This window comes from Plasmodium brasilianum, chromosome 3, assembly GCF_023973825.1.
Source record: "Plasmodium brasilianum strain Bolivian I chromosome 3, whole genome shotgun sequence".
Classification (NCBI taxonomy): domain Eukaryota; phylum Apicomplexa; class Aconoidasida; order Haemosporida; family Plasmodiidae; genus Plasmodium; species Plasmodium brasilianum.
Window position 1 is genome coordinate 247,502 of NC_090116.1, and position 442,499 is coordinate 690,000.

At 27.8% G+C, this 442,499-nt stretch overlaps 84 protein-coding genes and 2 pseudogenes across 86 annotated transcripts; 33 read left to right on the forward strand and 53 right to left on the reverse strand.

Moving 5' to 3' along the window:
• Positions 1-5,600: 5,600 nt before the first annotated feature.
• Positions 5,601-9,876, forward strand: MKS88_000857 (SET domain protein; the record flags this gene model as incomplete). Its single annotated transcript, XM_067219497.1, has 2 exons — positions 5,601-5,960; positions 6,364-9,876. 2 exons carry the CDS (start codon positions 5,601-5,603, stop codon positions 9,874-9,876), a joined length of 3,873 nt encoding a protein of 1,290 aa, XP_067075225.1.
• Positions 9,877-12,218: 2,342 nt separating this feature from the next.
• On the reverse strand, positions 12,219-25,573 carry MKS88_000858 (AP2 domain transcription factor AP2-SP2; the record flags this gene model as incomplete). Its single annotated transcript, XM_067219499.1, has 2 exons — positions 12,219-12,614; positions 12,911-25,573. The coding sequence occupies 2 exons, from the start codon at positions 25,571-25,573 to the stop codon at positions 12,219-12,221; spliced, it is 13,059 nt and encodes a 4,352-aa protein (XP_067075226.1).
• A 3,898-nt stretch (positions 25,574-29,471) lies between these two features.
• On the reverse strand, positions 29,472-30,170 carry MKS88_000859 (uncharacterized protein; the record flags this gene model as incomplete). Its single annotated transcript, XM_067219500.1, has 2 exons — positions 29,472-29,552; positions 29,784-30,170. The coding sequence occupies 2 exons, from the start codon at positions 30,168-30,170 to the stop codon at positions 29,472-29,474; spliced, it is 468 nt and encodes a 155-aa protein (XP_067075227.1).
• A 990-nt stretch (positions 30,171-31,160) lies between these two features.
• On the reverse strand, positions 31,161-35,188 carry MKS88_000860 (uncharacterized protein; the record flags this gene model as incomplete). Its single annotated transcript, XM_067219501.1, has 9 exons — positions 31,161-31,261; positions 31,369-31,620; positions 31,782-31,947; positions 32,069-32,135; positions 32,276-33,374; positions 33,548-33,593; positions 33,744-33,777; positions 34,114-34,169; positions 35,105-35,188. 9 exons carry the CDS (start codon positions 35,186-35,188, stop codon positions 31,161-31,163), a joined length of 1,905 nt encoding a protein of 634 aa, XP_067075228.1.
• Positions 35,189-36,614: 1,426 nt separating this feature from the next.
• On the reverse strand, positions 36,615-37,487 carry MKS88_000861 (6-cysteine protein P36; the record flags this gene model as incomplete). The annotated part of the gene is made up of 1 exon (XM_067219502.1): positions 36,615-37,487. One exon carries the CDS (start codon positions 37,485-37,487, stop codon positions 36,615-36,617), a length of 873 nt encoding a protein of 290 aa, XP_067075229.1.
• Positions 37,488-39,726: 2,239 nt separating this feature from the next.
• Positions 39,727-41,148, reverse strand: MKS88_000862 (6-cysteine protein P52; the record flags this gene model as incomplete). Its single annotated transcript, XM_067219503.1, has 1 exon — positions 39,727-41,148. One exon carries the CDS (start codon positions 41,146-41,148, stop codon positions 39,727-39,729), a length of 1,422 nt encoding a protein of 473 aa, XP_067075230.1.
• A 1,812-nt stretch (positions 41,149-42,960) lies between these two features.
• MKS88_000863 (6-cysteine protein) lies at positions 42,961-44,028 on the reverse strand (the record flags this gene model as incomplete). The annotated part of the gene is made up of 1 exon (XM_067219504.1): positions 42,961-44,028. The coding sequence occupies one exon, from the start codon at positions 44,026-44,028 to the stop codon at positions 42,961-42,963; it is 1,068 nt and encodes a 355-aa protein (XP_067075231.1).
• Positions 44,029-52,450: 8,422 nt separating this feature from the next.
• Positions 52,451-65,389, forward strand: MKS88_000864 (uncharacterized protein; the record flags this gene model as incomplete). Its single annotated transcript, XM_067219505.1, has 1 exon — positions 52,451-65,389. The coding sequence occupies one exon, from the start codon at positions 52,451-52,453 to the stop codon at positions 65,387-65,389; it is 12,939 nt and encodes a 4,312-aa protein (XP_067075232.1).
• Positions 65,390-66,302: 913 nt separating this feature from the next.
• On the reverse strand, positions 66,303-69,113 carry MKS88_000865 (dipeptidyl aminopeptidase 3; the record flags this gene model as incomplete). Its single annotated transcript, XM_067219506.1, has 3 exons — positions 66,303-67,940; positions 68,003-68,523; positions 68,867-69,113. 3 exons carry the CDS (start codon positions 69,111-69,113, stop codon positions 66,303-66,305), a joined length of 2,406 nt encoding a protein of 801 aa, XP_067075233.1.
• Positions 69,114-70,162: 1,049 nt separating this feature from the next.
• Positions 70,163-72,685, reverse strand: MKS88_000866 (sporozoite-specific protein S10; the record flags this gene model as incomplete). Its single annotated transcript, XM_067219507.1, has 2 exons — positions 70,163-70,271; positions 70,800-72,685. 2 exons carry the CDS (start codon positions 72,683-72,685, stop codon positions 70,163-70,165), a joined length of 1,995 nt encoding a protein of 664 aa, XP_067075234.1.
• Positions 72,686-74,189: 1,504 nt separating this feature from the next.
• On the reverse strand, positions 74,190-75,314 carry MKS88_000867 (6-cysteine protein P41; the record flags this gene model as incomplete). Its single annotated transcript, XM_067219508.1, has 1 exon — positions 74,190-75,314. One exon carries the CDS (start codon positions 75,312-75,314, stop codon positions 74,190-74,192), a length of 1,125 nt encoding a protein of 374 aa, XP_067075235.1.
• Positions 75,315-77,462: 2,148 nt separating this feature from the next.
• On the reverse strand, positions 77,463-79,732 carry MKS88_000868 (ATP-dependent RNA helicase DDX51; the record flags this gene model as incomplete). Its single annotated transcript, XM_067219510.1, has 3 exons — positions 77,463-77,724; positions 78,070-78,373; positions 78,670-79,732. 3 exons carry the CDS (start codon positions 79,730-79,732, stop codon positions 77,463-77,465), a joined length of 1,629 nt encoding a protein of 542 aa, XP_067075236.1.
• A 1,345-nt stretch (positions 79,733-81,077) lies between these two features.
• Positions 81,078-86,798, reverse strand: MKS88_000869 (protein transport protein Sec24B; the record flags this gene model as incomplete). The annotated part of the gene is made up of 5 exons (XM_067219511.1): positions 81,078-81,201; positions 81,427-81,508; positions 81,871-81,937; positions 82,132-82,512; positions 82,854-86,798. 5 exons carry the CDS (start codon positions 86,796-86,798, stop codon positions 81,078-81,080), a joined length of 4,599 nt encoding a protein of 1,532 aa, XP_067075237.1.
• Positions 86,799-91,464: 4,666 nt separating this feature from the next.
• Positions 91,465-94,577, forward strand: MKS88_000870 (ag-1 blood stage membrane protein-like protein; the record flags this gene model as incomplete). The annotated part of the gene is made up of 9 exons (XM_067219512.1): positions 91,465-91,594; positions 91,905-92,045; positions 92,236-92,443; positions 92,597-92,655; positions 92,823-92,986; positions 93,322-93,445; positions 93,621-93,880; positions 94,055-94,142; positions 94,258-94,577. The coding sequence occupies 9 exons, from the start codon at positions 91,465-91,467 to the stop codon at positions 94,575-94,577; spliced, it is 1,494 nt and encodes a 497-aa protein (XP_067075238.1).
• Positions 94,578-95,892: 1,315 nt separating this feature from the next.
• MKS88_000871 (uncharacterized protein) lies at positions 95,893-102,750 on the reverse strand (the record flags this gene model as incomplete). The annotated part of the gene is made up of 1 exon (XM_067219513.1): positions 95,893-102,750. The coding sequence occupies one exon, from the start codon at positions 102,748-102,750 to the stop codon at positions 95,893-95,895; it is 6,858 nt and encodes a 2,285-aa protein (XP_067075239.1).
• A 4,505-nt stretch (positions 102,751-107,255) lies between these two features.
• On the forward strand, positions 107,256-117,143 carry MKS88_000872 (pre-mRNA-processing-splicing factor 8; the record flags this gene model as incomplete). Its single annotated transcript, XM_067219514.1, has 2 exons — positions 107,256-107,306; positions 107,538-117,143. The coding sequence occupies 2 exons, from the start codon at positions 107,256-107,258 to the stop codon at positions 117,141-117,143; spliced, it is 9,657 nt and encodes a 3,218-aa protein (XP_067075240.1).
• A 1,447-nt stretch (positions 117,144-118,590) lies between these two features.
• Positions 118,591-119,773, reverse strand: MKS88_000873 (uncharacterized protein; the record flags this gene model as incomplete). Its single annotated transcript, XM_067219515.1, has 3 exons — positions 118,591-118,780; positions 119,040-119,239; positions 119,489-119,773. 3 exons carry the CDS (start codon positions 119,771-119,773, stop codon positions 118,591-118,593), a joined length of 675 nt encoding a protein of 224 aa, XP_067075241.1.
• A 1,126-nt stretch (positions 119,774-120,899) lies between these two features.
• MKS88_000874 (TMEM33 domain-containing protein) lies at positions 120,900-123,908 on the forward strand (the record flags this gene model as incomplete). The annotated part of the gene is made up of 8 exons (XM_067219516.1): positions 120,900-120,936; positions 121,195-121,571; positions 121,769-121,886; positions 122,284-122,330; positions 122,929-123,056; positions 123,164-123,213; positions 123,611-123,675; positions 123,864-123,908. The coding sequence occupies 8 exons, from the start codon at positions 120,900-120,902 to the stop codon at positions 123,906-123,908; spliced, it is 867 nt and encodes a 288-aa protein (XP_067075242.1).
• A 1,336-nt stretch (positions 123,909-125,244) lies between these two features.
• Positions 125,245-132,717, reverse strand: MKS88_000875 (lysine decarboxylase; the record flags this gene model as incomplete). Its single annotated transcript, XM_067219517.1, has 1 exon — positions 125,245-132,717. One exon carries the CDS (start codon positions 132,715-132,717, stop codon positions 125,245-125,247), a length of 7,473 nt encoding a protein of 2,490 aa, XP_067075243.1.
• A 3,688-nt stretch (positions 132,718-136,405) lies between these two features.
• Positions 136,406-136,741, forward strand: MKS88_000876 (uncharacterized protein; the record flags this gene model as incomplete). The annotated part of the gene is made up of 1 exon (XM_067219518.1): positions 136,406-136,741. One exon carries the CDS (start codon positions 136,406-136,408, stop codon positions 136,739-136,741), a length of 336 nt encoding a protein of 111 aa, XP_067075244.1.
• Positions 136,742-138,000: 1,259 nt separating this feature from the next.
• On the reverse strand, positions 138,001-141,134 carry MKS88_000877 (apical sushi protein; the record flags this gene model as incomplete). Its single annotated transcript, XM_067219519.1, has 4 exons — positions 138,001-139,448; positions 139,755-140,177; positions 140,430-140,520; positions 140,979-141,134. 4 exons carry the CDS (start codon positions 141,132-141,134, stop codon positions 138,001-138,003), a joined length of 2,118 nt encoding a protein of 705 aa, XP_067075245.1.
• A 2,829-nt stretch (positions 141,135-143,963) lies between these two features.
• MKS88_000878 (uncharacterized protein) lies at positions 143,964-146,428 on the forward strand (the record flags this gene model as incomplete). Its single annotated transcript, XM_067219520.1, has 3 exons — positions 143,964-145,687; positions 145,932-145,977; positions 146,255-146,428. 3 exons carry the CDS (start codon positions 143,964-143,966, stop codon positions 146,426-146,428), a joined length of 1,944 nt encoding a protein of 647 aa, XP_067075246.1.
• Positions 146,429-147,224: 796 nt separating this feature from the next.
• On the reverse strand, positions 147,225-149,285 carry MKS88_000879 (V-type proton ATPase subunit B; the record flags this gene model as incomplete). The annotated part of the gene is made up of 4 exons (XM_067219521.1): positions 147,225-147,268; positions 147,354-147,398; positions 147,536-148,894; positions 149,177-149,285. The coding sequence occupies 4 exons, from the start codon at positions 149,283-149,285 to the stop codon at positions 147,225-147,227; spliced, it is 1,557 nt and encodes a 518-aa protein (XP_067075247.1).
• Positions 149,286-153,945: 4,660 nt separating this feature from the next.
• On the forward strand, positions 153,946-154,359 carry MKS88_000880 (parasitophorous vacuole membrane protein S16; the record flags this gene model as incomplete). Its single annotated transcript, XM_067219522.1, has 1 exon — positions 153,946-154,359. The coding sequence occupies one exon, from the start codon at positions 153,946-153,948 to the stop codon at positions 154,357-154,359; it is 414 nt and encodes a 137-aa protein (XP_067075248.1).
• A 1,851-nt stretch (positions 154,360-156,210) lies between these two features.
• On the forward strand, positions 156,211-159,161 carry MKS88_000881 (cytosolic glyoxalase II; the record flags this gene model as incomplete). Its single annotated transcript, XM_067219523.1, has 7 exons — positions 156,211-156,216; positions 156,721-156,785; positions 157,212-157,257; positions 157,478-157,553; positions 157,874-157,987; positions 158,216-158,480; positions 158,942-159,161. The coding sequence occupies 7 exons, from the start codon at positions 156,211-156,213 to the stop codon at positions 159,159-159,161; spliced, it is 792 nt and encodes a 263-aa protein (XP_067075249.1).
• A 1,335-nt stretch (positions 159,162-160,496) lies between these two features.
• MKS88_000882 (NYN domain-containing protein) lies at positions 160,497-162,968 on the reverse strand (the record flags this gene model as incomplete). The annotated part of the gene is made up of 1 exon (XM_067219524.1): positions 160,497-162,968. The coding sequence occupies one exon, from the start codon at positions 162,966-162,968 to the stop codon at positions 160,497-160,499; it is 2,472 nt and encodes an 823-aa protein (XP_067075250.1).
• A 4,088-nt stretch (positions 162,969-167,056) lies between these two features.
• Positions 167,057-167,701, forward strand: MKS88_000883 (uncharacterized protein; the record flags this gene model as incomplete). Its single annotated transcript, XM_067219525.1, has 1 exon — positions 167,057-167,701. The coding sequence occupies one exon, from the start codon at positions 167,057-167,059 to the stop codon at positions 167,699-167,701; it is 645 nt and encodes a 214-aa protein (XP_067075251.1).
• Positions 167,702-168,774: 1,073 nt separating this feature from the next.
• Positions 168,775-173,762, forward strand: MKS88_000884 (KLRAQ domain-containing protein; the record flags this gene model as incomplete). The annotated part of the gene is made up of 13 exons (XM_067219526.1): positions 168,775-168,838; positions 168,989-169,164; positions 169,350-169,461; positions 169,632-169,729; positions 169,995-170,267; positions 170,442-170,648; positions 170,868-170,954; positions 171,105-172,112; positions 172,389-172,667; positions 172,887-172,967; positions 173,180-173,218; positions 173,415-173,535; positions 173,701-173,762. The coding sequence occupies 13 exons, from the start codon at positions 168,775-168,777 to the stop codon at positions 173,760-173,762; spliced, it is 2,607 nt and encodes an 868-aa protein (XP_067075252.1).
• Positions 173,763-173,820: 58 nt separating this feature from the next.
• On the reverse strand, positions 173,821-175,510 carry MKS88_000885 (ribosomal protein L25; the record flags this gene model as incomplete). Its single annotated transcript, XM_067219527.1, has 5 exons — positions 173,821-173,925; positions 174,093-174,182; positions 174,386-174,552; positions 174,840-174,920; positions 175,177-175,510. 5 exons carry the CDS (start codon positions 175,508-175,510, stop codon positions 173,821-173,823), a joined length of 777 nt encoding a protein of 258 aa, XP_067075253.1.
• A 1,129-nt stretch (positions 175,511-176,639) lies between these two features.
• MKS88_000886 (uncharacterized protein) lies at positions 176,640-186,143 on the reverse strand (the record flags this gene model as incomplete). Its single annotated transcript, XM_067219528.1, has 7 exons — positions 176,640-176,665; positions 176,812-176,902; positions 177,211-177,324; positions 177,813-184,942; positions 185,075-185,135; positions 185,569-185,953; positions 186,121-186,143. The coding sequence occupies 7 exons, from the start codon at positions 186,141-186,143 to the stop codon at positions 176,640-176,642; spliced, it is 7,830 nt and encodes a 2,609-aa protein (XP_067075254.1).
• Positions 186,144-187,483: 1,340 nt separating this feature from the next.
• MKS88_000887 (uncharacterized protein) lies at positions 187,484-188,884 on the reverse strand (the record flags this gene model as incomplete). Its single annotated transcript, XM_067219529.1, has 1 exon — positions 187,484-188,884. One exon carries the CDS (start codon positions 188,882-188,884, stop codon positions 187,484-187,486), a length of 1,401 nt encoding a protein of 466 aa, XP_067075255.1.
• Positions 188,885-189,607: 723 nt separating this feature from the next.
• Positions 189,608-190,748, forward strand: MKS88_000888 (methyltransferase; the record flags this gene model as incomplete). The annotated part of the gene is made up of 2 exons (XM_067219531.1): positions 189,608-189,634; positions 189,810-190,748. 2 exons carry the CDS (start codon positions 189,608-189,610, stop codon positions 190,746-190,748), a joined length of 966 nt encoding a protein of 321 aa, XP_067075256.1.
• A 399-nt stretch (positions 190,749-191,147) lies between these two features.
• On the reverse strand, positions 191,148-192,540 carry MKS88_000889 (peptidyl-tRNA hydrolase 2; the record flags this gene model as incomplete). Its single annotated transcript, XM_067219532.1, has 5 exons — positions 191,148-191,197; positions 191,512-191,563; positions 191,772-191,846; positions 191,948-192,126; positions 192,318-192,540. The coding sequence occupies 5 exons, from the start codon at positions 192,538-192,540 to the stop codon at positions 191,148-191,150; spliced, it is 579 nt and encodes a 192-aa protein (XP_067075257.1).
• A 1,689-nt stretch (positions 192,541-194,229) lies between these two features.
• Positions 194,230-196,467, forward strand: MKS88_000890 (transcription factor; the record flags this gene model as incomplete). Its single annotated transcript, XM_067219533.1, has 1 exon — positions 194,230-196,467. One exon carries the CDS (start codon positions 194,230-194,232, stop codon positions 196,465-196,467), a length of 2,238 nt encoding a protein of 745 aa, XP_067075258.1.
• A 1,206-nt stretch (positions 196,468-197,673) lies between these two features.
• On the reverse strand, positions 197,674-197,997 carry MKS88_000891 (uncharacterized protein; the record flags this gene model as incomplete). Its single annotated transcript, XM_067219534.1, has 1 exon — positions 197,674-197,997. One exon carries the CDS (start codon positions 197,995-197,997, stop codon positions 197,674-197,676), a length of 324 nt encoding a protein of 107 aa, XP_067075259.1.
• A 2,545-nt stretch (positions 197,998-200,542) lies between these two features.
• On the forward strand, positions 200,543-202,331 carry MKS88_000892 (mitochondrial carrier protein; the record flags this gene model as incomplete). Its single annotated transcript, XM_067219535.1, has 3 exons — positions 200,543-200,597; positions 200,974-201,177; positions 201,448-202,331. 3 exons carry the CDS (start codon positions 200,543-200,545, stop codon positions 202,329-202,331), a joined length of 1,143 nt encoding a protein of 380 aa, XP_067075260.1.
• Positions 202,332-205,417: 3,086 nt separating this feature from the next.
• Positions 205,418-209,143, forward strand: MKS88_000893 (uncharacterized protein; the record flags this gene model as incomplete). Its single annotated transcript, XM_067219536.1, has 1 exon — positions 205,418-209,143. One exon carries the CDS (start codon positions 205,418-205,420, stop codon positions 209,141-209,143), a length of 3,726 nt encoding a protein of 1,241 aa, XP_067075261.1.
• A 1,349-nt stretch (positions 209,144-210,492) lies between these two features.
• MKS88_000894 (uncharacterized protein) lies at positions 210,493-217,577 on the reverse strand (the record flags this gene model as incomplete). The annotated part of the gene is made up of 5 exons (XM_067219537.1): positions 210,493-210,561; positions 210,848-210,948; positions 211,281-211,984; positions 212,133-212,177; positions 212,401-217,577. The coding sequence occupies 5 exons, from the start codon at positions 217,575-217,577 to the stop codon at positions 210,493-210,495; spliced, it is 6,096 nt and encodes a 2,031-aa protein (XP_067075262.1).
• A 2,631-nt stretch (positions 217,578-220,208) lies between these two features.
• MKS88_000895 (protein CINCH) lies at positions 220,209-225,560 on the forward strand (the record flags this gene model as incomplete). Its single annotated transcript, XM_067219538.1, has 1 exon — positions 220,209-225,560. The coding sequence occupies one exon, from the start codon at positions 220,209-220,211 to the stop codon at positions 225,558-225,560; it is 5,352 nt and encodes a 1,783-aa protein (XP_067075263.1).
• Positions 225,561-226,995: 1,435 nt separating this feature from the next.
• MKS88_000896 (AAA family ATPase) lies at positions 226,996-228,987 on the reverse strand (the record flags this gene model as incomplete). The annotated part of the gene is made up of 1 exon (XM_067219539.1): positions 226,996-228,987. The coding sequence occupies one exon, from the start codon at positions 228,985-228,987 to the stop codon at positions 226,996-226,998; it is 1,992 nt and encodes a 663-aa protein (XP_067075264.1).
• A 1,336-nt stretch (positions 228,988-230,323) lies between these two features.
• MKS88_000897 (uncharacterized protein) lies at positions 230,324-230,845 on the reverse strand (the record flags this gene model as incomplete). Its single annotated transcript, XM_067219540.1, has 1 exon — positions 230,324-230,845. One exon carries the CDS (start codon positions 230,843-230,845, stop codon positions 230,324-230,326), a length of 522 nt encoding a protein of 173 aa, XP_067075265.1.
• A 3,665-nt stretch (positions 230,846-234,510) lies between these two features.
• Positions 234,511-241,633, forward strand: MKS88_000898 (uncharacterized protein; the record flags this gene model as incomplete). The annotated part of the gene is made up of 5 exons (XM_067219542.1): positions 234,511-234,564; positions 234,808-238,364; positions 239,117-239,132; positions 239,761-240,752; positions 240,829-241,633. The coding sequence occupies 5 exons, from the start codon at positions 234,511-234,513 to the stop codon at positions 241,631-241,633; spliced, it is 5,424 nt and encodes a 1,807-aa protein (XP_067075266.1).
• A 1,049-nt stretch (positions 241,634-242,682) lies between these two features.
• MKS88_000899 (zinc finger Ran-binding domain-containing protein 2) lies at positions 242,683-244,393 on the reverse strand (the record flags this gene model as incomplete). Its single annotated transcript, XM_067219543.1, has 4 exons — positions 242,683-243,113; positions 243,342-243,614; positions 243,846-243,916; positions 244,359-244,393. 4 exons carry the CDS (start codon positions 244,391-244,393, stop codon positions 242,683-242,685), a joined length of 810 nt encoding a protein of 269 aa, XP_067075267.1.
• Positions 244,394-246,112: 1,719 nt separating this feature from the next.
• On the reverse strand, positions 246,113-248,260 carry MKS88_000900 (uncharacterized protein; the record flags this gene model as incomplete). Its single annotated transcript, XM_067219544.1, has 3 exons — positions 246,113-246,190; positions 246,379-246,601; positions 247,032-248,260. The coding sequence occupies 3 exons, from the start codon at positions 248,258-248,260 to the stop codon at positions 246,113-246,115; spliced, it is 1,530 nt and encodes a 509-aa protein (XP_067075268.1).
• Positions 248,261-249,491: 1,231 nt separating this feature from the next.
• Positions 249,492-251,279, reverse strand: MKS88_000901 (flap endonuclease 1; the record flags this gene model as incomplete). The annotated part of the gene is made up of 1 exon (XM_067219545.1): positions 249,492-251,279. One exon carries the CDS (start codon positions 251,277-251,279, stop codon positions 249,492-249,494), a length of 1,788 nt encoding a protein of 595 aa, XP_067075269.1.
• A 3,797-nt stretch (positions 251,280-255,076) lies between these two features.
• MKS88_000902 (sporozoite invasion-associated protein 1) lies at positions 255,077-258,043 on the forward strand (the record flags this gene model as incomplete). The annotated part of the gene is made up of 1 exon (XM_067219546.1): positions 255,077-258,043. The coding sequence occupies one exon, from the start codon at positions 255,077-255,079 to the stop codon at positions 258,041-258,043; it is 2,967 nt and encodes a 988-aa protein (XP_067075270.1).
• Positions 258,044-260,271: 2,228 nt separating this feature from the next.
• Positions 260,272-264,809, reverse strand: MKS88_000903 (perforin-like protein 1; the record flags this gene model as incomplete). Its single annotated transcript, XM_067219547.1, has 9 exons — positions 260,272-260,365; positions 260,604-260,940; positions 261,240-261,636; positions 261,846-262,273; positions 262,581-262,771; positions 263,026-263,234; positions 263,402-263,889; positions 264,041-264,160; positions 264,515-264,809. 9 exons carry the CDS (start codon positions 264,807-264,809, stop codon positions 260,272-260,274), a joined length of 2,559 nt encoding a protein of 852 aa, XP_067075271.1.
• A 2,318-nt stretch (positions 264,810-267,127) lies between these two features.
• MKS88_000904 (uncharacterized protein) lies at positions 267,128-268,117 on the reverse strand (the record flags this gene model as incomplete). The annotated part of the gene is made up of 1 exon (XM_067219548.1): positions 267,128-268,117. The coding sequence occupies one exon, from the start codon at positions 268,115-268,117 to the stop codon at positions 267,128-267,130; it is 990 nt and encodes a 329-aa protein (XP_067075272.1).
• A 2,167-nt stretch (positions 268,118-270,284) lies between these two features.
• On the forward strand, positions 270,285-273,155 carry MKS88_000905 (tRNA N6-adenosine threonylcarbamoyltransferase; the record flags this gene model as incomplete). The annotated part of the gene is made up of 5 exons (XM_067219549.1): positions 270,285-270,735; positions 270,927-271,770; positions 271,972-272,522; positions 272,731-272,824; positions 273,020-273,155. The coding sequence occupies 5 exons, from the start codon at positions 270,285-270,287 to the stop codon at positions 273,153-273,155; spliced, it is 2,076 nt and encodes a 691-aa protein (XP_067075273.1).
• An 876-nt stretch (positions 273,156-274,031) lies between these two features.
• MKS88_000906 (uncharacterized protein) lies at positions 274,032-280,364 on the reverse strand (the record flags this gene model as incomplete). The annotated part of the gene is made up of 1 exon (XM_067219550.1): positions 274,032-280,364. The coding sequence occupies one exon, from the start codon at positions 280,362-280,364 to the stop codon at positions 274,032-274,034; it is 6,333 nt and encodes a 2,110-aa protein (XP_067075274.1).
• Positions 280,365-281,708: 1,344 nt separating this feature from the next.
• MKS88_000907 (U4/U6 small nuclear ribonucleoprotein PRP31) lies at positions 281,709-284,554 on the reverse strand (the record flags this gene model as incomplete). The annotated part of the gene is made up of 4 exons (XM_067219551.1): positions 281,709-283,337; positions 283,482-283,537; positions 283,873-284,129; positions 284,538-284,554. The coding sequence occupies 4 exons, from the start codon at positions 284,552-284,554 to the stop codon at positions 281,709-281,711; spliced, it is 1,959 nt and encodes a 652-aa protein (XP_067075275.1).
• A 1,038-nt stretch (positions 284,555-285,592) lies between these two features.
• On the forward strand, positions 285,593-286,987 carry MKS88_000908 (protein SOF1; the record flags this gene model as incomplete). The annotated part of the gene is made up of 1 exon (XM_067219553.1): positions 285,593-286,987. One exon carries the CDS (start codon positions 285,593-285,595, stop codon positions 286,985-286,987), a length of 1,395 nt encoding a protein of 464 aa, XP_067075276.1.
• A 725-nt stretch (positions 286,988-287,712) lies between these two features.
• Positions 287,713-290,813, reverse strand: MKS88_000909 (methyltransferase; the record flags this gene model as incomplete). Its single annotated transcript, XM_067219554.1, has 3 exons — positions 287,713-287,787; positions 287,966-288,049; positions 288,282-290,813. 3 exons carry the CDS (start codon positions 290,811-290,813, stop codon positions 287,713-287,715), a joined length of 2,691 nt encoding a protein of 896 aa, XP_067075277.1.
• Positions 290,814-292,915: 2,102 nt separating this feature from the next.
• MKS88_000910 (chaperone protein DnaJ) lies at positions 292,916-295,105 on the forward strand (the record flags this gene model as incomplete). The annotated part of the gene is made up of 1 exon (XM_067219555.1): positions 292,916-295,105. One exon carries the CDS (start codon positions 292,916-292,918, stop codon positions 295,103-295,105), a length of 2,190 nt encoding a protein of 729 aa, XP_067075278.1.
• A 1,151-nt stretch (positions 295,106-296,256) lies between these two features.
• On the reverse strand, positions 296,257-297,737 carry MKS88_000911 (NAD(P)-binding protein; the record flags this gene model as incomplete). The annotated part of the gene is made up of 2 exons (XM_067219556.1): positions 296,257-297,242; positions 297,521-297,737. The coding sequence occupies 2 exons, from the start codon at positions 297,735-297,737 to the stop codon at positions 296,257-296,259; spliced, it is 1,203 nt and encodes a 400-aa protein (XP_067075279.1).
• A 1,882-nt stretch (positions 297,738-299,619) lies between these two features.
• MKS88_000912 (replication protein A1) lies at positions 299,620-303,438 on the reverse strand (the record flags this gene model as incomplete). The annotated part of the gene is made up of 1 exon (XM_067219557.1): positions 299,620-303,438. One exon carries the CDS (start codon positions 303,436-303,438, stop codon positions 299,620-299,622), a length of 3,819 nt encoding a protein of 1,272 aa, XP_067075280.1.
• A 1,467-nt stretch (positions 303,439-304,905) lies between these two features.
• On the forward strand, positions 304,906-306,106 carry MKS88_000913 (peptide chain release factor 2; the record flags this gene model as incomplete). Its single annotated transcript, XM_067219558.1, has 4 exons — positions 304,906-304,992; positions 305,207-305,475; positions 305,693-305,792; positions 305,975-306,106. The coding sequence occupies 4 exons, from the start codon at positions 304,906-304,908 to the stop codon at positions 306,104-306,106; spliced, it is 588 nt and encodes a 195-aa protein (XP_067075281.1).
• A 2,158-nt stretch (positions 306,107-308,264) lies between these two features.
• Positions 308,265-309,932, forward strand: MKS88_000914 (zinc finger protein; the record flags this gene model as incomplete). The annotated part of the gene is made up of 1 exon (XM_067219559.1): positions 308,265-309,932. One exon carries the CDS (start codon positions 308,265-308,267, stop codon positions 309,930-309,932), a length of 1,668 nt encoding a protein of 555 aa, XP_067075282.1.
• Positions 309,933-311,103: 1,171 nt separating this feature from the next.
• On the reverse strand, positions 311,104-313,697 carry MKS88_000915 (annotated as a pseudogene). Its single transcript has 6 exons — positions 313,645-313,697; positions 313,182-313,242; positions 312,903-312,996; positions 312,586-312,689; positions 312,132-312,303; positions 311,107-311,834 (listed from the first exon to the last, which is right to left on the reverse strand). Coding segments are annotated over exons 1-6 (1,212 nt in total).
• Positions 313,698-314,827: 1,130 nt separating this feature from the next.
• MKS88_000916 (EVP1) lies at positions 314,828-316,507 on the reverse strand (the record flags this gene model as incomplete). Its single annotated transcript, XM_067219560.1, has 3 exons — positions 314,828-315,150; positions 315,247-315,534; positions 315,640-316,507. 3 exons carry the CDS (start codon positions 316,505-316,507, stop codon positions 314,828-314,830), a joined length of 1,479 nt encoding a protein of 492 aa, XP_067075283.1.
• Positions 316,508-322,628: 6,121 nt separating this feature from the next.
• Positions 322,629-325,625, reverse strand: MKS88_000917 (protein phosphatase PPM1; the record flags this gene model as incomplete). The annotated part of the gene is made up of 1 exon (XM_067219561.1): positions 322,629-325,625. The coding sequence occupies one exon, from the start codon at positions 325,623-325,625 to the stop codon at positions 322,629-322,631; it is 2,997 nt and encodes a 998-aa protein (XP_067075284.1).
• A 3,213-nt stretch (positions 325,626-328,838) lies between these two features.
• Positions 328,839-329,819, forward strand: MKS88_000918 (exosome complex component RRP4; the record flags this gene model as incomplete). The annotated part of the gene is made up of 1 exon (XM_067219563.1): positions 328,839-329,819. One exon carries the CDS (start codon positions 328,839-328,841, stop codon positions 329,817-329,819), a length of 981 nt encoding a protein of 326 aa, XP_067075285.1.
• Positions 329,820-330,815: 996 nt separating this feature from the next.
• Positions 330,816-331,430, reverse strand: MKS88_000919 (uncharacterized protein; the record flags this gene model as incomplete). The annotated part of the gene is made up of 1 exon (XM_067219564.1): positions 330,816-331,430. The coding sequence occupies one exon, from the start codon at positions 331,428-331,430 to the stop codon at positions 330,816-330,818; it is 615 nt and encodes a 204-aa protein (XP_067075286.1).
• A 2,948-nt stretch (positions 331,431-334,378) lies between these two features.
• On the forward strand, positions 334,379-336,303 carry MKS88_000920 (armadillo-type repeat protein ATRP; the record flags this gene model as incomplete). The annotated part of the gene is made up of 3 exons (XM_067219565.1): positions 334,379-334,430; positions 334,846-335,710; positions 336,072-336,303. 3 exons carry the CDS (start codon positions 334,379-334,381, stop codon positions 336,301-336,303), a joined length of 1,149 nt encoding a protein of 382 aa, XP_067075287.1.
• Positions 336,304-337,131: 828 nt separating this feature from the next.
• Positions 337,132-339,432, reverse strand: MKS88_000921 (ribosome biogenesis GTPase A; the record flags this gene model as incomplete). The annotated part of the gene is made up of 1 exon (XM_067219566.1): positions 337,132-339,432. One exon carries the CDS (start codon positions 339,430-339,432, stop codon positions 337,132-337,134), a length of 2,301 nt encoding a protein of 766 aa, XP_067075288.1.
• Positions 339,433-342,727: 3,295 nt separating this feature from the next.
• On the forward strand, positions 342,728-346,858 carry MKS88_000922 (uncharacterized protein; the record flags this gene model as incomplete). The annotated part of the gene is made up of 1 exon (XM_067219567.1): positions 342,728-346,858. The coding sequence occupies one exon, from the start codon at positions 342,728-342,730 to the stop codon at positions 346,856-346,858; it is 4,131 nt and encodes a 1,376-aa protein (XP_067075289.1).
• Positions 346,859-348,302: 1,444 nt separating this feature from the next.
• Positions 348,303-351,233, reverse strand: MKS88_000923 (uncharacterized protein; the record flags this gene model as incomplete). Its single annotated transcript, XM_067219568.1, has 1 exon — positions 348,303-351,233. One exon carries the CDS (start codon positions 351,231-351,233, stop codon positions 348,303-348,305), a length of 2,931 nt encoding a protein of 976 aa, XP_067075290.1.
• Positions 351,234-354,841: 3,608 nt separating this feature from the next.
• Positions 354,842-359,131, forward strand: MKS88_000924 (uncharacterized protein; the record flags this gene model as incomplete). Its single annotated transcript, XM_067219569.1, has 1 exon — positions 354,842-359,131. One exon carries the CDS (start codon positions 354,842-354,844, stop codon positions 359,129-359,131), a length of 4,290 nt encoding a protein of 1,429 aa, XP_067075291.1.
• Positions 359,132-360,323: 1,192 nt separating this feature from the next.
• MKS88_000925 (PP-loop family protein) lies at positions 360,324-362,982 on the reverse strand (the record flags this gene model as incomplete). The annotated part of the gene is made up of 2 exons (XM_067219570.1): positions 360,324-360,910; positions 362,079-362,982. The coding sequence occupies 2 exons, from the start codon at positions 362,980-362,982 to the stop codon at positions 360,324-360,326; spliced, it is 1,491 nt and encodes a 496-aa protein (XP_067075292.1).
• Positions 362,983-363,029: 47 nt separating this feature from the next.
• On the reverse strand, positions 363,030-364,898 carry MKS88_000926 (PP-loop family protein; the record flags this gene model as incomplete). The annotated part of the gene is made up of 1 exon (XM_067219571.1): positions 363,030-364,898. One exon carries the CDS (start codon positions 364,896-364,898, stop codon positions 363,030-363,032), a length of 1,869 nt encoding a protein of 622 aa, XP_067075293.1.
• Positions 364,899-366,194: 1,296 nt separating this feature from the next.
• Positions 366,195-368,698, forward strand: MKS88_000927 (annotated as a pseudogene). Its single transcript has 2 exons — positions 366,195-366,655; positions 366,853-368,695. Coding segments are annotated over exons 1-2 (2,304 nt in total).
• Positions 368,699-369,873: 1,175 nt separating this feature from the next.
• Positions 369,874-370,821, reverse strand: MKS88_000928 (DEAD box ATP-dependent RNA helicase; the record flags this gene model as incomplete). Its single annotated transcript, XM_067219573.1, has 1 exon — positions 369,874-370,821. One exon carries the CDS (start codon positions 370,819-370,821, stop codon positions 369,874-369,876), a length of 948 nt encoding a protein of 315 aa, XP_067075294.1.
• Positions 370,822-370,912: 91 nt separating this feature from the next.
• Positions 370,913-373,819, reverse strand: MKS88_000929 (DEAD box ATP-dependent RNA helicase; the record flags this gene model as incomplete). Its single annotated transcript, XM_067219574.1, has 1 exon — positions 370,913-373,819. One exon carries the CDS (start codon positions 373,817-373,819, stop codon positions 370,913-370,915), a length of 2,907 nt encoding a protein of 968 aa, XP_067075295.1.
• Positions 373,820-376,548: 2,729 nt separating this feature from the next.
• MKS88_000930 (uncharacterized protein) lies at positions 376,549-376,950 on the reverse strand (the record flags this gene model as incomplete). The annotated part of the gene is made up of 1 exon (XM_067219575.1): positions 376,549-376,950. The coding sequence occupies one exon, from the start codon at positions 376,948-376,950 to the stop codon at positions 376,549-376,551; it is 402 nt and encodes a 133-aa protein (XP_067075296.1).
• A 1,514-nt stretch (positions 376,951-378,464) lies between these two features.
• Positions 378,465-384,538, reverse strand: MKS88_000931 (uncharacterized protein; the record flags this gene model as incomplete). The annotated part of the gene is made up of 4 exons (XM_067219576.1): positions 378,465-379,096; positions 379,189-382,728; positions 382,799-384,402; positions 384,459-384,538. The coding sequence occupies 4 exons, from the start codon at positions 384,536-384,538 to the stop codon at positions 378,465-378,467; spliced, it is 5,856 nt and encodes a 1,951-aa protein (XP_067075297.1).
• A 2,548-nt stretch (positions 384,539-387,086) lies between these two features.
• Positions 387,087-398,540, reverse strand: MKS88_000932 (uncharacterized protein; the record flags this gene model as incomplete). Its single annotated transcript, XM_067219577.1, has 10 exons — positions 387,087-388,086; positions 388,354-388,545; positions 388,672-388,740; positions 389,010-389,077; positions 389,187-389,243; positions 389,331-389,441; positions 389,645-389,792; positions 389,945-396,955; positions 397,422-397,928; positions 398,146-398,540. 10 exons carry the CDS (start codon positions 398,538-398,540, stop codon positions 387,087-387,089), a joined length of 9,558 nt encoding a protein of 3,185 aa, XP_067075298.1.
• Positions 398,541-398,601: 61 nt separating this feature from the next.
• MKS88_000933 (uncharacterized protein) lies at positions 398,602-401,085 on the reverse strand (the record flags this gene model as incomplete). The annotated part of the gene is made up of 2 exons (XM_067219578.1): positions 398,602-399,479; positions 399,822-401,085. The coding sequence occupies 2 exons, from the start codon at positions 401,083-401,085 to the stop codon at positions 398,602-398,604; spliced, it is 2,142 nt and encodes a 713-aa protein (XP_067075299.1).
• A 1,170-nt stretch (positions 401,086-402,255) lies between these two features.
• MKS88_000934 (DNA polymerase alpha catalytic subunit A) lies at positions 402,256-408,833 on the reverse strand (the record flags this gene model as incomplete). Its single annotated transcript, XM_067219579.1, has 5 exons — positions 402,256-403,594; positions 403,912-407,800; positions 408,059-408,130; positions 408,380-408,470; positions 408,765-408,833. The coding sequence occupies 5 exons, from the start codon at positions 408,831-408,833 to the stop codon at positions 402,256-402,258; spliced, it is 5,460 nt and encodes a 1,819-aa protein (XP_067075300.1).
• A 3,159-nt stretch (positions 408,834-411,992) lies between these two features.
• On the forward strand, positions 411,993-414,269 carry MKS88_000935 (LITAF-like zinc finger protein; the record flags this gene model as incomplete). Its single annotated transcript, XM_067219580.1, has 1 exon — positions 411,993-414,269. The coding sequence occupies one exon, from the start codon at positions 411,993-411,995 to the stop codon at positions 414,267-414,269; it is 2,277 nt and encodes a 758-aa protein (XP_067075301.1).
• Positions 414,270-415,872: 1,603 nt separating this feature from the next.
• On the reverse strand, positions 415,873-416,841 carry MKS88_000936 (ribosomal protein S12; the record flags this gene model as incomplete). Its single annotated transcript, XM_067219581.1, has 1 exon — positions 415,873-416,841. The coding sequence occupies one exon, from the start codon at positions 416,839-416,841 to the stop codon at positions 415,873-415,875; it is 969 nt and encodes a 322-aa protein (XP_067075302.1).
• A 947-nt stretch (positions 416,842-417,788) lies between these two features.
• On the reverse strand, positions 417,789-418,802 carry MKS88_000937 (uncharacterized protein; the record flags this gene model as incomplete). The annotated part of the gene is made up of 1 exon (XM_067219582.1): positions 417,789-418,802. The coding sequence occupies one exon, from the start codon at positions 418,800-418,802 to the stop codon at positions 417,789-417,791; it is 1,014 nt and encodes a 337-aa protein (XP_067075303.1).
• Positions 418,803-420,177: 1,375 nt separating this feature from the next.
• On the forward strand, positions 420,178-422,313 carry MKS88_000938 (uncharacterized protein; the record flags this gene model as incomplete). Its single annotated transcript, XM_067219584.1, has 1 exon — positions 420,178-422,313. The coding sequence occupies one exon, from the start codon at positions 420,178-420,180 to the stop codon at positions 422,311-422,313; it is 2,136 nt and encodes a 711-aa protein (XP_067075304.1).
• Positions 422,314-424,781: 2,468 nt separating this feature from the next.
• On the forward strand, positions 424,782-428,084 carry MKS88_000939 (RNA-binding protein; the record flags this gene model as incomplete). Its single annotated transcript, XM_067219585.1, has 1 exon — positions 424,782-428,084. One exon carries the CDS (start codon positions 424,782-424,784, stop codon positions 428,082-428,084), a length of 3,303 nt encoding a protein of 1,100 aa, XP_067075305.1.
• A 1,421-nt stretch (positions 428,085-429,505) lies between these two features.
• MKS88_000940 (protein SDA1) lies at positions 429,506-432,586 on the reverse strand (the record flags this gene model as incomplete). Its single annotated transcript, XM_067219586.1, has 1 exon — positions 429,506-432,586. One exon carries the CDS (start codon positions 432,584-432,586, stop codon positions 429,506-429,508), a length of 3,081 nt encoding a protein of 1,026 aa, XP_067075306.1.
• A 2,444-nt stretch (positions 432,587-435,030) lies between these two features.
• MKS88_000941 (PDCD2 domain-containing protein) lies at positions 435,031-437,301 on the forward strand (the record flags this gene model as incomplete). Its single annotated transcript, XM_067219587.1, has 1 exon — positions 435,031-437,301. The coding sequence occupies one exon, from the start codon at positions 435,031-435,033 to the stop codon at positions 437,299-437,301; it is 2,271 nt and encodes a 756-aa protein (XP_067075307.1).
• A 3,417-nt stretch (positions 437,302-440,718) lies between these two features.
• MKS88_000942 (uncharacterized protein) lies at positions 440,719-442,437 on the forward strand (the record flags this gene model as incomplete). Its single annotated transcript, XM_067219588.1, has 2 exons — positions 440,719-442,106; positions 442,302-442,437. The coding sequence occupies 2 exons, from the start codon at positions 440,719-440,721 to the stop codon at positions 442,435-442,437; spliced, it is 1,524 nt and encodes a 507-aa protein (XP_067075308.1).
• Positions 442,438-442,499: the final 62 nt, after the last annotated feature.

A 442,499-nucleotide genomic window follows, 5' to 3' on the forward strand; every position in this document is an offset into this window, starting at 1 on the left:
AAATTATTAAAAATTAAAAAAGGCACAATTCGTATAAATTGGAAATGTGGTTATATATTTTATAAATACTGGAATGCTTACTTAAATATATAAAATATGCATATATATTAAAAATTTATTCAAAGAAGTACATATAAATACAAACATTATATATACATATATATATTTTATATATATATATAGTACATACAATCGTTTAACACTTGGTTATGTTGCCTTTACCTTAACATGCATATGTTTTCACAACACTTTTTACATATACATATACACGTACACATATACTAATATACTTTCCCTTACATTAGTACAAATATAATCACGTATTCTTAAAAAAGCAAAATGCACGTAACAATAAGGTATCTTGATAAAAACATTTTGTGTGCAGGGCTAATTTTCTTAGTCTCCTAATTACTATCTTTATCTCGTTCTATCCTTAATCAAATTTACACAAAAATTAGGGAAAACCTAAATACAATGTAATACATCAATGTAATACATCAATGTAATACATCAATGTAATGCATCAATGTAATGCATCGATGTAATATATCAATCTAATGTATTAATGTAATATATCAATACTCCTATTTTTACGCCAAAAATTGCACTAAAAAGTATTTGTACATATGAGTATATATGTTGGCACATTAATTAATATTTTTTTATATACATTTTGTAATTATAAAATATTAAAAAAAAAAATTCTTTTTTTTTACTTTAAAATGTTATATATCCAAGCAGAAAAATATTTTTACTTACAAGCATCAAAGTTGTAATACAATGCATGAATTATATAGATAAATTATTCAAAAAGTTATTGGACAAAAAAAAAATTGAAAATATTAAAAAAAAAAATCATAAACAAATTATTTCTCTAATAAAAAAAATAAATAAAATTCCTTATATATTAATAAAAAATAACTGCAATTCGAAATTATGTCCACCGTTACAAATGAAAAAAAAAAAATTGTACACATGTATTTGTCCATGTACGTACAATAAATAATTAAAATGTAATATTCCACACAATTTTTTAAAGAGATATTGAAAGTAAATAAATAAATATATATATATATGTTTATGTGCACATAAATCAATACTATTTTTTAAGTAATTTATGTTTATTCCGGGGGGCGAGAACACGAAAATTTAATACTCTATTAAAATGAAATCGCACAATCATAAATATGTAATTAAAATTCTATATACATAGTAAATACCTTATATACTACTAAAACCTAAATTCATACACAAAAACAACTGAAATGTGTAATTATATATATATATATACAAGTGTATGTTATATGTGCATATAATTTATAATATTAAACACTACTACAGAGGTAAATATTTTCTACTAATTTCACAGTTTGTACAACAAACTACTAAATATTTAAATGGAGTATATTCCATAACTGTCAAAAATATAGAGATATATATCTATAATATATAAATAAGCATATATGTACTAAACATAAAATAAAATTATAAATATATACTTCTAAAAACCACGTACAAACTTGAATGAAATTTAAAATTTTCAAGTAAATAATTCTTTTCATTATAAAGAATAATTTATGTTTAATTTATATATTTTCTAATTAATTTTTTTTTAAACTTTATTATTACTATTTATTAGAAAACAAATTTTGTTTTTTTTAATATACACTGAAAAATGTGCTGCAATAAAATGTATGTATAAAGTTTATAATGCATTTAAGTATATATATAAATATACATACAAACAATATCATGAATATAAAAAATTAATATATGTAAGATATATGATAACATAATAATTACACATGAAGGAGATCCTTAAAAAAACAAATATATAATAAAAAAAAAAAAGAAAGAATGTTAACATAAAAATATACTTAAATGTTATATAACATGTAATGAAGAATTTTTGTACATGTATACACCCATCCAACAACAATTTACAAAAAGAACATTTTTTTCTTCTTTTAAAGCCTCTAAAAGGGTATAAAAATAAATTGATAAAAATAATATTTTCAAACTTTTAGAAATATATATAAAATATCTTCATAAACTTTTAATATTATTTAATTTTTTCCATGCATTTATACTTATATATATTTATACGTATACTATGTTATATATATATATTGTAATACATATAATAATTATACCCTTCTAATATATATGAGATTTTTACTTATTTGTAAATTTATATTTGTATATTTTTGTGCCGACGTATTTGTTACGTAAATAATATATATGTATATATATTTATATTTCTATAGATAACGTTGCAGCTATTTTTTTTTTTTGTAAGTTTGTTTATATATAATATATCTTTATTTTTTTAAACCGTAATTTTTTTTTTTTTTATTGCTCATGTTCTTTTTTAGCCTTTTAATTAGCAATTATTTTTACATATGAGCTAGAAAAAAAAAAAAAAAAAAAGCCACTTCATGTTTTCATGCATGTTTCAATGAATAATTTAAAATGTAACATAAAGTTTTTTATTGTATATCTTGTATATAAAAATTACATGTATTTAAACAAATGATTTTAACCCTAATTATTTTTAATAGTGGTAAAAAAAAAAAAATATATATATATATATATATATAATATATATATATATATATGAATATATAGAGCAACATGTTACATTACGTAGCATAAATCTGAGAAAAATAAAACGAAAAAAAAAATGAAAAAAAACGACACCATTATATATTTTAATAATTAATTTAAAATTAAGTAAAATTTAAAAAAAGCCTTGCATGGTCATATATTTATATATAAATGTAAATCTAACATATATATACATACAAACATACATGTAATGGAAAAATTATGATACCAGAGCACCAATGAATTAAATTTCTTCTGATAAATGTAACTTAATGGAATATGTATAAAAAATCCTTTTATGAGCATACGAACAATTCCCTGAGTAACTGTAAGTATGCGTTTTTTCATTTATATTAAAATACAAAACATTTTTATAGAGTCTTATTTTTTCCTTTGTTGAAGTAACCCTCAAATATTTTTATGTTTATAAAAAAAACTTATACAAAACAGTACAATTACCGAGATATCGTATACCATTTCCTACTAAAAATATACATACATACCTACATACATACATAAATTCATACAAACATACATACTAACATATATACATACATATATATATATATATATATATATATATATATATATATATATATAAGTATATTAAGTTATGTAGTAAAGTGAAAGTGTGACCATCTTAAAAGAACGACTCTTTTAAATGTTTGTTTTAACGTTTTCCATGTAGACATTTTAAGTTTATCATATAATACTTATTTTAAAAACTGATTGAAAAACATTTTAAAAGTGGATTAATTCAACATCTTATTATATCAATTTTTCCGTACAAGATTTAAAATAAGAATTTTAATATTTATCTAAAATGTCTATAGTAGCCCATATATGGTTCTGTAAATTTGTTTGTTAAACAATTTAACGTTTTCTTTGTCCTGTTTTATTTTTATATAACTATTATTTCCACACCATTAATAAGCAAAAAATTTTGTAAAGATAATTGAGCTACCGAGAATCTTGAATTAACCATTTAACTTACGAAATTTAAATGATAAAATTTTCTTTTCTTAAATTAAGGTTAATAAAACAGACGTCACAAAAATAATAAAATAGTAATAATAATAATAAATTACATTTTTTGCTAATTCTGCTTCTCTCTTTAAAGTAATAAGCATTAAACACAATCTTTTTTTTCAAAAATATATAAAAAAAAAACTATTAGGTAAAATATATAATTATATATCAAGGAAAATTTTTGAATAATATAAATATTTATACATTTATATATTGCCTATTTCATCATTTGATCAAAAATCTTAAAATGGTTTTAAAATAATATAAAAAAATACAAAAGAACCATGTTTAAAACGTGCATTTTCTTATAGTAATTTTGTAAAATTATATACTACCACTGGAAAATGTGTAAATTAAAAAGTGATACATCAATAGGAAATGGATTACATTTTTAGCACAATTTTTTTTTTTTTTGTTTATTAATGCGTATACTTTTATGGCATTATTCGAAACACACACACGGAATATAGGCTAAAATTTTGTTAAATAAAAAAAAAACAAATCTTAATAAAAGATTAGAATTTTCAATTTTTTTTTTTTTTTTTTTTCTTTTAATAGTAGTCACGTTCGTCATTTCTTACTTAAATAAAATTTGAATCTATAAAAAGTTATATTTCTTTATTTCCTCTCTTTTAAAAGATATAAGAATAAATATTATGTAATAGTGACAAATTTGTTTTACAATCGTAAATTTTCCCACATATTTCACGAGTGAACATGTCTCTATGAAGATGCTAAAAAAATTATTGCCGAATATGAATAACTTTTAAAGAATTCACAATTAGTGGTACTTTCAAAAAACATCTTTCCTCTTATCCGACAAAACATCTACTGTTGTGTGTGTTCGCCTACATATATGTATGTATATATATTTATATATTTTATTTTTTTTATATTAAAAAATTAATGTAACACTTTTTTTGACGTTTTGACTAAGCATTCCATAAACATATTACAAAAATGAAAAAAAAAGCAAAAAAGAAGAGCTAGAAATTAAAAAATGAACTTTTTAGAACACTCGACAAATAGAAACATAATACATTTAAAATATATTCCTACAATCACAAATATGTGTATAAATTAATGTTATATATATATATAATTTATACATAGCCGTAGGTAGGAATAAAAATTTCACCCGCACTACGTCATAAAAAACGTGTGAAAAAATAATACATTTATGAAGGTTTTAACCTTTGAATTTTTTTTATTTTACTCTTGTTCTTTTTGTTAAAATTAAGTATTTGTATATTCCAAGAATTTCATTTTTTGTGCTATAATTTTGGAACAGATAGCTCTTTTTTTTTTTTTTTTTTCTTTGGTTTCTCATTATACACTTACCAAAAATATATATTAATTTTTATTAAACATTTTAATCTTCACATATCGTACATTTTATTAGTTCTTTATTTTTCGTACTTTTTGCTAGTCCTTTTTTCGTAAATATTAGTACATTTTTCGTACATTTTCCTAGTCCTTCGTTTTTCGTATATTATATTAGTCCTTCCTTTATCGTACATTTTAGTAGTCCTTCATTTTTCGTACATTTTATTTGTCCTTTATTTTTCGACCATTTTATTTGTCCTTTATTTTTCGAAAATTTTATTAGTCTTCTTTTTTCGAACATTTTATTAGTCTTCTTTTTTCGAACATTTTATTAGTCTTCTTTTTTCGAATATTATATTAGTCTTCAGTTTTCGCACATTTTATAAATTTTTTTTTCAAACCCTTTTTTTTTTTTGTTATACGATTTTTTTTAAGTATTGAACATTTATGCATTGATTAGAAATTTTGTAATATATAAATAATCCAATACATTTTTGAAGTTTTTTGTTTAGAATATTATCGAAATTTTACCTAATGCGATAATTTTTGCAATTTTTATTTCTTCTCTTTTTCATTACGCAAAAGAAGGAAAATTATATACATGTAGTATATGCTATGTTAGGATAAATATCTGGAAAATGAAAGCTCCAAATACAAATATAAGTAAAAATATGAATAGGTATACAAATAGGGGTGCAAACATAATTAGTGACAAACTTGGTAGCAGAAAATTTACTAGCGACAAGTTTAGTAGTCACCAATTTAACAGCCACCAATTTGGATATGCTAATAACTCTTTTGAAAATTCAGTATCAGTAATATGGATTGAGAAAGAAAAACTAGATTCTGTTATTCACATACCATTATATTCAGATGTATCAAAATATTTCGAAGATTTAAGTAAAAACCCAACTAAACAAGAAAAAAATGATTTTGTTCTCTCGAAAATCTTTTTGCTTTTTGATGATAACAGCTGTAACATTGCAATTGATATTTCGGTGAGAACTTGCAAATGAAAAAATAAAATAAAAGGGATAAATACATAAATTGGCTAAAAAATTAGCCAATTTTTACCCTATCAAAAAAGAAAAAAAAAAAGAAAAAAACGTTTTACACAAAATGTGTGTATTATTATTTTATTATTTTTTTTTTTTAATAAAAGCTATATCCGTTACATGTGCAAGGCTTATTTGAGAGACATTTGTGTTCGAGTTGTCCTATTGTGCAAATGTGCCGCTTCATCTCGCTTTACTCTTCTTCATTCCGCTTCGTTTCGTTTTTTTTTTTTTTTTTTTATTTCATCTTATCCAATCCTTGTACTTACTTTTCCAATTCGCGTAATTTACCTTTTTGTGTATTTTTTATAATATCCTTTATTACGTTCTTGTTAACATTTTATAGCCCCTGTGCGAAATGGAAAATAACAAAATTCCCCTTTTGATTTATGAGCGCTATTATTTTTGGAGCCTGCATTTTTTATTTGAAAAATCAAAAATAAAGAGACAGAAGTTAAATTTGAGCTCAGATTTTAACTTAAGATATTGCATTAAGAAATATAATATCTATGATGATGTTTATATGTACACGTCCATATACAACTGCGCATATAACAAACATGAAGACCAAAAAATTAACAGTTATAATAGTAGTGAATTAATCAAAAATGATGATACAAATGTAAATAAAGAATTAACTATTTATAATAATGACTATATAAAATACCTTTATTTAAATGATTTAAAAAATAACCAAAATAATTTTTGTGAAAAAAATCTATATTCAAATAATGAAATTAAATGGTATCGCATAAAAATTAAAATAGAAAGTGTAGGAAAAAAAAAAAAAAATAACAGTTATTTTTCATATAATGCAAATAGTTATAACACTTTTAATTTAAAAGAAGATACATCTTGTAATATGCATAATAAAAATATACAGGATAATATCAGTAAACTTTCAAATATTAACAATGAAGCAGCAAGAAAAAATTTAAATAATTTAATGAAAATTCAAAAAAGGAAATTTATAATGTATAATCAAGATAAAGAAAAAATTAAAAAGGACATGTCCATTGTTGAAATGGGTAAAATCAGTGGTAGTAAATATGATAAATCTGGTAAACAAAATAATAGAGACAGCTGTAGCAGTAGTAATAATGGGAAAAGGAAAAGAAAAAATTGGTATTATTACAAAAGTAGTAGTAATGAAATGACGTGCGACGAAGAAAACATGTCCAATACAAGGGAAAATTCGATATATACCATACGTGAAGAAAACATTTACAATAAAAACGATAAAAACAATAAAAACGATAAAAACAATAAAAACAATAAAAATAATAAAAACAATAATAATAATAAAAATAATAAAAATAATAAATATAATAAAAACAAGAAAAGAAAAAGTGAAAAGAACAATGAGGACTCTTTATGTAGAAGCAGTAGTGCCACCAGTACAAGTAGTAGGAGTAACAGAAGTGGTAGAATAAATTCGATTTCCTTACCTACACAAAATAGTAAGCGGTGTAATGTACCTAAGAGCTTGAGTTTCCAGTATAAAATTTCAAAAAAAAAACATTCGACAAAACATAGGACAGTTATTGATCATACTAAGCAAGCAATACTTAAATTAAAAGAATATATGCCAACTTTACAACCAACATCCGAAAATAGAAGTAGCATTGAAACGTTTAAGTCCAAATTTTCCAGTAGTGAATTTGATAGTTTTGAAAATGTTCAAATTCATGGAAAAGAACAAGATGAAGCGGTAGAGGTGGACGTAGAAGAGGAAGAAGGAAAAAAGGAAAAAGAAGAAGACGAGATTGAAGAAGGTAATATACAGGAGGATGTAACGGAAGATAAAGAGAAACATGTGAAAGAGAATGTAGAAGGGTATAACGAAGAGCATAACGAAGGGTATGACAGAGTGGATGACGAAGAGGACAAACCAAATGGGAGAAAACAAAAAGCTCAAATATGCTGCAACACAACGACAGAAAAAGTTGAAAAGGGAAGAACTCAAATTACGAATGGAAACACCCAAAATGAAAACACTACACAGTTTCTGATTGAATCATCTAAACTATATAAAATAGATAGCGATGAACATATAACAAACTTTAGAAAAATGTTTTCAAAAGAATGGGAGAGTAATGAGATAAACGAGAAGTTAGTTGAACAAAAGTTTAATCAAAATGATACATTAGACATATATATAAATAAAATTTTAAAAAATATTCTTAACAAAAAAAAATCATATTTGAATTCCTTATCGAAAAATTTCGAAAGAATTGAAACATTTTATAAACAAAATTACAAAGTATTTATAATTGATAGTAAAGAAATTCTAAATGATAAAAGAGATTGTTTTAAAAATGATTATAATGTATACACTTTATCAGATGAACAAAATGATGAAAGTAGTAATAACGTTGACATCTTTGAGCAGTTTAAGAAGTATGTACAAAAAGAAAAGGAGAAGTGCGCACACAGTTATCAAATAAATTTAACTAGTGATCCAAATAGAAGAAGCAAAAGGTGTAAAATGTATAGTAAAACCCAAATAAATGATAACAAACTTTGCATTGAGAAAAAAGAATACAGAAGTGATGATGATCGTAAGGATGGTAATGATATTAAAGAAACTAGTTTATTGGTGGGAAATGAACAAGTCAAAACTGTAGGAAATAATTATGGAAAATTTAATTCAATGAAAGAAAACGAAGTTGGACTTTTCCAAGAGAAACATGTTGATCCTCCTTACCAATTAGATGGTCATACAGAAGATGGAGTCATATTTTATGCCTTCAATAAAAAAGATAAAAAGTGTGGAAAAAAACTTAAAGAAGGGGATAGTATATACATTAAATTTAATGATTCTTCTGATGATTATGATAAGATGAGAATATTAAAAAAGAAAACGGTTATACAAATTTTAATATATTTAATAAAAAGCCAGGAGAATTTAAAATTGTCTAATATATCAACCTATGCACCCGACTTATTGTGGAATGTCTCATTACATTTTAAAAAAAATACTTTTGATTTAGAATTAAACTTCGAAAAAATGTATAAATATTTTTTAACCAATTATACAAAAGAAATAAATAATGACACATTATATTTTAATGAACAAGAAAATGACAAAAAAAAGGAAAAAATTGCCAAGAAAAAATATCAAAAAGAAATGGAAATAATGAAACTAAAAGATAACGTAGCCTTTCTAGATAAATTTCTTCAAAATGTAAATGATACAAAATTAAAAAAATTAAAGGAAGCACAAACGGAATATTATGAAAAATATGAATATGACAGAACCATAAACAGGTTAAATAAACAACAACTGATTGATTTGTTCATAGATAAAGAAAACGAAATTAATGTAATTCCTTTATCTCTTTTAAAAGAAAAAAGTAGAAATATAATTTATGAAGAAAATATTAAAATGAACATGTTTGCATGTATAAAGGTAATATTTGATGACATTAAAGGAAGATGCATATATTCAGCTAGCGATTTGAACAAATTTGATTTTGTTTTTGAATATGTTGGGGAGCTTTTAACTCATAATGAAGCTATGAAGAGAGAACAAAAATATATTAAAAATAGAAAAAAAGGATGTTATATGTTTTATTTTAAACATGAAAATAAAAGATATTGTATTGATGGAACAGAAGAAAATATTGATGCTGCTATTAATAACAGAGACAAAAAATACTTTTTAAGATCCTTTGCTAGATTAGTAAATCATTCAAAAAAAAATGCTAATTTAATTCCTAAAGTCCTAACAGTTTTGAACCATCCCAGACTCTTTTTTGTTGCCTCAAGGAACATAAAACAAGGGGAGGAGTTACTAATAGATTATGGTGAACGAGATAGGGAAATAATCAAAAATAATGAGTGGCTAAAGTGTTAATGGATATTTGTGTGTGTACCTGCATGTTTTTGGAGGGGATATAAAAGCGTATAAACTGTAACGGGATCAAAAGGGACACAGTGGGACCTAATGAAGTAATTCCATTTTGGATTCCCTCTCTTTTCTTTCTAATTTCTTTCTCTTTTTTTGTTAAACGTAAAAATATTTGTATTTTGTACAAACGTTTCTTTTTTCATTTGTAAAAAAGGTGCACATTTGTTGTATTATAATTTCACTTTTTGAAATATGCAACTTTTTTCATAAAAGGGGTGATGTGATTTTTTGACATTTTTGTATTTTCATTTTTTGTGTCTGTGTAACATTATTACGAAAAAAGCAAATTCTTCTTCCTTTTCTTTTCTTTTCTTTTCTTTTCCTTTTTTTTTTTTTTTTTTTTTTGAGGTAAACATAGTTTTCTTTTTTTTAAATTAAAAAATTAAAGAGTTCTTTTGTTAGTTTTTTTATGCCACAACTGTGTTAACAAAGGGATGAACATGTACATACAAGTACAGACGTATGCATGTATATGTACTTACGGATATATGTGTGCACATATGTTTATGTACTTACATACATTTGCGTGCTCACATAGTAAACGTTGCTAAATCTGAGCACGTATAACAAATACAACAAAAACTAATTTTTTTCAATGATTATTCGGCTTAATCGTAAAAAAAGGAACGTTACCATTTACTCTACTACTACATTGTTGCGTAGTTTCACAAAAATAACTATCATATATGTTTAATATAGACTCTTTAATAGGGTAGTAGTTGTTTTGTATAACTTCCGCTGCGCATACCATTGAATCTCGCATTAACGTTCCACAATACTGAGGGAATTATAAAAAAAAAAAATATATATATATTTGCAGCATTTTTAATTTTGATAATTAAAAAAAGGAAAAATGTGTATCTCTTTTACGAAAATACAGAAAACGCGAAAGTTTTGCACTTCAACAATGCATACTGGGAGTAAGATATTTTTTTCACCAAACTTTATATATTTATTTAATTAATTTTTTTTCTTATATATATATGTATTTATTTATTTATTCACTTACTGTTTTTTCTTTTTCATTTATTTTTATATATATTTAATTTGTTTTTATTTTTGTTTATTTTTTATCTTTTATGTATATATATGTGTTTATTTATTTATTCAGTTATTTTTTTTTTTCTCTCTCTTATTTATTTACATATATATTTAATTGTTTTTTCCTTTTTTTACTGTAATAGTCTGCGAGAAATAACTAGTCTCCTTTTCCTTCTCCTTTTCCCTTTTTCTTTTCTTTTTTTTGTCTTGTTTTTTTTCCATTTTGTAGATTCACACTAAGCAGAGTAGGAAAATGAACATGATTCCTCCATTCATTTACTCAGCATATACATATATATATATATATGGTAAAAAAACAATAACAAAAAAAAAAAAATATACTTATAAATTTGAGGTGGTATACCCTCAAATGTACATTTTAAATTATAAAAAAAAAAATAGTAAAATATCTATTTTTAAGTTTTTTATATAAGTACATATATGATGATAAAGAAAAGGTTGTTGACATGCAACTTTGAAAAAGCTCAGAGAAAAAAAAAAAAAGAAAAAAAAAGAAATAAAGAAATAAAAAATAAAAAAATAAAGAAATAAAAAAATAAAGAAATAAAGAAATAAAAAAATAAAGAAATAAAGAAATTCCATTAATTTTTAATAATCAACTTAAATTAATTCAATTTTATTCATTTTAATTTATTTCAATTTAATTTTAATTCAGATAAACAAAGGTAATTATTGAAAATGAAACAAAACAAAAAAAAAAAAAAAAAAAATATAATAACCAAACAAAGCAACGTAAAAAAAATAAAAGGAAAACCAAAAATAAAAAATAAAGAAAAAATAAGGTAAAAATAAAGTGAAAAATAAGAATGATTCTACTTTTATTTTACAACTGTACAAAAAATAAATGAATAAGTTTTTACACTGCTGTGCACACAAAAAGAAATAAAAAATATTTAAAAAAAAAAATAATAAAACTGACAAATGAGCGCCTATATATATATATATATATATACACATATACGCGCACACACACACCCTTATGTTGCTATTCTGGAGACCCCTCGCTACAGAAAAAAATTTAATTTAATCATAAATGAAAACAAAGCTCTGCTGAGAATATGAAAAACAAATTGCAGAAATATAAGAAAATAGAAACTAGAACAAAATGACCAACTTATGAACTGAATTTTATATGTCCTCTTAAAAAAATAAGTAAAACAAATATGTATATATATATATATATGTGTGTGCACAAATACGTCTCTAGGTACTATTCCCTTGTTTAGTTATTTGCTGTCAAAATAAAACAGTAACAAAGACTTAATTAGCATATCATGTTCATCGTAGGACAACTTACTTGATGTAACATTTTTAAGTAAACATGTCACGAATACATCGATGTATAGCTGTATAGACTTTACATCATATATGTTATTTATAACATCTATGTGATATTTTTCAACCTCTTTCAATAAACTTATATTTTTTCTTAACTTGTTTCGAATTAGTGGATTTACAGAAGGGTCATGCGTAGTGCCCTTAAAATTTAAATCCTTATTCACATCACTTGAAAAAAAAAGAGTATTTTTATTTTTAAATAAGTCTATTATTAAATATTTGTATATTAGTTTTCTGAAATTAATTGTCTTGTTTATATCTTTTGAGTTATTCACGTTTAAGTCCTGTAAAATGTTGAATCAAAAAGATATGCTAAACGGGTAAAATTAAAATGACACACGTGTAATCATATGTATGTATCTAAACAAATATGCAGATGAGCATGTATCAAGAATATATGAGCAACCAACCCAAACGATTAAAAATCCATAAACAAAAGGAAAATGCTGCCTTTTCTTTTTATATTTTTTTAGTATGAACATACGAAGTGCGCGAAATGTATCACATATTAATTCAAAAATATTATTTTTCCTTTTTTCTTTTTTGTTATTTGATTTTTTCTTTTTCCTTCCATTCTTACATGTAACGTAAGGCAAATATATTCAAAATATGACTCCATGAAAAAGCCCTTTTCACCAAAATTATTACTATTATTATTACAATTATAATTAAAATGTAAAAACTCGTTAGTATTTATACTTTTAAAAATAGTTAAGTAATAGTTATCAACCAATTCATCATTTTGCAAAAACTTCTTATTCGAATTGCTATCATATAGTACGTCTACTTCTAACAATCTCTGAAGAAATTTATTACTAAACTTTTTTAATGTATTTACATTTTTTAATATAGCTCCTTTTTTATTATAATTTTTATAAATGTTTAATTTACTCTGTCTTCTTTCTTTTTTATTAATATCTGCATATTCATCTAAAAAAGTTCTGTTCTCTTTTTTTCCCTCTTTCGTATCTATATCAGAATTATTACTTTCCTCAAAATATTCGTTATTCAAAAATATATCTCCGTTGAGCATCCATTTTTCTTCTTCAGGATAATTTTTATGAAAATATTCATTACCATGATACACATCATTTATACAATTTTTCAGATCGTTTGTAGGCGTTATGTAGTTCCTTTGTTTATTATCTTTATCATATAATTTATAATTTGCAATTAAATTATAGTTCATATATTCACTCACACTGTTCTTTTTTGCATCATCCATAATATATCTCCCCCTTACTTCATTTGTGTTGCATCTTGGTGTTAAGCACCTCAACACTGTATTACTTAAAACAGGATATTTTTTCTTATTTATATTTGCATCATTTTTTTCCTCCTCATTATTTGAACAATTTTGTGCCTCTTCAAAATATTCCCCTTTTTTTGCCCCTTCAAAATTTTTATCTTTTTTTTCCTCTTCAAAATTTTCCCCTTTTTGTTCCCCTTCAGAATATTCCCTTCTTCTTGCCCCTTCACAATTCTCCCTTTTTTGGCCTTTGTATGGACACTTAAAATGACAGATCTTTTCTGTATTCGCATATTTGTTACTATGATTATTTAACTTATTCTCAAAACTTTCATCTATCTGTCCTCTTCCTGGGTTTTTGTAAGTATAAATTTCAAACGATTCTTTCGTTTGTTTCTTTATCAGATTACACACGTTAGATCGTCCATCCATGGTATTCTCTCCAAAAATGTATGGAGTTCCATATATTATAGAATTATTTTGTTCATAATAATTATTACCATTATTTGTACTATAATTTTTATTTAAGATAAAGGGAGAATTGTACTTCTTTTCATTATATTTATTTCGATCTTCATAAATATCACTGAACAAATTTAATGGTTCGTAAGATTCACCATTTTTACATTTTAAATTATTTAAAGCTTCATTATCAATCAAAAAAGTGCTGTTCCTTTTATTCTTATTTAATATATAACTGTTTTTATCACTTAAATTATTTATACACTGTTCCATAACCTCACAATTATATATGTTAAGGTTATTATTAGATACGAATTCGTTTTCCCTATTTGTGTAATTATCGTAGTACATAGGAACATCCACAGGCTCTTGACTGAGGAAGTTTTTCTGAATGTCATTAGTACATATACCCCTTCCCTTTTTACAATCCCCGTTTATTCTTTCTTTATATAGTAAATCTGTTTTAAAATTTTCGCACTTCCTTGAGCACTTTAATTGGGCACTCTCTTTCTTATCAAGGCTGTTACTTCTAATCAATGTGCTGTTATTATTTTCATCTATGTCCACGTAACATATCCACAAATCGTCGTTAACTGTAGACATGGTAGAGGCTTTGCCATAAAAATTGCTTACATCTTTTGTTCTCTGTTCGTTATTAATGATTTTATCTGAAATGTTCATTCTTCTCCCATCAATAAGTTGCTTCACATCATCTGCATTATCAATACAACGGATATTTAACGAATCATATGTTTGACTTACCTTTTCATTTAAATAGTCTTTTTTCTCATTACACTTTACTTGTTCCATATCCAGTAAATAAAAATTGGGATTACCAAGAACACCTCTTCTGCTGTCTTTTCTCCTTTCTTCATACTTCATTGTTCGTAAAAATTTATTACCATCTGTTATATTGTTACTTCTTACATAAGTCTTCTTATGATGCATTTTTTGTGTTCCATTTAAAGAATTATTTTTTCTATTGTCTCTACATACCTTTCTATTTATGCTGTCCACTGATGAGTGAAGTGTGCTGTGTGGGGACAAGTGTTCATTTAAGTACGCTCCATCGGTATTATTACCATCATCATTATCATCATTACTATCGCTTCGTACATTTTGAGGAAATATGCTTAACTGTTCAACATTCAAACTTGTAATTTTTAACAGCTGCTCATTAGAGGAACCATTAACTACACTACTGTTACTCCATTTATTTCCTTCATCTTCACTTATTTGTCCAACCGTTATATTATCACCGCATATTTTATGTAAAATTTTATCTTCATCTGGATTAAAACTTCTTTCCATTAATCTTTTTTCAGTTAAATCAAGTAAATTTAAGTGACGCTTTTCATAATTTGAAAAGGAAGAAAATTCATTGTCTTCCTGCTTCTTCTCACAGTCTTCTTCCTTACTTTTTGCGAAAAAATTATTAGTATTTACATTAAAAATATCAACATGGTCATGGGCAAAATTATTATTGATGTAATTTGGATTTATTTCTTCAATCCATTTTTTTTTCGCATATTTATCTTCTACCAGAAAATCGTTAGACAAGTTTTTGCTTTCGTGTGCCCCCTTTATAACTCCGCTATGGTTACCCTTCATATGGTTAGAAGCATTGCCATTATTACTATTATTATTATTATTATTATTATTATTATTACTATTATTACTATTATTACTATTACTATTATTATTATTACTATTATTACTATTACTATTATTATTATTATTATTATTACTATTATTACTATTATTACTATTATTACTATTATTACTATTATTACTATTATTATTATCATTATTATCAATATCATTATTATTAGCGTTATTACTACTATTATCGACGTTATTATTTTTATCGATATTATTATCATTACAATTATTATTAGTGTTATTTTTGTTATCTTTATGACTATCACACCTAAAATCACTGTTCATCCACTGAAAGGAATGTTCTTCTTTCTTTGTGTTTACATAATGGTGCACCAACTCTTTCTCATACATTTCTGTATGCTTTAAATTATTGTTTTCATATATTTTATCTTTGTTTGACATGCTTCTATTATCCTTGATGCTTATATCAATGGTACTTCTATCAACGATGCTGCTATCAACGATGCTGCTATCAACGATGCTGCTATCAACGACGCTACTACCAATGATGTTGCTATCAACGATGATATTATCTATGGTATCATCGAGCTCTTCATTTTGTTTTTTATTCCCCCAATTAGTTCTATTTAAGCATTTCCCGTTATTTGCGGTAGAAATTGAATTTTGACCTGACTTGTTCACATTTTCAACATTTGTCACACAGTGGACATCATCTACCCCTCGAACGTTGTTCATTTTTAGTTCTCCACATTTTCCACTTATCCATTCACCTCTTCCACCATTGTTATAATTTATTAAAAAATTATTTTTTTCTAAAAAAAAAGATAAATTATTCCTACTATTCGAACGGATATTCATGCAACTTCTTACATTCTCATAATTACTTTTATCTTTTTTATTTGATACGTCATTCCTTTTATAATTAAGGCATAAATTCCATTCACAGTTCATTTGCATACATTGGTCTCTTCCATTATTTAACATGTTTTCCTTTGTATACTTATCACTGTCCACAATGTTTAAATTTTTTACCTCATTCTTATCATAAACAAATTTACCATGAACATTTACAATGTCATTTATATAAGCCTCTTTATTTAAATAGTTACCATTCATTTTTGCTGAGAAAGTTATATTACTATCCTTAGGAAGAGTTACATTCGATTTGATAATATTCTTTCTTGAAATTTTTCTTTTTTTCTGTTTCGTATTATCATCAAGATCAAGGCTGTAATCATGCTTTCCCTCAGTTGTCTCATTATAGTTAACCCCCTTATGCTCTTCTCTATTCCTAACATTTGCAGCTATGCCTTTACCATTTAAACTTGGCAAATTATTCCCTTTAATCAATTTATTAAACCTTGTGAAGTTGTAAAAACTTGTGCTCCTGTCAAACAAATACTGCTCACGAAATGATTCTTTTAACACATTCTTATCAAAGATATTTCTGTTAATAAAAGCGTTTTTCCCCTCGTCTTCCATAGGGTATGGTAAACCACAGTTCTTCCCTGTATCCCATGCTCCGTTGAAGTGGCTTTTGTTCATCTGGTTGTGACTCTGGTATCCTGTTGCATCGCTCATCTGGTATCCTATCACATCTGGCACCTGATTTCCTATCGTGTTGTTCACCTGGTTGTTCATCTTACTGTTCATTCTAATTTTATCCTTTGATCTATTAACTTTGTATACATTGTGAACATTACTAACCACTATTTCCTCATTAATATTTCTTCCACTGTTAAACCCGGAAAAATTGTATTCCCCGTTGAAGTTATGTGTGCTGTCAAATCCACTAATATTGTTAGGGTAATATGCACAATTTAAACTATTAAAATATATGCTATTTTTCCCATTGACTATATTGGCAGTATTCTCCAATGCACTAGCCTCATTAGACGTTTTCATATAATTATAGTTTACATTACTATTTGTGTTATTGTTTGAATCGACGTAATTAAAAGAATTATAAATATTATTTAAATTACTATTGCCATTGTTTATATCACTTGTCTTCGACAATGAGATGTCTATTGTGTTTCTACTGTGATATTCATCAAGATCCGTATTAATAATACCAAAATTTTTACAATATTCATTTTTCGTAAATATATAATTATTTATTTTATCATTTCCATATGGAGCAATATCACCTGTTGATATTCCTTCTACATTCCCCCCATTTTTATAAATCAAACTTACAATTTTATTTTTACTGTTATTATTATTTTCACTATTATTATTGTTATTATTATTTTCACTATTATTATTGTTATTATTATTTTCACTATTATTATTGTTATTGTTATTTTCACTATTATTATTGTTATTGTTATTTTCACTATTATTATTGTTATTGTTATTTTCATTATTATTATTGTTATTGTTATTTTCATTCATATTGTTATTACTGTTAGATGTATGACCCTTGGAGCGCGAGAAACAGATAGGTGACACGTTCTCACAATTAACCGTCGATGGCATCCTCTCCCCCCTTAAATACTTCTTAACTGGTGCTTTGTATTTCTTGTTATCTGCATTATTATTCATTTCCCCTTTACTCTTTTTTAGCCTTAAATTATTTTTCCTTTTTTGTACTTTTAATCTACTCCTCACAGCTAATTCTCTCGCTGTTAAGAAGCCATATCTATAAACTGAGAAGCACTCTTTTTTTTTATATCCATATGCACACCATCTTTTTTGTCTTATATCAAAATGAACACCTTTCATCTTAGGTATTTTCATTACTTCATTATAATAATTTATATTATTATCTTCATTCGAATTTTTCTTATTAAAATTTTTGAACTTATAGGAATATTTTTCTACTCTTTTTTGTTTGTTAATTAACTTTTTTACACATGTATTATTAGAAAATTGTATACCTGTACTACCATTAGAAGGATCGTCACCCTTACGTAAAAATAGTACATCCAAGGTATTACTATTATTGTTATCATTATTACTGCTACAATTCCCGCAATTAGAATTAGTTGTCTTTCCATTTTGAATATCATTATTCATCTTTTCGTCAACACATACTTTTGCCAATTTTTTTCCTTCGCTATATTTTAGGTCACTATTACTTTGGGGTGTATTTATTAAGTACTTTCTTTTTTTTTTATTTTGATTGGTGCTTTTATCCATACTTTTATTTGTTCTTTTATTTAAACTTTTATTTGTGCTTCTATACGGGCTTTTGTTTTTATTTATACTTGCTTCATTTTTTAAATCATAATTAATGTCGTCTATTCCTTCTATATTGTACATGACTCCGCTCACTACACTACTGCGATCATCCGTATCCTTATATATTTCACATTTTCGCTCTTTTTTCTTCGTATTATTAGTATTAGTTTTGCTAATACCTGTTCCAATGTCCGTCAACAAAGACCTGTTTTTACTTGTAATATTGCATCCTTTTATCTCATCACTGCAGCTATAACCCCCTGGTGTATTATCAAGAAACTTATAGTAGTATATATTGTTGCAGTCAAAAGGAACAGCGTAATTATTATTCATGTTCATGTACTCTCCTTTGGTGGTAGAGATATTATTATCCCACTTCTTGCCATTTTGATTTGTGCAAATGGAATTGCTTACAACTGTGCCTTCTTCCTTATTTTTAACTGAACTGAAAAAGTAGTTCATTGTATTCTTCGCTTTTTCTAAATATGGGCACCTTGTTTTTAATATTGCGCTCTTCGCAGTTATCTTGCCTTGGGGGCAATATGCACTTTTTTTATCCTTTTCAAATGAAGCAATATCATTCATTTTTTGATATATATTTCTACTTTTTCCACCTATGTTTACTTCTTTTTTGTTGCTTGTTTCTTGACTTCTTATCATATTCGTACTGCTTTTATGTACAAGTTTATGATCACTCTCCTCATCTGTGTTCGTTATTCTTTCTCTTGTTGAAAATTCGTCTTTATTTGAGTAATTTTTTATTTGATCATTTTCAAAATACACATTTTTGTTCGTTTTTATTAAACTATTAAAATGTTCAGAAAAATGGGTAGCCGTTGAAGCTCTAGTTAACGCATAAGAATCTTTTTCACTTCTGTCGTTTTTAAATACATTTAATTCTATGTTTTCGTTACTAAGGAATTCATTGTCCTTTCCCGGTGAGTTAGACTTGTTGCTGTTGTTGCTGTTGTTGCTGTAGATACTGTTACTGATGTTACTTGTGTTGTTATTCTTTTTACTTCTGCTCCTGCTGTTATTACTCCTGTTTCTGTTATTGTTACTCCTGTTTCTGTTATTGTTACTCCTGTTTCTTTTATTGTTACTCCTGTTCCCTTTGTTGTTACTCCTGTTCCCTTTGTTGTTACTCCTGCTCCTATTGTTGTTGCTTGTTCTGCCATTATTATTACTACTATTGTTTCCGATAATATTATCCTCTTCTAGACAGTTCATTCTCGTAGTTTGTGAATTGTTTTTTATGTCACTAATATTTGGAAGGCTTTCATTTGGGATTCTAACAATATCTTTAATATATTTATTTATTGCTACATTTCCCCCATTTTCCAGGTAACTACTACTGTTACTATAATTATTGTTGATGTTATTACTATAACAACTGTTGATGTTATTACTATAACAACTGTTGATGTTATTACTATAACTACTGTTGATGTTATTACTATAACAACTGTTGATGTTACTACTATAATTACTGTTGCTGTTATTCGTATAATTATTATTATTGTTATTTATTCCCCTGTCCTCAAGCACGTGATAAGAGCGAGTGTATTCATCTACATATTTATTCGTGCCATTAAAACTAGATCTCAAATTCGAACTATATAATCCCCTTATACTGTCAATTTCATGCCTATTTTCCTCCATAATATCCATTCTGTTAATATCACTTTTTATGTTCCTATCATTTGAATTGTTAACATAACTACAGCTATAATGTTGTACATAGTTACACTTATTTGAAATGTCTTCATCTTCAACTCCTTCAAATGTCCTACTGGAATATTCATCATATGCTGGACCCACTTCGCTGAAGTTTTTGTTATCATTTAAAATTTTATCACTATAGAGATTGTTCCTGTTACTTGTCTTTCTTCTGTAATGCCCATGATGAGGGCTTCTACCGGAAGGCACGTCATTACTACTACTGTTTCCAATATAATCCGCGTTGCACGTGTCGCCAACGTCGGAAATATTATTCTGACATTTTCCACCATTCATTAAGAAGTTTACATCATATACCTCATTTTTATTATTAATGTTGTTGTTCATGTGGTTCATGTTGTTCATGTGATTCATGTTGTTCATGTGATTCATGTTGTTCATGTGATTCATGTTGTTCATGTGGTTCATGTTGTTCATGTTGTTCATGTGGTTCATGTTGTTCATGTGGTTCATGTTGTTCATGTGGTTCATGTTGTTCATGTTGTTCATGTTCATGTTGTTCATGTTCATGTTGTTCATGTTCATGTTGTTCATGTTCATGTGGTTCATGTTGTCCATGTTGTTCATGTGGTTCATGTTGTTCATGAGGTTCATGTTGTTCATGAGGTGCATGTTGTTCATGTGGTTCATGCGATTCAGGCTGTTCAGTTTTTCGCCACCCCTAGGAGCATGTAGATCCCCATTAGTCCATGTGTCACCGAATTTGCGTGTATTTATATTCCTATCACTATCAAAAAAAAAATTAGAATTTACAAATTCATTAGTATATATTTTACCTGAATTGTTCATACTAGTATTTATATTAGCATTGTTAATATTATAATTTTTGATATGATTGTCTCTCATTTTAAAGCAATTTTCTCCATAATTATTTGAAACTTCTACCTCATATAAATTGTTTATCTCACCTGTCCTATGTAAAGGGCCATCCATGTTGTTGGGGATAAAACCAAGGGAATCATTGAATTTTCTTGAAATGTAGTTATTTTTAAAATTAGAAAAAATATTCTGATTTTGATGTAGGGAAATATTATTAGTTTGTGCTTTCCCGTTACAATGCATATTATTTGCATTATTCATATTATTTCTGTAATTTATATCAAGGGTTTTTCCATTGCATAACAACTTTTCTGTGGAATTATATCCACCATAACAATTTGCACCTCTTAGACCTATTCTATTATTTAAGAAATTTGTATTTCCATTTTGTTGATTGCTTATCTTTTTAGGGAGAGTGCCACTATATTTGCATTTTTCCCTGTCATCATTACTATTTCCACTGCTCCTGTCATTATTACCACCATTAATAACATTCGTACTGTTATGCTTCCATCTATCGCTAGTATTTCTTTTACTGTTAATGCATTTACCTCTAATTTTACTGCGAGCATGTGAAGTAGAATTAGCACTAGTATAGTTGCTCAAAGTATTTAAGGTTGTCGTATTTCTCTTTTTACAACTATTATTATTTTCTTTGGAGTTACTTTTCTTAGTACAAATTTCTTTACCATTACTCCTCTTACTACAACTGTCCTTACCACAACTCTTTTTACTGGTAACTTCTTTATTGTTATTGTCCTTATGACTGTTCTGCCTATTAGCATCCCCCTTCATACAATTCTCCACACCGTTAGTCTTATTTCTAACTTTAGAGTTTCGAAATTCAAGAGCTAACTGTCTAGCTTTATAGAAACCATATTTACATACTGGGAAATGTTTTTGTATTTGTTTGTTATTCTCGTTTTTCCAGTAAGCAATCCATCTGATTTGATTGTGATCGAATGTTAGTCCTTGTATCTTTATCATTTGTTTTGCTAAAACACGATAATATTTTCTTTCATTTAAAGGTATGCCTGTTCTTTTTTTCTTTTTCCTATAATTAGGGGAATTATAATCATCTGCATTTTTGCAGTTTTCGTAATTTGTTCCATTTATGCATTCTTTACTAAAATCTAAAACATCTTTATTTACTTCACCTGTTAAGGAATTCTTCTCACTATTCTTACGTTTTACACATTCTTCACTACCATTTTGGTATAATGCATAATTATTACTTAAGATGTTAAAATTATTTGATTGACTTGAACTCACTGCTTTTCTTGTATCATTTATGAAACTTCCTACTGAAGAATTATTCTTATCCTCATTTAATAAAACTGTATCTGATTGCATAATTATTTTTTTGCGGTCTATTTGGTCACTCTCATTTGTATATATATAACGCACCTTATCATATAACAAAACACCTGAACTGTTCATATTTTTATTCATTTTTTCTTTTGGAAAAAGGTTATTGTTACTTTCCTCATGTATGCTACTAATTTGATTATTTAACCTCCCACTATGAACATAATTGTTCTTATCTATAACATAACCGTTAACTGTGTTCTCCTTTGAGCCTTTTTTATCACAAATAGAATCTAACCTATTCTGGTTTATTGTATCTTTGTCCGAAAATTTTATATTTGCATCTATCCAGCTCTTTCTTGTCTCTTTGTTCTCATTTATGCATTTTTCACTTGCGCATTTTTTACTTACGCATTTTTTACTTACGTATTTTTTACATATGCACTTTTCACTTAAGCCCTTCTCGTTTATGCTTTTTTCACTTTTCCTCTTTTTTGGGCTAGTCAAAAGAGCATATTTTGGTGAAAAGCAACCATCCGTTGTAAGATTAATTAACTGTTCTCTTACCTCTTTAGCACATTCTGCTTCTCCTTTTTTCGACCTCTTCTTATCTTTATCAGTGACGTCCTTATTTTTTAGTACTTTCATAATACCCATTTTTTTACCTTGCAACGTCTCACCATCCTCAGTTGCCGATCCGCGTGCTACTAGGATAGCATTTTGTAAGCTCCCTTTCCCTGTATCATTAATTCCTCTATTCTCATTACATATAAGAAGCCCCTCCTTAATCTTCATGCTATCCTGTGATAATAATGAGGTGCATTCTTCGAAATTAATGTGTGCTAAATTTTTTATTTCATTATTTCCAATATTAATTTTGTGTATGGAAGACCCTACTTGTTCAGGTATTTCATTTGTTCCTTTATTTTTAACCATTTCCAACGACTTTACAATATTTTTTAATTCAAATGTAGTCTTATTTTCATTTCTGTTATCCCCTTTTGAATTCTCTAATTTGGAATATTCGGCCATCTCCGCATTTTGTACTTCCAATTCATAAATATTATTAATGCTAGTTTGCGAAGTTTTTGAAGCTAAAGAAATGTGATTTGCACATAAATTATTCGAATTGTACTCTTCGGTTGACTCACGTTCAACATTATCAGTAGTAGTGCCTTTCTGGGCTTTTCTTAACAGGTTAACGTTTTTTTCATTAAAATCGTTTAACTTATTTTTATTTGTCTTTTCATTAGCATCTTTTATTATAGTGCCATCAGAACATACGTAATTCCTGTTCATATATTCACTTTTCGTTTTTAAAATTTTATTTGTATTTTTATTCTCAAAAAAATTGAAGTCTGCTATTTTTTTTTCTTCACATATAACATCATAATTATTTTTTCTCAAATATGTATTCTTTTTGATATAAGCACAACTATTCTCAATTGCTTTTATATTTTTCGAATTTGTGTTAATCATATTTTTTCTCTTAAAAGACTTTTCATTAGTAAAGGGATAACTATCATTAGTACGTTTTTCCAAAATACGCTTGTTAAATTCATTTTTCTCAAAATTACTATTATTCATTTCAGCATTTACATTTGTCCCATTACCTCTTGCACTTATAGTACTCTTACATAATGTGCCCATATGCCACTCACCCATCATCAAACTATTTATACCTTCTTGTACATTCAATATTTCCTTTTTTGTCATGTACGTAGTACTGTCATCAGTGTTGTAAGTGTTAAGGATTACCTCACTATTGTACCTATTTTCCATATCCCTCGAATTATTCTTTGTTTTATCATCAGAATTGTTAAAGATATTAATACCTTCATTAATGTTTACACTACTACTATTACTACAATTATGCACGCTGCAATTTTTGACTTCACAATTATTTATTCGTTGTGTTCCCCCAAAGTTATTTTCCTTTTCTATTATTTGATAGGATGATATATCTTTATAACTACAAGATGACTTCTTCGCATTATCATTATTATTAGTCCATTTTTCATTGTATAACTTGTTCTTATTTGAGTTCATAGTTGGGTCAATATTATCTCCCCTAATGGTAGTACCAACTTCCGTCATTTCCTTTTGACTCTCTATTTTGCTGCTCATTATAATTTTATTATAGCATTTTCCTTTTAAATTGTTACTCATTCTGCTTTCTTTTTCTTCACTGTTCATGCAAATATTTATATCGAGGAAATTTTCACTATTTCTATTGCCTATAAAAATTGCAGAATTATTGCTTGTATAATTTGTATCTCTATCAGTGCTGCTACCATTATTGCCGCCACTACTACTATTACTAGTAATGGTGGTATCATTATTGCCACTACCACTATTGGTACTATGAACACCAACATGATTATTTTCTCCCTTTACTTTTCCCTCAAAAAAGAATTCATTATGCCGGATGTGACTGTCCTCACATTGTCCATTCTTATCTTCATTTTTATTAACGTCCAGACAAGAGCTGTTGGAGCAATTCATTTTATTTCTATTAAAATAATAGTACACGTTTTTATAATTAATTACATTGTTTGAACGGTGTGAAGTGGTGTTTTCTTTCATATGATGGTTCATTTCATTTATGCTAATTTTTTCATTTGAACCGTCGTTTTGATTGCTACTCCTATCACAGTTGATGCTGTTACTTAACATCTCTTTATTGTAACATATTGTTTTTAAATTAAAATTGCTCATGTTTATTTCTTTCTCTTTTAATTTTATATTTTGTTTAATAAGATCACTTGGACTATCAAATTTAGAGGGATTACTGTTTATACCATTTTTATCAACAGGACATGGAAATATTTTCTTTTCGTATTCCTTTATTTCCATATTAATCTTTTTAATAGTATCATTTAAATTCTTTATATTTCCTCTTGATGTATTTGACACGAGTCATATACTACAATATGATGTGTCTTTAAACTAGTTATCCTTATATTTTATATATGCATGTACATGTGCATGCGTTTGTTTTTACTTCTTTTCATTAAAAATTACTCTCATCACAATTCATTATTTCGTGTAATGACTAGGTGACCATGTATACACACGGGAAATCGCGCATGTATATGTACTAATGTGAATACGCCTGAATATATACAAATATATATAGGGATACCCCTACATGAACATATGATGAAAGAAGGAATTTTTTAATTTCGTAAAAGCGTTCCTACTTTAATTGAGCTCTAAACATATGTGCATAAATATATACATGTTCATTATATACAAAAAAGATAAGAGTGTAATGCAAGACGAGTAGAATTATTGCGTATGCTAAGCAGAAAAATAAAATATGATATCACTTAATAAAATACAGTAAAATAGCAAATAACATAGCGCAAGGAATGTGGAAACAAAGGGACATAAAGGTAAGGGAGAGAACAGAGTAAAAGATGAAAAAGCAAGAAAACAAAAAAAGGAATAAATGAACGAGTGAACAAACGAGCGAACGAACGAGCGAACGAACGAGCGAACGAACGAGCGAACGAACGAGCGAACGAACGAGCGAACGAACGAGAGAACGAACGAGAGAACGAATTAAGGTGATTAATTAATTGAATATACTACAAACCGTGTTAACAATTAACTAGTAGAAGGCTAACTTTTCAGATAGAACAATAAAAAACAAAAAAAAAAAAAAAGAAAAGGTGTACATACTTTTTTTGCGCGTAACAAATATGACAAATTCTAAGAATATATACGTGTAAAATCGTATAATTAATAAACTAAAATTTATAACCGCTTTAATAAGCAGAAAAAAAAAGAGCATCTTAAATATAGTTGCCTAAATAGAAAGTAGAAAAATGCACTAAATTACACTACTATTAATGTAAGGAAAAAAGAGAACATAAATTCTTCATGTGTAACAAAAAACAAATATAATAACAAATGTAGAGGTGCAAAAATTTTTAGTGCATTATGGTTATTAATACGTATATGTATTCATACTCACATGTATTCATACTCACATGTATTCATACTCACATGTATTCATACTCACATGTATTCATACTTACATGTATTCATAAACGTACTTGTCTTTTACGCCTTTTTATTTTTGCAAAAAACTAAATATTGAATAAACGCAAATACTACTGTCAAATCATAACATCTACTCAACAGGTCTCTTCATTTATTAATTTCTCCGTTTATTTCGTGCCTTTAATTCTTAACTTAGATGCATTATTTTTCAACAGGTAAAATACTAATTATTTTTAGATTCACTTTCTTTTTTTTTTTTTTTTCTCAAATTTTTATTATTTAGATAAGCATATCTCTATGGCAATAAAAATATGTAAATATTATTTTCTAATAAAATTAAAAACTGCGACCTTTGAAAAGCTGCGCTTTTTTTTTTTTTTTTTGAAAAACGTATAATAAATGGTTCTATTTAATGGTTAAAAAAAAGAAAAAATGAGACATGTATACCATTAAAAAATTTGAAAAAATCACAATAATAATTATGGAGAGGTGAAGAAAAATTAATCAGTATGTATTCTACATCCTATGATGTACTTGAAAAAAAATTCAGGTAAAACACTGTATTATGTACATATATATTTAATTATTTCATTCATTATTTCTTATAACATATATATATATATATATACATACCTACATACATACTACTTTTTAAGAGAGATAAAATGTTCTGAATTTTTCGCACTAATAACCACATTTTTCTAACTATAGAAATTAGTAATAAAATTGACGAAGGGGAAAAGAAAAAAATAAGTGTAATTTAAGTGGAATATAGTAGAATACATATACATACACACACATAAATATAAACCTACATACGTATATACTTACGTTCATACATACATACATACATAAATATCCACAAAATTTACGTTTATGTAAGCACAAGGCAATTTTTAATTTAAAAAGGAAGTACTCACTGTGTACTAGTACTGCATATAAGCATACCAATGACAAAAAAACAAAAACAACAAAAAAAAAAAAAAATGAATACAAATATATATACACACTGTAATGCTTTCAATGGTTGTGTACAAATGCCGAGATCTAAAATTGTAGAAATAAGTACTATATCGTAAGGTTAAAAAAAAAAAAAAAAATGTTTATCTCTATTCCACATATTTCTATTTCAACTGTTTAAAACGATATGAGATTTTTATAAAAATAAAAATAAAAATAAAAAAATTAAATTAAATTATATTAAATTAATTTTAAATTTAAATTCTTTGTTCTTGTTCTTTTTCTTTTTCTTCCTCTTTTTTTTTTTTTTTTTTAGTGTCCTACTGTTAAGTTTTCATTTGACAAATAAATATTACAAGTTCAAATTGGAAGGCATAAAAAAAAAAATTTGTCATACGTAGTTGTAAACTCGATGTAAATTTAAGACTTCAAGAAAATTTAGATTATGCAACAGGTGCATATTCCTAATTTTTAAGAAATTGTAATAAACCAGGGGATGGGAAAGGGGGGAAACATTATAAAGTAATAAAACAATGAATTATGCTTATGCCAACTATTCGTACCAATATTTCTGTAAAAATATAATATTCTGAAAAGTTCAAGATAAATCCACACTTTTTCACCGAAATAAGTAAAAATAAACTACATAAAAGGCAGAATAGTAAAAATTAAGGAAAAGCCAGTTCTTTTTCATTGGTATACCTTACATATTAGTCACTACCCATTATGCCGTTTTCTTTTTCTTTTTCTTTTTCTTTTTCCTTTTCTTTTCATTTTCCATTTTTTTTTTCTTTTTTTTTTTTTTTATTTGTTAAAAATTCCAAAAAAGAACTTTCTTATAATAATAAACAAAGTATGACTAACACGTCTTTGATATAAAATATTAAAAGCCTATATCATTTTTTTGTAACATTAGCTTTGTTATTAGTGGCCACTGAAAAAAGGACCTTGTGAAATGTTTCAGCATAAACACATAAAGAATATTTTGGTCAAAATATAAATACATACATATGTACACAAATTTTTAAATATATAAATATATATTTAACGCATGCAAAAAATAATTTTTACATTTGTTTTCCAAAATATTACAAGGGAACTGTCATTTTTAGCGTATAACCTCTTTACATTTTTCTAATATATGAATTTCATTTCATTTTATTTTATTTTATTTCGTTCTACTTTATTTCATGTTACTTTATTTATTTTTTTTTCTTCATAATGATTTTGATATTGCAGATAAGATCATTAGAACAGGTAACACAGTCAAATTAGAATATGCGTATATATAAATATATATATACATACTTATATATTCATATTCGCACAACACTGTTCCTCTTTCTCTAGTGTGCTCATACATGATTCTAAATACTCAGTGTGTACAAGTGTATGCACATGCATAACGACTGCATATGGAATACACATGATAAAATATGATACAGCATCCTTTATGTTACTAATAAACATAACAGTGAAATGCACTTGAAAAAAAAATGTGCTCTTTACTTAAGAGCATTTCGATTTTTATATGTTTTTCTTTTTATTCTGTCACAGAAACTTTTTTACATTTGAACAAACAGATAAAAGGAAAAATTTGACGTGTACTACATTTGCACATTTAAAAGATTAGCAGTTAGTTAAATTTTCCTTAAATGGAAAACACATATATGCATATACATATATACAATCATACTTGCATGTAAATATGAATAACGTACAAAAAATGGGTGAACTGTCATCAAGTTCTTCTTATCATTTTAGCTCTTACAAAAAACAATTTTTATTTTTTAAAGAAATTTTCAATGAATTCATTTTGTTCGTGTACTCCAAGTTGTTTCTCCTTGTCAGCTATTTTCATTATCTAGCAAAAAATAAAAAAAAGAAAAAAAAAGAAAAGGCGATTAGTAACGTGAAAAATTGTCAAAATGAAAAGCAAAACTTCATTATTTTATATTTACACAAATTACACAAAATTCAGCGAAATGTTTCCCAATTTTTCTTTGCCTCTTATATATCTTATCGCTCATGGCTGTGTATATATATATATATATATACACATATATATATTTATTTATAGAAGCAACGAATACACCTGCACAATGCACTGAAATTGATGGTAGTCTAATAAGGGCAAGAATAGTATAGGAGAAATAATTCCTTTTTTATTTAAGTGTATTCCTTTAGACCCCAATCCATATAACACATTTAAATGAAAAGAGAGTTTTTTATCAACTTTTCTTCTGTATAATTCATCAATTATTTCAAGTTTTGACCAGTTAGAATTTAGCATTTTGGAGTTTACTAAAAAATTTAAAATATTATTAATTTTTGCTCTTGGTGGGGTGCCTGTTGATATTTTTTCAAATGATTTCTTCAAATTTTCATCTGTTAAAGAAATGCCCTGTTCAGATGTTTTCGTATAACCTTCACTTCTTCTAATTGTGGTAATTGGTCTCACTATATATGTATATCTCCCCATTTTACGTCTTTTCTTTTAAAGAAAAAAAAAAAAAAAAAAAGGGCTTTTATTCCTCAAATAGTTATATTAGTTCTTTTAACTTATATTTGAATTGTGGGAAAAATTATTTGACAAAATTAGCATATCACATATCTTTAGTAGCTACAAAAATATAAAATAAAATAAAAATATAACGCACTCTTCATAAAAAAGCTAGAGTGGAGTACAAGAGCTTAGTTTACACAAATGCCGTATTTGAGTTAGCCTTCCTATGTTTCCTGATTCCCAAATGGTAATTAACAAATTTAGAAAAACTTTTTAAAAATAATCTTATTTTAAAAGATACATGTAGGGGATTATTTTACTCTTCCTCTTTTATTTTGTTCTGTGATTACAAATTAAAGCCGTGTTTCAATTTTTATGTTGTTTTTTCTTTTTTTTTCAAGCTGTTTCTACTTTTACGTAATAATTAACACTTATGGGATAATAAACTTTAAAGAGAAATATATATGTTTACTCTTTTAAAAAATTTCAAAAATGTTTTAAAATTAAGTCACAAAAAAGGGCAAAGGCATGAATAAAAAATGCTACAAAAGTTATGTGTACGGGTGCATACATATGCATATATATATATATATATATATCTATATATATAATATATATATCTGTAATCTATCTTTATATATATATATATTATTAAATATACGTATATATATACATGTATAATGCGTACACATTAAGAATACCTAAAAATTAAAATAAATAACTTTAAAACGAAATCATATATATATCGAAAAAATAAAATTGGAAGAAAGTTCAAGTTATAAATAATTTTTTTTCTTTTTCTGAAAAAATAAAAATTAAATCATAAAAAGCAGGAAAGGTGGGTGGAAAAAAAATAAAAAAAAAAAAAAAAATATTTTACAGAATAAATTAAAATATACTTATATACATATGTGCAAACATTCTCAAGTTTTCATTTCTGCATTTTTCACTTTTTCGCTTCTCTTTTTAATTTTTTTCTGTAATACTGTTTATCTTCTTAACAAACTCGTCCCTTGAGGTGCTACTCATAAATGTTACAATGTACTGATTTAGTTTTTTCTCGTCGCCTGAGGGATCAAAAAGTGGGCAAAAATAAATGTACATATAAAATACGCATATAAATGTGTATAATAACTTGTGTCTTTGTGTTTTTCCCCCTTTTTCTAATTCTTACATATGTCCCTTCCACTAAACAAGGCAGACATACTTTTTGATGGTATAATTTTGAACCCTTCAAAAATATCTGTGTTTAAAAATAATCTACCACTCCCCTTTTGAAAACATAAAATCCTGAATTTCTTATTTTCTGTGTTTTTCATTATTTGTATTTTTACTGGTAAGTAACCTGCCCAGTCATATTTTTCGTTCTTCTTTATAAATTTGCTAATTTTTATGCTGCTCTCCGAGTATAACACCTCTTCGTTCTCTGTATAATTTAGGAAAGAGAAAATACGTATACACATGCACAAGTACATGCGCACATATAAGTTTGTACGTACGTAGGCATACATATATATATATGTACGCATGTATGCACATATGTATAAATATACATATCCGTATGTATAAATGTTTATATATGCATACCAAATGGGTTTTCCGATTCTGTCATTTTCACCTTCTTTTCATCAATAACACTTTTATTTTTATTTAAGCTTTTTCTTAGCTTCTCTACATCTATATTTACGTTTCCAAAAATGTTTAATTTTCCTACGTGTTCGTTGAACATTTTATTGGGTGAATTGTAATCATTCTGAAAAAAAGGAAGATGAAATTTATTCATGTCTTTTGCTTTGTTTCCTTAACCTAGCTGACGTATCTTACATATATATCATGCGTCCACGCATGCCATTTTTTTTTTTTCTTTTAATTACCATTGATGCAAACAAGCGATCATTTTTTTTAATATCACTGCATTCACTAACCCCACTCTCGTTGTCGCTGTAAAAAAAAAAAAAAAATATTGTAATTATGATGTGCAAATGTTTATATATACATATATATACGTATATGTATGCACACGTACATGCGCATGTAAATGTGAATTTTCAACCAAATTAAACACTACTTTTTAAAGTAACCTCTTTTGATTTTTATTCACGCTGCTTTGATCCGTTCCCTTGTCAAAATTTCCTTCGCCATATACTATACTATCGTCATCATTACCGGATTTTTCGTTATCATCATTTCCTTGTACTGAGCACTCTTTCATTTCAACAAATTTTCTAATACCCTTTTTCTCATGTTCATCCTCTTCTTCTTCTCCATTTCCATACTTTTTTTCTACAAAATATTTAACAGCTTTGTCTTCTTCACTTTCTTTCCCTTTTTCTTCATCTCCGTCATCCTCTCCTACTTCTTCGTCTACTTCTTTGTCCACTTTTTTCTCTATTTCTTCCTCTTCTTCCTCCTCTGCTTCTTCTTCTACTTCTTCTACTACTGCTTCTCCCCCTTCGTCTTCTTGTTCTACTTCCTCCTCTTCATCATCTTCCACGCATTCTTCTACCTCTATTTCTACCTCTTCTTCTTCGTTTTCGTCTACTTGTTCCTCCTCGTCTTCATCTACTTCTTTTTCTTCATCCACCCCTTCATCTACTTCTTTTTCTTCATCCACCTCTTCATCTTCATCTTCTTCATCCACCTCTTCATCTTCATCTTCTTCATCCACCTCTTCATCTTCATCTGCTTCATCCACCTCTTCATCTTCTGCTTCTTCGTCTACTTCTTCATCTACTTCTTCAACTTCTTCCCCTTTCTCTTCCTCTTCTTCCTGTACAGAATTCACATTATTGTCATTTTTATTTCCAACCAATTTTACATGCATGTTTCTTAGCTTGCCATCCTTCGATTTTTTAAGAATTTCTTTTTTTTTCTGTGTATCTTTTTCTGTTTTACTTTTTTCCTTTTCAATATATTTCTTTTTAATTATTTTTTTAGTTTCTTCAGCAAAACTATTTCTTGCATTTGCTTTAAATTTCTTTTTCTTTTTAATTCTAGAGTTTTGTTTATCTACTGTTGATGTTACGTATTCCTTATCTTCCTCTGTAAGTTCTTGTGGGGTTATACTTTCATTCTCATAATTATCATTTAGTTTATCTTCAGTTACTTCTTTTCCATTTTTACTCGTTTCACCTTCCTTATGGAACGAACAATTTTCGAATAATTCGATTTTTTTTTTACCTAAATTTTTTGTTTTAAAATGGTAAAGTAAATACATATAATTCATGTGCATACATATACATACATATGCATATGCATATACATATACATATACATATGTGTGTGTACATTACATTATCACTTAAAAATGCATATTTTGGGTTAATTTTTTTTTCTTTTTCTACAACTTATACTGTCTTTTTCGTTCGGCTCTGAAGAATCAAGATCTGTTTTTGCAATCTAAAAATGGAAAATAAAAAAAATTGCATAGAAAAACTGAAAAAAATAAAGTGTTAGTTATAGCTACGAGGAAAAGATAATAATTTTGTTTATCCCTCTTCTAATTCTTCCATTTTTTTGATGAATTTTTTTTGTTTTATCGCTTATCACTTTAGCAGGGGAATTTATTTTTTCTATGCTACGCCTAACAAAGATAAAATTATATGTATCCGGTTAGTATGGGTCTTGCGTAAATTTATACATATATATAGAAACGCTAATATACAGGTAGATGCACACACATACCCATATATATATGTCAGACAACTTATGTCTGTATGTTTCTTATTGTATATATATATAAGCACATATGCATATGATGATTATGGATAAAACCAAAAAAAAATTATTTAACGTCATCAAGTCAAAATATTAATAATAAATATAGGTACACAAAGTTTATACATAATAATTTAAAGAAAAAAATTAAGTGGTTCCAAAATTTATGTAATCTTTTTTTTTTTTTTTTTTTATTTCTTACTTTTTGGAATTCTTTATTTTAGAATTGCCATCCTTCGACTTGGGAAAATTTATTTTCTACGAAAAGTGGGAAGAAACATATGAAGAGCATGTACATATATATATATATATATATATATACATACAAATATGTATATCGTAACTTCAGAAAATTGTGCATCATAGGTCTATAAAACGTTATCATACTAAATATAATTCGTTATACTATAAATAATACATTTTTATACATATTTTTTTTCTTATTATATTTATCTTTATCTACCATAGTGGTTATGATATGTCAATTGAAATTAGCCACCTCCTTAAAGATGTGTGTATAAACATTTAAAAAAAAGATTATAAAAAAAGGTTAATGCTATTTTATAAATATATACGCAATACAAACAAACATATATATATATATGTATATTTATGAAAACACTCTTCTTAAAATGATAAAGGAAAAAAATATATTGTTCCCCTTAGTTTTTGACTTCTCTTTTTATATATATATATTTATTTATATTTCATCAATTACTGCTCGTTTATTCGTGCACAGTTATTTGAGTTTATTTACTCATTCGTTTAATCATTCACTTATTTTTTTAATTTACATCTTTATTTACATTCATTTATATTCACATTCACATTTACATTTACGTTTACATATATATATATATATATATACATATATATAGATAGATAGATACTTGTAGCTAACATTTCATTTCCGCACATTTATGAACAAACTAAAAGAAAGAAGATAAACAATTTTTATTTTTATCATTAAACAAAATAACATTTCAATTTTTTTTTTTTTTTTTCAAAGTATTACATAATCATATCCATTCAAAACATAAAAAGATTTAGTAGTATGCATATATATAATAATATATAAAAAATTAATAACAACTCCACAAATTATTTATTTTTTTTTTTTTTTTCTGTTTATCCCTTTTTGTCATACGGCTAAATCAGCATTCCACTGTGATGTTTTTTTTGTTTCGTTATACTTTTTTTAATATTATTTTTGTTTTACTTTGCTTTGTTTTGCTCTGTTTTGCTTTATTTGGTTTATTTTGTTTATTTTGCTTCATTCTGTATATTTTGCTTTATTTTACCTTATTTTGGTGTATTATATTTTTTTTTAAATTATTGAGAAATACTAAGATACGCATCCATTCGTATAATCAAATAAAATTAAAACATAAATTATATGTAAAAAGAAATAGTACTACCTTTTTTCAAAAAAACTAACCTAGTTATTATCCTGACCCACTGGCACTTCATTGAAAGAACAAAAAAAAAAAAAAATAATATATGAACACATATACACCTATCGTATGTGTATAAAATAGTATGTATGAATTAATACGTGTATTTATCACATTATATGAAATAAATGGCACACTAAAGAAAAAAAAAAAAAAAAGAGAGCAAAAGAATTAGGGAAACAAAATGAAAAACTTTAAGAATATAAACACATGGAAAAATGAAGGAAAGCAAAGAGAAGAAAAAAAAAAAAGAGCTAATAAAGAACAGAGCTAATATTTCTTTCTTTCTCTTAAGCATATTTGAAAGATCTCATCATATAAATAAAATAGAAACAAAGGTATGTGCTTATTAAGTGTTAATGATGATTGTATTTATTGCTTCAATCATTATACCAATACAATACATTATTGTATTGTTTTTATTTTTAAATTAATACAATGTATCTTTTCAATAAAAAAAAAAAAAAAATATGACAAAAGTTAAACAGAAAGAAGATGCCTAATATATATTGTATTTTGTAAGAGTATTGTTTATGTTAAACAATATAATTAAATAATTTTTCCTACATTAAGCTAATTTCAAATCATAATGAAAATAATACATTGAAGTGTAGTAAGTCCAAAAATATGTTGAAGAGTGCAGCTTTAATAAAAAAATAAAACAATAGCGAACTGAGTAAGAATAGTGTGTGTGTAAATGTTTGTGCATATCATTGTTATTTATATATTTTTTTTGTTTTTAGTTTAATTATATGTAACAGTGAACAACGGTCATTTGAGTAAAAATAAACGGATGGTGGTACTGTGGGGGATAAATTATATAATAAAATATACATGTTTGAAAATTTTGCTTAATAATATATTTACTCTATTTTTTATTTGTTTTTAATTTAAAAAGGGCAAAAAAAAAAAAAAATATTATAATAAAACAAAATAATAAAAGATCTAAAATAAATTTTTTAATTAAAAATTGTGGAACGTAGAACGCAACACATGAATCACAAACCATGGAATATAAAGCATATTCATTCTTTTAATTTTATGCATTGAGAATAAATCAATATTTTAGATACAACAAAAAAAAAAAAAAAAAAACAAGGAAAAAAGGAAAAATAAAGCCAAAAGCAAAAGAAAATGTATGAACTTCTTATTTGCAATTTTAAAAAATTTGGGAGAAATGAATAATATTTTTTTTTCCCCTTCTTCTCAATATCGCTTCATACAATATTCTCGTCATGTCATCTTCTCATCACATGTCCTTTGCCGTTCGAACGTAAAACATGGCAACTCCTTTCCAATTGGAATAAACACAAGAACAGGTAAACAGAAAATCGCGAGATATATTTTTAGGAACCCATAAATAAGAAGTTGTGGAAAACTTTAGAAAATTCTTGTCTCGGGGAAAAGATGAAAGTTCAGGATAATACTTAGCCTCAGGTAGTAGATTGTTTATACTCATCCTTATATAATTTAATGTGTACATAGAAAATGATACAGTAGCAAAACAGTTAAGGGGATCTAACTGCCCGTATTTACTTTCTTTAATTGTATAATTATTACAGTTAATCCCAATAATGTCTTCTGGGTAAACATCCATTTCACAAAGGAATGATTCATCCTTCGAAATTGGTTTTGATAGGAATTGATGTTTCCCTCTATTATTGCCAAAATCACATCCCTTAATAAAATTTTCATTCGAATTACTATTATTATTATTACTACTATTTGATTTTTTAATGTTTATTTTAAGATAAGGTGTTATCCCTTTATTCTCCTTTGAACTATCGCAAATGCATACAATTGTTACATCTTCTTTTATGATAGGTGGTGCATATATACCCAAGTTGTACCTTTCGAATATATTGTAATTTTCTAATATAATTCCAGGCAAGGTGTCATAAATTTGTTCTTGTTTATTATCAATAATAAGTCTGTCTTTTATCCCCAAGTACTTAAAACAGTAACTCGAATTATATGTCTGCTTGTTCCTAGTGTTGTAGTTTGGACAAAGGAATTTTATTATTTTTTTATCATCATAATCAACTGTGCAAAATTCTTTTGGAAAATCTTTTAAATTACATATGTAATAATTACCTACCTCCAGTTCTTTCAAATATAACATATAAACGGGCGAATATAGATAGAGATATATGTACATAAGAACCAACAAAGAATAAAATATTTTCCTCATCTTAAAACAAAAAAAAGAAAACAAAACAAAAAACGAAAAAAAATAATAAAGGAGAATGAATAAAAACAAATTTTTTATAACTGGAAAACATGCGTTAATTTTGTGCATTGTATATTGTACAATATCATACCGAAACATAATAAAAATGAGCTGTTGAAGAAAAGGCTCTTGCCACTTTCAAATTTTTAAATGAAGTGAAACCAAATGTGAAAAAGAAGAAAAAAAAAAAAAAATCATTAGCATGAGCATGCGTATACGTAAACATGCATATATATTATATATTAATATTATATATATATATATATATATTTATTTATTTATATATAAATGTATATATATGTGCGTACACATATGTACATTTGCATATTCTTTTTCCCTCTTTTTTTTCGCGCCGTACACTTTTATTGGTCAGGATGTTTCAAACGGGCGTAGACTTTTGTAGTTAATCAAAGAACTTGTATTACAGCAATTTTTCATAAACTTCAACTGCAAAATAATATTTCAGACATTTTTCAAATCTTACTCATTTCATACATTTTATGCATCTTGTATATTTTTTTTATATTTAAAGTACTTCAATCAATATGACATATGACGAAATTTCATTTTTTCTTTGAATTATTTTAAAAATATAGCATGCATATATAAAATATTTTAAGAAAAATAAATTAAAATTTATAGAGGAACAATATTTTTTTTAAAGCATGCAACCAAGAGTATACATATATATATATGTATACATTATATATATATTATATAAATAATTTTTTATTTACTCCTTTACACATATATATATATATTTAATCTCAAATGTACTAGCTCAATATTGCTTATCCTTAGTGTTTTTTTTTTTTTTTTTTTAACTTCATTTTCCAAAATTAATAATACCTTAAAATTGTAAAAATTCGCCTTTAAATAATATTTAACAAACAATTTTATTGACGTTACACTTTGTAAAAAATCCTTCATATTACAACCACTATCCTCTTATAAATTTTGTATTTCATTGCATTTTTTTTTTTTTTAATTATGTGATTTTTTTTTTTTCGATTTTTTTTTTAAATGCATGACCTATTCATATAATTATGAACATATGAGAGAAGTGGAAATGAGAAAAAAAATAAAATAAAACAAAACAAAACAAAAAATAACAAAACAAAAAATGACAAAACAAAAAATGACAAAACAAAAAATGACAAAACAAAAAATGACAAAACAAAAAATGACAAAACAAAAAATGACAAAACAAAAAATAACAAAACAAAAAATAACAAAACAAAAGAGAGTAGACCTTAAAGGTGATTACACTTTTTGATAAAATCCACACTTTAAAAATTTTCACATTCTGCCATTTTTGTGAATTCCTCGTATTTTTGCCTTAACAGTACTTATGTGCAGTTTTCATTTAGTTCATTTTTTTTGACTTTCATCAAAATGTTGAGTTCATGTTTAAAATGGATGAAAGAGAAATTAGAAGAAACAAACTGTTTTGTTTACAACAGATTAAAATGTTGAATTGTGTAAATTAGTGACTTGGACACAAAAAGTAAAAACTATATGTTAGAAAAAATTTAAACACACAAAAAAGAAAAAGTCTGTATTGTGTCTGTGTCTGTTTCTGTTTTTTTTTTTTTTTTTATATATATCATTGGCCATATCAATAAAATACAGCACACTTTTGTATACATGCATTAAGCAAAAGTGTATCATATATATAGAAGTACTTAATAAAATGGCACATGTGAAAAGTTAAAAAATGATTGTAGCACATTTTTGCATTAAAAAAAATATATCATTGTAGAAGCTTGAAACTGTAAAAATGTATTAAAATGAAAAAGGTTAAATAAAGTACAATGAGGTAAAATTGAGTAAAACAAACGTGTAGGTATAAAAACTTGAGTGTGTATACGGATTTGCGTATCTGCGTCTGCACTTCTATGTCCGAATGATATAAATAAAAAATGGATTTACCCCCATGTGCCTAGTCGTAATAGGAGAAACAGTTCGTGCATAACTGTTGAAGTATGTATTTAATTCCATATATGTGTTAAAAAAAAAATAAATATGAGATCACATATATTGCTTATATATATTTGTGTGCGCATGTACATATATCTATATCTATATATATATATATATATGTTCACATGTAACCACCTAATCAGAAAGATTATGTATGAATCAGTAGGAATAATATAACTACCAAAGAGCTGAACGACTCGAACTGAGAAGAAGATAATCCAAATAGATTTTGCCAAAAAGTTCTTTTCTTTCTTCGTCGTGGATCTCCATTTAAACTATCTCCTACATTATACTTATCATAAATATTATCATTATATGATTTTTCCGCTTGATTATTATTAATGCTATTACTATTATTACTACTATTACTATCATCATGTTGTTTACTTTGTACCTTGCTTCTGTTGTAGTAATCTGCATTATATTTTGAATCACTCCTATTTAATTTATTCGCTTCGTTTTCATAGTTTTTTTCATTTTCTGGATTTCTCAAACTTTTATAAATATTCCATTTATTATTATAATATATGCTATTTTTATTATCATAAGGATCTTGAGAGTCGTCTTCTTGGTATCTTTGTCCCATGGGTTCAATATTTGCCATCTCCTCGTCCACTGGCATGTAATCTCTTCGTTCCTCAATTTGTTCTATATCATCTTCATTATCAAATAATAAACCATTTCCTTTATTTGTGTATATATACATAGTTCCTACATACCTGTCTCTTTTACAAACACAACTAATTTTTATATTTTCTGTTATAACATCTGGGAATACGATATAAGATACATATGAATGAGCTTTTGATAAATTTACATCAGTGGCTGGATCTGGAATAACTCTAGAGTTTGGTATTAAATTATTGGATGATAATATAATATCACTCCCATAATAAACATTATGAAAACAATTATTTGGTATTAATTCTAAATTATCATTATAATTATTGTTGCTTTCTTTTTTATAACAATTTATCCCTACAACATCCATTGGGTAAGCATGTATAACACAAGAATAATTTTCATTGAGTGCTACGTTATTAGTTAAATCTCTTCTAGATAACATATTATCTCCAAAATCACAACCTTTTATTTTCTTTCCTGTTTTTTTATAACTTATTTTCATTATTTGTTTAATATGACTTTTATATTCTCCATAACATATGCAGCTAATATCAAGATCTTTGTTGGAATAAGGTGTACTATAAAATGAAAAGTATTCAGTTAATGTTGAATTATTTGACTCAAACACATTTTGAAAAATCTCATACGTATCAGTTTCTGGAGAATATTCATTAGGGTTGCTCTGATTCACATATGACTTAGCAGCACAGTTTTCCGGAAGTACTCGTCCTTTAATACTAATGTCCATATTAAAATTACAACTAAATAATAATAACTTGCCAAATTCATTATTTAAAATACATTCCTCAAGTTCATCTGCATTTATATTCACAGAGCACATATTCACATTTCCTATGCTTATCACTTTTTTTATCACATTGCCATATGTTAAGCACTTGAAAATGCCTAAAACAATGTAGTACAAGAAAACTTTTTTGGGTTTCATATTTTATCCTCCCTTGCAGCACATAGCAAACAAGCAGATGGCAAAAGCTTCACGTGAAAAGTAAAAACGAACAAGTGAAAGGGAGCTACAATAAAATAAGATATATCAACAGAGGAAATACGCGGGGAGCATAAGATGGGGGATATTCAGGCAGTGAGACAGTGATCCGTCTTAAAATGAAGCAAATATCTAAAGGTAAAGGAGGTCAAAAAATGACAAAAAGGAGACAAAAAAGAAACAACAAAAACCGTAAAAAACGACAAATAAGTGACAGAAAAAACGACAAAAAAGTGACGGAAAAAACGACAAAAAAGTGACGGAAAAAACGACAAAAAAGTGATGGAAAAAACGACAAAAAAGTGATGGAAAAAAAGACAAAAAAGTGACGAAAAAATAATGAAAAGGTGGCAAATTCTATATATGAACTGAGCAAAACAAATTTGTACCAAATTATTATTTTTTATCTTGTCTTATGGAGATGTTTGAACCATAACCTTAAGACTATCAAAAAAAAAAAATTATATTCCTTTAAAATTAAAATGTGTTAATGTATGTTTTACTTCGAAACGTAATTAAAATTACGCTCAAAAAAAAAAAAAAAGGGTAAAGTGTGAGCATGTAATATAATATAGCGTTTTAGACAAAATATCAACGTTTAAATAAATCCATGTGATCATATTTTAATACTTTCTCTCAGCGACACAAATTAATGTTTTTAAAATGGAAAAAAGGAGTGAGGTGTAGAAAAAAAACATAAATTCATTTTTTTGGCCAGAAAAGCAAGAACCTGTGTAAATGCACGAGCTGTTTGTAAATAATCAAAAGTAGGAGGGACCTCTTTTCTCCTCTTTTTTCCCCCCCCCTTTTGCTTTATTAATTTTTTGTTGCATGCAGCCCATAATACTCAAAAAAAAAAAGGAAAAGGACCTGTTTGTAATTCATTGAGTGTATAAATTGAAAGAAAAGAACAAAAAAAAATATATATATATTTTTATATATTTTTTTGTGAACACATATATATACTTTGTTTGTTCACCATTGCTGATATACTAATAAGAGTGAAAAAAAAAAAAAAAGAATTAAAATTTCAACACAATTTACTTAAATCCACATAAATTTGTTTTTTTCCATTTTTTCAAAATTTTAAAAAATTAAAAGGATCATTTTTCTCATTGATGCTGATAATTTAGAGAACCTCCCACATGCTGACATTTTGAACTTCTTTTTATTTTATTTTATCTTATTTTATAACATTACAACGATAAAGTGAAATTGTTTAACATCTTTCGCAACTACAGTTTTTAGACCGTTGTACAAATGTTGTAAGCAATTAATTTTGAGAAAAAGTATTCTACATGTAAACAAATATACTTATGGGTTTATTTATTCGAATCATTTGAAGCAATGGAAAAACAAAAAAACGGAAAATTATGAATTGAAATTAAATATTAAAAATTACAAGTGAAAAATTATAAATTAAAAAAAATGCTCAAAATGAAAGAGGAATTGTATATAGCAGTGAGGAAATTAATTTGTTCCAATATTATATGAGAGGAACATTTACGCGAAATGTTACCTATTTAAAAAATAAAAAATTAAAAAAAATATATATATCGTTTCTCATGTTCATTTGTTGTACTATTATATATCAGATTCCATTTGTTTGTTCTCTTATATTTCTGTTTGCATATGTTGGAACACTTCTTAACGTGTGAAGAGCAGGAATGGAAGCAAATAAAATTACACCATTATGCGCCTATGAATGTACGTGGGTTATATCACTTAAATGTATAAATACACTCAAAGGGATAATCAAATGCTAGCTAAAACTAAAATAAAAAATAAAAAGGAGGAATATTGTCCTATTTTGGAAGACCCTTTTTGTGCTTGGTTATTTCTATGATCAGTCAAAATTTTTTCGTTTGTTGTCTCATTATTTGCACTATTGATAGGATATAAATTAAAGTTCTTTATTAAACTTAAAGAAAGGGTACCAGCATAAACATTTGCAGATACCTGATCAGCAATTGTACAGACGCACTTTACTTTTGTATTATCTTGTATACGAGATGGCAGAAATATATAAGACAGAAAATTCTTTGTTATTATATCATTATGATAAAAAAAGGGTTTGGGTATTACTTTAACTCCATTAACTAATCCTTCAATTTGTGTTTCTTCATTATTATCAGTCAGAACTGTATGAAAACATAATGATGGTAAAACAATCACATTGTTATTTTGATCAATAGCTGTACATTTAAAAGAAATTATATCCTCTGCCTCACCATTAATATCACAATTGTTTTCATATTTTAAATTTACATTTTTTTCTAAAGAATTCGAATTATATTTTTTTCTCTCATTTTCTGAAAAATAGAAATTACATCCTTTAACTTGATTTTTGCTGTTCTTAGAAAATTGTATATTCATTTTGTGAGCCTTTTGTCTCCCTCTATCAATACAATAACAAGATGCAATAAATGTTTCTTGTATAGTATGAGGTATATACATATTATATGTACTTCCTTTATTACTCTTATTTATTAGTATGTCAGGTACTAATGTTTGTATACTTTTCAAATCGTTCCTATCTTCATTATTAGTTCCTTTTTTCATTTGATTAAAACATTTGTTCAGATTATTTATATCTAAATTGTCAAAACGAGCAACACCATTATTTTCATTATCTAAAGTATCTGTTGGACAATACAAGTTTACACCCTTACCAAAATCAATACCCACGAGACATTCCTTGTCTTCATAAAATTCTGAATAACATAAAGGTATTCCATTCCTTTCATATAAAGAAAAGACATTCTTTACTAAATGTAATATACTCACTAAAAGGGATGTAATCGAAACCAGTGTGAAATTCATAATCGAACGTGCTAAAAAAGGGCTTAAATTTTTTTTTTTTTACTGTATTATTTGAATTTCACGAAGTATTTAATAAAAAAAAAAAAAAAAAATTAAAAAATTAGCAAAGTAATAAATTCAAAAACTGATAAATTGATAAAATGACAAATTGGCGAGTTGACAAATGGACAAGTTGACAAATGGACAAGTTGACAAATTTACAAGTTGACAAATTTACAAGTTGACAAGTTTACATGTTGACAAATTTACAAGTTGACAAGTTTACAAGTTGACAAATGGACAAGTTGACAAGTATACAAATTTACAAGTTTACAAATTTACAAGTTGACATATATTAGTGAACTCCTGTTTGTGCATAAAATGTTACGTGATAAGGAACAGAGAAGGATGCCGTCTTTTCAAAAGGGACGTACAAGTTTTGTTAAAGTTTATTTTTATATTGACGAATTGAAACAACCAAGTTTATTCAAAATGTATTTTAAGACATGGAAAAAAAAAAAAAATGACAAGTTCTATTGTCAGTGTGCTGCAAAAAATGACATGATGTTGTCTTTTGCATGCTCTCAAAAAACTTATATATATGTATACCTTTTAATAAAATGCAATTGTAATTTTATAAATTAATTTTTTTCCTTTTCCATATATATGCATATGTATTTATATGTATACATATGCATATACATCCGTATAACTAATTAAAGCAAATACAACGCAAAACCATTCCCGTGAACATTTCTCAAAACTTCCATCGTAAAATGAATAAAGTGTTTCGTAGAAAATAGACTTTTTTTGTATGATAAAAATGTGTTTCCATAATAATTTACAAAAACAAGATTTAATAAAACATAGTGTCTCTCTGTATGCATGTAAACAGTTACTGTTCTTCAAATCATTATGTTTCAATGATGTACCAATTCAAAGCAACAAGAAACGCTTAAACATTTTGAGCAGAAGAAACCTTCATAATTACAACAATAAAAAAAAAAAAAATTCAAAATAATTAATTATAATAATAAAGGAACAAAAATTAAGAAAAATCAAAATAATCAAAATTATGCCTATTTAAAAATATTTTGGAGCACAAAAATTGGTAGCAAATTGAGAAAAAATATACTTTTCCAAATGTTAACATTTTTACATTCCAAAAATGATATGTTACAGACCATTGATCAGCCATCTTTGTCCTTTTCTCTTATTCATTCGATTGCTCACATATTTCTACATGTTATCTACATATACATGCATTGCACAAGTTACATATATTATGTCATTTTCATATCAAACACGCACAGATTTATGTTAAATTGTAAAAATAGGCTTAAATTACATATTCTTGTTAAATATGGAATAAACAATTATAAACTTCATACTGTATTAGATTCCATAATAGCATTAACAATAATAATAAAAAGAAAATTCCTTTTTGTGCAAACAAATGGCGATATATTTACGTACGCTTATAATTAATTATATTTATGTACATAAATATTACTATACCAACAGAATTAAGAGCTCATTTATGAAGCAATTTAAAATTTTAGCTAATATATATATATATACATGCATACTTACATATACATATAAACACATGTTCACCCACATATTGAACAATTTTACTTATAAGCATTAAAACAAGTATTGTTAAAATATATTAACAAATCAAACATGATGTATATTTTATTTGTCGCATAAGCGTATTACAAAAGAGTATCGCACTTGAGCCTACTTCTCATGCTTTAGTAACGTTTCCATCACTTTAAAACGTACACGTACATATATATACTTATACATATATATATGTATATATATATTGCACATTCACGTGAAATATGTGCTTCCCCTCTTCGTATTAAATAAACACTATTGTATATTATTCTTTAGCACTTGATGTGAAAAGGAAAAATTTATAAGGAGGTTTTGCAAGTATGACATATCTTATGAATGAGCCAATAAAGGTGTTTATAGCTTCTACAATTTTACATCCTATACTTAAAATATTTTTATTTCTTGCAGCAAGGCAAAGATTATACATGTGAAAAATGCAACCATATGCTTACATGCGTACACAACTTACGTATATACATACATGCATAGACATATGCATGTATGCTAAAAGAAACTACCAACTTTAAAATGCTGCAATGTGGAGAATATATTTTTTAAAGGCGAAAAGTTCGATGCACATAACTGTCGCATCGATGAAGTCCTAATTTTTTAATTGGAAAAAAGAAAAAAAAATTTTAAATAAAAAATAAAAGGAAATAAAAGAAAAAATAAGAAAAAAAAAAAAAAAAAAAAAAAAAAAAAAAAAAAAAAAAAAACGCTAATCTCTAAGATGTAAAAATTATAATTCCATTGAACAAAAAAAATAAATAAATAAGATAACTCATCTGTTAAATCACAGAATTATTTATATTTGCATTTTGCAATATATGCAACTAGTGTTCATATATTTATTACTACGATTATTCTTACATGCACACATGTGTGTATATCTTTATCCATTTTAAAAAAAATGTGATATAAACTTTTTTTTTTCATCATGCCACATCTAACACATAGTCGAAATTTTTATGTGCCTTGGGAATACGTTTTTAAAATTTCATAAATAATATATATAATTGTTTAGAATCTTAAAAAAATTGAAATAACATATATGTGTAGGCTATTAAAATGTGTGCTTGTACATGTGTATACTAATACATGCGTATGCTAATACATGCGTATACTAATACATATGTTTGCGCATACATGTGTAACAAGGAACATACATATTTGTTTAAGAAAATTTTTACGACTTTACAATATGATTCCCTTATCTATTATACATTCGATTTATCCACTGTATTTTTATTTTATTAAAAATAATAAAATAAAAAAAAAAAAAAAAAAATGAAATAGGACTTGAAAATATCGAAGACCACAAGAAAAGGTGTTAAAAGTAAATGTTTTTGCTTGAACATCCTACAACTATTTTATTTTAAAAATCAATATGTGCATCGATGCAAAATTTTTTTTTTTTTCCCTCTATTTGTATTAAGAAGATGTATTCCTCTTTTCATTCTTTTTTTGTTTTATATGTATTTATATGTGTGTTTTTGCATATATGTGTATGCGCGTATATATGCATGTATATATGTATATACATACATATATATATATATATATATACACCTATATTCATATATACAACTACATTCATACATACACATGTTTATATATCTCTTTAAATTATAAGATAGGATTTAAAAAAAAGGAAAAAAAAAAAATACATTTCTTATATAATGCAACTACACATAAAAATGAAAATATATAACAATTTTACAAATCCATTATATGCATATAAAATTATCTATAATGTAAAATGAAAAGAATTTAATGAAGATATACGTGATTGTATTTTATTATGACTATAAATACAATAGTGTTATTTTTCTTGTTACTTTTCCTCCTTCCTTTTCCCTCGTTTTTTACTCATTTTTTCCTTTTCTTAATTTTTCTTAATTTTGCATAATATTTCTTAATATTTCATAATTTTTCCAAATTTTTCTTAATTTTTCCAAATTTTTCTTAATTTTTCCAAAGTTTTCTTAATTTTTCCCAATTTTTCTCTCTTCCTTTTTCTCATTTTCCAAAGCATAATTACTTTCTTACATTCTAAAATATGTGCGCACATTTTATTTTCAAAATTTTGATACATATAAAAAATAGAATAATTACAACCTATTAAGGAAGTATTATAGAATGCATGATTTATTATATCTACACATTTTTTATGATATGCAGTTTTCATTTTTTAAATTTCTTCTCCCTGGGAATAATTAATGAACATACATTTTCAAAGAAAAAATACTTCCCTCATTTAGCACCTTATTTATCTATTTTAAAAATACACTTTAGTTTTACTGTTATGTATATATGAACGGTTTATACATGGATACGCATATATTTATATATATGTATATATATGACTTAACTACTGTATAATTATGTGGTCCACGACTGTTTATTATTATACATAATTAAAAGAACATACGAATAAAGGAATTTTGTTTGGTGTGAAATAACATACAAAATTGTATGTTTTTCCGCAAATCATTTTCCTTCTATAAAATATCAAATAACGTATTATTCTCAGCACACTTGCATATAGGTGTTCACGTATATACATATGTATATATGTATAAATATATGTAAATATAAAAATGCATATTTGCACGTATGTGTTCATATGTATATATATGTAAGTATACACAGATATATGCATTTTAACTTATATATATATTATATATATATATATATATATATATATATATATATATATATATATATATATATTATTATTTATTTATTATTTTTATTTTTATTTATTTATTTTTATTTATGGATGTCTACACACGTTCTACGTATGTATAAGTATATATAGATATATATTCTCCTTTTATGCATTTGTATAAATATTTTCAAATGTGCATATGTGATTGTTCATGTATGCATAAATATATATATATATATATACATGTGCATATATATGTACACATATATATATATTTATTTACATATACCAGCATGAGCAATGTTGATGCTCATTTTCATCAAATACGAAAAAGAAACAAACAAAAAATGACCACATACATTTCGGTAGGAATACTTAATTATACGTGCATGTATATATATTAATTGGTATTCCTAATGTATAATGTCTGTATACATAATAAAAATATGTAAATAAATATACATACATGCATATATATAAATATATGTATGCATGTACGTATATAGTATATAATAATATTCTCAATTAAGCTTTATTGAGCTTTGTCACAAATATCTTTTTTTTTTTTACTTGTATCACTTCATTTTAATGTCTTTACTATTAATGAAAAAAAATATGCAAAGTTGATGAAAATAGATATATGACACTAAAAAAATAAAATAAAATAAAATAAAACATTTTAACAATATATGTGTTTAGATAAGAGCTTATTGATAACTTCCTTTACATTTATGTTTATTCTTAAATTTTACTTCACTATGTTTTGTGGTCGACTTTCCTATAATAATTGTATATCAATATTTATACATTATTTTATATATAGATGTAGATATATAGATATATAAAAATAAATTTCACAACGTGTCATACACATTTAAGATAATATCATATGATTTCACAAATATAAATGATTCATAAAATTATTAAAAAAAAAAAAAAAAAAACTACCATTTCATCTTTAATTTTTTAAGCCTTAATTTTTAAACCTTACTATTATACAAATGCGTACATGTCAAAAATGGTGCATGTTTAAAGGAGCCATATGTTTGTATGGGCACATCTATGTATATATACATGTGTATATATATATATATATATTATATATAATAATGCATATGTAATATCATAAATATCATTCTAATTTTGCTAGAAATGCCATTCTTTTTCTTTTTGTATTGTTATCTTGCATTCGCATGTGCAATTTTTCCCTTTTTATTATCATTACCTTTTTTTTTTTTTTACATTTTTTACGTAACACCGTAAGCTTAATTATTTTATTGTTCATTATATTTCATATCGTACGATTCATTGTGTGCTTTATTCCACATTTATTTCCGTAGTATACTGTTTGTATTTTTATGAAACCTTCATAGATATAGCTGTTGTTTTATAAGATCAGAATTACATTAATATATTTATTTCCCTTCATGCACCTACGGGTAAATATATGTGTACCAACAGTATATATATATATATATATATATATATATATATATATATATATGTATATGTATTTATATATGTATATATGTATGTATAGTAAATAGTAATTTTAAGCATATATAGTTAAATTTCCTATTACGCATATTAGATGTTTTCCTTTTCAATTTTTAATCTGTAGAGATATTTATATGCATGTACATACAAGTGCATTTCGTTTATTTCATTTGTTTTAATATATAACAATATTTCACATAATCAACACCCCCCTTTTAATTTATGTCACTCATGCTTAGTATTTTTTTTTTTTAAATGTTTTTCTCTTACATTAAAATAATAATATATATGTTCTGCGAAAATATGATATTAACTTATGCATATATTATATTTCATAAAAATCGTTTACAACGATTACAACTGTTATACTTGATCATGTCTTACGTATATTATATAATAAATAAGTAATAAATGGTGAAATCCTTTCTTCATTAATTAAAAATGCAGTTATGGATTGATTAAAAAAATAAGCGTAGAATAATGAAATACTACCCCTCTCCAATGTATGCACATATGTGTGCATATAAATATGCATATATATATACATGTATATATGGCAGACTCTTTTCCCCTATACCTATTTATGTTGTGCCTTAAAAGTAAAAAAAAATAGCCTGAGACTGAAAATACATTAATATATCATTTTTAATTTTCTGTTTTTTCTTTTAATTAATTACATTACTATTATTAAAGAATATACATATTATTTCAGACACTTAAATAAAGCACATAATTATGATGAGTACCTCTTTACCTTTTTCACTTTTGTATTCTCTATTAAATATAATTCCTAACCTTGATATATTTTTTTTTAAATATGCAATACTTACATTTTGTTTTTATCATTACGCAATAGTATTAAAAAGTTCTCATTTTTTACCTTTTGTCTTAATAATGTATGCACGTAAATAAGTTGTACATATATACATACATATGCACCTATCTAATGCACCTCTTTTTATTTTAATTGAAGTTTCGCCTATTCCACTTTGAATTTTAAATCATTCACTTTGCCTTTTTTACAACTTGTGCCTTATGTATGTATATATATATATATATATATTCATTTATAATTATTTTTCTTTTTTTTTTTTGTCTTTTCCTGATGAACATACTTCCTTAATTTTGTGCATATAGATGTCAACTGTTAGAAATATTACATATATAAACACATACAAATGTGTGGGCATGAAAACATATGCGCATACATACATACAAACATATATGTATATATATATATATGTATGCACATTTTTATGCGCACAAATGTGTGGAATACTTATTCAGCCTATGCTGTTACGCTTTATTAGCCCCAAATATGTCCTCTTCAAAATTTTCATTCGAATAAAAATATAAGGCATTTTTATTTTAATTAAAACATATGTTTCATTGCTATATGTGTGTATGTGTTTACCCATAGTAGTATATATGTGCATACGTAGTAGTTATGTCGAAACTATTTCATGATAGTGTTTCTTAATAGTAGCACGTTTACATGCTTATTTAATGTACACTATAATAAAATGCTGTAAATATACAGGGGAATTACTGTAAAAATTCAAATTCCTTAATGAATTGACGTTACAATATATATATAGGAAAAAAAAAAAATATTATGAGAAACACGCACAAAACTGCTATACATTTTCTTTGCTTAATTTTTTTATACATAAAACTTCATGTATGTGAAAATTATTATGAGAACACAGTTTTTAAGTATATCTTAAAATCGATATATAGTTAGTCTAATATATTGCATGCTGTTTTTCTTTTTTTTCTTTTTTTTTATCACTTTAATTATATTGTTCATTGATGACAATTGCTATAAAGCGAGTCCATATATTTTAATGGAACTAATAGAAAAATAATAGTAGTAATTCATTTTAATTTTCAGCATCAGTGTAATATTCTTCAATGTAGAAGAAAAAAAAGAAAAACTTTTATGAGTAATGACAACCTAAGGGCGAAGTTCATATAGGTATATATATGAAATTATTTCTAACTTTGTGAATACACATACGTATATGTACCTATCTGTATGTATATATATATATATATATACATACACACCTACGTGCATGTTCTCTACGACTTCCTGCCGCATCGATTGTTTCTGACAGTTAAACGGTGAGATATCTTTACAGATGTACGAGAAATTAAATTCTTTATATTTGATAATAACAACTTATTAATGTAAGAAACAATTCTATGTATTAATCAGTTCTATAGTTTTTTAAATTATATATGAATTTTCTTTCTACATTTCGTTATATACATAGATTGATTATATAACAAACGTTACTTTGCATTCCACATAGTCGTATTAATTTTATTTTTTTTTTTACCCTGCTCACACCTTTTTCATTATAACATTGTAACGTTTTATTTGAATTCATAAATACCAAATAAAATTTTTAGCAACAAATACATGTCTTGCATTAATAATTTATAATTAACAACTTTGCATATACACACATATATGTGCACATTTGTACACATGTGAACAACTGCTGATACCAGTCGCCAGATAGGCACACAGATAGACAAGCAGACATATAGATATATTGATACACATACATACATATATACACAATATAAGAGCGTAAACTAAGAAAAAAGCGCAGATATATATTTTTGTGAGCACAAAAAATGGGGGACAAGGCACACTTATTTTTAAACGTAGTGGAAAATCCGTCTAAGGAAGAATTTAGTGTTGTACTTAACAACATAAATATAAAAAGAAAACAAAAAGAGAAATTACAGAATTTGGTATCTGAGGTAGGATATAATATTTATGATTACGCACTAAAGGAAGAAAAAAACTCCTATTATGCACTAAGAATGGATAACAGTATAAATGAAAATGTAAAAAATGGAAACAACTCAGATACGACATATCATTTCTTATTTAACGAAAAGGAAAACAGAGGAAATAATATTGCCCATTCAGTGGAAGGTAATATTTTAAATAACATGAACAGGGAATATAGTTCTAGTTCTTTAAAGTCAAATGTAAGGAGAAAAGAAAAAAATAAAATGAGTGCTATTTATGATCATAATGATACTGATGTTTGTACAAACTTAAGTGTCATTCATGGCAGCAATTCCAATAAATATTCCAAAGCCAACACGGAGCTACTTGCTCAGTATAATAATATAATGAATTATGAAAAAAAAAAATATAACTTGAAAAAGGATAATATACAGAATTATGCAAATGAAGAAAATATTCATTATAATTCTTCTCGTTTTGAACAAATTCATAATATAAGTGAAATGAATGAAAAAAACGATCAAATTTTTAAGCACCTAAAAGAGGAAGTGCCATATCAAGGGGATAATAAGAGGACACATACATCCTTGCAGTCATCCACAAGTAACATAGAACTAAACATGTTCAATAACAATATGAACGCAGAGAGTCGACTGAGCAAAGGTGTAAGTGCAACTGAAGCGTGTGATTTGAGCAAAATGAGTAAATCATGTCAGTTGAGCAAATTGAACCAAATTAACCATTTGAACCAGTTCAGCGGCGTCGTAAATAATAGCCTGGGCAACGATGGACATTTTGAAAATGTGCACTCTTATGACAGAACTAATGATTACAGTTTTTACATGCTAAAAAAAAGAGAGTTAACATATCTAGATGAACTAAATCAAAGGGATATACATGACAATGATAGTATTCCTGCGTATAATAAACTTCAAAATAAGGAAGCAGTTACTAATTTAGTTGATGATGATTATACAAACTATAATTTAAATAAAGTACATAATATATTTAGTGTTAAATACGACAAAATGAACTCTAATAAATATAATTTATTTAATAAAAACATCCATATATGTAGTGATCATAAGGGGTTGCCTTGTATTAGCTGCATTGATCAGAATACGGGGGACAAATGTATGTTCAGACTAGTAAATGCTTGCGATAGAACAACTAATTATAAAAGTGTAGGTGATACCAACATTAGAATCAACCTTAACGATGTTACTTGCGTGAATGAAGGTAGTCTATATAATGATGAAGCATTCAACCACAATATGGTCATTCCACGTGTCAGTGATGCATTAGATAATCGGAAGAAAACCATCAATAGTAGTGGCGGTACTACCGGAAGAGTCAGTGTCGACATTAATGGATATAAATGCGATGATAGAGAAAGCAACTTGAATTATAAACATTTTGCAAATATAGACAATGCCCGATATAGAAGTGGTGATGAGAATACTTTAAATTTTGTGGAAGATTATATAAATGATATGAATGCACATAAATTAATAATAAACACCAGTAGCAGCAATACTAATACGCAGGCGATAGGTGTCAATAACGGCAGTGTGAACTTCCCTAACAATTTGAAAAGGATTACTGTAAATACACATAACCAGAGGGATAACGGCACGAACTGGGGTGAACAACTAGACCAGTGCTATATGGATAGCACAAATAGGTCATATAATATGAAAAAACATGAACTTAGAAATGTGGGAAGCAATATAGCAAGAGCTGAAATTGTTAGAGGTGAAAGTATAAGGTGTGAAAATATAAGGGGTGAAAGTGTAAGGGGTGAAAGTGTAAGGGGTGCAAGTGTAAGGGGTGAAAGTGTAATGGGTGCAAGTGTAAGGGGTGAAAGTGTAAGGGGTGCAAGTGTAAGGGGTGAAAGTATAAGAGATGAGAGCGTAATAAATGAAAGCATAAATGGGGAAAACATAATGAACCAAAACAATTGCGCATTTTTGCAAAATGATACGGAACTACCACACGTTTCACTAGCTGTAGAGAACATATTGTTAAACAAAGATAGCGTGAATTATAATAGGTATTTGTTCAAAAATAATGTGAAAGATATAATCCCCATGAATAGCATCAGTCGCATTCAGCACATAGACTGTGAGAAAATGAGAAAGAACGATCTAAATAAATATGAAAATTATGAGGGAAATATGAGATTGCAGGGAGGAGAACCAAGTCCAGAGAGTTGCAAAATAAGTGGGAATTCGAAATTTAAGTCTAATGTAAAAATGAATTGTGCATATTGTGCAAATTATGCTAATTGCGCTAACTATGTAGATTGTGCTAATTGTGCAAATTGCATAAATTGTGGGAATAATAGGCAGCCGACAAATGATAAAAGAAATAACGAAACCGCACACACGAACAGTAATAATAATACCAAATGGTTCTTTGACTTTAATCAGGGAAGTAATAATATCAGTCTGAATAATAATACACGTATGATGGTTAAAAACAGTTCATATAATTTAAATGATAATGGAAAGCTACTAAACAGTGTGAGAATCGCTAACAGTGTTAACAGTGATGACAACAACATGAATGAGGGAATCCTTTACATTGATGAATGTAACCGCATTGAACCGTTTTATCAAGAAGAGCCATACAACAATTATGCTAACTGTGAAGGTGCATGCGTCAGTATTAGCAAGAGAAACTGCATGAGTGCCAATGGTAACGTTGGTAACTACATAAGTGAAAGTAATAACCATGCCGATGGTAATAATAGCTACAAAAATGGTAATAGTTTTTCTGAAGAGGTTCTTCTAGGTGCAAGCACACGTAAAAAGAACTACGAAAATAAAGAAAAGGAAGAATATCAACATAACTGCTTACCAAATGAAGACATCGAATTAAACGGAAAGAGTAAAATTAAAGAACAAAAATATAACAATTACTACCATAAAAATTATAATTTAAAAATTTTGAGAAATAATGAAATAATGTCGGAAAAGAGTAGAATATCCAAGACACTTTTTTCGTTTGATGAATCTTGTCATAATTCTGAGAACACTAAATCATCATACATTTTGAACTCAGAAGGAAAAATGGTACAAGCACAGGAAGAATCTCAGTATTATAATAGCAGCAGCAATAACGACGTAGTAATAGTCAACGACATGGTATTGAACACTGACGTGGTGCTAAAAAGCAATGTGACATGCATAAATAAGGCAAAATATGGAAATGGAGCTAACTATAAATGGGTAATTATGGAAGACTACGGAAATGGAAGTAGAAGCGGGAACATGAATGATAACATACTAGGAAGTATAATACAAAACATACGATATTACAGCAGTAAAGTGTTCAATGACGTGCTTATGAATAACGATTCCTTTAAAAAAAAAAAATTAAACGAACTAAATTTGTATTTATCAAAATTAAAGGTTAAAAATTATGAAGATTTCTTTTTCAATTTAAATAAATTCTATGAAAATTTTCTTATTCTTCTTAATTCAAATTATTTATATAAATATAACTCTTCTATACTGTACAGCATTTGTGTCGTTGCAAAAAATCTCCTCTTTTTACTGCACCTAGGGATATACATATTTCATATTATTAAAACATGTATGTATTGTATTGTAAAGCTTATTTTAGTAAAACCAATTTTTATTACCGATAAAGCTTGGTTCTTCTTACTAAATTTGTATAAATGTCTCTTTGAAAAATTATATGAATATTTTAAGAAGGACTTAAACAATGTACACTCTTACAATAATAAAGTATTCCTTGGCATCATGTTATCCTTCATCAACGTTTTTAATGAAACCATTTTAGAATATGCAAAAATGAGGGTCATATCAAGAAATAAAAAGAAGGAAGAATTTATTGCTTTCCCGCTATATGAATCTTTGAAGCCTTTTTTTTTCGTAAATACATATTATACTGATGATGAAGCTAAAATGGGTAAAGAAAACACATGGACAAGTGAGAGCAAGTTCAAAGGGAGACACCATCAAATTGAGGAAGACAACAGGGAAGGTACACCACATAAACATATTAGTAAACATGATGAGGTGATCAACGGTGGAATAAATTACAAAGGAAAAGGCGAAAAGATAGTGTTACAGAGAGAATCTGATGAAGTGGAAGAAGCGGACGCAATGAACTCAGCAAACGCTGAAGACAAAACGGAATTCCCCATAGTGCAGTCGAATCATTACAACAAAATAGATGAACTAACAGATACTGTATTTTCAACCAGCACAAAAGATATACATTTATGTGATGAAAAGAATACGGGAAATGACCACATGTGTACACCTTTCAAAAATTGCACCAAAAAAAAAATGGAGGACGAATTAACGATTACCATGAGAAACAATCTTCTATGTTGTGTTCATGTACTTATCAAAATATTCTCACACATATATATAAACAACTGGGATAAAATACTATATTATTATAATGAAAGTAAAAAAGAACTTATTCCAATATTTTTAACAATAGTTATAAAAGATCAGAACCAGAAACTTAGGACTAATTCCATTTTGTGTTTAAAATACTTGTTTGATTGTAAGCAACTGAAATATTGGTTTTTACTAAAGGGAAGTAACACCAACAGTGATAATAATAATGAAAATACCATTATTAGTGATGAAAACACACACAATGAAGGGGATAATGTAGAAGCTTCTTTCAATCATAGCAATTGTGGGAACGATTTTTCTCCCAATAACAATTATAATATATGCATGTTGTCAAGTACAAACCGAATAAGCGATAATTTATTATCTAATGCAGAACAATCCCTTCTTACTAATAAAGATTTATCCCTACAGAATAATAGTATGATGAAAAATATTAGTAATGCAACTAATGAAAAAAAGCTATGTACAGGTAAACAGGGCAAGCAGCAAAATACCACAGAAAAGGTGCATAATTTTAGTTTGGTTATGTACGATGTTAATAATACCAGTATGAGCGTAAATAATTACACAAGTGTGAACATTGAGGTGGAAAATAGGACTCCCGTAAGTTTAGAAAATTACAAAAACAGTAGCAGCATTAGAGATAATAAGAACAGCATCAGCAGTAGCAACGGAAAACTTTGCAGTGATATGCGTGTGAAGGATAAATATTACGATCGATTAACAAACGCCAATATTAAGAAAACTGCAACAGAACAGAGCATTGTGCACATTCTCTCAACATTAACAAAACTAATAACCAATATGTACGTACTAGATAACAAAGGTAACTTCCACACCCCCGCAGACAGACTAAACATCTATCGCTTCTTTTTACGAGTTTCTCAGTCCATATTAATACCAAAATATAAAAATTTGCTAGTACAAATATTGAAATTTTTTTTTTTCTATTTATTAAAATACCTTATCTATTTTAACCATGGAGATGTTTTCCTCTTTTGCGTAAAAAGATTACTACAAAATAATAATAATTTAAAATATGACAAAGGTGAAAGGAATTATAATAGCTCCATATACTTATCACCACATAACGACGAAATTTCTGATAGAGGGAAGTCAGATTGGAATTTAAATAGCCCAAAACATTTTTATAACATTTCGAGCGATAGTTATAATATGCATTTCTTTCAAAATAGACATATAAGTGGTAGACGTAATATCATAGAAAGCATTTACTTTCAAAACGATTATAAGGACGAAGACGAACGAATAATTAGCTCATTAAATAATTATATAAACAGTTTTATGGAGGATGAAGAGTATGATGAGTACGATGAATGTGATGAGCACTCTTATGAAAAGGATAGCGAGAGAGAAAGAGATAAGGCAGGAGAGGAGCTGCGTAGGGGGAAGCGAACGGATCTGCATACACAGCAACAAACAGAACAACGATCGGATCAGAAGAAAAGAAAAAAGAAAGAAAGAGACGTGGAGGAACCAGAAGAAGAAAATAAAGACACAGATGGTATGAACGGTGCAAATGACAAGAACGCGTGTGGCGGGGCTAACGAGAATAAAAAGAATAAATCTGAAAATAAAAAAATATCCATAGAAAAAAAACAACTTAATGAAGATAATGAAAGCAAAATAAAGATTAACATTCATGATAAAGAGGGTAATATAACTGATAATATAATTATGCCGAACGAAAAGGAGAATGGGGAAAAAGTTGGCGTGTTCCATGAGGACAGCAGTGTGAGTGGTAACTGTGTGAATAGTAATATTATCGATAGTAAGAATGTACTTGACGATGATAGACTTTTACATGAGGATGGAAAAAACGCACGTGAGATATGTACTGCAAACTGTAGTGTGTTTCATGAAAACAGTAATAAAACGAGTAAAAAGAAGAAGAAGAAAAAAAAAAAAAAAAATGTAGAAAGAAGAAATATGGAAAATGTAAAGAACACACAAAACAACATGAGAACGATTTGTGCATGTAAAATTGCGCCAAGCAACACATCGAAAAACAAAAAAAGATCTGTAAAAAAAAAAAGCACAAACTGTATTTCATTTTTGTACAAAAATATAGATAAAATAGATAGAACTCTTCTTTGTAATGATGATTATGATCTATTAATTAGTGTATTATATTCAAATGAATATTATAAAAGTTCGAAATATATATGCACAATAACAGTTATTGTCAATATATTTTCCGTTTTATTATGTGAATATAATGATGATTTATATTATTTTTTATGCACCAATATATACGGAAAATATATAAATCAATCGTTAAATGATAGAAATATTTACTGTAATAACATTTCGAAGAATTACCTGTACAATATATCCTTTGCACAGTTAATATATTTTATGTTAATTTTTTTATACAAAATATTTTATCAACCTTGCACACATGTAAAAAACGCTGTAAAAAATGGTGTGAAATCGTCCTCAAACGCGAATGATACTATTTATTTGAGCAAAAATGAGAGTAAAGATAAGGGGGAAAATGAGATCAAAGATGAGAGAAACAATGGAGTTAGCAGCACTGGTATAGTAAATAATAAAATAGAAAGAAACCTGCCCTCTGACATACATATACATAACAAGCCCATCTTAGAAAATATAATGCGAGATCATGAACAAAATTATAAATGTGAAAATAGGCACAGCATGAACTCCTATAATGATCTGTACGATAATTATATCACTTCTTATATGCAGCAAGAAAATATTGAACATACCACATTAAGTACGTTTGATAAGAACAATTTAATACCATATGATATTCAAATATTTAAAAATATTTTTTTAGTTTTTCAGAAAACTTTAAAATATTATTTATTTTGCTATATGCATTGTTGGGAAGATGTAAAGAATTTACTGGAATATTTTCTGCAATCTGAAAACATAAATATAAAAATTATATCAATCAAAATAGTAATTGATGTGTTTAGTTTTATTAACACATATTATGATAATAACTGTAATGAATATGAACTACCAATATATAAACAAAAAGATGAATTTAAAAACAGTCAAATTTTTAATAATAAGTACAACAGTCAAGCGGAATTTCTACAAGGGGAAAATGATGATGAGGACACGCACAACACCTCCTTAAGTACCAAGGGGAAAAACTCCTCCGTAGAGGGTAAAGCAGATATAGCTATTTCATCAAATGATAAGAGTGAACAAGTTAGCGATGTGTCAAGTTTAAATTCAATGCAAAAAAGTTTATCGAAGCAAACTAATAATTGTATTGATTATATTTTTTCAAATTCGGAAGAGAGAAACAACTTAGTAGACTACGACATGAACAATGTGAGAAATATTATGCAAGAAACGCAGCCTAACATTTACAATTCTACAATTTCACTCAGTGTGAACAACTCTAGACATAATACGCCTATCATGAATCATAGTAGAAGTAACGGAAGGAAAAAAGGAAGCGATAAGAATGCCCATAACAACAGTTTCAATCCTATGGACGAACAAAGTGTATCCGAGTCAAAACATTCATTTAAAACTATAAAAAGCATGTCAGATAGGTTTCTCAAAGTAACCAAAAAGAACAGAAGTGAACAAGAGAAAAATGATATGGATATAAAAAATAACATAACAAAAGAGAAAAAATTTTTGTATCATAAATTCAGTGAGTCAAATGAAAGCAGTAAGAAGAAAAAGTTTATGGAACTTGTCGAAAATGATATGATTTATCTGTTTCAAAAGTATATTTTAATACATATTCATAATATAAACAAAATACACGATGATGTAATTAATAAAAGAAGCAAAGTGAAACAAATTTTCCTTAACACAATTATCTGCATTTCTCAGTTAAGTTATGAAGGTTTTAAAATTTTAAAGGTGGAAGATATTCAAAAGTTAACAAATCTAGTTTCCTCATGTGTTCATAGTATTAAGTGCAATATCATAACTGCACTAAGTAAATATATTATTAAATACATTTTTATCTTTAATAAAAGATTTATTCAGAATTATGAAAAAAGAATAAATTTATTGCACATGAAGTCTACTAATGTCTATTACAATAACATCCATGCAACAGCGGCAAATAATGTTCATATAAAAAAAAAAAAAAACTTAAATATTAATTCTTATTGTAATACTGAAAGTGTATTAAACAGCCATAATTTTAAATCCATGAATTATGAAATATTCGAAAAAGGGGGCACAAAGGAAAATGCTACAGATGTGTTTACCACTACTTCTTTTTCATCAAATTGTAAATATAATAGTGGAAGCAACACTAGGAGCACTAATAAAAAGAAGCTTAACACGACTGACGAATATATAAATAGTAAAACTTATTCCAGTTCGACTCAACCCAACATAAAATACGACAAAAAGGAATATACAAAAAGACGTACTTACTTGGATAATACTTCAATATATCACGATCCCCAAGAATTACCACGTTACGACAAAAATTATGATACTGAAAAAAGAGAAATTAATCTGATTAATTCAGCAGTGCGCAATTCGGAATCTACCACGAGTAATGTTAATCATAGCGGTAGCAATAGTAATGGTAGTAGTAATGGCAGTAGTAATGGCAATAGTAATGGCAGTAGTAATAGCAGTAGTAATAACAATTGCAATCGCAATAACCGTAGCACAGAGTTTAAAATAAAATTTAACCTTTCCATTACGGATCCACACATAACGCAAGTACCCGTGCAAGATAATGGGGAAAATATAATACAAGATGAGCTTGCATCTTACAAAAGTTTTCATTTTAGGGGATTCCCTTTTGTAGGGAAAAAGATAACAGAAAGTAATCATCAAATAGTGATATATAAAGAGAAAAGAGAACTACTAAACCGTTCTGTACTTGCACAAAACAAAAACAACCCTAGATATAATTCCATGTGCATTGACCATTGCACAAACCATAAACAGGAGGAAAGCACCAATAATGGAAATTGCACTACTACACAAAACGGAGTTGAACTCATTAATTTGAAGTGTGAAAAAACTTCTTTGTTTCAAGACAGTAATGATGATGAAAGCAATACCAACTTCAACTTGAAGTGTTTAAAAAAAATGGCAACTAACACGAGAAATGTTAATAGAGAGAGTGTTAATAATAAAGAGCGGATAGTAAGTAGACCAAAAAAAGGCAAAAATGAAGGAGCGGCAGAAGGAGAAGTAGTAATAAAAGACGAAGCGGTATTAGTTAACGAAGCGGTATTAGTTGACGAAGCGGTAGTAGTAGACGAAGCGGTAGTAGTAGACGAAGCGGTAGTAGTAGACGAAGCGGTAGTAGTAGACGAAGTGGCAGTAGTAGACAAATCGGCAGTAGTAGACAAATCGGCAGTAGTAGACAAATCGGCAGTAGTAGACAAATCGGCAGTAGAAGACGAATCGGCAGTTGTAGACGAAACGGCAGTAGTAGACGAAACGGAGAACAGGAGAGAAAAAAGAAGCTACAGTAAGAATACCAATAATTGTAACAAAAATATTTTTTTTTGTAATTCCATTTACAAGTCCCCTAATTCAGAAGATGAAAGAGCGTCGTCCACGCAACCAATCAACTTCAACGTATGTGAAAAAGAAATGAACAACCTGAATGTAAAGAATGATGAAGAGATAGAAAAACATTATTTGAATAAAGTTTTTTCAATTAAAAACATAGATGAAAAGGATAAATGGAATGAGGATGTGTACAAATTAGAAAAGCAGAAGAATGAAAAGAAGTTATTTGAGTTATATTACATATACATTTATATAATTATTCATATAATTAAATTTTATAACGATTCTTTTGTAGATTTAAAATATTATACGTATAATTGTATATGTGAAATTGCCAGTTCTTATATTCCTTTTTATTTCACCCAAAATAATATTAAAACATTTTCCTACTATAGTAATTATAATAGTGAGGAAAACAAAAACATAAACAATTTTATCGATTTTATAAATGATATTCATTTATCTATAGATATGAATGACTTCAATTTATGTCACATGAGCAAGAACAAAAGTAATGAGCTAAATATGAAATGTTCCAAAAATTGTGTTCATTGTAGATATGTTATTGATACAGATGATTTTACATACACAGAAGCTGATAGCTACTTAAATAGTATAACAAATATAGATAAGACTAAAAACAAATGCGCTGTCTCAACAAAGCTTAGCAGCAATAATAATTATAATAATAGTACAACTGCTGATAGTAATTATAATGGCAATACCGCTGCAAGCGGTAGTAACAGCAGTAGCTTCTGCAAAAGGTACGACACTAAAGTTAACCAAGCACAAAGTAATGAAAGTCATGAATGTTATCCAGTGAGTACCTTAACGAGCAGCCCCTCCAACATGCACAATATGTTTATGAACAATGTATATATAATATCATACATTGAGTATATTTATATATTATTATTAATTGTAAGAGAAAACAAAAGTGTAGAAAAAGATAGAGCTGTTTGTTGTATTATTAGATATGTAGGATTTATATGTAAAAATGTGAATTTCTTCCTATTCAATTATATTAATTTATTGCCGTCCACATTTCTTGTTAAATATTTTATTTATTTGAACAATATAATAAAAAGAAAAGGTCTGATTGACATCTTCACGTCTGATACGCATGATGTGGAAAACACCGAGGGGCAGGGAAAGCATGAGGAGTTACCAAAAAATGCTAGGAGTGGGAGCGATGGAAGCAGAGGATATGAAAGCAAGAGTGACGTAAGTTGGAACGACGTAAACAGAAATGAAGTAATCGGGAACGACATAAACAGGAACGAAGTAATAGGGAAAGACATAAACAGGAACGAAGTAAACAGGAACGATGGGACTGGGAGCACGAAGGGGGAACAACTATCTGCCAAAGAACAGGGTACACAAAAGGGAGTCGACAGTGAGGGTAAGAAAACGTCCTCTTTTTTCCGCATGAATGAAAATAAAAAACTACATCGGAAAAGTTCATACATGTCAAGATGTGAAAACAGAATAAATGAGAGAGCAGAAAATAAAAAAGGGGATAGTTTAAAATTTTATCGCTTATTTTTAAATGTATATATAAAATATGAATACGAATTTGATGACTGTTTTTTTTCATTTAACAAAAATTTCGAAGAAAAAAATAATACGGAAAAGGTTACAAAGGATTGGACTAATAAATATACGAAAGATTATCCATTAAATGAAAAATCTAAACCAAGTAAAGGAATAATAAAGAATAAAAACATTGGAGATACGAAAGTAAAACATACCGTTTTACATAATTTTAATGATAATTGTTTTGAAAGATATTCTGATAAAAAAGATAATAGTATCTGTGATGACTCAATAATAATAGAAATAAAAGACATATTTAATTCAAACATAAGTAAGAATTATTTTAAATATAACCCGAATAATGTAGACGCAAAAATTATATTATATTTGCTATCCATAGTAAAGGATCATATAAAGAATAAAATAACGTGGAATGTCCTTTATGCGTTTAAATTGATATATAACAATTATTCCTTCTTTTTTGCACATAATTTTGCAGATTTACATTATAAAATACTAGATAATTTAATTTACACATTAAGATATACAAATGTTTATAAAATTAAAATTTTGTCCTCTTTGGCTTTAATACATATCCCTCTGTATTATAATATTAATAAAAACAAGCTGAAAGAATTATGGGAAACAATAGTATCAAATATTTCTGTTTTTGATGAAATTTATATTGATGATAAATCAAATATAAATCAGTTTGTATACTTCTATGATAAATCCTTAAATTTTGTAACAATAAGCAAAAAAACGGAATATAAATATAAGTGTACCTTAAGAGTTAATATATGCGAACTGTTATATATATGTATATACAGGTCATACATTCATGCGAATATTAACACTGATATTGAAATTAATAACAAAAGAATAAACTGTTATGAGGTTTTTAAAAAATATACACACATTTTTAATATTAACAATGATATACATATATACAACTTAACGCATATTTTTAATAACCATGTAACTTACTACTCCTTTTACAATAAAAAGAGCGATGAAAACAGTGGCATGAATAACAACAGTAGTAACAACAATCCGGCGCATACAAAGCATGAAGAAAAATATATACCGCAGGCAAATACTTATGATCCATGTAGTAGTGATATATCGAATAAGAAAGAAGAGGAAAAATTATGCCTTGATGATATTTTTAAACTTCAATTATTTTTGAACAACCATTTTGATAAATATCATTATGTGTACCAAAATTTATTAGGAACTAGCCAAAACCCTATTTTCCTAACCCTATTTTTAAAACTTCACTGTGAGATAAAATCATCTTTAAAAAGATTTATTGATCCAGGAGTGCAGAGAAGACAGGAAAACCAAACACACTTGAAAAATTAAAAAAATTAGAAAAGTCAAAAAAGTAAAAATAGCTCTGGAAAGGTTCGATTGGTTTCGCGTGCCTTTTTAACCAGGGTAAGGGAAACAGAATATCGGGAAAATCGCACATTTGTATGCATATAATATATATATATATATATACACATGTGTATCAGTATATGTATACACCACTTAGCACCGTTAACATGCTGACACACCGATGTGACAATGCACGGCATGCCTTTTTATAAATTTTTTATTTTGCGTTGAATAATTTGTTTACACGTACGAGACTTCCTTTTTTAAAGGATTAAAATGTGTACTTATGTTTGTGCACATTTCATAAGTTTTATGCATATTAGTACACTTATAATACAAACATGATAACAGTGTATTTTAGTAAATTTTTTCTGAATGAGTATAAAGCATCAATTTTTTTTTTTTTTTTTTTTTAAATAGCTAAATTGAAATTATAAAAAGGTAAATGAAAAAAAATGCATATTTTAAAAACGTCACAAATCATGTACAATGAAGCCTTTAATTATTTTTTTTTAAAGAATTATAAAAAAGAAATATATATTTAAATATATATGTATACATATGTGTGAATAATTTTTTTTTTTGAAACCGAAAAGGTATGAAAACTCCATTATTTAAAATTATTTAATTCCGTAACAGTACATGAAATATGTAATTAATAAAACCTGCCTTTAATTAAAAACGAAAGCGATAATTTCTTACACACATCAGTACTTTTTCATTTTTTTTTTTTTTATTTTCCCTTCCACCCTGTTTCACCTTTGTCTAATAAACAAATTAACGTCACATGCTAAAAGGTACGACTTTATTCGTAAATAATTTTCACCCCGTAATATGTAGAAGTAACCTTCATTTCCCCATTCTGTTCCCCAACTGTTCAAAATTTTCCAGTATTTCACGACTTTATTATTATTTTTCTTATTTTCCTCCAAATGGTTGTAAATATGATCATCGTAGGAATTCTTTTTTTTGGATTTTTTTTTTTTTTTAACAAATTCTCTACATTATCTTCCCCCCAACCTACTACAACAACAGCATGATCAACTTTATTCCATATATACGCATTAGATTTTTCCCCATCAGACATTTTTATAAATTTACCCTCTAAAATCCCTTTTTTGTACGCTGAAAAATTATTTGGTGGCTCAATTGCTGCTGCTACAGGCCCATTGTGATACAGATATTTTTTCAAGTCCTCTTCATCTTTTATATCTAAATACTCAAATTTTGTTACTTTAACCTTTGCATCACAACTGTTCAATTGAGATGCGTCCAATATATTCTTTTCGTAAGATATGTGATCGGTTAGCACGTAGTTCTGACTTAGTTCCTCGTCTCCACTGTCGTCGTTACCACTATTGCCACGAATGGCATTATGCCTGCCTCTATTACGATGCAGTTTAATATTGTTGTTTATCCGTCCCTCTATTTTAAGGTCCGTTGGTAAAAATGTTCCCTCTTTTATACTTTTGCTAGTAGCTCTTTTGTCCCCATTTCCAATAGAGGTTGCTTCTTTTTGGTGCAAAAAGTTTTTAAAGGTATCAAATCGATCGCAGAGTGCATTATTATTTTCGTCCTCAATCATGCGTAAATGTATGTATTTTTTAAAACATTTATTTGTAAATAAAAAATTTTCATATGCATATTTTAAAGACAGGTATATGTAACCACCATTACATCCTTGATTGAAAAAATCACATTCTACTAATTGCTGATTACTGAAGGACAGATGATCGATGTTTTTTATATAGTGATATTTGATCCTTATTCTACTATTAATAATTAAAGCAGTTGAATTGGCATAGCATGAACCACAATCTTTTTGATCTATTGCATCGTCAACAATTTTAATGTAAGTACCTTCTAATCTATTTTTTACATCTTCTTCGTTTGTCCAATCGAAATTTGTTAAGGTAATGTCTTTATTATAATACATATTGAATAAGCTATCATCCTTGTGTTTTTTATTTGTACTCTTTGTTGAAGTATCTATATTAGAATGAATATCATTTTTGTATTGTGTGTGAGGCTTTATGAATGCCTGTTCATGTCTTTCCCATCCCCCCTTCTCGTCTTCTCTCTTATAATCTTCTTTGTCTGACTCTTTATATTTCCTTTTATGTACATCTTCATTTTCTATATTATTCCCCTTTTCGTTTTCACTTTCCGTCTCTTGTAATTTCATACTTTCATAATTCTGGTTGTGTTCAGCTGCATCAATTACTAATGGAGATACCATGTGGACAGGTATTTTGTTTGTGGGCATGTCAGAGGTGGCATTTAATTTTTTTCCATACCAACAATATCTCTTCATTGTTAAAAGGTTAAAATCGATGAAATTGTCATTATAGTAATCAACTGATTCTTCAAATTCTCCTTCCCCCTTTTCTCCTACTATATCTTTTCCATTTGATAGAGGAGCACTATTAACAAAGTCCTGCTTATTATCTTTATCGAATAACTTGTATTTTGACGGTAAAAAATTATTTTTTTTTCTGTTTAATTCATATAAATTATTTCGATCTATTACACTCTGATTTTTTTTTTTTTTTTTTCTAAGAAACTTCTTCCTCTTGTTTCATCGCGCTTTCTAACGTTTTCATGTTTATTTTGTTCTGTACCATTATTCATCCGGGATGAGGGAAACTCTTCCCCTGTACTTGTATCTAGGTTGTTATTGTGATTATCAGAAAAATAGTGGTCTTCATTATTACCATCATCATTAATGATGTTAGGGTAATTACCATTATTATAACTACTAGAATTATTAGCACTATTATAAGTAATAGTGTTATTAGCAATATTTCCTTCTTTCCTATTTTTATCCTTCAAGAGGTACACATTTACCATACCCATAATCAAGTTATTGCAATAACTGTAAGATAAATCATCTTTCTTTTTAAATTTAAAAAAAGAAAAATAAATTTCTTTTTCTCCCTTTTCTTTATACACTTCCATATATAAACCTTCATCATATATTATCCTCCAGTAACCTCTATATAAAGGATTAACTTGGTCATTTTCAAGTATATTTATCGTCCGATCTTTGTTGAAAACAACGATTTCCCTTTTTATCTCCTCGAATCGTTCTTTTACATTCTCAGGGTCCAGTGACTCTGTAAAAAAAATGAGTCACAGGATATTATGATATGAGATTAAGTTAAGAAGGAAAAAGCAGAAAACTGTAAAGCAGTAAAATAAAGAAAATACATATACATAACACATGCAACAAAATTTGCCATAGGGAAATGCTTGCATCAAGGGGAAGATGACGGCACATGTGTATGTAAAATATCATCATGTATGCAGAAGAACTAAAGCTAAACTACGTAGAACGTGAAATTGCAAAAATGGTAAAAACAAAATATGAACAAGGTAAATGGGAGAAAAATACACTTGAACTAAATGGTAGGTGATAGAAAAATCTTATTCACATAAAACGATATAAATATATTACACCATGGTAATCGGGATGGTCGGGTCTTCTATACCCGCATTTATAATCATAGATCTGTTCATTCTCATCATTATTCAACTTATTTCCTCCTTTTTCATATTGTGACTGTTCTTTTTTCAAATTCTTTCTTTTTAATAAACCCAAGTTAATTTCCCATTTTCCCTCTACATGTCTACTTAAACAGTGAACAGGTATATCACATTTTACATAATTCAAAAAAATCAAAAAAAACGCAATACATAAAATCATATCAAGATAATTTTTGAAAGGAAATAAAAAAATTCGACATGTAATCTTAACAGTGCGAGATGCTAAAAAGTGAAAGGCGATGCGCGTACATATATATATATATGTATATGTATGTATATATTTTTACAAATATTTATATATATTTATGTATCTATACACATGTAAATAACCACATGGTTTGAAGTCCCTTCCTTTTAGTTATCTTTCTACTGTTATGTTAACCACTTCAATAAAAAGAAAAAACTAAACTGAAAAAAGCTTTTAATTAAGTGTTCACACACTAAGACATGAATAAAATATACTGCTAAGATGTTTTTTCCCCCTTTGTGCCAAACTTCCTTTCGTTAATTTGTTAAATACATATATGAACTTTTTTTTTTTCCATTTTTCTTTTTTCCCTGATTTTTCTTTTTAGCCTTCACGAAGTGCACTTAAATGCATAGAAACTCTTCCACTTCTTATGACTTTAAGGGAAACGACCTCACATTTCAAAATTGAAAAAATATATTTGTAAGTAAAAGGAAGAAACGTTTTACGCATATTTACAAAAATATGAATTGTTAGACAAAAAAGGTAAAAAAGTTCAATAGTTAGTAAAAAAGGAAAAAACAAAAATACATCTGTAAAATATATAGACAGGTGGCAGCAAATGCTCCAACCATCTTATCTTCTTTTCTAACCACGCAAACGTAATTGTGTTTTTTTTTTTTTTTTCCTTTTTTTTTTTTAGTAAAAATAGAGTACTAAAAAATTAAGAGAGAAAATTAAAATAACGCAAAGAAAAAAAATTTACATACATGTACATGTATTTACAAAACATTATATATACACCCATGTTCATATATATATATATATATATGTATGTATATATATATATATATATATATATATATATATATAGATAGATATATAGATAGATAGATAGATATGTGTGTGCGTATGGTACGGATTGCATGACCTATGCACACTTTCTTCATTTTCTTGCTCCTATACACACCTTCTTACCTTCTGGAAAAACTTTTTATTAATGTTATAAAGTTATTCCCAAATTATTCTACCACAAATTCGTGCACTTTTCTAATTAGTAAACGAAATAAATAATCCAGTATTGCTTCTTCTGCAATTTTTCTCGTATTTTTGAGCCTTTCGTATAATATTCTGCGGTGCGAAATAAAAAGAAAAAAATAAAAAAAAAATAAATATACAGTGGAGAACTTATATAATCATAAACAAAAAAACAATTTTTAATTACAAATATGCCTTAACATAAGGATAATAACAAAATATGGAGAATTTTATATGATTATGTAATAAGTTATATGAACAAAGAAGCAAAACGAATTTATGAAAAATTATGGAATTATGTACGGGTATATATTATTCTTCAAAAAAAATTAAGCATAAATGTATGAAATAAAATTAGATAAAAAAATATAGATAATTAAAAATGCAATAAAGTTAAAAAGATATAAACCTACGATGTCGCGCATTAGAAGTAAAACAGCACATACATGTATTTTCAAATGAGCAGTATGTATAAATGTAAATATACATGTACGTGTACATGTACATATATTTATACACGTATTAACAGATATAAACGTGCACATTCTCTTTATGTGCAGCCACTCTGCTTAAAATTACATGGCTTATATTTTTTTTTTTTTTTTTCTCCAAATAACTTACTTCTTTTTTATTGGGATATATTTACATAAAGATTCATCATCAAATGAAAGAGAATCTTTTAGTCTACTACCTTCGTTTGAGATAATTTTATCTTTATATTCAGAATTTTCAAGAAAGCTGAACTTTAAAAAGCGTTCACTATTATTCTTCAAAGTTTTTGATATTTTGCTCATATATGAGGAGTTAGAGTTATTACTTAAAATATTACCCAAAACAGAACGAGAGTAAATTTTCGCTAAAATGAACTCAAAATCTGTTTTACTCAAATTAGGGATATGGTGCAATTTTACACCATTAAATGATGTTTTTTTTAAAAAGTCTAAAATCTTCCAGTTTAACATATTTAGATCTTTTAAAAATAATCGGACAAATTTGTACATATCTGTTACAACTTTTTCTTCTTTAATTAAAGAAAATAAAGTGTCAATAACAATTGCAAAACTTGAATAGACATACTTTTCTTTCTTATTATAAGAGTCGAATAATATTGTTCTAACCGCTTCTATAAAAATATTATTATTTACCATCCTTTCAAAATCTTCTTTTGCTTTTTCAATTGGATGAAAAGTGAAATGTTTTGATGCACTATCAGTTTTTATACGAATTTTTCTATTCTTTAACATTTCTTCTAAAGAAGTATAATAACTATATATGTCTTCTGTTTTATAAAATTGTCTCTTGCTTAATTTTGACAAAGGACACTTTGCTGGTTTGTTCTTAGAATAACTTTTTAATTCACTTACTACTCCTTCGTTGTTTGTACTCTTCTGGGTGTTTCCCTCATCATTTTCATTTTGCATATTCTGCTCGCTGGGAAGATTTAACAAATCATTTCTAGTAGCTGATGTTTTGACTTCTTCCAATTTTACCTCCTTTGGTACTTCCTCTTGTCTACTACACAGAGTACTCATTATTTTTTCCCTTACTATTAAGTTAAATATTTTCTTAAAAAATTTATTTATATTTAATTTTAAATTTATTTTTTCTTCATTTAACAATGTTCTTACATATCCCTTAATCCTTGAATGATTTTCTTCTTGTTGTTGTTCTTTTGTGGGTATTACCATATCGTTATTTACTTTTAGATCTATGTTATTCGCGTCTTGTTTTGGTTTTTCATTTCCTGAAATGCTCATCATATTTTTACCCTCTGGTTTTTCCATGTTTTCAGATAAATCTTCATCTCCCATGTTTAATAGCTCCTCAAAAGTTTTTTCATAATTTTTAGGAACATCAATACTTTTCATCAGGTTTGACCCTTTTTCTGTAGTTATCTTTTCTTCGTCATTTGCTATGTTTCCCTCTTCTTTTTCTCCGAAGCTTGGGTTATTTATCCCTTTTCCATATACCTCATTTTTCCTTTCATTTTTCCCTTTATTTTTCTCTTCATTTTCTCCTTCATTTTTCCCTTTATTTTTCTCTTCATTTTCTCCTTCATTTTTCCCTTTATTTTTCTCTTCATTTTCTCCTTCATTTTTCCCTTTATTTTTCTCTTCATTTTCTCCTTCATTTTTCCCTTTATTTTTCTCTTCATTTTCTCCTTCATTTTCCACTTCATTTTTCTCCTTATTCCTCGCATCCCCAGATCCCAACAGTGCCTCTTCTCCTTTTTCATTATCTCCAGATATTTCTATCCCTCCACTTATGTCAAAAGAAATAGGATTTCCATTCTTCATTTGGTCTAGTATTTTTTTATCATCGTCGTTATTAATATCCTTATCTACTAAAATGTTCTTTGTTAAATTTTCTTTTTCATTTACCTCATTAAAGACTATATCCCTTATCCCATTATTTTTTCCGAGTTCAAATTTCTCCTGTTCTGACTTTCCAAAACTACAGCAGTAGTAGCTAAGCGCAACAAAAAGAACAAGTATATAAAGTTTCATTTTTTTTTTTTTTTTTTTTTAATGTCTCTTTCTCCTTCCTATAAGCTATTCTGTATAATAATCAAAACTTTTTTTTTTTTTTTTTAAACTGAATCTCTGTTTTAAAGATACTGTTCTATATATAATATTGCTAAAATAGGAGAGTTGCAAAATGAAAACAAAAAAAAAAAAGAAGAGCGAGAGAATAAAATAAAATAAGTATTAACAATTAAGAATAATATATTTTATATATTGGTGAGAATATAAGACAAAAATAATAACTTGATTAACTAAAAATTTTCCTCTTTAAGTTAAGTGTATAAAACAGAAATAAAATGGGGAAAAAATAATATATTATTTTTAAGTTTTTTTCATTACAGGTTGTAAAAAAAAAAAAAAAAAATGAACAGAATTTAGCTATGGCATAAGAAACAACATCAAACAGATCAGACAACTCAAAACAGCAGAACAAGCAACTTAAAAAAAAACAAGATCGAAAAAATAATTATTTTTCAAATTTTATCTCGGTTACAATTGAAGAAAAAAATGCATGTTTCTCAACCTACACAATACATGCAAAAAAAAGAAATGTTAAACTACACTAAAGAGGGGAAAACCCCAATATATCCAATTAAATTTTTTCTACATTAATTGCATACAAAAAAAAAAAAAAAAATTTTGTAAAAAAAGGAAAGTGCAAGAGATTTTTTTGAAAAAATTGCCAGTTTCTCAAAATTGTAATTTGTAAGTGTGTAAAGCAACTTCAGCAAGTAACCCTTATTCGTGCTTCATCACAAAAAAATAAAGTAAATTAAAGAGTTAACCTAAAAAAGAAAAAAGCTCAATCTCAAGCTCAAACGTATACATGAGAAGAGAATAAAAAACCAGAAAGTACAACATTACGCGAAGACCTTATTTTTACGGAATGTATAAAAGAAAATATATAAAGAAATTATGAGAAATTATAAGATTCACATTCGTCATGTGTTATATTAGAATATATTATAATATATTATTTTTCATTCTATTATAATAAAAAATACCAGCATAAGCGCGTTAATGTCACTATAACTGTTCATTTTTTTCTCATATTTTCACATCTCTTTTTCTTTTAATCCTTCCTGTTCCTATATTTAACATTTTGAAAATTTACATAAAAAAATTAAAATTTTAAAGTTACTCGCTTCTTTATTTCTTTTTGTTAATTTTTAGTTTTATAACACAATATCCAATTCATTTTATTCAGGACAAGGACCTTTAGTATTTGAAAAAATTGTCATTAAAAAAAAAAAAAAAAAAAACATATTTACTAAAATTTAAAAAAGTTTTTTTTTTTTTTTTTTTTTATTTGTAGAAAAATGTGTATACGGTATACTGTTAAAGAAAAAAATGGAAGAAAAAGTTGTTTTAAAAAAAAAAATTTAAATTTGTGTCTGAGTCAGGAATAAACATGTATTCGCATGCATGCATATTATATACACATAAACATGAGCATTACATGTGTATGCGTAGGTGCACCCACTCCTTAGTCTTGAAAGGTCTGGGAAATAGCTGCACTCTCCCCTCCTTCAACAGCCAACTCGAAAACGTAATTATCATATTGAGCCACAGTAGACCTACATTTGCACCTAATAGTATAATTATGCTGTATAAAATGAGGAAGTTTCAAATAGAAGGCATACTTTCCCTGACGTTTATTTCCATAAGATATATACCCTGGCATCAATGTTTTCAAATCAGTTTCTTTATCTTCATAAAGTACTTTATCAAAGCAATTATTTGGTTCAACAGTTCCAGTATTATCGTAAATACACTTAAATCCTACGAATTCTCCTGGTTTTGCTTCTATACGACAGACTCTACTACCTCCATATTTCTCCACAGGATACGGATTAGAAAAATAGTTAACTACATTATTACCGAAATCACAACCTTTTGTTATTGTATCACTTGTAGAAACAACAACTTTCATTATACCATATTTTGTTATTATTTTTTCTGTTTTTATTTTAATTTCTTCATCTACTTCTTCTTCTACTATTTCTTCATTATCCTCAGGGGATTCACCACTATCTTTTTTCTTTTCCTTTTCTATTATATTTTTATACTTTTTAACTCTTTGTAAAGCTTTTTCTAAATGTTCATCTACTTTTTGTTGTTCTTCTTCTTCTTCCTTTACCAGTACTTCTTCTTCCTCTGAATCTTCAACAACAATACTTTTTGATTCTTTGATTAGCTTTTCCTTTTCTGCTTTTCTTTCTTGCAGATATTTTTGCACATCTGCTGTTTGTAAATTACAAAAACAATAAAATGTTGTATTTTTTTTAACTGTAGGAGATATTAAAAGAGTATCCCCATATACTGTTGATCCGTATAATATTTCATCTATTGATATCTTAGATGAATCCATTTTCTCTTTTGTAATATCATCTACTATATTTACGTTCTGAAAACATTCTGCCCCAATTTTTTTTGGGCATATAAACGTTACACTGTCGAATGGGTTAGCATGCACTTCACAATACTCCTTTTCATTTTTACCTAACAAGTATTTTTCCTTTGTAAAATCACACACATGCTCTTGTGCGTATATAAGCACTTCTTTTAAAAGGAAAAGAAAAACAAAAACAAATACCACTAACTTTTTCATTTTTGCGTCTACCTACGCAGTATGAACACTCCAACACCAGCACACAAATACGCGTACAAACATACACAATTACAATTACAACTACAAACGCAAACAGCCACACACACACGTACGCCTGTACCCACTCGTTTATTTATGCCCAAACGAGATACAAACGATCAATTCGTACAGAAGGCAAAAAAAGCAAAGATGTTTTCTAAATATGAGAAATAATTGGCACTAACAAGGTGTTATATTATGCGTTCGTACAAAAATTCCTCTAATACTACTGACAGTCAAAGGAAATAGCAAAAAAATTGTGCGTAGTATGATAAAAAGGAAAATTCATATCTTTACATACATGCGATTATGTAAATACGTACGTTCACGTACACACATGTAATGTTTAAAAAATAAAAAACGCAAAAAACAAAAAAAAAATAAAACAAAATGAAGTTCAGATACTTGAATTCACAGTAAAAAAAATTGTTCTTTTCATATAGAGAAAAGTTTATACTTTAATTTTATTTAAAAAAAAAAAAAATAAAACTAATAATTTCCAAATTTTCGTATTCGCCTCCAAATATTTGAACATTCAAATGTGTAAAAAAATGAATAATAATAAAGCAGCATAAAACAGCAGCACAATATTGCAAAAATTCAATTTTTCAATTTTTAATCATTTTAAAAATGTAACTAAAAAATTTTTTTAATACTTTTATCCTATTTAATATTTTTAAACTTTTGAATCCCTTTAACCGTTTTAACCCTTTCAATCTTTTCAATTTTTTTAATCTGATTAATCTTTTTTTTTTTTTTTAAAGAATGTATCAGGAGAAAAAAAAGGATAACCAAAAATGGAACAGGGAAGGTAAAAAAAAACTTAAAAAATGCAAAAAAAAAAAAAAAAAAAAGAAAGAATGAAACAAAGAAACAAAGAAAGGCTATTTACATTTGTTCTAATTTCTCACTTCTGATTGTGATATTTATTTTTTTAATAAAACTTTTTAGATTTTTCTTATAATTGTCTTTATTTTTTCCATATGGAATTTTGTTTCCCACATTATATGAGTACATATGTACACATACATATACTGCGTGCATACACACTGCAACTTTTTTTGGCATATATATATAGTCTAGTTATAAAAATAAAATCAAACTTTTTTTTTTTTGTGGTGTATTTCATTATTATGTGAAATGTGAAAATATGCGCTACTTCATTTTTTTGTTGCTTAGCTATTTGTTGTTTTACTTTATTTTTTTTTCCCATTTTTTGTTACTCCTTTTAAATTAAAGTGCGAAAACTGCTAATTTCCGCAAATAACATCCTCACCATTTCAATGAAACAATTTTTCACTTAGAGAGTGCATAAAACAAAAGCTAAAAAAATGTACAAATACATACTAAAAAATTGTATACGTAAAAGCCAAAAAAGGGTGTAAATAAAAGCCAAAAAATCGTATAAGTAAAAATAAAAAAATTGTAGCAATATGTAATAATATTATGTATATTAGAAAAAGAAAATAAAAATAAGTACAGTATAATAAAACATAATACAATACAATAAAATACAATACAATACAATAAAATAAAACATAATACAATAAAATACAATAAAATACAATACAATAAAATACAATACAATAAAATAAAATAAAATACAATAAAATAAAATAAAATAAAATACAATAAAATAAAATACAATAAAATAAAATACAACAAATTAGGGTAAAAAATAAACAAACTTAACAGGTTAAATGATTACATGAAGAGGTAAGTGAAATGTTGTAAAATTTAAAACAATTCCTCCAATAATATATGCACGCTAATTATATAAAAATATGGCTAAAAATTTCATATTAATAAATACATTTTTATTATAATAATGCTACATTTTAAAAAATTGTTTGCTTTTTTATGAGAATGTTACCCCCACATATGTTCGTGTATTTTTGTGCCTCTAATATGAAAGCAAATAAAATTGGCTTTAAATAACGGATATTCGAACAATATGATTTTTTCACTTAAACTGTTAAGCGTGGAAAGTTTTTTTTTTTTTGCAGCGCTTCAAAAAAAATCAGAAATGTAACGGATTTACATGTACGTGCATATATTTATGTACGTACATATATTTATGTACGTACATAATATACCCATTTGATACTGTCATGGTGGGGCGCACAGCTTTCTCAAATCGTCATAGCCATATAATTTGTGTCTATTTATTATTTCCATAGTTTCCTTCTTTAACGAGTTTTTAATTAAAGGTTTCAAGTGCAATAAATTATTTTTAATGTCAATTAAATTTGCTTTTTTGAATTTCAATTTTGCAATAGCCTTTATGTTTCTTTGCCTAGCTGACTTTAACATCACTGCTTTTTCCTTTTTCTTAATAAAATGATATACTGTTCCTCTTCTGCTGTTGTATCTGCAAAAAAAGGTAATTATTTTCGTACATACGTGTATGTGTATATACATGCATATTTGCTTGTAAACACATGAACGTATACATGTGCAAAAATCCTTGTTTTATGCAAATTTAAAACAGTGAACACACTGCAACTCGATCGTGTAATTAATACATACACGGACAGAAATTTCAGCTGAGCACTCCAACAGTTCTTTCCCCTTACACCATTATAAACGCGCATATATACATACATGTGTGTGGGTATGCATGCACATATGAAAGTGTGTATGCATGAACGTATGCATGTATGTATGTATATATAAGTTTTGTGAACATGTATGTGCACACACAGATATGACATACCTTCCCAGTCGTCCAACCCTATGCGTTAAAACATTATAGTATCCAGGCATATCGTAATTAACGATATAATTAACGTTCACAGTGTCCAACCCTCTCGAAAGAGAATCTGTACATATTAAGATATTCAACTGATGGGTAAAAAACTCGTTCAGAATTTTCGTTTTCCTTTTTCTAGATAAATTACGATTGTACTCCTTAATACTATAAAGTGCCTCATTGGTGTAGCTAAAATATACCGTTAGGTATCGAAATAGCAAATGAGACGATTCTTCGTCATTGCAAAAAATTAGCATACTCAGGTTTTCTATAAGGGAAAAAAAATAAAGAAGACAAAATTGTCAACAAATGACTAACAGAATTGAAAACAAAGGACGGACAAAAATTAAAAACAATTGACAAAATTTATAAAAATGGATGAACAAAACCTACAATAATATATATATAAAAATGACAACAAAGAACAGGTACTTCAAACCCAAAGGTAATATAAATAATATAACATTAATTCTAAAAAAGTGTTATAAAAAGGGCAATAAGAATTAAAGATCAGATTTATTTGTTAGTACTTCGATCTATAAACATTTTTCGTAATATCATTACCTTTGACTTGGATGTCCAGAATTAATTTAATTAGATTATACAACTTATTGTATTTTTTTTTTACATATAAATAAAATTCTTCATTTCTTTTGTAACTAATTATGTAGTAAAATAATATAGGTCTATATAAATTTATAGACATAATGCTGTCTGAAACTTTACATAAGGTAGCTGAGACTAAAATTTTTTGAAGAAAATATTTTGGTTTGTACAAAGTAGTACATAAATTTTGATTTTTTTCTACAATATTTGTTAACGAGTTTACTAAACTATTTATATTAGTTTTGCTAAATGATAAAATCTTGTCTACTTCATCAATAATTAGAAACTTTAAATTTTTAAATAATTCTTCATTATTATAAAATAACATTTCAAATTTACCCGTGGTCGTTACAATAATGTTGGTGCCTTTAAAAAAATTCTCATTATCAATAAATTCATCAAAATAAATATTCGCATGAAACATATTTGTATTTATACTTTGACATATTAAATTATTTATCTTAAATTTATTTATAACATTTAATATTTGAACCACTAATTCTTCTGTTGCTGTTAATATAAGGCAAAATAAGTTATTATCCTTATTACATAAGAAATAATCTAAAATGGATATAATATAACATAACGTTTTTCCTAAACCTGTAGGCACTTCAATATATATATCACCATTAAGTAAAGAGTTTGATCCATTTTTATATAATAATGAATATTGTAAAACACAACTCTGACACGGTAAGAAGTGTTTGAAATGAAAATTATTTATCAGGGCATTTATAATGTGCTCATTTATTGGGGTATCTTTTATTGAATTCCATTTACCTATTTCAATTTCTTCATCTTCTATTTTTACTATTCTGCAATTTGCGCTTAAGGCATTTCTTACTTCATCTACTTTTTTTTTATGTATCTTAATTTCTTGCATATCTGACTGTTTTCCTTTTTTGTTTTCATCCTTTTCGTTTCCCTTTACGGTCTCAGGTAGATCTCCAAAGTTTAAAAATTCCCCATTCTCATTTTCAATCGACTTTTTCACGTAACTGATGTATACGCAGTTTTTCATTATCTCATAATGCAGGAGGGTACTAGTAACTTCATGTATGTTTGTATGTATTTACTTATATATATAAATGTATACCTATGCGTATATGTATTAAAAAGAGCACGTTAACGTGAGTTAAATCGAAATGGCAGCAAATTAATATCTTATATATTCATATATAATTTATACATTCATATATATATATAGAAGAAAACTGCTCTATTTCCCTATATCAATTCTATTCCTTTTTTTTTCCTCCCTTAGTTCATTCTTTAACATTAATGAAAAGTCAATTATTTAGATTTTTTTTTTTTTTTATTATGTGAAATATCATCCCAATGAATTCGCAGCCAAATAAAATTAGTACGCTTTCCTCTTAAAAATATAATATAACTTAATTTAATTTAATTTAATTCAATTTGATTTAAATTTTTTTTTTTTTTTTCCGAAAATATAGATCTACCTTTTCGCGAGTTGTTTTTTTTTTTTCCTGTTAATTTTACTGTTCTTGTACCGATGAAATCGATTTGGTTGATATTTTTTAAAATTACGTTAAGGTATGATGAATGTATTATATATATATGTACAGTTATATATATGAAAATATATTTAAAGAATACCAAAAAAGATAAAAAAAAAAATATATTAAACATTCGTCCGTTGCAGTAATTATACTACACAACGACACTTGAATATTTTTTTCCTTTTTTAAAAAGCAACTTCAAACATTCCATTTTCATTCCATAACCTCATACATATTTTTGTACTTGGCTTAATTTCTTTTTAAAACACGCAGCATACTGCTGTACGTTGCTGTTGTGTAAGTAACATTTTCCTTACATAGTTTTAAATATTTGTACAATATTTTAAAAATTATATAACTATATATATATATATATATATATATATATTTATACATGTTTTAAAGAAGTTATTGCGGGATTATTCAATAGAGGCTTTTCTTTCTTCCTTTTTCTGTTTTTACCAAATTTCAGAAAGTATTTTAAAAAAGAAAAAGGAAAATTGTGTTATTAAACAAATCTTTTCTGTAAGGTATATATAATCTCATAAAAAGAGGGTTAAAAAGAATAAAATTAAAAAGGATATGTACGTTTATACACATATGTATATACTTAAATTTTTGCTTATCTGCATTCTGCAGGTGTACTATGTGAACATATACATTATAAAAATTTATATATACATATATATGTGTATGATTCATAAAAATTCTTAAAAAAATATTCATTATATGCATATACACATACATATATATAACTGTTTGAAAAGGGTTAAATCAAAGTATTCCGAAGCAAACGTATATAATATGTACACTTGCATAACCAATAGCCAATTTTGCACATTCCTACGACTCATCAATTTTTTTATGAACAAGTTTATGAATAAAACACAAAAAATTTACATAGCTATATTCTTTATCGACCTTATCTTCAACACACAAGGACATGATGTGATGTTCATTGCTAGACCTACGAAAAATAAACACAGATATAATCATAATTATATTTACTTTTAAATGTGAACGTGCGTGCGCAATTGCAACTTTTTGTGCATTATTCTGAATTATTTTACTTTATTTTTTTTTTTTTTGTATTATATTATACTGTACTATACTATATTGTATTGTATTATATTATATCATACTTTATTATACCTTTTTTTTTTTTTTTTTTTTTTTTTTTGCTTGCACTTACTTGGGTGGAACTACCACTAAGGGAACGTATTTATTGAAGTGATGAATTCTGGTTAGGTTCATGATAATGCGTTGGATTTTTTCTACAGGACAAAAAAGGAGAAAGTATAAAGATATACATATGCGTATACATACACGTACACATATGCGTATACATACACGTACACATATGCGTATACATACACGAATACATATGCGTATACATACACGTACACATATGCGTATACATACACTAATACGTATGCGTATACATACACTAATACATATGCGTATACATACACTAATACATATGCGTATACATACACTAATACATATGCATATACTTATACGTATACAAATATATATATATATATATATATGAACATATGTGACCGAGGGATGTACATTCGTAAAGCTCTAAAGTTATGAAAATATTTTTATAAGATTAGCTTGATTGATTCTTTACTTGCATTAATGTTGTCAGTCAAATTTAGTTCGAGGCAATTTTGTTCTGTTGGAATTTCCCCCACAATCTTAAAAAAAAAATTACATATATATATATAAATACATATATATAAATACATATATACTAAGCAGTTGCAATCATGTACATAGGCATGTATATTCACGCACAAGACGATAATAGAACTGCTAGTCTCTTTTCAAATGATAATATTTGTGAAGCACGCCAAAATAATTTACGCATTTACGTGTTAATGTAACTTACATCAATGGTAAAATCTGAATCTGCGTGAAAACCAAAATAAAGATAAAAATGCGTACAAGAATCAAGCAAATATATTCCATTGGAATAAATTTTTTCTGCACTAGATGGTATGGTTCTAGGAATAAATAACTCATCATCTATATTCATTGTATCAATTTCATTTGTCTTTCCCTTAATATGAATTAAGTATGTTATTGGATACACATAAAGAAGGGATGATATTATAGGCATGGACAAAAGTTTTATTAAGCTGTAGACTTTTATATCGTGCAGAATATCCTTTTTTACAACATTGTGTTTTAGTAAGGATGAGGTAAAAAGGGGTAGTAATTTTAGCGTGTCCGGTAATATGAGTTGTCCTGAGTGGGCCGAGGAAGCGCACTGCAAAGGGAAAAACAATTGAAGGAAACACGTATACAGCCGTACTCATACGTATGCATATACACACATATATCTAATGTATGTACACATATGTACATATATATATATATATGCGTCTACACGCGTGGAAGCAGGCAAACAATATAGGGAAACGTTTACGAATATACGCATTTACTTATATAGACATATACTTATATAGACATATACTTATATAGACATATACTTATATAGACATATGCTCATATAGACATATACTTATACAGATATACTAATGCACAAATATATTTATTTGCATATATTGCACAGTCCGCTCTCTTAGGCGTGTTGAGTAGTACATTCACCCTATAGGAAAACAGAATGGCGGCCAAACTATCTATTATAATTTTCGAATAATTATCGTTGTGTAAAATATTCGTACATAACTGTTTAATTAATATATTCATTAGGGCTTCTGCATCAGTGTATCTAAAAACTGTACTTAAAGAAGTTGTTAAGTTCATGTGTGTTGTATGTAAACGAACATAACGATCTCCATTTAAATTGGTGTATATACATGCGCACTGAATATATACTTGTTTCTTTGTTTCTGATATATCTGAATAGCTCAATAAAAAAGCAAAAGTCTGGTCATGCCGAATTTTAGGAATTTTAATAGTATCAACACTAATTATTGAATTAAAATTATTATTACAACAAAATAATTTTTTAACTGACATATTTTGTGAATATCTTAATTTTAACTCACAACAGTACGCTATATCTTCTGATGTTAAAGTATCTCTTATATTCATATATAATTCTTTATAATCTTTTTGCCATACAAAATTGTCAAGAAATAAAATTTTGCCTCCTGTATTTTGTGCTACATATTGTAAGGAGGGTACACAAACACGTACTTTATTCGATGAAATTATAAATATATCAACACTAATATTATATGAATATAAATCTAATAATAACGCATCATAAAATATCTTTTGTTTTACTTCTAAAAAATTATCATTTATATCTTTTTTTAATTCTTTAATTGCTCCTATACCACAATTAGGGGTACTAGTATAAAACATGCAAATACTTCCCAACCCATGTCTTTCTTTCAATATATCAACTGCAACCTTAAGAGCACTATTTCCGCATGATCCGTACGACTGCATGGTCGTAGTAACATACTTAATAGTATCTATCAAATTATTAATTTTATCCAATTCATCTACGCACCCGAAAAATAAATCATCTAGGGGTAGTGGAAGAAAGGGATCATCTACATCACTCATCATTATCACTTGACTGCTGCTGTTGATATTCGAAGTACTATCAGTGACAATGTCATTGGTAGTACCATAAGCAGCGGAAGTAGCACAATTTGTATTTACACAATTGGTAGCAGAGTTGCCATTACCTCCCCTCTTGCAGTTGTAAAAATGTATAGAGCTGTTGAACGTGATAATTGCTATCTTCGTTTTGTTACATTTCACATTTTGTACTGCGTACCTAATTCCCTCCAAGACTGTATATGTAATGTTACTATATATAGCATTATATGAGCACTCAACAACGAAAACAAAATATGGAGGCAGTGTATTTTTGATTTGGGGGTATTTTAATAAAATAGCATTTCTTTTTAATTTATATTCATCTGGTTCTCCTTTCTTTTCAAGGATTATATTTTTTAGTTCATTCAAACTAAAGTTAAAACTAAGCATCATTCGATCATTACTTTGTGAAGGTAAGTTATCCGAATAATTATTTAATACAACCCCTGAAATTTTATCCATATTATTATTAACATCACTCGGATGACCATACAGATCTACTGTTTGTTTATTACAACCCTTTGTATCTGATGGGACCAATGTATTCGATATTTGCTTTGTTATGGACATTATTTTATTTGTTATCATAGAAGCTGTTTGATTCATATTTTTATTTATGTATGTATAAGTTAGCTTTAAATTATTAATATTATTATAATAATAGGTAGGTGGGATGATAATATCTACACTTCCTTTCAACAAAGGAGATATACCTCCATTATTTTCATTTTCTCGATTATTTATTTTTTCATTATATTGATATATATCGAATAATACATTTTCATTAATTAAAAATTTGGTATCACAAAAAACACACTGTAATGATTTTGATATATCTTCTAATATAGTTGCATGCAAATAACAATAACATTTAGGACACCTCAATATTTCTATATTTTCTTCTTTATCATTTACAATATCTTTCATATCAATTTTGTCGATATATTCTCCTTCATTTAAACATGCAAAAGGATTCACAATAATACCAAATGGTATTCTCGATAATTTTAACGTTTCAGAAAATAAAGGGATTTGATATAATGTACTTTTAACGAAACGTGGATCAGCTTTCCCTGTATCAATAGATATATACGGTTGATAATATGACGGGGGAGAAATATATTTACATGTCTCAAATAATTTTAAATTACGCTTACTTTTTTTATCTTGAAAATTAATTATAGGTCTAGGTATCTTATTTATATCTATTCGGTTATATGTTTTTTTAAGTAATGTATATATTTCTTCCCCTTTATCTGTTACAGAATTTTCATTATCACTTGAATTTTCATCACTTGAACTTTCTAATGATTCATCATTAGATTTTCCATAACAACTTTTATTCGCTTCTTTTTCTTCCTTTTCCTCCCTATCCTCTACCTTCTTATCTCTTGTATTGGATCCATATTCAACGTTCGTAAATGGTCTATTTATAAATGCACTATTTGTGTTGTTATGCTGGTAGTTATAGGCAGTATGCTCACTAATCCCATTCTCTTGATTATTATATCTGTAGTAATTAAGCGTATTATTCGCATTTGATATTGCTTGATTGTTTGTGCTGCCATGAGCCACATTATTCTGAACACTATATACTGTACTACTCGAGTTAAAACCTTGGTTGTAACTAAAACTGTTATTACTATTCGGATCCCAGTTACTAGGGTTAGTGTTATACACCTGATTGTTCATACTGTACTGCATTTGATTACTTTTATTAGTAGCAACCTGGTCGTTTAAATTATTCGTGGGCATAGAGTAGGAAGGCACATGGTTTGAAATGTTTTGGGTATTTCCATACATTTGGTAGTACCCATTATCAGTTGACTTCACATTAATTTGCTCGTTCTTTACTATTTCTCTTTTTAAATAATTTAAATTATTTTGCATGGTATTGTAACTGAAATTATTTGCTTTACCTAGTAAGGTGTTTGCATTACTGACTGTGTTGAATGTATTGTTAACTACGTTATTGACTCCACTATTAAATGTATTACTATCGGTATTACTAACCGCATTACTACTTGTAGTCGCGTTTGTACAAAAATCGGAATAGCTTTTTTCTCCTTCGTTGTACGTATTCATTTGTTGGTTATTCTGGTCATACAGTGGTATGCTATTCCTGTCATGCTCTATGTTAACATTACTGCTTCCAGTTAAGGAGTAGTTTATCATATTTATTCCTTTATTATGTAAGTTATTGGCACTATACATATTATTACTGTTCCGAAAACTAGTAGCATTTATTTCACTTAACGAATTATTATTTTTATTATAGTCCACATTATGTGGTGTGTTATTAAAAAGGGTATTAAATGAATCGTTTTTTCTATTAACTATTAATTCGTTATTAGTGTTACTTTTCATTCGTTGATGATACATTGAACTGATATCTATATTATCATTATTTACACCTACTTCTGAAAAATTTTGCGTTCTTACATTTTCCATATTATATCCATACGTATATGTACTATCCCCCATTTTTGCACTTGGTTGTTGTTCATTTATATTGATACTATTGTTTAACACATCATACGTATTTTTTTCATAATTCTTTACATTTTTATTTATATTTTCAATATTACTAGCATTACATATATCTTTATTATTAATATTTCTGTTTTCAAAATTATTATAATGATTACAATGTGCTGTTAAATAATTCCCATGCACATCTACTATCACCTTTGTCTTTTCATCTACACCTGTTAACTCGCTTTTCCTCTCACTTTTTCCTGCTAATACATTTTCACCCTTATAATTTCTTTCACATGAATGAGTGGAAAACGGATTACAATCATTCTTTGGTTCGGACATATAAGTATTATTAGAGCCTACGAGTGCGTCATGATTTCCTACATTATGAATAACTTCACTATTATCATTATTTAACTTGTCTTCCATGTTATTATTATTCATCTTGTAAGCAGTATTTCCTCGATATACACTTTCATTCTTCTTAGGAATCATTTCTTTTTCATTTTGTATAATTGCATCATTTATATTTCGATTTTTATGTAAATCGTTTAATGCGCACTTAACCCCAAAACGGCATTACTGCTATTAGCTGTGAACGTATATCTATATCTATATCTATATATATATATATATATATATTTTTTTTTTTTTTTTTTTTTGCTGTTGTTATATTGCTGCAGTTCGTTGACTTTTCCCCTATTTTAAATTTTTCGACAAAACAATTTTCACACAAATTATAACTGAAATTAGCTCGTGAACTGATAATGCGAATCCGCATTAACGCTACTTGGATATAATGTATTATATTATTACTCAAAGTATCATTTGTACTTACTATCAAATTATCATTAATATTAAATTTTGAATACTTACCAGATCGTGTAAAAAAATGTTGTTTTTCGAGTGACTATGTTATATTTTTTATTATTATATATTTTACTTTTTCAAATGGTTCCTTTTCTGTTTTTTTTCTTTTTAAAAAATCATTACATAATTTGCATAAGTTAAGCTTATATTTATGTATGGTAAATTATACCTTCATGAACTAGAGCTAAATTTGAAAAGTATCTTCTTTTCTTCCTGAATTGTTCATATTTATTTTATGTACTTACGTACTTATAAACTTCTGTACTTAAATTTTTATATACTTATACACTTGTATACTTTATTTCTTATATATTTATACACTTGCATACTTTATTCATTTAATTCATTCACCCACATATTTGTTCATTCATGCACCTACTTACTTGTTTACTTGTTCATATTTAACTCTTAATTTGTTCGCTTGTCTCATACTACGTATTTAAAATAACTTCTATTAATTTATGTTTAAAAAAATTTATAAATTTTGCACAATTTACAAAAACATTCGACTTTTTTTTTAAGGAAAGGAATGCTAAGTACACAATAGTTTATTTGTTAAATAAAATTACAAATATACGTATATTCATATATACATATATTTATATATACGTATATTCATATGTAGGTATAATCATACGTACGTATATACATATATACGTATATACATATATACGTATATACATATACACATACGAGCATATTTTTGTGTATTATAATATATACTCCTTTAAAAATGTTTACATAACGCTTCTGAAAAAACTGGAGTTTTCCTTCTCGCGCTGGAAAAGAGTGTACGTATATATATGATTATATAATGAATATATGTACAAATGTATTTACCATTTGCTTATATTATCACATCAGTAGTATTTTTATTATTTCTTTTTTCTTTTTTCTAAGCAGCAACAAAAGGATAAATAAAATAAAATAAAGAGTTAAAATTTTTCAAAACAAAATTAATTATGATATAATTCTCATAATGAGAAGAAAAAGGTACGCATATAAAAGCATGTTTGATTTTTTTTACTCTTCTTTTTCTTATTTTATTTTTTTTTTTTTGTTGTATTTCATTTTATTGTACTTTTTTGTCATTTTATCCAAACAAAATCATTCTTTAAAAAAGAATATATATCAAAGTAAATTAAAAAAAAAAGGTTAAAAAATACCATAAATCTAAAATGGGAAAATTTTTATATGATATTTTATTATAGAACAGTAAAAAATGAATAGAAAAGTTTTACCCGTAAGCATAATTTTTTTTTCTGTTTAATATATTTTTGTACTTCTTGTGCTAGTTTTATCATCTTTTAAAGTATTTATGTATGTATATACGTTTATTTTTTTAAGTATGAATGCATATATATACATATGTATAGTATGCAGTAGCATTGAAATGCCGCTCTTAGCGAAATTGTACACTTCACTGTTTAAGTGAAATGATGGCATTTTTTACTCTGCAAAAAAAAAAAAAAAAAAAAAAAAAAAAAGAAATTTAAAATTAATTTTAATACAAATATTAATATTAATTTTAATATTGAAAACATATATTAATAAATAGTAAAAAAGGAAATGACTTTAAAAAAAAAACTGGTGAAAAATGAAAAAAAAGAAGAAAAAAAAATAAAGGAACAATGAAAGTAAAGGTTAAATGATATATTTTTATGCACATGGAAATAGCCAAGAAAAAAACAGAGCAAATTATAATTGAGAAATATGATTACATAATGAGATATACATTTAAATTTAATAAAAATAAAGTTTATAATATACCCGAGTGTGTATTATGAATTGATTTGCATTATATGCACAAATATACAAGGTCTATTTTGTTTTACATTTCATTTTAATGTGTTTTCATAAAAGAAATAAATTAATCCTCTTTGTGTGTTTCCATATTATTATGTTTTATTACAAAAATTAATTTGTTAAATTTTATGGTGTTGTATTTGAGTACTTTAACTTACGGGTGAGTATATAAATAAAAGTAACGAGATAACTCTATTGATAATATGAAATGTCAAGTGAATAAACAACTGTGGAAGGAACAGAAGAGGGGAACATCTTAACACACAAAAGATAGTTACAAAGTTCATTACGTATACATACGTACATATATATATGCATAAGTATATATATATATATATATATAAATAGATACATATACTTCAAATTTGTCCACTTCTTTATTTTTGATGAAAATATTAGCAAAATATTTCTTCGTATGTTTTCCTTCTTTTTTTTTCCTCCCTTGCTGTTGCTATGTAATAATCATTCTTCAACATTCGCTTTTCTGCAGTTGTCTGAGAGTGTATAACATAAAAAATACAACAGTTATTGCCCTTACTATTATGCGTTATTAGAAAATTATATATAAAAAATGCATATGATATAATGTACGCACATGTGAACCTTTGGCTTGATAAAGGAGAGCACATAGTCATATTATCTTGCTGAAGTCAAGGTACATTAAATACAAGGTGAAATATTGTGCAAAATGAGTTATATGTATGCTTTCATTTACCAAGCAGTTGTACTTGTGTTATTTATTTTAATTTTTTTTTTTTTTTTCCTTTTCGATGAGAACAATTAAGAGAAAGGGAAATTAATAAACAAGCGTACCCCTTTTTATCCCTTCATACATTTTTAGCTACTTTTGTAAAAAAAAAAAAAAATAATATATCACATGAAAGGAAAAAAATAATCCAAATAGTTCTTATTAAAGGGAAAAAGTTAACATATGATTTAGGCGTAAAAAGGAAAAAGGAGTTACATAAAGAAATTAAAGGAAAAATGTGAAATACTGCACTGTAAAATTTTGCTAAAGAACAAAGGGGGAAAATGCGCATTTTGATATGATGTCATTTGTTAGTGTTACCTCTTTTACATTTTCTTCTTTTACAATTTTTTCAGACCATACGATTGTACCTATAGAGGAACTGCATTTAAATCTATATCTTTGTACATTTTGTTTTTATATTTTCATTATATTCCTATGCGTACTATACCATTAAAAATTTGGAGATGTGTAATATAATGCAGCACATCTTTACATTTTCCTAAGCGCGTATTAGTATGAACATACATTTTTCATGAAGCATATTTAATAGAAATAATTGTTTTCTTAAAATATCGTGTTGTTATTCTTTTATTTGTATAAAAATATAAACAAACATGCAGTTAAGCATATAAACAGTTAAGCATATAAATAATTAAACATTTAGGTGTTTAGATGATTTGAATAATTCTGAACTTTTTACATACTTGTAATATATGTACAAAAAATGTTGTTGAACACGCAAATATGAAAAAAGAAATGACATAATTTGTGAAAGAATATCAAACATTTTTACATTTTCCTTAGATATGTGCGCTTTGAACAAATTAATGTTATCGTTATTCCTCCATTTATTGATGTAAATCTTAAGATATTTTAAAAAAAGTAAAAAAGCCAGTAAATGAAAGTATATGTATGGAAAAACAGGAAAAATGTGAGGAAAGGAGAAGTATTATGCCGATAAAATGAGAAGGAAAGAGGGTAAAGGAAAAGAAAAAAAAAAAAAAAAAAAATATATATATATATAAATACATACACATAGCTCCACAGCTGCTGAAATCCATTTCAAAAAGGTTCAACAAAACTGCGGTTTAAAATTTCTACATAGAGGAGTGTTAACCTGCATATAAATATACTAGCACAAATAAAAAAAAAAATATATATATATATATACATATAAACTTATACATGTGAGAATGTTACTAAATGCAGATATTTAGTGAGAAAAATTGTTAGGATATATTAACAGCAAAAATGAGATAAGTCATTTTTTAAAGTAATATGCACAGTTTATAAAATTTATAGAAAAAAAAAAAAAAAGTTAGAACTGTTCTTTTCATTTAAAAAAAACAAAACAAAACAAAAAGGTAAATAGAATGCACATACAGTAAAATAATTTTTACAACGTTTCTTTTTTAAATTGATTTTTTCCTAAATAATTTATTTCAAAAATTAAATATTATTGCGACAGCATGGTAAATTATTACTACTATTTTGTTTTTTTCCACAATGATGTTTCTTCAGAGATCTGCATTTGCGCAGTAATGTAAAATAAATAATTTTAAAGTAACAAGAAAAAAAAAAATAATAATAAACAGATAGATAAATAAATATATATATAGATAAATAAATAAACAGATAGATAAATAAATAAACAGATAAATAAATAAATAAACAGATAGATAAAAAAATAAATAGATAAATAAATAAATAGATAGATAAATTAATAAATGAAACATGTTTGGAACTAAATTTATTTTAAATATTTTTAAAAACAAATTTAATGACTTATCAACAAAATGTGTAACCTTTATTATTAAAAGTTATAAAAGAACTTGTCCGCACATAAGTGATTTCGAGCCTTTTGGTATATAAAAGAATTTAGTCTAAATAAAAATTATAACTCATTAAACTAAGGAGTTTTTTACGAAATATAACATGAGAATTTATGTACATGTGTGTACACGTTTTTGTATGCATCTATATATGCATAAGTCTATGCGATTGAATGTGGGTACGGGTGTGTGGATATACGGATGTACCGATGTACACATGAACGGGTGTATGGATGCATGGGTGTATGCATGTTTGTATGTAAGCATCTCTAAATGAACAAAATCAGCCCAAAAGGGATAATCTAAAAATACATATCAATTACTTTTCACTATTTTTATCAGCTTCTATGTACTATTTCAGCGGTTTGCATAATTATAGAACCTTTTATCTGCTCATAAAAATAAACGAAATCTTTAATATAAATAAATACAAACAAATATACATTATATTCAGTACGGACAAGTATGATTTTCAAACTGATGGTAATAGAAATTTTATTTTACCATATATTTGATGAGATATATTTTATCGCACATGAACTGTGTTAATACTTTATTATTGCCTTGTTAAGTACTCATTTATGAATTTTTGCTTTTTTTCTCTTTTTATCTTGTGCCCCTTTTCTCTTTGCTCCTTTTCTTATTGTTCCTTTCTCTTTTCCTTTTTTCGTAGAAATTTCGACTAATAAAAAAAATAGGATACACATTGATCAAAGGGTGGACATAAAAATTAGGCAGTGCGATGAGACCTTAAAAGTTGATTTATTCACAACAAAATTAACAAAAAAAGTTCATATCGGTCAAATAAAAATAGATATTAACTCAAGTGTTGTTATGAAGTCGTTTCCAAAGAACGAGTGGTTAGCAGTAGAAAAGGATAAGTTCGCATAAATATATATACACATACGTGCGTACATGCGTGAATACATACATTCGTACATTCTTGAGTACATATGTGGGTACTCATGTACATGCGCCCGTACAAATGCGAGCTTACCTATTTTTTCCCCTAAATTTTTTTTAAATACATCTAGGTTCGTATGTTTCAAAGATGGACAAGAAATATGCAAAGTGCAAATGTCTTTTTATAAAAGTAATACAGGACCCTTGAGAGAACGCGTGTTCATTCATTTGCATATAAGATACATATTTATGTATGAGTATGCATGTTTAAAAGAATATATACATATTTACATTTACCCTACCACTGCTCATCGATGTCTTCCCTTCTTTTTTTTTTTTTTTTTTCTCATATATTAGTTCAAAAATATGCGTGCCCTAATGAATGCATGTTCATACAAGATGGCTTAGAGATATGGAAAAATAAATCGAAAGGTATGAGTAAAAAGAAAATTAATCTTCAGGATATCCACAAAGAGTTTAATGATGATGACAAAAATCTGTCACTGATAAATGAAGATACGGTAAAAAGAAAAAGTAAAATTAGTAACGCAGTAAAATGAGAAACACAGTAAAATGTGTAAATAAGAAAATAAATTTGTGATAAAATAAATGGAAAATAGAATAAACTTAATTCGGCTTTTTCAAGTTACTTCACCTTTGTTTTTTTTTGTACACAAACGTGTGCACATTTACATATGTGTACATTTGCAAATATTTATCATGGACAATGAAATCAGTGAAGCAAATTGCACCTACCTAGTGCACTCATCAAGAGTGTAAATTATTCTCGTGCAAACTACATTTATAATATTTATAATGTATAAAATATTTTTATTTTCCCCCCCTTTCTATAAAGGATATCAATGATATAAGTTTGATGCAAAAACTGAGGCTAATAAGTTTTGTGTTAGAACAAGAAATATGTGTATTTGATTTTTACGCATATGTGCCTAAGTACATGTCAGCAAAGGAAATAATGGGTACACATTTATTTGAGTTATTACGGCATTTTTATAGAATCATTTTTTTGTTATTCTAAATAGATGTGGTTCAATGCAACTTTGCCTTGTTTTTTATATATTGTTTTGTTATTCCTTTTTTTTAATTTTTTCAATTTCGTTTCTCTTTTTTTTTTCTTTTTTACTGTTACGCCAGGGGAGTGGTTTCTCTGCTTCCTGTGCTTCAAAGATAGCAGAGAAGAAGAAACAATCAACATAGAAACAATAATTGAAAGGAATATTCACAGAGACATAAATATCCCTTTATTAAATATACTTAGGATAGTTATTGACAAAAAAAATGAAACTAATGCTAATATTATTTATACGTACGAAAATGAGAAATACAATTTGAGTATACATTCAGAACACCACCTTTCGTATATCATTGATGCTATAACAATTTTTACAAATGAAGTACGGTCGCAGATATGGGGGAAAAAAAATAATATACATACATGTGTACATATATATACGCACATATACATATAAATATGTACATTCATATGCTCATGCAGTCTTATCCTTTCTAAAATATTCTATACATATAGAAAAATACATGTTCATTAATTCCTATTTTTTAAAATTTAGCTAAAAGTTTTAAAAGAATCTTATGGAGAAAAATTGCAGCTTCGAAAAAATATGATAGTGCAAGAAAGTATCATGAAAAAATTAATAGGTAGGTTGTCACATAAACTGAAACTGAAACTGTAGCATATAACATGATATTACAAAGATGTGTATACGTATATATATACTTACATCCATGCACACACATGTATCCATTTTTTTAGGAAAAAAAAGAGTGTCTTCCCCTAGATTTCGTCGCAGTTTACCAAAGAGTGTGCATAAAATGATAAGAGAAATGTACGTAGAAAAAAGCAGCTACGAAAATACGGAAAAACGAAAAGAAGAATTTCTTCATGGTGTATCAGTAAAAGAGGGTACCCCTGAAAAATTGGAAAAAAGAAATGACGAAACAATAAACGATTTATCAGCAGAAGGAAGTACTGATCAAAAAATAGAACCCAAAAAAGGTGAACTTGTAAAAAGTGAATTATCAGAACATTATGACAAAAACGAGGTAAAAGATGATGTTTACATAGGTCATTAAGAAATTTAAAAGAAGAAAAAAAAGAAAAGTATGAATGAACGAATGAATGAACGAATGAATAAACTAATAAATTAATGAAAAGGAAAAAAGGAATACACCCCTTATTATGCTACATAAGAGATTATTTATAAAGTATATGTGATAGGATCCAATGTAAGCATATCATTTAGTTGAAAATTAAAAAATATACAATTTGCACATTTTACATTCACTTTTGCAAGATAAATATTATCACAACTTTTCTTTTTAAATGAACAGGACAATCATTTTAATTCTACATTTAAAAAAAAAAAAAAAAAAAATATTAACTTACGTATATTTGTATATATGTGTAAATGTATCCACTTTTTAACTTGACTCATATTTCTTTTACTATCCATAAGTGTTCTTTCTAATGTTTTACATTTAAACTCTTTTTTAACGACATAATGGAAAACTTAATTAGTGGGGAAATTATGGGTATCCTTATTAAAGATAAGAATAGAGCATCATTTGCGCTCGTCGTCTTTTAAATACATACTAGACAGTTGTAAAATGAAAAAAAAAAATAGTTCAACATATATTTATTTATTTTTCATATATTTATTTCTTATATATTTATTTTTTATTTATCTATTTTTTTTAAACCTGTTTAAGCTTGTTAATCTTTGCAATTTAGTTAAAGCATTTATTCTCGCTTTTCGCGGTACAGTTTAAGCGATTAAAAAGTTGAAGCCGTTAATATAGACGCAAGAAAAGCGATTAATATTAAACGGACGTATGTGAGTACGTAAAGTTTCATCAATGTGTGTGCGTGTATGCATGCATATATGTATGTGTTTGTGTACGCACGTATTCAAGCATGTGCTCATGCATGTTTACATTTTAATAATAATATGCGATAATATATATGCAATGAAATACATAACATAACACAAGCACGTATATTATGTCAAATCGTGAATAGAACAGCTAAAATAATGAAAAAAAGGAAATTTCCAAATAAGCGCTTAATCATATTGTAATAAACAAGCTCATAGCAGGCATAAATAAAGCATAAATTAAAATTTAAAAATTTCGATAAAAATTTGTGTACATATATATCCAATCCATTTGGACTTAATGTACAAAGAGGTTTTTTATTATTTTGCCAAATACACTATAATACATATACTTAGTAATATAAATATCAGGCTCATATTTTTCCTGAAACCTATATATGTTGTGTTAACGTATGGTATTGTATCCTATTATATTTTTTTTTTTTTTTTCTGTTTAATACAGTTCATTTTGTTCTTTACACTTTTTTTCATTCATTCGTCTTATTCTCATTCTCCTACTCATTCGTTTTTTCTTCCTTCATATTTTCATTCTTCCACTCATCTCTTTTTTCTTCCTTCATTTTTTCATTATTCCATTTGTTCGTCTTATCTTCCTTCACCCATTCTCTTTTTTGTTTTTTTGTCATTCTTTTTTTCTTCCCTCTTTTCCTCTTTTTTTCAGATTTCTGTTTACTCCCTATTTCTTCACCTTCTGCAGCTTTTTCTTCATCCCCTACTTCTCGCTGCTTTTCGACTATTTCTTCTTTATTTATTTGGTCATTTGCTTCATCTTTTTTTCCATATTTATGTTCTCCATTCATTCCACCCCATCTTTTTTTACCACCCTCTTCACTCTTTTCTTCCTCTTTTTTTTTCTTCTTCTTTTTATATTTTCCTTTTCCCATTTTATTAACTTCTTCTCCAGTTACTTCAGCATATGATACATCGTTTCTTTTGTGAAACGCTTCCTCTTCTTGTTCATCATCCGTTACCCACTCCTTTTCTTCATCAGTTTCCCATTCCTTGTCCTCGTCAGTATCCCAATTCTTTTTCTTTTGATCCCACCATTTCTTTTCCGCACCAGTCATTAATTTCATTTCATCATCAGTCATCCATTTCTTTTTCCTTTCATCCCACCATTTCTTTTCCTTTTTAGCTTTCAATATATTTTCCCCGTCGGATCCCCATTTCAGTTTCTCTTCATCTCTCCATTTCTTATACTCTGTATATTTCTTCCCTTTATCTAGTGTATCCACATCTCCCCTTTCTTCTTCAACGTCTTCTTCGGATGTAGTTTCCCCTAGCATAGGAGGGTAGTATTCTTTAAAGAGTTTCAGAGACTTATTAATTTGTTCATTTACGTTAGGTTTCTCTTCATATATCAATGAGATAAATTTAGGGTGGATCATCTCTTCATAGTACTTGTTATATTTTTCTTCATATTTTGGTAATACGACTTTAACATTTTTGGACCTATTAATTAAAGCAATATTTTGGGATTTTCCTGCTTGTAATATGCTGTCTTGGATATCCATAGCGTTTTTTAATGATTTATATTTCGAACTTACATGTTCATTCTCTGTATTTTCATCATAGTCCATTAATAAGTCACTTCGTACGTCAATACCGCCATGGTTATCCCACTGGTTACCCCAGTTCTCATCCCACTGTCTATCCGAGTACCTATCCCATTGGCTATCTGAGGGTCTATACCACAGTCTATCCAAGGGCCTATACCATTGTCTACCCGAAGGCCTGTACCACTGATTATCCCAGAGTCTATCCCACTGGCTATCCGAGGGTTTATACCACTGGCTATCCGAGGGTTTATACCATTGACTATCCCAGTGGATACCCCACTGGCTATCCCATTTACCGTAGTCATCACCATCTAACTCGCTATCCGAATGGTCATATTCATCATCATGGTCATAATGCCCAGATATACTCTTTTTTTTTTTATAGAAATTTCCTACCCTCATTTTATCCATTATACGGTTAAGTTGAGATAATACCTCGAGTTTACTCCTTTCGCCCTGATGAGTCATACTGTTCATATCCCTACCTGTATCTGACAAAGTACTACCACGAATATAATAATTATTAAAAAAATTATGTCCATTATTATAAAATTGTTCTGTATCTAGTTTCGAATCGTAATTAAATTTTTTTTTTCTTTCTGCTGAAAAATTTCTCATATCTTTTGTTAATCCAATAGGACTATTTAAATGAACACTATTACTCTTTTGAACTTTTATTATTATCCTTCCAATGTATAGCAATTTATTTGCACTATAATAATTGCAAGAACACGATACAATTTTATTTTCACTCTGTTTACTTAATTTTATATATCTTGTATGGTTTGTATGTATTTGTCCTTTTAAAATACTGGATGTAGGAAAAACTATACTCCCGGGTACTACATCTTCAGCAGGTTCATTGTCATTAACATATTCAAAACAATTAAAAGGTTCAGTTTTGAAAAAACCAAAGTCTTCATTCCTTTCTTCCCTTATCATATACTTTTCCCTAGTATTAGTAGTAACACTATAATCTTCTAAAATAATATTATCCTTTCTTTGAAATCTGTAGGGCGGTCCACACTGGAAACCAACAATTTCGTCTGAAGCATGTACTATACAATCATTTCCTGTATTTATATCATTTAGAATTATTTTATTACTTAAAAAGGATTCTCTCAGAGCATACTCTTTGTAAGCTTTATTACTCCCTTCATTTATCTGAAATGAACAACCTTTTGTTTTGTCTAAATTTTTTTTTAAATATATCTTAATAGGAAAAGATTCATGTTTATCATTAACTTCACTACTTGCATCATTCTTAAAAGCACAATGTAAAAATATGTCATTCTGTACAAACATAGGAGTAAGTAACTTTTGATAACCATCATCAGACTTGAACCCAGTTAGACAACCTGGAATAATCTCTTCAATCTGTTTTAAACGCTTCTTAGAATCATCTGCTGTATCCGCTAATGTCGATTTTTCATTAAAAGATGAGGAATAACAATTCATATAATCATAACTACTTTTTGAATAAAACATTCCTTTATTTTGTTTCATTTTTATAATATTATATGGTCCAGGATTTATAAAATAGTAATTTCCTTTTCTAAATAAACTCTCTCTTTCATTAAATAGACAATTATACGTTAAACACCTATCAGGGTCATCTGATCTGTTAATACGTTCATCAAGGCGACGTTCAGGATGTCTGTTACCTAAACTGAATGCATCATACTTATCACCATCAGATTTTACATTAACTGATGCTACTGTTTCTAATATATCACATGTATAATAATTACATTTATAAATTTCCTTTTTCCTCATCTCTTTGACATCTCCATCTTCTTCATCATCGTACTCTTCTTCCTCTTCTTCCTCTTCTTCCTCATTATATTTGTCCTTCTCTTTGTATTTTTCCTTCTCTCTGTATTTTTCATTATCTTTGAATTTTTCATTATCTTTGCATTTGTCCATATCTTTGTATTTCTCTTTCTCCTCCTCTCTTTCTTCTTCTTCCTCCTCTTCTAACTCTTCTTCATCGATATACTCATTCGTATATTTCTTTTCTTTTCCATTTTTTCTATCTGAGGCTGTCTCGATTTCTTGCTTTTCGTCTTCTCCATTCTCTTTCTCATCTTTTCCATTCTTGCCACCTTTTAACTCAGAATTATTTCCTATTAATACCCACGACCTTTTCTTTTTATTTTTTTTTTCCTCATTACTGTTATTCTTAATTTCTTCAATGTTATCCTTTGATGACACCAAGCCTTTACTTCCTTTTGTTAATGTATATAAACTTTTAGCATCTTTTTTGCCTTCTTCCTTCTTTTTATCATCGTCTAAACCTTCCTTCCATTCTTCAATCTCTGACAGGATTCTATAACTTGTTTTATTTCCTTCATTATTTTTGTCATTTTCATTTTTATCATTGTCATTCCTTTCACTGTCGTTCCTTTCACTGTCTGAATCTCCATCTCCTTCTTTCTCTTTATTTTCTGATAGGATTCTATAACTTGTTTTATTTCCTTCATTATTTTTTTCATTTTCATTCTTATCATTGTCATTCCTTTCACTATCATTCTTTTCACTGTCTGAATCTCCATCTCCTTCTTTCTCTTTATTTTCCGATAGGATTCTATAACTTGTTTTATTTCCTTCATTATTTTTTTCATTTTCATTCTTATCATTGTCATTCTTATCATTGTCGTTCCTTTCACTGTCTGAATCTCCATCTCCTTCTTTCTCTTTATTTTCTGATAGGATTCTATAACTTGTTTTATTTCCTTCATTATTTTTTTCATTTTCATTCTTATCATTGTCATTCCTTTCACTATCATTCTTTTCACTGTCTGAATCTCCATCTCCTTCTTTCTCTTTATTTTCCGATAGGATTCTATAACTTGTTTTATTTCCTTCATTATTTTTTTCATTTTCATTCTTATCATTGTCATTCCTTTCACTGTCATTCTTTTCACTGTCTGAATCTCCATCTCCTTCTTTCTCTTTATTTTCTGATAGCATTCTATAACTTGTTTTATTTCCTTCATTATTTTTTTCATTTTCATTTTTATCATTGTCATTCCTTTCACTGTCATTCTTTTCACTGTCTGAATCTCCATCTCCTTCTTTCTCTTTATTTTCTGATAGGATTCTATAACTTGTTTTATTTCCTTCATTATTTTTTTCATTTTCATTCTTATCATTGTCATTCTTATCATTGTCGTTCCTTTCACTGTCTGAATCTCCATCTCCTTCTTTCTCTTTATTTTCCGATAGGATTCTATAACTTGTTTTATTTCCTTCATTATTTTTTTCATTTTCATTCTTATCATTGTCATTCTTATCATTGTCGTTCCTTTCACTGTCTGAATCTCCATCTCCTTCTTTCTCTTTATTTTCTGATAGGATTCTATAACTTGTTTTATTTCCTTCATTATTTTTTTCATTTTCATTCTTATCATTGTCATTCCTTTCACTGTCATTCTTTTCACTGTCTGAATCTCCATCTCCTTCTTTCTCTTTATTTTCCGATAGGATTCTATAACTTGTTTTATTTCCTTCATTATTTTTTTCATTTTCATTCTTATCATTGTCATTCCTTTCACTGTCATTCTTTTCACTGTCTGAATCTCCATCTCCTTCTTTCTCTTTATTTTCTGATAGCATTCTATAACTTGTTTTATTTCCTTCATTATTTTTTTCATTTTCATTTTTATCATTGTCATTCCTTTCACTGTCATTCTTTTCACTGTCTGAATCTCCATCTCCTTCTTTCTCTTTATTTTCTGATAGGATTCTATAACTTGTTTTATTTCCTTCATTATTTTTTTCATTTTCATTCTTATCATTGTCATTCTTATCATTGTCGTTCCTTTCACTGTCTGAATCTCCATCTCCTTCTTTCTCTTTATTTTCCGATAGGATTCTATAACTTGTTTTATTTCCTTCATTATTTTTTTCATTTTCATTCTTATCATTGTCATTATTATCATTGTCGTTCCTTTCACTGTCTGAATCTCCATCTCCTTCTTTCTCTTTATTTTCTGATAGGATTCTATAACTTGTTTTATTTCCTTCATTATTTTTGTCATTTTCATTTTTATCATTGTCATTCTTAGCATTGTCGTTCCTTTCACTGTCTGAATCTCCATCTCCATGTTCTCTCTCTTCTTCCTCTGATAAAATCCTATAATTTGTCTTATTTACTACATTTGCATTTTTCCCTTCGTCATCTTGTTCACTGTTTGAATAATGTGTTCCTTCTCCATTCTCTAATAACAACCTACACCTCCATGGTTTTGTATCCCTTGGGGGGCCACTTCCATTTAGTTGATTTTCTCTCTCTCGCTCATTAGAATTATCATCGTGTTTTTTATCATCGTCACTATCTGAACTTTTATCGGTGTTTTCTTTATCTTCTGATAAGATCCTGCATTTCTTTTTATCTTTCTTATCTTTCTTATCTTCCTTATCTTTATGACCTAATGGCAGATACCTTGTTTTACCTGAAGTTTCTTTTACAAATTTAATATCAATTGTATAACCATCATCACTATCGCTGCTTTCATCTTTATTACTTACTAAATTGTAGTTAGATGATAATATTCTCCTCACCTTTTTCGACAGTATTGCCATTCCCCCTTGACAGAATTTATGATTTTGATAATTCGTGTTTTGCGTTTTCTGTCCATTATTACCATCGTGTGGTACTTCTTTAACCAATTTGATAATAATGTTAGTTTCATTTTTTACGTCATTCAAATGAACATACATTTTTTCCTTTTTTTTAAGATCATCGGAAGAATATGTATTGGTTACACTTGTAGTCAGCCAGTTATCTGCATTGGAGTATAAATCTTTTTTATGTATAGATGAACCTTCTGAATGTGCTTTTACATGTCTCTCTTTAGATGCTATTTTGACATATTCATCATTATGCATATATGGGGTAGATGCCACTTCTATAATATTATGTTCATAATTAAGTGAAGGAAAAAGGTTTTTATAAATAGATTCATTATCCATATTTATAAATACTTTTGGAAAAAATTTATGAGCAAGATAAGCCAAAATTTTATAAATTCTTCTTTTCCAACTAAAAGGTTGAATACTATTTGTATGTTCATTCTTTTGAAAAAACAAATTTTCTTCAAATTCGCTCGTTCGATTATTGGAGTGGTCAGAATGGACAGAGTAGTTAGAATGGTCAGATTGATCAGAAGTGTTTATTAAAATATGAATCAGTTGTACTGTTCTACTGAACATAGTATTAGAAAAATGTTTCACTCTATTTAGAATTGTGCTAACAATATGAAACAGCCAAAATTCTTCCTTCTCATTCGTATAATATATATCATTATTATACCCATAGAAAAATGAATTGTCCTTTTTTTCAGTAAAAAGTAAAAATCCAGATGCTTTGACATTATCTTGTTTTTCAATCGGCATATATATTATTTTTTTATGAGGTACTATATGGTGTCCATTATTTGTGTATACTTTTTTATTGCCTTTTTTTCCATCATCAGCTGAAATGTGTGGTACATAAAAGGGACAGTTTTCATGAATATTTGTTATATTCGCAAAATTCGTAAAATTCGTCATATTCGCTATATTTGTAAAATTTTTTGAAGCAGCCAGGTTTTTATTTTCTTTATTACTACATACAGTAGTATGGGTGTTAGTTAAAGTAGTAGACTCCGTTCGACGGTTATCATCATAATTATGTTTTGTTATATGCCTTTTTTTTATAGAAGAATATTCCATATACTTTGCTACGAGAACGAAAAGAGAAAGAAGAATTATTCTCTTCAGCGACGTATTTCCTACAGCTTCTTTCATGTTTTGTAAGCATATATCGAGAAAAAAAAAAATAATAATAAAGCAAAATAGAATAAAATAAAACGAAACACAATAATATAAAGCAAAATAGAATAAAACGAAATAGGATAAAATAGAATAAAATAAAACGAAATAGGATAAAATAGAATAAAATAAAACGAAACACAATAATATAAAGCAAAATAGAATAAAACGAAACTGAATAAAATAAACCAGAATAGAATAAAATAAAACGAAACAGAATAAAATAAACCAAAATAGAACAAAATAAAATGAAATAGAATAAAATAAGAATATATTCCTTAATAAAAATAATTTCCTTTTTGTTATATTTATAATGATTTTTTTTTTTTTTTTTTTATATCTTTGTCGATTAATTATAAATGAAATGTTTTAATAATTTTGTTAACATTCTTTCTTTTGCGACACAATAAATAAGCATACATACATCCGCACATCGGTGAGTGGTTGTGTACATATAAATATATAAAACCATATGAACATTCATACATGCTCGCAACCTCTTTTAATGCAAACTTCGATATTTGGCCACTTCGACCATGTCAGAGGAAGAAATAAAGACCTTAGTAGATAAACCCCAACAATGATACTACATTATGATATGTAGATTTTTGCACACATGCATATGTACACACAAATGTACATATCCGCTCGTGTGTATACATGAATCTATGATCAGAGAGACGCCTTAAAACACAAGGAAATTGGATAAACGTAACTGGAGCCACTTAAAATTTTTTGCAATATTAATTTATTTCTTGCACATGCAGATTAATGAAATATCAACTGTGAGATCAACTGTGTAAGTTTTGGAGCGACATTGATGTGGACGATCTCTTTCTTTGTGGTTACTACAACTCTTATATGTATTCCGAAAGGAAAATGTCTATTATTAAAGTAAATGAAACTACTATACGAGTTTATCGAACCATTTTTCCAAAATAGTTCAGCACATACACTATGAGGATTGAACAGGAAGACGCCATATAAGGGGTAATTATTATTTAAAATTGTCAAGTAAATATTATATTGATATGAACGCACATATACGACACCCACGCCAAAAAAAAAAAAAAAAAAGAAACATATTGCACCATTTAGAAGTACTTAACTAAGATAATTTCTATTATAATCTAATTTTTCTTAAACTTATTTTGCACCCACCCCCTCCAATGAACTTACATTTTTGATAGATACACTTTTGTTCCCTCTTCATTTGGTTTATCTTTGTTTTATTATTTTGCTATATTGTTTTGCAATATTATTTTGCAATATTATTTTGCTATATTATTTTGCTATATTATTTTGCTATATTGTTTTACAATATTATTTTGCTATATTACTTTACTATATTATTTTGCTATATTATTTTACTATATTATTTTGTACTATTACTTTATTTTATCATTATATTCTATTATTTTATTTTTTTTGGTGTATTTTTCTTCTTCCTTTTTCATCAATTATAGTATTCTCATACATGTTCGATATGTGAGTAAGTGTAAAATATATTATCACTGGGTGATGAATAATTCAAAAGTTATATGTTAAGGCATCTTCACGATAAATCAAAATTGAGCAATCAAAATTTTTTAAATTCATGTGGTTAATTTTTATGAGCTACTTATTTTGACCTCATCTTTTGTCTTCAATATATAATGTTTTGTCCGTGATATTATGTTTGCAAAAATATGAGAACAGTCTGATATTAGAAGTTTAAAAAAAAAAAAAAAAAAAAAAAAGGGCCACTATACATTCAAAATATGGATGTTAAAGGAAAAAAAAGGAAAACGGGTTAATTTTTTGTTAAATGGGCGTACTTATATCTTAAACATTCAGAATTTTCTCTATTTTGTACTTGCCTTTTATTTTATTTTATTTATTTATTTTATTTGTACATTCGCTCGTTTGTTTGTTTATTTTTTTTATTTATCGTTCCAAACTGTGCATTATCGTTTGACTGTGATATATAAAATAAAATGTTCGGCAAAATACAAAAAAATATATATAATCTTTTCAATTATATTTTTGATGTGCTATACATATGGAATAAAAGAAAAAAAACAAAAAAAATACTAAAAAAAGTTTTATCTTAAAAAGGGGCAATTGAAAAACTCACAAAAAGTCAGGGGAATGTGTTACCAAAATGTTGTTTTCAAAAAAGGATATATATTATAGGAAAAGTGCAAATACATCTCTTGGCAAATTATTTTATTTTTTTGGAAAAATATATTTGTATTTATAGCTTTGTAATATATGTGTACAAATACAAGTATATATATGCGTAAACGTTAACCCGCAATGGTTAAATTAAAATATTCATTTATTAAGTGAATACAACATAAGTGTGGAAGAAAAGAAGGGTCATCAAAAAGATATGTTTTTAAGGATTTAAAAATTATTGTATCGCCTACGTGGTAACATAACGTATGATAGCTTACATGCTTATATGTTCTAGCTACGAATGTGTGCATAAGGTGAACGTTTTATATAGGCATATATATTTTTCCTTTTTTAAAAAAGTAATAAGCACTGTATGGGCAAATTTTTGAGCTTTATACAACTGTGATATAAGTACCCACATTTTAATAATCATATGTATGGATATTGATCTCTCTGCTGGATAATTTATTTTTTATTTTTTTTACTTATATATAACGATTTGTTAAAATTGCTTCATTGTAGCTTTTTTCAATACACTATAAGAAAAAAAAAAAAAAAAAAAAAGGGAACAAATCATTACACATATAATTTTTTTATTATATACTCTATTGTGTCCTGTAGTAACTCCTAATTATAGCACACCTAAATATTTGCAAGTTGCTATTTAAAGGGGAACTCAAATGTACACATACATATACATATGTATTATATTAATTTATGTGTATATGTAAGTTTAGATCCACTATTATAAACAAACTTCGGAACGCGAAATAGTCCAATTCATATGTATGCCTTTTGTGATATGGGGGGACATATCTAGTCTGTTGCAAAAATTAAAACGTTACCTTGTGCTTTCTAATGTACAACTTAAAAGCAAATAGTCACGTTGAATATATCTATCTATCTATATACATATATATATATATATATATATATATACATATATAGAAGTGCATAAAATTAAGCTCTAAGTTGTTACTTAAACTATCCATAACGCATATGTAACTATTTCCGTTTGTTTTAGCCTTGCCATTTTTCTAGCAGTTCTTAAGCAATATCTTAATCCCCATTCCTATTTTGTCATTTATAGTAATTTCCATTTTAGTTACAAAAATAAAAGGAAATTAATTTTTTCGGGGATGGTTTAACGCATATTTTGACACTTGTTTGTTGTACTACATCGTGTCGTTTCCTTTTTTTTTTAACCTATTCACTTATTTTTTGCATTATTTTATTCATTTCACTACTATGCTACTATTTTTTAGTTCCATAGTTTCCGTAAAAATGGAATCAAATATCACATTCAACGGAGGAATGTGTTTTAATAAATACAATTGCACAGTAATAATAAATACTATGGATGCATTTTTTTTTTTTTTTATTATATGTTATATAAATATGTAGAATACCGTTTATGGTAAAAATAAAAAATTCATACCTCCTTTTTACTCTTATTGGAGTTACACTATTATTTTGTGCCTTAATATGCATTAAGTAGGTATATATAAATAAATAAAAAATAAATATATATATATATATATATTATATATATATATATATATATATATATATATATATATATTATGTACATACGAGAAAAGATAAGGCGACATTTTTAAAACTTCTTGTAAATGCTTATTTATTACTGCTCTTTAAAATGCAAATAGGGAAACGTTAATAAACTACTAATCACATGTTTGTACAAATATATATTAAGAGCCAAGGCAATGTTTTATATTTTTTTCTTTCTTTAGTCCTTTCTCTTCTTACTCTTTACTTATGCACGTTTTTCATTTTTTTCAATAAATGCAACATATAAAAACATTAAAACTTTTTCGTACGTTGCTGAGAATGAACTAATTTAAAGATTATTTTTTTTATTTCATTTTTTCATCATACTTTCATGAAATTAAAGCAAAATATATTTGTGTTCAATTTTTTTTTTTTTTTTTTTTTTATTCTTTTTAAAAAAAGGAATATATTATATCCTTTATGTTACATCATCATGTATAACCATATAATATATTTCACAAATGATATAAAAACGTTTAAAAAAAATTTAAAACTATATTCTTCTTTCAAATTTTTTGTCATATAAAGATAGTACCTTTTTTAAAGAGTTATAAGAGTTTTGGGAAAGATATTATACCGAATAAGAATCATACGCATATTATATATATGTATATATATATGTACGTATTTGTATATGTATATACATTTATGTGTATATATATGTATATATATATATAAGTACATATGTATTATGTATACATATATATATGTACGTGTAAGCGGTTGCACTACCTTTTCGCCATTTTAAAATGAACCATAATGGAGCTTGTGAACAGTCCACAGAAGATAACGCGAACGATGTAAGAATAGATATGGACGTGTCATGCATATGATAAGAAAAATCCATATATGTACATGTATACACGCGTGTATATCTTTTCTTTATCTCCATAACAAAAGAGAAAATTCTTTTTTGTTTTTTTTTTTTTAACCACCCATGTTCATATAAAATAAAAGCTCTCAAAAAAATTCATGAATTTTTCAAAATTTTATGCACAGTATATGTTCAAAAATTATATTTCCATTTTTAGGGGGTTAATAATGGCTTAAATCTAGCACAGCCATGTGAAGGCTACACAGATACAAGGACTAGCAACAATTATGAAGAAAACAAAAGTATGACATGCAATAATGAAAACGGTGTAGTTAATATAAATAAGGATCCTCATAATTTTACCAATAATTCCAATGGTCAAACAGGAAATACAAATGATCCATCAAACTTGATGAATAATACTAATTTGCAAGGGCATGCATCAAGTATAGGAGCTCCTAATATACCCAGCAATATGCCCATGCATAATATGAACCTACAAAATAATGCTATTAATAGTACGTATTATAATAATCAACAGTACAAAAATGACCTTAATATGAATAATAGTCTACAAGAAAATGCAAAAACTGCCCCCAGCAATGTTAACAATTTTATGCATAGTATGAACTCATTCCCACAAAATATGTCGAACCTGCCACAAAATATGACAAATTTACCACCGAATATGACAAATTTACCACCGAATATGGCGAACCTGCCACCGAATATGCTTAACCTACCACCGAACATACATAGCATGCCTCCAAACATGCATAATATGCCTCCAAACATGCATAATATGCCTCCAAATATACATAATATGCCACCAAATATGCATAGCATACCACCAAACATGCATAGCATACCACCAAACATGCATAGCATACCACCAAACATGCATAGCATACCACCAAACATGCATAGCATACCACCGAATATGTATAGTATGCCACCGAACATGCCTAATATGCCGCTGAATATGAATTATCTACCCCCCAATATAAGCCACCTTTTGCCGAACATGATGAACCTTCCTCCACCCCCCTTTATGATGAAAATGTCAGGTGTAAAAATGAAAAATAATAAAATGGGAAGTTCAATGGAAAATCTTAAAGGTGCAAGTACTATGAATAATCATAATGCGTATCATCAAAATGTGGATAGTATGACGTTCAATAATAGACCTCCATATATGCAAAATAGTAGTGGAACTATTAATGGTAACATACAAGGGATAAACACATCCTTTTACTTACCTCCACATCAGTCTTTACATTTTCCTAATTATATGAAAATGCATAACACGGAAGCGGCACAACAAGGGGAAAACAACAACAATACCAATAATAGTAGTACTGATGACGTTATTTCATCATCCATGTATTTCAATGCAAAAGAAGAAGAGGAGGGTGGGTTCTACCCTTTTAATAACAAAGAAAATGGCATGCACGTAGATAAAAAAAACAATGAAGAAGAAACGGAAGATGAATATATACAAAAAAATGGAAAGATCAAAAAACAGAAAAAGAAAAAAAAAAAAAAACATAAAACAAATAATGAGGATGAAGATATAGAAGGAGAAGAAGGATATTATATGAATAATATGCGAATGGAGGGTGCTAACGGTTTTATGAATCCTATGTATAGATCTAAAGAATTTTCTATAATTAAAGAAAAAGCTAGGAAATGGAAAATGTTGAATAGTAAAAAATATGCAAAAAAGAAAAAATTTGGTGTTGTAGAAGAAAAAGAAGAAATGCCGTGTGAGCATTTGAGAACAATTGTAAAAGAACATGGTGATATGAGTAATAAAAAATATAGATATGATAAACGAGTTTATTTAGGAGCTCTAAAATATATTCCTCATGCAGTATTTAAGTTATTAGAAAATATACCTATGCCATGGGAACAAATAAAAAATACAAAAGTGATATATCATATAAGTGGTGCAATTACATTTGTAAATGAAATATTTGTTGTTATAGATCCATTGTATATAGCTCAATGGGGTACCATGTGGATTATGATGAGAAGAGAAAAAAGAGATAGAAAACATTTTAAAAGAATGAGATTTCCACCTTTTGATGATGAAGAACCACCACTAGATTATGCAGACAATATATTAGATATAGAACCCTTAGAATGTATACAAATGAAATTAGATAAAGAAGAAGATAAAAGTGTTATTGATTGGTTTTATGATTCTAAACCGTTATTATATAATAAAAATCATATTAAAGGTACCAGTTATAAGAAGTATAAATTATCATTAGAACAAATGGGTGTTCTATACAGATTAGGTAATCAGCTCTTTAGTGACTTTCAAGATGATAATTATTTTTACCTATTTAATCTCAAATCATTTTATACTGCCAAAGCATTAAATATGGCAATACCCGGAGGACCAAAATTCGAACCATTATATAGAGATATATATGAAGATGATGAAGATTGGAATGAGTTTAATGATATTAACAAAATTATTATACGGCAACCAATTAGAACAGAATATAAAATTGCTTTCCCATATTTATATAATAACAGACCTAGAAAAATTGCAGTGAGTAAATATCACTCACCTATGTGTGTTTACATTAAGTTAGAAGATATTGATTTGCCTCCTTTTTATTTTGATCTAATTGTTAATCCTATTCCTTCCTACAAAATTAGAAAATTCAATAATCTTCATAATGAAAAATCAGACTTGGATGATTTCTACTTAACATATACCAGAAAAGAAATTGTTTATGAAGATACATATGACAAATCGTTTGATCAAATGAGAAACAGAAGAAACAAGGACACACATGTCGAACGTAGTGAGAAGTGTAAAAATCAAAGTGGAAAGGAGGAGAAAGACGAAGAGGAAGTTAACCACCACCGAAGTCATAGCAGTAATAGCGACTTCCTAAATGAGAAATATTGCGATAAGAGGAAAAAAAAAAGCAGAAAAAAAGAAATCTCAAAAAAAGACAACCAAGATGGAAAAGATGAAAGAGGGAAAAGGAAAAAAAGGGAAGGAAAAAGAGAATCTGAGAGGGGTAAAAAGAAGGGGTACAGTTCCAGTTATGAGGGGACAGAAAATGATGAGGGTAGTGGAAGCGGCATGAACAATAGCAGTAGCGACAGTAATATCGACAGGGGAAAGCATAACGAGAAGCGGAAACCAAAGTTAAGTACAAGCAATGACAGCATTGATAACAGTGATACGAACGTATCCAGCAACAAATACAACTCGAACAACTTGAGTAGCAGAACGAACAAGTATAAAGATGAAGACCAATATGAAATGGACAACACTACCTTGGAAAATTATTCATGTGATAATAGCTCGAAAAAGGATTATAAAAACAATAAGAAGAGGAGAAACCCGTACCACGACATGGAAGATAACTCAGGTGAGGAGGAGCAGACGGAAAGGGAAAACGAAGGAATGGATGAGAAGCAAAAGAAGGGGCAACTAGATGATAAACATATGCAGTATAAGCGGGATGAGATGGAGAAATGCGGGGAGACTGCAAAAGAAGGTGAAAAAAGAAAGAGAAAAAAGAACAAAATAACTGTTAAAAATGTAGTTTATGGTATGCTTCCCCTATTGCATGACTATCCCTTATACACTGAAAGAACTATTAATGGAATTCAGCTATATCATGCACCATATCCATTTAATAAAAAATGTGGGTACACAAGAAGAGGGATTGACATACCACTGGTTCAGTCATGGTTTAAGGAACATATATCAACAAAATATCCGGTTAAAGTAAGAGTATCTTATCAAAAACTTCTTAAGTGTTGGGTGTTGAATCATTTACATTCAAAAAGACCAAAAAGCATGAAAAAAAAATACTTATTTCGAATATTCAAAAGTACGAAATTTTTTCAATGCACAGAGATGGATTGGGTGGAAGTAGGTTTACAAGTTTGTAGACAAGGATATAACATGTTAAATTTATTGATACATCGTAAGAATTTGAATTATTTACATCTAGATTATAATTTTAACTTAAAGCCCGTAAAGACTTTAACTACAAAAGAGAGGAAGAAATCTCGTTTTGGTAATGCTTTTCATTTATGTAGAGAGATATTAAGATTAACAAAATCTATAGTAGATTCACATGTACAGTATAGGTTAGGAAATATTGATGCATATCAATTGGCAGATGGTATTCAGTATATCTTTTCACATGTTGGTCAATTAACAGGAATGTATAGATATAAATATAGATTGATGAGACAAGTAAGGATGTGTAAAGATTTAAAGCATTTAATATATTACAGATTTAACACAGGGTCTGTTGGAAAAGGTCCAGGTTGTGGTTTATGGGCGCCACTATGGAGAGTATGGATATTTTTCCTAAGGGGGGTAATACCTTTATTAGAAAGATGGTTAAGTAATCTGCTGGCTAGACAATTTGAAGGAAGAGTGTCTAAAGGTATTGCTAAAACAGTAACAAAACAAAGAGTGGAAAGTCATTTCGACTTAGAATTAAGAGCCGCTGTCATGCATGATATTATTGATATGATTCCAGCTGGATTAAAAAATAATAAGAGCAAAGCTAGGTTAATATTACAACATTTAAGTGAAGCTTGGAGATGCTGGAAAGCAAATATTCCATGGAAAGTTGTTGGTTTACCATTACCAGTAGAAAATATTATCATTCGTTATATTAAATTGAAATCTGATTGGTGGATAAATGCGACTTATTATAATAGAGAAAGAATTAAAAGAGGTGCAACTGTAGATAAAACAGTATGTAAAAAAAATTTAGGTAGATTAACAAGATTATGGTTAAAGGCTGAACAAGAAAGACAACATGAATATTTAAAAGATGGGCCATACGTTACAGGAGAGGAAGCTGTCGCTCTGTATACTACTGCTATTCACTGGTTTGAGTCTCGTAAATTTACTCATATTCCCTTTCCACCATTAAATTATAAACATGATACAAAGTTATTAATTTTAGCTTTAGAAAAATTAAAAGAAACATTTACTGTTAAAAATAGGCTAAACCAATCTCAGAGAGAAGAACTAGGTTTTATCGAACAAGCGTATGATAACCCGTATGAAACACTGTCAAGAATTAAGAGGCATTTACTAACACAAAGAGCATTTAAGGAAATATCTATTTCATTTTTAGATTTATACACCCATTTAGTACCTGTGTATGAAGTAGATCCATTAGAAAAAATTACAGATGCATATTTAGATCAGTACTTATGGTATGAAGGGGATTTGAGAAATCTGTTTCCAAATTGGGTGAAACCATCTGATAATGAACCACAGCCATTACTAGTATATAAAATGTGTCAAGGGATAAATAATTTACATAATATATGGGAAACCAAAAATAATGAATGTGTTGTCATGTTACAAACACAGTTTAGTAAAATATATGAAAAGATTGATTTAACACTATTAAATAGATTATTACGTTTAATTGTAGATCATAATATAGCTGATTATATAACAGCAAAAAATAATACGAATATTACATTTAAAGATATGAATCATATTAATTCTTTTGGTATTATCCGAGGATTACAGTTTTCATCTTTTGTTTTCCAGTATTACACTATTATAATAGATTTACTCATATTAGGTTTAACTAGAGCCTACGATATTGCAGGTCCATATAACGACATTAATCAGTTTTTAAGTTTTCAAAATGTACAAATAGAAACAAGACATCCTATCAGGTTATATTGTAGATATGTAGACAAAATATGGATATTATTTAAGTTTACTAATGATGAATCTAAAGATTTGATACAAAAATTTTTGACAGAAAATCCAGATCCAAATAATGAAAATATTGTTGGTTATAATAATAAAACTTGTTGGCCTAGAGATTGTCGAATGAGAAAAATGAAACATGATGTAAATTTAGGTAGAGCAACCTTTTGGGAAATACAAAATAGAATACCTAGATCTTTAACCTCTTTAGATTGGGACCATTATAATACTTTTGTAAGTGTTTATTCGAAAGATAATCCTAATCTTTTATTTTCCATTGCGGGATTTGAAGTACGTATATTACCAAAAATAAGGCAATTAAGTTATGGTATTAACATGTACACATCATATATCAATGAGTATAATAAGAAGGAGTTAAATGGTGAAGAAGAAGGTGGTAATCAAAAAGGGGGAAACAATACAAATAACAGTATAAATAATATGGATGTAAAATCATATGAAAAAAATGTAGTCATTTCTTCAAGTGGAAAAGAAGGTACATGGAAATTACAAAATGATGTAACAAAAGAAATAACAGCAGAAGCATATTTAAAGGTGTCTGAAAATAGTATGAAGAGATTTGAAAACCGAGTCAGGCAAATATTAATGTCATCAGGAAGTACTACATTTACGAAAATTGCTAATAAATGGAATACAACTCTAATAGGTTTAATGACTTATTTTAGAGAAGCAGTATTAGATACTGAAGAATTACTAGATCTACTAGTAAAATGTGAAAATAAAATACAGACACGTATTAAAATTGGTTTAAATTCAAAAATGCCATCTCGTTTTCCACCAGTAGTTTTTTATACCCCAAAAGAATTAGGAGGATTAGGTATGTTATCTATGGGGCATATATTAATACCTGAGTCTGATTTGCGATATATAAAACAAACAGATAATGGAAGGATAACACATTTTAGAGCAGGGTTATCACATGAAGATGATCAGTTAATACCAAATTTGTATAGATATATATCTACCTGGGAAAGTGAATTCTTAGAAAGCCAAAGAGTATGGTGTGAATATGCATTAAAAAGGAATGAATGTCATAATCAAAATAAAAAAATTACTTTAGAAGATTTAGAGGATTCTTGGGATAAAGGTATACCAAGGATTAATACACTCTTTCAAAAAGATAGACATACATTAGCATATGACAAAGGATGGAGAATAAGACAATTATTTAAGCAATATCAAATTATTAAAAGTAACCCATTCTGGTGGACTAACCAAAGACATGATGGAAAATTATGGAATCTAAATAATTACAGAACTGATATGATTCAAGCATTAGGTGGTGTTGAAGGTATTTTAGAGCATACATTATTTAAAGGTACCTTTTTTCCAACATGGGAAGGATTATTTTGGGAAAAAGCTAGTGGTTTTGAAGAATCGATGAAATATAAAAAATTAACAAATGCACAAAGGAGTGGATTGAACCAAATACCTAACAGAAGATTTACTCTATGGTGGTCTCCAACAATTAATAGAGCAAATGTATATGTAGGGTTTCAAGTACAATTAGATTTAACAGGTATATTTATGCATGGGAAAATACCTACTTTGAAAATATCATTAATTCAAATTTTTAGAGCACATTTATGGCAGAAAATACATGAATCGCTTGTCATGGATATATGTCAAGTGTTTGATCTGAATTGCGATTTATTAGATATAGAAACAGTACAAAAGGAAACAATTCATCCAAGAAAATCATACAAAATGAATAGTTCATGTGCTGATATCTTACTTTTTGCAAATTATAAATGGGGTATATCCAAACCATCATTATTATCAGATGAAGATAATATATTTACAAACAATCCTGAAATAAAATCCAGTAACAACCCTGCTTCTTTTAGTTCCTATCCTTATACCTCCAATCAGTATTGGATAGATATCCAACTAAGATGGGGTGATTTTGATTCCCATGATATTGAAAGGTACAGTAGAGCCAAATTTTTAGACTACACTACAGATAATCTGTCTATATATCCATGCTTAACTGGTGTTTTGATAGGTGTTGATTTAGCATATAATTTGTACTCAGCTTATGGTAACTGGTTTAATAACCTTAAACCATTAATGCAAAAAGCGCTACAAAAAATTATTCAATCCAATCCGTCATTATACGTATTAAGAGAAAGAATTAGAAAAGGTCTTCAGTTATATTCCTCTGAACCGACTGAACCTTATTTGAATACGCAAAATTATAACGAATTATTTTCATCTCAAACTATTTGGTTTGTCGATGATACAAATGTATATAGAGTTACTATTCATAAAACGTTTGAAGGAAATTTAACTACTAAACCTATTAATGGTGCTATATTTATATTAAATCCCAAAACAGGACAATTATTTTTAAAAATTATACATACCTCTGTATGGATAGGGCAAAAACGTTTATCTCAGCTAGCGAAATGGAAAACAGCAGAAGAAGTCGCTTCTTTGATTAGATCATTACCTATTGAAGAACAACCAAAACAAATAATTGTTACAAGAAAAGGTATGCTGGATCCGTTAGAAGTCCACTTATTAGATTTCCCAAATATTATTATCAAAGGAACAGAATTGAACTTGCCTTTTCAAGCTTTATTAAAACTTAATAAAATAGGAGATCTCATTTTAAAAGCTACTCAACCACAAATGTTGTTATTCAATCTATATGATGATTGGTTAAACAACATTTCGTCCTTTACTGCTTTTAGTAGATTAATTTTAATTCTTAGAAGTTTACATATAAACCCACAGCAATCCAAAATATTATTACAACCAAATAAAAATATTATTACACAACCACATCATATATGGCCTTCCTTTAATAACAACCAATGGATTAATTTAGAAGTACAACTAAAGGATCTAATACTAAATGATTACTCAAAGAGAAATAATGTACATATTGCTTCTCTAACACAAAATGAAATAAGAGATATACTATTAGGTATGGAAATAACCCCACCATCTATCCAAAGACAACAAATAGCAGAACTGGAAAAAAATAATATAGATAATATTGAACAGCAAATGAAAGTTACTACATCTAAAACGACAACAAAGCATGGAACAGAAATCATCGTTTCAACATTATCACCACATGAACAACAAACATTTACAACAAAAACGGATTGGAAAATAAGATATCTAGCGAACAATTCTTTATTATTTAGAACAAAACATATCTATGTTAATAATAATAGTTCTTTAAAAAATGTAAATCAAAATGGTAGTATGAATGCAGTGAGCACAATTAATGATTACACATACGTAATTGCAAAAAATCTTTTAGAAAAATTTATTTGTATATCTGATTTAAAAATACAAGTAGGTGGTTTCTTATATGGTTCATCACCTGCTGACAATTCGTATGTGAAAGAAATTAAATGTATACTTGTACCACCTCAGATAGGGAACTACCAATCAGTAACTTTATCAAATTATTTACCATCTAGTAAATATTTAGAAAATTTAGAAATACTAGGATGGATACATACACAAACAACGAACTGTTCAAACACAAGTAATCACTTAACGACCTATGATATGGTTGCACACTTATCATTTTTGCAAGAATGTAAAATGAAAAAAAATAAAAAAAATAATAAAGAAGCCAATACCTCAGATGAACATGATGCTGCTGATGATGATACCAATGATGACAATGTGGAATTTTCAAAATTTTGGGAAAAAAATAAAACTATTATACTTACTTGTTCCTTTACACCTGGTAGTTGTACAATCAATGCATACAAATTAACAGAAGAAGGTTATAGTTATGCTAAAAGTAAAAAAAATTCCCCTGACTTATATACATATCCGAATATGAACAACTTGTATGAACAAGTTCAGATTTTGCTGTCAAATGTGTTCGTTGGCTTTTTCTTAATACCTGATGATAATATATGGAATTACAATTTAATGGGAATTAAATTTAACAATAATCAAAAATACTCGGCTCACTTAGACATTCCCCAGTCCTTTTATGCTGACATACATAGGCCCAATCACTTTTTACAATTTTCCCTACTAGATCAACATGATGGGGATGAGGCCGATGTAGAAACATCCTTCATTTAAGGCGGGATCTTACCAGCGTCGTCACTCGTCGAAAAGAGAGTTGTATAATAAACCGACAGTGTAGAGTTATATACATAAAGCGATTAACATAGAGCGGTTAACTTGAAGCACTTTCAGAATAAACACCACGCCAATGACCCATCTGCCTGGAAAGTTACACACATGTATACATATAACATATATAACACACATGTATCATATATGTACATATTCGTGGGAATACAAAAACTTACTAATTGAATAGCGCGTTGTTAACTCCAGAGGAGTATGTTTACACACATACTGGATCTCTTCTTATGGATAAGGCGAGCGCTTATTTTACAATTTTTCAGTGATGATTTAAAAATCAAAATTTACTTTTATATATATTCATTTTATTATTTATTCATTTATCTATTAATTTGTTTATTCATTTATTCATTCATTTATCAATTCATTTATCAATTCATATATCTATTCATTTATTTATTCATTCATTTATTCATTCATTTATTCATTCATTTATTCATTCATTTATTCATTCATTTATTCATTCATTTATTCATTCATTTATTCATTCATTTATTCATTCATTTATTCATTTATTTTATTTTATTGTTTTTTTTTTTTTTTCTTTTTTTTCGAGCCAAAACAAGAACATAAATTCCCATCACATATTATCATACATTAGAGCATTTTTTTATATTATCACCTTTTCACTGTTAAAGGCTTTTTCATTACATATTTTACCCATATTGTCCTCTTCCTTTTTATATATTCTTTTCACGTTATCGATTATCTGATTATCATGTGATTTTCATTTAACAAAACAATTTCTTTGTACGCGTAAATTATTATAAAAATAAGAATAATAAAAGTATAAAAAAAAAAAAAAAAAAAAAAAAAGGCGTTTATCTATAATACATAATTATAAACTAATGATATTTCAAATTTAATGAAAAGGGTTTATATGTCCGCTAAGACATATTTTTATATTCCTTTTGGAAAAAAGGGAAAACAAAAACAAAAATGGAGAATGATGTAAAAGGTTCTTAAACAAATATATACACGTGTGTACGCATGTTCACATATACGTACAATCACTCGTATATGTATTACATATACATGTCCATTCCACCCTTCCATCCTTCCACTCATTCACATATACACAGAGATATATACATAATATATACACATGTATATATTTCCTATTAAATGTACAAATATATTGCTTCCCAAACATATTGAACACTAGACAAACTTAATGCCACTGATGGAAAGTGCAAATAAATTAAGTACTGGCATTATTCCTGGGTCATATTTTTTTAATTAAAAATTCAGAAAAATTTACATACACATGTACGCACATGTTTACATATTTATAAACATATAACCACGTAGCAGGGCAAGAATTAATTTTTGTTCATGTACCTTAGCTATTCTTGTGCAAGTATTTTCAACTATACTTCTATTTGATCACCCTTTTTTTCTTTTTTTTGTCATTGGTAATATGTGTTAATAATGCCTCTTTTACTTTTCTTTTCCTTAGTATATCTTCATTCATAATACTTCTTTCTTTCGATTCTTGACTATTCAATGTAAATTCTAGAAATTCGTCATAAGTGTTATGTGGAGTACAGCAACTCCATCTTAAATTTCTAAGGGAGAAAAAAAAATAAAATTCAACATATACAATCTTGAAAATAGGAAAATAAAGATTCATTAAAATGGTTAAGCGCTGCAAAAATGAAAATACACACACATGCACACATGATACATACATGTATATATACATGTATACATACGTCTATAGAGGCAGACGCACATTCGTAAACCCATACACGTATCATATAGCTAGCGACAAACATAAATCCCTTTTTTTTTTTTTTTTTTTTTTTTTGACAAGCTCTATCTTACTTTGCTAATACCGAAATTGTAAAGTGAGTGTTTATATCATTTTCGAGAATATTTTTGTTTTGTATTTCTAAGTTATTTACATTATAATAATGCTGATAAAGTGGGGAAAAATTCAAAAAATCATCTGAGTTAACATTTTTATATAATTCATTTGAGAATGCTGAAAAATTCTTTATCGTGTAACATTTGGAACAGTAGACCTACAAATGGGGGGGAGGTGTGAGAGAAAAATGACAAAGAGATAAAGGGAAAAAAAAAAATTTTATTTCAATAAATTTTATACATTACAACATAAGGCATTCGTTCTATTAACACTGAACATGTATATGTGAGGGTAAACGCATATCACTATACTCACTTTTTACATACATGTAAAAAAAAAAAAAATAAATAATAAATACAAGCTCAGTGTGTTCATTTTACACTCCTTTTTCCTTTTCGTTTCTTACTTCTATTTTGAGAAGGGAAAAGGATGTTTTATTTACATCTATATCATACGTAAGAAAAGGGTTGAATGTATCGATTTGTTCTGAACACTTATCACATTTCTTTTTCTTTCTTTTTAATTTTATCAAGGTTAGTTTTAATTTCTTCTTCATCCTTTTTGAAAAAATATTAAATATCTCATAAACTGTTTTTTCTATAGGAAATATTTTTATCTCAAATTTTAGCTTTCTCTTGTTTAAATGATTAATTGAGACATTTAATTTTTCTTTTATATTTTTCTCATTCATTTTAAAGAAGATGGAAAACAGAAAAAAAAAAAAAATAATAAAAGATGCTATGTAAGTCTTACATTAAAGAGAAATAGAACAAATTAGCGTATTTCCACAAATATGGTTTAATAAACTTTTGCTATAAATATAAATATGTATGTATATATATATATATTATATAATAAAAGTAGTGAACATAAATAAAACAACAGAAAAGATTGCACAAATAAATTGGTATTACTAAACAAGTACTTTTTCTTTATTACATATATATATATATATATATATATGGGAATATAAAAAACTGACAGTTGTAGCGCTCATCAAAAAAGAAAAAGCTAAATTAGAAAAGAATACCAATAGAATGTAATATTTTTTTTTTTTTTTTCAATTATTCAAATAAATTTATAGTAATATAAAAAAAAAAAAAAAAAAAAGTGCGCTTTACTGCAACAATAATATAATAAAACATATTCTATACTAATATTTTATTAATTTTTTCTTATTGTCGCATACGTAATTATTAGGAAATAAAATAGGAATTATTATTATTCCAACGAAAAATTAAAGTATTTTCTCTTTGCTGAAAATATATTTAGTGGACTTATTTGTATGTTTATTTGTAAATTTCGTTTTATTTATTCATTTATGTATTTTTTTTTTTTTTTTATCTATTCATTTTGATTAACTATGGTTCCTACGTCGTAAGCTTGATTTGAAAAAAAGGAATAAAATAAACATAATATATGTACGTATATATGTACGTATATATGTATGTATATATGTATGTATATATGTATTGCATATATATTTATATATATATATATATGTATTCATATTTATATATATATGTACATATATTTATATATATATGTATACGTGTAATCTTTCAACTGTATTATATATTTTAAATGCTTTATGACAACATGAGCTCTGGATTCCACTTATCGCGCCGTATATAACAACATGGACATGAAATAAATGCAAGAAAATTAACATTTTTTTTTTTTTTTTTTAAAGCTAGGTTGTAAACTCCTTTCCATATATTATTACATATGTATATTCCAATTACGAATTTGCAATTAAAGATATATTATACACAGTAATTACTACCATTCGTTACAAGTAACACAATTTAGGGAAAATGAAAAACCTAACGGAAGCGGAGCAAAAGTATTTGAGTAATTTTTTAACAGAAAAAGAATACACGAGAAATCTATTCCTTTTGCATGTATTTTATGAATTTCAGTGATAAAACCTTGATGAATATTTGTTCATACGTTTTGTGTATACACGCAAGTATGTATATATATATATGTATATTTACTTATTAATACACGTACTTGCATATGTATATACTCGTTGTGCAGTTTACGTAGTTTTCCATTTTTTGACCATTTAAAATTTCCCCACTGTATTTTTTTTCATGCTCTTGGTAGACCATGATTGGGTGAATGACAAAAAGTGGAAATTATATTTGAGCAACCTATACCCCTCACCATCAATGAATAATATGGAAAAATATAAGAAAAAATATTTTCAGAAAAATATTGACAACAATCTTGACATAAATACAAATTTTGATAGTAACAATAATAGTCATAATAGTCAAAATAGTTTTAATAGTTATAATAATAATAACAATAATAACATGAGAGAGCAAAAACAAGAAACTTCGAATTTTTATTCTCATAATACTAATTTTTATAATAACATTGGGCAATTACCAGTGTTCATATTTTTCTATTGTACCTTTGTTTTGTGTACAAGCCTCTTTTATTTTATAATTCTTTCCTTAAACTTGAGTTTATACAAAGTAAGTGGAAGAACAAAAATGTTCTCATAAAAAGTTTGTTGCAAAAAAGATTGCACTTGTGAGATAACATACTACAAATTGTTAACCGTTACAAGCTAGCCACATATCACTATTTGCCAACTACTAATCCCAATAATTACACATACACACATAGACAAAAAAAAAGAAAAATACACATCTTTTCTTGCCTTCTGTAGAAAATTGGAACCTTTATGTCTTTGTCCTATTTTTTCGCATTCTTAAGTTTACTATTTTTGGAGTACAAAACACAGAAACAAAACTTTTCCTTATTGCAGTTCTTCTCAAGCGAAAAGGGTACTACTAATGAGTGTTAAGAAGCTTTATAAGGCATAAAAACGAAATAAAAAAATTTTAAGTATATATATATATATATATATATATATATATATATATATATATATATATATGTTTGTATATATGTTTTCATGAATGCATTCTTTACGAAAAAGTCGTATTGAAAAGACTCTTTAATTTATATTTATTTCCATTTTGTTTTACACATAATAAGATATATGAGTCCCTTCTGAATTGTATAAGAGTAACCAAATTATGTGTATACCTTAACGATTATATGCACTATATATATATGTACAGTATATATTTGCACAGTATATATTTGCACAGTATATGTATACACTAAGAAGGCAATAATTTCCAAAAAAAAATGTTCTTCACATCCCCCCCTTCTTAGGCCATTATTTGTCCTACTCTTTGATACTTTTTTTTATTAAAGACGCCGTCTTAATATTTTTACCAATTTTTTTTACTCTTCTAATAAATACTTACCTTATATATAAACAAATTAAATTTAGTTTTTCTCCCATAATTCAAAGGTACATATAACAAATAGTTAATAAGAAAAAATATACATAAATATTTGTGTTGATATTCATTTTTTCGCACTAATTTTATAAATATATATATATATATATATATATATATATATATATTTATTTATTTATAGGAATTATTACTTCAACAAAATTGTGTCTTATTTGGACAAAACTGTAAGATATACTTATACATATATATATATATATGTGTACGCATAACGAAAAACAGGACATTATGTATACGCATATATAAAATTAGGCAAAAAAAAATATAAAAAAAAGTTCGGCATAAACATGTTTGCGCGTTATGCGCGAACAGTTAATTAGTCAAGCAATCCGTGCGGTTGTTCTCCATTTCTTTGCACTTCTTTTTATTATTTTGTTGTTTTGTTATTTTGTTGTTTTGTTGTTTTGTTGTTTTGTTGTTTTGTTGTTTTGTTGTTTTATTGTTTCATTATTTTCTTATTCTTATTCTTATTCTTTTTTTTTTTTTTTTGATTCAGATCCTGAATGTTTACATGATGAGGGCTAATGTTGAGATTTACAATTTGCTTTTTATAATTATCTGTTTGTTTCTCAAAAGGGCCAGCCTACTGAACTTAATTATTTATATGCACTTCTTTAAACTAAAGTATAAGCAAAAAAAAAGGAAATAAAATTCTAACAAAGTTTATCGTTTTTCTCATTATATGCAATATTGCTTTATATAAACAAAAAAAAAAATTTCCCCTTTTGCAGATATAGTTCTTCAGATTCCTATTTTCACGCTTGCTACTCAAAAAATGGAGGTACATTTAATTATGTTACTTTTTTTTTTTTTAATTTTTTTTTTAATTTTTTTTTTAATGTTTTTTTTAATTTTTTTTTTTAATTTTTTATTTAAAATTTTTTTCTTTTTTTATTTTTTATACATGTACATTTTTAAATATTCTTTTTTTTTTTTTTTTTTACACATACATTTTTCAACACTTTTTTTTTTTTTTTTTACACATACATTTTTCAACACTTTTTTTTTTTTTTTTACACATACATTTTTTAACACTTTTTTTTTTTTTGCATATATACATTTTTCAACACTTTTTTTTTTTTTTTTGCATATATACATTTTTTAACACTTTTTTTTTTTTTTGCATATATACATTTTTTAACACCTTTTTTTATTTTTTTTTATATCTTTCTGCATAGAAATGATTAGACAATGTTTGTCTCATCCCATGGTACCAAAAATATTTCTGACCCTATTCAATAAGGTAAGCATAAAAAGACAAAACGAGTGAGTAGTATCTTAGTGAAGGGAAAACTAATCTCGTTATGCGAAATCATTTGAACTCTGCGCCCATACATATACAGATGTATGTGTATGTATATATGTAAACATGTATATTGTATACGTGGATACACGTATACACATATATATGCGAATTTTTAAATTTCTCAGGTGTCTCACTACCTTAATGTATACTTAAGTTACAGGAGGGGATAAAAACAGAAGAGTGACTTCGATTCCATATTATATACTTTTAAAAATACTTAAAATTTTATATATTAACAATTTTTCAATTTTTTTTTTTTTTTTTATTTAAATTATTGAAACTTTTTTTTTAATTTACTAAGAGAAAAAAATGTATACATGTAGAATATAGTATTTTATTTATTTTTTTAAAAAAAAAAAAAAAAAAAAAAAAATCGTAAAAATATAAGCGTTATCTGAATGCAACACAACTTCTGAAGTGTGATCATTCTTCTTTGTATTTAAAAAAAGGAAAAAGAGTAAAAGATATAAAAAAAATATATAACAGGATAAATAAGAAGAATAAAAAAAGTAGCCAAATGAATTGCTCTACATTTTTTATGTTAATGTTACTATAATTAAGCCTTGTAGATTGTAGGTAGGTAAAATAAGTTAATCCTTTTTTCCTTTTTTTGTTTGTTTACAACTAAGAGTTAAGGTTAATATACATAAAAAACGAAAATTCGTTTTTAAATAAACGAGGATATGACGAAAAATTGTCATAAATAAAAAAATGTGTATATATATATATATATATATATATATATATATATGTATATATTTTTTTTTATTTACGTATGCACACAGTAACAATTCTGCAAATGTGTTATACAGTTTTATTTATGTGCGATATTTTGCTCTATGCTGTGGTAGTAGTTATAGTTGTAATTGTAGATGTATATGTACTAGTGGGAATAATTTTTTTTTTTTTTTTTTGAAGTCTTCAAAAGAAATCCATTTTCCCCATTTTCCTTTATACTCATAAAGATCAATTCGTATAAGCTGTTTGGAATATATAATTCATGTTCGTACATTTGAAAATATGTTAATTGTTTCTCTTCTGTGTTTATATTTATTTCCCTTCCACAACTGTATATGTACATATATATATATATATATATATATGTATATACAAATACATTCTCATTAAAACTTCTCCTTTATATGCATAACGGCAAAACGGCAAAGCAGTTTGAACATATTAGGGGTACTATTAACATTTTGAAAAATTAACATTTAACTAATTCTTGAATAATATTTATATATATCTGTTTCTGCTCTCCAACATTTCATATGCATTTTTCAAAACATTCTAAAATGGAGTTAATATAATAAACTGTTCCTTTTTCTAATTCAGACATCAGTATGTGCAAATCTGGATGGAGTGTTGTATCTGTCGCGAGGATACTTAATAAGCAGTCTAGTACGTACGTACATATATGCATGTATGTATATACATTTATAGGTACATGTGTACCCCATCAGTTTTACACTCAGAACTGTATTAAAAGAACCATAGGGAGAATTATTAAAATTCCTTCTTCAAGTCGTCGTCATATTTTCTGTGCTGCTTTACATGCTCACCTCCATTGGGGTATATATTATTTAGTGACATGTCCATTTCAAATGAGCTACAGTTCATTTCTGAATTGGTGAGGGTACATTCTAAAAAAAAATTTCCTTCTTTATGAATAAATGTATCATCATCTACATTTGTAATAAGATTATTTATATAGCTGTTATTATTTAAAGTGTTTAAGTTACGTATAGTACTTTTATCCTTCTCTTCTTCCCTCAATAATGCGTTCATTTTAAGCTCATTTTCACTATAAAGAAAATTCTTTCCACAAAAACCTATCTCGTCTTTCACGTGACCCATTAAGTTACTTATGTTAGCGTCATTCACGCTCCCACTCACTTGGGCAACATCACTAATAGCGTTACTGTTACCCATGTAGATGTTGCTACTGCTTCTAATATTATAACTTCCTTCGATATCGTCACCTCCTTCAATATCTTCACCTCCTTCAATATCTTCACCTCCTTCAATATCTTCACCTCCTTCAATATCTTCACCTCCTTCAATATCTTCACCTCCTTCAATATCTTCACTTCCTTCAATATCGTCACTGCAGCCGATATTACTACCTCTTGCCATATTGTTATTACCATAGTGTCCTTCAGCAATAGTCCCATCATTTGCGTACACATAGCTATTTGTTTCGTTTAAATTATGCCCCGATATATTACGATAGCTTAAGTTATTATCTTTTTCTACTATTATTTCATTTCCTAAAATAATATTTCTTTCTAGGTTGTTCGGGCGAATGAGTCCGTTTGATTTGTACTTCTCTTCATTGCTTTTATTTGCATCCTGGTCAGAATGATAACTGTTATTGTAACCGGTGCCTTCGTTTATTATCGGTTTGTTGCTACTGTCGTTGCAGCTATTATGGACGCCATTATGTCCGCTGTTATAGCCGCTATTAAGGCCGCTATTAAGGCCGTTATTATCACCGCTATTATTACCTCGCTTGATAGGAATTTCTTTTTTATCGCAATATTCATCTGCCACTATGTTAGGAGTGGTGAACGTTATTCCACCTGCCTTTTCATTGACATTAGCAAAGTTCTGGATGCTAGAATTGCTGTTATTGCCATTGTTAGTACCGCTCAACGTACCGCTGTTATTACTACTGTTCTTTTCTGGACCCTTAATATCCCCCCCTTTGTTTCCTGTGCCATTTGAGTAGAACAGATTGCTGTTGAGCTCATTTAAATTTTCCTTCACAATTGCATTTTCCTCAGTCAAGTCTCCATCTTGACGCTTCATATATATGATTTCATTTATTTTCTTGCTTGAATCTGAATAATATACATAATCTTTATTACTCTTTTGGTTCATATGACTATTCTTTCTATGATGATTATTCCTTGATTTCCCATCAGACATATGTTTTCGTCCCATTAGTAAAGCATTTTTTTTTACTTTATTATATATAACAATATTCGATGATTTTAATTTAGGAACATAATCAGACAGACTATTTTCATATTTCCCATCATCACTCCTATTTAATTTGCTAATTTTTTTTAAAGAATATATATCTGATATGGGACCTATGTTCTTGCTCATATTAGCAGTGACCTCACTTAGGAGGTAGTCACTATCATCTGTTCCCTTAATATTTCTGTTCTTTCCCTCATCTATTCTGTTTTTTCTCCTCACATTGTTTACATTATTCATACCTCTAATCTCGCTAATGTTACTCATGTAACTTATGTTCTTCAAGCTTCTCTCCCTGTTCATTCCATTCACATTCTTATCATAAAAAGTACAGTTGTTATTCCTCTCACCACCTTTTCCATCTTTCTCATTATAAGCCTTAACATTAGCATCATCGTTATTATTATTCCCCCTATTAAAGACGACTTTGTGCCCATAAATATTTGCTTTGTATGATAACGACATATAATTCCCCTCATTTCTTTTTTTTTTCCGTTCCAAGCTCCGTTTATTATTATTACTACTACCACTATGACTATGTTTGTCAGTTCCAACGTTATGAGGGTTACTACCACCACTATGTTTGTCAGTTCCAACATTATGAGTGTTACTACCACCACTATGTTTGTCAATTCCAACGTTATGAGTGTTACTACCACCACTATGTTTGTCAATTCCAACGTTATGAGTGTTACTACCACCACTATGTTTGTCAGTTCCAACGTTATGAGTGTTACTACTACCACTATGTTTGTCAGTTCCAACGACATATCTCTTTCTATCAACATTATGGCTGTTATTACTACTGTCTCTGTTGTAATTACTGCCTCCACCACTGTGTCTGTCGTCATCATCGTCGTTATCTCTGCCATCATGTTCATGGCATTCATAATTCTTATTACTCTTTTCTGGCGTATCAACCAAATCTATAACTTTCTGATCATGATCATAACTTTCTGAATTTATCAGAATGACATTATTATTATTATTATTATTATTTACCTGAATGCCCTTACATTTTCGCCCATTTTCCTTCTTCTTACTTGATAAGACATTATGCTTATCTCTTCTCGTGCCATTCGGAGTGCCGTGATACTTATCCGTAATCTTCTCTTTCCAGGACGATTTCTGATTACATGTTTTTTTTATAAAAGTTTCTGTTGTTCCTTTCTTAAGTGGGTTCTTAATAGCATAATGATTAAGATGTAAAACATCATTACCAAATGCATTTTCATCATTTACATCAAAGAATCCCTCCTCTTCCTTCCCGTACAAGTGATGGCATATATCTTTCCCATTTGCACAGTTGTTAAAATTATCACCATAGATAATGTTTCCAATCTTGCCGCTAACATTGCCAACTCCGCTAGCATTACCCGCGTTCTGTGCGGACTTGCTGAAATTTTCATAAATGGAAGTCTGTTTACCCTTCTTGTTATAACTCCTTCTGGCGTGGTTTTGGGTAATCTCATCGCAGGTATCACTAACGATCGTATTATTTTCAGTAGAGACGTTTCCGCTACACAGATAAACCTTCTTCATTTTATTCGATTCATTGTCGTATATATATAGGTAACAAACACTCTCTAAACTTTTCCTTTTACTTAAGCTCATATGTTTTAATTTTTCATAAGTCTCTTTGTCTATTTTTTGGTAGAGTGAATAGGGATCTGATATGACCATATTGTAAAAATACTCTAAAACGAAATTATAAAAACATCGAAAACCAATATTTTCGTCATACCCATGTATTTCTTTAACACTTAAACCAGATAAATAATCAACTATTTCTTGACTAACAATTTGTCCAGGTACTAATACAGGAAAACCTGGAGGATATGGTATAATAAAACTAGCAGACACTATCATTTCATTTTGTCTTATTCTTTCCTTTAAATCAGATAATAATATATACTCAACATAATCTTCTTCATAGGCTAGATAAAAAGCTTTTCTTATATCTCCTTCTTTATTAAAAATTTTAGGATCAGTATATCTTTTTTTGAATAGAGGATGAAATTCACTAAATTCGGATAAGTCTATATAATTAGAAACTAAATTAAAAACATTTTCATTAAATTGATTTAAATCTCTTTCATTGAATAAACTTTTTTTTTGATCTAATTCTTGAGATATTAATGATAAACAACTTTTTAAAAATAAACAAGATGATCCAGTTGTACCTATATTTGTTTGAAATAATACACTATTTATTGAAGTTTTGTTTATTTGAATTCCATATTTGTCCATTAACCACTTTACTTTAAATGTTTCTCCATCTATTCCTGAGTATCCTGTAAATAACGTTATTCTTGTTGGGTCTAACACAAATTCATCTTCACTTAACCAAGAGCATTCGAAATACTCCAGAAAATTTTTCAGTCCACTTGAGTAACCATAACTGTTGTTGTACCTTTTGTTATTGCTGTTTTCTAAGAAACTTAAATTTTCGTTTTCGCTATTTTGGCTGTTTTGGCTGTTTCGGCTGTTTCGGCTGTTTTGGCTGTTTCGGCTGTTTCGGCTCTTTTTGCTGTTTTCGCAATTTTCGCAATTTTCGCTATTTGCACCGCTAAAATTACTACCATCGTAAGATACACATGGTGCTTCCCTACAATTTTGATTTTTCTTTTTTTTAATATATCTTTTTATATTTCCTGACTTGCTCACCTTCTGGTAATCGGAGTCTTCACTGTATATATTACAACTTGTATAGCTTTCAACGATCTCCGTACTTTTTGCTGCTACTCCGTTTAAAGCACTCCGTGGACTGTTATTACTGGACTTGACGTTATTGTTGTTGTTCCCTTGCACGATGTTGTTGCTGTTAGTGTTTGATAACATAACGCTAGTTCCGATATGGATTGATGTTGGGCAGTTGTTCGTGTGGTAATTGCTCGTGGGGCTTTTCACATGGCAGTTGCGCGCAGGGCTATTCGCACGGTTATTACTCGTAGTACTGTTGTTTGTGTGGTTGCTATTTGTGGCTCCATTTGTACCCCTAACACATTCGAACGACGAAGCATTCACACTGTGAACGACGTTCTGCTCACCTGAGAGATAATACTTACCACTGTCGGATGGATCTACAATTCCTCTTGTGTTGTTATTGGACACACAAGAATAAGTAACGTTCGCACTACACCTAGAATCGGATGAATCATATTCCTTGATGATTTTTTTTTTTCTTTTCATATAAGAAACAGCACATTGTCTCAAACTATCTGGAATTAAATCCTCTGCATTTAAAATTCGAAAGTACCGAGATATCATTGGATCTTCACTTAATTCTTTTCTTATTAAAAACGCAGCTTCAGTTTGTTTCTCTACCAAACCATAACCTTCTAACTCCATTTGAGCTCTTCCTGCATCTAACGTTGCTAGAATTTGATAATTTGGAGAAGTTGACATATGTGTATAGTAAGCTTCTTTAAAAGGAGTATATGCATGAGATTCAAAATTGTCATCACTTATTAATATAACACTACCTTGTCTTAATGATGTTAACGATTTATGTATAGACTGTGTAGCATATACTCTTATTTTATACTCAGATGGATTAGGATATAATCTAGTCTTCAATAACTTATCTGCAGATACTTGGTTTAAACTTTTTACATTTCCGAATTTTTTTAATAACTTCTTATGTACTTTGTAATATATTCTTTTCTGTTCTTTGCTTCTCATTTTTTCTGCAACAGTCATAGCAGTCCTAAATTTTAAGATGGGGTGAAAACATGCATAGGCAAACCATGCCTCATCAAATAGGAATATTAAATCTGGTTTAATAGCCAAGCATTCTTCAATAATTCTCTTCACATTATATACAATTCCATCGAATGTACAATTTGTTAATATTAATAATTTTACTAAATGCAATTTATTACTATTTCGATAATCTAATAAACTCTTTTTAATTACATATATAGGAACAGCACCATATATACCATATCTAGATACAGGATATGGATCTAAATAGCAGGGTAGTGCTTGACTCAACACAAATCCATAGTGATGTGATTTATGACAAGCCCTATCAACTAGTATTATATCACCTGGTTTTACTAAAGCTTGCATAACTATCTTATTAGAACTAGATGTACCATTTGTAACAAAAAAACAGTATTTACTACCATATGCACGTGCTGCCATTATCTGTGCTTCTTTTAATGATCCATGTGGATCTAATAGAGAATCTAATCCACCACACGTTGCACTAGACTCTGCTTTAAATAAATTAACACCATAAAAATCTAACAAAGATTGAATCCATCTACTTCTTCTTACACTATTTCCTTTACTAATAGCCAATGCGTGGAATACACCAATCGGTCTTTCTGCATATGCTTTTAAAGCATTAAAAAATGGAGTCTTAATTTTTTTTTTTACCCCATCTAATATAGATTCATGCAAATCACTATGATCATCATGTGTTGTGAAAATACGGATTATTTTATTATTTACTGAATGTAATTTATCCAAAGTTATAGATGTACATACACAAAATATGTCAACAGAGCTTCTAATATATGCTATACTTTTAATTAATATAACTAAAATGTTAAAACCCTTTTTCATTTTTTCTAGTGGTGCAGATACAAGTTGTTCATATCCTATCACAAAATCTCCAATATCAAATTTGTAATTCCTTTTTATATATAAGCTTCTCAAACTTCTTACATTACTATTTTCATTTATATTAACATTGTTATTATTTAGGTATTCAGGTAGCATACTATTTCCTATTAGTAGTACATCCTTACTATTCTGTACTGTTGTCACACCCCCACTATGCATCATACCATTGTGATTTAGCGGGTTTTTCATTACCATCTGTGTATTATTTTGCAAATTACAGTTAAGGAGATATGAACTGTTTGCACAATTTGCATTCAACATATTATCTTCATTAAATTTATAGTAGTCTCTTTCCTTTACCTTTTCTTCATCAATAGTTAAGTTGTCTACTAATACTACTGACAGAATTTGTGGATTAATTAAACAAGCCAGCAATGCTTCTTTAGCATTACTCGCCTCAATTATTTTATATTCCAGTTTCTTATTATTACTTTGATTTGATAACCTATTATGCTCATAATGTAATATTTTATTTAACTCACAACCTAAGTCAGAATTGTTATTATTATAATTATAATTATTATTACTATTATTATTATTGTTATTATTATTTTCATCTCTCCTTCCTGAAACTATTAATGTATAAAAAAAAGGATTCTCCTCAGTTGTCTTTCCAGTAGTTACAGATAAACTTGATAAGGTTTCCCCTATTTTATTTAAAACCTCTTTATATTTCTTGTCATTAATTAAATTTATAATATCCCTTAGATTATCTGTTGCTTCCTCTCCCCAATATACTTCTATCTCCTCCAAACAGTATATTATAAAATACACTAATTCTATTTTTAAATTATTTACATATAGCATTAACGCTTCCCACAGTTTTATTCTTAAAGAGCACACATTCGTTGCGTTATTAATGTTTATATACTTCTCTAGCTCCTCTATCTTGTCATATTTGTTTCTTTCCACTTTTCCTTTTTCTCTTCTTTTTTTCCCTCCATCGTGCAGCTGCGATTGGCTATGGGGTTTACTCCCCTGGTACTGTGTAGAATGTTGGTATTGGGGGAGCGGCTGGTATTTCGGAAGCTCTTTCTCTTGGTGATACTGCTTGTACGGATGAAGCTTCTTGTACTGATGATGCTGCTTGTGCTGGTTATGCGGATTATACTGATGATACTGCTTGTACTGATGACGATGCTTGTATTGACTATGAATATGGTTTGATGAACTATTCGGTATTAGTTCATCATTGCCAGCTGCAGTTTCAGCTTCTTCACTCATTGCATTGCTGCTTGTTATATAGTCATTTACTGCATTAATGTTTTTTACACTCTTATCAGGATTATTTTCATACAGACTATTAACATGTAATGAATTGGTATCGCCAGAATACATGGAATCATTAACAGAATTCATCTAAGGAAACATAAAAATTCTGCACACATGAGATATGCGAAACGTCAGTTCAAGCATACAAATGGAAAGTGACATAAACATGTACATAAATAGTCGCTCAAAAGTTGTGTAAAAATGCGAGCATATAACTGCAAATAGCAGCAAATAGCAGCGAATAGCAGCGAATAGCAGCGAATAACAGCTTTATAAACTTATATCAACTGTATCTTTGAAAACTCGCGATTAGTTGTGAGCAAATATAGATACACTATGTACGTAATAAGTATTGCAAAAAATATGAACACTTAAACGCAGTCACTGTATATACAGGAAAATTTTAGCGTTAAATAAGGTCCTTTATTGGCTCGATTATTACAAAAATGGAGATAAAAATCAAAATGGTGCTCTTAAATGAACAGTAGTTACTGTTATATCGCTGTCTTATCTATTCTGCAAACAAGAAAACATGCAAACATGTATACGCACATATATAGATGAATATAAATATGTAAACGTGAGCGTGCGCGTGAGCGTAAGCGTAAACATAAATATATTGGCATAAATACACGTATATGCATACCTATACTTTTGTGTATGCATGTGCTTTAGACCTTATATTTTTTTTTCCCCCACAAGCACTATTTTTTAATGATTTTTTTTTTTTTAAATTAGTAAGAATTCCACATAAAAATTGATTCCCAAATTCATTACTTATGTTCAATTAAGTTATAGGATAAAATTATTAAAAACAGAAAAAAAAAAAAAAAAGAACAAGGCTGCGTTAAATTGAAATTAATAAACACATAATAAATTGTGTTGTATGAAGTGTACTTCGAAAATGCAAGAGGCAAATAAAAAAAAAATATAAAATGTAGAACGAAAAGTATAAAATAACAAATAAATATATAAATAAATAGATAAATATATATATATATATATATGTATACATGTATGATGCGACTGTGGTGAAGACAATGTTGTGCTTTTAATTTATTTCTATTTCACAACCACAGAGGACATATTCTTTGTTTCAGTTTAAAATTAGCTTGATTTTTTTTTTTTTTTTTCCAAAACATGAGTGTTATTTTTATGTAAAAACGTAAGAAAAAATAAGAGGTGTGAAAGTTTTAAAATTTTTATAAAAAATGAAATAAACTTATTTCATGTTTTTAATCAAAAATAAAAATAAAAATAAAATAAAGTAATATTTTATTAAATTGTTGATAGACTATGTTCCTACTAATAATCATACAATTTTGGCAGTTCCTTTACATACAAAAAAAAAAAAAAAAAAAAGATTGTTATTTTTATTAATATATATATATATATACAAACATACATGCGTATTTTTTATGGTCAATATATAAAATGCATATATATATATATATACTTAATTTTTCCCAACTTTTTGTTATGAGCGTGTTTTCTTAAATTTCGTGCTCTATAGGCCTTGCATGCTTTGTATTTTAATTACTCAATAATTGGCATTTCGAACATTTAGTTCTTTTTTTTTTCTTTCTTTATTTTGCTTTTTTTTCTATTTTTTCTTTTTTTCTTTTATTTTATTTCCATACACACCATAAAATAAAATAAAGCCTCCAAAAATAATTATGTGGAGAAAAAAAGGTGTAAATGAAAACTATCTCTTTCTATTTTATATTTACGTTATGGTTTTTGTTGTTGAAAGGGAATTTTTACTCTGTAATAAATAAAATAACGTAAAGTAATTAGAAGGTTTACAAAATTATATATACATATATATATATATACATGTAGAGTACAAAAATGTTAAAAATATATGAACGATAAATAATAATACGTCATAACGGACATGCAGAACGTAAAAAATGTTTCATAAATCAATGGAATTCGTAAAAAAGTATTCGTTGAAAACTCATAAACGTTTATACATACATATATATATATATATATATATATATATATATATGTATGTACATATGTTTATGTATTACCCATGCATATGCATATTTATACATTAAAAACGTTATGTTTAATGATATTTGCAAATTTTGTACACTACACATTACGCGTAAATCAGAAAAATTAAAAGTATGTTATTAATAAGGTTTTTAAATGTGTAATTTTAAGTATCATATAAGTATAATATATATATATGTATATATATACATGTACCTACATTCGTATATGTTTTAACTTAATGAAAGTTAAAAATTTTTAAGCTTGATATTTATTTTTATATGTTAATAAATAGCACGAAAAACTAAATTAATCGCGTGGTTTGGCAAATTTTTTTTTTTTTTTTTTAATTTATTATACTATTATTTTGCTTATTTTAGAAAAATACGCACGGATTTTTTTTTAATTCATAATATAGAAATTATGAAGAGCGTTTTTGAATAAGTTTTCATTTTTGTATAACATTATGTCCCTAACTTTTCTGGTACATTCCATATAGGTGTATTAAGTACATATGTAGATAAGGAGGGTGTGTACAAATTTAGCAAAAAATATTCAATATAGCATATTAGTGTTTTTATTTCCTGCCTAATCTTTTTTAACATTAGTATTTTTTTTTTTTTTTCTTTTTTTTTTTCTTTTAATATAATTATATATGCTCAAACTGTATTTCCCCAAATTATATATTTTCAGTTATGAATAAAGATAATGAATAATGAAAAAAAAGAATATTAAATATGTAAATAAAAAAGCTATATTATGTTCCTCAGAAATTATTATATTTGTGTAAAAATGTACTCTCATATCATTACACGTACATAGATAAGATATATACATTTTGAATGGTTAATATTTTTGCTCCTATTTGTCAATAACGTAAACTTTATTACCTTATGGAACTTTACATATATTAAAAATTTGTAAATATTAGAAGTTTTTTAAAAATGCCACGTCACTGAAAAATTTAAAAACACACCTTAAATTTTGCGAAATTTTATTTATATATAGAAAGAAAAAAAACAAAAAAAATGCTTTTTGTTAAAAAAAGAAAAGGTTTCATTAAAAATAAAAAAAAAATAAAAATAAAAAAAGTACTTCACTTTAAGTAAACGTGAAGACCAACGCTAATATCTAATATAAACTTAGTCGAGTAAGGAAAAATTTTATAAATAAAAATAGTATAAAATTCATCATTACTTATAAATATTTCTATATATAAGCATACGTAACTGTTTCTTCCCCTGAGTGAATGCATAATATGCTTTCACCTGAACAAGTCAGGCGAAAATCGGCGCGTTGAAGTAAAATATATCAATTTATAAACTTGTAAAAAAATACCATATGCACAAAAAAAAGAGCGATTTAATATAAGAATAAATCTACAAAACAATAAATGACTGCTGCTAAATATGCAAAATGCTTGAATGACTAACATAAATTTAAAGGTTATTTTTTCATTAATATCACATATAATAGTTTAAATTCACTGTCAATTATGCACAAAAAATATTTTTTAAAAACATGAGACCACGAACATTATAGTAAAGGTAGAAAATTATTTATTGCTTACGTTGCATATTCCTCCGTAAGGGCATTTGTTTTTTGAAAATTTTACAGGCTAAAAAGCATTGAAGTGTAATACATTATATATATATATATATATATTTACATTTATATGCACTAATATGAATACACACTTATGTACGCATTTCTGTATGTGTACATGTACTTTTATATACACATAAAATAAACATGCGTATACTAAGCAATAATGTATGATACGTGTAAGAGTTTATACAGATGTGTAATAAAATCATGCAATAAAACTTTTAATGTGGACAAGGAAGCTAAATTAACTGTACTCAATGGTGTGAAGAATATGATCAGAGAACAAGTAAAAATAAAAGAAGAAAAAGATATAAAACAACAATTAATTGAAGCTAATGATTTTATTAAATATCATATTATTCAAGCAGTATATAATAATTCCACGGGAAATTACAAAGTTGAGTTGAAAAAAGAACAAGTAGAAAAAGGGCCTATAACACTAGGAACGAAATTCGAAAAAAAATTACCATTTTTAAATGACACAACTGATATAAAATAGATAAATTTAAAAGATATATTTCGTAAAAAAAAAGAAGCAAAATTAAAAAAGTATTGAAATGAACAGAAGAATTGCAATGCATTAAAAACTGAGTGTGCCAAATATGAGTACTAGTTATTTTAAATTGCTCATTCTTTAGGATAGTTCAACGATTATTACTGTAAGGCATTCGTCAGTACCACTACTACAAGTGCTACGCTTTTTTCGTTATTTCTTCCTTTTTTTTATTTATATATTTATTTATTTATTTATTTATTCATTCATTCATTCATTCATTCATTCATTCATTCATTCATTCATTCATTCATTCATTCATTCATTCATTCATTCATTTTTTTCTTTTTTTCCCATACCATAACAGTTGATTTTTAATAAACCATTTAAAATTTTTTTTTAACATATGTGGAGTGAGAGTCTTTATAAATAATATTTTACAAATATAAATTCAAAGTCATATGGACAAAAAAGTGGAACATTAAAAAACGAAAGGAAAAATAAATACATGTACGCGATGTACATATGTACACTCAATATGTACATGCATACAAATGTATATATATATGTATGTATGTATACATACATATTCACATTAATAAAAGCTTAAATTAATTATTTGTAAAAAAAATAAAAAACAAAACACAAAAACAGGTTAAACTTAATATGGAAGCTATTAAATACAAATATATACCAACATTATATGCAAGCATGGTAAGGAAGCTTCGGCCATTGTAAGAGAAAGTGGTAAGGATGAGCAGTGCGTATTACTTTGCGGGAACAACCAAGTGTACAGTAGGAACTACTTGTGTTCCTACAAAGCTAAGCACAAAAATAAAAAAACATAAAAACAAAAAAATTCAAATTTACGAAAATTTATACCATATGAAAACAAGCAGAGTTATTTGAAAAATGAAATGAAAATAACAATAATAGTCCATGGATATCCATTTTTTCCCGTATATACATTCTTCTTATTTTTTCCAAATTCACTTATGAAATATTGTGAGAGAATATTGCCTACGGAAAACATGTTGTATGTACGTTTGTAATGTGGCTAGAATGGTAAAAATTGAAATCCCTTTATTTCCAAGCTGGTCTTCTAGGTTCATTATGCATACAAATATATATGTGTACGTACGTACACACACACAGACACATATATATATATATATATATATATGCATATGTAAATATGCACAAATAGAGAGCTAAAAATGTGGCAGAGACCATCAGTATCCGAGATAACACATTTAATTCTCACCTTAACTAATGATGCTATTTAATTTTTGTATATTTTGCTTTTCTGTTTCATTAAAATCTTTTAAAGACTCACAAGATATATTAGGAACAATTTTATTTCTACCTGTGCACACACCTACATTTGTTGTACCTATTATCTTATAACCATCTGGACACTTGAATTCAATTTTTTCACCAATTACATAAAATTTTTTATCAGGATTAAGAATAATATGTGGCTCATTTGAAGGTTTAACACATATATCATTATCTGTTATATTATATTTTTTTTTTAATATTCTTAATTCAGCTTCTTTTTCGGCCATTAATGCTCCTTCTAATAAAACTGATGGATTTGGTTTTTCATTTAAATTAGCACAAATGTGTGATTCTACTCTTACATATTCATCATAACCTCCCTTATTATCATCATAATGATGTTCATGTATTATTATTTCTTTTTCATTTTGAGAATGCTCGTTGTTCTCTTTAAAATTTGTATATTCATTTATATTTTTTTTTTCCCCCATTTGATTTATATCTGTAATAAAATTTTCTTTATTACTCTTATCAGATGCATCGTTTTCGTTAATAATACTTTCTGTTACTAATTCGGTTTTGTCGTTAGTTGAATTCTTTGGTACCTTTTGCAACTCGTCCTCTTTAGACATGTTTTCATTTACAGAATCGTCAGTATCACCGCTTTTTCCATTACTCCTTTCATTATTTCCTCCCTCATTGTTACCGATACTAGTGGGTGCATTTCCATTGTTCTCGTTACTAACATTTCTTTTCTCACCCTCACTGTTAGCAGAAGTTTGATCGCTTTTTTCCTTTTCCCCCTTCTTTTTGGCCCCTTTCTTTTCAAGTTCATTGTCAGAATTCTCCCCCTCCTCCTCCTCCTCATCTACTTCTACTTCCTCCTGCTGTTCTTCGTCTTCATTCTCATCATTAAGTTGTAAGTCCTCTTCATCATCTTTTTCATCTTCTTCATCCTCCTGTTCTTCATTCGCACCTCCCTTTTTGTTACTTTTCTTTTTTGCATCTTTATTTGCTTTTTCATTTACTTTTAATTGTACTAAAGAAATTGGTTTTTCATTTCTTCCAATTTCTTTTGATTCTTTTGCACTTAGTACATGGTAATTAATAGGTCCACTTGAGTTATTTATATGATTGGTCCTCTTAATGTTTATAATATCGTCATCTATTTTGTGTTTATTTTCATTTTTTTCTTCATATTTTTCATGGTTTCCATGTTTTCCAAGTTCTTTCTTGCTTTCATCCCGTTCTTTATGTTTCCTAAATTCATGCGTATGTGACAACCACACACAATTAAAATTTGTTTTATTTTCATCTTCGAATTTTTTGTAAAGTTCCTCCATTAAATAACATGAACCTTCTGATTCGAACAACTCGCACGCCCGTACACCTGACCCGAGGTTCGAGCCAAAAATCTCTAGACTGAGATAGCCTTAGAAAAAAATAAATAAAAAATAAAACAGTAAAACAATAAACACATACATACATGAGTGTATAAATATGTACGAAAAAGTGCGTGCGGAAAATATGAGTAAACACAAGCTTAAGCTTAAGCACAATGACTATCACTACCACTATCACTAGTGCGCATTCAGAATAGGCAGAACAGTGTAATATTTCCGTTTGAGTACATTATAAAATGTGTGTGTATCGATTATTATGTCCACACGAGCAAGTATGTATGCCTATGTATATGCGTATGTATAACGCAATTATGCGCGCGTGCAGGGGAACATACCTTCATTCTCGCAGCCCTTATTTGTGGCTTTGCATTCATTATATTTTGAGCATTCATTTTCATCCAAAGCTTTACAGTTCTGAAAGCAGGCTCGGTATATATGATCATAGAAACAGTCTTTATTATTTGAACATGTGTTTTCATCTAAGTTAAAACAAGGACTATATATTTCAATTTTTTTCTTATGATTATTATGATGAAATACTTTAAAAAATTCTTCATCGTTGTTGTAATCATATTCGGATGTACCTCCATTGATATAAAAATTTACTCCCCTCTTAAGAATTTCTTGAGCAGTTGTTTGTGAATCAATATCAGCATTTTCGCTAGCTGTTTTATTTTCATTGATTTTGTTTTTTTCATCTTTTGATTTACTTTCCATTTTTACTTCTTTTCTTTTATTATCTTGAATAAATGAATACTCTAAAAAAAAAAAAAAAAAAAAGAAAAGAGAGACCATACAATTAGGCAGACAATATTGCACAAAGAGGGATAATTTACACAGCGAATTTTCCAATCCTCCAAAAGGACTACGCATATACATATACATATACATATACATATGTATATGTGTATATACATACATACATATATACATATGTGTATGTGTATATACATACATACATACATATATACATATATTTATGCACAGTGTTATAGATAGCCTTTCTTTACTGGATCTAAGGTACGGACGCTCATTCAAGTCCCAAAATTTAGATGATTTATTCAAACTTCTAGTTGTTCTTTGTTTATCTCCTGCGTCATTCTTTGGGAGGTAAAAGGAGTATATGTATAAGTAACTCTATGCTCATAGAAATGTATATATATATGTATGGATAAATTTATGCGTATGGATACGCCTATATATGCATGTGTACATCTATGAGCACGGGCATGTCTATATATACATATATATATATATATATATGTGTAAATCTTTGCGTATGGGTATTTCTATATATGTATGTATAAATCTATTCATATGGGCACGTATATATATATATATATATATATCCATAAATGTGTATTTACGCAGAAATAAACACACAGCATCAACATCCTGAGGACATTCACCAAATACAAATCCCGAAGGGATATAATGCAATTTGAAAAAGAACGAAGAAACGTTAATCTGATATACGTACATACATGCGTAAACGCATACATATGTGCACACATATATCCCCACGTGCATTTATATGCATTGTATATAATGTAGGGAACCTTTCTTAGGTCTAACGGCTCGAAGTTGGTTCCTCCCCACAGAATGTCTAATTTATTAAATTCATTTAAAAAGTTACTACTATATTTTGCGTTTTTCGCTTTTATTATTGTTTTATAGGAGAGTAAATATATTATTGTGCTACATACTATTTTCATTTTCCTTTATTTTTTGAAAACTTGAAACTGAATTTTCTCGTTTTTATATACATTCAAGCGCTGAACATATATATTGTGCCTAGACACATAATAAACGCATTAACACATACATGTAGTGTTACAAATACACGTACATATATGTGTGAAGTTAATACATACACGAAGGTGTCAAATTAACACGTCCATGTACGCGTACAAATGTATATACGGGCATATATACAACTCATTAGTAAATAAAAGATAAATTCAAAACATATTGCTACTGTTTGCTGCATGTATGTATGTATGTATAGAAGAATGTACGTATGTACGCATGTACATTACGTAATATTCATTTTGGCACTACTTTACTACTTTCTCATTTTTATCTACCCTTTTTAGATAATAAAAAAATCGCTTAAAAAAGAAAGGTAAGAAAGAGCATTCATAGGAAAGAATAATAAAATTTATTTAATTACATGTAGTTATATACATATATATATATATATGTATATTTTTATACATACTGTGTTAATGCAAGATATCCATTTTACATAATGCACGCTAAGTGCATGTTCATTATGCTGTAAAAGGAGGAAAAGAAGAGGCAAAGGCAGTTTACGCTTTTAGAAATAGTGAATGCGTGTGCATATAAAGCTATATATAAGTAAATAATTATTTCCTTTTGTACTTATATATATATATATATATATGTGCCACACTCATTATTTCCCCAAAAAAAAAAAAAAAAAAAAAAAATTTATCACCTGAATTGAAACAAACTGTCAGAATTTAAATAAAATTTTTGCTATTACATGTACATCTCATAGCATATAATGGATGTCTCTTTTTTACTTACATTAGTTGTCTATTACGTCTTAAGAAATAGTTTTTATTCCTTTTTATCCTATTTCATTTGTTTTTATCCTATTTCATTTGTTTTTATCGTATTTCATTTGTTTTTATCATATTTCATTTGTTTTTATCCTATTTCATTTGTTTTTATCATATTTCATTTGTTTTTATCCTATTTCATTTGTTTTTATCTTATTTCATTTGTTTTTATCTTATTTCATTTGTTTTTATTTCCTTTTATTTGTTTTTATACCTTTTTATTCTATTTGGTTTTACGTCATTCAGTTTTAATCTTTTTTTTTTTACTGCGTAATTCACTAAAGAACTATAATGCATGTAAGTGCTTTTGAATGTAAAAGCTTTTTCAGTATTCTGATCTGCGTAATTTTACATATGTACATACGTGTATACATATATATGCATAAATACGTATATATATATATAGTATGTATATATATGTACTTATGTATACGTACATATACAAATTGTCCCCTGACATTATAAATGAAACGTAATAAATATTGAAGTTAAAAAGAAAGAGTTAGCTTTTCAAGTTGTATAATAACCAGTATGTATATATAATAAGTTAGTTCCAATGAATAAAATTAAACAGAAACACCAAACAAAAAAAAAAAAAAAAAAAAAAAAAAAAGGAATACGAACAGAATTACCCTGTTCACTGTTCTACTTCATCCATAATGATAAATATCCCCAACTGAACTAAAATATAAAGTTGATAAATACAAGCACTTGGCCTACTACAAGTGAAAAACAGCGAGTTATGGGAAGTTTTATTTATTTATATAAATTACTATTCTCATTTTTTTTAAGCGAACAGGGAAATATATATATATATATATATATATATATGTATTGTAATATGGCATATGTGTTCATCATCATATGAGTAAAAAAAAAAAAAAAAAAGTCAACGATACACAGTTTCAGAATAAATTTTTTAATGTCATTTCGGTAACCTCTTTTTCTTTTTTGAACCCCTTTTTTGTTTGTTTCTTTTCCTTTGTTTCGTTTCATTCCTTTTGTTTTTATTTTATTTTATTTTATTTTTATTTTATTTTTATTTTTTTATTTTTTACTTTTTTTTCATTAAATCGGTACTATTTAATTTTATCTTAAAATAGGCCATATATAAACACTTCAACAATTATAGCGAATTAATAAAAAATCAGTCCTTACGATTTTGTTATTTTTAAAGATTAATAAGAATTCATTGAGTTTTTTTTTTTTTTTTTTTTTTTTTTTTTTTATCTTTAAATTAATATATTTAAAAATTAGGTAAATTTTTTATTTTTTTTTATTTTTATTCCTTTTTTTAAAGATAATATTTGCTTAAGGGATAAATTTCATTTTTTTGTTTTTTTTGCTGTTATTTTTCCCGCGATTTTAAATTATATCAGATCCGTATATATATGAGCATTAAATGCCATGTACGGCTGTATGCATAGATATATTATATGCATATATTATATATACTTATTGTATAAGTGTATATTTATGTATATATGTATGTATTATATAAATATATAAATATATATAAGTATTCGCACGCATTAATAGTACTACATTGCGTCATTTTGTGCTTCGTAGTCTAATCTTATGATATATAATATTATTATAAAGAAAAAAAAAAAAAAAAAAAAAGGAATTATTTAAACTGAATTCGAAAAAGCAGTCTTTTCTTTTTTCAATTCTTAGTGTTATATTATTATCTCCCCATGTATTTGTTAAAAGGGCGCGTTGTGCTCCTTTTAATGAAAGAGAGACCAAAAAAAAAAAAAGAAAAAATAAAATAACGTAAAATAAAATAAAAATAAAAAGAGGATAAACAGACCTCTTATACTTATGCCATCATTGTACGAATCATCATCATTGCCAAAACAACTTTACTGCGCTAAGCGCGCTATGGCTAAATTTAAACAAACCATTTTTCATTTTCATCTTTAAAAACAATTTTTTATTTTCGTTTTTAAAGGTATGAAGGAATTAATAGGGAGGTCAAGGCACGAAAGGAAGTTGGACGGCATTTACAATAAACAAAGAGACTTGTTAATACATCATCATAAAAATAAAAAAACGAGTAGCAGTAGTGATATATATATAAATTTAAGCAAAAGAAAAGCAAATGAGTCTATACCTTTCCCCGAAATATATGAAAAGAAAAGAAAATATGATAAAACATGTCTGACAGGTACACGAAGTGATTACAAAAATGAAGGGGAGAAGAATATATATTTAGGGAAATTGAACAAAGACGAAATATGTAGTAAAGTTAGTGAAAATAGTAACAGTATTACTCTATATAAAGGAATATATATTATACTATACAAACATATATATTCAAAAAATAAATTTGTTAAAAGCGTAAGTATTTTTATAAATTTATGTATGAATTATATGAATAACGAAAATAAAAAAATTTTTTTCTTTTCATTTAATAAAATATTAAATGTTTTCCATCAAAATTATTTATTATATGATGATCATGAAAAAAAAAAAAATAATAATATTTATACCTTTTATAATAACAATGAGTTACATATAAAATGCATAATTTCTTTTTTCGATAAAATTGTAAATAAAATAATAGATGGTAGATTTATTATAAATTATACAACTGAAGAAAATGCTTCCCCGAGAGGGGATGGCCACTCCGATAAGTCCTCGTGCACAGATATTCATAAAAATGGGCCTACTATTTCGGAGCAAAAGAAAAACAAATCCGAGAGGAGTAGCAGTAGAGACAGCAATAGCAGAAGCAATTGTAACAGTAACAGTAACTGTAACAGAAGCAGTAGTAACAAAAACAGTAAGTCTCACTGGAACGAACAGGCATGTAAGGACCTGGTTCCCAACGGACGTAGTGGTAAGGATAGTCCAGCTAATACTACGACTTCCCTACTTGGAGACAAAAATGAAATAAAACAAAAAAAAATTTCAACAATAATATTAACGAAAGAGGAAAAAAAGTTTTTAAAGGCACTGAAAATTAAAATTTACTATTTAGTTATATTATTTAAGTTAAATGATAATTTTATTTTTAATAAATTGATGAGTATATATAGGCAAATTTTTGAGGATATACAAAAGGACTATGTCATGTTTGAGGAGAAGGGAATAATAAATGGTGTGCATTCTCCTATAAGATTAGAAGATAGATCAAATGAAAAAACCCAATTGAGCAATGAAGAGAATGAAGCAAAAGAAGACAAGGAAAACATTTTTAACAGGAAAAGTGTAGAGTGTCAAAGGAATGATACAGAAAAAGAAATGAACAAATTAAAGGAAGAGAGCAAAGAAAAGGAAGACGAAGGAATGCATTACAATGACTTCCTCCTTCTTAAGGATGAGTGGGTCTTACCAAATGAGTATGAAATTTTTAAAATGAAAAGAACAGCATTTGTTAAGTGTCTTTCTAATTTGTTTCATTTCATTAATATTAATTGGGCAAGAACTTTAGTTGAAAGCTTGCTGCAAGATGTGTATTTGAAAAAGTATATCTTCGACGGTTGTGATGAAATAATTATTGAAAATTTGCAATCATTAGTAAAAGCTAATATGAATAAAAGAAAAAATAAGTATGAACAATCTAAAGTTTTGTCAATAGGGGAATCATTAAACCCCGTGGTTGATGCGCGCGATGAGAAAATTGTTTCATTGCATGGGACTCACGTTTGGTCGAACAAGCAGATGGAGCGCTAGTGCGGACGTACCTGTGCATGCGCACGCACATGTGCGTATTATATGTATATACAAATATATATTTACATATATATATAAGCAAATCGCATATTCGTACACACACATATAAATAGCATAAATAGAATAGTATGTATGACACACCACATACATATTTATGAATCGCAAATATGTAATGATAGTAGAATATACATATATATACATATATGCAAGTGTATTAAAATTTTTTTTTTTTTTTTTTTAAAGCCTTACGCATTGTATATCTCCCAGTGCAGTTACCCATGCCCCAACTGTTAGCGACCAATTCGGTGATATGCACTTTTATATAAATATAATCTCACTTGGGATACCCTCAGCTTGATGCATAAATGTGTTTATATATATATATATATTTATTTATTTATTTATATGTATACATGATAACTGCATATTATTCATAAAATTCTGACCATATCATTTGACGTCTTCCTTTTCATTTTGAATATTTTTATTGCATTTTTACACTAATTTGCTTTCATAAATTTAACTTTTATTTTTTTGTTTTTAATATGATTTTGCATTATCAAAAGGAGAGAGGGAGGGGCATATGTTTCTTTACTAAAAGGATTAAATGGGCCTTAACAAATTTAAATAGTGATATAAAAATAATAAGAGCATTGTACATGAGTCATAAGGAAAGCCCCAATAATAGTAGTAGCCGTGGTAACCGCAGCATCCGTAGGAACGCTTTTGCTAAAGTGTAAACGTTTATTCATGTTAAGTTTTGCTTTCGAAATTTAAAAATACATAAAACAAAATTTAAAAAAAAAAAAAAAAAAAGGAAAAAAGGAAGGAAAGACGCTAATATATTATAAAATAAAAGAACAATAAAATTTGGGGAATGAAAAAAAAAAAGCTACGGATATGCATTTTACGTATAGCTTTACATGGAAATATAACACAAATACATTAACATGCATGGGCATGCTCTGACATGTAAAAACATATATTTATATGTATATACACACACATATACATAAAGACATATATATATATATATATATATATATATATATACTTATATGTATACATAGCGTACATACGCCAAAATGGAACAACATTGTACGGAGCAAAAAAAGACCTCCATATGTGAACCACGTACATAACGTGGGAATTATTAAAAGTTGAACACTCGTACGTATTCAAAGATCCATACAAAAACACATGCGTAAATACATCATGCGCAATGTCGATTTTCTTAAAAAATTAAAATGCTTATAAATTTGAAATGGAGCAAGTAGGAGTAAACATTCGCACGTGTACATATACATATATATGTGTATATATGCATACACATGTGCATAATCGCACCCACGTACGCTCTTTTATTTTTTCTCCCTTGTAAACACCAATGTACTTCCTCTTCTCGCAACTGCTAAGATTTAATAGCACTACAACCTTTACTCGTATACTGTATATGTATAATACTCGTAACACATACCTAAGATAACAGATAATCTCAAGAGAAATGGCCCTATCGGTTCTTCATGTACGGAATATTTACTTATTTCCCAAAGTACACGCAATACCGTAATGATGTAGTACTATAGTATTGTAATACCGTAATATTGTAATATGGTAGGTATATACTATATATTGTTCAATTCAATTTTTACCTACACAACATACCCCACCAGGCACAGAACGTTTCATATGGTTCATCAACTCTAACGCCTAAAGGGATATGAGACTATACATATTTCTTCCCATTTCCTTTCATTTCTTCTCGTTTCTTCTCGTTTCTTCCCATTTCATTCCCTTTGGTGGTCTTACATTCCCCACAGCTTACTCCCCTCAATTCGCGTGATGACGTGGGTAATATTTCGACAAAATATCGGACTTAATTTTTTTCAACATATCTTCTGGGAATATTCTTAATAATTCCCAAGCAATATCTAAAGACTGAAAAATATCTCTACACTCATATGTATTTTGTGTAATAAATCTTTTTTCAAATTTATCTAAAAATTCCAGGTATAATATATCATCATTTGATAGTGCTTCTTCACCAATAACCGCTTTCATTGCTTTAACATCTTGAGCTATCGCGTAATTACTATATAACTGGTCAGACACATAAGGATGATCTATTCTTGTCATGTTCTGACCAATACCACTTTTCATTAGTCGCGATAAAGATGGTAATACATTAATAGGTGGATAAATTTGCCTATTATATAAATTTCTATCAACAAATATTTGTCCTTCTGTTATGTACCCTGTTAAATCTGGTATGGGATGTGTAATATCATCATTTGGCATTGTAAGAATAGGAAATTGGGTTATACTACCATTTCTTCCTTCTACTCTACCTGCTCGTTCGTAAATTGTTGATAAATCACTATACATATAACCTGGATATCCTCTTCTACCTGGTACTTCCTCCCTTGCAGATGAAACTTCTCTTAACGCATCAGCATATGATGACATATCTGTTAAAATTACAAAAACATGCATTTCTTTTTCAAAAGCTAAATATTCAGCTGTTGTTAATGCTATTCTTGGAGTTAAAATTCTTTCTATAGTTGGGTCATTTGCTAAATTTAAAAATAAACATACTCTTTCCATTTTTCCATTTTCTTCAAAATCTTGCCTAAAATATCTTGCAGTTTCCATATTAACACCCATTGCACCAAAAACTACAGCAAAATTATCATCCGAATGATCTAATACATCTTTTCCTTGGACTAATGATGCCTGTCTACATATTTGTGCTCCTATTTCATTATGTGGTAAACCAGCTGCACTAAATAAGGGGATTTTCTGACCCCTTACTATACTGTTCATAACATCAATTGTTGAAATCCCTGTTTGAATCATTTCTTTTGGATACACTCGACATTGAGGATTAATTGGATTTCCATTAATATCTAAATAATCATCAGCTAATATATTTGGACCTTTATCAATTGGTTTACCACTACCATTAAAAACTCTTCCAAGCATTTCATCACTCATTGGCATTTTTAATATATCACCACTTACTTCCACATAGCTATTTTTATTATCTATACCACTTGTTCCTTCAAAAACTTGAATAACTGCTTTTTTTCCACATACTTCTAGTATTTGCCCCTGCCTTTCTGTGTTATCACTCAAATGTATCGTTACAATTTCAGAATATTTTGGAAATTTTACATCTTCTATAATTACTAAAGGACCCTGCACACCTGCACATTATAGGAAGCGGGAGGGGAGAAAAAAAAAAAAAATTATGAACAATTAATGTAAATATATAAAAAAATATTTTACACACACGTAAAAATGTTCGCTTTTTCGTTTTTAAATGGGTATATACAATGTATTAACACAAGGAATGAAATCTTAAAGCGGAAAAAATGCAGGAGTTACACTAAGATGCACTACAAACTTGAAAATATGCATATATATAAACATACATACATATATACACACGCGAATTTGTATACAAATACATACGCGTTCAGGTGTACCTGAAATGGTTTTGTACTCAAGCCTTGGGCATACTCTGTAGTCCCTCACAGCGGCAAGCGCGTTTACACGCGATGCCTCTACTTTGGTATTTATGGTACCTTTGCTCATATTTTTTATTTCAAAATTAAAATAACTATGACATATACGTATGTATATATATATATGGGTACATGTATAAGTGTAAATAGGTGAGCGGGTAAGTATATGTATATGTATATATATATGTATATGTAAATAAAATTACCCTCATAACTTGCAATAACACACAACTAAAGTATCAGATGCATAAAATTATAACATACGTATACATATATATATGTATACATATGTATATATATATATGTTTATGCTTACTTATGTATGTATTACTGTGAGCTGTAAAGTTATAGCTATTATATATATATATATATATTCATTTATTTTCAGTATGTGTATGTCCCCTCATGAGATGTATTATTGTAAATGCAAATTTATAATTATCCTTGCATTAGTACATATCAAGGGATTTACATAAAAGAAATAGAACTGCGTTAAACACAAATAAAAAGGATTTAACATAGGGAATAATCTATTATAATAAAAATTAAAAAAGAAAAAAAAAAATTATGTACTATTCTCCATATACACATATATTAAATAATTAAATGTAATTATTGTAGATAAACACAATTACTTTCCCCCTTTTAAATATATATTTCTCCAAAAATAGTTTAAAGAATAAATTAAGAAAAGGATAATGAAAAAAAAAAAATATAAAAAAAAATAATGCTTTAAAAGGGAAAAAAAAAAAAAAAATTTAAATGAAAATATAAAATAAGATATAAAAAAATATAAAAAAATGTAAAATAAAATAAATTATAAAAAAATATAAAATAAGATATAAAAAAATATAAAAAAATGTAAAATAAAATAAATTATAAAAAAATATAAAATAAAATATAAAAAAATGTAAAAAAATATAACAAAATGAAACATAATGAAACAAAATATAACAAAATATAACAAAATAAAACTACATAAAAAAACTAAGTGTATTCCTGAAATATGTAATTATTTTTTAGTTCTGCATTTAATTATAAATGCGTATTTCTTTTTTCTTTTTTTTTTTTCATTGTGACATGTGTATGGATATTTATATGTACTTATTATTAATACACTAAAGTATAAGTGAAAAACCATTTTAATTAGTAGCAATCTTTGAGCTTTACTGATAATCAAATATTATACATTCATGCAGTTCTTATTTTATTATATCTTTGTTTCAGCCTTTTTTTCCTTTTTGAAAAAAATTTCGAACACTATTGATATTTGTACGTTCTTGTACTTTTATTTTCATGATTAAATTATTTTGATGCTCCATTGATACATTTCATTTTTATGCTGCATTTTTCAATTTAAGCGAATGGTATATTCTATCAATATGCCATATATGTGCTCATTTATATGTATATGAATGCTCAAGAGCAGTTACCCATTAGCCTTTACTAGTACCTATATATATATATATATATACGTAGAGGTATGTACATATGAACATAAAACTACAATCCTTTTACATCCCTTGTTCTGTACTCATTTTCTGAGCGTCGAAATTTTCTTAGGCCAAATTTAAAAGCGACTTATGTGCCGTTATTTTTGTTTGACCGTTTAGTATTTTTTGTTAAAAACTTATATATATTGGTAATTGTGTGCAAATACATTCACACGTAGATAAACATATATATTTATATATGTATGCATGTACGTATGTATGTATCATTTTTTATGTTGAGTAATTTTCACGCTTAAGTTTATATGGATATGTTGATTGGTTATTCCCACATACAAAAAAAAGGAAAAACGGAAAAAAGGAAAAACGGAAAAATGGAAAAACGGAAAAATGGAAAAACGGAAAAAGCTAATACAAAGGCTTACCCTTATACCCTTTTATTATTGAGATGTATGTTTTACAAAATAAAATGTACTATTCCCCTTTTCCCCTAAAAATAGCTATACATTCGTGTAACACAAATTTGTGTGACAGAAAAAATTAAGTTTATAGAAGAAAAAAAAGAAAAAGAAAAAGACAACGAATAAGATGGAAAACAAGCAGAACTACAGACTTTTACTTGATGAAAAGAAAAAAGGAAAAGATATAACAAATATAAGGGTATAAATAAATAAGCACTGTATCATAATGAGAGGTGTTTTAAAATGGTTCAATAGAAATTCTTTGTGTTATTTTATTTTATTTATTATTATTTTTTTTTTGTGTGTAATATTAAGATCACCATAGGTAGTGCATACATGTTCTTTTTCATTGCTAATTATATAAGAAATATGAAAATGGGGAACATATAATTTTTTTCTTTATTTTATATTATTATATGTTTTTTACACTTGTATTTTATGCTTTCCCTGTAAGTTTTAATACATAGCAATTAAAATAGCGCTAATGTGGAACTTTTTATTTGCCTAGGTTAATTTTTTTTTTTTTTTAAATTTTCCTGAATTGTTCAGGAAAAAACAGTAAAGGAAAATTTCCTCGTAAATTGCCTATACAAAAGGCAGTTCTGTGCTTAACTGTCATTAAATGAAAAGTTACGCTCAAATGTTATAGTATATAAGGGGCATGAAATATAACACATGTATATATATTTATATGTACGTATGTATGTATGTATAAATGTATATATACATATATATGTATGCATGTATATATGTATGCGAGGGTGTATAATAATGCGTATGCTTAATATAATACGGTTGGTCATACATGAAAACCTCGAAATAACAATCGTTTAGTAATAAATTAAGCTTGAACAGTTTTTACATGTTAATACACTGAATACCTTTCCATTTAAACAAATTCTTTTTTTTTTCTTTTTTGAGAGAGGGGGGGAGGTTCTCACTGATAATATACTGTGAAATTTTATAGATATGAATTAAATCTGTTTAATATCCTGAGCATAATGTGTGTCAAGTTTAAGTTTTAACAAATAAAAGAAAGATATAGTTCTCCAAGGAAGAAAAAATGCAGACCTTTTTAAATGTACAATAAAACTGCGTTTTTAGAAAATACAAAATAGTGCGATAATGGCTGTCTATTAAGTTTCACATAAGTATGAGTATATTTTATACATATAAATATGGGTACAGAGGGTAAAAAAAGTGTTTTGTTTTTTTGTTTTTTTCGTTTCTAAATAAAATCTGACACATACTATAGTATATAAGTATATCTATTCAATTAATGAGTTCCCATTTTATTTGGGATAAATATACGAAAAAACAGAAGAAAAAAAAAATATCTAATTATATTTTATATTAATACTATATAATGTGAAATATATTCTTTGTGATACTTTTATTGATGTAAGAAGAGAAAAGTGTACGTAAAAAATTTAACATAGGAAATGTGCTTTGCTCATGTGTGAGCTTTTACGTGTGTACTCGTAAATATAGACATACATACATGTATATACAGTACACACATATATATACAGTACACACATATATATACAGTGCACACATATATATACAGTACAAACATATATATACAGTGCACACATATATATACAGTACACACATATATATACAGTACACACATATATATACAGTACACACATATATATACAGTACACCCATATACTTAAACATACTTATAAATTCCTATACATACACATATAAACATGTGCGCATTGTATAAAATTATGTTAATTTAGAACAAAAAAACAAAAAAAATGATTTTAAAACTTTGCGACGTTTTTTTATAAGAAAATAAGCCCCTTTTGCGCATTTTCTATTATGAACGAGAAATGATATTATAAAAGAAGAAAATCAGCCCCCACATATATATAGTATATATAAATATATACAAACATATGTGTATATATACACAAAATTTCTATAAATGTCCGTATAAAAAACCATATGAGTAAAAAAATAGAGTGTATAATTTTTATTTTGGTGATGTCGTACCTACACTTGTAAAAAAAAAAAATAAAAAGTATAAAATACATACGCATCATAAAAAAAAAATGTATGTATATAAATACATGCACATATATACACATGTACACACATGAATATGTACATAATATATATACATATATATATATATATTTTTTTTACGGAAACGGGGAAACAGCTATTAGACATGGTAAAAAAAAAAAAAAAATGCAAATAGGAAATGGAAAACTAGAAGTACTACTGTTTTAAGATATTATAATATAACTCTTTCCTACTGTTCTATATCACAAATTAGTGATATGTGTATATATATATACATATATATAAATGCATGTTCGATTTTGCATTTTTTTTTTTTCTTTAAAATTTCATTTTGCTAGTTAATTGGAATTATATATTTGAATAACTTTTTTTTTTCTTTTTTTTTTTTTTTTCTCTCTACACTAATAATTGACGATACACACTGTCATTTAATGTGTAATTTGATATAATTTAACAATATCATTCGGGAAAATATTTAAAAAATTGTTTATTTTTTATAATTATTTCTTTATTTTATGAAACATTCCTTATGTTTCTTCACTGATTATTCAATATATTACAATTTAGTACACTAAAAATTAAAATATTTCATTACACATATATAAATATAAATATATAAATATAAATATATAAATATAAATATATAAATATAAATATATAAATATAAATATAAATATATATATATTATATATATATATATGTACACGCACACAGATATTCCTATACACACATATATATATACCCATATAACCTATTTAAAATACCCTGTCACTTCAAAATGAATTTCAAAAGATTTATATCCTCCATATTTATAATTTTCATTTTATACACTGTAGTCGATATAATTGTAGAAGCATCAGATACAACTGATAAGACCAAACAAACTACAGGGAAAGTACCTATTACCACTATGGGAAGTAGCAATGAAAACAATGCTATTAAGAAAGATGCAGACACAACAACACCTATGGACACTGAAAAAGCTTTAAGTGAAATTAAAAATATATCAGAGACCTTAAATAAAAAAACATCATCTAACACAGGTATAATTATCAGCACCGCATTAATTAACATGGTCCTGTTAGTTTTATTGTCTGCATTTATTGGTTATACAACAAAAAAAATAGGTATTAGTGAGGATTTTCCAAGCGAAGTAGATGATAAAGATGTGGGTAAACCAACAAAAGCTTAATAGTATTGTAAGGGGAGATATTTTATAAAAGTGTTTGGAAAAAAAAAAAAAAAAGGATAAGTAAATCGAAGAAGTATTTTTTTTAAATTTATGAACACTTTATAATAAATTTACACATTTACAAGTTCATATTGGTATGCATATATTTACATATAAAAACGTAGTCACGTGAAGCCTCCTACACCTCAAGAGTATCGAGGGAATAGAAGTTTTAACCCCTTTAAATATGTATACACACCCAACTTTTTTCCTTTTTTTTTCCTTTTATTCCCGCTATTCGTTATATTTCTTTTATTTCTATTATTCCTTTTATTTATTTTATTTTATTCTATTCATTTTTTTTTTTTTTTTTTTCTTAAATTTTTTAAAAATACCCACATTTTACGTCAAACGAGTAAAGAACGTGTCGCTTACTGGTTAGCATGAACAGACATTCGAAATATATTCTCTTTTTTTTTTTTTAATGTAAGCATATGTATATGTATATATATATATATATATATATATATATATATATATATATATATATATAGTTGGTACATATATGCTCATCCCTAAGCTCGTTGATATACCATGACAAAGTTTCACACGTAAGTATATATTTACCGCTTTAAACAAACAGTAGGATAAATACACCTTTTCATTCTTTTAATTTTTATTGTACTGTAACTAATTATATTATATATATATAATATGGGTTCATAATAATACGAAGACATGTATACATTAATATGCATATTCCTTCGATGAAATATGGAAAAACCAAAAAAAACTCTAAACGAGCTACAAACTTAAAGAATAAAAATAAATGAACATAGCTACAGATAAGCACAATGATAAAAAGCATACACTGTAGTAATCTTGAGAACACAACAAAATAGTACAGGGTAAGGCGCATATATAATAGCATATTAAAAGCATAATTTTCCTACAACTTTTGCTACCTCATATATATATACGTACATACACACATACATACATACATAAACCCTCATATATAAACATATATACATATGTCATATAGGAAACTTTATATCTGACATGCGCAGTCCTTCAATGTATGTATTATGCATATTAGCAAACATCCAAAAGAGGAAAATTTATGAAACATTTTTAATAAAAAAAAAATAATAATCATAAATAAAAAATAAATAAAAAACATAAAAATAAAAATAGAAATAAATATAAATATAAACATCAACATAAACATAAACATCAACATAAACATCAACATAAACATCAACATAAACATAAACATAAACATAAACATCAACATAAACATAAACATAAACATAAATAAAAGTACTTAAAAAGAATGTACTTTATATAATAAAAACAAATTGTATTTCTTGTATTTTCTTGGGAAATTTTTTTTTTTTTTTTTTCGTTTTTACCCGTAAATAGAGTTCATAAAAGGAATGTACTATTAATACGACTGTACTTAATATTGTAGTATGATACATTGATTCATACACTATGGGGTTGATATAAGTACATCCGCATTCAGTATACGTGTATATAATACCTGAATCTACAATTAAATATGCATTTTTATAAATATTTAAGATTTGTTTTCGTAAAATAACAAAGGTTTAATTGAAATGTATTTTCCTTATTTTATTTTATTTTATTTTTTTTCATTTTGGTTTTTCATGCTTTATTATATATATAAATAAACTATTTTTTAAATGCTAAAATTATAGAATTGTAAATTTTTAAAATTCTAAAAAAAAATTAAAAGAACAGGTACATAAATACAAAGCAACTCCTTTTTAGGTGTTATATTTACAATTTTTTTTTTTTTTTTCTTTGTTTTCCACTTCCGCCCTTTTTATTTTTACCTTTGATAACATGAAGGTATACATACTGATGTAGCCATATATATACAAATACGTCTGTATGTATGTATGTATATAAATATTTACATATATATACTTCCGTAACAATATACATTTGTTAGATGTAAAGCACACTAATTTTGTTATATGCATAATATCAAGATTGCAGAATAAGAAAAACTAAGTAATTTGTGTTTTCCATTTACAGTCATATTTTTGAAAAACATATACAAGATATACATGGACATATATATATACCTATATATGTATATATATGCATATCCATTGTTACATGTATTTTTCGTTTCATTTAATTTTGCACTTTGCGGAATAAACACAAAATCGCATAGCCATCTACAATAATAATAAAACTGGAATAGAAAAAAGACGAGAAATAAAACTATCAAGAGACAAATAATAATTTTAATAGATTGTAAATGTCTTGATAGTACTGTTGTGGATAACTACAACTTGAGTTATCTCTTTTTTATATAACTTTTTTTTTTTTTTTATTTGATTTCAGGCAAGTGCACAAGTGCTTGTTATACCTTCGTTACACGATAACTTTGCATACGTAGTAATTGATGAGTAATATAATAAGAAAAAAGGAAACGATAAACTTATATAACGCTTGCTAAAGGGATACACGTATTTATATATATATATATATATATATATATATATATACATTTATATCTGTGTATGCATGGGTGTATCCATCTATCTGTATATATATATATATATATACATTTATATCTGTGTATGCATGGGTGTATCCATCTATCTGTATATATATATATATATATATATACATTTATATCTGTGTATGCATGGGTGTATCCATCTATCTGTATATATATATATAAATATATACATTTATATCTGTGTATGCATGGGTGTATCCATCTATCTGTATATATATATATATATATACATATATAAGTCTATGCGCGCATACCTGAGGGTGCCTATGTTCATAAAAAAGTAAATAACATTAATTTTTCATATCTGCAGAAAAACGAAAAAGGCAGCATGCGTTGACCCCGTAGAGCCAGAAAAAGTGCGGACAACTTCCTAACATATATTTAGTTTTTATATTTTAATTTTTACCTTTCAATTTATAATTTTTACTTTTCAATTTGTAATTTTTACTTTTCAATTTGTAATTTTTACTTTTCAATTTGTAATTTTTACTTTTCAATATATAATATTTTTTTTTTATTTTTTTACATCCTTTCCTAAAATTTTGTTTTCCCCTTCTTTGCACCTACACATTTCAGATTCTAAGGAAGATAGAACATCTAGGTGTGGACTTAGAATATGTTTTATGCACACATCATCATTATGATCATTCAGGTAAAATAGAAAAACTGGGTGAACTGAATATTTGTATATGCACAAAATGTAGCTATATATATATATATATATATAGATATACAGATATATATAGATATACAGATATATATAGATATATATAGATATATAGATATATATAGATATATATAGATAAATGTTAAAAAACAAAACATTCCTTTTTATTATTTATTAATTTTTACCCATATTTATGATATTCTTTATTATCGCCCATTTCATACCTTCCTCACTTTGGTATTTTTCTGCTCACATATTATTTCTCTTTGCGCGTATATCACATTATCTTTTCCCATTCATCAAAGGGGGGAATATAAGAATGAAGGAGCTAAGGAAAAAAATAAAAGTCGTTGGGTCGGCCTACGAAGCAACGCCTGGTGTTAGTGAAAAGGTTTACGACAGTCAAATTATCCGTCTAGGTAATTATAAAAAAAAAAAAAAAAAAAATAGAAAAAGGAAAAGAAATTCCCATTTAAATTATTAACTGATGAGTAAATAGACAATATACGAACTGATATAACACCATTTTGGGAGCACATCAAAGTAAAGATTGCTCAATGAAGGATGCAACTTCTGGAAGGGGAAAAAAAAAAAAAAAGGAAATAAAAGGAAAAAAGAAAATATACCATTTTTTTCTTTTTTTTCAGGGGATTTATGTATAAAAGCTATACACGCACCATGTCATACCAGGGGTCATATTATGTACTATGTGTATAGAACTGATGAAAACAAGAACGAAGATTATAATTATGATCCTATTTTATTTACTGGAGATACATTATTTATAGCTGGGTGTGGTCGGTTCTTTGAAGGTAGTGCAAGAGAGATGTTTAAGAACATAGAAAAAGTGAAAACGTTAAGAAAGGAAACGTTAATATATTGCGGTCATGAGTACACCCTGAACAATTTAAGGTACACATGACGAATTTAAAAAAAATAAATAAAATATTAAAAAATAAGCAAAAAAATAAATAAAATATTAAAAAATAAGCAAAAAAATAAATTAATAAATTACAAAATAAATACAAAATAAATACAAAATAAATACAAAATAAATACAAAATAAATTACAAAATAAATTACAAAATAAATTACAAAATAATAAAATAAAACCTGTGACATTAGAAATATTGGTGCAACAAAAATGCCATCACTGTACGTACAAGTTTGATTTCCATTTTTGTTGTTCAGTTTTTGTTTTTACAAAATGATGGCTTTCTCTTCGGAAATTTTTTAAACTCAGCTGATGTGTACATATGTATACATTTATCATATGTATATATATATATATATATATATATATATATATTGCATATGTTTTACATCGTTCATTTGTGTTATCACTGCTGTATACAAAATGCACCAAATTACAGGTTTGCCTTGAGCATTGAGAAGGATAATGAACACATGATAAATACAATGAAGGAGGTTGAGGAAAAAATTAAAAATAAAAATCATTCAGTTCCATCGACAATTGAAAAGGAGAATTTAATAAACCCATTCTTTAGGACTCATCAATATACCAACAAATTTAACACAAATGACGAAATACAAATATTAGATAAATTGAGAGAATTAAAAAATGACTTCTAATATTTTTTGCACCAATAAAAAACACCATCAGTAAAACAGTAGCAATCATTTTAGTAACAATAACAGAAAATATAAAAAAAATTAAATCAAATCAAATAAAAAAAATCAAATCAAATCAAATAAATTAAATAAAATCAAATAAAAAAAATCAAATCAAATAAAAAAAATCAAATCAAATCAAATCAAATAGATTAAATAAAATAAAAAAAATCAAATCGAATAAAATAAATTAAATGAAATAAAAAAAATCAAATCAAATAAAATAAAAAAAATCAAATCAAAGCTTAAAATTTTTAAAGAAGTTTATTAAGAAAAATTGTTTGCTCATAAATGGTGTGTACCTTTTGTATTTATGCATACCCATGTGCTTACATAAAACTGTATATATGTTTATGTATATATGCATTGCACGTATATGTGCGTATATATATAGGTGCATGTCTATGTAACCATATCTATATGTTAACAACTCTTCCCCCTTTAAATATGACTGACACACACGCTTTAAGACTTAACAGAGTAGTATGCATGAATGACTACCTGTATTTTTTGTAAGTCAGATAGGGAAGACTATAAGTGGAAGGGAAAAAAAGAAAAAAAAAACGAAAAAAAAAAAGAAAAAGAAAAAAGAAAAAGAAAAAACACACATTTGTACAATAAGTCCATTTTAAAATATAACAAAAATATTAGCAATTATGTGTAACAAATTGACTACACAAAAAAAGGAGTATTTTTTAAAAATAGAACATCATTTATGTAATTTTTTGAAATAAAGAATTTAAAATAAATTTCAATGGTTTTTTTGTTAAATCCAAACAGAAACCTTTATTTTTGTCATAACTATGCTTTATAACGTAATATGATATAATATTTTTTATATCCTTGTGCGACTTGAGCTTTTCGACGTCCTTGAAATTGTCGTTTGATATAACACATCCTTCTGTGGGGTTAAAAAAAAAAAAAAAAAAAAAAGCAGTGAAACTATGGAAAAGGGTAAAAAATATGTAGGAGTTGTAAAAGTAGGGAGCATGCATATTGGAAGCGCATAAATATGATATGCATAAAATGCGAGGAAAATAATTGGAGGGTAGACAAACAGGGAAATGCAAGTTCGTTGAGTGCGGCAAACAGCCATAATAAGCTGCTGACCGAAGGTGTGCTTTTTTTCCTCTCCATTTTTTAAAAATTTACTCAACTTTGCAGCATATAAATGAAGTTTCGCATATTCTGCACCAGAAACGTACTAAGTGTGCACCGTTACTTTTATTATTTTTTCAATTTTTTCAATTTTGACAATTTTGCCAATTTTGACAATTTTGCCAGTTTTTTATTTTTTCAGTTTTCTGCTTTTTCTGCTTTTTCTGCTTTTTCTTCTTTTTCTACTCTTTCAATTTTTCCAATTTTTTTTTTAATTTTTTTTTTTATCTTTCCCACTTTGTTCATGCACTTACTTCTGTGCGCCGCGACCTCTAAAATGAGGACATCGTCGTAGGTCCTCCTGCGAACGATGTTCCCCTTACGACTGTGGTAAAACTTCTCGTTGCTTATTAGTACAACATTTAACTTTATTAAGTTTTCAAGATAGGAATAATTGAACAGCTTTTTATTTCCTAAAAAGAATTCATCCCCTTTTTGAGTCACAGAATTTAAGACTATTAAAATATCTTCTGCATTTTTTTTTTTAAAAAATAAATATATTTCTTGTAACAAATAGCAGTCATATACTACTGTTGCATTGTCATTACAACTAAATGAATTGGACAAAATTGTACTATTATTTATTACTCTGGCACAAACATTTGCCCCGTCGATTATAATACTTCTAAACTTAAAACCTTCCATGGGTATTATATCAAACCCATCACGAATACGAATTAGATAAGAATAACAGTAATTATAAAAATCTTTTTTAGTATTATTATAACCATAAAAAAAATTTACTTTATTCATGTCTTTTATATTAAAACTTGATAAGCCACCACTACTTAGCAATGAAGTAATATTTAATATCTCCTTCGGTATACATATAGATTTCCCCTTCTCCGAAAAATAATTATCAACCATTGGGTTCTCTTTTTTTGTATTTGCTACGTCACAATTCAACATTCCTACTTTTTTACTCACCTCAACGGTGCCAAGATGGGCGGACTTGGGAGAGTCCAAATCATTTGTTGAACAGTATGCATTGACAATTCGGCTAATGGCAGAGTCTGATGTCGTTCTTATTATAGCACTTCTTTTCCAGCCTCTGTATCTCTCATCATCACGATTACACGTTTTGCCATAACTTTCCATTTTACCATGATTGACCATTTTACCAAGACTGCCCATTTTACCATTATTGTCCATTCTATCATTATTGCCCATTTTACCATTACTGTCCATTCTATCATTATTGCCCATTTTACCATTACTGTCCATTCTATCATTATTGCCCATTTTACCATTACTGTCCATTCTATCATTATTGCCCATTTTACCATTACTGTCCATTCTATCATTACTGTCCATTCTATCATTATTGCCCATTCTATCATTACTGCCCATTTCATCAGACGAACTCAAATGAAGCCTATCTTTCAGCAACAAAGCCTTATATGGTTGTTCTTTGTACAGAATGTCATAACACATTTTTCTATCCTTCTTTATATAATCTTCATTATTTATAAAAATGGTCTCTTCTGTTCTCAGTTCATTCATTATCTCAAAATTCTTTTGTTCTAAAGAAAGCCTATCATCACTGTTGTTATGATAATTACTTATGTTATATCTTACTCTCCCTGTTTCTTCGAAAACATTCGTTCCTTTACTTTTTTCACTCACACAACAATCTTCTCTTTTTGATTCATCCTTCTTTTTATAGTACCACTGTTTGGCTTCGCAACTTTTTACTCCTCCCTTTTTCCGTCCACCACTGTATAATAACAAATGGTCATTGTCTTTTCCGCATCTCCTACTATTAAGGCCACTAGTACAGCTACAATTAAGACCATTAGTACGGACACATGTATGGGCACTATTCCTATCACCGTCATTATCATTGTTTAATTTACTATCATCCCTTTTGTTGATGTTCTTATGATCATCTCTTGCTTCAGCTGCAGTACCCCCATGGGTATCCTTCGCAGTACCTACCACTGTTCTACAGCCACTATTATCTGCGTATATGTCCAGGCCTTCAAACAAAATATTGTCATCGTTTTTGTAAAAGCCACAAGAAAAGTTCATATCAAATTCTACGGAATAATATTTCATTTTCATTTTTTTAAAATTTAAATATAGAGTATTACTATCCCCTTGTAAAAATTTATAATCTAAAACATCGCACAACGTATGAACGACATCATCTACTCCTTTCTCCATTCTTTCGTTGGTATTATTATTACCGCTACGACTACTACTATGACTACGACTATTCATCTTCTTATCCTTCTCTATGTCCTCATTGTGCAAACTAAAGAGCTCGTCTATTAAGCATATCAGATCCTTATAAATCTCGTAAAAGTTTACATCAATTTCAAAATTATCAATATTATTATAAAAATATAATTCATAGTATAACATCACAACGTTATACATATTTTTGTTAAATAAAGTAGTATACTTATTTCCAATTTTTTTCCAGGATTTTTTTTTTTTTACTTTTGATAAACTTCCATATATTAATTTAATGTCTGATGGAAATACTACATTCTTCACCTCCTTCTTGTTTATTCCACCCTCTTCTTTTCGAACCCCCTCATGTCGTTGTTGTTGCTTCGGCTGCTGCTGCTGTTGTTCATCATCTTCTTTTTTGATGCCACTCATTTTGATTAAATTTTGTTCACTTGACCCCTTTGGTTTTGTTCTTACCCTCTCTTACACTTCTCTTAACGCTGTTCCGTTTCCCCCCTTTTTTTTTTTTTTTTTTTCTGTCAAATTAGCAGCCCATTCCACTTTTTTACTTTATTTTTCGCATCCTATATTATTCCCTTTATTTCTTGAAATTTTACCCACATTTCAAAAATATATACATATATTTATACAAATATTTAAAAAAATATTTATATATCCATGTATACATCCATGTATACATCCATATATACATACATTTTTATATATACATATTATACATATATATATACATATTATACATATATATATACATATTATACATATATATATACATATTATACATATATATATATATATAAATATATATATACATACACTTTTATATATACATATTATACATATATATGTTTTTTTTTTTATTAATTCGGTTTTACTATTTTCACGTTTATACTTACATTTAATATCATACTGCTCTTTTCCATCCTCTTTTATTATTTTTTTTCTCCTGCTTCAAATTTGCACTGCCATCAATTGCAGTTTTATAATTCGTAATTTCAACTACATAATTTTTGTAGCATTGTTTTTACACTGTTCCTCCTAAAATTTTGTTTTTCTTTGCTTTATCAGGTTTATATGTTTACCTGTTTATATGTTTACCTGTTTATGTGTTTACCTGTTTATGTGTTTACCTGTTTATGTGTTTACCTGTTTATGTGTTTACCTGTTTATGTATTTACCTGTTTATATGTTTACCTGTTTATATACTTACCTGTTTATATACATACCTGTTTATATGTTTACCCGTTTATATGTTTATCTATTTGTCTGTTTATTTATATATTTGTTTTTACATTTATTTATTTATATATTTATTTATATATTTATTTGTATATTTATTTGTATATTTATTTGTATATTTATTTGTATATATATATGTTTTTTTTTTTTTCTGGTATTTGCAATATTAGTAATTAATTCATTCATCATTTCCATCTTTCGTCAGCATTTTTAATAGAATAAATTCTTTATCTTTTTTCCTTTAGTTTTCATAATCATTTCATTTCTGCTTCTTATTTATGGGGGATTATGCTTGAACCTATTATTTTGCTTCATTTTGCTTTATTTTATTTATTTTTTTTTTTTATCTTCAAATAGCTTTTCCCCCGCAACGTCTTATTTTTCATCCTAAATTAAAAAATTTTTTCCTCTTCATTTTTGGTTATATAATTTTAATTTCACTTAATGTTAATTATACTTGTTGCTTATTCTTTTTATTTTTGATGTTCTCCCACCTATTTTTATTAAAAACATTGTATGTGTCTTTCTGTTGCACAATCATTTATCTTCTTTTCCCTCATTTCATTTTTTGCACTCTTGAGTTCAGACTTGTTCTCTTTTTACCATGTATATTATCTTTCAATTTTTTAGTGCCATTTTGAGTTAATGGAACATTTTATTTTTTTTTTATTTTTTTTGGAATCTTTTATTTAATTCTTCTGTTTCATCATTTTTATATGGAAAAAATGTTCGTTTTATTTCATATGCAAGTAACAATTCAATTCATTTTTTTTTTTTTTTTTTTTTTTTTCTCATTTATTCAAACTTTTTCCTTAAAGGTGTGTGCGATTTACGTCTTTTTTGCTTAATTCCTTATTTTATCAGAAAAGAATACAAAGAAAAAAAATAATTTTGGAACAGGGCGAAAACCATTCCTTTAGGGTAGACCCATGAAGCTATTTTGAGCAGCTGCAGTTCTGTTCAGTCGAGTTATTACGAATGAAATACATAGATATAAATCAATAAATAGATACATGTAAATGTATGTACGTATGTGCGTATAATACGACCGCGTTTTTCTCTTTAAAGTGTGAGTCCTCGGGAACGCATTATTTTCAGCCCGTCCCTCCTTTCCTGGCTTTGTTATAATAAAAATTTAAAACATTTATTTTGCTATCAGTGTGTTTAATTTAATTTTTCCTTGTATATATATATATATATACTCATAACTGCCTTTCTGTTGCAGTACTTATATAACTATTGCGAACAAAAATCGTTTTTATAATATCATATTTCGTTACAGTTTATCATCGCGAATGTTTTTATTCCACTAAAAAATTAAAATATTTTATTTTTTTCTTAACACTTTTTGATATTCCATGTTTTCTTTTACTACTCATTATGAATTCTTATAATTGTTTAATTATTAATGTAGGCGCAATAACAATTAATTTTTTGAAACAAAAAAAAAAAAAAAAAAAAAAAAAAAACATGTTAAGGAAAGGCCTTTATACACATCTTTCACCGTTACACATAATATATGCTTGTAACATACCTGATGAGAAATACTCTAAAAAAAAAGTTCAATTCAACATGGTTTTGTTGTAACATCTTTTTTTATTTTTATATAAAACTATGTCAGTCCTTTTTAAAAAACTTATTTTTTCAGAGCATAATTTGTTTTTGTTTTTTTTCTTTAAAAGATGATGCAGTGCTTAACTCACCGAACCGACTCCTTTCTTGATTGATAGTATCCTTAATTGGACAAAAATAAATTATATAAATCGATCATTAACATTTAGAAATTATTGTTTGTACAAAAATATAAGTACGATATTTCAATTATGCAAATGCTTTCTTAAGTTGTATTTTTGACTTACTGTTACTTTGTAAAATGTACACACTTTACAATAACTTGAAGTGGCAATAATACATTCAAGTATTACGAAGACATTTCGAAAACTAAGAAACACACAAAAAAAAAAAAAAAAAAAAAAAATTATGACTGTACATATTTTTAAGGAAAAATTGCCTTAATCTTATTGGCCACTTTTATTTCTCCTGTACAGGTCATAAAAAAATAATAAATATGTAATAATAGTAACCTCTATAAAATTATTTTACATAATAAAATGTAAATACAACTGTTGATACATTTATGTGAGGAAATGCATATATTTAAGTAGCTCTGGTAAATAGAAAATAAAAAAAAAAAAAGAAGAAAAACATGATACAGTTAAAGGAGGGTAATATTCCTAAAGGGAATTTCGATAACTTCTTCATAACCAAATGAGGAAACTGTTATAAGTATACACCCATACATACACATGAACATATGTATAGAAATATATACACATATATATATATATATGTACATGCTACGGGAACAAAAAAAGAAAGGAACTATTAATTACAGGAAAGCTACCTTGTTCATGTATTTTTTTTTTTTTTTTTTTTTTTTTTTTATTAGTTTCATTTAAAAAACAAGAGTACAAATATATGGAGAAATGTCACAAGTACATTAGAACATCTTTTAATACGGAAAAAGGTTAGAACTTGTTTTAAACAAGGTATGAAATTGAGAGGAACATAGTTACATATTTTGATATTCATGTGTATTCAGCTATAATAATAATAGTAATGTACAAAAATGGCTTTTCAATAAATGCATAATTAAGGAAGAAAATGCTATACTGGCAATTTTACTTTTTCTTTTTAATTTTCTTTTATTTTGCACATACACATGTAAATATATATGTATGCCTGTACGTGAAAATTATAGCACCTACAAGTATTTACCCTTGTTTGTATTCTTTAAAACATCATTGATGCTTATAAGAAGCTTTGGATTGGGCTTTTACGCTGTGTGCATTATATTAATATAAAAACATTCCATTTTCTATTTTTTTTTTTATTTAGCACTTCCATGCTCAAGTTCACATTAATTTCCTTTCACGTTCTAAACATAAAACGTAGATGCGCTTAATTTTTTTTTATTTTTTTTCTTGGAAAAATTAAAATTTTATATATAATATGTGAATAATGAAGCTTCATGTTGGAAAATACGATTATTTTACTTATAAACGTGGTTAAATACAACATAAAATTGTTAAGAAAATTATTTTACACTTTTAAATTTAGGAGACCTTCATATATAATATTTAAGGAGCAAGCACATAGGGACGAAGCAAAAGTAGAAGAAAAAGAAAAAGAACACTTCCAATAACGCATAGAGGGGTATGTTATAAAAAAGGAAAGTAATAAATAGTTAGTTTTTTTCATAAATGAAAAAAAGAAAAAAGAAAGAAAGAAAGAAAGAAAGAACGAAAGAACGAAAGGAAAAACAAACGAACGAACGGAAAAACAAACGAACGAACGGAAAAACAAACGAACGAACGGAAAAACAAACGAACGAACGGAAAAACAAACGAACGAACGGAAAAACAAACGAACGAACGGAAAAACAAACGAACGAACGGAAAAACAAGCGAACGAACGGAGGAAAGAAAATGTTTGAAGTTATAATAAATCATTTTATGTTAAATTTCAAAAGAAATTATCGTCATTATTCGAGAAAAAAAAATATAAACAGTATAAATAGGAAAATAAACGATCCATATAGTGATCTGTACAAAATGAATTTTTATGGCAATAACTTTAAAAGACTGCCAAATAAAAAAACCAAATCAAAAGAATATGAAATAATTAGAACGTCAAGTAATACCTTTACCTATTCTTCCCCATATCCCCCCAATATTAATTATACCTTGAAACCATTTCCCGATTCAGCTAAAAATTTTTATTATGAAAATAGACCTTACTTAATGAAATACAAAAACGTCCAATACATTCCAATTAAAAGGATGGCATATAAAAATGCATCTAAAAAAACAAACTGGGAAACATATTATATGAGGATAGAAAAATAAAACACCACGACATATGTATATATATGTGTACATGTATACATTTATGCGGCTGTGTGTATGTGTACATGAATGAGTATGGGTAAGCGTACATGTAGAAATGCTTGTTCATATAGTCTACTTATATTTCTCTGCATACTTATAATAAATATGTGTAAAAATAAAAAGTATTTGCCAATTATTAAAATAACACCAGAAAATTTTAATTAACCATCCTCAGTTTAATAAATATATCTTATGTATTACAAATCTTTTACCGCATAGGGATTAAGAATTCAGTAACAGGTTTGACAGTTTTACCTACACCTACCATATATACATACATATATAATACATATATAATACATACATACATATATAATACATACATACATATTTACATAACATTAGCACATTTTTATTTTCATCGTGTAAGAATTATTCAGAGAATATCTTTTCCTTTTTTTTCTCATTTTTTGAATTGTAAGTCTCTGCTCAAAGTGTTGTATATAAGATTTTAAATAATCTAAATTTCATATACTCAAAAAAAAAAAAAATAAAATAATGAAATGTGCATATATCATTACCAAGATAAATATGCATATGTCATTTAAACGCCACAATTATATTTTTTTTTTTTGTATTCTTTTTATTTCTGAATTTTATTTGTATGCTTTATATCTATGTTTTATATACATGTTTTATATACATGTTTTATGTACATGTTTTGTATACATGTTTTATGTACATGTTTTATGTACATGTTTTGTATACATGTTATATATCTTTTTTTTATTTTTTTATTTTTAATAATAATAATTTAATGCTTTCAATTTTTTATTTTCCATTTGGTACATTCTTGTGAAATTCTAAATTTTTCCTCTTTTTTTTTTTTTTTTTTTTTTGTTTATAATCTCCATACATTTTTAAGCATTCTTGCGAATATTGCACTTTTTAATAATCATCTTTATACATATATAATTTATATATATATATATCTTCTCCTTTTTAGCATTCCATGTTCACAGCTAAAAACTATCCTTTTTTTGCCTTTTAATTTTTAATTTTTTTTTTTTTTGTTGTTCAATATAATTAAAATGAACATAGAAGACAAATACAAGTTCATTAAAGAAAAATACAAAGAGATAAAAAAACAAAATGGTAACAACATTTAGGATGTTTTGTCTTACAGAATATTGCATTGCGCTGTGTTGTATTGCACTTTATTTTATTACATTGTACTATAATATATTATTAATATTTTTTATTTCAACCAAACATTTTCCCAATTTTCTATTTATGCCGATGTAGACATTCTTAAAAAAGCCATAGTGGAATATAAAAAGGACATTAAGCATTTAGAAAAAAATAATGACGAACAGAAGAATAAAATTAATATAATACTAGATAAGAATAATAATTTATTGAATGACAACAATGAACTTTCAGATAAAATAGTACATTTAACGAACTTGTTGGAAGAGCAAGTATGGGAAGAAATTAATATAAAGCAAAAAAGCTGGATTTTTTTTTTTCTTTTTTTTTCTCATTTCTATCCGTAAATGCTATAACGTATAAGTATAGTTGACCTTAAGGAATGTATTAAAGCAATACTATTTTGTATTTTGTATTTTGTATTTTTTTTTTTTTTTTTCTTGTCCTTTTTGTGTAGAAAAAAAGTAACTCAGGATGGAGAAATTTGATGTTATTAACAAAAAGCTCGAGAGAAAATGTTCAGGATTCAGTAGCATTTGAGGAGCTCGGAATTAAGATAAAGGAAAATGGTACATGTAAAAAAGCGTATGCATACATACATATATATATTTATATATCTGACTTTCCGTGGGCATACATTTGAGTGCATTTATTTGCTTCATTTTACAAATTAATTATAAGAAATATGTACCTAAGACGACACCTTATTAACGAGTTTTTCTTCCTGCCCTTTGTTCAGAAACTTTGCACAAGGAAATTGATGATTTACAGAACCAGAAGGATAAATTAGAAAAGGAGCTAGAGTTATTTAAGAACAATCACAAGGAAAAACTAAGCGTTAAATAAATAAATATATATATGTATATATACATATATATACTTTTATATATTATTTTGCTTCACATGTTATTACGTTAATTTTACGTTTACATATTGAATATATTTCTACGCTTCAATTATTTATGAATACATGTACATATGCAATTATATATACGTGCAATTATATATACGTGCAATTATATATACGTGTGTATATATAAACATGCGTAAAGTAAATTTATCTTATTGCCATGCTTCACGTCGTTGTATTGCTGCACCACAGGACAGAGAAAGAACGATCGAAAACTTGAACGACATAATTAGCAGCTCTAATAAGAATAGGATTAAGATGGAAAGCGAGAATGATGAAATAAAGAAACAAATAGAAATAAATAAAATACATTTTAACGAAATTATAGAAAAAAAAAATACACACATAATTAAAATTGAACAAGTCTGTAAAACGTTAAAAAATAAGTATTACCCAAGGTACAAAGTTAATTTTAATCAAATCCCCTTCTGTGAAAAGTACGATCACAGGGGTTACTACATACAGGTAACGTCCATGTGTGTATGAGTGTGTAATTGTGGGCATGTGCGTGTATATATATATATATATATATATATATATATATATATATATATATATATATGTGTACGCATTTAGTGTACACTCCCCTAAAACTTTTTTAAATGATGTATGACTTCTTTTCCACTGTATTTTACACAGAACAAAATTGATGAAAATATGAAGTATTTTAAGAATTACATTTTAAATATAATACAACGTTTTAGTGAATACCTAGTTGCCTGTAAAGAACTTTTTACTTTTCAAGACAAACATCTAAATAGCATTTATCAAAAATTAGAAAAAGAACAAATGGGTGATCAAATAGATTATTATAAATTTATAGACTTGAAAAAAATTTCTCAAACTGTAATTTCTTTTTCTTTTTCTTTCTACGAATGTGTTAAAGTTATGTGTACCTGTATTTGTATATGCACATTTATATACATGTATACGCATGTGTGTGAACATATATACATTTATGTACATGTGTATACCCAATGAATACGTTCATATTTGCTTTTATCCGTGTGCTTCTTAACTCCTACATGTCTGTTTTTTTTTTTTTTTTTTTTTTTTCATTTAAAGGAAGTAATCTTCCTAGAGGAAGCGATAAATTTGTTAGCAAATTTCGAGGAGGCATGGCATAACAAAGAGGACATTGAGCATATTAAGGTAATTCGAGTTAGCTATTCGTTTCTTGGCAGGAATATAAATATATATACGTACACACACATACGCATACACACATATACACATTTATTCTTATACATGTATTTATACCTGTGCGCACTCTCACACGAACCGGTTCTCTTTTGTCTGCAGGACGTGCTGCTCAACATAGCGGCCAAATTAAAGAAAATTTTCATAAAGGTAAATATTTATCTGTGCGTAGAAGAATATATATATCCCACAAATATTGAGAGTAAAATGTTTGAGCTAAAAAATGTTATCATAGAATTAAGATGTTTGAAAAATGTTATCTTAAAAACGATAAATATATTTGCTTGTGTTTTGTCTGTATGTCCATATAATAACGACAAAATAATGGTTGAATATTTTAAAAAAAGAAAAATTATTAGTAAAAAAAGCATAGATATGAATAAAACGGACAGAGGGATGTACTGCATTGAAGCAAGTTACAATGACGTGTATGCTAATAACTGGAGCAGTGAAGAAGAAAATTATGATGGCTTAGAAAACATTAGTAATAATATCCGTAAAGGTAATATAAGTAGTAACAACACTATTAGCAGCAGTAACAGTGGTAGAACGTTTGCGCATAATAACGTAAACTTCAAGAAACTGCTATGCGAAAGAGAAAGAAAATTCCTCTCTAAATTTGAACACCTACAAAATTACACAGAAAAGAATAACAAGATTATTTTCTTTTTATTAAAAAAATTTAAAGTATTATTAGAAGATATATGTTATTCTTTTAACTTTTTAAAATCATATATATCTTTTCGTATGTGTGAAATTAAAGGAGCAGATAACGTAAATATTGAAAATTACAAATTAATTACATACATACAAGATCTGACCAATTCATTTATTAAGGCTATCGAAAATTTTGATATAGGAAAATTACAACTACCTCTTGTCTCATTGTTATCATATAGTAGATTTAATAGATGCATGTTATATAAAAAACAAAGTGAGTTTTTAGAAAAAATTAATTATGCATATGCTAAGGTAAACGTTATTCCATACAACTCGCTAGAAACTAGTTTTAGACACGTAGAAATTTATAAAAAAAATTATATAGAATTAAATAAAATGCTTCTAAAAAAAAAGAAAACCATCAAGAGGTTGAGAAGAATAAATGAACAGGTTAGAAACGAATGTAGAAAAGAAGAAAAAAAGAAAGGAAAAAAGAAAGAAAAAAAGAAAGGAAAAAAGAAAGGAAAAAAGAAAGGAAAAAAGAAAGGAAAAAAGAAAGAAAAAAAGAAAGGAAAAAAGAAAATTATGGGCCCTTATATGCGCGCTTATGCATGTTTACTACCTCCGGAGTTCATAATACACTGCATTTGCATTGTGCCTTATTACAATCCTGTGTATCATGGATACATGCCTTTCCCACTTTTATACCTTCTACCCTTTTTACAGGTCTTAAGAGAGTTCAAAAGCACAGTAGTAACAAATAAAGAGCTAACCATAAAAAATGAATTTTTAACGAATTCCTTGTCCCTCAAAAGAGAAATAGATAATGAAGAAGTCATTGTGAACGATGTACAATTGTACGCAGAGAAAATTTTAAAATTTATCATATCTAATAATTGTGAAAAGAAATATTTAAATATTAGAGAAAAGCAGCTGATAGAAGCGTATATTTGTTCTTGCATAAAGATAAATAATTTGAATGGGGAAATCAAAAAAAACGTGCAGGTACTTCTTCGTCCTTTTATTTCACGTACCATTAATAAGTTACAACGTGGGTGTATGTGTGTGTACATATGTATATGTGTGCGCGGGTACGTGCGTAGGAATACGCGCGAACCTTGCTGCATAAACAGGCAAGTGCTTTTATTTTATTATGTTTTGTTTTGCTTTATTCTTTTTTGTTTTGCTTTATTTATTTCTTTTCTTTTCTTTTTTTCTGAGCAGATTCGAGAGCAGTTAGAAGGAGAAGTCTATACAAAAGTAGACGAAATAAAAAAGCTAAATCAGCAGATAGAAATATATAAGGTAATGCTACTAATTTGACGTTTTTCTTAAAAATAAAAAGAAAATATTTCTTTTTGCATAACCATATAATAAATCATTGCAGACATTTCGCGGAAATGCCTGATGTATTCAATTTTGAGATTATAATATGATCCCATTCACCTTACTAACCTCATTCAATCCATTCAACTCATTGATCTAATTCGTTTTTTTACCGCTCCCATTTTTCTTAGGAGGAGGAGACAAATATACATAAAAAATACGAAGAGCAAGTAGGAAATAAAATAAAAAATTTTCTTTATCTCTTCGTAACTACTTCCGTATAATCATGTACTCGTTACTTATCGATATAATTACCCTTTCGTTATTTTTATGCTTCATGTGTACATGCGTACATACATATGCACACCTCCAAGGTGATACACATACATGCATGTGTACGTATATTTATTTTCCCCCTTTCGAAAGATGAAAACCTTACACGATTTAATTGTAACCCTGGAAAAACAAATTTCTAAATTAAAGTCTGAGAGAAGTGTTAACAAATTTTTTATTCTTTGCACCATTTGTGGGAACAAAAATAACATGGGTAATCTTGTCGACTGTACAAACATACGTATATGCACGCATTACATATACACACATATATATACGTAAGTACATAGACAAAATATTATCATTTATCCAACATCATATAAGGAGGAAAATTTTTTTTTTTTTTTTTTTTTTTTTTTTTTTTTTTTTTTTTTTGCAGGCGTAATTTTGAAAAATAGAAAGTGCCTTAAATGTAGTTCGATAATAGTTTTTTTGAAATAAATTACATCTAAATATGAGTCATAAAAAAAAAAAAAATAAAATAAAAAAAAGCTAATGATTATTGCTTTGGCCAGTAGTCTTTGTATGTTAGTTGAATCCTTTTCCCTTTTCTGTTCACAAAATTTGGATCAATGTAATCATCTGGTAAGGGTGTTTCGGGAATCTGTAAGGAAAGACGTATTAGAAAAATATAAATTTTGTCATACATGGAGCTGTAAAATATGTTTACCTGTGCATATATGTACATATGTATGTATGGGCATAGGTACATAAACACACACATAAGTGCATATGTTCTTTCTTCCAACATTTTTATTGCATTTATCTAACCTTTCCAGGTTCATATGTCCACACGACTTCTGTTTCATTTAAGTCGTAATCCTCAGAAAAAATAACGTCCCCATTTTCTGGTAATAAATGCTATAAAGCATATTAGTGCGTATTTTCTTTTTTTCTTTTTTTGTTTATTTACTTTTTGAATTTGTTTGTTTAAATGCATATATGTGGTCATTGCATATCATGTAGGAATAAGTGCATATGTACATATCCACATAAATGTATATATATGTATATATATATGTATATATATATATGTATATACACATACATGTGCTCACTCTTACCATTAAGTCCTTCAGTTTGATCGAATTGTAAGGTTCCTTATACGTTAACTTCGAAACATCAATTTGAAATGGAGGTGGAATGTTATTTCCCATTACTTTACATTTTATGTAATTTAGTGCTAACTGAACATGATAACCATTAATATATGCTGGACATCCAATCAGACCTACGATGCTGCAGGGGATATTTATTTCGGTTACTTGATTCTCGACCACCCTTGCGAATTTTAAAAAGTATATGTGCTTTTCCACTGTTCAAAAAAAGAGAATAAAATAAAATAAGAAAAAGATCAAATCAAATTAAATCAGATGATATTAAATAATATCAAATAAAAATAAGAAAAGAAACAAAATCAAAATTCGGGATACGAATAAGACATGAGACTAATAATGTACAATATCATTATTACAATACTTTATACGAAAACAATCCTTTCCCCTTTTTTATACTTACGAGGATCTGCCTCAACGTGAGACACAACACATTCAATAACATCCCCTTCGATATGTATTCTAAACAATCTTGCAGAAAATACTAATATGAGGAAAAATAAGAAGAAAAAAAAAAAAGAAATTTTAATAACGAATGAACACTAGAAACTTGTGCATACTTTACGTATCTATATATATGTATTTATATTAATCTTGCATAAATTAGTCATTTGTTTCACATATTAAAATACCCATTCAAATATAAACAGTACATATATATATATATATATATAAGCACAAATCTAACAATACGAATTATCTTCAAAACCTTTTTTTTTATTTAACTATTTCATAATTACACAAAGATAAGTGTCCATCGTCCTCCTCAAAAGCGTATTCATCAATTAATTTATGATCAATACAAATTCTTTTTTCAATACCATATTTCCAAATAATAGCAGGTACGTAACCATGTACTTGAATCAATTCTTTTTTCTTAAATTTTTCCCAACGCCTCGCTTTTAAGTCAACAACTGTGTTTATCTTACTATTCGAGTTGAAGTAATTTATTATTTCTTTTTTCAAATAATCCCACTGTTTAAATTTCAGGTATAATTTATAGTTTAAATGATTTCTTTTTGTGTGATACATAAAATAGCTATTTTTCCAGCTACTTAACTTGAAGAGATTCATCTTTGTTTTACCTTTTTTTTTTTTTTTTTTTTGTTTTTTTTCTTATAATTAATTTTTAATTACATTTTGTTTTAAAATTAGTTAGTGTTACATTTGGACTATCATACGCAAAGCGCTAAGCCAAATGCGCTACTACTCGTAAGTACATAAATTCGAGTAAAAAAAAGGTATACTTTAATGAATAGGTGTAATCATTTAAATACGTATGTATGCATGTATATATGTATGATTATATGTGTAAGTACTCACGCACCATTAGCCTTTTCAACTTGCGAAAATAATCCTTGTACAAGCAATGGAAAAAAAAAAAAAAAGAAAGAAAAGTACTGGTATACCTACTCAAATATAAATATATATATACGTGCGTGTGTATATATATAAATACATACACTTCTTCAAAGTAAAAAAAATTAACAGAAGTGTATAATTGCATCAAGCATTTGAAGCGTATTACGCTAAAAATAACTCGCTTTTTGTGCACTAAATCGGTAAATACAAATAAATATCTACCCATATAATAACATCAGTACAAACAAACGCCTTAAATAGGTAAGTATATAGATAAATACTTAAATAACTAAATAGCTAAATGGCTAAATCATAAATATAATGTAGCATATTAACACACTCCTCATTATAATTTCCTTTTTTTAAAATTAAGCGTGTTATTTATGGTAATATATGTTCTCAAAAAAAAAAAAATAAATAAATAAAATGAAATGAAATAAAATGAAATGAAATAAAATGAAATGAAATGAAATGAAATGAAATAAAATGAAATGAAATAAAATGAAATGAAATGAAATGAAATAAAATGAAATGAAATAAAATGAAATGAAATAAAATGAAATAAAATAAAATAAAACGAATAATAATAGAACAAGCCTATATAATACAAAAAAATTGTTTAAGTTTTAGAATCGCTAACAATAATGCACATATATGAAAGTACAAAAAAAATCAAACACTTTAATTTCACTTAGGAAAAGTTCAGAACGTTAAGATGATATACTTGCTTCGTCATTATACGCAAACGTTTAAAAGGGAAGAAGTGACTCATTTATATATATATATAGACATATATGTATGTACATGTATATATGCAAGTAGCCTTATTCTGAAAATGCGGCTAGAGCGTACCCATTATAATATTACCTGCAAAATGAAAAATGCATTTTGTTTAATTGAAAAACGTCCTCTTTAAAAAAGTGCATATATGTATGTATATATATATATATATATGTTTGTACATACGCATCTACACGTGTACATTTGTACACACATATTTGTACAGGCGTTACCATTCAATTCGTAGAGCTCATCATTTGAGCTGCTAGTCTCGAATGCATATTTCTTATTTCGGCTTAAGTTGTATGCCTTCAATTCTACAGGCTGTAAAAGGAAAGAATTTAGGAAACAGGAAATAAATAAATTAATTAATAAGTAAATTAATTAATAAGTAAATTAATTAATAAGTAAATTAATAAATAAATAAATTAATTAGTAAATAAAAAATAAAATAAAAATAAAAGGCCTACATTAAATAATTAAAATGTATTTTATTCAAATACATATGTGTACATTTCACTCAGTGAACAATTTAGAGACAGTATGTAAAATGTCTAAAAAGAGTTTTTGTTCTCATATGTTTTTCTTTTTTTTTTTAAATGAATTCGTAAACATTTAGCTTAATATATTACGGCTTGGAAAGTTCTGCTGTAGATTCTTATTAACTCCTTTTTTAAAAAAGCCCTTTCTCGTCGACAGGAAATAATCAATTTAAAGTATTCCTTGGAATCATTTTCACATAATGCCTAAAATGGATACAAAAAATAAAATATAGTAAAATAAAATAAAATAGTTTTGAAGCGCTTTATGAACTTTTTTTTTAATTGAGATGTTAGGTTAGAACATGGATAAATGGGCATATATGTGGGGGTGCACAAATATGCATTTACGAATATATGAATTTATATACGTATTTACGCAATTACATATTTGCTTATATATAAGCGGTAGTATAAACCAAAGGGGACAAGTTACATAAAAGTCAACACTAATTTTGATGTGATAGCGAAAACAGCTTTTCATGCACATTATTGCCTTTGTCCTTTTTCGTCTTTCCTTTTTCGTCTTTCCTTTTTCGTCTTTCCTTTTTCGTCTTTCCTTTTTCGTCTTTCCTTTTTCGTCATTCCTTTTTCGTCTTTCCTTTTTCCCTTTTCTCTTTCCACTTTTCATTTTTTCTTTTTCATTTTTTCCCCATTTTCCCCTTTTATAAGAGAAAAAAGGAGCACACACTTACGTCGATCTTTTTGAAGGCATCAGAACTTAAGCAAATTCCATTCGTGTGAGATGTAAAGTAACATGGAAAGGTGTCAGTCTTACAATTATTTTCAATTGTCTTCATATTACTAGAAGAATAAATAGTTACCTTCATGTTAAAATTTCCTTTCATATTCACGCGTTTTATATTAAAATAGTGTAGATATACTGTTATTATATTTATCTTGATGGTTAAAAACTGTTCAACCACCTTATTCTTCCTTTTGTTAGAAAAAATGCTGTCTTTTCTTTCAGTAAAGATTGCATTTTTTTTTTTGCCAGATATCAACTCCTCTTTTGTCGATTCATTGTTCATTTTAACTTCTTCCTCCTTACTTTCCATATTTTGTAAATTTTCTAAATCTTCGTAAGAATATTCTATTATGTTGTTGTTACTTGAATAAAGTGTACGCTTTACTTGAATTATTTTTTTTAATTTGTCAGTAAAGCTGTCACTTTTTATTTCATTATTTGACCATTTAAATATTTTTTCTTTTTTTTCATTTAGAATGGGTTGTTCATTAAAATCGTTTGCATGTTTCTCATTTAAATTAAAGCTGGTTATTGTTTTTTTTGTTATAATTTTTGGAAATTTTAATTTTTCCCCATTATGTTTCTCACAAGTGGTAATATTAACATCCGCATTAGAAGTTGTAGCAGCCAAAGTAGCCATGCGACTATTTTTTTTTTTTTTTGCGTCATATAATATTTTTGGGGTAACATGGGACTGGTTTTCACTACTTTCATTGTAACTTAAAATTGAAAACTGGTCTTTTTCCGTAAGTTCGCCAAAATTGTACTTTTTTTCCATTTTTTCTAGTTTTTCCCTTTCTTCCTTTTTTTGCTTCTTTTCTTTATTCTTTTCATATTTCTTTTTTATTTTTTTTATTTTTCTTCTGTTTTCCTGTTTTTTCAAAAATGACATGTGTAAATTGGTAGAAGGGGGAAAATCTTTTTTTTTTCTTCTTCCTCTGCTTGTTTTCTCGCTTGTCTTACTTCTTCCTATGCTCATTTCCCCTCTTAATTTGCTTCTTCTCCCTTTGATACTGTGCATTTTTGTGCTAGGAATATCCTTTTTAAGGTACTGCTTTTCCACAAAAAATTCAAGTGTTCTCATAGATATATTTAAGCTTTTTAAATCAACATAATTTGAATATTTTCTTAGCTTTTTTTTACTTGTTAAAATTGGTACATCTGTTATTATGCCTGTTTTTTTTCCATATAAAAAGGAGGCATTCAAATTGTGAAAATCCTTTTCACTCCCCCTCCCATTGGTATAACCCTCTTGTTTACTTAATTTCTTCACCTGTTCCGATATATTTTTTTCATTTATATTTTCTTTGTTTAAACTATTGAACATGATGTTACCTGTTTTATTTTGGGAACGTGAAGTTTCTACTTTCTTTTTGATCCTTTTTTTTTTGGAAATGCTTTCATTATCATGCCAGTTTTTTAAAGAACTACCTTTTATCATTAGATTGGAATAAACTTGTCCCCCTCTCTCAATCGGTTTAGAAAATAAAGTTTTATCTTTTTTCTCTTCTTCCTCTTTCCCTGTAAAGTGTAATATTGAATATGTCTTATTAGACCCCCCTATACCTTTATCCCATTCTCCCCTATCCTTTATATTGTTACTATGTTGTATTAAATCAGGGGTGATATTTCTCTTTTTTTGACCATCATCATATCTAATCTTACTTACAAAATTATACTTATTTCCCTCTTTTTTAGCCAAACACCCTAAAATGGTTTCTTCCCCTTTTGAATTCGATGCAAACGACATGTTTAATTTGTTTAATCTGCTTAACTTGCTTAATCTGCTTAAACTGTTTAATCTGCTTAACCTGCCTAATCTGCTTAACCTGCCTAATCTGCTTAAACTGTTTAATCTGCTTAACCTGCTTAATCTGCTTAAACTGTTTAATCTGCTGAGGCACTTTCCCTTTTTATACATACGTTTCTCCTTTCTTCTTCTCTTTTTTTCTTTTAAATTTTCTTTCGAAAATTTATGGAATTCTTTTGCAAAAATAGGAGAAACTCGTTCATATAAATATTCATTTTCCTCATTAAGCCAATTTGGGTATATTCTTATCGTATCTTTCTTAAGTTTACATTTTTCATATATACCCTCTACTTTCGCTTTTTCTCCTGTAAGGTTTTTCCCATCTTTGTCTCTTTTTCTTGTATTTTCTTCTTCGTAAAGTATTTTAGAATATATCCCCGTTTTATTGCCATTCATTTCTTCTTTATTTACTGGATATACTTTATTAAAAGCATTTCTTTCAGAAACGTGCACAATGCTGTCGACTATTCCAGGGATCAGTTTGTTATTTTTATCCATACTACAGTTACTACTGTCGTTATTACTTACGCTACCATTAATATCTTTTTTTTTATGATATATTTTAGTTTTATATTTGTCCTTCTCCTTGTGCAACTCTTCACCCTTAGGAAGACCCTCACGCGTAGATTTGTCCCTCTCAAGGGTAGTCTCTTCCCTCTCATGGGTAGTCTCTTCCCTCTCATGGGTAGTCTCTTCCCTCTCATGGGTAGTCTCTTCCCTCTCATGGGTAGTCTCTTCCCTCTCATGGGTAGTCTCTTCCCTCTCATGGGTAGTCTCTTCCCTCTCACGGTAGTGCTTTATAAAGTTTTCACTTTCGTCAATGGAAACAACTCTATCATTGTCAAAACAACTTGTTATTTTTTTTCCTTCCACCCCTTTCTTAACATCCTTGTAATTTCTGTTGTTCCTCTTTTCACTTTCAAAAGGGTCCAATGAACTATAGCTGTCACTGTTTTGACCTTTAATAACATGGCTAATATTTTCTTTCCCCTTAGAGCTAATTTTTTTAAAACCTGCCGTTAAAGAGTTTTTTAATTGTCCGTAACGGATAATTTCGTCTTGGATATTATTCGTGCTTTTCCCCTTACATATATACACTTCATTAACTTTTGGTAACGTTTCATTTTTTATGGTAAAATTTTCATTTATCTTCTTGTCATTCGACAATTTTGTAGTGGAAATGTTTATATCAGTTGAGCTTTTCACTCTTCTTGGACTTTTTAATTTGTTTGTTTCTTTTAAAAATACTTCCTTTTTCTTCTCTTTTTCCATAGAGTTTCTTATTACCACACTATATTGCTCGATATTTGTAGAGTATTTGTTTTTTTCAAAATATTTACTCTCACAAGTAAAATCATCTACTTTTAACGCTTGTTTTGGCAAGGGTGAAGTTACATCATATGTACTAGTTCCATTTTCATATTGTTCTTCTCTTCTATTTAATAAAAGCATATCTCTATTGAAATTATGCTTCAATGTGTTCTTCCTACTTAAAGGGGAAAAAGCAGTGTTTTTTCCCCCCTTTTTTGAAAATACTATCATTTTTGTAGGTAATTTTATACTACCTCCCCCTCCGTTACACACTTTATTATAGGTATCACGTTTAGATAATAAATTCGATTTTTTTCCAAATGTATAAACATTTCTTTTTTCTAATTCCTTAACTGCCCTAATGCTGTTATTATTGTATGGAGTAAATTTGTTCTTATGCGTGTTTTTACCCCAATTATTCTTTACAATTCTACTTATATTGAAAGAGACATTTTTTTTCCCCTCCTTCTCCGCTGTTGTATTAAATGTTATCATTTTATATGGCTCAAGATTGTTCGAAAATCTTTTCATATTTGGAAATGGAATAAATGTATCTACAAGATTGTAATCATATTTTTCATTAGTTTCTTCTTTGTATACATCACAAAAATTATATATTTTCTCAATTCTTGAAAATAGCTGTTTCTCCTTTTCAATTGATTCTTTTAATTTAAGTGTGCTCTTCATATTAGTTGTCAATTCGACCTTATATCTTACTTTTATATGTTTATCTACTTTTTCCTTATTTTCTTCAAAGTTTCTTATTATTAACATAGTTAGAGGCAAGCTTTTTGGAGCTTTGTCCAAATAAATTTTGTCCATTTTTTTTATAGGTTTCGTATAACTTGTTAGGTCTATATTTTGCGTCTTCAGTTCTTCTCTCTCTATTTTATTACACCTTTTTTTACTACCCATTTTTTGTATTTTTTTTTTAACATTTTGTTTGTTTGATCTTTTTTTTTTTTTTTTTACAACAAGATAATCGTCACTTTTGTTGTATGTCCTTTTTGCCTTTACATGTTTAGAAAATATTTTTAATATGTTTTCTATTTCATTATCGTACTTTTTCTTTTTCAAAACTTTGTACATTTCTTCATGCATAATAAAAGCCCTTTTTGTAAAATTATCTCGAACACTATTCTCTAAAGATGAGCTTATCAGTACTTTTGTTCCCCCTACACCACCAGGTACTAATTTATTATGTAATAGTACATCTGTATGTAATTTGTTATTACTCCTTATTAAATCTTTTGTATTATCATCCGAATAGACAACATTACTTTTGATTATGCTGCTCTCTTTTGGAATATTACCAATTGCTGTAAAATTTCCTTCTTCATGTTTTTCTCTATAACTAGAATAGTCATAACAATACTGTTCGTTCTTTTGCACACAACATTGCTCTTCGCTTGATTTTCCTATATACATTTTACTGTAGAAATTTATATAACTTTCCCTTCTGTTACTATAATGAATCTCGGATGATGATGAACTCAAGTGCGAACTCTCATCGTCTCCGTAGTACTGTTCATCTGCTACCTTGTCATATTCATTCATATACAATAACGAATTTGTAGAAATGGTTCTATAACTCTTTGCATTATCTATATTGCCCCTACTTTTAGTATTTTCTTTCCTCAATTTTTCATAATTAACAATGCCATAATAAAAATTTCCTTTTCCATTTTTGCTGTTTTTAGGTTTTATTTTTTTTTCTCTATCATTATCATCATCATCATAGTAATCACTGTTAGTAGTTCCTTCTTCGATATTTACATTTATATCATTTCTTTTCCTCTTTTCAATAATTCTTCTAAACTGCGTATTAGTATATATGTTCTCCTTTGAATATATATCAAGAGTATTTTTACATGCTCTTCTTGTCTTCCATTCACTGACATGTCTATCTCTATCGTAATTCTTCTCACTTCTTTCAAGACTGTATATTTCACTACCTTTCCGGTCTTCCCCGCTTTCACGATCTGCTTTTCCCCACACAACTTCTTCATTTTGTTTCACTTTTTCGTTCCATTCGTTATTCAAATTCATCTTTTCATGTGATATGCTATTACTCTTAATATGGATACTATCTGTAGAAGATTTGAAAATATTTAAAATTCCGTAACTTCTTTTTCCCCTGTTCTTTTCACTTCTACCATTAGTATGAAGCTTAGTATATGCCTTTCTGCCACTTTTGTAATCTTTATCATAGTTCAATTTTTCAATATCATTGCTTCCGCTTTTTTCTTCCACACACATTACTGAGAAGGTTTCCATATTTGAAAACCTTGGACTCACATATTTATTTGTTTCCATATTGTTATCTTCATCGTGCATATAATGATAACTGTCCTTTTTTTTCTTCTTCTTCATTGATATGTTTTCCTTCTTCTTTTTTGTTTTTTTTTTGAAATTTCCCTTTTCTATTATTTCTCCTTTGGGCTTATTCATATCAAAGTAATAGTCTAATTGTTTGTTCTCAAATTTATGCTTTTCATACAGGAGAATTTTTTTTTTTTCCGCTTCGTATGATGACTCTGTCCAATTTTTTTTCTCATTTATCATTTTGTTTTTTTCTACTACTTTTTTCCCTAATTTTCTATTGTCTGGTTTTGTTCCTCCTTTTTTTTTCCTACACTTCTGCCTTTTATCTGGTCTCTTTTTAGAAAATGATTGTTTCCTTTCGTGCGTCATTTTATTCATACTTGGTATTTTTTTATTGTACCATTTTATTATCCGCGAAACACTTGCTGCAGATTTATAAAATTTCTTTTTTGTTTCATACTCACTTTTTTTCTCATTTTTATTAGAAAAATTTAAGATATCCTTATTATGGCTTTCCCAAGACGTATGTGTATCATCATCATTATGGTCTTCACGGTGTAAATTTGTTTGAGTTAGTTTATTTCCTAGTTCTACTTTATTTAATTTGTTGACTATGTATTCCTTCGCTTTATTCTTCTGTACGTTTACGGATGTAGTACTTCCTTCACTGTCAGTGACAAGATCAATCTTTTCCTTAACAGTGTAAAGTATACCTTTAAAACTTTTATTACTTTTATTTTCTAGGTTTCTCTGGTAATTATTTAAAATTATATTTTCTGCCTCCATTTTTCGTTTATCACCTTGTCCAGGTAAATCTAAGTTTTTAATGATATTATTCTTATTCGACCTATTTATCTTATTAGACCTATTTATCTTATTCGACTTATTCACCTCATTCAACTTGCACAACTTACTTAAATTTTGTTGACTCTCTAAAAAGGATTTATTATGCGTCAATTTCAACTTTGTTCTGTTAAATCGTTCACTATTGTAGAATAATTCGGAAGTATATTTTATCATACCTTTCTTAGTTCTACTTACGGTAGTATTGTCACTATTAGGTGAAACATAAATAACATGTTCGTTCTTACTATTATCTAAATCACTACTAAATTCTTTTGATATATTATTTACTCTTTTTTCTTTTTCTATATGTATATTACCCTTATTAAGCTCTTTATGATTACCATAATTTTTTGTCTTTTGTTTTAAATCTGTTTCTTTTTTCTCACAACTTAATACTAAGGGTATTTTCTTCTTGTTTGAATCAAAATATGTATTTTTGTTTTTAATATTTATAAATTGCTTATTTGGAATTTCCTTCTTCATATTTCTGAAAAATTTATCTTTTCTATCTGTTTTTATATAATTTCTAGAATTTTCATTCATGAGTTTAAAAGCTGATCTATTTTCTCTCTTTGCAGAGAGATTTACATCTGCACTTACGTATATGTATTCTTTATCTTGATTACTAAAAATTTCAGGAATACATTTCTTATTATTTGAATAGGGAGGAGCATAAGTTCTTTCCCCCAAATGAAACAAAGACTGTTGAATTTTATTCTTCTCATTCAATTTACAGTTGTTTTTCCTCAAAATGCTGATATCCGAGTGGCGATTATCTGGCGTGTCTTCAGAGGAACCTATATATGTATGTATATATATATATGCATATGTATAGATGTATGTGCACAAATTATATAAATGCTTGATAAAGTAAAATTTCCGTATGGTTAATATATAGTCTTTTTTCAAGTAATTACATGACATTCTATTGTTAGGAATGCCTTCATTTTCGCTAGTACTTTCCTTCAGTTTAAAATCCTAGGAAGAACAGAATATTTTTGAATAATTCTTATGTTAATTCATATGGATGTATATGTATATGTAACCATATTGACAATTTCATAGAGTCTTATTTTTTTCTTAAATAGGATAAATACTTTTACGGGTAAAATATGCACATTAATATATTATCTCTCCTTATGTCTTATTAGGTAATTTTTATAATTTAAACAGATATAAGAACTATTTAATGTACGATGTCATTTCTAATATATATACATATACACATGTGTGTATGCGTATATATATACATGCATCTATGTATAACTACCGTATATAAATTTAAAAAAAAAAATATATAATATAGAATATAATTTCTACGTGACGTATTTCATAACTCTGTATACTTATAATTCTGTTATTTAAGTTCTTTCTCCCCTTTTTAGTTTTTATTTTTTTCTATGTAGTTTACTTTGTCGTCCGTTGTAGAGTTTTCAAATAACAAATTCTCATCAAAATATTTTACTCTGAGTTTATTATAATACTCACATAAGTCATTAATGAATTTTCTCTTAACATTTTTAATGAATAATGTTCTGTCATCATTTTTTTTAAGTTCTTTGAAGCATCCAAAATTTTCTGTGCAACAGAACCTGTTTTTATTATATTTCTCTTTAAGACAGAAGTTATCCTTATTAAATGGTTTAAGCCATTGTTCAGTATTAGCTATATCAGAAAAGGGTTCATTCAAAGTAGCTAATGCATCGTTTTCATAATAACTCTCATTATTATGTATCCTAGTTATTAAACCGTTACAGTTTATTTCATTTGACTTTTCTTCTCCCTTGTATGAAGTTCTTTTGGGGTGTAAATTATGAAATGCCAAGTCAAAGATATGGTCAACATACTTTTTCCTTTTGTCATGTACCTATAAATAAGTATACATATATATATATATATATATATATATATATATATATATATACATACGTATACAAATATACATGTGGGCATATATGGATACTTTAACTCGCTTTTCTTTCCCATTTGAACTTTAAAATTTTGCACACCTTATGGCTGGCTTGTAATATACCTATATAACAAAGCAAAAATGTGTGAATAAACGGCTTGAACAGATTTGTAAAAAAAATGTTTTCATACTTTTTAAGTTTTCATATAGAAAGGGAGAATCTTCACTGAAAGAAATAAAGAGTTTAAGAAGAATAAATAATATAAAATTTTATATTTTTAATTTATGTGTAAGTTAATTTATTTTGCTCTTTTTTTAACGAGCTTAATATATGCTTCCTTTTTTTTAACATTTATTTTTTTGTTTACTCGAAGCTCATTGTTGAGAGAATTATAGACACAACTAAAAGTGCTAATGTAACTTAATGTTTTTCCAAAAGCAAAAGAACAAACATAAACAAATGTTATTTTAGTTTATAAATTATAATATTAACAAAAAACATATTATCTTTTTTAAAAATAATACAATGAAATAGATATTAAAAAATAAAATAAAAATACTTATATACATATATATATATATACATACATACATACATACATACATACACACATACATACATACATACATACAAACACACATACAATCGAACACCCACACATTAATACAGCTAGAAATAAAAAAAAAAAAAAATTCATACATACATACGAACATCCGCACACTTTAAAATAGCTAGATATAAAAAAAAAAAAAAAAAATTCTGAACGTTCAGAATATGTTAACGTTGTTTCATATTACATTTAAAAATTAACAAAATGTCTGACCGTCCATTTTAACTATTTCGAAATTTCAACATCTAAAATATAAATACTGTAATACACCTTTTTGTATATATTTACCATTTTGTGAGTAAAGAAGGAAATAAAATATTTAACCATTTTGTTATACTAATTTTCCTTATATATATGTATGTATGTATGTATATAGATTTTATTTTCTCTACTGTTCTTTTTTTTTTTTTTTATATTTTATTCTTTTTAACCTTCATTTTATTACTCTTAAAGAATACAGTTCATAATTTTACACAAATAAATGAAAATTTTTTTTGAGAACTACAATACAAAAATTAGAGTAGCCATATGATCCATTGTTTACTTAAAAGTAGTTGTAAGCACAGATGAAATAAAAATTCAGCAAAATTATAACATAAAAAATGGTTGAATCTATAACTTAATTTTTAATTTACAAAAAAAAAAAAAAATAGAAAAAAAAAAATAATAAAATAAAAGTAATGCAATAAAAGTAATAAAATACAAATAAACAAACTAATTATATTTACAAAATAAAAGTCTTCTAAAAATAGTAAAAAATAAATGCTTACTCATCCAAGAGAAATACCTTGTTCCCCTATTCGTTTTTACAATTTAATTTGCTTAACCATATTTAACAATTCTGGTACAATGTTTTTAAAAGGTTCCGATATAAGAATACAATTTAAAATTGTATGCACTCGCGCAACACAAATTATTATGATATATACCATTTTTTTATAAGCTATGCAAGTTAAATAATTTGACAATATTCTCCCTACATAGTACATTAATCTTAAATTGTTTTTTATCTCATTATATAATTCTATCAGTAAATACTCATCATTCTGTTCTATAACATCATAAAATATGGATAAAACATAATGCAGCTTCTTTAAATAATGTTTACACATAAAAAAAAATTTCAATTTATGATATGTATTATAATTGCTGTTCAAATACTTTTTAAGAAACATATATTCATTAAATAAATTGTTTAGTATGTTTCTAAAGTTCGTTTTGTACGTAACAATAAAACATTTTACCTCAACACATTTAGATAAAACCAATTTAACTATGTCCTTACTAACATTATTGGTATGCCCTAATTTATTTTTGCATTTATATTTTCTTATTCTTCTTTCTTTCTTTACCTTTATGTCTGTTATATTATTCGTATGTAATTCAACTACACATTCTGAATTGCTCGATTTTTCTATTACATTATTTGTATCAGCACATATATGTACTGTTTTATTTTCATATGTATTCGTCGAATATTGTATTCTGAATATAGTATTAGACGAATTACGTACGAATTTTTCAGTTTTGTGGATGCTTTCTAGTGAGTTTGCTTTAACTATTTCCTTTTTTTTTTCCTGAAAGTTTGCCTCACATTTTTCTTCTAGTTTTGCTTCGTATTTCGCTTTGCATTCTACTTCATATATTTCTTCCAGCTCCGTTGGTTCATTTTCCTGACACGTGTCATTTTTAATTTTATGCCTTTTTTTAAGTATTTCCCCCTTTGTCCTTATTTCTTTTGTCATAGCCCCCTTTTTGTCGTCATGTCTAACACTTTTTTGCTCGTATTGCATATAAGTTCTATCCTTATTCTTATTTATTATTATTTTTTTTTTTTTCTTCTCCTTCCTTATATCTGTTTTGTTTCTTATTATTTTTGTTTTTTCTTTATTTTGTAAAATATTAATTTTTTCAGTGTTATGCTTCGTTTTTTCCTTTCTCTTTGCTCTCTTTTTAGTAACTCCAGATTTGTTGCTGACCCTCTTTGTAATATTTGTTTCTTCTTCATCGGTTTGTTTTACAATAGGGCATAAATTTTCCTGCTTTAATTTTCTACATTGTTCAGAATTTTTTCTTTTCTGTTTTTTGAACTTTATAAAATTCCTAACAGTATTGAAACAATTTTTCCTTTTCAGTATAAGTTTCTTTAAATTGCATAATGATAGTACTTGGTTTTTCCCACAAGTTTTTTTCTTACTTTTTGTCATATTTTTTTCTTACTTTTTGTCATGTTTTTTTCTTACTTTTTGTCATGTTTTTTTCTTACTTTTTGTCATGTTTTTTTCTTACTTTTTGTCATGTTTTTTTCTTACTTTTTGTCATATTTTTTTCTTACTTTTTGTCATATTTTTTTCTTACTTTTTGTCATATTTTTTTCTTACTTTTTGTCATGTTTTTTTCTTTTTTCTCTAATATAATTTGTAAAAATTAAAACGTCATAGGACTATGAAATAAAGGTCAAGTGAACATCATTTTTAAATATTAACCCTTTTTAATTTGAAGCTACCTTTTGAAATTAATAGAATATAAATATTTGAATATTGTATAAATAAACATTAAACAAAAAAAAGATTTCCAAGTAAAATAGCGAACAAGCTCTTCACAAGATAATCTACTATGATATTACATATATGTTTGCCCTAATGCACGGTTTTTACAATATACAATACATTCATATATATATGTATGTACGCATGTACCTCTGGATGTACATATATGTATATATCATGTTAATATATAGGCATATATAATTATTATATGCCTTCTGCGTATTATGGAACGTATATGCAGTAACTTCTGAATTTATAACAGGGAAAGGGGCATTAAATTAAGGATATATTTTGAAATTTTTTTTTTCCTGTTTGTAATTTTTTTGTATTATATTTATTTTGCGCACATACTGATGAATAGAAGGGAAGAAAAAAAAAAAAATGTTTACACTATCCTCTTTTAAGAAGGTTAAAGATAGGCACGCATATATATGTATATACCTCTTTGCACGTTTAGAAAATTGAAAAACCTGTACATGCAACACGTTTAAGGTTTATCCCTTATAATAGCATACTTTTCCAGTACCCCCAAAGCTAATATTTTCAGTATATTTAATTGTTTATGTATGTTTTTCCTTTTTAGCTGCTTATAGGCGTGACAAGTGCAAATGTTGGGGTGGTGTTAAGCTGTTTTTATGTCTTCAAAAAAAATAGACCTTTAAATGATAAAAGTATAAATGAACCAAGTGAAAATTTTCGAATTAAAACTTTTGACGAGCTAGCCAAAAACTACGATGAAAAAAATGATTTCATAGAAAAAATTACATCCATAAACAAATACAAAAAAAAGAACTTTCGAAAAGTGCATGGTGTGGTACTAGAAATAGGAGCAGGGACAGGAAGAAATTTTTCCTATTTAAAAAATATAGAAGCCTTAGTATGTGTTGAAAAAAGCGTAAAAATGTGTGAACAGATAAAGAAAAAATTGGAAAAAGAAAAACCAATTTACCCTGTTTATGTTATAAACAATGATATAAAAAATAGTCTTTTCAAATCTAATGTTTTTGACTGTGTTATTTCGTCTTTTACATTATGTTCTTTTGAACATGTGGACGAAAGTTTACAAAAAGTATTGGACATAATGAAACAAAATGGAAAATTTTATTTAATTGAAAGAGGTATTATTTATAACAAAATCATAAGATATATTTTAGAAAAACTGGATTTATACCCTAATAGGAAAATACCATGGGAATATGGCTATTATGAAAATAGAGACCCCTTAAATTTGTTAAAAAAAAATAACTTCAACATTGTTTTTAAACTTATAAAAAATGCTGGAAGTATTTACATAATAACAGCGAAGAAACATACTATCTCTTTATCTTATAGCCAAAGTAAACAATTTACTAAGGAAGAAAATAATACCAATACAGTTACACATAACCATAATATGCCAAGCGAAAATAATAGCAACAAAAAATATATTCAACAAACAGTTCAAAAGAAAACTTTTGATATTGATAATATTATATGCCAACAAAAGGGTATTCCCATTTATTACTATTATAAAAATGTTTAACAAAAGTTTAGAAATGTATGTAAAATTACGACTAGAAAAAAAAAAAAAAAAAAAAAAAATTAACACTTTTAGTTATACTAGATGAAATTTTATTCTTAAAAAAATATACATATTGCTAAATGCCCTTTTTTTTTTATGTTTTTTGTTTTTTTTCCTGTCTTTAAGAAATTATTTGTAAACTTTAAAAATAAAAAAGAAGAAACTGTTTATTTGGTTACTTCCATGATGCGAAAAAAAAAAAAAAGGTTACACATGGATAAAATATTATATATATATATATATATATATATATGTATACTCAAAGCAAACCAAAAAAAAAAGCAAAATTAATATGAGGGTAAAAAAAAAAAATGCAAACATTACTATACTTTTTAAAGGGTAATCATATATCTGTAACTTCTATAAAAGCTTAAGCTGCCCAGTTATATCGTTAACTACTTCATCTGGTACTATAAGGAAATAATGAAAAAAAAAAAAAAAAAAATTAACTTTTTAGAGAATACAAAAACCATATTTTACCACAAAAAAATTTTAAAATAACGTATTTTTTTTCACAATCTCAGTAGAATACTATCTTATGTATATATATACATAATATATATAAGTATATAAGTTTATACATAATATAAATATGTATATATGTTTATACATAATATATATATGTATATATGTTTATACATAATATATATATGTATATATGTTTATACATATATGCTTCAGTATAAAAATAAAAGTTCTAGTTTTTAACATATACTCATAATACCCGGTTCAATAGCTATAACTGTTTCCGTGTTTGGCTCAATTTGTGTTCTTCCCTTTAACGGAAAAAAAGATACAAACATATGTGCTAAAATACGTGTGTTCATGAATGCACAGAGGAATTGACATACATGTTGTCACACTAATGCATATATAAAGGAACACAAATGTAAAAACACACCAAATAGATAAACACATACATATAACGCAAACAAAATGTGCATATGTATGCCAAAATAAAAACATCACTGGCTTTGCTTGTACCGCGTCAATAATTATGGAGGTTATAAGGTTTTTCATTTTTGCCTTTCTCTCAATTTCATACATTTCTTCTGCGCTCTAAAAATAAAGAGATTTTTAATAGGGAATTAAAAAAAAAAAAATGAAATAAAATAAAAGCAAAACGAACCGAAGTAAACAAATAAATATTCGCGTCTTACTGATATTTTAAGAACTATTTTTTTTTGTCCCGTTTTTTTCCACACATCGAAGTACGTCAAGGCACTTTGAGAGTTTCCGCTATTTTTAAGTTGATTTTTTCTTTTTAGCATTTTCTCGTAAACTGATAAGCATGCATGACAACACTGCGAACATATTTTTCCTTTGTTCATTTTTATATCTGGTAAAGAAGCACCAGCAATATAAAAAAAAAAAAAAAAAAAAAAATGCAATAGTGTTAGAGAAACAAAAAAATGTGTAGGATAGTTGGCGGAAAAAAAAAAGAATGATAATTAAAATTAGATGGAAGGGAAATGGCTAATAATGGGGAAGGGGGGAAATATAGCACTAAAAAACATGCTTGCATTTTACCTGTCCTAACACAGAATACCATTTTACACTCAAGGTTATATATTGAATCAATATTTAAACAAGTTTCCTTTACTTTTAAAGCACTTCTTTTTATTTCCTTTAAGTACTTAATCAATATGCCGAGTAAAAACCCACATATAAAGGTAAAGAACATAGTAAGGGTACTATCATATCTATCATTTTTTAAATTACTTAAATTTAGCTCATAGCTCTCTGAATTCATAAGTCTTAAATTCTGGAAAATGATATATGTAACCGGTAAAGAGGTACATAAAAAAGATGATCACTCAAATCAAGAATACTCGAAATGTGCTATATGCCGACGGTGCGTATTACGCGGTATGTACTGTGTGGTGAGTTCTATAAAGTATGTACTATGAAGCATGTAATATTTATTCGAAAAAAAAAAAAAAATGGAAAGGTTGAAAACACACTACATAAAGCCATAGTATTATACATACATAATTTTATGTAATTTTTCGCAGCACAAAAATTTGCACAATTTGCACAAGTATAAACTTGTATGCATATATGCAACTCAGTTTTAACTAATTTTTCGATATTACGTAAGAATAAAATTTCTCAGCCACAGCATAAACATTTTACACGTTAATTACTTATCTAAACCAAAAAAAAAAAAAAAAACATACATATATATATATATATATATACATGTATATATGCAGTTACACGCATTTATAAGCAATAAGCTTATTTACTTTCAAGTTAATCTGTACATATTTTTCTTCATTTACACAATATTTCCCTCCCCATTTAACATAGTAAGTTGAAGAGCTATAATTAATGGGATTAAAAACTAGGCAATACCAAAAAGAAAAAAAAAAAAATAATAATTAAATAAAAAGCGCTTTAGAGACCCCAGGAAATCAAAATTACCGAACAGGTAAAAAAACAAAATACGCGAATAAACGGTATATTAAATTAGTTGTTTATACGCGTATTTATTAAGTATAATTATACATATCATTTTTTTTTTTTTTTTTTTTTTTTTTTCTCCGCCTGAGTAACCTACAATAATTTTTGCAAATTTTAAAACACCGTTTATGTTACATAAAGTTTCATGCATATCGTTATATATATATACGCATATACGTAAGATTTAAAGAAAAAAAAAATTATATTCTTTTTTTTTAGCATTGTTTGTTTTACAGCTGTATGTTATTGTACAAATATTCACATTAAAATATACCTTTTTTGTTGTTTTATTAAAAATATTCGTTGTTCGTTGTTTGTTGTTTTTTTTTTTTTTTTTTTTTTTTAATCTACTAATATATAATTTTTGTTTGAAATGGAAATAAATATATATTATTGTTTTTGTCATAATATGACATATTACTTGAAGATATTTTAATCTTTTATAAATAATAATTTGTTCTTTTCGTTCTTTCTGTAATTAATTTTTTTATATAAGTCCATTTTGGCCTTCTATACATACATACATACATACGTACGTACGTAAATAATAAATACATATGTAAATACATACGTAAACATATACGTATATACATCATGTATGTAGATACATGTGCAACATACGTACAACACCTGAGCATTTCACCATTTTTATCGTTTCTGTGAATGAGCTAAAATTTGTATTATAATATGGAATAAATTATAAATAGATATCTCTCTTTGTAGGCTTTAAAAAAAAATAAAGAAAAAAGGAGAGAAGCAGAAACAAAAGTATATAAAGAAGGTATAAAGAAAAGCGATAGGGAAAATATTGGAACAATTGTAAATTACAGACACATTGAAAATTTTATCTTTCCTTCATTCAAATATATGTAAAAATATATATATAAATATATACATATATATATATATATGTATATGCGTTTATATGTGTATATATTTGTGGGTATAGTTATATGTACATGTATACCTAAGTAAAATGAATTTTGAAAGAGAAAAAAAAAGGGGTAGTGTGCAGCATGAGGTATTAGTAAAAAATGAATTTTATGCAAATACTAGTAAAATAGGGGAAAACAGAAAAGGCGAAAATTACGATAAATATGAAAGGAACCAGGACAAAGAAAATGGAGTGAATAATAATAGCTTATCTCCATTAATTGCTGCACATAATTATTTTGAAAATAAATTTAATAATGAGGATACCTCAACAAAGAAAAAAAAAAAAAAAAAAAAGAGAAGTGAAAGAGAAGGAATAGGACTAGGAGAAAGAGATGACAAAGAAAACGAAATTGATAACACGAACGAGAATGACAAACTCATGGAATGTGTATCATCCCGTGGGTTAACAGGGAATACATTAAATTTTGTAAAAACGGAGATGAACAACTCACCAAGTAAAACAGTAAGTTATGTAATGAAAGAACAAAGGAAAATAAAAAACGAAAAAGCGTATACTACTAATGAGAATACAGAGGAATGGAATAGAATGAATGGAAGAAATAGGGTAAAGGAAGAAATAGGGGAGAAGGAAAAGAAAGAAAAGAGTTTAAATATGATAGAAATAATGACAGAAAAAGGAAAAATAAAAGATGAAACAAGAGAGCAGAGAATGGAAGATGAGAAAAGACAACAGGAAAAAAGGGAGAAGAAAAAGATAGAAAAAGAGAATAAAAGAGAGCAGAAAAGGATCGAAAAAGAGAAAAGGAAAGAGGAAAATAGGGAGCCGAGAACGGAAGATGAGAAAGGAAAGGAGGAAAAAGGCAAGCAGGAAAAGACAGAAAAAGAAAATACAAAAGAGGAAAGAAAGAGGAAGAAAAGAGAGCAGAAAAGGATGGAAAAAGAGAAAAGGGAAGAGGAAAACAGGGAGAAGGAAAGGATCGAAAAAGAGAAAAAAAAGGAGATGAGGAGGATAGAAAAAGAGAAAAAAAAGGAGATGAGGAGAATAGAAAAAGAGAAAAAAAAGGAGATTAGGAGGATAGAAAAAGAGGAAAAGATGGTGCAGGATCTGATAGAAAAGGAAGAAAAAATGATGGAGAAGATGATGGAAAAAAGGATAGAGGAAGAGAAAAAAAAGATAGAAGAAGAGAAAAAAAAGATAGAAAAAGAGGAAAAGTTGAATAAAAAAAGAGAGCATAAAAGGATTGAAAAAGAAAAAAGTAAAGAGTTGAGAAGGATAGAAAAAGAGAAAAAAAAAGAAAAAAAAAAAGAGAAAAAAAAAGAGGAAAAAAGAGAGCAAGAAGAGAAAGAAAAGGAAGAAGAGAAGAAGCGAATAGAAATGCAAATACAGAAAGAAAAGGAAAAAAGGAAACAAATGGAAATACAAATACAGAAAAAGTTGGAAAAAAAAAAGAAGCAGATAGAGGTAGAACAAGAGTTGCAAATACAAAGGGAAGAGAAAGAAAAAAAGATATTAAAAAAAAAGAAAAAGATGAAAGACAAAAAAGAAAGAAAGAAGAAAAGGGAGGAAGAAAAGAGGGTGAAAAAGATGTATAAAGAAATGAACAAAGAGTTAGAAGTAAAGAAGGAAAAAAGGAAGGAAATGAAAAAAGTACGTTTTGATGTGGATCAGGTAACATCAGAAGCCCTTCTAAACTACTTTATTGAATCGCACAGGAACAAAATAAGCATAGAAAATGATGAATTATGTCAATTAGTAACAGGAAAGAAATTTTCGGATATAGAAAGATTAGTGAAAAATGCAACAGAAATAACACATCGTTCTTTAATGATTAAGAATATTCAAAATGAAAAATCAAAGTATTGTAAGTATTGTGGATATATATATAATTATGATGATTATATATATTTGTTTATAAAATGTTTCAGTTTGTTAAAACTAGAAAATAATAGTATGCAAGACTTCTATGATAATACTATTAAATGTGTTTATTGTGGTTATGTAATAGATGATATAGATATAGATAATCAAAATAATAATAAAGATACATATATTGAAGTATGTTCATATAGAGAAAAATATATATATGATCAAAATAAAAAAAATTATTGGAAAAATAAAATTGCTTCATTCGATAAAAATACATTATTATTTAAAGAAGATAATCATAGTGCTTATAATATATCTTACGAAAAGTGTACTGACTGTGGTAACGATTTTTTGTATTTTATAAATATTCAAACAAGAAGTGCGGACGAAGGGTCAACTATTATTTATTTTTGCCCCAACTGCAAAAAACAAACAACTGTTAATAATTAGCATTATGTATATCGAAATTTGTATTTGACTTTTTATTTATTTTTTAATTTTTATTGCATTTTGAATGAGGAAGGCTTAAGTTTTGCGCCACCGCAATTCTATATATACATGTGTGTATATGCATATATATATATATATATATATATATGTGCGTGTGGGGGGATTATATATACTATTCGGATAAGCATACCTTTAACAATTACATATTTAATTGTCAGTGATACATTCTTAATTACATTGCTAATAACTTCATATGTAGAATGTAAAATGCATTTATATATGATGGGTAACTATCAAAATATACTTTTCCGTTTATTCTTCCATTTATATATGCATACCATCCTTTTTGAATATCACTTATGACAACGCATTTTGTTGCGAGTAGCACGTTACGTATGTGAATATGCATAAGTATGTATATACATATATATATTATATATGTGCTTTATTTGGAGCATTTATACTACACAAACATTTTATATGCCCGCAAACAGGCCTTTCATATGAGCCTTTAGCACGTGCATTTCGCACGTGCAAATTTTATTATATATCCATAATATAATTCAGCTGTTAAGTTATACATAATATATAATTTGTCTATGCATGTTTTTTTATAATATATATATATATATTTTTTTTTTACTGTCAAAATAAACCATTTATGAAATAAATGAAATATAGATTATGAAATAATCCACCTTATGCTATGCAAATTAGTAAGTATTCAACGAATGACTAATAATTCCATGCATATACCTTTGACATAATATTATACTAGTTTTAACGAATTATCAAATTATTGGGAAGAAATAATGAAGTGAAACAAAAAAAAAAAAAAAAAAAAAAAAAAAAAAAGGAAGAAAAAGTGTGAGGGGTAATCAAATGGGGCATATACATATATATACGTATATATACATTTATGTACATATATGCATACACGTATATACTCAAGCTTACATTTCAAAAAATAGGAATATTCTATGACGGATATATCCTGCCCATACCACTTAAATTTTATTTAAAAATGGACTAATGTTTTCAAATAAAAAAAAAAAAATATAAAATTTTTTTGAAATAATATGCATATGCATGTTATAAAAAAACTTATTCTCTTTTCATTGTTGCCATCATAGTGTGTAACTTATGTATCAAGTGTGTACGCAATATCACTTTTCTTTCTTTCCTTTTCTTTCCTTTTTATGCATTTTAGTACACATCCTTAGAACTATCCTTTTTTTGTTTTTTCTGTGTTTTCTTTTTTTCTCTGCTTAATTTCTTTCTTATGGTCCCTCCTCTATCTCTTCTCATTTCGTACGTAATTTTATTCCTGTTTTTCGTAAAGAGCTTTATAAAGGATTCATTAAAAAAATAAAAACCATGACTAGTTGAGAAGATTTCAGTCTTTATCGCATTATCAACAAAAGGGGCATCATTACACCATTTTTTTCCCTTTATTATATTCCCTTTTTTTAAAAAAATATTCCCCAGGTTACTTACTGTTTTAATACGTGTCTTTAAATGGATATACATTATTGAATAATTTTGTATGAGCAACTTATACGTTCCACATTTTACACTCTACACTCTACATTTTACTTTTTTTTTTTTTTTTTTTTTTTTTTTCTTTGCACTCCAATTATTATATATATGTGAAAATTAATTTTCCAGTAGCTACAGTGTGGCTAACCAATTATAAAACATGGTTTCGTTAAAAAAAATTAAAATAAAAAAATATTCTTTTTTATTTAAATGTTTCTTATTACGAATAAAAAATTTAATCTCCTCTTTTTTTTTTCTTTCAATTTATTATATATTTATAAATAATATATTATATACATAAAAACGTGTATATATATATGCACATATGATCCCTTGTTAAAATAAGGAAAAAACATCCGATATAGAAGAAGCTTTTATAACAGAGTTACATTAATTTTTGGAAGCTCCTTGTACAATTTAAATAAATTGTTTTTGTTTTTGTTTTTTTAAATAAATTAGCCATATTGATTATACACCAAATATTGAGAGATTTAACTGAACATATTTGGGAATATAAAATAAAAAAAAATAAATAAAAAAATAAAGCGAAACAAATAAAACGCTTTAAGCTAAATTGGGTTCCTTATTAAAACCAAAATAAACAGCAGCATAAAATAAAAACGTGTTCTCAAAGTTATACATGTACGTAAATGTATGTACGTATGTATATATATAGGTATGTACGTATGTATATATATATGAATGTACGTATGTTTGTATGTATATGCTGTAACTAAAATGTAGCTATACAAGCTTATTTTTATGCTAATGCAAGTACGTTAATTTACTTTGTTCTTTGAAATTGCATATTATAATAATTAAAAAAATTAAAAAAAAATATATATAAAATATAATAAAATACAATGACGTATAACAAAACAGGGAAAGTGTTTATACATAAGCAACATAATTAAACTTCACACCAGGCACTTTCAGTATTGTTATTTCGCATAAATTTTCTCGCCTTTTTTTAAATTTTGAAAATTTATTTTTTGTTTAATTATATGTCATATAATTGTACATGTATGTATGTATTCATGTATGTATGTATTCATGTATGTATGTATATATGTATGAATGTATGTATGCATGTATGTATGTATGTATGCATGAATGTATGTATGCATGTATGTATGTATGTATGTATGCATGTATGTATGTATGCATATATATATATGTAAGCTTTGCAAATGATCATGCTTCTTCATTTTGAGTAAGCAGGGGTACACAATTTCATGCATTCATTATGCGGACATTGATGTTTTACTGTTATAGCTTTATATGTTAAGACGTATGCAGTTATACTTATTTACTTGCAAATCTATGCATTTTCTCAGTAATGTAAAAATACATTTGAAGGTATTTTCAATGCATTATTACCTTTTTTATTTGAAAAATGTACATCCAATTTTGGTACGCCAAAATAATATTTGTACACGATGTGCTCATATGTACATATATGTATATATATATATGAATATATATGTACGTATATATAATTATGTATATATATATATACATACAATACTGTTAATACATTTTTTAGTGAAAGCTTGACACACTTTTTTTCCCTCCATACTAAGGAATTTGTATGTTTAATTATATTTTCTTCTTCTTAGAATGTGATATAATTTATGCACAATGAACTAGAGCTTATACGCGGATGTATGTTTGTAAGATTTTATGTGTGTGTACGCGTATGTTTGTATATATTTACACATTTTTTCATCCTTTTAAAAGAATTAAACGAACCTTATACATTCAAGACAATGCAGGTATATGAAATGAGAAAATTAAAAAATTATACCCCTTCTTAATTTTATTATATTTACGAATTTGCAAAATTGTTTTTTAATAATTTATTAATTGCATATACGTGCAGTGAAAGACAGTACTTTAATAATAATCTTGCTTGTGCAAAGCTGTTGTATAATAACATTAATTTTTTTACATTTGTGAATCTTCGCAAAAACATGTTCGAAAATATATGTATCTATATTTTAAATAAATAAATAATTAAATAAATATATAAATATAATTATATATATATATATTATATATATATATATATATACATATATCGTTACGTTGATCTATGTTTATATGTGAACTTATTCATTATACCCCCCCCTCTTAAATATTATGTAACCTATATATATGTATATATACTACAGCACACTAAACGAATAACTAAAACTAGACGCAGACAAGAGCTGTCAGCATATTTCATTTAAATATGGAATTTATTTTTTATCATTTGAACATTATACTTATGTATGATATTTGTTTAATTTTTAAATAAATTAAATATATGTTTATAAATTCAGGTAAGTATGATACCTTAATTTATAAAAACAAAAAGGTAAAAAGAGAAAAAAAAAATGTCATAATTAAAAAATAAAATAAAAAGGCGTAAATTTATTATGAACTAGCAATAATAAATCAAAAAAAAAAAAAAAATTAAATTAATATTTATAAGCATATAAGGTAAAATAAAATAAAAAAAAAAAAAAAATTATTTAGATTAACTCCCAAAATGGAAAAAAGAACAATCAATGTTCAAAACATAGTATACAGTAGTACAGTATCAAGTAAGCAATAAATTAAACATTTTTACAATATCGCCCAAATAAAAAAAGATAAATAATGGGGAAACTTAATAAAATGATCCATATGTATATGAATATATGCATAAATAAAATTGCGCATATAAAAGTGTGTGTACATAAATGAATGCCCATAAAAATGTATTGCTATAAAAATGTATGTATATATAAATGCATGAGTATATAAATGTATGTATATATAAATGCATAAGTATATAAATGTATGTATATATAAATGCATGAGTATATAAATGAATGTACATATATATGTGTGTGTATATACAAATACACGTATGCACACACATATATACATATGCAACTATCACATACATTTATTTTTTACCCTCTCCCCCTTTTGAAGGTGTTTTTGTTAGTATTATATGCACACCTCTTGACGTAATAAAAAACTACATACAATATAATAGTAACATCAGCTTTGACAAAAAGTATATTTTAAAAAAAATTACAAAAAAGAAGAAAAATAGGTTGCTGAAATTTAACTCTTTTTATTATCGAACTTTTAAAAACATTTATAACAACTATGGGATCAAGGCAATTTATAGGGGTAACACGAAAGAACGCAATAATGTTAATATATGTTAATATGTATATATATATATATATTTTTTTTATTTTATTATTTTTTTTTTTTTTTCACGCACACGAGTATATGAATTTCGGTTCAAACTGGTATATATGTCCATAATTCTTGAGAATTTTTTTTCCTTTTTTGTGTTTATTTCGATTAAATTTTTCCAAAATGGACATATATGTGTATATAATTTTTTTTTTTTTTTTTTTTTTTTTTTGCTTTCCATTGTTCTCTTTTGAGCAGGCCTTATTTCAACGATGAACCTGTACGTAATAAACAACACTTTATTTTTTTATGTATATGAAGAATTAAAAGAAAAAGGAATTCCATGTTACTTAAGCGCTACAATTTCTAGATTTTTTTCCATAATAATTACATCACCATTAGAATTATACAGAACAAATGTTCAGGCAAATGTTTGCAATAATCATAAAGTAAGTATATTTGATATATTTAAATCGAAACAAAATAGAAAAATAAAAATAAATTTGTATAAAGGTATCACTTCAACACTTGTAAGAGACATCCCATTTTCAGCTATATATTGGTCACTTAACGAATATTTAGTTAGTTATATAAAAAAAAAAGATTCTGAATATGAAAGGCGGAAAAAAATTATTAAAAAATTTTTGTACCCATTTATTTGTGGATGTCTTAGTAGCACAATAACTACTTTTATAACACATCCTTTGGATATAATCAAAACGAACATGCAAGCAAGATGTATTGATATTATTCATAAAAGTGATTTTGATTATAGAAAAATTAAAAATTATGATGCATGTCAAAGAGGTCGAACAAGTAATTTTTATAATATTTGTCAAAATAATTTATATAATAATAAATATATATATGATGTTAAAGTGAATAATTATGCTCATAATAATCATAGGACTATTTATTATAAATATGGATCTACTAAGTATGGTTCGAATACTTATAGTTATAAATATTATAACTATTTTAAATTAACAAATAACTATAACTATAACATTTTCTCAGTTGCTAAAATTATATTTAAAAAGAACGGATTTAAAGGTTTTTATATAGGTATTTTTCCAAGACTGGTAAAAATTGTACCTACCTGTGCAATTCTTTTTTCAACATATCATTACTTCAATTATTGATTGTTTTGGCTATTACGATTTTTGCCCTTTCTCTTTATACACACGCCCCCTCGATTTTTGTCACATCAACATTTACTTCATTGACCAATTTACATTCATCATCATTATTATTATTATTATCACTACTACTATTGCTGCTGCGGCTGTTGCAGTTACTACCATTACTGCTGTCAGTATTATTATTTATTTTTTATTCTTATTATTTCCTTTTAATTTTATTTATTGTTATCTATTTTTTTTTTTTTTTTTCATTTCCACTGCGCATATTTTAAATATTAATAAACTGTATTTATCAGTTGTTACAAAAATTACACATTCAATTTGATTTATTTATATATGTATACTTTTTTTTTTTTTTTTTTTTTTTTTTTTTTTTTTGTTTTTGTCAATTTTTAATTTTATGCGTCTGTATAAACGGTATTATGTTCACACATACGTATATATATATATAGTTATATATATGTATATATACAATAGCTATATGAAGAACAAAAAGAGAAAAAAATATTATGAAAAAATATAATTAACTCCTTTTTACTCTGTTTGAAGTTTATTTTAAAACCATTTTTCTAAAAAAAGAAAAAAAAAAAAAAGAAAATAAGGATAAAAAATGCATAAAAAAACGCATAATAAACACAAAAATATAAAACTGAATTTCAATTAGAGATTTGTATATTTCAATAAAATATACCGTCAGCACCTACTTATTCAAAAGTAAAAGTAACTGCTCATCAAAATGCTATTACCTTTTGAGCAAATATTATCAAAATTTTATATGAGAAATTTAAAAAATTTACACTTATAATTTGTTTATTTATTATATTCTACCTACGTATATGTTGCTGAAATTCTTACGCTTACCAAAAATGTGTGTATAAGTATGTACGACATTTGATTGCCTTAAACTATTAATCTATAGTATTCTTTTTTTTTTTTTTTTTTTAAGTCGTACTTCGAAATATTTGGAAAAAAAAAAAATATTTAAAATTTAATAAAAAATTTATATTATTAATTCACTATTAAGCTTTCTTTTTTTTCTTTTTTTATTTAATTTTTTTAATTTTTTTTTTTTTATCTCTTTATATGCATGCATGTTTCAAAAATAAGACTGAATTGATATTATCGAAAAAATCTGTTGTAGTTGCTTTTTTCCCGCCCTACTTGGTCTCCTTATTTTGTTTTATTTATTTATTAATTTATATATTTATTTATTTATTTATATATTTGTATATTTATTTATATATTTGTATATTTATTTATATATTTATTTATTTATTTATTTATTTTATTTTTTTTTTTGGCATATGGAAGAAAAATTAAAAAGAAGAAAAAAAATTACATAAAACATAATAAAAAATAATACAATGTAATATAACAAAATACAACATAACGCGACATAATGTAACACAAAGTGATAAAATTAACCATAATCTGGTGAACAGTCTTTTTATGGGAAGTTTTAAAATATATCAAGTGTGTGTAATTTCGCTGTAAAAGGCTGTAGATGAGAAAAAAAAAAAAAGAAAAAGAAATCTCTTTTTCCTTTTTATTACATGCTTGTACACATAAAACAACATATCCATAAATATATATATATATATATATATATTTTTATACCAAAATATGAAATTTTAACTGCTTTTAATTTTTCCCATTTTGTAGAGTATTCATTTCGTTTATTCTCATCCTTTTCGTTACATATATGTTAAATTTATATATATACATATACATTACTTGATATGTACGACATATTATTCAGAAAAGTATTTTGCCTTAAATTTACTTTTATTGTGACACATTAAAATTCAATTTTTTTATTTTTACGTACACACTTAAAAAGTATATATATGTGTATGAATATTGGTACACGTCATTTATATAATGCACATATACGTTCATAATGTATATAATACATTTATAATATGATTTCTCACCCATTGTAAACAATGAGTGAAATCATATCTTCCTATTCAACAAAATAAAAACCTAAGCATATATATCTTTCATTTTATTTATTTATTTATTTATTTATTTTTTTTTTTGTATGAAGTGTGTTTAAAACAGCATATACTTTTACATTTTCATATAGATGAAAATGAAACACACATTTATTCTATACAAATACGAACTCATTAAAACTCATTAACAAAAAATGTGAAGCTCATTCTGCATATATTTTTGCATTTGCGCTATTTTACATATACAACATTTTACATGATTCATGTATTTCTATATAAGTCTATTTTTTTCTCTTGTCTGTATTATATTTAATTTAAATATTAATGGCATTTTCACTTTGTTGTTCACTCTTAAAAGTATGTGGAAATTATTTTTTTTTTTTTAGTGTAACAAAATACATAAATAAGTACTGTTTTTTTTTTTTCTTGTTATTTTTATTCTGATTAAGTTTAATCGACCATGTAGATTAAATCTATTGGTTTATTTTAATTTCACATTTTTTCTAAACGCATAAAATGATTCACAGTTATAGGTTGAGAAACCTCTTAGTTATTTCGTTTTTTTACAACTAGGAAAAACTGCCAAGTGTACACACCTTATTTATAACTGTACATATGTCTGTACATATATGTACATGCCTACTTCTTTAAATATATAAGTCTTATCATTTTTTACATGTACATATTTTCTAAGGCATAAAAGGAAAACCTTCCTTGGCTTTATTGAATTAGTTAACTATATATATATATATATATATATATATATATGAACATTTTTTCTATGTTTGTTTATCTAAAAAAATACTGCACGTACTCCTATAATTTTGTAAACAAATGTGCAAGTGTGCCTTTATATATATATAGATAGTTATAGACAGATAAATAGATAGATAGATATATGGATATAGATATAGATATTTTTTTTTTGTTTTTGCTATAAAGAAAAATACATTTTAAAGACAGTCGCTATATTAGGTTAAGAAGTATACATACGTTTGCACGCACAAGAATATATATATACATACATTCATACGTACGTTCATACATTCATACGTACGTTCATACATACATACGTACATTCATGCTTACACACGTACATACATCCACGCAACTAGCAAAAGCATGCAAATGAATGGTATCATGATGGACGTGCTAAAGTACACTAGTAAGTGCCCTATCGACGAAAAGGAAGAAGAAAAAAAAAATCGTTGTCGTGAGTTCATAAATGAGGACATATTTGTTTATAGATGTAATATATGCCTGTTTGTATTTACTTGTGTGCATTCGTTTGCTAGCCATATAATAAGTGAAAACCACAGAGTTAAACAGTTGGACGCATTGAAAAAAGAGAAATATTTCAATTGTTTGAGATGTAAATATATCTGTCTTAGTATAGCTAAAATAATAAAACATATAGAATTGTATAATCATGGCCATAATATTTTGAAAAAAATTAAAAAAAAAATGGTCTACACTGGTACAGTTACCTGTACATGCAAGGTAAAATGTTACAGTTCTTTTTCACAAAATGACAATTATGCAAGTGTGGAAGATGTACTATTGAATGAAAATAATAATCCTTTAAATTTAAAAAAAAAAGAAAAACAGAAAAATTGGTATGAGTACCTTAATTTCCTACAAAACTCTGCTAACCGTAATGAAGATGAACGAGAAGAATCATCAAAAGGGCATGTTGTCACTGGGACAACAAACAATGATATCAAGAATTCTTTTATTCAAAAATGGAACCATGCCAAGCAAGAAGAAATTACGAACGAATTTGCGAATAAATATATGAACACATCTCTGAACCGATTTTCAGGAAATTATTACACAAAATTGGGATGTTCAAATATTTTACAAAACGGTTCTTCACCTTCTTTTTACCAAAACAGTTGTAATGATAGTGCTGCTATCACCTGGGGCAGTTCACACGGTAGTAGCTGCCCATATAGCAGTAATGTACACGAAAACAGAGGGGTTAACGACGCCTACCCCATCAGGAATCCCTCTGGAGGTGAGTACCACCAGGTGGGAGAGATAAAAGAACTTAAGCCTATTTGTAACGATATGGAAAAAATAAAAGAATTCAATACTATGTTACTAAATATAGAAAATTTCGAAAAGGAAAAGAGTGTAGATAATTCTAATAGAGATATAAAAAAAGAAAATTTGTTATTATATATATATGAAAATAATTATGATTTGAATAATGTAAAAAATTATCAATCTTATACTTATGAAACTTATAATAGCGAAAAAAGATGTGATAATATAAAAGAAGACACAGAGGAAGAATTCCATTTATTCAATCATGATTTATTATATAAACATAACAATTGTTCTGGAGAAAATTATGACCAGTTCATAAATTTAGAGTATAAACCGAATTTTAATTATGACCATAGGGAAATATGCAAAGAAGTTTATAACAAAATAAACAAAGCGGGATATGAAAATTTCATAAAGGAAAAAAAAGAAAAACTTAAACATGAACAAGTAGGTGATGCTTTGAGGGGAGATACTATTGATGTGGAGGTGGAGGACAAGGAGAAAGAGATTGACTCGAAGGATTCATATGAAACTTTGGATTGGCAGAGTAATTATTGCTTGCCTGATAATGTATATTCTAAGACCCAAATGGAGAGTACTGGTAGTAGCAACAGAAGCAGCAATTTTTGCAGTAATGAGGGTATTCCAAAGAATATTCATATGAACTATGGCATTTCCATCGATGGAGGAAAAGACAGTCTTGAGGGAATTTTCAGTGGATATTATGCATCAAAAAATAATGTACATATAGAAGAAGGAGGAAAAGATGAAACGAGTTTATTTTTGAGCTGTGAAAAAAATTGTACTGATGCTGCTACGTTTGATACATTATCTTTTGAGTTAAGGGAAAACAATCCTGCTGTTAGTAGTCATCATAGGACGAATAATTTTGAGAAGCAGGAGTGTAAAAATATAAGTGAACAAGTTGATATATATAAAGGGGATATACCAAATGAGCTGTATTTGGAAAAAGATACTATAGATATACTTCCGCGCAAATGCACAGAGGTAGGATTTGCTAACAGTACGGTACGAAAATATTTTTCCGAAAATTTGGAACCATGTATATACAATAGTAAAAGCACTAATCCCAATGGTAGGAGCATGAGTGATATGTATATAAACGACAGAAAAGGTTTTGCACTTCCATCTTTTCTTTTCCCCAGCGATTTTGCAAAGGAGGAAGATAATGAATTAGCAAGAAATAACCTATATATGGAAATAAATAGTGCATATAAAAAACTAACTCATTGTGATGCCTTCGAAAGTATGTATGGAATGAATTCCTTCGTTATGAATAAAGACATGTATTCATACTTGGATGATGATATGCAACAAATGGATAAAAGTAGGAGTAGAAGTAGGAGTAGAAGTAGTAGTAGTGGGAATAGTAGCCGGAGCTATGGTAACCATTGTAACTACGTTGGCACAACGAATATTAGTAGTAACAAGATATACAATTGGAGTAATGGTAGAGTGCTGGAAGATGGCAATAATTTGGCTAGCGATTTATCAGAGGGTGATAAATGGGTGAAGCATATAAATGAAAAGAAAAATAGTGCTTTTGAAAAATGGTATCCATATGAAAAATGCGATTTATTAAATAGTTCATTTAATACTGGAATAACTAATAATATGAATTATTCATATAATAATATTGCAGAAAATAAATTAGAAAATTCTGAACAGGTCAGTAGAAACAATTTAGGGACCTTGACTAGTACTGATATAGAGCGAATCAAAAATGAAAGAACATATGACTTCACAAATTTTAATAAATATAATTATAATATGACAGGACAAGATGTTGATAGAAGTAGTAACTCCATTCTCAACCAAAACAAAGATAACTACAACAACAATCATTGTAATAATAGCCTATGTAGTAATTACTTTAACGCTAAAAATTGCATGTGGCAAATGGAGGGACATAAAAGATGTGATAATTACTTGGACAAAATTTTGGAAAAAAAGGAAATCAAGCAATGGAATTCATTTGAAAGTTTCAATTTGAAAGCGGAAGAAGAGAAGGAAACGATGTATTCTGATGAGAAAAATGCACATTCGTTATTAGCAGGTATGAAACATGGCAACACAGGTTTCACTGGTGAGCAGGGGCATGGAAGTCTACACCGCGTGAGGGAAGAGGGGAACAGTAACTGTGATAAAAGCTGGGATAAAAGCTGTGATAGAAGCTGTGATAGAAGCTGTGATAGAAGCTGTGATAGAAGCTGTGATAGAAGCTGTGATAGAAGCTGTGATAGAAGCTGTGATAGAAGCTGTGATAGAAGCTGTGATAGAAGCTGTGATAGCATAGGCAATAGCACCGGTAACAGTAATGACAATAGCAGTGGAAATGACAATGACAGGGTACTCGGAAGAAACGGGATGAACGAAGCGGCAGACCTATACCAGAAAAGGAAATTGTTCATCGAAGAAATAGATGAAATAAAGAAATTAATTGAAGAAGAAAGTAAAAGTAGCAAATTAAACTACACAACCATTAATGGTGCCTACGAACAGAGAATTCTAAATACTACTCCCCTTCTTATAGAAAGAAGTAATTTATTAAAAGGTGAAAAAATAAAACTGCAGAATATTGTCTTTTCAAACAACAAGAATAATGATGAGGTCCATGATTTTTTGCCAAATTTTAAATTATTTCGTAAGAGTAATACCGACCATTTTCAAAATCGTAATAATATAAGCACTCCGTTTTATCCAGCAAGTAATACTGCTCCGGATAAGGGAGAATTCTCTCGTTTTATGTCACATGTTGAAAGGACCCACAACAGATGCTGAAAAAAAAAAAAAAATTAAAATTAAAATTAAAATAAAAATAATTAACACATATTCAATTGCATATTGAATTGCGTATTGTATGGCATACTGTAATGTATATTGTATTGCATACTGAATTGCGTATTGTATGGCATACTGTAATGTATATTGTATTGCATACTGAATTGCGTATTGTATGGCATACTGTAATGTATATTGTATTGCACACTGAATTGCGTATTGTATGGCATACTGTAATGTATATTGTATTGCATACTGAATTGCGTATTGTATGGCATACTGAATTGCGTATTGTATGGCATACTGTAATGTATATTGTATTGCATACTGAATTTGATACTGAATTGTAAATCAAATTATGTGTTGAATTACCTATTGAACATCCAGCCCGCTACTCCAGAGAGGCACTGCTGCATATATTACCTTGCGCATTGTTTTTCCTTTATCTTTTGACTGTTGGCTCTTGAACTAGCACATCCCTACATTACACATCATTAAATTGTATTATATGACACTACATTATATTATATACTGTTGCATTTCACTTTTTTTTTTTTTTTTTATTCTATTTAGCTTCTTATGCTTATTGCTCCACTCCGAAAAAGAAGTGCCTCAACATGTCCATATAGAAGCGAACAGTGTATCGCTTTCATAAAAAAAAAAAAAAAAAAAAAAAAGTAAAACCATTTTACAGATTTTCATTTTTTGTAAACTAATAAACATATAAGATTATATAAAAGAGCTTAAGGAGAGTATAATATTATAACTCCAAAATTTTATTTAAACAGTATAAAAATTAAAAAAGTTGTTTACATAAAAAAATATTGGTAACAGTGATACGAACAATGATCAACTTTAATTATGAAAAAAAAAAAAAAAAAATGGAAAAAAAGGTAAAAAATGGAACTAAAATAATATGTCACAGACAAAGCATACTCTTAAATACATATATAGACATATTAGCACATATAGTTATAGTAAAACTCAATCAAATTACTACTAAAGAGTTAAAAGGAAAAGCAAAGAACTGAAGTTTTAACCAAACTATAACTTTAATTAATGTTAAATATGATAAAACAGAAAAGATAGAACAAATAACAAGAGGTAAAAATGGTACTAAAAAAGAGGAGGTGATACATACACATAATATATATATACATACATATACATGTATGTGCGGACTGATGTGTATATATGCACTCACGATGCTTCAAACGACATGTGCTCTTAATCTCTCTACTTATATAAAAAACAGAAAAATGTTAAAAACGTGAAGAAAAAGAAATATGAAAAAAGAAAGTAGAAAGAAAAAAAAAAAGATGAGTTATAAAATAAATAGGCAAAAAAAATTAGCACGTTTCAATTTCGTTTTCTGATTTTACCATCTGCTCCCTGATATGATTACTCAAAATGAAGAGCTAAAAAGGAAAACAAACGAGCAAACAGATAAATAGATAATGTAGTATCCAAATAAATGACCTAATAAATGACCAAATAAATGACCAAATGAATGGCCAAATAAATGACCAAATAAACTAACAGTTAAATAAAAACACAAAACATTATGACAAATAAAAAATATTCATTAAACATGCGTGAAGGCGCTACGTACATTTCCTATGCATTTGAACTAGCTATAAAAACTATACATATTGAGAGGTGCACAATATTAAAAATAAAAATACATATGCGTAGGTTACTTACCTCTTTACTTTTGGAATTTTGATACATTTTATGCATATCTACAACATCATCCAGAAATTTGTTTATCACCTTTCTGAAATCATTCTTGTAGTATATACCTTCTAAAAAATGAAAAAAGCAGTTTTGCAGTGTGTGTGATTTGGTCATACAGCTACTTGGCCGTTTTTCTATTTTATTTTATTTTATTTTATCTTTTCTTCTTTTCCCCTCATCTTTGTGCTCTCTCACTTCACTTTTCTCATTTTTGTGCACTCATTTTTTTATGGTTATTCTCTTACATCGCTCAAAAAATTTTTTGTACCTTTTTTTAAAACTAGATAAATAAAGTTAAGAAGACATTTGCAAAACTTAAAATCGTAGGGAGGTGCACAATAACTTAACGTTTTAATTATGAAGAGCCTTATCAGAGACTTGTCCAATAAATAAACCTAACGTAAAAGGCATAGAAAGGAGTTGAATGGAATAAGCAAAATGCCTAGTTCATTTTGTTGCATATTACAATTACTATTGTTCTTATTATTGCTGTTGTTATAACTATCATTGTTATCATTATTATAGTTGTTATAACTAACAGTGTTATCACTAACAGTGTTATCATTATTATAGTTGTTATCACTAACAGTGTTATAACTAACAGTGTTATAACTAACAGTGTTATCACTAACAGTGTTATCATTATTATAGTTGTTATCACTAACAGTGTTATAACTAACAGTGTTATAACTAACAGTGTTATCACTAACAGTGTTATCATTATTATAGTTGTTATCACTAACAGTGTTATAACTAACAGTGTTATAACTAACAGTGTTATCACTAACAGTGTTATCATTATTATAGTTGTTATCACTAACAGTGTTATAACTAACAGTGTTATCACTAACAGTGTTATAACTAACAGTGTTATAACTAACAGTGTTATCACTAACAGTGTTATCATTATTATAGTTGTTATAACTAACAGTGTTATAACTAACAGTGTTATAACTAACAGTGTTATAACTAACAGTGTTATAACTAACAGTGTTATAACCAACAGTGTTATAACTAACAGTGTTATAACTAACAGTGTTATAACTAACAGTGTTATCACTAACAGTGTTATAACTAACAGTGTTATAACTAACAGTGTTATCACTAACAATGTTATCATTATCATTGTTGTTATGTCGCGTCGTGAAGGCTTACCATCGTCTTAATGATATTTACTATGTAACAAAACATGTTTTCAAATCTGATTAGGTAAACGAAAAATAAGATGAGATTTTCTCTCAGTTCTGCGTACTCCTCTGAGGTTTTTTCTTTTTCAATAATGAATATGTACAGCTCCCTAGGAATCAAATGGAAGACGAAAAAAAATAAAATAAACACATGTATAAAGATGCACATACAGATGGATAAATGTGCGTATTCGCACAACGTAAGGTGTTCATATACACCAGTATGAAGTGAGTACGAGCAGATAAGCACATGCTGCACATACATACGTACACATATGCATGCATGTGCACACAAATGTGAATATGGCCCCTTGGCTCTTACTAATGCCCTACTTGAGAAAGGAAAGGGTTAGGTGTCTCTTCTGAGGATACTTGTCAACAATATACTTGAGTAAAATAAATTTAGGATATATCAAATTAATTTGTACCGAGTTCACATATTCATAAACATTATTATATACATATTTATAAATAATAGATGCTGCTAAGTTACTGTTTATTCTTCCTAGTAACAATTTGTCTTTTGTTGAATCCGAATAATTACCATGAATAATTTGGTATATATGAAATATTTCATTTTGAGTATATTTTAGAAAATTATTATATGTAATTCGAAATTTATAAAACAGTTTATAAAAATACCACTTTTTTTTTTTATTTAATGTGTTTATTTTTAATTTTTTCTTACTTTTTATATTTTGAAATATGCTACTTTTTCCTTCATCACATGACCTAATTTCTGTTTTCAACTCGAAAATATCGTCCACCATGTTACCGCACTTTTTCTGATAGATACTATTCTTATTACTACATTGTTGAAAGTCATTTTGATTATTCTTGTCGTTATTCACTTCGTTTCTCTCCCCTAGGCTACTTCCCAATATCACACGTTCACTTACATTTTTATATAATCCATCGGTTTTAAAAAAAGGAAGCTCTTTATTGGGAAGAGGTCTATTACTGTCTGTGTTACTTATTTCTTTTAACTTGTTGCTAGTTTTTACACCATAATTTTCCTTAACGGAAGCAAAGTTTGTCAGATGAACTTCAGCTTTAGAGAAGTATTCGTACGTATCTTCACGTCGTTCTTCTTCCTCCTCTTTTTTCTGCTCTTTCTTATGTTCTTTTTTCTGTTCTTTCTTATGTTCTTTTTTCTGTTCTTTCTTATGTTCTTTTTTCTGTTCTTTCTTATGTTCTTTTTTCTTTTCTTTTTTCTTTTCTTTCTTCTTTTCTTTTTTCTTTTCTTTTTTCTTTTCTTTTTTCTTTTCCTCCTCTTCTTCTTTATCTTTACCTTCTCCCTTTACGAACTCACCGGTTGACATATATCTTCCCTGAGCATCATCATCAATTGCTTCTTCGTATTTTTCCTCCTTATCGTAATTAAGTATACACTGTCTACTTAGCTTTTGACTTACTGAAAGACGCTCCAAGTTATTACTATTTTTTCCATATGTGCTTTTGTTAGGATATAGAGGAGTACTAACTGTGCAATAATTTTCCTTTTCTCTTACCTCTTTATCTTCTACTGTTATGTTATCTTTAAGATAATCTTTGTAGCTCCCTTTACCACAAGAAGCATTACTCACTTTTTCTTTATCATTAGTACAAGTACTCACAAAATGTACTCCACTATTTTCGCCTACTCCTATACTGGTATATGGAAGATATACCTCATATCTCTCCTTGGTCTCATCTCTATACATGTTTTCTTCTGATACATTTGTATCCATATGGTTCTTATTATCCATTAATTGTATTTCTTTTCCATATGAGTAATTACTCTTTTTTTTTAGTATAGATTTTCTTGTCTGTTGTTCATTTTTACTTTGTAAAAATTGCTGATATGTTCTTTTGCCCTTACTTTTTTTATCCATATCAGGGTATACGCTTGCCTCCCTTTTTTCAGAGCAATAGTATTCGAAACATGTATCATCGCCGGAGTTCTGGCATTCCCCCACTTCATCTGATTCGTCTTCTTCATCCGTTGCATCTAATTCATCAGCTTCATCTGCTTCCTCCTCCCTTACAAAAACAGAAATAGCATCATCGTACACATTAAAAAAGGAGCTCGAGTATTTTTTGAAGACACTTTTTTTTCCCCTAAAACATGAAGAGTAGTAATGATTATACACATATTCATAGGGAGAATACGTTGTGAGAAAAATAAGAACCCTTGCATATACCTTATACATATTATTACCAAATAGTTCATTATTATTAACATATATATTTATAATATTGTTAATAAAAAATATATCTCTCATATGAATAAGAGGTATTTTTTCTGCATATATATTTATCCTCAAGAATTCTTTATTATAATCGTAATTCTTGTTTCCATATTGAGATGCGGATGGTAATAAAAACTCACTAACGACACTCTTCTTTTTTTTCCTTTTTATTTCTTCCTTTTTTATTTCTACACTACCGTAGCTCGACAGGATATCTGCTACATCTCCATCTCCGCTTACATCTGCTTCTACCTTTGTTCCTCCTGATGTACTGTTAATATCACCTCCCAATTTGCTACCTCCACTCGGATTAGCTCTATCCTCCTTATTATCTTCACGAGTCTCATCAGGTCTACCTGCGAAATGATCATAACTGCTGTTATCGACATTACTGCTACTGTGGGCATTGCCCCTATAATAGGGAATACTGCTACTATGAATATTGCCGCCCACCGGAGGAAAACCCATCTGCGCCTCATTATCAACGCATGATATGGCTTCTCCTACTACGGAACGGGGGGAGTAACCCTCCCGCTGCTCTTCTGACAACCTCCCTTTTGCATTTTCTTGTTCGATATTGCTTCTATTTTTATCAGAAAAATTCGAATTATAATCACAGCTTCTTAAAATATATGAAGAACCTTCTCTCCTAGGATCAGTACTAACAGAAAAAATTGTAGGAGAAGTATATTCCCTGCTAAGTGTTGTGTTGTTCTTACAATTCCTCTGTTTAAAGAAGGTCCTCTTCGAATTTGACGAATCGAATGAATGGGATGAACCAGACAAATTGAGTGAACCAAATAAATATGTTGAATCAAATAAAAGCAATTTTTTTCCATTGAAAACTTTTAAAATGCGCACTATAGAATGGTGTAAATTAATTATGTCTGTATGATTTATGTTCATACATCCTTTATTTCTTGTCATATATATATTTTTAAAAATGGTATATAAAGAACTATAATTATGTAAATTATTTATTTTGAAAATTAAATAAGTAATACTTACTTCATTCTCCACAATGTTAGAAAAATAATTATTACACGTGTTATAAACATTTATGTCTTTATATAAAATGTAAAGACATAAATACTGAGACAGTCTTCTCATAGTATTATCATTATTATTTCGGTATATATACTCTAATATAAGTTGAGCATATATATATGAATTTTCACTAATACAAATATTTTTACATATATTTAAAACATCATCTTCTTCTTCTGGCTCTTCTAATAACAAGAATTTTTGTATCTCTTCACTTATTCGTAATGTGAACACATTAAAATTACTTGTATATGTAGTTATATTATTTTCATTCTTATCTTCAAAATAATATTTATTTACAAAGTCTTCATACAAACATGATAAAAAAGGATCTAAGTTTCTCTCTTCATATAATTTTAATATTTCTTTAACTACATATTTATTCTTCAGTATTTTCCAATAAAAAGGGGGTGGTTTCCATGCATACATATCCCTGTACTCATCCATGAATTTCAGCAGTTTGTTTGTTTCGTATTTGGTTGATAGGAAATCGCACAACGCTTTGTACAGATAATGCAGATTGTCGTCGTTTCGGTTCTCCCTTATATTCATGTCTCGACCCGTGGTTTGTTTAGTACTGCAGCTCGCACTTCTACACCTTTTTCTCCTCTTATTCCGTCTTTCGTTCATTTTTTCGCCTTTTCCTCTATCACTTCTCTTACTCTTCTTATGTCCATTGTGCCCACTCCGTTGCTCCTTACTGTCGCTTACACCCATATTGTACCCCTTTTCGTTATCGAAAAAAATATTTCCCCTTGAATTAACAGGATTGGCTCGTTCTCGAGGAGCAAGATTCTCCTTATTGGGGCTACTGCCTGCATTTGCATCGTTTACATCGTTTACATCGTTTGCATCATTTGCATTATTTGCATCATTTGCATTATTTGCATCATTTGCATTATTTGCATCATTTGCGGTAATGACCTCTTGCTCTTGTTCTTCCTCTATCTCTTCCTTCCCCTCCTCGTTCTTTTCCTCCTTTTCCTTTTTTCTTTTTTTCCACTCCTCTTTCTGAGTGACCCTGTAACATTCTTCCTTGTTCTCCTCTAAACCTGTTTTCACTCCACTGTGAGCATCGTCAAGGGTGTTCCCAATGAATCGATTCCTACTTTTACGTTCACTTCTATTATCACACGTCTGTTCGTTGTGGGTCTGAATGGAGAAGCCTTTCTCACTAATTAAGTGTTTCTCCTGAAAGTTATAATTTTCACTACTAGCAAAATATTTTGAGTTTTTTTCTATTTTGCTTTCATTGTCATTTGTCAATTTTTCATCATCTCTGAAAATCCAACTATAACTATCTTCAAGATCATTTAAATAACACAAGTTTTTTCTTTCCCCTTCTCCTTCTCTTTCTCTTTCTCCTTCTCTTTCCCTATCTCTGAGTCCTTCCGTTTTACTCCTTACCTGATCATTATTAGTATTACCGGATGAACAAAAATTGCCGTAATAACAATACAAATAATTCATATAATTTGGTTTTGTAATAACTGTGTTCTTTCTCCTTTCGTAATCAGTGTCAATCGTTTTTTCACTTCCTAATTTTTTCTTATTATAGTAATATTTAAGTTGGCTAGTTCCGTTCAATTGTTCTATTTTCTTGACAATTTTGTAAAACTTTTTTTTTTTTTTTGAGACATTATTTTTTTCTTCCTTTTTTTCTTTCTCTAGATACTTAATAAAACCATCAAGGTTATTTAAATACTCCGACAAAATTAAACATAGCCAAGTATAACCAACATAATTATCTACTAACTTATTTAGTAGCAACCGATTTATATTTTTTATTATTATATAATCCTCATGAACAAATTCATAATCTTCAATTATATCGTTTTTCTCTAAAAACATGTCTTTAATATCAATTATTTTATCCTCATTATTGTTCGCCTTGTCTTTTTCCGCCCTTTTACACTCACTATTTTCATTACCGCCATCGTTATTGGCGCTATTGTTATTTACACTACTGTTATTACTATTACTATTCTTATCACTATTACTGTAATTCTTATCATAATAATTGTATAAATAGTCGAATTTGTTATTCTTTACACAGAAAAACAAAAAGGAGCATACTCTTTTTAAAATTAAAAATATGTCTTCATCTAGTATTGCATCCGTCTCTTTCAGAAACTCAATTCCCCCTAAAAAGTTAAGTGGTAAATGGAAACCCACAAAACATGTTAAACAATATCTCATAAATAAGGAAATAACTACTGCATTTTTAGTCATTCAAAGTATTAGAAACATTGCATATATGTAAAGATACATTATCTAGTACATGCCTCTAGGCACCATTACGCATGGTCCGCACACATACATATGCTGCACATACACACCAGCTTCCACAAATTTAGAATTACGTAATTTTTTTTAGCTAGTTACTTCGAAATTGGTCAAAGGAACAGTTACAAAGCCCAATACAATTTTTTCTCTTTCTCTTCATGGTAGCATTTTTTTCATATATTCCCAAAAAAGGCTAACCGCAAGGGGAAAAAAAACTAAACAAAATAAAAAATACACAAACATATATATATATATATACATATATATATATATATATATACATACATACATACATACATACATACATACACACATACATACATACATACATACACACATACATTCATACATACATACACACATACACACATACATACATACACACATACATACATACACACATACATACATACATACACACATACATACATACACACATACATACATACATACATACATATGTGCGTACTTTTAAAGATTCACTCCAATATTCCAAAGTAATAAAAAAAAAAAAAAAAAAAAAAAATCAAAAGGGGCATGCGCCAATATCCGTCATGTGTATAAAATACATTGTAATGTATTCATATGGAGTTGTCTTATATTGGTAAAGATAAAAAATTATTACATATTATAAGTAATTAATGAGTGAATAATACATAAAAAACTTAATAAAATATTAGCTTATTCCTTTTTTTCTCAGTCTTTCTCAAAATATTTTTGAAATATTGCACCTTATCATGGAATGATTAAAAGTGTAAAAAGAATGTTCATAATTTGATTATCTACAAATAAGTACTTTTATGCATGAACATCTGCATACATACAAATGTATGTATACATGTATATATTATAGAGATATGTAGATAAAAGGTCAAATATTTAAATAACGCAAAATAAAAAGCTAAACATAGCACTAATTACTCGTAGAGCACGATTTAAGATTTTTAAAATTTAGAAAAATGCATAATTAACATTAAAAAAAAAAAAAGAAAAAAAAAAAAAAAAAAGAATGCGTAACGGTAACTTTTAAAAATATTTAGTTCATGAAGAAATCAATGTCAAATAATACTGCAAAACGTTTTAGTCTACTTTAAAGAACTTCTCCCCAAAAATATGCACATTGCGCGTATAAGTATGTTTATATGTATGTACGTACGTATGTATGTATGTATGTATGTACGTGGGTATATATGCATATGTTTACACAAATTAATTTACATATTCAGCATACTTCTCAAGTGCACGAAAAAAAAATTAACAAGTTTATGTACACATTTTATATGTACATATTTGTAGCATATAATTATACGCACATGTTCGTAGTATATAATTATATGTGCAAATTTTATACGTACCTGTTTAATACGTTCCTATTCGCATATATGTGCATACCCGTATATTGTACGTATGCATATGCATAGTGAAGTAGCGAAAAAAAATGCGTTTTTACCTAATTCGGACGCATACAAATTACACATATATGCATTTGGGAAAATTTGTTTACTGAATTGAAAACATTTATTAATTTACCCTAAAAAATTACTTTTGTATTTTTTTAAGTTCAACACAAATCGCAATTTGTAAAAATGAATATGAAAAATTAGTAAAAAAAAAAAAAAAAAAAAAGAAAAAAAGAAAGAAAAAAGAAAAAAAAAAACTTGTTATTCCTATTTGTTTCTAAGTGTGCATATTTTTAAGCATTTTACCAGTTATACAATTTTGTCAGTTTATCTTTTCCATTTTTAAATACACAAAACAAAAACAGAAAAACAAAAAAAAAAAAAGTAAATATTTTTGTACGAATGTGTAAGCATTTTCATATATTTTTGTAATGTTTTCAATATTTTTAAAAATGTTTTGGTATTACCTTTGTTAAAAAAAAAAAAGAAAAGAAAAAAATATTTTTTTAAAGAACACAATTAAACAGGAAAATTTTTATTTTTAAATAATAAATGCATGTCAAATATGTATTTCCGTTTTGTTAGACTTTTGCTGCTTTCTAACAGATCAACATTTCCTTCTTTTTTTTTTTTTTTTCTATCAGCATATATTGTATTGTTAATTTTTTGTGTGGTCTTTTTTGTGTAATTTTTTTTTCTCTTTCCTTTTTTGTGTAGTCTTTTTTCTGTTTACCTTTTTGTGTAGTCTTTTTCCGTTTACTTTTTTTTTTTTTTTTTTTTTTTTTTGTAAGTAAAAGAGCATCGCTTGGTCCAGTATTAACCGTGTACTCCTTTTAACTTTTTAGTATAATTATTATTTTTTCAACCGCATAAATTTTGAAAACGTAGGGTATGTTTGAATGTATATTTGTATGTGCATATGTAGAGCAAGTCAGATAGATTTAACGAGTGTAGTCGCACACTAGTGATGTGTATATGCATACATACATACATACATACATACATACATACATACGTACGTACGTATATATATATACATGTATCACTCACGATTAGATAACCCCCGCGCCAGTATTTTTTTTCAAAAACGGAAATGCCTTTTGTAAGGCGAGAATATGAATAAGTCGAAAATTCGCCATCCAACTTAAATAGAAAATATAGTTTTAAAATTAGACAAATGAATAACCTACATAATGTAAGAGGTGTCGGAAAGATAAACAAAGATAGTTACATATATAATTGTGATACTGGTCATTATGAGAATAATATCAATTCGGAGGGAATTCAGAAGGAATATATACCTCCAAATAATAGTAATTATCAACAACTATTGCATTCTGCAGCATTAGAAAATAATATTTATATGAATATAACTGATAATAGCACTCCTGAAGATATGCATATTCTCAGCGAGAAGGAGATTAGGAAAATTAATCCTACTACCAATGGAAATGATAATAGTATAAACATAAAAAGTGGTAATATATACAATGATAATGTTAATATTGGAAGTATGGATAATAGCGGCATGAATAATAGCAGCATGAATAATAGCAGCTTGAATAATAGCAGCATGAATAGTAATATAATGAACAATAGCGGCATGAATAATGGCGGATTGCTTAATAGTGGTCTGCATAACAGCAGTGTACATAATAACTACGTGGATACTCTAGGAAGATTCTTCAAAGAAGATAAATTTAAGATTAAAAAAATAAAAGAGACTAATAGTATTAATAATGTCTGTTATAATAGTAAGAAAAATTTAACGAGCATTTTACCTTTTGATAAAATTGTGGAAGAATGTAATATTCAAAATTTGTTATCAAAGAATCAAGTACATGATTTATATAATCATCAAAATGTATATGATGAAAAAATTAATAAGAAAAAAGAGCCGTCTCATTTTACATCATTAGATAGTTATAATGAAAAGAATATAATACAGAATGGATTTAATGAAGATTTTTCAGATGTATCATTTGCTCGCCCGTTAAAAGGAAATACGTTTGCATATAGTAAATATGATAGTCATAAGAACAACATTGATTCTTGTAATTTTCCTAATTTAATTGATAATAATGTAGATAAAAGATATGTTCCTGCACAGAGTGAAGTGCTAAATTATAAAGGATTTCATAGTAAAGGAAAATTAAACTCTCCTTATAATAATGGAAACATAAACAAGAATGTTGATCAGATTAATGTAGTTGTTCCACCATATGTTCACATGAACAAGTCAGGTAAAAATAACGCAGTAAGACGGGAGGGCATTCATGCAGATACTCCTAACCATGTGAATCAAAAGGTTAGCAGTAGGAACGACATAGTGAATGATGATGCTATTGCTATCGATAGAGGCGCAACCAATGGTGGAGGCACAACCAATGGTGGAGGCATAACCAATGGTGGAGGCATAACCAATGGTGGAGGCATAACCAATGGTGGAGGCATAACCAATGGTGGAGGCATAACCAATGGTGGAGGCATAGCCAATGATGGAAGCATAGCCAGTGGTAGAGGTATGACCAATGGTGGAGGTACAACCAATGGTGGAAGCATAGCCAGTGGTAGAGGCATGCCCAATGGTGGAGGCACGACCAATGGTGGAAGCATAGCCAATGATGGAAGCATTGCCAGTGGTAGAGGAATCTCGAACAGGAACGATTGCGAAGAAGAGAATGTGGGTCGCCAAAAAAATCTTTTAGAAGTGTACGACTACAGAAAGAATAAAAAAATTATTTACTATGCTGTTAAGAATCACTATGATCCTTATAAAGAAATGAATAAAAAGGAAAAAGAGAGTTATGAAGCATATGAAAATAAATTATATGAAAATGATATATATGATTATTTATTACATCAGTATGAGAGCAATTATAGAAATCTTTTTGATGAAGACTATTTATCGAAACAAAGTTTTCTGAATGCAAGAAAAGAATTTATTATAAATAAAATAAGTCTAAACAGAGATTATGATAGACATTACAAAAATACTACTAAGTGTAACATATTAAGGGGATTGAATGAAGCGAATATACACAGGAATAGAAATGGTAACATGAATAGTAGGAGTGGCCATGACAAGATCAACAGTAGCAACTCCAATAATAACCCGAAGGATATGGAAAGGTTAAATTTCAACAATTTTTTTGCGCAGAATAGTGAACAGTATAATCATCATAATTTCGTTGATAGTTCAGAATATATGAAAAACAGAAGTGGAAGAGAACTTTATGGAAATAATGTATATGACTACAAAGTAAATGGTAGTGATGATATAACTCCTTTAAACGAAAGACTCCATAGCATATACCAAACAAGTATTAGCATATCTAACCTGTGTGATGACAACGTTATAGATATATATAGTGATAAATGTCTTAGTGATGTTTATACTCAGAGGCCTATGTTGTTTATCTGCTCCGAAAAGGATGCCTCTACGAGCATGGGCAGCGTTAGGGAGGGCAGTAAAACTGGCGGTAAGGTCCCCGACAATTCTGGACGTTGTATGATGCTAAAAATTAACAAAGACTTTAAGAAGATTTTTAAAAAATTGAAGTATAAAAATACAGTCGTCATCAGCAACATTGGGAGGAAAACGGGTTCCTCGACCTTCTCGAATTTCATCATAAACAAAGAAAAAATGAACAGTTTTATTAGAGAAAGTGGTAAAGAACAGAATTGTATTTATGCTTATATGACAGCAAGTCAAAATAGAATTAACTATATTTATTTGGACTACGATAAGTTAACTCCAAAAGGAATGGACGGATTCCCGAACAGAAACACTTCGAGTAGTGGAAGTGTTGGAAGCGTTGGAAGCATTGGAAGCATTGGTCTTATTGACAATACTGGAAGTACACAAACCATTGGAAGTTTTGGCAATACCGGAAGCATTGAAAACTTTGGAACTATTGACAGCATTGGAAACACTGGTATTGCAGAAAGCATAAATAACAGCGACTGCGGAGAGATAAACAAATTTGTAACCCTGTCCTTTTACTTTTCCAATATCATTATTTTTCATATAAACAACCAAAATTACATGGATATGTTTTCCTTATTGGCGGACTACTATGATATAATCAAAAAGATTAAGGAAAATATAATATATAGAGAAAAAAAAATATATGAAGAAGAAAAGAAGAAAAAAAAAAAAAAACATAGGAACATAACTAGGTCGAATACGGATGGTACACTGCTTCATAAAAATAAACAAAAAATAAATAAAAGAATTTCATATGATATTAGTATGGATAATAGTAACAGTAGTAGATCGAATTCAAATAATGAGGACAACAGTAGCAGTGAAGATTTTGACGAAGATAATTTTTTTGTTCCTTATTTTGTGTTTGTTTTGAGAGATATAAACAAAGAGGATTTCATAAAAATGAAAGAGGCAAATGATGAAATGGTAAATCGTAGTGCTGTGAATCGTGATGGTCATAAGACCGAAAATGATAACCTGAAGAACTCATATACACTCCAATATTTCAACACATTAATAGACAATATTAATAATACAATTTTGCAGAAAAAAGTGAAATGCTTCCTAAATTTTTTGACAAAAAAGAGTTTATTCTTTTTACCTTACATATATACAGATGAAGACGAATTAACTATTAACACTGACTACATGGTTGAACTAAAAAAAATAAAAAAAGAGTTATATGTACATGGAAGGAGTATAGATAACATGTACAAAAATAATGCAATGTATATATATAAATATCTTAATATGCTAATTTACACAACGAATAATAATATATTCTATAGTCCAAATCATTTAAAAAAAAAAATTGAAAATTTTGAAAGCAAAATGTTATATAATGTTCTTACACAGAATTTTTTATTTCATATAAGAAAAAAAATCGAAAATAAATTACCCATGAAACCAAACTTATTTCTGACTTTAATAAATGAACTAAAGATTGAATATATGTTAACCTTTGAAAAATTTTCAGTAGGTAATGAAGCAATAAAAAGGAAATATAAAAATCAGTTATACAAAGATATTGATATTATCATATTAAAAGCATATAAGGAAAATATAGCTTTTAGTTGTTTTACTTTTTATAAAATTATAGACAAAAAAATTAATAAATTAAATATATATGACAAAATTTATAATAAGAAATATGAAAACTTTGATGGACTTCGTCTCGATATAGACAATGTGAATGATTCATCTGTTGATAATCTCATATATAACGAAATATTAAGTATAAAAAAAGAAGAAATATTTACTCATTTTATAAAAACCTATTATAATACTACTAGCGCTGAGGAATTATCTCCTTCTGTTGTTAAAATGGGCAAGGAAAATTGTAACGTCGTTTCGAAGCATACTAATAATTACAATACGGATTCGATTATTCACTCTCACAAATCTGTTAGTAATTCTGAACGGGGGAACAGTGGAAAAAGTGGGAAAACTGAGCAAAGAACAAAAAGTTCAGATGATCAAGATTCAAATGATAAATCCTCTTCCACTTCTCGAAAAGGGGGAAGCAATTTTGGAGACAACTTCGGTAGCAAGTACAGTCGCATAAGTGATTACAAAAATTACCGGAAAAATGACCGGAAAAATGACCAGAAAAATGACCGGAAAAATGACCAGAAAAATGACCGGAAAAATGACCAGAAAAATGACCAGAAAAATGACCGGAAAAATGACCTTAGCAGTGACAGCAAAAACTATCGGGGTGACACTTCTCACAGTTATGAGCATACCGATAGTGAAGGAAACAAAGTAGGAGAAGAAAAAATCAAAAACACAAAAATAAAAAAAATGTACGATCGACATAAAAGCGCAAGTGCTACTATATCATACATGAATGCCGATAATGATCCGTATAACGATTATCAAGGAAGGGGAAAAGATGCTAACGGTGGAAATAACAACAGTTATATTTCTAATACAAGAGACTCATCGAGGAGAACTCCTCAAAAACTTAAATCAGATGTGGTAATGCTAAATGAACGAAAACAAAAAATTCGTGAAGAAAATGACTTTTCTAAAAAATATCGTAGTGTTAATTATAAGAATAAAAATTCTGACCATGTTCATAAAAATTACAATTTGCATGAAAATTCGGACCTTAGTGATATTTTCAGCGATCTAGACGAGATAATCACAACAGGTTATGAGGTGAACAAAGCAAGAATTGATGGTTTAAAAAGTAAGAAATATAATACAAAAAAAAAGATAAGTTTTAATGAACAAAAAAGTTTATGTAACAACCTTCAGAATGCCGAAGGGGCTGACATAGCACATTTGAAAAGAGACGACATACAGCAGCAGAAGCAGAGGAAGCAGCAGGAAGAGGACGATAATAACGATAACGAGAGTAACATTGCTTTTTTGAAAAAAACAAATTCAAATATTTCCCAAAATAGTAAAGACAAAATTCAATTCATTGAGCAAGTTGAAAATACCAATAAAAAATTAAATAAGAATGATTTAAATAAAAAAAAGAAGATGACTTGCTTGCCCAGGCCGAAATCGAGAAATAGTAAAAATTAGATTCTTTGATTTTTATATGCATATCCCTTTTTTATGTATTTGTGAATGTAGCTCCTTCGCAGATATGGTCACTAACGGAAAATTTAACTCCACTCCGAAAATTACTTCTTTAATTGAGTATATTTTGTTTTAGTCCAAGGTACTGGATACTTTCCTCATTTTATTACATTTCTGTATTCTCCCCTATGTGCATGTGCACTAACAAACTTGGCGCTGTTAATGCTTACGTTAAAAATCTTTTCATTTTTATTGTCACTTTCCATTTTAACCTGTAGATATAGTAGGTATATAAAGTAGACGAAAAAATACATGCACAAATAAAATATACTACGTCTTTTTTTCTTTTTTTTTTTTTTTATGTAATTATTCTTATTTGTTTTGTACAATGAGACACCACCACCACCCCATTGAAACCATTTAACGTTTTTACTTTCGGTCTCAAAATTATTTAACTATGGACCACTGTAATATTTTCTAAACTGCGCAACTGTCTACGACTAATGCGCAGTTCAGTAAGGTCATTGTAGTGTATTTGCGAATGTATACATCTACACATGTATGTATGAATGTAAGTGCATGGGTAGATAAGTCCATGTACGTATATATATATATATATATACAGCGATGTGCATGTGTATGGGTAACATGCTGACCCCTTTTTGGAGAATGAAAAAGACCCACAGTTAAAGTGAAAATTAGGCAAGTGATAAAACTGCCTTATAGTTTCTAAAAAGGGTAAGGAAAAGTTTCTCATTATTTCGACTATTCCTCAATTCACACTGAAAGAGAAAATAAGTCGAGGAGGTGTGTTAACTAGCTCTGTTCCGCTGAGCTTCCTTTTTCTTGCATATCAAAAAAAAAAAAAAAAAGTTCGAATTTGGAAGTTCGAATTTAAAAGTTAAAAGTAAAAAGTTGAAAGTTTAAAGGTAATCATTTTAGCGCAGCCCTTCTCGTAGGAAACCGCAAATAATATGCGCATATTTTACGGCACAAATATCAGTAGTGGTGCATTATTAAAGAAAAAAAATAAAATAACTCGAGCGACAATACGACAATAATAATACTGATGATAATTGTTATGATAACAGTGTTGATGATAAATTTGCAGCACTCCCAGACCAACAAACAAATGAAATGGCACAAACTTAAAGCAACAGCCAAGTGGTTAAGGGTAAGAAATAGCAAGGTTGAAAAAAAGGAAAAAGAAGGATGGTTAATAGCTTGATGGCTGCATGGACAGATGGAGGGGAAAAAAAAATAAAAATTGGAAAAAAAGAGAAACCGGATATAGTCGCGCTAAAATTCCTCAACTAGGTTGAGAAACGGGGACACTGAGATACTTTATATGTATACTCTTACAACTGGGTATGATCCTCTCATCTACTCGAAATTCGTGAGCTTATAAAAAAAAAAAAAAAAAAAGGATCAAGGTAAACTACAGCGAACTGTGCATTTTACTCCATTCGTCGTAATCGAATACATTTTTATAAGAGGTGTTAACCTGTTTGAGTGCTTTAATAAAGTCGTCATATTTAATAGCTCTGAATATAGAAGTGTTGGGTATGTTCTGTATACCATTATATTTTTCTACAGCATCATCATAAACATATTCATAGCACTTTGAACATAAATGATAAATATCACTACCATTCCAATTTACTAGTTTATGAGAAATATTGTCTAATTCTTGTTCAGTAAGTTTAAATCCTGAATGTGTATGTTTTGATAAAATATAACGTATTTGATCCTTTCTTGCTTGTAAATCTGGAAGAGGTATATATACTCTTTTATTGAATCGTCTCAAAGCTGCATCATCTATCATATCAGGTCTATTAGTTGCTCCAATAATAACAATCATAACATCTTTTTTTGTATTAATACCATCTATCATTTGTAATAATTGATTTTTAATTCTTATAGTTGTATCATCTTCATCTTTTTTCCTCATACCAAGGAAAGAATCAATTTCATCAAAAAATAAAATTGAAGGATTATCCACTTCTGCACATTTAAATAAACTAGTAACAATTTTCTCAGTTTCACCAATATATTTACTAAATAGAGAAGATGTATTTACATTATAAAAAGAGCATTTACATGAAGAAGCTACCCATTTTGCTATCATTGTTTTACCTGTCCCTGGTGGACCAAATAATAAAATTCCTTTAGCTGCTCTATTTAAACCAGTAAATAAATCTGGTCTTAATATAACATTCACAATTTTATCTTTTATAATTTTTTTTATATCGTGTAAACCAATTATATCTGTTTCTTTTACTTGTTCATTTGAATTTATTTTCATACTCAAAGCATATCTAACCACATTTACATCCAACCCCTGTTCAATTAGATGCATATATTGTTCAGGCACTTCTTCACCCATATCCTTTGAATCATCCATATTTTTTCTACAATTTTTTCTTTTTTCATCTCTCTTGTCATTTCGACTTGCACTCTTCGAGTTCTCATTATTATTATTACCATCATTGTTGTTACTATTTCCACTCTTTAACACATTATTTCTATTCCTTTTTTTTAAATTGATATAGTTGAATGCTTTTATTGCCTCTTCATTCTTTTCGTTTTTTCTCTTAACCAAAACGTCCAATGCGTTTGAGAAGGCACCCTTCTTCTTTGACACATTGGTGCTAGGGAGGTCATCCGAACCATCATCATCTTTATCTTCATCAGTATTGTGATAAGCACCTCCATAATAGTTGCCCTTCTTCTTCTTTTTCTTTTTTTCCCCCTCCTGCAACTCCCTATCATCAGATGAATACTCTCCTTTTTTCTGTATAATTTTCTTCGTTGAGATACTGGTTATATTCTCCGTATCGTCAGACAGATAACTTTTTTTTTTCTTTTTCAACTTGAGCGCTTTTGGAGTGTATATTTCATCGTCACTTTCGTCAGGTGCTACTATTTCGTTATTTAATTTTCTCTGATTTGTTAGTTGTTCATTCTGTTCCTCTTCATTGGAAAAATTTTCTTTTACATTATAGGAGTTACTATTTGCTGTGTTATGTGCTGTACCACTTACTATATTCCTCCTTTCATGATAAATTTTAATGAACATTGGATCAAAGGTCATATAATTTTTTATATCTATACTTGTTATACCACTAATAAAGTTATCATTCTCTTCAATTTTTTTATCTACATTATTCGTTTCTGTATTGTTCAGTAAGTTAACCACTTTATTGTATGTTTCATCCTCTTCGTAATTTTCAAATATGTTATTGGGTATATTTGAAAAGATGAAATTATTCGCATCTATTTGGTAGTTATTTTCACTTCCTTCATTTTCGGTATCTTCACAGGTATCCCATATATCGTTAAGTAAAATATCGTGGAAACACTCCTTCTCCTCTTCCAGTATTTGGTAGTAAATTACTTCTTTCTCAATAGCGCTGCTAATGCCATTCATGTTGGGCTACTGTTTGGCGGGGATGAGGAATTATATACATATATATATACATATATATATATATATATATATATGTGTGCCCTAAAATGGGGGAAACAGATTAACCTTTAATTTGTTCGTGTCCTCTACTTCTGCCTTTTCCGCTACTTCGTCTACTCCTTCGTCTACTCCTTCGTCTATTCCTTCGTCTACTCCTTCCTTTGCTTCTTCTTTTTCTTTTTTTATTTACAAATTACTCCACAATGTACAATACCCGAAAAGCTCTTTTACGAAGTTTGCTCTGACAAATTATGAGCAACGATGCCGGCCAAGCGTCTTTTTCACCTCTTTCGAGATATATTAAGTTATATTGTTTGGTATATTTTATATTATTTTTTGTGATAGGTTAAATTATATTCTGTACGCTGTTTTGTGCCCCATTGGGGGCCTTTTCCATTTGTTTTATGTTCGTTTTTTGTTTGTTTTTTGTTTGTTCTTTGTTTGTTTTATATTTGTTCTTCGATTTTTGTTCGTATTTTAGTCATTTTTCGTTCATTTTGTGGGTATCCATACTCAACTGTTTCACCCTCTTTACACTTCACATAGTGCATTTCAAGAGAATCATAAAAATAAATAAAACAGCATGCTTAATAAATTTTTAAGATCATTAATGTGAAATAAAAAATTACCACAATTTGTACAGCTAGCTTTTCATGCTCAGGTCAGATTAAATTTTTTTTTTTTTTTTTTTTTTTTTTTTTTTTGTTAATCTGATTTGATTTTATCAAAAAGTTCTAGCACATGTGCGGATTTAACATAAAAATTATTACTTAAAAATATTAGCTTTTAAATTTACATTAAAATTACTTTAAATATTACTTTAAATTTATTTTTTTAAAATTATGTTTGTAAAAAGAGATACTAAATATAAGCACAACATTTCAATATATATATGATAAAAGGCATAAAACACAAAAACGCAAAGAGATTGGTGCGGGGGAGGGTTTAACAAGAAGGAAAAGTAATTACAGTAAATACAACTATGGGAGGTAGTTAATTAAAAAGGGGCACATATACATATATATATACATATATATATATATGTTTATATTCGTAAAATGGAGGATAATCTTAATAAACGAAAATAACGAAATAAAAAGAATGGTGATAATAAGCAAACAAAAAAACGAAAAAACGAAAAAACGAAAGAACAAAAAAATGATGAAACAAAAACAAAAAAAAAAAAAAAAAGCGGCACAACAGCGACGCTATAATTAAATGCCACTGTGCTGCTATGCCGATGTACAGCTATACCGCGGGCACAAAATATATCTTTTGCAATGGAAAAAAGGAAAAACTAATAAATATACATATAAAAGCTAGGGCCCTCTTGAACGAAACTGTAGACTTTTTTAACTACGATGTATTCCTTTTCCAATTCATCCAAGTCTAAATCTTCATCTTCTGCACACCGTACAACATTATTATTTAAAATATGGGGGAAATATTTCGAATTTAAAATATTTTTATTTAATATACTGTTATGACTGTAAGTCATTACCTCACTATTCCTTTGTGCATCTTTTGTACTAAGAAATTTCCCTTTCTCTGAAATATCATTGCCATAAAATTTATTGAAAACATGAGTAGGATTTTCAAAATAGTTAGGAAATAAATTCTTCATAAAAATACTAGGTCTAGGTTTCATTGTGTTTTCATATTCATTTGATGAACAAGAACTTTTATACTTTTTTATAATAGCTGCAAATGTACATTTCTTTAAATATTTTTTTATTTCGTTTTCATCATCTTTTCTAAATATATAAAGTAATGGGCTAAATTTCTTTTTTAGAAATTCTAAGTTTTCATATTCCTTCATCCTGCATATGCAAACCTTTCTTTTTTTTTTTTATCTCCTCTACGGGTGTGTAAAATAAGACCTGGTCTTAACTTGCAAGGCGAACCGAGTAGTGAAACATGCTCACATAAAAATACGTACAAACGCACATATAATTGTATGTATTTATATATGCGTTTATATATGTATATATTTATGTACGTATATGTTTATATATGTATAAGTTTATATATGTATAAGTTTATATATGTATCTGTTTATATATGTATAAGTTTATATATGTATCTGTTTATATATGTATAAGTTTATATATGTATCTGTTTATATATGTATCTGTTTATATATATATATATATAATGCATTTTTACGCGACGGGCGCAGGTGTACCGAATGCTCTCCTAACAAAAAATAATAATTAATTTGAGAAATATAAACTACTAAAAATCAGCTTTTTCACATTTATTTAATGCAAAATTTAAAAATTACTATTAATTTATTTTTATAAAAAAAAAAAAAAAACAGCTATAGCAAAAACTATGAATATTTCATGTATAGTGTTCTACTAAGTGTACCATATAAAATGTAGCACATATAATGTAACATGTAACATATTTAATTTTAAAAATCTAAATTTTCTATTAATATACACAAATAATCGGTAGAGTATAAGAAACACTTAAAAATAATAACAAAAAACAGTAACAAATAATAAGTAATAATATGTAATAACTATTAATACAGTTAATATCTTAAAAAGTATACAGTAATAAAACTTAAAAACACATTTAAATCAAAATTTAGCTCAAGGTACAGTTATGAAAACGTAAAGAAGCAAAAATCAATACATTCATACGAAAAAGTAAATTAAACTTCTTCGTTTTTTTTTCCTTTATTATTATTTTATATTATACTATAATGAACTACATTGCACCATAATGTACCATATTGTACTGTAATGTACTTTGTTGTGCTGTTTTATACTATATTTGTGTTTAATGTTGTTAATATAATTACCACATTGTAACATTATCCTATAAACGATATTTCAACTTAGAGAAAAAAAAAAAAAAAAAAAAAAAAATTATGTGTGGCTCATCTTTTTTTTTTTTTAAGGAAATAATTGTATATCTACGTCATTCAATAATCTTCCTTTTATTTTTTTAAGGTTTTTTTTTAAATATTAAAATAAAAAAAGGACTTAAAAAATTTATAGAAAAAAAAAAAAAAAAAAGAAAAAAAAGTGGAAGATATATATACACAAAACATTTATCTACAAAAAGATAGCACATTATAGTCATTAAAATGTAATGATCTTTTTTTTTTTTTTTTTTTTTTTTTTATTACAAAATACAAAAGTGGGTAGAAAAAAGAGTTGTAAAGTTTTGCAGTTCCACAAAAATAAATAAAATAAAGATAAAATAAAGTAAAATGAGATAAATTATGCATAAATTAAAGTAAGATAAAACATAACAAGATAAAATAGAACAGTTGTCAAATATAGAAAGGAAAAAGGTTTCGATGTGCAACGTTTAACTAAATAGCACAATATGTACAACTTTACTTTTAAAAAAAAAAAAAAAAAAAGGGAACTAAGTCTTTGTTTCATCTTATATATATATATTTAGCAAACCCATCAAGAGGCAAATAAATAAATGAATAACATTTTATATTATACATAGTACATATAATACATATTTTTTTTTTTTTTTTTACATATTGTGTTACTCACGTTTTCTGCGTAATATACAAAATGAAAAAAAGAACACAATGGGCTTACGAGTTTTTCGTACTATAAGTACAAACTTTACGCGAAATATGTGTGTGCAGGAAAAGCAAAAAAGAAAAATAGCTATAAAAAAAAAGAAGAGGTAAATAGAAACGTAAAAGAAAAAAAAAAAAATAGGCTAATAAAATTCCCCCATATTATTAGATGCCTAATTTTTAAGTAAATTATACCTACATCCCTTTTACATGATCTGTACAACAATAAATCTAATAATTTCTCTTCTTAGAAAGCATTTTATTTAGCCTATAATTTATTCATTTTAGTTCTTTTCATATATCTTACAAGTTTTTCAGCTAAATATGGAAAAGTTCAAACATGTACACGATATATATTTCCTATATTTAATCATGTGTATATATATATATATATATATGTGTATGAATAACACCCTAGCTGTTGCCCTTTTTTTTATGGCATTTACACATGCCCTGTAGTGGTAAAATGTCCTTTATTAAAATTTTTTTTTTCTGTTTCCCCATAAAGCTATTCATTTTGGTGTGTATTTGAAAAACCGATGGATGATTATATCATTTCAAATTTTTAAGAAAAAGGAGAATTCATATATAAAAATAAAATTAAAAACAAAATATTAGAAATAAATGATCGCTTCAAGATGATCTACTGTAAAGTATTTTCCCAATTTTTCGGAATTTCTCAAAAATTGTGTAAACGTGGTATTAGGTGATATATTCCTTTTTTTTTTATTATTAAGAGCTATAAATAGCTTGTTTTTACATTTTGCTATGTGGCACTGTAGATTGTTACACCTTCTTAAGGCGCATTACTTACCTGCTTCTCTAATTCAAAATATGCCTAGTGTATTTCATAACGAAAATAAAATATAATAGTTATGCAGAAAAGCGCTAAAAACCTTGCTTCTATAATGTACATTTGCAGCTCTGACATATTAATACATGTATAAGTATATACGTATACCTAAGTGGCAATGATTAATGCTTCATTTCTCAATAATGGAGAAGAAAATATGCACTCGAATGAACGAAAAAAAAAAAAAAAATATTCGCACCTATATATTACCCTTTGAACAAACAAAAAAGATTATAAGCATTGTAATTATAGTCTTAAATTATAAGTATTTCCGAACAAGACGCTAAGTTCAACCATTAATGGAATGATGCGCCCCCTTCAAATAGACTTTTTCAGTTCATGCTTTGTTTCGATATAAAGAAGTCCCAACCAAGAAGATGTGCATATATATAAAAGCACATAAGTACATATATATATATATATATATATATATATATATATATATATATCATATAGATATGTACATACATAGGTACAAATATGTATTCCTTTTAAGTGGCAAAACACGAGTAATTATTGCAAAACTTTTTTTCATAAAAAAGGAAATTATGATATTGTGCACTTAAGCCCAGTGTTCGTGAAAATATCACAAGCATCATTAAATAAATTTTATTCCTTATTCATAAGCAAAAAATAAAAAAAAGAAATTTTCTCCGTAAATAATTAAATAATAATTATAACTGGAATTGTGCCAGTGGTACACCTTTTCTCATTTGTATTTTCTTCTTTTTTAAAATAAACTTTTTGGAAGAACAGTTTCGTCCTTTACATTTCCTTCATATATTCTCTCTTTGTTTTTATGTGCGCAAAAAAAAAATAAAAAATAAAATATCCTGTAACAATAAAAAAGGAAAAGGAGTGCAAAGGAGTTTTATTCATCTTTATAACAAAGTTTACGAAAAGGTATGAGTTCCACACATAAACGTACGTATAAATAAATACATATGTATGTATATACTTATATTTATTTGTGCATGTTCGATATTTATAAATTTTATGTGTACATGTTTGCATAATACGAACATACGAACATATCAACATATCAAAATACGTATATTCGTAGATGTTTCATATGCACGTAAAAATACCCCTACCGTTCATTTCTACACCTACGGATGTACCAACTGTAATATAAAAAAAAAAAAAAAATTTGGAAGATCCGTTATTCCAGTGTAATCCCTTTTTTTTATAATTTACATTTTTGAACTGAAAGCTTTAAGAGAAGAAGGTTTTCTCCAAATTTCTGGTTATGCATTATTTGTAAATGTCACAAAAAAAAAAAAAAAAAATATCGAATTGTGTCATATAATTTTATTCAAATTGAAGAAAAATTTTTTTTTTTTTTTTTCCCCTCTTTGTAAATCTCTAGCTAGCCAAAAGGATGTCATTATTTGATGGCATGTTAATAAAATCATTTGAAAGAAAAGAGGGGAAAAAATATTCAAATGAGAACAAAAAGAACTCTTCCAAAAAAGCAGATATTGGAAGAAATGATAATACTAAAAAAAATGATAGTAATACTAGTGAGTGTGATCCAGGTAAAGAAAAAAAAAAAAAAGACCCGTACCATGATTTGGTAGAGCTGTTACCCTCATATTACGTAAATAATCAATATGATCATAATATAAGTATAGACAGAGATGATAATATTAGCAGACAAGCAGTGGGGAATAATTTCAATCCAAGTGATAATAAAAATGCAACAAATATGAGTAGAAACTTTGAAGAGTTGAATGAAATTGATTCAGTTTCCTTTAACAGTGTATATTACGAAAATGAGAATAATGCATATAAATATCCTGACCATGTACATAATTATGACAATGAGAAAGATAGTAGTAACCGCTTACGAAATGAATCGAATGGACATAATTACGTTGGGATATGCAGAAGGAATAGCAACGAGTCCTCAATGGCCATTCTGGAAGATGACTTACGGAAAGAGGATCCGACTATGGCAAAAAGGAAGTACACCATCAGATCTTTTACAGATGAAGATAAAGTGGGAAAGGAAGGGGAAGAAGAAGAGGAAGAATATTTTACTCATAACGATAAAGAACAACTAAATGATATGTTAACCCGTATAGAAAAGGTGTTTAAGAATAATACTGGGCACTTTAATGTGAACGATGTTAAGGAAATTTTTGAAAAGTTATTTGAAAATAGGGTTAGGAAAAAGATGTTAATTACTTTATATTACTATATCTGTCATTCTTACATGAACAGGAAAATTCTGAATTTGAAGGAAGAGTACATCTGTGATATGTTAATATACAAGTTTTTATTAAATGTTCATAAAATAAGAAAGAAAAGAAAGAGATATAAAGAGCAAGAAAAAATTATGATAATAAACGAAAAGTTAGACGTTGCAGATGTGATACAAAATAAAATACACAAGTACAGTTCCGTGTTAATGCAAAATGAAAACTATATTACGCAAATGTTTGAAAAAAAGAAATATATTTATTCTATTAATAGGATGTTGAAAAATTATGTTCATAACATTTTGAACGTTATACTCCATAATATAATCATACTCAAAAAAAATAGAAAAAAAAATCAAAGGAAATATTTGGATGAAAAAAAAAAAGAATTACTCAATCAGGAGCTAAAAATAATAGAAAAAGAAAAGGAGGTAATCAAAGAAGAACAAGATATTCAAGAGAGAGAAAAAAAAATACAAAAAGAAAATGAGGATATATGCAAATCGGAAGAAGTCATTTCTGTAAAATATGATCAACAGATAAACAAAATTAATGAAGATATAAATCTCATGGATGTTAACATAAAAGAATTAGAAAAGAAAATTGAACTTATAAAAATAGAGAAATTGAACGCATTAAAAAGGAGAAATCAAATAGAAGGGGAAAAACAAATAGAGCTAGGGTTAGTTTTACAAAAGAAATCAAAAATACATACATCCATGAACTTTCTAAAAAACACACTTGAACTTGTAAATGAAAAGAAGACATTCATCATAAATGAAAAGGAAAGGATGAAAGAAGATTCAGCAATTTTGTGCACAATATACAAGAGATGGAATGAAAAATTTTTTTTAACTAATCAGTTAATATCAGCTCTGAGAAAGAGTATAGAAAGGTTTAGTAAAGATTATGACCATATGAGTATTTCAGATTGTCATAGTATTACTGTATCTACTACAAATGGAAACCCCCTTATAAGTGATGGTAAATCTGTCCAGCCAGTGGAACAACAAATACAGCAAGGAAAAAACGAAAACACAAATATTCAAATGGTAGAGTCTAACGTATCAGAAACGCAAAATATGGTTCCATACTATGAACAGAATGAAGGAAAATCAAAAGGAGCACAAAAGTATTACTCGTACGATAAGGGTCAAATAGTGGATAATGAACAAAATAACGATATACAAAATTTTGGAAAAATAAAAGAGAGGTGTAAAAATGTAGTCATTAATATTAACGTTTCTTATTCAATAAAAAAAATATATTTTTTAAAAAAAAAAATCCTTGAACTTGAAAAAGTTTGTAACTATGTAAAAGAAAAGAAGAAAAAACTTATGATTGATATAAATCAGTGTAACTGCGAATTAGACAATATAAATATTAAAAAAGAAAATTTAAAAAATAAAAAGAAGATTTTACTCAAAAGCAAAATGTTAAATGAAGTGAAAAACACTATTAACGAATTTGATGAATTATTAAAAACAGAAAATACCATTTTAAAGCAATTAGAAAACTCAAAAAATGACATGACTAGTTTGAAAAAGCAGTACCTTATCTATAAAGAAAAAAAAGAAAGAGTAAAAAAAAAATTATCTTTACAAGAAAGGAAGTTATTAAAAAGTGAAATGGAATATGTTGAACGTTTTTTAAGCTCAGTACAGCTTGATGAAAAAATCAAATGGCAGTTTATCGAAAGCAATGATTTAACAAAAACAAGCCAAAATTGTATGATCGTAAAAGAGGGAGAAGCCGAACAGGAGAGAAACAATGAAGAGATAAGGAACATGGTAAAAGTAGATAGCTCTTGTGGAAAAGAGGAAAAAGTAAAAGACTGCGTTGCACAAATTAGGTGCTATAAAAACGGAGAAGAAATGAATGCAAGGAGAAAAGAAGAGAATAGTGGGGATAAGGAAAATTTTTTATTTTCTGAAGATTCAGATGACACAGAGAAGGAGAGAAATTTAAGGCAAGACGTGAAGAGTTTGTTGCACGAATTGGAGAACGGCAGTTCGGGGTCTGAAAAGGAGGAAATTTCAAATGACGAAAAGGAAGATGTGGAAGTAGAAATAGACAAAGATAATGAAAATGTTGGGGGAGTAGAAAGCGGCAAAGGGAGCGATGATGATGGCGAACTAGACACTGACGAAGCAAAAAATAGTGAAAATAAAAATACAGAATCTCAAAGTAGTCAAGATGAACGCGGAGAAGGAGAAAAGGAAGGAGAAGAAGAACAACAACAACAACAACAAAGCGGTCATTCTGAAGGTGAACAAAAAGATAAAGTTGGAACAGATGAATCATGTACATGCCAACAAAAATATAAAAAAAAAAATATATTATCAGAAGAAAATAGCAACAATCAGTCGATGAAAAACCAGCCAGTCCAAATAACATATGATACTGACAGTATTATAATTAACAATGACCCCCGTTTAAGTGGAAATTACGATGAACTTTTGAATGTAATGAAAAAATTAAAAGAGGGAAAAAGTGATATCTTCGAAAAGATATTAGAAAGATATAAAACCATATATAGCGTAAATGAAAATATAGACTATAACATGTTAGAACAAGAAATTACAAACTTTTATAATGATGTAGTGAAAGAAGAAAATATTTTAAAAACTAAAAAGTTAAGTATAATAAAAAAAAAAAAAAATTTATTAAAAAAGTACTACTCATACACGTCAGATAATAGTGACGAGGAGGAGTTAAACATGTAAATTTTGTTGAAGATATGTGTAGCAAAAATTAAAAATTGTAGTTAACTGTGTAAAACAAATGTTTACGCTCGCTCATTACATAAATAATTAACATTTCAGTTGTTTAATGAAAAGCATATTTTTATTTTAAAAAATGTGAAAAAGAAAAAGTTGTACGAAGTTTTTTCCCCATTTATATATAAAACTCGCAAAATAGCAAATTTTTAAAATCCGTTTATTTCCCTTTGGTGAGGAGGGATTTAACAAAAATATGTTTTTAAAATGATTACGAATAAAATGCACAATATTTTTTCCCTTTTTTTTAAATTATCATTTTGGGCTTTTCTTCTCCCCTTTTGATGTTTTTCTGTCTATCCTTACGTCTGACTTACTGCAATACTGCCATACAGCTATAATACTGTTCTTTTTTCCTTTTACCTTTTTCTTTTTTCTCTTTTTTTTTTTTTTTGTTGTTGTTATCAGATGTCTGGGCATTTAAAAAATTTTTATTATGAAACTCTCTTCATTTTAACATTCCGGGTGTGCATTTTTTTTGTGAATATTGGCGAAAAAGAAAGAGGAACGTACCTCTTAATATACGTTTCATTCGTTTGCGCTGCATATATATATATAAGTATTACATGTGTATGTTTATGCTGCGTTTACTTACGTATTTGCTTATGTATTTATTTGTTTATTTACTTATCATTTACCTACACATTTACCTAATAAATTTTTTTTTTTTTTTTTTTTTTTTTTGTGCATGCAGAACTCTCGCACGTTATGTGCGAATTTGATTAACGATTTTTTTTTTGTAATTTAGCTAAATAAAAAAAAAAAAAAAATTAAAGGTGTTATATTATGTCCATTTGGAGAAATACCTATTTAGTACTAAGATGTAGTAATTAGTGCCAGGGTATATGTACATACTCTTAGTTGATACGCACTCTTAGAAGATACATACGTACCCCCGAGAGAGACACGTATTCACTCCTAAGAAAGACATATATGTGCGCCTTTGAAATTATATTTCTTTGCCTTTTTCTCATATAAATTTACTCCTTTTTTTTTAAGACCACAATATATTTAATTATTAAGCCACTGATATGCCTGTTCGATGGCGCAAAAACTGAATACAATTCTTTGCTATTCCTAGCGATTTTACGAGTATCGTACTTTTCTCACTTGACCCACAGCTTATTATTCTATTTTATTTTATATACTCTTTTCATTTTATCATTATATCACTTTAACTTTTTATATTATATTATTACTTAATTTTTATTTTATATTATTACTTAATTTTTTTTTTATTTTTTTATTTTTTTTTTTTTTTTTTTTTTTTTTTTTTTTTTTTTTTTTTTTTTTTTTTTTTTTTTTTTTTTTTTATTTTCCTTTTTGAACATGCTTTAGTATAGTAGAATGTCTACGAACAAACTAAAAAGTAGCACGCTGCTTAAGATAGAAAGCAAGAATGTAGAGAGAGAAAAAAAAAAAATTAATAATAACAGTATTAGTAATAATAATAAAAGTAGTAGTAGTAATAATAAAAGTAGTAGTAGTAATAATAAAAGTAGTAGTAGTAGTAATAATAATAATAATAATAACAGTATTAGTAATAATAATAATAATAACAGTATTAGTAATAATAATAATAATAATAGTAATAGTAATAGTAGTAGTAATAACGATAATAGTAGTAATAATAATAAAATAGATAACAATAATAACAATGGAAGCAATAATAGCTTGAGAAAACATGTTAGTCTTAAAATAGTCAGGAAAAAAATAGACAATGCCCATGCTGATAAAAATGTAGTAGTGGCACAGGGTACCTTGAGAGAGGAAAACGCGAAAATTATAAAAAACAAAATTTTAAAAAAGGTGCAGGATGCAAGTGATGTTGTTGATTGTTTATCCTCCTCAAAAATAAGTAATGATGAAAACAAAAAGACAGTTTTTAAAAAGGGTGTCCATAAATTGAACACACGAAAAGATGAAACTAATGATACTGACGATGAAGATGATAATGAGAATGGTATTAATAATAACGACAATGCAGATGGAAATACAAACAGTAACAGTAAAACCACGACTACTAAAAAAATAATAAGGATAAAGAAACCGAAAGAGCAAGTAATAAACAAACATAGTCCCTTAAATAATTTCAACGAACTAAATGCTGCAAATGCTGAGCATGTGGGAGAACAGTATTACAACTCGAATGAGAAAAGCGTAAAAATGGAAGATTCGGAAAACGAAATTCTCAATTCGATTATAGAGAAAAAGAGTTTTCTCATTACAGATCAGCCGAATGATGTTAAAAAAAAAAAAAAAAATTATCGTAAAAAAAGTGCCTATCACGGAGAAGTCAAAAGTGGGGGGAAAAATGGAGGAAAATGCAGGTTACAAAGCAGATGACAAACAGGACGACAAATGCGCTTACAGTATCCTCTACAAAACAAGCTCCCCTTCAAGCAGGATTAGCAACATTGGAAGAAAAAACACGAGTAGCTCTGCTGGCAAGAATTTCGAAAAGGCGAACAACGAAATAGGGATGAATAAAGCAAAATTAGACGAGTTAATGAAGACACACGAAAGTGAAATAAGTAACATAAAGAAGGAGAAGAAAATACAGGAGGAAAAGCTAAGTATATATATTCAAAATTTGAATGATGAAATGTACAACTTAAACAATAAACTAAATGATGAACTAAAAGAAAAATACAAAATGGAAGAAATGAATGAATATTTAAAAACTGCCAAATCGGGATTAGAAGAAAAAGTAAATACATTACAAAAAAAAATTGATGAATCGAATGAGTTGTATAGTTTACTTAATGAAAAATTTGTAACATTAGAGGAAGAAAATAAATTGCTATTAGAGCGAGATGAAGAAAATAATTTAAAAGTTCAAAATTTGGAGGAGGAAAAAACAAAATTAGAAAAAAAATTAGAAGAAAAAAATATTTTAATAAAGAAAAAAGACGAAACTATAAATAAGTACAATAACGAAATTGAAAATTATAAAAATGTGCTAAAAAGTAAGGGAGAAATGATCTTATTAAACAACAGTTCATCCACAATAGTAGATAAGAATTCAGCCGAAAGAAACAGCCAAAAAGAATATATAAATAAATTAACAAAGGAAAAAAAAGAATTAACATATGCTTTTAAAAAACAGCTCGATCTAATTGTTATATTAAAAAAACAAATCAACCTTTTGGAAAATAATAAAATTCTTAACATAACTTCGAATGAATTTAAGAAAATTCTCCAAGATTAGCAAAAAATAAAACAAAACAAAACAAAACAAAAACCTTTTAACGCTACTGTTTTTGTTGAACGACACTTTTGATGTTGCTTAGGCTAGCAAAAAAAAAAAAAAAAAAAAAAAAAAAAAAAAGAAAGAAAGAAAGAAAGAAAGAAACAAAGAAACAAAGAAACAAAGAAACAAACAAAGAAGCAAAGAAAGAAACAAAAATAAAAATAAAAATAAAAATATTAACGCTAAACCTTAATCCAAACCCGAACTATTATAAGCTCCATCACTTTTATAATTTCCTGGAAAAATCCCAACAAGCAACGTTTATTTTAAAGATATTGTAAAGTGTATATATAAATGCATTTTTAAGTTGTAACTATGAGCATATATTATAATCACCACTCAGTACATTCTGCCCATTCCGCAAATTCTGTCCTTTTTCATCGAATAATTTATTATATTAACAACTTAACTGAGAATATATAAGGTCTAATACTGAAAAAAAAAAATTTTTTTCTTTTTATTTATAACGTTAAAATAAACAATTAAAAAGAAGAAAAAAAAATAACAAATATTGTTGTTTTCCATTTTAAAAATAAAAAAAAAATAATAATAGAAAATATGAACATATATGAGCAACTCTAATAGAAGTACAAGGGTGCTTACACACATATATACACGTAAAAAATGTGGATATCGAAGGTAAACAGATGAACACAAAAAATTAAATTGGTTTACACATATAAACTGCTGCATGCCGCATGCTACATCTAACATCATATTCAGATATAGCGTTACATTTTATCCATTCAAAATATCAAAAAAAAAAAAAAAAATTACATACTATATATCAAATATTATATATTAAATTAAAAATGTTCTCCTTATTGCATACTCTTTATAAAGAGAAGAACGTTTTCATTTTAATCCTCATCCAGCGAGATATGTTTCCTTTTAGTTTGAAAATACCCTTTCCGCATTTTGATTGTAACAACATCATACATATGTGACCTTTTCTTTATTTTATTTTATTTTATTTTTTTAACTGTTCCTCACTCGGATGTACCAACTTAATCCTTTCTATACTTTTTTCTATCGTAATCACCTCGCCTTTCGTTACTTCTGTTTTCGTAGAAATCGGCTCTGTCCTGATTCCTCCTTTCATTGTACCTGCTATCACTGCGTTTGCCGTCAATATATCTGCCATCATTGTACCTGCCTTCACTGTGTTTTCCGCCATCATATCTATCCCCACTGTTATAGCTTCTATCTCCTTTTTTTTCATAATCAGCTTTTCTGTCATAGTACTTTTTACTATCCCCTACTCCATTACTTCTTTTGACACAATTTGACGAAACACTTCTAGATCGTGGGTTTTCAAAATGCTTGTTTTTGTATGTAATATTTTTATATATAGTGTTGTCTTTATTATTGATATGATAACTACTGTGTCTTACATCACTTTCTTCAAAATTGATATTTGCATTTTTATCTCCATTCTCTACAAAAAGTGTTAAGCATATATATAATAATGGAAAGTATTATATATTTACACTATGTAAATATGCACACATGCAGGCTGATTTCATATACGCACATAACGTACTAACGCACTGATAAACTTATACACTAATACGATGACAAGCTGAAAAACTGATAAACCGATACACTGATTATTACATGCCTAAGTGAATGTCAGACAAGTGTATATAAATGTAAAAAGCTTAACCGATAATTTTTCTTTTTTTTTTCCTGCCGAATTCGTCATATTCTTCATCCTCAGAGTCATGAACTCTTTTTTCATTACTTCCTTGAATATCATAATGCCCTCCTCCTTTTCCTGTTCTTACTTCTTTATTACTTTTAAATTCGCTTAATTTTTTTGTAAATCTACTTTTACCACATATATTACATTTTTCTCTCTTAGCCCAATTTATATTGCCGCAGTCATCACATTTCCAGTCATTGGACTTAAAAAATACCTGCTTGAAATTTTTTTTTACTAGTAATAGAGGGGAGGGGAGAGGAGAAAGAATGATATGAAGAAAAGTGGGGTGTAACAACAAAGAGGGTGTTTAAAATAAGACGTATTTATACGTGTGCACATATACATACATGACTATATACATATACATATATATATATATATATATATATACATATGTGCACATACACATAGTATAAAATGAAACACCCCTTCTTCACACACTTGTTGCGCAAGAAAAAACCTCACTTGAACATTTCGGCCTAACTCTATTACATCGATTACAGTGCGTTCTTTTCGAAAAGTTAACATTTCGACAGCTTTAAAAATAATGTTTATTAAATTTTTTAAAAAATTATGGAGTACTATATAACGCACATAAGCGGTACATATTGAAGTGTACATATATATATGTATGTGTGTATATATATATATATATATGCATACGTATATATGTTTGTATGTGCACATGTATCTATATATGGACTAATGTACTACTTAATGAGCATTCTCTTATTATTCTCTTTTCTTTTTCAACGTATTTAAAAACACACGCGCCTTTTTATAATTATGTAAAGAATATGTACAATAATAAATCAAGAAAGGACAAAACAAAAAAAAAAAAAAAAAAAAAAAAAAAAAAGGTAAAAAGGTAAAATAAGAATAAAAAGCAAGGAGAATAAAAAAGAAAAAAAATATAAATGAGAATACGGAAGAATAAAAATACGAACGTACGAACAAAACAGAAAAAAACAATTTTACTTTTCATCTGAGCATGTCCAATCTCCCGTTTGCATCTTGTCTGTAAGAAGTTGAAAAAGAGAAGTAACAAATAAATTCCCCCATAATAAAATATACATGAATTTATATTTTTGTGTTGCACAAAAAAGCTATTGTCACATGACCAAATACAAACAAGCATATATATACATATATACATATATGAACAAAGAAATAAAATGTATGACAAGCTAACAAAAGCCTAATTCATACATTCGTCTCATTGCATAATTGAAGAAATATATGATCATATATAATAAGGAAGAACGACATTCTACTATTCTAAAAGCACATATTATAAAAACTGTTCACTTTCATACAATTTCAGTAATTCACCAACCTATATGTTTGTGATTTTCCATATTACAATATAGCCTTTTATGTATATATTATGTATGTGCTATCCTTGATTTATTCTTTTTTAATTTTTCTGTATTTACTTTATTTGGCAGAAATAGTTATTTATTTTTTTTTTTTTTTTTTTTTTTCCTTTTTAGCTTAATAATATTCAAAGAGTATAACATTCGGACTCAATGGCTTCACATTCCATATATATATATATATGTATGTATATGTACGTATGGATATATATATAGATATATATATACACATATCAATTCACTTCATCCCTTTAGAGTTATAACATAAACGTTAACTACTCATTTTAGCCTTTAAAGCATATTTCATTAATTAAAAGACTAATATATCATATGTATTTATTTTTTTTTTACACTTAAAACGTTTTTTTTTTTTTTTTTTTACTTTTTTTTTTTTTTTTTTTTTTTTTTTTTTTGTATTTCATCAATGAACACTTGAAGATTGTTTAATTATTGGCTATTAATAGCATAATTGTTATTTTCGTACAAACGTTTAACCACTGATATTTACGCATTGTCGTCATATAGCCCTTCCATTATTTATATACTAAAAAAAATTATTCTAACTAGTTCGCAAAAGCTGCTTATGCTATGTATACATGTATGCATAGATAATATATAAATACATATATACTTACATATATACGTATATAAATATATACCGAATGATGGTAAGTTATGTTTTATTTAATGTTAATAGTTGATATAATGTTTTTGCTTTCCTATTTTTGCTGAAAAGATTTCATATAACTTGTTAGCAGCTTTACATATTTTTCCTTTCATTGCTTTAAAAAATATAAAAAAAAGGAATTAATTTATTTTAAAATTTTTACCAGTATTTTATGCGAATGATAAAATGTACGAAAAATGTACGAAAAATGTACGAAAAGTGTACGAAAAATGTACGAAAAATGTACGAAAAATGTACGAAAAATGTGCGAAAAATGTACGAAAAATGTACGAAAAATGTACAAAAAATGTACGAAAAATGTATGAAAAATATGAGAAAAATTTAAAATATATAAAAAATAAATTAAAAATTTATAAAAATTTTTCTAATTTTTCCTAATTGTGCAAGCACATATGTTATAAAAAAAAAAAAAAAAAAAAGGGGAGAAATTATTAATCCTTAATATATACAATTTTAAATTAAAACTTAATTCTTGTGATCTCATTTTGTTTAATTTGTTCCCATTAAATATCGTATATGCCAAATGTGCCCGTTCGCACGTTCAAACGGGCATTTATGCATATACACATGCTTGCCATAATATAAAATTAAATTCCTCTAAATGATGTGCAGCATTTCCACTGAAAAAACGGCCCTTTTAGCGAAAAATGGACATTCATTTTATGGATTTATTTTTTTTTCTGAACAGTGTTATATATGTTTTCACCAACACCCGTTAAGTCAAATTCTGCGTCATTGTCTTTAACCTAAAGAAAATAATATATAACCAGATGAACAAAATAAAATAATAATAAGATTAAAATGTACAGTAAAGACACATTTCAAAAAAAATGAATAACGTTAGCAAGAAGTTTATATATACATACATATATAATATATAAAAATATGTATATATGTTCATACATATATTCACTCATATGCCTCGTATATTTACCTGTAAATTTTTCTTCTTTACATATCTGGTAATATACAAATTAGACCCTTTAACAGGCTTCAAACTAAATGAATGCTTACTTAACATTTTTTTTTTGGACAAATGCAAGTTCCTTTCATTCTGTTCCCTAAGCAGTTGTAAATCAACAACTTCTCCTTTTAAGTAATCGCAAAGAGTGTTATTGTAGTAATGCATGTATCTGTCCTTCCAGTAAAAGTATAACCTTCGAAGGGAGAGGGGAGAAAAAAGGGCCCACGTGTATGTATACATGCATGCATAGCTATATATGTACGTGGGTATGTATATCTGTATATGTCTATACATATGTATGTATGTATGTATGTATGTATGTATGTATGTATGTATGTATGTATGTATGTATGTATGTATGTATGTATGTATGTATGTATGTATGTATGTATGTATGTACGTATGTATGTATGTATGTATGTATGTATGTATGTATGTATGTATGTATGTATGTATGTATGTATGTACGTATGTATGTATGTACGTATGTGTGTATGTATGTATGTTTATCTATATGTGCATGAATTTGTGCTTGGTGAGCTCGTTATCCTTTTTTGGCTTATTTGTTAAGATACGTGCGAGTCCATTTCCTAAATATGGAACGAGGGAATAAGAGATTGTACTCTGTTTGATCGTCGTCCAAATTATCTTCTTGAATCGCGTTTTTGTCGTCATAATTTACATACACATTATCTGAGTAATCGATATTAAGCTTATCTAATAACTGTTTTCTACTTTTTATTAATTTCCGTTTAGATACCTTCGACGCATAAAGCATAATTTTGTTTTTATTATTTTCCCATTCATTTAAATGTTCACTTTTATGATTCTTATAATTTAAATATAATGCATCTAATGTGTCCCAGTCAACTCCATAACTTGAACTATAACACCATAAATTTTGTAATCTTGTTTTATTTATTTCCATATTTCTTTTATCACATTCAAAATGTTCACTCGCATTTACATCTTTTCTTTTTCTTAATACAAATGGTTGTATGCGATGGTTGTACACGAGTGGGTTAGGCCATAAAACATTCCTGTCGGGATAATTAAAATTTTTAAACTCTGAATTCAAATAGTATATATCGTAATTCGGTACATCCGCTGCTTCCCCATTAGCCTTTTCCCCATCTTTTTCTGTTCCTTCTTCCCCTTCCCCATTTAGCCAATTATCAGGAGCATTTTTTTCACATTCCTCAAACATGTTATTGATCACATTTTTTACATCACTTTTTTTCATATTTCTCGGACTGGAGCATTTTATTTTTATTTTTATGTTCATGTGTTCCTTCTTAATAAACTTCAAAAGATCCTCTGGGCAATCATATGTATCGTCGTTATCATCGTAAATCTCGTAGAACGATTTTGCGTATTTGTCATCCTCATCATTATCGTCATCTTGCTCCTCCGTAACTTCATCGTTGTTTTTATGCACATCCTGCTTATCTTCCCCTTTTTCTATTTCAAATGATGTTACCTCCCCTATCTTGTTTTCTCTGTTAATTTCTTTAGCATTACTATTGTCATTAAGTTCTTCCCCTTCTATTTCTTCACATACGTGATCTCCTACATCCACTTGCTTCTTCTTTTCATCACTATTTTGTCTTATACCTAGCACTACATGCCCATTTTCATCGTTTGCACTTTTTGCTAAGCTTGAAAAGGTCGCTCCATTCGTTTCATTCCCCCTGTTCAGCCCATTATACCCATAAAAAAAAGATTCATTATTTTTGTCTTTTCCTTTTCTTAATGTATTTTGTAAAATTATTTCTCTACTTTTTTTATAAAAAGAAAAATGTTTTACATTTTTAAAAAGAAGAAAACAACCCTTTCTTTTTATAAAATTCATTTAAAAGGTTTATGTTTATACGTTATTATAATAAAACAGAATTTATACACAAATGTACATCGGAACGATTACATTCATCATTTGCCTTAAAAGTAAATTTAAATCATTTTTTTACTAGTTGAACCGTTATTCCACTAAAAAAGGAGAAATTAACATACATGTTCGTATACTCGTGGATACCAATGCATATGGCAAAAGGGACAAAACGTACGAAAAAAAAAAAAAAGTATGTGAAAAGAGAAAACTTTACTAAATTTGAGGAATGTAAACAACTGCAGTATTCTCACTAGAAAATGGGGAAAAATACTCTACAATATATATACATATATATGTATGTATGTATGTATGTATATATATATATATATATATATATATGTGTGATTAAACTGAGAAAACTCCTGACAATTCGTCAGCTACGAAGAACATATACAGACCAATCTGAATTTTAAAAAATAAAAATACTGTACTGAATACACAAATGTTTAGTACTACGTTTTGTGAGAAACTTCAAAATAAGGAAAGTGCATATTTCTATATTGCAATTTTAATAAGCTTTTAATGTAAAATATGTAAATGTTTTTTGATTTTAAAAAAAAGAAAGAAAAATGAGGAAGAACAAAAATGAAGAAGAAAAATAAAGAAAAATATCAATTGTTTAAAAAAATACAGAAAAACTGTAATAAATGCCAGTTTCATTTTTCTGTGTTTTTTTTTTTTTTTTTTTCTTTTCATTCCTTTGTTTTTATTTTTTACTCCTTTCCAAAAGTTAATATATTTACTATGACGGTACTAACATTTGATAATGAAGAAATAGCTACTTAATAATTCAATATTTTAGCATATTTATTATTATGTGTATTCGAAAAAAAAGACCGCGCATAAAACATTAAATTAAAGGAATAACGAAATTATTTAGGTAAAATGTAATTAAAACACGGATCAAATAAAATGTACAAATTTCATTTGTGTAAATACGACGGAGGATATGAAAGTAGTTACCCAAAAAAAAAAAAAAAAAAAAAAAAGCAAGGTAAAAAAGATGTTACTAAAAAATTGATAAGCATATACATATATATATATATATGTATATGTATGAATATGTGATTATGTGAATATTTATATGACCATATACACACACATGCATGTGTACATATATGTAACACTGTGTGTGCGCACATGCAGAAATGTGGAGGAGGGATAGACTTATTCGGTACTCTTTAAAAACATCCCTTCAGCATTTTTGAGCGGATTTCCTCTTCTTAACTTTAGTAACATTCTTTGGACAAAAGGGTAACAAAAATAAATTATTTTTTTTTTTTATTTCAGTAGCATCTTTATCATTATTACTATTTACAGAAACAATGTTCACGTCGAACAAGTTGTTACTAACTAAATTACTGCTACTGTTCATTGGGCCTACACTATTTACATTGTTTCTATTAGTGCTTAGATTATTGCTGTCACTACATAGATGGTTACTACCACTATGCAGTGTAACACTACTACTTAAATGCGTGTTGATATTCAAAATATCATTATCTTTTTCCGAACAATTAATATCTTTTCTATCGCTCTTTCTTACGTTGTGTTCTGCGTGTTCACTTTTTATATTACCTGATTCGGAGTCCGTTTTTTCATCGAAAAAATTTGGGCGTGGGTTAATTTCCAAATCCTCTTCTTCTTCCGCTTCATCCGCTTCATGGTGATTTTGTTTCAATTTTTCACTTGATTTTTCCTCATTTCCTTCCTTTTTTATTTTCCCTTTTTGTTGCACCTCCTTTTTAACAGTCTTATCATAATTCCCTGATGTATCCGTTTTTTGCTTCCTATTAAGCCGAGTCGGATTAGACCCTGTGGTGTTATCCCTTTTTTTCCCCTTTCGTTTTGGCATTAACTCCTTTTGAGTCTCTTCTATAATTAATTTCGTGCTCTTTTTGGTACAAGCAGTGAAAAAGTTATCAAGACGTCTTTGCGTTGTTACCTTTCGAGCCTTTAATAGTCTATTAATATAATTGGTTACTCGTACTTCATTAAAATTATAATCTTTAATTAAAAAAGTTTTTAACTCTTCAATATTTGGTTCATTCCAATCTATTTTAACTTCTTCTTTTGCTAATACTTTAGGGTTAATAAAAGACTCTCTAGCTTCTACATATCTAAAATTTGAAGGTACTTGATATTTATTTTGATCAATATTCTCAATAATTTGCTCAATACATTTATATTCCTTTATAAGATTATAAGCAGTTTTGGATCCAATTCCTTTAATTGTATCACAGTAATCACATCCACATAATATACAAAAATCTATAAACTCATTCATTGTTAAATTTAAACCTTTTAATACTTGATCTAAATTTATTTCTGTTAATATATATCCTCTTTTACTTGAATTTTTATTTTTATTTTGACTTGAAGATGCATTAGCATTTAAATTTCTAATTAAAATTTTTGTTCCAAAAACTAAAGCATCAGCATCTTCTGTTGCAGTTGCATGTGCCATATCATATTTTGTCAAAAATGCACATTGCGATTCTGCTTCACATGGTGCTTCAATAACAGGTATTCCCATTAATGTTAATAATCTTTTTGCTTCTTCATTTTGCTTTTTTGTAACTCGTACAGTTCTTCCACTTTGTTTTTTTATTTCTTCTAAATTTCCTTCTTCTTTTGCTTTTTTTAACAACTCTTCTGCTTTTTGTCTTTTCTCTCCTCTTTTTTCTAACTCAGAACCTTTTAATTCTGGTGGAGCTCCATCAAAAACGTATATTGGCTTTAAACCATTTTCCATTAATTTTATACTCCTTGACATTAGTCCAGATATGTGTGAAGTGGTTTCACCTGATTCATTAGTCAAATTTCCATATTGTTCAGAATCCCTAATAGCTATTATAAATTGATATAAAGACATCGAAGCATCAATTGCTATTATTCTTCCCATCAAATTCTCAATTTTTATTTCTTTAATTGCATTGGGAGCTGCATCCGCAATAAATTTTGTTAACCCTTTTATTCCCATTTAAAAAAATAAATAAATAAACAGTGGTTGGAAGGTTTGGGTAATATTTCGCTATATATTATGTTGTATAGTGCTATATATTCCTCTATTTTGCAGCTTTCCTATGTTTTGTAATGTTCCGCTATTTTACATTACGCTTAATCGCTATTCTTTATATTTTAATGCTATCGTTCGTGTCACCACTTTTCTCTACACTTTGGTGTATTTTACTAGCGTTATTTTAATTTTCATTTAATGAAAAGAAGAGAAACTTCGATCAGTATAAACTAAAATAGCTTTACATCGTTTTATTAAACTTTTGCATAAAATTATTTTTTTATTTCTCCTTCTCCCTATATTTGCACAAAAAGAACTATATTATATTTGAAGATTTAAAATATATCATAAAATATTGTTCTTGTTTTTGAACTCATATTTGTGCTAAATACGCTTATAATTTTTAATTATACATGTATATTTGCATACACAATTTTTCTATTAAAATGTTATCCCACAAAAAAAATGATTATCGAATATAAGAAAAAGTAAATGAAATAATGCAGCAATGCTGTTTTTTTTTTTTTTTTTTTTTTCTTCCTGTCGAACGTATAACAGGGATAAAAATGTGCACAAATATACTTGTATTATTGTATACATAAATATATATATCATATATATATATATATATATAATATATATGTAAGTATATTTGTGTACATATATGTATGTGTATAATGTACACATATTATGGCCAATGTTTATCCTTCAATATATGTAGCTATAAACATATATTTACAAATAATTTTCCTTAAGTTGTTGTTTTTAATTATTCTTTTTTCATCCCAATTATTAGCTTCAATTTATGGCTTTAATTAAAAATGGCAATTTAGGAGAGTTTTTTTTTTTTTTTTTTTTTTTTTTTGTTTTTCCCCTTTTTTACTTATATTGCATGAAAGTGCAGTGTAATAACTTTATTTTGTTGATTTAGACAGTATATAATCAATATATATACTGTATCATTTAAAAAAAAGAATACTATTTTTTTTACTATTGTGTGTATAATAAAAAGGGGGGTAAATAAAAAAGAAGTTCCTTTTACATTAACATAAACATGAAATACAGAATGAAGGTACATCCTTTCTATTTCTCCTTTTCAATTTTTTTTTCCCAATTTTTTGTTTGTGTATATTTAATAATATTTATACTATCTTTCTTTAAATTATACTTTTTTTTTTTTATTTTTGTTTCTTATTTTACCTATACATTAATTTAAAATCCTTGTGCGCAAAAGTAATATAAAATTATTTTTTTCCTTAAGCATAGTAAGATTACCCACGCAGTAAAGTCTGTTGTAAAAAAAGCTCATATCTAGTTTTAAAAAAGAGTTTTTATGAAAACTAAAAAATAAAGCAATAACAAACCATTATTGTTTTGAACGTTTACAGAAAGATACAGTATTACAAAGTACTGTATTTTGATGATTTAAAACAAATTCTTTCCAGTGGGACGTTTTTATTTTTGTTCGTTGTAATAATTTTTTATATTTAGTAATAATAATAATAATAATAATAATAATAATAATAATATATGTAATATATTTTGGAATGTTACCATATTTCTTATTTTCTTTATATTACTTTATTTTACTTTAATTTTCGGTAATTTACGTTATTTCACTTTATTTTACCTTAATTTTTTTGAACTTCCTTTTTTTTTTCTCCTGTTTTTTTTTTTTTTTTAAAGAACACAGCATGCATATCTTTAACCCTACAACACACATATCACATTTTTATTTGAACATATGTACATAATTTTTTTTTTTTTCTATACAAGAAATAAATTAAAAATAGGGTTAAGAATTTCGCTTTATTACAACTATTTACCTACATTTTTTCAAATTAAAATGTACTTAAAAAAAGGGACCATCATAGTTATTAAGGCGAATGTGACTTCCTTTTCAAAATGTCAACATATATGCACATATATACCTTGTGTTGTTTGATGATTGTTCATCATTTTGATTAGACAAAAAAAGGAGTACTCATAATGCAACACTCGTTAGATAATGCTAGTTAAATAAAAAACTGCTTTAAAAATGTACAATTATTTGAACTTCATGAAAAAACAAAAAAAAAAAAAAAAAAACTGAAGTTTACGAATATTTAATCATGTATAAATATTATAATATCATATTGTAGCTTTTTTCTTGTTTAAAAAGCTTTTTATGTATATTTATGGCCTATTTGGTGTTGTTTCTTTTTTCACAAGTAAAAAGACGTATAAAAAGAACTACACACGAAACCTCAGGCTCACTATGCATAAACTCTCCTTATATCTCACATGTAACAACGGAAAATGTGCGAAATGAGTGCGAGATACTCGAAAGATATTGTGCGAAAATGGTACATACATATTTATAAAAAATAAAAAGACGTAAGCAGAAAAGCGCAAAAATATAAATACATAAAATTACAAAATCATACAGTCACAAAAGCCAAAAAAAAAATAAACAAAAAAGACAAAAAAAAAACAAACAAAAAAGACGAAAAAAAACAAACAAAAAAGACGAAAAAAGTTGCGTAGATTAAAATATGCTAACTATATTAATTGTGTATTATTTAAAATTCAAATCATCTTTTTTCATTTTCATTTTCATTTACTTGTCTTTAATTTTTGAGTATAATAAAATAGCTAGCTTTTTTTTTATTTTTTGGCTCAAGAATATCAAATTGACTAGCGATTTAAGGAGTTGAGAAAAAAAAAAAAAAAAAAAAAAACTCCTTAAATTATAATAACGGTAAAATTAGTAACTACTATATTTACTTATTTCACACAATTTTTCGCTTTGATTTCTTCTGTTAAAAACATATACATATATTTGGAACCCCACTTTTTGAAGTAACCCGTTGTTTCTCTTTTGCGCGCATACATGCTGCATGTGTTAATAAATATTTATTATAATTGTGTGAAACCAACCAAAAAAAAAGTAAAATAAAATACAATAAAATGTAATAAAATTCAACAAAATAAAACAAAACAAAATTAAAATAGCTCATACTGAATCTGGTTAAGTATGAATCATCAAACTTTAATACCAGGAATATTTATATGCATAACGCACACCATCAGCTGGTTGTAAATTCGCTTTTTAATTTTATTTTAAAACGAACCTTCTTGTTATTTATATGTACGTATATAAATAAATATATATCAATATATATATACATATATATAACTACAAATATAATATATTTTTTTTTTTTTTTCAAACTTATTTTTATTTAATTTAAAAAGTTGCAAATATAATTTCGTATATTACTGAATTCACAAATATTTTAAAAATGAAATAGATAATGTTCTACTATATGTCACGCTTTATTTTGTTTATCAATAATTAAGCTTGTAATTTTTTTTCTAATTTTTCCGAACTTTCCTGTATTATTTATTATTTCATCTTTTTTTTTTTTTTTTTTCTCTCTCTCTCTCTATATATATATATATATTTACATATATATTTACATATATTAAGACATCCTTTCTTCTTTCCCTTATCACCCCTTGTTTTTTCAAGACAGAATTCTTCTTTAAGATATAACGGATCCATGTTACAATTTTGTGCATTTATATAAATTTTAGAAATACTTTTAAATTTTTTATTATTTTTTTTCTTGACCATAAATTTTGTTTTTACTAACATAATCGTGTCATGTAGTGTATATTTTTTTTTTCCTTTTCGTGTTTCCATCTTTTTCCTTTCTTTTTCTTTTTTTTTTTTTTTTTTTGTTAAAAAAAAATTAATAAAATAACAGTAAATAATAATGATAGAATTTCCCAGGGTGATGTTCTTCCTCCTTTCGCTCGTTCTTCTAAACGTTTCGAAAGAATATAATATAAGGAATATTGGAGGTAATAATCTCAAAAATTTAAGATATCCAGATAATGCAGGGGATATAACTATAGCACATCCAGATTCTCTAACCCCCAATGAAGAAGATCAGCTAGGTAAAAATGTTATTCATAGACATGCCAACTTCATTCAAGCATCTGCTTCCTCAAGAAATATGTTACATGATAAAGAAAGACATGCGTCTAAGAATCTTGTATCACATGAAATCACAGGAGTTGTTAAAGGAATAATAGAAGGACAACCCATATCAATAGCTTTAGGAGCACAGTACTCGAATAATTTTGAATCTTTAGAAGTATTAACATTAACTGCTTCTAGTCCTACTTTCAGATTTAAAGTACCTGCAGGTAAATATTATTTACGTACTTTTGGAGCTGCATATATGACGCCTAGTGCTATAAAAGTAAATGTGCCTTGTGAAAAATGTAAATTTGTAAATACTCTATATACTGATTCTATCGATATGAGTCCTTATGAAAATGACCCTAATTTGTTTATATATGAATGGGAATTACAATCATCAGCTCCTATTGCGTTAGAACATATAAATACGATACATAATGATGATGCTGAATGGACACATGAACATGATTTATCAAATGAGTTAAAATTAGACGGATCAGGTGCTGCAGCAACTTTAAAAGAATTTTATGGAATTGAATTAATGGGTTTATGGGGATCTGAATATGCAGATAGGTTACTAAATGTAATTGCTAAATTTCCAAAGTGTATACAATTAGTTACTTATGATAAGGAAGAAAGATCTCGACAAAGAAAACATCAAAAATGGATATTAGTTCAAGAGGATTTAGGAGCATTTGATATGGATGTCGAAATATTTGGTGAAGGGGATAATGAAAATTACTCTAAAATAGTACGTGTTTCTAAGGAAGCATTTGAATATTCGAAAAAAATAGTAAAAAATCCAGGTAGTAATGGGAAATATTATTCAAGAAGATTAGAAAAGGTGTTAATTCGTGCTCTTTTATCATCTGATTATGAATTATTTTCAACTTATTTTGAACAGAAACATGGGGTTACTTTATTAGACCCAGAGAGAAATTATTCCTTAGTAGAACGTGTAACAGGATATTCATATAATGATTATCAACCTTGGCGTCAAAATATTGAAGAGCTTGTTGAATTAGCTACATCATGGGATGAATATCCACAAGGATTTCAAAAAGTGTCTGGATTAAAATATTTAGGAAGGAGAAAGAATGGGTTGAAACACCCTGTTTATCCAACTGCTCCAGCTGTGGCTTTTCCTGCTGGTGCTCAAAGAGATTCCCTTCTTGAATTTATGGAATCTGCATTTGTAAATTATAGAGATATATCTCATTTAGTGCTTCACGAAATTGGGCATTTTATATATGTAAATCTTTTATCTAGCGAATTAAAAAATATTTGGATATCAACGGGTCAATGGTATGAAGAACCTTTATCCCCTAGTAAATGGGCTACTAAAAATGAGCTAGGCTTCGTTTCTGCATATGCACATGATAAAACACCAGGCGAAGATTTCGCAGAATCAATTGCTGCCTTTGTGTTGAACCCTAGATTGTTAAATTCTAGAAGTAGTATTAAATATAATTGGATAAAATCAAATGTATTTAGTGGTAGTTTTTATGTTACTAATGGTAAACATAAATTTGAAGTTCTAAACCTAGGAAATGAAATATTTTATTTTCCTGGGAGAGTAAAAAAAATACATGCAGAAGTGTTGGGTAGTCCAAGTGAAGATAAGAAAGTTAAGATAAATATTACTTTATTATCCTCTAAGGGAAAAAAAGGATGTGCTAAGAATGCATATGCAAGATTTTTTTCTGAACAACAAACTTTTAAAGATGTATATTTTTATACAGAAGATCATTCGGAATGTAGTCATAACTTATATACTGAGTTTACTATGAATCCAAGTGAGAGTAGAGGTAAATGGGTAGTTGAATCATTAACCTTTAAAGGGGAGAATAATATAGATCGTTACACAGGGCTAGGATCTTTTATGTTATATTTGTATATCAATAATCAAGATGAGGATATTGAAAAACCAATACCATTACTTGAGTCAGTTTCTATATATCCATATAATGGAGTAGGTACAGAAGATTCATTATTAAGATTACAAATTCTAGTACTAGAGGATAAAAATTTAAAAATATTTGGTGGTACTTATGCAAGTTTTGCCTCTAGAGAAAATTCTAGCTACTCGTATAGTAACCATACTTACCAATCTTATGATCAAGAATTAGATGTATCAAAATTAAATAGAGATTATTTTGTAAATGATATCTCTACTAGCGGTTTTAGACAAGTTAGCATGGATTCATGTAGTGCATATACAGATATGAATGTACCTAATTTGAAATGTTTTCAAGTAATGAATCCTGTACATATTCCAAAATATTGTGTAGGGGGAAGATATTACTTCAGACAATTTGCTGTAGAAGATGACGCAGGTAATCAAAATATCCTTAACGTTTCATCTAACAAGTATTATGCTGATTTAGTACCTTCATCTGAGAGAGATAGACAAGAACCAGTTGTACGTAATGTCCAAGTGTCAAGTAAACCAGCTAATAATCAACATGATGGAGAAACAATTGTTAATGTAGATTTTTCTGTATATGATGACTTATCTGGAGTATATTATATTTATATATATCTAAGAGATCCTCATGGTGGTAGGCATGCAAGCCACATAGACAGGACGATATTACCAAAAGGTAAGGAATATAAATCCATTAAGCATCAGATATTGTTACCAAAGGGATCAATGCCAGGAACATGGCTGTTAGAAGAAATTAAGGCCATTGATATGTGCAAGAACGAGTCCAGGAATGTGTACACCTACAGCGTCTTTGTCGAAAATAATTAGTTGCTTGAGCCTCTGTGGGCTAAGAGAAAAGGGTCAGGAGTGCAAACAGCGCAAAAAAGAAAAAAATATATAAATTAAAAAAAAAAAAATATAAAATAAATAATATGCCACTTATTCACCTGCATCTCATACGTCACTGCAAGCAGTATATAATTCTTTGTAACTTAATTTCTTCTTTTAAATAATAACACCGTGCGTGTTTTTAAGCGTTTTGCTCCTGCTTCAATTCAAAATTGTTCTGAAGTAGGAATAAATCAACAGTTTTGTAATCCCATTTTGTTTCTTTTGTTTTATTTTGTTATCTTTTTTGGTATCTTTTTTGATATCTTTTTTGATATCTTTTTTGTTTTTTCTTCTTTTTTTTCTATTCTTTTTTTCGTACGAAATATATTAACGTTTATTGTCATCTCATTCAGTGAGCATGTAAAAAACGCTTTAATACGTACAATATCTTTTTTTTTTTTTTTTTTTTTTTTTTTTTACTCTTTTTCTCGCCTTATGCATGCACAAAAGCAAACATAAATTTGCATTATATGTATGTGTACTTGTTAACGCCTCCCCCCCCCACACACACACACACACCTCTCAGAGGTCTTATATATCCATCCAAATAATATATACACCTTCGCTTTAAAATATTTTTTTTATACATAATTCTTTTTTTTTTAAATAAATAGAAATAAAAAATAAAAAAAAAAATTTTACATTTAAGTATAATTTCTTTTACTATAAATTTTTATATAAATATATTTTTGCTATATAATAAATAAGAATAGTTTTACAACACTCATTAACTAATTGAATATTTTTGTATTTCGTCTAACTGTTTAAATTAAGTACAACAATAAGCAAGCTACAATTCTTCAGGAAAAAGGAAAATTTCTGACTAACCCGTTAATTATTTTTTTTTTGTTTCATCTGCTATTTAACCAAGTGAACAAAGCGTAAAATAGGTCAATAGGGAAGGGGGGGAAAAGTTGGGTTTAACAAATTTTTTTTTCTTGTTTGCAAACACATTTCTGCTCATTGCTTATTGATTTTTATTTTTTGCTTCTTACTTATTACTTATTACTTATTAATTTTTTTTTTCTTTTTTCTTGTTTTTTTGATTTTTTCTTTCTTTTAATTTTCTACATTTGTTCTGTATATTGTTGTTCATTAGTACAAAGAACTTTCCTATAACATGTACTTGGCTTTTCCTCTAATTTCCCTTCGAAATTAACTTCAATAAAAAACTGCACTAATAAGTAGTAATACATTTTATCCCATAAATATTGCGCTTTAATGGGAATTTTTAAAAAGTTGCATAAAATGCTTCAATCACTGTTTTTTGAACATTCTTGATAACTTATTTAAAAATTGCAACTCAAAGAAACTTTTCAAACTTTTTATGATTTTCATATAAAAGCAATTGCCACAAAAAAAATAAAAAATTATAACTAATATTTCAGATTAAATAATTGGAATTATAATTAAAAAGATGAAGAAAAGAAATAATTTTTTTTTTTACTTCAAAAGGTTTGCATTTTAATAAATTTTATGCATATTAGTTTCAATTTTTACATTGTGTCTGCACATATCTGTAACGAGGGTTAGAATGACACACATATATATGTATATATGTATATATATATATGTTAAAAAGTATGAAAAATGGAGAGAAAGAGGCAAACAAAACAAATATGTAGAAAAAAAATAATGAACTTGTTATGTTTTATCCCAATGAATGTTTTTTAAAAAAAAAATTACAATTATAATAAAAAATTATTATAAAAAGACATCGACCAAATCTCGAACATTAAAAAAAATGAAAAAAATAAAAATAAAGGTAAAAGATAACATAAAAAAATAGGGACAACATAGAGAAAAAATAGAGAAAAAATAGAGAAAAAATAGAGAAAAAATAGAGAAAAAAAGTGAAACGTGTAAAAAACAGGAAGATGAAATAATAGATTTATGCGCATATACCGCATATGTTTGCACATATATACTAATGTGTAAATGAGTATTAAGGTTAAAGGGTTCATGTTAATGGAATAAGTTTAAAAAAAAGTGACAAAAAAAAAAAAAAAATTAATAACAATAACATATATATATGAATGCATTTTCCTTAACATCTCAGTAATGAAGTGCACGTTTTGTATTTAATTAAATTGCAGCATTTGAGCTTAACTGATATGTACACTTGGAAATTTTTGCTGATCAGTATATATTCACCTATTCGTTCATTAGTCTTTTTTTTTTTTTTTATCTTTTTTTCTACTATAGTTGCTGCTAAACACTGAGAAGTGGAAATCCCCATTTCTTAAGGAGATTTCTCTTCTATATTAACAAAGAAATATAAAAAAAAAAAAAAAAAATGCATTTATTAATTATTCATTATCTATTACTAATTATGCGTTGTCCACTGTTTATTGTTTTTTGTTTATTGTTTTTTGTTTATTGTTTTTTGTTTATTGTTTTTTGTTCATTGTTTATTGTTTATTGTTTATTGTTTATTGTTCATTGCTCATTATTCGTTATTAATTGTTCGTTATCCATACAGAGCAATATAACAAACAACGTTCTATAGTTCTGAAATCCTATGCCTTGACCAGACCCATGCACAGAACAGGATTTCAAGCTCTTAGAGCATTTTCCAAAGGGTGCTGATACATAAGGACTAGATGTATGACTTTCACCATAAAAGCCAGTTAATATTTTACCTTCTGAAGGGCATTCGAGGTCTAAATGTCCATCATTAAATTTCTTTGATTTGTTTACTGCACTATGAAAATCGTCCTTTGCAACAAGGGTTAATGTATTTATGCCAGACCATATTGTCCCATCTAAGCAAACTAGGTACATGTAGCTCTTATCATTTTCCTTGCTCATATTTAGAGAGCAGCTCTTCATTCCTAAAAAGGGAATATTAAGTGTGAAAGTGGATGGATGAGAAGAAATATATACAGATGAGTAGATTAATAGATAGAAGGGTAAAAATATAGGTATATAAATAAATAATACATGCATATTGATGTGAGGAAAAGCAAATGAAAAACAAAACACGCCTGCGTAAGGAAGTTCATGCGATTATACATTCAAATATGCAAAATGAATACTCATATATATATATATATATATACATGCACGTATACATATGCATGTACATAAATATATGCATGTACGTATATGCCCATATAAGGGCAATACAAACCTGGTCTACATGGAGTAACGTAAGTCTTCTGAGCGGAATCATTTCTGCCCGAAGAAGCAGCAAATCCAAATCCAAATATGATCGTGTAGTCATTAGGGCATTTTACAGTATTAAAAGTTGAATCACTTACACTCACTACTTGATCAGAAAAGGGTAAAACTTGAGAGCCACATTCCATATATAAATAAGATATATCATATTTGTTTGAGTTCCCTTGTTTTGATGTACAACTACTTAAACCGGATTCACATAATTCAATATCATACCCTCTCAGCTTTCCAGTATTATTCCAGAAATTCTGTTTTAAAATATACCCAAATAAAACAATCATATCATGTGGGCATTCTGCACTGATAGGGGGTGGACCACTCTTCGTAACTGTTGAGGAAGTTATTAACTATAAACATGGAAAAAAAAATAGGTAATATTAAAGTGATATTGACAGTTAAGAAGGGTCGTAGCATTTGTCTTCCCGGTAAATGGGTAAGCATTGGTGTGCATGTTGTTATGTATGTATGTATGTATATATATGTGTACGTAAAACAATGCGCATGCATGTGTGTATATACGAAAGGGTACTCATGCATGTGTTAATTTGTTCATTACTATTTTTGTTATGTCTTTTTCATCCTTTTGCATTGTATCATGTGGCGAGAATCCATACAACCTTGAATAGTATAGTAACGCTTTTTCGTAGTCCCTTTTCAACTCATCCGAATCAAATGTAAAGGATAATGGAAAAAGTTTTATACTTATAGGCATAGGATTTTCAGAAACAGTTTTTGACCACTCAAATAAATTTTCTTCTTTCGTTACATCTTTAATTGGATTTCCTCCTATAACAACCATTTGTTCACTCATTTCATAAGATTCATCATTATTACTTGAAGAGCTGTCAGAACTAACATTTGTTGAACCCCCTGCGCTTCCAAATCCAAACTGAGCTTGAATTTCAGCTTTTACGCTTACTCCGTCTTTTTTCATTTTCTTCACAGATGAATTGGATACGTTTATTATTTTTGTTATCTTACCCCCTATATTTTTAAAAAAGGTAAGAATTACATAAATTGGGCGTCCCGCGTTGTGTTCGCATGGTTAGATGGGTGCACATATAAACATATATATATATATATATATATACATGCGTACATGTGTACATACATATATAAGTATGTACATGCGTGCATCTATGTATATATGCGTACACATGTGTGGGTATTCGCATACACATAAAGGAAGAAAAGACTCAGGAAATTTAGCCTCTTTTGGCGGGCCTTTTAAAACGACAAAAATAATTTCTCTTTCCTTTTCTTCTCTCTTTTTTTTTTTTCCTTTAGCTACCTAATTGAGCTTCATAAATTAGGTGTGTGCCATATGTTTTAAAGAATTGTATCCATGGAAATATATTTTTACACACATCTAATGTTTTGTTTTGTTCGTATACATCCGATCCGCATTCAGTGTCTTTTTCTAGTCCATTGAAATCCAGTGGAAGACCTTCCACTGCATTGATATATGCTTCAGTTTTCTCCCTAAAAAGGATTAAAGAAAAGTTTTTATCTTTTATTACTCTTATCTAGTTGTGTCATGTTATATGCTGTCTTATTTATTTTTTTTTTTTTTTTCTGCTACTTAAATAGCTTTCTCAAGAACGTTTAGCAAAACTTTAAGCTAAATCTGGCCCTTTTTTGAAAATAGAAATCAGTTCATACACACGTGCATATATATGTAAACGTATGTGTGTATGTACTTACATACAACACACATGTACGCTTGCCTATATTACCAAGGAACATAAGGGGGTAGCCCAATGGTATACTTGATACAATTTGATTTTACGTAATAGGTTTTACTTGTTCTCTTTGAAACTTCGCTAAGAAACTTCTTATAACCAACTGATGCTGAAAAAGACGCAAAAGTCATATATCCCCCGGATGCACTTGCTTCTGATGATAAATTACTGGTGTAGTCTGAAATACTGGAGCATTCCTTAATCTATGAAATGTGCATAAATGTTTAGAAGTAAATATGGTACTCGTCTGAATACAAATCCATATGTATGCATATATATAGCAATTGTACAGCATGTATACAATATGTATGTATATATACATGTATTACTCATTTTTTAAAACCACATGATATTATGTTCGAGGACATACCATTTCCGCTCTACTGCATGCATTTTCTTTTCTTATCCATCCATTTAATGGCTGTAGGGTGTTTAAATCATTTGCTACTCCTCTATTACTCAGTTCCCAGTTTAATAAATATATTTGCGCCCTATACCCAGGGTCCGTTAAGGAGTCTGGCTCACCTAATGGATTTCCAAAAAGCAAATCATAACCTATACCTACAAAATATAGTCCTGGAAACACATTCATCTTATCTTTCACTATACCTTTATTGTTTAATATATTACCTTCATTTTTATTATCTTCTTTATTATCATCTTCATCATCGTTATTGTTGTCATTATCTGTATACTTGTGGAATATATTATCTTTTCTTTTTAATTTTCTTTCAGTTTCACTTTTGTTTTCATCATTAAATTTATATCTTTTAAAATTTTCCTCAGCTTTTTTTTTATTTTCATTTATATGTTCTTCATTTTTTTCAATTTTAAAATGTTTTTTTATTCCTTTATCCTCTGCAAGAAAAAATGTTAAAAAGGAAAATTAAACACTTTCTATTGTATACATGACACGTATGTCTTTTTTTTTTTTTTTTTTTTTAAATAATTACGAACAATTATGAACAATTACGAATAATTAAGTATTTTTCTTATTTTTCATTTTTACCATTATTTAAATCCTGATTATTCATGTTACTTAAATAGCCATTTTCATTTTCATCTTGGTTATCATCATTCTCTTCCTCTTCACTATCACTTAAATATGCTTCATCCGATGAGGAATCCCCTATAATAGGATTTAAAAACATTCATATAAATATATATCAACAAAAAAAAAAAAAAAAAATTTTATGTGGAAAACTTTACACACAGTAGATAGCATATGTTTATATTACATATATAGTCAGTTTCTCTCACGGGCACACGAATATATGCCAGTGTACACATGTAAACACATTTATGTGCACATATACAACCCTGTACATATATATATTCCCATGTGGAATTATCCGTATATATAATGAAAGCAAAATAAAAAACCACAAGGGCTAATGTAGCCCATTCCATTTTATATATATTCACATTTTAAAGCTAAAAAAAAAAAAAAAAAAAAAAAATTATGACCAGTGCATAACATTACCTGCAGACGTAGACACTTCATCATCTTCATATAAGTCAACTAAATCTTCATCTTCTTTTCCCATATTTTTTTTTTGATTAACAAATGAAATATCATTTGTATTATTACATGATACTGCATTACATAAAATACTTGCATGTTTTTCTATATTCCTTAATTTCCCATTTTCATTAAATGCAATTTTTTCATTCCCCTTATAATTGTGATATTTACTCCTTGTAATGCGAGTACTTTTAACGTAACCTCGGTGACATATGTATAATATAATAAACAACAATGAGACGTGTTTTTTCATATTTCTCAGCTTTATTTGTTTAAACACATATGTATGAAAATATATACATTTTATCTTCTTTTTTTTTTTTTTTTCCTGTCTTTTATTCAATCTTGTTTTAAAAAAATCAAAATATATCTTGTACAATATAGTATATACTAAGGTGCAACAAATTAAGTACAGCTCTAATATAAAATTTAAATTATATATAAATAAGCTGCCAAATATTAAGAGCTGAAGAGAGGGGGGAAAAAAAAAAAGAAAAAAAAAAGATATACTAACTGAGAAGCTTAAAAATAAAAATTGTTCATAATATTGGTAAGAACATATTTTAAATATTAAGCATGCTAAAAATATTTTTTTACTTTTTTTTAAACTACAGCAAATTATATATCAATATAAGTAATTAGAGCACGCTTGAATAACAGATTAAATCTATTTTCTTTTTTGACAGTTATTAATGGATAATCTTCTACTCATTTTAATGAAAAATAAATAGTGTAAAAATATATGAATCTGTCTTTTTTATTTTATATTATTTTTTTTTTTTTTCCTTTTAATAATTAACACATTTTAATAAAATACATGTCGAAATTGAAAAGATGTAAAAAATTAGAGAAATTCCAAAATTCCTTTTTTCGTTATATTCTCTATAAAGTAACATTAACGTAAAAACATCAAAAAAAGACAAAATAAGTAAAATAAACAAAGCAGATAAAATAAAGTTAACAAAGCACACAACATTAACACAATTAAAACATATACATTTTAATATTTTAAAAACATTTTTTTAACAACACAGTATAGCTTGAAAAAATAACAAATCTGCGAAAACATGAAACAAACACAAGAAAACAAATTAATACTCTCATCAAATCAAATTAATGTAAATCAAGAACCCAAAAAAAAAAAAAAAAATTGCATGCATGTGACATTTTTAAAGAAAATAAGTTATGACATTGTTTTTTGAGAGCTTTGACTGATCAGTTTCTGATATGTGTTGTATAAAATACATCAAAACTTTGAGATGTATCAAACATGAATTTCACTTTTTTTTTTTTCTCATTAACAATATACACATATAAGAGTTTTGTATATTAATGAATTCTTAAAGTTTTTCCTCCAAACATATGGGGAGCAGTAAAACACTCGTCACTCTATTAAAGTTGTAAAGCATTTCTGCCTTATAAATATTTAAACCATGCAAATAAATAAATATGAAAGAATATATATATATATATATAAATTTATATATGTAAATATGTAAAAATTTATACATGCAAATATACAAGTTTGTGAATGTGCTCATGTTAGTAATATTTTCTAAATCTCCTTATATTTTATACTTTCCTTTTTTACTTTGTATGTTTATATGAGTAACATTTTTGAGACAATTTTTTTTTATTTTAATATATCTTATAGATAAGGAAAAAGACAAAATAAAGGAAAAGTATATGTTCATATTTCCCCTTCCTCCATTTTTTGGGGATTTTCAAGAAAATTTTTGGTTTTTTAGGAAGCAACGATTTTTTTATAAAAAAAAAAAAAAGCGGTGAAATCCACTTGTCTTTTTATTTATAAAAAAAATTAAAAAATATTACATTCTTAAATATTTTAATAAAATAAAATATGGTATATGATCATTTAGAGTTTCCATGTTCCCATATACGCATGTATGTATGCACATACACCTGAATAATTACGCGCATGCATACCTACACCCATGAATACCTGCAAGTATACGCATGTGTTACATTTTAAACTTTTCACAAGCGCTCAAATCCAGCAGTTTTATTAGTACCGTTTAAAAAATTGAGATAGTTTTTTTTTTAATTATTTTAAAAAATTAAGTTTCTACTTTAAAGCCTTTCAGATTTTGATTCTATATACAAAATAATAAATAATGAAACAGTTAAACTTTTACCTACAGGAATATTTGCACAATTTTAAAACATAACTAGTAACCTTTGCATAATTTAATAATTACATAAAGAAGAAAATAGAAAAAAAAAAATTTATTTTGTTCTACAAAAATGCATGCAATTAGCACATTAATTATTAGAGGCATTTACGTAATATTAATGTGTTTCGTATGATTTTTTCTCCTTTTTAACGTAGCGTGGTTTTGAAAGCTTGTTCGGTATGTAACAGATGTATATATCATCCTTCGTAAGAGCATTTTTCATGCATATTCATTTTCTCATGTGTGTAACTTTTCAATACGATCAAAAGCATTATTCCTAATTAAGTGTTATATCATTATACCGTTTAAGGAATCCATGTGTATAGTTTTTTTTTTTTTTAATTATCAGTGTAACATTTTATTCATCATTTTGATATTAATAATATCCATATTCATCCTCATATTCGTCTTCATATTCGTCGTTATAGTCATCGTCGTACTCATCATTATCCTCGTCATAGTTATCGTCATACATGTATCTGTTTTCATTTTTATATGGTCCACCTTTCTTAACCTGAGCAGATGATATATATGCACTTTTTCTTTCTTCGTAAGTAGGCAGTTTAGAATTTTCATCACCTAAAAATTGGGGGGGAGAAGGACTTGGAGATCCCTTAAACAAAGAAGAAATAGCTGATATAGCACCTGGAATAGAGGTAGCCAAACTTATTATACTTCCAATTATTCCAATAAATTGTGTAAAAACTTGTGGATGTCTTTTTTGGTATAAATTTATCGAGTTCGAATCTCTGTATATACCGTTACTACTATTGTTATTATTATTATTACTATTATTATTCCCTTCTTGTTTATCATTTTTTATCTTTATTTGCAAATTTTTTTTTTTCATATTTAGTTCATTGTCTACTAAGAGAGACATGACATTCTCATCATTTTCTTCCTCAATATTTATATTAAACACAAATTTCGTTAACACATAACTTGTAGTTGAATAACTAGTTTCTAATGAAAATGTTTTTCTCTCTTTATATATAACATCACTAAATGTACTAATTTCGTCCAATGGGTACAACTTGTTCATATTATTTTGTACATTTAATATATCTATTTCATGTTGTTCATTATGTATTCCTAATACTTTAGCTTTGTTCATATTTAAATCATCAAAAATAAAAATAGCTCTAATCTCAGTTGTTCCTTTTACCAAATAATATTTGTATGTTCTCAGTGAAGTACCCACTAACTTTTCATTTTTATCGACTAAGTTTGATTCATTAATAACAAATTTAGCACTATTTCTGAATTCAATTCTTTTGTCTCTTAGTACCTCATTTGTCGAAATGCCGCATACATGCGCTACTTTAATAAATAAAATAGACAAAAATAAAAGGCTGAATATGTTCATTTTTTAAAAATATTTTTACACTGTAGCCACACACATATATGCATACTGTATAGACGAACTTAACTATGTATGTGCTTTGGTTTAATTTGATTCAATTTTATTTTGTTTAATTTTATTTCGATTAATTTTATTTCGATTAATTTTATTTCGATTAATTTTATTTCGATTAATTTTATTTTGATAAATTTTATTTTGTTTAATTTTTATTTTGATTAATTTTATTTTGTTTTAGTTTTATTTTATTTAGTTTTTATTGAATAATTCTCAAAATAAATTTAAAAGCAATTTTTAAAAAGTTAATGTTTTAAAAGGTTACGAATTCAGTAGAAACGTAAATTAAGGAAAAATATTTAAAAATTTGACAATCAAGTAATTTTTAAAAAAAAATTTTATTCTCCACGTAAAAGTAAAAAGTAGCTAGCCAAATTATTTATTTATTTTTTTTTTTTTTGACAAATATTTTACAAATTAAACACATTCGTATGTACAAGCAATAAAGTTTTATTATTTTATAAATATTAGTTAAATGTAAAAAAAGAACTACAGATTTTAGCTGGACAAAAGTAGGCAACAACAGTTGTACTACTTTAATTTCCACTTGGCTAGATATAAAAAAAATATATCTATACATATGTATATATACATATACATGTACATACATTTTTATGTGTTTAATTTGTAAATTTTGATGAAATAAAACATTGCCATTTATATACCTACATTATATATTCATAAAAAATAACAACTATAAGGGAATATTCAAGAACGATACGAAATGTTGTAGAAGTACATAGTACAACACAACTGTTGAAGTTTTAGCAATAACAATGCAAAATGAGAAGGTACTAAAATATATTTCCTTTTTTTATCTTCATAAAAAAATATAAAAATAAGAATAATATACTTTGGTAGTAACCTCTTTTTTTGAATAAAAAATTACATGTTAAATTAAGCCTCGAATTAAGCATTTACTATAATTCATAGGCATATGAATGTACTCATATTCCTCTAATTAAATTTATGATGGTAAAAAATTAACAATTAATAAGCTTATATCGATTTCCTTTAAAATGCTATAAAAAAAGAAAAATAACTGTTATTCAGGAGAAATAAAAAAAAAAAAAAAAAAAAAAAGCAGGAATGAAAGAAAAATATGGTATATATATATACCAATGTGTAACCAAATACAATTTCTCCATATGTTCATGTTAAACTTGAGTATATAACGTTATAATTTTCAAACTGCTTCATTAATAGTTCACAAATTTCGATTGTAACCTACATATGGACAATAAATAATAAGTAACTATGCATGAGAATACTTAAATATTTATACATTTAAATACTTGTACTTATATATGATGTGTGTATAATTAAATGTTCACATAATTATACAATCTGGCCTCATGCAAAAAAAAAAAAAAAAAAATATTCTAAATATGTAAGAATAAAATATTTTATGTTATATGTTATATGTTTAATAAAAAAAAAAAAAAAAAACAAACAAAAGAAAGGAATTTAAAAAATATCTTTGTGTATGCGCTTAAAATAAATTTTCTTCCAGATGTTCAAAGAAAAAAAAAATATAGAGTTCGTACATTACAAATAAATAATTACATACTATTTTAAAGTAATGAGAAAATGAAACAGTAACTATGAAGCAAAACAATTAGTTCCATTCAAATCAGTAATGAAAAAATATATGTATAGAGAAATAGTAAAACAGCTAAAGTATAACAATCAATCCCAATCAAATTGGAATAAAAAAATATATCAAAGTTTTGCTAGTTTTATTAAGCCAATAAAATATGAATTTAAGTAGAAAAAGGTAAAAAAGATAAAAAAAAAATTCACTAATACTTCAGCTATTTCAAAAATGTAATAAAATTATCCCTTTGAAGCCTACCTAATGAAACAAATGCAAAAAGGAATTTTTTTTTTTTTTTTTTTTGATGTTAGCAAAGGATAAATGAAAACCGTTGTGAAAAAAAATGGTGTGAAATATAATTATCATATAGAAACGCCAAGAAGTAATAAAAAGAAAAGACCAAAAAATAAGAGAATACACACATATATATATATGTACACATATAAATGTGCAAGTATGTATATATTTAGAAGCCCCTGTAAGCGCAAATTTAGGAAAATGTAACTCGAAATAACTATAATGAAAAATGCTGTCAAAAACATTGCTTTGTGTTTATTCATCTTTTTGAATCTTTTCCCGTGTTCATACAATTCGTACAAGATTGATAATATAAGAATTAAAAACCCACAATTCAGCGATGTTTTGGAAAGGACAGTGAAAAAAATTAATAAATACATTGAAGATAACAATGATAATTATGATATATGTAAATACAAAAAAATTCCGAGGATTTTAATAGAAAGGAATAAACTGAAAGATAATAAAAAAACAAAATATATAGTTGGTATAGAAAACACTTGTGATGATACTTGTATTTGTATAATTGATTCTAACCTTAACATAATTAAAAATATTATCATTTCCCATTTCAAAGTTGTTCATAAGTACGAAGGTGTGTATCCATTTTTCATTAGCTCAATTAATAACCTGTTCTTAAAGCCCTATGTGCAGAAGGCTTTGGAGGGAATTGGTAAAAATTTGACTAAAAAATGAAATAAGCGCGAACACTTTTTTAACGACCACTGGAAATATAAAATTAAACGAAGTTATATAGCTCAGTTGTAGTGTTCATAAATGAATATATATCTGCATGTGTGTATATATGTATATATATGTACCAACACGCATGTGCAATAAGTTTTCCCATTTTTCTTCCTACAGATACGAAGAAAATTCACTGCTTTGGTTTGAGCGTGTGTCCAGGTATAGCAAAAAATATGGACGTAGCAAAAAATTATATAGGGGAGATACAAAATAAAATGGATAATATAAAAATAAGCTCCGTAAATCATATATTTGCACACATCCTTTCACCATTATTTCTAAATTTTTATGACGATAAAAAAACGTTCACAAATAATAGCGAGTACAGAAAGGAATATATAAATAGTTGCATAAATCAAAGCCTTATTAATTGGAATGTCCAAGATACTATAAAAAAGGATAAGGAGCAAATGGACAAAGTAAAAGGTATTCTACAAGTTTTAAACAGTAATAATGTAACTAGACAGAAGTTGAAAGTTTTGAGCGCGGAAGAATTTTTGAATTATGGATCTTATGTTATAAAAAAGGAGGACGAAAAGGAAGAAGTTGAAGATGAGGATGCACGAGTAGACATAGGAGAAGACAGGAAGAACATAAGCGAAATAAAGACCAATGACAATTTAAAGAACGTGCAAAGAGGGGGGTACTTAACAGATGGATATGTTTGTATTTTAGTTTCAGGGGGTAGCACGCAAGTGTACATGATTCGAAAAAATAAAAAAAATGATATTAACGTCAGCAAAATATCACAAACAGTTGATATATCTATAGGAGATATAATTGATAAAATTGCAAGATATCTTCAACTACCTGTGGGTTTAGGGGGAGGTCCCTTTCTTGAAAAGAAATCAGAAGAATTTATTTCAAAATTAAAAAAACAAAAAATTAATGAAGAAGCTTGTAAAGATCCTTTTCAGCCTTTTCCTTTACCGTTCTCTTCTAACAACATAGTTGATTTTTCGTAAGACCATCTGTATGTTTCGATCCCTATCCTTTCTGTTTTTACATGCGTCTTTTTTTTTTTTTCTTTTTTTTTTTTTTTTGTGTCCGTTTATGAGTGCTTCCTTATTTCCCTCCTTCTTTTCTTTACAATGATATACTCATACTATGTGTAACCAGATTCAAGACAGGAAATGTTTTTCCATTCTATTTTGATATCCAGCTTTTCAGGCATTTTTAACCACATGAAAAAAATTATAATCGAGCTAAAAAAAGAAGAATCATTTGAAAAAGAAAAAGACAGATATGCATATTTCTGCCAGAAAAACATATTTAAGCATTTATTGAAACAGATTAATAAAATAATGTATTTTTGTGAGCTTCATTTTAATATAAAAAACTTATGCATAGTAGGTGGGGTAGGATGTAACAATTTTTTGTTTGAAAGTTTAAAAAATATGGCTTTAAGTAGAAGTAAAACCGAAAATCAGATAAAAGAATATAGAAAATTGAAAAAAAGATTAAAAAAAAAGGTAAACAAAATTGAAGACATAAATTATTTGAATTCAAAAATGTCAAAAAATATAATACGTAATGAAAATGCGATAAGCTCATCTGAAGCTTGGGATATTTATTTAAAATATCTCTTAAAAAAAAAAACAAAGGACAGTATTTTATCATCCTTAAAATTATTAAATTTTGAAGAATTTTCGGAGCTAAAGGAAAAAGGGTATTTTCTTTTTGAAAGGGATATTTTCATAACTCCAAATTCATGTAATATTCTTTTTCCATTTGATATATATTTTTGATGTTCTTTACTCTAAAGTTTTTAAAATGTTTAAGCGATTTTTTATTTTTTACTTTTTTTATTTTTTTACCTTATTTCGCCTTTTTTTTTTTTTTTCTCTTCTCTATTTTTCTAATTTTTTTTTTTTTTTAATTTTTATTTTTACTTAATCAATTTCTTCGTTATACTTTGCAGCCTCGTGGAGTGTGTACAAGACCCCCACAAATCTTAGCAGAGACAATGCAGCTATGATTTGTTTTAGCACCTTTCTGAATCTGCATAATAACGTGTAACTACATATATGCACGTGTACTTGAGTGAAGAATGATCTGTATGTATTGATGTGTATGAGTTAATATGTTTGTGTATATATATATATATACATACATATATAGATATGTGCGTGCGTAAGTACCTGTGCATATGTAAGGAATAATCAACCACAACTACACATAATGAGCAATGACTTTCTTTTTTTTTATAGCAATATTCATGAAGACCCATCTGAAATTAAAATTAAGTCAACAGTGAAAACAAAGCTGGAAAATAATTTCCTTCTCTTTTCGGATATCATTGTTTTTGATGTATTTTTGGAGTATCTTAATAATAAAAAAAATTAACTCATTATTCTATTGCAGCTTGGGGTACGTTTATTATATTAATTTTCGGAATACATATTTTTTAGTGAAATGTAAATGAACATTTATGGATCCGAATCCTTTTGCATTTGTATGTCTATTTTCTTTTTTTGTCCTTTTTTTGGTATTTTTAAATAGTAAAAGAACAGTACAAAAAATTTAACATATTAATTATGTAAAAATGCAATTATTAAAAGTGCGTGAATGAAGATCATTTGGAAAGGGTACCTTTGCTTATTCCGCTTGAGCGATTAATACATTAATAGGTTAACAGTATAATGGCTCATTAAACGATTCAACATTTATATTTATGTATATCTGCAAAAATAAGCAGAGGAGAAGACCTTAACATCACCTACTACGTGCTAAAAGGTTTAGAACTATAATTTATACATTATGTATACCCCTATATGTATGCATGTGTAATGTGTGTGTATGCAAAAAATAGTGGGCCGTGCCAAATAAATCTTACTTTTTTAGATGTTAAAAAGGTATTTTAAAAGAAATAAAAGAGGGAACATGCGCGGAAGGGGATGAAGGAAAATTTAATTTTGACAAAACAACGACATTAATATATATTTCATTTTCCAAAGGTGGGAGTTAAAAATTGTCACAAAAAAGATAGTTTAATAGTTACTTATTTTTAACACATATATATATTATATAATTTTCTTGAATACGCAAAAAAAAAAAAAAGGGCAGAAAAGTTGGACAAAAAAAATATTAAAAATTAAATTAACAAAAAAAAAAAAAAAAAAAAAAAAAATTAAAACATATTAATCCTAAGAAAATGAAGCTAAGCTAGGCTAAATGAAGCACAATTTTGATAAAAAGAATGTCTCCATTTGTCAGACAGCTTCACAACTTCAACCGTGTGCAATAATCATTAATAATTGAAAAGTGCTTCGTCCGTGATACGAAAAGATCATCGACATTTCTGATATAATTTTGTTCTTCCAAATATTTATAAGTGTAATGAAAATTTGAATTATTTAATAATGTACCAAAATTAGCGTTTGACTTAAGGACAGAGTTTACACATACATAGGGCTGTAAACAGAATTCTTCATTATATTCATTAAATAGATTATTCAACCTGTTAACATAATAAAACATATTTTTTTTATCAAAATATTTTCTCTTCACACGCTTTACAACACATAAATGAATTTTCCCTATTTCAATATATTCATAATTTTGATCAAATAAATAATTATGTTCCTTGTAATTTTTGTACAATTTTAAATATATGTGAACAAATGAACAACCTATTTTATGTGGTATGATAAAAATATGATTATTATTAACAATTTTAGCTGACAAAATAGTATAATGCGAAGTAATGAGGTACAACTTTGCATTTAAAGGAAACAAAACGCTTTCAACGTACTTATTATATAAATCAATGTAAAAATATTGAATAACATTCAACGGAATATATTTGGAATAATAATTATTTATTTTTGCCCCAATAATATCTGATACATTAATTAATATTTTTTTAAAATTTTTTTTTTTTTTATCTATGTAATATATATAGTATGAATTCGAGTTATGCTCTGTGTGTATATTTTTTACTGATGATAATACAGGATAATAGTAATATTTGTTAAATAATTTCAAAAAATGAAAATCATAATGAAATTTATAAAAACCTTTTGTGCTTAAGTACACAATATGACCATTATTTTTACTCTTTAAATTGTTCTTAACAACAACGATATTGTAAATTTCAGATAATATCATGTTGTTATTATCATTCGTTAGGTTTGCATACAGGAAATAGCTCCCTTCCTTGTGTGCTTTAATTGACAGGAAGGAATCTGAGGCGAATACCAAGTCTGTGGTTATTCTCTTCTCACCATCACTGTTGCTGTAAGCATTACCATTACTATTACTGTTACTGTTATGATTACTAATATCATTTATATTATATATTATTTTATTATTTTGTTTTCTCCCCCTATTAAGCCTGTGAAGCGTTCGTTCACTTCGTCCCCAAGACAAGGAGCTGTGTTCGACCCTATCATTTAAGATTACATTTTTGCTGTTAACAAAATAATCTAGTTTATACGAAATGCATGAGTATTTATAAACATCATTAAAATTTATGAACTCGTAAGGACGTTTCTCTATTTTGCTATAAAAGGTAACAAACATATTTAACTCCTTGTTAATGATAAGATAAATAATGCCACTGTTAAAAAGTTTCATAGAATGTATATAATCAACAATTATATCGACTTGAAAAAAATAAAGTTTTCGTATGTCTCTTTCTTTTTCCAATTTTACACAAATATTGTTACTACATTTTTTATGCTTACGATAATTTTCGTAATATTTTTCTATTTCGTAAAAATCTAGATCATATTTTTCAAGAGTAAATGTTTTTCCCCCAATGGATATAGGAAACATATCATAATAACTTTTAAATATAGGGTATATATGTACTTCTGTTTTGCCTATATTTCTATTAGTCTTTATAGAACAAACGTACATATTTTGCTGATAATCTGTTTTTATTACATTTTGTACTTGTACTATTGAGCTATTTTTGGATATACATAAAACTTTGGATATATATGGATGATCATATTGAAATAATACTTCAACTGTTTGGTTAAAAGGATGAAGAACTATTTTTCTTTCGCTATATAATACCCCCTTTGAGTAAATAATTAATTCGACCATATTGGATAAAATAGAAATATATTTATTATTTAGTTTATATACTACTTCCACCTGTATATAGTACTTACCTGTGAACAGGCAATTAATGTAATAAAATAAATCTAAAATTGGCTCATCATTTAATTGAAAATTTTCTCTTATATCCTTAATTATGGTATTATTTTCCTTTACATTTAAATCTATACGATTCATTCTTATCTTCTTGTTGTAATCATAAACTAATCTTATTTTTAAAAATTGTACTGGAATATAGTCAAATTTTTTATTGTCTTTACTAAAACATTCGATCCTTAAAGGTATTGGCTTATTTTTTTCTGAACGGGTAGATAATAAGGATATTCTTACTTTCGTCATTTTTCCGACCAACAAACCAATATATATATGTTCTGTTTCGTATATCAATTTGTTTCTTACTGTGAGGACGCCCTCCGCTTCGTGCTGTGCATTAATGTACAATGGGAAGCACACCTGTGGGGTGATCCTATCAGTACTACACTCACCGCTTCGACTTCTTATGTCCACATCCACTATGGTATACTTCTTCCTTTTATTAACGTGTAAGCTTCTTCCCTCAAGTGAGGTCAGGATAGTAATTTGTTTGTTCCCTTCAAAGGAATATATCAAACTTTGGGGGTATGATGGTGTAGAGCTTGGTCTACATATAAGAAGAAGCTTATAGTAAATAAAAGGAGAATGAAACAAAACTAAATTTCCGTAATTTGTGTACAATTTATCAAAAAAGTGCAAAGAAATATATTTCTCAAAATGTGTAGAAAAATTATCGCTTTTGTACGAATATGTAACAGTTAGTAATAACACATTCGATGTACAATTTGGTAAGGCACTTACACTATTTGTACTGTTCTTACTCTTTAGAGTTGTATTCAACGTGTCGTCCTTACAATTTATCAATATTTTATTATTTGTTTTTATAACGTTTTTACGTTTCTTTTCTTCCATTTCTAAATAGTATGATTTGTCCTTTAGACATACTTGTAGTTGAAAATTTTTTATATATGATTCTATTGTGTATTCAAAATGTTCATTCGTTAATATAACATTATCGTGTTCATCAATTAAAAAGGTTTTCACATAATAATCAGTATTCTTATATAATAATATTTTTGTATCATTTATAAGATGCAATTTATTTACTTCTTTATCAAACATTGTTATTTGAATAGAAGAGGGATACTTAATATGAACAGGACAATAATTCTTTGTTCCAATTTCTGGTTTCGTTTGATTGTATATCATTTCTATTATTATATTTGATGTTATATGGTTCTTTTTCCCATCAGCACAATAAATGATATAATATTTTTTGATGGGAAAAAAAGGCTCATAAGAACTTGCAGATATATTATATTTCTTATCGTTCGCGCGCATAAGTTTATGTAAAGGTGTATGATGATAATTTATTACTTTGCTGCCTTTACGTTTTACTTTTGTAGTTGTCTCTTTTTTACCTAGTAAGAAATAATTATACACAAAATCATATTCAAATAATTTCCTATTATATAATTTCTTAAAATAGTAATGAGAAGCAGAATTTGCAAAAAAGATGGTACCATTATTACTACTATATATGTTTTTGTACATACCCTTCTTTTGTTCGTTCACATAATACCAATTTGTAAACTTTCTTTCAATAAATAATTTTTTAAATAACAAAGGACAGATATTTCTATTATGTTCATTCAAATATGTATTTTCTTTTATAACGATTTCGTCTATATTCGACTCGGAAGAGATGTTTATTCTATATGGTAAATTATCAAAACCATTGAATAATATCAAATTAATCATTTGGTTAAATTTTATATATTTACTACACACAAAATCTTGACATAAGAGAGCTCCTATTTTATTATATACATTCACAAAAACATTCTTTCTTATTATTTTTTCTCCTTTGTAATAAATCATTTCCATCAAATTTGCATTTTTCTCTCTTTTTCCTTTGATTTGAATAAATCCACATGCATTTTTAAATTTTTCTGGCATTTTCAAAAACTTGGAATATTTATTTATTACCTCTATATTTGTCTTATCATACTTAAGTTTAATATCATTATGTACGTTATTAAAGCAACTACTCAAGAGTATACTACTCTTATCAGAGAAATGAGTATATCTAACAGAGTGACCATAATTGATCCCTTCCTCTTTTCCAATCTTAGTATTATGTACCCCATTCGAGTAAAACTTTATTTGTCCATTTATCCTTTTTTTACTACTTCTTATACTTTCCCTATTTTTCCCTTTCAAGCAAGCTAGATCATCGTATCTATGACACGAATTGCTCGTGTAACTATACACATGCATAAAAAAATATATGTTCGTAACTTCATTAATTTCAATTGTATCCTTTTCTAAAATGACTGAATAATCATTAATTTTCTCTACAATATATAGTCTAGATATAAAACAGTTATTTGAATTTTTCTCATCACAAAATAGTAAGGTAATCAAATGAAGGTTATTCTTTCTGTCTGAGTTGTATTCTTCTACCCAATGATTTTCCTTATCATTTATGCCACAACTACTTCTTTGAGTACGCTCAACATATTCATTTCTTTCTCTTGTTACAACTACAGTTCTGTTATCCACAATGACACTTAAAAACTTATGCTTCTTAAATATTTGTACAGTGTATTTCCCTGCACTTCCCCCGTAACACTTGTAATAGATTTTTTCATGGGGTAAAATAAAAAGAGTAGACATTATGAAAATCTCTTTAATGTAACATTCTATGGGAGATGATACAGCCACACTATAGTAAAATTTAGGATAATTTTTGTAAGATATTTGAAAAGAATGAATTCCCTTTTCTATAGGAACAAAGTAATTAGCGAAATATTCCTCAAAATTATATAATGAATGTATAATTAAATTATACTTTTTTGAAAAGAGAGTCCACTTAACTTGATCACTGGTATTTCTATTCAATAATTTTCTTCCGCTTTCATCATAAAAATGCACAATACAAAGGTACCTTTTTCCCAGAATAAAATGCTCCCCTTTGTTTATCTTCTTATTTATTTTATAATAATTATGAAGGTAAAAATCATCAAAATAATAATTACTTTTGTAGTAAAAGTGGTTTCTCAATTGATCTATTTCTCTTTCAATTAGTTTACTGCTCCCTTGAATGCCGCTTCGTTTGCGTTTTTTCGAGAAGGGGATAGATGAAGTGCAGGAAGAAATGGTCGAGTTACAAGAAGCAGCAGTTCTATCAGTTGTCGTATTAGTGCCCCTCTCTACTATATCCGTGTACACAGGATAAAAACAAGTCACATCTGTGTTCCTTATTTTATGTACGAATATAATTGACGTAAATTTTTGATGACTTTCCCTATTTATTACAACAATATGTACATTTACCTCTTCTATATTTTTCCTAACTTTTATAATCTCGTCCGATATAATATCATAGTTTTTACTTGGTTGTATTTGATACTTATTTTGAAAACTCGTAATATACATATCCTTTAAACAGTTCATAGTTTTTAAGTGATTCATATTTCGTTTTATTACATTATTTAGACTGTACGACACTAAATATTGCTGTTCTATTTTTTTGTCATCAACAAATCGTTTAAAAATATGTCTCTTCTTACCAATAAAACATACAGAGTTATTACCACTCCTTTCATTGTACAGATGAGTGCCTTTTTCTCTTTTCAAAATTAATTTAACATGAGATTCCTCTGCAATGTCCAGTCTATTCGGAAATAACGACAATAATTCATAAATAAACACAATGATATAATAAAAGATAGGTTTACATTTATTATATAGTTGTATAAGGATCTTTGTGATACCTGCTTTTTCTTTTGTTCTTATAGACAGTTCATATTCGCCATTACCATATGTGATGGAAGCATGTTGTATATATTTTTCATCAAAGTAAACTTTAAATAGATTACTTTTTGATAGCACCATTTTCTTTTTATTTTTCGATATTATATATACATTTCTTTTCTCATTTTTTTCAATATACATAGTAATATAATCATTTATCATAAATATATGATTGCTCACATCATACTCTACAGTGATGTATTTTTTTTCTCCTTCTCCATTTTCATTTCCTTGAACAATAAAAGATGACAAGAATTTGCAAGTAGCTTTTTTTGTATTTAGCAATATTAGTATTTCCCTTGTGCACACATTATCACTTAATATACAATTATTCCCAATACTATACGTGCTACTGCCCCTCGTGTTAACAATGTCCTTCTTTACAATTTTATTTTTCTTGGATTCTTTTCTTTTCCTAATTATGTCATCATTTCCTAAATAAAATATTTCAAAAAAGTCTTCTTTCAAATAGTACCACATGTAGCATTCGCTTAAACCTCCTGAACTGTAGTACCTTAAATTTTTCTCTTCATTCAGATTATTGAACGATATAATGTCATTTTTTGGAGCACTTTTTTTTCTTGTTGCCGCTATGAAACATGCAAATAAATAGACTAAAAAGGACCTTATCATTTTATCCTTTTTTTCGCTATTTCATTTTTTCACATTTTTTTTTTTTTTTTTGCCTTATTCTGCATTTGTGAAAATTAGGAAAGGAACCATTATATGGAGTAAGAAAAAAAAAAAAAAAGACCAGAAGAAACATCAATAGGGGAGTGACTCTTGCATATTTACTCAAACTACCACGCGACTTAAACATACGAATGTATATATATTTATACACATTATGTGTAAGTTTGAGGGTGGGTATGTATGCATGTGGGTATGTATGTATGTGGGTATGTATGCATGTGGGTATGTATGCATGTGTGTATGTATGTATGTATGTATGCATGTGGGTATGTATGCATGTGTGTATGTATGTATGTATGTATGTGTGTAAGCATCATATATGTGAACTCACATGTACCCATACATATGCTCAACAAAAGGCAAAACCGTAAAGGTGCAGAAAAAAAATAAAAACATAATGCTTCAAATGAAATACACCTATTTATCCCTTGTACGAAAAAACATTTCATGTTTAAAAAGAAACAAAATATTCGATCTTCTCCTTCAGGAGTGAAATTATTCTATTTATTCCGGCATACACCTATGTATGCATACATATATATATATTACCTTAAACTGGATCATCCAGTTTTTGACTTTTTTTTTTTTTCACCTTTTACACAGACCTTTTTAATGCTAAAAAAGGCATCTTTGGGGCTATTCAAAGTAGGCAATAATTTCAAGGAGATAATTAAAAAAAAAAAAAAAAAAAAAAAAGGAGAGAAAAGTGAAAGGTAGGCAAAAGATAGCTGTGCACCCTGCTTCAACAAATCAGTAACAATTCTTTCGTTCGTCAAGTACCTTAGGATATGCTTGGTAATTTTAGAACGTCCATACATGTGCTTAATTAAAGCAGTAAAGCAGCACTTTCAGGAGATATATCTCATTATGTACAATTTGCATTTAATAAATTGCAAATATATTTTTATGTTAGCCTCTTAAAAAGTTAAACGAAAAAAAAAAAAAAAAAAAAAGAATGAAAGTGTGATAACATGATAGTATAATAGAATGATAGCATGCGTTCGTGGGTGTGATTGGGAAAAATAATAAAAAAAAAAAAAAATTAAAATAAAATAAGGCAAAGGCATCAAAATATTATAATGAGAAAAATATATACATTTTCGAAACAAAATTTCTTTTCTCCCTATTTCTTTCTTTTTCTTTTTTTTCTTTTTGTCCTCACGAAGTTTCAAAAAGATAAGATACAATCTTGTTGTAACATGGACAGCAGAATAAACACTGCTAACACAGCTAATACGTTTAAGAAGACTAGTGGTTCTCCTCCTCCCCTACCCCCGTGAAATTTTAGACTCTACGAAATTGAGCTGTGCTAGAAAAGTATATATTTTCCTTCTGTTCATCCTTTTGGTTAATAGCAGAAGGGTTAAATAATTCAATACCCTGCAAAGGAGTAAAAATCAAAGAGGATGACAAACCTCCAGTTACTCCACTAGATTGAACATTCAAATTTTTCCTCTTGGTAATATTTGTTTTCTGCTTTGTCTGGTATTTTAATTTCGTTATATTCGAATTTAATAACATAGTATTTTGATCACTAAAGGTATAAAAGTCATCATTTGTATTTGGGCCAAATGGTAATCTATTAATTTGTTTCCTTAATTCAGTAATTTCTGTTTTTTCTTTTAATTTTCGATATCTTTTTCCTCCTCTTTTTCTTCTTTTCTTTTCATCAGGCATAGGTAGAATTTTTTTTTGTTTCATTGGATGTGGTTCTTGTAATTTTATTAAATGGTTAATTACATTTTCTCGGAGTAATAATCCATATTGTCCTTCTCTGTATTTCTTAAAATAATCTATTCTAGATGCTAAACTACATTTCCCTGCTAATAAACTTATTGCTTTTTTTTTATATGCATCTGGAACACTTTGAACTATTTCAGAAGTACTTAATATTCCTACCCCATATGTTTTATGCACATTACTAAATCCGAGCACTGATTTTTTAGAACTACCAACAACTATAAGATTTTGAGAAGAAGTAACAGATAAATTTTTTAAAGAGCCTACTGAACTAATCAGACGAGCTGTTAATGCACTACCTAATAGCATTGTCAAATTAGGAGCGAGAAGAAACATTTTACTTTCTAAATAAAGTAAAACCATTTGTCTATATTCATTTAATTCTAAAGCTTCATTACAAAAGGATAAACAGCTTTTTAATAAATGCTCCGATAAATTTATTCCAGTTGTCATACTAGAGGCAACTGTTATAGCCATTACTGTAGTATTTGGAAGTATATCTGAAAAATCAATATTTTTTAAATCGTTTTCATTCTTTATCTTACTTACAACAGTTATATATTCTAAAGGGGAATATACTATTGAGTCTAGTTCGGGAAATTTTGTTGAATATATATCTTTTACATATTTATGTATATTTAATATCTCTGTGTCTATTTTTATTATTAATTCGATACATTTTTCAATTAATATTTCTTCGTCATCGTGAACATCCCCCTGGCCATGGTTTTCGTCCTCGTCCTCATCATTTACCTTATCGTTCACCATATCGCTTATCGCATCGTTTACCTCCTCTTCTTCTTTTTCATTCCCCTCTTCATTACCATCTTTTACCTTTTTTCTTTTTTTCGTTCTTTCATTTTCATTTAACAAGTCCTCCTGTCCTTGTTCATGTAGTTCTTCCTCGGCTTCAATAATATAATTCTTAATACTATTCATGGTTTTTAAAAAATCCTCATCATATAATAGTTCGGATATTTTACGTTCTTTTTTTTTTTTTTTCTCGTTTAAGAATTCTTCTATAGCATCAACAATTTCTTCATAATCATCATTCTCCTTGTTATCATCTATATCCAATTTCTTTTGTGCTATCATGTTACCATTATTGAATGGGTCCTCATCTTCCATCTCCAAGTCCTCCAGATCTTTCAAGAAGGTATCAGCAAGGGTTGTCTGAAAGAAGGGAAGTACATATTTACGTACAAGTGTGCAAATGTACACATATAAAGGAATGCACATACGTACGTATGGAGGTAAGTACGTATGTGGAAACCCCCGTAGGCAGATAAACATGTATTCACGTAAACGTGTATATACGCGACGAGCTCCGTGCGAACACAACAGACACGCAAAAATAAATGTAACATCCTTTCCTGCCAATAAAATAAAATAAAGCCTATAAACCATTCCACGGTTAAACATATATATATATATATATATATATATAATGCACATAAAAATGTATACGTAGTTAACTATACACGAATCAACGGGGGGGGTAGCTTAGATGTACCCACATATCTACATTTTAGCTAATGAACATGATTAAGTAAAATGGAAAAATGTTTTACTACTCACCATTTTTTTTTAATATATTATATAGGCCTATATATTTTGGAAAGTCTGGAAAATATTCTGTTTATATTTTACGGTGATAGCTTCCTTTTGCATTACATATATATGCTTTTTTAAAAAGTACTGTTATTACTGTCGTTACTACCGTTATTACTACTATTGCTAGTACTGTAGTTACTACCGTTAACACTATTGTTGTTACTGCTGTTGTTACTGCTGTTGTTACTGCTGTTGTTACTGCTGTTGTTACTGCTGTTGTTACTGCTGTTGTTACTGCTGTTGTTACTGCTGTTGTTACTGCTGTTGTTACTGCTGTTGTTACTGCTATTGTTACTACTGTCGTTACTACTGTCGTTACTACTGTTGTTACTACTGTTGTTACTACTATTGCTAGTACTTTAGTTACTATTTTTGTTCCTATTATTTTATCAATATCATGTAAAATGCACAAAATTCACAAAATTCACAAAATGCACAAAATGCACAAAATGCACAAAATGTACAAAATGCACAAAATGTACAAAATATGCAAAATGTGCAAAATGTATAAAATGTACGAAATATTCAAAATATTGAAAAATTGGGCATCACCCCTGTACCGTTTAAATATTTACAGTTGTCTGTTGTTATTCTACTTCTACATTTTCGAGTATTTACTACTTCTATTTGCTTATCCTTTGGCAGTCTTTTGTTTTTGTTTTTGTTTTATAATATACTATTTTTATGTATTACGTTTGTGTATTTATAAATTATTTTTACATATTACTTATTATATATATATATGTTATCGTTATATACCAATTCGTGCATAACATTTCGTATATGATGTTTTCATTTATGTTTCCTTTATATATATATCCCTTTCAAATATTTTATTTTTTACATAAAAATTTCAGATATTTAAAGCGTCTTCATAATTGTGATACTCCTGTCGAATGAGGAATGAATTTACAAAAAGAAAAAAAAAAAAAAAAAAAAAATACTCATTTTTGAATACCTCACATAATTTTAAGATTTCACCTTCTCACAAAAAAATAGAGAGTACGTAAAAATTGTCGAAAAAAAATGTAGTATTTGCATCAATATTAAAAATTAAATGAATAAATGAATGAATAAATGAATGAATAAATGAATGAATAAATGAATGAATAAATAAATGTATAAATGAATGTATAAATGAATGTATAAATGAATAAATGAATGCATAAATGTATAAATAAATGAATTAAAATACATAATTCATTAAAAACAATTCTGCGCATTCTGGTAGAAGAAGATTCTTCGTTTTAATGTAAAAATTTCAGCAATCTTCATGATGAAGTATATATTATTATAAAAATATTACTAAATTACTTCCTTCTTTTTGCATATTTTTAAAAAAATATTTTAATTGAGATAAACTCATTTTAGAGGAATTTACAATAAAAACAGAATAGCATTATAAAAAAAAAAAAAAGGAAACAAAAAAAAAAAAATATTTTTGACATGATTTTTTTTAGTCATTAACTTGTTACTTATACATGACGATTTAGATATTCTAGAAACTGGCAATATAACATATGTTGGTATTCCTCCTTAGGGATAAGAAAAGAGGAGTGTTGCTATACTATGCACGCCCTAATAAACAAATAGGCATATACATATATACATGTACATTTACATATATACGTATATAAGTATATGTATATACATGCTTGTATATGAATACGTGTGCACGAACATATCTGCGTATATGGTATGAGGCACAAGGTCATATGGACACTTGCGCCCCCAGATAACGTAAAAAGCTAGGTGTATAACTGGTGAAAAATATTAAGAAAAAACGAAGGAAAAAGAAAGGTTAGGACCACAAGATGGAAGTAAAAGTTTTGCACAGGAATCCCGAGGATTATAAGAATAATCCTGGTTTTTCTAATTATAAGCATGTGAGAAGCTTTGAAAAGAATATCCATTTATTTCAGAGAGAAATAGAATATAAAAGAGCTTTAAATGCTACAAAAATTGACAAAATATTCGCAAAACCGTTAGTAAAATGTTTAGATGGACATGATGATTCTATTAGATGTATTTGCGTGTCAAATAAAAACTTAACCGACTTATATAGTGGAAGTTGTAATGGCTTTATAAATACTTGGAATATTTTAGATAAAAAATTAATGAGGAAATTAAAGGCACATGATGGGTTTGTAAGAGGATTATGTACAAGCTATGATGATAAATATCTCTTCAGTTGTGGTGATGATAAATATATAAAGCAATGGACTATTGAAAAAAATAAAAACATAAATGAATTAACTGAAGAAGATACAGTAGAACAAAATATGAATAATTTAAATTATCTAGAAAATGAAATAATTCCAAAAAAGATCTATGTTTGTAAAAGTGTACCTAACAGTATTGATAAGCATTTTTCAGAGGCTCTAATAATATCAGGTAGTCAGACATTAGATGTGTGGGATTATTATAGAAATAATGCAATAGCTAGCTTTGATTATAATAGTGAATATATATATTATGTAAAATTTAATTATGCACAAAGAAATTTAGTTGGTTTAACCTTATCAGATAATTCAGTGGGACTAGTAGATATTAGAAATAAAGTACCAATTAAAAAATTATTTTTAAAATATAGAAGTAATTCACTAAGCTGGAATAATATGAACCCTAAGCAATTTATTGTTGCTAATGAAGATTCGAATTTATATACCTTTGATATAAGATATTTGAAGACAGCTTATATGGTGCATAAAGGTTTTGTAAATGCTGTATTAGATGTTGACTTTTCTCCAATTGGAAATAAGTTCGTTGCTTGTTCTTATGATAAAACTATTCGACTGTATAATAATGACGAACCAACAAGTTATGATGTATATCATACTAGACGCATGCAACATGTGTTATGTTGTAAATATAGTTTAGATGCAAAATATGTTTTGACAGGAAGTTCTGACATGTGCATACGAATTTGGAAATCATGTGCGCATGAACCTTCTGGAGTATTATCATTTAAAGAAAAACAAGCCATAAATTATCGAAATAAATTAAAAGAAAAATATGCATCATTAAAAGAAATTAAAAGAATCCGAGAACATCATCATGTTCCTGCTCTAATTAAAAGCATGTCTGATAAAAAGAAAATTATGCTAGAAGCAAAGAAAAGAAAAGAGCAAAATATAATTAACCATTCAAAAAAATACGATCGAAAACCTATACCAGAGAAAAAGAAAATATTCGTCACTGAACAGTAGGCGATAGGGGCATATTGAGGGGAAACAACCAACGAATGTTATGATTGAACATAGCATTTCTTTTTTTTTTTCCAGCTGTCCTCCTACTGTTAACCGCATACATGTTTTACTAAACGGTAAAAATTAATATATACACAATGTATATAAATTTTCGCGTTATGGCATCCTCCAATTTTTGTTCCTATATTTATTATCATCTGAGCGTACTTTTTCGGTCCCTTCAACACGTCTACGCTTTTTTTTTTTTTTTTTTATGAACATTTTTCATACGTATTAAACACTTATTAAACTTTTAAAAATTAAAAATACGGTAATTTCTGAAGTGCAACCGGAAATTTTTATCCATCGTTTTATCTTTGTTAAGACAAATACTTGGGGAAGAAAGAGGCGGGCGTAATTTTTAACCACTTTGAAAAGTGTACCACTATTCTTAATTGACAAAATGTTTAGGTACTACATATATATATATATATATATATATATATATATATATATATATATGTGTGTGTATGCATACTTACACAAGTAAAATTTTACTACTGCACGTGGGAAAATTGTTTAAAACAAATTTTTCTTAAAAATAAGTTAAAAGAAACAATTATAAGGAAAGTATGCGCATATATACATACTTACATACATATGCGTAATATATAGTGCATATTTTGGGAAGTATGATAAAGAAATAAAACAAACAAGAAATTAAACTTATTTTCGCCCATTCCATTTCACATAATCTTGACATTATGTATAAAATTCTTAAAATCAAAGTTTAAAAACCATTTATCGTAATTCTTTTTGATCTGCAGCAAGGGAAAAAAAAAGCATAAACATGTAAAGAAGTAGACAAATAAATGAATAATATATATATATACATGTATATACACATACGTGCACATGCTTATATACATACATGGCCTCAATTAGCATAGTTTCCATATGACTCAACACGTGTTCATCAAGCAATATAACGAAAAATACCATTTCCATTAGGCCTATATGAAACGTAGAAATCCTTTCCTCTGTTATCACCTCCGAGCTGCAAACAATGACGTCATTAATTTCCTAAAAAGAAAAACACAAATAAGTGCAAGCATATACATACGTATATACACAATGCATATATGCAAACCCATTGTTCAAGCGACTTATCGCCATTCGTACAAAATTTTCCTCATTTTGCTTCTATTTTCATTACGAAGTTACTGTCAAATTATTTAAGGTCTTTTTCTTTTTCTTTTTCTTTTTCTTTCTTTTTTTTTTTTTTTTTTTTTTTTTTTTTGGTTTAATTCCTTACCTTATTAGATGATGAGATATTTATAACAGACACAAATAAAGTTTTAAAAAGTTGATATACATAAGTCCGAGCTTTAATATCACGTGTTAATAAATTAATAACCAAAATTCCATTTTCTTTCAAAATTTTTTTAATACTTGAGATAATTTCCTTATTTAAAAATTTAACATGGGGACAAGTAATGTGTATCTTGCAATCATTTATTTGTATGTACGAATTTTGAGAATTGTTCATATCAAGAAATATAATATCATAAAATTGTGCTTTGTCAAAATTTTGTATGTAATCATAGGCGTCATTTATTAAGTAATTTGTTATATACTTTTCATTAATTTTCATTTGTTCATCAAAAAATAAGGAATAAAATTTGTGCACTGTTTCATCTATTTCAATTATATCAAAATGTAAATAATAATCATAAAATATCGATTTGATAATATTTGAAAGTACATTAGTACCTCCTCCTAATATACATATATTTATGAAATTTTTTTCTTTTATAAAATTGGTATTTATTATAAAAAAAAAACTACAACAAAAATTTATATGATATTGGCTAGCTGATTCAATATATTCGAAATTTATTTTTTCCTCCTTTTCTTTTTTTGTGTATATTAATTCAGACTGAACAGTTAATGGATCGTAGGAAAATATCATTTGTCTTTTATAAATCTCTTTATTTTTAAAATAAATTTCCTTCTCTTTTTTATTTTTCTCAATTGCAAAAAGGGCATCGTCCCACATATTGTGCGTTTCTCCGCCGTTACTTTTGCTGTTTGTCTCGTTGCTCTTTTTTTTTTTTTTTTTTTTTTTTTTTTCTGTATTATCCCTATCGAAGATAAAATTTTCCGAAATGAACTCCTCTGTAACTAGCACGTCCCGTATTATAATAGTTGAACAGTATTTTGACTTTTCATGACCGATAATTTTACAATCTTTCACGTCTTCATTTAGAGCCATTATTGGGAAATTGCTGGAATTAGGTAGAGCTAACTCGTTTAGAATATTCTGTAGCTCATTTTTAATGGAATCTAAAAGTATATTAACTGAATTACTGTTTGCGTATAACTCACTTTGCAGATTATTATTTAATGGAGTACTTCCATTGCCAGTGTTACTAATTACTTGAGCATCTTTTTTCCCCATGTTTTCCGAAGTTCCCCCTTGATTTACATGGCTAGTTAGTCCATTCAGGTACTGCTTTGTACTTCCATATCCATTTAACGCAACGCATGAATTATTATCATTATTAACATTATTATCATTATTATCATTACCGTCATTATTGTAATAGAGGCTTACACTGCTTTCCCGCTTTTCATTACGTAAAGCAGCGTTACAATTATTTGTACTTTGGATTATGCTTCCAGTGAAACATGTATCATGCTTTCCCTTATAAGCACTTTCATTCTGCTTATTATCATTATCTTCATCAAGGGACAACATAAAGTTGGACTTCATCACTAGGAGCAACCTCCTAGTTTTTGCCTTTCTCGCCAGTTCTTCATTCCCTTCTGCAGTAGCATAAAGTGAATGAAACTCATATCCAAATGGCACTACTATGACAACTGTGTTATATGTAACTTGTGCATTGTTTGAATCATATACAATTACATTATAAGTGCATTTATTTAAATTATTATTAAATATATCTAGAATTATTCTCTTTCCCTTTTTAAATATATGGAGGTTTACATTTTCTCGAGTTTGATTTATTTCTTGTGGTAATTTCCATAAAGATATAACACTTGTTGAATTGTTTTCTAAATGTACAAAATTAGCAGTATACTCCTTTTTCTTTTTATCACTTTTATAAAGGGCAAAAACAAAGGGATGATATTTAAATTCACTTGTATTTTTTTTTATCAGAAAAGGAATTACTTCTAATTTTACATTTTCGTTATATATATTTCTAACAACTTCTTTAATTATATAATATTGCGCTAAAGTAATAATAATAAATAAATCCCCTTTATTAAGATATTTTAAAATAATAGAAAAATAATTTTTTGCATTACTTTTACATATTTCCTCTTCATTTTCATTACATGATATATAAGCATCTAAAAAAGCTTTATCAAAAAAAATTTTAAAGTCTTTTTTGTTTTTTATTTTCACTTTTTCTAAATTTTCTAATAAATTATCAAATGCTTTCCTATCGCTAATATCAATATTTATATATTCCATTTTATCTCCAAACTTTTTACGCATTTTATTAATTACTACATCTGAATAATCTATGTTGATAATATTATCAAAACCGTCTTCATAAAATTCATAGCTTATATTTGAATTCCCACATCCTGTATTTATTATTAAACAATTTTTGTTTACTAGTTCTTTTTTCAAATCACCATTTGCTTCTTCATTACAATAATTTAATCTTCCTTTTATGCATTTATAAACAATGCTTTTTATATCTTCATATGTGCCATACCATTCGAAATTTTTTTTATCAAAAGCTTGGAAGAAACTATTCCAGTACTCCCTACTTCGAAAATCAGAGTAACCTGCTGGTAAAATCTCCATCATCCGGTTACCCCCTATTTATAACTCACACAAATGATACACAGAACTGAGGGAGAATGCGTTTTCTTAAAAGAGTTGTTAAACACGCAGTTAGACTGATGAGTTGATTCACGGTTACAGGCCTCTACTCAGGAGTATGTTACGCACACACATGCAAAAAGGTACATACATAAAATACGTGCACATGCACATACATACGTACATACATATATCTATACATGTACATATACGTAACAAATAATCCTTTGACGAACGGAGCTAAAATTTTCAAAGAGCATTTAAGGTGTAGAATTTTCTCCCAAAATCCCACTTCTTCGAAATAGGTGCATAAAGACAGTTCATTCAAATGTTTGCTTAACTGTTCATTTTAAGCGTTTATTTAATTAACAAATTCTTGTTTATTCGGGTTTCTTTAAACCCCTTGCCTTTGGATTCAAAATTTAAGTCTTCATACATTGATGTGCTTATTTTCGTTATATATATCAATGGAGGTTATATATACTCCCACAAAGAAAAGTATCAATTATGTAGGAAAATACGTATGTTGTTTCATTTACTTTATATGTTGGGGCTTATTTTTGATACACTACAGATCTTCAAAATGCAGTAGAATTATTCATTTATTTCATATATATAAGTAAAATATGTACACACAGCATTACATGCCCCCAATGTATGTATAGAAGCTGCATGAAACGCGTACGGCACCTATATATTTAGGTCCAAACTGTAACATTAAAAATAATTTTCACAACAATTATTATTCCTTCTTATTAAGGTATACTGTACAATTTATTATTTATTATATTAAGGTATTATTTTTTTTTTTTTTTTTTCATATATAGCCTTTAACTTTCTACATGTAAATTTTAGTAATATTCTTAAGGGCCAAAAAAGATGAAATGCTTTTAACCGCTTTGAACAGAAAAGAATACCTCTTCTTATTTGTATGAAAATGATATATAAAAAATTAAAAAAAAAAAAAAGAAAAAGGTTATTATATAAAAATTAAGCTCCCATTTTATATTTTCTTCTCCTTTTCGTTAGAATAATTATTCTATATTTTAACGAAAATTACCATTGCGCATTGTATTATATGTAATATTACGTTCTACATACCACATATATGTTTTTTTATATACAAAACGTAATTAGGGAGTATGTTTGGCCGCTTCCTTATAAAAGGATGTTCATGATGATTATCAAAAATCAAAGCCTATGATGAAGTACATATATATATATATATATATATATATGATGAAAATTCCTTTTCCCATTTGCACTGTTCGTTTTTACTTTATTTTATTTTATTTATTTATTTTTTTTTTTTCATATTATCTATGCCCTTATTTTGTTTTTTCTCCTACATAATTAGTAAGCACATAATTTCACATTTTTTCTGCGTTTTCAAAAAAATTCATTATTATGAACTTCTGTTTTTTCGTGCTATTATATGTGTACTTGTATTTATATATACATTTATATGTACATTTATATATACATTTATATGTACATTTATATATACATTTATATGTACATTTATATATACATTTATATGTACATTTATATATACATTTATATGTACATTTATATATACATTTATATGTACATTTATATATACATTTATAGTAAATTTATATATACATTTATAGTACATTTATATATACATTTATATGTACATTTATCTTTATATTTATGTATTGTATCTGTGAGAACCTTAAAGAAAAAAAAAAAAAAAATCACGCATAATAAATTTTTATGTGGAGGTGGAGAATGACTAACTAATATTTTATTGCTCATTACATCGAAAAGGATTTTTCGAAAGATTTAAGATAAATTTATTTTTGCTATTTTTGTTCACATATTAATCTATGACCCTTTATTGCTCAAATTAAGAATTAAAGGAAAAAAAAAAGAGTTCGTATTTTTTTACTTTTACAGTAAAGAGCTGCTTTTCCATTTTTTCGGTAAAGAGGAGCTTTCCCATTTGTGCAGTAAAGAGAAGTATTTCCATTTTCTCATATTCCCTGAACGTATATTTGCAGTACGTCGACCCGTTACTTCGTCCGTGTGTGTCCCCCTTGCCCCCTTGAGATGAAAACAAAATGTTTCCTTTGAGAATTCTGCGAAAGGCATGGAACGATAATTTTATTTTTGAAAGAAAATATTTCACAGAGATATTATTTAGAGGGGAAAAGAATAAAAAAGTAAAAATATGTAGTAGGAGTAGTCCATTTTATTCCTATAGTAGAAATATAAATACTTCTAGAAAATGTCTGAACCAAGATCCGTATACAGTATTGGGTTTATCAAAAAATGCTACAACGAGTGAAATTAAGAAACAGTTTCGTTTACTAGCCAAGAAATATCATCCAGATATAAACCCGTCTCCTGATGCAAAACAAAAAATGGCTAGTATAACAGCAGCATATGAATTATTATCCGATCCTAAAAAAAAAGAATTTTATGATAAAACAGGAATGACTGATGATATGAATTATGAAAATCAATCTTCATCAAATTTTGAAGGTTCATTTTCAGGGTTTGGTGATGCATCTTTTATGTTTACAGATTTTGCAGAAATGTTTACAAACATGGCTGGAACGAAAAGTAGTTCAACTAGAGGTGAAGATATTCAAACAGAAATTACTTTAAAATTTATGGAAGCTATTAAAGGATGTGAAAAGAATATCAGATTAAATGTTAAAGTGTCTTGTAATAATTGTAATGGGACAGGTAAAAAACCCGGTACCAATTTAACCATATGTAAAGTTTGTAACGGTTCAGGTATTCAACGAATGGAAAGAGGTCCTATAATTATTGGAGTACCATGTCGAAATTGTTCAGGGAATGGACAAATTATTAATAACCCATGTAAACATTGTTCAGGTAGTGGAGTAAAATTTCAAACAAAAAACATTACTCTAGATATCCCTCCAGGAATTAAAAAAGGTATGCAGATGAGAATTCCAAATCAAGGCCATTCAGGATATAGAGGTGGAAAAAATGGTCATCTATTTGTTACTATAAACATTGAACCACATAAAGTTTTTAAATGGGTTGATGATAATATTTATGTAGATGTACCATTAACTATTAAACAATGTCTTCTAGGTGGTGTCGTTAATATTCCTACCCTTAATGGTGATATGGATTTACTTATTCGACCAAAAACTTATCCTAATTCTGAAAAAGTTTTAAAAGGTAAGGGACCATGTAAAGTAGATTCACATACAAATGGTGATCTTATCATAAAATTTAGTTTAAAAATACCTGATAAATTAACACATAGACAAGTGGAATTGATTGAGGAATTTAACAGAATTGAAATGGGGCTATCAAACACGCAAAACACCAATAGACCAATGGACGATTGTGATAATGCCAGTGCTCGTGCTACTCCAAAGGGGGATACCAGTACCAGTGGCAGTACCAGTGGAATCAATAACAAAAATAGGAATAATAATAGTAGCGGCAATAGTACCGATAACAGGAGCATCAACAACAGTGGCAACTGCAAGGTCAACGCAAATGAAAGAGGGGAGAAGAACATTCCCAAACCTCCACCATTATCGCAGAAAAAAAAATACATAAATAAATTAGAAGGAACGAATTCGTCTAACGTACCCATTCCCCCTCCACCTCCTACATCCTCGTCCAGTGCATCGAAAGAAAAATATGCAAGTGGACGAAGTGCGAATAAACAAAGAGCGAAGGAACAAAATGCGAATGGACATAGTGCGAATGAACAAAACGCGAATGGACATAGTGCGAATGGACATAGTGCGAATGGACATAGTGCGAATGGACATAGTGCGAATGAACAAAACGCGAATGAACGGAGTGCGAATGAACAAAATACGAATGAACAAAATGCAAATGAACAAAATAATGCCGCGAATGAAGATAGCAAATTGAATAGTAACATGAACAACAGTTATAGCTATGATGATAATTATTACTCTAGTAAGGTAAAGAATACTAATCACATGAAAAGTGTTGAACATGCGAATAGTGTTAATAATTCTAACATAAACCAAGTAGATAATACAGCTTATATATTTGACAAGTCCACAAAGGAATCTCTAAACTTTAGTAATCAACACACTGTTAACATAAATAACGGTAGCAGTGGAACTACCATCAGCAGTAGTAATAGTATAGGAAATGGAAAAAATAATAACAAATCAGACGATTCATATAAAGAGGAAAGAGACAAAAAGAGAAGCTCCACTACTTCAACTTTTTCATATGCTAAAAAGTGGATTACTGAAAAATTAAAGCCAAACAATTGAAATCTAACAAATTCTAAGGGAAACTAAGATTTTTGTTTCCTTTTTGTTTTTATTTGCTTTTTAAATTTTTACATACGTCTTTATTTATGACACTTCTCCAACATTTTACATGTCTGTACATGTATATATGTATATGTGCATGTATGTATGTGCGTTTATATATATATATATATATGTGAGTGTATATGCATGTGTGGGTATAATACTTTTAAAAATAATGTGCACACAAATAAAAAAAAAAAAAAATTAACTCCATTTTTTAAAAAAAAAGGAAAATATTATTTCAAATTTTACGCCCCAAAAAAGTTGATGGTGTGTTTACGCACTTAAGAATAAATAAAATAAACATACATAGGCACACCCCTTAAGTGTACTACTATATAAATTTCTTAACATATCTACACCCATTTTTGCCTCATCGGTATTTTAATTATATTCATAATCAACGTAAAATCAGCCATTACACAATCGCTTATTTAATAAACTAATTATATAAATTTATATATTGTTCAGAAATGCAAGACAAGGAAAAAAAAATATATATTACGTCATGAAAAATGATGATACATGCAGTAAAACATTTAAAATGTTGAACTCGTAACCCATTTATTACTACAAATAAAAGGAATAACGTGTACTTATATATATAGTTTGTAAAAATAGAAAAAAAAAAAAAAAAAATTTGCTAACCATTAAACAATATATGTACATATATGTGTATATATATATGAAGGACGAGTACAATGAATTACGTGCCGTTAGCAAGAAGGTAACACAAACTCAAGATTAAATTCCAATACACTTAAAAAAAAAAAAAAAAAAAGGAGAAGGGAAAACAGGTTAGCAAAATACGCTATCTATGTGAAGCAATTAAAAAGAAGCTATAAGGAAAACACATCCACAAAGTGTGCAATCAGGTTGAAAAATAAACAGTTGTAATGTCGTGAAAAAATTCCGTAAAAAAAAGAAAAGAAATTTACGGTAAGTAAAAATATATATATAGATATAGATATATATGTGCATATACATGCATGTACATGCTTATACATTCTTATACAGACATATAAATATACATATATGTACACATAACTATAAATGTATGTGTATACGTGCACATATTCACATTCACGTACTTGCTAGCTTTCACAAGATCAGTTGCACAGTATGGAATGGAACTTCTTCTTTATGACGTATTCGATGTATAGTTTATAAAGAGATGATATAAAAACAAAAATATTGCAAAATGAAACATGCATTAAGTAATCAAAATAGGATTCCGGATTCCTATAACCACTATGTAATATAGACAACATATATCCATTTAAATTTAATGTTATAAATTTTCTTCCTTGCTTTATTTTATTAATGACCTTATCTGCTGCATAATCTGAATTAAGAATACTAGTTAAACTTTCAATTTTTTTTGTAACATCTGGTTTTTTAAAATTTTCTTGAACAAAGCCAGGTGTTTGAATTGATGGTAAGAATGCATTTGCAATATGGATATTGAAATATTTTAGTTCTTGGTCTAAAATATGTGTATAAGTCCACATGGATGTTTTACTCATTAAATAGTATGAGTAACCATAAATGGGGTATAATGCCCCTTCAGAATTTATAAATAAAATAGTTCCACTTTTCTTTTTTTTCATATATGTAATAACCCTAGATATAAAATCAATATTTCCATATATATTTACATTAACTGTATAAATTAAATCATACATTTGCAATTTAGTATTTTCTTCAGTACTCACGTAAGCAGCATTACAAATAAGAACGTCAATGTTGTTTATATCATTTACATCCACATTTCCCTTCTCGATGTTCTTATTCCTATTCCTTGTATTATTTTCATTTCCATAATTCGTATCATTTTTTGAATTTTCTTCCTTATCTAAACTATTATTTATTAACGCATTATTGAATGCTTCATTTATTGACTCCTTCATACTCAAGTCACATTTAATAATATTTATTTTAATATCTGAGTAACTTTTGTCCTTCCCCACTTCGCTTAATAAAATATTTCTTGCCTCTTTTAGTTTATTTATATTTCTTGACATCACTGATAGTGTTTCGGGTTTTTCCTTGATAAGTCTTTTGGCTAACGACAACCCAAGCCCTTCCGAGCCCCCTGCGGAGGAGAGAAATATGCAAAGTGGTACGAACGCGATAACATGCAGAGTACACACATATGCACACATGCGAAATTGTCCACTTGTCCACTTTCACGTGAATATATATATATATATATATATACATAAGTAAATACATGTGTATGCACTTACATATACATATATGTACGCACGTGCACAGTGGCACGCTGCAGTAACTAAAATGAGGCAAGGGAAACAACAAAATTGCCTTCGTTTTATTGCTTGCGCGTTTTCTCTTTTATTTTAATTTACTAACCTATGATGCAAACATGTTTCCCTTTAAAGTTACAGTTTTGTAGTGCTTTAGAATAATTTGCATATCTAAATTTAAAAATTAAATAAATAAATCCTAACACTGATAAATAAGACACTAGTGTGATATTTAAGAAACTGCTTAACGGGATCCAGTAATTTACAACTCGTAAAATTATTAAAAGTTCGAAATATATGTACTTCTTAATAAAACATAACATATTTTAAAAAGTCTTTTCAAAGTTAAAGAAAAATATGTAAATAAAAATGATTTATTTATAGAATGAAAATATATGGGTGGTACCATGTGGTTTATGTTTGAAGGTGTAACTTCTTTTTTTTCTTTTTTTTTATTTGCTATATATGTGTGTACAGGCGTGCGTATGTGTATGTATATGTCTCTGTGTATGTACTGCGTATGCGCTTGTGTCTGTGTGTTTTTTTTTTTTTTTTTTTTTTTTTCAAAATAGAAGAAATTACTTATAGGTAAGTACAAGCCCTGATGGAGGGTCTTCCTATTTTTTAAACTTATTATTTGGCTTAATATGATTTTCTTTTTCTGTTCTACATTTTATTCTCTCCTCTCAATTTTTTTTTTTTTTTTTTGTTAACAATTTATTACTTGTCAGTTACGTTACAAAATATTGAATACACTGATATGAAGAAATAATACACGACTGTTGTGACAATCAATTTAAAATTTATTTTTTTACCGCATAATTCCAATATATATATTTACATAAATATATATACTTCTTCTTATAAGCGTAGGATACATAATTTAATTTTTGTCCCTCTTTACGTTTTCTTACTTAATATGTGTGCAGATAAATGTACCTTATAAACCCTGATCAGAATAAAAAAAAAATAATTTGCACGTGCATATACATATATACATACCCATAGGAAAATCGTATTACATTTTCTAGTTTTGTTTTAACTGACTTAAAATTTTGCTTATTGAAGAACTAGCGTAATTAGTAGTATTTTCATCTTTAAAATTATAATTTGCTTTTATTTTTTGAGAAAATTTCCCCTATTAAATCGATGGAATGGATACGTGTTAAATGCGTTAGCATTTTCCTTACATATTTATTCGTTTAAGCAGTTATCCATTTATTTATTCGTTCATTTGTTCATTTGTTCATTTGTTCATTTGTTCATTTGTTCGTTCATTCTTTCATTCGCTCATTTGTTTATTTTATTTTTTTTTAAACCAATTTTTTTCGAACTGCATTTATCGTTGGTCTTAATCATATTAAGAACGCTTCCTATTTGTGTTATTCCTGTTACATCAAAGCAGTAATAGAGAGGTTGGAAATGCCGACAAATCGAATTAAAAGAAAAAAAAAATCAAAAAATTTAAGCTAAAATTGTTGTTACAATTTTAAGTACTATAAGTTTGGTGTAATAATGTACGAAAAAAGAGTTAAATATATATTTTATTTTTTTCTCTCTGTGTGTATGTGTTTACTTCGCCTTTTTCTTGATACGCGAACTCTACACATATAGTAGTAATAATGTACATTATTATAAATGGGGAAGAGGGGTAGGAGAAAACTAATTATACAATGGAGGAATACTGAAAAAGCTGTGAAACATAATATGGGGGGGGGCAATTAAAATATAACGCACTTTGCACTTCCATATTGTACATGTATGTACACCATACATATGGTTGTTTCGTAAAAAAAAAAAAAAATTTGTTATACTACATGTGCGCACGTATTGTGCATATACGCGTATAAATATATGTATATATGTATGTATGTATATATGTATGTATATATGTATATATGTATGTATGTATATATGTATATATGTATGTATGTATGTATATATGTATGTATGTATGTATATATGTATGTATGTATATATGTATATATGTATGTATATATGTATGTATGTATGTATATATGTATGTATGTATGTATATATGTATATATGTATATATGTATATATGTATATATGTATATATGTATATATGTATATATGTATATATGTATATATGTATGTACGTATGCATGTATGTATGGATGGATATACACGGATTATTCCAGAACGAATAATTCGCGAACGCTTGAAATATTTAGATGGCCCCCTTCACTCGTTTTCTAATTCCCTCTTCTCTGTAAGGGTCCTAATGGACTTAACCAAATACCTGCAGTTGTCAAGCAGCAATTTGCTGAGGGGAATTATTTCAATTATAGTGTAGTTCTTTTTTAGCTCATCCATGTGAGATGTCATATAGGCTTTAATTCGAAAAAAGAATTCTTTTAGTTTGACTTTTTCAATTAAATCAAAATTTTCAATATTTTCTTGTGTAACATATTCTTGTCTTAGTTTCATAAACTCATCAGCGGATAGGCCGTTCATAATTGTTTTTGCACAATTGGAAAAGGCAGAAGCTCTTAACGAATCAGTGCTATCAGTAATTTTTAAATTAATAGAATAATTATAAATAGGAATATTATTTTTATTACACTTGGCACAATACATTGATTCATCCAAAAGTTGAGATGTTTCTATCTCTTCATCGGCTATATTATTAGTAATCATTTTCTTATTACAATCAGGACAAGCGGAATATACAGGTATAGTATTATATATATGATCTATAAATCCAAAAGTTGTAAAAATAATTCCTTTTCCTGATAGAGCATCTTCATTTGCTACGTTGACATCTTTTTTAATTTCTTCAATAGTTTTTTGTAATTCTATATTGAAATTATTACTATTTAAATTAACTAAAGCATGCATATTTTTTTTATTATTGATCCACCAATTTTTTAAAATATAAGCTCTATCAATTTCTGGATTTATTTCAATTTTTGTTTTGATATGAGATTCTAATTTTTTGCCTTTCCATTCCCCAACTTTTAAATACTTAAAACAGACAATACAGTTATCCTTTAAATCCATTTCTTCTATTTTTAGAGCATGGTCACCCCATAAGGTTACATTAATAGTATCATTACTATCATCTATTAATATTAAATCCCTTTTTTCTTTATACTGTCCTGTTTTTTTAATCAAAATTTGCATAGTCTCTTGAAAATTGAATACAATTCCAATTACATCTACTAAAGAACCTGTATTCATATTTTTAATATTATCTATATAAGTAAAATTATAAATAAATTTTGGAATATTAAAATCATTTTCTTCTAATAATTCTATAATAGAATTTTCATCTAAGGTAATTTCACAATCATGTTTTAAAGTATTAAATTTCTTATTTGCTGCTTTTATATTTCCTTTACTTATTTTATATATTTTTCCTACTTGTAAAAAATCATACCATTTATCAACTGCCTTACCAAAAAAATTCCCTTTTATCTCACCATCTTCATCACATAATTCTATATTAAATACTTTTCCTTCTTTATTACCTGAGTAAAATTTTCTAATATTATCTTTGGACTGAACCCTAGCTTTGATAATCCATTTTGAAGAGTATTGAGATAGCTTATTTATTTGCATTAATATTCCATCATTTGTTTTTATCACGGCATTATTACTCTGATATGTGTTACTCTGAGAAGGGTTACTCTGATAAGGATTGTTTTTCCTAATTTTCCTACTTAATGTATTCTCTTTTAACATTTTTATTTCATTTCTTCTGTCTGATGATAACTCATCTATATCATTGTTTAGCGTTTCCTTTGTTTCTTGCAAGCTCCCAACGCTTTCGCTTCTCATGTGTTTCCTTCCCTCATCTGTTTGATTGTAGCTGGAAAACAGATTCTCTTCTTTACTACTAATTTTATTATTACCATAATTATTATTGCCATTATTATTGCCATTATTATTGCCATAACTGTTACCATAATTATTACTAATATTGTTACCACTACTATCGTATTCCGCAGAGCGACGACAATACCCTTCATTTATACCTTCCTCATTTTTACTTAGTTTCGCACTACTGTTGTAACTTTCAGCGTTCCTCCCTATATACATTTTCCCTTCTTCATCAGCATGAATGCTATTTTCACCATGATCATTTTTCTTCCTATTATAGTAGATGTCTTCTTTTCCTTGTCTATAGCTACCCACATTTTTGATCTTTTCCTGCTCCCTATCTCGGGTATGATCAATACCACTTAGGATGTTTCTTGCACCACCGCTCGGGATATCAATACCGTGAATACTTCCACTACTAATGTTATAGTTTCCATCATCAAGATAGTTTCTGTTGTTGAGGTTACTTCCGTTGTAGCTTCTGCAGTTATGACTTCTTTCATCGGTGTGTCTTCTAATCCCATACATGTTGCTCATAATATATGATTCCTTCTCTCCTTCAAGCAATTTTCCCTCGTGTGGGGAAGAATTTAAACCCTTGATTCCATTTTTTGCATAGTCATTATTATTATTATCATTATTATTATCATTATTATAATCATTAATATTATCATTACGAGGATCACTGTTATTATCACTATAATTTTTATTAATACTGTTACTTACTCCAACCTCGAAATTATATTCCCCTCTGTATGCACCACCGTTCCTATGAATATTTTCGTCGTAGTTGTTGTTCCTCCCACTGCTCATAACAACGTCTCTGCTTATAATGTGTGTTTTGCTCTTACTGTTAATAATATTACTGTTGCTATTATTATTACTTTTACTGTTACTATTGTAAGATTCATTCTCGGATAAATATTTGTTTCTGTCATAATTAATTGTGTTATTCCTTTTGTTATAACCTCCATTCTCTCTATATTCACTGTGCTTTGGTTGAGGTGAGCTTCTCCCCTCATTATTACTCTTATAATCCCTTACATTGGATGGGTAATTAGTGCAATTTGTGTAATTCGTGTAATTGTTATAACTTGCACAATTAGTTCTTTCATTATTATATGAAAACTTTCCTCTATTCTGTAAATCCACCATATGACCTTCTTCATAATTTCTATTATTTATATTGCTATCCCCAACTCTGCTGTTATTTGGGCTTTTCAAACTTTCACGATAACTGGGATTCAAACCATGGATTTGATTTTCCCCATACGATAAATTTTCCCTATGGGTGATATTTTCTCTATTTGCTAAATTGTCCCTATAACCCGAATTATCATTCGGACCACTCGGTTCTTTCACAAAATTTTCGTTGGGTACATGATGGTACTTTTCCTTGTTACCCCGCATATTATTTTCATAATATTCATTTGATTCATAAAAATTTTTAATATTAAGTCTATTATTATTGTAATCGATCGTAGCGCGTGTATATTCACTATCTCTGGGTTTATTTTCACAATAAAATTCGTTAGTAACTCTATGGTTATTATTATTATTACTGCTATTAATACTACTACTACTATGGTTATTAATGTTATTAATGTTATTAATGTTATTACTGTTATTACTGTTATTACTGTTATTACTATTATTATTATTACTACTAATATTACTATTACCACCTCTGTATTTGTTGTCATAATTATATTCGTTATCCCCACGAGTGGAATTTTCCCTTGGACTATTATCCTGTTGTGAATTTAACAGATAATAAGATATACTTTGTAAGTGATATTTTCTAAATAAATCTTCAATATCAAAATTTTCTATATTTAAAAAGATACTAACCTTTTTCGCTAGAATGAAAAGTTTTCCATAATAATTCGTAATAGAAAAATTTTCAATTTTAATTATTTTTTTTACGAACGATATAGTAGAACTAAAGTTGTTATTGTCCTCTATGCCTAAATGTACAATAGCATAATACTCAGGTGGTATTGTTCCATCAATAACTTTTAAAAAAACTTGACTCGCCCCTGCATTCATTTGACTAAAACAAATCAACTTTATTTCAGTGTTCAACCAACTTAACGCTTCTTCTGAATTTGGTTCGGTAAAAAATTTATATATAAAGTTAGGCGTAGCCTTACTTAAAATCTCTTCGTTTCTATTCATTTTTTACTTATGCTCAACAGAATAGCGAAAGTGGGGAAAAAAAAGAAAAAAAAGAAAAAGAAGAAAAAAGGGTATATATATATATATATATGTTCCTCTGAAAAGGCGTATATCCCCTGCTAGCCTTTACAAGCAACTGTAAGTATATATTTAAACCCGCGCACACATACATACGTACGTACATATATATATATATATATATGTTCATGCTTCCCCGCATGAATATATACGCTGCATGCGCAAAAAATAGCTGTTAGTGCTGGTACTTTGAATTATCCAAACAAATTCCTTTCTTCTGTGTACTAACAAATACGTGATACACTCAAAAAAATGTCTTGACCTTTTTGCATTAACAATTTTTTTTTTTTAAATATATGTATACATGCAGATATAAATATGTATATAAGAACATATATACATATGCATATATGAACACACATATATAAATATATATATTCCATTAAGTTACAAAATAAAACTTATAACGAAAAATAGAAAAAAGTGCAAATTAAGTGAAAGTTTTTTAAAAAAAGGAAATATCTTTAAACAAATGTATGTACGAAATAAATGGAAGTTAAAGCTTCTAGTTTGTTATACGTCAAAAAATACGCAACTACCTTTTCGCACGTTATTTTACTCATGCATAAATATAAACATGTACAATTTATGTACAAACGCGTATACATAATATATATATATATATATATATATATATATATATGAACATATACAGATATACGTTCATACGTACATAAGAATAGTTAACAGCGGGAGTTTATGTATTCCTAAAATAAGCGAAGGAACAAGGAATTTTTTTTAAATTTGTATATACTCACAACGAATATATTTTTTATGATTATATTTTTGTAATAAAGTAAGTCTTCAGATCTTGATAATCTTGTTCTTAGTAATTCGCTCTTTGTGTATTCCTATTTGCAGTTCATACTTGAACATACGGATGAACAAAGTGAAGCTAAAATTAAATTATATCATATTAAATTAAAACAGACTAAATCAAATAATATCAAATTAAATCGCATTAAATTAAACCGAACCAAACAGATGTCACATGTTTTTTACCGTTTCTTTTTTTTTTTTTTTTTTTTTTTTCTAATGTAGTTCTATGTTGAGTCTTTTAAGTATATAGCGAAAAAAAAAAAAAAAAAAAAAAAAGACCAAAAATGAAATTATGAAAAATAAGAGAACGCAGTTAACCAAAAATATACACAAGTAAAAAATATTAAGTACTGTGAAATTAAAATTATTAACAAAATGAAGAGAGAAAAAAGGTAAAAATTCGTATATATCTGAAAAACGTAAATTAGAGAACACATGAAGATAAGCTTTAAGTGCACATATACGTAAACATGTATGCTTGTTTGTATGTATGTATGTACATGTGTATGTATACATATGTATACGCGGGCCTGCATATATAATATATACGTCTTCTTGGAGGAGCATATAATGTTTTTTAATTTAGCATTCCCCTTTTTTTATTTAAATGTAATTATTCATGTAAACTTTATTAACTGCTTCATTAAAATTAGCGAGGTAAGTAATTCACGTATTTTTTTTTTATTTAAAAAAAAAGGCTTTTAATTTTTGCGAATGCAAAAGTACGAGCATATACGCATGTTTATGTATATATATATATATATATATATGCATATATTTGTGCTCATTTATTTATTAACCTCCAAACTGATCTGCATATTAATGTGCAAACTAGTTTGCTCATAAACGTATTTATCTCCTTGTCGTTTAGCGCACAGGTTTCATACACGTATCACTTGCGTCCAAGAAGGTAACAAGACCTTTGCGCCATTTACCCCTATACAGTTTATCAAAAAACAGTTTTGTAGCAATAAACAAAAGATTAGAAGATATAGGAATATATCCTAAAGATATTGAAGAAACTTTTATTAAAGGAACAGGAAAAGGAGGACAGAAAGTAAATAAAACAAATAATTGTGTAATGATAAAATGTAACGACATGAATGAAGACAAAATAATTATAAAATGTCATAAATACAGGTTTTTTTAAAAAAATAAAATAATAAAATAAATTAAAATAAAAAAACAAAATAACAAATATAAAAAAAATAAAAAATGTTGTATTCCTTAAAAATTATGTATTTTAATTATAAGAGATAATTTAATTTCTTATTTATAATTTTTTCCACTATTTGAATTTATGCTTCTTACCTTCATATGTTATTATTCATTCCTTATCTAATTTTATCTCAAATAGGTGTTTACAGAAAAATAGAACATATGCACGCGAATTGTTATACAAAAAAATAACGTCAATAAAAGAAAAAGTAGAAGAGGATATTTCTAATCGCATTGAAGTATACAATTATTTTGAAGTTTAAAATAAGAACGTAAATGTGTTCGCATTATTATATATATATTATTTACAGTCTTTTTATTTTGACTTTTATTGCTCGTATTTTACATATATCCTCTTATACATGAATTCATTTTATTATTTTATTATTTTATTATTTTTTTTTGTTAACAATTTTTATAGAAAGAAAAAAGAAGAATATTAAAGATTACGGATAGGGAAAAGAAGGAGTCAATAAATTACAAAAAAAGAAGATCTACAATAAAAAGTGATAGACAAAAAATTATAAGATTTGAAAGTGATGATATTGCTTGAAATTTTTTCATTTACATGATTGCACCCTATTATCGTTTCCTCTGCTCTGTTTTATAAGTTGTAAGGAGAAACACAAATATGGATAGGTTCAAAAAACAATTATATAAAATAAATAAGTGTATGAACTCTTAATGGGCTATATCAAAATACATATTGTATATCAGTTTATACTTGTTTTGTTTTCTGTGTAATGTACATACTGTGACATATGTACATGTACGTGTACATATAAATGTACATAAATATATATATACGTACGCACTTTAATATTTCATTCTTTTTATCCCCTTTGAGAATAAATCAGCCAATGGAATATTTTGTTTTTTTTTTTAATTTATGCTCTCATTAATAAATAAATAAATTAATTTTCGTCCATATATCGCTTAATGACCGTGCTGCACATAGAACATCATTAATATAATAGGGGTAGTAACAGACGGGCTATCAAAACTATATATATATGCATATATACACACTTGTTGCAGTTTCACCTGCGCCATGCTGCTTTACAGACTTAAAACTTTTACATATGATAATAATATTTACAACACTACTTAAATGTACATATGTATGTATAAATGTATGGGATGTAATTTATGGCCTTCTTGAAGGAAAAATACAAAGCCTAAACAAAATTGTAAAACGTATAAATATATATAACTCCTTTTTAAGCCACCATAAAATAAAATAGAAGATACATGTATTTATTTTTCTGAACATTTATTAAAAATAACTTTCTTAGCATTTTATAATATGTTATCATATATATATACATAACATTTATAAAATTGAAAAAAAGTATATAATTGAAAAAGCACTTATATGTTTTTAACTGTTGTGCATTATTGTAATTTTATATTATATGCATCATTTATAATTTTATACGTAATAAAATATATATAAATATAAAAGTACCTATTCTTAAAATTATATTTTTTTTTTTATTCATTTTATGAATTAAAAAAAAAAAATGTAATTAAAGCATAAAAAAAGTCGAAAACTCATCAGTTAAGTTACTGTAATTTATTTTTACGTTAAATATTATTCATGAGCTCCATATATATGTACATATATACGTAGATATTTAATAAAAGCGAACTACATTTTTTACGGCTGCAAATTAAAGTATTTATTAAACAAATGCAAAGCCAAGCAAGCTACGTAAACGCGTCATCTTTAATGATTTATGTAAAAATATTCTTTTTTTAATTTTTTCATTTTTTTTTAAATAACACTTATTATTAATTGAAAATGCGTCTGTATTTGCCTTTTTAGTATAGTAACAATTTTATATAATTTTTTTTTTTTGCCATAAAAAAAATGGAATCTTTTTAAATTTTAATTCATTATATTTTTACATTTTTACGCTTTGCTATCAATAATACTTTCTCTTTATATTTTTTTTTTTTTTTTGTGGTTTTACTGTAGTCAAGTAAAATTTATAAGCATTCTTCAATTTTTGCAAGTTTAAGTTCAACAGTTTTAAAAGAATAAAAAATAGAAGCAATTTTTTAAATTGAAATTGAATAATTAATGTTTTAAGAACATACAAATAGCACAGGAAAAACTTCTTTTATATATATTAGACGCACTAAAAAGCAGAAATTTTGAAAAATTTGCAGGATTGAGCATATATGAACAGTAGTACATACGTTCATGTGTGTGTATGTACGCATATATGTATGTATATTTATACATAAGCACAAACATAAGTATATGCACAAATGCATACACAAATGCATACATAAATGCATACAAAAAAGCATACATAAATGCATACACAAATGCATACATAAATGCATACACGAATGTAAACGTACATACGTCCATATGCACGTATTTCCACGCAAGTATATGTGCACGCGTTCTCGTATGTATTTTTGTCAAGAGTGAAATAGCTAATGAGTGAAAAATATCATGAAACGCAAAAAACTAAATAATAATAAGTAAATTATAAATAAAATCAAAAGTTCAACCAAGAAAGTGTTAACCAAGATTACATGGGGTTGTGTATATAGAATAAAATTACAAAAGAAAGATTTAAAAAAAAAAATAGTAGGAATTGAAAAATAACAAAAAAATTATCGTATAGTAAAATCCTTTTTTTTTTTTTTTTTTTTTAAAGAAAAAGAAAAGAAAAATATCTAGTATTTGAAAGATGGATGAAAGTATCAATTTATCAGACAATAAAAACATTAACAAATCGTATGATATAAAAAATATATACAACATAAAAAAAGAGGATGTGATTGTTCAGGAATATATGAACGTAAATAATAACTCAACAATTAATATAGATAACAAGGATCAAGTAAATATATATATTGAAAATAGGGACTTGAATAAAAAAACATATAACTGTTATACTTGTAACATACAGATTTATAACTATTCTTTTTTTCGATATCATTTTAAATCTGAGTGGCACAAATATAATTTAAAGAGAAAATTATTAAACCTAAATGCAGTTAACGAGTTAGCTTTTAATGAAAAAGTGCAAATTTTAAAAAAGAGTGAGGAAGGAAAAGGAAAAGGAAAAGGAAAAGAACAGGAGGGAAATAATCTTAATACGTCCAAAAAGCATAGTAACAGTAATTATAAAAAAAAAAAAGGAAAAAAAAACAATGGAGAAGATTATAACCATAAAAAAGTAAATAATAGTAATAGTAATAGGAATAGTAATAATGAAGGAAGTAGCTATGATATACAAAAAGTGAAATATGCTACAAAAGAAGAGGTGCTATTAAACAGAAATGTAAAGTATGATAACCCCTTAGTCTGTTTTTTTGATAACAGAATTTTTAATACCATTGATGAAAATATAAAACATATGAATGATAATTATACTTTTTATATTCCTGATCAAAAATATGTAACGGACATAGAAAAAGTACTTTTAACCATAGGGAAAAAAATATATGAAGAGAATAAATGCATTTATTGTTTTCGATATTCCAAATGTGTTAAATCTTTACAATCACATATGATATGTAAAAGTCATACGAAAGTACACACCGATTTTTTTGTATTTATTCAAAAATATTATGATTTTTCAAAAACATATGTTGATTTATTAAATAAATATATTAACAGTAAAGAAGATAAAGAATTACTTATTTATATGTTACACAAAAGAAGAAAGGATAAAATATCTTTAAAGTGTCAGGCAAGTGAAAAACATAACAAGGATAATACAACAAAAAATTATGGAGTAAGTGATGATAAGCAAAACGTGGATAATGTTGAAGATGAAAAGAGCCCTGATGATAGCAAACAAGGCAATGTATTCAACCATGGAAAAGGCATTAACAGTAATGTATGTACCGTTCACAATGGAAGCAATGTAAATGGTGTAAACGATATCAAGTATAGAAAATTGCATTCTTCCGAAGGAGAGAACATTGATGACTACAACAGTAATAACTATAACAAGCAACATAAGTATGAAAGTGACAACAATGACGATTACAAAGTGAAAGAAGAGGACTTGAGTAAGAACCTAAGTTATGATACTATTTATGAAGTCCTTGAAGAATTTGGTTATATAAAACCTGAATTAAATGAATACAATAATTTAATATTACCGGATGGATCCGAAGCAATTAATAGGAAAATAGCATATATATTTAAACAAAAATTGCCTCTTGAAAATAGGACAGATTTAAAATGTAATAAGATGGATGTTATGAAAAAAAAAGAGAGCAATCAGTATAACAAAAAATATAAATACTACATTGATATTGCTAAAAAATATGGCTTAGATTTAAATGTGAAGACAAACAAGTTAAACAGGTTTTATAAAAGTGATACTATGTTTTTTCTTTAATTATGAAGTGCGTAACGAATATACACATTTTAGCGGACCCAATGTTATACATAGTAAGTGTAGATACGTATGTAATGAAGTCCACGTGTACCATGATTTTAGTTTTACGGGTGAGAAGCACTTTTTCGCAAGTCATGTGTGAAATACCCTTTTGATTAAAAAAAATAAAAATAAAATAATAATAATATAAAATGAAATAAAATAAAAATGCAATAAAAATAATATAAAATGAAATAAAATAAAAATTATATAAAATAAAGTAAAATAAAAATTATATAAAATAAAGTAAAATAAAAATTATATAAAATGAAATAAAATAAAAATACAAATAAAACGAAATAAAATAAAAATACAAATAAAACGAAATAAAATAAAAATACAAATAAAACGAAATAAAATAAAAATACAAATAAAACGAAATAAAATAAAAATTATATAAAATAAAGTAAAATAAAAATTATATAAAATGAAATAAAATAAAAATACAAATAAAACGAAATAAAATAAAAATACAAATAAAACGAAATAAAATAAAAATACAAATAAAACGAAATAAAATAAAAATACAAATAAAACGAAATAAAATAAAAATACAAATAAAACGAAATAAAAATAAAATATAATAAAATAAAAGGAATGAAAACCGTAAGGTTGTAGTTATTATATATACTTTAATTTTTATGCAAAATAGTGGTTTACTTATACTCAAAGGAGTGAAATCAAATAAATTAGCAAATGTAACATTAGTCGCAAATTTAAATAAATAGTAAACATGTCGATAAATAAAAATGTCCTATTTTCCAGAAAACTCCTCCATCAAATTTACAAAAATAAATAATATGCATTAAATTTTTAGCTAGCTGGAAAAAGAAAAAAGAAATTTATATTTTTATGTATATTTTTAATTACTTTTATATCTATATTCAAAGAACAAATTGGAAAAAGGGATAAAATAAAGAAAATTAAATTTACGGATAAAATTAAAATAATAAAAAAAAAGGAAAAAAAAAAAAAAAAAAAAAGAGCATTAATTTTCCCACCATTATGTGTAATAAGTTTACGTTGAAGTGTATATATATTATGTGTATACTTATATATAGGAGCACGTTCACATGTTCATGTAATTGTATATGCACATTTCGTCAAAATGATTTTGACTTTTTAAAGGCGTCTATAGAACGTTGGCCCACATCAAGAGCTTTTGCATGACCTGATTTTTAGCTAATGTATAATATTCCTGTCTAGTTACCCATTTTTTTTTATTGAAGTAGAGGATTTTTCCATATTTTTTACAGCCCAAATAAGAGGCAATGTCTGACATTCTCATATGTTTTATGTAAATTTTTGTGTTTTCACTATAATTTTTAAGTCTTAAGATGTGCTTCATTTCCTTGTGGAGTCTTTCACGTATATTGATACAATTAGATACTCCTCCAACTAACACTATGTTATTTAAGATTTGTTTTCTTAAGTCCATAGGACAAGAACAAACAGATTCAAATACTAAATGACTTAATGATATTATATTTTGTTTATAAAAATTTCCTGGCAAATGTGCTAAAAATTCAGGCTGAAAATAAATTTCATGACATAATACTTCTGCCTTAGGATCTATATATAAATTAGTATATGGAATTTTATATGGCTTATTTAACCCATTGCAATCTGTAGCTATTTTTATGTTTCTATCTATGTTAAGACTTACATAACTATTTAATTCTTTATAATTCTGAACTAGTATATAGTCAATATAATTATCGTTTATTTTTACAAAATTGGAAATGTATTTACTTATTAAGTGTCCACCAATTTCGCTATTTCTTGCACTCTCTAGAAATGCACCATGGTTTTCTGCAATGGGGGTAATTCTGCTTCCGTTTTCCCCCAAGTCGATAACAATGGCTTTCGCACGCCAAAACGATGAAAATAAAATAAAGAATAAAGATAAGATAAAATAAAGAATAAAAATAAGTTAAAATAAAGAATAAAAATAAGATAAAATAAAGAATAAAAATAAGATAAAATAAAGAATAAAAATAAGATAAAATAAAGAATAAAAATAAGATAAAATAATAAAAAAAAGAAGCATTACTGGTGTATATGTGTCTATACTCATAAAGCCACGCACAAACGATATATTAATAATATAACTGACAACTGCTAATTTACATGAATGAAAAATCGTCTAATTTATAACACCTGTCTTAAGTCCATAATAGTAAGCAGCTGCGAGGGAGTTGTAAATAAAAGATATGGAAATGAAGTTATGGTTCTTGAATGCCCAATTTAACAAATTTGATATATATAATTTTTCAACCGCTTCGGGAATTGCGACAAGTAAACTGTAGTCGCTTGTACTTATATTTAGTTGCTGTTAAGGGAAAAATAAGTATATAGGTAATTAAATAAGCGAATAAATAAGTAAATAAATAAACAAGTGAATAAATAAAGAGTTATATAATTAAATATTTAAATAAACAAAATGCTCAAGATGCCTTCCGAGAGATAAAACACACAGACACTTCTTACATGCATATATATACATAAAGGGCGTTCAGTTCAACCATGAACCACAACTTTCGCAAAAAAAAAAAAAAAAAAAAAGCATGTAACTGCAAATGTACATATATATATATATATATGCCGTTCGTACCTTTATGAGATGGTTATATAATTCCAATAAATGAGCGAAATCGTTATTGCTCAAAGGATGGCGAGGGTCAGCAAATGTCATTTTCATACTTACTAATTCGCTGTCTAAACAATAATTGTAATTAATTGCACATATATTAGAAATTGACCAATGATGTATACACATATATGCACATTTCGTTAACTTGCAAACTAGTGAATATATTACTCTTCATGTGCCATTTGCCATTAGTTATTAGTAATTTTTCATTTGTTAGATATTATCCTTTTTTCTTTTTCTTTTTCGTATGTAATTCGTATGGCTGGTTGTTTATAAACCTTTACAGATATCCGGCGTTTTCTCTTTTTCTTTATCTGATTTAGCGCCTCCATATTTTATTAACATGTAGTCTTCGACAGCATCTACACCGAACTGAGTTTTAAAAGCAACCACACAGTTATATATATATATATATATATATATATATATATATATATAACCACATGTTCACATGTATGATTGTACGTGTACACATAGAATAAAAATAATAATTTTTCATATCAATCGGTAAAAACTAATAATTATATGTATTTTTTACATGCATTTTTTTTTTATACTTTTACAACTCTCGAGTTTGCTAGTTCTTTTCTGTAAAAAATTGTTTCAATAATAATGCATCTCAATAAAATGGATAAATCATTGAAAATACGTTAAGGCATACTCTAAATATAAACAAGGTATTTGAAGTGTAGGCAGGTCGTCGTTCGCAAATCCAATTTTTATCATCCTGTTCACAAGTATAGGTAATGGATATATATGTATACACGTAGGTACGTATATATAAACAAATGAATACATATATATATATATATATATATATATATTTCCTAGTATAAACTAACCACACAAATCTAAAACTCATATGAATATGCAAAGAAAAAAAAATATCCACAAGGGGGAAGGAATTTTTTTCTTTTTAAAGAATTTTGGTCGGTGTTCATCAGAATGCGCACAAGTTTGTCACTTTCTTCCCTGTCTACTTGTTTATTTATTTATTTTTATTTTTTTTTTTTTATGAACCATGTGCCCGGATCCAAAATTATGACAGGAATATCATCTTCTTCAAGTTCCATTTTTTCAATTTTTTAATTAAAAAAAAAAAATAGTTTAACACCTTTAGCACAACATTCAAATTGTGGTTTTGTTAAAAATTAAAAGTGTTTGAAAAGGCTAGAGAATACGTTCTTATAAAATATAACAGGATTAACAGCTAATTATAGTGGACACATTTTTTCAGCATTAATTCGTACATATATATATATATATATATACATGCCCCTACTGTGCCGTTCTTTCTTTTTTTTTTTTTTTTTGCTCCTCTTAAGAAATACAGGAGAATTTAATAATACATATGTCAATATGTGCTTTTTTAAATATAAAAAAAAACGCAAAAAGAACGAAAAAAAAAAAAAAAAAGCGGCATTAATTTAAAATATATAAATAGTAAAAGACAAAACAATATGCACAAATTAAAAAATTACACGTGTGCTAATAAACAAATTAGAGTTAAAAACTTTTATCACAAATACAATGCTTATTAATGCAAGAGTATTTTTTTTTTTTTTTTTGGATAGAAATTAAAAAAAAAAAAAAATTCTTTTGTAAAATTTTGAAAATTATATACTTTGCGCTTAAGAGAAGTGCATTAAAAATTTGATCTTCCCAATGAATGGACATTATTATATATATATATATGCGCCTTATGGACTTTTTTTTTTTTTTTTTCTTTTTTATTTCATTATAAACAAATTAATTATAATTTTTTTTACTTCATTTTAAACAACAAATGAATTATATATTTTTTGAATTTCATTTTAAACAACGAATGAATTATATTTTTTTTGAATTTCATTTTTATATATCATTAGAATAAATTCTTCATGCTTGTACAAATCGTTTTAACTTTTCTCCTACATATGAGAAGATAAAGTATCATTTAAGGTTCGCATGATTTACTTTGTTCATCTCTGGAGGAAATGATGTAAGATTAGTCTACTAACAGTGAAGTTAAACATATAGGACTGTACATATATATATGTACGTACCTATAACTGGCAAGCTTCTTCATTTTCATCAGCATACTAATATCCTATGGACAGAGGGTGGGGAAGATACATATAGTTCGCTTTCCTTCCAACACTAACATCACCTTCTGATCTTTTAAGGAGCAGTTTATATAACTACCCCCCACCATTTATACAGTCTAATGCACATTTTGTTTCTTATTCTCTTGGGACTTGAAAATACTCCTATTTACATTTTGATGCTTTACAAAATAAGTCAAAAATTTCATAGCATCTTTAAATTTAATTTTTCCTATTTCTATATCAGAAAAATGAGAATCAATATTTCGCATATTTAAGTATACCATAATTGCAGCAATAAGAACTCTAAAATAGTCAATAATATTTAACATAAGATATATAAAATTTGAATATTTGCTATCCATATATTTGTCTGCAAGCAGTAGTCTATACATATTGTCTGAAAAAAGGGATTCTACTAAATTACGCGGGTTCTGATCCTCTATATTATTCTTTAAATAAAATGAACGTAATCTTGTTCTCATATTATCTTCATGTATTTTAAGTTATATATATATATCTTCTAATTTCTGTTCACCTTGTTGTTCATGACGTGTTGACTTTAGATGAATATTGAAAAGATTTAACGTTTTATTTAGTATATCTACATAGTAATCAAAAAATAGAGAATACGAAAACAAAGCAGGTTCATTAAATAATTTTTCTTTATTTCCATAATCAAAAAACAATTTTAAATATTCATTCAAATCTTTGATATAATCTTTGATATCTCCATGAATCTGTTTTAAATATTCATTTATCTTCTTCCTTTCTGCAGTAGCATTATTATTAGTGCTTTTATAATTCTTTTCATTTAAATTATTTACTAAATTTGTAGCCATATAATTTAAATAAAAACAGCATGATAGATCTAAACAAGTACACATAGAATCAAACTATTTGTACGAAGTATAATATATATCATTCATACTTATGGGTTCTGTTTGCATTATATTTTCTACTAAACCTTGTTTATCTAATTGTAAATATAAAGGTAGCGATTCAAAGCTTAGCTGTAATGCATCTTGCTTTTGTAATATTTCATGTAAAAAAAATAAAAATGTATAAACAATGCGATGATATGCATAATAATATTTTTCAATCTTATTCTCATTTAATGGATTCATTTTGTTGTCAATCTCTATAAATTCTTCATAAGAATGTGTAAAATTATTTTCACATATATCCGATATACTTTTGGAAAGCTCTTTAAAGCACTTAAGATAATCTTTCGTTAATTTTTTAGACATATTAACTATATCAATTTTTTCCTTATAAAATAATGTTGATAATCCAAATAAATGAGAGGATACTTTATCATAGTCTGTTTTGTTATAATCCATGTTACTACTGTCAGAAATACTAGAAATACTAGCGCAACTACTTGCCTTAGATAATGTACCTTTCGATTTTAATATTTCTTTTTTCTCTTTACAGTTACATGCACAATGTTTATCATTATTTTTATAATATACCAAATTCTTACCACTTGTTATAGTACGAATATAATGTTTCTTATAACTCTTCTTATCATAGTCATGACTAGTTGTATTTATTATATGGAACTTTTCTTTATTATTATCTTTTTTTTTATTTGTTTTTGTATATGCACGGGAATTGTTCATTTTTATTTTTGCGTCAGATTTTAATTTGTAGTCCTTTCCTCCTAAGGCATTATAAAATTTTATAATACCTAAACATAAATTACAATTTTTATAATATTCATCATTTGATGAATCCCTATTCTCTTGCTTCTTCTCAACTTTATTATCAAACCTTATTTTTTTTTTTATGGTCATTTAGTGTACTCTTGGTCGATACACTGCAACCTGTTACTACGCCATTTCCTCCACTTTCACCTGCACTGTTCATACATTTCGCTTCTTCGCTGTTGAACAATTCGATTTTACTTTTGATTTCTTTTCGTTATGTGATTTGTCAGAATGCAGTTCTGCCAGTATTCTGGAGGAGCTACAAATCGAGCGGTTGGGAAAGAATCAAAGGGGAAAAAAAAAAAATATATGTATATAAATACATATATATTATATACACATGTATATATTTATGTACATACGTATACATTTATGTACATACGTATACATTTATGTACATACGTATACATTTATGTACATACGTATACATTTATGTACATACGTATACATTTATGTACAGCCATATACATTTATTACAAACGTCCACAAATAACTACGCATGAAGAACAACATTGTAAGTAGCACTAGCGTAATCTCCTTTTTATAAAGGATTTTTTTTATATTCACTCAATGTTTATTCGTTCGTTCGTTTGTTTATCTGTTTTTTGATGATTCAATTTATTATTATTTTTTTAAATTACTTGTTTTGTGCCAATGATTCAAGCGCACAGGTTGAATGAAGGTTTGTAGCTTGTTTAAAGATGTAAAATGAATATAAATAAAAGGAGAATATTAAAAGGACGATTACCTTTTTAATCATCCTTAAAAAGATAAATTTAAAGTTTGGAATAAGGGGCTTTCATCTAAATGCATAAGACTGAAACTTACTGTATATGCATATTTTTGCGTATATTCATATATTTTTTTGTTTGCTTGAATTTGCACGTACATGTACAAATACATACTTATACCCATATGCACATATATATATATATAAATATATGCAGGAAGTATTGGTGCATATGATTGTCTACAATATCCCTTTGATAAATGACGGCATATATGTATACTTATTAAAAATTAAAAAACGAGACCTTATTAAAAACATGTAAAATTATGTTTATTATGATTATATTATTTTTAGCTTCTCTCTTCCTTTCTTCGCTCTATTTTTTCTTGTTCTCTTTACTATTTAATAGTATATATATATATATATATATATACGTTTTAGTATTAAAATGTAAAAAGAAAGTAGACGTTAGAGTCTTAATAAAAATGTGCTAAAAATATGTATATACAAATATGGACAAAATAATAAGAATAAAATACACAACTTGAAAAAAAAAAAAAAAAATATAATAAAATAACTCTCAGCAAAGATTAAAAATTCATAATTATTTTTAACCCTTAAAAAAATTATAACAATGAAATAATGGAAGCAGATGGTATACTAATTAAAATCATAAATTGTTAAAAGTTCATATAATGAAGGCATAAATTTTAATATATTATTAAAATGATGGGTATAAAAATGCAGCATAAATAATAGCGGTAGAAAATGTCCATTTAATAGGATATAATATTATACATAAATATGTATGAAAAAAAAAAATTGATCAGAAAAACAAATAAATAAAATATTTACTATACTCATTTACTGTTCCTTATATTTGAAATATTAGATAGATGTCCAAAGGTGTTATTACCCCAATACTAAAAGAGTAAATTATCTTTCTTACATTCAAAATAACGTAATTAAATGTAAATACGCCAAACGTTAATTTAATTAAGCATATATATAATAAAATATTTTAACTAAGATATTATATTATATATTATTAATTTATATGTAAACATTTATAAGTATTTATAATTAAACATATGGGGAATTATTCTAATAACTTTTTAAATTAAAAATATTTAGTAAATATTATGTACTTCTTTTAGTTTTTATATATTTTATGCAGTTTTACATAATTTTTGTGGTTTTACCTATATAAATGAATATCTATCTATATGCACGAACTACAAAAAAAAAAAAAAAAATTAATTGTAAAGTAATTTTTGCAACCCACTACCTCGTAAAAATTTTCAGTTATATAGCAAGGGTTCTGTAAAGAAAAAAAGGATAATACTATATATATAATAAGGAAAACAAACAAAAAATATTTTGTTAACCAATTTTACATGAATACTTTTTTATATAAGAAAAAAAAAAAAAAAAAATTTTAGATATAATGCACGAAAAAAAAAATAAATTATTCAATAAGGTAAAATATACATTTTTATTAGAAAGTATTTGAAATATTAGAAACATTAGAAAATATATTAGCAAAAATTGGAAAAAAATTGGAACAGTAGAAAAACTATAAAAATAATTTAAAACTAATTCATGGGTGAATTGTTTTTCCCCCACCTCTATTTTACTTCTCGTAGGAGGTTAAAATTTTCTAAGGCAATTGTAGACCATTGCAATTTTATTATAAAAAAGAATTCTCTTTTTATTTTTAAAATAATATACTTACATATATTTATATGTATACATGTATATATAATATTATATATATATGATGCTAGCTCCTTTTAACTATTTTTTAATAGTACATTATTGTGCATATATACATATATATATGTATATTTACACGTGTATGTAACTATAGAAAACTGTTTGTGTTAATAGAGAATACACTCTTTATTCTGCGTTTTACTGTGAACCATTAAAACTACATATATATATATATCTTTATCAATAACAGGATAAATTATATAAATTCCTTATATAGGAGAGAATAAAATATTATTTACAATAGTATTATAAATGAGACAGTGTGTCCGAGTGGTTAAGGAGTCAGACTAGAAATCTGGTAGGCTTTGCCTGCGCAGGTTCGAATCCTGCCGCTGTCGAAAATAAGTTTTCCACTTTTGAATATTAATATTATTTTAATATTATTGATATTAAAATAGGAAACCATTTTATAGTTGTTTTAAATGGTTTAATTTTTTCAAAATTAAAAAGAATACTTTAATTATTTAAAAAATAAAAAAAATAAACATTAAAATGTGTAATGCACGAAAATGCTATATATGCATAAAGATTTATTACATATTTATGTGCACTTGTACGTAAATTCGAAAAATTTATTTTCCAAATTTTTGCTACGTTTTGCTGCGTATATATAAGGGAGGAATATATATAATTATATACTGTATGTATAAGAACAGTTATATTATTGAATTATATCTGTTGCTATCCCGTTTCTTTAAAAAATTAAATTATTTAACTAAGAGGAAATGATTTACCTTTTATAGTAAGTCTTTTGATTATTTTATTTTTCCAAATAATATGCGTACTTACGCTTACATATATAGATAAATATTTAATTATAGTATATATATATATATATATATATATATATTCATCTATTTACGTATTTATAATATGTATTCGTAGAATTAAGGAATGGAAAAATTATATCTTAGCTCTTAGGTTAAATTCTGTGTAAACAAAAGAACTACAAAAATAACTTCGTACAACTTTGCCGAAATATTAGATAAACACGGTCTCTCTCTCTTTTTCTTTTTTTTATAAAATCTTTTATAAATTTGTCGTTAGATCACGTAGAATTGACAATTTGTGCCTAATTTAATTCTGTATAACTTCTTTATGCATTCTCATCGTTTAAAATGGCATTAATTAATCATACATTATATATAATACGTTGAGCGAAAAATAAAAATTTCCTATCGTTATATTTTGCTTAATTTATTGCAGGTTAATATAAATAGCTGCTCATGTAAAAAGAGACCTAAACCATAGAAGTATGTAATGAATTGAGGGAACTACATACAACGAAAAATTTATTTCAAATTTTTATCAAATCTTCCTCTGTTCGCTCAATAATTATACCAAGCACCATTGTAATGTAAATGAATGAAAGTCAATGCATAAATGAATTTATATTTACGTATATATATTATATGTATGAATAAATAAATAATATATACCTTTTTAAATTCTTGCTACAAAGAAAGAGGGCTCTCCCCTCTTAATTTTTTTCCTAAAAATGTTATTATTATTATGCATTAATAATAATTGAATTTAAAATAATTTGATTATAACGAACTACATATATATATATATATTAAACATATATAAAAGCTATGATTTCTTTTAATATTAATATTTATAGTTAACACAAAATTATTTGTGTTTTCTCTATATTAAATAAATTTAAGATACAGAAGGCATAAATACTACAAACACATTTATTATTATTCCCACTTCAACTGATCCATGTGGGTTTCGAACCCACGACCTTCGGTACATAAGACCGACGCTCTAACCACTGAGCTAATGGATCTCATGATATTAAGTTTTCTTCTTATCTAAAAATGTCGTTAATTTGAATCCTGTTTATACTTGCCTTTAATTCATTCTAAAAGAGAGGGAAAAAAACTGTCAAAAAATAGATTTAAATATAATTAAATAAAATAAAATACAGCGCGAAATGGATAAAATAGAGTTAAATTAAGTATAGTAAAATAAAAATAGAAATGGCATTAAAAGTGAAAGATAATTTGCAGAGGTTTTTCTTTTTTCAAATTTTACTCTTTTGGTACAATTTATTATCCTTTTAAAAAAAAAAAATAATTTTGGGGTATTTCTTAACGTTCTGTTTTGCGTTAAATTTAGCTCCTTTCTCGTATTTTTCGATACACTTTTTGTATTTTTCTTCAAAATTACACATATTAAGCTGTACAATTATATACATTATATATGTACATATATCTACATACACATATATATGTACATATATCTACATATACATATATATGTACGTATATCTACATATACATATATATGTACGTATATCTACATATACATATATATGTACGTATATCTACATATACATATATATGTACGTATATCTACATATACATATATATGTACGTATGTTCATGTTGCTATTAAGGACATGGGCTTTTTCATTATAAGTCACTTTCATAACTTTTTTTTTTTTTTTTTTTAAAGAATTTTTATTTCAAAAATTTTAAAGCAGTTATACGAAATGTTAGTTATGTAGGATACCATCCAAATGAAAATTTCTCTAAAGAAAGAAAACTAATAAAACAAAGCCTTCAATAATCATAAATCATACATAAAAATATATAATCGCATTGCTATAACATTACAGTAACATTACAATAACATCACAACGACATTACATTTACATGTGTGCATAGTATACGATGTCGATATGAAATACTAGCACTTTTATTATAAACAAGGGAGAAAGGATATAAACTGTGTACACAACACTCCTATATAAAATTAAAAGGGGATATCATACAAAAGGATTGTATAAAATGTATAAATTAAAAATGTACTTTTATTATTAAGTGTCTTTAATGGAGACAAAAATAAATGTTTCTCCTTTTGTACGTAGCAATAACAAAAAAAAAAAAAAAAAAAAGAAAAGGAAAGGAAATAACGAAGGTTAAAATAAATGAAGGGGAAAATAAAAAGTAATCAGTAAAGAATAAATAAATGGGCTTACGGAATAGGGAATTAAAAATGAAGGACGAAAAATGATACATCACAGCTGCAAAATAATAAATATTACGTAAAAAACTGTACGTACAAAATCGTACGCGAAAAAATGTAACTGCAAAATTAAAGTGGGTATACGATAAAAAGTACGATACAAAATGACGAATGAACAACACATTTCATTCTTCCTTATTTATTCCAAATCAAATTTCAAATGCAATTTTCCTTATCCTACTTATTAAAATTTGTTTTATTATATGTCCTGACTTCCTCATATGTTTCACAATTTGCTAAAACATAAATATTTCGATTTTCTTCCTCTATCAATAATAGAATTCATGGGCCTATTAAATTTTTTAAGGCAGAAAATTTTATTCTGAAAAGGAAAAAAAAACGTGTACATTTATTTGCTCATCATGTGTACTTTCTCTATGTAATGATTGAAAATATAAAAAGTATGTGCTCAAATATGTAGCAAACATGTACGCACATATATACGTAAATATACACGCACATACACACAAACATACATACATACATGTGGCCTTATGCAACGTTTTACAACAGTGCGAGTGCAGGGCAATGTGCTCATACATCAGTCAAGCTCATAAACATGAGCACACTTGCTCGTGCGAAGTGCTAAATAGTCTATTTTATTTGCCTCTTTTTTTTTTTTTTTTTTTTTTCTTCACTTCTTTTCTTTTGTCGCTTCTGGTATTACCTCCTCCTGACACGTCCCGCCTGACCCGCATACAAATTTGCGTTTTCATTAGCTCTTGTTTTTTTCTTTGATTCGGGGTTTTGAAATGTTATAACGACAACTGATAGGTTGTCTAAGGACTTTCTCTTATACGCTAGTTGACATAGCGCTTCTGCAGCGACATCTGGACTTGTACTTTCGACCAAAGACGTACGAACTGTATTAACTGCTTCCTGAGAAGTCATAACATCGAAAATCCCATCACAACAAATTATTAAAAATTCATCATCATCAGTTAATTTGATTTGAAATAAATCTGGTTCACAAACTAATCCTTTTAATTTTTCTTTCGTCTTTTTGTCAAATGAACCAAAGCCTCTACATACTCCTAGACAACCTCCTAGGTAACCTTCATCATCTAATATACCTCCTGATTTTATAATACGCTCTTCTTCTTTTTTATTTGCACTTGCTCTATGATCTACTGTTACTACAACAGCCCTACCATTCTTGCTTAAAACACTTCTACTATCACCTATATTTGCAATATATAACACATTCTTAAATATGATACTAACACAAGCAGTACTACCACTCGAAAAATTCGAATGATTATCTTCTTCATTATTAATAGTCTTTTTACATAAATGTTCATCCATAGACTCAAAAGCGTATTTTAGTGAATTACATATACCATTACCTTTTATAAAATACGAATAAACGTGTACATGCAATAATTTTTTTATAATATTTACTGCTTTCTCCCCATTATGACCATCATATATAGCACAGTACATATAGTATGGGGGGGAGGTCTCTGCATTCTGCACTTTATACAGCATATCGTAGTATTCTTTGTCAAACAGTTCATCAATAGAGTTATTATTGTTACTGTTACCACTATTACTGCCACAAGTAGCACTACGATTCGTGCTCCCATTTTTACTTGTGTTCAAATTTCTATCGTTATTGTTTATATTACTCTCATTAACTACCTCCCTGTATTCTTTGTTTATAAAATCGTTTATATTTTCTATAGTTATCACTCGGTCCTCATTATATGTTCTGTTTCCTTTGGACGTAAAAAATCCTGACTTGAAATTGGTAAATGTTTCATTTTCGTTACTCTTTCCGTCCTTTTCATAAATTTTACATGATCTGCTATTCATACTGTTAATACTACTAAAATTGCAATTGTCCTTAGTACTATACAAGTCCCTTCTATAATCTGTGCTTTGCTTTATATGAACATTTTTATCATCTTTTATTATATGCTCGTTTTGACTAAAGCACACTGTTTCCTCCTCTTTAGTAAAACTCATTGACTTACTACTTAAATAATCTATCTCTGTATTCTTTTTCTCTTCAATGTGTACATCTGTATGTTTACTTTCTCCTATTTGATTACCTCTTTCTGATGATATATATACATTCTTCTCATAACTTACACTGTTGCTAATAAATGGTTTATCCCCTTCAGGTACTGCTGATATATGTATATCACCACTTCTTCTTTTTGCATTTACATAGACCATTTCGTTTTCCATCTTATGGTAAGAATATTCGTAATTCATAATTTCCCTATCGTGTGTCTTATCAAATGTAAAATGGTCCTCCTCAACCTCATTTGTTTTGCATACATTTCTGTAATAGGTCTCTTTTTTATTTATTTCTAAACCATCTTTTGAAAAACTATTTCTTTTTATGTCCTCGTTGCTATTTTTTTCGTTAATTGTATATGCGAAACTGCTATTATATTTTTCACTATTAACGGGGTAATATATTTGGGGATCCTCTGCATTTACACTATACTGTTTTTTCACATTGTTAGATTTTTCCTCTTCCTCCTTCTCTTTTTCTTCCGCTTTCTCCTCCTTTTCTTCCGTTTTCTCCTCCTTTTCTTCCGCTTTCTCCTCTTTTTCTTCCGCTTTCTCCTCCTTTTCTTCCGTTTTCTCCTCCTTTTCTTCCGCTTTCTCCTCTTTTTCTTCCGCTTTCTCCTCTTTCTCCCCTTTCTCTTTCGCTTTCTCCTTCTCTTTTTCTTCCATTTTCTCTTCTGATTCTTTTTCCTCTTCTCTCTTATTTCCATTATTTTTCAAATAATTACCATATCTATCATACTCCAAACTAACGTACCTACACTCACTGCGTACATTACAATCGCTATGATAACTATAATTTTTCCATACTGTCGCAACGTTATTTCTGTTTCCACTGATACTACGAGTAAAGTGTGCGGGTGTGTCTAGACTTCCTCTATCTATGCTTAAACTGTATCCCTTGTCACGACCGCGTATCGTCGTGCAGCTACTTTCATCATTATTGTCCACATCGTTGTTATAACTGATGCTATTACAGTTATTATAGTCCACATTACTGGTGTAGTTACTTCTACCATTATACAATGTGTTGAACTTATGCGTCCTCAAGATATAATCCCCTTGTGAATACATCAGCTGCTTGTCGTTTTTACTTTCCACAACATAGATGCCATTTTTCGCGTGAACATGCTTATCGCTACAGTCGTCCGAATATCTACCAATTACATGTGCATCATTTTTTAAATCTTTAATATTGATGAGAAAATTTAAAAAGTATGTTCTACTATTAGGAGATGATACTATATTATTTGTGTAAAGATTAGAATTACTTACGTCTAAATTATATATAGATAATTCTATATAATTGTAATTGCACTTTTTGTACTCCTCCCAAAAATTTTCCTTGAAAAATATGGAAACACCTATATACAATATTTCATATTCCTTGTCAAATATTATTGGCACAATATAAAATTCATACTGCTTATTTTTAAAATTTGCATAATAATCTAACGTTGATATGAAATTTATCTTTTTCTTTTTCTTGTATTTAAAATCCTTGCACAGGTCTACATCTTTTTCATTATTTATGAAACATTTTAATTCATAATTGTTTAGTTGTTCTATTATATCATATATCTTTCCATATACATAAATCGAGTTATCATTTTCTATATTATCGTGTGTTTTTTTCATATGCAAATTTAATTTATTTTTTTAAAAAAGAAAAATGATTATTATGAAAAAAGGAGGAGGAGACACAAAAGAATATACATGCTCATTCGTATGTATATTTGTTCATATATATTTATATTTACTCACATGGAGCTTATTCGTATGTACATTTTTACTGTGTTCATTCATATATATATATATATATATATATCGATTTATTTATTTACGTAAATAGATTCTGTAATAAATAATACAAATATAAAAATGCATTTCGTAAATTTCGCTCATTTCAAGTGTTTATGCATCCATTTTTACAGTTAAAAACAATCTACACGTTAAACAGATATTGCCAGTTAAACTAATATTACGAATTCGCAGAGTATATGTGTACATATATACATAAACAAAGGCACGTACATACATATATATATATATTTATATATTTATATATTTATATATTTATATTTATTTACTTGTTTATTTTTATGCATCCATATGTACCTACGCTTTAAAAGAGTACGTGTGCCACGTTTATACATGCTAAAAGTATGCATTATATGTGTATTTATTCGTATACTTAAATGTTCCATATGCTATTCATATATACACATAAACTTAAGTACCCCATATGGCTATAAATGATTTTGGGGTTTTTTGATGCGTAAAATAGTTTGAAAGAGAAATGGAAAATACTTTTACTACACGTAAAAAAGAAACATAATTAAAATAAAAATTATATACAATAAAATGAAGTAAATTACGTGATGTAAATAAATGGACGCAAATTATGCTAAGTAAAAATTAAGAAAAAGGAATGGAAATAAAATGTACACGTAAAAAGGATATGTGAAAATAAAATTTTTACCAAAAAAAAGGAATTAAAATAAGATTTACTTGTTCAAAAACGTATATTTGTCAAATTTTTATTTCTAAAAAAAAAAAAAAAAAATTTATATATATATATAATATATATATTATACATATAATATATATATATATATATACATATATACATATATATATGCATATAGCTGTTAAAATACCCATATTTTTTACGTAAAAACCTAATTTTAATTAAATGATTGTGTACCTTATAGATAAAAATAAAATTTTCTTTTTTTTTATTTATACATAAATGTATAAGCAAAAATTAAAATTTACAAAAGGTCGAGTGAAAAAAGGCAAGCAAAATCGGGGTGCCCGCTTATTTTTCTTTTTATCTTATATTCAAATGTACACATTTCGCACTTAAATAATTACATAATTAGATAATTGAAATGTGTACATGTATGTATATATGTAAGTAAAGCCCTAAATACCCAAGTACATAGACTCGTGAATACATATACATACAACTTACCGGATGAGTGATATAATATTTCCAACGCATCCAACAGTTGCTAAGTAAAATTTTTGTTATACATATATATATTTGTACACATATGTGCACGTGTGTACATACATGTGCATATCTGTTTATATATATATATATATATATATTGCATATCGTATGCACATATATTTTTCCTGCCTTCTTTCTTTTTAGCGCCCCCTTAAATTTTTTTTTTTTTTTTTTTTTTTTTTGCTAAAAAAAGAGATTTAAATTTTTAAGGGTTTTAATAGCTGCCAAATGAGGTCGCTGTTCTGGTGAATTTATTTAAAATTGACTATCGAGAAAAATCATATTTATATATGTTAATATAAGTTGCCTCGTTTTAAAAACATTGCACAATAACCTGTACGTGGGTTTGTATATATATATATATATATATATATATATATATAAACACCCATATATATACACATACATATGCGTACATGCAGCTAAATACGCGCTTACGTTTCCCTGTGCTTAAACATTTTTACGAATGACAACATTCTCGTGTGTAGAAGTATTTTATAAAAATATGGTTATGCCCTTATAAAAATATATACTGCAAATGCTTAAAAATTATTCCACAAATAATATAACTTTAACAAATACTTTATTTTATTTTTATAAAATATCATTTTTTATGCACAATATTTGAGGGGTAACTAAAACTTCATTTTGCGTATGCTGTTATAAATTATACCACCAAAAAATAAATTTACCTTTTTTTGCTCAAGTATGAAAAAGAACGAAAAAAAAAAAAAGAAAAAAAAAGGACAAAAGGACAAAATAATAAGCTCATACATATGTTTATTTTGCACAGTTATGACTTGTACATGCCTTTTTGTGGCAAAAATTAAACGGATTACAATATCTCTATATGAGAAATAATCTTTACACTAATTAGGTTATTTAGAATTTTCTTTTATTGATAAATGCAAAGTCCAAATTACGAAGAAATATTCTTCGCATATGTTAACACCCTTTTTAAGAGCTCATTTCTCTTTGTTCTTGAGGCAAACGTAACATTTGCTATAAAAATGTTTTTTCAGAAATTTTTTTTCCTCCTCAAATTCTTCTTATCAGCTGTTGAGTAAAAACGAGCAAAAGGACTTAAACGCCGGATCTTTATTTTATTTTTTTTTATTTTATTATTTATTTTATTTTATTTTATTTCTTCTATATTAATTTTTTTTTTTTTTTTTCTTTCCTCGCATATAATAGTTTAATGAAAGGGCTCTACAAAAAATAAGATAAAAACGGGAAAAATGCTTTAAAAAGGCTAGATTTTTAAAACAAAATTACTTCTTTTCCCAGTTCTATAGAAGTACAAATTGTAGTATTTTAAATACTTTAAATATGCAAAATGAAAGTCTTGAGTGTTTAGCTGCCATTTTACTGCTTTTAAAAAAGATAACATTTTTTTTTTTTTTTTTTTTTTCCTATGTAGCATTGCTTCTTAACATTTTAAGGTTTAAATATATATGCATATATATATATAATGTATAAAAGTGCTACTTTTGTGAAGCCTCTTTAAAGTTATTTAGTAAGAGGATTGGCGCATATAAAAAAATCTGTAAGTTGTGTTACATATAGGATATATTACTAAGCAGGTTATAAAATAGCCGAGAGAGAAACGAAATATACAGAGGGTAAAAAGGAAAAGGTTGCTCTACCCCAACATTATTTATACGGTTATTGCGTAAATAGGTATATTTATAAAACACGTGAGTAGTACGTACGTGCTCTTGTTCGTTACGCTTCTTCCACACGTGTCTGGCTTATACCTGTGTTCTTGAGTCCCAAAAAAGGGCTTTCAAACAAACACGGCTTGGTACAAAAGGTTCATTGTTTTATCCCCAATGGATATGCGTATAACTACTCCATACGACGAAGAACTGGAAGATATAGAAGAATTCAACAACTGGATGCAAGCCCGTGAAATGCTTAAACATAATAAGTCATATTTAAATAAAAATGTTGATAGTGCTTGTCCGAATATTAAAAAGTTGGTATTACCAGGGGAAGCAGTGTTAAGTAAGGAAGATAAAGGTCGTTTTTTAAAAGGTAGTGGGTTATATGAAGAGAATGAAAATTTTTATGCATGTATATTAGGTACAGTAAACTATATAAACAAATTAGTGTATGTTGAACCATTAAGAGGAAAATATACAGGAGCAGTAGGAGATCTATTAGTGGGTAAAATAAAAGATATAAATAATGACAAATGGGTGGTTGAAATAGGTTCATATTGTAGAGCTTTATTATCTATTTCTCAAACAAATATTAGCTTATTTAGTCAAAGAATAAGATTATATAATGATGTTATAAATATGATTAATATATATAAGCCTAATGATATTATAGCATGTGAAGTACAAAGAATTTTAAATGATGGTTGTATTATTTTACATACTAGATCATCTATCTATGGTAAATTAACTAATGGAGTTTTAATCACTGTCCCACAAACTCTAATACAAAATCAAAAGAAACATATTTTTGTGTTTTCATGTAATGTTCAAATTATCCTAGGTATGAATGGTTATATATGGATTTCATCTCCTCTAAAAAAGTCAAAGGATACTAACCCCAATAGTATTGATGAAGATATTGAAGGGAACAAATTTGAAGAAGTTGATGATAATACTAGAAAAAATATTAGTATCATTAGTAATATTATTAAATTACTAGCAAAGTATCATATTAATATTAATTATGATATTATTACTAAAATATATATGCAATACACCACCAATAAAAACAATACCACCAGCTATATTTTAAAACCTTATGTGTCTGATTCGTACCTATTCAATTATATTGATAAGTTTATTAAATGAGCCCACTGCAATTCAATTTTGTGGGGTAAAATGGGTAAAATGGCTTATCATTTGGTGTATACGCTATTTATTTATTTTTTTCGGTAAAAATTACAACAACATGCCGTAGGACGAAGGTGTGAGACATTCATCTATGCGTAACGTTATCTTAATTTTTTACAATCTTACTATCCTACTGTTTTGTTATTTTGTTATTTTACTATTTTTTTATTTTACTATTTTTTTATTTTACTATTTTTTTATTTTACTATTTTTTAATTTTACTATTTTTTAATTTTTTTTTTTTTTTTGGATGACCAGTTTATCTTCCCATAAGCAAGCCATTGAATTGTGTTTATATCTTTAAATGTTACCCCTTTCAATTTAAGGTAATTTTTTTTGTCGTTTAAGTGGATTTGCCAAATGTAAGTAAAAAGTTAACATCTCATAAACGGGGGACTAAACGGATGGATATGTACGTATGTATATATATATGTAAGTATTTATGCTTATGTATGTATGCATATGTATACATGGGTTTATGGGCACCATGTAAATAATGGAATTAAAAGGCCGTTTTTCAAATTATTGATACCTATGCTAACGCACACACACGTGAAGTGAAATGCAAGACTGTATCGTTATCATACATGTGTACAACTGCATATATGAATGCGTCAGATCATCGTAAAGTCTTTTTTTTTTTTTTTTCTTGTTATTTGGTTATATCGTTACTTTATTTTTTATTTTATTTTATTTTTTTTTTTCCCTTTAATTTCAAATTCTAAATGGCTTCCATCTGTAGATGAAAAAGAAATACGGTAAGTGTGAAATTGGAAAAATTGTTTAAATAAGCAAAATTAGCAATTATATGTACATAATTTTTTTTTTTTTTTATTCTCCACTCATATGCCCTCTTCTTTTCTTCTGTTCTTTCTTCTTTTTAACTCATTATGCATGCTTGGGACCCTTGAAAAGAGTGCTTTTATTTTATGAACTTAATTTTTCTTCTTATGTTTAAGTCTTCTTCATATTTAAGACAACAGTTTGCATTTTATTTTTCAAAATTTCATGATTTTTTCTACTACTTTTTAAATGAAGCTGCAAATATTTTCTGTCTTTTTTAAATTTTTCCATTTCTTTATGCATTTTATCTTTATCATTCACCAATTTGTGGTACTTCTTACTATTCTGATCAACGTTTTCTTTCATTATATTTATTCTGGATTTCATATAATTTATATCATTATCAATAATTTCTTGAGCTTTGGACATTTTATGTTTATTCTTTTTTAAAATTGATATCCTACTTTTATATGCATTATTCTTATTAATTTCAGACGCTATATTATCCTCAAGATAAGAATTTTCTTCATCAAATTGTTTAATATTTTTTTCTAATTTTTTTAATTCTTTATTACCATCTGATAATTCTTTGTTTAGCTTTTTTGTCATAGCTTCTAGTTGTTTTATTCTATGGATAGAATTTATAATGCCTTCTCTATTCTTTTTTAACTTTAGCGATATAAAATTTGTGTAATTGTTCATATTAACAGATACTTCCTTTACATCTTTTAAATTAATTGAATCTATTTTGTTTATTATTTCATTTTCCGATACGTTTTGTCTCATCTTTTTTTTCTCTGTTACATTCATCTTAAATGAACGGATGTAAGGATATAGAAGGAATGATTTTATCAAGTAGCTAATAGTGCAAGGGAATGCATATAAAAAAAAAAAAAAAAAAAAATACACTATAGGCAGTGATTAATTCAATCAAGTTGATACTACTTATTGACAAAGGGGGGGAACACTGCACCTTTGTTCATTACTCAGGTGCAAACATATATCTGTACGGGTGTGTGTGGGCATATATGTACATGTACGGATATATAAATGTTTGTATATAAATGTATATGAGAATATACGAACTTGCGAACACACGGCGATTAAGAGAAAAGTCCAGCTTTATTTTTTAAACAGAAATTACATTTTGTAAGGAGCCATAAAATTAGCAGTAAAAGTCGTAAAAACAAAAACAACAACAAAAGAAAACGTGGTGAACAAATGAACGAATAAAAATGCATGTACAATGCATATAACAATATGTCTAATGAGAAGGTCTTTAAACAATTCCTTATAAAAACACAATACTTTTTTTAACAAAAAAAAAAGGGAATAATATACTTTTTTATAAGACTTAACTTTTTAATTAGAACAAATGGACAACGTTTAATTATGTACACGCATATACAAATGTGTACGTATTTTAATATGAATTGAAATTATAATATGAATTGAAATTATAATATGAATTGAAATTATAATATGAATTGAAATTATAATATGAATTGAATTATAATATGAATTGAAGTTATAATATGAATTGAAGTTATAATATGAATTGAAATTATAATATGAATTAAAGTTATAATATGAATTAAAGTTTTAATTTGAATTTGTATTAAAATTATAAATTTTTTTTTTTTTTTTTACAGCTTTTTAGACATATGCATACGAATTTTTAAAAATACCCAAATGATGGATATATATTTGTACGTATAAAAAAAAGGGGTACAAAATTATAAGCTCATAAGCTACCTTTACATGTGCTTATTTTTTTTCGTTACATTTTTTTTTTTCTTTTGTGTGCATAAGACAAAGAACGAAAAAAAAAACAACAAAAATGAAAAAAAAAAAAAAAAAAAAAAAAAAACAAAAAATGGAAAAAAAAACAACAAAAATGAAAAAAAAAAAAACACAAAATGACCTTTATTAGGTAAACCAGTTAACAATTTGCACCTTGCCCATTGAATACTGACTCAAGAATAATTTGAGAAAAAGGTATGTTGCATTTGAATTAGTGCAGACATTTCTGCTTATTATGTGTTACGCGTTATGCGTTATATGTTAAGTGTTATGGTAAGTGTGCTATGTATTATGTTTTATGAGTTATAGTTAGTTATATATCACTTAATTGTGCTTTTACCTGCGATGTTACGCCATAGACATTGTAGCATTCAGCCAAAGGATGTTACACATTTTTTATATGCCCTTTTACCAATATATTAAAGGAACAACGTTATACTTGGTAATGTGTGTACATGCTGTTATTTTTCTTATCTTTATCTCTAACTTCTGTCTCTATCTTTTTTTTATTTCATGTACCTATGGCATCTCACGCAGTTTTGTATACTATATATGAACACCCCAAATACATTAATCCTTTTAAATATTACGCTTTACAGTTTATTTTGTAATCCGTGTAAGCACTTATTAAAAGAACGTAATTTATTTTTCACATGAAGATTTTAAATCTTTCGCTTGATTTTTTAAAATAAATAAAACGAAAAAAAATGGGAAAGAGAAACTTCCAGTTTTGTCAAACTTCTTCTCTCCAGTTATAGTTTATTCATATTATGTTGCAATAATGTTTTTTTTTTTTTTTTTTTTCCTTTTTTCTCTTTTATATTTCACCTATTATATTCTATCCTTTATGTTTTATGCATAACATTTATCCATTAACATTTCGAATTATATTTTTTTTTTTTTTTTTTTTAAATATTATGCCAAACATAATATTAATACGCGCGTGTGCGAAGCGAGTACATATATTCGCTTAATACCTTTACCTACATTTTGAAATAGTTCAGTTCCATTTTTACAAATAAACACGATGCGTGTGATACTTAGAAATTTTGAAATTAAATTGACTTTTATTTTGGCACATGGTTAATTAAATCAATGTGCCGGTTATATGATTTTTTTTATTTTTCAAAAATTACACAAGTGAACACGGATGAAATGTTATACATAAGCACATACGCACATACGTACACACGTGCATACGTACATACATATATGCATATATACATATGTACATATATGTGTACGTATATATAATGCAAAAGTGAGAAATATCCAACCAAAAGGAAAAAAACTACTTATTTAATATCATCTTAATATTTTCTTTTTCATTTTCCTCGCCTATTACACTTTCACATATTTTTACGAGTTAATTTTGCGTTTATTCCTTTTTTTGAGTTAATTACTTTTTTTACGTTTTTTGCGTTTTTTGCGTTTTTTGCATTTTTTACTTTTTTTACCTTTTTTGCGTTTTTTGCATTTTTTACTTTTTTTACCTTTTTTGCGTTTTTTACTATTTTTGCTTTTTTCGCAATTTTTTTTTTTTTTTGTTTTTTTTAATTTAGAAAATTAATTTGAATTTTTTTAATCATTTCGCTATTTTTTATTATTAATCATACCTACAGAGGATAACTCGCTTAAGAGGGATCATTATATGCATATTGTTTTGGTTAAAAGGAAGAACTTTTATAATTATGCACGTAAATTCGTTAATGCAAGTGTTAATGCGTGTACGTGTGTGCCAATATATTTGTATGTATATGTATATCTGTATGTGAATATCTGTGTTTGTATGGACGCGTACCAGTGGCACTGCCTTAACATTTTCCCATTCCCGTGCAGTTAAACTACTTTCAAATTAGCAAAAAAAAAAAAAAAAAAAAAAATATATATGTACATATATATATATATATATAAAACTGGGAACGTATAATATGGTAAACATAAACTGGCCGGGGCTACTCAAGTGGTCTACGAAATATGCAGGTAATTTTTAATCATGTATATGGACATTTCTCTATTTTTGTGAATTAAATAAGAGCATAAATGTGTTGAACAGTGAAAGTGAGATGCTGTCGTTTGTTGAGTAATTATGTTTACATGGTATCTACTCAATATATCTATGTAATATATCTACTCAATATATCTATGTAATATATCTACTCAATATATCTATGTAATATATCTACTCAATATATCTATGTAATATATCTACTCAATATATCTACGTAACGTATTCAATTCATACGTGTACGTACCGATGTTGTACTTACGTAGAATGATGAATATTCACGTGCTGACGAATGAACATATAGACGTGCTTCGATGTATGCTCCCTGAATAGACATACGCGTACCTTTTTATTTTATTATATTTTATTTTATTTTTCCTAAAATTGCAGACGGTACGATAGATACAAACAAACGGTTAAGTAAGGAGGACATTGAATTTTTGCAAGGTGCAATAAAGGACGCATTAAGTCAAATAGAAGACCCATACGAAGCAATAAATGAAGCAGTTCGAAATTTTGAAAATAAAGATGAAGGTATAATATTAGCATCAGCTAAAATTGTAGAAAGATTAGTGGATGAATATCCTGAAGTAGCTAGAAATTTAGACAAAATTAAAGCAGTAGATCCATTATTAAAATTATTAGATAATAATAATAATCATATTTTAGAATCAGTATTACAAATATTTTCTTTAGCTTTATCAAATAATCCAGAATTACAAGATTCGGTATTTAAAAAAAATGCTTTAAAAAAATTATTAATAAAATTGCAGGAGTCGCAAAAAACAGTTATTGATAAAAAATTAATTACAGCTATTTCAGCTTTAATAAGACATCATGATGAAGCAGAAAATAAATTTATTGACTATGGAGGTATTGGTTTCTTAGTGTATGGTATGCAAACTAATATATACAAATATCAAGAAAAATCAGCACTTCTTTTAAAACATTTAATTCATCAAAATAAAATTACTTTTGAGTTATTTCTTAAAAATGAAATTATGAAAGGACTTATATGTTTAGCTAATAATAAAAATATTGATGAAACAGGTATACAATATGGGGAAACTACAGCAGAACTATTTTTAGCTTTAATGCAAAACCACAGACACAAATTAGCAAAAGCAGGTTACTTACATAATTTAAAAAAATTAATTGAAGATAGACTAGTATATCTGCGCGTTGTTCAAAACAGTGCCTCCTACGATGTGTCTCATGAGATTGAGTTATTTAATGACTGCCTTAAGTTAACGAAGTAAGTCCTCGACAAATGTCTCGCCTGTGGGCGAACTGCTGCACATTCTTGTAAACATACACACGTACATATATGTATGTATATGCATATACATATATATACACATACATATATATACACATACATATATATACACATACATATATATACACATACATATATATACACATACATATATATACACATACATATATATACACATACATATATATACACATACATATATATACACATACATATATATACACATACATATATATACACATACATATATATACACATACATATATATACACATACATATATATACACATACATATATATACACATACATATATATGTATTTACGGAACTGTCGAAGTCAGCGTGCATTAACTGAGAAAGATCGAAGAGCTAGGGATATCTTGCACGAAAAAAATAAACATGCTTTTGTAATTATTTCATTTTTTCTTTTTTCTTATCTAGTTGGCCTGGAGTTAAGCCGCCAAAAAAAACTGACGAAAATAATTTTAGCATTGCTGATAGGTAACAGCAGCAGAAGAAGCAGTAGTAGCGGCAGTGTAAGAAGCGTAATAGCAGTGGAAGAAGCGTAATAGCAGTGGAAGAAGCGTAGTAGCAGTGGAAGAAGCGTAGTAGCAGTGGAAGACGTAACCCATGTATCGAGTCTCCCCGCGTAAAAAAGAGACCATCAGAACAGAATCCTTTTTTTTAATTAAAATGTTGTTAACTAAGAAAAACATCATCCGGATGGTATGAGATGAGGGATGAAAAAATAAATCATTGAGCAAAATGTTTGTGTTTATTAAACGTCTCCTTCGTTTTGTTTTTAATTAAGATACTCAAAACTGTAACGTGTAGAATGAACTCGTAAATGAGTAAATGTGATCATGTAAAAGATGATAAAGATAAAGGAGAACAACAAGGCAAAAAAAGAGGGACATGAAAAAAATGATTAAAAGTATAAAAAAGGACAACTTTTTTTTCTCAAATTAACACAAAAAAAAGAAAAGTAAAACAAAATGCTACTATTTGAAAAGGCATAACAAAAAAAAAAAAAAAAAAGAAAAAGAAAGAAAAATAAAAAGAAAAAGAAATATAAAGAAAAAGAAAAAGAAATATAAAGAAAAAGAAAAAGAAATATAAAGAAAAAGAAATATAAAGAAAAAGAAAAAGAAATATAAAGAAAAAGAAATATAAAGAAAAAGAAATAAAAAGAAAAAGAAATAAAAAGAAAAAGAAAAAGAATTAAAAAGAAAAAGAAAAAGAAATAAAAAGGATGCAGAAAGAACCACGATCGAAACAGATAGCAGAATATCAATTAGGATGTCTATAAAAAACATCAATCAAACTGCTTACCAAACCGAGAACAAAACGGTCAACAAAACTGCTAACTAAACCGCTAACATGCAAAGCATGTGCACTCACCAGCCTACATATTTGTCACTCTGCTGGCGCACGAACTCCCGGGATACACGGAGTGTTATCGACCTTCTGTTGAAGTAGAGGGGATAATTGAGGGTAAGCCTGCCAAGATAATTTTTCCTAAAGTCAGTTACTAACCGCATTGAGGCTTGGTTTATATCATTGTGAAATCTATCTCTTGCTAACTTTTGAATGAAATGGTAAGGAGAAAATTTGCCTTCACAATTTACGCATTCTGTAAAGTTAATTTGGTATCTTTTTATAATTTTTTGCAAGTCTATATATTCATTATCATATAGATAGGCATTATACAAATTTTGCATTAAAACTTCAGCAATATTATATATATCATACATTTTAGGGGATATATGATTACATAGAGCTAAAAGATAGATATTATTTTCTACGTGCATGTAACTGTTATAATTTTTAATATTAACTACATTATCAATTGAATAATCATTTGAATTGTTACAATTATAAATTTTTTCTAAAATCATATTATTTTTATTATATTGTTTTTCTCTCAACTTGTATAAATTTTGTGATAGAATACCCGGAGTGTCTATAAGTTCATATTTTTTTGTAGCATACATATTAATATTAGTAGTTAATCCTGGGTGATCATAAGATTTCGTTTTTTTAAGTTCTAATATACGATTAATTAAAGCTGATTTACCTACATTAGGTAAACCTAAAAAAATGCATTTGACTTTATAATTGTATAAACCTTTTTTTTTCTTACTTTCAATTATATGTTGACATAATCTATTAATTAGTTTTTTTAAAACAATAATTTCTTTTTTTCCATTTTTAGCATCTACAAATATTACTGCACTCTTTTTCATTTGATTCATCATATATTCTTTATTAATATTTTTATTAAACTTCTTATCATACCAATATAATTTACGTCGGTAGTAATTCCCCCATTCTTCATTACCTTTCAGAGAAGACCTATCACAATTTGTGTATACGATAATCTTTGGTTTATTTGTATGAATATCGAACATATTAAGAGCATACAAATCATCAAATACAAAAGGAATGATACCATTCCTTACTTCTATAATTATATCACTCATTTTTATATACTCAGGTATTTTTGTAATTACACGTTTCATAAATTTTGGGAACCAGTGTACTTTAACTCTACCACATAATATATCTTCATTTAAATTACCTGTTATGATATTTTCATTTTTATAATGTAAACAACTTTTTACATTTTCTTTAAATAATTGTAATGCTGAAATATTATTTTTTGAAAATAATTTTTTTCCTTCTTCTTCATCATCTGATATGAGATCTTCTTTTGTTATTTTATCCTTTTCCTCTTTTATATCCAGTAATAATTTGGCACTCTCTATTTTCGTATTCGCAAACATTTGTTCACTAAATGTGCTGCATTTTCTTGCCTGTGCATAATTTTTTTCAGGTTTAAAAAAATTTACATTTTCTATGAGTGGATCTCCATTAGAACTGCTGCTGTTTTTTCCCTGTATGAGCTTGCCTAATTGAGGGTATTCATTTGCCCCTTCATCGGCATCTTCCCCTCTATCAGCATTTGCATCTCCATCCGCATTTCCATCAGCATCTCTAATATCGCCTATATCCCCACTGCTCCTTTCTTCCGATTTCCCCTCCCCCATGGCGATGTGCCCCTCACCGGTGCTGCTATCCCCCTTTTTGTAAAAATTTCTCATACTTTTCAGTATGACAGACCTCTCTTTCAATTTGTTTATCATATAACTATATTGTGTAAATAAAAAATTGTTAATATTTTCTTTCATGAGAAAAGTTATTTTAAGGTTTTCATGAACTTTCTGACTTACGTTATTATCCTCTTCTTCCTCTTTTATCAGTTTTTTATATTCATCTTTATAGCTCTTTCGCAATATTTTTCTAATTTCTTCTTTGTAAGTACTAACATTTTCTTTAAGTATTTTTAATTTTTCTGCTTCTAATTTAGTATAATTTTCTTCAGCCTTTTTATTGAAATATTCATCAAAGGTTGAAATGTCTTCTTCATCTACTATATCCTTTTGCCCTTTTCCTACTTCATTATTGTATTTACTGTTCATATAATATTTGGAAAGAATTGTCCTTCGACAGTTATTCGACTTACTTAAAAAAAATTTTTTTTTTAATATTCCTTTTCCTTTCATGTGTCCTCTTATCAAATTATGCCTTCCCGTGTTACTCGTTTTTATGTTTTTACTTTTGCCGTACGTTTTTAGACGAATACACAACATAGCATTTGTTATACTTATCAGAAGAAGGAAATATTTAAGGTGCATTTTTAGTATAACTTTTTTGTGTATTGTAACCTCTAGACAAGAGCTGTTTCCTTTTGCTTCGTGTGAACGTATGCTTCCGCACAGTTACACCCACACAGTTGCACCCATACGGATACACCTACACACACGCATGCACACGTGCTATCTCCTTAACCAAAATGAAATGTATCTATTTCACATGGACACTGTTTACATGCAGTTTCACTGAGTATACAGATTTTCCCCCAGTTTGGTTTGACTATATATAATTTTCTTGTTTCTTTCAAAATAAATTCAACAGTCTCACAATGATGTAACAAAATGATACTATAATATTTGAGTTACGAAGAGGGGACCCTTTTTTTTAAAGCTATAATCTTAGCAATAAACCGAGGTGTGCTTTAAACACATACGTACATGCACACATGCACATATGCACATATGCACACATACACGTATATGCACATGTACACACGCATAATATACCTCTCTTTTTGCGACGCTAAAAGGCCCCCTTTCTTTGATGCAAGAAGTGGAGAGGACATTCCCTAAAGCAGGATACCTGGGTAAACTTCTTTCTTCGCATATTTATGCATTATTCCTTTTATACGTGTTTAAAAAGATCTACTTTTTGTGTTTTATGTTTTGCGATTTACATTTTATGTTTTGCGATTTACATTTTATGTTTTGTTATTTACATTTTATGTTTTGTTATTTACATTTTATGTTTTGTTATTTACATTTTATGTTTTGTTATTTACATTTTATGTTTTGTTATTTACATTTTATGTTTTGAGTATTACGCTTTGCTTTTTATTCTGCTCTTTTTTTTTTTTTTTTTTTTTTAAAAGAAAAGATAAAGTTAATTCATTTGAGCTACAACGAAATATTCATTTTTGCCTTTAAAAGGATTTTTATTTAATGTGCGATGACGACGATATATTTTTCAGTTTGTACGAGAATTAGGATTTTTGTTTTGTTTTCATTTTTTTTTTTCAGTCATTAGAAATTTATTTTATTTGTTTCCATGTCGCTTCCTATTTTATTACTTTATTTTATTATTTTATTCTGTTATTATTTCATTTTATTTTTTTATTATCTTATTTTGCTTATATCTACTCCTTTCATGGAAGCAATCTCTCCGCACAGTAAAATGAAAAACTTTTTTTTCTTTTTTTTTTTTTTGTTGTAAGTTCCTTTTAATATATTGCTATCGAAGGGAAAATTGCTTAGTACTTAAAGGTATGTTTTCCTTTTTTTTTTCTCCCTTTTTTTTCCTTTTTGTTTTTGCCCTTTTTGTTCTTATTGCTTATTACAAGAAAGTTTATTCCTTACTATCGCATATTTGCCAATTATAAATGCATTTCTGAAACGCTCAAAATGCGTTTAATTAATGAATACCCTTTTTTTACCCTTCTCTATAATTATAAATCTGACAGTACGATTCAGCACAATGCAGTACAAAATACGCCTCAATGCGGAATAGTACTGTTCAATACTGTACACACTATACAATAAAAAAAAAAAAAAAAAAATTTAAGAGTGCTTAACCTTTTTAAAATAAAAAAACGGAGAATACATTATTAATAATATAAATAATAATTACATAAAAAATTTCGTATGGAAGGAATATACCACAGATTTTTTTTCCTTAGCATTCCTTCTCAGAGTTAGCAGTGGGAATTGTTTCAATTACCCATTATGCTCGTCTACATTTTTACACATCACACAAACAAATTTATACGAACAGTTGTTATCTCTTTGTTTTGTATTTTTCTTTAGTTTACTTAGACAGTTTTATATGAAATACAGAAATTTAGTTTACCAGCTGTTCAAATTTACTTCGCGCGGGTTTTTGGACATTTTGTGTGTGCACTTGTTCGGAGTGTACATAAGCATTTACATATGTATGTTCCTTTGCTACCATTATTTAATACTGCATTGTATTGTGTTATACTACACTATACTATATTACTTTATTTTATTATTTATTATTTATTATTTTATTTTATTATTTATTATTTTATTATTTATTATTTTATTTTATTTTATTATTTATTATTTTATTTTATTATTTATTATTTTATTTTATTAATTATTATTTGTTTTTTTTTATATTACATCATTTAACATTACATCACAGTATATCGTATTATATTGTGTAAAAAATAAAGACATTGAAATTTTGTTCACATGCATTTATTATGCATACATTGTTTTTATTTCCTTTCTCGTTTATGCCCTTTTTACTCAAATATACTTTTACGTATGTTTGACAAAATCAGTAGAACTACAATTCATGAGTTATACTGAAAAATGTATTCCTTTTCATTTTTGCAAATAAAAAAAAAAAAAAAAAAATTATTCAGCCATAAGAAATAAATACATATATATAATACATTGCACTGTTTACGCAAAAATTTAATACGTATGTAAAAAAAAAAAAAAATCATACAAAACAACGAAATAATGAAATAACGAAATAATGATATAACGAAATAATGATATAACGAAATAACGATATAACGAAATAATGATATAACGAAATAATGATATAACGAAATAAGGAAATAACGAAATAAGGAAATAACGAAATAAGGAAATAACAAAATATGATATAACGAAATAATGATATAACAAAATACTACTTTTTCTTTTTTCTACGAAAAATTTGTTTTGAAGAATTAAAAAAAAAAAAAAAAAAAAAAAAATTGAAATATAAAAGGAGAAATTAGCAATATGCTAAGTGTATTTACTCCATTTTACACTCTTTCGATAATTTTGTGTATTTTAAGGGATGAAAGGCAACAGTGAAAAACGAAAGAAAAAAGTGAAATCAAAGTGACAGCAAAAAGCGACAGCAAAGAATTAACGCGAAATATTACGCCAAAATTAATATAATTCAAGTTTACCCGTTCACCATTTATTTTATTTTATTTTATTTATTTTTTATTATTTTTTATTTTTTTATATTTCGCCTGTGTACAGTTATATTGCATATGTATGCATGTGCTAACACATAAATGCACACAAACATATGTTATACGTACATTCAAACGCTATTATATGATTATGTACCATCATAGACATCACACCATGCATACCTAAAGGGCTTAATATTTAATGCCCGCATTTTTACACCCCTCTACTAAGTCTTTTCCTTACTACACATATGACAAATACTACACATATGACAAATACTACACATATGACAAATACTACACATATGACAAATACTGCACATATGTTAAATACTGCACATATGTTAAATACTACACATATTTGAGATATTCTCTTTTTTTTTTTTTTTTTGTAAATGGAAAATAACTTATTTACACAGAGCTTATATTTTAAAGGATTCAACAAAAAAAAAATAAATTATTCAAACGTGAATGAAAACACAAAATTTGCAAGTTCAGACAAGTATAATTTGAATATATCTAAGTCAGTGACACCCATGAAAAATATGAACGAAGACAGCAATTTGCGTACATTGAATGCACAAAATTTAAACTCACACTTAAATGCTACATATCAATCCTTAAAAAATATGAATAATGAAAATGATTATGTAGTTAATGCACTAACAAAACCACTAAATTTTAGTACTATGCATGGAAATTCGTCTTATCAAAGTAATAATTTGTCATTTATAAATAACAATAATATGAATGGTAATTTAAGTAATAACAATTTAAATAGCACTTATAATTTTAGCCAAAATGCAATATCAAACCAAATGAATGATATCAATAATTTAAATAATAATGTATATAGAGATATAAAAAGTTTAGACAAAGTAGACCTTAACAGCTTGAATATAAACTCATTCAGTAATAGCAGAAATATAAATATGAAGAATAATGACTACATGTTAACAGGTGCTCATCAAAAGTTCAGTTACGTAAATAGTAAGGAAATTAATACTGATGACAAATTGGGGCGTGATAAAATTAGTCATAGTAAAGTTAATGGTATCAGTGTCAATCAAGCCAATGTCAGCCGCGCCAATATCAACAGCTCCATTCTCAACAATAACAAAATAAACAATAACAAAATTAATATTAACAATTGCAGTGCCGATCTTAAAGATGATTGCTTGAATGCGTACAGCATAAACCTGAACGCAGGAAATATAGCATCACTCGGTAATAATAATGTGAGTAGTAGTACCTACGAAGTTAGTAATCATGTTAACAACAATTTGAAAGAAAGCATGTATAATAGCATGTATAACCATGCCAATCAGAGCAATGCTAATATGAATAGTATAAATTTTAATAATATAAAAAACAATTTAAGCAATTTTATGAATCCCAGGATGTTGATTGGAAGGAATGTACCAAGAAGCAATTTTAACAATGATCTCATGGTTACAAATTCTTTAATCAATAAAATGGAAGATGCTGTAAATAGTAGTAATAACATCGGCAGTGGTAACGTCATTAGTAGCAGCGGTAATAATAAAGGCACCAGCTTGAAGCTGTTTGACAGTAACTTGAACAAACTGAAAGAAACAGAAACTGCATCTAGCATTGTTAACACTCAGCTTAGTCATAATATTTCCCTAAATTCTTTTGCGAATACTTTAAACAGTCACCCTAGTAATAACAATAATAGTAACCATACTGGAAGTGGTATTAATAGCAGCAGCTGCAACCAGTTCGGTAATTTGAACAATAAACTGAGCGCATATAACATTTCTCTTGCTCCTAATGCTAACATTGTAGGTAGTAACAGTGTCTTAAAGAATGTATTAAACAACACGGTCAATAACAAAATGAACATTCCCACCATACATGTTCAGGGAGGAGGAAACCTCACTACTTTTAATAAAAATATTATGAACAGTTCATCCATTATGAATAGTAATACTAATAATAATACCAGTAATAATAATACCAGTAATAATAATAATGATAATAATAATAATAATATCACGGCGGATTCAATTATGAATCAGTTTGCAAGCGTGAATAGTAGTAGAGGCAATGTAAATAATTTAAGTAGTGATATTAACTTGGCCTCTTTCTCTAACTTGCCAAATAATACAAATATAGCAAATATGTCAAACATGACCAATATGGTCAGTATACCCAATTTGAATAAATCGAATAGCAATTTTTTGAATTTGACTCGAACGACAAAAGGGATCAGTGACAGCAACTACTTAAACGTAAGGGCAGATGTAAATAATTATAATTTTATGAATGATAAGGAAAATATAAAAGATTTCAATAGTATAAACGATACTAATAAAAATAGTATACTTAATAAAGCTCCTTCAAATATAAACAGTATAAGTTTGTTTAACAACAACATTAATTTACTAAAAAAAAACATCACTGGAATGGAAGGCCCGGGGGGGATGAGTGGAGCAGTAGGCATGAACAACATGAACAGCATAAACAGCATGAACAGCATGAACAACATGAACAACATGAACAGCATGAACAACATGAACAACATGAACAACCTGAACAACCTGAACAACCTGAACAACCTGAACAACCTGAACAACCTGAACAACATGGGTGGCATAAATTATATGAACAGCTACAAGGGACTGGGTACGTTTAAAGGGGAGAAGGAATTGAAGTTAAACGAATCTAACATTGCAGACATAGGTAAAGATATTGTAATTAACAAAAACAGGCATGTTGATAGTATTGTGCTTAAAAATAATATGATCCATAATAATATTAGTACTGATAATTATGAAAACTTATTAAAACAATTATGTACACCTATAAAAAATAGGTCAGCAAATAATAACATCGAAAATTTTAATGATGCCATAAATTTAGAAGAACTTAATAATGAAAATAATAATATATCTGTTAATGAAAACGTGGCAACTTCTGGGAATTCCATGTTGAACAGTATTACAGTGGTTAGAAATGGGGATGATGAATTGTCCTTTTTGGCAAAGAAGAGCAACAGTAATGGAAATGTTAATAACAGCGGAAGCAATGACGTAGTTAACAATAGTGAGCTTCTCCTCCTTAACAACACAGAGGGGAACTTTAACCCATACATGCAAAGGGAATGGAGTAACAGCAGTAGCAATAGAAATAGTAATAATATATACGAACTGAAGAAGTTGAATTTGTTCGCTGAGAGTAAAAAAAGAGACAAAGAAAACAAACATGAAAATAAATTAAACAAAATGAAAAAGTGCAGAACTAAAGTATTCTTTTATATAAATCCGAAATATATTATTGAACCGTTAAAAAGAAAGATATACCAAAATATGTCTGTTTATATTGAAAATTTAATAAGTGATGTTAAAGCAATAGAAAATAAAAACAGAGCAGAAATTTTAACAGACTTACATAACACACCTTGGTTTTGCATGATTTTTGATTTTGATGGAATTAGCAAATTGCTCAATGTGTTCAATAAGTATTTAATTTATTCTGATTCATTGATCATTCCGGATACCCTCATACCGAATAAGCTGGATGGGGACAAAGCAACTACCGCATCTGTTGATGCTACCACTGGAAGGAATCATGACGAAGAGAAGAGTATCATAAGTAATGAAAATGGGCAGATGGAGCAGACCGGGCAGATAGAACAGAACGGGCAGATGGAGCAGAACGGGCAGATAGAACAGAACGGGCAGATAGAACAGAACGGGCAGATAGAACAGAACGGACAAATCGAGCAGAACGAGCAGAATGGTCAAAATTGCCAAAATGGTCAAAGTGCATACATGCAAAACTTTAATTACTTCTTTGAAAAGAGCGACAAGTTGGACGTGTTAAAAAGAAAGATATTCGAATACGAAAATAATATAATAGAGAATGTGGAAAAGTTAAACTACTTAAAAGAGCTGTGCATTTCTTTAAAGGAGCAAGTTAATATAAAAAAGAAAAAACTAATATTGTTAATAGAAAAAGCAAAATTAAAGAATTATACTTATAAGAGTAAAGATTTACAGACCATCCTTGATATTGAAAAAAGCTGCTTAACAAAAGGAGATCAGTTAAGTCTAAATAATGAATATTATAATATATTTAAAAAAATTAATGAAGGCTTGAATTATTTAAAAAAATATTCAAATATAATAATATCAAACCAGATCATACATAATGAAATATTAAATAATGATGACAGTATTAATTATTGCAAATCCACTATATCAACTGAAGATTTGAGTTGTGAACATAATTTGAATGAAGAAGACGAGGAGGATGATGATTATGATGATGAAGGTATTAGTAATATGCATGTATCACCAAACAATCAGAAAAATAAAAGAAAACATGTAAACACAAATGAAGAGCATTTGTTAAAAAAGAACAATGCATTAGAAAAGGTAGACGACCATATAGATAAAGAAGTACATAAAAAAAGAAAAACCATAAACCAAATAAAAAATCTGCAGTGGGAAAGAGAGGATAACGAAGAATGGGTCGATGAGTTTTTGGAGGATTTTTAAAACATTCTCCAGAAGAGGCAAATGTGGAATATTATATAAGACCACATATCAGATATCACGCAAAAAGAGATATGAACAGTCCATGGTTTATGATTATAAAATATTTTTTCATTTTTTCATTCTTTTTTTTTTTTAGTAGTATTTGTTACATATTAAAATAATTTTCACCAAGTGTGTAGTTATTACTACCATCCTTCTATCGTTCTTCCACTAAAAGAAGGCGATGGATGTCCTCTTATAAGTTAAAGAACTATCCATTAAATCTTAAACAGTAAACAATAAATTTGTGTGTCTCACTTTGTTTTATCTGTTTAACTATTTAGCTGCGTTAGTCCATACCTTCTTCGTATCCCTGCGCAAACAATCTTACAGTTTTTTATCCATTCTTATCTTTTTTTTTATCTTTTCCTATCTCTTCTTTTTTTTTATCTTTTCCTATCTCTTCTTTTTTTTTATATTTTCCTATCTCTTCTTTTTTTTTATCTTTTCCTATCTCTTCTTTTTTTTTATCTTTACCTGTCTCTTCTTTTTTTTTATATTTTCCTATCTCTTCTTTTTTTTTATCTTTACCTATCTCTTCTTTTTTTTTATATTTTCCTATCTCTTTTTTTTTTTTTTATCTTTACCTATCTCTTTTTTTTTTTTTTTCTGTGTGTATTTCATAACGAATACTGTGTGCGCAAATTATTACGCGAGCAAACAAAAGAAGGAAAATGCTTTAATTTTCGTTTGCACATGTGTACACACATATGCACCTGTATGTACACATATGTGCATGCTTGTTTTTATTTTTGTTTTATGGTGGGGATGGAAAAAAGAAAAAAAATTAAATATAAATAAATACATAAATAAACACTTAAATAAATATACATGAATAATGTACGTACAGATAAATACACATAAATAAAGGTATCCATAAATAAACGACAATTTTTCTACATTATTAAGATAATATTTATAAAACTTAAGAACGTTAAAAAATAATAAATACATAAGCATACAAGAATAAAAAAAGGAAAAAACAAAAATAAGAATAATTATTTTAAATGACGAACTCTTCAAGATACCTCCACTTATAGCAGTGCTCATTCGAAGCAATGGTAACGTTTGCAAAATTGCATAAATAAAAGAACCTTCTCGCTGTATATACTTGTCGATTTTACTCTTTCCAGCACTTAATTTTGTAAAAATAAAAAAAAAAAAAAGAAAGAAGTAGAAGTGAAGTATAGAGAAGAGACCTTGTTCTCACCTCTTTATCGGTCAAGCGTGTACATGTTACTAATACATGTACAGGCGGCTATAACTCCAACTTTTGGTAGATCAGACAAAAAGGTGAAAAATGAAGTTGCTTGTTTTAGAGGTACGAAATGAGACCCAAACTTCCACGGTAATTGTAACGGACGAGGGAAAAACGCAAATCTCACGCACAGTCCTCGACAATTTCTTATATTTTGAACAACATTCCTTTATGGTTTTTGCTCAGATTATTGTTATACTGACATTTTATATTATTATATTCTTCTATACATGATAGAGATAAAAGAATTGGGTATGTATTTATTTTATTTATGTATCTTTTCCATTCAACATTTTCATTCCACTTAATACTATAATACCCGTGCAATAGTAAATTATATTTGCATCCTTTCATTATTGTAGATATGTTGATGTTCGTATTTTGGAGGTTTGACTTTTCTATAACTGCGTTAGTGTTGATTTCGTTTCTCTCGTTGAATAGTCCATCGTAGAAGTTCTCCTTGTCTTGGTCCCCACTTCTTTCTCTTTCCTTCTGCACCTCCGATTCGTCATCCACTTCGGCTTCTACTCTATCAACTATCCCAGCTTCTATGCTGTTACCTACCCCGGATTCTATGCTGTTACCTATCCCAGCTTCTATGCTGTTACCTATCCCAGCTTCTATGCTGTTACCTATCCCAGCTTCTATGCTGTTACCTATCCCAGCTTCTATGCTGTTACCTATCCCAGCTTCTATGCTGTTACCTATCCCAGCTTCTATGCTGTTACCTACCCCGGATTCTATGCTGTTACCTACCCCTGATTCTATGCTGTTACCTACCCCGGATTCTACTTGTTCACCTACCCCATCCTTTACATCATCAAATTTATGTGTGTCTGTTTCGGCGGCCAGCTCGACCTTCATTTTTTTCAAACTCCGATAACCCTCGTTCTGGGGATGGTAAGACCTCTTTTCATTTGCGCATTTGCTTTTTATGAATATAAATTTCCCATCGTGCGTCGAAAATAAGGAAGTCAGAATGAAGAAGACCTCCTCATTACTGTGTTCAACTTGTACATCCCATCCCAAAAGATAAAGGAATGCTTCTCTATAGCTCTTTATTTGGCTAGTATAATAAATTTTAATAACTTCAATTTTGGACTTTAAATATAAAATTTCATTTCTCATATTTGTTAATTCTATTTCGTCCATGGATTTTAAACTTTCGATATCTCTGTAGAGAACACTTATATCATCCTTATTACAATAATGACTATGATTACTACTAACACTATTATTACTATTATTATTATTGTATAAGTCTGTGGAAAGAGCTTTATTACCTTTACTCTCCTTATTGTTCATTTTATTGTCAAACTGCACCTTTTTTATTGTTTCTTTCAAGTCTCTTATGACAGTATCATTTTTCTCATTATCTTCACGCCATTGGTTTTTCACATGTGTTAAATCATTTTCTAAATATACAATTTTGTTTTTATAATTCTCTACTTCTTCTTTAAGATATATTATTTCCTTCTTATGAAACTGCAATTCTTCTGCAAACATTTCTGCATTTTTTTGTTTTAAATAAAAACTTTCGTACTCACTTTTATATTTCTTCATATTTTCATTTAATTCTTCTATTAATTTTTCCTTCTCTTGATTGTCTTTTTTTATCATGTCGTATTTGGTTTTGTAGTCTGTCAGAAGCTTCTCAAAATTTGCGCCCTCTAATTTTATACTATCAAATGTTGTACTCCCAAATTTTGAACTCTCAAAATTTTTACTCCCCGCTTCCTTCGCATTAGCATCAGCGTCTTCATCACCATCAGCACAAGCAGTATTACTATCATCACCTCCATCGTCTTTTTCATTACCACCTCTTTGAAGCTGCATTTCGGACTCAGAACACGCCTCCCTATTCAAACCCTCCCCTTGTTTTTCTGCCTTTCCCTGGTTTCGTTGGACCGTGTTACTGTTACCCTTGCCCCTATCATGGACACCCTTTGCCTTGTTCAACTCGTACAAATAATCTCTTTTAAGCAATTCATACTTTTTTTCTAAAAACCTAATTTTGTTTTTCAAAATTCTTAGCTCTAAATTCTTATCCTCACTATTTTGTTTTTCTATTTCTATATCAATTGACAACTTTTTGTATTTCACTTCTAAGTCTGTCTTTGTAAAATTAACTTGATTGTACTTATTATATATATCATTCAAGCTTTTTTTTAAATTCTCAATATTTATGGCTTTATCATTTATATACAATTTGGAAAACTTCATCCATTCGTTTAGTTGCTCTGTTAGTTTATTATTCTCTATTTGATGATTTAAAATACTGTTTTTCAGTTCTTTAATATTTTCGAATCTTTCTTTATCTCTATATTTGAATATTTCTAATTCTTTTATTTTGCTTTCCAATATATCAATTTTGCTTTCTAATAATGGAATTTTTTTACATTTCTCTTTATACTGAGAACATAAAACAATCATGCTTTTATACTGTTGTCTTTCCTTGGATGTTATTTCATCATTTTTTTTTAAAATTTCTATATTTTCTTTTAATTTTTTTATTTCTAATTTATATTTTAATACTTCATCATCCGTTATATTATCTAACAGATTATTATTTATTATACTTTTTTCTCCTTTTAAATATATACGAAATTCGTCAATTTTATTATTTAGCTTATCTACTGTTACATCCTTTTCTTTTATTTTTTCTTTTAAATTTTCATTTTCATATTTACACATATTTAAATTTTTATAACATTCGTTTAGTTTTTCCTCCAAGTTTTTGCACTTGTCCTTGTTCTCTTTTTTTAAATTTACTAGTTTTTCTTCTAGAACGAATGTGAACTCCTTCAACTTTTTGTAGTTTTTTTCAATTACCATCCTTTTACCAAATTCTTGTTTTAATTTTCTTGAAATATCTTCTCCTTCGATACTACTACTCTCCTTATTGTTGTTCTTGTCATCACTGTCGCATTCTTGTTTATTTACAGTTATGTTTCTCTTCAAAAGATCGTTTTCTTCTTTAAGCTTTTTACACTCATTCTTAAAAAGTGCAGCCAGTTTTCTCAATTTCAAAATTTCTTCATCTTTACTTTTGTCTTGTGTTTCGTTGTTACTTTTCATTCTGACATCAAAATTGGACAACGACTAGCCAAAGAAGGGGATCAAGGTCGCATTCGTACAAAGCGCATACGTACACTTGATCATACATACATACGTAAATACATATATATATATATATATATATATATATATATATATATATATATATATATATTTATTTATTTATTTATATATATGAATGTATCTTTGTCCTTATGTATGTATGTCTACATATATGCAAATGTACGCACAAATATGAGAATTGCTACAAAAAGCTAATCATGAGCACAAACAGAAAAAAAAAAAAAAAAAAAAAAAAAAAAATAATAATAATAATAATAATAATAATAATCGTACAAAATGGAATGCTATGTATACAGTAGCACATACATTACATACCGTAAATCTGGTAAAAATAAAACAAAGTGCTATAATTTTAAAAAAAAACTACACATAAAAACATAAGTGCAGCAACATACATATATAATATATATATATATATATATATATATGTGATGAGCTTGTCGCGAATTAAAATATACCCATTATTATCTTTTAAAACGGAGAAAGAATTGCTATTTCCATAATTTCTTTTTTTTTTTTTTTTTTTTTTTTCTTTTTTTTTTCCTTTCTACATGATTAAATAAACATTTAAAATTTAAAACGAAAACAATTTTGGCAAATGAAGAATTTGTTTCTTCTGTTTTCTACTGGCTTACGCAGGCACGTGTGTATTAACGTACTCATGTATGTATTATGTGTATACGTAGAATATTTTTATATACGTACGGAAACATATATATGTACATATACAAACGTATGTACGTATATAAATATATGTACGTACTTGTAGGAACATGTTCATCATGACATAGCAAATGTTTATAACTTCTTTTTAAATAACATATGTTAAAAAGGGTACAATAATTATGAGGTTTGTTTTGCTTTCTTTTTTGTTTTTTGTTTTTTGTTTTTTCTTTTTTTTTTTTGTTTTTTTTTTTTTTTGTTTTTTTTTTTTCCTCATTAGTATTTATTTTCAGTTTCCCAAATTGTCGAAATGCGGCTATCAATGTGCTTGTCGTTGAAATGAAGAATAAAAATATACGAATGAAATGATGTAAGAACTATGAGCAGAATTACCAGTAAGGAAAGGTAAGAATGCTAATCAAATCGGAAAAATAGAGTGCTTACATATATGGACATGTATTATATTGACATGTATTATATGTACATGTTTATGTAAACATGTGCATTTGTCAGTGTTTGGCTAAAACTGTACTTCTCTTCCTTGTTCACTTAACCTTTAATGGCCTAACTTTGGAATTAAAACTTGCGCGAACTTCAAGCATTCTGTGCAATTTTTTTTTTTTCGTACTTGCCGCATGCTGTTGCAGTTATTGTTAATGCAACTGAAGGAGGCAAAGAACAGAAGAAAAAATAAAAAAAAAAAGGGAAAAACATTGCAAAAACATAGCAAACAAACAATTAACAAAAATATAATAAAAAATAGCTTCTTCAAAAAGTTAAGTATTACTTTTATTCATTTTTTACGTTTTTGTCCAATGCAAAAAGAAACAGGGAAAGGAAGATCCACCTTGCCCCTTTAAAAAATGTTGAGAGCACATGGAACTTTTAGCTTGAGGATGAATGGCAGCATGTACAGAACATTCAGATTTTACATATGTATGTACGTATATGTGTTCGCTTGCCTTTTTGTTTGTTTTTCTTTTTTTCATATAATGTTGTACGACAATTATTTATTATCAGCTCTCCCCTCGTGAGACCATAAACTGGTATCATTCAAAATATAATGAAAATATTAAAACGTACAACCCCACTTTTGCCATATTTTAATATAAAATAAACTGTAAAAAGTTTGTATCTTTGCAAATAAATATTGTGGAGCATGTTACACAGAAAAAAAAAAAAAAAAAAAAGATAAAATAAAATAAAATAAAACAATAATAATAATAATAATAATAATAATAATAATAATAATAATAATAATAATAATAATAATAATAATAATGAGCGTCAGTGAAGGGGAACATATAATATGCCCATAAATTCTTACGGAATAAAATAAAACGTTTACACTAAATTAGTTTCAAAAAGATAAATCACAGTGAAAAATTTTAAATAAAAATGTGTGGACACTTTTTGTCAAGTATGTGTAATATTGGTTATACACTACGACTTATACACTTTTTATGATGCCGTAAAAGGGATATGGATTTAACTACAGCGTGTAGCCGAAATGGCATATGTGTAGTTGCTATTACGACATACACGTAATGTGTGCGCATACACATATGTGTATATGAGATATATGCAAAAATAACGAAAAAATAGCAAAACAACAAAATAGCAAAACAACAAAATAGAAAAATGCCAAAATAACAAAGCAGAAAAATACCAAAATAGCAAAACAGTAAAATACCATTTTGTCCCCCTCGAGGATCCCATAATAGTTTAACTTATATATTTTTTTTTTTTTTTTTTTTTGCACCAAATAGAGAAATATGTAGTACACCTCGGAAAAAAAAAAAAAAAAAATCATTTCACTTTTTCTTCTATAAAATGTACCATTTTTGAGTTTAACATTCCTCGTCTTTGTATTTTCGCTTATATACTTGAGTATGTAAAAATGCGTATACATATGTGCGTTGCATTCCTCCTGTACACATTCACGTTACACCTTATATATGCAAGTATTAAAAATACGGAAGTATGCATTTTTTTTTTTTTTTTTTTTTTAAAGCTGTAAATAAAATACTTGTTTACAAAATGAGCAAGCTCAGACAACTTTTAATATTTTTAAATCATTTACAATACAACAAAACATACGTAGCATTTTTGTCTTGTTAGTTTTTTAAAAATCAAACCGTTTGTTCATGATAAAAATTTATCATAATATTGGACAAGATTGTAAAATTTACATCATTTTGATAGAGGCAAAGCTACGGCTTTAAATACGTAACAGCTATGTTTCTACTAATTTGTCCATTAACATAACTTACAATAATTCAGAAACTTTTAACAAGTTTTAGTATACAATATTAAGAGGGAAAACCACGGTCTTTTTTTTTTTTTTCTTCTTTCTTCTTTTTTCTTTCTTTTTTTATTTAATTATTTTTTTTTATCACTTGTTTATTTATATCGTTTTCTTAACCTATCAGACAGTACTTTTTTTTCAATCGTTTTAAAGAAGTTTGACAATCCTTTTAATCGCCTTTGTTTTACTAAATAGTTTTATTTGAAAGCTACTATTTGGAACAGTGTTTTTGACACTTATTGTATTTTCAAATAAATTTTTTTTTTTATATTTGTGCGTGTTACTGTTTTTCCGTCTTGTTCTATCTTGTCCTGGCGTGCCTTATATTGTCTTGTCTTATCTTATCTTTCCTTAACTTGTCTTACCTAATCCTACCTAATCCTACCTAATCCTACCTAATCCTACCTAATCTTACCTAATCTTACCTAGTCTTTTTCTTTTCCTCTTTTTTGTATTTTCGTTTCTGCATCTTTTCTATTTTAACCTACGTGGTTACTTCCTCCTCCGTGTAAAGATATTTCTACATTTTCACTGCATCAGTACAGTCGTTTTTGCAAAATTGCACAAACTGGAAATGGATAAACACTCGTTGGGGTATGAGCATGCTGACCATAGGGGAAGTTCCAAATATGTAAGTAACGAAAATGTATCACTCATTAGTGGAGTGAACACAAGGGTGTGCAGCACAAGAAGCAGCGGTAGCAAAAGCGGAAGCAGTAGTAGCAGCTGCATTGTCGTTGATGGGACTGTCTTCAAAAATCATAATGAGCGAGAAACTGAGTTTATCCGCTCCTTCGTCCATCCGGTTTATCAATGCGATGGAAAAGACGTCCAATATGATAACGGTAAAATGGAAGAAGATAAGGGAAAAAACACTAACTACAATCATAACAGCTCTCATGGGATATGCAACACGATCGATATATGCAGCACACGTGGTATATATAACAAACATGACTTGGGTGAAGCTCGAGCCGTAGCAGAGAGTGATAATAATAGTTCTATTCCTCATTCTCGTAAGCCTGAAGAAGACCACAAATCAACAAACAACTTTGAAAATGTAGAAGTGAGTACGAATGAAAAACTTAGCTACTTTCCAGTTAACGCTAATGATGTAAGGGAAAAGGATAAGGATAAGGAAAAAAGGAGGAACGGATCAGATGACTATATACCCAACCCACCATGTAACAGTACATCGAACAATGAGGATACAAGTAATAACTGTGCTGACAAGAGTAATAGAAAAGTAGACCAACCGGAATGTAGAAACAAATCCAATTTTGTCATTATTAAAAAACTATGTTCTCCCTTAACAAATGTAGATAGAGACATAATGGTACAAAATAAATATACGATAGATATGAATGATCAAGAGGGTGATAACTTATCTATGTTGAGTAATAATGAATGTGGGAAAAACAATTCAACGTATGAAAATTGTTATAATTTTAATTCTAATAATACATCGGATGCTCCATCTGACAATAATCAAGGGAGTAAAAATGTAGTTGACTCGTTTTCAATGATTTTAAACCCTCAGAATGATATAACAGAACATGATGAAACCCACTGTAGCAATTCTACAACAACAACAGCTGCTACTACTACTACTGCTACTACTACTACTACTGCTACGGCTACTACTACTGATACGGCTACTGCTACTGCTACGGCTACTACTACTGCTACGGCTACTACTACTGCTACGGCTGCTACCACGTCTTTCTCTTCCTACAGTAATATAGATAAAAACGAGACACGCCAAATAAGCAGTCTCGAAACAGTCAGCTGCTTAAGTGACAAATGCTATTCCAATCGTATCAAAAGTGAAATGATACAAAAAGATGAAAAATGCTGTGAAAGGAATACTCTAAGTGAAGACTTGTATAACTTAAGCTGTAAGAACTATGGAACATCTAACGAAAACAATCATAGTAATGAATATATTAACAATTTTTACAAAAGTGAGATCACCTCAAGGGCTTGTATTGACAGCGATCATAATGATAAGGTGGAATATCAATTTAGGGAAAAGGAAACATTGAATAACAATGGCAGCAATATCAGTAATGATAGTAGGAGCAATAATGAAAGTTGGCAGGACATTACACATAATAATAAATTAATAAATGAGCTCAATTTGTTTGAAGCCAAAAAAGGGTATAATACATCAAAAAATAGTAGCTTTCTAAGAAACGATGTAAATCAGGAGAGACCTAACTTCCTTTCGAAAAGTAATAAGGAAGAAAATTTTCAAGAGTATGCTACTGAGGAGGATCTATCAAAAGAGAGGAACCACCGCATAGCAGTGAAAAAGGAATATACCATAGACATGGGAAAAGAGAGATCTCAAATTATAAATTTTGGGGAGAAAAACGATAAGTTAAATCTCGAAAAGAATGACAAGCAGTTAAATTTTGAAGAGAAAGACTTATGCATGCATTGTACAGATGATACCAACAACGGAAAGGGTATAAAAACTGAATTCAGAAAAACATGTGTACATAAAATACAAGCTTTAAAAGATGTAAAAGTGCACGGACACACATACACACCTGAAGATGTGTTAACTAACAGTGTTTGCCAAGGTGGAGTTAACAATACGAATAGTGGATATAGCAATGACGATAAACCGATTAAGATTGTTTCTTATTTGAATAAGACGGGTAATAGGAATGAGCTTATGTTACTAAACTTATGTAATGTTAATGATGCACACACTAAGAGTGGGAATAATGGATATCATAGTGGATATTATAGTGGCGATCAAAGTGGATGTATTAATGGACATCATAGTGATTCCCACAGTAACAGTGATAAACACGTGAATCATTTCTTACCAAACGATGACGAGTACTATGGAAATGCGAATGCTAACAACTCAAACACACAGGGGGATTCAAGTGGAAATTTCCCTCAGAGAGGAAGGAAAAAGTACAAGAGAAAAATAAAGCTCGAAATGGTCAAAAAATGCAAAGCCGCAAAAGTTAAGGAAGAGAAAAAAGAAAACACAGAAGATGAAGCAGACAGGGCTAACAGATCCAATGAAAGGGCATTAAAGAAAAACGTTAAAAAGGAAGAGAAAGAAAAAGCAATGAAAAAGAAAAAGAAGAAAATTCCAGGAAGAATATACAAAGTCATTGTGAGGGGTAAGGAATGTTGGAGGGCGGAATGGCTTGTCCGAAAAAATGGCGCAGAAGGAATTAACGTAGATACCCAAAATTGTATTACCCCCAATTTGAACAGAGAAAAAGAAGTGGGCTTCCATTCACAGTACAACAATAGCATGAAGGATGATTATAGTGAAAATAATAAAGATAACAAAAACAATTTTACTAAAAAAAGCAAGCAATTTTCTGTGTCAGTATATGGTTATGAAAATGCTAAGTTATTTGCGTTGTTTGAACTTATTAAATATAATTCAGTACCGGACAGGTTAATGGAAGAAGCAAATATATGCATTCATAACATAAAAAAAAATTTACTAAATCCTAAGAGTTCATCTTATAAGCCTTTTAGTGGTCAGTTCTTGCATTTTCTTTTGACTGATGAGAAAAATGAATGTTCTTCATTATTTTATAAAAAACTGGAGGAAAACATTAATCAGAATTTTAGTAAGTACACTGATGCTGCTTCTAGTCGTGATAATAAAGGGGACGAGTCCCTCAATGGTAGTAACGTTTACCGATGTAATGACAGTAATAATGTACACTGCTTCAGATACAACGATAGTAACAACGTTCATCGTTTCCTAGACAGTGATAGCAATAACGTACGCCACTTCGGATGCAATGACAGTAATAATTCTTACCGCTTCGAACATAATGATAGTAATAATATTTACCAGTACCATAGGGATTCTTATCTGAATGCTAAGGAGAAGAAGGAAAGCTCTGACCAGTCAGCATTTTTCTATGATGGAAATAATTTCAGTAGCAACGTTAATTATAGCAATAGATGTAACCCCTCATACAATACAAACAATCCATCAATCCATAATTTAAACAATTTAGTTTATAATATAAACTCGTATGACTTAAATTCTAGGCATCTAGCTAATGCTTCTATGATAGACAGAAATGCGTTCATGAATTTTTCTAGAAATTCTAATCCTAATTATAAAATTGAACAAAGAAGAGATATTCTATACAATAACATCAGCAGTAATGCCAGCAAATATATAATTAATGGTAGCAATAATGATAACAGTAATGATAACAGTAATGATAACAGTAATGATAACAGTAATGATAACAATAATGATAACAATAATGATAACAATAATGATAACAATAATGATAACAATAATGATAACAATAATGATAACAATAATGATAACAATAATGATAACAATAATGATAACATTACTGATAGCAGTACTCATAACACTACTAGTAACAGTAATGCTAATAATACCTGTCCATACAGAAACAGCTTCTTCCGTGAAGCGTTAAACGGATTGAAGAGTAAGCAGAGTAACGCGAGTTACAGTTCAGGCTTTATGTATGACACTGGTAATTCCAGAGATACAGCTACAATTATGAGATGCGGTACGTCCACAAACCCTTCCCTGCATACTTCCTTGGACATATGCACTACTAGCATTGACACCTCTAGCAATGGCAACACCTGTATGAACAGCCACTGTGATATAAGACGTGCTGCAGATAACCTACAAAGAAATTCCATACTGTACAGAACGTTTTTGAATTCGAATACTCACAACATGCATAATGAAATTGCCAAAATGAATCCTAACTATTCAACAAAAATTCAGAATCATAACAATATCATGTTTAACCATAACCTTAGCTTTAACCCTATAAATTGCAGTGGTCGTAACCTCCATAGCGTAAATACTTAGAACATTAGCAAAAAAGCCCTACGCTCATGCATACATACGGGCATATGCCTATACATACGGGCATATACCTATACATACGGGCATATACCTAAACATACGGGCATATACCTAAACATACGGGCATATACCTATACGTACGGGCATATACCTAAACATACGGGCATATACCTATACATACGGGCATATACCTAAACATACGGGCATATACCTGTACGTACGGGCATATACCTAAACATACGGGCATATACCTATACGTACGGGCATATACCTATACGTACGGGCATATACCTAAACATACGGGCATATACCTAAACATACGGGCATATGCCTATACATACGGGCATATGCCTATACATACGGGCATATACCTAAACATACGTGCATATACCTAAACATACGTGCATATACCTAAACATACGTGCATGCATATACACACACACGCGGACATATATACCCATACACGAGAGGACACTTTTACACTAATTGCTCCGCTATAAGAAAATCGGAGCATTTTTCCATTATGCTAGAGATAAAGGAATGTCTCCCAAAAAACAGAATTATTTGAAACGAAACATCATAGGAATAAATTTGTTCCTTGTTAGAATTTATGTAACACGTTTAATAACGAAAAATTCAACAACTCTAAATAAATCCATTCATCGAGTATACTTATCACTACGTTCGTATTAAAATGATGCAAAAACTGTTATATAAAAGTATGACATAAATGTTGATAGATTTTTTTTTTTTTTTTTTTTTTTAAAAAAAAATATACACCAAAAAAATAATAAACACAATGGGAAGCTGTCCAGCTTTTAAAAGGTTTATAATAACGTGTTCACACTCGCACGTACGTATATATATATATATATATATATATATATATATATATATATGTACATATTTACATGTATAGGTATTCGTGTACACATATGTTCACGAATACAAAAAAAGGATAAAAACACTGCCTTTTGAACTGCTCATTTGTCCCTCCACTGTGCGTCTAACCATTTACATGCCTACCTATTTAATACCTACGTAATACCTGAATAAGCTCCTCTTGCACACTACTCCACTCCACTACTTTCATAAGCGTATGTTTACTTCTTACTTCAAAACGGAAGAGCACAGCTTGTATATACTTGTTACAAATACCCACTCTTACATGAGTGCCTCCCCCTTTTGCGCAGCGCTAAAAGAGACCATAATTTATTTTAGCAATGTACAATTCCAAGTGCTCATAATCTTTTTGTTTATTTTTTAAACGTTCCGAGAGTACATTTCCAAAAATTATTGCCTGTTCATATTTTCCTGGAATTTTAATGTGTTCAAGATTATTTAAAGCTGAAAAAACATGATCATTGAAAATTTCAATTCGTTTAACAATGTTCTTAAAATCTTCACTTTTTTTATATTTCGCGTGAAAGGTTGAAAGTAAATTTTTATTTTCTTTTATTTTGTCCACAGAATCATCTACACTAATATTGTTAGTGATTGTATTCACATCCTGGACATTGTTATATGGATTTCGAGGTATCGTATGAACAGGTAAGCACGATAAATTATAAAAAGTACTACTTAAATTATTAATTGACTGTATTAAATTTACACAGTAGGATTTCATATCATTTATAAATTTGGCATATGGTAAATTATTTCTTAATTCAAAATTTTCTCTCATTGAAACGTTAGTTATATATAATATATTCGCCAATTTATTTGCAATGTTGTTAATGTTTATTTCCAACGGCTCGTTTATTGAATCCTCCTCTTTTTTGCCTTCACTCGGCACAAACATTTCGAGCGATAAATAAAAGAAGGGAAAATAGAAGGGACGGGAAAAAAGATGAACAGCTTTAACGTACTAACTTCAGAGTATGCTTATTGTGAGCATTCTAATCAATTGCGCGATGATCGAACATTCACCAAGAGGAATGAGAGTCATTTGTTATAATTGTTACATGTTATATGTATAAGTACATATATATATGCACTAGCATTACGTTTTTTCAAAATGTGGAAAGAGGAAGAAGAAATACAAAAAAAAAAAAAAAAAAAAAAAAAGTACACATATATATACACGTATACATTAACATATGCATATACATATGCATGTACATATGCATGTACTTATTCATGTACATATATGTAAAAACGCTTATCGCCCTGCCCAGGCAAAGTGTTACGCTTAAGCTGCCTTCCCGCAGTGATAAAATTAAATTGACTTTATTAACAAACTTTCGGATAAAAAAACGAACAGAATAATATTCAAATAAAGGTAAAAAAATACAAAAACGAATGGCACTTGTAATATTTTTTTTTTTTAAAAAAAAAAAAAAAAAAAAAAAAAGGGATGTTTCAAATTAGTAAGAAGCGTTTAATGGAGCGAAATGTAGTAGAATAAGTGGAAAGATTTAAGAGAAAGCAAAAGGAAGACGCTCATTTGTATGTAAGAATAATAGAGAAACAAACGATGAATCAATATAAATACGATATTATTGCGTCATAATTGGTATGGATATATGACGAATGGACAGTAGATGGTTAGAGGGGGGCCATCTGAAATCGAATGCTATAGACGAAATATTTTTTAATGCTTTCCTTTTGAATTACTTGTCTCAAAGAAAAATTTTCATTTTTTATTTCATGAAATAGAAAGAAAAAAAGTATATTATTTTTTGTTTTAAAATTAGAAATATGGACGACTGGTAAACAATATTTATATATGTAAGGTATGCTACGATTTGTTAAAAATTTTGTGGCCTTAATATTTTTTTTTTCATAATAAACGTAATCCTCTTTTTTTAAATAGCGAATATGTATGTGAAACTTCTCTTTCTTTTTTTTTTTTCTCTTTCGAATGAATAAGTAGGTATGTTTTTTTTTTTTTTTTTTTTTTTTTTTTGTATCTCTGCCTTTGCATTAATAATATCTTTTCTATATATACGGGTAATCGTTGCTGATATGTTATCATGAATATATATAATGGAACTTTTCTGTCTAATTTCATGTGGTACATTTTTTTTTTCCATGTTTCCCTCTACATCTTCCTTCTCTTTACTGGGAATGTTAATAATCCGGAAAAAATTATTATTAACGAGAATTTTATTTCGGGCGTTTAGATCTATAGTTATGAATTTCTGCTTCATGTCATTCTTTCGATTCAATTGCGTCTGCTGTGGAGTTGCGTATATCACAGTTTGCATATCCTCACTATTGCTCTTCTTTGCGAAATGCTCGTTTTGTTTTAACTTATATTCGTTATTCATATTGACACCATCTTTACACATTTGAGCATGCCCATATAAATAATTCTGGCGTACAAATAAAAACAGCGTATTGTAAACCCGTTCAATGTGCCTATAACTAAAAGAGCCACTTGCATACTTTTTTACGATATTATATAGTATTTCCATTTGAATAAATTTTGAAGGTAAAAGTAAAAACTCAAGAAAGTTAAAAATTTTTAAATAAACATTATTTTGATACATGATTTTATTGATTGTAATTAAATCGTTTCTTGTTTTTTCTAAAAAGAAGGAGTCATACAAACTATTCTGCATTTTTGTATACTCATTAATAAAGATATTATCTCCAGTAGTACTTCTACTTACAGAATCGTAATATTTATTTTTTAGGTATGCATTAAATATGTTATTATGATAATGCACATGTTCTTCTAAATTCTTTGCTTGAGATACCAAATTTTTTATTCGCTTATCTAAAGAGGGGTACATGTACACATGGCACCCTCTCATTTCGGAATTTTTGTCAGATACATTTACGTTGTTATTCATGCTGCTCGAGCTATTCATGCTGCTCGAACTATTCATGCTGCTCGAGCTATTCATGCTGCTCGTGCAATTCACGTTATTCACGTTATGATCTCCATTTATGTTCATTTTTTTTTTTTTTTCTCTTCACTATATCTTTGATCAGACGCAGATAATATCGTATCGTTGTTCATATAAAGAGATGAAAAAGTAGGCGTACTACCATCAACGCTTGGTGAAAAGGTGTCTAATCTACTTTTCACACCCCCTTTATCCTTTAATACGAAAGATATGTTCGGTATTACAACATGTCTAAGAAAATTTCTTGAAATATGAATCTTTTCATTTGATCGATCGAACATCCAACTTTTATTTATAGATCTCATGTAGTTAAAAAGGCTTATTTTATTTAATTTAACAAAAGGTCTGTATAAGAAACAGTTTTTAAAATATGTTAGGTATGTTATACCCCTTATATTTTTAATAAATATTCCTCTAAAAAATTGAAACAACACAGTTTCATTGCTATCATTTTTATGATGACCTATAAATACTAGAGATTTAATTTTTTTCAAAACATTCCAAATAGTACTGTCTAAGGAATGAAAATTCTTCTCATTCATACTTTGGCTTCTTAACAATATGTTCATAATATTTTTCTTACAACTAATCCTTATGTATGTGTCTATAGCTGACGTGTACTTTTTGTACGTATAGTTGTGCCTTATGCCCAATGTACAGGGGAGGGCATTCACCATTTGGAAAATCCTTCCCCTCACTCGGTCACCCACCACTTGACCAGCCATCCCTTCTACAGATTTAACCATCTCTTTTGCCACTTCTACCGCTTCATCATCCGAACCACTCTTCTCCTCTTTGCATATCTGCCTGGTTAGCTCCACATACGAATTCCTTCGCCAGGTCCTTGCTAACAGTAAAAAATTGTTCATATTTTTATTAACGCCCTGACTTTCATTTTTCTTCCTCATCTTCCTCAAACTACTACTTGTTAATATTTTCGTTCTAAATTTCAAATTGTAAATCTTGCAAATATTTTTTAAAAATTTCCTTTCTGTCTTGCATTCATCTCTTGTCTTATGATTGCAATAAAGAACAGTAATGTTTTTTAAAATGGAGGCAAAAAAATGAACATGCTCAGATTTATTTCTGTAAATTAATTTGCTAATATCTACATGAGTGTAGGTATATGCACTGTTTATTCTGTTCATTAAAGATGTATAACTGTCGCTATCTTTGTGTGCATACGTTATTATAATTTTGTAAATAACAAAAAGGAAGGAATAAAGAAGACACAGTGAATCTACACCTGCACTTACACTGAATAGTAAATTTTTTTTATTTTTTAAAAATGAAAAAAAATATTTGTTCCTCAGTGTGCACAACCAGTAGGCTTCCACGAGTTGTATCTCTTCTTGGTTTTCTACGTTTATTCCCTGTATTAAGTCCTTGCGCGGGGTAGCAAACGCAGAACCGTCATCTGTGCTGCCAACATTGTCAACACTACCAACACTGCCAACATTGCCAACATTGCCAACACTGCCAACACTGCTAACACTGCTAATCCTTGGACTTATCAAACTGCTGTAGTTTATTTTCAATTCCTCTAGCTCCTTCGTCTTTTCGTCATTTTCATCATTTATTAATGAGCAAATATTTTTCAGAAAAAGTTTTCTTCGTATATCCCTCCTTTCCCCCCTTTCACTATCATCATCGTCTTCCTTTCCTGTGCATTCATGTTTGGTTAACAGCGTTTTTCTTTTTCCCCTTTCATCTATTTGTCCCAACACAATATCGTTAATCTGTTTCTCTATTTTTAAATTAACATTCTTATTAAGTCGTTTTCTTTTTATGCTATCAAAATGTACTCTTAAAAAGTTTAAGTCTATTTTTGGTGCATTTTTTAAATATATACATTTTGTTAAGTACTCATGACAAATAATATATAAGATGTATAAAAGTAAAACGAGATGCATTAATTATTTCATAATAACATTTTGCATCTTTTTTTCTCTTTCTTTTGTAGTCGATATTGCTACATAATATCCTCATAGCCTTCCACGTTTTTCATTATCAGAGAAACAAATGGAAGGAGTATTTTTTGCTTAAAGGATTTACAAAAAGGTAAAAAAAAAAAAAAAAAAAATCACTACTAAATTAATACATCAATAAATTTATACACTAATGTGTTAATACGCTGATATATTAATACGCTGATATTTAATACACTAATATATTAATACGCTGATATTTAATACACTAATATATTAATACGCCGATATATTAATACGCCGATATATTAATACGCTGATATTTAATACACTAATATATTAATACACTAATAAATTAATACATTATTAAAAGGACACAAATGCACAAATTACTCGGCTCAAAATAAACCTAAATATGCACAAAGTGTTGAATGTTCTACGTATTTCGGCTTGGGCTTTCCCTCAACTGAATTGAAGTTTTAGAGAGAAGGCTACTTATACTCTTTGCCAAGAATACATACATATATGCATACAGCATACCTACAGCGCGATATATATATATATATATATATATATATATATATGTGTACATATTTCCACGTCCTTGACACAATTTTATTTTTTCGAAAAACAAAAAAAAAAGGAAAATATATATTAAAAAGATTACCTAAAAAAATATAAAAATTTGCAAAGGGTAATGAACTCCCTAAAACGAAACATCGTCTCCCACCATTTTGTTCTGAGTACATTTTTTATGTTTTCTTCATTTAAGCAAAAGTTGAAGAATTTATTTATTTTTTTTTTTTTTTTTTTTTTTTTTTTTGCACAAATTTGTACAGGATATATATTGTGCCATATTGTACATGTAAATAGTATACCGTTCGTACTGTATTACGTTACAAGCGTATGAACATACATACGCATATATACATATATGTTGGTGCATATGTAACTCCTTTGCTGACCCCTTTTTGAATATGAAACAAGTTCGTACTCCCGTAAAAAGCAAAAGTTTAAGTTTCTTTTCTCGGGGGAAAAATGCAAAATTACAAATTATGCTTAACCAGCGGATGAAGAATAAAAAAAGCCTATAACGAAGAGATTTTTTTATTTTTTATTTTTTTTTTTTTTTTTGGGGGGAGGAGTATGTGTTTGGGTTAACCCCAAAGAGGAAGGTATTTCTACAAAAGAAATGTACATGTGTACTGTAAATACCTCACTGTTACAACAAGCCTAGTTAATTACATTAGTATAGAAGGGTGAACAGGTGAAAGTGCGAAAATGCAGCACGGATGGAATAATAAAAGGGATAAAAGAGGCGAACTGTTTTTCGACCAGAACAGCGGTAACAGTTTTATTCATTGTGACATGATAAAATGTATGCACGAAAAAGGAAAGGAAAAATTAAAGAAATTTTTAAAAGCTAATGATAATTTAATATACGATGATGTGTTTCATTTGAATATATACATAAAGAACATATGGGTTTCAATGAACCTAAGATGTAAATTTTCCATATATGATTTAATTTTAATCGCAAGGTCTTTTAAAAATACCGAAATAATATATGATGATACAGGTTTTAATGCAAATATTGAAGAGTCTTTTTTTAAAGGGGATGGTGAAGATGAAGGTGAAAATGAAGATGAAGATAAAAATGATGTAGAAAAAAAAAAAAAAAGAAAAAAAAAAAAAATTTATTTTTCATTTATTTTCATAATTATAAAATTCGAAAAAATGTGGTAAAAATATTTTTTCAAAATCCATATGTTGTTTGTTTTATTCATAAAAATGGGTCGATACATATACATGGTGCACTTACATTGAGGAAAATGTTATTAATATTAATAAAAGTAGTTAAAAAATTGAAATATAAAACATTCTGGATGTATTTAAATGGTAAGATTAACCGTACCCATATTGACAATTCTTATCCTAGATTTGGTGAAGATCTACATAGGAGGGTGGACTCTAGACGAAATGACTCCCCTATCTGTTATGATTTTACACCTGTCTTAAATGATGAATGTTTAAGAGATGAACATGCACATGGTCAGGTAAATATCGCCTGCAATGTATTGCCCATCGCTAAAAACGCGAATGCTGAATTAAGGTATTTTCGAGATTGTGGTCAAGGATGTAGTGAGCACATATTGGGAGAAAAGGCAAATTTGGAAAAGAGGGATGATGCGGGAGAAAAAGAAGTGGAAGAAATGGAAGAAGTGGAAGAAATGGAAGAAATGGAAGACGTGGAAGAAGTGGAAGACATGGAAGAGCAGGGAGAAAACACCCCAATGATCAGCAATTTCACGGATGATGATTCACAGCTGAGCGCTGGTTTGAGTACGGACGACCTAAGAGCAATTAATTCGTCTGTAACAAACAGCATGAACGCGAAAGAAGCAATTATTTTTTGCGAAAATGTTATTGAAGAAGTTAAGTCGAAATTAAAAAATTATGAGAGCGAATTTTGCGTGAAAGGACCACCACCACGAAAAGAAGAAAATGAGGTGGAAGAAAAAGACGATGAAGACGAAGAAAAAAGCATAAAATTGTTGAAGGATAATAATAATCGCACAAACACAAATACATGCAATATTTTTGGTGTTGTTATAAGAACTGATGAAAATGATGAAAACGTTGAAAACGATGAAAATGATGAAAATGATGAAAACGATGAAAATGATGAAAATGATGAAAATGATGAAAATGATGAAAATTGTAAAAATGGTAAAAATGGTAAAAGTGGTAAATATGGTAAAAATGGTAAATATGGTAAAAATGGTAAAAATGGTAAAAATGGTAAAAATGGTAAAAATTATAAAATTATCAAAAATTGCAAAAATTGCAAAAATATGAACAGTGCAGGAATTGCAAAAAATGCCAAAAAAAGCCCCAATAAAAAATTTCCGTTAAAATTTTTAAAAAAGTACGACGAGCCGTTAAATAAAGACTCAAATCGGAACGATCTGTTCTCATATTCAAGTGAAAATGAACGATTAAATTATTACAATTATGGTATGTGCGTCAGTCCTAACAATCTTGACAATCTTAACAATGCTTTTTCAAATGAGATAAGCCAAAAAAAAAAAGACGTAAAAAGCTGTAAAGATACCCCATCAAATGAGTCTAATTTTCATCAAAATTGTGAGCATAATATCGATGACATAATAATAACCCCATCTAATAGCACAAATTATATATCAAAACATTCAAAAAAAAAGAATATACATGTATATGATAAAAATGTATACTCCATGAAAGTACAAAAAATAAATTTGAGTGAGGAGAGTCCCTCTCGCGCAAAACAGTTATTTTTTCAAAATAATAATAAAAAGGTGTTTAACAAAAAGCATATATATAAATTTGACACCTATCATAAATGGAAATATATTATTCGAGATGATATCATTTTTGATATGAATTATTTTTATATTAAACAATTTGTGTGTGTATTTAAAATTAAATTAAAATATTTTGATATAATGAAATTTTATAAATATAACGAATTTAAAAATATACTAACTGATATTAATAACATTATATATATAAAAATAGATCAAAATCTTATAAATAAATTAATTGAACAAGCCAATTTAGAAAACTTGGTTAAAAATAATTCCATTTATAATTACAAAGGAAATAACCAAAATTCTGTTAGGACTGTTTTATTGTTTAGTTCGGGGAATGTTGTTATTTATGCCTGTAAGAACAGGCGCGAAGTTTTGTGTGTGTCCAGGTTTATTATTAACACACTTAGGAGAAACAATAACTTAGTGATGTGATTATGTACTAAGTATAATTACGTAATGCTACAGTGTTCCTTTTTTTTTTTTCATGTGTGGGGATGTGTGCTTGTGTGTAACGTTTTCCCTTTTTCAATGTTTTTCCTTCCATTTTTTTTGTTTTTTGTTTGTCCATTTTGACAGTATAGTGTGTGTTGATCTTTTCAAATTTTTTCAAATTTTACCCCCTTCGTTTACGTTTCGTTCTGTTTCGCTTTGTTTTGTTTAGGTCGATTATTTTTTTTTTATTTTAATATATATTTATATTTTTATCGTTTTATTTTTATTTTTATTTTTGTTTTATTTTTGTTTTTGTTTTATTTTTGTTTTATTTTTGTTTTTGTTTTATTTTTATTTTAATATATATTTATATTTTTATCGTTTTATTTTTATTTTTATTTTTATTTTTGTTTTATTTTTATTTTTTTTCGTTTGTTTCTCCAACGTGTTTTTACGTATTACTTTTCCTTAACCCCTCATCTTGTACATTTGACCCTATTTGTTATTGCCGATATATACTGCTTTAAAGTTGCTGTGGTAACGAATTTAAAAAAAAAAAAAAAATTTACCCACATAAGACATATCAGAAGAAAACATAATAAAGCAAAACAGAACAAAAAGAAGGAAAACAAAATGTCCATTTTAACACAACTAACAAACGAATAGAAAAAATATTCACGTACTCACTTTTTTCATTTTTATATCTATTATGTGGTATTTTCCTTCTTTTTAATATGCATATTAGAACTTTCGATACAGCTTAATATGTGTGTATACGTATGTTCAAGCCCTTAAGGAAATATATATAAACACTGTTTACAAAAACTGGCTCAGTGGTGATTAATAATTTAAAAAGGATAAAATGAATTATTCATTTGAGCATGATAAATTATTTAACGTAACTAGCTAATAATTTTTTTCCGAACAAAAAAAAAAAAAAAAAAAAAAAAATGAAATGATATGAAATGATATGAAGTAAAATAAAATAAAATGAAATAAAAAAAAAAAAATAAAATAAAGAGATAATAAAATAAAGAAATACTAAAATAACTAAAAAATAAAATAAAGAGATAATAAAATAATAAAACAATGAAACGCAAATAAATAACGGACAGATGAACGAAAGGAAAAAGCTGGTCAAAACAACGGTAAAAGGATTAAATCTCTGCAAAATGTTATAATAAATATTTCTGAATTGGAAAATATAAAGGACATTTTTTTATAAATGTTTTTTTGCATTTTTCTCCCTTTGTATATTCGTCCATCATTCTTGAATTTTCTTCTAAAATAGTTCGATTTACTCGAGTATGCCCCAAAGAAATGCCGCTTCCATTGTAGGATTCGGTAGACGTGGACTCCTTTCCATTATATATTACGTTATTTGACGAATTGCTCATTGATCTGCTCATTGAACTTCTCGTAGAACTTCCTCCCGCATAACATTTGTGGTTTAATTCGTTAATTCTGGACTTGTACCCTTTGTAAGACGGCAGTGCAGACATTAACACACTCTTGGATTTTGCATGAAATTTTATGTACACGTCAGGCGCATTCAGAACTTGAAGTCTCGCAGCCATGGATTTTGTTATATAAAAATTTTCAAAATAGCCAAAAGAATAAATGATATTTTTAATTAAACTTGGTACTTGCCATTTTTCAAATTTAAAATTTTCGTTTTTTTCACAATAAAAACCTAGTAATGATCTGTACATCAATTCACATGAACATAATAAATGATTATGTTTATGCCATTCAACATGTCTTATCTGAGAATTATAAAAAAAATTGAACGTTTCCCCTTTGTCTATATTATCACCATAATTTTGTAGTTCTTCATTACATAATTTAATTTGTTCCCCCTCCAAATTGTAATCATAATTATTGTCTTCTTTCTTAACCTTTATTAAATTATTTGTTATATAATTGCTCTTTTGTAAGCTATTCTCACTCACATTTTTATTGCGTCTTTTATACTTCAACAAAGTATATAACAAATTGTTCTCCTTATATATATAATTTAAATAATTCTTACTTATGCTACTAATAATAATATTATTTTTATACAAAATAAATAAATAATGTCCCTCTAATTCGTTTAATAATAATAAGCTTCTTCCTTGCATAGCTTTTGTTGTAGCAATGTTTGTCCTTAAAATATATTCATCAATACTTGCACACACACCTATCTGTATTACTAAGTCTACATTATCTATTTCAATTCCTTGGCATACCATAGAGGTAGAAAATAAAATTTTTTTTTTTTTTTTCTGAATTGTTAAAATTATTCAATGTATATATTTTTTTATCCAAGCTCAATTTGCTGTGTAGGCAGGAAATTAACATATCTTTCAATTGTTCATATTCTTTTTGATATATTGTATTGTTTTCTCCTCCTTTTTCATAACAAAATTCTTCTTCATCCTGAAGTTTATATTCATTTTGTTCATTTAAACAGTCCGATTGAATTTCACTTTGTTCACTGCTTTTGCTACAATTAGCATAAATCTCCTCGCTAAAGTAACAAAATGCATCTTTTCCTTTACCTAAATCGTTTACTTCCTTTTTGGAATTTTCGATTGACGAATTAGGTAAGACATGATCAATGGAAACAAAAGGATCAGAAGAAACAGAAAAATTTACATTTTCCTTATCATAATAATGGGATATAAAAAATAAATTTTTTTTTTTTAACGAATTATTCAATTTTAAATAAAGTAAAAATATGTACCCCTTAAATATATAATGCTTAAAAATGACATAAAAAAATTGTACCATTTTAACTGTTGGCATAAAAATAACAATATTTATATTATCATTTGATAAAAGCTCTTTACAAATTATATTGAATAATATTAAAGCAAGTTTGTCCGATTCGTATATTAAATATTCTTGTTTTAAAAATATGTGCGTAGGTATATTTTTCCCTTTATTTTCTTCATATTTCACACAGTTCTTACTATAAACTGTGTAATTATTATAATCACTATTATTTAATTTTAATTTTTTTATTTTTTCATCATTTTGAGTACCTCTATATATGAATTCTTCCGTAATCTCTTCCGTAATCTCTTCCGTCCGTCTTTTTATTTTTCTTTTAGTATTTATTTTACTGTTATTTTCATCCATCAGTTCGTTTCTTTTATCGCACAAGTTTAAATTATTTTTCTCATTTACACTGTGTTCGGTGTTACTGTTTTTTCCCTTTCCATCAGGTGCGTCATTCCCTAAATGCTCTTTGATTTGTTCACCTTGCCCAATATCAACCTTGGTACTACAGCTGCTGTTACTGATGTTGCCGCTACGGCTGCTATTGATGCTAATGCTCTTATTACCGCTTTTGTGCCCCGCCAAAAAATCATTTTGAAAGTCCAGTTGCTTATCAGATGAACTGCCTACAGAGCTGTTCACTATATACGAGTTAAACGCGTTGACGTTTTGATAAAATGTCGTAGCGTCTTTGCAATGCCAGAGTTTTCCCAAATCGTCGCAGTTCAATATGTTATGTCTATACATAGTTATCAACTTAGCATTAAGCTCGTGGTGCAACTGGAAAAGGCGGCTGTTTTTATTTTTACTAATATAATTAATGTAGTTTAATTTTTCATTTGAATTAAAATTGATTATGTTCATGAGAGCAGCTGCATGAAAAATATTGCTGTCATAAATACAATTGTCAACAAAATTTAAATGCACATAATTTAATCGTAAAAATCTATATGCTAAATGCTTTAAAAAATTATTAACAAGACATGTTAATAAAATTGTCTGATGTCCTTTAGGTAAAACGTTTTTTATAATTAAAATATTTTTAAGATAGTTTGGATTTAAAAGAAAATAAGCTTCATCAATAATTAATGTATCACATAAAAAAAACATTCTTGAAAAATTTGTTGAAAACTTGATATGATTTATAAAAGATACAGGTGTTGTTACAATTACATGTGGCTTTTTTTTTTTTAATTCATTAATTTCGTCTTGCATGTTCATATATTTTCTTCCATGTATATAATGACATATGATATTACATGGATGGTACATAATTAATTTTTTAATAATTGCATAAGTTTGTTCAACTAAAATTATATTTGGACAAACAACAAGCGCAAGAACATAATTTTCTTTTATTATTGTACAATTTCTTTTCAAATTATTTATTTGGACTATTATTTTATGTAAAAGTGGTATACAATAAGCTAGCGTTTTTCCAGTACCTTTAAATGAATGAACTAGGACATCAAAATTCTTTAAAAAAAATGGGAATAAACAATATTGAACAGTAGTAACATATTTCATGCGAAAATTTTTTTCTAGACTTAACTTAATAAATGAATCAATGTTCATATGGTTTACCTCATTATAATGCAAAACTGCTTTATCGTAATGTGTACTACATTTATCTGTAGTGGTGCATAATGCGTCTGGCGCGTATTTATCATAGTTGTTGTGAATGAAAATTCCTTTTTGAACAGCTTCCCTATTACAATATATGTGCGTTTTTTCCTCTTTTTTATCATAAATTATTAATTTTCTATTTTTAATGATGAATGTGTTATCTTCAGATGAACAAAAAAAAAAATTATTACCTATTATCTGTTCCGCTTTCATTTCATTATTTCCTATACTATCATTCATTTTTTTTAACGCTTCAATTTTATCTAAGCAATTATTATAATTACTTTGAAAAGAATAGTGTGCGAGGAAGAAGTCATAAAAATAGTATGGCACGTATTCCCTGTTCGATGACGTTAGTATATGTACATCCGCTTTGAGTTTTTTCAATTTTGTTAAGCATAATGCATTTAAATCGTTCATATTGTCATATATTATTTTTTTTCCCCCATTAACAAACTCTGCTAAATAGTTTTCCTCGGCTTCGCTCTTCGACTCTTTCTCCTTGACATTGTTCGTGATAGGGGTAGTAGTGCCTGCCGCAGCGGTTATAGCAGCGGTGATAGAACCAGACATCGGAGTACCTACAGTAACCGCAGTAGCAGCCACATCAGTAGCAACAGTCCTAAAAAAACAGCTGCTCCTACCACTTTCTACGCTCAGTGAAATTTTAACATTTTGGAAAATTCGACAAAGTTTTACTAAATTTTTTACATTTTCCACTGACACCATTTATTGAGTTTTTTTTTTTTTTTTTTTTTTTTTTTTTATACGAGCACTTTCAGTCATGTGAATTGCATGGAAGGGGAAAACACGAATGTGAAGTGTTTACCCATTTAAGGGGCAAAAAAAAAAAAAAAAAAATATAAAAAAAAATATAAAAAGAATAGAATAACGTAAAACAAAATGAAGTACAGCAAAACAAAACCTCGCAAACTGTGCTGCTTAATTTATATCCCAAAGGACAAGAGAAGGCAACTAATAAACGCACATATTTCTGACCACGTCATGTTTATTTTTAATGATAAATAAAAAAATACGCGCAGTTAAAGTTAGCTTAATGTTATTATTATTACTATTTTTATTTTATAATAGTTAAAGCTGCGTATACTTATCTACATGTACTTTAGTGCAATGGTGACAGATGATCCCGGAAGCGAAGGAGGTCCTTGAATTTCGATGTATTAAACATTTTTCATTTTTGATGAGCCTCCCAATAATCTCACAAAAATAGCGAAAAAGGCAAAAAAAAAAAAAAAGAAAAAAAATGAAAAAAAGAAAAAAAATGAAAAAAAGAAAAAAAGTGAAAAAAAGAAAAAATATTTTTGTTTCAGTTCCTTTTAGCTTTAGTTTCAATTTCAAACTACGCGCCCTACTGTTCCATTTTTTTATAATTTTTGAAAAGTAATAAAGTACTACGTCGATTTAAAATTTTTTTTTTTTTTGCTTACAAATAAAAAAAAAATGAAGTTTTATAGAATTTGTAAAAATAAAATTTTATAATATTTTTTTATATTATATATATATATATATATATATATATATATATATATATACATACATATATACATAAGTAATGTGATGTTAAGTGCTTACTTTTATAGAGGTTGTGTTTATAAATTTTCGCGGAAAGGGAATAAATTTCTCTTTTTGTTTTTTAAATTAAAGTTTTTGCTATAATTAAGGTATAGCACATTATTATTATTAGGGCAGATGGTGTAGTGGTATCACGCTTGATTTGCATTCAAGAGGTCCGGGGTTCAATTCCCCGTCTGTCCAATTTTTTGAAAAGATAAAAGTATAAATATTATGATAAAAAAGATTATTATAAAATTAACTAAAATATGCGTAAAATTTAAAAAGAAGATAACATAATAAAATATTATATGTATATATATATATTATGCATATATATGAAGAAAAAACAATGTTAAATATAAATAATTTTGTTAAATAATTTTGTTAAATTCATTTATTTGATGAATATTTTTTTTCTTATTTTATGTATTTATATAATAAATTATGTTTTTTATGAAGAATTAGATCAGTGATAATACAAAGTAATAATACATTTTATTTAATTTCGAAAAAAGGTAATAAATTATATATAAGTTAGCAGTTTATCATTACTGCGCTATATCAGTGTTGTATCATTTTCTTCTTTTGATAATCTATGTAGAAATAATTTTTTTATATTGACATATAATTTTTATTTTTGGTTTGTAATTTAAAAAGGTTATAGTTCTCGTGTGAAATTTTATACTACTGTAATGTGTTATTTCTCGTTTGTCACTCGCACTGTTTTTCCCTTAACTGTAAATGGAATACTTGAATATTATTTTCTATTAATGAGAAAAATTAAAAAAAAGAATCATTCTTTTAAAACAAAAAATATATAAAATAAATCGTTTAAATTATTGCTTTTTTATGCGTTTTTAAAATTACCACGCGTAAAATAATGCTTATAAATTTAATCGAAAATACTGCAAAAATATTTATTGCGCACACATTATATACATATAAATAAGCATATTATATATGATAATATGATATATATATATATAATAACTATATTATGTTTATTTATTATATCATTTTTTACCATCAATTTTACAACTTAAAAATATTCTTTCTACATGTTAATATTTATATAAATATTTATTTTATTGAAATTAACTTTATTGAAAACGCTAATCTTAATTTTCATTTTTCCCACGCCGGGAATTGAACCCGGGCCTTTCGGGTGAGAGCCGAATATCCTAGCCACTAGACCACGTGGGATATAATTAATAAGTAATCATCTATATTTATTATATACCATTCTTACAAATTACTATATTCAATTAAATACCAGTAATACGATAGCATATGTAAACTTTCATTTTCTTCCCCTGCTTATTACTTCATCTTTTTATATACTTTTTACTTATTACTTATTTAAGCTTTTTATTATATAACAATGTGCCAGTTTATGACTATTTGGTACTAGCATATTTCCATACGTACATATATGTATCCTATTTACAGCATGGCTTATCATAATTCCAATTTCAAAAAAAAAATAAATAATTTTATTGCAAAGTTAAAAGGAGTTAACATATCAAATATGCGTTTACATCATAACGCAAGTACGATATTGTGGTTACTGCTTTTGCGTTTTAGCGCTTAGCGTAATGGCATACAAACACATATATATATATATATATATATGTATACAGTTATAGGTCATTGTATGCACATGGTTACATAATTATGTATACATGTATGAACAAAGATAAGCTGGTGAATATCACGAGAAGGTACAAGTACATCAATCTGCTCTACATGTTGGACAAAAGAGTGCTAGAGGGAAAAAAAAAAAAAAAAAAAATATAAAAAATAAAATAAAAAAAATATAAAAAATAAAATAAAAAAAATATAAAAAGAACATACAACAAAAATTATTCTTCCCCATTTTCGCTCTACCCAAATAGTGTTTTGTTTATTTCTTTTTTCACATCGTTTACATTATTTTTGTAAGTTTTTTTGGGGGAGTATATAATTTCAAATTGTTTATTATTGCTTCTCTTTTTTGTCGTATTAATATGAAATAATCCTTCATATTCCTCATCCTGAGAATCAAGTGAACTCACAAGTTTTAGTAATTGTGTGTAACTAGCCAAGTTCGATAAAACATTTTTTTCTCTTTTTACACTTTGACCTAAGGTTACTGAACTTAAAATGTTCATAATGTTTTCATTAAACGGTTTGTTTGCTTCTACTGGTATTTCCTCAAAGATATTATCTTCACATTTTACTGTTGCATATCTATTCAGCGCGAGATTTATGAAAAGGGTCATAATAAAAAATTTTATTTTTTCCATCTCACCGATACAGGGGGAAAAGCAACAACAAGAGAGACAAATAAGGGGAAAATAATAAATTAAATGAACTTTTTAAAATAAACAGAAACAAGAGATCGACTTCTTAACATAAAGAACATTAAATAGACTTCTTTTGTGTATGCCCCTCAGATTTTAACTCCTATCGGTGGATATACTTATCTTGGTACATACAAATGTGACAGCTTAAAAAGGGAAAAACGAAAAAACGAAAAAACGAAAAAACGAAAAAATGAAAAAATGAAAAAATGAAAAAATGAAAAAATGAAAAAATGAAAAAATACAAATTGTTAGTGTGTTAAAATGTTAAGGGACTCTGGAAAATGCATATACACAGGACGATCAACGGTCAAATAAAAAAAAAAAAAAAAAAAAAAGAAATGAAGCAAAATAAAATGAAATAAAAAAAAAAAAAAAAATCATTGTTAAAATTAAAACTTGCTCGTTTTTTTCCCCTTATTTTCGCAAAAAAAATGAAAACTTTTGTATCTACAACTACTCATATGTAGGCATACTCTTCATTACTCATTTTTGATCATTGTACATACTTACAAAATCCCCCTTTTGCACAAAGTGTGTAGCTACAAGTGCAGTATGCACAACTTGCTGGCAAATCTTTACAAAAAAAAAAAAAGCCTTTTGCAGTGAATTAAAGAAATAAATATATTCCTATTGAAAAATGTTAAGAGATAATTGTACTCTTTTTAAACGTACGAAGCGCAGAAATGTGCTTCTGTAGATATGCACATATACATATATATATGTATGTACATATGTAAATACGCATGTACTTATTAGTGGTATCACGAACAAGTTGCTCCTGAATTTTTCTTTTTTTTTTTTAGACCTATCATTATATATTGTAGGTGAAAAATAGCTTATTAAAAAGCTCCTCCTCTTTTCTTCCCCGTTCATAAGGTTTTATTCCCCTCTTTTTTATGTACAAATTCATGGACATCTCACATAACACAAATGCTGCAAATGATCAACAAGAACTTTTCCTGTGTTCAGGATTAAAAGGAAAATAAAACTGCGTCAAATAAGCAGCTCCAAATTGTTCCGCTTATAATTGTACCATTTATAATTGTACCGCTTATAATTGTACCGCTTATAATTGTACCGCTTATAATTGTACCGCTTAAAATTGTTCCGCTTATAATTGTTCCGCTTATAATTGTACCGCTTCAATGCCGCTTCAGAATGATTAATTTTTTTTCTTATTTTTTCAAGGGACGAAACTGTTAAATGTTTTTTACGGACATGTAAGATATATCTTAGGAAATGCAAAAAAAAGAAGCAAACATATGAATATGCACAGGGGGGGGAGGCGATATTCAGGAGATCGACCCTTAAAACGTCTAATAGTACACACATGCACATGTAAATTAAAAAGTATTTTATACCATTTTAAAAGACAGAATAGTTCATTTTTTAAAATAAAAAAAAGGAAGGGATGGCATGACGATCACTTGCGTGTGTTACGCGCGATCATCGGCCTAACTGTAGTACAAATTAAAGAAGAGACACTTAAGTGCTCTCGTGTTTATTTTTATATATCTCTCATCATAACACAGTTTTAAAATATACGAATAATACTCCTTTAATTTGTTCTCACTCAAATTGCTCCTATATTTGTGTTCGCTTTTGTAGGTATTCTTCTCGCTAGCTACATATGAAAGTATATGACTAATATTTTTTATATCGTAAAAATTTTTTATATCATGAAATATATTGTTTGTAACGAAATTTTTATCCATTGTTTTGAAATCGCCTATGAAGTCTTCCGCTTCGCAGGTACTCTGACAGAGCATCTCATTCACATGTTCATCGTCATCTTTATCCGCATCCACATCCATATTCACATCCTTATCTTCATCCTTCTCCTTCTTCTTCTCCTTCTTCTTCTCCTCCTCCTTCTCCTCCTCCTTCTCCTCCTCCTTCTCCTCCTCCTTCTCCTCCTCCTTCTCCTCCTCCTTCTCCTCCTCCTTCTCCTTCTCCTTCTTCCCCTCCTTCCTCTCTACATTTTCATTTTCCGTTTGTCCCGATTCCACTCCCTCGTGTGCCACCTCTAACTGCATTTTTCCGCTGTATCCTTTTTTTTTTTTTTTTTTTTTTTTCCACACTGCCCCTTTTGGTGAGGAAACAAAGTTGCATGCACATGGTCATCTGCCACTTTCATTGCATCCAACTGTGTAAAGGATAAAAAGGTGTCATAGTTACTCAACCAGGGATCATAAAAATAAAATAATTTCTTCCTCTTTTTAATTTTATAATTAATATATAACGAAAATAGAGTTTCTAAATCTTCAAAAATATTGGTTATACTATTAACAATAGGTATAATACGTTTAAAAAAGGTATGATAAAAGTATATATTTTTTTTTATATACAGTTCTAATATATTTTCGATATGTTCAATTTTTTCATTAATATGTATATCTGTTAAAACAGATATTAAATTGTTTGTAGGTTTTTCATTATTGTTCTGCTGAAAACAATATAGAAATAATTGCTCTAATTTTTTTATTTTCAATAAGCAAATATTTTTTTTATTGTTCTTTACAATATTGTCAATTATTCCTTTGATGTTTTTATTTAACAGGTTTCCTATATTCTTACAAAGGAGAGGTTGCTGCTCAATTTTTTCCCACTTGTTCGTATACCTTTTGTCGGTCTTGTTCAACTCATTCTTTGCTTGTCTTTTCAAAATACATTTATTTATTTCATAATCTTTTGTCCCTTTTCCCTTTTCTTTCAAATATGAATCATTGTTATAGTTTACACGTGTAGGTGTTTCTCCATCCTCACTTGTTAACCTCTTTCCATCAGATACCACTTCTTCTTTAGTATTGTTTTCCATTCGAGGATAAGACTTCTTTAAATGAACTATTCCATCCTGTGCATGTGTACGTTCAACATGGAATGCCTTACTACCATTCTCATCCTTTATATATTTAAAAATAATTTTGTTGATATTTTTCAAAAAGTAATTTAAAAGATACTCGGAAATGTTCGTTTTATTTTTAAAAGGTGGAACAGATAATGGAAGGAAAAATAGTAAGAGATGAAAACAAGAATTATTTATTTTGAATATATATTTACTTACTAGTTTAAAACTTTTGCTTTTTCGAATTATTTTTATTACTTTTTTTTTTCTCTTTTCATCTAGGGTACGTTTGGTCAACACTTCATAAATATGGTACAAGTAGGAATAAGTTTCTATCAATACGTGCATCATTTTTTCCTCTTGTATATAACTTATTACTCTCTTTAGTAGTTCATTGGGATTTACTTTTTTAACACAGCAAAGCAGTTTAAATGACATATCTACAAGCAAATTTATAAAAACTAAGAAATAAAGAGAGTAGCTTATGTTTTTATAAAATTCATCTTGTGTTAGAACCTTTTCATATTTATTATAAAAATCGTTGATAAAATTATGAGTATTGCTAATATTATTAATTAGAACATTCTTTCTGTTTATACATTTATTTATATTTACTATGTATATATTGAAAAGGAAAAATTCTTTTATATTCATATAAAATATATCATCTATAAGTATATGTGTATAGTCTGTATAATCATACATATCGATAAAACCTCTTTTCATAATATTCTTTACTCTTTTTAAATATATTTGAAAATTAAAAATATCTATATCTCTACAGTTTGAATCTGCGTTCTCTTCTATTACACGAAATGATTCTATATACTCTTTGTTCATAAGTATATTGTAAATAGATTCATAGAATTTTAATTCTTGTTCGTTAGGTAGTATATTCGACTTGATGTGAAGTCGTCCCTCCTCTGTTTTCTTCTTTTGATTCAAAAAAAAGGAATCAAAATTAACACTCCTATTTTTATAATCAACTTGGTTATTCATCTTTATCATTCCATCAACATGTGCTTTTCTATCTATTTTTTCCCATTTACTAGTAGTACTACCTTGCTTCTTATTTACCGTATGTATCTCTACATTTGGTTTCTTTCCCTTATCTAAGGAATTCTCGGCTTCCCCCGTAATACTTCTTCTATTAAGTTTATTCAAATGGTCAAAATATAGGTGTATATCATCATACCGTTTGTCACTGAGGTGTATCTCATTGGAAGAGGCATTCTCTGTTTTTTTAAACTGATAACTACTACTATTACTCATGCATCTATTCACATATAGTGTACCCCTTAACTCATCCCTTAACACTCTTTCCTCGTTACAGTTGTCCTTTTCTGCATCAATACTTATACAACTGCTAAAATTTCCTGTTTCATTTTCAAAAAATATTTCATCGTTCATGTTATTTCCAATTATGTCTTTACTGATATTTTCTATCTCTTCTATTATTTCTAAAAAAGCGTTACTCTCACAGTCTGTTCCAAGTTCCGTGTGATTTCTCTTCATATAATGATCTACATTATTTAGACACATATAAGTACCGTCCTTACATTCTATTCCTTTCTGTAAACTCTGTTTTACTATATCCTCATCATCGTTCTTTTCCTTTTCCATAACAATGCTATTTCTATTTGTCCTTGAGATAAAACGCATTTGCATCTCTTTTTTCTCTTCTACCACTCCGTCCATGCGTACTTCTTCCCCTTCTTGAAGAAAAGAAAAGATATCACTGTGGATGGGACTACAGTGCACTTCGTCCAGGTGGATTTCGACATCCGCTGGATTTGTTTGTTGCTCTATATGCCGATCTGTGTGTTGCTCTGTTTGCCACTCTGATTGCTTCCCCTCTTTAAATGCTCCATCGTGCACATTATGGGGGTACTGCTCTCTTTTTCCTACCCCCTCATCTAATGCACTGTGCTGGAATTGCATTTGTCCAAATGACTCAGTGATAGAGGTGAAAGCGTCCTTTTCTTCTTTAAGTCCTTCCAATGGAAAAAAGAAGTTATCATTCAAAGACGTTAACTCGGTAAATGGTGTTATCTTTCCATTTGCAGCTTTCTTTTTATCAGCATTCACATCGTACATACTTTTGTCCAAACCATTTGTGCTATCTATACTTTGGTTATGGTCAAAAATGAAGAAATCGTTCATATGTTTCTTTAAACAGTCCATATTTATTACCATTTTATCATCAAAAAGGGTTTGTTCTGAAGAGAATAAACTCCCCTTTGTATCTGTTTCCTTAGAATTATTAGCCCCTATATTAATGTCGATATCTGAACTAACTCCTTTCTCTTCATATGAAAACAAATCATCATGAGTGCATACAGTATGACTATTCATCTCCCCTTCATGTAAAAATACCTCTTCAAAATAGTCTTCTTTTACATCATTAACGTTTAAGTGGAAAAGGTTCATCTTTTCACTACCAATGCTTCCAAAACTCACATCGTTATGTGCAATATTGACAGGGGTATAAGTCATCATGTTGGTACAGTTGTCCCAATGGTTGAAAGTACTACTAGGGGAACAAAGCTTGCTATTGTATAATGCACATTCTGTACTATTTACCAAGTTGACATCGTCATAATTAGATTTATAAACATCATTCATGGTGTTATTATTATTATAACTACTACTATTATTGTTATAACTACTACTATTATTGTTATAACTACTACTATTATTGTTATAACTACTACTATTATTATTATAACTACTACTATTATTGTTATAACTACTACTATTATTGTTATAACTACTACTATTATTGTTATAACTACTACTATTATTATTATAACTACTACTATTATTATTATTTTTATTTTTTTTTTTTTTTTTTTTCATCGATTTCGTTATTCCTAATTGGGCAGGCAGACACTCGGTTGGAAGGAACACTTACATTTTTTGAAAATTTTTCAAAAAATATACTTGATTTTTCCCATCCCGCTTCCAATCCTGCTTCACTTCTCATTTTCATACCCTTTTTTTTTATTTTCCTGTCCGTTATAGGATCCAAGAGAATCGAGTCCTTCGCTTCATTTTCAAAAAAGAATGCATCTAACTTTTGGTCCTTCCAATGATCCTCTTCAGTACTGATTGGAAGAGAGTTATATTCTTTTTCATTATAGTATATTTCACTTGAAATAGATATACCTTTTTTTTGCTTCCCCTCTTCATCCTTTTCTTTTATATTTACAGTAGGTATGTAGTCTTTTGTATTAATTCCCTTGTCATCTTTTAAGTTATCATGGTAGAAATGAACATCCACTCCTTTTCTTCTACCACTTGCCAAGTCGGACAGTAGTAAGTCCTCATTTAATTGTTCGAGAAAAACATAACTAGAAAAAACGTTTTCATCATTTTCCTTTTCTTTCTCCTTTGATATTTCAACATTACTTTTAACTTGAAATTCATTGAACTCCTTTAAATTTTCCTCCTCATGTATATAATATTTGTCATTTACTCCTGCTTTGATTATTACATCTATTTTTTCATCCTCGCTTGTTTTTATTTCTGAACAGTCACTCAATACGTTATTAAAATGGTTTGCTTCGTTTAGTTTTATGATGTCTATTTTTTCCCATGAGTCTACAGGGAAAAACTCAATATCTTTACTATTTTCATTTTTCGCCTGATCAAAGTCATGCAAAATTGCAGATTTTTTTCTACCACTATTAGAATCGAGACTTAAAATATCAAAATATGGGTACATATCACTATCTTGTACCTTATGGGTCCCCTCAAAGCTGTTTTTCCGAAACGACTCTCCAAACTCTGACTCGTACTCGTTACTTAATGGTTCATCCGAAAAATGAAAAAAACTATGCTGAGGAAAAATATTGTGTGAACAATTTTCCTGCACACTGCTTTTTTTACATAATTTACCTTCTTTCTCTTTCTCTTTATCTTTCCCACGCGTACCACTACCAACAAATGGATAGTCCAAGGCATCCCATATTCTTTCTTCATCCGTCTTGTAAGTTTCATTTACAGCACGGTTACCCTTTCTACTGCTGTTACTTCTGCGTTTAATACTCCTCCCAATGTTGTCCTTAATGCCTCTCCCAATGCTACAGTTTTTTCCACTGTTACTGTTAAATGCCTTATAGCCTTCCACATTTTCGAAATACAAAATTTGGCTGAACCTGTTCCCTCCATTTAGTATGCTCTCTTTCCTTTGATCATAAATACTTTTATCTTTTAGCACACCCTTTCCGTTATTAAAAAAAGGAGTATCATTCGATGGATTCTTATCACTATGATATAAATCGATGTTACTATTAAAAACTAGATCAATTTCTCTTTCTGTGTCACTTAATATTTCCCTGTTGCAATTATTATATATATCGTTATTAATAAAAGAGCTTAAATTATTATAATTTATTTTGTTTAATATAGTTTCCTTACCATTGTTGTAATACAAGCTTTTACTATTTCTTCTTGCATGTCGTTTTAGTATATTATTTGCAAATATATCATTCTCTTCTTCCTCATCTTGGTAATTGGTATTTTTATCCGTATAAGAAAATATACTATATAACGTTTTTATATTCTTAATATTAACTTTGCTTTTATTTGAGTAGCTCACATCCACATATTCGCTTCTCTTTTTTTTTTTTTTTTCTTTCTGTCTTTATTGTTTTTGCGATGGTCCGCGTGCGTTTTCATTTTGCCTTGATTTTTCCCGCTTGTTACCTGGACACTTCCACTTCACTTCCTTCTATTTTTTCGTTTATTCTTTCGTTTATATTAGCTTTAATTTTTGCATTTATTTTTGCATTTATTTTTGCATTTATTTTTGCATTTATTTTTGCGTTTATTTTTGCGTTTATTTTTGCGTTTATTTTTGCGTTTATTTTTGCGTTTATTTTTGCGTTTATTTTTGCGTTTATTTTTGCATTTATTTTTTCATTTATTTTTGCGTTTATTTTTGCGTTTATTTTTGCGTTTATTTTTTCATTTATTTTTTCATTTATTTTTGCATTTATTTTTTCATTTATTTATGCATTTATTTATGCATTTATTTATGCATTTATTTTTCCCTTATTTTTTTTGTTCTGTTTTAAGAACATATGCATAATACACATATCAGCGAACCTCCCAAAGAAGTATAGATAACACAATCCATGTTACATGAAACAAAAGAGAGCACAGAAGAAAAAAAAAAATATTTAGTTTTACTGATTATACTTTACTATATATGTGAGTAATTTTTTATTTTTTGATGTTTTTCATTTTATCGTTTATTTTTTTTTTTTTTTTCATGTTCGTTTTCATTTTCGTTTTCATTTTGATATTTTTTCTTTTTTATCGTACATATAAACAACACTGTTAATAAAAATTGGGAAAACGTACTTCAAAGCATTTGACTGAAAAAACTGTTTGAAGAGCTCCGCTTTTTATATGCTTCTTGCATTTTATGAAGAACAATTACTACTATAAATAATTCAAAAGAATACGCATATATGTATATACATGTACAGATACAAACACGTACACATATATTTCATATGAGTATGTAACGTCCGTATGCATATACTGTCTTATATTATTTGCGAAATATGCTGTACCAACCAACTCTTTTTTTTTTTTTTTTTTTTTTTTTTTTTGGTACACAAAGCCCTGCTCCTTTTTCAAGTAGCCGAAAAGTTCATTCTGAAAAGGATATATTTGCAATTTTGCAATTTTGCAATTTTGCAATTTTGTAATTTTACTTTTTTCATTTTTAATTTTATTACATGTTTATTTTACGTTTACTTTATTTTTATTTTTAATTTATTATTATATATTTTTTTTTTTAAACAATCAACTACATTTTTCAATTTTAAAAATTGCTATTTTACCAAGGCGTTTTGGGTATACGGATATATGTAACATACATGTGCAAGTACGTATACGTATGTTTACTCATCTATCTGTTTATATGTATATACTTATGTATTGGTTTTCCTTAAATATTTCACCATTCTCAAAAGAAAAAATGAATTAAAAAAATGAATTAAAAAAATAAAATAAAATAAAAATAAAAATACATAAAAATATATAAAAATACATAAAAATACATAAAAATATATAAAAATACATAAAAATACATAAAAATATATAAAAATACATAAAAATATATAAAAATACATAAAAATATATAAAAATACATAAAAATATATAAAAATACATAAAAAACGAAACAAAGGGAAACAACATGCAACCTTTCAGCGTGACGCGAAAATTACAATTGTCATGTGTAGTGGTATTTGTAAAAATTGTTTAATCGCATATACGTATATATATATATATATATATTTATATTTATATATTTATATTTATATATTTATATTTATACATTTATTTATTTATGTGCCTACATATACACATTTGTGCAGTGGGTAAAACAACTGGGCAATTACGGAGTGATAATTTTTGCATTGTATACTATCATGAACTTCTTGTACTGCGTTTTTTATTTTTGTTAAAAAGAATAATATTTACGTTCAGTGAAATTTAAAAAGTAAAAGAAAAATTAAAAAAAAAAAAAAATAAAATAAGGTGTAGAAAGTGGAGTAAGAAGAAGAGGAGAATAACTCCACTTTACTGTATTCAAAATAAATGCTTAGAAAAAAGGAATGTTGTAACACTTGATGCACACAAGGCGGAACATAAGAAGACAAATAGAACCATATGTACAGGTGAACACATACGTACTTACCTACACACACACGAGCACATACTTATATGCATAAACTCATGTACATCTAAAGCATGTAGCATAAGTCAGAAACGAGAATTATTTTTAAGGGACGAAAAATGCTTGGTAAAGACCACATGTAAAAACAATAAATAAGGAGGTGTTAGTACCTCTGGAAGTGTTTGCACATAAGTGAATACGAATGATTACAAAAAAATGCAAAAAAATTAAAAAAAAAAATAATAATAATAATAATAATGAAATAAATAAAAAATAAATAAAAAATTAATAAAAAATTAATAAAAAATTAATAAAAAATGAATAAAAAATTAATAAAAAATTAATAAAAAATTAATAAAAAATTAATAAAAAATGAATAAAAAATAATAAAAAATGAATAAAAAATAAATAAAAAATGAATAAAAAATGAATAAAAAATGAATAAAAAATAAAAAAAAAAAATAAAAAATAAAAAAAAAAATAATAAATTATAACACGTTTCGTTATGTCTTGTCTACTCCATCCGCTTCTTCTCTATGCCTGTGATTCCCCCTTCGCCACGGAAGAATAACTGTAGACTGCTAAAATCTCGTTGATTATATTTTTTTTAATGCTATCCGGGTATTTTTTAGCCAGAGATAGGGCCTTTGAAAAGTTATGATCTTCGTTAATACTTGTAAAATTAGTTACGCTGTATGAACGCCTTTTAATTTTTTTAAAATATGATATGTTATCATTAATAAAATTATAATTAATATTTTTATTCTTCTTTACATATTTATAGGCACACATTATAGTTTTATATACATCATTTTTGCTTAAGTTTTTAAACAAGAGTCTTTTCATATTTTTAAATATACTGCTATATTCCTTTTTATTATGAATGTATATTAATGTATGAGAATAGAACAAAAAATCATCATCATTAATATAAGTCAGAATATTATGAACATGATCATCTAAATTAATGTTAGCATTATCGCATTCCTCTTTTGAGTTATCGTCTTCAATGTCATCCTCATTATCGTCTGCACTGAACATTTTACACCCCCGCTTATTACTATGCGTATTGGTACATTCCCCTGTCAAGTTAGTTTCCCCCTTTACAGCTGGAAGTAGCGGCTTTCTATCTAACACAATTTTTTTTTCTTTTTTTTTTTTCATATATACCTTTTCGATATGTTCATATATATATTTTAATTTACTTTTATATTTTAAATACAGGTAAATTATGTGTATTATAAAGATATTAATGTCATAATTACTTATTTTTATTTTTATGTAAAATATTATATCATCAAGAAAACTTAAATTTTTATTTATTAGCAAACCAAAAATACAAGCTAAACAATAAGTAAAAATATAATCCAATTGATAAATGTTTATTACGTTGTCAGATAAATTGTAGATCTTATTAAATATTAACACGTTAATACAAAATGATATATCGACTTTTTTACAATTAATTATGTTAACATCACAGTCTAAGTGTGTACTTAGTAACTTCTGCTGTAGTGTTATCAAATCTATGCCTCTGGAAAAGAAGAAGTAATGTACATAATATGGTAACAACTTGCCGAGTTGGTAATGAACGGCACCTTTTTTTTTTTTTTTTTTTTTTTTTTAACAAGCATATGAGCAGAGCGGCCCGCATGCATATATGTGGGTACATATGTGAATATATATGTATATATATATCTACATGTTCAAATCCATGTGTGTATTTATGTACATGTGCGTGTGTACATTTATGTATACATATATGTGCTCGTACACGTATACCCGCTCCTTTTGAACATACCTGAATATCGTTTCAACTGCAATGAGATGATTTTTCCTCCTTTGCGATTCTTCAAAGAGAATATTAAAGTTACTCAAGTAGTATATTCTTCTGTTCTTCTTATTACTTCTACTATTACTAAGATATATAAAATTGTCGTGAGGAATCCTCCTAATGCTATTTTTGGATATATTCTGTATTTCACCGTTTGAGCTATAAAAAAAAAAAAATCATAGACAGAAATATGCTCTTATATGTTGCAAGATTACTTCGATTGTTACTGCTTTTACTACGACTACTTTGAATATGTCTTTTCAAAATTTAAAAAAAAAAAATTACTTTTCCAAATTTTTGATAATCAACGTGAGGTTTACTAACGCGTTGTTCAGGTAGCCATTTTTCATGTCCCTGCAATAAAAAAAAAAAAAAAAAATAATAAAATAGGAAGTAGTACAACACAACGTAGGGCGAAACAGTGTAATGTAAAATTCTTGTTTGTGGAATGGCTATATTTAAGAAAAGACACATAAATTCATGTACATGTATGCGCATATATATATACACATATATATATACATGTGTTTACTCAAAAATAATATGAACAGCATTTTCAAATGTTTCAAATGGAGAGGGACGAATTGTATAGAATATTTTTCAAAAAAAAAAAAAGCAATTACATGTCCTGTGAAATGGAGTAATTATATATGCATAAGATGGCCGCATTTAAATAATCACTGGAAAAAACCTACAAAATGAAATACAATTGTTGAAGTGTACTATAGTTCTTAATGACAAGGAACGTTATTAAAATGTTCAGGTAAATATTAGAAAAAAAATCTTTATTAACTACATACCACGTAGTTATAGAGCAAGGTGTACTTTTTCTTTTTCAGCAAGTAACATTTTATCTCCTGTAAAATGTGGAACCATTAAATAAGTGAAGAAATATAACAAAATGCATAAATAACTATAGTTAACAATCGTAATAATGGGTTTACATGCTGGAAAAGAGAATTCTTCAGGTTAGATATATTATGAAATATTTTGTATATATAATTGTATTTATATGCCCTTTTAACGACGTAACTGAAGCTCGTGGAATCGGCGCTCTGCAAAGAAGTATGCACGGGGATATTATATATATGTGTGTGAACATGTCCGTAATTATGTGCTCATTTGTATGTTTACATTTTTTTGCTCATATTTACATGTACACATTTTTTTGTTCATATTTTCTCTCCATTTAGCCACTCGCTTCCCTTCAGACAACTTCGCGTGTTGTATAAATGCAAAACATAGGCACTGTGCTCACCTTTTCTATAATAAGCTTGAAACATTCCTTGTCTAAATCATATTTTGCATATAAATTTATTAAATTGGCTAGCGACAAATAATTTTTCAAAGTGTTCACGTAACTTTTGTCACATTTGGAACTATTGTAGTTTCGCAATTTTATGCTCCTGAACAGGGAATAAAAAAAAAAAAAAAAAAAAAAAAAAATTTCATTATTGATTTAACATGTCACACACAAAGCAATTCATACATTTTGTTTTCCTTTCCACTAATTAATTATACCCATGTAGGTTTATATATGCAAAATTGTGATACTTACTTTGCAGAGGATGGTAACAATAACGATATAAGGAAAATAAAATTTTGAATTTTCCTTACATTCTCGTATTTTTTAACCCTGTTCCTATATTCTGAACATGACATATTTTCGCATATTTTGTTAATGTCTTTTTTGAAATATTGTGATAAAGTTCTCAAGTCATTACTAGGTTGTATGTAACACATGGGATACAAGCTGTTGTTCAGGTCATAAAAAAAATATTCATAATAATCGATAATTTCTTTCGATATGAAAAATTCGAATATATTTTTTTCCAAAGAATTATTATGCAATAATTTTACGTATCCTTGAAAGTTTTCCACCTTTCTCGTAAGCATATTAAAAATTTGATTTATTCTTTTTTGTTGTATATAATTCGAATATATAATAAAATTTGTTTTCTTGCTGAACAATTTTGTAATTTTCGTTTTCTCCTTTTTTACAAAATCGCATGGTACATTTTCTGACTTGTTCATATTTTTTCCTACCAACGTGCTAAATTCGTTTATCATTTTTTTATCATTTTTTTGTGTGTTATTATTAAATGAGAACATTGAACAGCTGGAAACATTAGAGCATTTTTTTCTTTCATAACACTTTTTCTCCCTATTCATTGCATAAGGATTTTTTATCAATTCCATTAAATACATAAATAACTTCTTCTCCTTAAGAGAATTAATTTTTTCTATATGTTGTTCGTTACACGTTTCGAAGTAAATGTTGTTATAGTAGTTATAAAGATAAGCAAATGTTACATGGGTTAAAAGATGTTTCTTTACATAAATAGAAGAGGATACTGAGTACATATTTGCAGGAATGTATTCAACTGTATCATCATATAATTTATTTGTCTGGTAACGTGTGTAAAAAAACAATTCCTTACTCTGATTTGTTGTAAGTGCACCAAGACGAGCAATATTGCCATCACATTGCAACAAACTGTATATAATACAGTTCCACTTCTCATCGAAGAAAAAATCATTTTTTTTAATTTTATTAAGAATTTCATTTTTTAAAATGATATATGAGTGATAGCTATTTTTACTCGTTTGAATAACTATTTTATACATGTTATCACAATTTTGTGCAATATTACGAGCGTTTGATACTGAAACATGTCGATCATTTTTATTTCTTTTCATGTAATAACTCTTCTCTTTTCTAATTTGTTTAAACATCTCTGCTTCTTTTAAGTTTATATTGTTGTTTGCCTTTTCTGCGTTATTTATTTTCTCCTTCTCTACATGCATATTATTGAAATAGGAAAAAACATTTTTATAAATTTTGTAAATGTTACTACAATAGTGAAAATTGAAAAAAAAGGAAAAAAATAAGGCAAGACTGGAATATAAAGGCATTCTGTTTTTATGTACAAGTTCATACGCAAATGTTATTATACTAAATCGAATATTTTGAATTCTGTTTAATAGCTTTTCTTTACTTATGATTTTGAACTTTTTATAAGCTTTTTTGGTGAAATTGTTCTTCACCTTGTTAGATAATTCTTCCCTTCCTTCGAGTTGATTATGATGAAAATAAAGGTCATTCCAAATACACTTTTTCTCTATCGCCTTTATTTCTTCTACCTTTCGGTCCACTTCTACTTTTTTTTTTAATTCCTTATATATAATACTATTTATGTCTATAAAAGTTCTATACACACACGTCTGATGTGAATAATTGTAAATATAAAAATTGTTTATTTTTTCTAAATGTTGTACATCCATGGTAAGGGCCGAATTGGGGGCGATTGTATTACCATATCTGAGCAGTGATACAATGTTTTTCAAAGCTTTATATTTTTTGAAAACTCTGTTTTTATTTAATAAGGGAAAAAATAAAGACGGTTCATTTAATGCTCCAAATGAATTCACATTATAATAATAACAGGAACATATTCTGTGTATCAAGTGGTTACACATATTATAATTTTTTACCTTTAAAACGTTAATCAACCTTTCTATATTTAATTTAATTATTGATTTAATACATATTTCAAATTTTATAGAGATCCTAATATATATCAATATTGGTAGTAAGATACATATCATATTGCTTGCGCTTCTTAAGTCCTTGTAATTTTCAAAAAAGAAGAAGCAAATTTTATAAAATGTATAAATCAAAATGTTTATGCTAATAGAGTTTTTATCCCCCTCCTTCTCTTTCATCTTTTTTTCCCCTTTTTTTTTGTATTCACTAAGTGCATTTTTTCCTCCTTCCATTGTTTTGGTGTTGTCCTTCTTTCTATTAACTATGTAATATGTTCTAACATAGCAATTTTTTTCCTTACTTCCTAGATCGCTTCTTACCACACCTTTTCTTAACCGATGATCTATATAATGTTTATGAAAGTTGTAAAATAAGCTGTGTTTCTTTTTGATTCTCCATTTTTGTTCTTCTTCCTTCTTTTTACTGGTTCGATAAACTTCATCAATTTTTCTTATCTTTGTTACGTCAATGTCCTCCTCACTGCACTCTGTGCAATGCGCCTCCCTCCATTTTGTACTAACCACTTCCCTGTTACACTTTTCAACAGCCCCACAAATTTTATCAAACACGGACTGCAAAACAAACAAAAAGGATGCATAAATAAATTCAAAATTAGCACTCTGGTCAAGAATCACTGTCAGTTGTAATATGGTAAGACATCTTGATAAATCATAAGGAACAAATTCTTTTTTATACATTTTCCTTTGAAACTTCTCTTCATTTTTTTGTTTGCTCATGTGTTTCTCTCTATGCAGTATTCTCTTTCTATCTATGTCAATGTGAATATGTAAAAAGGCGTAATAATAAAATGAATACAAAGATGGTTTAAATAAATGATTTTTCAAAATGTACTCGATTAGCTTGAATTTCTCATTAGTTAGCAGTAACGACATGATATGTTTATATTTTATTTTTCGTATGCTCATAGTTTGAAGACAGAAAGTCGTTAAGGATAACACATACAACTTCTTTACATAGGAGTGCTTAAAATGCTGCAATATGAAGAAGAATAATCGATGTATATTAGTGCTACCGGGACTTCCATTGTCAACATTGCTGAAACCACTACTATCGCCACTGCTACCACCTCTTACACTATACAGAATACTGTTCAACATCTTTCTAACTAAGTCATCACCCAAGGTATTGAGAAAGAAAATAATTTTTTTTTTTTTACAGCTATTTTTTCCCCATAGGTGCAAAAGATACTCGCTGTTACATCTTATAAGCGCATTCCTCGACGAGCTTATGCAATTTTTAAATTTCAAATAAAAGAGGCAGTGTTTAAATATCTTATTCGAAGTAATAAAGTGTAAAATGTCTTTGCTTTTTTCTTGCTTGTTCATAATTATTTTAAAAATATGTACCCAGCAACTTTTGCCGATCCTCCGTTGTCCCCCGTTGCTGACTGTTTTTCCCTTTTGAACTTTTCTGATTCTCCTAATAATTTTGAACACGTTTAGGTACACATTTAACTTAGCAATGTTATTGTGGAGAGTGGTAGGTAGTTCGTCAAAATTATTGCAGTTTATTTGGTCATAATTTATATGGTTACACTCTATATATGTTGGGTTATCCTTTTGAAATTTCTCAATTTTATGATAACAAGTATTCAGTATAATGCTAATTTGATGAAACCGTAGTTTACTTAGTTCATTACTATTATTTTTTAGTGTATTAACTACTATATCCAGTAGTGAAGGAAGAGAAATATGATCATTTAGGGTGTACTGTAACAGTTCACTCATTTTTATACCCTTCTCCGGGGGTATACTGTATATATTATGTAAATTAAAAAAGGAGAGATAGAAATTATTTAATTTCTTTTCTATAATATTTCTTACATATTCAAAATTTTCCTTTTCTTTATATATGTTGTACATAAACAGACAGTCCATATTATACTGATTGTCATATATAGTAGAACATAAAACAGTATTGGTGAAGCTATTTAAATATGCTAAATTGGAGTAGTTTATAAAATGTATTTCTCCTAAGCATTTATTGTTGCTCTGTAATAAGCAGTCTCCTGCTGTTTTTTCTTTTCTCAAAATTTTAAAAATTTTATTAATAGAATTATATCTTTCCTTTGTAAACCTATTCAAGTATTTGTATTTATTTGAAAAGTAGTATACGTATAGCATATTAAAAGTAAAAGGAAAATAGTTATCACATTTCTCTAAACATATAAAAAGAACTATTAGCTTGTTTTTTCCCTTTAAATATTTCATATCATCTGTCAGGAGGTCTTTGTCCCAATTTGCCTTACTCCCTTCCAGGGGGGTAACAAGCGCCCTTTTCGTTTTGCGTTCCTTGTTAGATGCTGCGACTTCACGAGATGCTGAGACTTCACAAGATACTGCTACCTCACCAGATGCTGCGATTTCACGAGATACTGCTACCTGACCAGATGCTGCTACCTCACCAGATACTGCGACTTGACTTCTCTCTCTTTCAGTGAATCGGGAAGTCCCTCCTGAAAGGAACGAATCAACTCCATTGAATAAGTTATCAGATTTACCTGGACCAATATAGCTACTCACAAAATCGATATAGTAATTATGTAATAGTTTTACGTTACACACTTTCTTGTTATTCTTGCTCCCTCTTGATGCTACCATTTTGTACTTCAATTTTTCTAATAGTGCAACACCGGCAGTATCCCCTAACAGAAATAACAAATCATCCGTTAAGTACTTGTCAACTATCCTTCTATTTTTGTATATATTTTTAAATCCTATTTTATATCTCATTTCCGTCGAGTTGTTTGTATCCACAAAAAAGGAGAGTAGATAATTATTTTTTGCATCTGTGTTATTATGTAAACCAAAGGATAAGAACCTGTTTAGTGTATAATGCGTTTCGACATTATCAGATATTATTTTATAGTAGTGCATAAAATATAACGAGCACAAATTATTTGCACTGATATAGGAAGAACATACAAAGAGAATGTATTTAATTATAGTACATAGATCCATTTTAAACAGAAAAAATAAATTGTAATTAATAATTTTGTCATATGTAACATTAAAATGGTTACAATTTTCTTTATTCGCATATAGATGTTTGTAAAAATTTACATTACTTTCATTAGTTGTCATCGAGTTATGTATATATTTGATTAGAATAGTATAATATACAAACAAACAGATTAAATAATTTATACATGTACCCTCGTCATTTTGTAGTAATAATATGGAATACTTTTCTAAAGATGAATTCATATCCTCATAATTAACATGTACATATATATTATTTTTCTTTTTTAAATTATTAAAAAAAAAGCACATCTCTTTTAGAAAATATTTTTTCTTATATAAATCGATAAAATACTTTTCAATTAATTTTGATTCTACTTTTAATGAGCTTGATTTTAGTAGTAGATATTTGCTAAGCAAAATGCTTTTGTTTTCTTTTATTGCATTATTCCTCTTCTTTGTGGGGAACCCCCAATGGTTCTTCTTCGTTCCTTCTCCTCGTTTGCTTTCACTGTTCGTCTCTGTCTTTTTTATGTTTATCAACACCAGTACCCCGTTGATGAAGTTAAGCAGGAAGTCAAAGAAGGCACTGCTTCTTCTACCGCTGCTGCGCCTATTATTCCTTCCCGCTCCATTGCATATACCACTTCCCCCCTTCATTGTTTTTATTTTTCCTTTGACAAACTTGAGCAGCATAGCCCCCTTTTCAGGCGTGTTCGAGTACACCACACACATATTTAGACAGTTGTACAGAATGAGAAAATCCATATTTTGGCTATTCATAAAGATATATTTATTTAACTCGTTCCTTTTGTACTTGTCATAGTAAAACACGATATAATGAAAAAAGAGAATGAGCATTTTTTTGTCAATTACGATGTTACGCAGTTTCTTATCTAAAAAGGGGCTACAACTACGTACGTGAGATTTACGACTATAACTATGCGCATCTATTTTTCCTCTACAAGTACTTGCGTATATTTTTTGGCTGTAATCCCACACGTATATTTTTTTAAATAGCGCGTTTAGTTCTAAGTAAAATATCAAATTATAAACGGAATTTTTTGAAAATTCGTTTTTATACCTATTGTATATGAACATGTTCAGGTAATTATTTCTCCTGTCTACTATATTTTTATATATATATTCGTGCGCGTCGTCGAGCATTAATTGGAAGAAGTATTGTTCAAAATTGCTACAACTCCTTTTTATTCTATCCTTTGATAATTTACAAAATGATGTATTATTCATCAAAAACATAGGACTGCTATTCTTTTTAAACTTCTTTTCATATTGGGATAATAAATTAAAAATAAAAAGTTCTTTCGTCTTATTCTTACCAAGTACACCCTTCCTGTAATTAGGTAAAGATAACTGTTTATCTAATATTTTCATTAACCCATTGTGAGCAAAATTATTAACATTTGGAAATGGAAAAGTGAGATATGGATAGTTGTACCTGTTATGGAAACTACCTTCCTCATTATATGTGCTTCCATTAGTCAAATTCTTTCCCCTTACCTTGTTCGTATACACACTTTTAACGTGCCCCTTGCAAGTTCTCCTTATATTCGCTTGGTTCATCTGTTTGTTGTTTTTCTCATTCTTGACTACTACGTTACGTGTTCCTGTTTGAGTATCACACGTACCTCGTTTGTGCAGCTTAGTATCATCCATATATATATTGTCTATCCCTTCGTTATCATTTTTATTCCTTTTGTTAATGTTGTTCCTAAATTTAATTAATCTCACTTCATCACACGCATACTTTTTAAAAAAAATGAATAATCGGATATACACATCTTGAACAACTTTATTTAGTATATATTTTATATTAGCGAAAAATTTTTTTTTTTCATTTTTCAAGTATTTAAGTTTTTGGTACAAAAGGAGTATTAACTTAATGAACTTGTTTGCTTCTACTTTTCCATGTTGTACACATCTAAAGAGTAGTATAAACACGTATAACAATATCCTTATCCTGCATTCATTGTACGTTATTAATCTGTAGCATTTTTTAACCCCTTCCAATTTGTTGTATCTGAAAGGACGGAGGGGGGAAAAAGGGGAAAAAAAAAAAAAAAAAATTATCAAACTGGGCATAATTTATCGTTCCTTTTTGTATTGACGTGCTAAAAAGGATTAGAGTATCCACATACTTAGCTTATTGGGGTATACATCAAAAAACATTAACGTGTGTAAATATTCGTATGTAAATATTCGTATGTAAATATTCGTGTGCAAATATTCGTATGTAAATGTTCGTATGTAAATGTTCATATGTAAATGTTCGTATGCAAATGTTCGTATGCAAATGTTCGTATGCAAATGTTCGTATGCAAATGTTCGTATGTAAATGTTCGTATGCAAATGTTCGTATGCAAATGTTCGTATGCAAATGTTCGTATGCAAATGTTCGTATGTAAATGTTTGTATGCAAATGTTCGTACGTAAATAGACGCATTTAAACCCATGTACTGTAAACAGACGGATGCACGGCTGCTCACCCGCTCAGGTAAAGGTATACCCTCTTGACGATTGTGTAAAAAAGAACAAAATTAATGTTCATATACTCCTCCCTTTTGTGTAATCCGTTTCTAACTACACAGTTTTTTAATTTTGTTAAGAAGTTGTAGTCCACACAATGCAGTAAGTTCACCTCGTTTAAGAAAAACGCATTAGATGATCTGTTCAATTTGATATATATTTCACTTTTTGACAATTTTTTGCTATGTTTTAATTTTGCTGCTTTTTCATTTTTTTTATAAAAATAATAAATTAAGGAAGCAACCTTTACCTTACTCTTTACATATTTAATGTAATTGTACAGGTAAATATTCTTCTTGCATGGCTTCAACTCGGATAAACACTTTTCCTTCGTACTCATCTCCTCACAGTTTTCTAGGCAGCAAAGAATGCACAGATTTTTGAGGGCCTTAAAATTCTGCAAAAGATTATCCAGATATAGAAAACTCTTTTTTCTTATCTGCTCCTCGCACACGTTGAATAGATAGCTATAAAAAAAAAAAAAAAAAAAAAAAAAAAAAAAAGGAAGCGAAAAGACCTTAGGGAGAAAGATGATGTGGTGCCAGTATGACTGTAAGTATGAATTTGTGTGTGTATGGAGGGGATACAAAATGATACAAAATTGGGATAAACCAGGCATATCAGTAACCCAATGGCAGTAGGACAACTGCTCAAGTGATATAGAATGGATTTATTTATAATTACTTCAACAAGTGGACGCCGCGTATCCTTGACTCATTGATGTAAAAGAGCAAATCCTCGTTTCTTTCCACCTTGATGTCTGAGTAAATTATGTTATATCTTGGCATGGTTCTGGCATATAAGTCGTCCATGTAATTATATAAATAAAGAAGTATATTGTAAATATGTTTGTTATCAGCACAATAAAAGCTATTGGTTGAAGTCAACGTTTCGTATATAATACATTTGTTATTATAAAAACACTTGTTGAGTTTTTCCTTCCAATTACCTTGCATTTTATTTATGTAATAATCAAAAATATTTCCTATCTGTCTATAATTTATATGAACGTACAGAATTACGTTATTCAGCAGTATTGGAAACGTATTGCATTCCTTTTCATTTTTCCCCCAACGCATTTTTTGCTCATCGCGATAGTGGTAATTACTATTATTATTACTATTATTATTACTATTATTATTATATATTATTACTATTATTATTATTATTACTATTATTATTATTACTATTATTATTACTATTATTATAAATACTGTCGTCATTATCACCATGAACTCTTTCGAAATTGCACTGACTGAAGCACCGGATGACAAGCTCATTGCCATTGTAGTAAAACACGAGTACAGCAATAAAATTGTAAATCTTGCTTAACACTACCCTAGCAAGACAACGCTGCTTTTGGAAAAGTTTGAGTTGGTTCGAACTTAGATCATACATAGTATGGGTCATATTAAAGGAACGAATAGAATTATCAGGTTCATTTAGCTCACTCAGAATATATCGTTTTTGAAGATCCATTTTTTTTTCTTTTTTTTCTATCTCTTCGTCTAAATGTGTAGACAACAATATGATTGTAGAGGAGAGTGAAAACAAAAAGATGTTGTTTATGCATATATTATTATATTTGAACAAATATAAAAAATTATAATAATTAAATAGATCTTTCTTTTTTAATTTCTCTACCAATACATCTATGTATATATGTATTAGGTTGTAATATACTTCTAGAAATATGATATAGCATTTCTTCACCAAGTCATGTTCCCTGTTTACATGTATCTCAACTGTAGCTCCGTTCATGTTGTACTCTACCAAGCCATCATCATTGTTATTACCCCTCCAATGGGAAAAATTCCTGTTCTGTGGAACGACTCGTTTCCCATTACTTTGGCAAATATTTACTATTACATCGTTTCCCTCACCTACTGAACTCTCTTTTCCTTTTGTTTTATCACTTCCCTTAGGACGGTGATCATATTTATTATTCATCAAAAATAGTTTTAATAATGTGTTATAGAATTCTTTGTTGAAACAAAACATTTTGAACAAATGCATAGCTAGCATAGGCAAGAAGAACATTAAATAGAACAAATCATTGAGTAACAAAAACATAATATTTTTCTCATAAAAGAAAGACAGTTCTTCTTTGTACGTATTGATATAATTAAATATGGGTCTCTGGTTTATGATATACAGGGGGTGTATGTATATCACGTTTAGACTATTACACACACGAGGGTGGAGGCTTCGCCCACTTGCGATCGCTCTGACAGCAGAGTTTGTATATTCGTAAATATTTGCTTTTTTGTTTTCGCTTGTGCTTGCATTTACTTCTGCACTTGCATTTACTTCTGCGCTTGCATTTACTTCTGCACTTGCATGCATTTACTTGCATTTACTTCTTGCATTTACTTCTGCACTTGCATTTACTTCTGCACTTGCATTTACTTCTGCACTTGCATTTACTTCTGCACTTGCATTTACTTCTGCACTTGCATTTACTTCTGCACTTGCATTTACTTCTGCACTTGCATTTACTTCTGCACTTGCATTTACTTCTGCACTTGCATTTACTTCTGCACTTGCATTTATTTCTGCACTTGCATTTACTTTCCTGTCCTGTTGTCCTCCCCTGTAAATTATCCTCAGGCTGTCTAGGAGCAGCTCATCTATATCTTGGAGGAAATCCTTTTTTGTGCTTTTACGCATGCGCCTTTTTCTGGGTACATTTACATTAGTCAGATCGCTATATCGTCCACTTACATGTTTATATTTTCTGTTGTACGGTACGATTTTGTTAAATATATTAAAAGCACCACAAGTGTCGTTAAGCTTCATTTCGAATTCAGATAAACGACTTTTCGTTCTCTTCTTTTTTAACAATTCTTTTGTTTTTAAATATAAATTGTACATTCGTCTCAAGTATTGTACACATTCAATGGAAAAGAAATTATATCCTCCAGAATCTTTGAATACACACTGATAGAAATATTCCTTGTACACTACTATAGTTGCAAGTAAAACGTCGAATGATAATTTTTTTTTTAAAACTGTAGATATATATTTTTTTTTAAGAAGAAATTGAAATTTGCCTGCTCCTACTGATGCCCCTCTTGTTTGGAGTTCCTCTACCCCGTTTCCAGGTTCGTCTATCGCTCTGACCCTCTCAGTCTCATCCATCGCTCCTGCCTCTTTTGCCTCTTCCATCTCTCGTACTCCTTTTTTATGTTTCCCCTTTGACAAATCATAGGCATAAGTGCAACCAAATCCGCCGCAGAAAGCGCTTCCACTTTTGCAAAGGTAGGGCTCATACTTAATAACATTATAAAATATAATATCGACAAATTCATTATAATCTTTTATAATCTTTAGGAGAAAATGGGATGTCGACAACTCGTTCGAAATTATTTGCAATGGAGAGCACCCATAGGGTAAAAATTTCCTCATAAACTTTAAGGTTTTCCTTAAATAGTACAATTTTTCACTTATCAATTTGTCTGATACTTTTTTTTCTTTCTTGAAATCATCTTCATTTAACAGATTAGTTATTATTAAATTATGTAAGAAAGCTCGTGCTAATTCATACTGACTCAAGTTTATGTAATTGACTATAATGCTGTATAATTCTTTTCCATTGTGTTTGTTTAAAAAAGTGTAATTCATTTTTTTTTTTTTTTTTTTTTTTGTTGAGGACTACCATTCTCTGGATTCCTTTTTGTTCCTGTGCAACTATACCCAGGATCTGCTTCACCCTCGGGGGAACAAACTATGCCAATTTAGGTTACTACTCGCGCAGGGGCATGCATATATACGTGGGTTTGTACTATTTTCTTGTACACTCTCAAATAGTACAAGTATGCATACCCCGTATGATGTAAATTTAAATATTTTTTGCTATGTTCTTTTTTTATTCCTTTTTGCTAATCATGTACTAAAGCGAGCAGTATTTGAAAAGTAAGGCACAAGCTTGGAATAAGGACCTACACACCGAATGGAACAGAGGGGAAAAAAAAAAAAAAATAAAAATAAAAATAAATGGATATAAATGGGGATAATTACGAATAAATGCAGACAGATAAAGATAAATTAAATTTAAATGGCGCTAAACAATTTACATTAGGTAAAATGTGCTTCTCTATATCAAATCAATCAACACTTGGTAAGAAGCACTTCCATATAGCAATACAATTAAAATACGCCAAAAGGTACTCCAACACAGTAAAAAATTGAAATGTAGTAAAATATGAGGAAATAATAGGTACCCATCCACCTTACAAATGTTTTATGCTTTCACTTTTACGTCAAAGATTAAAAATTTAGTGGATTTAAATAAGTTGTTTAGAAAAGGCATATTTACAAGTGCTAGTTTTTTTTTTTTTTTTTTTTTTTTCGTATATCAAAATTTTGGTGAATGGAGATGGCGGAAAAAAAAAAAAAAAGGAAAAAGAAAAATTAAAAGAAAAAGAAAAATTAAATGAAAAAGAAAATTAAAACGAATAGGAAAATTAAAACGAATGGGAAAATTAAAACGAATGGGAAAATTAAAACGAATGGGAAAATTAAAACGAATGGGAAAATTAAAACGAAAGGGAAAATTAAAACGAAAGGGAAAATTAAAACGAAAGGGAAAATTAAAATGAGCGGGAAGGTGGAAAATTAAAAGGTACCTCAATTATAAGAATGGTAGAGACCGAGACATATGGTAAAAAATAAAAGATATCAGTAAGCATGTAAGGCCAATGGATGGTCAAATTTGACGGAAGGGAATACCTCAGAAATTCGTAAAATGTGCACGCATGCAAATGTACGTACGTACTGCAATATGCAATACCCTTACAGCTGCGCAATTTTAGACGACAGGGGCAAATGGAAAACCGAGAAAACCTGATCAAAGAATATCTGCGAGTATATATTGTTCTGAACAATATTTTTAATTGCATTTCTTATGGTGTTTCTCTCTTCATTGTAATTAATATAAAAATTATTACTTTTCAAATTTAAGTAGGTGATAAAGTTAGAAATATTAGGGTATTTCATCTGTAACCCTTTAGTAATAGTTAAGGCTAGAACTTTGTTTTTACAAATATCATCAAACGATTCAATTTTATTGCTCCACTTAGTATTCTTCACCTCCTTAGTAACATATGTTTTAAACCCCTTGTCAATGCAAATGAACACATTGGCATCAGAGGGAGGGTATTCATTCTCATGTTGCTGTATTTCTGAATTGTTATTATATTTCGCGGTTACGGTGTGTACCTCAGCTGTGATGCTCTTCTCATCCGTTGTACTGTTTGCCCCTTCCGGTGTGCCGCTCTCCCCATCCGCGTGCTCCCTTAACCCATCGGGTATTGTTTTCAAGTTTCCCTTAAGCAAATATAAAAAGTATTCGAGCATCATATATATATACTTCTTTGACAAGAATGGTTTTAATGAGTTTTTTCTATTTTCACAGTTCACGTTAGGACAATTTTTGGGCTCCTTTAAGAAGACTCTCCTCGTTTTTAATGAGCAGCTATTACAAATATATAACTGTTTGTAAAAAGTAGTACACAAATGATGAATAAAGGAAAAGATGTAATTACGAATTTGTTCAATGGATAAGAATGAGAAGCATCTGTTACATTTAAAATATTTTATAAATATAGTTGGTTTTACATTATGTAAACAATTAGAACAAACTAGAAATCCTTTCAAATGAATTTCTTTAAACCTTTCCTCTGACTCATTTAATAATGATAAAACATTTGCTTCTAAATAATTTTCATCATTCTGATAATCTGTTTTTATATCTTTCACATCGTATATATTAAAACATGATGATATCTTTTCTGCACTTGTTCCTTCAATATATTGACACAATCTATTAATAGGTGATAATATTTGATTTCTTATATAATAATCTTTATCAATCTTTAAATCATATTTTCTTATTTCATTTACACTAAAGCAACATAAAGAGTTATTCAATTTATCATTTCCTTTATTATAAAATCTAGAAGCATCTTCACTCGTACATACACAATACTGAATCTCCTTGTTAACACATATATTATAGCCGTCCTTTATCATCCTTTCTGCTACTAGAACATGACCTAGTGAATTCTTCTCCTGGTACTCGCTCACGTTCTTCGTTAGCTTCTTTGTTATGACGTAGTAATCCAGATCGAATCTGCCGAGTACGATAGGAATAGAAATAAGTAAAAGGAATTAGAGAAATGGATTAATGAAACGGATTAATGGGACGGATTAATGAAACGGATTAATGAAACGGATTAATGAAACGGATTAATGAAATGGATTAATGAAAAATAAACGCAGAACGATTGGTGGAGCTGATCATCCTACTTAGCACACTCCACGAATCCAGACATGCGTATGCTCATACACACTCGCACATACACATGCATGCACACTCGCACATACACATACACAAACACATGCATACACAATTGCATGCACAAAAGGAAGGTCACACAGCGTACTTACTCGTCCTTTTCTATCCTCTGGTTGACGGTCCTCAAATACTCGTGTATTTGCTCGGACAAGTCGTTCTCCACAGCTACATCCGAGTTGGCATCCTGACTTCCCTTGTTGCTGAATATAATCCGTAGAACTTCATTACCCACTAGTTTTGAAATTTTGCAAAAATCTCTTTTAATAAAGTTAATTCCTTTCATTTCATATTCACATTTTTCCATATTTGGATCTAGTACCTTAGCGCATGCATATTTTTTTTTTTTTAGTAAAAGCAATTTACTAAATATACATTCTATATCTAGTTCTAACTTTTTATAATTTTTATTAATACTATTTTTTATAGTATGTGCTAATCTAAACGATTCTTTGTAGTTTTGAATCCCCTTTGCTTTAATCCCAGTATCTATCATAATAGAATCAGTATCTCCATAAATTACTTTTAAGTTATATTCCTTTTCAATTTTAAATTTAGTATGTTGTAGTAAACTCCTTCCTTTTAGTGTTATATACGATGCTATATGTCTAGCATAAAACCGATTGTTTGTGTTTCCTAAACAACCATATATACTGTTGCTAATTAGTTTTATTGAAAGGGACTGGATAAGTAATAATTCCTTCTTTTCTTTATTCTTTTCATTTGCAATTAATTTCTTAATAAAAGCTCTTTTATCAACTAAATTTTTCAAAATTGATGGCAAAATACCCTGTCTGCTCTTGTCAAAATCTTCGATTTCAGCGCACTCATTCGGGTCATCAACCAGGTAAACACCAGTGTTATCATCAGGACTGTCAACACCAATGTTATCAACATTATCTTCACCAATGCCATACGCATTATTATTACCCACGTTACCTGCGTGATCTGAGCCCTCTTGATCATTAGGAACCCCCCTCACAGTCCTCCCCCCCTTCGATCGCCCATGCTGTACATCCTGCCCTCCGCTTTTTAACTTTAGTGTGCTAAAACATATATTATACTCAATAATGATGGAGGGATATAAACTATTGAAGTCAAGATATAATACAAAGGTGTCGTAATATCCACATAACGGATCTAATACTAACCCTCCAGAGTATTTAGCTATATTTTTATTTTTCACTTGCTCATTTTCTATCTTTTTTACCCTTTTATTTTTAATAACTGGGGTAATAAACTTTTTCTTATTATATTCATGAAGAAGGAAATATTCAATTCTTTCACTAGTATAACATAACAAGCTCCTCATCCACAAGTATCCACTTAACTTTGTAAGGTCTCTTGTCTTTTCTATTATCTGCAATACGTTACATACATTCGCTATCTCGTTAACGCAAAAAATCTGACTATTTATGTATAAGTTCAGGTGATTTTCCAAAATTTGCTGCGCATCGTACAGGTGAATGTTGCTGCAGTTCAGCAGGTTTATGTTGTTCACAATGAAGTCTTTAAACACGTTCACTGCGTTTACATTTGTGTTTGCATTTGCATTTGCGTTTCCGTTTGTGTTTGCGTTTGCCTGTGTACTGCTTACCGCAGATGTAGCACCGCTTACCGTAGTTGTAGAGCTGCTAATCACAGTCGCTGAACCGGTAGTAGCCTGAAATTTGCTCCTGACGCTGTCAATAATTTCGTCGAGGCAATAACTGGTCAGCTTGATCGAATCCTTGCATAAAACGTAGATGTCTACTATGAGTCTTCCCTTAATATTCTGGATAATGTTGTAGATAGAGCCTGTGCTATTTGTGCCGTTGAACTTATTTACCTTCATCTTTTCATTTTTTTTTAATTTTTTTTTTCTACTTAAAAAGTCTGCATTCAAATTATGGATATTACATCGATGAATTAAAAATTCTAAGTCAAAATTTAGAATGTTGTAACCAATATACATATCTACATCTAGTGCTCTTATTTTTTGAAGAAAATTTTCTAACAATATCTTTTCATTTTCAAAAACTTTACAAATACTTTTATTATAATTGTTACTAACATGTTTATTTGCCTTACTAGAGATACCACAAAAGTTTATGTACTTCATCCCTTCTGCATCTACTAAGGTACATATGCTAAACACTTCATGGTTGTTCTCTTCATTAAGTAAAGAAACTACTTTTATAACAATTTTATTTAAATCCAGGTCAATGAAAGTGTTCCCACTAGTTTCTCCCTTTTTCTGTGTGTCCTCTGGTATCGTGCTATTTTTTTCATTTCCGCCATTAGTAGCAGATGTTGTAGCAGTAGAAGCTATTCCCGTATTGCTTTCATTATTTGGTCTACTGCTTAATCTCTTACTCACTGCTTTATCAAATGAATACACATTCTTTTTGTTGCTTGTTGTGCAATCAAAATAGCAGTAAGTAAAATTATTAGCAGAGTTTTTTTTTAAATCTTTTACCTTAACCCAACAAGGTAATTTTAAATTTTTCTTAATAATAAAATTTTCTATGACATCTTCATTACAACAATAAAAGGAAGAATATGCTTGGCCATGCAAAAATTTTTCACTTATAGAATCATTATTATATGAATATAAAACTTTTGCATAGATATCTTCTTCATTTGTTGTTAAATTTAAATTTCTTCTTTTTACAATTTTATATTTGGCCATTTTAATATTATGATATTCTCTTATTTGTTTAAATTCTTCAACAAAGTCAGACATGATATGAATATTATATTTCTCATGTCCATACCTTATTTCCTCACCATTTTGTACATACACTTTATTTCTATTTAAAAGAAAATAATAACATCTATCTATATCTTCTAAGTATATACTTATGCTCCTATACTTTTTAAATTTTGTTAGAGTCCTACCGAATAGAATTATACTATTTCTATGTTTACATATATCAAATATGTATACGTTTACTAAACCATTCTCTTCACTTATTATAAACTCATCATTTTTATTTTTTAAAATATTTGTACTTACTGCACAATCTTCATCATTATACGCATTCTCTTCATTCTTATTATTTTCCTTCTTTTTTATCACATCATCCATATGTACCAACGGATCGGACTTGTTCATACCTTTTATTAGATTATTATCATTATTATTATAATACTCATTATTGTCATTTTGACAAATTTCATTCTTGACACAAATGTTATATCTACTTGATTTTTTACCCTCCACATTTTTTAAAAAAAAAGAATTTTCCTTTTTTATTTCTCCTGTTGTGGGTAAATCATCTATACTCACATTTCTTTGCTTCTTGCTTTTTTCCTTATCTATATCAAACTCCTCCATACTCTCATCTTCAATAACTTTTCTCTTTCTTCCTCTATCGCATAACTGGTTTGGGTTTCCTTCTCCCACATTTTCCTCTTCATCTTCTCCCTTCTTCATTCTATAGTTCTTATGGTCCTCATATTTATTACCTTTTTCCCATCCTTCGCTGTCTTTGTCCACCTCACCCTTCACCTGTGCAGAATGCATCTGTTGGTCTAATTCTGTTGCACGTGAAAAAAAAGAGGTTTTACATTTGTTCTTTTGATAAAGCGAGGAAGAACTATCGCCTCGGCTATAACCTCGGCTATTATAACTGTGAACGTTACTACTACTAGTATTACTCAAGGAATATACACTTCGCTCTACTTTTCTAAACGAGCTATCATTATTATATATACTATTCTTATCGTGCATATGATTTTCAATACTTCTAATATAACAACCTGATTTGTTGTTGTACTGCTTTTCATACGAATCCCTTGTTTTCCTTTTTTTCGTAAATGACTCTCCATCGCTACTACTTGATGAAGAATTTTGCTCCATTAATTTTTCTATATTTTTTGTTTTTGATATTTCTTCTTTGCTTAGTTTACAACTAGAAAAATTTTTTTGAATCTTCTTTTCTCTAATAAATGCATCCATTGGGTTGTTCTTTTGTTTTTCCTTGATCTCCTTTTCCACATCTGTATGAAGATGAACACATACACATGTTTTTGGGCAACGGTGTGTCTAGCTGTTCATGGGACTATACACGAATGCACATATGTATACATATACGTATATCTACATATACGCTTATATGTGTATCTATGCTTATATGCATAACTATGCTGATGAGTACATATATATATGTACGATTATATATATATAATCATAATCATATGTGTGCTTATGGGCGCATGCACTCCCATCCCCCTAAATTTCCTAGCTGTTCATCTTACTTTTCTTTCTTAGCATTCCATAATTTATGTTCTCCACTATTACATCATCACTTGAATCGAAGTCCTTGTCACCTGCAAAGATAATGAAGCATTATTTTTATCATTTAAAAATAGGAAAAAGGGAAAAGAAGAAAAGAGGAGAAGAAAAAGATTGGAAAAGGGGAGAATAAAAAGATTGGAAAAGAAGAAAAATAGAAAAAAAGAAAAGTCATCTCAAAAATTAATCTCAAAAAGTAGACCCAAAAGTCATCTCAAAAATTAATCTCAAAAAGTAGACCCAAAAGTCATCTCAAAAATGTTGAGCAGCGTTTTAGCCCTTACCCCCTACAATAAAATCCTTAAGTGAATTTTTATTTTCTATGTACCCTTCTTCATCTACTACTTCGTATATATCGTCATTTTTGTTTTTCACCTATATATGAAGGAAACAAAAAAGGAGTGTGTATTCTTCCTTTTTAAGAAATGAGCGATGGTTTTATATGCAATTACATTCATGTGATAAGCGTTGCATGGGTAAAAATATGAAGACAGAAAAATGTAATTAGTTAGGGCATGGTAATAGCTGGATGTTTATTACAAAAGACGAGTTACACTGAAGTACCCACGAACACCTTTTTACAGCACGAAAATACCATTTTTTTGAATTAATAAATTATTTAAAAATATACAAAACAATGCATAGTATGCAAAACTTGTTCAGGAGTACCTCATAAAAATCTGTTGCTTTGCATTCTTTTGATCTCTGCTTCTTCAGCTTGTCAAAAACGTTACTCATTTTTTATTTTATATTTTTTTTTTTTTACATTTACGGGTAGTTATTCAGTATATCCTTTGCTTATATTATGTACATGCGTGGGTATATATGAGTGTATATATAAGTACGTATATGTACGAATATATTCAAATGTATACACACTTGTATAAATATATGTATAGCCATACCATTTACACATAAATTTACATATACATGTAATATCTTCATATATTTAAGTTCAAATTCCTATTACTCATTCGCATTTATTCCATCTAAAGAAAATTCTAAGCGAGCTTTAAAATGTATTTTTTAAAATTTTTGTATTGAAAGGAGACTAAGTATTAGTAAAATAAAATATCAATTAAAAAAAATTTGTTTCAGCTTTTTTCGAGCCATTTTTTTTTTTTTTTTTTTTTATTATTATTTTTAATATTAATATTATGAATATCTTTTAAAAAATATGAACACGCAAGGAGAAAAAAAAAAAAAATTAAATTAAAAATAAAAATAAAAAAAAAATTATAAATGAAAAATGGTAAATTAAATGGTATATTTAAATGTACAAAAACACTATACATATATGTACAGTAAAATACTCGTATGCTTAAGAGACTTCTTTTTTACCTGTATTATTTTTCCTACAACCTTACTTATTGCATTTTTTTCTTACATTGCTTATGTGTATGTGTGTGTGTATATACGTATGTATATACGTATGTATGTGCGTGTGTATATATGTAAAATATATGTATGTGTGTATATATATATATGTGCGGGTATATATGTGCGCGGGCACATATTTTTGTTCAATCCTAAATGTACGAGCATATCATATGTTTGTAGGAACGATTAAAGTATTATGTCATATGTGTGTATGCCATGCATAACAGGTATATAAAAGAGCTTAATGAATAGTTATTCTATTACAATGCCTTTTTTCAGAATAATTATGTACAATTTGGAGTTATCTCCTTTGGAATTAATTTTTAAACATTATGATTTATAACTTGTCTTTTTTTTATTTTTTATGAAGAGCTATTTAAGTGTTTCTCTTTCAAAAAAGGAGTAAAAATGCGAAGGTGCTTGCGTATTTGTACATTTTTTACACTTGTCCCTTTAGCATACATATATGTACGTACGTATGTATGTATGTATCCATGTATATGTGTATGTATCCATGTATGTGTGTATGTATCCATGTATGTGTGTATGTATCCATGTATATGTTTATATATATGTGTATCCTCTTAATAGTTACAACTAATTTCTCTGTACAAAACGAGGGGGAAATTACGTTCTTTCTGTTCCATGGTTTGAAATAAAAATGGGAAAAAGTTCGAGTAACCATTAAGAGAACGCAGTGTATAGAAGCAGAATTTAATTTTTTATTTCTTTTTTATTTCTTTTTTATTTCTTTTCTTTTTCTTTTTTTTTCTCCATTGCAGTGTATTACCTTTTTAAAAAATAAAGCACTATAGAGAAAATAATAACGCATGGAAAGATAAAAAAACATGTACTTGATCATGTGACAAATTAAGTATATCTGTCATACTGTTCCCATCTCAACATCCTTTTCTGTATATTTCGAATATAGTCGACCGAATTATTTTTCTCCTTTTCTAGTACACTATAAATAGCATTAACAAATGATCGAATACTCGAGCGTCTAAAAACATGTTCATGTACACAACGACCAATCCATTGAGAGATAGAAAGCAAAAAGGGTGGGGCGGTGGAAAAAAAGAACAGTATAAAATACGGTAAAAAAATGTGCAATATAGTAAACTATAGTAAAACACAACGCAACACATTATTTTCTATTCCGTAACTCGTTCTTTTTTCCTTCTTTTTTTTTTCCCCTTCTTTTTCCTTCTTATTTTTTCCTCTTTTTTTTTCTTATTTTTTTTTCCTCTTTTTTTTTCTCTTTTTTTTTTCCTCTTTTTTTTCCGCGTTTATTGTTCCTCTTTTTTTTCCGCGTTTATTGTTCCTCCTTTTTTTCCGCGTTTATTGTTCCTCCTTTTTTTCCGCGTTTATTGTTCCTCCTTTTTTTCCGCGTTTATTGTTCCTCATTATGTTGAGAAAAAAACAGGGAAAATATTTTTCAAAATTAAAAGACGAAAATTTATTTTTTTTTATTAACAGAACTGATTAACAGACAAGTAAAAATTTTTTAACACACTTTCTTTTTTGTAACTACTAAGCAAATCTTAATACAGCTTATATTTCACATTTGTCATTTTGAATTAGTATATGGTAGTACCCTCTTCACACAGTATGCATTATTTTTTTTCCGCATACGTCGGTCATATGCCATATACATATATATATCATTTAAGTGGTTAATGTGTACTGCTTGATTGATTAATTGATTGATTAGTTGTTACATTTATTTCTCTTTTATAATTACTTTAGCATAACTATTAATTTTCCGTTTTGATTTAAATTTGAACGCAATTTTCAGTTTTAGTTCTAATTTTCTTTTTTTTGTTTGTAGCTTATTCGAGTAAAATTGTTATCATTTTGTTTTCATGAGTTTTATGATAATTTCTTTTTAGCTGTATTTTTTTTTTTTTTTTATATCGTTATACTTCTTATTCTTATTCCTATTTTTTTTTTTTTTTTTCTTTTTTATTTCTCCTCCTTTTTAATTATTTTATAAATATATATATATATACGTATATTTTATTTCATTTTATTTTTTTTTTTTTCTTCTCCCCTTTTTTATAATAATCTGTTTATTATGTGTTTTTTTCCCCTTTTTAATACCCACCTTTTAAATAAGGCTAAAATAAGGAATAAGAAAAATTAGCTCAGTTATGAACATATTTTTGCATAATGACAACCTTCGTTTGATGTAAAAAATTGTGTACATAACTGTTTGTGCATGTGTGTAAGTAAACACGTATATTTATACATACATATACATACATATATATATATATATTCGTATATATACATATATATTTATATTCGTATATATACATATATATTTATATTCGTATATATACATATATATATTTATATTCGTATATATACATATATATATATATATATATATTCGTATATATACATATATATGTGCGCGGGTGTGTATGTATGTATGTGCTCGTGTAACGACACTAATCGCTTGCATCTTCGTTTTCCCCATACCCCAGTTCCTTCACTTGACATTTGAACATAATGGTTAGCTTTGGAATAAATGGGAAAATTAGGCTAAGCGAAATGAATGTACTGCAAAATGAAATGCAGGATTTAAATATGAATGACAGCATACGTAATAGCAACAATAGCAATAGCAATAGCAATAATAGTAATAGTAATAGTAATAACTATAGTAATAGTAATAACTATAGTAATAGTGATAATCATAGTAATAGTAATAATCATAGTAATAGTAATAATCATAGTAATAGTAATAATCATAGTAATAGTAATAATCATAGTAATAGTCATAATAACAGTAATGATGAAGACTGTGATGGTAATAACACATACAATGATGCGAACACGTGTCGTGATAGTAACATGGTGTACAACGTAAATTCGCCATTCAAGGATGCTGCTAATGCAATGAATGAAAATGATTACATGTATTATTATTATGGTGGAAACGGGGGAGGAAAAGCAGCAGTGGGTGTAGCATCAGGAGTAAGTGATGCAGCAGTAGGAAACGCAGGGGAAGCAAATGATTCATCAGGACAATACAGAAGCGCGCATGAACCAAAGGAAGTGTTAAATTGCAGCTACTGTAGTAAGCACGTTCACCCAGTGGTTAAAACATACACGCCTTTTTTTGTGTATGTAATGGTTGTAGTATTATTTTTATTTATCTCCTTTTTTACCATCTTTTTACTACCATTGTTGTACCTAACATTTAAGCAAGAAAAGTATAACTGTCCCTACTGCAGCAAAAATTTAACTTCATCGAAAAAATTATTTCAATTAAAAAGAGAGAAGCAAATATTAACTTTCCAATTTCCAAAGTGTGCAATAATTATTTCAGCAAAATATTTGGCATTATTTATGTCTTTAATTTTTCTTATTTTTTTTTTTTACATTATAAGAATAACAAGTACTTTTAATTTTGACAACTTGGCTAAAGGCCCTTATATTACAGCTACATGGATAGACTACTTAGAAGACTGTGGAAATAAATCTCAGTTTAGAAATAAATTTAATAGTAATCATAATTTTAAAAAAAAGTACGATGGTAATACAGTTATATGGAGTGGTAATTTTCATCAAATTAGAGAAGGATTTTTTAATAGTAATTCTTTATTTATAAAAATGAATCCATCAGAATATAAACATGACAAACCGGATATAAGAGCTCTTTTTACCGATAACTTAATATCACAAGTAGAAAATTTACAAAAAAATGATTTAATAGAATTTGAATGTACATTAATACAAATAAGCAAAAATAGGGACCCTCATCTTTGTATTTTATGGAATGTAAAACTTTTAGAAAAATTCGAACAAAAAAATTTTAATGTTGTTGAGTTTGTTAAGCACCTATCCATTTTAGATATGATAAGCAATAATGCTAATGTTAACCCATTTTTTATTAACTTAAATAATAAACCTGGTGAAATTAGGCGCTCCATCAAAATAGTACACATTTCCCCCTCTATTCCAGCAAATGATACTGAGAGTGATGATACTGAGGAGGTGAGAGGCAGGTTGGGCGATAGTAGTACCGAGAGTGGCGGTAGTATCATCGGTGGAAGTATTAACGAGTTTGTTAATACCTCTAATAGTATGAACAGAAAAGACCACGACTTACTTAACTTTATGAATCATCAGTTTATTGATCAAGGAAGCAATTTTCCATATATGGATGATATTAATAAAAATTCAAATTTCGGGTTGAGTGATATATTAGCAAGAATGGATGTAGATCGAAGGGGAACATTACCTTCCGTAGTAGCAGGAAGAAAAGGAGAAGGAGATGGGGGAGAAATACTGACTGATGAAATAGAGGAAGAGGATGATGATGAGGACGATTTAGATTTAGATAATGATGATTATGACGCAGATGATGTGCAAGCACTGAACGATGTATATGGTCATAACCATAAAACAAATTTTAACCATTATAGACCTCACACCAGTACATACACATATACACATACATATGATAGTAGTACTCCATCTTTCAACAAATTGAGCATTAAAGATAATGGTAATTCGATTGAAACAGAAGAAACTTCGACGTATGAAAGGAGTGTGGAGGAGGAAGTACCCCCATTCGATAGCTATGATATATATGACAAAAAAAAGAATGATGAATACATTCCCACTGGCACTAGTGGGGAGGCGGCGGATGGAGTAAGCAGCAGTACGGGGGAAGTTCATAACGAACAACACTCTAATAATGAAAATAATGATGGCACAGCCGACGGAAAGGGGAGCAAACAAATTGAGAACATGGGAGAAGAGAAAAATATGAAGTGAACACAAAAAACGGCTAAAGGTCGCTCAAGAAGTAGACCTTTTTTTTTTAGTATTTCCCTGTTTATATATCTGCGCCTATAGTTATTTATATATTGACATATTTCTGTATTTACTTGTATATATTTAATTTTTTATAATATTTTGTATTTGTAAATATTTACATGTTTCTATATATATATATATATATATATATATATATATATGTATATATATATATATGTATATATACATATATTTTTTTGTTGTTGAAAAATGGTGGGAAGGAAAAAAAAAATCGTTAAGCAGGTTTGACTGGTTTGCTCTGCATGTACATGTGCACATATACATGTATATGAACATACATTTATTTAAGTGCATAACATTCGTGCATAAGAGAGAAAACAAAAGAAAACCTTCTATCGTGGTTTACCTTTGGAGGGTCATCATCATGTGTACGTTCGTGCATATGTAAATGTTTAAATATACAAACATTTATACACATACATATATATACAGAAACACACGCACGCATGTTGCCCCATCCCCTCATGGTTTTATATTTTAAAAATGAGGAAAGCCTTTCCATTATTTTAAGTTCATTCGTATAGCTTGTAAAAATTTATTATTATATCCCTTCTGTGTGCAAAAATTGAGATGACGTCGCACAGTATTCCTCATCTTGTCAGTTTAAATGTATTATATGCATATTTGTATTATATGCATATTTGTATTATGTGCATATTTGTATTATGTGCATATATGTATTATTATATGCATATATGTATTATTATATGCATATATGTATTATTATGTGCATATGATTTTTTTTTTTTTTTTTTTTTTTTTTTTTTTTTCCCTTTTGCTACGTATGCTTTTAAGTTGTTTGCCCCTTTGCTTTCGCGTTGTGTCATGCTCATTGTTTTACGTGATTACATATTACATACAACCTCCATATTTTATGGCTTGTATTGTTATGTTATTCCTGAGTCTATCAAAATATAAGAAGTTTGTAAAAAGGGAGATGGGAAATTATTTGATAATTATGTTTATTCCTTTTTTCCCGATATTTATGACCCAATTTTTTTTTCTTTTGTTGTAAAGCAAGTACCAATTTACTACACAAATCGCTTAACCTATTTCAACTCAGTGCATGGGTACTTATTCTTATAGAAAATGATGTTGCTTTAATCATTTTTTTTTTTTGATCATTTTTAGTTTTACAATTAAAATGAATTTTAAGCCCATTTACTTGAAAAGTTATGAACGGGTCAGAAAATTAGAGAATTAACTTATTATGAAGTTAACTTAATAAAAAATTAGCGAGTTAACTCATTAACCTGTTAATAATTTTGCTAAATAAAATCCATTTCAAGAGAGCCATTAAGATGAGATGGTTTGTTTGTTCCAATGTGCAAGGATGTTAAGGGAAGTGGAGAAGCACAAAGGCTGCTTTAATGTAGGCAACTTACAAAATAGTGCAAAATGAAGGAAAAAAGAAGGACACACGTGGAAGGGCACACAAAACGGTAACACACAACTATCCCACATAAGTACACATATGATCATTCAATTTCTCGTGCATGCGTACACTTCTTTTACTTTTTGCTAAGCCACCACCTGCATATCACTCGTCCGAGGACTGCCTAAACTTTTTATTCCTGTAGTAGGTATTGAAGTGGAAAATATTTATAGGTACATTTTCATGTGGTTCCAAGGGTTTACTTCTCAAGTTTTTATCCTTATCAACATAGTTAAACCACTTAAATTTATTAAATTCTTCAATGTCCTTTTTGATTGTAATTTGTTTAAAATTATATCTCTCTAATAAGTGCTTCCTTTTATCCTCTGATAATTTAACTCCATATTTACTCCTTCCACGGAATCTATTTTTTACTGGTAGTAAATCATATACACCTCTTATGGCTTTATAATTACAACCAGGTATATCTTTACACCTCCCTCCTCTTACTAGGATAATACTATGTGTATTTAAGTTATGGCCTATACCTGGTATATAAACAGAGACTATCCTACCTGTTGACAATCTAACACGTGCTATTTTTTTTAATCCAGAGTTTGGTTTCTTCGGTGTTTGAACACGCACTTTTAAGCATATACCCCTTTTCTGTGGTGCTCCTTCTAACCATTTGGATCTCCAATTTTTTTTTTTTAATTTCGGTATTTGTTTAGGTCTTCTTTTATAAAATAGTCTTCCTCTTATATTTTTTGTACTAAATTTTTTACTATCTATGATATGGCAATTATCAGAAAAAATTGTATATCCTCCACCGCTACTTGCTAATATTGCTTTCCTTCTTTGTAGTGCTACACTAGTAATACTTCTTTTCCAATGTGTGTAGTTCACTCGTCTCCCCACATACGTATTGTAAGAAATCTGTTCATGTTTTTCACAATTTTGTATTTGTTTACTGGGATGATAACAACCACAAGGGTTTGTGTATATCCCACTGAAGAAGGTACTCTTGAGGGGAGAGCAAAAATTCAATATTTTTTTTTTCAAAATGGTTAGGCTATTTTGTTCGCACGATCGGAGCCCCCTTAGGCTAATTTTGCTTGTCACCCCGAATAACATATGATAATTTTTTTTGCAAACGTTTACCTGCTTGCATACAGACGATGCCGTTTCGGTATTGTACGATTAACTATGGTTTGTTCGTTTTTTTCTTTTTTTTTTTCTTTTTTTTTTTTTTTTTTTTTTTTTTTTTTTTTTTTTTTTTTTTTTTTTTTTTTTTTTTTTTTTTTTTTTTTTTTTTTTTCCATTTGTTTCTTATTTTTTCCCCTTTTTTCGCTCTACACTCCCTCTTCTATATCAGGCGTGTGGGAAATTTTCTCGTTTTTCTAAAAAATTGAATTTTTTTTTTTTTTTTTACCTTCAAAAAGAGGCAGATTTTAACAGGAAGGGGGGGGAGGAAAAAAAAGAAGCAAAAAAGCGGATGAGTAAGAAATACGCACTGCTTCGTGCCACGAGGGAAAAAAAAAAAAAAATATGCATATACTTGTGCATATACATATACTTATACTTGTGCATATACATATACTTATACTTGTGCATATACATATACTTATACTTGTGCATATACATATACTTATACTTGTGCATATACATATACTTATACTTGTGCATATACATATACTTATACTTGTGCATATACTTATACATATACTTGTGCATATACTTATACATATACTTGTGCATATACTTATACATATACTTGTGCATATACTTATACATATACTTGTGCATATACTTATACATATACTTGTGCATATACTTATACATATACTTGTGCATATACATATACTTATACTTGTGCATATACATATACTTGGGCATATACATATACTTATACTTGTGCATATACTTATACATATACTTGTGCATATACATATACTTATACTTGTGCATATACATATACTTGGGCATATACATATACTTATACTTGTGCATATACTTATACATAAACTTAGATAAGTACATGCACACAAGCATACGTGCGCACTGCGTACTTATGTGCGGCTCTAAAAGTAGTTGCTGTGGAGGCTAGTCTCGATTTTTTTCAAGTGCGCTGTGAAATTTTTTCGGATGTTCTCATGTAGCAATTTCGAAGCTTGACATGCATACGATTTTGACAAATTAAAAAGCCCTCTTGAAATTCCTAGGTATTGTTTTATTAATATATTTGATATCACTTTATGAAATTCTGGAGCAATGATAAAGCAAAAGGCACTACTACAGTAGAGATCTATTTCGCTGTTAAGGGGGTCAACTATAATTTGGGGAATGTACCTTCCATCTCTTTGTTCATAAAAAAGCTTATGTTTGTGTAATTCGTATGCCGCTTCCCATTCATTGCGTACATCATCTTCTTTCCATTTATGTACTACTTCCCTTTCGCTGCTAACCTGGTCCAGGATGTGAATAGACAAGGAGCGCCTCTCCTCTATGTATGCTTTATATTTGGCCTGGTCAACAATACCAATATTCACAGCAGCAATAACATAATTCAAACTAATATTATTATGGATGAAATTTAGCATAACTGAGTTTATTATACTTGATAAGATAAAAGTACATTCACATAATATTTGAATCCTTATATTAAATAATTGAAATTTATACAAACTGTTATCAAGTATTTGCTCAAACATTTTTGTAATTAACTCTTCGAACATCTTCTCTCTTTCATTTCTGCATCCTTGTATATTTTTTATCCTTATGTTAAACTGCACTGACTCAACCCCTTTACTAAACATTAAATTGTTCGGTACTGGACCAATTAGCGTACTTGTTACTATACTGCTCATACCGTTACCAAGTAATATTTTTTTACTCGATTCGACTAAATCATAATTCTGCTCTCCTCCAATTATTGTACTTATCGTATTATTTGTGTTCTTACTATATACTTCTGGGTTTATATTTCCACTAATATATTTGCATGTTTTGTTGTACTCATTTATTTCATCTATATCCACATGCACCGGTAATACAAAATCGAAGTTCCGGTTGTCTATCCTTTTCTCTATAAGCATTCTTCACACATGGGTAGGATAACAAAATGATGGGAAGAAGACGCAGGATTGCAAAAGGGATATATACACACGAAAAAAAAAAAAAAAAAAAGAAGAGCAGCAAAGAGAAGAGAAATGCAATATATACTAAATATAGCACTAGTAGTGGTATCTTCAATATACGCGAGTAACTACGTACTCTATACTACTTCTTACATGTACGTGTATAATATTCTCTCTCGCGTGGGCTCAAGGAGGGGCTTCTCGAAGGGTTTCTCTTTTCTACTACCTATGTACTCCGCAGTACCCTCTGCCAACTTACGAACGAGATTCAAAGCAGGAAAAACACATGTACATATGCATGTAATTATGTAGTTATTATTTTGTGTACTTAGGCCTTCATGTTCTTGATCCTTCATGTACGTACGTATGTATATTACCAAGTTCTTCCGAACCACTTAAAACTGTAGAAGGCCCAAGGGTCCAAGGGACATACGAGTAAGATGAGAAAAAATAAGGAAAAAAAAATAAATACATAAAAACAAAAATGAGTAAAACAAAATAGGGTAAAACAAAGTAGGGTAAAACAAAGTAGGGTAAAACAAAGTAGGGTAAAACAAAGTAGGGTAAAACAAAGTAGGGTAAAACAAAGTAGGGTAAAACAAAGTAGGGTAAAACAAAGTAGGGTAAAACAAAGTAGGGTAAAACAAAGTAGGGTAAAGCAGAGTAAAACAAAATAGAATGGAATATAACAGGATAAAATAAAATAATGTAAAAAAATAAAAAATAAAATTCTTTACGCCATACGTCAGTCCCTGACTTCTCCAAAATATGTATTCCACGAGTTAAAAAAAAAAAAAAAAAAAAGAAAGTTGCTTATCATAAAGAAAAACAAGAAAAGAGGCATCTAAGTCGTGCATATGTATATTTGTATGCATACAATTTGCACCCGTAACGCAAGTACACTTCTCCGCATGCCAGCGCGTTGCTGTTTATCTGGAGTAGAGCCAAATTTGGGTCAAATAACATGCGAAAAAAATTTTTTTTTTTCCCATTTTTTCTTATTTGTTTTTCCCATTTTTTCCTAATTGTTTTTTCCATTTTTTCCGATTTGTTTTTTCCATTTTTTCCGATTTGTTTTTTCCATTTTTTCCGATTTGTTTTTTCCATTTTTTCCGATTTGTTTTTTCCATATTTTCTGATTTTTTTTTTTTTTCATTTTTTCCGATTTGTTTTTTCCATATTTTCTGATTTTTTTTTCTCGTTTTTACGTTTCCTGTTTCCATTCCACCCAGCATCTTAACATATGAAGAATAACTCGATAATGCTAGGACTCCATTTTAACTTTTGAGACATGAAAAGAAGAGACTTGTGTAGCAAATATGAATGGTAGAAGATGTATTTTTCTGAGTACCCAGACTTTTTCTCAGCCAAATTAAGGCCAAAAAATCTGGATAAAATTTTAAAGCAATTGGAAGAAGGATTTATCCAAAGAAGTTTAAAGGACAATGATACAACTAATACGAACGAGCGGATTATAGTGATAACGTCTGGTGGTACCAAAGTGCCACTTGAAAAAGTGGACGTGAGGAACATGGACAATTTTTCAACGGGTAGGAGAGGATCACGTATGTGTGAGTACTTTTTGAGGAAAAATTATAGAGTTGTTTTCCTCCATCGGAGTGGTTCTTTCACTCCTTTTGAAAATCATTTACGATGTTTTTCATCCATTGACAGTGTTACAATTGGGAATAACAGGAATGATAGGAAGGATACAAAGGATAGGGATGATCGGGATGATAGGAATGATACAAAGGATAGGAATGATAGGAATGATGCAAAGGATAGAAACTATAGGAATGATGCAAAGGATAATGGTAGTAGCATTAGTAGCAATAGTGGTAGTAGCAGTCACAGTGGTTGGAACAACCGGAGAGACTGCATCATGTTCAATCTGAGTGCATCAGATAACAGGCTACTCCTAAACGATATCTTGGACTACAATAAATATAAAAAAAATCTTTTCTGCGTTTCGTTTGAAACTATTTTTGATTATGCTTTTTACTTAATTGAAATATGCAATTTGTTAAATGAAAATGTGAAGGGCTCCCAACTGTGTAGTGTGGACTCTATCACAGACAAACAAGGGGAAAAGGAAAAGTTTCGTAGTGCTAGTAATGGTGCTAGCAATGGTGCTAGCAATGGTGGTGGTACTAGTGATAGTACTATCTTAGAACGAGTATATCTTGAGGTGAAGGCCATCCTAAACGAGGTGATCTTGCTGGTAACACATGATGAAGGGAATACCGAATCGAAGGCGAGTGTACGAGTTGACAGAGGACAGGCATCTCAGCTGATATTCAGTTTGACGTCATTTGGATTGGATTCATTTAGCAAGAACATGGATGTGGTAACAGATGGGATAACAGATGTGGTAACAGATGTGGTAACAGATGTGGTAACAGATGGGGTAACAGATGGGATAACAGATGGGGTAACAGATGGGATAACAGATGGGGTAACAGATGGGATAACAGATGGGGTAACAGATGGGATAACAGATGGGGTAACAGATGGGATAACAGATGGGGTAACAGATGGGATAACAGATGGGGTAACAGATGGGATAACAGATGTGGTAACAGATGGGGTAACAGATGGGGTAACAGATGGGGTAACGGATGTGGTAACAGATGTGGTAACAGATGGGGTAACGGATGTGGTAACATATGGGGTAACGGATGTGGTAACATATGGGGTAACGGATGTGGTAACAGATGTGGTAACAGATGTGGTAACACATGGGGTAACGGATGGAGTAACGGTAGAGAATCTACTCGCCGACGTGCGAATCTTCTTTAAATACATTATTTTCATTTTGAATGACCTGCTTTGTAAAGAAGATGAGTGCATTTTAGAGCAACGTATTGTTCAAGGCGTAATTATACCGAAAGCACTTTCTTTTATTAATAAACTTGAAAGTTGTATGGGGAAATGCACGCACAACATATCTGATGAGGGTAGAAGCAAAAGAAATAAGCATAGTATTGCACATACTGATCAAGGTACAAATATAGATGAAGCGGAACAATCGTGTGCCCCCACAAACTTAAAAATATATACACGTGAACAACGCCATTTAGTTATCTTGTGTGCTGCTGCAAGTGACTTTTATATACCATATAACCAATTAAGTGAAACCAAAATTGATAGCAACATGAATCGAACACTTCATTTTTGTATGATGTTAACACCAAAAATGTATAAAATAATAAGGAAATATTTTCCCTATCTAAATCTATGCATTTTTAAGTTAGAAGATAATGAAAAAAAGTTAATACAAAAAGCAAATGAAAGAATACAGTATGCAGATTTATTAATTGCCAATATACTGAATCAGAGATACGATTTTGTTTATGTTTTTAAAGAGAAGCACAATTATGTCTTATTAAAAAGATGTACCTCCAAACCCATTGAAAATGATATTTGCCATTACATCTGTGGACATTTCAATTTTGCCATAAAGGACTGAATGGGGGAGAGGTATACGGACAAGCAGAACTGTATAAGGAGCTCTTCTACTTTCTGCTTAACCATATTCTTATGCTTAAAAAAGAAAAAGTGTTATATACACCTGTTTAATTATGCTATTTTACAATATTATTAATAAAATGTTTATCAGTGTTATGCACAAACGAAACTATGCTGATTTTATGAATTTTTCCTTTATATAGGCGTAAATTCGTAAGGGAAATGCTTCGTTTTTGTTTGTGTTACTTTGTGTTTCTTAGATTTTTTTTTTTTTTTTTTTTTTTGTTCATTAGACTGACAGGGAATAACATTTTTGCCTGTATATATAATCTATTGAGTTGGAAAAAGCGCCGAAAAACGAATAAACACATATGTATGAATGTATTTATGTGCATACATATATATACAGATAGGTATATTTATGTATATATACACCCCTTCTTCGCACAACAACTTTACTATCCTTGAATGGATAACTAAAGTCCTTGCATGTTGCGCATACTGTTTGCATGCATACATGTACACAGGTATACATGATAGGGAAACAAACATAGATGGATCCTACCAGCAAAATGGTGTAATAACACAAAGGGGATATTCCCTAATAGGCGTAAATCTATGCATTTCCTCTGATATTTGTTTTTATATTACGATCGTCATAATTTTACACATGTAGATTGCCTTTGCGCTCAACTAGGACGCGCACATATAGACAAGCACATACATACATATATATACATATATATATATATATATATATATATATATATATATATGTGTGTATGTTGATGCATTTTTTTGTACATATGTATATAAACATATACACTTACACATGCATATCGACTAACGTGGCACTACGCTACAACGCTTAATTGCCCCTATTTTATTACACGTTAATGGTGTACACATATGTATATATATTTATATGTGTTGACGTATTTACATATGTTAGCATGTACTTCTTTCAGCAAAGGTATAGTTTAACACCCTACTTATATTCATTTATAAAGCGTACTTTTATCTTCTTACCAATCTACTTAAATGAGAAAAAGAAAAACAAAAAAAAAAAAAAAAATATACACACCTTATTAAAGAAGGTTGGTTGTACAGACTTAAAAAAATATATTAACGAGTCAGGAAAAAAAAAAAAAAAAAAAAAAAAAAAAAAAGGAAAGGAAAGGAAAGAAAAGAAAAGAAAAGAGATAAGAAGAGATGAGAAGAGATGAGAAGAGGATGTAACCCCCTCCCCACATCATACTATTTTGTTTTGTACGTCAAAAATATCGACGTAAAAATAAAAAAATAAAATAAAAATTAAAATTTGACTACGTGAAAAAGGAAATAATTTAAACTGAACGGATGAATGAGGGAAGTCGCTTTAACTTCCAAACTTCAAGGCAGATGGTAATTCTTGTAAAGGCACATACTTCACTGTGTGCTTAACTAACATTTTATAAAATTATAAATATATATATATATATATATATGCACATATGCCTTTATGAATATAATATATTATTTACGTATTATGTATGCTCCTGCGAATATATGGGGTTTTACCATTTAGGAGGAAAAAATTAATATAATAAAAAAAGAACACAACAATATGGAAGAACAAAATAAGCCAGTGAAATATGCTATAATAAATTGAACAAAAAACTTAATAAAAATGTAGAATAATAAAAAAACAAGATAACCGAATAACGGCATTGCAAAACGGTAAAACGATACAATAACAAAGTGCATATTTTTTTTTTTTTTTTTTTTTTTGCTTCCCTTTTTTTACGTGCTTTACGTCCATATAGGTATAAGCAATAATAATGTAAGGTCCCATATCACCACCTTTAAAAATAATTTAAAAAAAAAAAAAAAAAAAAAATAGAAGGAAAAAAGAGGCATTTCATTATATATATATATATAAATATATATATATGTACGTGTATAGGTACATCTATACATATATGCACAGAATTTATGGAAGAATAATTATTATAAATGTACGCTCAGCAAAATAAAATCTAATTTATATGCATAATACATAAATATATGCATATATATATATGTATACATTTATATATTTACATATACGTAAGTATATATTTACATATACGTAAGTATATATTTACATATACGTAAGTATATATTTACATATACGTAAGTATATATTTACATATACGTATGTATATAGATAAATGCTTCTTCTTTTTTTTTTTTTTGTGTTTATGTTCTTCCTTACATTTTTAACTTCTATATTCCATTAATGAGTCAATAGAAGGGTGAAGCAAAAAAAGAAAAAAAAGAGAGAAGCAGAAGGAAAGAAGAAGAAAAGAGGCAGAAAGAAAGAGGCAGAAAGAAAGAAGCAAAAGGAAAGAAGCAAAAGGAAAGAAGCAAAAAGAAGAAAAAGGAAACAGAAGGGAAAAAAATAAGTATAAGAAAATAAAAAGGAAAAAAAAAAAAAAAAAAAAAAAGATGGGTACATCGGAAAAGAAGCAGTACCGCAGCTCGAGCGAAAATAATAGTTCCAATGATAACTCGTCAGATGAGGAGCAAGAAAAGAAAAAAAAGTTAATAGCAAGGGGAAGGGAAAAAGGACGAGAAAAAGAAAAAGAGAAGGATAGAGATAGAGATAAGGATGAAGATAAGGATAGAGATAGAGATAGAGATAGGGACAGGGAAAAAAGGAAAAAGATGAGACTCGAAAGGGACGGGGAAATAATGAAGGAGGAAATATGCAAAGACGACAAGGATCAGGATAAAGACCAGATGAAGGAAAGAAGGAAAAACGACGAAACAAAAAGAAAAAAACGTGAAGAAAGTTCATGTAATGGAAGTAAAAAGAAAAAGAAAAAAAAAAGAACAAACCACGGGGAAGAATATGATAAGGAACGTAACAATGATGAACTTAACAATGATAAACTTAATGATGAACTTAACAATGATGAACTTAACAATGATGCTCGTAATAATTATTATGTTAATCATAGCAATGACGCTCTTGCCAACGGGAGTAGCGGCAGCGAATGTAACTCATATGAGAATAAAGAGTATGAAATGTTGATAGATGAAAAAGCACATAAAGGTAAGAAACGAAATGATAGAGATAGAAGTACAAATGGACAATCTGATGCGAGCAGTACGTTAGTAAGAACCAAAAGGAATAACAGAGAAAGCAGTGAAAGGTTAAAGAAAAAAAAAAAGAAACGAGATAGAAGCAGTGAATATAAAATTAAAGGTTCCTATGCGGATGTCGAGATACGTATGAGGAGCAAACATAGGTATAGAAGTTTGGAAAGAAAAATGAATGAAAAACGTAAAGAAAGAAGAGTGGAAAGGAGAGAAGAAAGGAGGAGTAGCAGCGGTGTGGGATATAGCAGTAGTGATGGTAAGAGCAACTCGAATGGAAGTACAGCTAGCAGTACTAATGAACACAGAATAGATGGTATAACTAGGGGCAGAGTTAGAAGTAGGGGAAGAAGCGGGGACCGAGTTAGAAGTAGAAGTAGGGGAAGAAGTGGGGACCGAGTTAGAAGTAGAAGTAGGGGAAGAAGTGGGGACCGAGTTAGAAGTAGAAGTAGGGGAAGAAGTGGGGACCGAGTTAGAAGTAGAAGTAGGGGAAAGAGTGAGGAAAGAAGGAAACGGAAACGAAGAAGAGGGAGAAGCAGCACAGAAAGAACGTCGAGGAGGCATAGGTATCATAGGAGTAGTAGTGAACGAAGAAGCTCGGAAAGAAGGCATAGTAGTAGATCTAGAAGAAGAAGAAGAAGAAGAGTATCAGGAGTAATAGAAGTAAGAAGACGACACGATGAAGAGAAAAATAAAAATTATAAATTTGATTCTCCACCAGATTCTGCTGATGATGAGGGGGATAAGAAATCCAGTAGAAATAATTTCTCATCTGGAACAAAGAATAATGTGAGTTTGTTCAGTAACAGTGTGGGTGGTGATGCAATACTAAATAATACGAATATAGTAACTGCAAGTAATGATATATCAGTTAGTCAAGCGAGCAATTCTAATAATAATATTGAAAATTTAATACAAACTTTAAATAGTAATATTATGAACAACTGTACGACTAGTTCACCTTGTAGTATTCTTAGTACTATTAATAGTAACCTAAGTACAAATACATTGCTAAGTGATGCTACAACTACGTTAGCTAGTAATTTACTTCTAGACAGTAGTAGGAATAAACTATTAGATGAGAAGGGATTATTACTAAACCAGTCTAAATTAAATATACTATTGAATAGTCAGTTAAAGTTAAATAATCAGTCTTTACAACAGTTGTATAAAAGTGCATTAAATTTAAATGATTTATGTCTGTCGTCTTTAGATGCTACTGCTGAGAAGACGGCTAGAGAGTTATATGTAGGAAATATACCACAGCATATAGATGTACAACAAATAGTGAAATTTCTAAATACATGTTTATTAATCTTATATAATAAAGAAAATGATAATGAAAATATTTGTTTAAAAGCATGTATAAGAGGTGATACTCACTATGCGTTTGTTGAGTTTAGAAATTTACAAGACACATCTAACTGTATGTTATTAAATGGAATAAATTTCTATGGTAATAATCTAAGAATAGGTAGACCTAAAACCTTCCCTACTGAGTTAACTAATCTTATACCCCCAGCAACTATACCAGTTATAGATAATTATTATCTTTCTCAAGGGCTCTTAGGATTAAAAGCCTTTTCAATAATTAACCAGAATGAAGGAAAAGTAAAAAATGATTATCATCTACCAATGAATATGATAAATTTACAAAAATTATGTGCTTCAAATATATCAAAGAGTAATGAAACGAGTAAAATAAAAGAACTTTTAGAAGCTTTTGGTGAAATAAAAAATTTAGAATTTTTCGAAGGAGAAGAATTTTCAGATACATACATCTGCTTAGTTGAATATACTAGTGCCGAAAATGCTATTCAAGCACATAAAATTTTAAATCAAAATACTAGTTATAAAATACAGTTTGAGTATGAAATACTGAATGACCCTGTTATTAATAAACTAGTAAAAAAAAAATATTTGAAATCTGAGAATTCTATTCTTTCTCAACAGATTCCTACTAAAGCGGTTGTACTTAACAAAATTGCTACATTCGATGAACTATCTGACACAAGTGAATATAAAGATATAAAGGAGGATATAAAGATCGAATGTGAGAAGTATGGAACCGTAGTCGAAATTGTGCTCCCAGTCTTCTCGAGGGATACATACGACTACTTGCTGAGGGTTAAGCGCAGCCATGGGGGGAGTGAAGCAGTGGAAAAGCAGAAAGAAGCGGAAGATGAGAAGCACAAAGTGGATGTGGCAGATTCTGCAGATTCGGCAGATATGACAGATGTGGCAGTTAATTTCAAGCGAAAGGGGGAAGCACCTCCAGTGTGTATGGGCGAGGGGAAGATGGAAAATCCGAATGGAGATGGGCACAGCATAGTGGAAGACAGCACAAAAGAGAACCAGGGGGATCTTCCAAATGATGACTTGACCCATCCGAACTATGATCTCACATCTATTGGGTGTGCATTCATCTATTTTGAAAATATTGAATCAGCTACAAAAGCAAGGAAAGAGTTGAGCGGTCGAAAATTCGGAGCGAACATCATTGAAGCAAATTATTACAGCGAAAAGAAATTTTTAATGAAAAATTTTAAAAACGTAAAGTACAATTTTAAGAAATCCCATTCGTCTCTTTTCAATGTGAATCTGAAGCTGGGAAACTACTCTTATTCGGACTGCTCGGAGGATGACTAGGCTGTTTAGATGGGATGAGATGGTCAGTGGACAATCCGCATGCAGTAGTAACCATGTAACTATTGTCATTTAAGCAGTAACAGTGTAGCAGTTATCAATTAACTTAGAAGGAAAGGGGGGCCCCGTAATAACCCAAGGAAGAATAAACCTATTTCTTAGCACTACGAGGTGTACCGTAGCTTATCGAGGCGAAAAATATGCTATAAAATAAAGAATTTTTAAAAAGGTTGGAGTGAACATTAGTGATATATATATATGTATGTTTGTATGTGTGTGTGTGCATGTTTGTATGTACGTATATATATATATATATATTTTCATATAGCCAGTTAGCACTTGGGTTATGTTTTCGTGAGTTATATCCCCATGGTACCATCTGCAGTGATAAAAACGCGCGCGCGCACGCGACTACGACTGAGGCTGCATTCCCTGCATGTGCGTTTGTTGTTAGTACTTGCGCATATGATAACATACGTATTTATAAATACGTATTTATAAGAAAAAAAAATACTAAAATTTTAAAATTCTTTTTTTTTTTTTTTTTTTTTTTTTTTTTTTCTTTTTTTTCCTTTTCCTTTTTTCCCCCCTTTTTAGAATATTCACTAGTGTATTATAAAAAAATCAACGTACAAAAAAAAAAAAAAAAGTAACACTCGAACAGGAGAGAAAAAATCAAGTTGAATTGAATTGAAATGAACTGAAATGAATTTAATTTAATAGAATTGAATTGAATTGTCTTTTTTTTTTTTTTTTTTTTTTTTTATTTCCTCCCACATTTAATTAGTCTCATATCTTTACATCTCATTGCAGATTATTTTATTCACATGTGCCCCCACCCCTTCCCTTCTGCATTTCTACCTCTTTGAAGCAATATTGTTGTTGACCTTATTTTTGGAGTTGCTAAGTTGTTCCCAACAAAAAAAAAAAAATTAACGAAATTTCGTAAAAATGTTCAAAGAATTCGTACGTATTGTAATATATATGTACGTATAAGTGTATGAACATGTATATATATGTGCATATGTATATGTGTAGATACATATGTATGTATGCGTGTATGTATATATATAAATATAAGCAGTGTACATGGGTGTGTACACAACCCGCATTGTATGTACATGCGCATCCTCTCTCTGAAAAATAAGTAGTACTTCTTTTCTTCCATTTACGCGTTTTACACATTTTTACCATTTTTTTTGCAAAATTTGTTGCGCATTTTTTATAGGTAATTTTAAAAAGAATATTCCACTTACTGCGTTTACACTGCAACTGATTTCATGATGATTTGTTATTTCACTGTGTGCAACATCGTTGTTAAGTTTGTTTTATTTCGCTACGTCTTCTTCTTCTACATCTTCCTATTATGCTACTTCAACCTTCTGATAATATATACCTCATGTTGTATCACACTTTCCGCTGCTTCACCTCTTTCTTCTGCTTAACTTTTTTGTAATTCGCTTCTGTATGATTCCTCTCTTTTTTGCACGTGCTGCTAACTTACCTTTGAGTTTCTTCTTTATTTTTCCGTATTGTGTTAGTGCATTTTTCTTTTTCCTTTTTGTTTTCAATTTATGCATTAACATCATGGATGATTTTTTTTTTTCCTTTTCCTTATTTGTTTTAAATCGGTAACTACTACCACTTTTGCAGCTTCCAGTATTCCTACCTTTCATTTTGATGAGTTGACTTTTTTTAATTTTTTTTTTAAATAACAAATCATTTTCCGTGAGTACCTTTTCTCTTCCCTCGTCACTGCTACATTCCGAATCTTCATCATTGCTTTGAGCATTACATATTTCCATCAATTCTGACATATCTACATTTCTGTTGTTTTCAATGTAATCTCTCATCCTTTTTAATTTTTTAAAATCCTCATCCGTTAATATTCGTTCGCTTAATATCTTTTCATTTTTATTCCATATTTTCACCTCTCTTTTAATCTTTTCTTCTTTCCTTTTTTCCTTTTTCATCTGTTTGCTTAACCTTTGCACATGCTTCTTCTTTCCTTCCCTGTTCATAACTTTTTCCTCAATCCCGTGGTTCCCCCCCTTCTTGCATTCTGCTCGGCGTTTATCATAAATGCCGTCATCAGCTTCTACTTCATCAGCTTCTTCTTCATCAGCTTCTACTTCATCAGTTTCTTCTTCATCAGCTTCTACTTCATCAGCTTCTACTTCATCAGCTTCTACTTCATCAGCCTCTACTTCATCAGCTTCTACTTCATCAGCCTCTACTTCATCAGCTTCTACGTCAACGGCTTCTACATCACTGCCAACTGTGTTCCAATCATCCCCCCGCGCTGCTGTTATGCCCTTCTGTACAAACTCATCCTCTTCCTCCTCCTCCTCCTCCTCTTCGACCCTCTCCGAAGCGGCTTCTCCACCCAGTAGGTAGGAGTATCGGAGAAGCGAATCTTCTTGGTCGTTCTTACCTGCAGAGTTCAATATTTTTTTTTTTTGGATTAGCATGGCTGTTTTTTTGTCCAACAATTTTCTGCTGAGGATTAGTGGATTGAACTGTTTGCACACATTGAGAAAGCGTCTGATGAGGATAGATATATGTCTATTTTTGTAATCTTTAAAAATGATAACTGCTTCGTATATTTCTTCGTTCAAGGCTTGGGGAAATTTTACAATGATTTCAATAATAGTGTTAATAATAAGATAAACGAATTCTTCCGATAAATTTTCAGCCAAAAATTTTTTTACTAATATATAAAGAATTCGTTGAATAAAAGGAGGTGGTATATAATCATGAATACATTGCAAAAAAATGGATAGATATTTGGACAAGGTATTTTTATTCCTTACATGTGTAATAACATGTTCATAATATAAAAAAAAATTTTCTTCTACTATTTTATTTCTCTGATAAATTCTGCACAAGATGTTGAGTAGTAATAACTTTATTGTACCATTATTACCTTTATACTTCGTACAAATTAAATTAAATAAATTTGATGCAAATGCGTACGGATTAAAAAGAGAATCGATAAAAAGAAAATTTATATAATTGCAAATATGCCTTTTTTTGTTATTGTTTTCCTCTTCTGAAGCGTAATGTTCCTCGTTATGATGATCGTTATAAAGCTGTTCCATAATCTTTTCTTTTTTTAAATGTAATTGTTTAATTTTTGATTTACTCAACTTTTGATGGGACTGATTGTTTATGTTTTTTAATTCTTCGATTTTTTTATTTTTATCAAATTTTTCCTTTTCTATTTGAACGACAAATTCTTTGTTATCATATTTCCCTAGCAAAGCAAAGCAGACGCACTTAACAATTTTTTCATTTTTATAAAAGACCCCCTCTGCAATTAGGTTTATATTTCTCTTATTTACGTAAATGTTTTTCTTTATCAGTTCTATCAGTATACTACAAGCAAAGTTGTTGAAGCACTCAGATATAGTAACATTGGCAAAATGATTAACATTTGGGAAATCATTAACATTTGGCAAATCATTAACATTTGGGAAATGATTAACATTTGCAAAATGATTAGCATTTGCAAAATGATTAATATTTTTAAAGGAAGATGAATATTTCTTACGTATTCTTTTCTTCTGATTATTTTCTATATAAGCCTCATGTAACAGAAACAATATTTCATTTTTAATCTTCTCTTCTTTTGTTTTTTTGTTCGTATATACTATCATATCAATTATACTTTTAAACAGGTATGATCTTATCTTATTAATATTAACATCACTTAGAAAAATTAAAATTTGCAAATATTGTATACAATCCACTCTCTTTTTATTCTGTCTTATAGTCTTTATTATACTTAACAGAACAGATATATATAAGTCATGTTTATAATGAACTATAAGTTGACATAATAAAAAAAATAATTCTTCTACATAATTTATTTCTTTTTTATTTCTTACCATTAAAAAGTTTATATACTCATTTAAATCGTTGTATGCCACTAATATGTTACTGTGCTCTTCTCTTCTACCTTTTACTAAATTATCTGCATCCATTTTTATCTTCTCCTTATTCATTCTCTTCCATATTTCCTTCTTTTTCTGTTCAACATTTTCGTTGAGCATCTCGTCGTCCGTAATATCCACCTCTTCATGCCCTTCCTTTCCCTCCTTTGCACTCCTATCATGCAGTAAATCTGCATATTCCCCATGATTACTAAAACGTTCGCTTAGTTTCCAATCATCGCCTACTTTCCACTCATCGTCTCCTGTGCTTACATTCGAGTACTCATCAATATCTATCGATGGACATTCAGCCGAACGTCCTTTCACCTCCTCCTCACTATTGCTACTTCCCTTTTGTGGATAAAAATAATGGCATGTGAAACTTAAAAAGGACAGCTGATTACAAAAAAGATCATTTTTTTTAGAAGGGTTTAGTAACAATACACTATAATTGAACAGGAATTTGTCGAACTGCTCGTAAAAATCATTGTGATATAAGTAGTAACTTTTGCATATATTGTGTTGAAGGCTGTTTAAAAATTTCTGCCGTTTTAGCTTTGCCTCGTTCATGTTAACGGGTAGCTATACTGTTTAGGCGAATATACATAAACGTATGTAAGTATGTACGTACGTATGTAAGTATGTACGTACGTATGTAAGTATGTACGTACGTATGTATGTATGTATGCACGTACGTATGTATGTATGTATGCACGTACGTATGTATGTATGCACGTACGTATGCATATGTGGGCAAAGAGTTCGCGGAAGAAAATGAAATTCAAAAAAAAAAAAATAATAATAATAAATACTAAAAATGCACAAGTACAGTAGAGTTCGGTGTACGCGTATTACGCTAAAAATTATTCTGCAGATTTATGTATAATATTACATATCGAGAAAGTACAATATGGCAAAACTTTATCCATCAATCGGTATGTATATTATATACATATATACATACAAACATATATGCATTTGACGTAAACTTTCCCCTATATGCGTGTTTTCTCTTTTTGCATTTTCTTCTTCCCCTTTTGTAATTCCTTCCTTTATATGTTGTACTCACGTGACGTACATATAAACCTATATACCTATATAGGTATGTATGTATACGTATATAGGTATGTATATATATGTAAGCCAATTTTTCAATTTTTTTAATTTTCTTCAATTTGTACGAAATAAAATATCACGTATCAACTCACCTTAATAATTCTTCATAGAGACTGTGGCAGGCATACATTTTGATATTTTTATTTTATTTTGCTAATCTATTATATCATTACATTTTTTTTTATTTCATTGTATTTATAAAATTTTATTATATTTTTACATTTTGAAATATTTTTACATTTTGCAATATTTTTTCATTTTATTTTATTTTTATTTTTTTCCACCAGAATTGAGAATTTTGGTACCACCATTTTATCCCTTCGGCATTTGAAGTTTATTTTAAAATGTATACAATGTAAAAATTTTTTTTAAAATATGGCTAGAATGCATGAACAGTAAATATGCATACATGGATTACATATATACATGTATGTAGATATAGATATAGATATAGATTGATATGTATATATGTATATTTATTCATTTATTCAATTATTCATTTATTCATTTACTCATTTATTCATTTACTCAATTATTCATTTACTCAATTATTCATTTACTCAATTATTCATTTACTCAATTATTCATTTACTCAATTATTCATTTACTCAATTATTCATTTATTTTTTTGTGTATGCTTATATGTATAAATATGTAAGAGTAATCAAAATATAGAAAGTCAAATTTATTTAAATTGCACTTATCAACGAAAAGGGAAAAAAGTGGATGACCAAAGGAGATTGTGATGACCATATGAGTAGATGACTACACGAATGAGATTACAAAGAAACGAATTGATTAGCTAATGTTGGGAGGAAATATTAAGAAACGATTTAAAAATAAGCGAATAAAACGACGATCTGTTGAAACATCGTTAGAAATTTGTACGTTATGTTGTTTACCATGTTATTGCTTTGCTACTCTTTTGCTTTGTTAAAAAAATAAGGGGAAAAATACTTTTGTCATGGTTCACTCATTCCTTTATTACTATTCTATAATTATTTTGTATTTTTGTATTTATTTAATTTATGTTTTTCCTTGTCCGATTGCATAGGAATTGACTGAAGAGAGGGGAGCATATATATATATATATATATATATATATCATTTATTTAACAAAATTTTTAGCCAAAAAAGGGAAAAAAAAAAAAAAAAAAATAGACTACATACAAAAAAAGTAGAGCTAAATTGTGCATTTTTTTGAAACAATTTGGTCTCGGTATGTGTTGCACGTATTCTTAACTAGTTCCTTATATGCATGTGTATGTACATACATATATATATATGTATGCACTTAAGCCGAATCCCCTTATTTTCTTTTGTTTTGACGATATAGTTTTTTGACGAATGTTTTTAATTTTTTGTCAGTAGTTCTGGTATTTACTCGATACTGCACATATATATATGTATATATATATATATATACCCACCTGTTGCTATGTATAAGCATCATTTGTATATATGAATTGCCTCCTAATTAATATACGTTTTTCTATAGGACGTGTATAATAAATACATAAGCATATTTTTAATTCCAATTTCGCTAGTAGATTGCGATGACTGGAAATTGATGAGGGATCATTTTGTTCTGTTGTCTTACGAAATCGTCGTTTTTTCGGATCATCGTATTTTTGCATTTTAGCTCTATTTTATTTATTCCTAATTATTTATTCCTAATTAGTTATTCCAAATTATTTATCTGTAATTATTTATTCCTAATTATTTATTTCTAATTATTTATTTCTAATTATTTATCTGTAATTATTTATCTGTAATTATTTAACCGTACTAATATATCCCTACTTATATATCCACATCCATTTATCCATATTTTTATTCGCTTCATTGTGTTTATATATTTCTCCCCTTCCTCCACCCACTCCCTGGTGCGCATTAACATGGTGCATGTACTACTAGGATACATCATTGATGGGAACAGAAAAGATGAATTAACAGATAAAGAAAAAATAAATAAAAAATTTGTATCAAAAATTGGGGGAAAACCATTTTGGCTAGATAGAATAAATTTACCACAAGAAAAAAATTTCTATTGTTTAGTTTGTAATAACATGATGACATTTTTATTACAGTTATATGCCCCAATCGATAAGATGGCTAACTGTTTTCATAGATGTTTGTATTTATTTATTTGTATATATTGTGGTGATCAGGTGAAATGCTTCCGGACCCAGTTGCCGCGCAATAACCCCTACTATAACTACTACATGGGTAGTACTGTTGTTCCTGACAAACTCACTGACTGTAGCTGTGAGGGTGCCAATAACAGTGTTAATAACTACAACAATGGCAGAAACTACAACAATGGCAGAAACTACAAAAGTATCAGTAATAGTAAGTACGCCAATAACAGTTTCAATAACTACAACCATGGCAGAAACTACAACAATGGCAGAAACTACAACAGTATCAGTAATAGTAAGTACGCCAATGAATGTAATAACAACTACTCATGTGTGAGCGATTCAAATAGAGTTAAGCAGCTAGACCAGGTGAACAAAAAGAGTAACTGCGCAGCATCAGATGAGTCGCACATCGTTGCCAATTCGGATGCATGTAGCGAACTTAGCTGTTCGAGTGAAAAATTGGAAAGTCTAACTGAGTCATGTAATAAGAAAGCAGTTTCACCTGAGCACACGAAACACTTAGTAGTGTCAGATGATATGAACCAACAAACCATTTCAGACGATACAAACCAATTAGGCGACTCAGATGATAGCAACAACAAGAAATCTTCATCTTCATCTTCATCTTCATCGTCATCTTCATCGTCATCTGCAGCTTCGGATCATAGCAGTAAACGATCGCATTCACCAAGTATAACAAACGAAACAAGCATATCAAACAGAATGAACACGCTGAACTCGTCGAATGATGGAAAATTGTGCATATCGTTAAAACTTGAAAATCAGACTTCTCATGAACAACGAAAAAGTTTCTACAGGAATAATAATTGTATAAACAAATCAGATACACAACTTACTATTAATAAGAAACAAAATGGGGAAGAAGCTCATGAATCCATTGACTACTTAACTTTGTTAAAGCAGGATAGAAATGTTTTTAACAATCAAGCAGAATACTTTTTCTGTTGTAGTATTTGCGGAATTCCTTGTGCCAGTAAAAAAAAAAAACATGAACACTGTCAGGTGAAAAATTATGTAATATTCGACGAAAATAAAATTTATATTAATGATGAAGACGACTGTGAGAGTAGCAGCACGGGAAGTGATAATTCCTTCGAGGATGAAGTGGATAAAGTGGGCGAAGTGGGTGGAATGGACGAAGTGGGTGGAATGGACGAAGTGGATAAAGTGGGCGAAGTGGGTGGAATGGACGAAGTGGGTGGAATGGACGAAGTGGGTGGAATGGACGAAATGGGTGGAATGGACGAAGTGGGTGGAATGGACGAAGTGGATAAAGTGGACGAAGCGGGTGGAGTGCTGACTGCGGGTGAAGAGGTTGACGAGGATGCCACAAAAAGGTACAACACCTGTGTGTGTGGTGAAAAGGGATCCATTATGAGAAGGAGGAATGCTGATGGGTATAGCGGAAACATGAACAGTTTAACGGACTATGGTAGTGCAAAGGGTAAAGCCATCAGTAGCAACAAACATGAAGAGGAAGAAATGGACAGCAGCGAAATTAAAGCATTTCAAGATATACAAAAGGAAATATTAGGAAAAAGAAAAATAGATAAAGTATTTTTAAATTATTTAAAAAAAATACATAGATTTCCAAAGCAGTTAATAAGGTATTCATATAAAGGGACAGCATTATATACTTCTAGTATAATTTCAAATAGTAATCAAAATAATATTATCTGTAATAATGGAACTCTAGAGAAAAAGAATAAAACATTATTTAATGTTAATGACATTCCTTATTGTCATATATGTAAAAGGAGGAAGGTTTTCGAGTTTCAAGTTCTTTCGACTGTTATAAATTATATCAAAATAAAAAAAAAAATTTTACTTAACCAAAAAACAAAAAAAAGCGATGCCATTAATCTTAAATTTGCACATATAGATATATATACATGTGAAAACAATTGTGATGTGTATGATATAAATAATATGAAGGAAAGGCTGACGAGGTCAGAAACGAGTAGGTACATACAGGAGTATGCCTGCGTGCAGGTGGAGAAGTAATAGATGGCGGTATCAACGTGGATGTAGAAAAGGAGAAGCAAAAAATGGGGGCAAAAAATGGAGGCAAAAAAAGGGGTAAAATAATGGACCGAAAAAATTGGCGTATGTAAAGAGAAACGGACGGAAGCACTCCATTTCATCCCGAAACAAATATATGCTTATGATGAGCAGATAACCAGAATTCACCAAAAAAAACATATGTTTCCACTTTTTCTTATCCCATTTATTTAACTTTTAAAATTTTTTATCTTTCCATTCTTGATAGTTGTATTTATTTTGTTATACACCCAGAAATGAAGTAATAATCATTGAAACTGGTGCATTTGGTATACCCATACCCACCTTTAATAGTTAAGGCAATGGCTACAGTTGCAGCTATGACTAGGACATTTTCTCCAAGAAGAGTTACTCTTCCCCATTCAATCATACAATTTATCATGCCGATAAAATATAGATAGCCCAATGTTTCATTTTTTTTTAATTTTTTTAATGCATACGTAAAATGATATACAACAATGTATAATCATGTACAGACATGTATTACTACATATAAAATGATATGCAGTTATATATATTTACTTTTGAATATTTTTTACATACGTTATTAAACCTAATTAAAAAAGGGGAAAAAATAAAGTTCGCCTAACTCTTATTTTGCACACACACAAACATAAACACAGATATACATATATACACGTAAACACAAAAAAAAAAAAAAAATAAAATAAAATATGCAAATGTGCAAGTGCATATAAACGCTAAAACACAGGGACCCTTTTTAATTTAAAAAAAAAAAAAAAAAAAAAAAAAAAATCATTTTCACTTTAAGAAAAATGAGAACAAAGAGCGTTAGTGTCTGATGGGGCGTACTGTGTCCTGTTAAATAATATCACGCTACTCTTTCATATGAACATTCATATAAAATTTTATTCTTCTACTTTTGCGTTTTTCATCTTTTCACTTTTTACTTTTGCGTCCTTGTAGAATTCAAAAGATACTTAAATTACGGGTGAGAGGAGGGGGGAAGTAATATAGAAAAGTAAGTTGGTATTCAAATGGTCATAATGATAAAGGCGTATAACGGCCACAAAAAATATGCGTTTAAACGCGGCTGTACAGTGTAGCACGTGTATATACGCATGCACACGTACGTACACACGTATGATAACACTTATTTCCTCACACATAGTTTTACGTGCGCAAAAATGAAAACACGGAAGGATTCTGTTCGCAAATGATGATAAAAAAAAAAAAAATAAAATAAAAAAAGATAAAATAAAATAAAAAAAAATACAATAAAATAAATGAAAAATAAAAAACTATGACGAGGATAAAATATGGATATACGAAAACTGTTGTAATTACATTTTAAAGAGGACATGTTTTTTTCTTTTATTGTATGGATGTTATAAATGAGGAGAGAATATTTGCAAATAAATAAACACAAAAATATAGCATTTTTTATAAGCACGCAAAGTATTTATAAACAGGTTAAAGGCTTAACGAAAAAATGGAGCGACGTATTTTTGCAAGTATAACGAGGGGGAATATCTACGCGCAATGGTACATGTGAACATCCGTAAAGTGTATGCATGTGTATGTATATGTGCTAAGGGGATGGACGTATGCGCGTTCCTATAAGTATAACAAATTGCTAGCACTTGCTTTTTGCGAAAATAAAAAAAAAGGAAAAGAAAAAGAAAAAGGAAAAAGGAAAAGGAAAAAGGAAGAGAAAAAGAAAAAGGAAAAAGGAAGAGAAAAAAAAAAAAAAAAAAAAAGCAGAAAAAAAAAAAGAAAAAAGCATGGCAACAAAATGTAACTACTCATTTTTCATGCTCTTTCTTTTTTTTTTTTTTCTCCTTACTTTTATATTCTCTTCTTATTTTCGACTTTTGAGAAAAAAAAAAAAAGAATTATGAAGGACATACAACAAGCAAGATAAACCATTTCCGGAAAAACAGGTAATACATATGTATATGTACATGTACATAAATGTTTACATGCATATTCACGTGTGTACCTTTTCGTATATATATGCATACTTTCATTTTTTTATTTTTTTTATTTTTTTTTTTTACTGCACATTTTGGAGGTACATGTCGTAACGGGGTATCCGTTACAGTAAACGCATTTACCCATATGTATAATGAACTTAAGAAATAATTTATATTATACATGTAGTATATTTTAAAAGTTCGATTTGGGGGCATAAACTCATGAACCAGCTAAAGTGTACGCCCTTTAATGCGTACGAAGGGGCGAAACTCTTTAACACTAGAAAGGTAGGCATACACACGTAAACACATACATACATACGTATAAATGCATATATAATGCTGTACAACTCATGAACGTATCTCACATTTTAAGCAGTGTTTAAGTAGTAAGAGTATATTATAAAGCATTCTTTTTACTTTTTCATTTCTTATTATTTTACTCCTTATTGTTTTGCTTATTATTTTACTTCTTATTATTTTACTTCTTATTATTTTACTTCTTATTTTTTTACTCCTTTATATTTTTATTTTTTTATATTTTATTTTTTTATGTGTGTCAACTATCAATAAGCACCTTCCAGTTGAAAAGCTTTCCTCTTCACTTTCAAAAAAAAAAAAAATAATAAAATAAAATAAAGCAAACAAATAAATGAATAAATAAATAAATAATTGAATGAATAATTGAATGAATAATTGAATGAATAAATGAATGTATAAATGAACGTACAAATGAACGTACAAATGAACGTATAAATGAACGTATAAATGAACGTATAAATGAACATATATATGAATGTATAAGTTTACCAATGAGTGTATACACAGATGGTAAAATGGTGAAATAAAAAAAAATATTGCCTACGTGCAAAAGCTACTTACGTATTGAATATATGCATACATAGCAAATATGGTAAAATGCCACTGATGCTATAAGTTTTTGCAAACACTTCTTTTCGTACTTTTTATTATCATACCTTTTATCGTATCACCTTTTATTATTTTTCCTTTTTTATTTTATTCCTGTTCGCCTTTTTTTTTTTTTTTTTTTTTTTTTTTATCTCTTAACGTTCATGAAATGAAGTGGCAAGTACAAGAAGTTTGACTTCGATAAAATAATTTGAAAAATCGTTTTTTACGCAAAACCATTTGACTTAATTTTTTTTTTTTTTTCTTTTAAAAGTTGAGGGGCTTTTACTTATATGTGAATATACGTTACGTTAGTGAATGCTTATACACGATACGATTGTGAGCGCACATAAGTCTGCTTTCAAATAGGTTTATTTATTAATATATATACAAAGATATAGATATATATACGTAGATATAGATATATATACAAAGATATAGATATATATACAAAGATATAGATATATATACGTAGATATAGATATATATACATAGATTACACCCGAGGATGAAAATGACTGTGGTGAATCTCTCTCTTGTAGCTGTAACGTTCCTCATGATGGGGAAGCTTAACGGAATACAAATATACGGAAATGAAATAACACATGGGGATGGTAACAGAAACACAGTAGCAGCATCGGTCTCATCTGCCGCTTCGACATCATCTACCGCACATGCTGCGTCGAATGTTAATCATAAGTTGTTAAAAGATAGTGATACAGAGTTTGAAGCCACTTTAAAAAATTTTTTAAAAAGCAATATTAGTAATGATAAGAAGAACAAAGAAATGTTTGATGAAGATAAGTTTATAGAGAATAATAAAGATTTTATAAAGAAACAAATATTGTCCGATTTGTATAGTAAGTTTATGGTTGATATAGTAAATAATAGTACATTAAATTTTTTGGAAAATTTAAATTCTGAACAGTCAGGTAATAACGAGTTTCAAATTGAGCTTGAAGAGAGTTGCTCACCTTTTTTCTGTGAGAAAATTATGAAAGCAAAGGAAATTTATATCAAAAGAAATGAAGAAACAGTTAACGATGATGCAAAGAGTATGAACAGAAATAATAATGCCATTGAAGATATATCTTCTTTAGAAACTACCCCTTTGAACAACAACGAAAAGGAGGTAAAATTACATAAAGGAGAACAAATGTATGAACGTGTTCAGAATTTAGATGATGTGAAAGGTACTGACACAAATGAAGAGACAAATATTGATGCAGTTTTTTCTAAAACGTATAATAACAACAATGGTGAAGAACATCAAAAGATTATCTTTACTGATGGTGATAATGTTTACGTGCTTGAGGAAATTACTCAAGGAGATAACAATTTTAATGATGAAGATTTGAATAAACAGAGTATGGACCAAGAAATTAAAATGCATGTACCTGTTGAAGGAAAAAGAACAAAAGAAGAATATAAAACTTTTGGTATAGATGTAGATGATAATAGTAACACGTCAGATGTACTATATGTTTCTAATTCTGATGTAATAAACCATATACAAAAAGACAGTGAAAAGGGTATACACGAACACGATTTGAGAAAGAATAAAACGAATGAAGAAGAGGAAGCAACACACAATAGAATATATTCAGATGAATCCTCTACCAACTCAAGTAACATAGATGATGATATATTTAACATGAGTGAAGAAGAATTGTCGAAAAAAATATTTGACGATGTTAGAATGAATAGTGAAGACAAAGTTGAGTGTTACAATTTTTCAAATAATGAAGAAAAATGCAATAGCTTTAAAAAGTGTACATATGTAAACATTGACAATAAGGATACTTGTTTTCTAGACTACAACTACATGCTATTTTTGAAGAATAACAACTGCGCGCTTCAGTCAAAATCTTCGCTCCTCGCCTTGTCGAAGGACTTACTCAGGTGAGTGCTCAACAGAGCTGGAGGCCCCCCAGAACAAATAGAAGCAAATGGGATATTTACATATATGCATATATATGTATATATATATATATATATATATATATATATATATTTCACGTTCTCGTTTCCCCCATTATATCGCGTCATATCCTTTTTTTTTTTTTTTTGTTTTATTGTTCACCCCTCCTTTCTCAGGAATGACATAATAAACAGACAGATGTTCCAACTTCTAAGAAACAGTAACAACAACAACTTCATTTGTGATACCATCACTTACTCCTTTTTGACAAATGTTGTTGACAACACGAACTATGAAGATATTTTTTCATAACCAGATGGTGGGAAGCTTAACGTATGGAATCAGAACCTGTGGACCTGTCCAACCCCTTTTTT